At 41.6% G+C, this 465,645-nt stretch overlaps 5 protein-coding genes and 1 long non-coding RNA gene across 29 annotated transcripts; 3 read left to right on the plus strand and 3 right to left on the minus strand.

Annotated features, from left to right (window-relative positions):
• Window positions 1-1,659: 1,659 nt before the first annotated feature.
• On the minus strand, window positions 1,660-23,167 carry GATA6 (GATA binding protein 6). The gene is made up of 7 exons (XM_037380432.1): window positions 23,065-23,167; window positions 20,716-21,665; window positions 17,077-17,243; window positions 13,621-13,746; window positions 12,104-12,191; window positions 11,905-12,011; window positions 1,660-3,380 (listed from the first exon to the last, which is right to left on the minus strand). Exons 2-7 carry the CDS (start codon window positions 21,644-21,646, stop codon window positions 3,213-3,215), a joined length of 1,587 nt encoding a protein of 528 aa, XP_037236329.1. The 5' UTR covers window positions 21,647-21,665; window positions 23,065-23,167; the 3' UTR covers window positions 1,660-3,212.
• Window positions 23,168-99,872: 76,705 nt separating this feature from the next.
• Window positions 99,873-201,496, minus strand: MIB1 (MIB E3 ubiquitin protein ligase 1). 7 transcript variants are annotated; one of them, XR_005102975.1, is made up of 22 exons: window positions 200,818-201,494; window positions 190,516-190,687; window positions 187,683-187,812; window positions 185,800-185,904; window positions 178,700-178,766; window positions 174,445-174,649; window positions 172,661-172,844; window positions 172,201-172,345; window positions 170,891-171,024; window positions 169,738-169,845; window positions 165,861-166,058; window positions 163,225-163,376; window positions 144,819-144,951; window positions 144,367-144,453; window positions 141,436-141,597; window positions 135,796-135,977; window positions 134,325-134,517; window positions 132,123-132,201; window positions 130,456-130,569; window positions 129,231-129,331; window positions 122,834-124,080; window positions 99,873-100,923 (listed from the first exon to the last, which is right to left on the minus strand). XR_005102975.1 is itself a non-coding variant. In XM_037379124.1 (22 exons), exons 1-21 carry the CDS (start codon window positions 201,044-201,046, stop codon window positions 123,940-123,942), a joined length of 3,021 nt encoding a protein of 1,006 aa, XP_037235021.1. In that variant the 5' UTR covers window positions 201,047-201,494; the 3' UTR covers window positions 118,382-122,983; window positions 123,905-123,939. The 7 variants fall into 7 exon arrangements, 6 of the variants coding, with proteins under 6 accessions (XP_037235021.1, XP_037235022.1, XP_037235023.1 ...); XM_037379124.1 differs by lacking the exon at window positions 99,873-100,923 and having other exon boundaries at window positions 118,382-122,983; window positions 123,905-124,080; XM_037379125.1 differs by lacking the exon at window positions 99,873-100,923 and having other exon boundaries at window positions 118,382-124,080; window positions 130,483-130,569; window positions 200,818-201,496.
• A 6,833-nt stretch (window positions 201,497-208,329) lies between these two features.
• Window positions 208,330-239,127, plus strand: ABHD3 (abhydrolase domain containing 3, phospholipase). Its single transcript, XM_037380421.1, has 9 exons — window positions 208,330-213,032; window positions 214,640-214,803; window positions 217,605-217,787; window positions 219,525-219,570; window positions 222,405-222,517; window positions 228,379-228,552; window positions 229,202-229,250; window positions 229,334-229,499; window positions 237,981-239,127. Exons 1-9 carry the CDS (start codon window positions 212,886-212,888, stop codon window positions 238,157-238,159), a joined length of 1,221 nt encoding a protein of 406 aa, XP_037236318.1. The 5' UTR covers window positions 208,330-212,885; the 3' UTR covers window positions 238,160-239,127.
• Window positions 239,128-246,493: 7,366 nt separating this feature from the next.
• ESCO1 (establishment of sister chromatid cohesion N-acetyltransferase 1) lies at window positions 246,494-281,678 on the plus strand. 6 transcript variants are annotated; one of them, XM_037380187.1, is made up of 12 exons: window positions 246,494-246,604; window positions 249,273-249,376; window positions 249,578-249,788; window positions 250,360-251,728; window positions 252,371-252,482; window positions 253,801-253,864; window positions 256,010-256,124; window positions 265,412-265,543; window positions 273,099-273,188; window positions 275,510-275,653; window positions 276,553-276,740; window positions 280,665-281,678. In XM_037380187.1, the coding sequence occupies exons 3-12, from the start codon at window positions 249,580-249,582 to the stop codon at window positions 280,810-280,812; spliced, it is 2,571 nt and encodes an 856-aa protein (XP_037236084.1). In that variant the 5' UTR covers window positions 246,494-246,604; window positions 249,273-249,376; window positions 249,578-249,579; the 3' UTR covers window positions 280,813-281,678. The 6 variants fall into 6 exon arrangements, with proteins under 6 accessions (XP_037236084.1, XP_037236086.1, XP_037236087.1 ...); XM_037380189.1 differs by having other exon boundaries at window positions 249,578-249,773; XM_037380190.1 differs by lacking the exon at window positions 280,665-281,678 and adding an exon at window positions 278,549-279,242.
• Window positions 281,679-282,541: 863 nt separating this feature from the next.
• On the minus strand, window positions 282,542-427,140 carry GREB1L (GREB1 like retinoic acid receptor coactivator). Of its 13 annotated transcripts, XM_037380174.1 has the most exons (35): window positions 426,938-427,029; window positions 415,186-415,258; window positions 363,547-363,650; window positions 348,895-349,066; window positions 348,487-348,684; window positions 339,781-339,957; window positions 336,863-337,039; window positions 334,785-334,922; window positions 331,224-331,358; window positions 329,169-329,306; window positions 328,693-328,812; window positions 326,837-326,974; window positions 324,884-325,069; window positions 318,613-318,939; window positions 317,631-317,759; window positions 316,856-316,990; window positions 314,100-314,297; window positions 312,047-312,227; window positions 310,544-310,736; window positions 308,981-309,114; window positions 306,514-306,853; window positions 302,312-302,427; window positions 301,644-301,888; window positions 300,070-300,632; window positions 299,479-299,581; window positions 295,674-295,829; window positions 295,323-295,462; window positions 293,451-293,612; window positions 292,894-293,101; window positions 292,194-292,359; window positions 291,027-291,254; window positions 289,493-289,634; window positions 288,180-288,380; window positions 286,863-287,001; window positions 282,542-285,273 (listed from the first exon to the last, which is right to left on the minus strand). In XM_037380174.1, exons 4-35 carry the CDS (start codon window positions 349,061-349,063, stop codon window positions 285,110-285,112), a joined length of 5,946 nt encoding a protein of 1,981 aa, XP_037236071.1. In that variant the 5' UTR covers window positions 349,064-349,066; window positions 363,547-363,650; window positions 415,186-415,258; window positions 426,938-427,029; the 3' UTR covers window positions 282,542-285,109. The 13 variants fall into 13 exon arrangements, with proteins under 13 accessions (XP_037236071.1, XP_037236072.1, XP_037236073.1 ...); XM_037380175.1 differs by lacking the exons at window positions 415,186-415,258; window positions 426,938-427,029 and adding an exon at window positions 427,074-427,140; XM_037380176.1 differs by lacking the exon at window positions 415,186-415,258.
• A 121-nt stretch (window positions 427,141-427,261) lies between these two features.
• On the plus strand, window positions 427,262-437,645 carry LOC119145456. The gene is made up of 2 exons (XR_005103414.1): window positions 427,262-427,386; window positions 435,201-437,645. It is a non-coding gene; the product is annotated as an uncharacterized LOC119145456 (long non-coding RNA).
• Window positions 437,646-465,645: the final 28,000 nt, after the last annotated feature.

The raw sequence follows: 465,645 nt of genomic DNA on the forward strand, positions 1-465,645 counted from the left end.
TTTGGTTTTTTTCATTTTTTCCCCCCCTGATATCGTCTAAAAGAACATTTTCAGACTCAGCTTCAAGAGGAGTCTTTTCACATAGGACATCGTCTTATGCCCCCTGCAAAATTTATTACCTGCAGGAACCACCCTAAGCCAGACTCTGGGTTAAGGTGGTTCTGAGAAGGGATCAGGGCCTCCTGGGAGCCCTCTTAAATTGTGCCACAAGGTTTCAAAGCTACATGGCCTTGCACAGGCTGCTGGCTAGAGCATCAGCAACCAGCTGACTTTTCCTGCTGGGTCAGCAGCCCAAAACTGGGACATGCTGGTCTAAATGTCCTGTTTAATGGTAACTCCAAGCAGAACAGCTCTGATACAGCCAGCAGTGAGTTTGCACTAGGATTTTTAGAGTGGCACACCAAATTTCACCCTGGCAAGAAAAAACGGGAAAAAAAGATGCCAACCTCAGCTAAGGCTGAACTTTCTTCAACACCAGTTAGCAACAGCTTTTTATTCTATTCAAGTGTCAACCCTGGAAAATCACAGAAAAGGGCACTTAAGCCAACAAATGCTCCAAAAGGAAATATACTCGCAATCTTCTCCACAACTTTTGCTTTTTAAACCCATTGTTTCTCTGCATGGCTCACTTTGCACTTAGATAGGGATTTATTTTTATAAATCACGAGATCCAAGCCCACACGGCCCCAAGGCTAGCAGGGCTGGGGAACCCAACTGCATCAAACCCCAGGGAGTAGGGACATGAGATGGCCCAGCACCAAGCCTGGCATGATGGCCCCACCAGGAAGGGGGTCCCCACTCCTGGCTGGCCAGAGCAGCCTAAACCCCAGGTGAGGCTTAGCTTCACCTCTTTTTGCTAGAAGCCATTCCCCTCCGAGGGCTGTGCTGCAGTATTCATCCCACCATCCTCACAACACCCCCAGGGTAAGGAGCTGGCCTTGACTGCCAGGGTTGGAAAACCAAGGAGCAGGGTCTCAGCTGGTGCAAATCAGCACAGCTTCACTGGAGGCCAAGGAGCTGTCCCAGTTCACACCAAATGAAGGTCTGGCTTAGAGAGGCAAAGAGATGCACCACAGACACTCCAGTACGGAGACTGGGCATCTCAGCTTCCCAGTCTGACAGTACTGCCAGCGTAGCTCGAAATCACACCTGGCAGTATGTCTTGCTGCAATCAGCTGAGCAATGCAGAAGACCAGTCCTCAAAGCCAGGGCAAGGTTTTCCACTCCCCTCAGTAGCTAAAATTCACCATCTTGTCTTTTCAGTAGCAGTGCCTTCAGTTTTTGCTGCCCTTCATCTTTAGCCACCAGAGGATGCCATCAGGCTCTGCCACCCAGTTAGCCTTCAGCAGTTACAACTGCAGTGGGTGACAGGTGGATACCTGCACACACAGGGGACCTGGGTGAGTCCCTTTAGCTATGGTGTGAAGGTCAAGCAAAACCATGACAGTCCTCACAAGGCGTGGGATCAGTTCCCCAGACCTTCACCAGAAAAACCTCCCGTGTGCCCATGAGGGGCTTATGTTGGTAGACGGAAGCCCTAGTTTTATGTATCATCCGAAGGTGTAGTGAGGGGAGCTTAGAAAAGCCACAGGCACTGCAGACTTAGCTAGACAGAGCAGGCACTTCCTTGCAGCCATCAGACACGTTCCCCTATCAAGTAAATTTCCAAAGATTTTAATGTAGCTTAACAATTGCGTTGGAGACAAAGGAGAAGGCACAGTGTACGGGGCCGGGGGGAAATCCCAAAATGATACCCTTTTATTTGTAAAGCTCTGATGAAACAACTTTCCAAATGACATCCCACTTAAAAACCAATGGAAACCAACCTAACTATGCGTCAGTCACACTATACAGATTGCACCCTACTTTTTCAAGATGCCTAAATATCTTCTGGAGTATTTACATATGTATCAGTTAGGTAGTAAAGTTTCATTGTGATTTGTCTCTTTCCAGCACATACTTATTCAATGGCAAAAAAAAAAACCACCTGGGGATGCACTTGCATTTTTTTACACTTCCGAGCAAATGGCTAGGGCAATTTTCCTGAGAGAAGGCTTGTTCTTTGAAACTCTTGCTTTAACAACTGGAAATACAGAAAGTGGATGGGTTTTTGTTGCGCTAAAAAGCCTAAGGATGCCTAGTTAAGTTTTTCTTTTAAATTATTTACGTACCATTAAGTTAAAATGTTTACATTCATTCATTCGTATAAAAACTGTTGTTAAATCTTATGCAAATGATTTAACACTGATTGCTGCAACGCAAATTGCACTTCTTAAAAAAAATTATTGTATATATGGAAGAAAAATATCGGATTGCTACCCTGTTTACAAATTTTGACTGACTCTATACAGTTCAGCCAGAAAATACGAACTTTCATAAACACCAGTCACAGTGTACTTTAAAAGTTATATCTCAGTCTTGCAAAGTGAGTAAATATTTTAAACAAAAAAAAAAAACCCAACAACAACAACAAAAAAAAAAACAAAATCTCCTTAAACAGCTGGACCTTGTGAGACTTGTACCAAACATTGTGATTTCTTCCAGGGGGGTAGCTGGGCTCTGAAGAGCAAGGCACGCTGAAGATGGAGGGTGCAGGAGGAGAGAACCGACAGGGCAAAGACATCAAATGTTCGGTGCAAAACATCTGCGCTGACTCGAGCAGTACACACGTCTGACACTCTTTAAAAAGCATCTTACTATCTCTGGTAATTAAAGCCTTTGCTGCTCCCTCCCCGACACTGACAACTCCTGCCAAATTCTTGAGGGAGAAGGCGATGAAAGAGTGAAAACAACTATACAATCAGACAGGCAGCACTGCTGGGTAAGTCAAGGATGTATTTCTGAAATTTATGAATAAGTCTGGATTTATCTCTTCTTTTTTTTTCTTTTTTCTTTTCTTCTTTTCTTCTTTTTTTTTTTTTTTTTTTTTTCAGAGAGAGAGAGAGAGAGAGCGTATAAGGCTGCATTAGCTATCCCCTGGTGGGCATGTTCTTTCCGTGTATTTTTCTTGCATAGATGAGGAACTGGATGCTTCAGCAGAGCCTCTTTTGGAGGCTGAAAAACACCTCTGCTGCCAAGGCACAAAAACAATTTCAGAGGAATGGTCTTTGCCAGTACTTTCACTGCCACCATGACTGCTCTGCAGAAGAAACCATGCACGGGCGTCTGGGGGCTGCTGCACAGCGCTGGGATCCAGCTTCTCTCACACCAGGTCACGCCAGAGCCAGGGCACACCAGGGATCCTGTCTCACAGATGCCGTCACTTCAGCTGTGGAGGTCAGGCTGACTCCTGTGTACAGCCCATCTTGACCTGAATACTTAAGGTTGCTGCTTTCAGGACTGGTGCTCTCTCCTGGGCCAGACATCACCGACGAGCTTGCCTGGAGTGGGGGAAAGAGCAAAGAGAAATTTCCTTGAGCAGGTGAGCTTCGCACGCACTGGGGTGTGAGTAGTAGTACGGTGGGCTCAGGACACAGCCACTATCCCAGGATTTCTGTGGAAAACCAGGGCTTCCCCTCTGCTTGCCCCTGTGCCTCAAAATCCTGAAACTGAAAAAATTCCCTCAGGGTCAGCCCACTCATTCAGCCCCGCTGATGGGAGTGATACCTGTGTTTGCATACCAGTACATGGCTATCTTCACAGCAAGGTGGAAAAGAAAGCACATGATGTGCAGAAAAACCTGGAAAAGGGACCACGATGAAGAAGGTAATGTGCATGTGTCCCACTGCCCCCTACTGAAGGGGTCACAAATGCCAACACCAAAAAGGTAATCTGGAAGTGGTGGCACTGACAGCCTCGCTTCCCCAGTGGAAGAAGCCTGATAACCTCCCCGTTCTCCAGCAGCAGGTGTGGAGCACCTCCTGGATATCAGCCTTCTTTGGTACCTTGACCATGAAATGCCTAAAATCATTCCTCACCCTTCAAAACGCTAGCCACAACTACCTTATCCCTGTAAGACTGGCCACTAAAGGAGGTGTTCTTTTCATCTCAAGTGGAGAAACACCATGCCTTTGAATCAAGAGTCTTTTTGTTCCACCACCTACATGCACAAGACAATGCGCAGGGGAGCCCCGGTAGGCACAAAGATGAACTTCTGAACTGCGCTGCAACCAGTCCATTTCTTTTAACAGTGAAATGGAGAGTTACAAAGACAAAGGAACGATCATTTTTTCCATGAGGCTGAGCAGATCTGCTAAAGAGGAAAAATTCACAGTGCCAGACAGAGAAGGGGCAACATTTTCACTTGATAAAGGAAATGTTTAAGAGCTGACTTCATGCAAAATTAACTCTTGGATATGTCAGCTCTAAAACCTTAATTTACTTGTTAATGGATAGTCTTCGGATGAGATTTCTTAAAAAGAAAGAAGAAAAAAAAAAAAGACTATCCTAAACTGTGATTGCAGAAGCTTCCTGCCTGCCGTTTAAGTGAAAAGTATACATATTTAATCATTTTACAAGAGTAGAGCTCTTGGCTCTCCTGGAGCCATGCCAAGCTAGCAGTCCTGACATAGGAAAAGCAAGACGTCATTTATTCAAATGTAATTTCCAAACAGTGCTGTGCAAGGTTCTTGTTGCCATGCTTAACCCAGGGCAAACCTCACCTTCTGAAAAAGATACTCATTGCCAGCAGTCACTTTTGTCTGAAATAACCCGAACTCCTATATTTTCTTTCACTTCTGTTAAAATGGTTGATCACTGCTATTGTTCCACCCAGTCATCCAGCGGGATCCCACTCTGCCAGTCATTACCCAGAAATGCAGAGACGGAAGGAACAACTGCTTGCCCCCAGAAAAGCACCAAAATAGCTCTAATCCTAAAAAAGCTGTTTTATCACTCCCTTAAATACACAATTGCCAATCAGTGACAGCAAATCCCCATACTCTTTTTCCCTGTGACTACGAACAGATAATTTGATGAGGTGGGTCTCACACTAACCTTTGGGTCTGGTTTTGGTCTTGCATCAGCCCAGTTTTTCAAAAAGGCTTTTTATTATTATTTCTAATACATCAAATAAACTGCTGTTAGCACAAAAGACATCTTTTTTAACAGTCCAAGTGTCCCCATGGGTGAAGAAGGATTTAAATTAGAGTTGAGCAGTGTTTGCTCAGCCTGAGCTAAAAACACTGGGAGCTGCTTTGAAAGGTTCCCGTTTGCCCATATTTGCCACTGTTGTTCCGGTAGGCAAATATCTTATCACTACCTGTTTTTTCAGGGCTTGGAAAGTGTAATTTGCCCTTTTCCTGATTCAGCCCTACAAAGGTGGGGTGCAGGGACCTGCCATTTCCATGTGGGGTTATCAGCTACCCCTCCCTCAGGCACCCCAGAAGGGAGGACACAGAGGCACGTCCTGTTTGAAGACTGCCCATCCCTGCCCAACCAAGGCCGGATCCTGCCTCCATTGAGCCAGGACCTGGGCAGGACTGCTGGGGCTGGAAACCCCACCCCGGTAATGTCAGGACAAATCCAGGCAGCTCGGGCAGCTCCCAAAGTGAGGCACGGAAAACAAACTTTAGCTCATGAAAAGGACACAGCTGAATCACGGCTTTGCTCCCAAGCCTGCCTGCATGTGCTTACTTCCCCAGCTTAAGGGATGAAAGACGACAGAGGTTACAGTTAGTTATTAGAAAACATTGTTCAGCTGGTATAAATAAGCTGAGCAATGCTGCTGAAGTCAACAAGCTCCTCTAATTGACAACTGCTGGCTCTATCAATAAAAAGGTAATGGATTTATTGTTATTGCTGAAATCTGATAATAGGATAGATCATCAACTGAAGGTCAGCTTCCTGAGGAAAAAAAAGAATGAAGCCCGTTGGCAAGAGCTTGCCTCCCAAACAAACAGAAAGTTGTGTTTGTATCTGCAAAGGTTCCTCTTTTTACTTAAACCAGCAGGAGCTGGTCATGGGGCACCCCCCAGGTAGGTTGCGGGGATCTGAGATGGCCTTTTTGTAGAGGACCTGTCCACTATGCTCACAGGGAGACCTCAGCCAGAGCCACAGGGGGACTTAGGCACCTATGTCATACCCAAACATGCTGTCAGCACTCTGGAGCCAAATTCACCCCCATGCAGATCAAAACCAGGCTGCTCAACCTGTCCTAGCCAGCACTTGGGAAACACCACCAGCATTTCTGGCTGAAGGACTCCTGCTTTCTTCTACCCACTAGTTCCTGCACCATCTTCCCACCACAGATTGCTGGGAGAGGGGAGGGAACTTCTCTCGGACCACCAACCCCCAGCCTTCCCCCACATCTCCACAGCCAAGAGGCCAAAGCTCTGGGTAAGGTGTTGTGCTAACAGGTGTGGGTGGCAAAGAGCCTCGATCTAGACCTTTGCTCTATCAGATAGACCTTTGCTCTACCCACTTCACAGGTTCCAAATGCTCCATGAATTTTGGACATTACACTAAGTCTGTAGTAACCCAAGTCTCAGCTGACACTCTCTTCCTCCTCAGTTAGTCTAGTTTAGTTTCGCTATGCTTAAATAATAACCATAGGCAGCTGAAACACACTTGCAAAAACTTCTTTTGCATGTAACGTGTTGTGGCAAACTGTGGTGGAGTCCTTAATTTTCCAGTCTGAGCCCCCCTGCAATAATTGCCATCCCCATTAAGAGCACTTTCTCCCAATACTGTCACTCCCTGCTTTCTGCAGAGCAAATCTCAGCACTGCGAAACCACAGCGTTTTTTTTCTGATTTAGTGACCCTCTTAGTACACAAAGTTGTCATTTCTTGCTAGTCCAATTGATCTTTTTCTTTATATTGCTGACATGTAAGTTTACATGTCTTTGAATCTCTCATTTGTGTTACAGCAACATAAACCTGTGATTAATACTTCACTAATTTCCTAAGGGAGGCAATTTCCAGTGTGGCTTGGGAAAGCTGATGACCCCACCGCTGTCGAGGGCTGTATGAATAACTAGCTTTATTGCTTTGGCAATAAAACAAAACCAAACAAAATATAAGTGTCCATATGGATATAGAAGTTTTAGGTAGAACGAAAGACACTCTTTTTCCTTGGTTTTCCCCATTGAAACAAAAAAGCTGGATTGCTTCACTCTGATACAAAATGAAATGCTCTCTTTTGAATACATGTACACAGAGCAAAGAAAATGAATGACTGAATGTATGAAACTGAGCGGGGAAAGGAAAGCAGCATCTTATTTTGTCCAGGAGCGAGATCTAATGCAGAAGAGATAGGAGACCAAGAGAAGATTTAAAATGGAGTATCAGGTCTCCCAGCATAATGCTCTGACTACCAGACTATTTGGTATTTTAGGTTGCCATGTTCCTCATGCCTCCTGTTGATCTTATTCCACCTGGTTTAGATAAATATTTATTCATACCAGGACTGAAGCACCGTGTTCCCGTTTTCCAGGTGAAAGTCCTACCAACCATGCTGGTGAGCCTTTCTCATCAGAACTCTGTCCTGATGGCTACAAAATTATTCTATACCCACTGAAATCTTATCATCAGATAGTCTGAAGGACCCTTGGCCATTCAATATTCCAGCAACCAGGTGTTTAGGAGATTTTTTTAAAGAGGTCAAGTCTCTGGTTTGTCCAGACTCTGGGAGACACTGTATGGAGGCCGATTCCCCCACAACCTACATGAATATCCTACCAATCCGCTGCCTAAAAAGGTGCAAAGGACCTCTAACCATCTCATGAACCCTCTTTTGAAAACAAAGGAAAGCAAATGCAGGAGAAGCTGTTCAGATTATTCAGCCCAGGTTGTGAGGCATTTTGGGGATGGTTAGAACTGCATTTTCCTGCTAGCTCACCACCTGCTGAGGCCATTTCAGTCAGCTCTCTCACTCGCCACCCTACAGCACTGAAGAGCCAGTCCTGAACTGCTTCTCCAGGTAAACCTCCAAGGGAAGTAAGCGCTAATTTTACCTGCAAGGCCACTGTCCTAAGTTACTCTAGGGTGTGTGATTCCAGTCTTTCTGGGGAAGCTCCAGACGGGAAGCAAAGGGCACAGTAGACTCTTCTGAAAGAGGAGCTCCCCTGGTGCTGCTGAGCCTTTACTGACATCAGCCCAGGCACAAGGAGCCTCCATGTCCTGCCATAAAAAGCAGATTTTACAGCAGTTTTCATACTGCCTTTTAACCTAATAAGGAAATAAAGTCCTTCTGGTAATCACACTACTTGGAGCCCCTGCTTGGAAATGGATGGGTGTGCGCTACAGATCGTGCCCTTCTTTTAGCAGCTTATTCTGCATAGCTTTTCTCTGTACAGTTTCAGCAGCATCAAAGGGAGAGCAGGTATAAATGCAGATGCAGGCTGCCTGAAACCTCCAAATCTTCTTTTTATGGGGACATAAGGCAACTTCATATATCATGGAGCTGGACCTTTTCCACATTAGTAACACAGGACTCCCAGTACTTACAGTGCTTAGGAAAACAGAAATAGGCCTAAATCCCAGATCCAGATGTGAATTTGGCAAATAGCCCCTTTACAATGGGACAACAAAATATCTCTGATCCAAACACTTCTAAATTTTTAGATGTTTGAAATCAATTTTGCACCCACAGCAATTCATTAATCATATCTTTTAAATGTTTAAACCTCAGCTAGAATGTAAAATCAACATTTAGGGTTCTTGCTAATCTGTTTCAAAATTGGCATCATATAAGATTTCTGTCTCGAAACAGATAGTCTCAAAGACATTTCCAAGAGTAATTGCTGCCCTTCTCTTTTTCTGCTCTCCCCTCTTTACTTTAAAAGAGATAAAGAAAGGTAGGGCAAAAAGTGAGTATTACTGACACAAATGAATTCTGCTGAATTTCATTTCCATTAGATTTCTACATAACTGGGAAGTCTTTTGGCAGCCTCCCATAAAATGCATAATAAATTGCTTTTGTACCAGTAGAGGAATTCGTTTTCTCTGTTTCATTTAGCAACAACATTGCTGTGAATTTCACACAACAGTTTCTAAAACGTCATCAGATTTCTCTGCCTAATGTCAATTTGGCATTTTTCCCCGCTTCACAGAATAAAGACTGGAGAAGTAAAAACAGAGCAAAACAAAAACAAGTTGCCATGCCAGCTGTGCAATCCACAGGGAATGAGCCAGGTTCACCCTTCCAGCAGGTGCCCACGTTTCAGCCACGTCACCAGGACTGCTGGCAATAGTTGATGTTGTTCTCCCTAGAGCAACCAAAGATTAGAGCCTGCGTTCATCCATCTGAGGGTTTTTTCCCTCCTGACATGGCCTGGAGAAGTTTATTCACCTTATACCACTGCCTGTTCTAAGAATAAATACAGTTCTATGTATGGGCTATCAATGGCTCAACTCAAATGGAAAAAGGAAAAAACAATCAAGGAAAACATAAGTTTAGAAGAGTATCTTTGCTTCAGCATGTGATCAGATTACAGGCTGCCCCACTTTAAAATGCTGGCATCCCTTCATTGCCCACACCTTCAATGGGCCTTGTGAGTGCTCAGCCCCTCCCACAGGATTTAGGCCCATAAGAAATTATTTCACTCCCTTTGCAACTAGTAGTCAGGCTCCCAGATGATGTCTGGGGCAAGGGGAGCCACCGCTTTCTACTTTCAACCTCTAGGCTCCCTGCTCCTCATCCCATTGAATTGCTGGTGCTTGGACAAAGCCAGGAGCCCAAGGGAAGGATATGGCTCTACCCACTACGTGTCCTGACAGCCGCTCCCCTGCAAACCCCATCCTCATTTACATACATATGGGGCCGGGGTGCAGGGGTGGGAGATCACTGGCCCTTCATGTAGGGTTGGAGGGGAGTTAGGGTGATGCCCCTATGTCTGGTGGCTGCTGCGGCCTCCCCACTTCAGCATGTTTCACAGCCCCTCTCCATCACTTCCTTTCCCTGAAATTTTTCACAAGAGGAAATATGCAAGTGCTTTGCATATTGCAGGGCACATCCGATCAAATCATGGTGGGGAAAACGCTCTGCAGATGTTACTGTGCTGCCTGCTGGATACAAGGGGACAGATTTCCCTGGCCCTTGTGCAAGGGTCCTTTCCGAGCCTGATCTGCTATGGAAAAATCAGAGACAACTGAAGTCCTGGCACTGGGGGATGCCACCATGTAATTAAGAGCAGCCTCAGGGCCCCTGGGAGTTGCTCTTAGTTGCTAATCGCTCTCAACTAGCCTTCTGGCTCACAGACCATGCCCCCACCCTGCTCCCCTCTGGTATCCACACAACTCCACCTGGCAAAATTAAATTATGAATGGTACTATTCAAATTATAACATAAAGATTATTAATAACAGGTTTGACAAGCTCTCCTAGGGAGAAGGGCCACAGAAAGCAAGGCAGGCTTTAGCCAGACAAGAAGGCAACAGCACAGAGGACATGGGATCTCGTTCATACGGTCTCTCCTTCCCCAAGCAGCACATGGCTGTGCTGCCGACAGCCTCCACTGCAGCCTCGGCCCCAGCTGGGATTGTGCTTCAAATTCTGTCCATTATATAAATCTCACAACATTCCTCAGGATCGGTAGTCCCGCTTAAGGCAATGTAAGGAAAATGTAAGGAAAATTTGGCTGCATTTTATTAGGGGACAACCTAAGACAGTGCATAGTGGTTCACTGGGGGAGCCTGAAACCCAGTAACACTTCATTTTTGGGTTAGTTTCTCTTTTTTTGATGTGATATTTTATTGGACTGGCAGGGTTTTCTCATGGCGAAGACAAGCCCTTTTAGCAATATCCCTGTCTGGCAGCATCCGAACCCAAAACCCAGTGCCTCTGAAACTGGGTGGCCCTGTCAGTCCACGAACAATCCCATTTGCTAAAAATGTTTTTTTTCCTCCCCTCGTACAATGAAACTTTGTACGTCAGGAATTAAACTATTGAAAGGAATTTGGATGTGGGAATGCTGAGACATATTGAAAAATAGTTATTATAAACAATGTCTTCTTTTTATTAATAAAGGAGTAGAGAAAGCCACTTTAGGAAAGCTTTTCAAAGAAATGATGTGGCAGATTAAAGGATACAGAAGGCCCAAGGAGTGAGTGTGGATATGGGTATGTATAGCCAAGGGGTTAGAAATTAATCTACATTAAGCTTCGCAACTTTAGCGGTAGTATTTGTTTTCATACATGTTAACTGAGTGAAGAAAGGAAGTTTGAGGTAGTTTGAATACATAATGCAAAATAAGGATCAGAACTGAAGCAGGGGATGATCAGTGCTCCTCTGGCGCTCCTTTGGAGCTTGGTGCTGCCAGATGCTGAGATCTGTCCCTGCGGAGCCCTCTGAGAGGGTTGATCCCCTACACGCTGCCATCAGCAGGGCACCTCAGCCTGAGTTCAGCTGGGTCTGGGTTGGGGTTTAAGTGCACATTTTAGTTTAAAAAAAAGCCTTCACGTTTCCCTTCATACAGCAGGATAACATTTTGCTGGGGTTTACCAGTCATTTGGGATAATGTGTAAAAATGCATAGATATATAGATATAGATACAGATGTAGAGATAGAGATAGAGATATAAAGCATATAAAGCAGCTTTTGGAAAATATGACAGCAGCAGTGAATTGAATTATAACTTCTTATCAGATCACTTCAGAAAAAAAGGGGTACATGCACAATTGTTTCTTGAAAGGTTCAATTGGGCATGATTTATTGTCTCTGCTCCAAAAGAAAACCTCTGAAATGGAAAAAACCTGAACGTTTCAAAACAAAACATCTGAGGTTAAGCTGTAGTTAACGTAATCATAAAAATTATATAGATCTTAATTAAGAGGTTTGTAAAGCACTTCAGCTTGCTGTTCTGTTTACAGCTATATGTAATATCCTCCAAAAATCTTGTTCCAGTATCAGCTAACAAAACCGGAAAGTTTGTTTAGATTATTGTTGTGCTAGATAAGATAAAAGCTGTGATAACATTGCACAGTGATCGGCCTTCTTACAGATACAGATACAGGCTTACGGCTTACCCCGGAGGCTGCAGTCTGTGTGCTGGGAGAAGCGGTTTTGCTACAGTCATCTGAGTTAGTAGAAGATGTGGATGTTGGAGTCATAGGAACCGCAGTAGTACTGTTACCTGAAAGATGAGGAATTGGTATTAAAAACAAATATTTTCCATCCAGGGAAAAAAACTCTTGCAGCTCAACTGTCTTATCTTTTTATATTTACCAGAGCATGCCTTTGACTTATTTATGTTCTTAGGTTTTCGCTTCCTGGTCTGAATTCCTTCTTTTTTCATAGCAAGAGGTCGGGGAACCTAAAAAAATTACATTTCCACACCAATCACAGAGTTGTACAAGTAGTCTAATATCAATGCTATAAGATCAAATAGTCATATTGAAAATGCCTGGACAGTGAGTCAATTTTCCGTGTCACAGTACTGATTCCAAAAAAACTTTGCATTTCATCTGGGCAAAGCAATGGGTTGTTTTATGGAGAGTTTTAGCTGAATAAAGAAAGCAGGGAAATGTTTTTCTTGATGTGAATTGAAGTTTTTCCAACACCTCAGTCAGTCCACAGAAAAACAGCACACTTTTAGGGAAAACCAGCATCATTTGGCCATAGGTCATATGAAATTAAATTGGACAGGTTCTATATGATCTCTGATTCCTTATTCCAGTCAGTCAGGAATTACCTCCAGGGGCTGATTATGGAAAGCAAGAACGCATATGAGGGAAAAAAATACTTCTCTACCTGTGAACCAGCTACGCAAACCGTATCATCGTCAGTTAAGTGTCTTAGGACAGAAGCTTTAGGCCATAATAGATGTAGTATTTGTTCTTATAAGCAGCTCTGCCTGTGATACAGCTTTTTAGTATCCAAATTTATATTTATAGGAAAAATGTGCTCAAAAATCACTTTTGTGTTCTGTGTCATCATGATAATTATACAGAAAACTTCGGCTTAAAATATATGTTAACTTAATGATAGCACAAGTTTGGGGAAAGACAATTCAGGCATATGCTTACTATCATTATAACTTTTAAACCTGTGATACCATTTACATTTTTCTTGAGGGCCAGACCAAGTCCCAATCACTCCTAATGCCCTCACTCTTCAAACACTTGTGCTTGACTGTAACTTAATTCACAGAGGCATAACAGGCTCCAAGTCTCACCCAAAACCTATTCCATCACATTCAGGATAGAACTACTTTCTACCTTTATTATTGCCTACTAGTGTCTGAAATTACATTTAAAGTTTTGCTGGCATAGCTATGGCTTAAATTACATTTAAAGTTTTGCTGGCATGGCTATGTCTGTCTGTAAAAAACCTGTCTTATTAAAGTTCTAGGGATTATTTTCCCCACTGAAGAGCTGGTTTGAATCCTGGTTGAAAAAAGACCTCTGCCACTCATCCAGAGGTGGTTTCTTTGTACAGTCTGTCAGGAGAGCTACAACAGCAAACACATAGCTTGTCAAAAGCATAACTTGCTAAAATGGCATAACCGTTTTCTAATGTCACACATTTTTCAGTCATTTTATCCATTTTGTTCACCATTTGTTAACTCCACGGTTCAAACTGTGAGCCAAGACCATTAGCATCCACAGAAACATTGCCCCGACCTGAGGAAGCCCAATGACACCCCCTGAAATCACCGGGCACCCACCAGCAGGAGGACCACCCCTTCCCCCAAGAAGCATCAGAGCTAACGGGGAATCTCCCTCGGCGAAGCGCCCGCTTACCCCATGGAGCTTCATGTAGAGGCCACAGGCATTGCAGACGGGCTCACCCTCCGCGTTCCTGCGCCACAGGGTGGTGGTCGTGGTGTGGCAGTTGGCACAGGACAAGCCCAGCCGCCGGGACGAAGGCTGAAGGCAAGCATAGGCAAACACAGATGTAAAAGGTAGGCAGGAGCGAATGATTTATGTCTTTACAGTTTATAAGAAGTACTTTAACACGCAGCGGGGATGGTAGGAGCTTTTTTTATAGCATCTGTCAGCGATGTCGCAGAGTTAAATCAAGATTATCCTCATTTCAGAGACTGGAAAGCCGACATGAAGAGGTACTGTGAGTCTACAATTCTGGGCAGGCATGGCTGAGGCAGAACTCACGTTTGGGAGCTGCTGACACAGAGACCTCTGTTCAGACCTCCAGGCTCTGGCTATTCCTCCAGCAGGACAGCTAGGAAACATCTCCACTACAGCTCCGTCCAGCTGAAGAGAAGGCACATCACTGCTGTGCCACCTCTCCAGCCAGTTCAGCACACTCTCTCCTGTGTGGTGAGCAAGGAGGCAGCTCTGAACCTGCCACCAATACTTCCAACTCATTGGCAAAACCAGCTGCTTTAATCACCTGCCTTCAGTAGCACCACAGCTAAGGAAAACTTTTGTGGGAGTCCCAGGGGTAACACATACAAACGGCAGCGTCTTTGTAAAAAGATCTTTTCATCATCGCCCCTTTTACCCTTGTGCGAAAAACAACATGCCTCGGGAGAGTGTTTTACAGAGCAGAGTTTCCCCTCAGCCAGCAGAAAAGCTTGTGGGTGACAACAAGGTCCCCACTGCAAACAAGCCATTTATGACACTCTTCCGTGGAGTTTGGAGCCAAGATGAAGCAACCTTGTATCAGAAATAACCGTATAACCCGGAGCTTTATGGCTGCAGGCTGTATATCATCAGTGAAGGCAGTCCTCATAAACATGTGAAATGAAGGTGAATGGGTTATAAAAGTCCCTGTAATGAGTGATCTCTTTTACGTTCATCACAAGCAAAGAATTCCAGCTACATCATAAATCTAGTCTTTTTCAAAGTATCACATTGTCAAAAAAAATACAAAAAAATCTGTGCCTAGCTCTGTCTCTGGCAGCTGAACAAGTTTACATGGAGAAGTCAGTTTTAAAGGATTGCATTAATCTTATTCTGACTATAAAGCACCCATAACCAAAATTACTAACTTAAGGGTACAATGCCCTTCCTCCTGAATCGTTTACTGCTGGGTTGTTAGACATAACTCAGTCACCTTTGATACTGCAGAGCTGCCTGCCACTTGGAAAACCAATAAAAGTTTTAAGAATGAAGAATATTCTAGAGTAATAACCAAGTTTTCTTGAATTTTATCAGTTTAAGTTTCTTTAGCAGTAAGCTGTCATCTTACACTACAGCTCAGAAAGAATTCTAGATCAAATACGAATTTTGTAACTTTGAATCAGTAATCCATTTTTAATTGCTCAGGAAAAAAACCCAAACAAAACAACCCCAAAAAACAGCCAAGTGTAATACAGGCTGAAATACATGCATATACTATATAATCTTAAAAAGCCAGGTCTCATGAAAACAGAATTTTTTACCTCATCATTAAATACATACACACAGAGTGTCCAAATTGTGCCCCTCGATTCAATATGAGTTTTACATGCATAGGGTAGAAAAAAGCTGGTCCTAACACATACGCTTTGTTTTCTGTCTTTGCAAGTGAAATGCTGTCAGACATTTCACTCTGTTAATCTTTCTTTCTTTTGTATGCAGTCTGGTATAAATCTTCATTTATTTTATTTCAATAGCTTTTGGTCATTGCCGTATCTAAACAAACAGTGGGGAAGCTGGCATGTTTTGAAGCCAAAACGACTTTTCTGCTGCAGGAATTTTATCAGAAACTTCGGGGCAATCTAAACATGTTTAGCATTTTGAAAACATTTTCCCTTCTCACCTATATATTTCCAACTGTATGAACACACAGTCCTGGTTGATTTATAGTTATGGCTAGGATACTCAGAAGGGATTGTTACACAGTGCTATTTCAGAGTTATTTTGCCGAGGTGTCAGGCTGAAATCGGGCTGCGGTTTGACTCTGTTTTAGTCTCCTCACCCCTACCCCTCCATCAAAGAAAAAAAAAAAAAAAAAAAAAAAAAAAGGACAGAAATGAAATGCCAGAGCCAGGTATCAGCTAATCAAAATCTGCATTGGGCCAGGGTGCCGTGGCCAGTCGAGCTCCGACACCAGACAAGCGGCAGATCTGGCCTGTCCGCTGCGTTTGTCCCCAGTAATGAGGTAACACCTTGTGCCATGAAATTTAGTGGACAACCAGCTAGAAAAAAACGGGCACCCAGCAGTAACTAACCTCTGTCTTAAAGTTAAATTAACTCTTTGGCTTACAAGAAAGGTCTTTAAGCAGAGGTGGGGTTGGTTCTCGAGCCCTTACTGCATTCTCTGATCATCATGCATTTGGTTTTCGTTTTCCCCCGCTCCCGTAAGGGCATTAAATTAGAACAGTTGTGAAATAAAAAACGGGATGTGTTTTAACGCTAGGAAAACAGGCACGGAGGGAAGCAGCTGGCGTGACTGAAAGGGGCTTGAAAGGCTGATGGGTTTGATACACTGTCTCCATACACAAGGGTCCAAACATCAGCTTGGATTATACCGGCATGATTTATTGTGGCTCACGCGGTAACAGCCATTACTGAAGAGTGTATTCTTTCTCTCTGCTGACCTCCACCCAGATTTGCTAAACATAATATGCAGTTCCCACTTGTTAAATTTTCTCCCTGCCTATTCAGTGCCAGCCTGAGTTATAAACAGGGGTTCTGGTTTGTATTATTTATTTCCCCCCCTAGTTTTAGGAGTATATTTTTAGAAAAATTGCTGCTCATTTCTTAGGAGTAAAACAAAACAAAGGCTATTATCATTGTTTAAACAATTGGTTTTCTTTGAATTATATACAAAACTTGCTTACATTCCCAAGGATCGAGCTCTCAGCAAACAAAGCAGGTCTGGAGAAATTCCTAGCCCTCTGAACAAACACTTTCCAACCTTGATTTTTTTTTTTCTGTTGGAAACGTCCAACATCAGCCGCAAAAATTCCGTTCAAGCCGCCGATGCCCCCTCACCACCAAGATTCATCAGCTCAAAAAGCCAAGCTGGCCTGTGCCCGGTGTGCTGCTCACCAGGGGCCGAGGGCAATTTTGCCAGCGTAGGGCCCGGAGGAGGGCCCGGAGCAGCACCCAGAGGGCTGCCAGCCCCGTCACCCCTCAAAGCCAGTCAGGAGCCCCAGTTCTGTTTTGCAGCTGGGGGCATCACCGGGCTGATTTGCTTTGCTTGCGCTCCCCCATCCCTGTCCACGTTTTCCCGCTGGCTAGGGCTGAGTGGGGGTCCCTCGGGGCGCAGCTCCTCTCGCCCCCCTCCTCCCCTCCATCCCCACTTACCACTCTCTTCTGGGGTTTGATGAGGGGCCGGCTGAGGCCGTTCATTTTGGTGTAGAGCCCGCAGGCGTTGCACAAGTAGTTGCCGGTGCCGTCCCTCCTCCAGAGCGGGGTTTGGATGGAGCCGCAGTTGACGCACTCCCGGCTCTCGGACAGGTCCTCCAGCAGCTCTGGGGGCAGATGCAGAGGGGAGAGGCGGTGGGCACGGCCGCCGGTGGGCGCGGAGCCCCGCGGAGCTCTGCCCCGACCCCGCCGCGCCGGGAGACCGGCCCCGGGCGAGCCGGCAACCGGCGCTGTTCAGCCCCCGGGAAAGCAATTCCCGGCCACGATCGCGGCCATGCGGTGACTTTTTACAAAATCTTTTTTTTGTTCGGTTGTTTTTTTGTTTTTTGGGTTTTTTCCTTTCTTTTTAAAATTCTTTAACTGTACCAGCCTCGCTGCCGGCTCCGGAGCAACCTTTGCTTTACAAACCGGAGCGGAGCCGGTGCTGCCCGGGACAGGCTGGGGGGCACCGGCCAGGCGGAGCGGCGACCCCCGGCAGCACCGCACTCACATCGGGATTTGGCCTTTCGGAACGTGGCTGGAGCGGCCCGGGGTCCGCTGGAGGGGTGAGACCCCCGCCGCCGTACCCAGGGGCGGAGAGGCGGCTGCCCTGGGCTTCGGAGGGGGGGCAGGGGGAGGTAGCTGCCCTCCAGAATAGCCCGCTTCCGAAGCCCACCCTGGGAGCCGGGCCGCAGCGATATAAGGAGCGATAGCTTTGCCCATATTCCCCGGGGTCGAGGCTGGGCAAGCAGTTTTTACCCCAACTCCCCTTTTAAATGCCTCGCAACTAGTAAAACTTCAGACTCAGAGACAGCATTTGGGACTCTGGTGTGCCAAGACAGCCACCACTTCACCTCGGCTATTTGGTCAGATTCGAGCTAGCTGGTAGGAAACAGAGGAAATGGAAAAACATGCGGTGTTCTGCCTCCTGCTCCCACAGCTACTGAACACGGGGGGGGGGGCGGGGGGAGGTCTAAATGCACGGCAAAAAACAGAGAACCCACCTATAAAAGCAAACACCTTCACTCATGCGAATCCTTATATTCTTGTTCTGACTCACCTCTCCATATTTCGGGGGGAAAAAATAAATACGGATCTTACATATAGCGTGCCACATTGTGCAGGAATAATAGAAGGAGGTGTTTGGATTTCTGCAGCAACGTTCGAGTCGAGGCTGGGAAAGGCTGTTTCAGGCTCACAGCCTCGTCACTGATTTTTTTTTTTTTTTTTTTTTGCTTCCTCCATCCCCTCCGCTACCTGCCTTAATTCATCACTGGGTTATTCTTTAGCGTTTCACTTACTAACTTTGCGCTGTGAAGTGAAAGAGCTTATCATCAGCAGGCAGCTTTGGGGACAGGGCTGCGGTGACACGGCGGCGCTGGGCTGAGGAAGAAACGGCCTTTCGGCCCGCACCCACCGCAAGCCATGCCTCTCCTCCCTTCGTTCGCAAATTATTAGGCGCCGAACAGGAACACGGCAGAGTCCAGAGAGCACAGTTCAATTTACGTGGTCAGCTCATAGCTCTTAGCACATCGCCAAGATTTATTAATCTTTGCACTAAAAGCGCCATTGAAGGCTGTAATCAGGAAAATGCTTAAGGCTTCAAGGACGCTGAAAGTTAAACAGTTATTTGTCTCAGCTATTTACTTTATAACATTACCTTCGTGCCTGCAGAAAGAAATTCTGCCGTGACAATATTTCTCGGGGATTTTAAAATATTTTTCCCCTTAGTGTGTGAGAAATACATTTATCTCCAAGGAAAGCAAAATGAAGTTTTAATTTTAGATAATGTTTTAGTAACTCTACGGGTAACGTTAAGAAAGCCGCATCACACTGTCTAATACTTAGCCGTAAAAATACACTGCGGCTACGATTTTCCTGACCGCTGACATGATCATTTGAAAGGGGAACACGCGTGGTTTCAGCTTGGCTGCTGCATTTTGTCTTGCGGGACCAGAAACCTCCCGTCTGCTTTGCTGCAACGCGATGGGGCCCCCCCTGCACCCACCCTGCCTCTCACCGAGAGGCCGACCCCTGCCCCCTCCCGCAGCACCGGGGGCCGGCGGCACTGTCCAGGGAAACGCGGGGAAGGGGCCCCTACTTCGTCCCGGCCGGCCGGGCTCTCGGCCCCGCGGCAGCGGCTCCGGAGGGGCAGGGGCGGGCGAAAGCCCCCCAGGAGAAGGGGCCGCTGCCGTGCCCCTCCCGGGCTGGCCTGGCACTCCTGCCCCAACCTCCTCCGGCGCCTTGCTCCTTCCCTCCTCTGCCGCTTCTCCCCCGCCCCTCTTCTCCCTTCCGTGAGATTCTCCAACCCCACCTCTCTCCCTAAAAAAAAAAAACAAACCACTAACCCAGGATTCCTTTCCTCCATCACCTAATTTTACACTGCAACTTTGGGAAATACAGTTAAAAACTCTGCTTTCGTGTCGGCCTGAGACGCGGCTTCTCGGCTTTGCTCTGCCTTTCTGCTACCACCACTACAACTGAGTCTTCTTCCCTCTGTCATGTTAGTAAACACCAAATGGGAGGCTGAAAATGCCTAAATCCACCGGGTACCATCGAGCAGGATGGAGCACTGTGGACACCCCTACAGAAAGATGAAAAGCCATCGAATGTAATCTTGTCAGCACTGCACTGCGGGAGAAAAATCCCAGTGTGTATAAAATATACCTACCTGGTGGGTAGTTTATGATTAAAGCAAATGCTGATCAAATGTGTGTGTGCGAGTGTGCATACGTACACATACATATTTACATACATAAATATACATTTATATAAAAATGTACTTATATACACACACACACCTCTCTATACATCTGTATTTATATACACATACACATACTCTAAATCTGAAGAGGCTGCTATAATCGTTAATCTTTCTACCTCAGATTAAATCACAGCAGTTCAGCCTCCCCTTCCACAATTAATTTAATGACACCGAGAATTTCCTAAACTAAAAAATAAATTAATTTTAAAAAGAGACGGGACACCTCGGAAGCGAAAGTAAAACTCCATCAGAAGGTGCCGTATTTTAACAATAGTTTATAAACGAGGTTTCTCGTTGATATCCGAGGTTTTGCTTTGCTGCTTTTTTTTTTTTTACGAAGCAGCGAAGTGGTTTGTAGTCGAGATAATCCAACATGGGCTAAGCTAGCTCCTGCGATTTTCCTCTAAGCGACAAGATAAGGTTAATTCGCAGTGAAATTGTCAACATTTCATGGCCAGATTTAGGGAAAGCAGGAACGTACGGAGCTGGGAAAATTAAAAGTGAGGCTTACACCGGGCGATCCGTTTTGGGAACGGCGGGTTTGCAGCCCCGACCACCGTACCCCAGCCACCGCCGTTTTTCGGGGCTGTGTCCCCCCAGCCCAGCGCACACGACGAAGGCCCCTGCCGCTGCGGAAGAGCCGCGGCCCCGGGACCGCCGTCCTGCCACCGGCACCGGCGCCGCGCCTCCTGGCCAGCAAACCCCGCACCGGGGCCGACCCACCGCCGCCACCCCGCGCCCCCCGGCACCCCCGGGGCCCCCGGCAGCGGGCAGCCCCGGCACGGGCGGCCCTCCCCTCCCTGCCAGCCCCCCGCGCTCCCGGCGGTCGGCCTTACCTGTGCTGGGTGCCCGGACGGGGATGGGGGCCGCCCGGCCCTGGAGGCAGTGCAGCATGGAGTTCTCGAAGGGCGCCGTGGGCCAGGCGGGGGTGAGCTGCGGCCCCACGTAGGACGTGTAGGGCCCCGGGTAGGAGCCGTTGAGCGGCCGGGCCAGCGGGCTGTACTGGTCCCTGGCACCCAGGCTGTTGCTGTAGGCGCCGGGCTCCCGGGAGGCCCCATTGGCCACCGGCGGGCTGGGAGAATAGGGGAAGCGGCCCGAGGGGTGGGAGCCGCCGCCGGTGCTGTACGAGGGGCTCTCCGCGGCCGGCTGGGACCAGACGGCGTGGCCGCCGCCTGGGTGGCTGGGCTGGGTCGCCCCGCTTCCCTGCAGGTACGGCAGCGTGGGCAGCATGGAGCCCACGCGGGTCGTGGGCACGTAGACGGGCGAGCTAGGCGTGGAGTGCATGAAGCCGCCCGGAGACCCGTCGTAAGGCGTGGGGCCCTGGGCGGCCGATATGGCCAGGGTCTGGTACATGTCCTCGGGCTGCTCGGCGCCGAGGGCGCTCAGCTTGGGGCCGCGGCTGGACCAGATCAGTTTGTTGGCTTGGTCTAAATCCGCGAAGAGCAGGATGTCCTCCCAGCTGGGCAGGCCGGAGGGATGCGGGGCCCCGAAGTGCACGTAGGGGGCGAGCAGCGACCTGCCCTCGGCGGCGGCTGTCGGCGGTGGGGCCGGCCGGTGGCTGCCGTCGGGCTCCGACAGAGGAGTCTTGGAGGAGCCGCGCTCGCCCTGGGATCCGCCGGAGGAGGAGGAGGAGGAGGAGGAGGAGGAGGAGGAGGAAGGCGAAGGAGGAGACGGGCGCGGCTGCCTGGTCAGGAACGGGCAGGAGGAACCACCGGCGTCCGCAGCGCACCGCTTCACCGCGCACCAGCCGCCTTCAGCCACGGCCATCCAGGTCCCCTTCTAGCCGCTGGGTGTGGATGGAGAAGGGGGAGGAGGGGAGGAGGAGGAGGAGGAGTGGAGGGGGGGTCCGCAGGGCAGGGCGGAGAAGGAGGACACAGAAGAGCGGGGCGGGGGGTGGGGGGAAGAGAGAAATAATAATAACAAAGTTTGCAAACAGGACAGCCCGTCTCCCTGCCTTAATGAGATTCATCAGGGCTTATCTGGACCCTCTGAGCGCTTAATCAGTCATGTCGCCTCGGCGCTGTTGTCCCTCGCCCCGGCGGGATGGGATCAAGCAGCCCAGGTCAACACGGGACGGGAGCCGTCGGCCGCGCAGCGCCCCGCGGAGCGCGATCCCGCGGGGACGGGGCTGCGGGCTCCGGCCCTGTTCCCTGCACCGCTCGGGCTGCTGCCCTCTCCCTCCGCATCCCGGGCTGCGGATTCCAAGATGAAGCACGCCGGGGCAAGGGTGGGCGGGAGGTCGTGGGGACAGAGAGCGGGGAAGAGGGATATTTTCCTGGTCTGTGCCAAAGCCCCTTCCCTGGCTGCTGTCGTTGTTGTTATTACTATGGTTATTTCAATGAATGAGTCATTTGACTCGGTTCCATCGAGAAAACAATTAGTAAGGCGATCCCTTTAAGGTTACTTCTCCGGAGAGCGATGTTAGCTTTTCCGCGCATCGCCTCGCTTGTTTCCTTATTTCCAGCCCAAGGTCACGGAAAGGAGGAGGAGGAGGGAAAGGCACCCGAGAGCCAGGAGATGCGCACGGGCCGGGCCCCGACGTGTGCGCGGCGGCGCCGGGACACGAGCCGGGGCAGGGGCCCGGCCCGGCGGGCTGTGCCTGCGGCAGGGGCCGGTGCCAGCCGGCAGCCCTGGCGGGGGGGCTGCCCCGAGCCCGAGCACACCTTTGGGGGATGGCACCCCTCCCGCAAACATTCGGGCCACCCCCTACCTCCACCCCGAGACCGGCCGCATTCCGGAGCCGCCAGCATGAGCGAGGCCGGACAGCCACAGGAGCCCCCGGTGCCCGGTCGCTGGGGGAAGGGGCAGAAAGCGAAAGGGGACGCAGAGAAGTGACAGCAAGAGGAGCGGGTGGCGAGGCTCTCCGCTCTCAGCCCGCCTCGGGGCTCTCCAGATAAATATAGGCACATGAATACAGGACACACGCACACAGAGCCCCCTCGAGAATAGGCACCACATACGTGTCTCCCTCCTGCGAGATAACTGGGAGATAAGGCTCCGGCAGATAAGGGTTCCAGGCACCGGCGTCGGATGTTTGCCCAGAGTCTCCCTCGGGCTCCCCCAGCCAGGCGCAGCCGCCGCGCCGCTTTCCTCCGGGAGCGGCCGGAGGCAGAGGGGCAGGAGCAGGAGAGCGGGGAAGGAGAAGGGAAATCGCGGTGGGGGGACGGCGGCGCGAGGGGCCAAACCTGCTGCCGGTGCCCGGCATGGGGCCGGGGCGCGGGGCCGCGGCGGGCGTAAATCCAGTGCGGCGGAGGAGAGCGGCGGCGGCGAGTCCGGCGGCTGCTGCCGGCGGCTCATGTATAAAAAGGAGAGAGGAGGCGCCTCTCGCAGCCCTGCCGGAAAACTGCAGGGAGCCGGCCCTGATTGGGCTCGACGAGCCCTAAACAAACACGGAGCTCCGCAGGGGTGCCAGTCCCGGCGGCCAGCCGGTAGGGGAGGGGGGGGCGGGGGGCACTTCGGGACCCCCTCCCTGCTCGGGGAGCGGGGAAGAGCAGAGGGGACTGGCCCTCACAGATGCCCGAGTCCTTTCTTTTCTTTTATTTTCTTTCTTTTTTTTTTTTTTTTTTTTTTTTTTAACCCAGAGATAGTACACACTCTTCCCTCTCCCGGATAATTTCTTTAGGGTGAACACTCACCTTTCATAAGGATTTTTTCCTCGCGCCTCCCGGCCTCGCAGCGGACGGCCCCTGAGGCCCGGGAGGATGCACGTCTGGCTCTCGCCCTAAGCAACCAGGTGAATGTCTCCCCCAGCCCTCCCATATCTCCGTATTTTCGCTCGTTAAAAACAGAGATATCCGAGTGGAAAAAAATGTGGCTCCTCCTTGAGCTGCCCCAACTGTCAGGTGAAGCCAAAGCAAGCTGTGGGATGTGTCCACCCCAGCAGCAGGCAGTAGGCATTTTTCCTTTGTTTCTTTCTTATTCTTCTCCCCCCTCCTCCCCCCCCCCCCCCCCCCCCGGCCCTCTTATCTCGGCTGTGTACAAACTGATATGGTACTTAGCAGGAAAGTGACTGGAAATTAAAATAACTTCGTTCACCAGAGGTTATCAGCTGGATATCTGTCATCATCAGTTTGTACAGAAAGAGTCATCTGCGGCAAAGGGCTGGACTAGAGCAGAGCCCGGCTCTCGGCACCCGGCAGACATGAGCCCTCCCGACAGAAACCGAGCCCAAAGCTGCTGATGCGCGGTGCTGTCGCTCCTGGGGTAGGCACGGCTTTTCTTTCGGTCTTTCCAGGCAAGATGAACGGGAGATGAAGAATTCGCAGTGCTGGGAGTACGGTAAAATTCTGGCTGTAGCCATCTGCTGTGCCGGCGTGGGTGGACCGATTGCGACCTCGAAGTTTTATTGTGCTCGTTAATTTTTGTGGTACAGCGCGGCAGCGGTTTGATCGGAAAATAACCACTTTCCCGAGAAACCGTTTCCCTATTAAATTGTATGATTAAAGGCGATACTTCTTTCTTGTCAGTTCTCTTTAAATAATACTGTTCTTTTGGTCACCGTGCCACGTTTAAGTTTTTGTTTTGTTTTGTTTTACTTTTAGATGTATTTTAGTGGGTATAATATTAAATAGAAAATAAGCTTTTGCAAGCGAGGGCAGCGATTCGTTGTCCGTGGACGCCCGGCGTGCCTTCCGACGAGAACTTGCAACCTAAAACATTTTCCCGTGGTTTTTACCTGCAGAAGAGCAACAAGAGCAGGGGAAGGCACATGTGTCGGTGCCCACGCCGCTTCTTCCCAGCCTGGGCGCTGCCACTGCGAATTCCTGTGCTGAAAAGCGCCGAGGGAGCTGTCGGCTTTAAACCCTGCATTTCTTTTAAGTCTTTCGGATGCCCCTTCTCGAATTAAACCCGAGGGTGTTTCAAACACGTCTAAGGGTGGGAAATAATGAGGGAAATGCCGGGGGTGGGTGGGTTCGAGCGGTGGGTTTTGCTGGCTGTGAGGAGGGTATGGGTGCCGCTGTGCCCCCGGGGTTGGGCGGCAGAGCTCCGGGCCGGGCCGGGGGTGCCTGCCCGAGCGGTGACGGTGGCTGCGAGGAAGAACCGCCGCGCTGGCCTGGCAGGCGCCTCTTCCCCTGGCTCCAAAGTGACCCGTGTTTTACACTTCAGGCGCCTCGGGTTTTTTCACCGCTGATTAGCCTGTTTACGTTATAGCCGGATTACAAGTTTCGTTTTATTTCCTCCGATAGACTCGATAAGAAAACCCGGTTTAAACTGGGACCGGAGTGGGAAACCATTCCCAATCACCCCTTTCCTCTACACTCCTTTTCGTTTCAGGTTTGCTCTCGAACGGCTCAAATCATATAACCTGCGGTTCCTCACTCTTCATGACGTCACTCCCTTCCCAAATCCCTTCTGACGTAACTTTCACCCCTGGGCTCCGGGAGCTGCTCGGGTGTCTCCTGCCCCGGGGCTGTGATAGGGACCCGGGGGAGAATCTGCAGGGAGAGCTCAGGGGCGGTTTTGTAGAGGAAAGCCGGGCAGGTGAGGGGATGCTCGGCGCGGAAAGGCACCGCTGGGGCGGTGGTACCAGCGCCATAACCGTCGCTCCTGCTAGCTGGGGCCGAAGAGGGAAGGAGCAGCCTGGGAAAAAATAGATTTTGTATCCAGTTAAGGCAAATTCCCTCATGGGCACTTCAGCGTCCCAGAAAAGAGTTGGGGGAAAGCCCTGTGCAGGCGCAGCGTGGTTGCTCCTTCCCCCACTCCCGGGTCTCTGCAAAACTGATCCCTTACCAGAGGTGCACTGGGGAGGCGGGGAAGGCCCCGGTCCCGCCGCACGCCCCCCGTCCCCTGGCCCAGGCAGCCCCGGGAGCAGCGAGCATCGCCCGCCGGGCCGGGCCCCGGTGCCCCCGGGGCGCTGCAGCCGTGGGGGCGAGGCGGGCTCGGGTGCGAGGCGGTACGAGGGGTCACTTTGGTGACTATCGCAGGATGGAGTGTATTCTTTTCCGAGCCATGTTTATGTAACTTAATGTACTTTAGAAACTGCCGGGGAGTTTAGGCCAGGCTGATAAGCGTAGCGGTTATTACAGGCGACGCGCCGGCAGCTCCCCCCCTTCCTTCTCCAGTTCGCTTATCCGCGCTACTTAAAATACACTTTTATCAAGGCCACCCCACGACACGGAGTGTTTCCATTCCCCAGCGGCTGTGACATTGAAACGGACTTATCGATCAGGGCATCGGCAGCGCTCAGGAGCGCCCAGCCCAGCGGGGAGCTGCCGACCGCTTACCCGCTGCCCGCCGCTGCCCGCCGCCAGGGTCCCCGCCGCAGGCACGGCAAGGCAGCCCGCCCCAGCTGGGAAAGGGGGGTCCCAGCAGCAGCCGCAGGACAAGGGCCTTTGCCACTGCTCATCACTTCTCTCTCGGCCCGAGCGGGACAGGCTCGGGAGTTAGGGTAGCGGCTATTGAAACTCGGCCCCCAAAGCAGCAGGGTCCTATATGTGCCGGCGAAGGGCATGATGGAGGTGACCTTTACGACAGATCAGATTTGTCCCGTGGCCAGGGGGGAAGCCCCCGGTTCACAAAGATGAGGGGGGATTATCTTTTCTTTCCCCAAAACTCCTAGCGAAGGGCTGCCGTGTGCTCAGAGGTCGGGCTTGTGTCCCAGCCTGTCTGCTGGCTGCAGACGGCAGGGTCCCGGCCCCCCCGGCTGCCCCCGCCCCGGGCAGGGCACCCTGCCCCGGCTCCGGGGAACCTTCCCCGCTCCCGACCGGTGGCTCGGCTCTCTGCCGGTCGAAGCCGTGCCCGGCGGCGGGGAGCGGGGCAGGCGGTTATTCCCCCCTGCAGTAAGCGGCCTCCCCGTCACCTGCTGCCGTCGTGCTTTCGGGTGATTTCAACGGTGTCTTTCAACCCCTGACGCTCAAACGAGCAGCAGGCAGTAGAAAGCCCGCACGGACTTTTATTCAATAGGTGCCTACGAGTGTGGGTTTTGTGTTTTTTTGTTGGTTTGGTGTTATATTTTTTTTAATAATGATCTGCAGCTTCTTTTTATTTGCCCTCCCTCCAGTTTCCGAAGTCTGCCTGGTTAATGATTTCAGCCTTAAAAAAAAAAAAAAAAAAAAAAAAGGATTAAAATCAACAAAACGCGCGGAGGAGAGGCTCCTGTTGCCGTGTAACCTGAGCCCCGGAGCCGGCGCTCCGCGGTACCCGCACGCTGAGCCCCGGCTGGGCGGGCAGGGCCGAGGCGATGCCCCCCGGCTCTCGGGGTGACCGGGAGGCAGCTGGGACCCTCTCAGCACCCTAAGAAACACGATTACGGTTTAGATGCTTCTGCCCAACAGGCACATACGCACTTTGTCTCTTTCCAACACATACACAGAGGAAATTTTTGAATTTGAAACATTTGAAAATGAGGAGCTAACGTTTGGTTTTATTGCTTCTCTCTGTTTTTAAGGGGTTTTAAGGGGCGGTGACTAAAATGCCCTAATTTTGATGCTTTTATTAACGAGTATCTCAATGCCCACGCCACGAAGTGGTGGGGCTGCGTTTCATGTATTCCTTGCGGTGACAAACATTATATATTATTTTTCATTGCAGGGTGAGGCCAGAAGGAAAGCCCCCCTCCCCCGCTCCCCCCGGTCCCGCCGCCTCGCCGCGGGGGACAGGGCCGCGGGGCTGGCGGGAGCCGCCGCCGCCCGGGGCCGCGGGGGGAGCTCGGCGCCCTCCCTGCCGCGGCGGGTCCCGGGCCGGGGCAGTGGAGGACCCCCCCGGAGTCCCTGCCCGCTCCCGCCGGGGTGCCGGGGAAGGCTTTCGGGGTCCCTTCTCCTGGGTGGGACACGGAAAGCCCGTGGGAGACTCTCTGGGGTTTCTGGCGGCGAGGGCTCGTTGTGGGCGAGTGCGGGAAACGGAGGAACGCGGGGCACGGCGGAGCCGCGCTTCGCCTCCCCACCGCTTCGCAGCAGGGCTCCTCCTCACCTTCCCCCTTCCTTATCAGGGATGTTAAGCAATATCAAATCCAATCTGCAGCTATCTACCTTGCCTCCGCCCCCAACCCACAGCAGAGGTTGCAGAGACTTCATTTTTTTTTTTTTTTTTTCACTTAAAAAAACCCCCACCCACACAGGCAAAATCCCCATCGCCAAGTGTTCCCTGGGCCGGTTGTCGCCACTACCCCGTACCCCGAAGGAAAACTCGTTTTCTGCATGGAAACCTGCCGGACAAACTCCGCCGCGCAACGTTCCCTTCTTATTTCTCTGCCCGAGCAATAAAATGAACCACCAGAACCGGTCAAAACCTTTCAGCGAAATGTTTTCCGCGGGACAAAATGAATCCGTCCTGCCGGCGGCATTTTGCGGGAGTAGCTCCGTTCCGCGCGTCCCTGCTGAGGTCCTGATGCGGTTCCTCTCGGCATCGTGGCAGCCCCTCGCCTTTCCCTTAGAAACCGTTTGCCTTCCCATTTACCTGCTTTACCGAAACATCTGAGACCAAATTAAATAAATAATAATAATAATAAACCCATCAAACCCCGAAATTCGCACTCTTAGCTGAGTAAAACGCTTCCCTTGATCCGGACTAATAATGTTTTCAGCTGCTGCTTTCGGGAGAAAGCGCAACATCTGGGGACTTTGTTCCTGCTTTGAATGAAAGCTGGTTTTAAAACGTTAAAATAATATCTTCCAAAGCAAGTCTGACCAGTTCTGTAAACCCAAGTCCTAGTGGATTGGAAAAACAAATCCAAACAACCACATCACAGAATTAGAGACTTCAGAGTTAACAGCTCGGACTAATTAGATAGCCTATTAATAGCCTTGCTCCTCGCCGCCGTACAAAGTAGGTGGATGGCTTCTGCCTCGGAAGGTATGTGCAAGCATACTACGGGAGGTAGGGCAGAGACCTAGGACATAGGGGGAGGTTTCCGACGAGGCGTGTGGGGCCCCACCGACAAGCGAAACGCATGTACCCCCCTTTGCTTTGCCCGCCCGCCCCCCCGTCTCCTCCACCTTCATTTGATATATGGAGGTCCCGGCGGGAGCCGCGCAGGCAGGTCCCGGCCGGGCGGGTCCCAATCCCACCGGCCCACAGATAAGAGATGCTGCTAATGCACCGAGGAGGAGGCGACGCCTTCCTTCCCTTCTTGCTTTTCTTACACTTTTCGTTGTTCTTTGGTTTTGGTTCTCCCCCCGCCCCCTACCCCTTGGGTGTTAATGGCTTGGCGGACACAGCCCACTATTTGCGGTTAAAAGTATAAATATATACGTTGGCCATGTGAATACAGCAATTTCCATTTCGTTCATGTAATCACTGGCAGTGTTTATCCATTTCGCTTAAGCCTCCAGGACCAAAGAGGCTGTGCAAATAATTGGCACTTTTCGATTACTTTAGGAAAAGGTTGGTTTTGTACAGCCGTTATTGCTGTTCACGTTGAATTTATAATTAATTATTAAATGACATCAGTATTTTCGAACAATAAAAAGAGCAATCAAAAAGTCGATTGTCCCGAAAGATGCTTATAACTAGGTGGCTATAATGTATTGTTCCACTGCTACTATTGACTTTTCTTAAAAGGACACAGATGACTGAATTTTAAGGAGTCAAATGACTTTATTTTAGTTCCGATTAGATGAATACAAGCAAGAAGCAGTGTAGTCTGATATACATAAGGATTTTTTTCCACACTGTAATACTTTCTTACTTTTTTTTACATACATACATTTTAGATATACAGTTTCTTAATTTACCATCCTTGACGGGCATAACAGTTCTAGTATTTAAAGTTCTAACACAGTAGTAGCAAAGCAGAGGGGAGTAATCCCCATGTTAGTCTGGTTTTGTTTCTTCCCGCCCCGCCCCCCCCCCCCCCCCCCCCCCCCCCCCGCCCCGCTATTGTAATATGGATAGAGTTAGCAGCCTTTTTCTGAAGTAACCAATCCTCAGAGTAAACCAATGTGATGGCAGGCTGTACAGTGACTATTTCCAAGAAGAAAAAAAAAGGGACCTAGGTGTTTTCAATAAACACTGAACATAATACCATGCAATAGTATGACAGGGTAACTTCAGGGATTTGCTGCTAACATCCATCAGTAACCAGGATGGTATCCGGATCATGCATTTAGCATTTACTGATGACAATCAAATGTAAGTTTAGCCACACACAACTGTAATATTCATCCGTGAAATAACGTAAGGAAAGTTTTACTAGAAATTTACATACCTTATTTACCTTGCAGAGTGCATTTTCATTGTGATGTTGCTGTAGGTTGGTTTTCCTGACAGTGATTTGAGTGCATGTGAATCAGTGCTTATAAATAGCCCTGCTTCTGTGTCTCTGCTCATTTATCCAGATCCTAAAATGGTCTTATGCTACTAATTCAGCTGGAAGTTGTCCTTGCTCATAATGACCAAAGCATGAAAAGCCAGTTTCACAAACCTCTACGGAAATACCTGTTGAAGCAATTAACCTTGTTAATGGATCAGTTCTGAGGTTAGCAACAAGAATTGCCACTTGGCCCTTCAAGTCATGGTTGCAGCTTAACCAAGATGAATTTAAGCAGATCCCGTGCCAAAACCTAGATGAATATTTGGACAGCTTAATGCAGAGCCTTCTGCTGCCACAGCTTGGAAGCTGTTGGTCCCAAACAAACCCAATCAGCGCTAACTCAGCAAGTACCATAGTTCCTGTAATGAACTTAACAACAGTAACCAGGCTTTGTCAGGTTTAACAGCATCTTTTTAGGATGCAGATGCCATGCCATCGCATGGACACTAGAGATGGCCGATCCCAGCTCCATGGCCAGCACAGCCCTATAAACATACATTGCCCTTACTTCTGGGGGCCAATGACCCTAGCAGAAAGGATGACAAGAGCAGCTACAGCGGTACTATCTCATGGTGTCACAGCTAAGTCCAACAGAGGCAGACTCTTAGAGCCCTGGGAGTGCTGGGAGATAGAAACTCAGTAGTGCCCAGCTGGCTTGAAAGCTTTTCTTTAGCTATTTTTGGCTTTCCCCCAAATGCCCCTGACGGGACACCCTATGCAGTACCTCTCCCCACAGACCACCAACAGTTTTAGGTAACATTACATAAATCAAAGTTTAGCTTCCATGCTAGAGCCAAACTCTTTCCCTCCAAAAAAGCTCATATCAGTCCAAACATTTCCTTTTATCCAAAATAAAGATTTTCACGCTGTTTTCTAATTACTTAACCCTTTAAAGAAAAAGATCAACTTGGACACAAATTAGTAACAAGGTTAATCTTGAGAGGGCAGACAATGGGTTTTGCATTTCTCTCTCTCTTTCAGTTTGGTAATGGGCTCACACCTTGAGTGGTAGGAAAGGTCTGTCACGCCTGGACCAGAAGCCAAGATCGCAGCAGCTCGTCCCTGCTCAGCCACCAGAAACCACAGTAAAACTTCTTGTTTTCTGCCAGGTCAGTAGGGTACAGAGAAGGTAACAGCCCCTGAACTGGCTTAAACTGCTGTCTGTGCTTTGAATTTAAAGTTTTAAATGTTACTGAAAAAGACAGGGGGCTAACTAGAACAAGATATTTCACTATAGAACTGGAGGGAGGGTGTAATTCAGCCTAAAAGCAGAATTTAAGCTATACTTCTATTCTAGTTCTTATCATCTACAAAAATAGTTACTACTAATCTCACAAAGCTTGCCCATGACCTGTGCTAAGTTTTCAAATCTGTTCAGTTTTGCTTTTGATAGCTTCAACAGAATTGTTGAATGACATTTCCCTTAGCAGGAGTTTCCCAAACAAATTAACTTCATTTCTGCTTGTAAGAAATGGAAAAAACCCGTATTTTGCTTGTGCCTGCTTGGAACTACATGTGCCTCTGAGGTCCAGAAGGTGACACATCAAATCACATCTTCCACAAGTGTTTCCTCTAATAAGCATAGAGAGGACAATTTAATGGTTGTGAACTGTAGCTACTAGAAGGTTAAAAATATTCTGTACAGAAATATGACAACCATAGCTCAGCATTTGGACTAGTGGAGCATAAAGCTGACTAAGATGAATCTACAGAAAGAGTAGGAAAGCAAACAATTAAACCTCAGCTGGAAAAGGAGGACCCCTGAATTTAATGAGATTGGACAAAATGAGCAGGACTGTCCCTGGAATAGCTTGGCTGAATGTTAAATGTGAGTATTTTGACTGAATCCTTCATGTTGTCTGGGCATTTTGGTTACAGCCAGCATCATTACAGTGAAAGCAGAATATGTTGACCATTTTGTTGTGATTGAGGGTAAACTGGAGAGAAATGCTAAGTGGATGGGAAGCGGGGGCTGATGGTGACAGCCTCATTCAGGGCTCTGTGACTGTTTTTAAGAAAACAGTAAAAATGCAAGTTTGGATTCAGCAAGTCAGTGCAGCAGGCCAGAGCTGCAGTAACAAGGAGGGGACCACTGGCCAGGCGAAATGCAAGGGGAGAAGGACCCACCCACCTCCTTGCTACCTGGAAGATAGGGTGTGCGCCCTGTCCCCCTCACTCTGGGATGGCAGCTGGGCCCCCAAAACGTGCTCTTCCTCAGCACAAGGAAGAAGTGCTGCCCTGGTTCCATACCCCCACAGCAGGCACAGAGCTGAGGCCAACAACCCCACGGGGTTTCAGAGGCTGGGGCTGGCGCACAGGCTGTCTTGAACCCACCCAACTCTTTGTGTAAAAGCAGGATCCAGCACACCTAGAATTACACTTTACTAAAAGGGACAAGAACGCATATCCTTTATGGTATTCAGCATTATGAAGCTTCCCGGCATCTGTCAGTCTGAATGCAAAAAATACACCATTTAATGGGTTAAATTATTTTATCAGTCCTCTATTAGGAAAGCAGAAACCTGCTGTCTAAAGCTTAAGAAGTAAATAAAGTCTAACGATGAAGGACCAAACTCCAGTGGGAGTTTTGCTGGAGAAAGGCCTGCACAAGTTGACCTATTTAATTAAAATGCAATAAAGCGCAATTTCCTTTACATCATTACACTCTAGTGTCAACCTTAGAACCACCAGTTAGTTAAAAGCTGAGCAAAGTGGTTCATCTGTGGTTATGCCTTCGTAAAAAAAAAAAAAAAAAGCAAAAAAATTCTTTAAAGAAAATGTGTTAATAATTAAAAATAAATGTAATGGTCTAAGTGATGAGTACTGACAGTACTGAAAAGGGTAATGACTTAATTATTTTTGTTGATGTCAGATTTGTGGACCATCAAGCTATAAACCAGGGTAATTTATTGACTGCAATATAAACTGGATATGTGCCATATTATTCAAGAAAAACAATACACTGCAAAAACAATACAGAGAAGAGGTAGTTTGTACAGAGTTCATGAGACAATTATATCATCTAATTACGAAACTGACTCACTATGCCCTTGGCTCTATTTATTAGAAGAGAATTGAAGGACATACTAAACATACTCAGAGACTAGTAATTTATATTTAAACCCTGCCTGTACACCCAAGCATCCAGAAACTGGTGTGATCCTGCACATGGATCAGGAGTCCCAAAGGAGATGTAGGATTGATGTGGGACTTCATTTTTCTGTGTGCTGGAAATGGAACTACTGCCCCATTTTGCTGAAAAGTGTTTTGGAACTCAGTCAATATTACAGAAAACATTTAATAATGTTAATAACACCCCAAAAATTGTAATTAGCTACTTATTTCAAAATGTGACAGCAGTTTGAAGGCTGTTTTTATTTCACATGCTTCACTGGCACAGCACCTCTCTGGAGCAATATAGCAGAATCATTTGGATGCAAGTGCATGTGTTTCATGCTCAAACAGAAACAAATCACTGAGGTGCCTGAACTGTAAGACATGACCAAGGCTCTGCACATATCACTCACTCGCTCACAGCAAAGCTTATCAAAGCACAGAAATGACCAAGACAAAAACAAAAGCAAGTTGCTCAATTATTCTGCAGTTTTCCAAATCATAGCTGCACTGGAACCTTTTGAACTCTTTTCAGATGCTTTTCCTTAAACTTCTGATGCTGTTTAAGGAATGCACAATTATTTTCTTTGTTGATCATGTAACGAACTTCATTAAATAACATTTTTTTTTTCCATCTCTTCTGATGTTTTTTATTCTCAGTTTACCATGCATTTTGTATCTAAGTAGATTTCAGTGGGTGACATCTAGCCATACTATAGCAAATCGTGGAGACTAATACTCAGAATGATTGTAAGGAGTATTTGTTTATAAAACAGGAAGAAACCTCTGTGTCTCTTTATTTGTTTTTAATAATAATAATGGTGGCTTGCATACAATACTTTTTTAAAATTAAAGGTGTGAGTATCTACAAGACAGAATCACAAGTGGAGAGTCTGGGAAACCTGGGTCTGACTTTGACCCAGGAAGGGAAGGCACAATTCTACACATTGCAAGGTGCAGTTCTACAGCATATTTGCCTTGGTGCAATCCTGGCTTAAGAAATCCTCTCCCTCTGCCAGGAGGGACTCTTCTGCCTGAAGGAGTCACCCTGGTGCCAGGGCAATCCACTGCCTTCTCCCTGTTGTGTTAATGAAATTCCTTGTGGGACCACACTGGAAGAAAGACCATTGAAATGATTACAATTAAAAATAACCCTCCCTGTCCTCCTCCTGAGAATGGTTTATTTTTAACTTCCATCACTTTAGTGCTCTGATTTAAGCGCTGCTCTACGTGCGGTTGTTTTGGCACAGCTGAGGAGGTGACAAACTGCAGGCCAGGGGTGGGAGCAAGCATCTGTGGCAGGAGCTGGCTGCAGCAGCTCAGCTGCCAAAGGCAGCGTATCATGGGACTATGGTGTGATAGTTCATTGTATTAAATTAAACTTTGCCTTTCCTGACTGTTTTTGTAGCCATGTAGTGTCTGTGCTGCAAATCCCTGGTACAGAAGTGCTGGGCCAGCATTGCTGTCCTACTCAGCCTGGTTCATTTACATTAGAGATTTGCAGTTCAAGATCTGAGTTACATCATGGAGAAACACAGCGTAGCCAAAGCTTCAGCTGAATCAGGAGGCCTATATCCTTAAAGGCATTTATTAAGGTGGCTAACTTTCAGTCCAGTGGAAGGCTTAAATGGACACAGGGTTAGGAACATGCATGTGGCCAGGGACAACAGTGTGGCCATAGGGTGACAAATACCTACACACACCTCAACTGTGTTCCCGGGCGGGTCTCTGATCACAGCCTTATGTGTTTTGCTTACATGGCAAGGATCAAGCTGTAAAGGTGATTCAGGACTGAGTAAGAACTTCTGTCAGGTCATTTTGCCAGAATTAGGGGTTCTTCCATCTTTTCTTAAAGCACAGGCCATGACTCACTTGCTGAAACCTCCTTTCTTATCTCTCCAACTTCCTGTCACTTTGTGGATCTCAGGCGATGGTGGCCCTTTGATTTCTTCTGTACTCTGCCTGTGATTTTTGTCTCTTGAGGACTCAAAAGCTACAACCCAATCTGAATTTTTGGATATAGGTATGCAAGAACTTGGGCAAACTTGCATAGCCTTTAGCACACAGGAAGTTAGATACTATCTAATTTTCTCCACATTAGAGTAAAAGTGTGTCCCTAGCACATTATTAATTAATGCATTCTAGAGCAGAAAACACAGTACATCATATAACCCATCCTACAGTTCCCTATACTAAAAGCAATCATTTGACTTGTTCATGTGTGACGACATCACAGCATGACATCACCCAGAACCCACTGAAGGCAATGGAAGAAAGACCAATTCAGCTGGGTTTTTGGACCCCTCCTTTAATGCCTCAGGTAACTCACCTTACACATCACAATCTGGGTTTTGAGCCTCCACCATGTTCATCAGCCATTATTATTCCTTCCAGTCTTAACCTAGACTGGGAGGGGACCTAGAAGATTTTGTTACTCGTGAACAGTACTTTTCACAGATTTAAGACTTCAGTGTCAGACTTTTCAATGAGAAGACCTTGTTTGCCTGTACAAGCATATTGCTTCTCTTCTGCTCAACATGCACTGTTCCAGTCCTCCCTGAGGTTAGTAGGCCTTCTTGCAATACAAATAAATTTTGAATAAAATGATGTCACAATGGCTCTGAAGGAGCACTTCTGTGGCACTCTACTGTATCTTGATGGCATAAACAAAATACCTAATGAAAAGCCACCCTTGAAAATCATCTGACTTGCAAAGGTGTGATTTTGTGATGGAAGGGGATAGACCAAGCTTGACTGGAGCAGGTTGGACCATGAGAATGTGCAACACTTGAAGAGCTCTATGAAACCTTAGGTCCTTCAATGTCTGCAGAACTAGCCCTGAAACCATTTCATCAAACTATGGTGAGATATAAACTTCCTCACATGTTCAGCTACTTCATGTTTATCTGCCATTTCTAAACTCCTTCCCATCAGACAGGGACGACAGGCTCTCACTGATTTCAGTACTCTGGAGTATTTTTCTGTTTGTCTGTGAACCTCATTCATGCCTTTGAGGTGAAGTATCAAACAACTCACATGAGTATACAGAACCTATATACTCACTTTGGAGATCACAATATATGGTATGTAAACAGTTTTGGGTTTTTTTTTTAAATAATGTATTTTCCCAGTAAACCTCACATATCCATCAAGCTAGCAGTTATTTCAGAGAAGACTCATGCTACTCATAAGAAGCCATTACCAAAATTGGCCAAAATTCCAAGACAAAAAAAATAGAAGGGTGGGCAGGTGACTAATCCAGTTTGGAACTTTCAGGCTGGGACTTGAGACATGCTTTCAGAGGAAAGGCAAAAATCAGATTCTTTCCAAATAAGAAACAATAGGATGATTTGAATACAGAAGGCTAAATTATGAGCATACGGTTGCTGCCTGCACAGAAAACATTGCCAGGAAGAGGGCTGATCTGACATAGTCACAGTGGATGATTACAAACTACCAGACAGGCAGTATTGGCTCAGAGCTCCCACTCCTGTGCTCCCTTTTCTGGCTGTAGCTTATGTAAAAGACCAGAAAGAAGGAAAACCCATGGAATAATGAAGATGAATGCAATAAATATACCTGAGCCTGTCTACTTGTTTTAGTGGTTAATGCCACTAGAGAAGCCCTGCAGGGCTTTGAGCGATTCTTAGCGATGAAGATTTATGAAGACCTTTTAAAAACTTCATTAAGAGGTCAGAGAGATTTAAGTGGCCTCACAAGCTCTGCACTGAGCCAAGAGATTCACTTTGCAGAAACTCAGCCAAAGGCAGCTAGGGAAGAGCTGGCTTGCAAGTACTCTTCACACACTGGCCTGGGGAGGAACGTTGCTGGACACCCTATGGATCTGGGTAGTACAGTATACACTGAGGTCCCAGACAGGGCTGTGGCACGTAATATGGTTAAAGGAAGCTGCATAGCAAAAGTAATTGCTCTGAAGAGTGTTCAGGCCAGCATATTCTGGTAAGCAAGCCAAGCCTGCATACTCTGCTCACAAATCTCTCTTCCAGCTTCCCTGAGTTTGTCCAAAATATGGTGAAGCATTTATGTAGTTCGGATGTGTTTTCTTCCTTCTGATGACAAGCTCTGCCTGAATCCCTTCAAATCATAGCCCAGAATCTTACCTTCCATACTGATGCCTCCAAGCAGTTGTTTAGGACTGTGATTATTTAGGTATAAATAGCAGTGCTCATTAATCTAGCAATCACTTGCTCCCAACTATGAAAATGCGAATTGGGTTGGTTTGTTTGTGTTTTCGAGAGAGAGAGAGAAGGTGGTGGTGGTAGGTGGGAAGGGGAATGTTCCCCAGGTGCTGCTGTTATCACCTTTTTGTCTCACTGTGAGCCAAGGAACATTTCATCTACACCCTGCAGAGCTTTGCTGGGCTCTGTTCCACCACCACTGAGGTGGGTGTGCAATCATGTGCATCTTGTAAAGGTGGTTCATCGACTGACAGATTGGGTCAACCCCATAAAAAAACAGCTCCTGGACTTTTTTTCTTTATGGGTGTGCAGCAGACTGAGCTCTGGTAGCTGGCAAAGCCAGCCAGACCTTGACAGAGTGAGACATGAAGGCTGCTCTGGCAGCATCACAGGTAAAGCTACCATTCCCTTGGGCATGCTGAAGCTGCCTGGCCATCAGGAAGCATCCATGATGGAGCAGACATCATGAGCTGTTATAAAATTCAGTATAAACCAAAGCAGCAAATCCCTCCAGAAGCTGTTTCAGCTTGACTGCCCACGTGAAGCAAACACCCTTTGCTAGATGGCTTATAACACAACACGCAGTGCTTCTGATGAAGGGTGAGAGGTGTTATGTAGCCCCCGTGCCTAGGGAGGAGGCGAGGGCCTCCCCTGAAGCTAAAAAGAAGGAAGGTAAACATAAAAAGATGGTAGAGGATGGAAACATGTAGACACCCGCGAAATCTGAAGTAGAGAACAGAAATGCTGGTCTGAGCCCTCAAAGACTTCCCTCACCTCACATCCCATCCCTGACAGCTGCCAGCAGCAGGCACTTACAGAAACCTCCCCAAAAAGGCTGTATAAGGCAGTCCCCCTCCAGTTTTTTTCTCCCATCCTCAGCCTGCTAAATACCTTCAAATCTAAATGCCTTCAGCATGAATTGAAGTGGGCTTCTGAGCTTTAGCAGTGTGTTATTGGAAGGAGATCTCATCATGGAGTCAGTTTAACAGTTAATTTTCATGACATTAAGGGACCTTGTTCATACTAGCCCTCATTCAGGAACACACTTTTTACATTTGCAGAGCTTAAAGCACCTCTTTTAAACTAAAAGAGAGGGAGGGAGGGAACCACGCATTTGTGAATGGGATTCCTCAGTCAGGTTTCATGGCAGAATGGCTCAAGCCTGGAGTTAACCTCCAGTAAGGGTTACATTTACGAATGATGTGCTCACCTCTCTGGGTGACAGCACTATCTGGCACTACTTTAGAATCTGTTCGGAACACAGCATTGGCTAGAGAGTCCCTAAATGAAACCCAAGCGATACTTCCCAGTTACATGATAAATGATTCCATATTCATGAACAGCATAAGGAAGTTTATCTACCATTACCTCCATCCTGCAGAGTTTCTTAAAGGAGGAAATGGCCTTACCTTGCTACCTTCATTTGAATACGGTGGCTCCTGATGCATACCTGAAGCGACAAAGACAGGAGGTGTCCTTGGGTCTGCAGGAGCAAGGAGCAGGCAGGGACTCGGTAGAGAGCTGGTTACAGCTGGCAGGAAGGAGAAGCCTCCCTCTTGACAGTGAGTCACGAGATCTTGGCGTTGACAAGGAGAACTACTACAGAAGAGCCAATTGCGTAATACCCCAAAGAAGAGCAATTAAGTGGCTTCATTGATAAAGTTTTGCATGAGCTACATGCTACAAATAGCAACTTCATTCAGGCCATTTCAATGACACATGCTAGAGATAAGAAGAGTCAAGATAATAATGTTTTGCCATGGCATTTGGGGAAACTGGGGATCAGGAATTTTTCCAGAGTGGGAAGCTCACTTTTGTCTCTGAAGGCTTCGTTTTAATTTCAAGCACCGCTCTCTATGCACGCCACATTTTTTAGAAACCTTTTTTATTGCTCCCTGGATTGTAGGGCACAGGGAGATTTCTGCAGTAGACAAAGACTCTTCTGAGGCATAGGCTGTAACAATGGAAGGAATCTGCTCCAGACCTTCCATAAATACATGGTTAGCTCACTGTATCTAAGTTCCTCTACATCAGGAGCATTGCTCTTGCATACCCTATGGAGACTGGGGATATAGGGTGACAAAGAGAAGCTGTGGGTGGCTCGGGCACCCAGTGTTTGAGTTTCCAGGTGCCTGTGTCAGCCCTGGGTACCAACAGTTGCCTCCACAGCCCCGAGGTGTGGCACATGGCATCTCTGATAGTCCTGGCTGGCTGCCACTGCTTGTGAAATGTTGCAATGGCGTGGCTAGGAAAGCAAAGCTGTCCTGGGGGCTGCTGTACATAAGCCCATGTCACTTCAGCAGGCGAAACCCTGACCTGTATGGTTTAGGGTAATAGCAACTGTAGAGAGTAAAAGCACTTGGAGGGCTTAATAACAGCTCCAGAAAACAAATTCACAGTGAAGTGTACCTTGATCCTTCATCTCCAGCCATATTCATAGGCTGCCAAAGTAGGAAATGTCTGAGGTGACAACAATCCATGAATCAGGGGGCCATTTGCCTTTGTTGGTTTGGTTTGTTGGGTTTTTTTTTTTTCATTTTCCACATGCAAAACAAAACAGGTCATCATAAATTATTTAGGGACTTTGCTAATCCCCAGTTAGCACTCCTAAACCTTCTGCTCACTTCAGGTTTGTGAGTGAAACAAAAGATAAACCAAAGCAGAATGCAGCCCTGCTTTTCCTTAAGCCAGCGGGAACTTTGCCAGCATTTGCTTTTTAAAAATTTGTTTCCTAAGCTAATTTAGTCATGCAAAATTAGCAACTGCAAGCAGGAAAGTGTGTATGTGTTACCTCTGTTATACCCAAAAGTGAGTTACTGTTCCCAGCAGTTCCCTCAAGCAAAACCTGTACACCTGTGAAGTACCATAATTTTTTTCCCCCCTCTGGTGAGTCTGGTGAGACTTCAGCAACAAGCGAGCAGCAGTGGTTGTTGTAAACCTTCTTTTGGGCTTTGCGTGCTGCCATAGCTCTTACCTGTCGGCTGCCAGCCCAGCTGCCACATCCTCTTTCTGCAAAAGGGAAGGAGAACATTACTCTTTTCCCTCCTTGTGGTAAAAAGCCACAGGGAACTGCAGAGTTGCGTCATCCTGAATTGTCATGACCAGATTTGCCGGGGAGTTTTTCCTACTGAAAAGCAAAAGTGTCGTGACTGCTTGTCTGCCTGTGCACATACTCTGGGCTGTGGGTGGGAAGTGGGGTGGACAGGATGGCTCCTGCCCAGCACAACTCTCTGCATGGTCCTCCCATACCACCCGGGCTCCAGGGGACCATGGAACACAAGCAGAAGTGAGAGTAATCTGGCAGTGGCTTCCACCTCAAAACTGCTGTGCAGGCTCAGTTCCCACCTCTGCAATGTCTGGAATGAAGCTGAATATCTTGGGGCTGCCTTATCCAATGAAGGAAAAAGTAAGTGGGTCTTCAGGTAACGGGCTTCATTTATATAAATCAGTCTGCTGCAAAGAGAAAAGGAATGGTTTTTTTCTCAGCTGGCAGATGGAAGGTACAAGCAATGTTAAGCGTCCACCAGCGAAGACTAGAGAAGCAAGGGTACAGACAATGTTAAAGGTACACCAGAGAGTTGCCATCACCTGTGCCCTTAGAAGGAGGTTAAACACCTGAGAGGAAGGCAAGACATAGGAAAAAAAAGGACTGGGTAATCCTCTGAGATCCCTCCCAACAGAATACCTCTTGTGGCTCTGCAAATGAGTGATTATCCACATCTGCCAATGGACAGTGCAGTCGCAGGGGGGAAAAGTTGCATTTCTCAAAGAAATGATTCATTGAAAATCAGCGACCAGCTCCAGGAACAACCCGCTATCAGTGTTTTGCCTCAAACTTAGTCATGAAACCAAAAGGAGTTAAAAAAGGAATGGCTGTGGCTCAGCAGTGAAACCCCACCAATAAATACCGGCAAGTGCTGGAACGAACCTTTATTTCTAGAAATTATTTTAGCTGTGGAAAATATAAACTGTGTCTTCCCTGCAAACACAGCCAAAACTAATCAAAATACTCCTCGCAACACAAAGGAAATACCTCTGGGCTGCGATAAGGAATATGAATGTAATCCTTTTACGTCTCCACTAGCTAATAACAATAAGATGGACTGGTGGCACCGTTTTCAGCACAGAGATTAATAGTCAGGGAGAAACTGAGAAGGAGAAAGTACACTTTCAGTTTTCTTTCCGATGGCTAATTAAAAATCCCATATCTGAGAGGAAACATTGTGGAAATGAGAGCTATTTGGATGTGCCTTCCCCCACATACTATCATTCTGCTTTGTGAGGAATGCTTTATTAACGCTAATCTCATCCCTGTGCTTTGACAGAAGTTGCAGTTTCCTTCCTTTGCAGCCGCTAAGGCTCAGTTCTATTACAGGGTTTGTTTAATGGGAGCTTTATTATTTTACTAAATTACCTCATCTTCTGGGAACAAACTTAACCTTGAACTACGAAGCTAAATGGCTTTTTAATGATGCAAGTCTGTTTGGAAATTGTGCTTTGACGACTCTAAATTTTCTTCATTTTGCATGTTTAATATACACAAAAAAGTAACTATATCTGCAGACTTTCCCGATTCACTGTTTTAAAATCAATTTGATGCAATTATTAGAGTTAAGACAAGTGGGAACAAACATTCTTAATGGCATTCAGGTACCAGTGAGGAGCCCCTCACATCACTAGGGAACCCATCTTTAGTAATTCGGGAAATTTTACAACATTGATGTTTAAATATTCAATATGGAAATAATGGAATTCTAAGATGATTTAATTATCACTCCTAGGTGCATTCTGGCATGAAGCCTTCTTGTGCTGCCATGACACTCAGTGAGAAGCAATGAGAAAATACCCTTAACCCGAATGAGACAGTGATTGGATCCAGAGTCTGTAGTCAGACCAAAAGAATGTGATTTTCTAGGGTGATCTGTGGGATGGTGGATCTCGCCGATCCCAGGGAAACTAGGCTTCTGCTTGCAGGGCAGATGTCTGAGTGCAGAGGCTGAAGCACAGTATGGAGCTATTTTGTTAAGATCTGATGTACACTAGAGGAATTACTGTCTTGGTTCCTGGTTGATTCCCTCCCAAATGCCTGTAAGTCACTGCAAACCCACACAAAAGACTTCTCGACTCTAGAAAAATGTTTGTCTGTGTTTAGGGTGTGTGCAGTTTGGGTGCTTCTGAGACTGTATTGCCCAGGGGTCACCTTTGGGCTAAGCTGGGGGCAGTGTTTTTTGTTTGTGTCAGACTTGAGTGGGAAGAAGTAAATGAAAAACAGAAGTATGCTGTTTGCTAATGGGGTAGCTACACCGTGATGACCTATCTATTAAGGAATATTGCTGTAGCTTGTGAACTTCATTCCATGTCTCCATTCAGAAGAGCCCTGGATCTTCCTGATGTAGGAGCAGAGGGCTGGGTGCTGCCTCCTTTTCCTCATCAAGCTGCCAGACCCACACAGCTAGACACAGTCTTTCCCATGCTTCCCAGAGACACCGAGGTGCTCATGAGCTGCTGCATGTGTGCACACACATGTCCCTTGCCTGTCCCTTGCCTGTCACCTGGGAAAAATGGTGCTGCCATCTGGGATGGTTAGGGAACCAGCATTGGAAAGGTTGATCCTTTCGGGAAGTAGCAACTTCTTCCCAGCCACCGTGTCTCAGGAGCCCTGAAAGAAATGCCATCTCTGGGCAGGTTGCAACACTGGATAGCTCATCTGGGGTGCCAAGAGGTTGCCTTGAGAAAAAGCTATCAGGGCCAGAGGACAGGCTGGATAAATTGTCCCAAGGGCTCCAGGCAGCCTGTAGGGCTGGCTCATTTTTCATTCTGTCTTTCTCACCCCACAAAACAGCCCTGACACATCACATGAAAACAGGTATCACTAATGACAGCCTTAGAATTGGCACTAGTTGTTTCATCTGTTGTTAGACACTAAAAATCAACTAAAAATCGTTCAGGAGAGAAACCAACAGTTCTGATACCTGGTTTCCTGGTCCTTAGAAGTTACAAAAGCTGCTGTCTGAGCTTTGCACTCAAGTTAAGATCAGAGCCTCTTTCCCTGGAAGCTCTCCTTAGATGACCCACTCTTCTACCATAAAGCATCCAAACCACTCTGGAACCAACTCTTCATCATTTTTTGGTGCCATCCCAGTAAGATAATCTCTCATTGTTGTACTGTAGCTTTTTATACAGAGACCTCTGCACTTGCCCCAAGGAATGGTAGCTGGTTGACCTAAAGAGACCACAAATAACCAAGTGCCCCCCACCCACAAACTTTTTATTCCCTCCAGCACCACCATTCCTGTAACAGTCCTGGGCTCCTGCATTATTATGAGTCTCTGAAAGATCTTGCCCTACAAAGCAGGATGCCCAACTTTTCCCCAGGCAAGCTTTCATAGCTGTGTCAAAATCTTTTCCAGGCGAGAGCCGTGGGACAACACAATGCCATCGGATCAGAAGGCTGAGGGTGGAGTTCTGGCTGTAGTTAATTATTTGGGAATAGCAGCAATTCCCCACTACTGTCCTATGAGGTGGGCATGATCTGGATGTGGACAGGGTTACAAGGCCATCTAGCTGATACTAGATACTCACATACTAGTGAGCCCCAGTATACTCTGCCAGTTTGCTTCTCCCACCACCTGGGATTGCCCAAGAGCCCTATGCCAGTGCAGCCCCAGTATACCTCTGAGTTGAGCACGGAAAGGGCACCTGCCTGGCACAAGGGCTCCTTGTGCCTTACAAACTGCAGCTTGACCACCTCTGCTTTATTCCATCTTTACTGCTTGTAGCATGAAGACAAAATGCCCTGCAAGAAGCCACTGAAAGTGAAAAGTCTGTGTTTCCTGCAGATCCTTTACATGCAAAAGAACCTATTTTGACATTTTCTTCCCTCGAGCCTCTGGTTAGGTGCAAGTTCTACCACCATAAATTTATGGCATTGCTTGGAAATTCAGTTGATAGACAAGGTCCTGCTGTGCTGCTAAACATAAATATTTCATCTTCTTGTTGTGTTAAGCCTTGGCTGGATATTTTTTTTTCACCAATATTTTTTTTCTTAAATGGGAATGCAAGCAGCTGAAGCCCAGTGAGAAAACATGAAAATAGATTTCTAGGAAAGTAACCAAAAGGGCTTTACCAGCAGGATAAGTCGCTTATCGAGAACTATTTTAGGAACGTGAGGAAATGAAACTTTGACGAGAGAGTTCCAAGAGGGAAGATTTACTGAGGAGCTAAGGGTTCAAAGCAGGATGACAGTACGGCTATCAGGAAACCTTCTCTGCACCTGTTTCTCCACCAGCTGCCTAACCATACTCCCCCTCCTTTCTGCTGGCAGCTGAACAGCCCAGATCTGCATCCTCTTTTGTACTAATCCACTCCACCGCCTGTCTGGAAATGTTGCCAGTCACTTCATCCCCTCCTCCTCCTGAGTAGAGACATAAGACACAGTTTCTGATTTTAATGCCCAGCTGTGCTCCAGAGACCTTGAATAAATCCAAGTCACACTCTCAGAAAACAGGGTTGCAGCGTGCCTCAGTTTCCCATCTGTACAAGGGGAATACACAACAGCTTTCCCTCCTTATCTAGTGAGGCTTTGGGTTCCTTAGGCTGGGAGCTGCTTCTTTCAGAGGCTGTGTGCAGCATGTAACACCAAGGGAGCTACCTCAGCCTCAGCTTACAGGTGGTGGTGTGCTTTAACAGTGCCTGAAGCATTTCTAGTAAGGCCCATTGGTGCAAATTTACTGTAATTCAAAGCCCTTTTATGCATGGGGATGAAGTGCAGTCTTCTCACGTGCCACTGCTTTGCACTTTGCACAGGTCTCCTCCAGGCTGCATGTCTGAACTCAGTTTCACAAGCAGGAGTCTCACTCTCCTCCTGCATGCTCATCCCCTGGAGAAGTGCCCCAAAACTCACTTGCTGCACCAGATCCCAAGATCCCAGAACATGGCCCCTGTGCGGTGATGAGACAGCAGGAATGGGTGGCTTTGCTGAAGTCAGCAGAGTACCGTACAATGTCTTGGTTTCACACGTGATTTTGAAGTCAGTTTAGGATGATGGAGCTAGACGCTTCAGCACATAGGCACCAGAGCAGACTCACACCCCCTTTTTGTGTCAACAACTGATGCTGCGCCTAGCTGAGCAGATCTGGGAGCACTTCCCATCTCAGCCAGACCCCAGCTCTACCCCAGACTGAACTGTTGGCTTGCACCAGCCACAGCAAGCCAGCCTTGCTCCCTTCTCAGTTTTTCAGGAAGGAGGGGGTTTGTGGAGAAACGTGGCCTACCAGGCTTCTTGCCTGCAAGCCTGGGGCAGGGTAACACAGCCTGGTGGTCCCTGGCAGGCAGGTCCAGGAACATCCTCCGATGCTTCCCCCACATCTGCATGGCAGTGGCCCAGGCTGCAGTGCAAGATGGATGCGGTCAGCAAAGCCTTGGTCAGTAAAACCTGCTAAGCACACGTGGCCACAGATCCCTCCCGCATCCCATGCGGGGCAGTCGCCTCTCTGATCTCTCACCACCCGCAGACACAGGGTGTGCGCCGGGCCGGTGACAGATGCAAGGCAATGTAAATAACCTGCCACGGCTCAGCAGCCGGCTGCCATCTTGTCACGACTGTTGGTGTGTGTGGGATAGGAATAGGTCCTCGGGCACCTGCTCCTGCAAAGACCGGGCCAGCTGTTTGAATGCTCTTGTTTGAGCTTGCTTGCTGCTGGTGTATGCATCCATGTTCAGGAAAGCTGCCAGGTCCCAGGTGACACTGGAGAGGCTAAGCTCAGGACATAGTGCATGGGAAGAGACAAACCGCCCCAACCTGTGACAAGGAAGAGTCACAGGCAGCTTGTGGAGGAAGGAAAACCAGCCCAGAGGCCCTGATGGAGGGTCTGCTCCTCAGCCACAAGGCAGGGAAGCCAGCACATCTCCACTTTGGGTGACTGACAAGGACTTGCAGAGACCTTTCTTTGAGGCACTGTTTTGACAGCACACATCACAGCTGGTGGAGAGGGTGGACTCAGATCCCAGCAGAGCATGGCTGAGGGAGTCAAGGAAAAGGCTGAGAAGACTTCTCTCAGAAAAGTGCTATCCTCCCCGAACCTGAACTATATCCCATAATGATGGATTTCAAATAAAGGATAGCCCATTTAGCATGTAGCTGAGGAGCCCATATCAAATTCCCAAGCTTCTCCTCCTCCCTGACAATAAGAAAATTGGTTTTAATGTATCTTACATATCAAGTTCATGACCTCCTTAAAGAAAATAATTCTTGTTTTAACATCCATGGCTGAAATGTCTTCAGCAGTGCATGAACAGTATTAAGGACAGAGGTGTCTCCGTCACATTAAGCTCCACTTTACATGTTCTGCTCTTGTCTACCCATGTCCTCCCTTTGTTTCAGGGCCCTGACCTCACCATTGGCTGCTGTAGGGACAGCACAGGTAGGAGGAGCCGCTGATTGCAGAAGGGAGGCAAGACTCTGGCCATGCACTTGGAAACTTTGGTCAAATGTGTATTTTCTGGTGTACGAATGCCACTACGATTTGCAGTAAATCGATGGGATTGTTGCTCCAGTTGTTGTTACCTCAGAAGCACCTGGAGGATTCATCCTAAGTTCCAGGCCTTTTGAACTAGGGACAGAGGTACAGGAAATACGCTACTAGAGCTTCTAGTGTAAGTTACATGCATAGTGCACAGAAATTTGTACCAGTTAGATGTATATAGATGTTTATGCACACACATTTTTGTAGAGGAATGAAGCTGGGTTAATTAGCATTGATAATATACAACGGTGTGTTGGCTTCAGGGGCGGCAGGTTGGCTGATGTAGATAAGGTGCAGCTGTGGCTGTTCTGTTAAGAGGCTGAGAGCCAATGAAGAGAGAGCAGCCAAGGAAGAGAGAGGAGGAAGAAGCAGAGAGGGAATACATGCCTGGGATAAGGAGAGACTAGGAGAAGGCAGCAGAGGGATGGCATGAAGAGTATGTTGGTATGAGATGGTAAAAGACCTTGTTGCAGCTGGCTAGTTTGGAGAGTGCTGTGACATGTTTTTTTTAATGCATATATATTTTTACAAATAAGTGTGTGTGTTTATATATATATATATTCATATCTGTGTGGATGGATGGGTGTCTCCTATGGCTGTATAACCTTCTAGGAAGCAGCACTGTGCTCTCAGTGCCTGGCCACAGCGAGCATGTTTTCAGTGTCACTGCTGCATTTACAGCTAGAAGCAAGCATCCTGTGGACTCCCTAAACTCTGGGGCTCTCACAACCAGTCTCCTCATATGTGATTACACATCCAAAGGCTGGCAGTGGCTGATGTCTGCTTTGGGCCTCTTTGCTACCTGGACAGGGAGCTCAGCCTGGGCTACAGCCTGCCCCAGGCACCACAGTGATATCTTCAGCCACGGTGAGGTCTTTGAGGCATCTTGTAAGCAGCAAGGCTGTGTCTCAAGTTGAAGAGGCAGGCAGCACAGAGCAGATGCTGTCACATCCTCTGTAGAAAACTCCTGGGAGAGTGAGACCAAGCCTTGAAGCTTTCACCCAACAAGCTTTGACCCCCTTTGGAAAAAACTGCCTTTTCCCTCTTTCCTTCCACCTCTCTCAGCAAAATGGCTGAGCCTATGCAAGTCCTGTGGCATCAGGGCACTGTGCCACTCCACCGCAGCCGTCCCATGACAGCCTGGCGGGGTTGGTAGGCATTTGGGGCTCAGAGGAAACCCAGCACCTTTGCACATTGGAGCCGTTTACAATGACTTTTGTTGCTGATGGTGCATGTTTGGTTGTACTTGTTAAATCTTGTTAAACAGGAAACAGGTTTCGAGGCGAGAGGGTCCCTTGGAGTTCAATCTCCCGCTTTCAAATGTTCTTACAAGATGCACAATTGGCACAGACTCACAGGAAATATTTAATTGGAGTCGGAAGGCGCTGGCTCCACCGACCTTGTACTACATTCCTCTGTGTACTCCTTTCACAATGATTTTCACCTATAGCTTAAATCAGTGATTTATTTATACCAGCCAATGGTGAGTCTGGCAGTGTTGAGGGGACAAGCGGGCCACGGAGATGTAGTGAGCAAAAGGGAGGAGCAAACAGCAAGGAACAGTCTTATGAGGCAGAAGGGGCTGCTGCAAACCCAAGAGTGACATATTTATGAGTCCAGTATCGGTTGCCTGCACTGATAAGCCATGGTCATTAAAGGAAGGAAAAGTCACCTTTGTGTATATAAAATATACAAGATTCATAGTCTGAAAAGACTCGACAGGAAAGCATTAGGTAAATAAAGGATATCCCATAAAGCATAATGTGAAAATTAGATTACCTCATAAGGGAGGAAGGCTGTCTGTCCCAGCAGTGAAAGTGAGGAAAAATGAAATTCCTCCATTCCATCTCAAAGCTGATTTGGCTTTGGGGTTTTGGGTGGATCTAGACACATTGTTACTGATGTCTATAAAAAAAAAAAGCATTAAAGTCCATTATGTTGGACTGGAAACACTGCAACTTCCCATAAATTTTCACTGTGTGTTCACGAAGTGGGGAGAAGCATCCTATGCATTGCTGCTCATGGTGGCCAAGTAAGAGAAGTGCCATTTCAGGGGTGAGCTGGACTTTCAGCGTTATTTCCAGTTTTCAGATCTCACCGGATTTTCTCTTCAACTGATTTTGGAAGTTGTACTTGTGAAACACCTGGAAAAGTTTTCTTCCCTCTTCTCTGGACTTTTCTTTTCTGGTGAGTGAAACATTTCCAGGATCCACCTATTTTTGCTTTTAAGTGGTCAGTGCACCTCCAGAGATGAGGAAATGTTGAAACATCAGGGAGAGGCAAAAAGAGGGAAATTGAAAGAGTTCACTTACCTGTACTAACCAGCAAAAAAGAAAATTTCTATTAAAATCCTTTCTTTTTTTTTTAAAACAGAATTAACAATTTCAGTGGTCTGCTAGCAATTGTTCCTGTGGAAGGCATGCACAACCGCTGCCTTACATACAGGTGGCTAACCTGTGAGCAATGTATAGCTTTGCAGCCTCAGCGGTGAGTCCCTGCAGATACAGCCCTCAGATCCTCCAAAGCTGTTAACTGAAAGCCTCACTGATGCCCAGGGTCTTGGCACATTGTTTTTGTTGGGGAGGAGCTGACTCGACCTGAATCAAGCCATTCTCCTTTTTTATTTATTGCAAACCTTTATCCTGGAGACATGATCCTCACACTGATTAGGTAGATCCAAATAGCAGCTGGTAGCCACTATTAAGGTCAGATTTATTTCTTTTTCCCTATCAGAATTCACAGATCAATATCTATTTAAAAATGCGGCCATCTATTTTGGTGCTCTTGCTGCATGCAAAAAGCCTGGGGAAAGCCACTTGTACAATGTGCTGCAGGATTTTGGAAGAGTAACTTAAGCAGAGAGTTCAGCACCAGTTCCTGGGGTCTCCCTTCCCAGGGATATGTGCCACTGTTGCTGATCCGACTGAAAACACCTCTGGTGCATCACACAAGCACATCCAGTTGCTCTGGTGCCCAGGCAGGGGCCCAGGGAAGACAGAGGCGTTTATTCACCATAGCCTGCTTTTTGCCCTGCAATTCCCATCAACACCTCTTCCCACCCACTCTTCTATCCACATCTTTACAGGTCTGGCTCACCATTGCTCTTACATCTCATTCCTGCCTGTGAAGCTCTTTGCTCCTCAGGAGCTGGTGGTTTCCTGTCCAGAACACCTCCAGCCCTTCAAGCCTCCGTATCAATACGGGTGGCTGCTAAGCAGTGGAAGGGAAGCAAGCAAGCAACCAACCCATTCTGGGCAAACTGAATTGAATCAATGAGAGTGAAACTTATTTCTCTTCACAGATCAGTAACCTAATGGCATTGCTTTTGCACATCAATACAACCATTAAAGAGTCACCATAAACACCTCTTCTCCCACTTTTGACATGTCCACAATATAGATCCATGGTGTTAAATTTGGAAGTTTCTTTTTCAAGTCGAAACAAGCACAGGGCCTGGCTTTCTGCTCTTGGCAATCAGCTTTGCTCCAGTGGCCTCTGCTGACCTGGCTTTTACCAGACGGGGCCCTCGCTCTTCCTGAGCTGCCTTCTCCTTTGAAGTGCATGGGAGGAGGTCCCTTGGCTTTAGGACATTTCTTCAAATTGAAAGGTGCCTCTGAGCAAGGCAATCAATATTGCAGCCAGGTTTACGCCTAGGAAACTGACTTAAGAGACAATAAAACTTGGATTTGCCACCTTTGGAAATGCAGTTTAGTGCAACTCTGTAGTCTTTATCTACAGCCCCTGGGGACATTGCTTTATTTGTAAGGGGTTTACTTTCAAAACGGTGTATGTGATCCCCTGTTAGACAAATAAGGTGTGATCCAGAAGTGAGAAATGGGAGATCAGTTTTGTGAGAAGCCTGCTAGACGAGACAGCTTCATCTCATTTGATTTGGGATTTTTCTTTTATTCACTCTTTTGCCCTTTGCTGGTGTCTCAGCTCTCTCTCTAATAAATAACTAGTCCACATCACTAAATTGCTGCACATAACTCAGAGCAATTTGTTACTGTTGGCAATGTCTGTGCAGTGGGGGCCCAGGAACAGGCCAGCATGGAAGCAGTAATACCTCCCACTCTTCAGGAGCATGATTTCTGCCTGATTACAGAAGGGGTCATTGGTAGGACAATGCAGAGAAAGTTATATACAATTGCCTCCACACAAATTGTATGTGCTGCATGATCCTACTTTACCCAGGAGTATCTGTCAGGAGAAATTGGCCCTGTGATATCAACACCGCAGATGTGGCAGGATGTTAAAAAAAAATACATATTTATAATCACCAGAATACAATGAAAGTGTCTGAGCATTTTATATAGTCATGGGCCCAGAGGATATTTTAAAATACAGAAATTTCTCTAGAAACAATGATATAATAAATCCACTAGGCCTAAGGTCCTTCCAAAGGTAGGACTATAAACACAGTCTTCAAGTACTTGGTGAAGCTGTAACATTAAGAGTCATGTATGATTTTAAAAAGAAATGAGAAAGTACTACACATTTTTTTCCTTTGACCCCCATCTGTCTGTCCTTCATGAACACTGAGTGGTGAAAGAGGGTGCCTTCTCATGGCATGGTTATTTTGATGGTGCCCACCACAAAATAATTAGATGGGAGTCAAGCTGGAGGGAAAGAAGGAGTTTCAGGGTCATGCGTGGAATGGAAGAGCTCAGCTGTCCTCTCCCTGCAAAAAGGTTTGAGGGTTAGTTAAGGGCATGTGGTACTATATAGATGGGGCACCTACTTTTCTTCTTCCCAGAAAGCTCATGAGGGCTGAGGGAGGAGAAACAGCACCTCCTGGTCTTTGTGAGGGAAAAACAAAAAAACCCAAACCAAAACCAAACCCCTCATCCTAGTACACGCCAGCTGCTCCAGCTCAGTGGTGTCTTTCTTACCTTCCCTTTACCTACACATTTACGAGTATATAGTCTCTAATACACCTTTCTCATTGTAGCCACCTTCCTTGAGAGCCCTTTTAGATTACCAAAACATGGAAGGAGGAAGCAGAGGAAACATAATTTCTATACACACTCCAGTCTGTCATTGCCAGCTAGCTGGTCTCTGTGGATGTTGGTACTTGAGCCTGAAACCTTGGGGCTCAATGGAAGAGCATCAAATGGAAAGTAAAAAATAAGTCAACAGAGCAACTGGAGGGCAACTGTAGTTTATCTGGGCTGTAACATCTGGGCTCAGAAGCACCGTGTGCCAGTGCTTTCCAATTTCAAAGTTATTTGTTTCTGTGGGGATTTGGGGGAAGTTTGTTATTTGCTGTTGGGTTTGTGTTTTTGTTTTGCTTTTTAACAAAGCACCTCCAGAAAGGGTATGCTTTCCAAAAAGGCATTGTTTAAGGTAATAATACAAGAGGGAAAATGGGGAATGTGAAAACCTCAGTTGCTCTCAGTAGAAAAAACACTGGGTTGATAGAGTGTGATGGGTTAAAAAAGAGAGGATCTCCTGGAATTTTTCAGACACATTTAATGGAAGACTATTTATTCTGGGGAAAAAATAAACCCTCATTTTTTCCTTGAGATGCTATTTTGTCATTTAAGACCATGGGAGAGCCAAACAAGGCAGAATACTAAACTCCCAGAGCTCTCAGGCACAGAGCAGAAAGAACTATGGTAAATTAGTTTGGCTTTGGTAATTTGGCTATGGTAAATTTGGCTATGGCCACATTAATCACCAAAATAAAGGCTGTGGTGACCATTTTCCCAAGGGAGTTACAGGAGCCTTGAATAAAAGCCCCAGATTGCCCAGGACCCTCACTTACAGGCTCCACCACTTGCTCTTCAGCAGAAACGGTTGCCTATTTCTAAGGAGGCAAAGTCAGCTAGAAGAGGAAAATTATACAACTCAGCTTGGGGAAATGAAGGTCATTTAAGCTGCTTGGCTCCAAATGCAACAGAAGGCAGCAAAGGGAGGATGAGGGAGCAAGGAGGAAGGCTGAGGCGTCGAGGAGCCCAGCACCCCATGGCCCTGCTCTGTGGGCACAAGAGCAGCTTTTCTGCTCTGTAAGCCACCATTCTGGCAGATTTTGGGAAGGCTGAGAACATAAAAGGTGGCTGTGCTGGTGATGGGCACTGCCTACGCCAGTCATCTGTGGGCGAGAGCTGCTGAAAGCAAGCCTGCTATCTATGGCATCAAGCAGAAAGATAAACTTAATAGCAGAAGGGACAGGCAGAAGGTAATCTCTTTCCTCATCACTTTTATGATTTGCCTTGGTCAGTCGATGGCCAATGCTAATATGCAGGTACCTCAAATAATACACTAGGTTCAGATAGCCCTGCTGGTTACAAATTAATTGTTCGAAGGCAATAACAAGCTATTCATGAGAGATCAATATTAAATTAAAATTACTAGTTTTACTTGCATAACTCACATTAGTGGCATCTTTTTGAGCAAAAGGGAAAACCCAGGCAGCTTGCAGTGATAAAAAACTTCACAAGATGGTTGCATTCACCTCATTCTGGATGTTTCACAAGTGCCTGAATGCCACATGAAGGAAGGATTTTGTGGGGTCTCTCTCTACCTGTGTAATACTTGCTGCAATGCTGAGCCTCTGCATTAGCCCCACAAAAATAAAGGAGCCACTCACACACTTAAAAGTCAGACACAGCTACTTGTTTTGCTGGATCAAGACCAAATCTCTTGTGTCTCCAAAATGGAACTAAAAATCCACCACAAGTTCTCATGTGATTTCCAGTATTTCCTGTTCCAAGGCAGGCTACAAATCTTGCCCAAACACTTCATGGTGCTACACCTTGCAAGCCAATTCTGGTCAGACCCAGCAATGACCCCCCTTCCTTAAAATGGAAAATAGTTCATATAAGATATCTATGCACATTCAAACTTCAAGTTCCAATGTGAGTTTGGTTCAAGTTTGGGCTTTTAGATTAACTCTGCTTACTTACTTATTTTTAAGCTATATTCATTTGCCTCCTCTTAACATGCTTTCTGTCATGTATATCCTTCCCTGCTCTTGCCTAGCATTTCTAGACCTGCTAAATCTGCACCTTTTACCTGACTTATTTCTCTGGAAAGAATGAGCCCCTCCTCCTGTCTCCCCCTTATCCCTGTGTGTGTAACATCCATCACTGTATCAGCACCTGTCTGAGAAGCACTAGGGAAGGGTCAAGGCATTATTTCCTACCCTTGGCAAGTGTTATAACAACACTAAACCACCCCAACTTATAAAAGTTTCTATTCTGCAAACTGCTGCGTGTACTTTTCTTCCTGCTATTCCATCCTCCCTGGAGGCTTCTCAGCTCTGCTCAAGCCAGGGCAAAAAGCCACTCACACTTCCATGAATGCAAAAGCAAAAGACAGACTTTCCCCACATTGCACGGCATCGAGAAGAGCCAGCGCACATGAGCGCAGCCTCAGGGGTTTTCTGCAGCGGCCACAGCTGGCATTGCTCCTCTTTGGTCAGGCTGTGTCTGAGGCATGGTGCTGGGAAACCTCCCACCAAGCAGGGTCCTGTTTGGGCTGAAATAGGAGATCCGAAGCAGAAAACCACACAGAGGCACAGAAATGCATCTCAGACACCAAATAGTTAGTCCTTGTCCATGGAGGGGGTCAACCCATGCATGCACTTACATAGCTTATCTATACAAGCAATATTATAACCAGACCCAGGAAACGAGGACAAGGATTGGGCCTGACTATAAGAGACACTGGTCAGATAACACAGAATCGAACTTTTGAGATGCCAGTTTGGTTGCAGCAAGCAAAAAAGCCAAAGGAGATAACAAAATGCCAGTGTTGAGTAGAAGCAGTAATGCAGGCATGCACAGCACAAGCACTCTGGAGAGCTCTTTGGAGAGATGCTGGAACCTCCTCACTCCCCTTTTCTGCCTGCTGTGGAGGAGCACACACTTGTACAGTCATACCCACTGTACATGCATAAGGCTTCTGCCCTCTCCCTCCTCTAATATCCAGAGAGTGAGAAAAGTTTAAGGAACAAATCATCTATTAAAGACATGTCATGTGTGAAGAATATGAAATATTTGGAGGATAGATTCTTGGCCATGCAAAAGTTACACGTCTAGGCAAGTTAGCTGTCTTTTTTATGGGGAAATAGGCAACGCTGCAAAGTGGCTTGTTTCATCCTAGCATAAGGGTCCAGACTAAAATAGGTTAAATCACTTCTTGCCATTAAATCTCTCTGGCCATGATTTAATCTGGACAATTAGCTGAAATTGAACATCTAACTTTCAATTAAGCGGTATGAATCCCGTCCCCTGGGCTGCAGCTGCTGAGATGGGGTTCAAAATTTCGCATCTTCTACAAGATGCATTTCCCATTAGCTTGAAGTTCAGAGAGACAGAACAGCAGGTTGTTCACCTGAGGAAAAGAGGAGCTCCTTGGAGAGGCTGCCTTTCAGGATCCCCGACTCTCCAACTCATGTACACCCTTCCTTTTAGCAATGACATAGTCCATCTTCGTGCAAGTTAAGCAATTGCTGCTGAGCACACCAGTGTTCAGGCACAAAGACTATGCCTGATCTTTAAGTCACTCCAGGAAATACAACGAAATCTATATATCCAGGTAACAGTGCAGGGACAGGGCATAAGAGAAGGCTGCAGGTGAGGAAAAAAATCTTTATTTTTATTAAAACAGTTAATATTATTATGTATTAGTCTACATCCTCCATTTTGCATGGTTTGGGCTCTTTTGTTGTGTTTTTTTCCCCCCACAAAGAAGCACTGTACTTAAGGAGTAACTGATTACATCTTCTTGCAGTCAGTTGCTGATAACCGTTGTGGAAAAGCTGCAGACTTCCAGCCTCAGAAGCATCTGAATTAAGTTAAAGATTGACTGGACCTGTTCTGAGGTAGATAGACAATACTCCTGGCATCCTGAGGCTGGCAAGCCAGTGGAGAGGACCACAGCACAACACCAAGCATTAGTTTTTTCCACTCTCCACTTGGACTCCTGCAGACTGAGAGGTGGAATAAGAGCCCATTACAGCAGCCTTTGTCCATTAGAGGCATGCCCCAAGCAGAGGAATCCTTGCAAAGACTGCCTTTTTTTTTTTATTCCCCACATCTAATTCATTCCTTAATTGTGATTAATTGTTTAACTTAGTTTGGCTATAAATCATAAGGCAAGCTCAGAGACTTACCCAGCAGAGACACGCACAGCTTCTTTGACATACCGCTGGCACTGAATCTCCTGATTCACTGGCAAAAGTGTTTTCAGCAAAACCCAGAAAAAGAAACTGCAAAAACAAACAAGAGCAATAAAATAATACCCTACGCAGAGGATAAAGAAAAGGCTAAAGTCAGCATTTTATCTGATAGTCTGTCTTCAGGAAATGCCTGTGAAAACAGTTTTGGAAAGTAATAGCTGATCTGGCTGCAGATATTCCCTGAAATAAGAAAGGTGCGAAATCCTGGTGCCATTTTTTTTTAAAGAAAACAAAATAGTTCTCACCAGAAGAAAAGCATTCTGCCATCCCACAAATGGCAAAATGCCTTATTAAGGGTAAAGTATTAGATGCAAAGCTGCCAGAAGAAGGATTTGTATATTTGTAAGAGCAAAAGGAAATAGCTCTGCATGAAAAATGGGTGAATGGAGAGGGATAGACAGACACAGAGGAGGCCACTCTGGTGATGAAGTGTTTACCTAGCTAGGCTCTTTCTGAATCTCTGAGTACCATCACCACAGTTTTCCTCATTCTTGGGATTTTTAATGTGGTTTTGTTTGGTCTGTTTTTTTTAATTGGCAGGCAATTGTACCCATGAAAATCTGGACCCTGGTCTGCTTTGCTGCATACCTTCTCTTCTTCATTCATGATCACATCTATTCTGCAGGAGAGAGAAACAGAGCTGGCAGGTGTCACGCTCCCATTAAAGGCAAGAAATGCAGCCACGGAGGTCTTTTATAACATCCTGCTAAGCAAGGCACTGTAAATGTTGCTCCCCTTCTTTCCTCACATTCACACTTAATCAAAACATACCTGCCTCTTGGAACAGCAGTGGAATTAATCTCACTGTGTCAATACCTTTTTCCAGGGACAGAAGTTGAGTGCAATGCAGAGAAGCCACATATCTGCAATGTAAATGATATCCTAAACACATCACCAGAAAACAAACCCACAGCACATGGGAGCTCTGGCAGAGGTGTTTTCCTGAAACCTGATAGCAGCATAAATGACGCTAACCTCACTGTCATCACCTAAAGTCCTGGGGCAACCTGTTGTGGGGGCACATTTGATTCGGAGGGATGCTTCCCAGACTGACACATAAGTGGGCATCATTGACTTCAGTTTATGGTTAATTGTCGATTTCTTTTAACACAGCAAGAGGCTTCCAAGGACAAGACATGGAGAGGTGACCGCGTGCCTGGAGCTGGAGGAGTGGTTCCTGGTGGGGATGGCTGGAGGATGCTGCACCTCCTGGCCTACTTGGCTGAAATGGCAGTTCAAACCTCCACTTCCCCCAGTTGTGGTTTATAGTTTCTTGGGAGCAGGGGCTCTTGAGGGAGAATGGGGGAGCTGATGCTATAGAACAGGCCGTGTTGGCTTTTATGGCCAATGTAAGTATTCATAGACGCAGCTTCCACATTGCCCGGGTTGTCAGGCAGTGGGATGGCTCTTACTGAGCTGGGCAATACTGGGATCATGCAAGCAGCCTAGTGAAGGCAGGAGATCAGACACATGATGGACAATACGGCGGTTGGGATCGGAGGGGGCAGACTAAGGTGGGTGTTTGGGGGCTGTAGAAGCATGTGTGTTTTAGCCACCTGTGGCCAGTTTCCAGTTATAACTACTGGGTTGCAGGCGAGGGAACCTGGAGCAGCGCTCAATAGCTTTGGGAGAAAACCAAAGATGATCAATAGGATGCTTATACCTGGAAGAGTCCTTCCCAGAGCTTCTGAAAGTGTCAGAACATTAAATAATAGTAGGCTCAGGTACAGGATGCAACATGCCTGGGAATTGTACGTAGAAATGAAGAGGCAGCCTGCCATCCAAGCCAGCCGTTCCAGCTTTCACCTCTTCCTCACATCTAGTGCCAGAATCAATCGGCTGATCCAGATCCTGATCTGATATAGCCGTTACTGGCATGGAAATGGGAAGGGAACCATCCCAAATAATAATAGCAAAATGAATATATCTCTTTAGAAACTGCCTAAGCAAGCAGACACAATAACCTAATCCAACCAAAAATAAAAAATGATGCCTCTGAACAGCAGCAAGTGCAAGATAAGAACTAGTCTTTTATCAGGTCCAGAGGCCTCCTGGACAGAAGGAAAAACAAGTGGAAGATCAAATGGACTGTGGGTCAAGTAAAGCACTAGGCAAAGAGGTTTGAAGCCAAACCACAGGACACATTTGTCAAGCTCTTAAAAAAATAGAAATGCAGGATCAAAGCAGAAGCACTTTGCAAATATTAACATTTGTCACCTACTTTTACTTTTGATGTACTTAATTTTGAAGACATTTCTCCCTTTTCTCTTTTTTTTTTTTTTTTTTTAAACAGGATAATCTAATCTTTCAGTACACACACTTGCCTCCTTCAAAAGAAACACAATGACAATATTACGGAAACATGGAGGACTTTAATAAGAACAGATTAAAAGAATGAACATATGGAAAACAAATAATAAAAAAAATATTAAGCAGCAGTTCCAGGGCAATGTTGTTGACACGGTTGTCAAATGTTCTAATATAAAGGTTTTGGTAGTTTTCCCAACAAAATATAAGTGAAACAATAACTCTTTGTATTGCCTCACATTCAAGTGGAGAAAGAGCATTCCTGTAGTAATTGAGTCAGCAGCAATGTAATTAAAGATAATCACATTAGCACCAAATGGATCACATTCATTACTGATGTGTATCTATTGTTTTGGAGATGCTACCCCATTGATTAACAGGATTAAAATATAGGTTAAGGAGGAGAAATAAAAACAAGCTTGAAAACTTTTTCTGGATCATTTCCAGCTGTGTGTTTGTCCCTGCCACACCAGCTCTGCAGCTCACGTCTTTCCGACAAAGACGGTGAGACACGTCCTAACTCAATGGTGGGTTGATGTTCATGCAAGACTGGGTTTTCATGTCTCTGCTGACACCTCGAGCAGTGGGTCTGCAGAGGGAAGTGGCACTGGGAGACCATCAGCGTGTGTCAAGAGCGACCTTCTGCATGCTGAGAGATTTACAGCTCTGCGGCTGAGGTACTGCTTTGCACGGTGCAAGATACATAAGAACAACAATACCTCCGGCTGAATTTAGGAAATTCGGTAATTGTCAAGTGTGGTAAATCATCTTTAAAGCAAACACACTTAAAAGCAGAGAGATAAAGTTCATTCCCCTGTGACGAGGTGGTAGCAAGGAATACAGCGAGGCTGTGGGCAGAGTTTCAAAGCAGCCCGGTCACGTTGGGCGAGATACTGCCGCCTGCTCTCGACGGGATTTCTGAGACTGCTGGCACCAGGGTGACAGGCCAGTAATCGTTAACAGGGGAAGTCTGTCTGGTGCCTGCTCTTTGTTCCAGCCCCACTTTCATATTTGAGAACCCTTATGGTATACTTTCTATTCAGAGCAACGTTTTAGCCTGTCGCAAGTGTGGCCCCAGTGATTATAGTTAGGCAAATACAGCAAGAACCCACACATGCTTGAGCCCTTCAAAGTATCTTTTTTTCCCCCCCTCAGTTTCCACTTGTTAATATTTGACTGAGTCTGTAGTTTGAACAAGTACTTCCCAAATATATTTCAGCTTTAAAAAAAAAAAAAAAAAAAGAAAAAAAAGAAAAGCCACTGAACATTTACGGTGCTTAGAGCATTTATGGCTGAAACTCGTTCTGCAGGTTCAGCCATCTGTCCTGCCCATCCTTGCACAACCTTACTCTTGTAAAATGCAGTCGGTCATCTTATTGGGGAACTCACAGCGCCCCTGGCACCACATTCAGTTCCTGGATATCTCACCAGGATGACTTCTTGGAAACAGTAAAAGCAAGGAAGATGTTAAGAAGATGTGGCTCCAAATGCTTACAGCTGTAAGGGGAAAGTAGGCATTGAAATGCAGATAACAATCTCTCAAGGGATCCACTTGAAGGAAGGACATAACTAAGGAGGGATTGTGATCATCTCTGTAGAAAAAGTATGATGGGACACATGCTTCTGACTTCATTAAAGTGAATTTCAGTACCAGTAGGAATATCAGACCTGGGCCAATGTGATTATTACTCAAACTACAAAGTGGGGTGTTTACCGTTGCTAATTACTATTCACATAAAAGAGCTTGTCGAGGGAATCCACTCTTGCTATTCAACCATTGGAGAAATGTACCTGAAATTTCACAGAATTTGGAATAAACGGGGTCCCATCAACTTCATCAGCTGCTCTTCCAAGCACTTTGTGAAGGTCTACGCCGTCTTAGCACAGGTAACTTGATGTGAATTTATACAAAGGCTTCTTCATTCTGCTTCTGGCAACACAAACCGTTTTAAAGAGGATATCAATTATACCATTCTGATGAAAGTTACAACAATTGTTCTTATGTGAACCTGTTAATCTATTTTAAATCTCCTTAATCCTACACCAGAACAAATGTGAAATCAGAGAATTTTACATACCCAGCTTCTTTTTTCAGCCACATACATATATCAGTCCTAGATTTCATACTTCTGTGCACATGCCTATTCCCTTTACAGTGATATTGTTTGTACACCAAGATGGGGAAGCAAGGATGCTGCAATAATAACAACAAGGAAACCCATTTTCCCTTTGAAGAAAAGCTCTTTGTTTTTTTAAAGCTTTATAACAGATGTAAACAATTGTGTCTTCTTTGAAATGATAGGTGTTTTTTGACATTCCTATATAGCATTATTGTAATAACTTTCGGCAAGCCTGAAAGGCTTTCACATGAGCTAAGAAGGCGGCTGTGGGGTTCATCTCAAAGCTTGTCTAATTACACAGACTTAAAGGAATTGCAAAAAAAGGGTGGAAACTGCACTGCATGACAGCAATTCCGCTTTCATATTGCCTTGCTTGTAACTGGAACAAAGTTCCTTTAGGTGATGCTCTGGCCTGCTATGGTAATTTAAAAAATCTAATTTCAACCAGTCACGGGGAAAAAAGTGTCAGGAAGCCTGAAAATGGGAGGGAAAGTTTTTCTAACAGGTTGACTTCCAATTAATACACAATTAAGGTTAATAACATTTATTAATGGTGCAGGGTAGGTATTTGAATCAAGTAATATTTTTACCATATCTGTCTCTCTTTACCACAGGAAACCTCAGAACGAAAAAAACTCCCGAACCAAAGGACAAAAACTAAACCCCATTGCTTTCCCTGCTTATGCTGTTTCAGTGCTGGTGAAATCACATCATCTCACACTGCCTCTTGCAGACATCCTGGATCAAGACCCAGTTTTGTTGAGTTGGGTTTTACACTGACACTTAAATAACTATCAGATTTTCCATTGGTTTCTTCCTGTTCTTCTCCAGGCCACGGATGCTACCTCTACATCTCTGCCATTTCCCAGACTGTAGATGTTAATGCCACATCGACTCTGTTACCTCTTTTTCCAGGTGTAACTTTACCTTCATAGATGTTTATTCCACTGTATCTTCTAATCCTCTTCTAATTTTCCCCTGGGAAACAACATTTGGAGCTGTCTTGTTTTCTCCCTGGAAGACACCACCTTCTCTGTAGCACATGGAAAGATTGATTACAGCTTTTCTTTCAGTAACAACATCTCCCCAGCCCAAGCAGGTAAGCAGAGGCAACCTGTAAGCTCTTGTCTGTAGGGTCTATGGTTGTTGCCGAACGATTCCTCTCCATAGCGCTTCTTTCTCCTGGAAACACAGCCATGGAGCAGTTCACATTTTCAAAGTGTAAATCAGGCTTATGTCTGGGATGTAACTGGTACAGTTAGAGCAGTCTGTTTAAATCAGCTCAGAAAGTGAAAACCAAATAATGAATGAGCACAGAAAATTAGCTTGGCAAAACTCCACTGCAATGATTTGTTTTCCAAAATGCAGCTGATTTACAGATTTGAGGCCTTCATTGGTGCTCTCTAGGTTTAAAGCAAGATATTTCAACAAAAATTATAGCTGAAGAGCAGTTCTGCTGATCCAGGAAACGTTGTGAGGGTGACAGTAAATGCTCGAGGTATGCGTGAGAGGGGTATATCCCAGCTGGTACTGTTACATCTCTGCACAAAGTCGCCAAGCAAGCAGAGTTCCTGAATTTATTGCCTTTCCAGACCCCTGCCCTGCCTGCAGCCCCGCGGCTGCTCTGCTATTTCAACGGGCCAGGAGCATGTTTAGCCAGATTCCTGCGAATTCCCACCAAAAAGGTACCTCCTGGCTGGAACAGTCACATGGTGGTGGGGCTGCCTCTGCATAGCTCCCAGCTACCTACTGCCAAAGCCATCCTTCCCGTGGGGGCAAGGTCATTCCCCAGAGAGTCTGGGCACTGGGGCTGCACTTGCTGCCCAGCCTGGCCTGTAGATGGTGAGGATCAGAGCATCTGATTTTTCAAGTGGCCTTTTTTTACCCAGCAGCTTTGCTGCTTGTTGTTACTGCTTGCTCGTGGGATGGCTGCGGTGACCCGGCACACTGGCCCAGCGTGGTGAGCACCCTGCCATGAGTCCCTCACCTCTGCCACACTCCAGAGGGCCGAGGAAAACCTTCAAGAGCTAAACCATGCTTAACAACCCTTGGATGAAACAAGCGCTAAACACACCGCTTGGGCCTGCAGCAGTTTTTCTTACACTGGTGATAAAGCAAGAACAAGATCTCCGTGTGCTCGCTCCTATCTGCTTTCCACCCACGATGTTTAATATCCATCAAATTCTTGAGCAAGGAACCAGCAGTTCTCGGAGAGATTGACCTACATGCTTTGTCAGTCATAATGGAAGTTTTATCCTATAATAAACTGGAAAGTGACTCTTTTTTGACATCAGAGGCACTGGTAGCTGATGTCAAGTGGGAAGCCAGCCGCGGGAAGGGTACCCACAGGCATTTATGAGCTCGAGGATGGATCTTTTTTTTTTTTTTTACTGCAGCATGTAATTAGACAATGGAAATTTAAATTATCTTAAAACAAAGCAAAGTGCCCATCAGAGCTTATATAAGCAGTACAACCCTTTTAATTTCAGTGGCCTGAATAAAAGGATTTATATCCATTGTGTCAATATAAAAGCAAAACCAAAGCACAATGCAAACTCTAGAGGGTGGATTGTGCCTGCACTTCAACACCTATACCATAGTTAAGCCATCTGGCTTATGGCTCTGACTAAGGGGCACAATTTGCCTTTTAGATGATGTGACACATTGCCTAGGAAAGCAATGTGGACCTTTACTAAAATATTCCTCTCAAATAAAAATGGGGAAAAGGGTTCATTAAACTTTTAAGCTTTTAAAGTGAAGATGACAGACACCAACCATTATTCCACTTATGATGTGAAGAATAATACAAGAGCCCTTCCACCACAAGGAGAAACATGGCTTGGTTTCTAGCACACCTGAACTCTAGAAGCTATGAAGCAACAGAACAGCAGGTGATATTTCAAACTGTTAATTTACCTGGGTCTATGGAAAGAGAAGCTAAAAAGTTCTGCCATAATATTCTCAAGACCAGAAATACTGACAGTTATCACACCATCTTCAGGAAGCTGGGAGAGGCTTTAAGACGAAGAGCTTTGACAGGACAGAAATTGGAAGGAGACACGCTCAAATTACCCAGAAATGACTTGGCTGCAGGAGGGCATAGTCAGAAATGTCAATTCCGAGTTAAAGGAGTAAGATTTTCAAAGCAGCACCACGACGTCTTGCACAACACCACCTAGACCTCCGTGGCATGTAGATTTTAGTGGTGTAAAACCAGTGTGTATGGAGCATCCTCTCCAATGAAGCAATACAGAGAGGTGGGTGTTGCAGAAGGCCCTGTCCTGACACCGAGACGTCCCCACGGAATGGACAGGGAACAGTAACGCTTGGGGGCAGCCAGGAAACACAGTCCGTGCCAGTCCAGCTGGGCAAACAGGGCTGGACCCACACCTCCCTGCCACCCAGCACCTGGCCAGCAAGGCAATCAGGGGTTAGGAGCCTTTTTTCAGCTTTTTTTTAGCGAAAAAGAAAACATTTCACACTTTCATTTTTTTTTCTTGCTTCACTTTAGAGCCCTGGCTTCTTTCATGCTACAAGTTCTTCCTCTCTATACTATCTCCATGCCCTTCATTTTCCCACAGAAAGAATTGGAAAAATAAAAGGAAAAAAGAAATTCAAGAGAGAAGGAAAAGGTGATAAACCAAAAAGGGGACACCCCCCCCCCAGCACAGTTCCTCTATTTTTCAATGACAGATTTATTAGCATAGAAAATTGTTGGGGGAATAACAGAAATTTCTCCGAGAAATCCCTTTTTCTGAAGATAAATTCTGAAATTTCTTCTTGTTTTCATTTTCATTTATAAATTATCAACTGGGCTGTTTCCTGTATCTCTAAAGTAGCCTTGGAAAGACATAGCCTCTAAGGGCATGTGAAACCAAACTCGCTGCCTTGAGACTTAAAATCCTCAGAAGGACAGCACTCAGCAATGCAGAGCATGACTATTACTTCTTGTATTTGCACAGCATCATTATCTAATTGACACTGTAGCTGAAGGAGAGTGAAAACCACAGAGCTGACTTCATGTGAATACCACAGAAAATTTTGAATTGCCTTCATGTGGATATTATTTTTTCATCCATGCTTCTAGGATACAGTAAGGGCAGCTCAGCACTGTACATGCTATGCACACAGAGCGGCATGTTGGTGGCATGAGCAGAAGTTCATGTGGGTTTGGGGTGGTTTTTTTTGCAAGTGCTTCACTTTTTCCCCAATAGATGTGGGCAAAGTTTTGTGTAATTTTCCAGTGACCTTGATTATGCAATTGTGTATGACTGCTGCCCTAGACAACATCAAAGATGCCACTCTTGTTATCAGGTGGCAGGCAGCCCCAGCCAGGCAAGGGACACCCGGAGGGCACCCGGCAGTGCTAGGGGCAGATGGCCCTCCAGCCTGCTTTGATTAATGAGCTTCTGGAGAACCTCTTATTGCTCCCACTCCATTTTTTTGAGTGGAGAAGGTTAAGGATCTGGCAATCATACAACGTACAGAGGCATTATCAGGTAGGTGACGATATTCCACAAATAAATTGAACCTATTTATTTCCCCTTCCAAACAGAGAAAGGTTGGTCCCAACCCAGCAACAGCATGTGCTTAACTTCAGCCAGGGGCTCAAACCCCACTGAAGTCGAAGGGTTTAAACCAGCCCCCTTTGAAGTCAGCAAGGGCAATCCTCCATCTCAACAGGCCAGTTCCTCCTCCCAGCGCTTTGATAAATTCAGTTGTAACACCCAAATGAGGTGCAAAGTGGTGTCATCTCTTCCAGGGTCCCTCCCTGGTGCAAGCACAACCCTTCTGAGCAAGACTGAAACCGGAGCCAGGGCATCGCCCTTCTACCCTTTCTCCTGTAGATCATCAGGAATATCAGTCGGAAACACCAATGAAGTTCCCACTCCTCTCTGCAGCCTGGCCATGGGCAGACAGCGAAGGGCAATGACCCTGCAGAGGCAGTGGGGAGAAGGAAGCAGAAATAGCATTCCCTGACCCTCTCTTTGTCATGGAAGTCCCTGATCTTGCTCAATAAACCTCCTCGCCAACCTCACAGGTACAGAGGAAACCAGCTACAGACCCAAACTGCAAAAATGTGTGTAATATTACCCAAAAATGTAGCTAACATCCCATTTTTGGTCCCTTTTCCACAATTTGGGAGAAGATGATCTTTAAGGTCCCTTCCAACCTAAACCATTCTATGATTCTATTAATCTCCTTTTCCCGCAAGCCTGTGAGGGAGGTTTTAGCGACTAGGTGATCTGTCTCCCAAGTGCTCTTGACAGAGTGAAGCAAAGAGGAATTAAAATTGCCCATTAATACCTGGTTTTCAGAATTGTTTTGCATCACGTTTCCTGCTATACCAGTTAAGAATAATCTGATCAAAGCAAGTCCTTTCCAAAGCATCTTTTATTTTTTAAGAAAAAAAAAAAAGAAGTGTGTGTGAGGGAGGCAGAAAATTGAGTGAAAAATAAGAAGGAAGAAAAAGAAAAGATAAGCTCTGGTCAATCAAGTCCCAGGTCTCTTGTCTCCAGTTTGTGATATGTTTTATGATCTCAGACACAACAGATTGTGAGCCTGCAATGTTTGGAAATAGTAGATGATTAAACCTTCTGGCCAGGTGTAAATGCAACCTTTGTCTTCTGATGACTGTGTGAGAATTACCTTCCTTCTCAAAGTTCCCGGCTGTCCCTGCTCTCTTCACTGTTACAAATGTTCACTGCTCGGAGCTGTAACCGTAACGTGCTTCCACCTTATTTCTCATCTATCCAGGCACCAATGAAATCCATATCACTCCAACTGTCCTGAGATATAGGGGAAAAAAAAAAAAAAAAGCTGAGCAAGCTACTACAAATTTGAAAGAATGTGGCCTGTGAGTTTTTCTGCTTTTTCTCCTGGGGGGATTTTGTACCAGGTAAATAATAAAAAATGTGTAATGATTGACTAGGCTTTTAAACCTGAGCTGAAGGTAAGTTTGCCTTGCAGTTCCAGTTAAATATTCTCAGTAGCCCCCTTCTCTTTCTCCAGCTGATCATGCCACAAAGTACCCTTCAGCCTGATTCATTCTTTATTCTTTAGAAATTTGGGCAACAGTCAAATCTGACCTTTAGAGTCATAAACAAATTAAATTGTTTCACAACCAAATAATACGAAACAATATTGAATAGCTAGGCTTCCGCCGAGTTTCCTCTTAAAGAGAAAGAAGCCCCGAAACCGCACAGATATGGGAGATAGAGAGGTGGAGAACAAGGTGTGCAGACACTGCACAGCAAGGCAGTGAAACACCAGAGTCTGGCTCCGGACCGAGAGGTATCAGCACTTTGGAAGATGCTGCGAGATGCATTTATTCATTATTTACTCTTCTGGGAGCAGAGCGCTCCCCGAGAGGCATACCCCGCTGCATTCTGCTGCTGCAGAGCCACCTGTGTGGGCAGCGCCCCTCGCTCTGGCCATGGTTCAAGGTGAAGCCCAAAGGTGGCCAAAGCGGCCTTGGGTGCTGCCGGCTCGGAAACCATTTCTCCTCTTCCCTCTGTTTGCCTGAACTTTGGCTGCGTGTAGTCCAGCCTCCCTGCGCACAGGGCAAGGCTGCCATGCTCGGTCCCGCTGACATGGGTGAGGGGCAGGGCTGTGTCACCTGCTGTCAGCTCTGTGAGGACATCCTCAGGGACAGGGCAGTTCCCCTTGGCTTGGGCGCATGCCTGGAGGCTGCCAGCCTCCGAGGTGGCAGGCAGTGAGCCCACTTTGTTGAGATGCTGTGGGGTTCAGCACATTGGCGGAGCATTGCTGGAATGTGAAGCATCTGAGGCAGATGCGGAGATGTGATAAGGCTCCTCGCTGTCCTTAAAAACACTATGAAGCGGCCAGGTAGGTATTTCCCTGCCAAAGGGGGATTCCCAGCCTGGCACAGGGCTGATCCCAGTTGCCAGTGGGGCTCTGGGACCGTCACAGGCAGCCCAGTTGGGGCCCCCAGGGAGATACCTTGTGGCTCCTCTCTGCTGTAGGTGGCAGGGTGGCACCCAGCCACCTGCCCACCCTGTGCCCTTTGCAAGGGGACACGCCAGCTGGGGATAGGCCACCGCTCCTCCTCCCTGCCTGAGGAGTCAGTTAGGCAGTTTTTGCATAAAAGCACCAGACGGAGAAAGAAACAAAACAATAAACGGTGCCCTGGGCTGATGCCAGCCGTGCGGCACAGCGGCTATATCAAGAAGGTGGGACCCACCAGCCCCTTGCCCCTATGGCACGGCTGGTGGGGACGTCACCATGCCCCTGACCGTCCACCGGCACGACGCTGGCCTGTCCACGGGGCACCACTCCACATCTGTGCTGGCACCAGGACCCTCGCAGGACCCAGGGATGGCACGTTTCTGTGCCGTGCCAGCACTGAGCCTGGGGAAATTCATTGTCCTCATCCCAGCTGCGTGAGGCAGGGCTGGGGACCTGGTCAAGGGCTGAGCGTCAGAGACATGCTGCCTCGGCATGACCTGTGCTTGAACAGCAACACCCTGAGAACAGTGTGCTCCCTTACACTTAATATAAAGAGATCCCAGCCCATAATTAATTATTCCCATACGTGATGTCTGCACATGTGACACAAGCAATGGTCTGTTCATAGGAGATGTATGAACAAACAGCCACAGGTGCTGCTTTTCTCCTAGGGTGGACACTCAGCTACAGATGTGCTGTGGACAACCATCCACAGCCTAAAATGCCATTACTGTCACTGGTACGAAAAGCCTTTAATTATCTACAGGTTTGTACCACTTACAAAGTGGAGGCCGACGGATGTGAAGCACATTTGGACGCCTTAATTGACTTGAAGAAATATGAAGCCATGCCTGCAACTGAAATATACTTTTGCCTTTTGTAAACCATTTGACATAAGAATGATGAGGCTAAGAATTAGATGTAGGAATACATCTAAATATTTATACTATGTTCATTACACCAGTATCTGAGCATATGTTTATGTTGTAACCTCCACTTCTACATCCGTTAATTTTGCTTTGCTGTATAACCCCGTGTTACCCACTGCATGGTGCCATGGGTGCCCTCCTGCAGGGACCGCCCGGGTCCAGGACGGTTCAAGTAAAAGCCCTTTCTCCTGGAAATGTTTCCCATGCTCTCAGTGCAAGACCGCCTGAGGCTTCAAAATCAAGATGCTGGATTGAACAGACTACTGACCTAAGCCAGGATGGCAACCCTTACCTTGTATAGCCCCAACAAAATAAACCCCCTCACGTATTTCAAAGTCCTCTGACACAGAGCTCCAGCCACCACATTTCATTGCAGCAAGGAAATGCTGTGGCAGGGATCCAGTAGCTGCTGTCATCAAAATGCTGACGGAAACTGAGGTTAAGGGTACTGAACATTTCACTGTTAACAAAACCAACATAGTGTGGTTTTTTTGAGGATTAGGGAAAGGAGGAATTTGCTAGCAATGATCCTGAGATACATGCAAAGCTGTGAAAATAACTTTAATAAGATTTTAGAAGTCTTCTATCTAAATAAAATATATGTGTATTTTGACCAATGTTTTGTGCTCTCTAATGATTTTTAAAATTTAAAATGTTAACCAATAAAGTGAAGAAAACTGATTTTGGGAATAAAAGTCAACATGCTTGATTTTGAAAAGGTCAAGCCAGATGTTGTGTCTTGGCATTTTGCTTCTAAAATACATTTTCTAGTAAATAAATTGTTTATCCAGAATAATCCATCTTATCCTACATTTATTATAGTGAACAGCAATGTTATTAAATACATATGCACACACATTTACATGGGAATTTATCTTTTCTTTTTACCTGTGGAGCAAAACTGCAAGCACTGCAGCCAGGAGTTTTGACCAAAGGGCTTCTGTATTAGATTGCTAAACAATTTGACAGGGTATTTCTAATTTCTAATTTTTCCTACCAGACCCCATGACATTTGCCCTTTGAACCATTCCAGAAGATATCTTTTGCAGTCAGCATCTTCAAGGAGCTGGTCGTAGCAGAGGCTTTCCCTCAGCATCATCCATTCTGCCTCCCCGGCCCATTTCTGCTGCTGCCCCAAGTACCAGACATAGGCACCGGAGGTGTGATCCCGGTCTCGGTGCAAGGCGGTTCTCAAACTGGACTGACACTAGTAATTTGACACTGTCATTTTGTTTCTACTAAGCTAATAAAACCAAAGGTTTTGTCATCTCTGTGAACACATTTCTCCCCCTCCAGCCCCCCAACACTAACTTCACCAGGCAGTGTCCTCAGCATGGCCCTGGGCAGTAGCAGTTCCCTTGCCATCTGCCTGGAAGCATGAGTTTCGGTTTGCAAAGGACAATTAATTTTTGCTAGCAGGACAGAGAAGAGGAGGTCCATCCTGCTCTTGGCAGCCTCATCCCTGAGGAGTGGGTGGGAGATGCCGGCCATCACCAGGAGCAGAGCCTTGGAGAGCCAGCTTAGGTAGGACAGGGATTTGCCCCCTTGGCATGATGCATTGGCAGGTGGCTGCTGGGGAACCCAGGGCAGGGAGCCTGGGCTTCTCGCTCCAGGCAGTGTTGCTTTTGCACTGCAGGGACATCGCTCACCTCCATATCTAATGGCAATTCTGGTTACTGGGACTCAGCCCCAGACTGTTTAATGATATTCCTGTTTCATCCACCTGCTATTATCGTCTACTGTTCTTCAGAAATTACTGCCAAATTATGCTGCTCTTTTTTTTTTTCTCTCCATCATGAATTTCTTTTCTAGGGTGGAGAGTTTCCCAGATCACCCTCCACCCACTTACATACATGCATGCACACACACTTTATAGAAAGTGTTTACTTATGCGGGGGCAATAGTTTAAAAGGTAAATGAAATAGAGGACGCAGCCTGGATTGGCTTAGCAACACAAACAGTGCCAGCAGGTAAAGGGCCCAGGCCTGTTCTTTCCCACCTCAGAATTGTTTTAAAATGACACCCCTTCATAATTAATTGTACAGCACCTGATTAGTCACTATTGACAGACCTAGAGCCAATGGACTTTTTTTTTTTTTCTCCTTCTACTTTTTTTTTTTTTTTTTCTGGCTGGGGAGAAAATATGAAGTGCCTGTAGCCATACATACAATATACCTCCTGGTGATTACATCAGGCAGCTGAGCAATTACAACCAGTAGTATCAGCTCAGGAGCTGCAGGCTACAGTAGCAGGATCACAGCCCAACCTTAGCCTTTAATATGAAAATGAAGAAGGGAAGCAACAAATCCAATAAACCCTAGAAGTCAAACAAAGCCAACTGGGAGTTCATTTGTTGATAAGCCGAAGGAAGAAATGTGGCTGATAAAACTGGGTGCTTCTGCTGCTGCTCCAGTCTCTCTCGTGGGTGAGGAGGATTAAACTACTTGGGAGGCAGCCTGAATCCACTCAAGTGGGAAGGCAACCCCAGTGGCAGAAAATATGTGCGTGTGCTTCGTTAGCAACGGAGTTGGGTCAGAAGGGGTGGGTTTTTACCCCTTCCCACTTCCAGGCATCTGTGAGCACTTTGCAAAGCAAATGAGTTTGCTCCAGGACAGGGCAATAACACATCGCACCAGGGAAGGGACCAGCAGCATTTGCTCACCTTGATCTAAAACAGCATTGTCTTGCTGGAAGCTTTGAAAGAACAAAGCCAGTCTCCACTACCAAGAATGCAGTTGAGGTCCTCCATGGCTAGATCCCCAGCAGCCAGCCCACTTCCAGGGGTGCTGCTTTCATGCACCTCAGCGCTGCATCAGCTTAGCGCGGCCATTGTACAGCCCAGTAAAGGTGAGTTCTGCCACTGTGCAAACACTTTACTCTCAAAGAAGAGGATCCATACAAGACCTTAGCCAACTTCAGAGTACTTCTGAGTAAGGAATTAAGCCAATATCAGTGTCTACATAGGTGCTTGCTCCAGTGTGAGTTAATCAGTTTAAACCCATACCTTTAGGTAAATACTTGTGTGCAGACAGACAATGACTGGGGATTTGACCAAAGCTCAGCGAATACAATGTGAATGAATGTGTGCTCTGAATAAATAAATAATTAAAGAGCCACTTAATTAAGGCTCCTCTGCAGCCATTCTTCTTGCAGAAAAGGCACTGTTCGCAGAAAACCTCAGGGTCAGTTCTAAAGCAGGTTACATGAATTTGGCAAAGGATCTGCTGTTCTAGAAGCTGAGGAGCTCATCAGGGATATATCACTCTGGAAGAAGTCTCCTGCATGGAAAGGCCTCCACATAGCCCGTGGTTAAACTTCTTCGGCACAAGTGATTTTGCATGATTTTACGCTACATGCCCAGTAGTGACTTCCAAACTCAGGCCCAGAACCACAGGAGACTGCAGAGCAGAGATCCCACAGCTGACTGACATGGACCATCTTGGCTCCAGAGGGAGTCTAATCCACCTTGGGTCCAAGGTGACAACCCCTTCCAAACATGCCTAGCCCTGGGCTGGGTTAGTATGCATGGTCCGAATGTGCCCAGAGTTACTTTCTCACTTTAAACCAGTATAAAATGCAGCATATGGTTAGTAATTGCACCAGTTAAACTAGAGACAAATCACAACCATTTATAGTTACAGTTTAGGGTCCAGTTCTCCTTGGAAGAATGTAAATACTGTACCAGTTGATGATGTCCACACAGACCGTAGATGAACCCTGGGATCAGGAGAGTATGTGTCCTTCTGCATTTGTTCACAGCTATTCCGTAGAAGATCAACATTTATGGCTCAAAAGAATGCTGCAAGGACTTTGGAAATAAGAAACCACACCAAAAGAGCCACACCTTTGCTTTTAACTGGAATAAAAATTGTTTTATTTTTGTAAAGCCATTATTAGCTTTAACCATAATTTGTTTACAGGAGCCATGACACAGGCTCTATCTGGAAATGCAGTTTTCTGAAGAAACACCCTGGAAATGACTGAACTCACACCCCTAAATATTTGCGGAACAGGGTGCTATGCAGAGGCAAGGAGTCACAAGAAGAAAGAATTAGAAAATAGCAAGCCTACAGAGTGAAGCAGCATATTGGGATCACAGAGGCAGGACAACACAGCTTGAGAGAAGAGTGCATGAATCTCACTTCAGTTGCAAAGTTTTTCTTCTGGTTTATTTTTAGGCCACAAATAATTTTTCTGTCTTGCTTTACCTCTTATTTTTTAGGGAGGGATTTTACACCACTTCTTCATCCCTGTTTTCTCATTCCCTTCCACAGCTTCTGCAAGGATCTGGTTTTCTGCATTTTCCATTCCAGAAATATCTTACAGAATTTGGCCTTACAGCTGATGTTGTAACCAGCAGTCACATCTCATATTTTATCCTACGCCTGCTGAAACAAACCACAGAGCTGCTGCTCCAGTAAAGGGTACGTATACTTGGATGGCAGTTCAAAAGATGGACACCTGAAGCTATGTATGGAAGGAATACGTGAACTAATTTTCCATGGAGGAGAGGTACAGGGTTCAAAATCCTTTTTTGGTAACACATACAGGTACTCATGCTGAAATTCAGACTCTCAGAGTCAATTCACGACCCATTTAACACGGCACTATTTAAACGCTGAGTCAGAAGTTTACAAGCGGTTTCCTCTGACCCACCGCTAAGCTATGCAGCTGATGCCTGACTCACAGCCTATACCTCCAAAAGGAACATTTATACTCTTTCACCCAACCAGCTCTTGCTCTCTAGGCCTTTGCTTAACTTCTGCAGACGCTTTTCAAAGTGGCTTATATCTTCAGCAGCAAACCACTCCGACTGTACGCAGTAGCTACCCAGATTGCCTGGCTTCAGTGACAGATGACTTCTGATAACAAACCAGAGTCTGTTCCAGTGGAAGAAGAGTAGGGAAGTCTCTGAGAGGTTTCAGTCCCCAGGTTTTGTTAAGAAAGCAATGTTCTTACCTATACATCTCTGCACATCACCTCAAGATTTCTCTCTTGCATGTCTTCACAGATGTGTAACTTTACACACAGGCTTTGTCCTCCTGGTTTGAAATTGTTTCCCTGACCTGTTACTCAGCCACAGCCAACCTTCTTTCCCTCCTCGTCTGTATGCAGACTTTCCTCTCTGACTTCCACAGCTGCTTCTCTTTTGCAAGACCTGTCTCCACACAGCTGTGCTAACAGGCCTCCGCAGGATCCTGCCTAGTCTGCAGGGTCCCTCACCATCTCTCCAGCTGCCTGGTGTCAGGAGGTTAATCCTAGCACACACAGGCAGTCAGGTCCCACACAACCTGTTTGGGCACCCCTCGTCACCTCTCCCTCCATCCCACTCCATTTTGCTCTGCTCTGGTCTCATTCAGTGCAAGGGTGACTTCAGAGGGATTTGATTTCCCACCTCATGTCCTCCTGACCTTCCTGCAGGAGTCACCCACTGCTGTGCCTGCTCCACCAGGACCCCCAGTGCTCTCTGTTTCCAATCAGGATGTCTCTCTTCTCACCTCTTCCATCTTCCCTGTGAAAATGAAAACCATACCTCGTAGCTGCAGTTCCAGTCTCCAACACTCTGGTTGCAGGGGTGGGCAATGTAAGCCAAGGAAAAGCCATATTCTCACAGCCTGAGATACCATCTCAAGAGTCCGCTCTGCCTAGTTCTTCTCATTGCGTTAACCCTGAGCTCTCATTTCCACACCCCTAAGTTACGTTCTTGGTCTAAAAGTGTCTTCGGGATTCTCGGTTCAGCTGAAGTGTGTGCCCTGCATTGATGGACTGGCTGCTACCCTAGGCAGAGTGCTCTGGGCTTCCCCATCTGGAAGGCACTGGCACAGGCAGGGAGGAAGGACAGGCACAGGGACCTATGGGTGCTTTCAGATACAAATATAGGACACAGGGTCACCAGACAATGGAAATCCCTACTAACCATGATGGTGACCCTGCCCTCAGTAATCCCTGAAGAAAAGAAAGAAGTCATTGACTTCTGGAAGACATAGTTTATCTTTTTTTGCAGTTTGCAGTGATCTCTCTGACATGTCTTAAAACCCATCAAAGCCACTCCACAATGCAGTCTTGAGCTCTCTTAGGATGAAACAACCCTCCTCCACAGTGCCCAGTTTAGATACCAGTGCTGGGCAGGGAAGCGTTACAAATGAACCATTGCATGAAGTTAGTCCTGGTCAGGCTGCAGGTTCTGGTAGGCCTTGGGTGACAGCCAGCTCCACATCACTACAGCTTCTGACAAGGGGAAGAGCTCCCCCAGAAGCAAGCTGCAGACTGAAAATCCTTGTCAAGCGTTCACAGGTGAGGTAGTCAGTAGCAGGTGATATGATGAACGTTATCTTTCGCAGGACAACCTTCTTGCTGCTTTGCTTTGCAGGAAGTACCTGGTGAAAGGCTCAAGTTGGAAGTGCACCCACTGTGAGGGCAGAGAGGAGGTAGGGGGACACTGGGGCAGGGGGTGAACATGAAATTGGTAGGCACAGCACTGTTTGATGCTGCCTAAGGAGAGACTCTAGTTACAAATGTCTCAGGTGATGCCAAGAAGTGAAGATCTGAACACTGCTGTCAGAGAAGGAAGCAACCAAAAGACAAGGTCTTCCAGGGGCAATGCCTGTTGTTCTAGACCACACGGGTGAAGATTGAAGATGGATGTCATGAAGGCACTAAGGATGGGAAAACTGGGCCCAGTAACTCAGGCACCCGTGTGGGAGTGTGGATACGCTGGTCCCGTTGCTCACTTCTACATCTGACCTGCCATGAGGACTTCACATGATCTCGCTTGCCTCTGCCCTATCGTATCTACTTCGATAATGAGCATCCCAGAGGCTGCGACATTGCCTTTGCATGTATGTATGTCTGACAGTGAGATCGACAGGTCCCCAGACATCAAGGTGTTGCAGCAACATGAATGATCCTAACAAGAGGAGGAGTGAAAGGCTGCGGAGTCAGTCCTGCTTCCTCAGGCCCCAGGCAGCTGTAATCCCTTACAGAGGACACTGGAATAAATGCTGATCATCATTTGTTAGTGGGGCAGAAGTGTTTGGGGGTGGGAAGGCAATTTGTTCAGGCCGAGCACTCCAAGCCAGACGCTGAGGAAATGCTGGAAGATCTGGATCGTCTGTCCGAGCACGGGGGACACCTTTCAGATCTTCACAGGAGTCCCACCTTGTTCATCAGGAAAGACCTACCTCTTTGGACTCCTAGGGTTACTCATCCCTGACACTCTCACGCTTGCTCTGCCTGTATTTTTCTGACTTTTGAGTTTGGAGAGGAACGTGAGGAGGAGAGAAGAGAGGGAGGCTAAGAGTCCTGCACGTCAGGGTGGCTTTGCCTCCGCCTGTTTGAAGCTATACATATGTAAAAGGCATGTGTCTGTACCCATATCAGCAGATACGCATTAGCCATAGGTTTATCAAAGGTATGTTATGTGTGTAACAGCTCTGACAGACTTGGATTATTGTTCTTTCTCATTAGTAGTGGTTAGAAATGATTGTTTCTATTCTGCAGATTATTTTACCATTACAAAATTTTGCACTATTTTCACTCCAAAGTATAAAATTGAATTGCTATCTTATTTTAAAACACAGAATGGATAATCTGGAGGACTTTGTTGGGATAATTCCAGGAAAATTCACTTTGCTGAAGATAATGCAGCAGTTGAATAGAACCTACAGCTACTTAGAGAAAAATGCTGAAATAAGATATTTCAATTTCATCTTCCACATGAAATGCAGAAGACTTAATGATTTATTTCAATATATTCAGTGCCATCAGAACTGGAATTTTTTTGCATGATATGTTTAGAAATTTCAAAAGGAATAATTGTTCCACCCAGGCTTTTTTATATCCTGCAGTTATATTGAGTGTCACTGTTGCTAGTTTGCATATTATTTATTCTTCTCTTTTTCCTTTGCCAGTGGGCGTCAGTCCACAGGTACTAATATTCAAGCAGCAAGGCCCAGAGGAAGATAATTTAAAAGACTTAGTAATCCATGAATAAACTTTCTCTGTCTAGGAGAAGCCACAAATTTTGCCACAGTGGTCCAGCTCTGACTAGCAGGATGCTCCACAGCACTTCCACCGGTATTCCAGAGGTCTTGTCAACTTTTTCTCATTTTTTAGTACATATTGACTGGGAGTTTGTTCAAACATGGAATGATACCCAGATAATACCTGCACATTGGCAACCTTTTTTTTTGTTTGGTTTTACTTTTTTTTTTAAAAGTGCTGTTTACTGTTTGCAGTGTCATCTTCTATCGTCTTCAAGCAATTGAGTAAAGATACAGTAACTGCACCATGGGACGGGGCAATGTGCCACGGAGTTGTCTCTGGTAAATATTTTATCAGATAAGCAGCATGTTGATCTAAGAACTTGTCACAAAGAGAAAATTTGCTAGATAGCAGGAAAAACTGATCAGCTTGAAACTTTGGCAATCTCCTTCCAGCAGCAGTCAAGACTCAATGTTTAAAGAAAAAAAGCTGGAAAAAATAAACCCATAATGCACCTGGAGAATTGTACATTCTTGTTGCATGAAAAAGCTCTACCTCTGTTCCTACTTCTTCTGGTAGGCTGCTAAGGGTGTAATGGGATCCCACCAAGTAAGAGCAGGGAAGTGGAGGGAGTGCTAGTGGGTTACTGGCCCTTGGTCTGGTGTCCACACTTCCAAACCCACCAAAACCAGTGGAGAATGTGCAGGAAAACACAGATCAAAGGCACCATCTCTCAGTGTTCAGCTTTTTAAAAGAAGGCTGGTTTGACTTGCTGGTGGTAGAAATTAATTCAGAAGGAAATGGTGTCACAATATAAATAGCTGGAATTGAACCCAGATTTAAAAAAAGGGTGGTGGGGGGCAGGGGCGAGGGTGGAAGGCTACGTGAGTACCAAGAACTCTTTTTACCAGTGAGGATGAACAGCGTGCCAGCAAAGGGTGGCAGCCTTGCTGGTAGATGTGTTTCAACCAAAGGCAAGCTGCCAGGCTCACCGCAGGGACAAAATGCAGGCAGAAGCTGTGGGGCCAGCGTTAGGCAGGAGGGCAACAGAGCTGCACGGTCAGCATCTTGCAACCTTTCACAAATAACATAGGAAGGACTAAAACTACTAACACTTGTGTTTAGCTGCTGCTGTCAGTAGCCACCTGTTACACAATTTTTCCTGATTTTCATCTTTCACAATCATTTCTATTCCTATAGGAAAAGCTTTGGAACCTCATGAGCATCTTTATCCACTTACCTCAGCGCACATACAATTTTTCACAGCACAGACCACCCCCATCTACTTGCTAACCCTTTAGCTTTCCCACATCATTGCATTCCCAGATGCTAAACACTAATGACCAGGCAGGGAGCCGTGTACGACCACCAGAAACAGATCTTTTACATCCTACATTCTGTTATGACAAATGATTTGCTGTTAATGAATTTCACCACGAGTAGCAGGGTGGTGGCCACAGGTGTGGTTTTCAAATCCCAGCGGCAGCTGTTTGAGGTACAGCAACCACAGAGGCAGCAGCAAGGGTGTGTGCAATGGGCAGATCGGAGAAGCGACTGTCTGAAAGACAGAGGCATGAAGAAATGCAAGAGACAGTGGGGTCTGAGGTCAGCCTAGGCTGGCATTGCTTGAACAAATCTAAGCTGTACAAGAGACCTGTTGATTCAGGGTACTTTCTCCTCCTTTTCTGCTTGCTTTTTTAATGCATCCTCACCCATAACATGCCTTATCCTTTGTTTTTCCACAGTTCTCCCAGTTCATAGCTCCCCTTCCCAGCCCTGGCCTATTATTTATCCAGTGCCAATGAAGTAAACCTCAAGCAGAAGCAGCACAGGTGGGGTCATTCCAAAGCAGTGGTCCACAAAGTCGGTTGGATGCTGGCCTTGCCTTTCCTGTGGGTGGGACGGGGTCACATCCCAGTGCTTTCAGCAGCACCACTGATGGCACCACTCTCCCCCAGGTGGATGCCCTGCAGCTTGTCAGCCCAAAGGATGGTGGCAGAGGGAAATCATCCTGCTGCATTTGCACAGTGTCACTTATTTGTTCAGCCCCTTCACCCAGCCTCACCAAGAAACATCTCCCCTGGCCAGACACCCCATATTATGGCTAAGGCAGAAGGCCACAGATTAGTCAGTTTGTGTACAGTTTGCAATTATTCAGCTGTTTTAATGAAAAGAAAGACCTTGAAGCCAGTGGAGTCAGAGATAAGAAAGTGTGGAAAGCAGCAGATGTGTGACCTTGCTGCTCTCCTATTGCTTTCTCCTTTGCTCTGTATGCTGCAGCTCTTCAAGGTTTTAATATCGGGAAGGGGTGAGGGGAAGGCAAGATGCAGGTTTCACAGTAGCTCGAACTCCTGGCTTGTGGAGCAAGCTTTTAATACAAGCCATTAATGGTAACTGAAATCCAGCAGCTGCTCGAGAGCTGGGATCTTGCAGGCTGCAGACCTTTCCAGTATCTGGATATTTGTTCTCATCGGTAAGTTGGGATAACAGTTCTCAGTATTTTCCTGGACAGAGAAGTTTTCCAAAAGAAAAATTTCAGTTTCTGGACACTGAAAGCCCTTTTCGTATAGAACATCATCTCCAAACACGTGAGCACTGGATCATTTCAGTTTGTGTGTTTGTGCCCTTTGGCCTAACAGGGAGAGCTGCAGTGCAAGAGCAGGAGCCAGCAAACCGGCATGGGTACCTAAACAAAGCCTTAATGGTCCCGGAGGCACCTAAGTACAAAGGTTGGGTGCTCCACTTCTCTGCCCAGGTGCCAATACACCCTTTAGACACCTGGAGTAAACCTGGCTTCTTAAAGCATGGCCAAGCTGAGCTGCAAAACACCTTAAGCTCTATGGGTGTCTGTGCCAAGGTATCCTAGCAGCTGCCTTGCCAGCAGCATCTTCTCTGCTCAGCATGGTCTGGAGGCGGGGTTGGTACTGTCTCATATGCCTTCAGAGCTGCCTCATATATCTTCAAGCAAAACAGAAATATACAGTTTCAATGTAAAACTGGTTGGATAACCCAGTCCAAGGAGCAGCTGTTGGTTGTTCATTGTCAGAGGGGAGACACAGAGAAGGACACAGGGCTGGTGCCCAGCTCTACCTAGCATAATTTTTCACAGCGTGAGGGAACATAGACTGCAACTTCAAACCTGGCAGATATAGGTATTTGGGAGAGAGGATCAGAACTGAAAATTTTAAAAAAAGGGAAAAAAAAGAGACATAGGTCTGACAAGTTAGAGAAATGGTGTGACAAAACTCAGTGGGAAAGAGTGTAAGGATCTGCAATTAGGCAGGAATACTCAGCTGAACAAATACCAAGTGGAAATGGCTGGTTAAGCAGCAATTCTGTAGAAAAGACTCTAAATCACCAAACCCAAACGTAATAAAGCAAAAAACACGTTGGAAGGAATAACAAGCAGCATTGCCGGTACAAAGAAATGACTTTTGTTCAGTGCAGTCCTGGTATGCTGCTGCTGTTACAATGTGGCTGGTTTGGGGCAATGCGTTTCAGGAACGATGTGGACCCTTTGGAGACAGTTCAGGGACAGCCCAGGTCTGGGAAACACAACCTGCGCATGAGAGCTGAAAGAACTGGGTGGAAAAACAGATGACTGATGGGGATGCAGTAACAATCCTCAGCTACATAAAACAGCTCATAGATGAAGAGGGGAACAAATCTGCTCCCCTGTTCATAATGGACAGGGCAAAAAACTTTTCTAATGGTAAGGGGGGTCCTTAAGAGTGATGTAAGAACATCTTTCACAGCACAACGTGTGTATAGTTGATCACTTCTGGGGCAGATGCTTTTGGAGACCTCTTCTGATCCCTCTGTCCATTTCTGTGCTCCAGGCATAGGATCCCCCATCACATGCATGCAGGCAGCCAGCCACCCTTACATACCCAGCACCAAATAAACATCCTCACCACCAGCCTTCAGGCATGGCTTCTTCTGAAATTATTCCACTTTGCACAGAAGCACAACGAGCCATTTGTCCAGAGATGAAGATGATGCTTGCCTGGCCCAGTCCTTGCAAGTCTGGAGCAGTGTGGATTGGAAAAGGTCATCACAGCTGCTGGTCCCTGATATGCCCGGCCAGCTACTCCCCCTCAGGTGTTGATAGGAAAGATAGGCCTATTTGAAGAGTATTTAGAGCATCTGTGTTACTCCTGGAAATATTTCCTGAGGGAGTTTCTCTCCCTTCCTTGACTATAGAGGTAGCTAGGGTGATCAGGAAGCTAGATAAACAAATTTGGTGCACTGGCTTATATGATCTCCTCCTTCCCCAAAATGCCCTGCTTGGAGAAAGAGGCATTTTTGCATATATTCCTCAGGACATTTAATTATGTTGTTGCCATTTCTTTAAGTAAGATGCAGACCCTTGAATGTGAGGGGGGAATTAGATATTAAAAACATTAGCCTAACGTGGTGATATTTATTTTTCAAATCAAAATCCCACAACAGCAGCTTATTGACTGCAGCTGGAAGCCACCCTGGCAGGCCATCCCCACTTGCAAATATTTTGCCTGACACATCAGTGGACAACAGCTCCAAGCAAGCTGTGCCAGGCACAACACTGGGGCAAATGGTGCCATCTCCCAGAGCTCACCCCACGTCTGTGAGGGGGCCACCACCTCACTCCCAGCCCTGGCACTGCCGAAGGGATGAAGCAGAGGGAAAGGAGCGACCCTCAGGCTATGATACTGGGAACTGTGCTTGACCTCCTCATCTTTACTTGACCACTACGTTCATCAAGGCAACTTTTTGGAACAAGGTGCTGCATTCACAGCGCCTACAGTGTCATTGCACCCAGCAAATACCCCTATTCCAGATAGGCGACAGCTTTCTACCACTTAAATCCCATGGCTTCCCCAGGGTGCCCTCCTGCTATACCTGTAAACATGCACAAGAGGCCAGGGGTGGTTGCATTAAGCCATCCTGCACGGCAGGGCACAGGATGGGGGGCAAGTGTGGGTTGGGGACCATCCCATGGCCACCCTCTCTCTCCCCACGGAGCAGGTAGGCAGCAGTCAGGGCGCTTCCCACTCACCACCCCTGAGCACCCCATTGTAATTCTTATCGGGCCGATGCACGTTTTTTTCTCGCTGTGGCAAAATGCCCAGGGGCTGCCAGGCTGCCAAGCTTTCCGCTAAAAATACCATTCTGACACATTTCAGCCTGGGTTCATTAAAGAAAAGAAAAGGCAAGCGTATTCTGGTTGCAATGGAAATGACGTGGACTAAGGCAGGGGAAGAGAGCGAGAGGGACACAGAGGGAATGAGATGTAAGGAGGGCTGGAGAGCTGCTCATGGCAAGTTAAAGCCTGGCTGAGCCTGAGGGAGGTGCTGCCCATCCCCAGGGGTGATGAGTGATGTTACCAGTGTGGTGCCGTCCTGTTCCCCCTTCTCATGCTGTAGAAAATACTTGTTCTTGCCATGCTTGCTACATGTGGTGCCACTGCCGTGGCAGTGGAAGAGGGAGCACCCACTGGGCTGGCCTCCAGCAGTGCCATGGACAGGCAGGGGCTTGGCGTGAGGGAGAGGGGGACTGGGGTGAGGGAGTGCAGGAGAGAGCCCGAGAGACCAAAGGGAGCCTGGACAGTCAGAACAAAGGCAGTCTGGCGTGGAAATGGAGGAGGCTCGAAGGAAAAGGTTGGGAGAGCACACACAGCAGTGGGGACAGAGCATGGGGGAGGACTGAAAGCAAAGGAGGAGTGATGCTGAGCGGGTGGCGAGAGAAAGGGAGAAAGAAAAGATAAAAATGAAAATGAAGAAAAAAAGAACAAAGGATCGTAAAACATTCTTAGCATGAAAATCCTCTGGCCTCATTCTCTGTCAGGTGGGACGCTGTTAGTTTGAAGATCCCCAGGGAAATCTCCATTTAGATGGAAGTGTATTTTCGGAGCCCTGCATGGTGGCAGGTTGCTCACTGACCTTCCCTGCCTGCATCAAAGCTAACCTCCATTGAACGTAGCTGTTTTATCAATACTGCAAATGGCAGGAACAATTTTGGGGAAGGGGAGCAGTTCAGGAAGGGGTTTAAGTCTGACTGACTAACACATTTTGTTTTTCTTCTTAACATGTGCTTCTGTGTCTAAACTCCATGAGAACTGAAGAACCTTCACTAACACAGGCTGTACTTCTTTCCGACCTTGCAGATAACCACGAACCAAAACGTGCAGCTCCCTGACCGGTGATCCTGATGACGCTTTGCAAGCTTGTACTATATTTAATGAGGAGGAGGATCAGGCTGAAAACTTTTCCAAACGTTTCTTCCCTGGGGGATGGGGCAGGATTGGAAGTGCGGGAGGAGTCGCTGCGTGCCTCCTGTGGAGGGCAACAAAACTGCAAGAGAGGCAGAAATAGACCCAGCTTTACCGTGTGGAGCCAATCCAACCCGAGACTGGAGTCTGCATGCATCTATATCGGCATTTATCTGCCCATATACCCCTAACAAACTCAATCCCAGGTTTCTGTGTTGCTGATCACAATCCCTCTACTTCAGGTCCACGCGCTCATGAGGCTGGTACGGCAGCGGAGGACCCAAGGCGCAGGATGCTGCTCCTTGGCCGGGGTCTTCCTGCCACACCAGCACAGGGGGTCCCCGCACAGTGGCAAGGACACGAGTCAGCAGCTGGCTCTGCAGGGATGATGTGTGGCTCCCGGGAGGCTGAGCGCCGGCCAGCACACTGCTCCCGGCATGGAGGCATGCATGTGCCCGTGCTGGGCCAGCCTCGGTGCCCGGACATACCACTGACACGCTGTAGCTGCTGAAGGGTATCTTTTTTTTAAATACAGAAGATTTTCCTTTTTTTTTTTTCCTAGTCTGTCCCTTCTGGCCTGGTATGTTCCATGCTTGTGATATTTCAGAGGAAGCAGATGTTGCTCTAACCACAGCAATTGTCACAGTGTGTAATTTTATTAGTGTCTTATGCAAAAGACTCTTGGCACCTTTCACAAGCTGCACATGCCAGCCTGAGAGTTTCAGACGACACCAGAGCAAAGCCATTCCTCAGGTGGATCACAGTGTGTCCAAAGAAAGACCTTACAACCGGGAGACATCAGATCAATTTGAATTTACCTGCTTATTGAGTTAGTGCTGCCGCAAGAAATCAGACCAAACCAACAAAAAAACCCAACCAACAAAATTGCCAGAAATGCACAGAATAAAATAAAAGATGGAATGTAAAAATATTGCTTTAAATATAAACTGATCAAGTAAAAGGGGCTATTTAGATCTATTTAGAGTTAGTGTCTGGTTCAGTGGGCAACTTAAGAGCCCTGGAGGGTCTTTCGTGAGCAGGAACCTGGATTTAATTACTCCTGGCTCTGGCCCCCATCTCCCCATGCCTCCTCTCCCTGCCTCTGTCTTGTCTAACAGGACTGCAAGTTTCTCAAGCCGGGGACTGTTTCTCACTTGAGTTTTTCATATTCCCAGTGCAGTGAAGCTGACTTGGTTGTTTCCCCCAACCAAGCAGTGGCAGCAAGAGCAGCAGCAGCAGCAGCAAACCAAACTTTTGTGAACACTGATAAGTACCACTGCCGCCTGTGCTGACGGAGCGGAGACTTTGTACTGACTGCATCGGAGCCCAGGCTGTTGTGTCTTTTCCAATTGTATTGTATTGTTTGGCTTTGGACAAGAGGAGAAACACATGACTTACAAGGACATGGGAGATACTCCCATGTTCCTAGTGCATATTTCAGTCAAACAAAATTAACCTCTTCACGGGAGGCAAAAATTTATTGTGGGCAGAATTACAGTGAGCGTGGTGGACGTGGCAAGGAGGAGCAGAGCGGAAACAAATCAATTCACAAACAGAGGAAACATAAACAGCTGCTGCAGATAAACCAACCCAAAAAATATGGACCAGCTGCAGAGACCTACTTGAATTGGAAAAAAGACTCAACAGCCTGTGCAGTACGCGACAGATGGATATCCAAACTGGTCTGAAGGATTAGAAACCCGCCTCCTTGTAGATGCATACAGCTAGATGTGACCATGGTAGTGACAGAAGTCACCTCAGGCTTCAGGAAATATTTAAAGGAGGCTGGTGTTTTCCAGAGTGTGAGGGACAAGGGCATGGAGGACATACTGAGGGAAAGTGCTATGGATGAGCTGTACATGGGAGAGGAATAATACTTGCCTGTATTGCAAAGATCTTATTATCCATTTATTTTTCCTGAGAAAGCATTCAGCCTTAAAATAATGTAGGAAGCACAGATTAAGGCAAACACCCGTACTCCTGCAATCCAAGGAAATGGGCTGTCAGTAGTTAGAGTACCTATGCTACATTTTCCCCCAAAGGCTGTTGTGTTAAACCATCCAGCTAAAAATCCAAACTCCTGCCCAAATGCGTTGGGCGTTTTCCCACCTTCCCTTCCTGCCTGAGCGTGCCCAGGTGTGTGGCTGCCATCTGGATGCCACAGCACCGGGAGGGGATATTAGCAAGCATCCCAGGATGGTGATCCTGGGGTGCTGCCTTAACACACCAAGAATTCAGCAGAACACCTGAACTCATTGTTGGTGCTTTAGGGAACAAGGAACACAAGGATTCAGGTCTAAAAGCTGCCTTAGCCTGTCTCTAGCCATACGTGACTGTGTTGGGATGTAGCACCTGACAGAGCCTATGTGAATGTCTGCTCTCATTTCTACTGGAATCCAGGCTGGAGCAATGAGCCCAGCCACCTTGTGGAGCAGACAGGAGAATAGCAATATTGGCAGAGTTTGACCAAAATTATGGCCTTAGAACCAAAAATACAGCTCTCTTCACCTGATCATATTCCCTCCATTCCTTGCCAGCCCTGGCTCCAAAGTCAACTGCTGTGGAAAACTGAAGAAATTCTAGTGCAAGCAGCGGTGGGAATTTGTACCCAGAATTAACCGGTTAATAATAATCTTTACATTTTTCCTAACTGCCGTGTTCCAGGGCACTTGAATTAACAATTCACCAAGCATGTTCATTTTGAATGACTGCATTGAAATCAGCACAAATTCAAACAGAAGCCCTATAAAAAGCCAAAGCTTTATCGTGTGCTCGGTGGTGGCAGCAAGAAGGCCTGTGGGAAGGAAACAATACCCGTCTGAGTGGAGCGAGGGTTTATCTGCTTGCCATCAGAAAAGGCCAGTCGTGTTGTTTTTCCGTCCGTTCACCATGTGAGCGGGCTCCGGTGTACAGTACCAGGCTGTGCAAAAGCCCGTGGCTGGGTCCTTCTGTTTGTAGGGCTTGCTGACATAAGGTGGAGTTGAGGTTATTGTGGTGTGGGATGTTTCCTGCCCCAGCCGCTGATAACCGCAAATCCCAGCAGCCTTACTGGCTCCCTTTGTCCACCGGTCCAGCACCCGAGCTACATACAGCCTGTACCCGCCCAGCCCGGGGCAGGCACGCTCTCATCCCTGCGCCTGAGGATGCTTCACTGCACACTGCCCGTTTCCCCGGTGAGCTGGGGATGCTGAAAACCCTTCACACACAGAGTCCCACTGAACTTTTTACCTCCAGGAGCACAGGAGGAGGCTGAGGATGGGTCTGTGTGGGGCAGCCCTGGCTGGCAAGCACACGTTTCTTTGCATGAGAAGTAAAAGGATTAAATTAGCTGTTAAAACGTGGTGTCACCTATACTAGCTGAGGTGTAAATGAAGGCCTTGGCACGAAAACGGCATTAAACTCACTTTGCATTGTCTGCCTCGGTGTCGGTGTGGACAGTGGCAGGGTGACACCTCCGTGTTGGCATGTATCCCTGCCCACCCCCCTGCCTGAGCGGTCAGTGCGGTCGTGCCAGCCGACGCGCGTGACGATGTGACTCTGTGTGTGGCTCTCATGAGCAGAAAAGCAGTGCAGGGGATGTGTTTTCATAAAGAGGTGATACAAGAGTAGGTGTGGACAGTCCGTCAGGAGAAGGATGAAGTGTGAGGATGAGGGAGAGGGGAGCACCGGTGCTGGAAGGTTCGAGCACCAGCTCCCGGGATGTGGACGGCACAGAGGTGCTGCAGCAGACAGTGCTGAGGAGGAATGACTGCTCTGGGAAGATGACGAAGCAGCAAAGGGGTAATACCCAACACAGTGTAACACCGAAGGGTGTGAAGCCCTGAAAGAGTTTCCCTGAAGTCAGGGCTCTCTTCCAAGCCGTGCTGCCTACCTGCTGCAGGATCGTCCCAGGGACCAAGCTCTGCTGAGTGCTGAGTGCCTTCCATGCTGCAGCAGGGAAGTAAAGGATGGTCACATCTCTGTAAGTAAATAAAATGTTCCAGGGCTGTCCCCTGGCCCCGAAGCCTACTAGCCCAGTGCAGTTCACAGCTGTATGGCCAGTTCTCGGGCCTTTCAAAACACACTTGCCACAACTGACATGCTCGGTGGGCACAGCTGCTGCCAACACCTGAAACGTTCTCACCTCAGTGGGGTGGTAACTGGTGTGTGCCAAGACCATGCAGGTACAGTGCTAGCAATTCAGTGATATAAACCAGCTACATCCCAGATTCATTTAATTTATTGGTGTAGGTATTGCTGATGACATGGAAGCTTTACCTGCTAGCACAGAAAAATTTCCTCTTTAGTTTTTTGATCCTTTGTGTGTGGGTGACAGCCATGACTGGGTGCCCCCTGAGCTGCCCTGTACTGATGCTTTCCACGTCCAGACCCACCAGCCAAAGCACACAGACCGTCACTCCCACTCAGGTGGGCTCTGCTGCCCTGGCCCCTCTTGCCAGTTGCATTGCACTGGCCATGAGAGCGAAGGCTGGTGCTAGAGGGATCAGGTTGTTCTGGCGACATGCTTTGGTGCAAGGCAGGGGGGCAGAGTCCCTCCCATCACCTGGGCATCAGGACCATGTTGTGGGAAGCACCAGGTCTTGGAGCAAGCAGAGGGGCAGCACCCACCCTTGAAGACTGGCAACCCCCTGCTTTCAGGGCTGGTGCCAATACTTGGCAGAGGGGTGTTTAACAAGCAGCAGTATTTTACCTGGACTTGCATGAGGCCCCGGCAGGCTGCACCCCATGGCTACTCTGTGCTGCTGAAACAAATGGCAGTCTCTGCAAGCACCCCGGGGGGCTTGCAAGGTCTCCCTGGTGCCATCCCTTCTCCCAGCATGGAGAGCTTCTCCTCCCTACCTTACCTGGTGAACACACCCACGTTGCATGGAGAATGATGCTGCCCAAAGGCACCTGCGGAGAGAAAGACAGAGACAGTGCTGGCTCCCTGTCCCTTGCCACAGCACTCCAGCCGCTTGCCAAAAATCTGTCCATGTGTTGGCTTCGGTGTGGTCCTGCATGTGGCAGAGTGGAGAGTGTGGTGGAGGCGATTAATTCAAACCAGAGCTTGAGGGTCTTGGTGGCTAGAGCTTACTATGCATGAGGTATGAATCACTTCTTGCTTCCACGAGGAGCTCGGCAGCTCCTGTTACTGTTGGTACGGAGCTACAAGCTGTGGGATGCCTCATTCCTCCTGCAGCAAGGCAAACTGGTGTACCCTTCAGGTATGAAGTGCTGAAGACTTTCACTTTTTATAGAGTGTTTGCTTTACTGCATTCACAACAGCTTGGGAAAACAGCACTAATGCCATCAGCTACCAGCGTCTGTCTCCCGTAATCAAATATCCTGCTCTTCCTGGAACTCGGACACCGGGCACCGACACTGCTACTCCCACAGGGCTGCCAGGCAGGGAGATCCCCAACTTCTGAGCAAATTCAAGTGAGAAAATAATATGAATAACGTGTCCTGCTCACCTCTATCTGCAGCCACAATGCTTCACACTCACAAATTACCCCGCCAGGGGACTTAGACCAGAACCCATTTAACACAAATGTTAACTTATCAGGTGTTTCATCCCTCTTAAATGTTCATTTCACTGCTGTTTAATCAGGCAACATCCACATCTTCCATTTGGTTCAGTGTTCCTCCATCCCCTTGAATGCTCAGGGCTCTCATTCCTCTTCTCCCACTTCGTCAACCAGTTTGTCAATCCGAGCCAAGGGTACTGCTTCACTCATGGCTGCGACTGTGGTGGCAGAGGCTGGAAAAGGCCTGGAGAAAAGGATGTGGCAAGCACAGCTAAGGTGAAGCTGCTCTTGTACAAAGTCTGTTAACACTAGCGGCATTGTGAGTCAGACCTTGGAGACTGGCAGTGGCCAAGCCATGGCACAGGGAGGGGTTTCTCTTTCCCTGTCCCCATGGACTTTCTATCAGCTGGGAGGGGGGAGGGAGGTGGGGGGGCGGTGGGCGGTCAGTGAGTGTTTTGCATGGAGCAGAGACCCTCTGATCCCCACCTTGAAGGCAGTTTCTCTGCACACCAGTGAGGGGATGCCCTCCAACCACATTTGAGCTGGAGCTTCTTCCCAGCTTTGCTAGAGCCCAGCGAGCTCCTCTGACCAGCCAGCCACGCTGGCCTGCACACCAACTGCAGAAGGCATAAACCAACCTGTAGAAAGGAGTGGGAAATAAACAGGCAGAGCGTGCAGGGCTGGGGATGTGCGGGTGAGACTGGAGCAGATCCACTGGTGGTATGTGGTTTGGCTAGGCTGTGCCGGTAAGAGGGAGCACAGGTTCAATGCTGCTGAGCAATGAAGACTGGGAGGGAGGGAGGGAGAAGCCTGGCATTAAATCACATTGGAAGGGAAGGGGCAGGGGTGCAATAAGCATACCCAGGGCGACATCTCCATCAAGGCCAAATGCTCCATCCCTCTCACTGTGCTAGTCACTGGCAGCAAGTTTTGCTCTCTGAATATTCCTCCCGGCTCCCCCAGCTCTCCCCGGATAATGGCATTTCTATTCAAGTTGTTTAAACTAACAGCAGCACAATTTGCAGCCAGCGGCTTCGGCAGCTTTGTGCTCATTTGCTCAATCAACATTCACCCCCTGGTAAGTGACTTTCAGAGAAAACTGTCACTGGCAGACAATGGGCTGGCAGTTAACAGCAGCAGTTTTGTGTCTAAATGTTTGCAGACCCTGGGGTAAAATGCCTCATCCCAAATTTTAAAGACAGTCACCTCCCCTTGGTGCATAGGGCTGAAGAGGCAACAGGGGGATGAGGATGGCTTCCCTTCATCCCTGTCCCTGTGCTGCGGAGGCTGGAGGAAGGTGTCTGCAGGCGAAGCCCAGTGCCACTGCTGATGCACGGCCTCCCGCCGCCCCGCACACCACCAACCGGGAGCTTTCCCTCTGAAGGACACGGCTCTGCTCCAAAATACCGTGAACACCCGCGCTGCCCGGGCGCGACAGCCCCCTGCCACGGGCAGCTCCCTGGAATCGCCCCCAAACCTCAGAACTTCATGAGAATAATTTGCCTCCCTCTCTGCGGCTCACTTTAAACATTTATTTTGACAATGAAAGCGATCATTAATTCCACCCATTGATTTATTTTTCCTAAAAGCCCATTGTTACCCCTTAAATGTGCATGATAACTTGCCATTTGAGATACCAGCGAGTAGTTTATAGACTTGTCTACCAGAAAAAGCCATGCCAATTTACAAATGGGCTGCTTAATGTGCCTCCCTTGTGGCAGTGTCCTTATTTTGCTTTGACAGTAAGGCTTGATATTGTTTAACCTTTAGACACAGCATTACTTTCTTAAACTGTTATGATTTTCTTGTGTAACTAAGACCTAACACCTTCTGGTTTTGGTCATGCCGTACAAATACTTTATACTAGCAGATCATCCAGAAGCCACCACTGGATGACAGGCTCCTTCTCACCCTTCAGAGGAGGATAAAGCCCCCAAATAGCGTCAGGCATCCTGTGACCAACATGAACAACAGATCAAAAAATATGTAGCAATAAATGCTTTTGGTGTAACTGTTTCCGGCATTTATGTGTGTGTGTCTGTAAAAATTCCCTAACCCTCTCCCTCCAGGCTGTGACCCTACCCAAGCTGCAACAGTCATTCATATCCCCAACACAGTTTTTTGTGTCCTTCGGTTCCCTCCCTCCTCTCATCTGGGCACCCATAGTAAAACTCTGAGTTCTACTTGCTCTCTCTGGATGGATGTGTAAGTCCTTTCTTCTTCATCTCACCTTGCCAGCCTTCCTCTGAACCTTTCCAGGGAGCCCCATGAGGTAGAGGAGGACCATCCCTGACAAGTGGGTGAGCCGAGAGAACAAGGTGGACATCGAGGCATTCATGGGACATTCACCGTATGTGTCATGGGACATCCACCACATAGGTATCTTTGCTGTACTGTCTGCTAAAATCATGACGATAACCAGAGAAAGCACTGTCTTGTTCATGGCCAACACACCCCGACCAGAGTCCCAAGAAGAGCTGTCCCTGGATTACTGGGGTGAGGGTCAGTGCACCTGAGCTTCTGTACTGTTGCCAGTTACCAACTCTTAGTGGATGCTGATACGTCTTCTCTAAAGCTTCTATCGGAATCTTTTCATCACGTATCTCCACTTCTCCGTCTTAGGAAAAAGGAAGGGCATTTCTAGCTTTCCTGGCTGCACAGCAAATCTTGACACACAGACCTTCCAAAGATTCAAAAGTCAGAAAGAGACAAATGAGGAATGTCTTGGACTTTTCTCCGTTTCTTCAGGTTTTCAAGAGTCTCCAGTTCTTTAAGCTGGACCTGACTGCTGCACATGTGAGGCTCCAGCAGCACAATCTGGCCACCTGGGCTCCTGTCAGGTGAGGAAGCTTCAGATTTTACACAGCTTGAGAAAACCACGTCTGTTTTTTACCACCAGTGTTTCCCACACGGCATACATTAAAAGGAAAACCAAAAGGCTACGCCAATATAAACCACCCTGTGCACCTTCTGCCTGCTCACAGACGCACAGAGCTTTGCCTACTGCGAAAGCAGTTGCCCTTCAGAGGCCCTCTCCCTCCCTGTCCCCAGCCACGCCACCAAGCCCCTGCTCTCCCGGGGGCCTTTCCCTGGGGATATCCCAGGGATGTCCCCCCGCAGGACCAGCCGGCAGATTGATCCTGGCTCCACGACCCGGAGCAGTGAGCCTTCCAATTCACCCTGCCTATTGGGAAGGTAAATACACAACCAAAATATCCAAGCTACAGGGCGGCTTGACCTTCAAGTGACCCTTAGCCTGACCTAACGCTGGTCACTCTCACCAGCAGATTTGTTTATCCTGGGACCTTGAGCCTCCCAACCCGAAAGCATGGGGCTGTCTCCCAGCTCCGAGGCCTGCCGGTGCTGGCTGCCAGCCCCTGTTAGGAACGCCCAGCGAGATGCAGGTTTTATTTTTAGTTCCATCCCCAAGACCTCACGCTAGGCAAGCGGCTGCAGTCCTGCCAGAAAAGTCCCAGTAAGTTAAATCGGAGCATAAGCCCCTTCCCCAGCCTGCGGAGCAGCTGTGGGCACGTGCTCGGGAAATGGCTCCGAGAGGGGCTTTTCCTTTCTTCAAAGCTGGGAGGAAATTTTGCCCAGGGGTTTCCCTCCTTTTGGCTGGAAAACTGCAGTGGGGATGGGGATGGGGAAGCAGTTAGGGCACCAGATGCAGAAGTGGGGGGAGACTTTTTGTTACTGTAAGAGAGCAGGACATGGGGGGCAGGGGTGGACATTTTGGGAATGCCTGCTATCCCAGAAGTGAGTGGAAACAACCCATCTGAAATATGCAGAGCCATTATCAGGCCAGGGCTTAAATAAACTTCACTGTCCATTCAGTGATCAACCTCCCTGGGAGCCGCTGGCTCCATTCATCACTGTCACCTTTTCAAAGTGACTGTGATGACAGTTCATGATCATTAACTAGTAATGGTGTGCTTTGCATTAACAGGAGGGCACATCAAACAGGCAGGCTCGCAGCTCAAAAGTTAACGAAATTATATAATAAACATTCTCCGGCTAACCATGTACAGATGGTGACAAAAGGTGGGACAAAGTGTCAGGCAGGAGACAGCAGGGACTGGGTGGGGAGGCGTCGGGAGAAGCAGAACTTTGGTACCATACCTATTGCACCACTCACCCACCCCTCCACTCGCTATTAATTAGGAATAATGAAACATGGCTCTGGCTGGAGGGACCAGAGCTGCAGAAGTTTTACTGTCAGCAAAGTTGCCTTAAGATTTCATAGATTTGCCGGGGCCGCAGGCTTTTTTCTGCATTTTGTCTTTTTTTTTTTTCCTCAAATGGCATTCATTGCGGGCAGAGCTGAGGCACTCCAGGCACAGTTCGGATGGGAAAGATTGAAAACTGAAGAGGACGTGAGGAGGGAGACTTCAAACATGTCCTTCATCTCTGAGGGCTGGGACAGCTTGTCACCACTTCCTGCTGGCACAGAGCACCAGCTACAGCCCCGTGCATCCTTGGTGCGTGCTCAGAGCCAGGAGAGCCCATGCTCAAGCGGGCCCACCAGCTCAGCCAGCTCAGGGTAAACAGCCTTGTTTGGAAAAGAGCTTGGGAGGCGAGAGCTCCTAGCACAATCCTCAGTGCAAACCCTACTGACTGAGAAACATCAAAAAAAAGAAAAAAAGAAAAAAAAAAAGAAAATCTGATTTTTTCCATCTATTCACTAGCACAAAAAGGCAAAAAAGCCATAAATCTTTTTAGTACAATTTATTATATTATACTTGTAACAAGATCTTTCACACAAACAAAAACGGTGCCTAGAGTTGGGTTCTTAAGTCCATAATTCAGCACTTTAGGGAAGTGGAAAAATACTTTAACTGAGACTTCAGCGGGAGCTGCCAGATGTTCAGGGATTTTGTAAAAATCCAGCAGAAGTCCAGCAAAGCCACTGCAGCAAAGGGGTCTCCTGCCACAGACTCCAGCAGCCTCTCTATTTAAATTCTTAACTATAGACTTACGGCATTTAGATTTAGGCACCCGGTTTTTAACCGCTCATCTTCATGTTTTAAATTAGAGCACGGTCACATTCAGGCAGACTTCTGTGTTCTCCATGACTTAGAAATTAAGGAAAAACCACCAGTCACCAACAGTTTGTCTTCCTTCACTTCCCCATACCTCAGTCCCTTCAGCAATCTCTCAGATTATATACTTTTCCATCATTTAGTTGGCTTTCCTATCAAAGTTCTCACAGAAAGAAGTCCCAGAAAAGGCAACCTTGGACTCAGCTTTTATCCTTACTCTCACAGAAAAAAGTCCCAGAAAAGGCAACCTTGGACTCAGCTTTTATCCTTACCTAAATGTTCAGTGGGAGGGGGAAAGGGGGAGTGGGCAAGAGGGGAAAAAGGCTGGCCAGATTTTTACAGTTCCTCTCCCAACAGTGCTTCAATCTGCACTTGAAGAGCTGACACTCCTGAACGATGCAGGAAACATTACTGGACATTTATCTTCACAGACCATCGATTTTTCAATGCTAAAACTACCCGTGGAGGGCACTAACTTTTTCCTTGCACATGTGGCTGCCTGCCCCTGAGGATGACTTTCCCAGAAGTTTGCTGTAGCTGCACGGAAAGTTGTTAGAATTCAGATTTTCAAAAGAGTCTCTTAAATTTGGGTCATTCACTGTTTGGGTGCATAAGTTTGAAAGCCGGTGGCTTGACTTTCTGAGGTGGCCAGAGCTCCCACTTGTGTTAGGCAGGAACAAAATATACCAGGTCAGTGGGAATGCTGTGGGGACCAGGTCACTCGTGCTCACAGGGAACCGAGAGACCTGCAGGCAGAAGGTGCTACCAAAGTGTTGGAGCAGGCAGATGGCAATTCAAAGCATGATCACCTGCCACTGCCACCTCCCCTGTCCCAGAGGTTGGTGGGTCCCTGCACTGGGGTGGCAGCAGGAGGACACAAGCCTTCCTGTCTCAGCAATATCCCTGTCAGCTCCAGCTGCTGCTGAAAGGGGGGCTGCCCCAGTACTGCAAGCTGTGAACTGCCTCGACTGACATACGCCTCTGCCTCTGCCACTGCCCCCGCATGAGGAGGCACCCTGGGGAAACCGCTAGAGCAGATGCCATCGACCACTTTGGCCACCTAAGCTCTTTCCCTCCCAAGGCACAAGCACCCTTTGTGCTCCCCTGCTGTTGCGGTCACTTTGTCCCTAGCCTTCCTGGGTCTGTCCTGTGCTATAAGCCTGGATGAAAGATTGTGCCTAGTCTGGGTCTTTTATAGCACTGCCTATCGGACCACGCACATGCTGTATTCCAGGGGCACAGAAGAGCAAAATAAACAGTTGTCAGACACTAAGGTGAAACATCACATGATCAACAACTTGAATAAGGAGGTGCAGGTATGGCAACACTTGCCTTCAAGGCTGAGGAAATGGGAGAGAGGGACTTAACTTCCCATAGAGCTGCCCTCGTCTCCTTTAAGCTGCAGGAAAAGAAGTGACAGTATCCAAACGCTAGCAAGCCAGCTAGGACACCCACTGTCTTTCATCCCCCCCTCTTGTGCCCTGCCAGGATCCCAGCTGGGCTCCACCGCCTGCCCAGCACAGCATTTCTCCTCTGGAACTCACTGGGACACCGAGCATATACCATCCTACAAGGGATGAGAGACTTTCAGGAATCAGACAGGATGAAGAAGCCACATTATTTTCTCAGATTTATATTTCTCATGGGATGTTGTTTAACAGATCTTTCTGTCCTTCTTCCCTGGTGCTAAAACAATGTTTCTGACAGAACAGAAAGGCGTAAAACTGCAATTGGTTTATGATTTGTTCTTTTATACATGCAGATGTTTCACAAACATTTAAAATAACAGTCCACCCTGGGAACGTAGTGGGTGAGAGTGGCAACACGTCCAAGGACTTCTGGGTCCTATTCCTGGCCCCATCAGTCATCAGCTGTGTCATCTTACCCAAGTCACTGCAAGATTACTTCGTGCCGCTGCCTCCTGCCCCTTTTTCTGCTGCATTTCTTTAGCCGGTGAGCACGTCGTTGGGCAGGGACTGTCCTTTTAAAACGTTTGTGCAGCGCCTGAAATAATGAGAACCCTATGTGCAACTGTCTTGCAATGAGATGCTTTGTCTTTTAGTATCAACATAGTCTTTCAGGCAGCCCTAAAGCTGATACTGAATGGGAGCTGATGGACTTGGATGCATTTAAAGCAAAAAACCCACCCAACCAAACAAAAAAGAGCTAAGCCATAGTGTAATATTAACCATATGCCCCATACAGGATTGGCAGAGATTTTGCACTTGCTGAAGGTCTGTGCTGGGCTGGGCTAAAGGTTGCCATATGATGCAGGAATGCTCTGCAAATGCCAATGAGCGGCCATGAAGGTTGAAAACTTGATGTTACTATACAGACAAAGATGTTTAATTGCAGCTTCTACAACATGTTTGCCCAGGTATATAAAACATTCAACTGCTTGGTTACAAGGGATGATAGCTTTTCTCCTCACATATGACTGAATAATTTTCTACATACCATTTAAAAGAAAGTGCAAATAAAAGTGGTTTTCAAACAGAACACGACTTCTCCAGTGTGGCCTCTACAAACCTTCATGAGTTCTACAGTGACTGTAAGAGAAGATCAAGTGCCATAACCAAATGGCTTAGAAAGGAAAGGGAATGGAGTTTTAAGCAAAAAAAGCAAACTGATATGGCTAGGAACTGTTTTCTGGTTATGCTGTAAGGTCTCCATCTATTTTGCAAGCAGTTCACCGCTCCTACACACCTCATCAGGCAACTTCCCTTGGCCTCTGATGTTGGCAAAGGCATATGATGAGGACTCTATTTTCCAAAAGTGCTCAACCTTTAAGTGCTATGGACATTTCATCCTAAATAAAGAGCAAAAATACAGAGGGACATTCAAGAACATAGATCTACCGAGGCTACATTTATACTGACTCATGGTGAATGTCATTCTTCAAGGACTGGGAAGGTAGGGACAGGAAAAGTAGGGCAGGCAAGTACATCAGAAGCATGAATGGGATTGGGTTTATGTCACCAAATTGTGGGACCCAACTATAATCAACAGACATGTAAAGAAAATAGCTGTACTGGTCTGCCAATATCACCTGGATGGAGCTGTGCTCAAACTGAGTGATAGATGTCCTTCTCCCAGGCATGGCTCAAGCTGCAGGGGAAGATGTTTCTCTGTGGGAAAGCGTCTCCTCATTGACAGAAACTAAATGAAGGAATATGCTGAGATGAGGAACGCTAAGCTAAAACACAATAGGAAAGTGCCCCTACGGCACATATGAGACTTCTCTGCCATTGCAAAATGTAAACTCAAGAACACAAAATTATAGAACATATGGTGGTGCAAAACCCACTGGAAATCAGTCTGACATGGAGGTGGAAGGCAGTGGGAGTTAGGTCTGACATATAATCCAGCCATTATCCTATGGTCTTGGTTCAAATGTTCAAAACTGGGTGCTGATTAAGAACCTATTCTTAACTGTACCAGAGTCCATTGAAGCACCTCTGTCCCCTAAGCATCTGATTAATCTGTTGCAAAAGGCCTGCCCCCATATCTCAGCTGGCTTCTTCGGAAACATTTGTCCCCACCCACCCTTTATTCCTTCCTCACAAACGAAGAAGCCAAAACCCCAGGAAAACAAAAAATGGCAAAGCCATTCCCACCTGGTAGATGTGAGACACCTCTAATGAAGTGACTTGAGGAGGAAAGCATATAAAAAATCACGTTATTAATCCAGAGAGATAAACAGCAGAGTGCAGGATTCTGATGCTAAAGCTTTGCCCTAAAGGTATGGGAAGTATAGGCTGCCGCTGAGCAAAAGGGAAAACAGAAGAAACCCTAAATACTGAAAGCTGGAAGAAAAATGTTTCCTGCTATGCTTGGTTGCAGACTAGACCCCTGCAGCTGGATTCCCACTTCCCACTTCCAGGAAAAAGACTCCAAAAAGACAAAATGGCAAGCTCAGCACTGACGAGGAAGCAGGTCTGGTTAACATCACGAAAGGAACTAAATTTCCCTTCCCCCAGCCTCTGCCAAGGGCCAGAGATTTGTGCGCAACATAGCTCTACTTTTTCCCTATGGTCAAAACCCAGTGTTTTATTTATTTGCAGTCAGTAATGTTGGACTTCTGTCATATTTTGCTGTGGTACTGCATTATTTAATAAAGTCTTGTGGACATTGGCCAATGCCTTTGCTTGACAGGGACTACTTTCTGACATTGCACCTGGCCAACAGGATCATTTTGTTATTGAGAGAGGAGGGGAATTAAAGGTACAACAAGAAATTGGTTTATAGCCTGAAGGAAGGGGAGCTGTCAACCCTTGCAGTGTTGTTTTTTTCCCTTAACACACTAAGATGAATACAGCTGCTTATGCTGCAGAGCACTTGTGTGTATATATCAAGCTGCTTTTAAACCCTTCTAAATAGCACACACCTTGGCAATTTCCCCTTGCCACCAAAGCAATAATGTGTCTGGCCACTGCTTAAGGAAGCATTAGGTTTTATCCTTTCTCAAAGTCCAGAGTGAGACCCCTTGAGCAGCTCCTTATTCCCCTGTTCCCCGTGCTGACAGCTATCTGCCACAGTTAGATTTTATACCCTTTCCTCAAGATGAGGACCCCCTTACCACTGCTCACCAAAGCCCAGAGCCTTTCTTCCCATCCTGTAGACCTGAATCTTAAACGTTATCAGACTTTTAGGATGGAGGCATAATGCAGCGACACCACAATACCAGTCCTGCTATTGTAGGGACGAAGACAGCGCAAAACCGGGGACTTCTCTGCCTTTCTAGTGAGAACATTTCAAGACAGCAGCTACTCGGCCTGGGAAAATAAAACAGGGGAATTAGACAAGAGAAAATTACAAACTGTTGAAGTCCTGGAGTACTTCCAGGTATTCAAACAGGTAATACATTTGCTTAAATAAGTGGAAATAGTTTCAAAATGTCAACTTTGCTACATTGTCTAGCTTCTCCTTTCTGGTCCAGCTCCAGCCTGGGAGGTTTCTTCATGCATGAGCTCAGAGAAAAGCATCTACTGTAGAAATATATCAAACCCCAGAGCATTTCAGTGAGGGATTTTCAGCTGGCACATGTCTAGCGCTTTCATGATTTCCTGTTGGGCAGATAGGTTTGGGGAAACGCTTACATGAAAATAGCATCAAGAAACTACCCACCGAGCTCAATAAGCAAGCCAGATTAACGCAACACTTGTTACTCTCCTCATTGCCAGAGTCCTTAAGGCTGTTGGGTTCTTGGTAACCTGAACACAAATATTGGCCAAAACTTTACAGCTAGTTTCAATCAGTTAGGTGGCACAAAAGAGTAGTGGCCCTACTGACTCCCAAAGCCCACCAACGGAAATCAACATGTAGATCAGAAATAAAAAAATATAATGGTATTTCATCTAGGATGCAGCACGTAAGTACATTTGCTTCTCACAGGAATGAAGACATTTTGAATCTGTGTGGATATCTCACTAAACTCCACACACAGTTTATTTTAAGATCTTTTTACCTTCTTAATATCTAACATTAATTTGAGATAAAGACTGCTACTCTTATCTTTCAAAAACTGTTCTTTTCTCTACAGCCCTGGCTAGGACAATAATAATATACTCATGAAGTACAACTGTCTACCTGTAAATATTTTATAAATATGAATGGACTATAACTTCAGCACCTCTGAGGTTCTGTAGATAATGTCCTTGATCCAGAGGTATGGGAAAACAAATCAGATAGTGATTATTGGTTACTCACATGAACTGTTGCTGGTGAGATGATGACACAGATGTCCCAATTCTCAACAGTGTTCACAGACTTCAAGACAATTCCTCACATTTATGTTAACGATCACAAATTGGCTGCAAGATTTACACCATTTTGTATTTGGCTTAGCACCTTATGGAACTGAAACTTGGGCAAACCAAAGTTGACAAACTGATCTCAAAGTTACCAAGTTCAACGAAGCCTGAGAAAAATATACAGCTGCATAAAAGGGAAGAACAAGGGGGAGAGGAAGGGGGAGGGGGAGAGAGAGAGAGAGACCAGGAGAGACCAGCGTGGTTCACTCATGGAACAGCCAAAACTCAGAGAATCCACTCCAGTGAAAGCTGATGAAAATCTGACTCAGTTCACTCTATTGCTCAGAGAGTGACCTGTTGCTCCATATGCTCCATAACAAAAGCACTCCTGATGTCAGTAACATGTGGAGAGAGCAAATATTTCTCAATTGCAAATGATTCATTGACTCAATAAGCATCTGGCCTAAACATCTGATATGTATTTAAAATTCCATCTATTTCCTAAAAAATATTCCTTATTTTTTGAGTGATCAAAACCAAAAGACAACAGTAAAAAAGGTAACAGTCTTTTTTGATGCCACTTGTGATCAGAGGCAAAAGCTGTTTACCATTGGTGTGGACCAGATTGGGAGCAATTCTTTGCTAAAGCCCTTCAGCTGCTCCTTTCTCAAGCAGAAGAAACTGAACACGTGCACGTAACTCTGGGCAGTGATTGACCAGTGATGCTCCTGGGGTCTGCTTCAGCGAGGGAGGTGCTGATAACATGCCTGTGCAGAGGGCTATTCCCAAAGGCAGTGAGTGACTCACCTACCACACACAGGGGCACCCCAGGAGGACCTGGCTCTGGCTCCAGGTCACACCCTTCACCACTGGTCTCCATCAGATGACTTCTGCCATGCACGGAAACTGGCACGAGTTACAGGTCAATTTTGGAGCTGGATCAAATACCACCCCTCCAGGTCACGGTGGCTTCAGCCATACGTGAATCAACATTTAATATGGAATAAAAATTCTCCCATGATTGCTTTTAACTTTTGCACTGGGTGTGCTTAGGTTTGCAGAGTGGGGGTTCTCCTGTGCAGACAAACAACTGCATTTTGTAGGCCAGCTTCAGCTGCATGTCCAGGGTTGCATTCCTCCTCTCCTGGATGATCCACAGCAAGGCACTTCACCTCTCTGCACCCATTTCCCCTTTCTTCTCTATCTAGAAACCAAGCAGCCTGGTCACAGGGATCACTGTACACAGCATCCCTCTGTGGCACGCAGCATGGTCAGTATGCCAAGGAGCATGACACAAAGGCAAATTATCATTCATTTCTCTAGCATTTTAACTTTTATTTTTCTTCCCCATTTTTGCTGGATTAAGCTTTTGTAACATAACAGGGCTGACTCTGGGTGTCTGGCCTAAATTTAAAGTTCAATGAGGTTCTTTATTTTCCAGGAAACACTCTTCCTTCCTCTCCTTCCGTGATTGTTCCCACAGGTTTTAGAGTTTCTTGTTGGTTTTTTTTTCTCCTTTTTCTGGGTTTGACCTTTGTTCAGTTGCTCTTTTAGCAAAAGTCTTGTGGGTCTCACAGAAAATTTCAACGTGGTTGTGCTCCCAGTCCAAAAAGGGGATCAGCTGGGCAGACTGCAGGTCTCAGAGGTTCAAGCATGGGCTCAACAAGTGCTTTGTTGTCACCTTACTCCACATGGAGATTTACAGCTCCCTACAGACTGCATGAGGGCTGCTGCTCTCACCCACTCACGAGTTCATTCCTGCCCCTGCCTACTGCAAGGAAGGATGGCTACAAGAAAGGCAAGGCATTTCGCCTTTGCTTTGCAAAATTTAAGGCAGCATTTCTGGGAACTGAAGTCCCCTACTGAAGCAGGAATACCTTCTTTGCCCAGACATATGAAGGCTTTTCATGAAACCTATAAAAGATCACAAAATGAAGAAAGGACATAGAAATAAAATCTGCTGTCTTTCCTCCATCACTTACCACAAGCATCTCTTCTCCGCTGCCAAGGAAGTACTTGCCATCTAGCAAACTTGACTACATTTATTCTCAGCTGCCTGATACCAGTCTCCTGGCAGAGCAGCCAAGCCCGCAGACAGGTGTTATCTGACCTAAAGCCTCCACATCTTTCCGCCCTTCCAGCACAATGCCTTTGGCTCATGACTGCTCCTGCCCTTCTTTCCTCAGGACGCCTCAAACACAGGCCAATGTTAGAATGAATATTGCCCTGCCCGCTGCCAGCTCGACTGCCTGCTGTCTTTGCCAACCTGATAATGCATGTACTAAATACTTCACATGTTCATCAGGTTGTCTAAGTTGCTCATCTTAGAAGGCTCAACCAGAGCCTCACTGCTCAAAAGGTGGGAATTTTCTCTTAAACTCTCTGCAGTTCATAGCGCTCTATGCTAATTTATACTCATGTATACTCCTTATACTCACCTCACTGATTTTTTTCTTACACTCACTCTCCTTCAGTTCCAGTTACTCCTCTCTGCACCTTTCCCCTTCTGTAGTGACTGAGTGTGAGCGATGCTTGTTTAGCCTCTCCTAAAGCAGGTTTTCCACCCTCCTGGTTATATTCTGCTAGCCCTATGCTGCACTTACTTTCAGCACAGACTGTTTCTTTCCTTTAATTCTTCCTACGAATGCAGCTGCCCAGAGCCATATGCAGCATTTCACACGAGGTCTCTCTCACCAGCACCCGGCTCGGTGGTACGACTCCGGTGCTCCTCTCTTCCCTGGAAAGGGTTGCACCAATGCCGCATCCAACTCAAACTTCCTGTGACTCACTACAGCACCCCGCTTTCACCTCCTCTGAACCCTTCGGCTTCAGTTCATTGCCAAAGTATTTATTATTTCTCCTTAAACACTGCAAGATCTTATCTTCTGCAGTATTACATTTCACGTCACTTCTGCTACTGTGATTATATCATTCTCCTTGTGGAGATCCAAATCCCACTTTTTATGGATAACGTTTTCCAATTCCGGGTCGTCATCATACTCCTACATTGAGGCTTGGTGAAAAAATTAATGCATCTTGGTCACCGGATTTATTTTTATGAAACTCTGCCAAGAAAACTCCCTCAAATCTATTATTTCTTTTTCCCACATAAGTCACTGCCATTGACTTATTAGCCAGTTCCTTACCCATGTTAAATAATAGTTTTAGCAGAACTCAAACAGTATGAGAATAGAAATTAAAATCCTATAAATGCTTAATGAAGTTGTGAAAGATGAATGTGCATTTTCTACCTATAAATACGGTTAGGTTACAAAAGGAAACAACCCTGCTAGTCTGTCAGGAGTAGTTTTTGCTCTTCCCCCTGCCCACCACCCCCCCCCACCCCCCCCCGCCCCCACTTGGTCACTTGCTTGCATGTATTTAATAATTCTTTCCCTCAAAATCTGTACTGAATATTTTTTAGTATTTGAGGCTGGATTGACAAGGGGGTAGGTATTAAAATCTCGTAAGACTGCCGTCTTAGATATAGGTACTTACATTTGCTGTTCATTAACCACATACTGAATTCCCAAATTCAATAGTTTGATTCAAAGTTCTAATAAAAATCATGGCCAATAATTTCATGTATGAGTTTTTTAGTTTTGCCAGACAGAAATAGAAATGAAACAGCTTCTATCTATAACTCTTCTATTGGTGTTACCCACGCCAGCTCTGTCTTCGTCAACCAAAGCAAAAGGAACCAGCACTCTTAACCTGAGATAACTGAGGTAAAATTCTGTGTTTAAAAAATAATCAAACTTGTAGGTCTTTATGAACTAGTAGGTTTTAAGTTATAATAACTTACTGCTCACAGTCTGCAATTCAATCTGCTAACAGATACAAAAACTACAGCGTCCTTTACTTGGCCAGATTTAACTTTGAGCTGATGCTTATTAGAAGACCTCAGACCAGCAATGTCTAACCAATACCCTCCAAGTCTTTTGCAGTGTCTTTCTAGCACATTTGCCCATGACTTCTCCTGCCTCCCTCTCCAAAGAATCCCTTAAATACAAGCTACATGAATTGCTTCACCAGATGCAATTTCTCCTGGGAAGCATATAGGTTGATGTTAATCTCCCATGACATTGGGAGATTACAAATATAATCCCCCTGGGGACTAAAAAAGTAGAGAACATCCTGATTTTCCTCTTCTATCCTAATATAAAGCCAGTTACTTTGAAGAGAGCAGCCCACAGGTCAGCTGCTTACTGAGATTTGTCTATTTGGTCCTCGTTCTGCATCAAATTGCCCTACAGCTATAGATTGTCCATGTTCCCTTCATTCCCAAACAGGCTCATGGGTGTGGAAACATCTTACTGACCAAATACAGCAAGAAAATTTTTATTTCCGTATCCTTGGATCAGAACTAACGCTGAAGACTTAATTAAAAGAAAAGGAGAAAAAAACCCCCAAACAATCACCACCAACAACAAAAAAAAAGCATGTAGGAAAGAAAGAGAAGCTGTAGCCACTGAGGACAAACTCCTATCCAGGTCTTACCCAATATCACCACAAGCAATTCTGTTAAACTAGTAAGACTGCATGAATGCTAGGCAAGGCAAAGACCTGCACCACCTATCAATCAACTCATTAGCAACAATACACCTCTCTAAGTCACCACACAGCCTCTGTCTCAAGCTCCTGGTCCCCTATCAGGGCAACGTGGTGGACAAGGGTGCTTGGACCCTTCTCCATTCCTGCTGGTTTTCCACAACGGCCTCGTCACCCAGGAGCAGGCCATTGAAGATGGGCACACGTGTGCTCTGCTGCCAATACTCATTAGCAAGGACTCAATACGTTTGCAAAGCAAGGAAAAGCAGGGTCACTGAAAGTCAGCGAGCTCAGGACCCTTTCTTGGGGGTGCCCAGTGCCTCTGAAGGTCAGGCCCTCAGGTACTCGCTACACGAAGACATGAATAGACCTTTCTCTCTGCCCTTACCAGAGACACTGACAGCATTGTTAAAGCACAAGCACAACAGAGTCTAACGTGGCTGAAAATTTGGCAGAGCCACGCTGGTCTTTTTTGCTTCAGCATGATCAAATGGCAGCATTGCTCACCGAGTGCGCAGGGCATGAAAGGATTAGCCGCCCTCCCCCACCAAGCAGGTGAGCCGAAACCCTTTCCAATTCACTACATGTCAGTTTACAAGTAAAACATAAGGTATAAATGCAGCTATTGTTAAGGTGAAGCAGCCATCCTGGCTAGGGAGTCAGATTAGCCATTTACCCTTTGTAAAAGGATTAGCAGAGCCCTATTGTTTCAGTGTTTATTTATCAATTTGCATTTTTAATAGGGGGCATATATCTGACAAGGGCCCACGTCCACCATGTACCCTGGGCCACACTGTTTTATCCCAACTCCCCACTGCCAGAACATACCTGAGCATTTTATAGACCAGAAATCAAGGAGAAACGAAATCTTTGGCACCGCTACTGCTCTCGCAACAACATTTTCTTAGGCTGGCCAGCATCTGCGAGTCTTTCAGCTGAGAGCAACTGCTGGTTTGTAGCCAGGTTGCAACTGCTAGCCACGTAGATCAAACACCAGAACCGGTTTCCCACTTTTCCTTGGATAGCTGAGCTGAATGCACAGGTGCCTGCAGCCCATCTATCACAGTTTCTGAGCACACGGGCTGCAGCACCTTGTCTGCGGCGGGCCGCTCCCTTACAGGGATCACAGGCACCAAAGCAATGAAGCCTGAGGATGAAGCATCTCTGTAATTAGCACTGATGCCACACTTGCAGTCTCCAAAGCCCCTCAGATAATTTATACAGCTTTCAATGGGCTCACAAAAGCCTATTTTTTTTCACTGACGAGGGTGGTGGTGAAAAAATTACTTGGCCCATTAAGCACAGGGGTTAGCACCAACTCAGCAGTTTTCAGCATCCCAACATCTCCAACGGGTCCCCAGCTTAGATCACGTTGGGCGCTCGCATCGTCTTTGGGCGCCTTGTAAACAAGTATTTATTGCCGCAGTGACTAGCTCGGTCTCCGTGTGCCGCAGGGACTCCTTGCTGGAGTTCAAGTTGAGGGAAGGGGTTTCACACAGAGCGGTTCACAGCAGGGGAGAGGGGGAGCACCGCTTGCCCCAGCCAACTCCACCAGGAGCGCAGGCTGGCCATTTGGCAGACAACAGCTGCTCGCTTGGATTAGGTAAAAATTCCTCCGTTAGAGGGAACGGGGATGTTTTGGAAGGTAAGTGAGTGAGCAGATTTTTTAATTAAAGTGACGCCAGTGCATTTGCGCTCTGGTGCAGCCCCACACCCTGCTTTTTCATAAGATGGCAATTTAGGAAGCTGTTCTTTTAAACCGTAAAAACAATTCAGAAGACGAACAAGCATCCAGCTGTGCTAAATTACCTTCCTGATCCCCCAGGACCCAGCAGCAAACTATAGCCTGTATTTTACAGGCGTATGATTTATTTACATGGAGTAACATACAGGTATTGGGTTTGACCCATAAACCCCTCCTATGGCTGGGGGCCTACACATCCAAAAGCCTTCTCCCAGGCTGGGCTCCACCGCCACAGCTGTGCCGGTGCAGGACCTCTCTTCGTGGGAGGGGGAGAAGCAACTACAGGGTGTTCTCTGGCTTTTTGTAACTCCTTCCACCCACCCATTTCTTTTTTCTTTTTCCCAAACAATTCTAGCTTGTTGATCAGCAGGCATCTCTCACAGGCAATTAATTTTCCTGCTCACAGGGGAAATGAGGAGGCTCTGGTGGGACGCACCATAAAGATCTTAAAATACGTTCTGTGCTGCTAGCTTGTTGCAGATACTCTGATTCATAGTCGAAAAGGAACACCATGAGTGGTCTCAATTAAGGACATGAATTTAGGAATCATCAAGGAGCACATAAGGCAAGCGATAGGCATTCTGCTCTGAGGTTCGTGCACAAATGTTTAATAAAAATAAAAAACCACACACAAAAGGAAGGGAGGGTGGTGTTTCAAATGCGAGGGACAGACCCTGTCCCACAGAGCCTACAATTTACATTTAGATTAGCACAAGTAGCAGTAACATTGCAGGGAAGGGGGATAAGGGTCACAACAACAAAACTTTGTGGCTGGCCCACACTGTAATTTTGGTAATCAGAAAAAATGGAATGGTTCTAGTTAATAAATCAGTGCTATTGACATTTCCATAAATTTGAGGGAGGTACACAAATACCTGTGGGATAAACTCTTTGATTGGATTTAGCCATTCTGTTCTCTAGAGTAACGGTTTTCAATCAACAGTCTTTGAGGTCTGCTTTAAAGATATGTGAAAGATACCTTAAGAAAAAAGCCTGCTCCCTAAACTTACGTTCACTGTATATCCCTGAATATTTCTGGTGTGCAGGAACAAACAAATCATGTAATATTGAAAGCAATTGCTCTAGAATGACAGATGGGGAGATTTCTTCCTTTTCTTTTTCAACTGAGAAAACTGATTGCCTACCACAGCCTCATGGAAAAGGGCAGGCGATCTCCCAGTGCATGGAGCTACTAAACTCTCTATAGGAGCTAGACTAACAAGGCTGGCCACTGGTGAGTCTTCAAGTGTCTGAAATACCAACCTACATACAGATACTACAAACTTGCAAGCAAGTCTTCTCAACAGCATCTGCAGAGGCCTGAGTCATCTTTCAGACTGGACTAGCGTGGCTGTTACCAATAAATATCTAATCATACCTCAGCATAGCAACAGCCCCCACACATTTATCTATCACCAGGTGTCATGGCTACAACACAACACACCGCAGCAAACCACCGGCTTTTGCCACCGCCATGCTTTTGCCGGTGTTGTACGCACCCCCCTCTGAGGCAGCAGCATGCGCCGGGAAGGTGCTGGCACACGCAGTTATTCACTGCTTTTCCCATAACAGGGCCCCTCTTATTTCTGATTTGCCAATTTTTCTCAATATGGAAGGGGACAAGAAATTGCAACCCTCTGATACCTCTTGACACTCCTCCAAAGGATGGGGCAATAGCAGCCTAAGATCCCTCTGTGAAGACAACCATCAATGCTAAGAACGGTAGCGAGCTGTATTTTCTGTTCAGCTCAATATTCAAGGTTTGAAATTGTAGGTGGAAGAAGTACCAGGTGTGGCTGAAATGAGAGCTGTGTGAACACAACTGAATATACTGCCTGATGCAAAGAAGAACAGAAGGAAAAAGGTCAATTACTCAGCACTGAGAATGCCTTCCCATTTGGCTAGCTAGAAACAGACCAGGGATCTCTTGGTACTGTCAATATTTAAGCCAGTTTCTTTTTCTATACTAGACTATCACCACAGTTTCAGCCTAACACTCTGCTCTCATAAACTTTCTGGATTTAAGTGAAGAAATAAACATCAACATACATTCAAAGCCAGATGAGTTTTTGGATGGCAACCATGTTCAAGCAATCTAGCAGAATTTGTATAAGCACATGTGTCTGGGGTGGGACTTCAGCACAGAAACTGGAAACTCTTCCAAAGGTATCTTTCTTTGTCATACTTCAGATTCCCCTTCCACACCCTGCCAAAATTGCTCACTGAATGAATGAGGCTTCCTGAACTCAGCAATTGGCTGGAATCAAGACACTTTCTGTTTTAACTCCAAAAATACCAAAAGGCAAATCAATTATGGTTTTAGAATGCCCATAGTCCACTGTTTTAAGCAAAACAAAGAGGTTGAGAACCACTTCTTCTTTGTTTACTTCTAAGGCAAGCAGATAGAAGAGATAGAAGAAACAAAAAAACGAGGAAAAAAAAATCACAGAAAAAATGATAAAAAAACCCCCTTAAATATGAATAAAGATTTCTTAGAGATAATCAGAAAGGAAGATGGAGTTGTTCAGGCAAGTTTCCTTCAGAAGCGCAGGCAGACAGATATGTACGTTGCTGCGTACAGTCTTCAGCAAAGTCTGTATTTGTTATTTGTCTGCACAACACATTAGTGAAGCGGACCCTCATCTCCTTCTGCAGCGGTAATGAAGAACAGAACATAGAAAGCAGTGTTGTGTTCATGAAGTGCTAAGCTGCAAGATCCAAGGGTCACACTGGACTCCACTTTGCTATGTTCCAGGGAGCCTATCATCACAAAATAGCAATCCTGCTTCAAAAAAATACTGTACTACTGGATGACCAGAGGGTATTTCATGGTCAAGGCTAAAGGGACACCAGCACACCAGGCAAAATAGCTTAATCCCAGGCAAATTAATACTAGAGAGTACCGTGACTACTGTTTAAAGGCAAACAGCAAATTGATAAGGCAGGGGTCAACAACTGGTTCCAATACAACACATTTCACAAAAAGCAGACCAGATCACGCTACAGTAGCTTTTATTGCAGAGATCAGTAGGCCAGCACAGCTATTCTTAATATTATGCATCCAAGTGCCTCATGCTTAGGCCAGCCAGCATAGAGCTAAAATGGAAGCATATAACAAATTAGCGCTAACAAGCAATCATTAGAAGTGTTAACAAGTGATGGTAGAGAGGCTCTGTTTTTCATTTTATTACTGATCTCTAGTAAGTGTTATTATCCTCATAGAATAACATTTTATTATGAAACGCACATGCAGAGCATTAAAGCCTTTGATAGTCCAGTGCTTGCCAGTAGCAGCAAAATTGTAAACAAAGTGAAAGAATCATTTCTGAAATGCCAACAGCCATTAGTATTCACAAAGTTCATAGGATGCAGAGCGCGCCAAGATGCTGCGGCATAAATAACAGGAATTTATTATGACCCGAGGATCTAAGGAATCAATTGAATATTCAGTTTCTTCCCATTTTTCAAAAGAGCCTAAACCTACATGCTTAATCTCAATTGATTTGTGCCTGAGCTGAGTCTGTTAGATATTGCCAATCCTTTTTAGTCAATAGCTTCCTTTGACATTTCCCTCTCTTAAAATAGAGCAAACAGCTGCAACTAACAATTTTTCACTATGGTCTTGTATATGTTTTGTTTTACAACAAATTTTAAACAACAACAATGCAACCGAGCAACTTCTGCTCACTGTGGAAATGTGATTTTTTTTTTTTGAAGACTTGTAGAATTGGACATGGTATCAGATACAATTAGGACAACATGTTTCTTTTAAACTATAGCTAGGAAAAGGACATGGGTTGAGAAAAGAACCTACCACTTTGAAATGAACGAGCTTACAGGACAAGAGAGACAACAGTCTTTGCCTACATCCTATTGCTGTTCATCACAACCAGATAACCTGAAAATTACTGATGCATTTTATATGACTACCTATTTCTTCACCTTTGACATACAACCAAAAGAGTAAGTCAATGATGCTTGCATTTCTGCATTGCAAATACGCAGTCTCCATCTATCAGGAAAGACTGTAATGGAAGCTCAATTTACAACTTATATCATAACTGAGTGGCACCAAGCCCCTCCTGAGCTACCTTCAGGAGCAACACAACACAGGAGATACAGCACACACAAGTCACTTTACTGCCACGCGTAAGCTAAATGTAAGAAAGTTTACTGAATTATTAAATAAGCAATTATGATAACATAAGATACTAAATACAGATAGGGTTGTGTCAACCAACCTACTATTTTTTTTTTTAATTCTTCCCCGTAAAAATACTAGAAATACTCAAGTAAGAGTGACGCCTTCCCTTCTAACACATACCTCTCTCTTCAGAAGATAGCTAAAAATCAGTGAAGAAAGAAAAAAGAACATAATACAGCAAAGTCCTACTGGGGAACTGGGTTTTAATGAACACACAAAGCAACTAGGTGACATCTTTATCAGCCCTCATAAACCTTGATTGAATACACAGTGATAAGACCTGTTTAAACTGTCATCCTCATGATAACACAGGCAGAGACAACACGGGCCTTAGCAACAACCTGTGTAAGAGAGGCCCTTCCAAAAGTGCAGGCACCGTTAGGTAATGTATATCATGTAAACAGTTCAAAGCTTGCACGGCTGGTTTGTTTGTGCGAGGGTGGGAGGTGGAGTGCATATATGCTCTCAGCCAGCCCATCTTCTCCCAGCTTCGGCTTGAAAGGACATTTGCTTCAGAGCCAGCCTGGTTTTGGGGATGGCGAGCTGTCTGGGGAAGGTGGGCACTTTGCGTCAGAATGACCTTTAGCACTTAGGTCTGCAAACACCAAGAATTTCATATAAGTGGTTTTAAAGGATTTAAGGAAAGCCTGTTCTGGTTTTTGTGGGTGGTTGTTTTTTTGGGTTTCGGTGTGGGGTTTTTTTTCTTTTTTTTTCTGCTTGTTTGTTTTGCTTTTTTAAACCAACATTATCCATGAGATCAGTAACATTCAACACTAGGAAGAAAGTGGACATTTAGGGCCAGCGTGACTACAGAAGTTGATACTGACATGACTTTTACCAGAGGACCTGGCCTTGGCCATCAGGGCTACTTACTTAAAAACTCTTTTCTAAGCATTTCAAACCCTTTTAAAACCTTTTCAAGAAACATCTTTGCAACTGCACAGTTAATAAGCAAGGACTTAATTTATCTATTTTTCTGTATTTATTTCTAGCTTTAAAAAAAAACAAACAAAAAAACAACTTACACTTGAACTTTTATTCTTTCTCCCCAGAATTGTTCTTCCCTCACTCCAATGCTTGCAGTGACACCCACTGGCTGTGGCAGGCAGAGATTCAGAGTCTCATTACTAAAATGCTTCAGTGTACTGACAAGATCAGCAAGAGACAGGAATTCAGAAAAACACTGCCACCAAAAAGCTGGCATTGCCAGCTCACTTATAATATTATAACTCAGTGCCTGTATTCAATACAGCTTTCTTCAATTAAGAGATTTAGTAAGTAAATAATGATCAATGGTTACTTATTAAGTATAATAAAATACACATTTGTATATAATTACTAGTTAGTAATTTCCACTGCTTGGACAGTAGAAGATATTCGTTCATTTTATGCCTATTTGCTCTTTGGCAAGACTGTGAGGCTGCACTAGTACTGGGGTTTAATTTTTCATCAGGAAAACACTAAACTGAGCTGGTACACACCACTGTACGCCTTGCTGGCAGGGGAGGCGTTTCAGCTACTCAGGAACTCATTTATACTTTTGTAGGCTTCTTTGCATACACCAGCAGATTTCTTTTAGTACCCCCAAGCAGCATTTTTCTTGTTTCACATGTAGGAAAGAGAGGAAATAGAACTAAGTGACTTGAGTAAAGAATGACAGGAAACCCATGGAAACCAAAGCTAACAAATGCCAGTCTAATGGCCTCTGTTAGAAGACTACTTGTTTCTTTAACTCGATTAGAACAGTTTCTCTGTAACACATGTAGGCTCTTAACGCTTAAACAAAACGATCCAAGATTAAGCTGGAACACAAACAAATAGCTCATTACACAGTGTTCACCAAATGAAAAGGGTAGGTTTTAATTTAACTACAACCTGATGGCTTGGAAAGGATCAAGGGAAACTCCAGAAATACTTGCAATAAAAAATTATAAAAAACCCCCAACTTTTTGCCTGCCTTATGGCATGAGCCAAGAGCAAATGGCTCCTGGCTGTGAGCATGCAAGGTGTGTTTGCTAACTTCGATTAAAGCATTTTATTCACCTTATTATTTCCCACATCCACAGCCACTAACATTCTCTCTTAGAAGCAGAACTACTATATTCGTGGAAAGCATATTTATACAGGAGTTCCTCCAAAGCTGAAAAAAAAGTTATCCAATGCCTTCTCAGCCAAACTTCCTCCTGAAGTGAAAAATCCTTCCCTTTGGTAAGAAAGCTGTGTCAGACCACGTTTTTGTCCCTAATAAAAAAACCACTCTCCCTTGGCTTGCCACAGTTTTGGCAGCTGTGCTCAGCAGAACCGTGCTGCTCTGCCCAGCTAGTCACCACACTTAACAGAACCACCACTGTATCTTTGACCTGAACAATAAAATAAAAAGCAACTATGCACAAGCAAACAGTTACTGTGGGTAACGCTACCCACCTCAGGTCCAAGCAGGCAGCTCTCCTCCAAGTTAGCAATTCCATCAATAACCTAACACATCATTAAAGAACTCCATCTCCTCCCCCCCTCCCCCTTTTTTTCGCCCGTCCAAACTCACAGCTGTCTGCAGAGGTCTTCAATGCTGCATATATACAGTACGCAGCAAAATAAGCTAGGCTTGTTAGCTTCCCTTCTTCCCTCAGCTGTTCCTTCTGTATTGGGAGGAAATAAATTAATAAAGCATGGGGAGGGACACTTTCATCTGAACATTGAAAGCTGGCGCCTTTTAGATACCCTCATTTCTAATCCACTGATAACCAACCCAAGGATACACACAGCTGTTTAGCATCCTTGTTCTAGAGGTTTGGGCTGCGTACCAAGCACCATGCGATGGTCTATGTCCAGGTTGCCTGTGGTATTACTGACCTCCTCTCAGGCTAGCTACCCTTCAAGAAAAGCCAGATGTACTAACTTCTGAAGAATACTATGTTGTCATGGGTGCACTGCATTCTGCTCTCACTGCTGGCTACTATGGACACGGTATTTTGCCATGACATCTTAAGCTATATCTACCCTTCAAGCAAAGGTGCAACAATGCAGCTCACATAGCATCACCCAAATTAGCATTTGGTTATGACTGGGAAGAGCTTAACCTAGGATGTGCTAAGCCCTTACCTGTCTTCCCTAGAAAAACCTGCCAGCCCCAGGGCACCTCTGTTAATAATTTTCATAGGAAAGGACAGACCAAATCCAAGAATTCCAGACACAGCAGTAATGCCTCCATCGATTACCTCTCAAAATTACAGGCCACATGAAAAAAAAGTAAGGCAGCCCTAGATTTGATAGTTGAAGACGGACAGAAAGAAAAAGACCAGACCAAATCAACATTAAAGTCCTTTCCTTGTCCTGGAAAGTTATAGACTGTAACATTAGCTCCCCTATAACCCCGCAAGTGCATCCTCACACCCTGTGGAAGGATGTTCTGGGGAGAGGGAGGGCAGTGGTCGGGAACAGATGGGACAGGCACATCAGATATGTTTGATTCCAGCCAATCCAGACAGCAAGTAGCAATTACGGCAGCATTTTTGGCCAAATGAAAATTGGCAAGGAAAATGAAAACTCGGCACAGTTCCCATCCAGAAGAGGGGAACAAGAAAAAACACTCCCCTTGTTAAATCCTCCTGTCTAGATACTTTTTTTTCCGTTTCTTTTCTGAACACTATTTAACTACCTCCTCAAAGTTGAGAAACTCCTGCAAAAACAGACCTATGAAATCAGCCAATGACTAACTTTTCCCAGAGGGCTCAACAGCAGCTTGCCAAATCTTGGTGTCACCATTTGATTCAGCATAGCAGACGAAGCCTAAAATTAAGTGTCTGGTATCCTGATCTTGTTAATGAAGATATATTTTTCATATTGAATTAATTTCCATGCTACTTACCAATAAAGCAATGTCAGCTCAGGACAAGTAGATGCCCAGAGGGCTCGGCCCACTCAACCCTACTTGGCTGCAACACTTTAAAAGTGTAAGTGGCCTCCAACTGCTGCCTGCTGCAGGGAAAGCACCTCACACAGGTAATTATCAAGCAGTTGCTCTGCAGTAGCTTTTTTACACTGCTGCCTGTTTGCAGCCAGCCACAGTTCACAGTAAATGTAAGTCAAGATGACTTACCCCTTTACATCCCCTGTGTGCACCATGGGAAGAGTTGTGTTACATGCAACAGCAGATCCCCAATTTCTGCATCAGGGATTGGCTTGAAACTCCCGCGCTTTCCTTCTCCATGTGTGGAATAGTTCCAGTTTAAGTATAGGGCCTATTACTCCAGGGAGATTTGCTGTGGAGAGACCTATCCAGGGTGGTGGATGTGCAAGACAAAAGGAGATGGCAGGGTTACAGCAGGACTTAATGTATCCATGATACAAGCTTTCAAGAGAGGGAACAGAAGAATCTAAAACTCTTCAGATCACTCTGCTCTCAGTCAAATTTGCCCTCCGAGTTTCTCACCTCAGAAAATTCTTAAGAATTAGGCCTGTGACTACAGTTCAGTTGTAGGTTTCCCCATGCCCTTATTGTAACACACTTTTCTATCTCAACAAGGTGTGAAGTGCTCCCACACTATGCCTTCTTCATGAAGTGGTGGGAGAACACAGTTTCAGAGGACATAATGAAGACTCCCTCAGTGTTACATGGAATCAAAATCACCTCACCAAAACCAACAATAATATGAGTTAGGTGCTTTAAATGCCACGTGCTATAGATCGGACTAACACAGTAAACACCTTGGGCATGATGCTTTGAATTGCAAGGCTATAGTAGAAACAGTTTAACTAAGGCCTCTGCCTTAGGAAAAGCAGCCTTGTCTAGATAGCCCTGAAGTACTCTTCTTTTACAGGTCTCATCACAAAGAAAAAAGAAGAGAGGAAGAACGACAGCATTGTATTTCAAAGCCAACAAACTATATAACATGCCCATTGGGAAGTAAGTGCTGTATAACTACCGTTTATTTTATATAGCTTTCACCCAGAATAACACAAGATACCTTATGATCATATACACAGTAGGGATTATGAAATCTTAGTAGAAGAGTATTACTTGGACTGTGGTTTCAGATTTACTTTATTCAGAGGCAGAACTTTTTCATACTTCTCTATGGAGGCAGCAAGAAGCCCAGTAACTGCACCCTTCTCTTTGCAAATAACCCACGCTCTTGCAAGCGATCCTACAGAACGGACTTCCTCCAGGCACCTTAAGCGGGCAAGATACACACAACTAGGAGACAGTTGAGTTTCTCTGAGAAGTATCTTGACACCAAAAACTGAACCTGAGATACAGTAACAATGAATATTTCAGACAGCCTATAGGACAGAAAAAACCCCAACCAACCAACCACGAAAACCACAATAACTCAAACCACCCTGAAACATTTACTTGTTCCTGATTTTCCTGACGTGGTTGAGAACAGTCATAAGTACACCAAATGCCCCTATCCTTCCCTCAGCTGGCAGCTAAAACCTCTTTCTTATACTTTCAATACAGAGAAATAAGGGATGCTGATAAATTAATGTGGAAGTTTGCTAAAACTGAATTCCTCCTGTCAGTGTATGTAATTAAGAGTGGAGTCAGCCACAAGGATAGGGCCTCCCTGTGCTTATGCCAAAGCACTGTGCCAACCTCAAGTGTAATGGAGGAAAGAGCTACCTTATCAAGGCGTATCAAGAAGGAAGGGACACTGTTCTGCTACCAAAAAACAGACATAAAAAGACTTGAAACAGCACACTTGAGAAGTGGGGGACATGCACTGAAGACATGAAACACAAAAAACAGATGCAAAACAGAACAAGAGTTGCAAACATGAAGGTAAGGAAGGTCCCTTGTTAATTCAGCAAGCGTGCCAACCTGAACGACATTGACCAGCTTAAAATTCCCATTTGTGAAATATGACTTTGGTACAAGGTTGGAAATTTTTGTCCAGGGAATAGCTGTCTGGTCTGTTCAGCCTCTTGGTAGAAAGATAATGAGTTACTTCAAACTTCTGCCTCCAAGTAACTTGCATGCTCAGGGAAGCCTTGAGAAGCTAGACATTCCTTTCACTGAGCAGACTGATAGGCTTCAAAGCATATTTAACTATAAGTTGTGTTACTATAGTGTGGAAAATATTAATCAGCTCCAGCCATCTAGGGAGACTGTGGTTATCATTAAGAATATGTGGGACACTCATACTAGAATTCTTTTCCCCTGCATAGTGGACAAGCTCTCTCATACAATTTATCTGCTTCAGCTGCATGCTTTTGAAGAAAAAAAAAAAAACCAAACCACCAACCTAGACTAAATGAATACTTTCAACTAGAGCTAAAGGTAAACACTCCACTGGAACTTTGCCCTAATCAATAGTAGCAATGTTCATGTCACATGAGAGTCAGAGGATAGAATATGGTGCTTACTGAAGTCAGCAAATAAGCTAATTATACTTAGCCGGCTTGAAGAAGGGGACAAGTGAGGTCTGGTCCACCCACATATTAATGCAATCATCATTATCCTTATCCCTTGTTTACTTTGTGCTTATATTACAAAAACCCCTTGTCACAAAGGGAGGGTGCTACTGACCCCTTGTGGAAGCCACACGTACATCTCAGGATGCACAAGCATCACTGGGGAAATCGGCTCAGATTGTTTGTCTACTTACCTCGCTCCGACTTAAGGAAAATTCAATGAAATGGTGTTATACTGCTGCAAAGCATGAGTACAGTCTCAAGTGTATTTTCCCGATTTTATGCAATTTTTCAGAAATTAAGTTTTTCATTAACTTCTTTAGGGCAGTCAAGTAAGCAACAACAAATCCTAACTGCAAGAAATACATTTTGCACTAAATTTCCTATAATTTAAAGCAGGGGTCCTCAAACTTTTTAAACAGGGGGCCGGCAGGCAGTCATCTGCGGCTGCTTTGCTTCCCCCCCCAACCCCCGGCGCGGGGGGGGGCGGAGGCGGTGGAGTCTGTAAATACCGGGGGCCGGATTGAGGACCCTGGGGGGCCGTATCCAGCCTGCGGGCTGTAGTTTGAGGACCCCTGGTTTAAAGTCTTGCATTGTTGCAGCATAAAACTTACATGTTGCTAGCTGGCAAAGTTCTTGATTTCTAATATAAACTACCTCATAGCATCACTCTGCTGTAAAAAAAGAGGGAGAGGGAGAGGGAGAGGGAGAGGGAGAGGGAGAGGGAGAGGGAGAGGGAGAGGGAGAGGGAGAGGGAGAGGGAGAGGGAGAGGGAGAGGGAGAGGGAGAGGGAGAGGGAGAGGGAGAGGGAGAGGGAGAGGGAGAGGGAGAGGGAGAGGGAGAGGGAGAGGGAGAGGGAGAGGGAGAGGGAGAGGGAGAGGGAGAGGGAGAGGGAGAGGGAGAGGGAGAGGGAGAGGGAGAGGGAGAGGGAGAGGAGAGAAGAAAAAAGAAGTGTTATTCCCTGGAGAGCTGGGACATACTACTCTCATTACTGAAAAGGTAACAAAATATTTAAATTCCTGAAGTATTTTTCAGCCAAAATCTTCCTAAGTATGAAAACCAGTTGATGGGCTTCATTCTTTGAAGTAAAAGCTTTCCGATGCATGCTACTTTGTTGACTTGAACAGGGCTGCACAGAGCACAGGAAGGATATCTTCAAAGACACCATTTCTCACCAGCTGAAATCACCCTTCCATATTGTGGAAAATGTCTGAAAAGGAAGGCTATCACTTTTTATTCAAATGTTGCTACTAATTTTTCTTCCCTAAATAAAATGGTGTACACCCATAAAAACCCACCCTCTGCATTTAATTAAATGTCAAATCCAAAGGAAATCTCCACGGAGTTTCATCATCCCTATCACAAACAGATGGTGCTACTGGATACAGCTGGAATCAGAACAGCAGAGTGCATTATGCAGAGATTAATTATATTATACAGTATTCATATTATAAAGTATATTAATTATATTGTACAGTATGAGGCAGCCTTCTCAAAATCTAAAAATGTCAACATCAAACACCAGCAAAACCAGAAGTTTCCACTGTGACCAACATTAGGGGCTGAAACCCGAGAGACCAGAGACCAAGTCTTAGGCCCATGCCGCCATTGTTCCCATTACTTTCAATAAACAGGTATGGAGGAATATGTGAATGGCTTGTAAATCCCAAAGCAAAGAACAAGCGGCCATTTAAAATGTATGTTGACAATTTGCATCAATTGTTTTCCAATAAAAAGTTTAGAAAGATGTATCTGAAAATATTACGTTTTCATACCGACCTGTCACATACACCACAGTTGAAGACATCTCAAAAAAATGAAGAGAAACAGAGCACAACAAACTGAACTAGGATGCAGCAACTGTTCTCAGAATATGGGAGTTACTCCATCTGGCAGATTAAGTGATCACATTCATGTAGCCAGATCTGTGAAGGCCATTCAATTATAAGTAAACCTGGAGTCTAAAAAACTTAACAGTAGCTCTAATTAGTATTATGAACTGCATATTTACAGAAAAATTTGCACATATGTCACAGATAAAAATTTTACATCAAGCTTTTTGTTTTTACGACATAATCCACCTTCATACTTTACTGTGCTGCTAAAATAATATTTGAGAGATGGAGATTCAAAGGCACGCAGTGTTTCTGATGTTGCTACAAACACATTCTTCAGGGACATATTATAAAGAACCAGAACTCTTCAAAGTTTGGATTGCAAACCTTCACAATAAATAGAGTCTGGTGCACTTTTAAAGATTAAAGAAAACAACCAACACAAGTTATCAAGCATTTGTTCAGGTATGCAATTTTCTAATTCTGTGGTGACACCTAACATCATTATAACTAAGAAAGAGGAAGTCGAGTGTGCCACCACTCCTTTCCCAATGATGCATGCACAAGTCAGTACTAATTCAGTCCAGTTACACGTTTAAATCAAAGCTTTTGAGGAAGTCAGTATACATCTTATATAATAAGTTTTATTAACCATACAGTACATTAGCATTTCCTTTGAGAAGCTTAGGCCTTGCTAAGCAGTTTTAATGAAAGCAATTACATAATGCTATCTGCATACAGAACACTACATTCACACAGACAACCTTAAATTTCTCCAATAAACAGTCATGTAAAAATCTACAATTTACTGAAAATACAAGGTTTTAACAAAAGCAAAGATGTTCCTGTGGTTCAGTGAAACCTGTTTTCTAATATTAATACTTTGCATTCATAAAGGCACTAAGCTTGGGACAAAGAAAAGTAGTTCCTAGAAGCTCAAAATGAGACTTAAATTTTTGTAAATATGGAATGGCATGCAAACATACAGATCCATTGTAGGTTATTTTTCTCTCTCTTACAAAAGACTTACTGGGCCAGAGTAAAGCAGGTATTTTTACATGTTTGTTTATACAATGACTTCTCCCCTCAAACTAAAAAATGTCACATACAGACAACTTTATCAGCGGTCTTTGCCACAAATGCTGCTTCCGTAAATGTGAATACTATGCCCTTCAGACCCCCAAGACTGATGCAACAATCAACCAACCTTCAGAAAGCTTAACAATACCTAAACTGGTTGACTGGTTGATTTTCCTTTACAGAAAGTATATACAAGTTTATAAATCCATGGCAGGGGCATTACAATTATATTAACATCAACTCATTAACTGGATTCAAAAGGTACTTGCATTCTGTAAGGACCCTATGGCTGCTGCGCATTCAACAGTTCTATCAAGGCACTGTACAGTCATTAAATCTCTAATATTCTCCAAGATGCGCTGAAGAATACTGTGAACATGTTTAAGTTGTTAAAAAGCCCTGAGTCAGAACTTCCGTATTTACCACAGGCTTAGCTATAAAAATGGCACATACTAAAACTTCTGCAGATAACAGTTTTGCTTTGTCAACATAAACAAGTTATGAAATGCATAAAAAGACAATAGTACGAATTCCAGCAATTTATGCAAGAATGATATACAATGTACATAGTGGCAAATCACACACTTCTATTGTACGTAATTTATACAGTCAGTAAAAAACCTTTGCAATGTAATCAGACATCAAAACTGATGAAGCAAAACAGAACTGATGTGTTCCCCATCCCTTCCTAAAGACAAAGAACAATGAGAGAAGAATTCGGTACTTTGACAGAAAGGAGGTAGCACTGCTAAAAGTTAGGCTGTAGTGTTTTTCTTTCTTTTTTTTTCCTTTTGTTTAAGTGAAAACTTGACCCATGCAGCACAAAGAACAGGATAGGCATTTCGGTTCACCAGCTGCTACTGAAAGAGTAAAATTAAGTTTCTGACATTTAAATGTGTACAGGAAGCTTAGATCACTAGCTTAAAGCAGCTTCTTCAAACAATTTAGTGTTTACACAAACTGCATTTAATACTGCTAAAAATAATCAGGCATACGTAAAACTTCATCTCTAGAAAATATCTACACAATAAGTACTTAAATCAGATTATTTTTAAAAGACCACTTCATGTCTTTAAAAGAAGATAAAATACCAATTGTAAGACTATGCTAACAAGGCACAAGTACTTGTGCAAATCTGGTATATACTCATCCGGCCCAAGTTAAGACGACCACCTCCTAATCAAACTTCCACATTTATGATGCAACTTGTTTATTCTCTTGCCAGTGTAATTTTCAGTATCTGTTTCAGCAAAAAGGGATTCCTCCAAACCCCAACATACAAGTACAGTACACAGTATTTCAACAAATGGCAAGTAGGGTAATAATAGCCCAAACTTTGAGAAGTGCCATATGAGCTTGGGGTACAGGAAGTGATAGTAGGTTTGGGAAAAAAAAGTCAAACAGTTATACAGAAGTTAAGAAGCTACAACTATTTAGCATATCCTATTAGCCTCTTAGGTTGTCTTTATACTTAAAATCACCGTGCACTGATGTAACCACTCATGTATTTTACTAAATGGGAAAAGAAAAAAGAAGTATTTTACTTAAACATGTGAGCATGCCTTACACTCGAACAATATGTATTTTTAGGTGTTTCTTGATCATTTCAAGAAACGAACTGAGATATTTCATTCAATTTAAATTCAAAACTGTTCTTAAATACTGGGGGATAATCATAAAACAAGGCTTGCTAATCTTACGTTTTACAGTTTTACAGTGTATTAGAGATAAATGCCATACTGATTTTTCTCTCATTTTCACTTTGCTCCCTAATAATAGTAACGATAATAGGATTTACACTTTCATTTTTTGCTGAAGACAGAGGCACAATGACATATCCTCAACTCAGGATCCTAACTGCTGTCATCCCCTTTGGCTTCCAACTGAGCTTCTATTTCTCATCCTTTGATTATTTCAGTATTATCCAATTAAATACTTGCGCTCTGTGCACGTTGCACACATGACGCCACACTAAATTGAGTGAATGAACTTACTAGCTTCCTCAACACCACTAGTCAACCTTCTACATCAGAATCCAAAGACAGTGTGTGAATCTAAGCGTCTATTTTCATAAACAACACTGGATTTGGAAAGATTTTTCCTCACTAAGTTTTTCAAAAGGCAAGTACTGTGTAGCCTTCCCAATACAAGATACAGCTCTTTCACCTGCTAATAAGACGCCTCTATTAGTAATCCAAGCCTATCTGTTACTTACCTAGTTTTTCTATTTCAGCTGTTTCTTGTGGCACCATAATAGCACCAGGTTGACATGCTTTAACTGGCACACAATGTTGCCAGATGAGACCAATCACAAACTTGTATGCAGTCACCTACATCTGGTGTGACTACCGTGTTGAAGACCAAGGCTGCTCCTATAGCAATACCTTCCATCATTGTCTCTACTTCCATAGAACTGGGATGGCATCCGAGCATTAAGAGTGTTATAAAGTAACTTATGAGCTTCTGTCTGGAAAAGTACAAGGCTAACAAAGCACTTATCTATGCTAAAATACATGCCTTCTGCAGATAAGGACTATTTAACATTCAACTCCAGTTTCCCACCCAGGATGCCTTAGATCAGTTCTTACTCAGCTGAACTATTCAATTGATGCTAAATTGGAATAATTTCAAGTAATTCTGGCTTGTTCCAGTGAAAAAGAATTAGGAAAATGCCAACTGCTATATTGAGGTTTCAGTTTTGAGCTGCATTATCAAGAAGAAATCCATCCTGCCTTTGTGCTAACACCACTTTATAGAGGTCCTCTTGAAAAATAAACAGGACACAATATTCAAAATATCTCTGCCACAGACAGAGGAAACTGAGGTACAGATCTAACGTGTTACAGACTAAAACAAGAATGGATTGTCAAATGGCATACCCTATTATAAAATTACTTTTAGAGGAAGACTGACAGGACACTGAAGCCTACTACTAGAAAATTCAGCTGTCAAACACGCTCCAAAAAAATCAGACTTGGTGACATGCTTATTGGCCAAATGAAAATTGCAGTGAACACTTAGGTGCATTCAGAACTTAAGTGGAGATAGTGAAATGCTAAACTGAAAAAAAAGCCTTAGATCAAAAACTTTCCTAAGGTCCCTGAAATTTTGGTATTTTAGAATAGGGACCCAAGAAACAAGAAAAGGGAGGGCTATTTCATTTGGCCAAGAAAACAGATACACAGATTATCTGAGAAGAGGTGACTACCAGTATACAAAATAAAACAGACTATTATATTGACCCCAGATTGAGATGGCGACCAATGAAAACTTACTGAAAAGAATGATGAACATTTGTGATTCTGAATCAAGATTAAAGATGGCCACAGAAAGGCTATGTATTACGCTACCTTGGTATGTTAAAAGCCACTCTACATACATTTTCCCAATATATCACCGTAATTGTTTCCTGGAAAACTCCATTCGGAGTTTAAACCTTACTGGTTAAAGTTCACCCATCTTGACAGTTTACTAGTAACAGTCTTCTGAGACTTTTGCCAATGCTTGCACAATTCAGGCACATCAACATAAGCTTCAAAAGACCGAGACAGGTTTATCTGAAGAGATACCAGAATTTCATGCCTTTATCCTTACTTCCTGTAATCTTCCCCTGAACTACCCCTTTTTCCACATTTTTGACATATGCAATGAGAATTAAGAGAAACTAATCTTAGCTGCAAGTAAGGCACCTAAGTGACTCCAGCACAGATTTCTTTATTCTGCAAGAGCACATCCAAATGAAGTCTGCACAATGGCAAAGGGCTACATAAACTACGCACTCAGAAAACTGCCCGACCACTTACAAGTAAGCACGCATTCCTTCTAGCTACGAGAGATCCTTTAAGTCAGCATACTTTCTTCCATCCAAAAAGATGGAAGGAGGTACTTGTTATCAAAGTGTTCATAGTTTGCAGTTCCTGACAGTAGCATTTTTGGTGTCAGGAACACCTCTGTCACATCAGTGACAGCTAACTCCTTGAGCCAACCGTAACTCACCTAGGCACGGCTCACAATTCACTGCTCCGTCAGCAGTATCTTCATTGGCAGTACTACCCAGTAAAGTTCACAGATAAGTTCTGGTGTCAACATCCAACTTAGATGAATAATCAACATTAAATCTTCTCTTTTGCTGTTGACACTGTTTGCCTGGAGACAATAAAACTAATTTAAGAGAAGAAACCTTGCAAAATCTCTAGTTTTCCCTAATTCATAGACCCAAAATATTTAAATGGCCCCACATATATATATATATATCTGTTCCTCTACAGCTGATCAAATTCACTCATCTGAAATGGGTAACTGACCCACTGCTTGAACGTTTCCCTTTCCAGTCAAGTTAAAAGCAATTCCACACAAAATTATGTGGCCAGCAGAATTAAGAAGTTCACTATTCAAGTTAGCTTGAATCTGTTAGACTAAAGTGCTACTTTGGGAGCCTGTTTCTAAACTAGATTTTTCTTTTTACTGTTTCCTTCCCAACCCATCTCCAGCAAAGGGCATGATAAAGTTAGAATTACCTTAACATTGTTTCTTGAGGCCTGAACTTATGGGAATAGTATACATATTATTACTGTGTATACACTTTGTATTGATTTTACATTATTGTGTATTTCAAGACAGAAATTATTGTGAATCATACCTGTTCACAGGAAATTTCAATATTCTCCAGAAAAGCATAAAACAAAAAAATCCCAAATATTTATATTTGATATAAACTGAAAATACAAAAAACAACCCTTACATCACTTGACATCTGATACATACATTAGAAAACATAAACAAAACCAAAACAAGATTGTCCCTTTAAACTTTAAGGGGAAGAAGACGACAGAAAGGAAAGGAAAAAAAAAAAAAAAAAAAAAAGACTGCTTTAGATTAGTTTCAGGCTTAGATGTCTTTTAAGAGTAAAGCTAAAAGCTACTGAATACTGTTCTCTCGTTTGATGTGTTCACAGTCTTTAAATAATTACCATGTAATTAACCTGTGTTACAGTATTAGAAATGTTTTCGCTAGAACCCTTCACTGCCTTTCAACTTACAGAGATTTAAATCATCAAAATGTCCTTACTATTTTGTAAGCTAATAAGACACTGGTTCCACTACTTAATACAAAAGGATCCTTCGTTCAATTGCCTTGCGGCATATAGGGCATTCACTCATTCGGTCTCCACAAAGTTGACATGTTCCGTGGCCACAGAGAAAGATCATATTCTTCAGACGGTCCAAACAGACAGGACACATAGTCTGCAAAAGATTTTGACAGGTTACATAGTGAATGGCAGTAGTGTTACAGCATCAAATATGCAATATATAAATTACTGAAATCTAACAATAATATGCCATCTTAAGCACAGCATACCACTGCCATAGCATAATCCAGCCACTACCCAAAAACTAGATTTTTTTTTTAAAGTCACATTTTTACTTCACATTGACTTTAAATAGGTAGGCTTTTCCTATCCCATCATGACACAAAAACTATGTAAGCTTTTTTCCAGATGTGATCCCTTTAAGTAAGACAATCCTGTAGTAGGTTGACACCACATTTTCAGTATCATTCATTACCCAAGCTTACAACATTAAGACATTCTTCAGAAACACTCCCTTTTATGCCATGTAATCTTCCAGGGAACAAAAAACACGAACAGCTTTACGTGTGCAATGCTTAGGTAGTGATTTATAAACTTCTTCTCAGGCTACCTAGCCATTCATATACTTACCTTTAAACATTAAGCACTGAACACATGCAGTAAAACAAAAATGTTGCATAATCAGTATTATACGAAAAGATTCAATACTGCTCATTCCAGCCTCATTCATGGAAGTTACCTAGACTTTCAACCAAAAGAACTCAAGTTTCAAATGAAGAGCAACTTATTAAAATGTGACCTTCAGTCATAACAGTAGCACAGCAAACTTTTAAAATCAGTTTTAATTGCTGAACATCGAAGTGACAGCCAATGCCCAAAAAAGATCTCCTGAAGTTCTTCAAAAGCAAAGTTTGTTTTGTACCAAGCCACTAAGGAAAAATGTCCTTCACCCTTTCCCACATAAGTTTTGGTAAGGCATGTTCCTTCACCATAAACGTACTGCAGCCATATTAGGATTTCATTTATAACAGTTTATCTAAGGTTGGTACATGAATAGATGTTATAACAGATGATAATTTTAAAGATCATTCTATAGTCCAACAAATCAAATCTAGGATGTCCTTAGATCTGAGACACACCACACATATCTAACACAAACGCTGATCTCATACATAATATGAAATACTAACAGGGGTCATATTTCAAATGCAAATTCATTTTATCACCACCTTGCACCTGTGACTTGTTTCCATATTCATCATTAGGGCTTTACTTCAGTTTGTTCATCTCATGAGAGGCAGAATCCACAGCATGAACCCTATTCAGTATAACTTTAAAGGATACTTACTGTGGAATCTATAGATATACTTCCTAGGGTAGATAGCTTAGTTGAAGACCAAAAAAATTCACCCATCAGTCTGCTTATACAGAGTTTAAATTGGCATAAATCTGGCTAAATGTCTATTTTAATATCCAGGATCCCAGTATCAATGGGCTAGCAGAAATGTAAAACCTCCAGATAAAACCTTATGTCAATGTATGTTTTAAAAACCCCTTCACTCTTCCCATAAATGCTGTACTCCAACTTGGTCAGAACTTTCACGTTACTATAACAAAACTCTCAAACTAAGAACTGGCAAAAGGCCAACTGTCTGTCAGTCAGTCATGCTCATTCTTCCATTCAGCCAAGTCATCACCTTCACATCCCAATGGGACAATTAAAGCATTCTTCCTCCAGTAACCTACAGTCTTCAAGTATCAATGAAACAACTATTTCCAATTAATACAGAGCTGTCCCGTGCAAGAGTCTGTGGCCTGATAGTACTGACGTGATGCCCTTTGACAAAGGACAAAGCAAACCCAAATCTTCAGAGAAAACGCTTGTAGCCTTTATTCTATGCTTTTTAGCTCAATTATTTGCTTTTGTGCTTAAATCTGATGTCAGAATTACCGAAGTTACAAGGGTCTGTTTCTCTCCAAATGCCACACCATCATTTGAAAATGAAAACATCCATCGAGTGACTCAGAAATAATAAAAAAATAAAATCTGTTCAAATACCATTACTTTTGATTGTTTTGTTCAGTGACGTACAGAAATCCGAACATTTTCATTTCGTAGAGCTTTTCTGTAATTGCATGCAGTATTAGCAAATTGCCCCATTTCTCCTGCTCAATACAAATGTAGGTATTAGCTGAATTATCATAAATTCTTAATATGATACTATTTTAACATTTAAGTTACTTCATATAGTAGAAGAATTCAACTGACAGGAACAACCAAACTTTGTTTGCTATGCAATTCTGTTCTAACAAGAATTTTCCCAATTAGCTCAGCAGTTTCCCAGGGGAATACAAGCCCAAATAACTGAGTTTTATCCACCTTTTGAGGAGTATTACTTAAGCACTACCTTATATGCACTTTTACAGTAGAAGAAAGTTCACTGCGTGCCTTATACCCCATTTGTGCCACAGCAGCAGGAAATAAGCAGTATCTGTTTCTACTGTACTATTAGTTTGTTAGAACATTCTCTGCACGAAACCACACGTACTTCTTTTTTATCTGCATGAAACATTTGACTCCCATCTTCTGCTGGAAAACAAATGGCGTAAAAAGGCACTATACCTGTTCTACGTGAGAACTGCTTCTTTGGATAAGTAGTCTGACAAAGTGCTCATTGTACCCTTAATTGGGCTTGCAATTAAAATAATTTTATCACCAACAAGGTGTTTTAAACTGCCTGAAATACCAATTCCTCACTACTAAAACCAGTTTTCCCAACAAAATACAGGTGCACAGTGACAAAATAGATTTATTTTTAAGGAGAAATAAAGTGATGTAAGTATGGTGAAGGAACATACATAAGATATTAGACAGATGATGGTGATTATGTATGAAATGGAGCGTAGGTATTGCAATTACAGTCAAAAGGGTTCACATTCAGGGAATCCCTGAAGAATGGTGTGGTCATCAGATCTGGGAGATTCTGTTGACATCAGCATCACTTCTGCTTGGCACCAGAAATGGTTTTAAAAGCTTGCTGCACTAACATATTAGATTATCATTGAAGGTATGAGTTGAAACATAGGATTATACCTGCTGAAAGAGAACAAAATTTTAAGTAAAAAAAAATAAAAATCAATGTAACATGAAGACTGAACTGTTAAAGTACAAATCAAAAGAATATACAATTATAGTGGAATGCTGTGCATCATGTCAAACACAAATCTAACAGATGAGGTGACCAACTTTAATCAAATCCAACTTGCTACTCGCAAGTATGATAATCAATTTTCCCCGTCACAAGACTAAGCAGAGGAGACACTAAGGAAAACATGAAAGAGTCTCAAGCCAAGATGCACACAAACAGAACCCCCTCTTTCTAGTCAGAGGCATTGAACAATCTTCAATTTTATATCCATTTAAAATAGATTACTAGACAAAAGGGCATTTCAAAGCTGAAGACTACACTTAAATTCTCCAAGCATCCTGGTATTAGAACTTCCTTACTACTGCAAATTTGAAAACCAGAGAATGCAAGTAGAGAATGACATGTATAAAGTAATTCTTTTCTCCCTAATACAGCATAACTTTCTTATATTAGAAAGCTTCTGGCTAGAAAATCCCAAAGGTAAGACAAAATTTTTAAGAATAAAAGACCACCTAAGGAAAACTGAAAAAAATGACATCACATGTAATCAAGAAGAAAAACTGCAACACAGTTTTCCTTTCACATCCCTATACGTAACAAGTTACATAGAGCTCCAATCTTTTATAAACTCCTAAAATAATGTAACCAGAAAAGAAAAAGATACTTCTGAAGAAAACAGATTACTTGCATTTAAGCGTTCATCTGCATGTTTTGCATATGTTGTTTTAAATGCCAAAGCAGTAACCTTATTCTTTTCATTCAGTGTTAAGTAAAACATAAGCTAAGCAGATGTAAGATGTCAGAGATGTCTAGAAACTCCAGATGTTATCGTCAAGACAGACATGGTTTTTTCAAATTACAATTTTTAATCTGCATGTTCTTATACAGTCAAAAACTACAGAGGAATCTGTTTTGAATTTGATATTTGAATTTCTGTTACTGGGGTATGGGCCAAGTCTCCATACAACAGGAAAAGCTCTTCACAGACATGCCACTGAGGTTAAAACTTGACAGCAGATCAGCTCCCAGATTTAAAGCGTTTAGAAATACGCGCTATAAAACTGGCGATCTAAACACTTCAGTGTTAGCTTTCACGGACATGAACAGCTGAGAGCAACAACTACCAGGACTAGATGTGATGCTGCCATCACTGAAGTATTACTGACTGCTGTAAGCCTAAAAGAGGAGAAGGTAAGTAATACAGTAGGAATGCTTCTCCCGTTTCCCGTATCCATGAAAAGTTTCTTACAATTGTGTTATACATAGGGAAGCTAAAAATCACATTGTCAGGGTTCCAAGAGAGTTAGTTCATGCAATAGTCAGATACCCCAGGTCCTTTACTGCTGAAAAAAATCTCAAAGTTTTTCTTTCTTTAGATGGAAAAGCAAGGAAACAACTCAGTAATTTACCACAGGGAAGGTTCTGCATGTAGACAATTACTTAAGCACTTCTAGTGGAACTAGACTTACAGATGTAATAAATTTAAATGGGTAACTGTCAGTTATCTAAAACATTAATTTTTGGTTTTCATTAGGTTTCTAAATTGCATGTAACTTAACTAATGAATGATAGCGACAACCTACAGTCAATTTGTCTAAGTTTCCTCCTGCAAATTCTACTATGCATAATTACAAAAGACAAACCTTATCCTTTATATTCCAAATATTTAAATTACATGTACAGTACTTTCAAAGGTTTTAATTTTGCAATCACACAGTTTTTTGTAGAGTACGTAAACTACAGCCTTCACACAACAGGTAACTGCCAGCCGTTGTTCAAAGGCAGCTCATAAAGAGACAAGTAGAGATTCAGGTAGATACAGTATAGCAAAGAACATCTACTTCTATTACTGTTCTGTGAAAAGAGGTTCTGCTGTACCTATACACTCAGGTCAGCTAAACAGACAGAGAACGTACTGACTGGGTAGAGCACCCTTTTTTAGTCACATCAAACACAGCTATCTGATGATTTTATTTCTTTTTAGACCTATACATACAAGACACACAAGTCACACCACACAAAAAAATACTGGTTATTTAACTGAAATTTAAGAACTGAAGCAGTTTAACACATAATTCTGTTTTAAACAAGAGAAGATGCATCAGCTTTTTAGATTATCTTAGCGGTCCATAACATTTTTATCCAGCACTTTTACCTGCTCCTTGATGTCTTGTAACTGTTGCTGCAGCTTCTGCACATCTGCATTGACATTGGTGTTGTCTTTGTCTTTCTGCAAAACTGGAATGTTTCCACTTGCTGTAATTTAGAGAAAATAAAGACATGAGGTTAGGCATCAATCTAATGAAATGAGAATAATTATTTCCAGTGTACTAACTACATTTTTCAATGATCTGAAATAATGTTAGTCAAACATATTTGATAATTATATTCACTACGACATCACTGCAGCTCAATTCACGAAGAACTTTGAGTTTAGTGGCAACGCACTTCTTTGTCAAATATTTCCTCAATAAAGATGCTCAAAATGCCTGTAGCCCCTTAACTTCCTAGAGTTGTTCTTCGTCAGTGAAGTTTCTGCAGTAAATTTTTTGCATACAAAAAAAATAAAGCCAAATCCTTTCACACTGAAAAGACTTTTTTATCTACACAGTTGATTCTATATGGTGTTCAAAACTGCACAAGTGTCTTGGAAGTAGTTTATTCAAAATCTGAACAAAGCTCAGATTATTATTCCTACATTTGACTGATCCAGGAAGCAACGTTGCTACAAGAAACAGAAAAACTGAGAAGTATTTCAAATGACAAATTTTAAAATTTCCAGTATATTAAAAAACTGATTTTAACGATTATTCTTACATTCTTACATTATTTAGGAACAAGACAAGAACGACCTAATATTCCGATTCACATAAACTCAATTCAGACACTGTATAGCACACAAACAGAATAAATAAAAACATTTCATAGAAATTATTCAAAGTCGTCACAAGTTTAAAAACTAGTCAAAGCAGGAGACGTACAACTGAACAATCTGTCATGAAAGTACTTGTACCTAGATGCAAAATATTGACCATTCCTTTATCAGTCAGAGGGCTCCAGAAGTCAAATACATTTACTTGCTCATTTGCACAATTACAGACAATTTCCAACTTTTGCTTCACAGAACATTAATAAGTGGCTGAAAAGTCATGTATGTTTCAGCTTTGGTTCTGGATGCAATCCTTTAGTGTAACGACTGGTGTTACCTACCATCTCACCTGCTACTACCACTGTAGAAAGCAGTGCAAACAGCAAATGAATACCTGGCTTAACACTGTTTGTATTAAACTTTTCTTTAAAAAGAGAGGAAAGATTTAGGTCATTTAAAAGAATAAGAAGTTGGGGGAATGCGAAAGAGTATGGGTTTTGGAGTCACTCACAAATATCATCAGTGGTATCTTCTGTACCTTTCCCTCCGCAGCACATCATGAAAGGCACTCTTCGCTCAACCACTGCTCGACACTGTACACATTTCTTCATCAAACTTGCACAATCTGAGAGGACAGAGAAGTAAATCAACTCTGAAGCCTGCCTATTTCATTCTTCTTTCCTATCTGTGAGCTTTTTTATTCACAGTAACTATACAGTGATGCCATAATAGATGCTTATAATACAAATAACTACTTGTGTTCATCTTACCATTTTCTGCAAATCACACCTATAAACAATGTCTTGTTTGGGATTCCAAGTAAACCTATTCTGTTATCATCTTAATGTATTTCAAGCGAGCAGGTTTCTCTTTCTCCAAATGGATGTCTATTTCACAAGAACTGCAGAGGTTGAAGTAAAATCACACACATTTGAGACCAGAACTTCCAAGAATGTCTTGACTACCTGTTTTTTTCCTTTAGAACAAAGAATCTCACTGCCCTAATGCTCCAGGGGAAAACAGATGTGGCTCCTTACCCTTAAAAGAGTAAACAAATCTTTTTATATAATTCTAGAAAGGAGGCTGTAATTCTTCTACTAAAGGCAAACGATTATGTCTCATAAATGCTGAAGGTTACTGTGAATCAATAGAGTGGGTCCTATAAACTACACACATTTGAAGACTCTCATCCTGCTTGAACAAGATATCCAGAAAATAAACTGGAAATAAATCATCTATAGCTGTTAAACCTTTTGCTGTCCTTATTGCAGCTTAGACTTGGTGATGTGTATTGCACTGATGAAATCCTTTACCACAGCAATCAACCTTTTTGCTGCCCTCTTCCTGAGAAACTAATAAAAAACCCCCAACTTTTCTCATCATCTTTCAACTGCAGTGAAAGAGGCCAGATCAGGATAACTAAAGTTAGTGATTCGATGTCTGGTCTGTCAGTCAGAAGAGAGGAAGACACCAGACTTCATTAGTAAGACCAAGTAAGGAGTTACTTATGGAATTGACTACCTCCCCTCTTATGTAGATCCTCAGCAACAAAGACTGCTCTTCTCTAGGCAAATGACCCTTCAACAAAGCCCTGAAACATCTGGTGACAAGGTGATGGCTGCATTCTCCTTCACATATTCTCAAAACCAAAAAAAATTCTGGAGATGTCCTATGTCTTTTGGCCACACCAGTGATATCAAAATGAATCTTAAGTGGTGCTCACTGCAAAGACATATGGTGTGTCTTTTAGGGAAAAACACAGCCCTTGTGCAAATCTGTAGACTAGTAATGAAGTGTATTAAATATTTATTTAAAATATGCTTTTAAAATATCATTTGCATATCTAAATACCCCCCCCAACCTGCAAAGCAATAAAATTAATGCTAATTACTTCAGAAGTTTTAGCGATATACAGCAGGCTTCTATAATCCGAGCAAGCCTACTCATAATTAAATAATTCAGACGGAAAAGCACTTGCTTTCTGAATTTTTGAAAATTTCCAGTTTGTCCTCCATTTATTTCATTACAGCACAACAAATAATACCAAAATTCTGACTATCACACCAGACTATCATGCAAATTGGGTCTGAAGTCAGATTACTAATGAGCTTTTAGCAATCTGATTAAAAATGCTGTTTCAAGATTACTTAAAAAAGAACTTCCGTCAAGTTTACTTACTCTCACAGGCACACATATGACCACAAGGCTGGAAAAGCACTGCTGCCTTTTTGTCTGAACATACCACACATTCTTCAATCTGTAAAGAACAATAAAGCCACGTATGAGAAAAGTTTAACTCCTGCTCACCACATTAATTTGCTTTTACACTCTTTGGCAAGGCATGTGGACTTTAAGAAGCTCCATTTAGTGTTACTTTATTTCAGCACCTCAGAATGCAATTTGAATGAGTTCTCACACTGACAGATTCTAAGAACAGGTATTTGCTGGCAATATTTGTATGTTCAGTACACTGACAGGCAGAGAAGCAGCTAAGGCAGTGTACGTTTCTCTATTCTTTATTCCACCATATGTACTTAAATCGGGGTTGTTCAGCCTGAAGAGAAGGCTCCGGGGAGACCTTACGTAAGTGAGGCTTACGGTACTGTAAGTACGGTACTTACTTTCAGTACTGAAAGGGGAAAGACTTTCTTTTGTAAGAAAGATGGGGACAGAATTTAGCATGGCCTGTTGTAATAGAACAGGGGATAATGGTTTTAAACTATCAGAGGCGGATTCAGACTAGGTATAACGAAGACCATTTTTTTTTTTTTTTTACAATGAGGGTGGTGAAACACTGGACTAGGTTGCCCAGAGAGGTGGCAGATGCCCCATCCCTGGCAACATTCAAGGTCAGGCTGGATGGGGCTCTGAGCAACCTGATCGAGTTGAAGATGTCCCCGTTCACTGTAGGTGGTCGGACTAAATGAGCTTTAAAGGTCCCTTCCAATCCAAACTATTCTATGACTCTATGAAATTTACTTGTAAAATACTGTTTTAGTAATCTGTTTTAATATTCTGGGTTAGGGTTTCTCAAGCCCTTTAATGTGACAAACTATATATACATGACCATAGACATCATTAACTACTCCATACTGGCCTGGACCACCCTCTTCCAGTTCATAGAACTGTTGTCCAGGTTCATTCATTTCTTAGCCTTGCAGATATTACTGTAACCTTTTATACAGAAAAGGTGTAAGAGAAGTATTGACCAGATAGTCCACTCTCTCAATCTAGTTTAGCAACACAAATCCAAGGAAGGTTATTCACAAAGATTAGCTTTCACCTGGGAAAGCTGATTTCCATAGTTTAGCTTCTTTAGATGGATGAAGAGAAGTAGAAGCCTTACTTTGCTGCTGTGAATCACCCAGTGGCAGAACCTTTTCACTAAAAAAGAAAGTCTAGAGAAAAGGAGCTTGCACTATGTTAATATTTGGCCTTTGAAAATATGCACTGCAGAATACTGAATCGTGTAAGTAGTAAGAGATTGCATAGTAAAACCAGTAAAAATTAATATTCACAATTCCTGTATTTACTCTGGAGTGGGGCGGGGAACCAAACCACCACACCACAGAAGTGGAAGAGTCAACTGTGCTTGGAAGAAAATAAAAAGAATAGAGTGGGTTTTCTACAGATCAGAAAACCTGTGCGTGGAACAAGAGAATTATTTTTTTTTAAACAGCTAAAAAGCAACAGAAGGACAAGACTTTGTGATTATGGGAAATAAAAGAATATTCAAACAGAAAAGCAATGGGAATGTTACAAATACTTGGGAGCAACCATCTGCAAAACCCGAGTACCTTACTAGGATTAGGTCCCCAAAATAGGGCACAACTGATTGATACTCTGAAGGAGAAAGACAGCATAATGAAATTCATGATTGCAAAGAAAGAGAAGGCGAAAGCTGAAAATAATTATTAATATGTGCTTGCTTTTGAAGTTATCTCACCCAGTTTACAGGCAAACCATCTTTCCAAGCAGCCCTAAGGAATACAAGAACTCTGAAGAACCAAATATGACTGAAGGAAATTATACTTCAGGAAAAGCAGCAATTTATCTCAACACAGGGGAGGTGGGGGGGCAAAGTCTATTTACATAAAGCATCCTCAGGTGACCGTATTAGGAAGTCTGAAGAACTGAACAAAAAAGAAATTGCAGGGCGGGGACAGAATGAGGGGCAGGCAGGACATGGATATAGGCAAATAGAAAACAGTAACATACAAACGTTTGGACAAGGTATCATTTCAATAAAAAATTAACTCCATCCAGTGAGCACCTGTAAGGCAAAACATCACTTAAAATATACTACACTTTTCCCTTACCTCTTTTTTTACTTTTCCATTAAAACCAGAAGCAGAACCAGTAAACGTTGGAAGTTTTTACCTTTGTCCTAGATTGAACTTGTTCTTTGCAGATGAGGCATTTTTTCACCCGTGGTGAGCACAGAGAACACGTGGCAATGTGTCCACATGGGCCAAACAGAGTATCTCTCTTCATGTCTGAACACACCATACATTCTTCTAAGGTTTCAGAATCATTGTTGATCATAGATGGACTTCGAGAACCAACCTGACCACTACAAAGAAACTTTGCAGTCAAACTTCAAAATTTTTAAAAATACTTAATTTAAAATGCAACTTAATTTGCTGTCTATCTATATAATCCTATGCGTTCAGGCATCAGTGTATTACCATAAAGCAATCCAAACTGCATTTTCCCAAACGTACAGTTGACACCAGAGTGCAAGGTCACATACTCTGATAAAAACATTCTACAGAAAGAGGTCACACAAGTTCGAATAGCATCTCGTGAACATAAAAACCCCTGCCTTCCCATCCTAAGAGCTTACTTTATTAGTAGAGACATACCCTGTAGATTCAGAACTGCACAGTTTGACACCTTAATCATTAATATACTTCCAACGCTGAAGAACCCCCCACAACTCCAGCAGTGAGTTCACCTCGGCTCTTTGTGCTGCTGCTGACCCAGCAGAGGGAGCGCGTGTTGAACCTAACCAACACGCTCCTACAGACCTCGCAAGCCCATAAAAGGTGGAGAGAACCAACAGCCGCAGGGATGAGACAGATGCACAGACACAGACAGAAAGACTCTGAAGAAAATAAGCACCTTGCACACCAGGGCAGAATCAACAAAAATAATCTCTCTTCATGACATTTTGTAAGTACGTTTTTGATTTTCATAGAGGAATTAAGAATGAGAATTACGTAAGCCAACAGGGGGGACACAACTAGGACAATTAGTAAGCTGAAAATTCTCATACTGCAGGCGCTTGATAACATGACCTTTCACTGAAATCATAGTTCTTAGTTAAGTGCTTCTGAGACATCAGACCTACCACTCCTCTAGAAAGAAGAATCATTCTAGTTGACAGATACTCAGGAGGTCGGTCACTCAAAGCTGTGTCAACACTGAATCTACACCAGGTTATACTGGGTGTTGCCTATTCTACTCTTCAAAACTTGCATGGACAAAGATTTCACAACCTTCCCGGGCAACCTGTCACAATGCTTAATTATTCTTTCAGCAATTCCCCCCTGCCTTTTCGGGGATGGTTTGAAGTCCTACCAACCTCCACCTGCACACTGCCACCTTCCCATTCTCCTCCCTCTCATATTAACACGTATGGAAGTCCTGTTAAGACTCGTGTAAGTTTCAACTATTGTATTTGTAAATAGCATTCAATGTACCATAGAAAATAAAGAATTCACTGAAAGTCAAGAATAAGTTTGTATGTTTTAACACTATTGCTAATAAAGGCACAATGTTTTAAATACATCAGTTAATCTATAGAGAGCAGGGATTTGGAAATCACGTATTTTATGAATATACCAACCTGACTTTTTCTTTGTGACATTTAGCCAATGCTTTGCAGAGGCTAGGATCAGGGCAGAGATCGAGAGGAGACTGACCCTTCTTATTACGAATGCTGAGGTCAGCTCCATTGGCTGCCAGGAAGCAGGCAATAGATGCTGCACTCTTCTTCTCTGCTCCCTGAGTGCCAAGTCCCATTATTAACTGAAAGAAAACAAATATGTAAGCAACTTGAGAGACTCTCTGAACAGAAATACTCTGCCTAAAGGAAAATGACTTGACACGCTCACATGCACATACACACACACAAACATATGTATAAATCTGTAAGCCCAAAGAAGCATCCTGAAATAAAAATCAAAACAATCACATGGCTGCTTGATTTTGAGTCAGCTATACTCAACTTTCCTTTAAGGAACTAAAATTCAGCAAGGAATAGTTCAGCTACTGAAACATTCAGTCTCCTGCACACCTATACTCAGTTGTGAAGTGGCTGTCCTTCTATATAAGCACTGTAAAGGGCAAAGTCCCAGTGGGTACATTCAGAATACTCTTGAAGTAAGACTGAAATAGCTGAATTCAAATAAATGCTACCACCACCACACTTGGACTGAAAACATAGCTGGGCAGAGAAATGAATGCACACTTACTTTTAATCTAGTGAGTAAAGCACCTGCCTAAGAAAGCCTTAATTTCAGTTGTCTTCTCAGCCTGGAGGGATTTAAATTCACATACCTGTCCTCCTGTCCTGATCATGTAATGCTCCTTTGCCCTTTTACAACTATTACTGTATTTCTGTATTAGTATACCCGTCACACACAATTCACAAGACCAGATAGAGAAGTGAAGAGAGAAGGCTCACTACCGTAGCCCAGGACAGAGAGGATTCACCTACTCTGAAGCATTCTGGGCCTACTCCCAAGAAGTTTTTGTATTAAAGCTTGATTAGATAAAACATGTAAGTATAATGCACACTACACACATCACGAAACTGCTGGCACCACTAAGAATCCCTCAGCAAATTACACTAGACTATATTCAAAGGAACAGCTTTGGCACAGCTGGGACAGCTCCAGTTCAAGGAGTTTTAAGTGCTGACTTGCAGAACTATAAAGGCTTCGACACTAGGATAGAGGCAGGATTTTGTACGCACCTCTTTCCCATCAATTAAGTGCCTAACTTGACTAAGGTACATCTTTCTACACCACTTTCAGTTTGTACGATCTATCCCTGCAGCTGCTTTTTTAAAAGCTGGGTATCAAGTATCACCCCTAAAAATTACGTACTTTTGGCTAGATTAACAACCATTTAGCATTTAAAGAACTAGATGTACTATTTTAGACACAATCAGCATACAGGAATAAATTTAAAAAAATAGATAGGTGTTACTGCAGACCTAAAGGTTGCATATTTTCAAGTCTGAACTACGAAGAAAAGTTTTCAAAATCCCTCTAGTTATTTCCCCATCCCTCAGAGGTGACTTGTGAAGAAAAAGGCTTTGTTTGGGTCCATGTCTTGCAGCACATAAAGTATGTATTAGAAGTTTTTACCCTGCCTTGATAACTGCAAAATTATCCTTCTCATCACAGAGCCACCCAGTTTCCTACGGAAGCAATTTTATTTTTAAACATCAGCCTATATGTTCTTCTTCTAGTAAGAAGTTCTTATATGAGTAAGTACTACTGAGGTGCTACAAGACTCTTGGAAGGTCACTTAATTAATTCAAAAGATACTCATGGTCCTGCATTCTTCCCTACGATCAGGTAAGAACAGTATAGCTAGAGAGACTTTGTACCAGGAAAACCAGTAAGTTAGAGAGAAATTTTTTGTGGTGTTCAGATCACAGAATTTTTTTGTTTATTAATTCAGATAATTTTTCTGCATCTCAATTACAGCACTGGCTGAAGCAAAGCAGAGATTTTAGCTTCAGCCCGGGTACCTTGGCCCATGTCAGTAATCCAGCCAAGGTACCACAACACCCAGTGAAAGGCGATTTGCTCAGAGGTTGGCAGAGTAGATGTTTTTTAAGGCATGTCTACATGAATAATTTGCTGCAATCCTTTCTTATTTGCTGGGACAAGAGTTCTCCTGCCGTTCACACTTGGACCTTACGGGCTCTACGAGCTCTAAACTGTTCCTGAAAAAACCAGCTATTGTGCCTGCAAGAGGAAAATCAAACACAGATTGTTTGCTTCAGTTGGTGTGGATATACACTGCACTAAGACTGGTTTCTCCACCTGGAACAGCCATTAACATTATTCAACAAAATCTTGAGTCCTATAAGACTTCTGGTGTGCTTGTATGCTTTGAGAACATCAGGGCAATGCTGCATCCCATAATGCTTCTCTGGTAGTCTGCAACATTTCAGGCACACAGAATGGGGAAAAAAAAGAAAACCCAACAAAAAAACCCAACCAAAAAACCTGCAAAACGACCACGCATGCACAAAAACCACCATTATGTCTTGGTGCCTAGTATGGCTGCAGCAAGCCTCTTGTGGAGGGTGCTAGCCCTGAGATGCATCAACACAAGCCAAACCCAGCCAATCCACCTGCGAGGGAGAAGCTTCAGTGTAATCCACACAAACAGTACAAGTATCATCCAAGTAATTGTAAATATGGATGTATCTTTGAATCTGTAAACACCTAACTGACTTCAATGAATTTAAGCCTGGATTTAGACAGTGGCCTCATTTTGAATCTTAAAAGAAGTTTAAGGGTCTGAAAGATACTTATATTAAAAGAGACAACACTAAACAAGCCTGGGGAATAATACATTTGTTTAGGATAAGTAGTACCCTAGACCAAGGAACATTGCCTCTGTAATAAAGCAACTTAAATTACTTTTTTGTGGTGGTGGTGACTGTAGTTTAGAAAATTTCTTTTCCTCCCAGCTGTACAATCATTGCAGTGTGCTGGATGAAAAACTTCAAAATTAGTTAATGAGATGAGGTTCACTGCTCATAGTACTTGAACACAGAAAAGCTTTTCAGATTGATACTTAACATGTGCAGGGCTTTGTGTACTATCAAGACTGTCCAACACATGCATTTTAAATAGGCTACCGAAAAAGCAACAGAAGAAACCTGACAAAAGTTTTTTAGGTATTACAACGGCTTAACAGTGACATTCAGAAGGAACTACCAAAACCCAAAAGCTAAAGAATTCATTTCATATAATTCCACTTATGAAATATGTTAATGATATCATTAAAAATTATTGTCTCATATTTTAAACTGTGCTTAAAGCAAAAAGCAAAACCGGCAGAATTTCAATGAAGCTTCTGTCCAACCAAATTTTCCAAATATGAAAAATACCTAAAATGCAGCATATGAAGTTTCTGTTCTCTTTCAGTTTATTCAACTAAAAAAAAATAAATAAAAATCATTATTTGTTGAAGTACTATACTACAAAAGGGCATCCTATAGGGCTCAGCAGGTTGATATATTCAAGACAGCAGTCCAAAGTTAATTAAAATTTAGCCAAGCAAAAATGAGCTCTAAAATACTAAAGATTTACATATCAGATTTGCTATCCTTCAGACTAAACAAATCTCACGTTTCTCAATCTTTAAAGGAATTAATAAGAATTAAAAAAAATACAGATTCCATCAATTTAAGTCTTCAGATTCACAAAAAGTAAGCCCAGACTAAATTATTAATCCTATTTATCCTCTATTATCTATCACCTGTATGTGCAATTCTACTCATGACATATTACAAATGTGTCCCTGGATAGCTTTAAAGGTCCAGATGCCTGGACATGTTTTAGCAGCTCATATCTTGTCTTTTTGTGATAGACTATTTTGGGTCAAAGGTGGCTTACTCTTAAAACTGTTTACTGGTTAAATCTAGTTTATAGCATTTTTACATTACTTTTATTTAAATAAAGGTAGATAAGTACAGCTATTGTTCTGATTTACTATTTTGCACAAAACATTTTCAAGATTTCTGCTGATCATTTTGAAAAGTTTTGAGATATATTTTAACCAGGCTTTACTCCATCTTTTACATTTCAGTCACTTCTTACGTTGCTGCCACATAAAATTAAAATAAGGAAGTTTTCAACTCTTCTCCAAGGGCACATATCTTCTCCACACCACTTAAACCTCTCAAATTTATTAGCTATGCAAAATTTTTCTCTGCACCAAAACAAAGTGGGGGGGACAGGTGGGACGACAAAAAAATCCAACCCAATAGTTTGATCAAGCCAACACAGGAAGTACTGGTTGATCGTGATTTTTTTAAGCATTAGGCAATTGTTAGGCAAAGATACAATCATGCAGGGAATTGTTTGCTGTGGCATCCTCCCTCCCACTTTTTTTTTATTAGTATTTTAACAGAAATGAACTAGAAGTGTAATTACTTTTTTTAAAACCAAAGATACATCTGAAATGAAACTAGAAGAAAAACTTTATTCTTTGAAACATAAAATACCCCAAAACTAAAATTTAAACAGACAGTAACACCCCCCCACACACACTTCTTGTGTTAAAAAACTCAAAACACAACCATTCTAGTTTCATTGTGGATGCCACTGATAAGATGGGCCACAGAGAAACCGACTGAATCAGAGAAAAAGTATTTATCTCCTGTTCATTCATTTCACAATTAAATACATGCACACAAAGTATTCTGGACACCTCTCAGAGTCCATTTCAGATCATGGAAACAGCTGAGCTGCAATTGCTTTCCTCCTCTCACTTTAAAGGACACAAGCATTTTCTTACATATGCCAGTCATGTTTTGAATCTCTTTTCAAAGCTTATTCCAGTGTACTTAATCAGTGAGATTAAGGAACCAGTCTGAAAAACATCAGTTGTACAGTGGAATTACTGTTTTGAAACTAGTGGGGTTTTTTTTGAATGAAACACAAAAATCTTACCACCTACAGCTAGAATTAGAACATATGACGACACTGGTAACCAATGATTCAGCAAATCTGATCCACTGTTTTGTTGTGCATCTCTAAAGGAAGACTGTTGTTTGTTTTTTCTTAATCCAAATCACTCCAGAATTTTATTTCTTCTTTGCCTATCAGCTCAACTATAAACCTTATCTTTGCATATGGGGTTCACACAGGTTTTCAGGTGTAAGCATTTCTTTTTCCAAACATTTTGAAAACATTTTGACCTTTATTACCTGCGGTTTCCTTGACTACTTCCTTACTACAGCACAACTTCTGAAATGAACTCTGTCAGAAAAATACGTAACAATAAACATACGAAGATTAAGAATGCCTTGTTCTAATAGAATACACTTTCAGAAGGTTATAGAAGCAGCTAAACAAAGCTACGAAGTCATGCAAGATGTTGAACCACAGAAAACACTTTTAGTCTTATTCTGTACTGTCATACTGTTTATTTCTCTTTCCTAAAAAACTACTTCTGATTTTTTGGCAGTCATACAAGTTCACTATGGAAGACAGAATTGTCATAGTATTTTGAACAAATAACCCTATTTTTCTTTAACAAAGATAATGCCTACATGTGAAAAGCCACATATAACAGTATGATTTTTGCCTACACTGCACTTTAATGCAGAATGCCTATGTAAACTTATGCTGCCAAAAAACAGTTCAACAGTACAGAACTAGAGAAAGTAGACAAATAAAGAGACAACTGTACAGGAAAAAAAAGGAATAAATAAATGCATTTTATTTACTGTGTTCTTTGATGGCTCCCAAGCAGTATCTACCTTGCCCACATCTTGCATGTCTTGGAGTTGGCGGAGCTGTGACAGGGTGTGGTGTCTCAGGGCTTCATGCAGGGGAGTATCCCCATCTTTATCCTGAATATCCAGCTTAGCACCTGCACGGACTAAAAGCTGAAAAGAGAGAGAACACGATTTAAAATTCGAAAAAAAGCTATTTATTAATTTTAAAAGTAATTTCAGGAAAGTAGGGTTTAGGATGCTTTAGGACATCCAAAAGGGTTATACTTTTATCTTGTTACAATTCACAGTTGAGTTTGCTTATATTTCCACATATGGGGCTCCCCCTCAACTGAAGCATTTATCTCTTTGAAATATCAAGCTTTTTTCTGCAGAAACCTAATTCTTGCCTGTGCTGAGGAAGTGTTACAAAAGATGCTATTTTAGAGGATTCCTTCTACCATCCAAAGCCTTTAATTCTTACAAGATAGCCTACAAACAATGTAACACATTACAGCAATATATCAGAAACAGAACAAGTGAGCAATACTTTAGACATGTACATATTCTTTACTATTAGGCTTCAACGACCTCGAAAATCGCCACTTCCACTCCATGCTAAACTTTAGAACTTAATTTACAGTAACCTCTCAACAGCAAAGTAGTTAAGCACGCGCTTAGGCCTGCCCTTACTCAGCAGAAGACATAAACCCCAATGACATTATTAAATACTATCTCAAACTTCAGAGAAACTGTAAGACTCATCTTTAAGGCTAATTTTAGACACATATTCCAGGTCACATGATATGAAAGCAAGCATAAGGCTGCACAGGCCTTCCTATTCATTTTGTCTTTGCATACAGCCATCCCATAATTCAATGTCCCAGAACCTTCTTAAATACTATTAAAAAAACCCCAAAACATCCACACACGCTGACAAACTACAATTGCTCCTGAAAATTAAACCCTGTTACCGTTGCTGTTCAGAAACCTGTAGACAGAAGCTGAGGCTTTAACTTTGGTTTTGAGCTTTTGCTGCTCTGCAAAATTCCGATTAGCAGCAGAAGCAAAAGGCATGGCCTAGAAACAGGAATACAAGAAGGGGGACCTCCCTCTTCAGAACCTATATGCTTGCAAGGATCTCAGCCTCTCAGAACCAAAGAATCTCAGTGTCTAGAAAAGGCTAAGAGAAAAATAGCTTGAAATAAATTCAGAACTTAAATTTTCAAGGAAATATCTGCCTGTCATTGACTGCAGCTTACCAAAGCTTTCCCAAACTCTTCTTCCACAAGTAAAACCAAGAAAACCAGCTAATAGTTGCAACAGTCTCCTCCCCATCTTCTTACACTCTCTAAATAGACTTACTGTGACCCGATTTTCTTTCTCATATTCATATCCTGTGTCTGCCACTAGTAATTTACTGCTTAAGAGTTTCTCCAGGAAGAAAATCTGGAAGAGAACTCTTTCCAGAGCAACTGGGAATCCTTGGCTACCATAGAAATTCAAAGCCTTTGCAAAAGTTATAATATATAAATATGTAAAGAAGCAGCAAACCACCACCCTTTGTCATGGGAGCAGGGCTTTTAAAAGAGCCCTGCTACCTTTGACCACTATTCCACAGATGCCTGAGGGTACAGCCCAGCCCTGGAAGGTATCCAATAGGAATTAATTCTGAAATACGGAGCCAACGTGTTCTTTGCATGGCTGCATGAGCTATTTTAGGACTTCTCAAAGTTAATCCAACTCTGAAGTACGGATACTCTACAGGGACATTCTCTGATACATGCACATCAGTCCAATACGCATACTGTTCTTCTACATGCCTACCTTCCCGCTCATCTGCTAGATTAGTATTGTATTCCCAGGTACCGTGTCAGTTCCAGAAGGGCACAAGAACTCACCAAATATAGCTCCCAAATAGCCTGCGGGATGCAAATGACACTGACTCTAGGAAATCATTCTTTTGGTAGCAAGCAGTTCCAGATATAGGGCCATATCACATGTTTCACTGTAAGGGGATCACTTCCATCAGCCCTTGGATATGGAGAAACCTTATGGCAAAATAATGCTAAACAGAACCGCAGATATAGGTCTGTGTAAGGGGGACAATTCTCTCTAGGCCTGAATAAGAGACAGTTTTTAGTATAAGGTGACTTTCATTCTACCAAGACAAATTTTAAAGATTTATGCAGAGGGCCAAGGCCAGGCTGATGTATTCACTCACAGGGAGCATCCTCTACAGCAGTGAGTGCTCTCTGACCCTCAACAGCCCACGCTAGCAATCCAAACACTGTCACATAGGTCCCATACGGACAGTGCATGCAGGCCACAATGGGCAAGCTGTGCTGTACTGCCATTTCCTGTGCCAGTAACAAAGTTTATTTAAATTGAAGTATTAACTTTTGCAGCTGTGCAGGCAAAGAACAGAAATAGCATTGCTTTCACTGGTAAGGTACCTGTTACTGCTTATAGCTCTCCCAAGCTAAGAACAGGGAAAGTTACACTCAGAAGACTGAAAAGTAGGTAAACTCATGAGAAGATCTTTCACTTAGCTACAATTTGCAAAAGCTATGAGTAAGAATAATTACTCATCAGCAAAAGGCATCAAAAATACAATTTGAAGGTCCCTTTACAGGACTGCAAGACTTAAAACAAGTAACAGAGCAATACATTCTCCCTTAGCCAACCAGGAGGGATGCTGGAATTGGCAACTGCATAGGGGAAACCATAATGCTCATGTACAAAAATTTAGCATTCCCAAAACATCCTTTGTATTACCACCTGACTTTCTGGGCAAGTTGGCATTGATGATACAAATATTCAATGGCTACATGTTGTTTTATCATTTTTCAAATGTTCGTGAAGTACCCATGTCTTAACAGCTACAATCAGCTTGAGTCAAATAACATTAACCATATGGCTTAATGCAAGTAAGATACTTACCCTAACAATTTGTGTATGCTGTCGTTCAACGGCAAGGTGCAGAGCGGTTTGCTGGTTCACGTTCTGGATATCCAGGTTAGCATTGCCCTGAACGATATTCAAAGCATTAGAGCACTATCTTCTACATTCAAGGCAGTCCATTAGGGCAGTGAATATGACCCTGAATATGACTCCTAGTTTGGAGATTTGAGAGCAGAAGTGATTAAGTACTTTTACAGTTCACTATACCAATGCTGATCTGTTGAATCAAAAAGTATCAAATTTTGCAGTCCCTCTGCACCGTTAGGCCATTGTAATGATCTCAAGGGAAGTTTGACCTTTAGAGCTCACCACGTGTCTCTCTGCTCCACTGCTTCTGCATTGCGATTGCAGGCATCAAGCAGCAAACTATTTTCACATCAGATGGTTAAATGAAGTGTGACATTTAAATCCTCCTGAGAGGAGAGTCCTACCTGATGCACCAGAAGTTCAGCCACTTCCACGTGATTATTGAGAGCTGCCAGATGCAAGGCAGTGTAACCATCATCTTTCTTCTCGTCAACAATCCATGGTCGTGGTAACTTGGACAACAATACACGCATTGCACTGAAATAAACATGCAGAGATGGCATAAATGGACCTATAATGTATTTGTTAAATGATCACGGGACAACAGTAAAACAATATTCATTCTCAGAACTACAAAGTAAGCTAACAGTAGTATTTTTTCAAAAAGGGAGTGGGTGAAAAGCTATAGCGACAGCTCCAAAGTACAATAATTTCATGTTCAGTTCCTTCTAGTTAAAGCATACAAACAAAGCATACAATACCCAAAACAGACTGTGGGAATCACAGTTTTTCAGAAGAATGTTATCTAGCACTAAAAAGTTCCTTAAAAAGAGTATTCACACAAATTCTGAAACATGGACAATGGAATTGTTCTCCCTCAAAATCCTTATAGCAACCTTAATTATTTAATGAGCAAGTTTCACTCTATTAGATTTCTTTATGCCATGGGCTGTAACAGTTAAGACTTTCAATTTCTGAGATGAAACTGGAGTACGATCTCTCGGGCACAAATAAAATGGATGCTGAAACTGTACAGTGAATATTAGTGGAGTATTTTTGTAACAGATAGTGGCTGAGTATACTGAGTTTAACATACCATGGTAGTGTCTAGTATTCCACCCCAATTCTATATGTGCTTAGCAAGATGCCTATCAAAGGAAGGGGATTTATTATCTTTTATCTCCAATTCAAGGGCAGGGAAAAGCAAATAGGTATTAAAGCAGAGAAAAATCCATTAAGTCCAAAGACTGCAGCGGTAAGGGTATTAATAACACAATGCTAGATAAACAAATTGCTCAATCTTATATTCTCTCAAATAAATTTTCCTTAAGTTCACGTGCCTTCACTTAGCTTCTGGAATAGGTAAGTAACCAAACTTAATGTTTCTATTGTCTTATCTTTATAAACAGCACGTGCAGCTCCCTTACAACAGTTCCTCAGACACAAACAGAAAGCCAGAGACTACTGTAATATTGTGCCAGGACACCTCTTCTGTCATCTCACCTTTCCCTACTGTCGAAGCAACATGCTATTTACAGGAAAACCAGAGCTTCTTCATAAAAGTCAAATATAAAAATCCAAGTAATACTAGCTAATGCAAGTGGAACCACTCAGTCACAGAATGCCTCGCACAACAGATACTACAACTGAATTACACAGTTCTTCATTAGCCACCTGATATTGAAAACACAGGATCTCAATAAGCCTCATAAATATCCTCATAAAATGAGCCTCTCAGCTTTTACTTAAAAATATTCTCAACAGATGAGTGCACTGTCAAGTAATAGCGGAGCTCCTAATTAATTCCAATAAATCTGTTACCTTGAACATCCACACCGCATCAGTGCTATTCAATCCTAAGCTCTCCTTTAGAGTAAGCCAAAGGGTTTCCTACAGAACAAACAAAAAGCTGTGGTTCGGGGGATAGCTCACTCCAATGAGCCCTCCTGAAAAGTAGAAGGTAGGCTACGATGAGGTAGGCTACTGTACCAGTCCAGTAAGTACCTTCCTACACACTGCTTGGATGCTGTCCTAACAGACCCTGACTTCTTAAGCATCTCCATGTTCTCCTGCTACTGCGCTGAGTACGCAACATAAATCCTCACTTTCATACTTAACGCACCATCCTGGCAGTTGCAGTGTAACAGTTACTTTCTTTCTCCAAATTCGGTGTCTCAAAGAACCAGAACTAAGCTACTGCATCTCCAGGCCACAGGATCACACAAGCCCACAGGAGACCCATGACCAACTGCTATGTGGAGCATCCACAGCCAGGCTGGAGGTTTGACCTCTGCAGCACGGAAATAAGCATTTGGCCAGCAACCAAACGCATTTTGCAGTCTGTAGGTTGCCTCAGACTTTTTAGACTCCACCATAATCACAGCTTTCTTGAGGTAAGCAAATAAAAAAGAAACCATTCTCAACCTCTTAGGATTTTTTGTCTTCCTGGCAGGACTAAGCTTCTCACTTCCTCACAGTCCAAATCACTTAAAAAACAGCAAAATAAGACAGCAACACTTAGCAGATTGTACAGTACTCATTGTGAACCATTGCTCAGCTTCTATTCATAACACCTTCTACAGCTCTGTCATGTGCTAGAGAAAGACTTGAATATTTTTGAGGAAAAAAACGCAAAACACCAGCATTAATTCTTTGAGAGATTCACTTACGCAGGAATTTCCAAAATTAAGGACGTAATTTAGAAAAATACAAGTCACCAAAGCTTTATGAAATGTGGCAAAATTAACAATGCAACTAGTACTTGTTTAACACCATTTATTTTGTAATGAAATTATGTATTTTCAAGCCTGGGATATAAATATGTCTCTGGTTCGCAACATCAGAACTGTTTCTAGCTGCCTTAGAGAGGGAACAAGTCTGGAGCACTGTGGTTTGCATCGTATCTGGACTGTATCTGGGCACACCACCATCAGCTCTTCAGAAAGCTAAGCCGATGCAGAACACATCTCAGGAGCGCACAATACCAGTGGCACAAGCAGCCAGTCTACTTTCTACAGTGGCTTCCCTCAGGGTATCGTGCCATGTAAGCTCTTTATCCTCACCTGCCAGGCTCCAGGCTTCTGAAGACCCTGTAAAGCTCTAGAGCAGGGGGTCCTCACACTTTTTAACCAGGGGGCCGGCGCGCGGATGCAGTGGCAGGCAGCCATCTGCGGCTGCTTGGTTTCCCCCCCAACCCCCGGCGGGGGGGTGGTGGTGTCTGTAAATACCGGGGGCCGGATTGAGGACCCTGGGGGGCCGTATCCAGCCCGCGGGCCATAGTTTGAGGACCCCTGATCTAGAGTATCTACTGTGGATCATCTAAAAAGCGTAACAAAAATTACCTGAAAATTCCTTATGACTGAGAGAAGCAATATGACCACTGTGAATGACCAGTAAAAGGCAGGACAACAACAACCTAACGAAAAACCCAAGGTCAAGAAATTTGTTTTACAACTGCAGCTACAGCTATATGGGAAGGCACCTACTCTCGTATCTGTAACTATAGCCAGCTTGTCTCCAAAGTAGCTTTAGTCACTAAACACAGAGCTGTCCTAATCAACTCAGATGACATTTTATATCCTTTTCTTCAGTAAGGAAATAAGGAAACTGTCAACTCCACAAATAAATAAAATTTAAAGTACATTCACACACTTTAACAGATGCATCAAGAAATGAATATATTTCTGAAACATTATTATTGCCATTTAACGACTCTCATCTTTGAAAGAAAAGAAGTAAATTGACTTAATATTTTGTATGCTATGAAAAAAACTCATTCATCCTAATATCTGCAAGAGCGCTAGCTGTACTAGATCCTCTTTCACATCTTTTCCTATTTAGTTTACTGTCAAATACCAGGAAAACTTTCATCTGAAGTTCAACCGTAAAATATTTGGGGGTATCTTGCTTTCATATAAATGAGATGCCTGCTACATTTTTGGATGCTTTTAACATGTACTGGTACTACTGAAAAAACAGAAGTACCAACAAAACAAACAGCTTCTGTGTGTAATAGATCTTTATCTTACTTTTCACAGCAAAGAATCAGAGGGCCAGTAACTACTCCTCAGTTGCTTCTGCCTATGCAAGTGGAGACCACATCTGTCTCTCTTCCAGACTGTGCTAAACTACTGGGCAGCAGAATGGCAGGATGGTTTTATGGCAAGACCCCTTAAAATTGTGCAAGATACTAACATGCTACAAATGGCAAATTGTTGTATGATGCCCAGCGGCTGCATCCTCCTTCTCATTAGCTGAAAAGTAAGTTCTTCCAAGGCACAAGATCTTTTCAACGCCCAAGTTCCTTCACTGCAGCCTTCCTTCCTACAGCTATTCTATTTTGCAGGATTTTCTAGAGCTGCTGCCAAAATTTTGACAGCTAAGTGGCTATCATTTAGAACAATACTCACTGGAACAGGCATGCATAGTATCATAAAAAGTCGTATTAGTGAATTAATGTTGCATGCACGTAATTACACAGTAATTTCTGATTCACTTTTCCACACGAAGTATTAAAGAAGCCAAGTTGTACTGCTCCATTTTAGGACCACAACACAGATGAGTCCTGAAAACTTGTTTTCATCTTGTATACAGTAAAACAGACCACAGACTACTTTCACTTTCACCTATCAAAAAGGTCAAGAAATCACCAAGTATAATGGTAACACTGACCATGAAATCAGCTGAAGAAAACTCTTCAGACTATCATCTTCAGTGTATTCAGCTGTTACAGATTACGTGGCTGAGTAGCTGCAAAGATTATTGATAAGATGCTTAAAGCTCTGATCGAAACACTGAAATGACACCATTGCTATGCTATGTAAAGATTATTACTAATAAAAAAACTGTAACAGGTAAGCTTTGTAATATTTGTTGGTCTGCGGTATTTTCAGGTCAGCATAAAGCTGAAAGATTTTGGGCCTTTTTCAGTTGGATGATCTTCTGCAAGTTCTGAAATTTTCTAGATGGGACAATCAAAGAAAGACACTAGTGAAAATTTTTGAGGAAGCTGTCTATAAAGCTTTGAAGGGGATGAGGAAACTAGTTCTTCCTTCATAGGAACTAAACACCTGCTCAGTCAAAAAGGTAATGAGAAAACACAGGTGCTTAAATCAAGATGTATGTTGCTTTTCCCAGCTCAGCTGTTGGGGGTACACTAACTCATAACACCACCACAATTCACCTAACTCATCCCCATAAAATGACATTCCAGGCTCTAATAGTTAGAAGAAGTGATTTGGTAGAAGGAACACCCATTTATACTGTGTTACATTTAATTTGAGACATTTCTTTCATGGTTTTTTTTTTTTTTAATTCAGGTTTTTAGAGGTCTGCAGCCACAGCTTAATACATATATGATCTATTTAAGTTATTTATAATAGCAGAATACAAATTCAACAGCACTGATTTTATATCTGCAACATAAAATGCATAACAGACCTGATGCATTTTTAGCCACAGGGCAACGGTTTCAACACTGGTTACCAATATTAGACGTAGCAAGAAAAAAAAAAAATAAATCATTGTTATGACCAAACATTTTAACATGTGGTATACTATTCATTATCAACCTACATATAAAATCTCTTTCTTTATGCAGTACTTGACTCCTAGAATTTTTACAGATGCTCATCAGCATTACCCGAGAATGCCACATACAATAATGGATTTATTTGAAAAACCTACAAGATCAAACTACTTGTAAGCAAGATGAAACTAGCACATTGTTGTATAAAAGATTCCAGATTTAGCATTCTTAACTGCAAAGGCATCCTTCCACCCTGTTTAAAAAGTACATAAAGAAAAACTAGAGAAGATTCTCTGCTACCAGCTGCAATTTGACTGCAGAATGATTTAAATGGGGAAAGTAGGGAACCTGTGTGAGGGTGGTAGGGTGGTTTTGTTTGTCTTCAGGGTTTTTTTTGTTTTTTTAAAGAACAGATACTTAAGCATAAAGAAAAAACAGAGGCTACTTCACAATCAGCATACCACATTTAACTTAAATTGCTACTGAAAGACACAATCCCACTTATCCCTGCACTTCAGTTCCTGCATTATCTTGGCTCTACAGACACATTGCTGTCTAGTGAGTGAAGCAACCTGCCAGACTCCTGATTTGGCAAGTTTGCTTTCAGACAGATCAATGAAATAACCCAATTTACCCTACGACTTCACAATCACTAGAAGCAACAGGAGTAAGGAAATGATGAAGCCAGAGCTGCAGTGAGGGCAGACTGCCCTTTCCAGAAGAAACGTCTTAGATCAGCATAAACCTACCAGGAATCGTATCTCTAGGGGTTGTAATGATTCAGTGCACTTTCTACTACAAGTTTCTCTACTCCCTTGTCATTCTGCTCCCTCAGGTCAGCTTTCCACTGGCTCAGTGTGACATGATTTCACAAGGTATTTTACAACAATCCTGGCTTGAAGCACTCCCCAGCAGACCCGAGCCACAGTTTATTCCCACCCCTGGCTTGGCTAAACCTGTTCACCTTTTTTCACTGGTACATCCTCAAACAGTTGAAGGAACAGATCAGATTTGAAGACAGCTTCCATTGCAAAGTTGTCTTTTAAGGTTATATAGTCTGACAGGCATTTTACAACACAACAGAAGCAAGACTACTTTTTACTAAACCCATTCTTCTTCTCTGACTACCACCTCTGCTCAAAAAAATCCCCAAAACAACCAACCCAAAAAGTGGTCCTAACACAGCATCTAAGAAGTCACCCCTTCTTGTTGGATTATTTCTCATACAGGATAGCACCCTGAGCCTGCTCACTGTGAAGCGAAGGAATACTTGTACCAACATAGCGCAAGAAGTAACACAGGAGCAGGACAGCGCTATTTTTGGCAACGACATGATCTTAAGCGTATGTCAGCACACAACTTCAAGCCACATCAGTTCCCTCATCTGGTTCCCACCACACTGCCTGCGCAGTACAGGGAGTCACACTGGAAGAACGAAGAAGGAAGTATCCCTCAGGAACGAGTAACAGAGCATAGATTAATACCTTAGACTGGTATTACCAAACAGACTGTATCTTTATATTAGAGTTTAATATTTTGTATCTGACTGATGGCTCAGTTAGCACAAGTTTAAATAGGCAGGTTGTTTCCTTCTTTTTGTCCCTCGCATTTTCAAGTATCACTTGGTATCTGAAAAAAATCTGTCAATATACGTGAAACTAAAGAAACAATGCGGTATATAAATATACATGGAATTCACAAAAATGTGTTCTATATTAGCCTAGATCTTACATAACAATTTTGTCTTCAGCATATGATTGTGAAATTGAAGAAAGAGAAATGAAAAAAATAATATGTGACTTTTACCAGAAAGCTGCACTGCAACAGAAGTTACAGGGTAAACAGCTACCAAGCACAGGACAAAATCAACACAACAGAAAGCAAGGGAAGTATAAATCCAAGATAGTGCTGTGTTCAGGGCTTTGCAATTCACTCTCTATTCCACAGTACTAAACTTTAATATATTAGTAACCACTAAATATATCAATATTCATTGAGAAGGCATTTTCCTTTAATGTAATTTTAGATCAAGAGATTTTCAGCTTTTTTACTTTTCTTCCTCCTAAGCAACAGAAAAATTTTTGGCTGAAAAAAGACAGTCTTGAAGTATTTGGGTTCCTGACTATTGTATTTAAATGACTAAGTTTCAGTTACTTTTTTCTGAAGAAAACACTGCATAAACTCCCTATGAATAGGAAAATCCCTCTTTTCAGATTTTAAATGTGTAGTTATTAGTCTTATTATTACAGGCCAATTTTGTACACCTGAAAGATTAACAAAGCGTACTGTTCACTTTATTTCTTCTTTTATTTTTTTCTAAAACATCTGAGCTTTTTTTTTTCCAAAGAACATCAGCACCTCATTTACGCATGCGTTTACTTTTCAAAAATTAATTTTATGGCTAAGCATTATAAACAAAACACTACAGAATTATTAAACATAATAGTATGGAGTTATATGAGTTTACTACTTAAATGTTTTTCAAATCATTTCTGATTCGAGTATGGAAATGTGGGGCCACAAATCAGCGCCAGCTTCTTCTTTATGAAATAACAGTACCATCTGCGGCCGAGAACTTAGAAGCAGAGGCAGAACAAGGCCGCTTAGACCTCATGTTAATCAGCGTGTCGTTTACTCGTGGCATTTTTCACTGATCAAGAAACCAGGTTACACAACCTGCTGCGGCAGCGCTGGTATTTATTGTTCTGTATCTGCGTGAAGCCCTTGCCTTGCTACTAGCAGGGCTGCCTTTTTTCCCCTCCTCTCTCTCCGACACCCCCCCCCCCCCCCCATGTTTCTAAGTATAGTGACAACCTCATCAGGGTTTACTAGTAGCAGCGCAAGCTCAGTGAAAACCTGGGAAATCTAACTGGAAACACGAGAGAGCGCTTTATTTGGCATTGCTAAAAAAACCTGGGGACAAATGGCTCAGCGCAGTGGAAGTGCAGGCTGCACAATCAATAGGCAGAGCGCTGGATAGCGGCTCCCTCCGCTCCCGGATCGACAATCGACAGCTGAGAGACTATTTTTTGCAATGGTTGACTAAATATGGTCAGGGAAGAGAGAGGCACAAGAGAGCCCGTTTGCCTGGGAGTGCATGTTTCAAATGCTTAGCTGCCTATAAAGCCGTAACAGTTTTGCTTGTGCCCTCTAAGTGGGAAATACGGTTAGTGTCTTCTGTAGTGTGCGTGCAGGAGCCCTGACCTCGCGAGCAGACTTGACCTCTGAAGATGGAAAGTAGCTTCAACACAGACCTGCCTACAGTTAAGCCTGGAAACATAACCTCAAGCAAGAAAAGATGCAGTGCAATATCTAAGGAACTAGAAGAAACCAATATTTGCCGGGGGAGGGGGGAGACGATCGCGCTTTTTTTGTGTGCCTTTTTTAATTTTTTTTTTTTTTTTTGGAAGCAACTCCAACTTTTGGGGGCTTGGTTTTGGTTTTTTGTTGGGTTTTTATTTTTCTTTTTGCCTGTGATGATTTTCATCTGACAGTGGGCTAAGTTCACCTTCCCTTGGCTTCCTAGCATCTATCCTTGGAGCCTTAACTCTCAGTCCAGCAGACATAAGGTATAATTTCTATACAACATCATCCATATTTTAGTATTCCAAGAAAGGCAGCAGGTGCCAATTAGGCACCAGTCTTAATGCTCTTTTTTTTTTTTTTTCCTTTTAAGTTTTATCTATTTAAGGTGGTGAGGTACTGTATGCACCGACACTGCCCCCCCTTGCCTCCCCCCCCCATGTAATGAAGAGCTGATTCAGCGAATAGAGTGAGAGAGCACTCAGGATGAGATGGCTGCTGCTGATGTGTCTCTAGGTCATTACCTCTCTTCCAACTGCAAATGCTGCATGATACTAAGCTTACAGGTAATAGAACATCAGGAGACCTGCATTATTCTGCACGTTTAAAGGATGCCTATGACTTTCTGCATGTCTATCTTATTTACTAGAATGTTTTTTTTAATTGTTATATTAATCCCTATACTCTGGGAAACAGCTTAAATTTGAGTGTGTTAAAGTATCAAGCATTTGTAGTGTAAAGAGCAGGTTGAAAGAAAACAACATTAGTCCAAATTTCATAGGAAAGAAAAAACCCCAACTTGCTTGGTAGGTGGAATTCTTTTTGAAGAAGATAAACTCAAAAATTGCAATGCCATTAGCTGGTTGTCATTTCAGTTGAAATATGTTCATATCTTCCTATGCACAACTAAAAGATAACCAACTTTGAAAAGAAAATCTAATAAACAGTGTGGTAGTGCGATGCTGAGTTCTCAAGTAGGACTAAGCAAAATTTTCAAGGTGCTTTATCTCAGATGTACATGAAAACAACCTACTTAAACTAGAATGTGACTGCTGCGATTCTAATGCTGCATTGCTGTTTCTCCTTGTAGTACTGTGCTAGCTACTGCTACACTCTGATTTGCTCTCTATCAGCTGCACTAGGTTTTTGTCATGAGCTGCAGAAATTCTTCCTTCCTCTGCTCTCAGCTTTCCTTACGACTATTACGTTTACTAATTGTTAAGTTTATTTCAAATTTACCTTCTAACGTCGTACAGACGAAGCTTACCCTTTACTGTAAACCCGACCAACTTCTGAAATGACAAATTAAGCAACCATAAGCTATATCTGGCAGCCCCTTAGAAGTCAAACACATACTGGGGGTTTGTTTCTTTAAGGGTTTTGGTTTGGGGTTTGTTTGTTTTTTTAGTTGACAAATATTTCAAGTGTGGAGAAGATTTTGACAGAAGCAGGTGAGTGCCAATTTTAAAAAATGAGAAAACTGCTCGCAGAAGTACTGAATAGGTATTAGCTTTCATGTGTGACCTTTGGCCTAACAATCCAAATACTGTCACAGCAGTTAGAGGTTGTTTTCTTAATTCAATGTCATCATCTTTATGATAAGCAGGATCACCAGTGGCATGTGCTGTTGTTTGGTTTGGGTTTTTTTTTTTTTTAAACCACTCTGAACTACAGCAGAGATAAGTATAAACCTGCAAAGAGTTCGCAGAATACTGGATGGGATGCAAAAGAGATGGAATTGGGATTGGGGAGGGTAGGAAAAAAGTTTGTAACTGCCATATTAGACAAGTGTGTACTTCCCTTCAGGACACTAGATGCAAACTGTACACCAGCATGGAACTCTTTTAGAAGACCTGGGAGGAAGCTGAAGTCTTTACAGTGGAATACAACTACGAATTCCAAGAAAATACACTGCAAAGCTACCAGAGATTCAACTCTCCACTCAAATGTGGTCACTCAGAACAAACAGCAAGAGGCTGCAAAAATCTGGAAAAGCACTTCTAATGTCCATGCCATCCCAGAACAATGAGCTATAACCGGCTTTAAGCCACTGTGCAGGTAAATTGTATTACAAAGTTCAGTTAGAATAATAAGTTTATTTCTATACCAGTTAATCATAACATTGCTCTTCCAAAGAATTGTCAGCCTGAGTTTTACCTAGCAACAGCAACAGAAAGCAGCAAAATAATTTTCAGGTTCATCCGACAGGTAGTCGGGCAAAAGTGTGTGTACCTGCTCAGAGTACATACTTCTTTATGTACCCATATGAACATACAATGCTATGGAATGTAAAGAAGTATGTATTTTTGGCAGGCACGGAACGACCAGTAAGAGGAAACTGAACAGCTGTTGGAAGAAACAGGTTTCCCTCTTGTTTGAATGACATTCATGTGACAAATTGGCTTGCTAAGGGTCAGCTGGTATTGCCAAAATAACTCATACTTGTTAGTAACAAATCACAAAACATTAAATTAAGTGACTATAAGAGTGGGTAGGCAGAATTGTTAACAGCTGATAAGCAGAACATTAGTTGTAAACAAAGAATTCAAAACAAGGCTGGAAATGAATGCTTGAAATGCACCAATTAAGACTGCAGCATAGCTGCAAAATTTATCATTACCAGTACTCCTCACTTAATAGATAGGAAACTAATTTTAAAAGCCTGATTATCAAAAAGTATCTAACTAAAAAAAAAGCCATTGTGCTACTAATCACAGCCAGGCTCTGTGTTACTTCAGACGGTAACATTCAAATTTACACCTACCAAAGAACATTTAATCTACAGGTTGCAACTGAGACACAAGTAGGAACAGCTAAGAAATTAAGGCTGCGATTTAGAGAAAAGAATATCCAGAATAATTGAGTATGATAACTTCTGCAATATATGAGACTTAAGTTGGAATTTTCTCCCAATCAGCACTTATTATGCTCACTGAGCTCTTCGATACAAAGTGCAGTGTCAGGTTTATGCACAGAAAGTGACAATACAGAGATTTCTAGGCCACAGTTGCTAATCAGCAAATTAGAGCTATTGACAGATTCCTAAATGAGAACACAAGTGACAACTACAACCTAAAAGGCAAATTATCCTAAATACTATTTTCAAGTAAGCTGAATTTATCTTAAATCCAAGTCTAAGAAAATTGGCCATGAAAATGTGACTTTGCAGCATCCAGAAAATTTTAAGAACCACATGAAAAATAATCCTGCAACAGTTTCAAGTTCTAAAAGCAGTATTAATTAAAATATACTGGTGCATACCATATCCCTAAGTAAAAACACTCAACATCCAATTCAGGAACAAGGCAAAATACAAGGAAAGACCTCCTGGCTCACCAATCCAACCATTCATATTCATGACAGCAGCCTTCTAAAAGCAGTTATTAAATAGGATACGTCCATGATAAGTAGGTACATTTGGCCCAGATAAAAGATTTAACTGTATCCCTGTGCTGACTAAAGTTTCTTGTTTCTTTTCCTCCCAGATAAATAAAATCAATACACAATTTTCAGGTCTTATTTTTGAACACTCACGTAATTCTCAAATAGCTATACATAGCATGCTATTTTTATTATCTCAAACTACAGAACAACATATACAAGAAGAAACATTATCTTATCAGAACCATTTTCTTAAGTAAGATATTAATATTTGTTTTAAAGCTATTTCTCTTATGAGCAGATATTCTGGCACGAGGACTACAGTATCTTTAAATTTAAACCCAGTTTATAGTGGGAAACAAATCAAACCGTAGTAGCTTTTCTAAATGGAGCGATGCTACCGAACTTCAACATCCTCACAGAGGCAATCTGGCATTACCAATAGCTTTACAGAGGGGTTAATTCCTAAGCATTTCCTTCTTTTCCTGAAGACTTCCTGTCCTCCCCAACAATTGATTTGGCTTCCACTATGTAAGGAGACAAACTTTTTAACAGCTTGAATTTAACTTGAAAGGATTTTGGTAACAATTCTTGGTGTTGTGTTCTTTCCTGTCTTCTTTGTATAACATTGCAACACTATTCCAAAACAAAATGACAGTTCGAGTGATACAAAAGTTAAAATTATATGTTGACATTACTTCCTGCTAGTTCATGTTAACATATCCTAAGAATACATATCCAGTCACTCTAAAATGTCACATCCATCACTTAGATCAGCTGTTCAGTTTTAACTGAGCACACGTTGAACTTTGGGCATCTGCTGACACAGTTGTAACTCAAACATTTCAACTGTGTGACTGACAGGGATAACAGATGCTGACATTATCAAATGCTACACGGCTTTTTTTCCATGGCCGTTTTTTGTCCCGATATGGCCAGTACATGAAACTGTATTGCCATCCAAAAGCGCACTTGAGCAGCTGTATCTGTAAAACGGTTCCTGTATAACCGGTAAAAATAGCAACTAATTTTATAGCCATCTTAATGCTTAAGTCCAAGTGACACACCTGCTATGTTTCTATTAGGATACATGGTGTTGGGAATATATTTACATAAATCTTCTCACCAGCATCAGACTATGCAGCAAACAGATGTAGTAGACTATACTTGACATACACATTACTAGTGAATGGCTTGAACTAAGGTTGCCCCCTACTTCTCACTGCAGTCAAAGCTCAAAAAGAATTCCACATACAACATAAGAAAGCTACGTGAGCATGCACAAATGTATTAAGGACCTTAATTTAGAAGAAATCAAATGCAACCCTAGATTACTCTTTAAAAGCTGTATTCTTCTGGCATTAAATGTTTTTACGTATATTATCAGGGTAAAAAAAATAATAATCCATTCTGCTACATTATATAATAATGTCTACAAAGTTAATACTAACCAGAGATACAGTAATGGCATTGAAAGCACTTGACTTTTATACTTATGCTGTAATCAACTACAGCAGTAAAACAGCTGCAAAAGGGAACCTGCCAGAAAATGAACTGGGGGGTGGGGTGGGGGGTGAGGGGGGTAGGGGAAACTGAAACCTCCTTCCCCAGTAAAGTTTAACATAGAGAGGCAAGGGAGCTCTACATGAGTAGAAATTGTAAGATGACAGTTTTTGGTCAGTACTTTAGAATTTCATTATTGCAGACAGAAAAAAAGTTAAAACTGTAACTATAATTTGAGACTCATCCAAAGATCCTATGGCAAATACTTTAGGAAGGAACAAACCTGGATACTGTACAGGCTTTTGTGTATACAGCTTTCCATTTTGCAATCTCTAAATTAGCAAGGGAATTTAAATTTGCATTGTCTAGAAACAAAACATCTAACACAGAAGAAAGCCATGTTTTCTTTGTGAACTGTTCACGTACTTAAAAACATGTTACTGAATTATAACCTTCCTGCACTCCAATGCTGTGCTAAAGCTGGTAAAATGGAACCAAATCACCTCTTCAATGGATTTGGTCCCCTTCAACCAGCTGTAGCTATGCATTGATCACTACAGGATTTCTTGTATTTTTAAAACCGGATGCTACGTGAAGTTCTGTATTCCACAGTTTGAAGGTTGTATTTGTAAGGAGCTACTGGCATTTAATATTCTGTCCATATTCAGTAAAAACTGATCTCTTACAACATTTATAAAGAATATAGGTAAAGAGTGAAATAAACATATTTTCCAATGATTTACTGTGTCTTGTATTTTCCCTCAAAGTCTGTTGCTCTTTGTAGCAGAACCGACCAAAAACCACTGATCAACGGGAGCAGTCCTGAACAGTACTGGTAATGTAGGGCAGGTCTACTTTCTGGGCACACCTTGTCTTCCCCTCCCCACCACCCCAACCACCTTTTTCATTTTGATTGCATAAAGGAGGAAACTCCATAGGGTAGGAACTGTTTGCCATCCTGTACATGCTGGGCATATTATTTACTATTTAAAGATAACAAATTTGTCACTGACCTCAACAGCTACAGGCTAATCTGCCATCTAATTATAGGCCTGCTCACGGAGATTATATTCTTTCTCCAAACCAATCTGAAAAAAAGTATTCTTTCAAAGCATTTTCTGACATAATACTTTAATAAGAGGTTTTAGGCACATGCTTTTTTTTTTTTTTTTTTTGCACTCAGCTACAACTAAGCTTCAACCTACACTTACTGTCAGAACTGCAAATAGGAAATTGAAGAATCACTTTTACTCGTTTAGAAAACAATTGTGTAACTCTTCAGTTACCTCACAACTTGTCTCTTTGAGGACCCCCATGACAACCAGCACGTTGTCATGACCCCTGGAGAGACTCATTAACACTAAGTAGAAGTGAGAAACCTCACCTCTCAAACCCCTAGCTAAAAATTTCCACTGCCAACCAGTTCGTGCCATCTGCAAATCTAAACCCAAGGTGAGATCTAAGTAAGACAACCACCAAAGGGAAAAATTACAATTCCATTTTAAACCACAATATCCTGCTTGCTAGTTTATGAACATAAAGATAACATCTCCTTGGCATTGGAAAGTAGTATCTGAAGTCTGTATCTTACCCCAAGATTTTAATGTTTTGTTTTGAAGTCCAGCAGAATTTACTGCTCTGAAGAACTAGTTGTACACATGTGCAAAGTCAGGTCAGCTCTAAAAGCAGCCTCTATTTAAGATGCTAGCTGCAGTGTGAATAAAGCTGTCTTCACAAGATACAATGCAAATCTAAAACTAACTGGGGCAATAGATATAAAATATGCCTACACTTCAGAGTCATGTCTTCAGCTCAAAAATCTGAAGTCACAGGTATGCAAATAGATCAAACATAACCAAGAGTTGATAACATGGCAAAAATAACCAGACTGTACAGTATTTTCAAGTTTTACTCCCCTTTTTTCTGTCTGAAGAATCTCATTAACACTGAAGAAGCTAAGTCTGCCAAGCTTTTGAGTTTCACAGTACTTTGAAAAAAGTCCAAAATAAATGCACTTTCAATAAGACTGACTCAGTTAAAACTCACGAACAAGAAGCCATGTATTAAAGTCTTAACTTCCCCACATTTAATTTAAAATTTCTTTTTAGCTCTGTCTCCTATGTACAAGTTTAAAGTTACCTACAGCATAAGCTGAATAACATCCATTTTACCTTTCAGCATTATACATTAGCATCAAAAACAGAAGTTCTGTTTCTGTACCAATTCACAACGTATGAAGAGAAGCAAATTATTAAAGAGAAATATTCCACTAACAATAGGATGCTCTCCAAAACACACCTTGACTTCTGGAAAGCACTACCGAACAGTCAGGGAAGATTTAAGTGCTGAGAAAAAGTTAAGCTATTTGACATAAATTGCTATCTATCTTGCAATATTTATCTAATATTCAAATGTTTAAAATGATATATTTATTTTTATATTACAAATTAAAAAGTTTCAAATGTTGTTCTCTGCACAGTTTGTGTGGGTTTTTTGTTGGAGGCTATCTCTTACTGTTAGTAAGAGTCTTACTGTTAGTAAAGGTCAGAACTCGAGCAAGAAGCAGAATAGGTTTTGCACTGAAAATTAAATCTGTTCCAAATACCTATTTGATATCAACTGTAAAAAATTTCTACAGAAATCTAGTCCACTTTATTGTGGTATCCATGCACTTAATACATGCATTTATTTTATCATCCTCAAAAAGGAAGATGGATGTGGACTTTATCAACGCTTAAAAACATATGAGGTATAATTACAAGTGTGTGTATATATATATACACACACACATATGCTTACATACATCTATGGATACATATTTAATTTTCATAAAATATTTATCTATTTGACCTTAGGGGTAATTTAGTGCATTGTATTCCATGTAAGGCACCACAGCCTGAAGCACAGAAACTACAGGTTAGGTGAAGCAGGAAAGCTTAGATTAGGAAAGGTAGGTCCTTAAGGAAGGTTTCAAGCAGAGTATGTTACGTTCCACTTGTGACCCATGTCAGTGACAGGCTAAAAGTTCAGGGGGGCATTTTTAACAGTTTTAAGTAGCTCGTGCTTAGTGCATTTAACAGATTATAATAGCTATCGTTCCAGATCAAATTAGAAAAACAAAGTGGCAAATACAAACCCCTTGGTTTCATTCAGAAACAGGCCAGTGGTAGAACTATGGAAACAACAATAAAATAAACTACTATCACTAAAGTCTTAAAGAAAATAAAACTTAACTTCTAAATGAATCAAACTATTGCAATGATTTGTTGGCCCGGGGAGGCGTGGGTTAGACATTTTTCACAATAGATTTTTTTTTTTGTTTCATTCTCATTAACTTGTTCCCAGGCCAATATGTAAGCTACACAATGTTGTGAACGAATGAAACTACTACTACTGTGATGGGAGACAGCATTCTCTCTTTTTCCATGCTTCAGAAGTGCTCAGATCCAACTGCAACCAAAAAAAGTAGGTACCAGCTTTAACATATCTAACTTTAGTAGATGCAAGTGAAACCCTGTGTATGGGGGGAACCTACACAGGGTTCAAATTACTAACACTGGAAATATTTTCCCATTCTTCCAATAAAAATCTTTGTAAAGGAGAGAGGATTCTGGGAAAAACTGCAATATGCCTCACATTCCACCAACAAACTGACCCAGTCTGAACTACAATTTGGATCCCTCCATCAAAGCAAACATCTGCTGCTCCTACAGAAAAAATGCCTTCACCCACAGAAAAATCTTGAGCATCCCTATGAAGAGGAGGTTTCCCCCCCCCCCCCCCATACACTTGCCCTGTGTCTCATATTGAGATCAAAATCACACAAACCAACCAATACAAGAGTCTAAGGAAAGCATCGCAGAACAAAAACTAACAAAAAATACTCCACCTAGGTAGCTGGAGACAGGCAACAGTACTCCTGGCTAATGCTGTTATGTAAATAGGGAGAATTCACATTAAGTGAAGAGGTTACCAAGTCAGACTTGAAAGAATTGTCTTCTGAAAGCTAAAAATAAGCTCCCTTCACTAGGTCCTTGACACGTTCTCTTGCAGAACTTTTATGAGCACTGTAGAAAACAGTAAATGTATTTATTGTTCCTATCAACACTTCCAACCACTACTTTTACTTTGTGAAGTGTGATTCCATTCCATATATATATATAAATGTTTTACTTTTTAGCTATCAGTCTTGATAGCTGTGTTCTAAGAGACTAACCCAGATTTTATTCCCATATATTAATACACAGCCTTATTTGTCCAACTTCACTCAACTGAAGAGTAGAATTTAGTAGTAAAGTTAAACAAGTAAACACACACATTTCTTATTTTGTGTAAACCGTACCGAATTCTCTACCATACAATAAAATACTACTGAAGCTCGAATGACAGCTCTGAAAAATACCATTTATCAACAACGTAATAAGCAACCAGCAAACGCAGCAGGTTTTCTATTAAGTTCTGCCTATGCAATAGTTTTTGTAAGCTATCTTAACTGAAGACTAATGCAGATGCATAGTATGCAGCTAGCATAAAACATGTTATGCCTTAAAACTAACTTCTTCCTACGAGCTGCTCTATAAAAGCTGAAATAAGAAATTCCTTCTATACATACTTCCAAGAAAACAAAAATTAAATGTTTCTTATACTGACAAGCATGATGTAACACAACAATCCTAAGATCACTTTATAACTGCATGGTATATTTAGTAATTATTTCCAAGTAAATATTCCTTAAAAACTCAAATCCCTTTCCCAATTCCAACATTCAAGAAGGGAAACATTTTTACAAATCCTATCTTAAGATCTTAATAGCTTCCTTACAAAAACCTTTATTGGCAAAGTTTTACAGCCAACAGAGGAAACTTCCCAGGTATCTGGAGTTACCTGAATACAGCATTAAACCAAACTGACTAGTAGCTTCATTCTAACAACAGCTTCTCAAGTATTAGAAAGATACATATCTAGGCAACATCAAAATTGAAGAAGTTAGTTACATGCAGATTTAAGGATCTTTTGAAAGAATACCATAATTCTACCCTCCCATACACGTTTTCCTTTTACAAATGCTAAAACAATCTTTAAAACCAAATCTTTACCTAGGGTTTCCTCTTAGCGCAGCATGGTGAAGAGCATTAAACCCGTTGTTGTTGGTGATAGTAACATCTGCTCCAGCTTCTAACAATACAGCAAGGATGTCATCACGTTTTTTACTTATTGCATCATGAAGTGGAGTGTCACCTTCAGAATCCTAAAACCAGGAACAGTTTACATAAATTTTCACATGTCCACATTAAAGAAAAAAAATGCGCTTAAATATCACTAGGAAACACTACAGAAACACAAAACAGTTCTTCAGACCTAAGAAGTGATGCTACACTGCAGAGTTCAGATCAAGGTGCTTCTGATTTTGCTCTGCTTTTGCAAATACTTCAGTGTGTAATCCTAGCCAGGGCTCCAGTATCCTGTGTTTACACTACCACCAGAACTCAAACCCAGAGCTCACTTATGCCTCGCATCTGATAGTACCGAAGCCACTGATGTCAACATCAACGCCTCCATATCTCATACCCAGATAGAGCTGATGCCCAAATTACAATTTATGAATAACAGGACAGCAACAAAATCTAACGCAACAAAGAGCGAACCAGTAAGGCTGAGGAAAGCAGGGAATCTGAGTAATGAATGCTAAGATTGAGCTAGCATAAAAAATATGCAAAAGACAATACCAAAAAGACAGCATGAAATAAAAGGATAAGGAAATCAAAATAAAATAAGAGCCCAGGTACTACACTTAGGCATATCTGTTAACCGAAGCAGATCATTTTTCATGAAGCAAAGGCCAATGTCCTAAGCAACATTAAGCTTTTAAACTTCTTGTGGCTAACACCAGATTAGAGTATTCAAGGTACACGAAAATATTTCATTGCATAATTGAACAGGCGAAGTATTTATATTTTTAGCTCGGTGTTTTATTTTTCAAATATCCCAAATAAGGGAAAAATACTTTTTATTCCTTGAAGCATTTTGTACATTACTTACTCAAGGACCTGAATGGCTGGACTGAAAAGGAATGCTCTAGACTAACAGTGAGAAAACACATCCATTTAAGCTTATTTGCTGTTATATAGGCAAACTCGCTAGATTTATGCTTCCAGTAAAATTCTAACACCATATAAGTCATGAAGTCTTTTGCTACTGACACTGACTCAACTGCAAACTGACTAACACAGAAACTGAACATTTTAGCAATACACTAGTATGAAAACACATCTTTATATCTTTACAGTGAGAATCAAAAACTGCCAAAGTGCTACAATATGGAAACACTTGAAACAGTTTGCCAAAACTAAATTATGTGGCTTTTATTTGGTTTAATTGATCATGTTTATGGAATATGCTGTTTACAGGCTAACATACGTTGCTGTTTACATAGTGAATTGGCTCAAGTAGCAGTGTGCTGGCCAGTCCAGTCATGCCTCAGTCTGACTCGACCCCCCTGTGCTCTCATCCATGAAACCAATCGCCTACTTGCATTTGCACAACGGACTTTCTCATCACACATGCAGGATCTGAAAGTTCATTACTTTCTATGGCAATTATATTGCCCAGATGGAGTTTCATAGCATGATTCTACTGAGTTGTTCAATTCAAACAGACTTCTATAATTTGAAGCCGGGCACATCCCGTTTGGCTGCCTATGTACCATACATGATTATATGACACACAGTCACCCTTTACTGGGCTCAACACATCAGGCTCCTCGTTACATCTACTGTTCAACAAATACTAAATAATGTCTGGATGGACATTAGCTGGCTAACTGCTCAACCTCAGCAAGATCAAAACCTACAAAGCCAAGTGGAAGCAGATAAATAAACAATCACTATATTCACTAATTTCAAGAAAGTTTGCTCATTTTTTTCAGAGTGGATATACAGCTCCAGAAACATCACTGATTATCGGCATGGCAAAACAAGGTGGTAAACATGTTATTACTGTGTATCTTGATTTGTCCAGAATGTTAACAGCTTTCTGTTTCTGCTGCAAACCTCTTCAAACTTACCCATTTCACTAAGGCACTGCACGTGGCTGCCTTCAGCTCACGCAGAATGGAGATGTCTGCTTATTTGATAGCAGGTTTCTAACTCTACCTTCTCAACAGAAGGTTGCGTTCATATGTTACAGCTTCTGCCACAGTCACTATAAATAAAACTCCCTGGGAAATTATGGTACTTCAGGACCTATGCATGAGGGCTTTTTAGATAAAAGGCTGAACATTTAAAAGAGAATCCAGCTAAACAGTTGTACCAATGATAGATCAGTTCTGAAAAAAAGGTTTCTTTTAATGAAACATTCCACAGTATCATCAGCCAAACTATTCAAAGCTGTATCTTGCAGAAGGAGCCAACAGCTGTAAATTCAACAGAGAAGGAATTAATCTGATAAGAAAGTTAATAATTACAGGTAACTAGTCTGTGAAAACACCAGTTAACATTAACTGACTAGAATAAATCAGGTGCCTATCTAGCTGTCAAGAAAACAGATAGATTTAATAGCATTTTTACTACAGCTGATCACATGCTGGTGGAAGCTAGGAAGAGAACTTCAAAAGATCCATTCCTTTTAATCTCATTTTCCATAATTCTTCTATCACCTACAAAACAGCATCTACACACAGCAGATCATAAAATTCAGTAGCTGAAAAGTGAATCTACATTAATATTTACTTTACCTGGAGACTAGGATGGCAACCAAAGTCCAGTAAAGTCTTCACAACTTGCAGATGACCTTTGTTGACAGCAATATGAAGTGGAGTCTGCCTGCGTTTGTTGCGAGCGTTCAAATCTGCACTGCCTCGGTGCAAAACCTCTATCACAGCACCCTCATCACCAAAGGCTGCATGATGGACAGCCCTGTCTCCATCTTTGTCCTAAAGCAGAAACACTAATTTAACCCAGTGTATTCTACAGTTCATTTGCATTTGAACAAGAACATTAAACTGAACAACTGTGCATATTTGATTTCTTTAAAGAAAAATTAGATAACCACGGTATTATTCAAATGCCTAATTAAAATAATTGCTCAAACTACAACAGAGGATGAAGAGTCTGTCCGTATATGAATGGATATTCTGTAACATGTGGTATTCTATATCACATACAGCTATTGCTCTGAATCTTTGTGATTTATTAATCAGAAACTTGATTGGATTCATTGGGGTTTCTACTACAAAACAACCACTGTCAAGAAAAACCCCAACCAGAAAACCCACAAACCCAAAAAACATTACACTCACTAACCCAGGGTAACCCTTCCGGTAACCCAGGAAGGGTTACAGATTCCAAATAATGGTATAAGAGAATTGCCTTGTTCATATGATTACGCTCATATTTATTAGGGTTTATTATATATGTCTTAGTTTTCAGTTAATAAACCTTTACCAAAGGCAATTTGGGACTGATGCTGAAATTAATTAGAAGTTCTGATTCCATGTTGACCATGATTCACAGCATTCGAGCTCTGATTAAATTCAGTTTCATCCAAACTAGAGAATTAAGATATGGAGATCATAAATTTGTCAGTCTGGGTAAGCGGACCGTACTACATGAAACATTTTAAAATATTAATCAAGTTATATCAACATTAATGACAGCATAAAAAAAAGCTCAAAGTAAAATGGAAGGTCTATAACAGGTTTCAATGAAAGAAACTAGCTTATGGAAGTTACAACTAATTTTTTGTTTACAGTGGAATATCACTGTGTATTTGCAGGATTTAATTTGACAATGGAGAAAAATTACTGAAAATTGTAAGGAGGAGATAAAATCATGATCAAGGGTGCACTGGATGTCTCTTGGGCAAGCTTAGTTTCTCATCAATTTGCTTTGCCTTCAGCAATGTCTTTCAAAAGTGTTTATTATTATATGAAACATTTCTAATATATTTTACTTCAAGGCAGACATTACTAGTTCCAAGAATAAACTGTATTTACAGAATTACAATATGACAATGACACCAGTTACAGCATTCAAAAACATGATGGAAAGAGGTTGCCAATCATCAAATAAATCTTTTTGGAAATATGAATACATTTTTTGAGACTATCAGGGTGCTAAACAACAGCAGCTTCAATAGCTTTTGAAAACACTGTATTTTTATGCCTTCCAAAACAATTCATGCTACAAAATTGTCTTCTAAGACAGCAGAAATCCTTCTCAGGCACATCCAACAAACAGTCAAAAGAAGCCAAAGCTTGCCTATTTGGAAGGGGAAGGGATCAGAAATGGGAAGTCTATGTATTTCTCATCTGGTTATAAAGATCATTACGAGGCAAAACTTATCAAGAGCACGACAGTAGTTAAACTGCTAAAACATTTACAGAGCACTGTTTCATAGGTATGTGGTAATTTGTCTTTTCATATTTGCAGTCTGCAAAGTATACCAAGATAGTTATTGATGAAACCCCATCTAATTCATAAATATTTTACAGTTTCAACATGCTTCAATATTGAGATGCAAACCGCTGATTTTATAAAATCTTAATGTACAGAATTCCTGCTTTAATGAGTAGAGGTCCAAGAAAGCACATGCCTTTTTTTTTAGCTCAGCCTCAAAACAAATGATCAAGAGGTAAATCTCACTGTGTAGTTTCTACACAGCAACATATTATACCTAGAAAAAGCTAGCAAGTAATTAAGCTTCTGTCCCAAGACTTGTATTTAGCTAGAAATCTAAATATTAAAAGCACTATAGTTCTACATGCCAACAATATTGTCAGTATTGTCAATATAATAATTGATACCCATAATTTCCACAGACTGAAAGGCTATGTATTTTATTATGTAGTACCTACATAAGGCTTTTTGAGCTCTGTCAGTAACATTTTCTGACTCAACAGAGGCCACTTGTACTCTATATTAAGCCAGAGACATAAGCACGGAGGAGACAGCAATATGAGGGCATACCCAGAAAATGTCATCATGAACATATATACTCTGCAGCAGTGACTAGAAGTGTAAATGTATCCAACTTAGCTATAAAGCAGACAAAATAAGGATTTTTATCCATTGCTTCCATGCCACAGACCGCAACAGTGAGGTAAACATACTATTTGCTCTCTGCTTAATGGGATGGTTCTGCTAGGTCTTCACATCACCAATATATTAAAAGCTGAAATTTTTTAAAGCCTGAAACAGCCTCATTAATCTAATCATGTAATATATATGATTAACATTGTAATAATTAATGCAATTAAGTAGGAATACCACCTTCATTTAAGCAACTACATGAAAAAGGTTTGAAAACTCAAATAAAACCCCTGCATTTTTTTTTAATGCCAGTGTTACAATACTTCTGAAGCCTCAGCAAACATGAACTCTTAACAATTCTGTTAGCAGATCACCAGGTGTATTATCTTGAAGCTGTTAAAGCAGTGCTTCTATTTCCCTCTCTTAATGCTTCTAACCTTTCCTTATACCAGAGAAGAAAGCATCAGTCCACCACTTAACAGGGCAGCTTTGATTCCATACTACACACGAAAAGCAGCTTAGTCGAGTTTGTAACAGTATATGGTATGTACTGCAGTGAAAGCACTACTAAAATGAAACTACTTCACAGAAATCTGACCACAGCAAGTACGTACTGCAAATTTAAGCCATCTTTAAAACTGGGCAGAAGACCTTTATAAAGTAACGGTGTATCTGTGAATATGAAAATAATTTTAGTTTCAAGATTTACATCATTGCTTTGTAAAGTTTTAACACTGTAACTTCTGTATACCAAATACAATATAACACTAAATGCCCATGCATGAGAAGTTATTTTTTTGTTACGCAAACAATGACTGGGCACACTATTAACTTCTAAGCCTTCTGTTAGGCTTTAAGTTATATTCTTAGAGAAATTTGACATATCCTTCTTGTGCTTCACAGAAGGAGCAAAGGCTGCAATATCAGTGCAATCTGTGTAAAGTGAATGAGGCAAAATAAATTTAAAATGCAAATATCATAGTATGTTGATAGATAATTTTCTCACAAACAATAATTCTAGAAAAACTTAAATAAAAGAACTCCTTCCATTTTGTTGGAGGTTAAAAAACAACATCAACCCACAGCTGAAAGATTTATCCTACCTAAAGATATTGTCATTACTTTGTGGTCAAACTTGCTTTAGTTAAGAATGGAAAGCTTTCTCCTAACTAAACACTGTACATAAAGAGCATAGCAACTATCTGAAGTTGGAGATGTAGCATCCAATATCATCTTTTTCTCTGACTGCCATAGGCACTGTGCTAGCCTATTGCATTCTACTGCTGAAATGAAATAAAGAAAGTAAAGGGGCTTCATCCACTACCATCACATACTAGCTTATACAGCTCTATTATATTAGCATTGTATTTCACTTAATTAGATGTGCTAAAGAATTAGATATTGACTCTGTAATATTGTTAGCAGGAGGTTAATTTGGGAATGTAATCACAGTAAGAAAAGGAGTTTTTTCCACTCACTGACATTTGAGAAGGCAGCAACTCCAATAGAATTGTTATTTTTGTATGTAGCAAAGTTTAAAACTTGTGGAGACACAAAGTCTATTTTGAAATATTAAGTTACCTCTGCTTCTACATCCACATTCTGTTTCAGAAGCAACTTCAAAATGTCAACATGGCCATTCTGACTAGCGGCTTGCATAGCTGTGTGTCCAGCACATTGTCCATTTACCTGGAAGCATACGAATACTGTGAGATAAGTTGCAGGATACACACACATACCTACGAGACATTTTAGTAGCGTATGTGCAAATGTATTAGAAAACTTAAAGGAATAGCACACATATGAAAGTATCAAGTGAACAGTTTTTAGACAGCTGCCTCTCTGCACATATAGATGATGTCCTAGTCTTCCCTACTTTGTTTCTATAGCATTACCTAGATAGAAGGAACGAAGCAAAAAACGGATTTCAAACAATAAGACTTTAATGACAGTTGGATCAAAACCTTTCATCTTTGGGCTACTGTAAAGGCAAGACTTTGAGAACAGGTTTCAGAACAATACCAGTCCTCTACAGCATACTTAACTTATTCTGTAATTTATGGCAACAACAGAAGTTAGTCTGAACAAAATACCATGTTTTGTATAATCTTGAGCTACATATCAGTCCTCAGATATAAGTCTCTTATCTGCAAGAATTACTACTGCTGTAGTAAGAAAAACATCCCATTGTGATTTTAAAACATGCTCCCTGAACCAAGTCCAAATATAGGACTTGATCCAACTGGACTCCAATGCCAATTCTTAAGCATTTTCTTTAAGATTTTTCAGTACTAGGTTATTAGACAAGTTGGTGAAAGGAATCTGACAGAACAGATTAGATGATCTACCTGACAAGTTAAAAAAACAAAACAAAAACCACAACTGGGGGATAAAAAATGCCCCAAAATCTACCCTCCTTCCTTCTATCCCACTTGAACCAAAAGAAGTTGAAGGTTCTTCACTTAGGAGTTTGGTTCCCTGCCCTGACTCTGGCAAACAGAGGTTGGAAAGTATTTTACTTCACAGCAGACAACAGAACACAAAATCTGTCTGGTGAAAAAGAGTCTAAGTGTTATCTTCACACACCCCCAAACATTTAATAGAACAACAAATGGGAGAATTGGAACTAGCTGTATTACTTCTATGCAGACAGACTACTAACTGTCTGGAACAGCTTCACGTCCTTTAATCTCACAGGTCCCCAGAACAGGTCCTCCCAAAACACAACACTCACATCTACGTCTGGTCTCTTTAGCAAATCTTCCACTTTAGCAACATCTCCGTTGGCAGCAGCTTTAACCAATTCTTCATTGAGATCTCCAGATTCTTGGGTTTCAAATAATTTTTTCAATAGCTGAGACAATCTCTCTATAATTATTAAAGAAAGGAGCATAAAAATTACAATTCTAATCACACAGGAACAGAAAAATAGCAGCTAAATTTGTCATGTTTCTAAAGGCATGTACATAATAATGCACAAACCACCATAACGTGGCAGCTCTTAAGTTATTACTAAGTTTTGAGTAAGCGCTACACACCAATACCCTTTAGACAGTTGAGACTGTCACATCAGAGACTTCAAAACAAAGTTGACTGAACCACAATAACTTGTCTACCACAAAATATAGAAAGGTGGGGACAAGGTATAAAAACATTAATGTACATATTTAGAGGGCTAAAAAGCCTGTTAAATCAACTTAGGGTATATCCTATATACCCTGTATCTGTGACTTGAAACACTAAGTCATATTATGCTTCTAGCTAGTTTTATGGGCGCTGTGACTTTGTCTTTATTGCAGAAAAACTCACTGTATCAATGCCTCCCTAGAAAAAAACCCTAGAAAACTATGTAGAAAGGTTTGTGGCATTAAAGCAAATATGCCAAGAGGAAAAAACAACTAGCTATGAACAAGAAAAGGAAAAAAAGATTCTAGTATAACTGATTTGTGAAACAGCCAACAGAACATAAAACACATTGGATAGTCTTTCTGCCTCATTATTAGATGAATAAGGGCAGGTTCAAAAGAACTGAAACCTGATTACATGGACAAAAAATATCCTACTGTAATTGGTCAAAGGATGTCTAGCTAAATTTCAAGACAGAAATTTTAAGGAAAGAATATAATGCCCATTAACTGCCTGCAACAGATCCCTCTGTTACACTTGCTATCCCATACCACCTATTAAAACAAGCAGTCTGCTTGCTACAGCCAGTGACATTCTCTCTTCATGCCCTAGTCCCTATTCCAATCTAATGTTCCCTCCAATTATTTAAAGTCCTCAGAGCAGACCTCCAAAGACATACCTGCACTGTGGCCAAACAGGAACCCAAATTTGGAGTTTTTGCACCTTATCAAGATAACAACCACCAACATCTCTGTACCAACTGCACGCTTTTTCTTGTGTCTTTCTCAAATGTTTAACATCAATTAGCCTGAGTATTATTAACCTTGCACACAAACTACGTACCAGTACTTACTAACAATTTTTTAATTAATACAAATACTTGCCATATGTACGTTACTGGTTATTCTACAAACTTACCACCAGATGCATTACTTATAGCAGATCCTGCTGATGCCACCTTTGAGACAGCTGCTGGATTGTACGTCCAAGATGTCCCACAAACCTCTACCTTTAAGTCACTGTCTGAATAGATCTGCTGGACCCGACCAACTTTACCTAAAGTCTGCATTAAAGACAGTGTCAAACGCAAATACTACTAAAAATAAAATATTTAGACATCTGAATGTTTTACATTAAGTCACAAATTTTATGAAGTCGTTTGTTTAAATAGTACAGTCACCGATACTTTTAGCGAAGATCAGGCTAAGCAGATTACTACATCCACACAAGTACTACACTGTGCTTGATGAAACACACTTTCTTTAACTTAGAAGAAAATCACTTTGACTCATACAACCTCCAGGTATTATTACCAATCGTAACTACAAATATTATTTAAGTTTTATGTTTGGTTTCACAAAATGGTAAAACTACTTACTGGAAGCATTGCCTCAGCCCACTCTCCATGACCTCTCTGAAGAAGTTTGATTCGCTCCAAGTCATAGCACACTTGAACAAGGTCACCCACTTGAAATTGTGAGGTACCTCCTTCTGCACCTTGAGCAGCATCTCCACTTCGGACAACATTGGCTTTGGTGAGAACAGCTGGATTGAAAGTCCACCTAGACAATGAAACATTTAAAGTATATTTTAAATATGCAAAATGAAATGTATGTTTAAAAATTATCTGTTGGAAAAGATTCTGCTTTGTATGCCTACAAACTTTCTGCAATTGAATACTATTGGCATATTTATTGTTAACCATTTTTCGTCCATAAACTTGTCTGTGGCTCATTAGTTGAATATTTCCAGGGTGATCTTCAGAGATGTACATTTGTAAAAGCAATGAAAAAATATCCTGCTTAAGGGGAAGCAAGCTGACAGCAATATAACAGTCCTGAAAGTAGCTATACAGTTTTATTTTTCCAGAGAGAGAAGGAGACTACTCTGATGGAAAAGGGGAAGATCCAAGCTGTCTCACAAAGGATTGGACTGCCAGGAAACAACATGTGAAGAACATCGAATTTTGTCCCCTCCCCCAGGTCAAAAGTTGCAACACCTCAGTTATAAAAAATACTCTTCAATTAAATGGATGTTCTATATACACCTCAATTTTTACCCAGGCTATCTTAATTTGTACTATAAATCTTACCAGTTTAGAGGCATTTAGCTGTTTTTACGCCGAGTTATATTCTAATATGTAATATGGTAATCCTTCCTTTATGTGCCATTTGGTCTGGGGATGACTTTCATTCAGCTATTATCTGATCTAGCTAAGAAGCATCAGATAATGTCTATAAAGGGCAAAGTCAGGGAGGAAACCACAGGACAGCATCTCCTGTCACTGGCTCTGCAGCCACGACTGTCAGAAGAAAAGCCACTTGCATCCCTTCAGCTTGTGTTAGGTGCAAGAACAGCTTTGTTTTGCATTATTTTGCAACATTAACAAAAAATATCTTGAGGGAAAGCCTGAATGAATAATACACTGTTAATCCTTTCTGGACAAACTGAATAGATCAGTCTCCAGATGCAACTGAAATGATATTCCACTCATCATCTGCTTTTTAAAGATAAGCCAAATACTTGAGAGGAAGACAAAACAAAACCATGTGGACATATAAGATCAGACCTAGCTGTAGAGGAGCTGGGTTTGAGTCCTGTTGGCATAGATGCAACTCATCAAACTTCAAACCCAAACTCCTTGCAGGGAGTGGTTTTGGCAAAAGCTTTCCCAGCACTTCCCATTCTTGGTCCATATTTACATAAACCACACTCCTTTGAATAACAAAATGCTAGAAATAGATCATGCCAAGGTCATTTAATATTAGACAAGATCCCCAACATAAGTAGTTTGTCACCTGACCACCCATTTTTCTGAAAACCTGCAATGCACTGCAATTACCATTCTTCTTGAAACCATGGGATACTTTGTAATTACAAAAAAAAATACTGATGAAAATACGACATTTTGGAAACCAGATCGTTCAGAACATCATTCCTTATTCTGGACTCAAACTTGTACCAAATGAGAGAGGCAATGAACATTTTTCCACTAAAGCATCTTTAAAGGTAAGTCCTCATTACACACTGTAGAAGGAATGTAAAAATTCTCAAGGAAATCTTAATAGATATAAAAAGAGAACAGAAAGATTACCAAGTGATCACAAGTGCTGAAGGCAAAGGAAGTTTGAGAGAATCAATGATGAAGGCAATATAACAAACCTGTTGCCACTTGGATATTGTACTACAATGTCATGATCCTCATCAATGCCACAAACTGTTCCAGTTGTTGTTAAAGTTTCAAACATGCCATCAGTCCATCCTCCGTGACCATGCTGCAAAGACTGTACAATTTCCAAATCAAGGTCAATGTTTACAAGGTCACCTATTTGCAGCCCACCAGGGTTTCTGTTACCATTTTGCTCACCTGAAATGGAATGAGAAGAAAATGTTCACATAACCACAACTGATTTTCCATGCAATTTAAAGAACAGATGTTAATTACTGAGACTTGATGCCTCTGCAGCTGTAGTGGCTGATAGGTAAAAGAGAGTGAAAAAGGGTGAAAAAACTCTGAACCTCGGGGTATGGGATTGTGTGTTTCTTGTTGAGTTTTCAAGGCAAATAGCAATGACACTGGCAAATGCTAAGTACTTATGCCAGGATTCACTATGGGCTCTAGCTGTGATGGTAACAGCTATCATATGGCATTAGACATCTAGATTCAGAATTATCAGAGCTTTTATGCAAGTCATACACGAAGTGCCATGTACCCATTCAGAGGCTGAAAGATAAGAGAAGGTCTACAGAAAGTGGTTTTTAATTGGGTCAGTCCTTGAACGTGGAGAAAGCACTGGCTAACTCCAGAATGACCAGCAATGATAGTCTTTAACCTTTTAAGTGGGGAGATGACTACAAAGCAAAAAAATACACACCCAAAACCCAACCTGCAAATTTAAAATTAAAACATTCTCTCTGGATAATTCCTGCTTTCAAAAGATGCGTCACATAGTAAAAATTCATTAGCTGGAGAGAAATGGTATACATGCACACTCATCAAGCTGCGTCAACTGATGAGAGAACACACCTGTGGACCTCCTCACTGCCAGAACCAGAGGATGGTATCTGGTACCATCCACAGAACAGCAAAGAGTACAACTGCAGAAGTCATGTAGCTTCAAGTTCAACGGCAACATCAGTGACAAAGGACAGCATGAGCAGAGTTCCTTTAGTAACACTGCTGTCTCTAAGGGGGGAAATGTTTGCTTTTCCTCTTCCAAGCAAAAGGTAATAATGGGGAAAGGGTCCTTGTACTGCAACAATAAGGAAGTACAAACAAATGGCCTGACACAAAGACAAAAACATTCTTTGAAGGGAGGCTGATTCCAGAGCCTGAAAGCCACAGCAGAGCTGGCAGCACTAAGTCTCCAAAGGACACAGTGGTAAAGAAGAGAATCTGATACTACCGAAGAATAAACTCCTGAGAAGGAAAACAAAGCCATGAATAAATGCTCATATTCAAGGGACTTTGACTTCTATGACCACCTGGTGACTTCTTTCTGTCCTGGTCTTAGTTTAAAGGACCTATAGTTTAGGGCAGGGGTCCTCACACTTTTTAACCAGGGGGCCGGCGCGCGGATGAAGTGGCAGGCAGCCATCTGCGGCTGCTTGGTTTCCCCCCCAACCCCCGGCGGTGGGGGGAGCGGGGGGCTCTGTAAATACCGGGGGCCGGATTGAGGACCCTGGGGGGCCGTATCCAGCCCACGGGCCGTAGTTTGAGGACCCCTGGTTTAGGGCTATAGTTTATAGAACTCAGTTTAAACCTATAGATGGAACAGTATTTTCACTCTGCACCCTTCACCATCACTACAAAACACACGTAACATCCCAAACAGTCACTTCTGCAGAGGACAAAGTCGAAGACTTAGTTCTTCAGAAAAGCTACCAATACAGAACGCACTAGATAGAAAACTTAGACAGCAAATATCCCAGAGACTGCCCTGATGGGACAGGAAAGCCTAAGAAAGGAAAAGATATATAACAGCAAAGAATTATAGAAGCATTAGTCAGAAGAAAATATCTCTAGAGGTCACCTGGTCTGATATCCCACACAAAGCTGAACTAACACCCAGCTGAGGTCAGCTGTGGCTTTGCTTATCCGAGTCCTGAAAGCCCTCAAGGGCTAAGGTTCCACAATCTCTCCAAGTAACTCTTTATAAAAAGTGCTGCAATACAGAGCTGTAGGTGTAACCGAAATTTCCTCAGTATCTGAGGCTGAACCTCTCAAGTCACCTTAAGGTAGCCTTAGGGTCACTACCATTAGTTTTTATGGCATTTGCCTCTACTGAAATTTTGGTGCCATCATTTTCAACCACCCTCCAAGTGGTTGTAGGTGGCTAGTTGATTACTCCTCCACTTGCTTCTTACCACACTAAACAAGCCCAGCTTTTCCGCCTTACAAATGTCCTCTCTCAGCCTCTGAACGACTTTAGCAGGCCATTATCAGACTTCACATTTTCTCAGAACTGGAAAGGGAGGGAAGTGGAGATGGACAGACAATGGTACAAACAGGACACAGAATTCTAGACACAGCTTCGCCACCATCGATAAGAGGGGCCTAACAGCTTTTCCTATCCTGCTGCCCACTATCCACCTAATAATGCAAATTTCATAGTGGGCTGTAATTGTAATAACAGCACACTGCTGTCTCATTTAATTTGGTATTCACTGCAACACCCAGGTCTTGCTCAGCAGGGCTCCTCCCTCAGGCATTCACAGTTCCCAGTCTGGGAACCCCTGGTACACAGGCTTATTTCAACCCGAGTGCAAAACTGCACTGCAGATTGAACTCCATGAGGTCTTCACTCACCAAACAAGGCTCTTCTGAATAAAGCTCTACTTTCAACCACACCCCTCTGCCAACTTGCTGTCACCTGCAAATTGTCTGGGATTGTATTCTGTCTCACCATCATCTCCAGTGTGGTACTGAACAAAATCAGTCCCAGTACTTTGCCCCAATTACATACTACTCTGTATTAATCATGCCCCTGTTGCAATATTATTTACACTCCACTTCAAATATCACCTTCAAAAATAACCTTCTCATTTTTAATCCAAGCATACATTTAAATTCACAGCATGAACATATCTGTGAACTACGTTCAGAAGACAAATAAAAGGGACAGATGTTCTAACAAAGAGTAAGACTGAGAAGATGGAGCATAATGTGGCAAGAATGAAGAACTGAGTTCATCATCATCTATTAAGAACAACTTAATATAGCGGAAAGGGAAGAATTTACCAAAGCATAGTCTCCTACTATCTTTAATGATTAATATTCATGCACCCAAGTACACTATCACTCTAAAAGCAAGCTACTTGCAGAAAACAGACCTACTTTTAAAGCAAGAACTAAAATGAATAAAGGGCATGTATAAGAACCTAAGCTTACCCCTGTAATAAAGAACCAGTAAGACCCTATTACTATTTTGCTATTTTTATTCATGTCAGACTAAAATAACAAAATTGATTTTAAGTACAGAAGCAAGATACTAAAATCAGACTGCCTTGGCTTTTTACTTCCAAACAATTCATCTACTTGACAGTAGATAGCTAAGTGACTTCTCCGTTTGTTTTTTTTTTGTCTCATAAACAAAACAGACCATTACTGTTTTCACCTATGCTGTTAATAAAAGAACAGTGCTTGCAGGTCATACTTTAAGTACTTGTGCAAAGAATTAGACTAAGACTAGTTGACAGAATTCTCATCACTTTAGAAAAGACAGTTTTACCAGCTAAGTTTTTTTTATGCATTGGAGGAAAGCATGAGAAAAGCAAAATTTTCTGTAGTGTCCCGTTTTATGACTAGGTGTTTTGCCAAGGAAACACACATTGATAATATAAAAAATTGTGCCCAACAGTCTATAAACTTTATCCCAATTTGCTCGTATTTTAAAATCCGAAATACATGGCAGTTATTTTTTATACTTTGCACATGTCTACAAGCCCAGCTAAGACATACATGAATAGGTCAGTGCAATAGCTGATAACAGAAAACCTCAACCAAGATCTCACAACATATACTAGTATTAGTATAAAACAACAGGTTAGAGTCATACACTTGAATGACTCCTGTTTATGGCCATGTACATGCTACTTCACTGAACATCTGAATACTTAAGACAGTCTGATAAGAATGCACAGCTATGTTTCGCTCTATATACTTCATATATAGAAACAGAGTGCACAAGACATGACTCGATTTATTACTTAGCCAAAACTTAACCGCTCCCTTGCCATCCACTTGGCACACAGATACCAAATACATTTAGAAAAGCATTACAATTTATCATGAATACATAGAAATGCTACCATTTCACTAATAAAAACAGTCCTTTTAGATGACATTTAAAGAGGAAAAAGAAATTCAGACTATGTATAATTAACACACATCAAGATAAATTTATTTTCAACTCACCTAACACAGGACAATGGTCCCTGTAGAAAGAGCCTCCTTTTGCATCTTGGACACATTTCAGGTCAGACTACGGAGAGAGATTGAGACAACTTTAGTCCTCACTGACTGAGTCTGCAGGTCAATGAAACTAGAACTGAAATACACTTAACTTAGAAAGGCTGAACATTATGTGTACAAAAACCATACCCCATGAATTCATTACTGATGCAGAAAATCTCAAATACTTTCCAATCCATCAGCCTTGACACTCTCAAAGATTTTAATAACCTTTAGCGATATAAAAGGCTATAAAGGATGAGATATTTTCAAGTCAAAAGAAAGGTATTAAAGTAACGCAAAGTTCCTTTGCATTGTTCTATAGCTATCTTTCCTCTTAAAAGAAGTCTGTGAACACAAGCAAGGAAACAAAAACCAAAACTAAACCTGCAGACAGTGCTCGAGGCTACAGCCTTTCCTGGACCTACCTATCATTTAATGCCTGCCAGTGCTGCCCTCTTTTCCCAACCCTTTTTGACAGGTGTATTAGATACAACTTTGAGAAAACCTGGCACCTAAACTCCAAAAAATGAAGAATTTCCAGTTAGGAGGAATATACGGAACACAAGGATATTACTTTATTTTTTTAAAAAAAATGCTGAGCTAAATGTGATGTGACCTTTTAAAAAAAGTTCTAACACTCATCCTCCAGAAAGACTCTGCTGGATGTTAACCGAGAAACAAGAGTTTCAAGTGTGACAACCACTCCTCTTCATAAAACCAGTGCAGTTCCTATAATTCTCCTTTCCTCTAGTTTTTTCCCCTGTGTAACCCTTAAAGCCAAATGGCTACCATCTGCCGTTGCTCCTTATGGAACCATTCTCACTAAACAAAGGGCATTTTGTGTGCACGATGAGTTGGGAAGGAGACAGGAAACTTCAAAATGTGTCAGAATATTCTATGGGATGGGGGAGGAAATAAGAGGATTGGTGGTTGTTATGATATAATCAACCAGAACTAAATACTTTAATAATTATTTTACCCATACCCAAGATTTTCTGTATTTCGAGTTTGTATATTCTCAAATAAATAAGACATTTATTTATGTCGAATAAATGACAGATTGTGCCCCTGCAAAAGGATTAAAATGAACACTCTCACATCTTCCAAATCATCAAGGCACTGATGAACACAATACCCACAGTGACCTGTAACTGCTAAGTGGCCAGACACAATACGGAGTTCAGTGTATATCCTGATCTATGAAGAATGTACTGTCACTTTGAAAAAGCGATGAAAACAGCCAGATGAAAATATTGAGATTTAGCGGCTCCAGATTCTGTAGGAAATCTGAGAAAGATAAAGCATTTGTGCAGCTTGCCAGCAGCAGGGCTGCCACAAAATGCTGCCGCCCGGCGGGCAGGTGCCAGGCTTAACTCAGCCCAGGACAAAGGGGCTGCTCCAGATGGCAACTGCATTCATGCCCCCAGACCAACCCAGATTTAATGTGCCTGGGAGCACTTGGTCTCACCCACTGAATACAAACTCTCCGTGTCACGCAACAGCCAGCTGTCCGTGCAGGAGTCAAGAAGGGGCATACATGCAAGAACTGTTTTCACATTCTTTCAGAGCATGAAGAACAGAGCAGGGGAGGGTTTCTGAACTGTTCTCCTCCCAGCCAGGCAGAATCTGTGTGAAAGATTGCTTGAGTTACAGCAAGCGTTAATATACAGAGCAGGCTGATGTCTAAAACCTAGCGGAAGAAATAAAATATTCAGTAAAAGGCTAATTATTACCTCACAGCAGAAATTATTAGGAAGCAGGTTAAGATGCCTTAAATTTTATAAGGAATAAACCAAACACAAACAAATCCAGAAACCTAAAAATCTGCACTCTCTTTTTACCCTGCCTGTACCATGCTCTGCACATAGTTTATTTCTGGAGCATAATGATATACTTGGTTGCAAAACTAAGTGGTAGCTTGATGTTCAACCTCAGCTTCACATCTGCCTTCCTTTCACTTACATGATGTAGTCAATGTTAGATCACTGTGGAGCAAACCAAGAGTCTGATCTAAGTACTACAAAAAAGCAAGGCAACATGTTTATCTCTTTTACATCAGCCTTCATGAAAAAACTGAGGACCCAAAATGCACAGAAAGGTGAGGCACTGGCAGCAATCAAGGCAGTATGAAACTAACACCTATATACAGCAAACAGTTCCTTCAGCAACTTTACAAACTGCACTAAGAAAATTAACATCAACAGGATATAGGCCTGCAAATGCCTTACAAACCATAACCAAACCTAAAAAATATCCTAAAGTTTTAAGATAGGAAACAGTACTTAGCTGTACTTCAGTACCATGAAAGCTGGGTAAGCAAGTATAATTCTACTTCTAGCACTCAACTACTGTATTTACCAGGAAAGGAAAACAAGCTTTCTCCTGCCCAAGTAGTTTAAGTAAAAAATCAGGAGTGTTAAGCTCCTGGTCATCCTCCCATGGGGACTGTGTGGCTTGAGGCCCCCCTAGTGAGGATGGAGCACAGACACAGCCGAAGCCCAGCCACACCAGGCTGCCAGTGCACTGCTGCTCCAGCTCTCGTGCTTGCTTGGCCAGCTCTGCTGTACCGCGTTTCAGAGAACCCCACTGGGGCTTTTCCAGTTATAGGAGTCTCTCCGAGTCTTGTACATGGACTGAAATAGCAGATCATTTGGAGACGAGATGTACAAGTGCAAACGAGAATGTACCAAAACACAAGGGATGTTATAATGCATGTTTTAGACTCACGGTGACACTGTGCACAGAAAAAGAACTAACTAACTACTGTGAAGCTGGGTATAAACACATGGTGGAAACATGCAAAGATGAAAACAAAACATAAGCTTTTACATACTAACTTGATGGAGAAATCAATGAACCCCGAAGAGGATTATTTCAAGAAACAGAAGAGCAAGCTATAGATTTTGTGGAATTTGTGTTTAGTTAGAGAAGACACAGAAGCCCCAGTTGAGCAGAAAATCATTATAATGGAAAACTCAAGGAAGAGCATGAGCACAAAACATCGCACAGCAGGACTTTCGGATCAGTAATAACAGCTGATGCACGAGCAGTGGGTAATAATGGTTTTTGCCTACAGTGAGAACACTGGTCCAGCATCTACCTTCTGACTTGCTGAAAAACTCGTTTGCATTCCAGCTCAGTCAAACTCGAAATACAGAAAGCAACTTTATTTTGCTGCTCTTCTTTCAATGGTATAATTGGACGGTAAGTCAATTTCATCATCATAAAAACTTCAGGGAATGCAGAAATTTACGTTACAGCAATGTCAGCAGTGTTGGCAGATGGTGTAAAAGCACCATCATCCTTGACCTTGTAAAGCAAAACAACGCTGAAGGAACAGCTGCCAACTGGAATAACTATGAAGTTATTCCAATCAATATGGAATGCCATCCATCAGGGAGGGGAGTCTACAGACTTGATAAGAAAGTTAGGTGTGCTGCTAAGAAGCATGTTTGATCCAGGGTCACTGAAATAGCATCTCTAACACCAGCAGCAATACCTGGAGAGAAATTAAAACTCATCTACAGATACAGCAGCAGGAATGGTGCACAGCTGCAGGTGTCTGAGGCAGCTATGAATACATCCTTTAAAGGTCATTTTAAGTCTTTAAACTCACAAGAGCTTTTGGCAAGGAAATAAGCCTTTACAGGGCAAATGGAGAAAGCCCAGTGCATGCTGCTTTGTCAACTGATTAAGACAAGGGACTGGATAAACCCTCAAGTTTTAGCTAAAGGTTTACAAGAAATGCCATATTTCGAACTTAATGAACTCAAATAATTTTCACCTTCGTGAAGCTGAGAAAAGTGAAATCAATAAATAGAGAAAATAGAAGATGGTAGAGAAAGTGACTGAAATGACAAAGAAGCGTGAGGTATAAAAACAACAGCAACAGCTTCTTACAAAGGAGATCAGACCTCAGGCAAATCCCGAGTGAACAGTTTATAATCATACCATCTATCTATTATAGGCACTTATAAAAACTTTCAGTGTGTAACCTTTCTTTTTTTGAAGGAAATAATTTCAAGTCTTCCCTGTGGGTTAATACTGTAAATAATAAAATTGGAAAAGGATCAGCAAGTATGTTTCTGCTTAACAGAAATATGTTTCTAAGCAACTCAGTTATGGAGAGATGAAAAACATGGCTTGGTTGAGACTGCAAGATATATGTACAGGAATAAGACTACATAAACAAGAAGCAAAACAAAGTCTGCTGACAAGTGCAAATAAATGCACAAAGTATACAAAAATCTTCCCTCTCTCTCTGGGCTCCAAAACAACTAGCCACCTAACTTTGGCTACATTGTGAATAATGTAATGAAAACATCTGCCAAATGTGTAAAAGCAGCCCAAATTCACATTTGTGTGCTTTAAATAAGTTTTGATCAGCACTAGATAGAACTTAACAAAATAATGAAGATACTTGTTGCTCCATCTTAAACCCCTAATCCTGAATATAATGGGGCCAAGATAAAAGACTACAGCTGAAGGTTTGGCTTATGTTAGAGATCTAACAGTTGTAATTGCAGCAGAAAGCACATTTCTATATATTTTGTAACACACTCCTGAAATGCTTAGCATGCTAAGACATTTACCTTGGTTTTATTAAAAAAAAAAAAAAGTCATTCAGTTATTCTTAAAATCCTCTAATTTCAAGGATTATCTTTGGGTAACCCAAATGTTGATGAACAGACATTGGGTGTCAATCAGAATAAGAAAGTTTTAAGCAACATCAAAAACACAAGGGCAAGGAATCTTCTCATTTTCCCTTATGCACTCAATTATTCAGAATTTGTGGACAAAAGTACACAAACACAGATGGCTTACAGATTACTGTGACAATGACAGATAACTAGTTTCAGTTCTTTCAGAGGCTACACAGATGAAAGCAAGATCCTCCATAATGAAAAACAAAAGGAGGGGGTTAATCACAGCAAAAAAGGCAAAGAGATTTCATAGCATAAAACTGATTCCTGGTATTCCCGATAAAACTGATTTAGGGCACTCCTGCTGATGGTACTGTTTCAAGTTTTTACAGCAAAATCATTCTATTAATAAGCAGTAGAATATAATGCTTATTGAAAACCAATGGAAGTTACCAGCTTCATATCACACAGCCAAGGATGCAAAGAAATAAATAACAGACAAGTCCAAAAAGCTAAATCACAATCTTCTCATTAACTCTCCAATTCCACATAGCATATCCTTTTATTGCAAAGGGGTATGTTCACGTATTCCTAAAGGAGGTAATGTGGTTAGCAGCTCCATCTGGCTTTAGTATCTGAATATACAGATATGAAATGCAAGCAGTGTCAATAATAATATTATAGCCAACAGTACTTTATTCCTACTACAGACACAGGGAACGCATTATTCAACCTAAGAGCATCATAGAAACAGATTTCAGTTTGGGAATTTGTGGCCTGTGGCAGTAGAAACTTCCAGATTTAAATGACAGGTTTCACAAAGAAAGGCAAGGTGCACCTCTCTTATCCACTGTGTATGTAAACACAGCAACAGCAAACAAATCCACTAAGGATCTGACCACAAATAAATGCAAGTTTTCAGCCAGCACCTGCTGTGCCACCAGCCAATCTTCATCTCTCCCAAGAAAAAGCTGACAGGCCAGATAGATTAATTTTGAGAACCAGATGCAGCCTGTCAGCTATCAAACAAGCAACCCTGCCTTACAATAATAAGCTGTGTTTCTTTAATCAGCACCATTTGCATTTGAGTCAACTGTTATTCATTTGCAAGCAGGGGTCTCTTCCCAGCTGTATTTACAGGGCCACATACTCCTATCATTGATTCCACATTCTCTGAATGTTCTTAACCGATTTCTAAGTCTCAAAACAAGTTTGTCCCAACTTTAGATGAACTTTCTGACAGTCTATTCATGAGCTTTAAATAACAGCTTCTATTCTGTAATTTTGTTCCTTTTCCATGCATCACAAATAGGAGAGAAAATACCAACTACAACATGCTGCATATATAGACTGACAAAAGGGAAAGTTAAAGAATTTTCTTTAGAATGGGACAGACAGACCATGAAGCATCTAATTCAATACTGACTTATATTTCATCCTTAATATATCCTTATGCATCAGAAAAACTGACCTGCACTGAAGATGTTCACTCTAAACCTGACAGTAAAATACATATTCACTGCAAGTGGTATTTAGTATTTATTTTTTATTTTAAGAATAAACTTTATTTCAAGTGAAGCTATAAGGCAACATATTCTACTTTCAAAAGAGCAGACCACTCATCGTTAAACATTTTATTACTGATACACATCTGACAACTCTTCAACGTTAAGTTAACATGACTTTTCCCTGCAGTATCAAACAAAAATCATGCAAAGAAAATGCTAATTAAGATGTTATAAACAGCTGATAATCAAAGTAACCTTTCCCTGACCCACATTAGGATAACAAAGCCCAGAAACAGAAGGCACTTATAGGTCAGACTCCAACCTTTTCTCTCTAAAGCTATAGAAGTAGCTGTAGAAGCCAGGAAGTTAAAAGAGAAAAATTTAGTGCTAAAGCAAATTAAGACTGTAACTTCATTCAACACCTTTCCGTTTAAAAAAGAAGAAAAAAAAAAATTTGCTTTCAAGAGGATTCCGAGTGTTGCCAGTAATTTAAAACCTGCAAATCTTGCAATAATCACACCAAAATTTGAAGTGTGCTGAAGAGTTCAGGAGTTAAAAGAAACAAGGTCTTCAAAAAGTTTGTAACTAAGCTTCTTTTTACTTTTCTGAATTTTAATTTAAGCACAATAGTAGCACAGTAAGATAATCTTGTATGAGATGTAAAAATTTACCATACTCTGGCAGAAACCAGCCCTTAACTTTTAAGTTATTCATGTTTTATAAATTCCCAGATCAGATTTCTTTTACTAATACATATGCATGATCCATACAGCTGAATTCACAATGACCTGACTAACAGCATGCAAACTGACAAAGGATATTACAAAAGCAGGATAATAAAGCACAACAAGTTATTCTTACTACCCTTCCCCCACTATGCATTTTACCCTTTGTGTTCTTTTATACTTACCATGCCCTCAAAGCCAACTCTGTAAAGGTTTTTAGCACCATTGTCCCAAAGAACATATGCTGCGCTATGTGGACTTGACGCACTCCAATCTTGGATTTCAGTTACCTATTCATTTTTAAAAATAAGAAAATTGTTTCTAGAACAAAGACTTAGAAGCACAATGAGAACTTATAACTTTATTCATCTCTTCAGAGTAATTCAGGATACAGCAATTTTATGGACTTTAGATTTATTCTGAAGCTGTTTTCTATTTGATAGAAGTGTTCCCTAGGTGTCTTAGTAAGATGGGAGCCTGAATATATACTTTGTAGGCCTATTTTTCTTTTGTGTATTTGGTAGGCAACCTAAGTGCATAAGAACAAAATCTGAACTGTTAAAGCACCATAAAACAGATTTTCACATGTTCTTACTAGCAGCAGCATTTTACTAAGAAAAACAGGATGAAAACTATTTTAATTGCTTCAATTTGTCTGGTTTAACCTGCATTAGTCTGGTGGCAGCAGACTATGTTAGGAGACAGTTTTATTTCCAGCACCAATCTTTTTAACAGCAGTCCAAAAGGAGGAGAGTGAAAAGCACTTTTCCCTGACATTTCTGAAATCATGAGGCCATGCACCAAATCTTGAAAACACTTCCATTATTCAAAATAATCGATTTCCATAATTTGTCTTTTCTTATTTGTATTTATTTAAAAGCTGTTACTGTTATATACCATCTGCTTTTCCTCATTAAAAATATTTATATGCATTTATACATTTTTTCAGCTTGCAAATAATCCCACTAATTCAAGTTTAGTACTTAAAGCAGACAATGAAGGCTAAGACTCTTAATTTGCGGAGTTTCAGAGATTTCAAAGTAACTTGCCAAATTCACAGCAAGGGGTAAATAATCAAGATGAAAAAAGCTGCACTGAGTATCTCTTGCTTTAAGAGATTTAAATTTATTATTTCCTCTCAATAAAATTCAAAATTAAATCCTCCAAAGTCCTAATGCTTCCATAAATATCTAGGATATAAAACAGGCTAAATATCTTATTCACGAACTTTTCACTTTACTTTAAATACTGCTTAAGTGTACTAAAAATAAATGTAACAAAACAACCACATCAGTTCACCAAGACATAAGGGCATCCAATTCTCCTTCCATAATATTTCATGTTTTCTGATAAAAGTATATTTTACACTCCCTATGACTTTTAATAAGCCTTCATTAGTTCTCAAGGTAAATTTAAGCTGTAAACAGAAAATCTGCAAAGATTACGATTAGCAACATATCATCCCATGCAATCTTCAAATCCAAGTATTTTTATTATACAACTACATCAAACATGCTCACATATAATGAGCTAAGCCAGTAATATAATATCCACATCCAACACTTGCAAAATTTTTAAATTTAAACAGGAAAAAGTCCCTATAATTATTAGCTGAGAAACAAAAATCCAGGGTGCAAGCACTGAAAGCCAAGTGCAAGCCATACACAAATGCGCTGACCCACACGCAGCAGACTACAGAACGCAGTGATGACCAGAAAGGGCAATTCTCAAGAGCTGTTTTTATACCAGTGCTGAAATATGTCCAAGATCTTAATGTTTTAACAAGTCACTCTTAAACAGAGCAACCAAGACAAAAATTTAGCAGTGTTGAAAATTTAGTGCTGGTATTGTAAAAATGTAAATTTAAATTTAGGAGAACCATTCATGGTATACATCCCCTCCTCTTTCTAGATGCTTGAGCGTAACAGAGCAAGATTTAAAGATGTCCAGCAAAGTAAAATACTAGTTTTTATGATGATATTTTTACTCTACAGTTAGGAAGGCCACTGAGACTATTACATGAGCATACAGAAACACATCATCTTATTTAAACCATATTTATTTTTACCTTTCCTCTACGCCCATTCCCACCATCTTGATCTTCCCATTGCCAGTCAACTCCTCGCACCACCCTGGCACCTGCAAAGATTCCTCTTGCTGTAATTTTCTTTGATTTACGGCGAGACTCCAACAATACCCTGAAGTTATTAAAAGAAGAACCCACAAACGTCAAGATAACAAAGAAAGTGGAAAACTAATCTTTGAGGATGGGAAGGAAGGAAAGCATCTTGAAACAAAAATAAACCTACAAATGCAGATTTCAGTGCATGAATCGCATCCATTCAATTATCAACTCTAACAGCAGCCCATAAGACAAAAACCCATGACCTTTCCAAATCTCATTTATTTTGTATGTGTTAGTTTTTCATTCTAATGATAATTTCTTCTCTAAACTACCTACTACCAGCAACAATCTTGTAACAACTTACATATAGATCTGTACTCATATCATTGAAATCACTGAAGAAACACAGAGTCATATAAGCAACACACTTCTGTTTCTCTTAGATGTCCCTAGGCCAACAGTACTGTCCTGCAACTGCCCTGCTATTTTTATTCAGAATTATGCTATTAAGAACTACATCTCTTTCCCCTCCATGTCTTAGTTTATTTTGTACGCACTTCTTAGAGCATATCTTGGCAAATTTAATTAAATATATCAGCATCCATTTTTTAAGTCATAATATGTAATTTTTCTAAAGCAAACCTCTTCTTTCCCTCTGACTTCAACAGGACTGAAGTGGATGAGCCCAAACAGAACAGTTCCTGAGTATTTATCTTACAAATACAAAGAGACCAACAATTTCCTGACTTCTCAATTATCTCAAAAGCCACAAATTTGCACGCAACCAGATTTCTTACTTCATGCCTGGAAAATGTTGTCAGACAAAAGTATTTTTCAGCTGAAATTCTGAATGTTTCCTGACATCTTCAGAAAGTGTATCAGCCCTCCTGCTAAATTTTTAACATCCAGCAGATGGCAGACCAGGAAAGTGAAACTGTTGGAATCAATGCAAAGAGCACATAGAAGTATTTTATATTACTTAGATAAAAATGGCTAAAAGTGGTAGAAAACAAACCGGTATGTTGTTTATAGCAGCAGTTTACAAAGTTCTCAACACCTACAAAACAGACAAAACCAACATACACTACTCTGGTATGCTGCCCATATGATATCCCAGACAAGAATAAAACACATAGAGCTTACGATTTCCTTCATCCAAACGTCCTTAGATGCCTTTTACCATTTTTCCTATGAAAATATCCCTCAAATTCAACAGCTTTGCCCTTTTCTCCTCTCTCAAACTTTAATCAATTTTTCTCAGCTAAGCTTATCCAATAGAAACAGCTCCTTGGCAGATGAAGCTGCCTTCTAGATAAGAGTTGCAAAACAGAGCTCAATGGGAATAAACAAAGATAGGGAGAATGTGACAAGATGTAAAAGACTTCCTGCAATTCTTATTAATTAATATAAATTAATATACATATTAATATAAAATATTTTTATATAAAAAGTCTGGCAGCATTCTCAAGAGCAATGAGGTTTTAAAAAAATAAATAGAAAAACTGGTTTGTGTTTTGTTACCTATTCTCTATTAATTACACTAACCCATCACCACCTACTCTTGGATCCAACTTCTAAGTATTGTTCTGCACTAAACATTACAACTGAGACACCCAGTTTATCATACTATTTGGTACCTAAATCTGCTGGCATAAATCTCAAAAAAAATACAAGTTACTTTTTGACTAAGCCACTGATCCAGGCATTTGAACCACAGTTAAACTTCAAGGCAAATGTTTGAGAAAATAAGCACAGTCCCTACAAGACACAATACGAGAACTCTGTGTGCTCTGATCACTTCCTTTAACTGTAAGAGCACTGACAGAAGCACAACACAACACTGAATTACTACACATTTGCAAGCCTTACATCTCTAAGAAGGGGATATAAATGTTGTATTACACACGTGACATTTAACAGAGTATCATATCTAAAAAAAGGGATCCAATGATTTAATGAAAGAACATCCTGGAGAGTTATCCACACAGGTGATGATAGCACAGCATATAGCTTTTGCACAGTGCTTTACTGTAGCTCTCCAAGTATTTAGTAACAGGCAAGTATCGCTGTTCTCATTTAACTGGTAGATAAATCATGACACAGAAGGGCTTTGCATTTAGACAAGTTACTTAAGGTCAATAACAGAAGAACAGCCATGCAGGAACACACTAAATGCTAATTTTGTTCAGAATTCTTCACTGGGAGACAAGAACTGATGCTTAAGAAAAGAACATGAAAACCAAAAGGTGAGGGTAGAACAATGCTTCATGGCATCTTTTTTCTGCTTTCTGTAGTGAGCAGTGTAAGCAGTTCAAGTCAAAGGTTTTGTCTCCTGATCACTCTGTTTTTCATAGCCCCCAAGGCGGGTATTTTCCCTCAATCTGTCTGCACCATTTTTGGTCCTAATTAAACATTCACATTCAGGAACTCATTGAAAAATCATTTTGTGATTATACATTGTGTAAAGATAACTGCCTTTGTTTTAAAGTTGCTATATAATAACACAAAAACTAGGAAGACTGCACTGGGGTTAAAAAAAATGAATAATCATATCTTTTTACTCTACTCCATTCTTTCTAAAATTTCCATGTCTTCGAAGCTCCAAAGATCCATCCTAGCTACCCTCCTTCACAAAGAGTCAGAACCAGTAACAGAATCTACACCTAAGCCACTATCTTACCTAATTCAAGTTTCAGTAACTGAATCTGTAGTTTGAAAGTTAACCACAATTAACTGTTCCTATTTAATTTCATGGGGGAAAAATATTATGTTTTACCTCTCACTTCCTGGTGTGGTAATTCTGTAAAAACGATGCCTCAAGTGATGTTTGTCCCCGTGATAGCAAACTGTGCACAAGTCATAATTTGTGCATTCAGCACACTTCCATCGGATGCCAATGATGGGTTGCTGTCGACAAGTATCACACATAGTCCCATCATGCTTGATGCCTGTGGGGAGAAAAAGAAAAAAAACCTAACAATGTTACTATGTCACCACACAGATTTCTGTTGCGCACTATTATAATTTGAAACAATATACTAAAATGTTCACCATAAAGAAAGGCTGCTAAGGATACCCTATTAGCTTGTAAGGCTGAGGGGAAAAAGATAATGGACTTTGCCTCCTATCTTCAGTTGTCTGTTCCTGAAACATTCTATCTTTTTTCAGTTCTAAAAGCTGAGAAAGCTATGTTTTTTTTCTTCCACTTATAAAAACCAGAAAGAAAATAAGAAATCCTTTAACTACAAGTTAAAGGGTCAGAAATGTGTATTTCAAAATATACATGCAATCTGGAATTTTATCTCTGGATTAAGACTATCAACACACCTTGTACCACAAAGGCAACTGTGTTCAACTGTGCATGACAGTTTGAAAATCACTGACTTATCTTCTCCACTGTACCAAAAAAAAAAAAAAAAAAAAAAAAAATATTTATCTCTATTCTTTTTTGTATAGGAGAAAATCAAGCTCTCTTGGATAGATGCCATTAGCTTCATGAAAATCTGTTACGATTTTTGAAGCATTTTACTGCTTTATACAGGTTGTTGGCTTTTTTCCCAAAAGAATGTGTCAAAGATAGACCAGATGTAACCCACCAGCAGGTGCTCAGGCCAGTTTTCCACAAAAAATGAGTTCAAGACTACTTACTGCTACAGTTTTGCCAAGCTATAGCAGCGTGAAAGGGATCAGTCACAGACAGTTTCCATCCACGCATTCTAAATACCGTGAACAGCTACAAGTGTATTTAAAAAAAAAACCAAACAAACAAAAAACCCACAACAAATTCTGCTTCTGTTTGGAAAAAAATTGAGTAATAGAAGAGAGAAGCACTGGCATTCAGTCTGTAGCACAAGATAAAAATGACTAGTAAAAGCCTGGTGTAACACAGAATTCTCTCAGTAACCCTTAAAAAAACAGCCAAAACCCCAGACCACTCTGAAATTAGTAAGGAAAAAGAACATGTTTTGTCCCCTCCAGAAGGGGATGCTTTTGAAAATGACTGCCAAATTCACTATAAATGAATTAGCCTCTTCTGTCCAACAGCTGAGCCACCTGCAGTGAAGAAAAATCAACAGCTGGAGAAGCAAAACTGAAGGAAATGCCTTCTTGTCTGATCATTTCACAGAATCATGTAATAGCTGAGCCTGGAAGTAACCTCTGGAGACCATCTACTGCAGCCACCACTGCTCAAAGCAGAGTAAACTAGAGCTAGCTGCCCAAGACCATACCCAGGCAGGTTTTTAGCACCTCCAAGAACATGGACTCCACAACATAGCCTGTTCCAGCATTCAAATATCCCTAAAGCAAAAATGTTTTCACTTAAGCGTAAGAAAAAACTCTCTGTATTTCAATCTGGGCCTACTGCCTCTTGTCCTGTCACTTGACACCACTGAAAAAAAACGTGGCTCCATCCTCTTTACAACCTCCATCAGTATTTAAACACACCAGATCCCTCAGCCTCTCCTCACACCAGATGCTTTAAGATCCCTTAGAACACATTTGCAGTCCTTCTCTTGGCACACCCAGTATGTATATGTCTGTCTTGCACTGGGGAGCCCAGAACTGGACCTGGCACTCCAAGTGTGGCCTCACCAGTACTGAGTAGATGGGAAGGCTCACCTCCCTCAACATAATGGCAATACTCCTAACGCAGCCCAGGGTGACACTGGTCTTCACTGCCACAAGAGCACAGTGCTGGTCCATGGCCACTTGTCTGTCCACTGGGACCCCCAGATCCATTCCTGCAACACTGCTTTCCAGCCAGTTGTCCCCAGCTTGTACTGGTGCAAGGGTTACTCCTCCTCAGGTGCAGTACTTGACCTTTCCCTTTACTGAATTACATGAGATTCCTGTAGGCCCATTTTTTCAGACTGTCAAGGTCCCTCTCAATGCCAACAAAGTCATTTCACTTCCATTTCTCCTAACTAAGAAGGCTTCTCACTCCACCGTCTTCCAGCCTTGATTATAAATGTATTTAGGAAGACTTCTTGACCTATGATTAAAAATTTTCCCAACACATGAACATCGGAAAAAATATTTGATGAATGCTGGAAAAGGCAACACATTTGGAGCAAAGACTGCACACAGCACCACAGAGATCTGAGCAGCTCTTCAGGGCTGTCAACGATAGCCTTTGGTGACAACAAAGCCCCTGAACTGCTGATGTTAAGGATCCCTGCAATTCCTGAAGCGCTGCAAGACTAAGGCAGCATCCATGCCTTGACCACAGTCTGTGCTGAGATTTTGAAGGTTTGGCACAGCCAAGTCCTATAACTCATAACGCTATCTGCCAACTCCAACTGCCAGACAACATGCCTTGTACGACATAGGCGTTCTTTTTAGTAAACCTACATTTAAAAAGTATTTGCTGCCCAGTAAAAACTAAAAATGCTATTTTTCTACAAAACAAGAACTTGGAAATCACCCATACATTTCCTCTCCCCATACAACTCCATCAATGATCTTGTTCCCAATGTGGAAGGTTAACATCAAGGAGAAAGCTATTTTTCTTGTTACATACATTGAAACTTTGATCTCTATTGATTATCTGTAACACTCAAAGACAGTATTAGCTATGATCTTGCAGTGGCTGCCTCACTGCTATGAATTGTATTGAACTGTTTTACTATTTTTGGTAGTTTTCAAGAGCAGATGTATTAAAAGGACTCCGACAACCTGTTAGTATTTTGTTGCCTTCCTTAGAAAGTCTAACTAGCTATGGTACTTGGGGCTCAGGGTGGGTTTTGTTGTTGTTTTGGTGTTGGCTTTTTTTGTAAAAATTGATTGCTAAATTGTTATTTCACATAGAAACAGAGAAGTTACACATCATTGTATTTTTTTAACATTTGCTGCACTTCAGGGAAGACAGTTTGCCAAGGAACCTATTTATTCTGTATGTAAAAGACCAAGAAATTGGGTGCTGTGGGATTCTTCAATTTGTCCAAGCAGCAAAAAAGAGGTATAATCAGGAATAGTGTAATACAGAACTAGGTCATCTCACAGAAAACTTAAAACACCTAAACATTTCTAGACAGTGAGGCAAAAACCGCTGTGGAAAAAGCTCAGAAAAACTTCCTTAAGAAAGATCAAGAAAAAAAATAAACAGAGATATTTGACTCTAAGTAATTTTACTGCCTATAGTGTCTTGGACTTAAAAAGAGAACAGTACATGTCTGTATCTGGAGTCTCTGATTGAGAGTCACATCTCTGTCTCACAGATCCCTAAACACCACCCTGATAGATACAGCCTTTCTTCATCCATCCCCTGACACGATCCAAGCAGCAACACCCACTTCAGCGCGTGCCTCACCTGACCATGCTGCTCCATTCTTTCCATTATGCCAGCAAAACGTTTTTGCAGAGCTGAGCTGTAAACTGGATCAAGAAACACACCCAGCTGGAAAACAGCCAGAAGGAAAAATATTCAGCAGAATTGGTTTCCCAATCCTGTTCCTTGTGGTGCTGCACAACGCTGCTGGCACAACAAACAAAGCATTGCGGGGCAGGAGCAGGCAAGTAATCCTGTTACAGAATGTTTAACCACTGCACCAGAGATAATTCGTATGCCTCTGATGACAGGGGGACTAAGCTTCACCTACTAAAAAAAGATGGTAAGCCAAGGTACTACTTGTTGAATCACAAAATGTGGTTGCTAAACTCTTATTCACGTTCATGACACAAACTACTTAAATCAGTGATATGTTTTAAAGAAGGTTAAAAGAATAAAAAAGAAAATTAAGTGGACAAGGTAGTATAGTACACAAGCGTGGTGGGTTGACCTTGGCTGGCTGCTATATGCCAACCCAGCTGCGCTCTCACTCTCCCTCCTCAACAGAACAGGGAGCAAAAATGAAATTAAAAAGCTTGTAGGTCAAGATAAAAGTGGGATCACTTACGAATTGCCGTTACAGGCAAAGCAGACTTGACTTGGGGAAAATTAAGTTTCTAGCCAATTAAAAAAACAAAAGGATGGTGAAAAAGACAAAAACTAAAACACCTTCTCCCTACCCTCCCCCTTCTTCCTCCCTGTTTCTCCCCAGGGGAAACAGAATCACAGAATCATTTTCGTTGGAAAAGACCCTTAACATCATGAAGTTCAACCATTAACCTAACACCGCCAAGTCCACTACTAAACCATGTCCCTAAGTACCATTGTCTACATGTCTTTTAAATACCTGCAGGGGTGGTGACTCAACCACTTCCCTAAGCAGCCTGTTCCAACGCTTGACAACCCTTTTGGTGAAGAAATTTTGGTGAAGATAGGGACCAGGAGATTGTGGTCAGTCCATAATAGCTCTTCACACTTTTCCCCTGTCCCAGCATTAGGTCCTCTTCACAGGCTGCAGTCCTTCAGAAAGACACTGCTCAAGCATGAGCTCTCCATGGGCTACAGCTTCCTTCAGCATGTCCACCTGCTCCAGCGTGGGGTTCCCTACAGGCTGCAGTGTGGATGCCTGCTCCACTGTGGCCCTCCACAGCCTGCAAGTGGACAGTCTGCATCACCATGGTCTCCATCTACTCAACAAAATGCAGTACTGATGATCTGATGTTGGCATTGCACATATTTTGGAGGGAAGGATGGAGACATTATTTCTAATGTTTCAGATTAGCTCTGCTCTAGCCCAGTGGACTGGATGCTCATGAGCACCGAGATCCTATTTTTCAGTTTACTTTCATCAAGAAGTAAACCAGTTTTCACACTCCAAAACCATGCCATGATGTAAACCAAAGCACAGTACACAGCAGCAACCAGGAGTCAAGTGTAGGTTCTGGAGCCAAACTGAAATCCTGACCCAAATGCAACCCATATCTATCGCATAAACCACTTCCACTCCTTGAAAGAAAGGCTGGTTGAGAAACACAAACTTTACAAAGCTTCTATTTGGAAAGAATACCTTAAACTACCGGAATACATAAAGTGCCATAAAAACTTCAAAATTCAAACATCAGCCCTGCAGCTGGCCAGCTGTGAACGAGAAGAGCACTTTAGCTCTCTAGAATGAGATAATGCAAAAACTAAACCTCTAAATACTTCTCAAAAATTCCTAGGAGCAGACTATTTCAAAATGAGACAGGTTTTTTTTCATCCTCCACTGCACTGAAAAAAACGAAAGAAACCAGGTGATAAGAAGAGAACTTTCACTATGCCTAATTTTAAATACCTGCTATTTCCTAATGTTCCTCCAATCTTAGTACACCATAAAATCTAGTATTGCTGCTCTCCACTTGTCATTAGTGTTTTTATTATTTGCATTTCACATTAGTTTCCTATTTTTATGCCCATGCCATGGTTATTTCCATTTTTGTCATCCATTTCCAAATCTTCCCTGGATTACCTAGCTCACCACTCATTTATATATCAATTTTACAGCTTTTGCCTACAAGTTTTTAAAACCCATGCTCACTCTTACAGCTGTGAGAGGAAATAGAAGCAGCATTGCTCAAATTGCTATTTGAATTTGTTACAAATATCTTTTTTGTACTAAAGATAATTAGGTGGCAGTAGACAGCTGTCCAATAAAAGAACATTTTAAGAGTAAAATAAGATGTACAAGAGGTATCCGTACTGCTCACTGTTAAGCACAGAAGTCAGTGATGTCAATTACTTCTTAGAACCAACAAAATCTGGTTTCCAATGGACTTCCTCTCTACAGAACTTGAAAAAGCCAAAATCCTTTCATATCATAATGACAATGCTACCATCAGGCAAGGGAAACCATAAACTACTAAGAAAAGCAATAGCAATGTTCTGTTGCTCCCATTCTTCCACTCCAGATCCTTTTTTTTCAGTTTGCCTGGAGTCTGGCTGTAGTGTAAAAATTAATTCATAGAGATTAATCAGATTCTGACAAACTGTGTGAAAACTCAAATCAGTGTCTCCACAAACATAACTCATCTATTAAATACTTTGTCTGGCAGCAACCGACTGAACAATTATTATATACAAGAGATGCCAGACTTGCCAAAGCACATTTCCTATCTGGTAAGGATATCACAAGACACACGAGAAGGGAGAGGATTATTGTGCAGGAGGCATGGGGGAAGGGCGGGAAGAACAAAGGACATGTCTATGAAAAAAAAAACCCAACCAAAAATCAACAACAAAAAACAGGCTTCCCAAGTACCACTGCTCATGAACCTGTAAGATTTTTTTTAACTTTTAAGGGGTTCTGTAAGTATTTACAAATAGCCACTAAGAACATTTTTATTATCTGCCTTAAACTACACTTGATTGATGTGCTAAAAGCAAGAACAAATAAATTTGTAGGATAAATCATGCAAGGTGGTCTACCTTTTAAGATGTTTTGACATGCATCACTTTATGATGATTTATGCAACTCTTCAGGTTACAGGAAACTATTAATACAAGTACAGAAAGCCACTGATCAGATAGCACCTACATTTTCAGTATCAGCAGAATACAGTACATGCTGCATAGATGCTCACTCTAGCTGCAGGATAAATTCCATGTCAAGATTCCATTTCCTGACCCCAGTCCCTCTGCCACCTCCCCTTATTCAAACACAGTTAGGTAGATATTTTAAGCAGGAAAATAACATTGTTACTTTGAACCAACCATATAAAATAGGAAATGGATGACAAATTGATTTTTGCCTAAGCTTTGTAGAAAGCAAAACTTTAGAAAGAGAATAAACACAAGATGCTTCTGTAATGATCATGAGTATTATGTGAAGGTGGTCAGGAATGCTCTCTACAAACATGCTACCGTACAGCCTTTACCATTGGCAAAAGGCTGCCTTCCCTTCTAAATATAAAGCTTGGGTTTATATACTTTCAGTTTCTGTTCAGCAGCTCAGAAAACTACTCCATTGCTTCTCTTCCACAATGCTACCAGAGAAAAAGAACTCTCAAGACTCCTAGATCCTGGATCAAAATTGAAAAAACAGGAAAAAGCTTTATTTGCAAGTAATTGTGATACATTAGCAGCGCAGTGCGGTTGCCCATCCCACCACTTACTCCATTTAGGAGCCTGCTACACAGGACCTAAATGAAGTTTCTTCTAACTGAAATTTAATTTCTTTACAGATTCTTAAGTTTACTAATCCCTCTCAATCGCCCTGTCTTGCTTAAAGAAATGCTGGCCAATATAAATATGATCACCAAAGGGCAGCTAATACAGCCACCTTGGTAGACATAACCAAAACACAAAACTTCATATCACAAGTCACTCATTACCCAAATGACTACATCTGAAGCAAACAGCTTACAAGAGATACTTCATGTAAAGTGTTGATTAGTTCTTCTTTTAAAGAAGACTGTCCTAAGATGTTAGTATTTAGTTAGGCTACTTAAGTTTTATAAAAAGTTAACATAGTTTCACAAGGCTGGTAATAGCCTGCAACCATTAAAATACAAGAACAGTACATCGTTAAGCCTATAAAGCACTGTTCTGGAATCAAAGGAAAAGCATTCACATACACATGCACATACATGTATCAAATTCAGTAAGGGTTTTTTTGATTTTTGTTTTTTTTTTGCTTGTTTGGTGGTTGTCTATTTTTTTTAATACTATGAGCTTCAAACATTACTTCTGTACCACAACAGGTTCCGGATGCATCACTGCTGTTTCTGGCTGCACAGGCCTCAAACTCATCAAAGCAGCAACCCTGGCTGTAAACACCACTTTTAAGAACTTACAATCAAGTCTGGCTTTGAATACCTAATAAAAAGAACTTCCAGCAATAAATAATTTCATTTGGCTTTCTACTGCTGTATTTTTGTATTTATTCTCACTATAAACTTACAATCATGTTGTGACTGTAGATTTATGAACCAGAGATATTTTTTTCATTTTAAACTATAAAAGCCATGATTTAACACTGTGCTAAGTATTCAACTGAAAACCACCCCATATTTTATAACATTTCCTTGCTCAACAGCATCATTATTAATGCTACCATTAGAAATTCCCGCCACCTAATCCCACTTTTCCAGTTGTAAATTTACATCAAAATTATCTAAATGCCCCTAAAAGACAGTATCAAACTGCCATCCAAAGTCAGAGTCCCTTATTCTAAACAATGGATAATCACTACCACAGAGAAAAGTAAGCAATTACAGCAAGGTGGAAAACTGAAGAAGGTGACTTGCCCAAGACTACAAAGTGAATCAGTAGTAAAATGAGGATTTCCGCCCAAACTGACAGCATCCTATTTTCACTAACGTTGTCCTTCTGCTGCTACTACTTTACAGATTTTTTACTCTATCTCCAAGGTATCATGACCTCAAAATAACACCCTCTAGGAAAAAGCAACCCTGGGTAGTTCCATGCAGCAGTTCTGCAAGGACAATGCACACATTGGGCAAAAACCTCAGGAAGAGGAATACCACTCTGCAAAGCCTGAAAACAGCAATGCTTATGAGTTTTTCCCATAGCAATGTACACAGTCCTACATGAAGTAGGAAATTACAAAAGTATAAACATAACTGAAAATTAGAAAGATTAAAGCAGGAAAACAAAACAAAACCAAACCAAACAAACAACACACCACCACCAAAAACAGAAACAAAACCCAGAGACTTAAAATTGAGTATTAAGTCTAGGCTTCTGGATGCAGTTAACAGGACACTGTCAGTTTGCGAATATGTCAAGCAGAACCAGAATAACGAGCATTCAAGGCTCATATTCAACATTTATGCATACACTTCAGTTTTAAACAGAAGTAGTCCCACTGGTTTCTACAGGACATCAAATGCAAGTGAAGTTTCAAAGCATAAACATCTGCAAGGCAAAGACTGACAACTTGAAAGACTACTCAGCTTCTTGTTCCCAGGTCCATTGCAAAAAGATTTTCAGCTCATTTTAACAGCATCTACCCTCCAAAACAACAACAAAAAAAAAAACCTGCCATGAAGCCAAGAGAAAGGAAGATACCCAGACACCGAAAACCTAAATCTCAAAGGCTCACTGTGCAATGTGTGGAGTTTTTTTCCTTTTCAATATTTTTGAAATTCATTCCAATGAATTCCATGATTCTGTCTCTTCAAAAAGTCTTTTGGCTTCAACTCACTGCTATAATTGTCCTTTCTGTAGCACTACACATAGCTGCCTTAAACATGGTCTCTCCATCATACTCTATGCAAAAGATACATTACAAAAGCAGTACATCCAAGCAGCCCAACCAATCAGCCCCTTCAACTCATTACTGAGGCAATCCTGTGCAGCCCAAAATCACCTCGCTGTATTTCTGATGAAACTGAACGATCTATTTGGCGGGGGAGTTTTCAGTGTAAAAACAGGTGCTAAAACGAACATTACCCTGCAGTGTTTGCAACACTAACACTGCCGCATAATGTCTGTGCGGATCAAACTGACTGAATTCAAAGCATAAATATCAAGCAGCCAAGTAATCAGAAGACAGAACAAATGCATTTTTTTTCCCCAGCACCTTCACTATCTCACAGCAGGTCTGGCAGTACAGACCAGGGGCAACGAGCAGATTACAAGACAAAACGGAATTTCAGCCACTTAATATAACCTCTAGCCAAAAGGTGCTACATCTCTTTCCTACAATATCCCTCAACTAGGCTTAGCGTGACCGTCACCGCTGTACAAACCAGCCCTGAAATACAAATGCAAGAAGGGGCAGGGCACGGGGAGGAAGGAGGGACACAAACAAAACAGAACCTCGAGGCATAATCCTCCCGGTTCTCTCCCTCCACTGCCCACCCCACCCCCGGCACACCGGGCGCCGGCTCGCTACGGCGGCTCACCTTTGCTTCGCCCACCTCAATTGAAAAAGTCCCCGGCCAACTCCTCCTCCCCCCACGGCCACACACTATACGTTTATTCCAAGTCCGCGCATATGCACACATACGTGCGCGCACGCGGAGCCCCCCGCGCGCGCAGCCCCGCGAGGGCGGGGGTCGGTAAGCGCCTCTTCCCCCCCTCAGCGCCCAGAGGGACGGGGGCACCCGCGGGGGGCGGGGGGCGCAACCCACCCCCGTGATGGGCCCCGGGGCGCTGCCCCCCCCCCCCCCCCGCACCCGCCGCGGCCGCGACGGGGTGGCGCGAGCTCCCCGCTGCCCTCCCGCCCCGCCCCCGGCCGCCGCTCACCGGTGGGCGCGCTGTCGAGGATGCGGAGGTCGTAGGCCCCGGAGCAGCGGTAGTTGGCGGCGGTGCCGTTGTCCCACACCACGACCACCTCCTCGGGGCTCTCGAAGCTGCGGACGGTGCCCACATGGCCCTCGCCGCCATCCTGCTTTCCCCACTTCCAGTCCGGGCCCCGGACCACCCGGGCTCCGACTCCCTCCACCATCACCCGGTTGTTCCGCGAGCTGCTCATTCCGGCGACGCCCCGCGGGCCCGGGCCCCGGGGCGGCTGGAGGGGGCGCGCAGCCCGCAGGCGACGGAGGGGGACCCCGATGGGGACGGCTGCCTCGGGCGCGGCGAGGGAGGGCGCGGGCCGCGGGTGCCGGTCCGGCGAGGGAGGGAGGGGGGCGGGGGGCAGGGGGGCAATCCTGACGCGACGGTGAGCGGCGGAGGGCGGAGGGAGGGGCCCTTCCGACGGGCCGGGGGACGCGACCGGGCGACGGGAGCCGATGGGCGGGAGTCTCCGGCCGACTCTTCGTCTCGCTCGCTTCCTCCCTACCTTCCTACGCACCCATCCTCCGCGCCCCTAGCGCCGCAGCGGTCCCCCCCGGCCCGCGGCGCCCGCCCGTACCCCACAGCGGCAAACCACCGCCGGCCCCGCGCGCCCGCCGCTACATCCGGGAACTGCAGCCGCGACGGCGGCAGCACCAGGGAGACCGGCGGCAGCCGCCAGTGCCCGCCCCCCGCGCCGCGCCGCGCACGCGCCCACCCCGGCGCCTCCGCGCAGCCGCAGCACGGCGGGGCCCGGCCGAGGCGGCGCGGCGCTCGGGCGCCACCTGCGGAGCCGAGGTGGGCAGTGACCGGCGCTCCGGGGCCGCTGCCGCCCCGCCTTCGCCGAACCGGTCGCGGGCCTGTACCGGTGGAAGTGGGAGCAAGCGGAGGAGGGAACGGGGATTTATTTACCCCTGCCGGCAGAGCTGCCGGGGGCTCATCCGGGCCGCCAGCCTGGCGGTTCCTTCTGCGGCCGCCGTTGAGCCCCCCCCCGAGGGCCGCGGGCCCGGCCCGCCGGGCGCTGCGGTGATCTTGGCGGCAGCGGCAGGGCGGGCGCGCCCGCGGCCAGGCCCTTCCCAAACGCCCGCTTCCCTCGCCGTCCTGGAGGAGTTGCTCGTATCGCCTGTCCTTTAGTGACAGAGGAATTATCAATTAAATGGTATCAACCGAGTCTTGCGCGGCCTATCTGAGGTAAATCTGTGTTGCGTTTTCCTCCTTTTTCAGTTACTCCTGTGCCCTGAAATCCCGTTTTCAAACTGTGGGCGTGAGTCCTGCGTGCCGTTGAGGTGAGCCTAGCGGGGCTGTACTTCTGTAGCCCGGGACCTTTTTTTAGCTGCTGTTCAAGTGCTCCAGTCAGCAAAAGAGGGGAATGGGTACTTCCACCCGCTATTCCCACCTCGGGCATCTCTCCTCGGAGTATCCTTCCAGGAGGATGTACCTAGTCAAACTTTGAGCACATACCTGCAATGCTTCGTAAAGTACCCTCCTCCCTAGCACTCCCACAACACTCAAGAACTCCACACATCCTGGCTAATCATATATAGAATGCGATTATTTTAAAAGTGGCCATCAGATTGTTGGTTTTTTTGTGTCTCTCTAACCATGTTCTGTATCAGCTTTTTAAAACATCCATCTTAAAGGACAGACAGTTTGAACTGGACAAACTAATAGCATTTCTCAGTCCACAAGGAAATGGCTGATAAAAGGCATCCCAGATACTCTTGTGTCCTGGGTATTTTTACTGTTTCTGTGCTTCCTTCCACCTTTGTGGTTTTAATATAGCTAGAAGAGTCTATGAGGTCACTTCCTTATTTCTTTTGTGTAGTTTTCCACAATATGTATAGCAAAGCAGAATAATATGAAGATGTAACCACCAGACTACCACCGCATTCTTCACATAATTCATTCCTTCCTAACCCATGCTAAGGCTAAAGAATGTTGCCTCAAACATGAAATTATGTCCTGACGATAGACCCTCCCAAGCAGGGTCTGATTTCTACTTCTGCAGTGAAAACCTCAAAATGCTAACAGATACCACCCTAGAAAAGCATGCAACTGCCAGGCAGTTGGGTTTTCTTGCAGATAGTTCTCCCCATACAAAAGTACCCGCAGCTTGTTCTAGCTTATTACATTTGGTACATGGCAGAATTTCTCAGAAGCTCTGGAGAGTTCTTGGTCTGTTGATCTACCAAGGCTCTATCTGTGGTCGTAATGTTCCCTTTTTGCAACTAGGAAATGTGTGCCAGGAAAACCAACAAAGTCAGAGACTGGAATTAGTTCTGGAGATAATCAGAATAATTCATCCCTTACATTTATTTTTCCAAGAAAGGTATTGCCTAAATTATAGATCTTAAAAGAGTCTGCTGCTACACTTCAGCAGCAATGCATGTGGTATTATCCTGGAGCTTCTCTCCTTATAATCCTTCTTCTGACCACTCCTGCTCTGTCTATCCCAATAGCCCTTGCCTCTCCTTCTACTCGCCTACTTTTTCTATCAGATTATTTACTTGCAAAAAAAAAAAAAAAAGAATCTCTGAAGATGCCTGGATTATTTCAGAGGTGGCTTAGACACACAAGAATATAGGTAAGAACTGGAACCCAGCATCTATTGGACTGAATGTGAATGCTCCCCTAAAAGCTAAGAGGGGGTTCTCCATAGCTCAAAATAGAGAAGCTTGTATCATTTTATTGGTGTGGTAAAAAGTAAAGAGCGGACAGACTGATCTGACATATTCATTTGCCAGTGACTACATGACTGATTTCTAAACTCTGTTCTCTTGTCATTTCTAGCCCTACATGGCCACAAAAAGTTGCAAAATTGTCATTGGCTACATGATTAGGTTTTCCAGAATCCCAAATATTTTGTGGTGTTTTCTCTTTGAATCATACATTATATTATTTATTCTGTGCACCTGCTTGGTGTTTAACCAATCAGCAAGGCAAAAAGGTCTTTAGCTTTAGCTTTTGAACCTTTTCTCTGAATTAGCCTTCAAAATAACTTCTAAACACCAGTTTCAGACGGGGATTTAAAAAGTGACCACAGAGAATGGAAAAGGATATAGCTTTGGGGAAAGATTTGGTTTTAAAGTTATATTGCACATTTAGTGGTCCTATCTGATTTTTTTCTAGTATCACCCACAGGATTATATATCAGCATTAAAATTAGTACTAGAACAATAAGCAAAAAAATCTAATTGTAAGTACCTGAAGACTATTTCAGACTCCCAGAAGGATGGAGGTAGAAAAATCAAAATATAAGCAGCAAAAGCAAAGACAGCTTTGAGTTTTGAAAAGAAGCTGAAGTAAAATCAGAGATAAATAAAACAAGCAAAGGTATAAGCAAGATAAAGATTCCGTATGGTGTTGAATCCAATTAACATATTGTGATGAGGAAAGTGACAGATACAGGTATGTATCAGCATTTTGTTTAGACTGGGAAACTAGATACAGTAACACCTTAAGGAAAGAACTCATATTCACTTTTCAGCTGAAAAAAACCCTTGTTGGCTTAGGGCCTTTTGGAAGGCAGAGGGTATTAGCTCATTGGCTGGTTGGTTTTACACAGAATAAATGCATGCAGATTTTCAGTTGTCTCTAACAAGCCTCTGGTCCCTCAACAGAACTGTTCCCCTGATGAATGCTTAGAGTTCATCCCATCTCCTAAACTTGCATTTGCCACTCATTGCACAAAATGGCTATTTTACAGGCTTAGAGCCAACATAGAATAGAATAATAGACTATTTCAGCTGAAAGGGGCCTACAGTGATTGTCTAGTCCAAGTGCCTGACCATGCCACTTCCCCTCCTCAGGAAGCTGTAGAGAGCCATGAGGTCACCCCTCAGCCTCCTCTTCTCCAAGCTAGACAAGCCCAAAGTCCTCAGCCGCTCCTCACAGGACATGCCTTCCAGCCCTTGCGCCAGCTCTGTTGCCCTCCTCTGGACATATTCAGGGACCTTCACATCCTTCTGAAATTGTGGGGCCCAGAACCGCACGCCGTACTCGAGGTGAGGCTGTACCAGTGCTGAACACAGCAGGATGATCACCTCTTGGCTAGTTGTGTTGTTTGATGCCCCCCAGGATGCAGTTTGCCCCCTGGGCTGCCCGGGCACCCTGTGACTCACACCAGCCTGGTGCCGACCAGCACCCCCAGAGCCCTTTCTGCGGGGCTGCTCTCCAGCCACTCCTCCCCCAGTTTATACTGGTACCTGGTGTTACTTTGTCCTAGGTGCAGAATCCAGCATTTCAACTTGTTACATTTCATCCCATTAAACATTGTCCAATGCTCCAATCTATCCAGATTCTTCCGCAAGGCCTCTTGTCCCTCGAAAGAGTCAATAGCACCTCCCAGTTTGGTATCATCAGCAAACTCGCTAAAGGTGCATTCAGCTCCTGCATCCAGATCGCTGATTAAAACCCCATTCACACAACCCTTTGGGTTCTGCCTTTCACTCAGCATACCATGAACCTGCTCATCCTGCAGTTCGACAACTTGTCCAGAAGGATGCTGTGAGGGACAGTATCAAAAGCCTTACAAAACCAACATCCACTGCCTTCCCCTCATCTACCAGGCAGGTGACCTTATAACAAAAGGATATCAAGTCAGCTAAACAAGACTTTCTCTTGTGAACCCATGTGTTCACACTTCAGGTAATTTAATCTATCAGTCCTCAAATTGTGGGGGAAAACACCATGTGAACCCTCACTTCTGAAGTTAACAGAAGGTTTCTTTCTTTGCTTTTTGGCTCTACAATCTAGAAATCACACTCACTTGTAACCCTGCTCCAACCTAGCATCAGCAGAGGGATGGGACTGTTTTTTTCTGCTATTGCTGTTATGAGAGGAGACCACCAGGGCAGACTGGCAGAGCAGTAATGCCTTAAGCTGCTGCAGCAGAGGCAACCAAAGCTCATCTGCCACAGGCCTCATTTACCTGAACAGTGCTGCTGTAATTAACCACTGCTGCCTGCCTTGTGAGGCAGCGCTCACACTGAATACCTCAGGTAGTCCTGACAGAGCAGTTAAATCACAGGTTGGAGGAAGAGAATCGCAGTGCTTTAGGCATACTTGCCTGTAATTGCAAAGACTCATTAATATGCATTCAGTGCAGGAATCTGAATGCACAAAAAGAACTACAGAATTAATTCCCTTCTGGCTACCTAAAATTATGTGTATTGCTGAGTCACGCCATCCTCCAGCTGGTGATTATGGTCTTCCTTACTACTTCCTACCATATTAGAGCAATCCAGTGAGGGGTCATAAGAGAAGACCTCTGATTTGTGGAGAATTCAGTGCTTTGCATAACCTAATGACATTCCTTTAAACTCCTTGTTATTGTTGGAGAGTGTATTGGCTTTTTGTAAGAGCAGCTGCTACCCTCCTAGAGGGTAGGGCAGCCTTCAAGACAACCCTCATAAGGACGTTGGAGGTCATCTAGCCTATGCTCCTATTCATCAAAGCCATTCCTGAGAGGTGCTTGCCTCAACTCTGCCTGGTTGCCTTTCAGTTCTGCAACAGGTCATGCTCCAGCATGGAATCCTAATGTTAAGTATTTGCATGGGCTGAAGAGAGACTTTGGTAGAAGTTTTTCTGGACTGTCTTGTTTGATTAAAGCTGAACTTGCAGTGTAGGATCTACTGTGCCTACTGCAGGAGAGAATCCCATGTGGAAAGCCTGCTTTTATATGGTTTAGAAGAAAAAAATCCCAACTTCTTGGAAAGACAATTATTAACTCGTGGAGTTTTGAGGTTTTGTTTACTATCTTGCACAAATCCCGAGTTCTCAGGACTTGTCATATGAAGGCTATATATATATATAAATAGCTTCCCAGGAGTCGAGAAAGTGCATCTAGTTTACATATAATGAGCAGAGAGTAGTTTTCTTTTTAAGATACAAAGGCAGAGCTTCTCAATTTATACCAATATAAGTCCAAAAATTCTTCCTTGGCGGTTCAAGACTTTATGTTAGAACAAGCAGTTTTCTTAATCTTCCTTTCAAAAATTGAAGGAATTCTAGATTTTAATTTTCTGGGGTTCCCTAAAAGGGGTTTTAATAATGCTGCTTTTTCCTGTCAACAAAAGTATTAGGAAAAGGTAAGGGAAAATTAGAAAAAAGTAAGCCAGTATCATGATTTTATCAAAATACACCTACTCTTCTGGGTGGTAACTCAACTAATTGAGGAAGAAAGATGCAAATATTGGCTGCAAATGAGATAAAAGATGCAAATGAGATAAAAGCTGCTGTTTAACTAAAAAAAAAAAAAAAGTAAAATTATCCCAAATGTAATTTAAAAAAAAATTATGAAAAGTATGTAGTCACTCTCCGCAGAAACTTCTGGTCTGATGAACAGGCCACATCTTTTGAAGTGAAAATATACATAATGTATATTTTCTCCAACCTCCTGAAGAACCAGTTCGGAACGATTCCTCAGCCTCTGCTGCCATCACGTGGCCACGTACCATCTCTCGTTAATGCTAAAACACACGTATCCTGTTAACTTTGTTGCACTTTCCACTGGCTATTTACCAGGTTCATTATCCGTAACACAATCCAATTTCTTCCTCGATTTTCAGAAATGTCAGGGAAAAACTGGCATTGATTTTTTTCCTAGTTTCTGCAGATTAAAATATTTTTTAATGCCAGATAGTGAGCAAGCTGTCATGTAACACAAAAAAATGCTTTGGTGGGTTTGGTTTTCACTATGCTACTGGCATCCTCTATGAAACTGGTAATTAGAACATTTAGATTAATCCACAGTGTCCATGCTGCTGTATCTTAGGGTAAACAGCTGATCACAGAAGAGATTGTAAATACATCACTTTATTTACCTGCTGTGAAACAAAACGAATCCCATGGAGATCTGCTAAAGAGAAGGAAATATTTTTTTTCTGTATCTGGCTAAACACTTCAATATGTTGAAAAAAGTGGTTTAGGCTAAAGAAGATTATCTTTCCCTAATAGGAGCATCCTGGAATCTTCTCTCTTGTTTAAAGTTTTAAGTTTTACTAGGCTAGGCTGAACTATTTTGAGTAAACAATATACCTCTAAAGTTAAGCTTGAAGTTTTAAATATGTGAAGTCAAAATATGTGGAAATTCTGTAGCAATCTAGGGCATAAATACTACAATACCATGTACTCATGTTTGCACATCTGTACAAAACCTCCTACTTCAGCATATCTCAGAGGATTAAAAAAATGCATATTTACCTGATATTTTCAAATGTTTAGCCACATATTAGTGGTTTATTCATAGATTATTTTTAAACTAGTTGATGTTTCCTTCCTTGGATGGAAGGATTAATTTCTTCCTCCTACTAAACTGCCTGATTGCAAAGATTGTAAGAAGAGTACTTGAAATTCTTAGATGTAGTCCGAACGAACTAGGTAATATTTTTAGACTGATAGGAAAATAAACTGTCTCCATGGGTCATCAAGATATGTTAAGAATGCTGCTAATTTACGTGCATGATATTTTTTGTTGCATTCAATAGGACTTAATTTAAGAGAAATGTCCTCAATATATTTGCTTTCAATTTATTTTATAATGTACTGTCTCATATTCTCAGTTTTCAGTATGCTGTGGATTGTCATCTTCGGTTTCTGAACAAAGCAATTTTAAGTTAATTCACGTTTCTGAGAGTTATACTTAACTATATAACACAGAATTTTAATCTTTATTTTAGAACATTTTAGATGACCCAATACAAAGTTTCATCACCATTATTTAACGTGACAATGAGTCAAATTGGTCTGATCTCTACTAACCACAATTTTGTATTTAGCAGTTTGTCAGCTGTATTCAAATGCAGGGAACTGGTTTCATGTAGACTGAATCCTGTAAGAGGAATTCCAAGGCAGACAAATACTGGGCAGTCCTCATGTTGCAGCAGCTGTTGAAAGTATCTTCAACCACCTAAACAGAGAGTGAAATGATAGTGGACTATGTGGTCGCATTTGTAATCAGGCTACCTGCTACACCTGCTGAAATACACTTTAATTAAAGGAAACATAGTTACAGACAGTTGATAAAAATGAAACGAAACATTCCTTTTGAATCCTGTGCTCTTTCCTCCAACTTTACCAATTGAAAGGGCTGAAAAATAGTTCATGGGGGAGTGAATAGGAGCAGCATGGAAGAAAAAGATAGGGGTGCATAGATACTCAGGAATATGGAGATAATAGTAAGAGTAGCAAAGCTCAAGCAGGGGACAAACAGAAGCAGCTATTCCTCATACCACAATCATGGAATTTTTCATGAGCACCAAGAGTACAAACATAAACCCAGCCTGGCTTTTTCCTCTGAAATTTGAAGAGTCTCCAACATAGAATACTTACATTAACTTCATTAATTCCCTACTTAGTTAACACTTAAGGAAAGAAAAATCTATAATATGCATGAGGAAGGCCTGAAAGATGCTGACCTGAATTTTTCAAATGCAACTTTTTTCTCCCATTCCCCTGTTGATAATAAATATCAGGAACAGTGAGTGCCCTCTCCCCTTCATTGATGGAAAACTTTTCAGATGTTTTATACATTGCCTTGGGCCTTTAAAAGTATTCCCAACATAGATCAGGCTGACACAAAGATATTTTTTCCATTTTGTTAGATGAATGCTAAAGTTAAATGCTAAAAGAATATAAACAAATAGAACCTCAGGTTTTAAACTCTGACGTTAAAAGTCTTTTTGCCCCTCCTTAGAGGTGCCACAGTGCCTACTGAAATCAGTTCCAAGAGTGGAGCTACAGAGAACTGCACTGGAATATGCTTGAAATTGTCCATTGGAACATCAGTAAGAGTGTAGTAACTCCCTCCCAAATCCCAACTGATCACAGAACCACCTCCCCTAACAAAAGATGAAATAAAGACAACATAGCACTAGTGTAGCCTCCTAGTCAAAAATGTAAATCAAGCTGTGACTAACCGATGGCTTCTGTAAATTATTTTCTATTGCTTAAGCAAGATAAATTGGGAGACAATATGAAAGAATCCTGTGCCCTTTCCTCTCTGCCTAATCTATAATCCATTAGAGGTGGGATGATGCAATCATTTTATGAAGCACTTAGAAAGCAGAGAGCATACGGCAAATAGTAAGTCTCTAGGAATGTAGAACTGTCTTCCTCTGAAAAAAATGCAGAGTTCAAAACACAATAGTGACCGCTTTATTTTCTTTGCACACACAAAATTTGCAAGCACTAAACCACTTGGAAGTGACTGTAATATAAGCAGAATACAGCCTTTTTCAGCTCTGCAAAATGTGTTGTAGGTCAAGAGATAACCTTTTAAAGACTTTAAAAAAACCCAACACTGGAATGGGAGGATCTGATGGGGATTGCTTAAAACAGAAGGAAGTTACTAACATTATTGCTGTTGACAGTGTAACAACATGCTTACACAGCAACAAAACCCCTCAGCCTTTCTCAGTACATGTCATTTGTTTCAGTTTGCCTACAGCATGTCATATATGCCTGACATTGTTAATATTGCCATGAATAATCAACACAGGGTAGTGATCAAAGACCAGATAAACCTCATCAACCTTTGTGTCCAGATCTTTTTTTGTGCATTCAATCTCTCTAGTTGATCAAGTCATTAAACTGCTATTTTTGTATGCCTCTGAATAACCATTAACAGCTGTGCTTTCCACTTCTTGGTCAAATGTGTGTATATACATTTATAAGCCTTCTAGCCCCATGGGCACACACGCTGTTCTCTTTCTCAGCCATTTAGGATTTTTCTTTTCTTTAGTGTTTGGGTGGCTCAAGGATTCTTCAGCTGAATGGGGACAGGACTTGAATGCAGAATAGTTTGCCGTAAGCAACAACTAGTTTTCTTCTTTGGAAGTAGCACGTTCCTCTGGATCCGAAAATCTAGTCCTCAGTTCAGCCAAACTGTGTCTCCGAACGTGCCTAAGTTCATGTTGTTGATGAAGCCTACATGTTCTCAGAACTCAGCTGTCTATTCCAGCTGCTCACACTTCACGATAAATCCTTTTGTCTGGGGTATACAACATACATTCCCAGCAAGTCAGGACCAAGACCTAGGTATGGCTGTTCTCCATAAGAAGAAGCAGAGGAAGTGCAGTGTTGATAACAATAGGTTTTCCACCCATTCAGTTTCCTTTTTCTGTAACAGCTGTGGGGAAAAGAAACAAACCCCAGATCCTTCCTAGGCTCTGCTTACCAATTCCCATACTCTTCAATGGCTGCAGTAGCTCTGTCCCTGTGTCTCTGGAAACTTTTGACAGCTGACTCAATAGGAAGAACAGGGATTTTTAAGTTTCTTCAGAACCTTGCAATACACTTTTATTAGTTTGCTTTAATAAAACATCAATTAATTACTTTGCATACTTTCGTCATTCTGATTCTTTAATAAAAAATTCTTACAGTTGTACAAACTGCTTTTACTTGAGAAGAAAAGGTGGTGATAAGTAGATTTCTGCTTGTCAGACTGAGTGGTAAAACATGCTTGACTTTCCAAAGCCCATATCCAAATTAGCAATGCAGTCAGAAACTATTATTTTATTGCAAAGTCTTTGGATGTTACAATGGATTTTCATGACAGTTGTCAAAGCAGGACTGGAATTCACTGTTGCTGCACCAAAGCAGTGTTTGATCACACAGTATGAACATGGCAGCACTTTTTCCTACAGTATGGAAAGCTTAAGTCCCTTTCAGTATTTCTCTAAGTTAAGCTGTGGCCCAATATCCAAGAACTTGCCACCACTATTTCATGGTGAACTAGAAAAGGTTGGGCCCAGATGCTTTATGTTAGAGCAGGATCTCTTCTGGTAACATCTGTCTGAATAAGCAGAAGCAAACGAAACAGGCCACCACATCTCATTCCCTCCCACACACACTTTTTTTTTTGTGTGTGTGTGTTATGGTCCCCAATTCAATTATATTTTTAAATTTGGATAGAGCAAGAAAAGATGGATAAGTTAAGAAGTGAAGAGTCTCACTGAGCAAAGTCTGTCTTCTCTCAACAGTCGTGGAGCTGAGGCATACAATAAGGATAAGGAAAGTACTTCTGTGTCCCGTGGTGCATGCATGCATCTCAAATAGCAGATGCTCAGCTCCAGGATCTTTCTGTTAATCAGCTGCTTTCCAAGTACTGTGCTAAGGAAAAGATGCAGATACTGTGCGTCTTTTTCTGAAGCTGAAGGGGGAAGCATCTGAGTTAGCAAGCACGTGAGGGCCTCCATGCAACAATCCATACGGCTGAAAAGGGAACGGGCTGAATTTCTCTTGGGAGTTAGAGAACACATCCACTCCTCTCTGATCCTCACTAACACCATCTAACAGCAGTGAGAAGTGCCGATGCACACTTCAGTCTCACTTAAAGTATTTAGGCATATTGCTGTTTAACCAGTGCAATACGTAGAAGCCCCGGTGTCCCCTCTTCCTCCTGTCCTATACAGGACGTGTCTCCTGTTCGAGCAGCGGTGCTCGGGAGCGGAACACGCTGCCTGCCCAGCAGTGACCGAGTCCCCACACATCTCCGCCAGCTGCTCCTCTCTTGGACGGGCCCTTCCTACCTGACCCCACACGCCCTGCCCGAGGGAGAGCGCAGGGGCAGGGTGACACCGAGGGCGCCCCAGGGAGGCACCTACCGTGAGGCGGGCGATGCCGGCGGCCGCGCCGCGGAGGGGCCGGCCCTGCCGGCCGGCTGAGGTGCCCCACGCCGCCCCGGGCCGCGCCCCCGCCGCGGCGCTCCTGCAGGATTTCGTCGCCTGCGGGCCAGGCTGTGGCCGCCGTGGCCCGCTTGGCGGGAGGAGGCCGCCCGCCTGCAGCCCGCTCCTCCGCGCCCAGCCCGGTGCCGGCCTCGGGGCCCCCGCCCGCGCCCCGCAGGCCTCGGCGCCCGGCGCGGGGGCGGTCCGGCGGCGGTGCGGGGATGCCGCCGGCGGCGCTGTAGCGCGGAGCCGTCCGCGGGCAGCGGCAGCGGGAGACGGGCGGCAGCTCCTCCTTCTCCCTCTCCCTGCGCGCCGGGGTGGGCTCGGCCGCGGCAGCCGGGGTGCGCTGCGCTGCCCTGCCGCCCCGCGGGTGCGATGGACTGGCAGGTGCTGACCAGGGAGCTCTCCCTCTACCTGGAGAACCAGGTCCGCGTGGGGCTCTTCGGCTCCGGCGTGGGCTTGTCCCTGGTTCTGGGCTTCGGCGTCGCCTACGCCTGCTACTACCTCAGCAGCATCGCCAAGGTGAGCCGGGAGGGCGGCGGGGCGGGCGGGCTCCGCAGGTGTCCCGCCAAGGGGGGCCCGTCCCGCGAAGGTCACCTCGACCCGCCGCGCTGAGGGGAGGCAGCCGGCGCCCTTCTGGCCCGGGGAGCGGCGGCACCTGAAATGGCTGAGCGGGGGCCAGGGCGCTGCGCCCCTCTCGTCCTCACACCGCCCGGTCCTTGCTCTGGAGCTGCCGCGCCGGGTCCCGGCTGGCCGGAACCCCTCGCCCCCGCGCAGGCCCGTCTCCGCGGCCGGGCCGGGCCGCACCGCGCAGCGCCCGCCGGGGCGGGTGAGCGCCCGCCGAACCGCTGAGGCGTCTCCTCCGCTGGGGCCCGTCGCTGCCCCCGGGGCCGGCCGGGCTGAGGCAGCGCCCGTCTGGCCGTGACCGGCCTGAGCGGGGAAGGGGCTGCGGCCTCGGGCCTCCCCGAAATGCAGTGGTGCCGGGGGGAGAGCTTCGCTGGGGCGACGGATTGGCAAGGGAGCTCAGGAGCCCTCCCTCCACAAGAAAATCCCGACCAATTTGGTTTACTGACAGGGCAGGTGATAAAGTGGTTTGCTGCCCTTGTGTCTGCCTTTGGTACCTTTGTAGATACCTTTGGAGCCACTGTTGCAGTGCTTTGGGAGCCAGGACGCTCTCGCATTGCCTTCTCATGGGAAGGGGTTTCGCAGATGAATTAGGCATTCACAGATTACAGGGATACAGTGAGCCTGATCTGATCTAAAGTGGCCCCCTGGTGAGAGTGCCTCATTGAATGCTTAATCAGCTGAAAATACGCATATCAAAAGAATTATGACTGTTGAAGAGGTGTGTTGCTACAGTCCTTCCCAGAACTGGTTAGAGCATAGCCTTCCCCTTCGTTGAGAAGAGGGTACTTATTTTGGTCAGAGGAGAAAAGTGGGGGGAGGACATGCTGCTGCTGCTGTGTGCTTGGACCGGTTTTCTTCAAAGCCTCTATTATTGTCCTATTAATGCTTGCATGTTGGAGACTCAGTGTAAAAGACAGGTTTAAGAAATGTGGTTGCTAAAGCCTGAGCATGTTTGGTATACAGGGATTTCCATATTAATTAGTATACAAACTTAACTTGTAAGAAAAATCTCTGTAAGCAGAGGATTATTAGAGATGAGTAATCAATGCAGTTGTATACTGTAGTGTGAGATGGGGGGTGTCCTACCAGGTTAACATAGGTACTGCAGGTGCACAGTCAAAGTACATGGATTAAGCGTCATTTCTATGTGGTGCAAGAAAATTAATTCAGTAAAATCTTGCCTACTGTGAGGCAGTGTGGTTTTGATTTGTCAGTGAAAGACACAATACCAGTAAAAGCAGAGCTAGAACAGCATGTGATTAAAAATAGGTAAGGAATCTGTTATAGTTAGTGGGTTTCACTTTTCAGTTGGGCATTTTGGTGTTTCATTTGGGTTTTGTTTACTTATCTCTTTACCATAAAGGAAAAAGTGTTGCAAATGATTATACAAAAGAGATCAGTTTACTGGGAGAGGATTTAAACAAGGTTTAATTTCTTTCTTTATTGGTTGGTTGGTTTGTTTTATATGAATGCCCATGCCTGACTTCAGTCTTTCTTCCTAGAAACCCCAGTTGGTGGCCAGCAACGACCGTTTCTGCCGCTTTCTCGAGGAGTATTGCCCTGTTGTGACAGAAACTTACTATCCCACTATTTGGTGCTGGGAAGGTCGAGTGCAGACGCTCCTGCGTCCCTTTATCACCTCTAGACCTCAAGTACAGTACAGGAAGTAAGTGCCTGCCTTTTGGAAAGTGATTGATTTGGTAGCCAGCAGTTACCTTACTCTGCTGTGTCACAGCTACCCTCATTGCTCAAGCTTGTTCCTACGTTTTTGCTTTATGCCACGTTTTTGCTTTATGCCACGTTTTTGCTTTATGCCACGTTTTTGCTTTATGCCACGTTTTTGCTTTATGCCACGTTTTTGCTTTATGCCACGTTTTTGCTTTATGCCACGTTTTTGCTTTATGCCACGTTTTTGCTTTATGCCACGTTTTTGCTTTATGCCACGTTTTTGCTTTATGCCACGTTTTTGCTTTATGCCACGTTTTTGCTTTATGCCACGTTTTTGCTTTATGCCACGTTTTTGCTTTATGCCACGTTTTTGCTTTATGCCACGTTTTTGCTTTATGCCCACCTTTACAACTCCATTGTAAACTTGGAACCATCTCTGTCCTGGATAGAGTATATAGTAGGTTTAAAAGGTCAGGGTTCCCAAATGGCTCTATTTTAGCTCGGAGAGTTTTGCAGTACTGAAACATTGGTGACGGTATAGGAAAACTGATGTGGGTATATATTCAAAGGATCACACAATGGTTGAGGTAGGAGAAGACCTTTAGAGGTCACCTTGTGCAACCCCGCTGCTAGCAGGGCCACCCAGAGCCAGTTGCCCTGAATTGTGTCCAGACAGCTTTGGAATATCTCTAGGGATGGTTACTACACAAAATCCCTGGGCAACCTGTGCCGGTGTTCAGTCACAGTCACAGTGAAAAAATTGTTTCCTGATGTTCAGAGGGAACCTCCTGTGTTTCAGATTGTGCCCATTGCCTCTTGTCCTGTCAGTGGGCACCACTGATAAGAGCCTGGCGCCATCCTCTTTGCACCTTCCCTTCAGGTATTGAAACCCATTGATAAGATCCCCTGAGCCTTTTCTTCTCCAAGCTGAGCAGTCCCAGCTCTCTCAGCCTTTCCTCATAGGAGAGATGCTCCAGTCCATTCATCATCTTTGTGAACCTTTGCTGGACTCTTTCCAGTATGTCCATGTCTCTCTTGTACTGGGGAGCTCAGAACTGGACCCGGTAGTCCAGGTGTGGCCTGGCCTCACCAGTGCTGAACAGAGAGGAAGGTTCACCTCCCTCAACTTGTTGGCAACACTCCTCCTAAATGCAGCCCAGGAGACTGTTGGCCTTCTTTCCTGTGAGGGTGCATTGCTGGCTCATGTTCAGCGTGGTGTCCACCAAGAATCCCCGCATCCTTTTCTGCCAAGCTGCTTTCCAGACAGCCGATCCCCAGCCTGTACTGGCGCATGGGGTCGTTCCTTCCGAGGTACAGGAGTTTGCACTTCCCCTCATTGAACTTTAAGAAGTTCCTGTCAGCCCATTTCTCCAGCCTGTTGAGGTCCCCCTGGATCAGTCACTGGGTGTATCAAATATTCTGGTGTTTGAATGCCATCGTTTTGCAAAGGTCATGCAATCACTCTATCTGTCCAGCGAACCAACCTTAATCATAGCATGGCCATGTTCAGTCTTGTTTTGAATATATAAAACTTCTGGGATTTTCAGAGTAACTTTCACCAGTGGGGTTTATGTTGTGTTCTTCGATGCCTAAGTTCTAAGAGGGAAAAAACCCTTACATTTATTGTTTGTCCTCAGCTGATCTCTCTCACACAGAAATGAGGCTTATTCTGGCAAATGAGGCATTTGGCACAAGACCTAAGGAGAAGTACTTTTATGCGCCGGAACCTGGATGCAGCACAAGTTGTTTCAGCTCTGTTTGCATGGTAGAATAGATTTAGCATTTAGCAGCTTCCCTTAGTTTTAGTAACTAGGAAACATTCCAGTGGTATGGCCATGTTCACTTTTTCTAGCCCTTCTTGTATACTCTCTTATTTCAAGGTTTGTGAGGGAAGAACATAGTTCCATGGGGCAATGCTTATTTTGTACCATTTGAGATTGTGTTGGCAGTACACACCAGCATTGCATCTACTTCCCATTACTGAAAAAGGGCAAAGCTGAGCTAGTAAGTCCAACAAGGCTGATGAGCTTTAAAATCTGGAGTAGGTGCTATCAAGACTTTAAAATGAAAAATTAAATGCAAGGTCGGCTTACGTTCTGGTAATTTCTATACCAACTCTCTCATACAATGTCCTCATTGCTGGGCAGAGGGAAGATGTTGTATGTTTCTAAAAAAATAATGAAACTTTCTTGTCATTGTTTAATGCATGCTTAGCTTCTTGGGATATTAGAATATTTGTTGCATTCTTAAGATACATGGTTTAAGAGTGCATTCTAGCAAAGTTTGTGGAGATACAGGGTGAAAGATACAGTAGTGTGTCTGTCTTCTGCATGTTTAAAACATAACAAAGTGCTATTCATTATATATGCTGTTTCTTTGGATAAAGAGAAAAAAATGTGCTAAATTTTTAACACATTTGCCCGCGTGCTATCAAAAGATTCTTGAATAATCCAAAGGAAATCTGTGATACACAAGCCTACATAAAATAGAAGGCAATGCCAAAAATCACATTAGTTAAAGCTTCCAGTACATCAGCAGCACTTCATCAAAGGCCAGCTCTTAGTTTACTGTGAACAGGAGTTACTCCACAAATTGACTGTGCTAACTCATGTCAGCTGTAGGCATGACTCTTTCTGAATGGCAAACATGCAAAAATGCGTAGTTAGGTGGCACTTTGAGTATTAAAACTTAATTAAAAATGCGGAATTCATACCTTGTAATTTGTACACTGTAAGCACTCTCAATAGTCTGCATGTATTTTTCAATCTAATCAGTGTTGTCTTGAAATGTGCCTTTCAGTGAGCTCATTAAAACAGCAGATGGAGGACAGATTTCGTTGGATTGGTTTGATAATAATGACAGCTTATATTATCCGGATGCCAGCACAAGACCCACTGTCCTGTTACTGCCTGGCCTGACAGGAACAAGCAAGGAATCCTACATTCTTCATATGATCCATCAAAGTGAAACGCTGGGATATAGGTGCTGTTGCATTTCATTGCTAGTATTTTTTTTCTAATATGAACAGCTATTAGTGTATATATATGTATAAGGTGCCTTCCCAAGGCAAATGAAATCTAAAGACATTAGTTTACATAAGGAAGTATTATTAGTAGTAATAATAATAATAGTAGTAGAATTATGTAACAGGCAGTACATTCAGAAGGGCTGTTTTTGTATCTACAGATGTGCCCCAGAGATTGCAGTGAAAGTAAGTTAAGACTGCATAGGCCTTTCCTGCTGCTGCTTCAGTTATAATACCAGTATTTGTGTTACCTTTACACTTTCTAGAGAAGGGGGTTGTATTCAGCTCCAAGAAGACTTGTGTGGATGGGTTGCTGGCAGTCAGCCTCGAAGGAGGTCAGCTTCTGAATGCCAAAATTGCTTGATTCAGCAACCTCAAGTCATGAGTTCAGAAAGGAGAGCTAGACTACTCTTACTGATGGTGGTTAAGAGGTTTGTCACCTCTTAATTTTCACTGCTTAATTTAGTTTTATTATTAAAGCTTCTGGTCCGAGTTGAGTAAATAAGTGGATTACTTGATGGGTAGATTCCTTTATGTAATCATTTTGCAGCTGCTGTACTTTAAAATAAGTTGTCATTGTGCCAGGATCTGTATTTAGAATATTACAATTTGTCTTTGCAGATTGGCTTCTGGTACTGACTATAATAAGTTTTCAAATGTGTATACATGAGCTTTTATCTACATGTCTGGCTATCTTTTCTCTGTTCGGAGGTTTGGATAACTGCTTTACTAAATTGTGAAAGTAAAGTAGCACTTTAACTGTTCAAAGTACTTTTTAAATCACTTTAAAACTTTTAAAAAAGTAAAAAATATCAGAGGAAGAAATCAACAACTTCTTACTATTAATTTTTTGAGTATTCTTGAAATACCTGTGTTTGATCACCTAAGAAATGAAGGTATAGCATTAAAAAGGAGACCTTTACATCAGATTTCAACAGAATGCTATAATTTTGGTTTTAAATAGCAACATTTGAGAAAATACTGAAGTAAGTAATTTTTCATGCCTTTGGCTCATCTAAAATACATATATATTATTTAACAAAATTTTTACACTGAGATGGTAGAAGAGTAATAGAAAAGTAAGATTCATTAAGAAAACATAGTTCCTTAAATCATGGTAATACTGCTAGAAAATTCAGAGTCCCACCAGCATACAGAGAACAGAAACTTCTGCTATACCAGACAAAAAAAATCCCATCCCCAAGAACCTATGACTTAGATGCAGCTGTCATAGTTTTTATTTGGCTCATTTCTTGCTATTTAATACAATTATGTAGCTTTAGAGGATGTCTGCACATGGATCTCTGATGTCCTCTTTCAGAGCACTGCTTCAGGCTCAGCACTGCACTAGCAGAGCTTATGGCTCGTATTTGGCCAGCTCAGGGTGCAGGCAGAACAAGATGCGTGTACCATCTTCAGGTAAACCCTGGGGCTCTCATCCTGCGATCTGACCTCGACCAACAAATCGCAGAGCTCATATAGAGTCCCACTGACTTCAGTGAACTCCATTTTGGTATAAAGGTTGTTTCACACAGGTCAGACTTTAGGATCCATAGGACAGTAAATATTTATGTACTGAACTTATTCATAGAACTGGCTTATTTTATATATTTTCATTTTTTCTGTGTGTTTAAGTTATCTTTTTCAATGGAATGAACAATGTGTATAATTTAATTTATTGTCTCAATTTTTAGATGTGTGGTTTTTAACAATCGGGGAATTGCTGGTGAGGATCTTTTGGTAAGGATGACTTCTAAGATAAACATTTCTCACTTAGAAGCAGTATATATGGAATCATTTGTGTCTATTTGTATGCCTGGATTTAAATGAGAGACACTCACAGCATAGGTTGAAAATGCAGAGAAGAGAATCTAGTCATCTGGTAGATCAATCATGTGCCAATATTAGTCTTCTATTTTAAAACTCAAATGACGTCAACTGGTCAACACAGTTTTTGTGAACATTTCATTTTAGAAAATAATTTGAATTATTAATATCTGTAACATTAAAATGAACAATCCCTACACTTTTCTTTCAAAAAAACCCCTACACTATCTAAAATGCACAGATCCGAGAAACTGTTCAATCAATTTAATTTTCTCCCATTGTTTTAACATACAAATCCAAATATAAGCAATCATAATTACTTTACCAGTTGCCAATATGAGTTTAAAGTAGATTTTGATATGGTTAAAAAGTTGTGCCATAAAAATTGATCCGTATTATATTATACTGAATTAATGAACCAGATTTATATAGATAGCAATATCCTAAAATTTAAATGTGTTCTTGTATTTTCTCAGCAATTATGACATTTTTTGTCTTTGGGACAGACATATCATGCTTGCTTAGAAATAACTGGCAGATCCACAGATGACAAGTTCTTGAAGCTTAACGTTTTCTGCAGCTAGGGACAAGGCATGATGAAATACTGCTGAATAAGCTTTGTGTCCTCGTATGCGTTTTGTTGACGGTTCTGCAGCTGGAATGAATGTGCATAATACTCAGTATTGTTTTGCACTTTTTAATCCCCTGGCTTCAAACTTTAAACAGCTCAGAATGTTACCCCATAATCAGATAAAGCATTTCAATGCAAATATTGCCATGTTAAGAGTAGTTTTCTGCATACTTTTGGAGATGGATCTACAAAGCAGTTTTGTGACGCACAAAGTCCTTATTGGTGAATTTCTGAATCATTAAGAGAAAAGATCTCTTGTTTGGATGTATTGTGTGTATTATACTGTAATCAGATTTACATCTTTAAGCTTTCTAAGATCTTACTGTGAAGCAAAACAGCTGAAATTATCACATTTTCTACAGAGGGGTTTCTACATTTTAATATAAAATCCCTAGTTAGTGAGTTTAAAGCGTAGTTGAGCACCACAGTAGAAAGTAGCATGCAAGTAGTTCTTTGGTAGTCTTTTTAAAGATAGATTCAGATTTACACCAAATAATAGCTATTTAAAGACTCAGTTTTAAAAGGATATTCTCATTGGTTATTGAAAGTTACTGTGAATGATTGTTAGGAAATAGTCAAATATTAGACTGACCACAGCCAATGTGAGCTAAGACAGTGTTTTAAAGTATCTTCATACAAGTAGATAGAGAGACATTAAAGAGTCAGGAATTAACTAAAATTATAATGGAGGTTATCTCTCTAGTTTTATAACCTTTTAATCAAATACACTTTCACTTAGAATACATTAGACCCTAGTTACCAAAAATAATTTATTTTTCCATGTAAACTCAACAATTTAATTAAAATAAAACACATTCACACTGTTTATAATTAACAGGGTGTAAAACAGTGAAGAGTGATTTTGTGTGGATGAGAACTGGAAATGCAACATAAATGGAAATCAAAAACATCTTCAGCTTTAATTATCAAGATTTAGCTTTTTGTTCCTTTTTCTTATCTTTGACTTCAACATTTAAATATTCTTGTTAAATATGTTTTAAGTAGTTAGTTTCATCTAATTAAACCTGTTAAAATTGCCCACAAATAGCCAGACTATTTAACAGAAAGCAATTTAAAAAGAAACCGTAAAATACATTATTGCTTCAGGCAGCAAATAAGTCAAATTAACTCATAATTAAGTTTTTACATATTTATTTTTAATGTTTATACTGAATTTGGGCAGGCCAGCCACTACCTATAGTTAAGTCAAGGTCACTAACACGTTAGTTGCAACTCCACAATTAAAAGTTCTTTTTTGCTGTAGAAAAAATCTAGAGAACACCTAGAAAAAAATTCTTATTTTGCTGTGATTCTTATTGTACCTGAAAGGACTTACCTCCCTTAAACTGCTCCAGATAGTCCCCCAGATTGTGGCCTGTAGCAGTTGTCTGTGCAGGTGAGGCTCAAAAGCTGTGCTTGTCCTTCAAAAGCAAGGAGGGGGCTTACCCAAATCTCAGTGATGCCAGTGGAAGTCATTCCAAGTCTCAGTTCAAGATTTGAAGAGACACTGGTGATAGACACAGAAGGCATAATACATGTATTTCATTGCTTTAGTTAACACAGTATTTTAGTAAATTAGGTAAATGGCCCTGGTGAATTTATTAATCTATTTATTTGCTTTGTACTGTGTGTAGAATCTAAAGATTGGCTTCTTTTCAAATGCTAGCTGAAACTTGAAATCTAATATTTTATTCTATATTTGAATGTGGGCGAAGATAGTAAAATTATCATTGTAACTTTATTTTCTGTAAATTGCAGCCTTTATGATATGTTTCCATTTCCTCAGGGTATTTTAAAAATATTGGTGCCTATCTAGTTCTGATGTAGTTTTGTCTAGTTTAGCTCATTGCTCTGTGTTCAGATTTTGTCTAATGACCTGGAGGTCGCAGATACTGAGATATTTGTCACCTGTTTTGTTTTGTAATGATATCAAGTATAACTCCTTCCTCCACCTCCTTGCGAAATGCTCTGGGTTTGTATTTGCCATTATGCACAGCCTCACAACAAATGCTAAGTTTATCTTTTTATATAAATGATCCTCTGTTCAGTTTGCTTTGTCTTGGAAGGATAATACAAAAGCTTATGATAGCATTTTTTTCCCTCTGAATCCTTACAGACACCAAGGACTTACTGTGCAGCTAACACAGAGGATTTAGAGGCTGTTATTTATCATGTACACAGCTTGTACCCCTCAGCTCCGTTCATGGCAGCCGGTGTTTCTATGGGAGGGTAAGGTATTGTGTAACACAAGTCTCAGCTTAACTATGAGTGTAAAATAAGACTGTTATAGCCTGATTGTAAATTATTACTCTGCAATTCTTGCATTACTTACTGAACTACAGCTGACTTGGGTCTGTCTCCAACAGTCAATATTCAGAAGACTTTTAGAAACTTTGTATCTTTAAGGCTTTTAGCTCTGTGTCATGGAAGGTCAAAAGTGGCCAACATTCAAAAGTTGAGGAGGGTGGAGAAAGACTGAAAACACCAACAGACTGATTGACAGCCAGACAAGTAGGCAATACAATCGTTGGAACCTATGGAGGCTGTCTTTGGAACAGAGGAATAAAAAATAGGAACTGGAGCTAACATACCACGTTTCTTAGCAACCTCTGGAAATGACAAGGTTTATCTTCACTGTGTTTGGGTTCTGCAGTGTGTGGGTAGGTTAAGCTGGAAGAGATGTGGGTATCTGTCTGGCTCGGAAGCAAGAAGTAGTATTGTTGTTGAAACCAGTATGGGCTGATACAGCATGTGTTGTTAAGACTCGCTGAATCCTGGCTTCTCTCCAGAAAGCACAGCTAGAACAGACAATGATAGCACAGTTTCTTAGAAAAATCACTGCTAGAAGCTAGAAGAAATGTTCAGACAGCCTCTTTAATTAAAGTCATAGGAGAGAAGAACTTCCATTAGAAATACTGCAGACACAGTGGTAATTTCCTGAGACTTCCCTTCTTTCTGATAAGTTTTATGGAGGGTGGGCAGATATAGCTTTGTATATTGACATTAATCTACTATCACCTTGTAGGAGCTTTGAGGTAAATACAAGTTTGGTCAAGCAATGTAGTTATTGATAATCAAATAAGTGACTTGGAAACCTTTTAAATCAGGCCAATCTTTTTCCATTTGTGTTGCTGGGATTTTGCCATTGTCTTCAGTATGAAGACATATGAGTCTCTCCAGTATGTCAGTGTCTGTCTTTCATGGAAGCTCAAATGGGGCACAGTACTCCAGATGCAATCTCATAAGTGCCAAATACAGGGACATAATCTTTTCTCTAGACTTGCTTGTTTTGCTCTTACTGACAAAGCACAGTATGTTGTTAGTCATCTTCATCGCATCAAGAGTGCATTGCTGAGTCATATTCTGTTTGCCCAGCTTGTTTTCAGCTGCTCTCTATCCAGTCATTAATCTGTCCTTGGTGCAGGACTTTGCTTTTGCCTTTGTTGAACTTCATAAGGTATCTGCCAGCCCATTTCTCCGGCCCGTTGAGGTCCCTCAAGAATGGCAGACATGCCTTCCAGTTCACCAACCACTCCCCACAATCTGACCTGCAAGCTTACTAAGGGTGTGTTCCATTTCATCATCCAGTTAATGAAGACATTACACAGTATTGGCCCCTGAGGAACACTACTAATATCTCATCCAGCCACTCCAGTTGGACTTCAAATTCCTGATCACAGCTCTCTGAGCCTAGTGGTTTAGTCAGTTTTCTTTGCACATTGCAGGTCACCTATTCAAACCATGTCCCTCCAGTTTGGCTACATGGAGACCAAGAAAGACCATCAAAAGCCTTGCTGGAGTCAAAATAAGCAACATCCACTCCTTTCCTCTAATCAGCGAAGGCAGTCAGCTCATCATAGAAGACAATCAGGTTGCTCAGGCATGCTTTGTCCTCGGCAAATCCATGCTGGCTGTTATCGGTCACTTTCTTTAACTTTACATGCTTGGAAATGGTTTCCAGAGGATATTTCCAAAGTGCTGAGGTTAGGCTGACTGGCCTGTATTTCTTCCTCCTTGCCATTCCTGTAGATGGGTGCCTTTTTTTGCAGGCATCAGGAATATTCCACAGCTGCTGCAACCTTTCAAAAGTAATAGAGAGCAGTCTCATAATGACATCGGCTGCCTCCCTTTGGAGCTTTGGTGCACCTCACCTGGTCCCATTGACGTGTCTATGCCCAGTTTCCATAACTGGGCCCTAATTTGATCTTCCTCTGCCATGAGTAATACTTCATTCTCCCACACTCTGCCACTAGGCAAAGGGACCTAGTAGGCCTGAGGGCAGGCATCAACAGTAAAGACAGGGAAGAGAGGTAGCCTCTGCTTTTTACAAATCTTTTTTTCACTGGGTTCCCTGCTCTGTTGAGTAGTGGTCCCAGGAGGGATTAAAGACTGGTCAGCCTAACTTCAGTTCTTTGAGAAGATCCTCTGGAAGTCATTCCAAGCGTATGAAGGATAAGAAGGTGACTGGATTCATCAAGGACAAAGCATGCCCAAGTGATCTGATGATGACTATCTTCACTGATGAGGGGAAGGGAGTGGATGTTTTTTCTGAGCCTTTTTTTTGTACCAATGCACTGAGAGAAGCCTTTCTTGTTGTAGAAGCCTTTTTCCTGTTGTCCTGCATAGTTCTGTCCCTTGCTAGTTCTAGCTCCAGCTGAACTGCAGTATTCCTAACTGTATCCCTGCATGCTTGGACAATGACTATTTCTCCCAGGCAGCCCACCCCTCTTCCACCTTCAGGATACTTCCTTCTTGAACTCAAGTTAGGATTTTTTTTGTTCCTCCATGTGGTCTTCTGCCACTGTTGCTCAGCTTCTTTCCTATCACAATGTACCACACTTGTGCTTTATGTTCAGTTATCCTTAAGGTCAAACAGTTTCCCAGACCCCTTTGCCCATCAGGACCATCTTATCATGGGATCCTGCCAACCAGATCCCTGACTAAATTAAAGGCAGCTCTCTCCAGTACTGTAATTTTGCTGCTTACCTTCCCCACTCACTTTTGATCTTAAAAATCCATCATCAAATAATCTCAGCAGCCAAGACTGTTCTGCACCTTCCCATACCTGATGGGTTCTTCCTTACATGTGTGTAGCAGATCCACAGAATATTTTCCCTATTTGGGTCATTGATTGCATATCAAAAGATTGTCCTCAGTACTCCCTAGAAATCTGGTCTGCTTGTGCCTTGCTGTGGCAGGTGGTGTTGGGATAGTTACAGTTCCCTGTGCTCAGTGATTATGAAGCTTCTTTTAGCTGTCCAAAGACTTGGATTCTCTATTTCCTCCTCTTGATCAGGATGTTTATAGCAGACACCTAGTATGATACCCCCTTTGTCAGCCTCCTATCTGATTTCGATGTATTAGCTCTGAATTGGCTTACAACCTGTCCCAGGGAAAAGTTCTGTGCATGTAAATGGATTCTTTGTCTGAAGTGCAAACCCTCCTCCTTGCCTTCAAGGCCTTCATGAAGAGTCTGTTTGCATCCATCATACATAGTCTTGTCTGCCTGCGAGTCCTCCATGTCTCTGTGATAAAATAAACTTGTTCTGTGGCTATGCACAGATTTCTATTCCTATTTTTCCTATGCTGTGTGTTCATGCATGTGCTGGTATGTGAGATGGTCTGCAGTCATGCTGCTTTCTCAGGGAAGTGCGAGACCCTCCCTGATACAGGCTGCCTGGGGAAGTGTTTGAGTCACCATCCCTGGAGGTATTTAACGACTTGTAGATGTGGCATTAGGGAGATGGTTTAGGGGTGGACTTGGTAGTGTTAGATTTACAGTTGGACTCAATGATCTTAAAGGTCTTTCTCAACCTAAATGATTCTATGATTATGCTTCATCAGGGCATGCCAGGCCTTTTCTTCTCTTCAGGCTTTGTTGTCCATCTCTTGACAAACCTCGTTTAAAACTCTTCTTCACAAGGTTAGCAAGTCTGTTGGTTCTTATCTCATTTGGCACACTATCTCTCTGTAGCTCAGACTTGAATGCGAAACGTGAAATAACATGCTCTATTGCAAAAACAGGTTTAATTGGAAATGGTGAAAGCCGAAGAAGCGACTGCAGTAGAGGCTTGTTTCAATGATGAGATGCAGATTTAAAGAACAGTAGTTCTTCATGGGTAGGGTCATGTGTGGTGCACAATTACACTAGAACTAAGAGGGCCAGGGTGTGGTAGATGAAGAACCAGCTTTTCAGGGCTGAAGGTGCAGTGGAAGCTAGCTGCTCTGTGGCTGGTACAAAAGACCAGCTCAATTCTTGGTGTCATTTCTGTCCTTGGCTTAAACTAGTTATGGTATACTAAATAGTGGTGAAGTCTGTTGGTGTGGGACATGGGATCTGTGTTGTGTCCTGGCTATCTTGCCACCACCACTGGGCGATTTTAGGCAAGATGTTCCACCATCCTCCTCCAATGTTTTTGAAGTCCTGAATCACAAAGAGAAAGCATATGTTTACTTGTACAGATAACTGGAAGAATCTCTCATCATCCACATGGGACTGTTTCCATGCTTCAGAATTGATTGGAGCACTTGCATGTTTAAAATTAAGCAGGAGCAGAGATCTCACCAGGGGTGTATTGTGAAAATCATCCACTTGTCTTGATCTTAGAATAGTTTCTATTATCTATCCCTTTTCAAAAATTTCTGAATAGCCAGTTAATCTATATAGGACATATTTGCCTAATTAAGAAATATAAACATTCACTTCACAAAGATGTAAATGTAAATGAAAGCCTACTTGTTCTACTGATCTTCAGTATGTATTATTTCGGAAGGGACTTTGTTTTTCAGCATAAAGATTCCTGAACCTTCTCTCTATCACATATGTTCTGTGAATTCCCTTAGAATTGGCTTCTACTACTACCGCAACTTTGTTTTTATTGGTTAATGGTTCAGTGTTTTCACTGTATAGACTGGCAACTCACAGGTTCCTCCTCTTCTGTGGGTGAGAGGGAACACATGCTGCCTAACTCCTACATGTGCCACAGGTGACTCCTCACTGGGTTCAACAGTGTAAGCTGATGGCAGGAGCCCATTCCCAAGTGCTGTTAGCTGTTCTTTTCTTGCTGGTTCCCACCAACTGGCAAGTCTTCGGTAATACCAAAGACTAGTTTCCCTTTTGTACTCTATGATCTGGTAGGTAATGCACAGGGATAGAGTCTCTGTGATGGCAGGCTGGTTCGTGATGTTTTTGCTAAAGGTTGGTGTCTCCTGAAGTATGGTAGATGAAGCCAAGGTGCAGAGTAGTGGTGGCCTAGGGAGCTATATTAAGTTGTAGAACCTGTAATGCTTTGAGTGAAAGGCTTGGTATTAAAGTGGTCATTGCAAATTTGGGGCCACAGGCAGTAAAGTAAAACTTAACAGCTTTTCTGTTAGTATTTTTCTTTTACTCTTTCTGCTATTTTCATTTTTCTAGATTTGAAGGGTCAGGTACTGGGGAACTCTCCCCTCTCCCCCAGGTTGCAGCTGGTCAGAAAGGCAAGAGTGAAGCTGTTTATTTGGCTCATAATTTTGTGTCACTAGTTTTATTTGTTACCCAACATTTCATTCTTTACATGGTTTGTGTTAAAGAACAGCTGTGTTCTCTCATATATGTGAGGTGGGGTAAAATGTATTACCTTCAAATCAAAAGACAGCTTCGTAGTGAGGCAGGCGTGCCAGGGGCAGCTTGTATTTGTCAGGCACACTGATAGATTTATCAGATCAGGAAGACCAAGAGCTTGTAAAATGGTAAAATTTACTAACAACTTGGGAATACCTGTTCCATGAGTAAGATACATTTATTTGACCTTTTCCTCCCTTTTAGTGATATAAATAAGACTAGTACATCTCTATTTATTTCTAAATGCACTCCTACTCACATCCTACACAGCGCACTCAGTTCCTCCCTGACAGTAGAGAGAGAAAGTACACTTCATGAGCCATATGTTGATTACATTGACTACCTTTTAGAAGTATTGGGCACAGCTGTAGGGCTGATACAAGAAACTATTGAAAAACAGTCAAAAAGGTGGCTGATTGTTATATTTGCTTTAAATTGAAGAAAACAATTTGATAGTATATATGTTTCTGTTTTTCATTTCTGTTTGTAGCATGCTTCTTTTAAATTACCTGGGCAAAACTGGCAGAGACACTCCTTTAATGGCAGCTGCAATTTTCTCTGCGGGTTGGAATGTTTTTGAATCTGTAGAATCTCTGGAGAAGCCACTAAACTGGCTTCTTTTCAACTATTACTTGACTACTTGTCTACAATCCTCTATCAGCAGGTGAGTTGCCTTCTGAACTATTTAGCAAGGTGAAAGGATGTTAGCATGAGATCTACAGCAGGTATAATATTGGCAAGATTAATGCTGTAACAACACTTTACGTAGCTGTTCTGTGTGCATTTTCTGTAAGTTTTGAAATCAAAAGAGTCTTTGCAAGAAACACTGTCATCAATGTGACTAAATTTCTCGGCTCCTCAAGGCTCTTGGCACAAGACAAACTCTTGTGTGTTTATGGATTAAGCAAATGGATTTTTAATTTTTTTAGACATGCACATATTGACTTTGAGTATATATGTGTATATACTAATTCTTCTAAGTTGGCATTGACTGCAAAAACATGGAAAGTACTAGTTCATCCTTTGCTTTATAAAATTATTTTTTGTATTCCCAAATATTTAGTTCTCTTATCTTTGGAATCTTTCTCCTGGCTTATCCAGATTTTTACTATGTTGCTGGATGTGCCTGCATATGAATGAACAAGTCTTCTGTTATTGGATTCCAGACAGATTTTTAACGTGACAGAAAATTAAAAACAAGCATGTTCTTGTTAGAGAATTATTTTTATAAATGTATCTGTAAAGCAGAGAACTTCTGCATCTGTTTATATAACAAAAAGCAAGCTCTTCCATTTTTTTCTCTTTCTTTTTAGGCATCGACAAATGTTGGAAAAATTATTTGATATGGATCTGGTGATGAAGGTATGTGGGAATGTTATTTCTGCTTTAGCTGGGTGCTGTTTTCCAAATGCTGACAGTTTCCCTATTTGAATTCTGTACTTCAGGCTAGAACTGTTAGAGAATTTGATAAGCAGTTCACTTCAGTCATGTTTGGCTACCGTACAATTGATGATTACTATGAAGATGCTAGCCCGTGTCGCAAGCTGAAGTCAGTAGGCATTCCAGTGTTATGCCTAAATTCTGTGGACGATGTTTTCTCACCAGGTCATGGTAAGTTTAGGCTTTGAAAAATATATCTATCTGTCTATGCAATCATTAAGACAAACTACATAGGTCTGAGAATGAGCTCAGACCTGTGTGTGGAGGTGTTATGTTACTTGTACATAGGTTCAAAACCTCCAGGAATGGTTCAGTCTTGCAATTTACTTACAGTGTAAAAGACACGTATAAAACAGCCGATGATGCGGAGACCTGATTAGTAGAGAATGCAGAAGCACATAGGGTGGCAATTAGCTATAGTAGAGTCTTTACAGTCAAAAGAAAGAAATATGCATATTTAGGGTGTGAATTATCTCATGGTAAGGAAGATACCAGATGTATTGCCCTCTCAGAAGCATCCATTTCTATTCACCAAGTACAAAGAGAGCCTATAATGAAGAACTTGGATTCAGATGTCTGGATTGTAGACATTCAGGGTTCAATGAAAGTGAAAACAAGTATTTTTTTATTGCCATTCTTCAGTCCCTACAAAGAATGTCTGGGAGTTGCTTGTGTTTCAGATGACCTGAAATCCTCAGCTGTTGATCTCAGTGCCACCTTCAGTGTCTGAAAATTAAGTAAGAAAAATTAAGTAAGAAAAAATGTAAGTTAGCATGTAAGCCAAAATCTAGGGTAAAGGAAGAGCGAGAGTGAAGGTGAGCTGCTGGAAGGAGGCACGTTGGAATCAGTAAGAATCTAACTAGAAGATGAAGCAGCAATGTCAGCTAGTGACAGATAAGGGAAAATGGAGTTTTCAGCCTTTCGCCCTATTTTCTGCCAAATGTGATCATTATGAACATTTTGCTTTTGCTATGAAGTTCAAAACCTGTTGCTGACTGTCTTAAAAAGATATGCTTGTTCCTGCGGTCTGTGTATTGGTTAGTGTCTGAGAAGAGAGGGAGAACAAAAGATAATGTAGAGGAAAACCACTGTGATGAACAGCTGGTTGAGGGGACAGTCTTCACAGTGAACACTTGACATCTTTAAATGTGAAGTTTATACACTCGATTTATTTCAATGAAGTTTTCTTCTGCCACAGCAAGTCAAGTGAGATTCTTGTAGAATGAGTCATGAAACCAAAGCGAGTAGGCAAACAGATTAGAACAACAAACAGAAGAATGGAGGAATTGGAAGAGACTCTGTTTGTGTAGTTTTATCAGTGTGCAGATGTACAACACATACAGAAACATGCACACACTTACATTACTGTTTATAGTTTGAAGACCTGTTAGAGACAAATGTGACATGAAGAAAAAAGGGCTGCTCCAGTCAAGTGCACTAGAGACAGTCTGATTTCTTCTCTTGAACGAAAAGTATCCATGCTATGCATGAACAATATAAAGAGGTGACAGCCACCTAATGTGAGGGGAAAAAACGGTGACTCTGGATAAGCCAAACACTGGTAAAAATTGGTTACACTGGCCAAAACAGAGGCTTAAAAAATTATAAGATCTGGGCAAGCATAGCAAGATTCTTCCAGAATACTGCATGCATCTTTAATAATTTGTGGTTCAGGGACTTTCTGAGACAGAGGTAGTCCCCCTTTGTATTTACTAGCTTCTGTGGGATTTCCCCCCGCCCCTCTCCCCCTTGAAATTGGCTAGTTGCTGGTTTTGTTATAAGCATATAATGTTCTGGAGATGAGACTGGATGGGGCTGTGATCCGAAAATCTGTGTCCAAATATAAAATTTGGCTAGTGATTCTGAAGATAAATTTTTATGGGTCTTATGACCCTGGGGATGACTTTCCCCATAGTACTGCAAGGCGAGTGATCTGTTGTGCCATGTTTCTGCCATTAAGTATCTTAGAGAGGGAACAATGGCTTCACCTCTATGTTTAGATCTAGCTCAGTTTGCGGTTTCTGTTCTAAAGTGAAGTGGTAATTGTGGCAGGAGTAAGCTAGCTAATTAGTGCAAGTAACAACAGCAGTGAAAGGGGCAGTGTCCCTCTCTCCCTGGAGGATTTGTTAACCTTTTCCAGCCTATTATCACTAGGACTGGGACCTTTGTTAGTTAGATTAAAGCTAGTGCAGATACTCCATTCCCTTGTCTCTTCATTTTAGAATATAACCTCCAGCTATCAAGAGCTAAGCATTCACCTTGACCCCATGAAATTCAATCTGAACACAAGAAGACACTTTTTTTACTGTGAGAGTGGTCCAACACTGGCATAGAGGTTGTGGGGTTTCCATCTATGGAGATACTCCAGACCTGACTGGACGCTGTCCTGCGCAACCTGCTCTAGGTAACCCTGCTTAAGCAGTGGGTTTGGACTAGATGATCTCAAAAGCTTTCTTACAGCCTCAACAGTTCTGCGATAGTGTACTTTGGCTAGCCAAAAGATTGAGTCCCCTGGAGTACAGCTGTATCAGATCTCTCCTCCCTCAAAGCTGTTCCTTTTAAAAGAGACACAACTCTTGGTGAGCAGTGGATTATAGGGATGATCTTTTGTGTAAGACTGAGTATCAAACGTGTTGTTGAATGCCTTAGAAGTCTTGCAGTCTGGAGGGAGGTGAGGCATTTCTGAAATAAGAAGTGTTAAGAGTCTGTTTTAATGACTGTCCATCCTCTCCTGAACTCTGACCTTAACCAGCCTTTCTCCATGAAAATGTTTGGGTGGTTAGGCATTCATTTCTTCCTTGTTCACAGAGTTAATGCTGTCGGCTGTAAATAGTCATCCTTGTGGTGCCAAGTTTACCTTAGAAAGGGCCACCAGGAAAGTGTTGATTACAGTTAATAGCATGACTCTGTTACGTGTGTCTACCCTTGGCTCCTTTTTCATTTGTGCTATGCACCCTCAGTGTGAAACGTGCTGGCAGGAGACACAGGGCACCCTGATTAGCAGCTTAGAAATTATGGCTGCTGCCATCAGTTACTGGAGTTCATTCATCTCGACACTTTTGCAGGCTGTTTGACGTTAGCAAACATAAAAGACTGGTGTTACTCTGGGAGGTGACTTTATTCTGGCAACTGGCTTGTTTTTTCTGACTTAAAAGTGTGCGGACACATGTAAACCTGTGGCAACCACAGGCAGTTTCCGTTTACAACTGTATAAAGGATTCAAAGCCACAAAATTTCTTCTTATTGAGACCCCAGCCTTCTATTGACTTTGGGGACTGGTTATTTCATGCCTCATTCCTCCCAGGAATGCCTACCAGCTTTTAGGCTACCTTCCACCTCTGTTGTAGATAGCTGTAGTTTCCAACAGCTGGGAAGCAGGCCTAGCAAACTCATTAGGGAGAAAGCTGTGCCAGAATTCTGTTCCATGTAAATATCCTTTATAAAGCCAGCCACATCTAACCTGCTCTAACAAAGCTTGGGGGATACAAACCCAAGTCTGCTTTGTCACTACACAATATGGACCTAAAAAGAGACTTCCCTTAAAAAGTGCAGATGGGTGCCTTTTACTCTGCTGCCTCTTACTACCTGATCATTTCTTCTCATGTAGCTTTTTAGTAAACTTTGTACTTCCCAGCAAGTATTTTTGAATATGTTGTGAAAACGTGCCCTTTGGTCTCAATTCAGTATTAGGAAGAAACAATTCATTTGCAGCCCTTCCTTAATGTTGCTGTTTAAAGTTCATGGAGCTTGGCAGCCAATGTATCTGTAGTTTAACTCAGGAATGCAGTTCTCACATTGCGTAATGCTAACAAATGCTTTCTTCATTGCATGACACTTCTCTCACCATAACTACTTTAAATAAACCATTGCTTCAGGAAAGTCAAGCCCCGTTATTTTCTGTGAAAAATAAATCAAGATGGAGTGATAGCATTCATTATCAGTGTCACGTTTAACTTTTCATCTGAAGTGGCATTTTTTTCCTTAGAGACTTTAAGCTGCGTATTAGGCATCTGACTTAAATTTCATTTTACTAATGCTTAGCTAATTGCCACTGGTGAGCGTTGTGCCCGAGCTGAAAGCCTGTACTTGATGCAAAGTACCATGCCAGCTCCCTCCCGATCCACTGTGCCAAGTAAGTGCACGTCTGAGGCTCAGTTACACTTTTTCTTGAACTCTCTGAAGCTTTTCTGTCCCTCTAAATCAAACTTGGAGTAAATGCTCTTAGGTGTTATTTTGCATTCTATTATGTAAACAGCACAGTTGAGTGAAGTTGTCTGGAGAGACCAAATGGCCAGGGAATGGCCAGACATATAACAATTAGGGAAAGAGTTTAAGGAACCAGGAGAAGTCAACCAAACAATGGAACAGCAGGTCTGGTAGTAGTGACTTATTTAAGTCAGTGCTACTTCACATGTATGTTCTTCTACTGTTCTTTTTTTAAAAATACTTTCCGCAAAGAATGTACAACAAATTGATTTTGAATGAGGTAATTGTGCACATGTATATTTACACTGTGGTTCTGCAATCCCAAGTAACAGGTCTGTGCCTGCTGGATCAAACAGCAGAACAGATTTTGGTTAGTAGAAAGAGAAGTACAAGGACACCTGTGTACAAAAATGAACAGTAGTATCTTTTAACATGCCATCCTGTATCCTAGGGTGCATCACATCCAGTGCTGCATTTGTCTGCCCTTTACTTTGCAGAGTATGTTCTGTTGCATTGTGGTTTTATTTGTGAATGGCTAACAGTCCCTAGAAACAGCCCTGAGAGAAGTACCACACCACTCCAAGCATAATTTGCATTTTGGCTCTGGAGACCAACACAACATATTCAATTCTCTCCTGAGAAGCTGCAGAGCAAGAAACTCTGCTGGGGAGGGGTCATATGAATGGTGACCTGACTGTATCAAGACTGACTGTGCCAAGGGCAGGCTCTCCTGTTCACCACAGGGGAGGGAAGAGCAGAGAGGGAACAGCCGGTCAGGCTTGGCACCTACTAAAAATCCTCACTGCATATGGAAGCAAATGACTGCATATTCAGCAGTGCTACAGCTTGTGATAACAGTGATAATCTGTGGCAGGATTCTGCTGTAAACACATGCTAATTAGAAGAGAGAGAACTTCAGTACGGGAAGATGACATTCGTAAAGACCTGTGTGTGGCTCACACCTTGACCAGGCACAGAAGATAACCAGCATCCTAGCAGGGGTAGCCTTCTAGGAGAGAGCTGCTTTAGCTGTTTGGAGGCAGGCATAGTATTGCCAGTCAGTTTGGGAATGAATAACCACCAGCAAACTGATTTGGGAGCTATCGTTATTCTTGGCAACCTCTGAATGACAGGTATGCAGAGGTCACAGTGAGCTTTGCCTGTAAGGCCTTCCTCAGCTGGGTTGGCACAGTAGAGGAGACATTTATTGTCATCTCCCTTCCACACACCCAGCAAAGAAGTTTCTTATCAGGAAAGGCTATTTCTCTTTAAGCTTTGACACTAGTCTGACAAAGTGAATGACCTTTGGTTTTGCACAATCTTAGCTAGTGAAAAGGTGTGTTCAGGCCAGTACACAGCCGATCCTGAACCCATTAGGATGGATGGAGTTCTCATGTTCTCTCTGGTTCTTGGAGATCAACTCTGCCTCCCCTCATGCACTCCTCCCCATACCCTTGTGTATAAGCCTGTTCATTAAGTCTCCTCAGTGACCAGGAAGACAGCTGCAGAATGGCTGTGGAAAGCACGATTCATTGCCTGAAGCAGTAATGGGGGCCTTGGGCTTGAGTCAGATCCCCACTTCCCTGTCGGGATACTGTTTAACATGGCCCACATGCTACTAGAGGGAAGATGAGCAGATCGCTTGGTACAGATAAGTGGGCAAATTCCCATGCAGTTGGCAGAAGCTGACATGAATCGTAGCCACTGTGTTTATACATGGCGATGTGTTCATCCACAGAATCCAAGGGAGCCAGATCAGAGATTGCTGGGCAGATTAACTCAGGCAAAACTCCAGATGAGTGCTTGCTTAGACTGGAATCTGAAAGTTATGCATGTGTTGGATTGCAAGAAATAACACATTGTTTTCTGCATCTCTTGTTTTCAGCCTGTGCTATTCCCCAATCCAGGCTGTCAGGCTCTAGGTTTTTATTTCATTGACTTTTCTTTTTAGTCTTGCCTCAGTAATTGCTTTAAAAAGCCCAGTTGCTGTATAGTATTTTCAATTTTCAGCTGAACAAAGGAAAAGTCAATGATTTCTTGTAGAAACAGAGAGAAGCACAGTTTCTTCTACTTATTAAAGAATCAGTATCACCTACTAAATGCTGAAATCTATAAACTACTTAGATGCGTGCAATTTTGAAAGGAGGGAAAGAGTGGAAGAAATTAATAGCGCTGAGTAGCAAAGAATCTCATGTACTCTGCAAGAGAATGCCCGTTGCTCTCCAGAGCTCAGTCTGTGCTCCGTTCAGGGCACAGTCAAGTACCTCATGTTATGGGCAGGAACCTCATAACACAACATTCATAAAAGCCACTAACCCCACTATGGATATGGTTGGTTTAGCATCCAGGCTGTGGCCCTGGAGTTGAACAGAGCATGTCGTTCCAGACACTGCTAGTAAGGACCTCTGAGGTGCAGATTGCTCCCCTGACTTGGCAGGTCCAGTGCTTCTGCCCTGATCTATTTTAAGTTGTGCATCTGTTCACTACAGTCGTTGTGTTCAAGATCTCTTGTGACTCGCTCTGGCTGGGTGTCTGTCTTTGGCTAAGGAATGGATGCCATGTTGTTACTCTAGCTGCTGAAAACTAAGGCAAATCGGCATCTGAAGCACACAGCAGTAAGTCTGCCAGCATCCAAATGAAAGTAAGGAACTTGCCTATAAAGAAGGTAGTGATATGCAGGGATAGTGACTCTTCAAGGAAAATGGCCTTTGAGATAGCAGATGTATAAAGGAAAGCAGATGCCTAGAAATAGGAGTGGGTGGAGGGTGTCTCTGAGGGAAGTTCTATGAGAAAAGGATGTGGACAACTGATGCCCCCCAAAAGTGAACCTGATTAAAAATCTCTGTTCAAAAATACCTTAAAATACATGAGGCAGCAATAGAAATGCTGCGAATAACTCGCTGCTTTGTGTTGTAGTGCCAAGGTACTTGTCCTTTAGTAGTGTATGACTTAAAATCAGATTTATTTTCTTGTGGAATCATAACCCTTTTTTAGACAATACAGTGAAATTCCTTCTACTCCCTTCTGTCTGGACAAAGCATGTCTTCTTTTGCTGTTGTTTTTTGTGTCAATCCTGAATAATCAAAAAATCTGTATGATCTTTATTTTTTTCCCTTACATGAAGTTTATTGTTTGGAAACTGGAACTTTGAAAGGCATTCTTTACTGAAATGTATTGAGATATCTGCTTGTTCAGGAGAATATTCATCATACTTAAAACTTCTGAGGAATTTGCTTAAATAACTTAATTTTTATATCAAGAGCATAAACACCACAGCTCTGTAAAGCTCCAGTGTTGCGTCAGCCAGTTCATAGGATCATAGGGTCACCTCATCACGCTGCAATAGCATTTGTAAAGTCATATGGTTTCTCTGTTGTCGGTCTGCACTGACTTTTATTTTCTTTCACAAAGGGAACTGCCCAGGTGATAGCATTGATTAAGCCACACATCCACGCATGTTCAAAATAAGCTGCACTGAAGTCTCCCCTCCTGCACGTGTCAAGATCAGCACATAGCTCAGGTGGAGTTCACCGATGACTTTAAGCTAACTGTAGGCTGTCACTGAAAGGGCCACCTCACTGCAGTCCTTATCTGACTGTGCCTGCCACCGTCCCCTTATTGGCATTAACGGGGTGAACCAGATCAGGGAGCTGATCCAGCTGAAAGAAAAATCCTTGTAGTAGCTAGTCTAATAATCTAAATTCTAAATTAAATCATTTGCTAGCAGTCACTACTCAGTAGAGAACCACTAACCTACCGGGTGACATGGAGCAGCTTTCTGTGTCCGTGTGCAGTTGCGTGCTCTTTCTCTGTTTACCTTGGGTATTTAGGTTATGAGTTCCTCAGGGCAAGAACTGTTTCCCAGTGTGTTTGCATGGTGGGGTTTAAACATGCACCTGTAAATGTAAAAACCTGGCAAATCAGATATACTAATGATAAGTCAGGATAATCTTTAATATTAGCTGATGGGGTATCTTACAGACAAAATCTTACCATGACATTAAGGGGTTTGTGTTTGGAGTCTCCTACAAAGCGAATGGGATTCACAGTTAAGGTCCTAGTTCCTGAGCTTTTCCAAAGTTGAGCATTGCAACACAGGTTAAAAACTATAGGCTTGATTGTCCTTTCACTTACACTGTTTATACCAAATCATAAGTATGTGTTAATATGGGTGCTGTTCCATCAGTGGGACTGAAAGAAATATGAAGTTGAAACTTGTACAGCAGCCAGAAAAAAAACCCCATACAGATAAGGTGAGTTAATAATGAAGAGAGAAATGGCTTTTAACACAGCTATGGCTCTACATCTTGCGGTACATTTAAGCTTGTGTTAATGTTGTGCATATTTATTCATATATAATACGAAAAACATTTAAGAGAAGGTATTCAGTGGCTGGCATTTCATGGAAGGATAAGGACTTAAAACTTTTTTCCCCTCCCCTTTTAGCTATACCAGTAGAAACTGCCAAACAAAATGCAAACGTTGCTTTGGTTCTGACTTCGTGTGGAGGCCATATTGGTTTTCTGGAAGGAATATGGCCAAGGAAGTGCACTTACATGGACAGAGTCTTCAAGCAGTTTGTGCAAGCTATGTTTGAGCATGGAAATAAAATCTATAGCATGTAGCTTTGGACCACTGTTATAGGACAGTGGCACATTCTGACAAGGGCAGTTAAGCTTCATGCACAAATTTTAACTCCTATAAGCCAGCAAATGGATGAAGTCCATTACTACATGCAAAAATATTTTTGCCTAAGATTTTGTAGCAAGACACTAAATATTATGTTGTCACTTTTATATTTATTTTTAATATGCCTTACTAAGAATGACCTTAAATGAAACAACATTCTGCATACATCAAATTGCACTTAACCAAAACCATCAAGTAGGCAGATTATAATTCCTCAGGATTTTAATTTAAACCAGTACACATTTAAGAAACTTAATCTAGATGGCTTTTAATATTAGAATGGCAACACTCAAAATAGCATATATTATGCTGTCACACACAATACAAGTTGGCCCATTCCTTAGGGCACTGATGGTGAAAAAGAAAACAAAAGGAGGAGGGAACACAAACACTGTTTCTTCAAGTAAGTCCAAATTTCAGCATGTTATTCTATAGCATTAGATTGATACCTGCTTTTGCTGTTCTACCCTGAGAGTATTCAGATTTAGGGCTAGTTATTGTTTTTTAAACTATGTCAATGCCATAATTGTCTTACATTATTATTTTTTAAAGAGCTAATTTATAGTGTTTACATGTAACCAAAATATTCCTTTAAAACAGTACTGTAATAATTTATGTAATTAAAAGACATCTTGCATTTCAAAGTTCATGTAAAGCTGAGTGTTGTCACATATGTAATACATATTTCATATAACTGGTAAATTCCATGATTTTGTCTGTTATGTTTATACTACCCTGCAAGACCATTTCAGTTCTAAAGAATAAATATTAGAACATCAGCAATTATGATATAATCTGCTTTAAATTAAAAAAAAATCCAAACCCTTTGTCTCTGCTATTGTTTCAGATAATTTCTAAAAAGAATATAACAAACTGTTTAAAGAAAGCTGGGATCTGGGATGGGGGTCAAAGTCCCATCCCTCTGATTTATTTGATCATTTGTCAGCACTTCAGTAATAAGTGGTCAAATCATTAAAGCCTTTGCAAAGTGATTTCTGCCGTAGTGGCTTAGAGTTTGTGAGGCTGACTGAGGCGTCACTGTTCTCCTCAGCCCTGAAACAGAGCGAGAGCCAATGTAGACCTTTGAGGAAAAAAAGGCAGTTGGACAGAATGTATTCTGAAACTGCTGGGAAGTCTTAATTTAGGGCATAGTGAAATTAAAAAAAGAAGGCTTTTAAGCAGCTTCTGGGGAGCTCCCACCTCGTGCTGATCACAGATTTGAGCCCAGCCACACAAGATAAGCCAGTAAAGATGCCTTTGTATTTTTATTTTTATCTTTATCTTTTGAGTGGGGTCAGTACAAGAAGAAAACACGGATAAAAAAGCAAGTCAGGTCTTTTGTCTCAAGCAGTACGTGAACAGTCCTCTTGCAAGGCATGTTTCCTAGTAACAGCAAAGGAAGAACAAAAATACTTTCTGTCTTTAGAAAAAGAAATTGGGACATGCTATACGAAAGCTAGTTTTGAAAGGTGGAAGGTTAAATTAGAAAATTAAAAAGTGCTTTCAAGTTCTGACTTTTCAGACAAGGATTGGCCTGTGCCCAAATAACAAAGTCCAACTTATTTTTTTCTCTAGTAAGGAATATGAGAGAAGTGTCTTGTAAAAGCAAAATGACATTTTGTGCATGTTACTACAATACATGAAATCAGTGTATTAGTAGGGTGCCTTATTTATTCTTACATTCATTTTCAGGTTTTATGTTTATATAAAAACAATGAGCAATAAGCAGTGTTATATTTGTAAAATTGTTTGGGTACAGTACTGTTCAAAACTCAGCATCAAGTATTAATAAAAATAAAACCACTTACATTAAAAGCACACCTTACTATTTCAATAAAAGTAACATGATTAATGGCAGAGTTTCTGTCTCTTTGCACTGTCTTATTTCATTTAGGTCCAATCCCATATACAAATCTCCACAAGACATTTCTCTTTAAAGCTACATCTAGCAAATCTGTAAAGTTTTCCTTTTTTCCCAAATGTAGAATGTTTTTCCTTACACCTCATTAGGGAGAATGCATCGTACAAAGCACAGCATGCAAAGTGGCAACAATCAAATTTTACTGTGGATATCTTCAAGTTTTGCCAGTCAGATTTTCTGAAACATAGAATACAGACACTCACCTCAGTTCTTGCAGGGGACACAAGCTAGCAACAAGTGCCGTAAACATTTTTGCTATGTCTTAATTGTACACAGAATTTCACCAGTGAGCTGAAATCCAGAATGTGCCATCTAGTCAAAACAGCATGAACTCATAGGGTCTTTATTTGGTTTTTCATGCGATCTGAGTATCCAGACAGCAACAGGGATATGAAATGTTGGAGGTGGGAGAAAATTGTTAGTTATCAATGTACCCATTACTGGAAAGATGGAGTATAATGAAAGTGAAACTCCAAGTCACAAAGGTTGCAGACACCTCTTAAAGAAAACTTTCTTCCTAGTTCAGAATCATTTAGTAGTTAAAGCTGGAAGGGACCTCTAGAGATTGTTTAGTCCAGTCCCCTTGCGCAAAACAGTCCATGTTACATACATGCTTCAGAACATCCGTCTCTTCTCAATTTGCTCTTGGAAGTCGATGCAAAGTATTGTTCTTTTTATCTGTGATCAGTCACATTTTTATCCATTTTTATCAGTCGCCCAAGAGCCATCCATGACCTTAACTGTATTAGTACCAGATCATAAAGACCAAGATTTTAAAGTGTAATTTATTATGTCCACTCTTGGAAAATAGACTTAGAAAACCTGAAAAATTCAAATAGAAAAACATGGCTCTATGAATGCAGAGAAACTAACCCATGGTCTATATCTCATACTGCGTAGAAGAAGGATTAATGCTGTTTTTAGAAACCAAGACATATAACAGCACAGTTTACAAAACAGCAGAATGGGTTAGGGGGAACAGTCTACAACTCTAGAGGAGCTGGTGTCAAGAAAATGTCAATTAAGCGATGGTGACTCCAGGCAGGTCAAAGTGGTAGGTCCTGTCAATGCGGCACTGAGTATCGTGCTTCAGACATCAACATGCTGACTGTTACAGAGTGCAATCGCTCCGAGGCCTAGAGTGACCATTACACAGATTGGAAAATGACTTGATTTTCAAGAATTACTCCCTAGATGTGGTTTAGGAAGCTGCTCCTTACCTCCTCCCTGCTGCAAGTTGCCATTTCTAACTGAGATCTAGTAGTCAACTGTTTCAGCCTTTCAGGTCAACAGAATGGAGCAGCTTGCTTATCTCAGCCATTCCCACATGCTTTTTGGGAACATTTCAGACAATGACCACCTTCCCTTTTTCTGTAATTGTCTGGATCCCTATGCATCACTCACATACATATGTCCGCTGTCTGGCCTGGTCCCAAGTCTCTGCAAACCAACTGCCAGCCTTCCCTCCAGATGTAGCTATCTACAGTCTTTTCTATCCCTGCTCCCCCCCCCCCAGAAAAAAGTATCTCACGTTCAGCACATACACAAAATGGACAAGTCCCAGCCCAGTTTTTTTCCTGCCTCCCTGCAAAAAGAAAAAGACAAAAACAAAGCAAGAAAACTGACTCCAATCCCCCTCCACACACCCATTTTCAACACAGGCCCTCTGCTTTCTTAGCTAGACCCCTGTAAAGCTCTTCAGCTCTGGGCAGTCAGGGCACCCTCCAGTCCCCACTGTCCCACGTGCCACCTACACAGGAATTTCATAGGGGAACTGTCTCTTTCACCTACAACTCCTATAGCAACCTGGCTTGTGCCAATGACTCAGACTTGCCAGGAAGAGGACTTCTAGCTCTGCACATTGTACTCATGAGCAAGCACACTGTGCTCTTCCCAGGTTGCTTCAGCTCTATTGTGCCATCGCCCTGAAAAACAAACAAACAAACAACCCACAAACCAGAAACGTTAATTCCTGGAGTCACTGAGTGGCCATCTCGCACAGGCACCCTTCAGCCTGAGTCATGTACTGTGGTTCTTGTCCCAGGATGCTAGCTGGTCAAAAAGAGCCTTAGAATGCTCCAAGCAATGAAGAAGAAAGAGGATGGTATCAAAAAGCCCAAGAGAATCTCCCTGGGGGCTTGCCACACACCACCAGCATACATGCCGGATCCTACTATAGGCTAGTGGTGCTTTTTACCAGCCAACAAAATAACTCCTGCAAGCAGATCGGCTGTAGAATACCCCAGCCATGGGGTTTTTCTTAATTTTCATTCCAACATCAGAAAATGAAAAATCTGGCAACTGTACCAGCTGCCGTAGCAGCCAGGAGTTCTTCACTGGCAAACATCTCTTCCTCTAAGGGATCCAATTTTCCTGTCTCTTTCTTTCTACTAGACACAAAAATCAGCCTCTCCCTTCCTCCTGAACGAGGGTAGAGGGGCTTTTTGAATTTGCTGAATGGATGAAAATAAGGGCCCTATGCTGCTGCTTAGCTGCTCCTCCAGTTCCTTAAGGGATCTACATATGTAGTGATCAGAAAAAAAAACCATTAGATTAAATCATCTTCACACGTGGCCTTTGCTAACCTGTCTGAGGCATTCTTCTGCTGCACCAGGAGCGCTTATGGGGTTAATTACAGCTGAGAAGTTTAAGCAGCTGCTGCCCCTCGGTTGGCTGTCTCTGGGGCCTTGCTCAGATGGGAAGTCTGATAAGCAGCAGGGCAGGTTGGGAGCGTGTTAGCAAGTCAAATGGGGCTGCTAGAGCTCTGCGCTAGGGCTGCTGCGACTGAGCCTGGGATTAAGGGCTCAGTCCTCTAACTGTGTAGCCCTGCCCTAAGGCTGCAGTTTCGCAAGCCGCTATCAGCTTTAACGGCTCCCTCGTGCCCCAAGGGGAAGGCTTCTCTTCCTCCTTCCCTACCTTTCTTACCCTCCCTGATTCCAGTCAGATGGTCCTCACCCTTTCTTGCCCTAACAAAATATGATCCGGTTTTGCCAGTGGGTTAATGTTTTGCTATCTCAGGAAGTTATATTTTCTTGTGTACGGGGGGGCTCTCAGGTGCTAGATGGAGGGTGGCATGAGGTAAGGAGTTGGAGCATGCTGCTGAGAGTGAGGAAAGAAAGTGGAGAGAACAGTGGGAGAGGCTTCCCCTTTTTGGTGACAGTCAGCTGTTCCACAGGACGGTTGCATCTCCCGAAGCTGTAGCCCGACAGGGCACTCTCCGCAATTAGTGGGATAATCCATGTATCAGCTGAATTATTACTCCTGTGAAAACAAGGCCTACCTAGAAGCAAGTCATTTTTCACTTAGCTGCAGATGAGGCACTCCAGCAGTATTACAGCAGTGGTAAACAAGGCTAAATAAACATCAAATCTTTTGAGGGTTAAATCTGTCCTATCCACTTACTCCACCTATGTGAAAGCAGTTCCTCCTCCCTCCTCAGGTCCTCTAGTTCTAGGTCCGCCAAATCTGTGCCTGAGCACTCCTGTTCATACCACAGCTTCTGAGGAGAGTAAATTCCTGTAGTTTGTGTCTGTTCTTTCAGCATTGACATTTGCTAGGAAGTTCAAATTGGCATCAGTGCTTCAAAATGCTGCCACCTTCTGTGGAAAACTAGAAATTTACCCATATTCTTCTATTGTATGAATTGAGTTTTTTCTAACTTTTGGAATTTAATGATTTTTAAGAATGTCTGCTTCTTTACTACTCCCCTACTGTACAGCAAATTACTATTCCACGGAAGGATGTGAGAAAATCTAGCTCTTCTTGCTTCGTGCTACTAAGAGGGATGGGAAAACATCATGTTAAATATACAAAGTTAGTGATAACATAAAGCAGTGCTTTTATCATCCTCCAGGAAATTTACAGGCAACCCAGTGATTAAAATATCCTTCATCTGGGAAGTATTCTGTAGGTTACTGTAGGAAAAGAGAAGACCACATGTTGTGCATTCATTGTAAAGTCACAGCAGATTATCATGCATTAAAGAGGAGCTGTTATAAGGAGTTATAAATAACATCTCCTATCGCTTTTGAAAAACTGCAGCTGCTGAAAATTTCCATTTGTCTACGACAAACTGTGCTTCAATAAAGTGTGTTCAGAAAGAGGACTTGCCAAGGAAGGCAGTTCCTTGTTTCAGTTAATAAAGAGGCAAAAAACTTTACAGGCAGAACAAATTATCTCCAGGTAATTTGATCTATATGTAAAATCTTTTATGCTATTCAGCAACTTGACTGCAATTTCCAACAATTAATCCCATAAATGTAATAGATATAGAAATCAATAAAAAGTTTGGAAGATTTTTAAAAAGACCTAAAAATATTATTATAAAAATCAAAATAACCACTTTTTAAATACTTCAAACATTAACAAAAGAATATTTGCGGAATGTCTACACTGTGTAGCTTCCGAGTACTAAAATATTTGTGTGGTCTCTGTCTGTTAATCAGCAAACTGTATAGGAAATAAAAAATCTCTGAGAGAAACCCTGTCAAGTGTTCAAAAATGCATTAAAAAACTTTTCTTCTAATTTCTTTTGCAGTTATTTATTCGTTGGCTGATGCCAAGGTCCATCACACTGTTCTCCAGTCATTCTGATACAGTGATGTATGCAAATCACTATGTAAATTTGATCAAATAAACTGAGACTGTGTCTATTGGCAAGTAGAACACATCAATAGGCCTGGATACGGACAGCAAAGCTGCTTTATGTTGAGATCCCGATACACATACTATATGCATTTTAGGTACGACATAGTTCAGGTTAGCCCTAGGTTAGTGGGTTGGATGGGGGTATCTATATCAGTATTCTAGTTAGGATCAGCAGTGCACTTTTGAAGGAAACCAGATCGCTCACACTTGTCGCGTAGGGTCTTGGAGTGCGCGTAATAGATTCCTTTTGAAGGAAACCAAACCAACAGATACATGCCCGGAACATATCCAATGTGTTCCAACCCTAGTGGTCACTGCATCCACAGGCCTTGACTAAAACTGGTCTGGACTGGCACATTAGTGGTATGGACGTCAGATCCTCAGCTGCCCTTCTTTTGCTTTTGAACTTCTCTTACTTGCCAACATAGAGATAGGCTTGGAACTGGAAACATCCTGAGGCAATACAGCCACAACATAAGGTTAGATGAAGTACAAATCCATTATCCAGTGTAGCAAGGACTGAAATATCCCGGACGACAGAAGAAAAAATCACAAACACACGGTTGTGCAATAAGAATGAGCTGTGAAACAGAACAGAACACAACTTTTAAGATAGCTCGCCCGCATCTGCGGGGTTATTAGCGAACCTAGGAAAGCCGACATCACTGGACTCAAGCAGTTTGCTGAGCAAACTCATTGCTCTGCAGAGTAGACTCTGCACAGGACTAGGGCGCATCTCACTCTTCAGTCTCCGAGGCACAGACAAGTGTCTGTCCTGCTTTTACGCTCAAGTGACTATCCACTAGCACAATGCTGCACCTGCGTTAGGGAGACTGCTGTCTGTGCACCTAAAGCAAAACTGATCAGCAGGGAACCCCCAGTAAGGCCAACATCTATCTCTGCATGTTTAGAGAAGCTTCCGAAGGCGTTAAGAGTGGAGATCCGTTCTGGCACAGCACCAAACCCATCTTTAAAGGGATTTCCAAACGCGTTTGTGGGAAGCGGCCCACACACACTCAGGAAATGCTGCTGCGAGCACTGACTGCTGTACCGCCACCGTTAAGAGGAAGCGTATGACGTTACATGTTTCACTTTGCATTCAGCTATGACTGCCAGTCACGAGGTGGCACTGACACTGCGGGCCACCGTCAAAAGTCACACCGGCCCCGCTGGCCTGTCAGCACGCGGTGCTGCTTCCCTCCTCATGTCTGGCAGGTGAGGAGCCCAGGGGTGGAGGTCGAGGCTTAACAGCCAACGGGCCCAACCCGGCCCGAGCTGGCCGGGCCGCCGAGGTAACGGCGCCGGGCCGCGGCAGCCCCGGGCACTCGCTGAGGCGGTGGGCGCTGACCTCCCGCCCCACCGACGGACGGCCCCGATGGCCGCGACCGGCCCGATGGCCGCGACCCGCCCCGCGCAGCCACGGCACTGCCCTCACGCCGCGGCGGCTGCGGCGGCCTCTGCGCATGCGGAAACGGCGTCGGGCACCGCCCCGCCCCCCCCGCGGCCTGGGGGACAGAGGGAGGCTCCCGCGGCGACGGGCGGGGCGGGGCGGGGCCGCGCCGGTGCCCGGATGTGGGCAGGTCCGCGCGCGCCGCCGCTTCGCAGGGGGACAGGGAGGGGGCGCGAGCCGCGCTGACCTCGACGCCGCAGCCTGCGCGCGCCCCCGCTCACCCACCCGCGCCCCGGCCCCGCGCGTCCGCCCCGCCCCGCCCCTCTCCGCCCCTCTCCTCCCCCCCGCCCCCCCCCCCGCAGCTGGCGAGCCGGGCGCGGAGGGCGGCTCGCGCTGCTGGCACGTCGCTGACACTCGCGCGAGGTAAGCGGCCGCCTCGCGCCGGAGCGGGGCCCGGGGTGCCTGCGTGCGTGTGGGAGGCAGCTCGCCCCCCGGCCGCCCCCCCCCCGGCTCCGCCGGCTCCCGTCAACCCTTCCCCTCCGGCGCCGTGACCGGCAGCCCGTCCTCGCGCGTAGCGGAGCCGTCTGCCCCCGCCTCGGGGCCGACAGGCCGGCGGCTCCTCCCGGGGCCTGCCTCGCCGGCCGCGGCCCGGCCAGGGCCTGCCTGCGGCCGCCGCTGTCTCCGCGATCGCGGTGGGAGCGATCGGCCAGTACCCGCTCGCCCACTGCTCGCGAGTGAGAGCGGGCGGGGGGCGCCCTGCGGTGGGCGCCGCTTCGCCGCCGCCCCCGCCTTGCCCCTCAGCGGCGCTTGCCTTGGCCTGAGGAACTCTTGGCCGGGTTTGGGGGCGCCCTGCCAGGCCCCGCTCCAGAAGGGCTGTCACGGCGGGGCGCTGAGGCGGATGACACCGGGCCCCGCTCGGCGGCCTTCCCCTTTCCTTCCTCTCGAGACCCGTCGTGGGGTCTCAGCCGCGAGTTACGGCGCGGGGGCTGCGCCGTTCGGGTGCGGCTGTCGGTGGGGGATGCTCCTGCGGGACCCCGGCGCCCTGCCGAGCAGGTGGGCTTCCAGTCCGGGCCGGGACACAGGGCTCGCCCCCGCTGTGAGGATTTGAGGGTGTGGGAGTTGTGTTGTTCTGTTTTTCCTCTACTTCCTGCACCAAAACCTGTGATTGCAGTGTAGTTTGCTCTTGTACTTCTCTGTCTTCCCTTCTTTCCATAATCTGGTTTTTGCTAGAGGGGACCTCCTCCAGGCAGAATCTGCCAGTTCTTGAATGCCTGGAAAAGTCCTTGCTTTGCTGTGCAAAGTATTAGTAGGAAACAGATTACTATTAAAGAGCTAGCTAGCTAGCTAGCTCTCTTCGTGGGAGGAGAGTGTGTTTGTCAGTGTCCTGAGGAACAGTAGTGGTGACGGAAGGGTTGTATTTTCTGTTTTTTACTTGAAAGTCTTTCCTGAGTACGGCATGTCACATGGCTGAGAGTGACAGTGATGTTTGTATATGTCTGGGGAAAAAAAAAAGAAGGTCTAGGTGTACACAGTATGTGCCATGGTGTTCTCAAATTTTGATGGTCAGTGTTGTCCTCTAAACTAAGAGAAGACCAAAGACTTACTCAGCAACTAGAGCTGTTATTTTCAGGGTGAGTGGCTTTTCTGTGGCCCTGATGGATAGTCTTTGACTAGTGGAAACTCACAGGCTTGCCAAGTGTCATGGACTCATGAGTATTGGAGCTAAGGCATACAAATTCTGTTACCTGCTCCTTAGGGAGAGATGTGGAAATAGCACCATGAAAAGTGCTGTTAGAGATTTCTTCCCTGGGTAGAATTAAAAAATGTATCTCAAATACGAGTCACTGATCATGCAGCTTCTTTAAAGGAGAAAGTCAGAGAGCGGCAGTGGTGTCTGGAATTTGGGTGCTATCAGTCTTGCATGGTTAGAAGTGTCTTTATGAAAAGAGTGGATAAATGGAGGTTAATGATGATTTAAAATCTGAAAGAAAAGAAAAAGCACAGATCTTTTTCCTTTTGGATAATGAACAATTATTGAAAGGAGCTTAAAGTTTCAGATTGTTAGAGAAAGACATGCATTTGTCAGTACTGGATGGCTTACTTTAGTTGTAATGAAATTAAAGTATCTGGTCTGTGTTGTACAACTGGAAACTTACAGTTCCTGTTTGACCTTAAAATCTGTCAAATTTAACATTAGATTAGTTAAGGTTTGAAAAAGTAATATAAATTTGTTACAGACATATTTGTCATTCTGTAAGTAGCAAAACTTAATATGTAATTATTGACCCCAAAAGATGATAGGAAAGTTCTGAGCACTAGGTATTACAGTAAACTTAATTTAAAAAAATATTAGTGAACTTTGCTGAACAATTATTACTTACACCATAATAAAAAAAGTGTCTTTCAATAAGTGAACTTAAAAGTTTCAGAATCCACAAACAGATGTGAAAAGTGTGATTAACTGAAGCTGTGAATACTTTTTACTGTGGATCTCTACTATTTTTCAGACTATTGTACAGATTAATTTCTCTGTCATTGACATCAGTTGTCGTGAAGGCACCATCTTCAACCGCCTAAGGCAGATGTCTTAAATAATGCTACTTTGTAGGGTTTCTGTCTCGGTATTGTAGCTTCAGTCATTTTAGAAGGAACAGCTACAGGTGGTTGTTAATGTCTATGAAGTTCTGTAGTAGCAGCCATAAAACAGTAGTCTAATGGATTTATTCAGTATTGCTGTGAGGCGCAGGATTGACAGCTTTCATAGCCCACTTTTTTGTTGGCTATGAAAGACAGCAGAATACTGCTTTCTGGAAAAATGAGAAAGGCTGAGAAACTTCCTTTGAAATGGTACTATTTATTATCTGCCACCTTTTGAAAGGTAAAAGGGTAATGCTTAAGACAGCAAAATGCCAAAAATTGTTGGATATGGAAATAAAATTTGTAGGTTGTTGGTTTTTGGGGTTTTTTTTGTAAGAAACTTTGAAGTGAAGTATTGCTTGAAGGGATGGAAGAGGGTGGGAATGCCAAATTAAAAGTCTGAGAAGCAAGTTCATGAAGTGCTTACTGCATGAACATTTTATATTCTTCACAGGTGGAATGAAACATCCTGTTTGTAAGCATACACATGAGGAATGCTCTTGGCACACCTTGATAAGTTACTTAGGCCTAAACATCGATTGCTTCTTGTAAAAACCTGTAAGTAAAATAAATGTAATTTCATTTGAGATTGCTTTGATGTGTTGCTTTCTGGTCAGTTAGCATGATCTGCCTCTAAATAAAAGTGAGTATCAGTTACCTTATTTTGTAAAACGGGCAAATCTTTGGTTATATTAACTGACACTGCAACAACAGTTGACAGAAGACTGTAAAAGCTGAATCAATTACTGTGTTTTACAGAAATGGCAGCTCAGAAAAGGAAGTCTATGTTAGTAGAGCCTTCTGCTAAACGTCCAAAGGTGGACAAGAACAGCAAACAGTCAGTGAAGAAGGAAAAAGACGTGTCAGATACAAAACATGTCTCAAATAAATCAAAGCCTGGTCAGTGTGCAGTGCAGGAGAAAACTGTCCTCAAAACCTCTGCCATGTCAAACAGGTCAGTGACAAAAAAGTAAGTAATTGTTGTTCTAGTTTATCTTTATAGATTAAATTAGTGCAAAAACAATCGAAGCAGAATGAATTTGAGTTAAAGATGCAGCTAAATAGTTATATTGTACTAGTGGGAAGATCGGCCTTAAGTGTATTTGTATGTATATGTATCTGTATGATATTAAGTATGGTATCTGCTACATGGTCTTTCTCTGGCACCATGTTAGTGTCTTGAAATCCAGAAAGACTTTCTCCAAAAAAGTTTCAGAAGTGAAAATAAATCTAGTATGATATAAGCTAATACTTAATTTGAAAGCCACAAGTGTCAACAATTAAAAACTACTAGAGATGTTAAAAAGCATTCATCTGGGGTTCATAGTTCAGTTTTGCCATGCATAAAAATTAAGTACTACACTTAAGAGTAACCTGGTGGAAGTGAAGTCTTTTTAGAGTGATTCTAGAGAAAATTCTTCTAAAAGTGTTGAGGGTGTAAGATCTAGTGTTTTAAAAAAGAGGCAGAGCTTAGGAATGAGAAAAGTGTTGACAAATTCTACTTCCTGCATGCTTAAAAAATAATTATTTGGATCTTTCAGTGACAACACCAATGAACCTGAAGTAGGAATGCGCATGACTACAAGATCATCAGGATTCAACTTGAATAATAAAACAATACCTGACAAAAAAGTCCAACAACAGCCTAAGTCTACAAAAAATAAGGAGGTATGCCAGAAAAAATCTGTGCAAGAAATTCCTAAGTCAAAATGCGTAATTGCGCCAAATGAGCCAGTAATGAGGAGATCACAGAGACTGCAGCAGTTAACACATGTACATGTACCAGCAAGATCCCTGCGCAACAGAGAAATTAAAGAAGAAAAAGCTTTGGAAGTTAAGCAAAGTAGCCAGGCAAAAAGACACACTCAGAGTGCTGCAGCAAAAGTACTTAAATCTGCTGGAGAGAAGACAGAACAGAAAACGACAAAAATAAAGCCAAACAATACAAGTGAGGATAAAGAAATACGTGTGGAAGTGACCAGCTCTCTGAAGGAGAAAAAATGTAAAGCAGACAATAAAAATGATAATTCCAGCAGCTTTCAACACAGCCTTCAGGGGTCATCATTATGTCCTGATGAGGCTCTCCAGGAAGTTAAGAAAGACCAAGCAGGCCCTGCATCTCCTATTCCCAGCAACACAAAGAAAGTCGAAACAGATTCTCTTAAGCCAAATTCTAAGACAGTAACTAAGGAAAAACAAGTGCATCAGAACATAAAAAACAGTACAAAACCAAAAAAGATTTCACAGCCACCTGCAAGTGAAACTAATGTGGCTGATCAACCAGAGAATGATGCGAAATCCAAAAGAGTAAGCATCCTCGAACTTTGTGAAGAAATCGCAGGTGAGATTGAGTCAGATACTGTAGAGGTGAAAAAAGATTCCCCTAATACAGAGTATAGCAAAACAGAAGAAAAGCATGCCAACGTACAGTTTCAACAAAGTGAAATGCTTACTCAGAAAGAACCTAGTCAAAGTACTCAGTGCAAACGTTTTTTCCCTAGCAAAAAAGGAATGCCTGTCAAATGCACTCTGAATGGTAGAAATAACTCCTCAAATAAAAACTCTAAGTGGACCAAAATTAAATTACTGAAAGCTAGTAACATGAAGCAAAGTAACTTAAATTCTGCAAATGCCCCCAAGCTTTCTTTGTTGAAAGATTACCCTGAAGTTTCAGAAGCAAGTCAAACAGCTACAGAAGCAGAGCTTTCTAAGGCGCAAGGCAAGCTGTCAATAACAAGACTGTCTGAGAATGAGAGTGCAGCTTGTGTGCAGGAGAAACCAGATCCTTCACCTGAAAGAGCTGGAGCTAAAGAAGTGATATTAGAAATAAAACAGCCCACAAAGAGGGGTGCAGAAAATGGTTTGTTGCGTAATTTGACAAAACATTTATGTGAGCCAAGATCAGATGAGGTAAGTAATTTTAATCATGGTGTATAGTGGGAGGGTGTTCTAAATCTGGTCTGTTTTCTGAGAAAGCCATGCTCAGAAAGTTTAACAATGACTTCATTTTACAGTAACTTAAAATGTATTAAAGATCCTTTACTGGTGTGTTGTCACAGATAGGATGATAGGAAGCTGAAAAATGAATCTGTTCCACCCTCCTAGGTTCTGTAGTTAAGGAAATGTTGATCAACAAAATTTCTTGCTGGAGCTGGAGGTTGTACAGATTCATAGGGGCACTTTTTGATGACTTAAGCTTGTATAGCTGATCTGTTCTGAAAAGGTGTATTAAAAGAAATGAGAGGGAAGAATACATTCTCTACCTGAATGAGCTCCTATTAAAATTTAAGATTTTAAGGGCACAAGTGTTCTGTGGGAAGTATTTTACAAGCTTACATACAAAACAAGAAAGATTTTTTGCAAAATTAATACCACAAACTTAAGTATGGACTAGCTAATCAGTTGCATTTTGTTTCCTTTAAGTAATGTAGGAATCGGAAAACTTGTGCTGTATTCACGATGATAATACTTAGTTAAGTCAGTGATTTTGTTAATAGGTTAGAGGCATTAAATAGTTCAGGTTTTTTATCTAATGTTTTCTGTTTTGTTTAGAACTTCCGATTACAGCTGGAATCAAGTCCAGAACATTCTCCAGTAAAGTATGTCACAGCTCCTAAACCACCAAAACAACTAAAAAAAGAACCTGGAGAAAATGAACCTCAAGGTAACTGTTTACTACTAATTTTTCCTCTTCTTCTGACCAGTTACATGGGAAGCCTAAGTCTTCCTTTCAGAGGAGTGTTTCACAGAATAAGGTACAGTTGGTGCAGAACTAAACTTCTGACGTTGGAACCGTTTACCAGGGGTTCTGTATTTCTTTGCGTGTCACACCCATGGTCACTTTAGTAACAATGGATATCCCTTTATTTCTGGGCTATGTAGTGGGAGAAAGAGGTGTCAGTTTATCTACCTACTCTGCTTTTGGTGCATCTTTGTGCCTTATGCATTAATAATTTCATGCTTAAATATGCTCCATTTGAGTTAAAGTGACAGGTTTTTTAAAAATGCAACCAACCAACCAGAAAAAAACCTAATCGAATAATTTTCTTTTCCATGTAGTAAAACTTCCAAATTTCATTTGGGTTCTTCTCTTAGATTGGTTTCTGTTAAGGATTCTCTGTTGGTTACCACTTCCTTCGAATAAGTTTCTGCATTTCTTTCTCCTAAATAGTTCTGCTTGGTCTTGACCAAATTATTAATTACATAACCACTCTCCTGTTTTTATTTCATAGTCTTAATTTATCAGCTTGTGAATGCAGTTTGTCAAACCTTATGATGAGTGTGATGCAAATATTTTGACTGAAGTACATTTGTCTAAGAAATATTGTTGATGGATCACTAACATATCTCTTCATTAACTTCCCTCTTCATATTTCATCCTTTTGCTTTTGGGTTTTGGTTTGTTGCGGTTTTTGGTTTGACTTTTGTTCTGCCTTTTTAAATCTGAAGCTGCTTTTGAGTGACCTGTTTAACTCTTCAGCTTTACTAAATATTTCTTTTTCCCTGCCATTGTATGGTACTTTTGAAGGGCAAAATACTCTTAAGTGTATTGTTAGAGAATGTAAAAACCACTTATTTCTTTTGATATGCTTGGTTGTTTTTTTTTCCTAAATTGTTATAGAATGCACCTCGGATGGGGGCATACTGTACATTTATGATTCTAATACTATACATAGAGCTATTTATATGGGTGTCAGTATAAACAGATTTAAACTCCAGTGTAGTGTCACTTGTTCATCTGCTGGCAAACTGCTATGCAGAACTGCTATGAAAATATTGAAGAAAATTGCATATTTTTTGAAGTATGTATGGAGAAACATCTGAATACTGTCTTAGGGTTGGATCCTTTTTTTTTATTGGCCATGAACTTATTGCAGAATTGTCTTGAATATATTTTTGCAAATTGCTATTTGTGTTGTAGCTCAAATTTCCTTTGCAACCTAAAACTTTATAATGAAGTTAAAATCTTTGATTAATTGTAGGTTTGGCTCCCAAGCAGTTGACACAAACTTCATTTACCAATCAGACTTCTGAAACTGAGAACAGGTATAGTATTTCATACGTTATGGAATTACAGTAACCTTCCATAGAGGTATGAGAGGTTTTATTATGCGACTGTTCTATTGTGTCCCACACTCGACTTTCAGTTTCAAATAAGTGACTTGCCCTTTATAAAAATAGACTTTCATTTTACCCAGTTATTAAGGGATGTTTTTATTTTGTTAAGAAAATTATTAAGCAATATATTTGTAACTGCACATTTATTTTAAAAAGTAGCATTTAACAGAGTTGGGAAAGCATATTTAATGGTCTCTGGCTCAAATCAGATGATAACCAGAGGGTATAGGAAGGGTTTGCCACATGATTTTCACTTACTGAATTATTTCACTTATTTCTGGAAGAGTTTTCTAATCCTTAAGTTATGGGAGTGTTGTGTATATAAAATCCTTAATTTGGGATTGTTTTGTAATTGCTGTTAAGATGAAGGTGTTAACAAGCCATATAAAAAAATTATTCTGTTCTTACTGCTGACTAAATTTTTCTTACTACTAACAGTTCAAGTTTATGTTTTATCCTTGATCGTGTTGACTGTTGTAGTTTTTGAACACTTCTGATATAGTCTCTGGTTTTAGCCAATTACAAGCTAAAGACAGTAATTTCTGTGTACTTGGTACTTTGAGCAGAACGTTGTTGGCACAGTGGTTAGTATATTGATACCATTCTTTACATCTGTAATAGAGACAAGAAGAAATGAGGCAGTTCGTTTTCAGTACATCTGTTTGAGGCCAGATTAACAATTCTAATTAACCAGCCCTTTTGTACATGTTGAAAAACTGCTGCTATGGAATTTCACAGAAGATGGGTGGTAAGGTAGATGTAAAACTAGTCAAATTAGTATTTTTAGATTTTTCAATGAATATGACAACTTTGATTTTTTTTTTTCCACAGTTTTATTCTTGACTGTCTTAACAGCTTTATGGTATCTAGTCAAGTTTATTAGCTTTATTAGCTGAACAAGCCCATATTGCTTTACTATTATTTGGATATATATTTTTCTTAACCTGCTTTCCATACAGTATCCAAGATTTAAGCCATCATTCTTTCTGTATTATTCCTGTCATAACAGAGTAATGTGCATATCTGTACCATAGCTCTTTAGGACTTCGTAAGAAAAGGTTGCAGTGGGTAAAAGCAAACCTTAAAGTAGCTACTTAATGCAAATTTTGGGGTACATGATAGGAATAAAAAAATTCGCCAGGCATTTTCAGAATGTTCAGATTTAGTACAAAAAATGCTGTTTTAAAAATGTCTGGCAAGAATTTTTATTTTTGAAAAATCTCACTGAGTTACCTGGTTACATGTACTACAGCAGCTGCTACAATTTTAAGTGTTCGACTCTACATATTTTCTGTTTCTAAGCAAACCAAGGCTTAAATACCTAGTTAAAGTGTAAGTATTTTTGTGTGTGTTTTGCTTTGGTGATCTCCACGAGTTTTATCTAAATCTGGAACTAATGTTGTTTTTCCTCTGAATATACTGTTCATAGAATAACTTTGCTGTTGATATATTATAGTACTTTTCAGTGTTCCTTTCAGTCATGACAAGGGGAAACTTAAACTGAGTGAGAGATATTCCAGTGATACCCATGCATTTATTCTTCAGGTCCTCTTCTCCCTCCTTTGACTGACAGACATTAGAAGAGAATAAATTTGAATTGAATTTGAGAGATTTACAACATCTGGTTTATGTTGCCCACTTACATTTGTGGGAATATTTAAATGGTCTGCCTCAGCAGACTAATGTATGATACCTAAAACTAGAAACCTTAACCTTATGTAGGAAATACATAGCATTAGGTACCATCAGTCATGCTCTGAAGGTGCTTCAGTTAAACGTTTGTGTGAGTGGTTGTGACTAACCTACGCCACTTGCTTATAATTTTTTTTTTTAAGAAGAAAAATAATCTTGTAATTAGGCTACTCACAAACTGTATTTTTTGGTTAATCCTTTTATTTCCTTATTTTTCCATTTGAATTAGAAATTAAAATATATAGGACTGTGTTTGGGGTAATTAACTTAGATTTGCATCTTGTTAAAGTTTAGTTATACTAATCACAATGGCTTTGAGTACATAGGATGACATGTATAATCAGTCCCTTTTTTTAATATTAAATATATTTCTATTTCAAGGGTTCCATTGTCAAATCCTTCATTAGCATCAAAATGCAGTAATTTCCTACCATCTGAGGAACATATTCAGAAGCTAAAAGAAGCAGGAAAGGATGGTGATAAGCAGATGATTATAGTAAGTAATACCCTTTTAGTAAGGCTTATAGCTTCTGAATAAATTACTTTGGAATTTGGAGTGCTGTGTTTTTATGAACTTGTCTAAAAATCATTACTTATACATACTACTATTACCATTGTAAATGATTTGTGAAAGCAGAACCTGTACTAGGTTATCATCCAATGTGGATGGAAAAATGGAGTCAGACAGACTTAATGTTTAAAGCTGATTCTTGTTAAAAGAAATTTCTGCATTTTTTTAATAGGATGGCTATTAGGTAAAAATGCAGTTGTTTTAGGGAGAATGAATTTGCCTTTATGTGCAAAGTCTGTTTCTTAAAATTTCAGAATTATAGGGGGAGGTGCATCTGGCAGTTTGTGTGCAAAATTAATGTCAACTGATTTATTCCTACAAACGTCAAGATTTTCCTGTGGATGCCCTCATTTTCACCATAATATTTAAGCAGCAATACTAATTTGGTTATGTGTTTGTACCCTTTTTGCTATTAGCTACCAAATGCAGGTGTGTCTTTTAAAACAAGAAAATGCAAAATGAGAAGGAGAGGTGTGACACAGTCTTTTCGCTCTGTCTTGTAGAATCACACAACTTGATAGTGAAACAGTTGCAAGTTTTTGGTTGTGTTTGGTTTTGTGGTGTTGATAATCCACACATCAGATAATCCTTGAGAAATGAAAGGCTGGAGTTGGGAAGCTAGAGGGAGAGGAATCCAGGCCATTAGGAAGGAGGACTCTGTAGTAACCATAAGAAATTACCCTTTCACATATGTAACTGGTGGTCTTGCTAAATTGCATTTTTTTTCAGGTAATACATGGATTATACACATGAAAATATTAACTAAAATAGAACCAGGCACATTCTAAATGCTCTTATATCCATACTGAAATATTTCAAAATCAGAGCTTCTGAAAACTCAATTGGTAAACATATCTGTGATTTGCCTAAAGTGATACAAATTAGGCACTTGAATGCCCAGTCACAGAATGATAAATAAACTGTGTCTAACTTTTAATAAATATTTCAGCTATTGCCTCTTTGAAACTCATGTTACCAACAGATCTAAAATTCATGATTGAGTATCTTAACTGTATTAAAAGGACTGTAAGGACATTCATTCCTTTTAATTTCAGTAAAGCTAACTTAATTTTTGCTCATACAGTAATGGAACTTGAGTGAAGAGTTGCTAGGATATTCAACAAGAAATACATAACTTTCTGCTGAGCTGAATGCACTGAAGGGAGGTTGTGTAGCTCTCCTCTACAGTATGTGTACAAGGAGGTTTTCTGCAACTCCCCGTGCTGGTAGTGTTCTTGTTTTCAGCCCAGATTAGGAGAGTACTATTTTTTCCTTAGGTATTCAGCAGTAAAAGTTTTAAGTTATATACCTAGCAAAAGTTTAGAATATAAAGAATGGGTTTCAGTGAAGAACACCAGGGAAAATGGGAGAGACCTTCTTTCTTGTTTTCTGTGTGTATTTCTGGAAAATGCAAGTGAGCACTGTATTTAAATTTTAGATGTGAAAGTAACAGTTCAATAATACTTAATATTTTCCGGCACTTCATACAAATCTAATTCACTTTGATTTCATTGAGTTCAGAGCAGGCTTTTTATTAGGTTGAAAGGGTATTTTGGTAATGCCTGTAGTTCACTTTACCAAGAAAGCATTAGGTAAGGTATTGCTCTGCTGTTCTTTTACCTGGGGGAAAACTGCTTTTAGCATTGTCAAAACATATAGAGGAACCCAAATACTTGTTAAGCCATTTTATAAAATACTATCCTTGATATGAGTTACTGTGGAAACATGGCATAGTTACATCTAGAGTAGTGTTTGCTATCATCTGGAGGGGAAAAATCACTAAATTAACTTCTAAAGTACCAGGCTTTTCTCATACTAATACTCAAGTGATTGGGGATTAAATGCATGTAATAAAATAAGGTACATTTTGTAATTAATAGTTTTGTTTACAAAACCATGGTGAGTTTCTTAAATGTGGATTCTGAATCGCTGGACTCTTTTTTTTTTTTTTTTTTTTTTTTTATAAATATTTTCAAAGGTATCTATGTACTTGTGTAATGATTCTCTGAGAACAGAGGAGATTGGTTTGGTTTAAAAGCTGTTCAGGTTGAAATTTCTGCTATGCAGAGAGCAATCTTGTTACACACAGTCAAATCACTTAAATTAGCATTTATAGTGTCTGTAAAAAAATTTATAGTTAGTAGTTAGAAATATTTTTTATTGCAGGTTTCTAGCCCATTGTATTAAGAGAAACAGTTTAATTATTCTTTACCTTGAGCAAAGTTGGGAAGTCATGTTTTTATTCTTAGCAAGGAACACTTAACTTGCACTTTCTTATACGTTTTAAAAAAACCAAAAGCCTGAAAGGTGACATTTTGGGCTCTCTTCTGTGAGGTCTCATTCTTTTGGAGATCTGTCAAGCTGGTCCATCTTAATGTATGTACAGAATTTTTTTTTCTTTTTGTAACTGAAGAGGAAAACCAAGTTGCGCTTAGTCTGACTTGCCACATGATGCACTGTCTTCATTGCGCTGTTTTTTTCTGTTGAATTTTCCTAGTCTTTTGTATTTAAGTTTCACATCTGTCCTTCTAATTATCTTTCCGTATCTGTGGCTCAGAATCTGGGATGTTAGAATATTGTCTGTGTGTTCTCATCTTTTTGTTTCCTGAGCTGTATTTACAGAGGTGTTATGGTAAAACTAGTCTTTGTTTTCCACAATATGCTTTACTTCTTTATATTTAATCCTTAAAAATGTATCTTACCTTCCTCCTTCTCCCATATGATTCCTATAATGGATAGATTGATTTTCTATTATTCTTGAGTAATATAATCTTTAACAAGCTTTAAGGCTATTTGGCTGTAACAGAAGTAAAATAATACAATTTCCATTGTATTTCCATTGTACATTTTCCATTTGAAGAAGAAATACTTAGTGGCAGTACTTGCACCGTTCTTTTTCTTGGTACATATCATGTAGTTACTTGAGCAGCTTTCAAACATGAAATTAATCTTAATTTTGTAGAGGTACAGCTAGGACAGAAGATGACTTGGTTCTGTTTTCTTCAGATTTGCTTGCTGTCACACATCTTAAAAAGCAAGTCTCTATTTAGAGTGTAGAACTTCAGCTGAAAACAGGGAGGAATTTAATGTTGCATCAAATTTAGTAAAACAGCGACAGAAGACAATGGTGTTTGAAGTGATGTGCAAAGATTTAGGTTCAGACCAAGGAGAGTATGATCTGCTTTTCTGGAGGAAAGAAATTAAGGCTGAAGCTAAAAATATGTTCCAAATCCATTCAGAGAAGTGGTCTGTTCTGAGTATTTGTGAACTGTACCCTCTTACACTTCATTTGCATGTTCAGTTGATAGGTTAACAGGTTACATGAAGCTCCATATTGAAAATCTATTATTATAGAGTAATGCACTACAATTGTTCTTTACTTTCTAAGTACTTGAATCTGATGCGCAAATACAGGAACTTGAATATGAAATCATCCGTTTCTTTACTTCTGAAATGGAAAGAAATACAAATGTGTGAAGCATATGTTTTCAGTTTTCATAAAATGAGATGCTTTACATCCAAGACAAGGAAAGCCAGTTCTTTGCTTCTTGTAAAAATTCCGCTTGCCTGCCAGGTCTAGGACAAAATTTTGACCATAAGAATAAGAATTTTTAAAGGCATAAGTGCTACTAAGGAATGTTCTAAGTAACGACCTGTGAGTTATAGGGATACTTCTTCCATTTTATGCCGTTAAGGAGACATACTCCTTTCAAAATTAAGCTAGTCTTTTGAAAACTACACTCATCAGTCTTAGGAAGGAATGTGTAAAAAGAAGGAACAGTGAAAACAAATCACTGAAATGATAAAAAGATGGTATAGAGTTACAGAGACTTTTCTGTGAGATCTGAGTTAATGCCTGGGTGCAAGCAAATGTGATTAAACATAGATGATCTTTATAAGTATCAGCAAATGCATGGATTAGGATCGCTTCATGGAAGATGTGCTGATTCTGAGGCTTGAATTGGTCCTATATGTGAAAGTGATGTGCCCGCTAATGCAGTTTACACATTTAGATATCATACTTGAAATTTTCCTTACATATATTTTGGTTAAACTTAAAAATAGTTTCCAGTTTGACTGAAGTAGGTAATATATGAAATAAATACTTTTGATTTAAACTGAAAACACAATTCTCAGTGGAAATAGTAAGTGTGAAAGTGATTTCTTATGAGCCTAAAGGAAGTTGCATAGCTATGATGTAAAGTTGTTGTTTTCTTCCCTAAACTGGTATAGTCTGGTTGGCAATATCTCTGAAAAATTACAGAATGGCTTTTGGGCAATCTTTTGTTGTTCACATTAGTTAAACACTGCCTCTTTTCTTTTCTGTAATCCCAGTAAAAACAAGGCAGTAGTTACTGCGTAAGTGACTGGGGAGCGAGTTTGGTAGTTGAGAGCAGTCACTTTGCCTTTCTTCCCACACAGATCCCACCCTTTGGGATAGCTCAGCTCTTAGTGGGGGTAGGAATGGCCATCCTTTCCTGTTATCACTCCTTCCCATTTCTACTTCACTGCAGCAACCCAGCTTTGTCTGGCACATGCAGGTGGGTTGTGTTTTGTAAGGTTAGCTGGGGACCTGATACAGGCATTCAGGCACCAAGGCTGAAATAACATCGTGCCGTGGGTTAACCCTGGCAGGCAGCTAAGCACCATGTAGCTGCTTTCTCACTCCCCCCAAGAAAGATGGGGGAGAATACTGACGGGCTGAGATAAGGACAGTTCAATAGGTAAGGCAAAAGCTGCGAACCCAAGTAAAGCAAGCCCAGGAATTAATGCACCACTTCCCATCGGCTTGCAGGTGTTTAGCCATCTCCAGGAAAGCAGGGCTCCCTCATGTGTAACAGTTGGGAAGACAAACGCCCTAACTCCAGACGTCCTCCCTTTCCTCCCTCTTCCCTTAGGTTTTATTGCTCGGCATGACACCGTATGGTATGGTATGGTCAGTCAGGGTCAGCTGTCCCAGCTATGTCCCCTCCCAACTTCTTGTGCACACCCAGCCTACTTGCTGGCACAGCAGAGTGAGGAGCAGAAAAGGCCTTGATGCTGTGTAAGCAGTCTGCTGCAATAGGTAAAGCACCAATTCTGTTTTGGTCACAAATCTAAAACATAGCACTATAGATACTGCTGTGAGGGAAGTTAACCGTAGCCCAGCCAAAACCAGTACCCATTGGAACACTCTATAATATTCTTGAATAATGTTTATATATGGGTTGCGAACAGATGAATTGTCCATTGTAAGTACTGTGCAGATTTGGGTTTTAACTTTGTATTTTTTTTCATATTGCTTTAGCTAATGACAAGTGAGGGAGGATACCATTTCAGGATGGATAATGACCCTCCCATTTTCATTTTGCAAATATGTTAAATAAAATCAGATACATTGCAGTTCTGAAAGGTTCAAGTTGGATTTATGTTCTTTGGCTAAAATAGCGTTTCAGAAAGGTGGGTACTGGTGATGGTGTTTTTTTGGTTTTGTTCTTTTTTGTTGTTTGGTTTCTTTTTGTTAAATTCCACAGCCTTCAAAATAAAGTGAAACTTGTTTCTGAGTTGGGTCATGTCTTCTGATCCTCCTGGTCAGCAAGGGGATCTACCCATCAGCTTCAGTCTTGAATGCATCTTTCACTGAAACAGCATTCTTTGACCTTTTCATTTTCTGTGGAGAGCCCCAAAATCTTTGTGTTGTTCCTTCCTGCTCTTCTTGTATTTCCTTCCCAGCCTGCCTATTTCTATGGCTGGGTTTTATTCTTTGTTCTGTGAAAAGAGGAAAAAATAATCTTCCTCTGACTAACACTAGGTAATCAAGAAGGAGGTGACCTAATCTGTGCCTGAAGAGAAAAGAAAAAGGAAAAATAAAATAAAGGGCCCCTTTTCATCTCCTACAGAGGCACCAAATGCCTTTTTTGCTTGCAGGGCTCCTTATTCCACATATGGAGGATCAGCAGACATGCACCTTCTCAAAGAAGATATTGGTAAGACTTTTCTTTCTGTCTAACACAGAATTAAGAAACCCTTGTGGAGATTAAGGCAACGTTGTTGCAGTTCAACTACAGCTAGCTGTGAAACAGTGGATTTCCTGTATCTTGTGCTTATATTAATGAGGATTGCCTGAGATGTCGGGGAATGCTTAATTGCCATATATGCGTGCAGAATTTGCTTAGGAAATAAAAAGTATTCTTGCTTTTTGTTGTTATTGTTTAGAAAATTGAGTTTTAAATAAAGTAACATGTTTTTCTGCCTGCAGCCCCACATTTTCTTAAATACTGCTGTGAAAAACATTTCTCTTAAGTTCTGAGAGTCAAACCTCTTAACATCTTTTTCTAGTTGTGACAAGTTGATGGTTTATTCTCCAGTACCCACTATCTGATGTTTGCTGAGAAGATTTCCGCCCCTCCAAAACCCCAGTTTTAAGTGCTTATTTCCTGTTACATGTGGTGCACAAGGTGTTCTTGGGTTGATTTGTTTGTTCCTCTCTCCCCATTAGGAAGGATTGGCAACCTTTAATGCAACATTATTGTTTGGGAATGCTTTTTCCCTCTTGATGCATGGCCTTTCCAATTTTGCTTATCAGTGATATCATGTTAAAAATAGTCGGATTCTGTAGATATTTTGTTAAATGTCAGGAATTATGAAAAATGCTTTTCTGTTATTATTTTGCATGTCCCTTTTTTTTGTTGTTGTTGTAGTCTGCATTTGATTTACAAAGCTGCCTTTTTTGTTTGTTTGAAGCATTATGTCCTGTGGTGTGGCTTTGAAATAGCCTTTTTGTGTAACTGAAATACTATTTTCTTTACTGCCCTCAAGATACTGTGAAGTATTTGCTGAAAAATATAGTCAGCATTTGTTAGGGCTACAGACAAAAGATTGCTTTAGATACTGCAATATGTTTTTTCTGATAATTCACGTAACATGTTTTTAATATTAACCTCTTTGTGTAGCCCATTGGTACAACTGAATGCATGTAAAAATAGTATCAGTGAAATCCTAAAAAAACCCCCACCAGACAGTACACACGCACACACACAAACCCAAACCCCCTGATACCAGCAACATCCAAGAAAGTCAGACTGTAAAATACAATATGGCAGTACTGTTCCGGGGAAATGATCTGTTCCTGAAGACTTGCAAAACAGCATGTGTATTTACAAGGCAGGATGGTGTGAGCTAAGGAGCCTGACAACTTTGAGAATATCCTTGCCCCATGTTTTTTGATGAGTTCCTACATAGCTAGGCTTTTTTTTGGCTTGAGATTTTTTGGTAGTGGACTAATAGGTACTTTAGCTTAAGGACCTTTAGCTTCTTGATCATTTGAACAGGATTTGTTTCCATTAGACTTACTGCAGTACTGATATGTACTAAGTATTTTAAGAGTTGCTTTCTGTAGCTGACTTCCTAATTTACATGTCGTCTTTATCAAAGTATGTTCCAGCATCGAAGTAGACTTCACTTATCCTACCCTAGGTACAGAGGATATGTTCTCCGTCTTCAAGATAGGAATTACTAAATCTGGTTAAATTGGTTCATCTTAAGATAATTGCCGTACATCACTTTAGTGCTGAACTGCCTTTTTTCATCTTCCACGTGTAAATCCTTGAAATGCAGCGTATTTGGTGGGCATATAGGTACTTTGTTTTGAACTATATTGCTGCTTTAAAGGAAGCCTACGCGTAAAATAAGATGCGTCGGATTCAATTTTTATGCCTTTAGAAACCTCATATTATTCAAACTGCAGATCTAACCTCAGGGTTCATCTTTTCCTTTTTATTTCAGAAAATTAATGTTCTCCTATTTCTCCTTCTGTATACAGGAGGAATATATAAATTGATGTACCGTTAAAGCAGGGACTTTTCAGATTCAGCTTCTTTCTGTTGGCCTGTAGCCTCTTGGGAAGAAACTGATATCTACATTTTAGATTGCACTAATGACTGCTTGAAATAAGTTGCTGTTGTGCAGAGAACTGAGCTGTCATTTAGCTCTTAAATGTACTTAAACATATCTTTAAAGATGGGAGGAGTAGGAAATGATTCATAAACACTTACTGTGTTGAAAAATGCTTCTTCTGTAAAGTCAGCTTTTTTACTATGAATATTTTCAGCTCTTAGAAAACAAAACTAAGTTCAGGTGATCTGTTTTCCTGCAAATTGTGCACTTTCAGTCTAAGCATACAGATAAATTTCCTTTTAAAAAACACTCTCAAGTCGTCTTTTTCTCATATAATATTCCCATTTTAGAGTACAAAATAACTTTTTGTTTCTCTATTACTTGTGATAAGTGTTAAAATAGATTAAAAGTGACATTTATTGCTGCTTATATAAACTCCATTTCCAAATGTAGTTAAAGGAAAAAAAATGTATTTAAGCATTAAGCTATAATTTAAAACATGCCTTTTTGGCTAGAGAGGCTTCAATCTAACTGGCATTCTTTTGCTCTTTGCAGAAGGCACCCCCTGCACTTGATACTTCGTCCTTTATTAGCCACTGACTTCTTAATCTGAGCATACTTCCAAATTAATAACACTGTTTTAATGAATAAATAGCAAAGCAACAGGTGCTGAGTAGTGCCCTTAATTTGGTAATGGTTGGTTACGGAGTAGGAAGATAACTTAAAGGGTCATGAGTAAAATGGTATGATCTTCCACTTGTACTGTAGCTGCTATGCAGTGTCTGAAAAATAAATTACAAACCCTGTGCAATTAAGATAGCATGTCAAACATCATAGCATCTGCTTTTATAATATCCTTCCAAATGTTCGGGAAGGTGGCTCACCTTTGGCCCACCTCAAAGCAACTCACAACCAAAAGATAGACAGCAGCAGAACTGTAGGGAAAGCCAAATAGTGTGGGGCTGGATGTTGGAATTTTCTTTGTGGAAGATGATAATATTTACTGCAAATAGGGTAACGAAGGAAGAATTCTCTGTCCTTTGTATTTCATAAAATAAAAGTAATTTGTTCAAAACCAATGGGAGTGGGGCTAATTTTAAAGGTAGAGTTTGTTCTGTGATTAATGCCTGTGCCTTTTGAGGCTGGGTTTTTGAAAGGTGGAATTCTAAATTCCGTACTTATTCTTTCTCCTTTTTCACTCTGTTGTAGCCTCTGTGTTGAGTTTCCAGAAGATAAGTTGTAAAACGCATGGCTGATTAGATGAAAGTCCTGTTGAATTGTATTTACTGTGCTTGCAATTGACAAATACTTTTTTGTTTTGTTTTGTTTTTAAATAGGATGCAGGACAGAAGAGATTTGGTGCTATTTCCTGTAATATTTGTGGAATGCTTTACACTGCGTCAAATCCAGAGGATGAAACCCAGCATCTGCTATTTCATAACCAGTTCATAAGTGCTGTAAAATATGTGGTAAGAAAACTTTATATTTTTAAAGACGTAAGCATTATTTTTTATTTGCTATGTAGTAGTTGCAATTCATATTACATTAAGTCATATTTTAATAGGTTAATATCACAGTAGGCCATAAGTAATGCACTTTGGGAAATAAATGTGTTTAAGAGCTGTGGTAGACAGGTTATATGTAATGTATAAAATATTTAATAGGATAATGCTGTTTCATTGCCATTGTATTCTTTCTGTTAAAATTCCCCAATCTTGGGGGCTGGGGGGGAGGTGAGGGTGGTGACAGGAAAATAAAGGAATGTCACTGTTGTGAAAGTGCTAAATACAGGTTTCAGTACAACTGGTGTTTGCAGTGGTTGGCTTAATAGTCTGATAAAGAGCTGATTGTACTGTTTTTGTAATTGTGTAATCTTAGATGACTTCTAAATTACCTTTTCTTAGTTAGGTGTACTTTGAAGAGAGACTGCCTAGGAATCCGGCTGATACAACTTCATAGTATATTGAAACTTTGCTGAATTCATAGTGTGATTGTAATCTTTATATTTAAAGTCCAAAGTATTATTCTATAATTTCATTATATGTTGTGTATCTGAGTAGATCTCTCATTAAAACTCGTATTTGAAAAATTTTATACAATTTAAAGTATATTGTAAAATCAGCTACTTTACACTAGCTGATATTACAAGACTTACAGGAAATACCTGTTCACATGTCTGAAATCCAGAATAGAATCCACAAAGTCTGTTTTCTTTATCACACATGTTACCTTCAGTACTCTACACTCGAGTAGATAAGACCTCCAGGATAACTGAACTGAGGCCACCAATTCATTTCATGTAGATACCAAATGACTGTTGGGCTACTCTTAAGTCTCAAGCTCAATTTTATCCCACTGTTTACGAATATAAAGATGTATCTTCATAGCTAAAGCGTTTGAAACTGTCTGGTAAATAGTTCTGGTATTTGTTCTGTTCTTGGTCAGTTTTTGCTGAATAATCCAGGCATCCTGAAAGATCTCTTTTGATACACGTTGGGTACTTCATAGGGTGAGACTGGGCAGGGAGTGTGATGGAAAGCAGTACATTATTCTGGCAGTATATAATATGTTTCCCCATTTTATTCCTGTTCGTGTCTCATCATTATCCCCCAAGTACTTTCAGGTCTTGAATGTTGCCAAAGATGTAAACATAATTTACAGAAGATGGTGTTAGTTCTTTTGGACAGGAGCTGGCAGATGAGTTCAATAGTTATTTAAAGCTGCTATGTTCACATAGGTAGGAAGCCGCAGTGAAGTTTAAATATTTTGGAGGTTGAAAGAGCTGAAATTTCTCACTTGTATCTATGTCTTGAGTAACAGCATGCTTAACAGAAAAGTGAAAGTTATTAAAGTTATGATAATTATTAAAAGCCTTAAACCAGTCATAAATAACTATGTGTAAAGTTGGGTATGCTTTTAATTTGAGAAAAAACTTCCCCTGTTGTTTTCTCAGTTGATAGGCATCTTTTTAAAACTTCATACAATGTGTACTCAAGCAAATTACTTGCATTGTCAGTACAGTGAGTAAATGGTTTTATCTCTGAAATCTTTTTAAGTCTCTAGTTGTGTTTTGTGACATCTAGATGTCCATAGAGTGATGATTTAGAAGATTATTCTGGACCAGAAACTGTAGACTAAGAGGTGAAGAAGGGGTCTTATGAGTCTTTAAATTCCCCTCTGATTCCCCCCCCCCCCCCCCCCCCCCCCCCCCCATAACAATTTGATTGACACTGTTTTCTGCGTGGGTAAGAAACTTCTGCCATGCTAAACAGATAATTCTTTAACACTAGTCATTTGACCCATAGTTAGTGGTACGTGGTTGATTGTGTTATGGTAATGTCCATGACAGAAGCATCCTCACCTCCTCTTAGAAAATAATTCTAATTTTAGATAAACCTTCTTGCCAGTGAATTAGTACACCAAGTCTCTACTTGTTAATCCTTAGTCATCCAGAGATACCAGAAGAATGATTGCTAGTTATCCTAGTTCTGCTAGGAGGTTTCTAGCGGCAATTGTTGGGAGGATGGCTTGGACGTGTGATATGCTTAGTTTCTAGGTATTTGTATGTAGTTACTGTGTAGAAACTATAACTACCTTCCTCTCCCTGACAGAAAGTGTTAATGGGACAGTAGCATCATGGGATTAAAAGAATTGTAATAGAGAAAGCATTGGTGGCTTCTTGGTTAGACTTTCTGGTTCAGGAACATCTGGTCTTGGTGTGTTACTTTACTAGGTCTCCAGATACCCTTTTTAATGTAGTTAATATGTTTGGCATTATTGTTGATTTCAGGCTGTTCTAAGATATCTTAGAAACATGTTTCATTCTCTTGTCATTCACATTCTTCATGCTATATAATGCAGTCCCAGTCTGACTTGAGAAGACTTTTCTCAGTTTTTCCTCCCTTTTGAGTGTCCGTTGTTACATGCCTAGTAGTTCTAGTGATGATTCTTTTCATAGAATCACAAAAAGAAGACCTGTATACATTATCATGCTAGAGCTTCTTGCTGTGAACTGTGAAAATGGACCTCATTGTTACGGTCTTGCCCACCTGCATGCAGATGCTTTGTGGGTTCTTTAAAAATACTGAGTAGCCAGAAGGTGGTTTGCATGTAAATAATAAATTGTTTACTGTCTCCAGGAAAGTATAATTTTGTTTGATTTTTTTTTTTTTAAAGGCCTATCATTTCTTTAAGTAAAAATTCATTTTTAGGTCTCTCTAGAAATTCCATGATGTTCCCAGTAGGACAGGCAAATAAGGAGATGGTATTGGGATACTTATTTTGTCATGGATGGCTGATGGAGACAATAAGGAAATCGGAGGCCTTGTATGAAGAGAAAAATTTTGGCAAGTTTAATAACATTTTCTAGATTTGGGAAGAGAAGATTGGCAAATACTGATAGGGGTTTTCTGCAGGGTGCCATTTGCTATTAATAGAAGCATGCAAACTGAGTAATAAGAAGGTAGAGTGGTCAAGGATAGTACTGGAACAGGACTAGATCAGTGTGAGAGATGTCCCCTGCTGCATACAAATGTAGGAATCTGTCTCATTATCCTTCTGGTTTCAGACATCTGAAAGTCTCCAGAAAAATGATGCCACTCTAGCACATGCGTGCACTGAGTGATGGCATGTACATTAAGCGTTAACTCCAGTGGGATGCATAACTTTGTGGGAACTGATAGGTGGTTCAGTTTTATAAAATCCTCTAGCTGTGATACCACAGTATCAGTTGTGTATCCTCTCTGCGATACCACATAGTTTTAAAGAGCAAGACATTCTTTTTAATGAAGTTTTTAAGTTGCAAAGCCAAAAATCGAAGTTGGGAAATGCCTGTGGATTCAGGTGCCTGATGTGAATGCAGCTAATGTGTTTGTATTTCAACCTCTCCTCTTAGTTAAAAATAGCTTGAGCTGAAGAAACTGGAAGAAGCTGTTATTTGAGCTTATGTCTAATCTCCTAAGTTTTCAATAGCTTTTCTCCTGTAGCTGTACCCAAGCCCATCTGTGATGTTCTTAGGATATTCCAATGGGGGGCGGGGAGGCAACATTTGACTTCTTGGGACCTAAGGCTAATAATAGAGTGTCAGGATTGAAGATAATGATGAACTTCATGTCATCTTAGATTTCATGCTTGTCTGGATTTGCATTAATTCCAAAAGTAATATATTTGTACAATATAAAACTTAATATTTCACATACAGTTCTTACTGTTGGCTGTCTTCTGTGAGAATCTTAGTTTTAACAGAAGGTAGTATTTAGTAGTTACACCCAAGGATCTTAGAATGTTCTACAGTCAAAACCTCGTTCTCCATGTTGTGTTCGTAGGAGGGGCAGAACATTTGTAATTTGCTAGGGAGTCAGGAAGAATGCAGTAGGCCCATTTCTATGCTGCAAATTATCAAGGATAATAGTGCACCACATTTTATACTAAACTTGATAATTAGGGAAAAATTTCATAAATGCCTTTCTTAGTGAAGACTGAGAATTATACAGCATTAACCACATTTTCCTTACTACCTCAGTATTTTTGAGGAAAAAACAATATAAGAAAAATCCACCACAATTTTCATGTATTTGTACTCATCCAAGAAATGGGGAGTTCAGACAAGCCAGAACTGACATATATAGAAAGATACCAGGTTTGCTATCCCATTTCCTACTCTTAGGTAAGAACTTTTAAAACAAGAGGAAATGCATGGGAAGCAGTCTATTCTGTCTTATAACTTGCTTTTAAAGATAAATCTACATCAGAGATTATTTTGAACTATAAGCAGAACATAATTCATGTGAAATTGAGCACTGAACATTTCAGTTGCTGTGCTGTTAATGTTGGAGCCATCTTTACAACTGTATTCTACATCATTCATTACATTTTATATATAATGTCCAGTGAAAGCGTTGCACTACACAGTGTAGTGGTAATTACTGTCTGTGCTATTTCACAATGTAGTAGCAACTGCTTGTCTGTATTGCCTGTTTTTTTAATAATTTCTTCCTTTGTAATTCTGTTGCCATTGCACCTTAATAAGCAAGCAGAAGTAATCTTTGCTTGTTTGAATTGGGAGGAAAAGTTAGAGGTAGATTAAAAATTAGTTAAGGCAACTTTGCAATGCACAGTTATGGTTTCAAATGATTATAAATACCTGTAGGGTAGAAAGCTGTAAAATGGAGGGGAAGAGAGTATTGCAACAGGTGGTACACACCAGTAGGGCTTTGTACAGCACCAGTCTGACCAGCTGTGGTGATCAGGCTCTGTGTGCCTTACTGCTGCTGGCTATAAGTAGTCTGTTGTTGAGCAGAGACTTCCAGTATCAGGGAGGAGTGGTACAACCATGTTTTTTATGCTAGGCCTTGCAGAACACGTATCTTGGTGGGAACAATAGCTTTCCTTTTAACTTCATTGGTCAGCACAAGCAACATATATCAATGCTTGGGCATTGATTCAACAGTAAATAAATCTTAATGCCCTAAAGTAATGTCAATTAAAAGGAAAGGAAAAGCAAATTTTTTAGACATTGAGGTAGAATATTATAAAGTGTATTGCAGACATAAAGCTTTTGTTTCTTACTGTAGCAAGGTGTTCTTGCCATCTGCTTGAGTGAGAGAGTCATACTGCAGTTCTCAGTGATTGAAATACCTTGTGGACTATTGTATTTTCTTTTAATAGTGTTAAGTCTTTGTTTTAAAAAATACATTAATAGATGTGTTAAGAGAAATCATCTTCAGACCACATGCAAGATACTAGTACTAAAGCATATTTTGTGTATTGTGGATATCTAACAGGATCAGTCCCAGCAGAAGCTATAACACATTTTATTTAACAGCTTTAATGTTAGAATATGACAGAGCTGTGACCAATCTTGTGCGTTACTTCCATCTTTCTGGTTTAAAGGAAGTACAGTTAATTGCTTACTAAGACTGAACAATAAGAATACTAAAGATGTAGATACTTATGTGAAATACTAGTTTTTCTTTTTGAAATTCTTTAGAGCTGCATCAGTAACAAAGAAGTATGACTAAAATGTCTTCGCTAAAAATCTTGGATGAGCTTAGGGTTTGCAGAAACTTCTTGGAAAGCTTCATCTAAATGATACATTTCTGAATAAATTCCAAAATACCTTAATTTAGAAACTACCCCTCCTGTGAATATGATCAGTCCCCATATTCCACTAATACCTTCAGAAAATGAGCAGGTGGACAATAATGAAAATAATGAGCTCTAAGTATTGGAGAGTCAATTATTCTATTTTTACAGAATTATTTTTAACTTCTGCTAATATACTGTTGCTTAACAGTATAACAGCAGTATGATGTTCAGAAATGTTTTCTTCCATTGGATATAATTTTTTTGAAAATACCTGGCTATAATGCTAACAGGATACCTTAACCTGAAATTTAGGGTTGAATTTTCTGCATTAGGCCTGCAGCGTTCTGGATGTTTGGTAGGATTATCAAACTATATATTTATATCAAACAAAGCTATCACATAGCATTTATCTGCTGACTGATGGTCACAGTAGGTTTAAAATAGGCTATAGAAGGCTTTTGCAGGGCAAACGGGTAGCCAAAAGGCAGTAAAAGGTAAAAAAAAAAATTGAGAGAGGGTGGTATTTGAGGTTGGAGAGCAGTAAACCATTAATCTACGCCAGAGTCTTTTGACACCTTTTCTGTGTCTCAAAAAGTATGTCACGATCCCACAAATTGCACTTTTCTGCTTACTTGAATATTGTGACACTTTACTCCCTTTGTGTTCAGACCATAATGTATGTAAATTCAAACAGGTTCTTAATTTGTGTCGGTATTCAGTGCAACTCCTACTGAGAAGAGCAGGCAGGATTAAAATGGTGTCTGTGTTGCAATCATTGCCATGCTGGGTGCCAGACTTGAATAGTTCCAGGGCTACCAGAAAGTAGATAGATTTCTGAAATGTATCTCTTCATGTCTTGGTTGGGGTAAGCGAGTAAAATCAGCATGATTAAAATGAGATACAGATCAAGTGTTGTAACACTTCAGTTTATCTTTTTTTGTGTGGTAGTTTATATGGCATTCATTCAGTGCCAAATTCCATTGTTTGCTCTTTAGTTGAACGTTATTTTATGGGGAGGTACAGATTTCAATGAGAATTATTCCATCAATATTGTTTCTTCAAAGGCTTTTTTATTTAAAGTTGCTTTGAGTAAGGCTTGTTGATCAGCCATTTTAGTGGCTGAAGTTACTTCTGCATTCAGTATTTTTAGGTCCCATCAAAGCAACTTGATTTCTAATATCTACCAGTCCCATCTTACTAGATTTAAGTGGCTTTTTTGTTTTGTTTTTTTCCATGCAGGTACTGCTCATTATTCACCACGAGTGTGGATCTGAAGAAGAGTTAATTACCTCTATTTTTTTGAGTATGTTTATACTTCAGATACACACAACGTAGCCTCCTTCCCCATTAGATTCTTAGAAGGTAGTTATACATTTTTTTCTAGTATCCTTCTTGTGGCTTTAACAGTTATGATCAGTAACAAATTAAACTATTCCTTACATTTTGGGCAACTGCATGCCAATCAGTTCACTTAGAACCTCCTGGAGGTCTTTCGCATGCCAAACTTTAAAACTGAGTGTGTATTTGTGGAGGTAACTATGTTAAAAAGAAATCTTTTATTAAAACTTAGGGGTTTTCCCATTCACTGGACTTCGGAAAATAAGTATTACGTAGGTTTGGAAATCAGTTATGTGAGCTGAGTTTGCTGCTTCTATTTTAAAATTCAGTTTGCACTGCAGTGCTGGGGGAAAAAACCTAATTGGGAAATTATAAGACACTTTCACAAATTGTTTCTAAATATAGTTAGGCTATTGTATAAGATCCTATTATATCTGTTGTGCTCATTTTAAAAAGCTAGCTGAAGTTTCCTTCTCTAGCAAAGCAACTGCTAAATAGTGTGAAGTCTGCGTAAATTCAGTGTCTAGAACAATAATACACAGTTCCTATTTGTAAAAGTACACCTTGTATATGGTTTAGATAAGTGTTTGTTTTATTTAGGGTTGGAAGAAGGAGAGAATTCTGGCAGAATATCCTGATGGAAAGATAATAATGGTTCTTCCTGACGACCCAAAGTATGCACTTAAAAAGGTATGGTGAAAAGGACTGGACTTGTTTATCTTACCTTGTTTGATGTTTTCATGTAAGTAATGAGTATGTTCATAGTAAAGTTTGCATAATTTACATGCAAGCAGTTGAAGTCAATACTGCAGCGGTCCTGTAGCTTTTTCCGCAAACAGGTTGGACATCTCATTACGCACTGTTGCTCTCTTCATAGAGAAGATGGGTCTGAGCAGGAGTGGAAGGCAGAGGGAACAGCATCAACCAACCGATTTTTTTGTTAAATTTTGTTTTTCATATACTTGCTGAATGTCTGCCAGATATTTTATGTAATATAAACTTCCTACTACATTTCAACAATGAAATATGTTGACTTCATTACACAGCACAAATATGGCACCATTCCCTAAATGATCATTGGATAAAAGCTGGTTTAGGTGGAAAGTGGCCTAAAATTCATGTAGTCTGTTCCCATGTCCAAAGCAGAACCAGCTCTGCTTATGATGCATCTGACAACTTCCTAAGACTTCTGCCAGTGGAGGTTTTTTCTGACCCCTTCAGACTCCGTTGCAGTAGTTTGCTATCTGCAACATTAGGAATTTTTCCCTAAACATCCAGCAGAATCTCCATGCTAATAATTCAAGCTCATTAGTGCTAATCATACTAGCATAGCTGCAGGAAACATCCCCCTTCTTCTCTTTGCAACAGCTTTTTTTGTGTTTGTAAGGAGCTTGACAGGATATGCTGGTTTTTAGTTCATACTCCTAAATAATGCCTTACAGAGCTCTGATGGTTGTCACACTGTCTTCTAGATGATTTCCATTTGTGCCACGTCTGATGACTCTCTTGAAACCCTTTATGTAAAACTGGGCACGGTACGCTAGTGGAGACTTAGAGCAGCAGGGCACTTGGGTGTCTTGCTGGCTAGCCTGTGTTCGTGCATCTTAATACGTCATTGCATTTGCTTTTTCAGTAGCATGGCATTGAGTCTGTTTAGCTGGGGATTTGCTGTGACTAATAGGTACATTTTACAGTATCACTAGACAGGATCACAGAATGGTTGAGGTTGGAAGGGACCTTTGGAGGCTGAATTGATGCCCCAGTCAGCTGTTTCTGATGTCATGACTGTAGTTGGTTTTTGAATTGGAAAGAAACTACAGTTTTATTTTTACAGTATTTTATGCAGATAAGTTTAAGTTTTGTTTCTCTGGTGGTATTTCTTAATTATTATTTTTTTTGCACATTAATTTTTTTACTAAAATGGCTGAAGAAAACATTACTTAAACTATCTAAGTGGGGCAGAGGAAAAGAAGACTGCAGCAAATTATTAAGACATTTAGGATAGAGTTCTCTATAGTTCTGTGTGGTTAAAGTTGAGAAAATCTACAGATGTCACCACTGTGGATGACTGACTTCCAGAATGGTTACCTGGTGTTTCAAATTGGTTAACTGGACTTGTCATTAAAAGATTGGTACCTGACAGTTAGGTGAGAAAGTAGAGAGTAACTGTTACCATGCCTTTTAAAAAGTTAATTTAAAAGTTTTTTTTTAAACACATTTTTCAATTGATAGTATTAACTTCAGGTATTCATAGCATCAGTGATTCTAGTTTTGCTTTATTAATGTAACTACAGCGTGCATTAAAGAAGCTTATGCTGTTTAATGGACCACTTAGGAAAGGCCACCCTATTTCTCTCTTGTGAGATGATAGAGGGGTGATGGAGGCTGTTTCAATAGGTACAAGAATCCCCCCCCCCAAATCTCAGCTCATGCATAAGCTTTTGTTTGCATTCATGCTGGAATTTATATGTGTCTTCTAAACTTGCTAGTATTAAATTAATTTTTATTTTTAGTTTAAGTTACTCTTTGCAAAGCTAATGGAATATAGCAGAAAGTTTGAGAAGAGGTGACAGTTAATTCATTCCTTTACAATAAATGCATATGTTTTCTAGGCGCTTTGGCAGTGTGCTTGGTGTCATCTGTTCAGAGCCCTTAATGGATTAGTTCTTTCAAGACTTTAAAAATAACAGACAGAAAACCTTCAACTAAGCTAGTTTAACTTTTTGTCTAGATCTCACTTATTTCTAGACTATCAGAGTCTACGCTTTGGTTATCTGCATTTGAAGTTTGGACCTAGTGGGAGCAGATTTAGAGGTCTCTATTCCTCCCATTTCCAGCCAAGTATTATTTAAGGAATGTTTATGTGGACTGATGTATTGCAGGTTACTTAGGATAATCCTTGGCTTCTGGAATACCTTTCAGTGTTCTAGATACCTTAGTGCATTTTTGTAAATCTGTAATTGTAATGTAAATTTAAATGTGTTCCTTAGCATTTAAACTTCTTTTCACAGGTTGAAGAAATTAGAGAAATGGTAGACAATGACTTGGGATTTCAGCAGGCTCCGCTCATGTGTTACTCTAGAACTAAAACTCTTCTTTTTATTTCTAATGACAAAAAAGTTATTGGCTGTTTAATTGCAGAGCATATCCAGTGGGTAAGTGATTGAATTGGAGAAGGTCAATCTGTGTCAGATTATAACTGTAATTAACTATAGAATTACCTTGGAGTTTAAGTCTAGCCATTTAGCAAATAAGTATTCTGTGTATGCCTTTTCCACAGAGGAAGAGGCTTTTGGCGGTAGACCATTCTGAAATGTAGCTCCTCAGTTTTGTATAGTTGACACTGAGCTGAGACACATGTGTAGTGTCATACTTGGCTCAGGCCTTCCTCATCTAAGCACTTGCTACAGCCCAAGGGTGGAATTTTTCTTCCTGTGCTATTCTTACGCTCGCTCTGGCTCTCCTCTTGCTTGTTGACAAGCAGATGAAACTCCCTTCCCGGTAGGAATCCAGTGTGAATGAAAAAGTGGGTACTTTGTAGAACTGCGTTCTATCACCACAGGGTCAAACAGCTTCACAGTGCACAGAAGCAGGGGGAAGAACTGTGCAGTAGAGAGCAGGAGAAGAAGTCATACTGCTAGTTGCAGTACTCAAAACTGAGTCAGAATTTTGTCGCGTATTCTGTCTGTTCCCTTGTAAACTGGTTTTCTGCTGCCCCTTGGGAGTAGCAGACAAGGAAAACAATCTTGGTGAAAGTCAGAGAAATTGATGCAGATACTTTTAATACAGGTGGTAATACGAATTGGGTTATATGTTGCCTTTATTTTAAATTAGATAACCTTTAGAGAGGTTTTTTGGTGTAATCTTTTATCATCTGTTCCAGTTTTGAAACTGTTAAAAGAGTAATCAAATGAGACCCAAATATGCAGTCCTTTTGGTAAGACATTTTAGCAAGTAAATATGTTTAACTGAAGTAAACTACAGAAGAATTATTTTGTTCAGTCATTAGTGATGCTTTTATGAAGTGACAGATTTTTTTTTACATCCGCTGCAGGGCTACAGAGTTATAGAAGAGAAGGTTCCAGAAGTCAGTTCAGAAAATGAGAAAGTCATATTTGAAAGACAGAAAGCGTGGTGCTGTTCAACTTCTCCAGAACCTGCTATTTGTGGGATTAGTCGCATATGGGTATTCAGCATGATGCGTCGAAAGAAGATTGCTTCTCGGATGATAGAGTGTCTTAGGTAATGTAAAAAAAGTTCCTTGGTTACATGTGTTACAGATAGAACTAATTCCAAGATATTTATTGCTTTGTGTGTCTCAAGCCTGTATTTTTAAGCTGCTGGCGTTACTGGGGATGTAGATTTGAGCACAGTTGACAGTTCCAGTATTACGTGGAGTTCAATAACTAATGTCAGTGTTGTGCAATAGCTTGTCTGTCACAGAAATCTTTCTGCTATGTGCAACTGTAATGAGTCACTGTAGCAGACTGCCAACGAGCTTGGGTAAATTCCTCTGAGGTAATTAGGAGGGAAGAAAAGGAGACTGTCTTTGGTCAAAGTGTGAGATTACCCAGGTGTTGAGAACTGGAACCTGACCATTGGCTGAACATCGTTTTCTTAGAGGTAGAAAAGCAGAGAGAACAGAGAGGAGCATGCTGAAGTATTTGATATGGTCTGGTGGCTTCCAACTGTTCTCTGTTTGCATTTTGGGATTGGTTTTTTTTTAGTTTGCTGAGGATTACAAGGTATTTTCAATTTCCATAAAGATATAGTACCTAGTGATGAGTGTATTTAGCTGAAATGCTAAGTGCTAGATCCATAAAAGGACTCAAACATCCATGATACTCCTTAGATAAATTTTAAAAATTTTAATTCTCCAAACCTTAGGTTGCTTCTGGTGACATTTCATAGAAGTTTAAATGCCTGTTCCAAGTAATGCCAAGAACTTCCCAAACCTTATTATTGCTGAGCAGTCAGGTTAGTGCCAGGTGCCTGTCTAGCCCCATCTTGTTGGAGTTCATGGCAGAGGTACTGCCGTGTCTGCCAGTCCTTGCCCTCTTGGGTATTTGGAGACTTTAGTAAAGCTGTTCTGCAGAATGCATCTTGCCTGGCTGGTGGAGCACCAGAAAGTTCCTACCACATGATGTTCTGTGTGAACTATTGACCGCAAAGCTGTATTTTCAGATAAACATATTAACTTGATGATTTGGTTATATTTTTAGCTGATTTTTAGTGGTGCATTCAGTAGCTTCCTAGAAACTTTATCTAAAGCAAAGATTTTTTTTTCCCTAAAGCGATGCTGGAGTTGCTCGGTCGGTTACAGCTCTAAAGGATCTTTAGAATCAGTTTTAATGGTTCATTGCAGCTAGTGAGAAGAGGTCTCAGTTTCCCTCTTGTGCACTGCATCTTACCTTTTGCTGTGCTCTGGTGCTTGTTTGGCCTTCCGTTAGCTCATTGCTGCATTAGTAGGAAACTGGCTCCACAAGAAGAACTTTGTGTTAATTCTGCTGCTTGATTGGTTTGTGGAAAGGTCTGATGAACATTAGACTTGGTGAAAACCGGGGAGCCCAGAAAGTTGCAGAAGGCAAAGGAAGGAGTTGCTTATCGATGGCAGTAAGCAGTTAATCTGCTTAGCTGCCAGTGAAACTTCAACCTAAATGTCTTCGGTAGCAAAAGGTAGTTTGAATGGGATGATTCTGGTAGCCAGCTGTATCCTGATTTCAAAATGTTGAAGGCATCCTAGCAGACTTTTAAGTCCATTTTAAGAATGTCTGGCCCATTTCACTTCAGCTTTCACAGCTGACCTGGAGTCACAAAAACCTGGACAGTCAGTCTTCAGAACCTTGCAGAATCATCTTCCTTATTACACTAAAGAGAAGGGAATGAAGCTGGTAATAATTAAAAAGGATTTTGTTCCTGTTGTCTCTTCCTCAAGATTCAATGGAGATGTCCATACGGTCGAAGTTCGTACTTGCTCTGCAAGTATGTTTAAGTTTATTTTATAGGAATTAAAAAACTTAACTTTAATGGGAGTTTCTTCTCTTTCAAAGGATGAACGCTACCTCCTTCCCCTGATTGAAGTCTTAAAGCCTGAGATCAATTTTCTAAATTTGCTCACTAGCCATCCAGAACAGTACAATGGTATCCCTCGATTCTCTCCTCTTTTCTCAAATAAGAATAACCCACATATTTTTATGAAGAAGTTAAGCAAATTGAATCTTCCTTTTCATGTAGTTATTACTGAAAGTGTATCACTTCAGAATTATGCCTTGAGGTTGTGTTCTTACATGTTCTAAATTAATCCAAGATGTACTCTCATCCAAACGGCAGACTTTTTTTCAAACTAGGAATCTGCAATTTCATCAGGTCCTTTCAACGCTCTCTGTAAGCACCTGAACTTGTTTGTACCTTGTGTTTTCATTCCCAGTGACTGCAGTCATAGTCCTAGCAGTCTCTTTTCTATGAAGAAATAGTTGGAATGAATTCAAACTTCTTTTTTTAAAACTCTGAACTCTTGATACAACTCCCAAGCAATGGCTTTGTACGAACATTTCTTCTAAAATAGCAGAACATTATAAAAACCCTCCCAGAGCAAGTGATCCTCCTTGCTGCTTGGAAGGAGAAGACAGATCGTGCCATAGAATCATTTAGGTTGGAGAAGACAGTTAAGATCATCAGGTCCAGCCATTAACCTAACATTGCCAAGTCCATCACTGAACCATGTCACTAATCGCCGCATCTACGTGGTTTTTAAACATCTCCAGGGATGGTGATTGCACCACTTCCCTGGGCAGCCTGTTCAAGTGCTTGGCCACCCTTTTGGTGAAGAAATTTTTCTTAATATCCAATCTAAACCTCCCCTGGTGCAGCTTGAGGCCATTTCTTCTTGTCCTCTCGCTAATTGTCTGGGAGAGGAGACCTACCCCTACCTGTCTACCTAAGGAGGCCTAACCCCACCTTTCAGGTAGTTGTAGAGAGCAGTAGGATCCCCCTGAGCCTCCTTTTCTCCAGACTAAACAACCCCAGTTCCCTCAGCCGCTCCTTGTAAGACTTGTGCTCCAGACCCTTCACCAGCCCCATTGCCCGTCTCTGGACACGCTCCAGCACCTCTATGCCCTCCTTGTAGTGAGGGGCCCCAAACCGAACCCAGCATTCGAGGTGCGGCCTCACCAGTGCCGAGCACAGGGGGACAATCACCTCCCTTGTCCTGCTGGCCACACTGTCTCTGATACAAGCCAGGACGCTGATGGCCACCTTGGCCCCCTGGGCACACTGCTGGCTCATGTCCAGCTGGCTGGTGACCAGCACCCCCAGGCCCTTTCCCACCAGGTGCTTCCCAGCCGCTCTGCCCCAGCCTGTAGCGCTGCGTGGGGCTGGTGTGACCCAGGGGCAGGGCCCGGCACTGGGCCTGGCTGCACCTCAAACAGTTGGCCTTGTCCCATCGGTCCAGCCCGTCCAGATCCCTCTGCAGAGCCTGCCTGCCCTCCGGCAGGTCAACCCTCCCCCACAACTTGGTGTCACCTGCAAACTTACTGAGGGGGCACTCGATCCCCTTGTCCGGATCATCGATAAAGATACTAAACAGCACTGGCCCCAGCACTGAGCCCTGGGGAACACCACTTGTGACCAGTCCCCGGCTGGATGTGACTCCATTCACCACCAGCTGGGCTCGGCCAGCCAGCCGGCTTTTAACCCAGCACAGAGTACACCTGCCCAAGCCATGGGCACCCAGTTTCTCCAGGAGGATGCTGTGGGAGATGGTGTCAAGGGCTTTACTAAGGTCCAGGGAGACACATCCACAGCCTTTCCCTCATCCGCTAGGTGGGTCATCTTGTCATAGAAGGAGATCAGGTTCATCAAGCAGGACCTGCCTTTCATAACCCCACGCTGGCTGGGCCTGATCGCCCGGGTGTCCTGACATGCCACGTGATGGTGTTCAGGATGACCTGCTCCATAACCTGCCCCGGCACCGAGGTCAGGCTGGACACAGAGGTATTATTTAAACAGGGTATACAGGTATATAAATAGAGGCATCTCCTAGCAGAGCTTCTTCCTTTCGAATGTCCACACCACTTAATTAATGTTTGTGGCCTAATAGTATAAATATTCTTGCATTACTCCCTGAGGATAATTCTTTTTTTTCTTTTCTTTTTTCCTTTTAAACAGGAGCAACTTCATATATGGCTCATACTTAAGTAAAGAAGAAATCGCTTTCTCTGACCCCACTCCTGATGGAAAACTCTTTGCGACACAGTACTGTGGCACCGGCCAGTTCCTGGTATACAACTTCCTCAATGGACAGCACCAGACTTAGCCGCCTCTGAAGGAATTCCATTTTAATTGGGAGACTTCTGCCAAGAAGCACCGGGTGGGTGCAGACCTTCAGCAGAAGCCAGGGCCATTTTTATTACAGTGAACTCAGGACTGGTAACAACCGAAAGGTTGTACTATTTTATTAAAATTGTAAACAATGCAGTAATAGGCTAACTTTGTTTTTTTAAAAGAAAGCTATTTTATTAACTTTTACAAAAGTTTGATTGTATTTTATCTAGTTAGTCATGTTTACATGCAGCAGAAAATTGTTCATAGTGGACTGTAAACTAATGCAAAGACTCTAGTCTCGGTGATGAGTACATGCTGAAGTTCTTAACGTGGTGATATACCAGTGCTTCCCGGGACTGTACCGCTGATCTGCTACCACTAGCCCCAGCGGCTGGGCGAAGCCATTAGCGGGTGTTGCTTGACGGGGTTCAGGGCTGTACTCAGTTGCATGGAGGCAAGCAGCGTTAGGGTGCAGCTGCTGTGAGTACCAGCCGGCACGGAGGGTGAGGGGGCTTCCAGGGTGCGTTCTGTGCCCTGCCCGCTGTAAGGGAGCCTAGTAGATGTCAGCACCGTTGGAAACTTGTTCTACCCCTCCCCCATCCCCTTCTCCCCCGGATTAGTTGTAGAGTAAAAGATGAAATGAAACCCCCGAGGACTGGTGTACTTGTAATTTTTCTTCAAGTACTGTACTGAGTATATACCTTTGTTAGTGGACTTCACTTTGATACTTGTCACTCCTTCATAAATCTCTCCTCTTTTAAAGGGTTTGTATGTTGAAAAACTGCTGTGGCCTTTCTTGATCTGTACATAATGTAGATAGATTAAAAATAAAATACTTGATAGCTTTTTTTAAAGTTACTCCATATGATATGCAGTGTGGATGAATCTTCAGCGAATTTCATACTTTCACTCGTGAAATGCTACCTTCGTGGCGCATGGCAGTGTGTGTTTTGAAGCAGTCCCTGGAGAGCGCCGTTGCTGCATTCGTACCTGCTGGGGGTCAGAATTCCCTCTGTGACAACGCATTGGCGTCGTGCCCCAGGGACCAGTTTCCCAACAGCTCCCCCTTAATATAAGATGGGAGAGATTTAGATTTAAGCTTGACTCTCGGTTTTAGTTTTGGAACCTATGTGCAGTTAGGATACGCTTTTTTACGTCGTGGTGTCCTTAGCTCTAGACCAAAGCTAAAGCAAGGAACTCACGCCACCTCTGAAACGTTACTCGGGGTACTTAAGACTGGAGTCGCTGAATGGTGGTGTAGTCTGGGTGTAGAAGCTGTCGCTTCCGAGCTGCGACGTGTAGTTCTTGAAGGGGACTGTGAGCAGACTGTAAAGGGCAGGTTCACAGAAAATTGTGAGGCGCTCCTCGCTGGTGGGCTGGGAGAGCAGGAAGCTCTTACCCAGGCGAACCGAAGCACAGCCAGACCCGGGGCGGTTTTCAGCTGCTTGTGCCTGGGGGCTAACGCGTGGCAGTGCCAGCTTGCTCACCTCCTCCCTCTGCTCTGGTGGGAACGGTGCTGCTCTCCTGGCTCGTGAGGGCCGGGCCTGGAAGGGCTCCGGTGCTGGCAGCACACTGACTGACGCCGTGGAGTTAACGAGCGGGACTCGTGTTAGCAGTAGGAGGTGGGTTTTGCAGGGGCAAGCGCTGTTGTGTGTGAGGAGAGAAAGAACTGGCGTCCCCTGTGCGAAGGGCCAGTTCAGAGAGAGGCAGTAAACAGTAACTTACTTAATATATTCAAATTTAATGAAAGCACATTATAAACATACCATAGCCACAACTTCAGACAGTTTCAGTTCATGAACAATAACATGAGGTAGACTGACTAGCAAAGCTAAATTCACCAAGTTTTTGGCTAAGAAAACTTTACACTAGGAAAGCAACATTTTTAACCCTCTTCCGAAAGTCACAAAAAGCAGTTACATAAGTTAAGCAAAAAGCATCTGCATATGATTCTTCAAATCTTAGTTTACATTCAGATTTAAGCCGTGAATAGACAAGAACATCTACAGGTAAAAATAGAACGCTGGCCAATTTAATACATTCATAAGAATGGCCTTGACGGTGAGGCTGAAAACCAAAATGGAATAGCAATAACCTAGATGTCAATAACGGTCTCCTTCCCAGGAGGCAAAGTGTGCGGGGGGACAGGCCTGCACCTTTTGAGCTCCGGCCAGTGTTACCAAAATTCCTGGCTTCTGCACGGGAGAGAGTTAAGGAAAGGGGTTTACTATTGGTTGGCAAAGGCAGGCAAACATGCTGACTTTCCGACTGCATTCTCAGCTTCAGGACAATGTTGCACTGCTTCACCAGAGGGCTAACTCCTCATAGTAGTCTCAGCACCTGGAATTTTAAGAACTTAGTGCAAACACCAAATACACAAACAAAAAAGAAACCGTTTTTGAACATAATACCTGAAACTTCTACACCATGCAGACTCAGGGTTGGCCTTCAGCCCTTCTGGCAAAACCAGAACTACTGGAATACATTCAGGTGTGTATCAAAACCTTCAAGAAGCATCTTTGATATCCCTACTTCTTCCAAGTGTTAGATAAGGCAGGTTGTGTCTGAAGGACAATAAAAAATAAATTTACAGAAATGGGTTGTTCATCTGAAATTTGCTAAATTTACAGCATCAGAGTTAAGCTACATTAACACAGACATATGCAAACCATTTTCCTTTGGCCTCTGTTGAATATATTATGTTTTTTCATCTGTAAACATCTCTTTTCACAAGATAAAGTTGCTTAATTAACACTATGGGTTAAAAAAAATGCAGCTTTGTCAGGTCTTTCTCCAACGAGTTGCACGTCAAGTATTAATTTCATTGTTTCGCGTGTTAATTTCATTGCTTTTTTGGGAGTAAACTGATATTCCTGAATCGCTTTTAATAATGTGCTGCATTTTTCTTTTTAATAAAGGGGTCACGATGTGCAGGAAGGTGATTTTATATTTTTTTTATGGAAACCTCAGTGGGGTAGCCCATGCTAACTGCATGAGTATGAGAGAGTACCGCTACAATTTAACCCTGACAACCAACTGCTACTGCACTGAGTTAATTCTGAAACGACTCGACAAGGATCAGTAATACGCTTGTAAGTAGAATAACGTGCGACTACTGCTACAACCGATATTTACAGGGGTTAATCAAAAAAATAAAGGGCTGGCAGAGTCAGGCGACGCATTCAAAAGACCTTTGCTTCTGGACAGTCTCCCCTGGGGCTGCTCCCCTGCTCTCCCTTGGAGCTACCCTAAAACACCTTCGGCTCCTCCCCGCTCCAGCTCAGGTGGCATTGCCCTCCTGTGCATTTTTTTTGGTACGTTGCTTCACATCAGGGTATGACTCGGCAGACCTAAGCCCAGCTCTGCAGCCAGCTGGAGTCGAGCGAAGGGGGACATGGAGAGCAAGTTGCATGTGGCCCGCCCCAAAGGGCCCGGACATACAGCAGGACGCATTGCCATACGCAACGGAGGGTGGACCACAGGTTTTTCAAAACTGCGATGGGAGTGAGAAACTGAAGGTGATGTGCTGGCAAGTTATCCTGGTCTCTCACTGAGGAGAGAGCATCGACAAGAGGGTTTTTGCTTTGGCCCTGGAGTCGAGGAGGGGGTGCGGTGGGGTGAAGTAAGGTGGCTGGGAGAACCTGAGCGCACAGTGCCTGCCATGCATTTGCTGATTTGTTCAGGTTTAAGGAGTAAACTTTGAACACCTGTGGAAATTTTGCCAAAGACAGTTTCAATACATACACAATTACAAATTTTAAACTAACACTGCACAGAGAACAATGCTATTCCTTTTAATACAAATATCTACGTTATATTGTAGTTTCAAACCCCTGAGTATTCCTGTACCACAGCACAGAGCTGAAGAGACATGGTGGGCTCTCCTCCACATATCTTCAACAAATTCCACTGGGTTGCGTTTCATGTAACACATTCAAGCTAGCAGCTGCTGAGAGCAGCTTCTGCCCCTAGCTCAGCTGGATATAAAAAGGATTCTTCTTCAACCAAATTACGTCCTCTTCCCAGATCCCACAGCTTCATTGGCTGTGTGATGAGTGGTGGCAGTTGTGGCTGATGTGAAAATAACTGGAATCCAGGATCCTTTAAATCATAACTGATGTGGTAAATTTTACCCCTAGGAATAAAGGCTACTTCAGAATTGTGGGGAATCCTTCAGAGCAGTCTAGATAAATATTGGTTGCACTTTGCTCCACAGTGATTGTACCTTTTTTTAAAAAAAAATGTTCTTTTTTTTTTTTTTCCCTTTGTTAGCGGTGTCTTAGCGAAGCTTATATATGGCGTCCAGTAAGAAAATAGAGTGGTTCGTCATCACTACTGTTAGCAGTTTGAAACTCATCCCGAAGTCGGAACTGCCACTCATCCTCCAACTCCAGCCGGACTATTGTCTGCCGTAACGAGCTTCTGTCTTGACATATGACACACAGGGTGGCACCTTCAGTTGAAAAGCACATTAGATTCTCAGGGTGCAATAACAACTATTTTCTTCATTCATTATCCCAAGATATTTTAAATAAATCTCTGCTGCTAGGTAGGATAAGAGAAGCACTAGAAGGATCTATCAACAACTGGCCAGCCTAGGCTCAGATCCGTCCCGTGAGTCCCGGGACAGAGGCAAATGTGCCCATTTGCAGGAAGGCATGGATGGGGAGCAGCAAGCGTGGTGTGGGGGTCTGCTCTGCATCGCAGGATATCGCTGCCTGACTGCCATTAGTATCATCATCAGAGGGAACATTAACCTGAATCCAATATCCTTAAATTGCTACTGATAATTATGCCCAAAAAATAAAGCCTAGGTTTCTTTTGTTTCATGGGACATTTGGGTTTGTGCAAGGTCAATGATTAAATTCTGCTAAGCCAAACCAGTCCCACAACTGACTCTCGAGAAAATCTCCTGTGACTTTCTTAAGTATGAGAGCGCCCCTCGGTAAAGTAAAGCACTGTAGGAGGAATAAGTAAGCAAACGCCTAATTTCTCTGGCTTGACAGACTTGCAAGCTTCCTTCCACCTGGTGTTACCAGACCGTGGAGTCATTTAATGAGCAAGAGAGCTGGACACCTTCGGGGCTCTCTCTGTTCTGTGCTCCAGCCCACACACCCGACAGGTGGAAAATTCAGGTTCAGATTCCTCCTCTGCTTGACTTGAGCAGGGGAAGGCCCTTCCACTGCCCAGTTTTGTGAAGAAACCACCCCTTGGCCCAGACAAACAAAGCAGCCCCTTTGGCTGCGTTCAGCCCACATCAGCTCTTGGGGGCTCAGTGATGGCAGCACCGTCCCCACCATGGCTGTGCCTTCTCGCACTGCCCCTGCCCTGGAGGCCCAAGCAGGTGCAGGAGCAAACTCTGGTTCATGGGAGTGGCTCAGGGTCACCCCCACTGCACCCCAGCACGTGCACCATCCCCTCACTTGGCACAAGAGGGAAACAGCTCAGCCGTGCCACCACAATGCACTGGAGCTCTGTAACACACTTTAGCATTACTGAATACCCACGAGTTTGCTATTTGTTAGTATTAAGACAAAAAGATGAAGAAAGATTTTGATGAGGTTATAAAGTTCAGGTGGGGGTAGACCCCATCATCCTACAGCTAAGAGCTGCCCTGATCCAGAGTACTGAGGATTTATTGCCATTACAGACGGATTTCTAGAGCACAATTTCTCATCTTCATCAGTAACACCTATGCTCTAAACTCTCAACTTGCTGACTGCACGATTCACTGACTGATTTCCATGCGTCACTGGGTTCCTGCGCCTATTTCCATTTGATGTCACTTTAAAATAATGGAATGAACATTATTTATCAAAGCTTGCCTAAGGTTCAATTACCTGCAGTTATTACCAACAGGAACAGAAGTTTTACACACTCCCAAAAGAAACACTCCAGCTATTTCTTTTGAAAAGAATGGCAGCAATGTGAAAATAATGGAGCTGCTTAAGGAAGCTGGTTAGTCCTCTGCTTTTCCCTCTTCCTCCCCGCTATTACTTGGCGGGAAAGCACCAAGGATGCCCAGCAGAGCAGTAAGATTACCTTTCAGGAACCTGAACCGCTTCAGGAGGTCCGCACCAACGAAGGAGTCACAGAGATAGAGCAGAAGTCCGCTGAAGAACACCCCTTCACAGTTGACATTGACTGAGTGCGGGCGGGAGCTAATATAGCATATGGCCACCTGGAACAGAAAGGGAAAAGGAAGGAAGCACTTCTGTGTTAGAAAATGTCCAAGTAGGATTTTAAGTGGAATGGAATATAATTTAGTCATAACAGGTGAGTCAGCTGGTGCTAGTAAATACACAATCCAACAAGAATGCAGTACTGAGCAAATTTCCCCTAGGAAATAACACCCAGGAGAAATGTCTAGATTCAGGTTTGGTCACCAAGTCTACAATACATTATTTTAGGGCTCTCCGTAACTCAGTTTGATTTTCTGCTTCTCTGTGAACTACTTATGCTTGTAATGACTGTGAAGATTATTTAGGTTTTTCTAATAAGGATGCATTTGTCAAGCACAGTAAGCAATTCCAGAAGTACTGAAACTGCTGAAGCTTGAGCTGAACACAAGCATCAGCTAAGTGGTTCCCGGTACTGGGGCTCTCCTGTGTTTCAGTGCTGCGATGGCTGTTCTATATCAAAGGATTCCTTCTCTATCTGGCCACTGACCTCCATAAAATCTGTAAGAACAAAATCCTTGTTAGACTTTCACCCTGCTCCAGACCCAGTTCAAACTGACCAATGGGTACAAAAATTCCGATCCCCCTACTCACAGACAACTAAGACACACTTGCAAAAACCCAGTTACCCTAGAAACCCAGGTCTGTAAAAAAGAAAAGAATCTAAAATGAGAGCTGCGTTACAAAGGACGAGCTTTCTCCATCAGTGAAGCAAGCCACCAGACGAGGGTCATATAGCCAAAACAAGTTTGTTGCAAGGACAAATCAAACACAGATAATAAAAAGCTGTATGACAGGACAGTGATCTAAAACATTTTGTGCCCAGTATCTGTACAGACTATGGAGCACACCAAGTCCTTCTAAGAATGGCATCACTTTGGAGTTTTTGCTTCATACAAAATACTATTTCAGACAGACATTGTCAAATTCCTTTGCAAATCACATCAATCCGTCACAGACCTCTGGTCTCTACCCACACCAGCCAGCTAGGAGGCTTTACCACCAGCTCTTCCAGTGGAGCTGGTCCTTTAGCTCTAACAACAGTTTCACTGAGACCAAAATCTTCAAACGCTACCCTTGATGCTGAGGGTTCATAAAAGAAAGGGTTTTCAACACAAAAAAGGCGTTTTAGCAAAGGTTTGCATTTACTCGTCCCCTTATCCCTGCAAATACTGCGTACCTCGAGCCCGATGTTCAGGTAGCAGTCAATGGCCAATACCGGGTTCCTGAAGTTATGAACGGCCTTCGGGAAGAGTTTGTATGTCGCATGTTGAAGGAATTTCTCCAGGAGGAACTGAGATGGGGCTGCCAACAATGTATGCTCACTGTCAGGGGCACAGACGTACTGAAGAGGCATTATTGGTGCCAGGCTGTCCGAAACCTGCAATGAAACCAAGGGGAGCCCCTTTTAACTCATCTACTCAGTGTATGTTCTCTGCAGGAGTCCCTTTAACTGGGGAAGGGATCACCATGACAGGGCAGGAAGAGAAAGCTGGGTGGAAGAATCAAAAATCCCCACTCGCACCGTAGCACAGAAATAAACAAATGACTTGTTCTGTGGTTGCTAGGTACTTCTGTGGGTATCTGCTTGCCTAAGGAAGGGATGCAAAAATCAGGAGTTCAGATTGGCACAACACCCTTCATCCTGCCTTGCTTCTGGACAGTATAGGAAATGACATCCTCCTTGTGTGGAGTCATCCACAGAAGATGTTTTCTATGGAGTTTTTTCATAGGCCAATCCATCACTACAGATTCCACTGCAACCACAAGAAAAGGAAAATTCAGAAGATGACCTCCCAAAATACTCAAATCCAGGGTTTAGTCAGTTAAATCTGAAATACGGAGGTGAATTTTTAAAAGAGGGATGGCGTGGGATGTGTTCCAAACCACCAAGAACACAAGCTGTAAGATTAAAACCAACTCATTGAAATACACCTCCATTTAAAGCTGGCACAGGTATAACGTATTCTGTATAAAATATTTGGTATCCTCACACCATTTGTATAAATACTTGGATTTCCTGGGTGGATTTCAGAAAGTTCCAGTTTTCAGTGCCTTTCCTCAGGTCTCTTTTTGTCGGCAAGTGCAGGGACTGAAAGCCATCACAAACCAGCAAACACTGGAAGCTACTGGCTGTGTAAAAATTTTTACAACTGGGTCCAGTACGACTTGCCTGCTTTCTATCAGAGTGTATGTCTGCCAGTTCTTCCACTGTCAGACACACCAGTGCATACCTAGACCAAAGTTTTTCCATTCCCATAGATTAGGAGGATTATTGTAAGTAATTTATAATTAGGAAAATATTATTTTCTATTTCTGTTATATATTATTTTCTGTTTCTGATATGGCAGCTCTACCATGGAGTAAGCCATGAATGTCAGATGCCAAATAAGCACAAAACGAATCTAAAAGGCCAGAGAATTCATTATTTCTGGGGGAAAACAGGTCCTGATTTTACCCTTCAGATATGACAGAGCAGAGAGCCACACTCACCATGATTTTTGGCTTAACGATAAAGTCCTTTTGTCCTCCAACCTGAATATGTTTCTTCATAACGCTGAAGTTGTTGAAGCGGCAGATAAGCAGGCCGCTGCTGTTCGTCCGCAGATTAAAATCTACATCTTCACAGAAATACCTGGACATTAAACACAAGATTACTAAAGCAGCTGTGCCTGCCGCGTGTGAGCGAGCACTCACACACCTGCTGCTGAAAGGCATTGGAACAGGCTCAGCAGAGATTTCTGGAGACCATCTGATACAGTGCCTATACAGATTCTCTGCACAGCTCTGAAGACTCATTCCTTCAACTCCTCCATTCCCAGTGTAGGAAATAACTTCTGGCCATTTTAAGGCCAAACAAGTCTCCGCTTTTCAGTCCATCTGTATGCCTCTTCCCCATGCCAAGTCTGAGTAGTCCTCTCATCCTCGTCATGTATTGGCATCAATCATTTCCTCCCCACCCTTTCCTTTTTCTTTTTTTCCTTCCCTTTTAGTTAATTTTTTATAAGCTCTGCAGTGACCAACCTCAATTTCTGAACAAGCCAGTTCTATATGACGTTTTTAAATGAACTGGAATCAGGGGATAAACACGGCTTGGACAAATATTTGGCTGTGGGACACAAAGCATCTGAGAAGTAACGTTTATCCTGCGCTATTTATGATGGAACTGCTCACTTCTGTGGCCTGATTCCCATCTTATGATTCAACCAGCCAAAGAATCTGAAATCAAGAGCTCTTGAAGCCACACCAGACTCCAGCTTGCACTGACAGGCTACAATTCCTCACTCAAATATATGGGATCCCTTAAAACAGCAGGGTGGGATGCCCCAGGGCCAGTCTGTGGATAGCAGAGACAGGGTTTACTCTAAACTCATTTGGCCAGGAAGGGAGGGAATTGGATATTGCTTCAGTCCGTGATAAGAACTAGCGGTAAAGCCCCGTGGTAACAGTGCTTTATTGCAAATGCTTTAGGATGGAATTAGGTGAGGAGGGGGAAAAAAGGAAGGAAATAGTGGAAAGTTATTTATGCATCTGTTTTTATCGCAAACCCAAGGGGCAACAGAGAGGATAGCTGACTGAAGGAAGTACAAGGAAAGTCTCCTCATAGCACTTGACATAGCAATGGTTCAACCATTTCCTACACTCTTGTTCTGTCATGCAACTGATTCCTGCCTCTTACAGAGGCTCTCTGGAAGCTCCACACTTTTCCTGTGACTGATGTAATTGTGGTTGGTTTCTTCTGTTTTTGGTCTCCCGGATACTTTTGTCTCCTGAAGTTTCTTCTTTCAGGACTACAGAGGACTGAAAAGGCTGACGGTAAGCTTATTTTGATGCCATATTCATTCAGATGCAATGTATATCACACTGTGTTTTATTTTTGTGATTGTGCACTCATTACCTTAGACAGGATCTTTCCATTTATCTCAACACCATTCAGAAATATGGTGACAAGATTCTTATCATGCCAGTTTATTACTTTACCATACATATCTATACACACACACACACACATATATATCTCGCCTACCTGTTTAGATCATATTGCACATTCTGGGTCAGGTCTATGTTGAGCAGTATAAAATCACGCACGTGGCACCTGGAGAATGGAGTCTTTGCTTTCCTGGCATTCAGCTTGCTGTTCCATTTCTGAACACCCAGTATTGCATAATGAACAATTTTGGGGGTGGCTTCAATGTGTTGGAGGACGCTTTTCAGAGACACATTCTTGCTGGAACCTCCAGGCTCCAGGGACTGGCTGCAAAACATGATCATACACAAAATACAAACATAGCTTATTATTTTTATATAACATACACTGTGTGTATATATATACACACATATATGTGTATACAAAGGTTCAAGAAATTCCATTATTTAGAGTGTTTACTCTAGATGCTGTAAAAATGTATACATAAATGCAGACTTTTTAAACAACAGCCAACTAATCTTATCCCATCAATTTAGTCCCTATAAGAAAATAGGCCTTTCAGCAGAATAGGGTCTTATACAGCAATTTAGGAAGGGAAAGGAATTGCCTTACACACCATTTCTGGAAGGCTGTTTTCTCCATAATGGACAGGATAAGCGCTGAGAAGGGCAAGAGTTTAATGCCTTCTAAAAAGCTAAAGTTCCTATAATAAACTGTTTTCAATGAGAAACATAAACTGAATCAAAACAAATTGGGGAAGTAACATTGAGAAATAAATCAGTCACTAAAAGCAAGACTGGCTTTAGCCAAAGAACAAGCACAAGCAGAGGTTTGACTGCGGGACACAGATTTAAGTGTAGAGCCAGGTGGAAGTGTTCAACAGCAGGAGGTTGGATGTTGGTGGTCAACAAGACAAATCTATAGCCTTCCTACAGCTCTGAATGAAAAAGCTGATTCTTTGCATTTTAGACAATATATCTAATGTGTAAGTGTGTGGTTCCTGGGCTATCTGCATAATAATTGAGTGAATCACATCTGTGAGGCCCTTTGGACAGGTAGCCTGATGTTACTACATCAAAGCCACTGCTGAAAGCTGCCTTTGCTTAAGAATATTTTGAGTACTTCACCAGCAGCTCCAGATGCCCAACTTTTCCAGTTGTCTGGTCTTTCATACCCTGTCAGATGCTAGAGATGAGCTTAAGTTACAGGCATGCTGCTGTCTGTGCTGGATCAGTGCAGGGACCCCAGCGCCGGATGGTTACTTACCTCGACTGTTCATGGACGCTGTGCATGTTCCACAAAACACAGGAGTCATCCATGACCACGATGAACGGCCACACGCACTGGCGCTTGACTCCTAGTTCCTCCAAGCGGTTTCGTTCCAGTTCTAGATTGTGGTAGGAAAGTTCCTTAATAAGAAACCTGGCAGCACCTGAGAAAATACCGTAAAAAAGACATACAGAGATCTTTATTAGACTTTACCACTCTCTCCTTTGAGAGAAAGGCTACATGAACATCTACAGTCATTACTCTTTGTGAACTTAATGCTCCTAACATCTTAGTTTAAAAAGAAATCAGCATGCCCCTTTTTTTGTGTAAGTAAATCTAGAAGGTAGATACCAAGAAGACTGGACCTTTTAAGAGACTCTGCCAAACACGACTGACTGTGTGGTCATTAATAACTTAAACCAAGAAGGGGCTGAGATTCTAAAACTGAAGCTACTGAAAACTTCTTGCAGGAAAACCTCAGTATCCATGAAAATGAAGTCCAAAGTTCAAGCCCCCAGTGTTTGGCTGCAGTTATATTTAGCTTTGGCTAAATAAAAAAGTTAATCTTTTTTTTTTTTTTTTTTTTTTTAAAAAAAAAAAAGCCAATCTGCTGCAATGTTTCCTTTAACAACACGATCCACATTGTCCAATATGGATTTTGATATCTTCACAGCAATGCATTGATGGTGTTTCTTACCAACGCCAGCATTGTTGAACATGCCTGGCAGGACAAGCATGATGTGATTGGGCCAGTATTTACGGTAGAGTTGCATTTCATACTCTTTGACTACAAGGAGGTGAAGGTGGCTGATGCCTTCCATAGCATGGTAGAGGTTCAAGAGGCCATGTTCATGACGTCCACTTGATGGAGTGAAGATAGGACTCTTGACTGCATTCAAATTCTGCTGAAAAGGAGGTATTTTGGCAACATTAGGAAAAAAGCAGGTTATTCCTGATATGGATTTTTATTTATTTATTGTTTATACTGGATTTTAAGATTATTGATCATTGCAACGCATATGAACTGGACACTAGGAACACAAAAAGAGATCATTGTCCTCAAAAACTCCAGTTCTAAGGACAGTCAGGCAAGAATTATGAAAAGAACCTTAAAACAAAAAGAAAAGAAAAGAGAAAAAAATAGGACCTTAAAACAAAAAAAAAAAAGTGAAAAAATCTAGCCAACTACAGTTAATTTGCAAATGTATGTCAAGTTGATTCCATTCAGCATATGGATAAGAGCAGCACACGCACCTTGTCAGAAACGAGTGGGAGGCGCATGCTTTCTAGATGTTTTCCCTGCTTGCTGAAGACAAAATGGTTCTCTTTGGACTTGGGGATTATAAAATACAGTTGAACCTCTTCTCCTAGCATTGAGGATGAAAATGTGAAGGCATGCAGAGTGGAGTCAGACATCTGTATACACAAAAAAAAAAAGATTTGCAAGCAGGTAACACATAAGCAGTACTTGGCAACCTGCTCTTACAGTCACAATACTGGAAGCCATCAGAGAAGAACATCCAAAACATTATCTTTCAGTAACTGAAGTTAACTCTATTATAGTCACATTTTCCTCTACCATAAGCCCCATTACTTAGGCGTGTAACTGGCCTTGCTATTAAAAGAATCAGTTTTCTGTACCAGTAATGATCTTTGGTCAAAATGGACTCTTCTGAAGTCCATCTGAGTGGGAAATTATTTATCAATATTTACAAGAACTGAAAAATACGTATACTAGGAAACAAACTGCCCACATAAATTTTCCCAAAAGATTCAAAGAGCAGTGGAGCATGTGGCTGTGCCTCCACAGCAGAGTGCACTGCCATTCAGACACCTCAGCAGCAGCATGGCTGCACTAGTAAGGTATTTTTCCTGTGGCAATACTCTTCCAAGCAGCTAGGTGACCAAAGCAGACCACGCCATTAACAAGGCCATGAAGAATTTGGGTGAGCTTGACTTTGCACAGCACTTCACTGAACTGTGTAAGTGTATACAAAGTGCCTACGTAGCTGATAGGATTTCATCTTACAGAAGCATCTATCTTACTACAAGGTCAAATAATTTACTCTTAGTAATCTGTTTTTTATAATCTTTACTAAAGAATTAATTAGCCTAAGTAAAGCTGAGAAATGAAAGAGGCTTTATTTATGTTAAAGCATTTAAGAAGCTCTCTCCCTTCATAACGCCTGCTATCCAATGACTCCCACGTCAATGTACAATTTCTGAGTTCAGTTATCATAATTCTATATACACAACTCACACTTGCACATACAAGTAGATGTTTATATTTATTAGTACTTGTTATGTTTGACCACATGCACAAAGATGAGTGGAGGGAACTACAGATGTCCTTTGGGAGACTTGCTTGTGTCAACACACTTAATGAAGCATGAGGTTTAAATCAGACCTGCTGGTGCTGCTCCAAGGTAACTGACATCGTACATTGCCAGGTCAGTGTGTCTACGCTGTGACAGCTTAATAGCAAGCTGTTGGAAAAGATTAGCAAGCAAAGAAAGAAGGATTTGAGATAAGAAACTTCCAAGTAAACTGTTGGTGGTGGTAGTTAAGAAATAACGTCCGAGCTATTAACGAGGAATAATCTTATCTGTCAGTCTCCTGTGAGCATAACTGTTTGTTTCAGAGATTAGAAGTTTTTTAACTAAACAGTTTAAAATGATCATTTTTGTCCAGTGACTTGTAAGCTACTGCTGAGAAGCATGCACAGTTACATACAAAGGGAGGAAGAAGTAGGCCTTCCAGTCTCCCATCACAGGCGTGGATGGCTGGCATTTAGGTAAGACAAGCATCTCTCTTATTTTTACAGTCCTCTCCCATGAGATATTGCGAACCCTCTGGGCAGGCTGAATAATGCTTTGGCTTGACACAACTAGTCACAATATTCACCCCTTGTCAGAGGCAGCTGGAGAGGAGAACTGCTCACGCAGAACACAGCAGACACAGTTGGTGCTCCAGGGTCTGTAGCTCATTATCTCCCCTGAGAATGGAAGAATTAAACAATTCCATCTCAGGGAAGGTGAAAGCCTGAGTCCTGAGACCAGAGTGATACGCCTGGAGAGACCACAGAAGAATCAAGGATACAGTTTACCCTGGGACCTTGACACCAACCTGTGCGGCAGGATTAATGTCCATATACTGATGGCACTGCTCACAGTGATGGAACGTATTGTAAGCTGCATATTTAGTCAACATCATAGACACAGTCTCCCTTTTCTTAGGTTCCTCTGATTTTGTTTCTTTGCTTGTTTCTGTGCACAAAGAAAAGAAGTAACAGAAATTTTATGAGTGTTAAAAAACCAGAGACTGTGATCCCAGTAACAGTTGTAAAGAACACACAAATTGTTTTGTTCCATGTCATTTTGGAGATGAAAGGCTCTTGTGAACTCATGTATTCAGCTGATCCAATAAAAACTGTTTCTTTGCAGGAAAGTAATCCTAAAATCTCTACAATCTACTTACCTTGTTTCACTCTTGAAAGTTGTTCTGTGTATACAGGACTTATAGTTCTGTACTTGGGGTCATGTACACTCAGGTCAAAAGACATTTTGCTGAAGATCTCAATGTCTGGCCAGTGGTCATTGGTAGACTGAGTAATTTCACTGTTTTCTGTATGATCTGCAACAACACACTTCAGGTAAGCAGTACCAGATACCCACTGAATGATGTTTACGTGATGTTTGCCGATTTACAGTTGTACAGGAACTCACACAGGTGCACACACACACACAGACATATCTAAACATCATAAATATTACCAAAATTGAAATTATAATCCACACAAAGCCATTTCAAAGAAATTGCAATTCTTTAGGAACTGTGTCCAGACAAAGTAGCCTCATCAATATTTTTCTCCTCTGACCCTCATCAAGCTGCTCAGCTATCATTCACTCTGGTTTAAGCATAAACTGCTTGAATGAATAGTCCTATCTGTGCAGAAGATACAGGTGTAGTCTCGAGCCTCTCTACGTTCAAATGAGGAGCACTGGGTAAATGAGAAGCAAAAGCATCCGAAGGTAGAAGGATGAAAGCAAGGAGAAAGAGGCTGTATAGATTTATGAACCAGTAGCTGGTGGTACATGATAAAGGCAGTAAAAGACACTCTTGTTACAGAATGGGATGTGGCCAGCAAGGATCAACTAGAACTTCTTTGCTTTGATCCAGCTGAGGTAAATCTATAAAGTAGAAAATCAAGTTTAAGTAATGGGAACATTAGAAAGCAGTGGCCAAACAAAACAGCCTTGGACTGCAGCTTGAACATGAGTCAATTCAGTTTAAAATGAGCTGGAAGAACACACAAAAGTAGGTGTTTAACTGGGTTTTACTGATTTTAGAAAAGCAAACTCAGGTGAAATTAAGGTTGGGTCTACAGACAAGCACATGCTCACCCTGTGCTGACTGATGCAATAGGATGTGAGCCAGCAGCAGTTAGTGGTCACTAACCTCACCGGCACCATGTTATGCTCAAATTAACATATGCCACCGGTCAGGTGAGGCATAGTAGTTTATCCATACAGACAAATTCTGAGAAAGCTTGCTCTGTACGTCAGCTGGTTGGAGAAAACCAGGGACTTGCCTATGAATGAGACTTGGACTCCTTAGAATCGCAGTTGCCAAACAACCACTAACCAGCACACCAAGGAAAATAAGAACACCGGGAGGAAGGGGCTTCAGAGGGACTACATCAAAAGGACACTAAGAACGAACTAAGTCCATGAGGAATGGAAAATCTCACCAGTGAATTAAGTTTTGTCTTAGATGTCAACAAGTGTGAGACAAAATAAGCTTTGCCAAACGTCAAGCTGAGGTAGACCTCAGAAAAGTTCATGAAAGCAAATAATTTTTGTTGCTGTATCACCTCAGTTATATAAATCAAAATCATTTTTTCATTATCTTTTTATTTTGACAATTATGTTTTCAAGGAAATAAAAGGTTTACTATAAGCCAAGATGGAAATAAAACCCTGAAAGTTTGATACACACTCAAAACAGAGAGAAAGAATAATCTCCACGCCAGTTTTCTGAAAGAACAGGTATGTGAAATCAGGTAGGAGGCTGATTTCAGTGCAAGCATAGCACATATATTATCACCATTTAAGAGGAGACACAGTAGTCTACAGAGCTCTGGGGTCATTACTTTGACCTTGGTAATATTCAAAATCTGGGGAGGGTGAAGAAAATAATTAAAGATGTTGAAGTAAATGAAAAATGTAAGAAAATGCAACATGGGTTGACCAAAGGAATCCTGTCTTACTTTTAGTACACAGCTATGATATATCTATTTCTCTCAACAAAGGAAATGCAACACATCTTATCCTTCTGGACCTAAGTATTTGACATGATACTATATAACAAATTATTAATACAGCTGAAGAAAATGGAGAGAGTGAATGACCTTTACATTTAAAAAATTGATTAAACAGAAGATGGCAGCATGTAACATTGTAAACATTAAGGCAGGTTGAGATTACCAATGAAGTTAAAAGATCAGTAAAGGGGCATACTGTTGAATATTTTCACTAATGTCACCAACTGAAAAAAAAACATATAGGCTTAAGTTTGCTGGTGGCACGCTCTAAGAGTCACTGTCAATATGGAGAAGGGATCGATGATCATCCAGAAAGAATTCAGTGCCCTTAAAAACTGTAATGACAGAAACTGGGTGATATTTAACAGAAAAAATACGAGTCATATGTACAATCAAGGAATAACAACAAACATTTCTGCAGCAGGCTGGGACCGCCTTGACTGGAAATTACTTTGTTGCTGAGGAACCCACAAGTACAAGGTACCTATCAGTGCCAGTGAAATGGGAGAATGGAAAAGACCAGTACAATCACAGGTTTCATCAGTCATGGGACTTTCAGCGTGGGTGGGGGAATACACAAGCCGTTGTACACTAGATTGGTTAAACAACTTGCAGAATACCACATTCAGTTCTGGTTACCCATGTACCAGAAGGGTAAATTGAATATAGATGTGCGGGAAGAGCTACTAAACCAATAAGGAGAATAAAGAGCCTGTAATTTGTGAGGATCCTGTAAAACGACCTAGGCTACCCAGATGAACACAGAGCGGGCAAGATTGCTGCCTGACTACACCACAGAAGTAAACATTAAAGAAAAGAAAAAGTATTTTCATTTAGATCAGTATTTTCTTTGGTCTTAAAAAGAATGTTTGTAATTGGGACAGGAACATCTTTGGGCTGGAGAATAAAAATATTTTCAATCATCTGAACACTATGGCTCTGGAAAAGCATTCCAATAGAAGTAGTGGGAGCAAAAAAGCCACAACCAACCCCCCCCACCCCCCACCCCCCCCCCAACCCAAACTGCTCTTCTTATGGAGTTCCATGCATTCCTGGCAGGGGTGTGACATATTGCTGTGATCACAACAGGCCAGATGGCATGATGCAGAACTTCTCTTAAATTTTTATATTTCATCCTATGTTTCTGGAGTACTTCAGTTCATATAATAAGAGAATAACAGCCCCCAATGCTCCAAATCAAAAGGATTATTTTTTTTTTTTCACTTAACAACACTTTCTGAGCAGAAATGCAGATTAGCCTTTTCAAAGGTTTGACAACTACATTTTCAGGATGCCAGTCTAATGGTCATGAGATCTATGCACCACAGAGTTATCTTCACTACAAAACCACAGTTATGTAAAGAACACCCTGAAGAGGACTAATTTTTAAAAGGATTTGTGCTTCTGCAAGCAAAGTTCTGCCACAGCAGTTAACGGATCTGTGCAACCTGGCAAATGAGCACAAATCCAAAGACTCCCGCTCCCCTTTTTCCTCAGTGTAACAACTGTAAACAGCAGACAGAAGGCAGTCTTAATGAAAATTGGTATTAAATTTGTAAATAAACATAAATAATAGTGATGTTTTGGCCAGAAACAAAATGATCTTAAATGTTCTGTCTGCTTAAAAGTAGCCAGTGCTTAAAAACTAGCAAGGAGAAATAACATGGGCAGATGTTGCCCATTTACAGTTTTGTGTTCGCTTTCATTTTAGTGGTATCTGAACATATTGATCCAAAAATACATTTAATACTTCTAAGCTAAGCTCAATATAAAATTTCTGGTTTTATTAACCAATATTTAAATATATACAGATACCTACAGTAAGTCTAGTTACACGCTAATGGACAGGACAAGTGGTGGGTTTAATTTATAGTCTTTCCATGAGCCTAAAAATTTGTCACTTTAATACATAACAGAGGCTCTTTATAATGCATATTAAGAATGACTACTAAATACTTACTGGCATTAATCTCTTCTTCATCATACACATCTACTTCCAGCAATCGAATCAGCATGCGGAAGAGAATCCTCAGGAACTGCAAGTATGAGCCAGTCTTTCCCACCTGAGCCAGAGATGGAAAAAAGTCCAAATCCCAACTCAGACTAATACAAAGGGAGAATACGTTTCAGATAAATGCCCTTGGGCTTAACCCATTCTAGCTCTGCCTGAAAACGTAACAAGATGTAATATTCCTCATTATGCCAAATAGCGTTACAAAATTGACCTGTGAGCACAACCCGGCCCGCAGCCTGTGTCACTTTTGTACGCAGGGAGATTGGCAATGATAACTGCTTCTCTATTGATATGAGCATGGCAATTTTATGCCCAGCACCATGTATTTCACTTAGGCTAAAACATGACATACAGCATCACCTTTCCTCTCCTTAGTGCTTCCAAGATGGTCTTAACCTTAAAATTTGACTGATTTTTGACCTCGAAACACATCACTGTGTGCAACCTTGCAGGGCGCCTTTAGTGCACAATCTGCAGTCCTCATCACCAGTCCTCTCATCCTGCTAATAAGGCAAGAGGAAGGAACTGTTCTCTTACTTGCGGTGGTCCTGTCAAAAGCAGCCGCCTGGGGTGAAAACTCCTTGAGCCAGATGCCTCACCCTGATTGCTGAAGTCTGCGTGGTGCTGTCGGGCTGTTGTCCACTGCCTGTAGTAAAGAGACTGCTCTTCACTGTTCATGTTCTTGTGAAGCAGAGGCCTCAGAGAGCTCAGCCAAGACACATCAGCATGAGGCAGGAGGGAAGAGGAGGAAAGCAAATTCCCACTTTTCTGTGAGCTCAGGAGACAGTAGGCAGCTTTTGACAGGATGACGATGCGCGGCAGTGCAGCACGGAGGGCCTTGCTGTCTTTGGCCGAATGGGCAGGCCACTGAAACGTCTGGGAGACTGAAGACAGTGATGGTAGTTTTGAAGTGGTGCTGCTCGCCATCTGGTTACCCAGGGAGTCGCATTCTTGTTTCAAGGTCTCTCCAGCTGTGAAGCTGGGGTAAGTTCCGTCATCTACTGAGCTGTGCACCACAGTCTGAAAGTTAATTGATGGTGCTTGCTTCTGAGATTTGTCTGCAGCACTCGAGGAGCTCACGCCGTTGTCAGCCAGAGAACCTGGGGAAACAAAGAGCAGGCAATGATCAGACACTGACTGACATCAGAAAATCATGAACTTATTTGCTCTATGAGACAATCTTTACATACAAATACTTCTGTTCAATGCGTGCTGCTGTGGCTTAGGTCGGTTTTTCTCCATAGAAATTATTAACATCCATCTGTCTCTCTTGCTGGAGAGGCAATGGCCCTTCAGCTAGGGATCAGAGCCCAAGCACAAGTGTCCCAATCCAAGTCTCTATGTTAACTATCATTTCCCATCTGGGATTTGGAATTTGATGGTACAACCTTCTCAAATTCAAGTATAACACACTGCTATAAACACAGATCAATTTGACCTTCCTTTCTATGGAGAATAAAGCATTCATTTCACTGCAACTTTAATGTGAACTGGGCTATACTCCCTCCTCCATACCAGTCAGGTTTAGTTAGTGTATGGGAAGATTTGGTGCATGGCAAAGATCCAGTTCAGCTCTTCTAATACTTCAAACTCATAGTGAAACAAAGGGAAGGACTCAGAAGTGCCCAAGGAATGCAAGGAAGGGAAAACTTGGTGGAAGATGAGGCTCCACTGATGCCTGAAGAGGCACTCTGTTGGTGTTGGCAAGGAGGCAAATATCCATCCTCATCCATAGCTACCCCTGCAGTTACAGAGCATATTTCTATTCCTAAAATTTTATACTATCCACTTCTTCTCTGATTTTTAAAATCTTTTCAGGATCCACTGGACAAAACTAACAACAAATGTGAAATGTAAGTTTAAAAATGAAATTCACGAGGGACCCATAGCTATGGCATACCATCCTTCCATTGCAACACCATCCCCTTTTAACTGTAGGCAAGTAAATTGCTCGCTGTGGAAAGAATGTGTTACTAATATTTCAATGCCTAGACTGCAGCAGGATACATCTAAGCAACTCATGTTTGACTAAACATCTCAGTGTTTGCATTCAACTCCCAATGATGCAGAAACAAAGACTTGTTTTTCAGACCAACAGCAGAATAACTGACCTGAGGTTCCAGTGACAGCACTGCTATTACTCTGGGGTCGGTCCAAGTCTATCAACAGCTCATCAGAGTCATTCTCACTACCATTAGCCTTCTCATGCTCCTTCTCACTAAGGTGAAGAGCTACAATAGGCCCTCGAATTGCCTCCTTGGAGACGTAGCAGCATGCCAGGCCTACTTCTTGCTCTAAGGCAGTCCGAGTTAAATAGCTTGAGTCAATTAGTCGAAGATCACAGTATTTCAATGACCTAGAAAACCCAGCCCAAGAAAAAAGGAAGTGTTGTTTTCTGTGACTTTGAAGAATACTCCCTATCTTAATTGTTTATTAAATATTTATGAACAATTTTATTAGCCAGTATCTAGTAACTATATATGTGTGTGTGTATATATATACACATATATATATAAAATAATAAAATCTAAAATTATTTTTAAATATTCATCACATAAGTTAGGCTCCTTGGTACTCTGCACAGACATTCCTTGACCCACATAGTAGCTTTACTTTTCACAAACTACACATTCCAAAATTTTAAACTGTTCCCAAATAAATTCTTCTAAAACACACTTTTTTGTGAAAGAATAGCTAGATGGTACCAAACCACTTATCCACCCCCCAACTTATCTAAACACGTCAGGGCACAATCATTCTGCAAGAGTAAAGACAGCACCTGGGGAAAGTTTCTCCCAGAGGGTCTTTGCCAGTTAGAATAACAATGCAAGGTAGACCTTCCAAATCCTGATAGGTGCGAGGAATCCAGTCATCCTGCTCATTGCCCCTCCAAGCCTGTGAACAGAGAAAATTCGAGTTACATCTAAATGACACCTTCTAAACCTTCACTTGGGTCTTTTTCCAGCTGCTGCTTTTGCTTGTATACAGGGTTTCCTCACTCAACAGCCAACAGGAAGGAGCCCTTAGGTACAGGCATGCATTTTTTCTGGAAGCCAACTATTAGCCAAGCATTAAACACAAAGCAAATGGTTGTATAACATATGTTATTCAGTGCTGGAATCATACACCTGGTATTAGCGTGGTCTGTCAGAGAAAAACGCAATTGACGCCTTCAGTTTCAAGCTGGCGCAGATAAAGATTCTTTGAAATTCACGTAAAGCTAAAGTAATACTCCACTTCAAGTGGAGTATGAAAATGATTCAATACATCTCGCTTAATTATTCTATATAATGAAGTTTATATGAAAGAAAAATGTTTTCCCTTTCACTGGGGGTAGTCCCACAAGAAAGGACTCCTTACCTACAATCTACCAAGGCTCAAGACCACAAAACGGTATCATTTTCCCTTAGCACTGGAACGGCTGGTAGCACCAGTTCCGTGTCCTTACCCCTCTCAGTCCCCTTGGTTCAGCAGAGCTTACTGAAACTGGGCTGAGTGCGCATTTGTGTTCTCTGTGTTGGATGCAGCCTCCTAAAAACACTGCTCTTATCTTCAGCAATACTAGCTTTCTCGCTGTGTTGCACGGTGCCCAGACTTTCAGATGATACAGGCAGTATTTGATCAAGGAAATGGAAGTTAAAAGGAAGTAAAGCTGAAAGACTCAGAGACTCTCACTTAGAAAGGAAACAAGCCATTCTATCTCTACAAACACTGAAATTAAAAAATGCAGGCTCCTATCCAGCCATTCCTGTCAATACATTATGGATACCACCAGGAAAACTGGCAACACAGCCTCTTAGATCACTGACCAGCCAAGACAGGACATCAGCAGAGAAGCTCTGTCCATTTAACCCAGAGACTTCACATTTCCATGCTGATCAGATAACATTAAGGTCTCTCCAGACAAGGAAACTAAGCCTTAGTGTTTACAGAATCGTCAAGTATCTGAGCTACAGCATATCACCCTGCTGGAAAACCACTCTTTTTCCTTCTTTCTTATTAATAATGGACAAAATCAGTTCTGGAGAAGACTTATCTGGCTGAAGCACAGAATCTACTTTGCTGAGTCACAACAGCAAGCCCAACCACTCAAACTGCCTATTAAAAATAATATATATATAAAAAACTCTTCTCAGCACAGACGTGCAAGACAAGACACAGCTCTTTTGACAGAGCAACAAGACTTATGCAAGCTTTGTGGAAAACACACCTCACAAGAACAACCCTTTCTTGAATTCCCTCTTGGTTCTTCTAGTCTCAGCCTGTACCCTTGATCTGTTCTCTCCGTACCCTTCCTCTTCCCCAGAAAGACCATGTTTTATAAGTAATCTTCTCAGGCAGTTAAAGGGAATTGAGAAGACAGCAGATCAATGACTCAGTATGCCATTTGACCTTCTGAAAAATTCCACTGAAAAAACCCTATGATTATTTTTATCTTAGCGCTTAGGAAAAGCACCATTTGGAATAATATTCCCCTTTTCTGCTATGGCTCTATTCTCTTTCCCCGGTCCTGATTTCTTTCTCCTGCTTATTTCAGCATCCTTTATGTAACATGTTCACAGAAAAAAATTATTTCTCCAACTACCTAACAACATCTATTGGCTTAGTAAAGCAGCCTCAGCAGCAGAGATATATCTTCTGACTTGGCAAGGTTAGTCTAGCTGTGTGTTACCCTGCCGCTCCAACTACAGAAGTTTCTGCAGAAGTGCATGGCTAGAAAATGTAATAGAGGAAGACAGGTACAAAGCTGATTTTCTTTCTGCTAGCCTAAGGACTTAAAAAGAAGCCCAAGTGCATGGGGCTTTGAGCTGTAAGCTTGCATACGGAGGATGTATTTTTTTACCATCTTACGCAGGAGGTGCAGAGCTGCAGCCCTCAGGGCTACTCACTTCCGAATGCCTCCCAAACAGTTTGATTCTTGTTACGTGACAGCATGCCTTGTCAACAAAATAGTTATTTAGATGATTTTCCATCTCTTCTTTCTTTCTGTACCTCTGGGTGTGCCATCCCCCTTAAAGCCTGGCTCCCTGATGGAGAGGAACGACCCATCTTGTTGGCCAAAGGGTTTGGCTGATAGAGAGGGGAACAGCCCAGCTACAGCTGCAGAGGCAGCTGCTGACCTTCCCTGCCCAGCTGTGGCACCGCAGACGCGGCTAATGCCCTCTTAGGGAGAAGCTAAGTTAAATAGAACTTTCCACTAACAGCTATAAAGTTTCCCTCACTGCCCCTGAAAAAGGTCATGATGAAGTTTCATCTCCCCTGCAACTAACAGCAGTTATTGGTGGGAGCAGCATTTAAAGCCTCAACCTCACCAGAAAGCACTCAGTAGCCTCATATTGCTCCCCCATCCCTAGATCAAACAAAAAACCAAAAGGGCATGGGTGCTCGTAGTGGGAGCAGGCAGCTCTCAGTTCCACGCTTGCTTTAGTCCTCCAGTTTCAGTACTCCACCTAACATCAGGAGCCAAGCCAAACAGCACAGAGACTAAATCAAAATTGTCTGCAGTAATCCAGGCTCAATGGTAGGTAGCACAGCTGATGAACTTTATTGCGGGAATCAGTTGCCCAAACATATGCTCACACCATTTCAGATACCCCGCATTATCCCAGGCACCAGACTAGCAGGTATTGCAGCCCAACGCAAGACTCACAGGTGACCTTCATCATTTTGGACTGCCACTGAGACAACCCACCTAAAAACACACTACAGGCTTATCTTTGGGCAACTGAATTCTTCTCACTCCCTTCATACGCATGTTTCAAAATTAGAGTGGTTTTTTTTTCTAGTCACCTGCAAGGATAGAAACAAGTCCAGAATCCTGCAGCTTTCTCTACTGCAGAAAAGCATCTTATGTTGTGGGGGGGAGGAATAAGAATTATTTAGAAGTTTTTTCATTCTCTGTCTGATCAAATTAGTGTATTCCAGATCAATGGCTACTTTTGTGTATTTACCTGCACAGCTTCACTCTCAATCCTGACCTGCTCTAAAAGCCTCACAGGCTGCTCCAGCAATGCGTAAGGGCTGCAAGCCTTTAAAGCAATGGCCCATAAAGAGGATCTCGCAGGATTCACAGTCCAGAATGTTTTCAGGTTGGAATTAATGGGTACCTAACAAAAGCAGCAGCACAGAGCTGTTATCTCACATGTCATTTTTGCCTTCATGACTACTACTTTCCTCTCTTCCCTCTCCTGCTGCAGACAAGGTTTGAGAAGCAGAGGTGGTAGCTTCTTTAAAGGACATTTTATCTGCTTTTGGTTGTAGGCAAGGTTTTTAAGAAAGGCTCACAAAATTAATTCCTTTTCTGTGTGGTTTTGAACTCATAGTAGAAACAGAAAAAATATCTCTCTGTGAGACTAGGAGCAAGGATCAGGATTGATAACCAGTATTACTTTCAGGCTGGTACCTAAGGCAGGCAATCTGATCCCCTTTGCTTAATGCAGTGGGGTTAATTCAGGAAGTGGATTTGGATACTTGAATTGCACTCTTATAAATCCATGCAGAAGTTTAGCCTGGTGCATATATGGTGGGCAGAAGAGACTTTCAACATGCAGTGGTTTGAGAAAAGAAGTCTATGACAAACAGCATACTTTACCAGTTATCAAAAGGGCAGAAGATGGATGGACAGAGCACACAACACGGTAGACAGATAAGTTGGTGGAAAGAATTAGCGTGTCTAAGGAGATCTGACCTCTGCTTTCAGAGATTCAGAGAGAAATCCTATCAGACATTATTCAAATTTAAGAAGTGAGATAACATCTAGTGTTTGACTTTATGGACCAGTAACAATATTGAGAAACTCGGAACAAACCTGTAATTTATGTTCATCAAAAGTACAGTATAATTCCATGGAGACAGGTACAGAACACGTACCCTTTTCCTATAGAAAAATTAATCTGTAAACATGTGGGAGTAAGCATAAAACATGTACAACAGTCAGATGACTACAGTGGGCATACAAACAAATATTTAGTTTATGCTAACCTTCAACCGTGTCACAAAGTGTTTCGCAACAGTAAGCTCTGAGGCAGGATTCCCGAGGAGGATCTCAAAACGATACTGCAGACCTAGCTTGTCTCTTACTTCTTGTAACCTCTCCTTGGCCAGCATGGCTAGCTGCACAGACGGCACCCTTATGACAAGCATGTGGCCGCAGCCATTCTTATTCTTTCCTGGAGAAGTGATAAGGTCATCCATTATGCTGAGTGTTTCGGGTGTGCTGTGATCTCTTAGTGAGGCCATGGTTGTGAGAGCCATCAGAGCTTGGGAATACTGCTGAATGAGAAGGTAGCAGCGAATCACCATGCTGTGTAGCCGGGGGTACCTTTGAGGAGATAGTTTTGTGTTAGCACACGCAAAATCACAACAATGCCTGAAAAACTGCCAAAACCCAGGACTGTGTGGTAAAGGAGTGCCTATTTTTTTTCAGTAGTGCTCAAAGAATGAAACCTTCAATTTTCATGAACAATAATTTTGCAAAAAATCTGTGTTTTAAGTAAAGGAACATAGTCCAAATGCAGAAAAGCCAAGTCTGTGCTCAAGTAACAGGAATTATAAATGCCTGTTACCCTCATCTGGGCCAAAATTTTAGCTGAAGAACTTCAACTTGAGGGAGATAAGGATCATCTCAGATCCAGCTCACTCCAAGAGCACAGGCTAACAATTGCTTTGCTGTCCACAAGTTTTTTCTGCTATGAACTTGGAATACCATCACTGCTTCAAGTGGTTTGTGGGAGAAGTACTTCGTAATTCCACGTCTATCAAACTTCTCACCAGAAAGTTAGACTTACCAATAGGGATTGCTAGCTCTAATTCAAATCTGAACTTCCATTTTGCCTTTTAACTTACATAGCCAATGTTTCTTTCCCTCTCATTACAGCTACATGCAGTGACAACAAATATGAACTCACAAAGCAAAATGCTAAGAAAAAAAAATATTAAAACCTACTCAACCAAAAAGCACTCAATTTCTAGACATTTCCCACAAGTTCACTCACCACCATAATACAGAAAAAAATTATGCTATTATGCCTTGAGTGCAGTCTTGCACCACAGAAGTCCAAGTGACTAAAATAACTAAAAGTTCCAAATTTCTTTGGTCTCTTTCTTTAGTAATTTAATAGACGATATGGGATCCATTTGAATAAAGTTTTGTGTCTGTTTTTAACCAGTACATACAGTAGCTCACTCTGTATACCCTAAGCCAGTTGTTAAATCAACAAATTTTAAAACACTTTTTACTCTTCCTCCTCCCGTAAAAGCACCCACTACACCTTTGCCACTAACACAAAGGGAGCCTTTCTTAAAACACAAAAATGTCTGCAATGTTTTCAGACCTATAAGCTTGTGTGGCTCACCCATGCAGGTGGAATAACCCAGTTTCTCGAAAAGAGAGGCTAAACTGATAAACTGTGATGCAAAAGCATATCCTGGCTCCAAGGTTCACCTCCTTTTAATTTCTAGTCTTATCCTAATCTCATATCCGGGTAGTATTTGCACATGCATTAATCCTCGTTCATCCTTTTCCCCATCCACATTTTAAGAACTGAAAGACAGCAATAGTGACCACTATCTCTTCCATTAGACTTGACCAGAAAGACTAGAAGCCTAAAGAACTGACCTATTAAGATTGGCCAACCTTATTATTATCACATTTATTACTTACATACTTGTAGCAAATAATAAATATTAAGGGTTAGTGATATAGTTATTTATTTTGCTAATTTAACACATTTTATATTGTATATTTTACTTAATAAATATAGACACATTTAAAATAATTACATTGACCTAAACAAAACAGGAGAAAACAGTACTGAAGCCAGAACAATCCTGTTCTGGTAAAAATGAACATACAATGAGAAGTATAGCCTGAACTGGTACAATGGATCTGTCCTGCTGATGCTGGAAACAACAGTATTGCCTTCATTCCTGTAATGCGCACATTTAATTATATCTTGGATATATGCTGTGAAAGTAGCTTTTTTTAGGCAGCTGCAGGGTACTAACAGGCTCTGAGCTGCAGGAACAAAAACCATAGCCAACTAATGAAATAACAAAAATTACTTTTTTGAAATTATGTCACTTAACGGGGCCACTATGGACAAGTCTGTTGGCAGTTTCAACAAGAGAAACACCAGAAGTGGTGAGGTATGAAACCCTTGGTAACTTCTTAGCTTAGTAAGGGCTAAGGCAAAAGAAGAGAGTAGCACAGCTGAGCCTGCACTGCTGTTGAATGGGCCTAATCTCTTCTATAAACAAATGAAGGCTATCCCCTCCTTCAACAGCACTAAATCTGTTCCAAAAATAAAAATTGCACATACTCCACAGATTCCAAGATGAAAATCAAAGGTCATCATACCTTCATCCGCCTGTGATGTGGCTCATAAATATATCTGTATCCTTAAGAACCCAGTTAAGCAGAATCTCAAGCTCCCATGTTACTACTTACCTTTCTAAAAGCGTGTTGACCATTTTTTCAAAGGTTTCATCACATCTCAAAAGGGGACTTGTGACTCCCCATTGGAGAGATTTGCTGTACTCATTCAAACCAAAGTACAGCTTGTCTTCACTTGCTGTGTCATCCTGTTCCACACAGAGATAGCAAAAACGTAAGGAAAACTGGAACCAATTTTAATTTCTTTTGTCATTTAAAAAATAAATGGAAAATAAGTGGAAAGTATATACCTAACCGCAGTATCATTTATTTTCATTCATTCTCCCTCAGTGATCCTATTTGTTTGTTTCAAAGAATACAATAAAACAAAAATTGTTTTTTGCTTAACTTACTTGTCTCCAGCTAGGAAAGACAGGTGTAGGTCTTTGCAAATTTTTCAATATATCACCTACCTGTGATTGCAGGGGGGGGTCTAGAATCCTGCTAACTACTTTCCGTCTACCTATCTCTGGCTTTGTTATCTACTGAGAACTGTTATCTCATCTCTATTTAAAGCAGAACCTGAAAACAGAAGGATTATTAATTTCCAAAATTCTTCTTGACTGTTAGATTCTACACATCTCTAATGGCAATCAGAAGCTAATAATTTCTTTGCTGGAATATAAATCTGCAGACAGCAATCAGAAAGGCAGAATATTTGCTGCCTCAAATTTCATGAGGCCTTTGCTGGAAGCACAGCATGGTGTCCAGTACATTTACATCACTAGTAATCAGTAGGAATGTAATTAATTGCACACCATCTCCCCTTTTTTTGTGGATTATTTTTTTAATCAGAAGACTGAAGGTTGTTGATTTTTTACTTTTGGAAAACATAATATTGCCTAGATCATTTACAGGAGGTCACCACAACGGCTGATATTAAAAATCAACTGAAAAGCAAACTGAATATTCATTCACTCCCTCATTTCCACTATTTTGTTTACTTGACTTTGACTATTTTTTACAGCTACCACTTTAAAGAAACCAACGGTCCACTCAACACAGTAAAGTCAAACTTGATATAAATATATCAAACAAGGAATGGGAGAAAAGGCTATTTTTAAAGTGGATTTAGCCAAAACATCCTCAGAATCAAATGGCTGAAATGATGAAAAAAGCTAATGGAGCAAATGTTCAACAGACTTTCCTCTCTGCATGACAGCACCTACTGCACCATAACTTGTAACCTAGCATACAACTTTTATTAGTACCAGAAAATTAATGAACAGACTTGAAGGCTATGTGACATACAACTTACAGTCAAAAGTCAGACTGCTTTAAAATGGAAAGCCAGCTCCAGACAAGCCTACATAGCTTTTTCTGACCTGAGTATAGAAAGTAATTTCTCTTATTACATGACTGGACAAAGGAAAATGTGTAGTTCCTGGGCCTAAATATCAACGCTACCTCTACTATCAGCATCCCAGGGCTGTGTATCTGGAGCCTGAGAGAACAAACTCCAGCAGAGAAAAAGCTCCCTCCTAACATTTTTCCTCCTGACATACATATCTGCTAGATTCTGTTAGGTGTGAAGTCCACATTAAAATTCAGAGTTAAAATTAAAAATTAAACACTTACCACAGTGTCAAATTGTATCCAATGTACCTCATTGCTAGAGCTGATCCTGGACTGCTGCGTTTGCAAGGCATAAGGAAAAGAGCTGACCTGAAGAACAAGGAGGTTGAATGCTTCAAGAACCTCCCTGCAATTAATAACTCTATCAGCCAGACCATGACTAGGCTCACCATGTGACAGGGAACTTGAAATGGCACTGCAGAAATAAGAATGCAAAGAATTGCCTTACTGACATCCTGAGACTCAATGAATTACTCTCTTCCTGCAGAAAAATCTCCAAATGACCATGGCACTAGAATCACAGCTCAAAAATCTCTTTGGAAGTGGGATAGAGGTGAAAACCATTTGTGTGTTCTCTGTGGGTAGACTCAGGCAACAGGGGGAAAAATCTAAATAAAGGACCAAAATCTGCTGACAATAAGAAAGTGAATTAGAGTGCCAATTTTAAAAGAGCATCAGATGGAGGAAACAAAAAATAAGCCAAAGCTGATTAAATCCCTCTCACTGAGAAGCATGGTTCCATGAGCTGTGGGGATAGGATATAGTAACAATTTTACAAAATCCAGTGGATTTTCAGCCTGAAACAGCAAACTTCTGAAAGACTGGGGAACCTAAAAGTCTCCTGACGTCCTGATCTCCAGCTCCTGGAATTACCTTCACCTCCAGGATATATGCAGGAATTCCAAATTCGGAAGAAAACAGCAAAGACAGTACCAAAAATGTGATGGGGAGGATAAGGTAGAAAGAATGTTGCTTTCATCTGTTTTCAGCTGTTCTTCAAGGAATGTATTTTATTTATTATACCTCTGATATTCAAATGAATCCCACAAATTCACACACCATATTTTAATCACATCAAGGTTGTTCTCCTCAGTTTACACATGGAACAAGAACAGAATAATTAGCTTTACTGATTTCTTCCTTCCATAGTCCAGTTGTGATTCAGTGTGAAGAAATGTTCCTGCACATGTGTTTGTGTTGTGTTAGACCTAACGCTGATCAAACTCAATACAGCTGTTTTTAAAATCTTTTTCTTACAGTAGTGAGGGCATTTTTCAGATGATGCAGTTAAATATCTATAAGCCTTCTCACATTACAAATAATACTATCCTCAAGGATAAAACTATGAAATAAAATATGACTGCCTTGTGAACATGGAAGAGATTTGGGTTTCAGTAGAGAAAAAGCAGGGAAATAAGAAAAAAGACAAGAACAGAGAAAGCTGCAAAATTCAGCCCTTTTTCATGGACTTCAGTACAATAGCACATACTCCAACAGTCGTCTTAGGAATCCAGTAATCGGAAACTAGGCTTACCTGTCTTCAGCTGAATCAGAACTAGTTTACAAATATGAAGGCAAGCAAAAAAGATGATTTCTGATTTTGAGGCAGAAAATTCCTTAAGCCTAGGGAAAGCATTGGGTGTCTAAGATTGCAAGTCTTTTGAAAAACCTGACTGAAAGATATTGGGAGAGGATGGTTTTCCCTTGTTAGATCGAAGCAGCTACCTTGTTAAATCCACGTGGGCATTGTCATGAACCAGCACAAACAGTGTATAGGGATTCTGCTTCACTTTTCTCATGAAAACTTCAAATTTTGTTTGAATTTCATTGTCTAGCCGAACCACATATTTCTCGGCTCTCTGATACGCCGTTCCATTGTCTTCTAGGCCCAAGTCCACAAGGACACCTGTCGGAAAGAAGAATACAACAAAAATCTTTTCCTCTGAGTGCATCCAAAACTGAAGTGTCAACAGCAGGTTGTCACCTGTCTGCCAATATCAGGACTTTGTCAAATCACTGATACGCCCTAGTAAGAAGATGATTATTCGAATGCATTTTCTCTCACAATGAGGACTGAAATGTGCTTCTTGGCTTCTGGATTTCTTCCAAAAAGTGCCTGAAGACTTTTCAAAGACTTCTCACATTACCAAAAAGACAAAAAAAAAAAAAAAAAAAAAAAATCAGGCCTCCACAAAAATTTCCAAAGCAGTGCTTAGTTGGCTATGCTCCATGATCCTAGGCCAAACTTGCCCACATTGAGCTAATGTATTAATCCTGCTTGACTCAGAAAAAGTTGTCCTGACCTTTTCTTCGCAAAAATCATAAATTTATATAAAATTAACTCTAGTATCATATCATCTTTTTTCCATGCCCTGCTCCAATGTTTGTTTCAATACAAATACTCTCCAGCAGTTTTTGTAATGATAGATTGCCATCATATTCATAAAGTAGGCATGACGTGGCTTTGAACACCATTTGAATTAAAGAAGTAGCAACAAGCTACTGTGAAATGTGGGTCAATTATGTATTTGCCAGAGACTTAATGATTTTAAAAAATATTTTAGAAAGTAAAGTAAAAACTATTAATTTAAAAAAAAAAATAAATTAAATATGAAGCCCTGTTAACAGATACCAGAAAACCTCTGGTTTAGTGTGTAACAGCAAATTAAGTAAATACTATGTCTGAAGAAACAAGGAATGGAACAAAACCCCCCATAAAGTTATGTTAGAAAGGAAAATAAACTCATACTTCAAGTAATCTGTTTTGTTCTTATCCTTTAAGTAGTAAAATAGTACAAAGCAGAGAAAAAAATACAGGTAGATACCACAACGTTAAGCAATATCAGGGCATATCTGCACAATCAAAAAGTGTGGGACTGTTTAGTTCAGAGTAGAAAAGAAGAGGAAGAAAAGCCAACAGCTACCACTCATAGACACATTACATCAGAAACTCATATTCAAATGCAAATGCAAGTTATTATTAGATAAAGCTGAAGGCAGAAGAAAAAAGTTCAGCTGATCAAAATCCTAAACACACAACTATCCTAAAGACATCATTATTCCCAGATATGAGGCATCAAGAGCTAAAAAGGTCTCAACATAGTCCTTAGTTCTGTTAGAGAGTAATTTTCTCCACACAGAAACTCTTATGCTTTTCTAGACACCTCAGTCACTAACAGAGTGGATAACAGAGGTCATTCTCAAGGGGGATATATTCTATAACCTGTCCACTAAGGCTTTCCTGTTCCTCTTGAAGCATTTGGTACCTGCCATGGTCAGACACAGAACCCCAGAGAAGAAAACTCACCATCCAAACAAGTATGGCAATTATTGTGTGCAAAGGTGCATGTATTACTCAGGCATTTATCTACCTAATAAGAGAGCTTCCTGCACATACATCTGTGCTAATATGTATGAGAGCATATGCACAAATGTGTATCTAGAAGAAATGGCACTAACAGCTCTAGGGGATAAAAGATCTGAACAGTTGCGTTTGCTCCTCCCCTCGCTGTTTTGACAGGTGAACGCTTCTCCAGGTCACACCATTCTCAGACCTGCATGAATATGGCAATTTCTTTTAACACTTACATGGTACAGCTTGGGCCCAGGTTATGAAAGAAAGATATTTAGAATTCATCAAAGATACCAGCTAATGGAGCTAATATCGGACATGCAAAATACATGCTGGAGCAACTTACTTCTCCATTTATTCCAGATAAGATTTCATAAGGTCACATACTTTGGTTTAACAGTCTCTTTTCCCTTCCCTCCCTTTTACCTGACTGTCGAATCCGTTGAAGGGTCTGCTGCACCAGGACTTCTGAACGGGGAACTATAACGATGAAATCTACTTTGCTGAAGTGGCCCAGATCCAGGCTCTGATTTCCACTGTCTGCTATAGCACAAACCTGGGACAAGAGCTTTCTGGCAACTGTAAGCTGTGGCTGGTAAATTTGGAAGGTATCAACATCCAAATCTAGAGTGTGTTTGTTTGAAAAAGAAAACAAAACACAACAAGAAACATGTTTACTCTCCCACCCCCCAATAAACATGACCCTCCAAACAGCCTACACTCTATTATCAGAGAAAAAAATCACTCACCAGAATAAATCTCAACAGTCTGGAGAGCTGGGTCCAGATCACAAATGTCAACTTCCTTTTTTTGTTCAAAATGTTATAATATATCAGGTGACCTCAAGTACAGCGCTGCCTGTTTTTTAAATGCCCCAAGTGTTTTAAGGATTTTTAACAGTGCAACCCAAGGAAACCTCAACATAGTAAAATGCATTCTGTTAAATGAACCAACACATACAAAATGTGCATGTATATACATATATAGATAATGTGCATGTGTAGATATATAAAATGCATATATATACACCTACACACACACAGCTCTAATGTTGTCCTGAAACTTGCGGTTATCCTTTAGGAGCTTCTCTCCATCACTCCTGCTGAGAGAACCAGCCATGGGCGCTGAGGTTGTTGCACTCAGGGCACAACAGGATAAAAGCCAGCACACCTGTTAATCTGAGGAAACCGAGCCTGCACTGATAATCCTGCCAAAAAGACTCACCAGGACAGCAGGTCAGCTGGGAGTTCATTTGTACATCATCTCTGAAGTACTGAGCCTCACTGTAAGTCACAACTGGTAGCTGTATGTCTATATACTGACTGATAGTAATATAACACCGTGAAGGGAAGATGAGCAATGGACCTAGGCAATAAATCTCAATCATTGGAGGAAGGGGGACATTTATTTCTTCAGATGTTTCTTGATTTTTAACAAAATTTGGGTGTCGGATTTATTTGAACTCAATATCAGTATAACACTAGCTGCAGAGAAGTGAGGGACTGGAGCTTTGTTCTCTGTGTAGATATGTACTAGAGCATGCATGTTTCCTCAAAGAAAAAGCATATTCCTGTATTTCAGTATTTCCAGTAGGTAAATTCTGTGCCCAACAATCCATTTTTCACTAGCCCCTGAATATTTTCAACTTGCAGATTACCAAGATAAACCCTATAATGCTATTACAGTTTCTGTTTATGTCAGTTTTTCTACTACAAATTAATTCTGATTAATGGATTGCTTATTGTAAAAATGACCTAGGGCAACTTCCTTAAAAAAACTAAAAATCCAAAATTACTGCAAATTTACTATACAAGAACTATTGTTGCTTTTGAAAATAATAAGCCACTTTATAAAATCCGCAATTTACATGAAAATTGGAAGGTGTCTGGGGCAAAACCCTGGTATGTTAGTTTTCTGTAGACACACATGTGGTTTTGGGTGTGCGCTTATCTTGCTCAAACCTGCCTCAGTGTTCATTTCAGTAGATCTGCTATGGCAGAAAGATCTGCCTCAGTGACTAAGAGACTCGCCTCTCCTTTTTTTTATTCAGGCAGCTTGTCGGTAGCTTCAACCACTGTATAGCCAAATTTTAAAGACAAAACTAGCTCTGAATAATTTTGAGAATACATGAACATTTAAAAAAGCACATGTACAAAACTACATCGTAAGAACAAAAAAAGTAACAGAATCTAAAGATCATTCTCCCTTCAAATCAGTCCTGTGAGGAAACTCAAGACTTGTCCTTCTGGAGGTCCCAGAACAAAGTACGTGGCAGCCTTCCTAATTGTATCTTCTGATTCATGTGGAGACTATAAACCACCTTGCTTTCATTCAGATCTAACACTGAGCTGATTAATTTAAGCTAACTAATGTGAACCAAAAGCATACTTTTCTTTCACAGTGAAAAAGAAAAAAAAAAAAAGAATATGCTTTGATGCTAGACCTAAAAGAATCTCAGTGTTCACAACAGCTCAGCGTACCTTTTACCATTATTGTCATATGAAAAGGTAAGTATGGTTAAAACTGAATAATAGAAAGAATTTCAAAATGGGAAAATGACAATCAGCATTTTTAGACAGGCAATCCTAGCTCATCTTTTGCACCTAAATATCTCATCACATTATGCTGAATAAGACACATCTCAAATACACAATTATAGATTACACTTGCCTAACACTTTCAGTCCACGATCTTAAAACGCTTTCCCTAAAAGTTTAAGCCTCAGAGCACAAGGGTGTAGTACATATCATTACTATTTTACATGTGGAAAGTGAGGAATATTAAAGTTAAGGAACAGAAGAACACCTGGGGAGATGATAACGAGAACACAGTTCCCCTTTGCCTTAAGCCCAAGGTTATGTTCCTTTTCTAGGTGCAGAAAGGCAAGATGAGTCCACTCCAACATTACCATGGAACACCTTCTCTACTCTGCCTAGTGCACAACAGAAGATTACAAATTTTAGCTTAGGAATTATAAAACATAGGGGGAAAATGTTGCTGAAAGTTACTACAGAGATTTTCTGTCTGAGAGACTGCTGTATTGCTATATTCAGCTGGCAGTATTAATATTTGAAGCTTGGCACGCTGAAGGCAGCTGTGCCCTCAGACTCTTCTGAGGCACATGCATTTTAACATTTAACAAACTACTCACTTATTTCACAGCTGTATGTAAAAAAAAATACCTGGTTCTTGTGTAGAAACCATGGCAATTGCCTCCTGAGATGACACACACTCACTAACATCTCCATTAAAAGGAATAATGACACTTTCCCCTCGCTGCTGTAGCATTTTCTCCAGCAGTTTGTCCAAATCATCACCTAGATCAGAATTAGCAACACCAAATTATCTGGAAGCCTTTTCAGACAAATGATGTAGAACTTTACATACACTCACATTCTCACACAGCTGATGTCGAATCTGCGAAGGGGCAAGGGACTGGAGATACAGGGAAGTGAGGGGGGGGGAATATTTTTTTCTTTTAGTTACTGCTTTGACAGTTGAATAAATTCCAAAAAAAGAAACCACAGCTGAATCATTTCAGCTCTGTGCCTTTACAGCTAGTGCTGAAATCTGATCACTACAAAGAAACACGCACTACAAAACAACCTCCAAAACCTGTGCTAAAAGCGCAAACATAAAAAGACTCGTTCACTTACGGGTGCCCTGCCATCACATTCAGCATTACACAGCTTTACATTACATCAACACAGTACAAAACATTACATCAGCACAGTACAAAATAGTGCTAGAAATGTTTTGCCACAGGGTAACTCGCACTGCACAGGTGAAGGAGATGAGAACTCCTTTACACACAGTGAATGGAGAGAAGGAAAGAATGCCTCTCAGTGGAGAGGGCAGACCTATATTCATATGCTCTTTAACTGCTGAACAGGAGACACATCGACCCTAAAGAAATTTCTGTCTTGGCTAGAACTTCTGTTTCTTAGGATCACTCACCTAAAGAAGTATTTTTGAAATGCGATGCCAGGAAACTAACTTTCCCTGTGATGAGCTCGTAACTGATTTCTTTCAAAAATTCACTGGTGGTAAGCATGCTTTCTGCAAGTGCCCTAGATTGATATTGACCTGGAGAAGAGGGGAGGAAAAAGCAAGAGCAATCTTTAATACAGTGTACTATCAACACAATCTTTTCATACTAGACGTGGGGTATGCTAATCTTGTCATGGATCTCCCCTGCCTTTATCCAGTAGACTGGAAAAGCAGTCTCAAGTCTGTTTTGCTAGTGATGGGAGAATTGGTTATATCGGTTTAGCACGTTCTTTGCAAGCTGTTGCCCATAGTTTTGCACACTTGGGTGACAAATGATATGCAAAATAAGTATTTGTACCTTAGATGGAATGGATGATTCTGGGTAAATATGAAAAGTAATTATCCCTAGTGTGAAAAAGAGTTAAAAATTGACTTCATTGATTTATCTGCCTACAATGGAAAGACGACCAGTCAAAATTCACTTTGACCCAGACACACTCATGCACAGACATCACAACCAGTCACTAATGTGGAATTTCAAAATCAGCATCGTAAAAACAATACAAAGCACATTCTGTTTTACAGTGGTCTGCAGAAGACTGTGGTCAATCCAATATTGCCATGTGAAATAGCACAGCTGTTACACAAAACAGAAAGACAAACTGAATATTTTGTCGTTGGCTCACTTCAAGATATTTTCTAAGGTAGCCACACAAACAATAAAGTCTCAGGCTGCCCAAAGAGTAGTAATGACTAGCAGGCAGCTATTTTTCTAGATCCTCACGGACATCAGTACTCCAAGTCTTGATGGAAGAATAGCAAACTGACATTGCAGCGTAACAATACAAAGGAGAATAAAAAGAAGAGGGGTTTAAAAAGCTGGAATGACTCAAGAAAATTAATTCAACAAAACTGCGCTGGTATTTGAAGCATACTGCAAATTACTCACCTAGGACTACTACACAGAATTCATTTCCTCTTATCTTTGATGTACAAATGGCAACGACATAATCTGGTAGCTTTTGCTGATGTTTCATTTCATTGAGAGACCTCAAGGTCTCTGAGATGCCCTCTGCCAGTGAATTCTGGGTAACGACCACATGCACAAGGTCCCGGGACACACTAGCGATTAACCTAGCAAGCCATGGGAGTTGACCTGGTGACACAGAGACACACTGTGCACTCATTTGCAAGGATCGCTCTCTCAGAGTGAACTCCTGCATAGCTTTCAACATGATCTGCTCAAATTCTTCCCTCAGAGGTATCTGGTCAGGACCTACATTGAAAACAAACAAACAAAAGAACAGTATCTCTTATCAAAATGTTATTGAACCAGGAATAATCACGTCTGTCTTGATCTGACAAGCTTCTCCACCATATTTTTTATATTTACAAAACCCACTCTCTACTCAGTGGGTATCTACCCACATCGCTTATTCTTGGTTTTTCATCTAGAATCCTCCCTTGCCCACCATCTCCCCACCTCTTTTTTTTGTTGACTTTTTTTTTTTTTTTTAAACAATGAGGTATTCCATCTCACTCCTGGTTTTTCTACCTTCACAAACCAGTGGGACAAACAAGGGAGTGGGAAAATATGTGCATTTTGCCTGGAACAGAAGGATTAATCATGTAGCCTCCATATTTTTTACAGAAGAAAATCCAAACACTTATCCTCACAGCACTAATCGCAGCATGACAAAGCCTAAGTGTTTTTTGTTTGCTTTTTCTCATCATGCATACTAGTAAACTAAGCATTGATGTAAATAAACATGTTTAACCTCTTCTTTACTTTAGTTAATTTAGCAAATCTTCAAACTTCTAACATAAAGAGGTATATGCAACTTTACATCTGTAAACTTTGAATTTGAAGTATTGTGAACTTGAATTGAAAAACGGAAATGTAAGTTATCATCTTAGCATCAGTCCCCCAACTCAGCTTCAATTAACATTTTTCTCAGTAAGATTTGTCTCATTGTCAAAGATACTCAGGAACAGATAAAAAATATTTACGAATGCAGAGTAAAAAGCAACCATAACTTAAATTGCCAAGATCTCATGTCAGTGCCAAAGGAGATGGCTTCACGCTTCAGCAGCTTGCTTTTCTATGACAAAAAGGGGGGGACTTAAATACCAGAGATATGTGAAATGCTGGGTTTGGTTTTGTGTTTTCCTTTAGAACCAAAGACAACAAGCAACAAGAGCAGTGAAAAAAAGGGAACAGAAAGGTTGTATTAGAAGCAGGGCAGGGACTGGCCAAATAACAGATGGTACGTAATCTGTAAAAACTGCCACCTGTTGTCATTTTGCCTTTCTGAGAAATAACATGAGAATGTCACCACCCAATTGCCATAGTATGGTAGGACAGCTATAGCCTTGTAAATGCAAGGCTGTTTTAATTTTTTATGCAAGCTGAAAAGTTCTGATGAGTCTAATTTAACACAGCATGGGAATAATTCTCTCTTTTGGAAATATATTTTCTTTTCTAAGAAAGCATCACACATTCTAGGTCTTTGAAGATCTTGAAACACAAAAAAAATAGACATTTATTGACAGAGAAATAAATCTTCCTCTGCATAAATGAAGTATATGTGCAACACATCAACCACAACAAAAAAGATGTTATACAGTGAAAGATATAAAAGCAAGCTGATTAAGGGAGGTACTTAAAAGACAGGCTCCAGACACACGGATCATCGTGAATCCAAGAAAATGAAAATAATTTTTCAAATGGAAAGATTTCTGTGTGAGAACACACAAAATTTCATTCAGATGATTTATAAAAGAAAAACATTAAAAAGTAGTTATCAGAGAGGCACCGAAAAGAACATATTTTGAAATTAGTGAAGTGTTTAACACTACATTTGGCTCATGACAGTCTGTCTTCACATCTGTCCAGACAAATAGTGGAACTAATATCAGATGAGATGGAAGACAAAATTATAGATAATTATTTTGATTATGAACAGTTTCATAAGTACATATAAAGGAACCTGTCAAGGTTAAAAGGGAATATTTGGAAGCTTCTCCACAGAAATGAGTACGCAAAGGCTCATCTTTATTTCAGAAAATAAAATCGCAAAACAAATAATACCATAATATATTAATATCTGAAAAAGGCCTTATTAAAATAGTTGTGCTTCCAAAAGCACCTACAGTGACCTTGGTGCCAGGGCAGGTTATGGAGCAGGTCATCTTGAGCACCATCATGCTGCACATACAGGACAACTGGGGGATCAGGCCCAGCCAGCGTGGGGTTATGAAAGGCAGGTCCTGCTTGATGAACCTGATCTCCTTCTATGACAAGATGACCCACCTAGCGGATGAGGGAAAGGCTGTGGATGTGTCTCCCTGGACCTTAGTAAAGCCCTTGACACCATCTCCCACAGCATCCTCCTGGAGAAACTGGGTGCCCATGGCTTGGGCAGGTGTACTCTGTGCTGGGTTAAAAGCCGGCTGGCTGGCCGAGCCCAGCTGGTGGTGAATGGAGTCACATCCAGCCGGGGACTGGTCACAAGTGGTGTTCCCCAGGGCTCAGTGCTGGGGCCAGTGCTGTTTAGTATCTTTATCGATGATCCGGACAAGGGGATCGAGTGCCCCCTCAGTAAGTTTGCAGGTGACACCAAGTTGTGGGGGAGGGTTGACCTGCCGGAGGGCAGGCAGGCTCTGCAGAGGGGTCTGGACAGGCTGGACCGATGGGACAAGGCCAACTGTTTGAGGTGCAGCCAGGCCCAGTGCCGGGCCCTGCCCCTGGGTCACACCAGCCCCATGCAGCGTTACAGGCTGGGGCAGAGCGGCTGGGAAGCGCCTGGTGGGAAAGGGCCTGGGGGTGCTGGTCACCAGCCAGCTGGACATGAGCCAGCAGTGTGCCCAGGGGGCCAAGGTGGCCATCAGCGTCCTGGCTTGTATTAGAGACAGTGTGGCCAGCAGGACAAGGGTGATTGTCCCCCTGTGCTTGGCATTGGTTATGCCGCACCTCGAATGCTGGGTTCGGTTTGGGGCCCCTCACTACGAGAGGGACATTGAGGTGCTGGAGCGTGTCCAGAGACGGGCAACGGGGCTGGTGAAGGGTCTGGAGCACAAGTCTTACAAGGAGCGGCTGAGGGAACTGGGGTTGTTCAGCCTGGGGACGAGGAGACTTAGGGGGGACTTTATTGCTCTCTACGACTCCCTGACAGGAGGCTGTGGGCAGGTAGGCATCAGTCTCTTTTCCTAAGTAAAAAGTGACAGAACAAGAAGAAATGGCCTTAAGTTGTGCCAGGGGAGGTTTAGATTGAATATTAGGAAAAATTTCTTCACCAAAATGGTGGCCATGCATTGGAACAGGCTGCCCAGGAAGGTGGGGGATCACTATCCCTGAAGGTATTTAAAAGATGTGTAAATGTGGCACTTAGGGACATGGTTTAGCAGTAGACTTGGCAGTGTTAGGTTTATGGTTGGACTCAATAATCCTAAAGGTCTTTTCCGACATAAACAAGTATGTTTAAACAAGTTTAAAATAACATATTCAAATGCCATCCATTTCTGGATAGACACTTCACAATGCATCCCACAGAAAACTACTCCTCTGACCATCTAAGACCAGGAGAATTGCTGGAATAACCTCTTGCTTTGATTGAATAGCCCTTCCACTGAAGACAGCGGCATGTTCCCACCTTGAATCTGGATATGCATTTAGATACTGAAGCTACAAAACACCTCTGGGTGTCATGGCATATGCATGATTCGAATGTAGCACAAGAGAGAAGGGAGAATGATTTTGTTATTCCAAACAGGTAGTTAACAGAATGGCCAGAAATCTCCTCCAGCTGAAAGACCAAAACACAGACCTTAGTACTTCATAGGATGAGATTGTGTTTGCAGAAACAGTAGCGCAACAATAAAAAGCAGATAATTACAAATGATAGGATGTAACCATACTGCAAATAGGGGCACTCTGAAGTACAAAAACAAAGCTTGAGAAAACTTCAGTATGAATGCTGACAAGGATAACAAATATGAAATCTGAATGAGTACAGGAGATAGACTGTAAAAAAACCACTGAAATCAAATGCACCTCTTGATCTATTGTTATTTATTCCTTTATCACAGTCAGTGGAATTTATTTACAGCACTGCTATGACTCGCCATCACAGCTTTAACTGTGTATAGTCTTCAAAGCATATTTAAAATGAAATAATCAGAAATGCACTTATTTTGTTTGCTTTGATTTCTAATACCATTGTGAGATTGTTCAGCTGATTTCTGAAAACACAACAGCATTATTCTATAATTATTAATGTTTTCATAATCTTAGAGAAACTGAAAGGAATTCTAAGATCTTTTTTCAAAAAAGGAGCACTTTCATAAATAATATTCTTAAGATCTGTGATCACAGTTATCTGCAAACATATTTTGTACAAGTACTGAGATCTGAAAAAATTAGGCCACTCAGTATCTATTTCATCTTCTCTCTGCTGTTTTATCTTTGCCTTTATCTCACTCTTTCACAATATACTCCATAAAAAAGAATAACATTTTAGTCCTACTTTCTCATTAGATAAAGAGGCTGACATGAATAAACTGTTAAATCTATGTGTGTATTTTTCTCTTCTCCTCGTCAAATACTTTTGAAGCTGGCTGCCCTCCGATCATCTTTGATCTGCTTTGATTTTACAAAATGGGATAAAGGCTACAGTTCAGTGCAACTGTCACAATCCCAACAGTTTTGTTTGCAACAATATTCAAACGAGCGACATGTTTTGATCCCCATGCTCTGCAGAATGTTTTTATTTTTCTCCTCATTAAGCTTTTTCATCTTACGGTGCTGGCACCCATCTCCATATAAAGCCAAAACGAAAACTATTCAGTATTGCACAGCGAGAACAAGAGCCAAACTAAACACCTCTAATATTGGGAACTGCTTTATGCAGAAGATATAGTGCTTATTAGGTGCAGGTCAACTCAGCTCCACAAGATTTACATGAAGCCTCCTCTAGTCTGCAGCATGTATTGACTTGCTGCATCTGTCTAAGGTTGGATTTGCTTATGGAGTGTGATTCACTGACTTGATAGGTTTCAATAAATATTTTATTTTTTATTGGAAATGCTGTATCAGAAGGTTACATGTTTCTCTGAAGGAAATATGCAAACTACCTCTGCCAATCCAGCACTGTGTGAAGCAGCTGGTTTTAATATACAGACCATAAACTTTTCAATTTAGATTAAAACCTCAAATAAATGTAAGCCCACTGAGAGAAGGGCAACAGGAAACATTCAACCTGTGAAAAATAAAGAAACCCTCTGTCAGTTCTAACATGGCATCCAATGGACTATTGAGGCAGGGAATGTTAAAATAAAGCAAACAGGCCACTTGGAGAGTATTACAATGCAGAAGATGGCCTCCTTCCTGTCTGTAACATCAAGGGAGAAGAGTAAAGCATATGAACCCATGGGTGAAATCTGCACAGAGCACATTTGGTCCCCACATAATAGGGTTATCACCAGTTAGAAACATTTGCACATTTCATATCATTATTACAGATGCCCTAGAGGAAACCCAATACAGGAAAAGCAATGTGCTCTTCACAAAAGTCATTTCACTCCTCTATGATAAGCAGCATCTTTTCAAATACAGAAGACTGAGACTGCTGTGAGAAGTCTCTCAACACTATCCTGTATTATTGTCTAACTTCCAAAACCTTACTGTTAACACTACTGCTTTTTACTCTAAGGTAGGGAAAAATGTCTGGACCTGCAATAAGAGAAAGAAAACGTGGTTTGCCAGTTTGCTCTCAAACTTGCAAAGAGTCCATTCCAGAAACATTGACAAGAATGAGATACTCACTGAATCACTTGCCTTAGTCTGAATAACAAATGTGGTTTTCATGTAAACGGTGCTGTCACCAAAACAATGATGACCATCACACATCTGCCAGCATTTGTTACAAAACTGAATAAAACAGACTGAGTGTCCTTAGAAAGAGCTGTGATAACTGATGGTTTGATACCCTAAGCAAATGAGTTATCTGCATTGCAAATCCATTTCACAAAGGTGACCTGGTCAATCCCCATATGGAGAGCAAAAGCAGTATGGCCTTTAAATTCACTTCACTTCTTGTCTGATGAACAAAGTAGCAAAGTCACACACACTAGATGGAGCCACTTTCCTCTTCCAGGCACAAAAACAGAAGATTGGCTGTGGAACAGACGTAAGGAGAAAATGATTATGACAAATTGCTTACCTAGTTGGACAAGATACTGAATAGTTAAAAGTATCATATTCTCCACACTTAGCAGCTGACTGCTCGTCAAACCCAAGAGATCCAAATCCTTGTTTTCCAGCTGTGGAATCTTGTAGCAATTCACCAGCAAGGGACTTACAACAATATCACCAACATTTCCATAGAAATAAGGTAAAGTGCCATAACCTTTGATAAAAGAAAGAAAAAAAAACCCCAGCAATTCACAAAATATTGCACTACATGAAATCTTGCACAAAGTTTACATTTCCAAATTTCTCCTTGATGTTATCTTGCAAAAGATACTTCATCAGTGACTATTCTTGGCTTTATAATTGCTTACAAAATAAATGAGATGGGATAGTGATCCTTTGCTGTATTTTACAACAAATGATCACTTAGATCTGCAAAAACTAACAATAACTGCATACCAGCAGGATAATAATCATTGCTACCCAAATACAGATGAGGATATTATCTATCTGGGTCTTCCCCCTGACCTTTAAATACAGATTCTCCATTATACAGTGTACAAAAAGAAAAATCAATGGAAGTAAAAGTACATTGATCTTAACATTATAAAAGCAGCATAAGTCACGTTAGCATTGATTTAGCCACTGTGGTACTGCTGTGATTGATGTAACTTTTTTGCCACATTTCCATTCTGTTTTCATGAAGAGGTTAAATAAACATCAACAACTAAACAAACGTGTTGTTCTGTAAGGTAAAGCACATGACCACAGGCTAACTCCTCTTTTCCTTGAGAATGTTTCCATTTTTAAAAAAATTCCACATAGATTTTGCCAAACCCATCCATTTGGGTACATCTGGTTCTGTACTATTAATAGGAGGCTGTTTCTCAGGGCCACTAACATTTAGCCTAACTGAGGACTTCACTGGCTCCAAGAGCCTAAGGGCTGCATTCAATTTGCACTTAAGCTGATGACCATAGGCACCCTCATCTTTAATAAAGAAGTGTTTCTCTGAAAACTGTGAAGAGTACCATGCTAAAGCTTTAGAATAGACTTCCAGAAAACAACATTAAGCAAAAGAAACCAAAAGCGTAACCCTATCCTTGACAGATTTACTAGTGTAGATGGCCCTGTTAATTCTCTGGGAACTTTGCGTATTAGGATTATCTGTGCAAGTGAGGACTTTGAGAACTACTCCATTTCTTCAGGAATGACAAATTATTCCATGGATTGTATTGAAAAGCATGTTCTTTTAACATTGACGCTACTTTATACAATCACCTGTACTATGCTGGGCTAAGAAAAGAATCAAAAAATTGCTCATCAAAATTTTGGCAGTCCTAGGTGACACATCTTTTGTTATATAGTATGCCCAAATAGCTCAGATTGAAAAGGATATTCACATTATGAATCATACTTTTTAAAATAAAAGTCATGTCCTTCCAAAGGTTAACCGTGTCCTTCATACAGCTAAAGGATTTTAAAAGCCTGATCTGTTATCTCAGTTGCTTAGCAGAAGTATGGACTATAAAAGACAAAAAGCAAGTATGATTTACTTCCGATTAATCAGTTCAAATAGATTTTCTGGTTCTCATGCAGAATCCCTGGGCTTCAAGATCTGGACTTGAAATGCTGCAGGAAGTATTTGCTTGTTTCTTGTTTACACTGAAAAGCTATTTTCATTACATGGAAATATTTCTGTTCTTGGATTTAAAGAAAAAATCTTATTTGTACAAAACTTCAATTTGGTCAGAGGTTTTGTACGAATATGACCTAGTTGTGATCCGTTTGCACATCGGGTCCTCAAGAAATCGCCTAACTTCCAATTTTACGTGTTGAGCAACTAAAGGAAACTATCCATGACAAACTGCCTTCATATTGTACTGAATGCCAGAACCAACAGAAAGAAATCAAAAAACTCTCTCCTAGGGGAGCCTGTGTTTGTTCAAAACACATGCATTTGATTTCCCAGTGTAAGACTTACCTATCAGAATCACTGGTCTGACTCCCGAGTTATTCAGCAGGTTTTCAGGAACTATTACAGTCTCCCCTGCTGGGATGGGTTGAGGCTGTAAAATTCCAGTTAACATGGATTGAGGAACTGGGACTGACAAAAGAGGCTCTATAAAGTAAAGAAAAGAGAAGCTTCCATTACTGAAAGGCTCATACTGTGATTTGGCCGTATGAACAAATAAAAAAAAATTACTGCAGATCACTAACTGTAATAAAATTCAAAAGATCTCTGCATTTCCTGCTAGTTTTAAGTAATTTAAATTAAGAGCCTATAACCTCCTGTAGCCCCACCCCCCAAAAAAAACTTTTTCTGACCACTGTATTGTTGGTGGGAATGAGAGAGGAAAACACAGGTTTGAATATGCATCTTTAAACAAAGCCAAGTACTAAGCCAAAAGGCCACCTCTAAGATGGAGGCTACCTCTCCATACTGCCTCTCAAAGGGAAGAGACTGCTCTGACTTCTGACCTAGAATACATGTAGAGAATAAAAACAAGCCAAAATCTCAAAGCTGTCCTTAGATAGTTGCTACAAGGATAAAAATTGAGCTTTACTCATGAAAGAGCAGCAGCAGCATTCACAAGTAAAAAGAAACCAAGAACAAGATTTTTCTAATCTGTAATGAGGTTTCAGTGTGAGGTCTGCTTCAGAAGTTTCTCAAGCTTCATTTGGTGGTTTGTAACAGATTTTTCAAACTGCCATCGACAGAAAAGCATCAAAGGCAGCATAAATGAATGCATTTGTTTTAGCAGTAGAAACTGTTTATTCAGCAGGAAAAAAATACTACAAACTACTTGTGGAAAATGGAGTACATGGTGGAGGCAGTAGATTGCTGGAGACAACACGAAGGGGGAGATTGCCTCGTATCACATATCTTCAGCAGGTCTCTGAAGCTAGAAACCTACAAAAGTTGTGATTGATTTGAGGTGCTCAAATAGGCAGGCCTATGCTACCATGTAACCCTTCTTCCTATGATGAATCTCTCTGAAAAGTAATTCCAAAGTATCTTAAAACCAAGCCCTCCAAAGCAGAGTTAAAAATAAATCGTGCATGTTGACAAATGGCTTTTTTTCTTCTTTGTATGTTTATTCTCTTACTCTACCAAGACAGGAATAAGTAATTGTTTATTCCCCTTTACAAAGTATGCTGAAACCTACAACTTAAAATGCTCAAATAGTGAACAGTTTTATTAATAGTTGTGTATAAAGAGGTACCTATATGTTATGTATAAAGAGGTATTCACACATACTCATAATTAATCCTATTTCATACTGTGATGTCACATATCCCTCCTACAGTTTTTCCACGCAAACATTTGGTCTCACAAACATTTATACTTTTATGGTGATGACCTCAGTGGACATCAGTGCTCTTTGTTAGGGGACAAAAGTATATAAAGCCATTTTTCCTGTGCAGGAGTGGAGTGCACGGGTTTCTGTAGCATGCGATGGCAGACTGAGACACAACATTAAAGGTGAAGGCTAATCAAAATCCTTGAAGTATTTTCATATATCCATACACCTACACAATTTGAGAACCGAGTTCTATTTGGGGGACTTAAATAGCTTTGGCTTTTTGTTAATATTATTTGCATCTTTCTTTCCTTGCTTGCTTTCACCTTCCCTGTGCCCCATCTTAGATTATGGTAACAAGGACCAGGCAATCACGTATGCTTTTCTGGGGCATCTGAAAAACTCTTCATGGTGTCCCTAACTACTTCAACAAGCTCAGTTATCCGTGCAACACTTAAGAGAAGCAGCACAGGGCTACTGGTCTGGCTGAGTACAGATTTTTACAAATAACGACTCTGTATTATCAAAGGTTTACCTGTTCTTGCCGAAGGCCGAACTGTAGGAACAGGTACCACTAAACCAGGAGGAGGGACTGTGGACCCAGAAGGCCATCCCCGGTGACGTTTCTTTGGTGGTCCGGAACTGGACATTGATGCTGAGGACGAAAGCAAAAACTAATTCTAAACCACATCCTCCTGAATGACCGGATTCCAGCCCATATTTCCATTTCACATTGGTGTTGAGCTGGTATCATGCCACAGAGCACCACAGGTTTCCACCTAGATTTACATGAAGCCAGACTATGATGTGAAAAATGTTTTTACCTGTGTTAAGTATTTACTATTTTAAGTAGAAGCACAGCATTATCATTAATGGTCACGCCAAAACCCAAACGGATCTGCAAAGACTGAATTGTAGAAACTGCTATGATGGGAAGAAGAACAAAATAACGAATTTCAGGCTCAACAGCCAGTGCAGCTTAAAATAAAAGAACAGAGGGGTTTTCTTTACCTTGGTCTCCAGCTGCACAGCCAGGACTTGGAGATGTTAAGTGAGGCATTGGCCGAGAGACTGTAGAACTCAATGCATTATTTCTTCCTCCATTAGCATTTCCATTAGCAACATCAGTGGCACGCAGTGAAAGAGGAGCTACGTATAATAAAATACAGTGTGGCTTGAGACAATCTTGAAAACAAACAAGCAAAATAATACAGCCACATGTAGACACAAAAGAACAGGGCAAGTTTAGTGACACGGACATACTCCAGGGAAAGCATGAGATCTACTTGGCAGAGAATAATTTGGGCACAGGCTGCAAAATCCCAACCTTGAAATGGGGTCTCCAGATTTCAGAGTGGGAAGGATAGGTGGAAGAGAAAATCCAAAACAAACCCCACCAAATTAAAACAGAAAATTACACACGCCAAAAAAATTATTGGGAAGTTTGTGACACTTTTTTTTTTTTTACAATGAAGATTTTTTTAAAAATGCACATTAATTCAGTTTGTAAAGATTTCTAAGCAACTTTGGTGCATATGTATATTTTCCCCCTCAGGTCATCCATGTGTCATACACAGTAATTCACTATAGAGCTCTCATCTAAAGCCTTAGCAAAGGAGACTGGGCAGGGAAGACAGGGCAGTTTGCTATAAAGTATACATGATCTAAATATTACTGAGGCAAACCATGCCTAATTTTGCTACGTCTGCCTGAGACGACCCTTCAGTCCCAGGAAGCCTGGCACACTGGCAGGACCCACTGTATTGAGATCACAAAATGAAGCAACAACAATGGAGGATCACAAGAAGTTATCCATACGCTTCTGAGCTCCTCCTTTTTCTTTTTCAGAGCCTAATTATTTCAGGGGAAAAAAACAACCCCAAAACCCAAAAGGCACAAACTGCACAGAGCAGACATGGAGCCCAATGGGAACTAACAGCCTCTTGCTGTTATCTGCCAGTTCCACAAGGACTGAGCTCCCAGGAACATATTGCAGGAGCAACAGCAGGAGATGGTGCAGTAGCTTGCTGAGGTCAGCTGCAACAGAAAGCATTTGAGATGTGGGTATTTGGCTTTAAAAAATGCAACATGGAACTCGTCAGCTGCAGTCATCCAAATAAATTCAGGCACAAGGTTCTCAGGTTGCCAATTAGCAGAAGTTGAGCAACATAACCTGGCCATCGTACCTCATTTGTACTCAGAGTCAACAATTTGATGTGCACAGATATAGTAGATGTGGGTCAGTTAGAGAAGTCATTGAAATGGTGGGAAGGAATTTCAGTGCAAGATAAGTTCTCTTACACAAATATGGAGAGGAGAAGGGTATTTTACACAAAGAACTATTAATGATTCATTAGATACAACATAATATTATGCACAATAACAATATATATTGTATGAAATAGCAGATATAACACATCATGTATAAAATGTAATGCTCGTGAATAAACCAATTAAATTTATATTTTTTCTTATTCAGGCATACTTCCCTGTAATAAGTGTGATTATTTTTTTCAATGCTTAAAGTACTAACCAGCTGAAGTAATAAAAAATTAGAATATCACAAAAGACTATCAGTGAGGGATTTCGATGTCACAGTTGAGGTTCTAACTCATTAAACACACAAAACAGAAATAAGTAATTAAAACAGCATAGGTATTAAAACTCCTTTAAATGAGACCTACATTCCAATAAATATATGTGGAGGAACTATACCTGTTCCAAATGCAGAACACCACACAGCTCTCAGTTACTGAGGCAAGAATCAGTGTGCTATCAGGAGGTGACTTTTATGCTGTCCTAACTATCTTAGGAAGTGCAAAGAGGAATATGACATGAACTTTTACCAGAATGTCAAATCTGAAGGCCAAGGTGTGGCTCAGTTCGGGATCAGTAAATAGCTATGGAAAATTTCTGTGCAGAGGACTGCAAGAATATGAGAGTTCTGGAGAATGCTAATGAATATTTTCCTGTCCTTTTTCCACCAAAAAGACGACTCCCTTATTTCTTGGCTGTTAAGCTGATAATTCACTTGGCTCTCAGCTATCCTGGAAAGCAAAGTTGTACCTGTGGCAAATGACTTTCCTACAAGCTGTACTGACAGAGCCAGAGGTTTCACAATGTTCTTGTTCCGGGATGGGTCTTGAGTTCCACTTAAGTTAACAGCAGAAGATGATTTTGCTGGACTGAATACTGAAGAATCTGAGAAAAGGAGTTGTTTAATTAAGTAATGGTTTAAAAAAATGTATATACACGTGCCTATATAATTTATACTATATACATATGAACAGTCATACACATTTATCTAAACTCATGTCTGCATATAATGCAAATATTTTTTTTTATACTTCTGAGAAACCATCATGTAACAATATCTTTTAGGAGTTGTAACAAACACTTAAGTGGGTGTTTCTATAGAATCTTAAAGTCTACTGAATCCATGGCTGGTCTCTTCCACAGTAATTTGCATTCACATAAATACAGTATTCTGCATTCACATAAAGTCAAAAAATATTTTAACTGTAGAAAGGGCTATCTTATTGCTCCTCAAAATACCTCTGTGGGATAGGCAAGTAAACACAATTTCCCGTGTTACAGATGAGAAAGCTAAGGCAAAGAGCTTATGTGATTTGCCCCCAGAACGCATAGGGCATAAACATGGGAGTAAGTGGCCTTAAAAGGCTGTGGAATCTCCATCACCTGAGATTTTCAAGAACAGGTTATTGAACCTCTTCCAGACACAGCTGAGCTTCACTTAGGGCAGAAAAAAAAAAAAGTATCATAACCTTCTTACAGCATTACTTTCTATAAGGCTATGAAAAGTGTATGTCCATTTATAAGTCTGGGTAAGAAATGAAAGGTATCAGAGCCCAAACTCTTTGTATGAACTAACAAACCACAACTCCGTAGAGCACTTCACCAAGGCTAAACATATAAACCTTCTTTTATAGATGGATAAACTGAAAACCAAAAAAATTCTAATACTTGCCTGGTACAAAACCATAAATTGGAACTGATTTCAAACCTCTCAGCTAGTAGGTCCCTACTTTAATATCTGAAAAAAAATGCTTCATGAAAAATTCAACATTTGGATACTGATACACTGACAAACCCAAATTCTTATAACCAGAGTGAAAGATCATTAACTCAGCATCTGTCCAGAAAGCAGTTTGCAACAAGTAGGCAAAGTAGGCTAAGTTCACCTACAGATGTCCTAGCAAACAGCCATATAAAGAAAACAGAAGGCAAAGACCAACTTGATCTGCCAAATATATTCACCCTTAGGCCACACACCATTTGGCAAATGAGAGCGGGAAGGAGAGTTTGCTTTACCAGACAGAGTAACTGACATGGGGATTGAACACAGAAGCCTCTGTTGTTGCTGCTGCTCCACCAGAAAATCTTGTCCACATTCACAGAAAACATGCTGAATGGCTAACAAAATAGACCTTTGGAAGATCTATTTTGGTCTATCGCCAATAGGTTTTGGAGGAAAATGCTGGTGTCTCATTAAATACGATTAGCAAATATATAGTGTTAAAGCTTTCCTCAGAGTAAACTGTCCAGAAGCTTTGGTGGTTTTGTTTTTTTTTCCTCTCTCTAGTTCTAATAAATTTTCTTGAAAATTATCTATGGATGCAGATGTGGCTCATATATGTTTAAACATCATGCTGGTACCCAATTGTTAATTTTTCCGTCGTAAAACCCTGTTTGTCATTGCTTAATACCCTCTTCACACCTGAATGGAAGTTCTCCCTCTCGTGTGTCTGCCTAAAACTGGACCTTTTATACTGTTCAAGGTTTCAGCTATTTTTCATTACCAGTCACTTCTTTGCAACAGAGCTGCATTTTCCCACACTGTTCTGAAAGGGGGACCTGGCACCTGGCTGCAATGTCATGGCTATGCCATACTATCACTGTAACTGTGGTATTTCAAAATTCTTTTGTGTTGTAATTTCTATCACAAAATTACCGTTTCATCGCAGTAGTCTGTGTGTGCCCATAACTGTCTACCTACAGGTATCTTCCAGAACTTGGAGGCTGAACTGCTCACGAGGGCAGAAAACAAAAATATCTACACAAGTTTTAAAGGAAAAAATAGGTATGAGTTGACAATAAACTGAAAACAATTTAAGAAAGCAACTTGCTAATAAGTAGTCCTGTTTTAAAACAACTGAGAAGTCAACTCAAAGTACATAGAGCTATGCAGAGCCTAGGAGAGGAAAAGTCAGACCTCCATCATAGGTGACACGTCAGAATTTACACCACTGAAAAAAGGTGCAGGGGATTCATATTATGCATGTGGCATTATCTTCACCAGAAGATAACAGCAGGAGGAGATGAAAAGGTTTTGACAACCATACCATGACCTGAGTACAAACAGTGACACACAGAAACACCAAGCACACTGAAAATGGCAGTGAGTGATAAGGAGAAAGCAGTACATAAAAGGTGTATCTATTAACTTGGCAGGTACAATAGAAGACAAAGCTGTGTAAATATTGGATCACTTGTTTCAAATAAGTAGGTTCTCATGCATCTGCACAGTTCTCATGCCAGGATTTGGAAGCCAAGTGATCATGCAATGAAATGTAGACGTGTTTAAACCACACGCTCATTTAAATTTAACCAAAGCCTAAATCATACAGCTTCCTAAACAGAGACAGGGCTGACCACCTGGGGAAAGTGTCTGAACGTATCAGTTTCATAAGAATGCATATACTCAGCTTTTGTTTGTTATTCCTTTTTAACAATCTTTGTAAGTGGAAAAAATATTTTAACAGTCTTGGTTTTATACCAGCATTTCATACTCCTCCTTTAAAGAAATACATGCTCTGGTACATACATATCAACCAATTACAACAACTAACAAAGAGTTTTCCCCTGTTTTTAATTTCTCAAGAAATTGCACAAACAGATGCAAAAACATAACAGCATAGATGAAGCTGTAATAAAGCAATGAAAAAAAAAGCTCAAAGAAAAGCACTTGGTATTTGCAATAAATGAATAAATAGATAAATGGAATTCAGATGCTGCTTCGGCAGTCAATGTCTATTTGATTTTTATAGTTTCTCCTTGCTTAAGTACATCATTAATAGCTTTCTAGAACAGTTATGAGATGCATGTTAGCACACATAACACAAAAGCACTGTATGTAACGGGGAAATTGCTATTCTAGGTACACCCTTGGTTGAAATAAAATTTAAATAAGTGAATAAATAAGAAGCAAATAAATAAAAGCTGCCTCCTACCCCCAAAAGGAGATTACTTTCTTTTCCAAGACAAATAGCCTAGTCTACATACTAAGTAAACACCTCCATATAAATGTGTAATTCAGGTTTTTTGAGATCCACAAAAAATTAAATGAAACACACACAGGGAGGCACAGAATCAAATAAATGGATCAAAACATCTTTTAATTGACTGCTCTTATGAGAACTAAGCTAACCTTCAGCCTCACCCAGGGCTTAATCTTTCACAAAGCAAATTTTAAAAAGCATGCTCCCCGCTGTAATCCATACATGGCTTGAGGTAAATACCCAGTTGCTTACAGCATCTCTGAACCACCAATATCTGCGGTAACTTACCACCCCCAATGGTTATCTTTATAGCACTTTCAGCTCCTACCTGTCTGAGTGAACCCTGATTTGTATCCATTAGCTGATCCACCCTCTGGGGTCGTGGACGGTGACACCGAAGAATTTGGTTTAGCAGACAGGCTAGCAGCAGATGATTGCCTGCTTCTACATTCTGCAAACGAAGCAGCTACAGTACATATTAACAAGGCCTGCCTTCCAGTAGGAAAGTTCAGCAACACGGTGGCGAAAGGTGACAAAATGTTAAAAGCATACATACAGCACGTACAACAAACAGCGGCAAATGGCAGCATTCAATGAAAATATGGCTCTCACAGTTTAGTCAACTTTGTCTTCTAATTAAGAAAACCTCCCTGGGGGCCACTCAGAGGGCCAGGCAAATACAGACCAGATGCTGCAAAATGGCAAGAGCCCTCAGTTTGCAGCTTCCAAGAGATCTGAAGGTACTGGACATATACCAGGAAACGCTCAGCAGCTTCTGTGGCACAACCTTTATACAAACCATCATATGTTGCCCTTTAAAAGGAGAAACTGTGCTGAAACCCAGATTCTTAATATGCCTCCACAAAACCTTCAGGAAGATCTCAGCACTGTGAGTGTATTGTCTGGATGAAAACCGAGTTGAGGGAGGAGAAAGTCACCTTAAAAATCACACATTAATCAATCTTTTAAACTAAGATTTAATTAGGTTTTGTTTGAAGAGAAGAGGGTGTTTAAAAGCATTTCTCTTCTTCTAATTAGACCTTTAATGTAAGTAAAGGGTGAAGGGTTACCAGATGGATGCTAGCAATATGGGGATAGAGCCTATCAAAATAGTGCCCATGAGGTCGATTCTTGTCAATTTTCTAAACTTTCCTGAGTGCTCATGAAATCATATTGCAATCAGCATATAACCAAAAGCCACTCCTGCCTCTTCCACGTGTCCGTTACTCCTGACTGCATTTACCAGACCACACATCAGCCCCAACTGCATGAGCATCAGGGAGGGGGTTCAGAAAAAAGATTCCGAAAGAAAATAATGTTTCCTCTTTTGTATTTGAAACTTCACTACCAGATTAAATCTGTCTGTAGTTTTTGTGGAAAATGCTGCTGAAAAACACATCCACTCTAAAGCAGTAGTTAATTATGCTCGTAACTGAGAAAAGCAGCTGAAGCCAGGATCCCTTTGAACCACCAACTGATACAATACTATAATCACTCATACAACTCGGTGATAACCATCTCTTTCTGGTGTCATGCTGTTATTCACATGAGGATGTGACTCTTCAGATGTGCGTCAGTCCTCCTGTGGAGCTTCTCCTCTCCTCACATCATCCTCCTCTTTGGAACAACAGCCACCAGATCAAACTCTGTCTTTACTGAGTGAGACCGCAGCTGAGGAAGACAGGCAGTCTGCATATACACCAGCTTAGTAAACAGTGCTTGGTAAACCACTCTCTCCTTGAGTCTTTGCATGGCTCCAGCTCCAAAAACCTGCATTTTCCAAACCCAGACCCCACGGCTACCTTGCCTTTGGGTCACAAATGTGATCTCTTTAGCATGTAACAGTATTGCACAGGCTGCTCTAGTCAAGGGTAAGCCAAAGTGTAAAACACACTGCAAATGGCAAGAGTATGCAAGATTTCTCCTCCTTCCCTGAGATCAGTGACCTGAGTTTTCTTAATCTTATGGAGTGCTAGCTATCCTCAGGCATTAGAGAGATGGAATTGCACCTGCTAAGATGAATATCAGTGGAAGCCATTGCTGGAGCCCTGGCTGTGAGTTGTTGTGCTTTGGGCACAGAAAATAATCAGCACACTGAACAACCTTATTTCTTCTAACAAGATGGCTGCACGTCCCAAGACAGATTTAGGGGTCTCACTGAATGTATGGGGAGATGGAGGGAGACCCATTTACAATTGCATGGTTACTATTAAGACTAAACAAACCTCTTTGCCAAAATTCAGACTTCAGTGAAATCAGTGGGAATTTTTCATTCAAGCAGTAAAAAAAGTAATCTTCTACAGTTCCTTTTAAAAGCATACATTTTCAACATTAACTTTCAATTTTTCATTCAATATCACAGTAATACAATAAAAAAAATCCTAAGTGAATGGATACCTTTATTACCTTTCCAACAAATAAGGGGTCCCTTTGACAGTACACCTTGGGAGCTTCTTACTAGGTAGTACTTTAAGTGCTTCTGCTTCTTTGGCTGAGTGGTTAATTTCAAGTTGATATGATTGGAAAATTCTGTGAAGTACCGAAATCCTCTTTCTCCACAGCCTATACAATTCCCGGAAAATCCTGGAAGAATGAAGCAAGACGACACACACAGAGATTAAATGACTTGTACTATCTGCTAGGAATAAGGCCATTTTAAACCTACCTGTGCACCCAGTTCAGAGTGACTAGAGGCCTCCAGCCAGACAGCTTCATGCCAAACAGAGGCAGCTTTTGGTCTTCGCTTTTCTGAAACTCTTCCATCTTTCTAGGTCATACTAACTTATGCCAAAATCCTACCACTAATTTTCCACTTTACACAGTGCAGAGAGGAATAACTACTTGGCAGGGGAAGAGCTAGATGCCCAATTAGGTAATTTCCATATGGGGCGGGGTGGGGGTGGGGAATAAGCAATTTTTTCTAAATAAAAAAAACTTGAGTTCCAAGCTGCATGCATCTCTCTAAAAACAGTGAGTAATTTATAATAGCAATTTCATGTGACTAAAATTAACCTTAATATCTAATAATTTTTCTCTTGAGACTCCTTATACAAAGCACTTTCCAAGCTGGACCTTACTTATTAAATAAGCTTATTAAAGTCTTAAAAGCAATCATTTGATGTCAAGATTTTCACGGCAAAAGTTAGGAGTGCTTCAGAATGTTTTTAAAAAAACTACAACCTCTCATAAAAGTAACAGATTTAGAAACAAAGGCAGAAGACTGCTTTTCTGCAATGTTTCCAACATGGTTTCACACACAGGGGTAAAATTTTGAGTTGAGGTCTGGAGGGCAGGGTCCAGACTGAGGACTGATTATAAGCACCCTGGATTACCAGTGCCATTCTCAACTATGTTAATGGGTATGTTGCATATAGATGGAACCAATCTAACATCTCCCAGAACAAAGCACTGGGCACATTCTGAAATGGGCCTGCCTTAAAATCCTTGTGTTTGAATAAGCCCTCTATTATCTAATGCTGAACAATTAAATTCCACTGGCTTACTTGCCACCCATCTCTGAATTGCTTTCAATTCTTAATAAAGAAATATTTTATATTCTTTCTGGAACATCCATAATGATTTATAATAGTGCTGGCCAGATTAATACCTAGTGGAAATGCTTCATTTTTAGGGTTTTTTTCCATTACTAATCAGTTAAAGATCTGTAATAGAACCAATTTTTCATCCTCACTACTGTCATTATTTTCCACAATCCCAAGAAAACACTGGTTCCTACACTCATCTGTCAGCCAAATCTGCAGTTTTATGAAAAAGATATTCAATCTTTTCAAAAAAATGCATTTTCCAAAACACTCTTATTAATTAGGCCATTGTCTTTAGCCTTACTGTGCCCCATTATAATCTTTTACCATTGAGATGCTGAGGATGCCAAGAAGTAGATTTCTTCATCTTGTTTCTCCTGGGACTGAATCAGTCCTTTCCTTCTCCCTTGCAACCCACAAGAACTACTGGTGCACCTCCACAGTTATCAGAAACAGTCATTAGGGTCTCACAGAGCTACCAGATCAATTCTTTGCTCATAGGTACCAGTTATACAGGTGCAAAGGCATTTAAATATGTAACATCACCAATGGCAGAGATGTGAGTTAGTAGGCTCATTATCAAATTATATCAGAAATGATAGATCGATGCAATCCTGGAGGGGGCAGGGGCGGAGGGCTTACCAACAAAGACAAGCAGTGCCACATTTCATCAGACTAAACACCATCTGTCTGTCTATCAGATAGTTCTTATTCATCAGCTCTTGACACTTCCCCTGCTTAGTGGGGGAGAAGCTCCTCTGAGGATGGTAGTATACACCAGAGTATTCCATGATCCCACTTCCCCAGCCGTACCCGGCAAGGGCACATCACCCCACAGCTCCTATCTAACTCAGGCCAGTGGGATTTCTACCTCAGGTCCAAAGGTTTACAGCGTATAGTGGCATATTAAATGGGTTTAAGGGAGGAATGACGTTAGAGCACATAAGTACAAAAACGAGGTGTTTTCAATAGTTATGCAAAATATTGCTGGTCTGGACCAGAGTTTGAGCACTGTGGTTAAATCAGAGTATTTATGCTTTATTGTAATTTCTTCCCTGTTGAAAGGTCTTTCGTAATATATTCTAGGCAACACAATGACTGGAGGGAGAAACAAGAGAGTAAATTCAAAACAGGTTAAAGGAGCCAAAATACATTAAATCAATTTTACTAGCCTGTTAAAATATATACCAGTTGTGAGCCAGGCAGAAAATCTAGGTGCACATACGCCTGTCTTCAATCACCAAGAAGCATTCTTGTATCAAAATCTGAAAGCTCATAAATGTTACCAATTATGATGTAAGTAGGGTTTTTTTCTTTTTTCCCCCTGTGTATTAGATTTTGAGAAGCAAACTGCCCTCAGAGCTCCTATTGAGAACAATGTCCCTGGTAAAGCCAAGGGCAGAATTTGTCCCTTAATCCAGAGAAGAACAGATAGCTCATCTTCAACAGTTGCATGAGCATATTTCTTCTTAAATGAAAATGCTGTAAGCATTAGTAGAGATAAAGAGTATGTGGATAGTTCACATTTAGAACGCCAGGGCTGCAATTGACTTCTGCCCACACAGAAATCACCAAGCTTCAATTGTGGTTAATTGTGGAACCAGGGACTTGTTTTAAAATGGGCTTTTAAGGCAGGTTCAGCTACGAATTTAATTTAATAAAAGCAAGTCTCTCCTCAACATATTCTAACAGAAGTTCATTAGCTGAAATCACTTTAGATAATTTTGAACTGACCTTTTTCACTGAATTATAATGGCACCAAGAAAAAGAAAAGTCTCTTACCTAAAAGTGCATTTTTTCCATGATCATCTGGCAAAAAACGCTTGTCAACAGCGCAGACTAGAATGTGCTCAGGAAGGTTGGGAGATTTGGCTCCTACTAACAGGAAGCCTGCTGGGATATCAATTTGCTCCATGCACAGAGATACTAACCGTAAATCCTTGCCTGCTTGACAAAAACCTACAAAACAAACCAAAACAAATGATAAATCTTCAAAAGATTTTGTTTAATTTTCTTCTTTTTATTGGTTATAAAAGCAAATGAAGCTTCACAACTTGATGCTGTAACTGGGGCTTTTAATATATCCTCTTCAAGGGAAATAGAGGAAATGGAGACAGCATTTAATCAGATCCACTAGCTCAGAGTTTCAGAGACAATAGATAAACATTATTTTGAAGTAAGATCCTGAACACATTCAGGCAGAGGAGAGATGTAAGTCCCTGAAGACTAGATATCAAATGACTCAGAAACTCAATTTTTCAAAAGCATCCAAAATAAGAAGGAAAGTTTGTGATTTTATAACAGAAAACAGCTCTTAAAACATGTCAAAGAATAATTTTTTCTTCAGCAAATATTAGTTTACAGTCTTTTACAGAGAACCAGTTTTGGCTTTGTTGTTTGTAATAGGTTGACATTTGTATATAAACATCACTATCTAATAGAAAGGATTGATAAAAATTGATGATGGAAGTTTAGTATTGAATACCAAAAGAATTTTTTTTTTTAAATCTCATTTTTAACTTGTCTACACATTTTAGGAATTCCAAGAAGTAAAAGATTCATTTGCCGATTTTAGAGACGTACACCATGTTTTCTGTAAGTCTCTAGTTGAGTCTCTTGAGGTCTTAATGGACTGCATTGCTTCAAGTCTCCAATTAAGTTTTTTTCCCACCCAAATAACATATACACACAAAATAAGAACATAACATTGGTTCTTGTGTTACTGTTCAATGTAGGGCTAAAGCCAGCAGCAGAACCAAGCAAAATCGGGGATTGGATCTAGCTTCTGCTGTTCCATGTTCCCACAGTGGGCAGGTGGCAAGCTGGGACACATAAGAAAGCATGGCAGGGCAGCACAAAGCAGTGGCTGCACACTGCAACAGGGCCCTTGGGAGCTCAGGGCTTGGGGTGAGCATGGCAGCCATAGCAGGGATCTTCGGAAGGTTGGATGGGATCGCTTGGAGCAATTACAGGACCTCTGGTTGTCCAGCTGGACCAGCCAACTTCAAAGTTAGATTCTTTTAACTAAGTAAATTAACAACATTCAAAGACTCTTCTGTTAGCTTCAACGCCAGACTTACAGGGATCAACATCACCCGTCACTTTTTGTACAGCTCCATCATATTATTTTTATTGAGTAATTTCTACTTTCAAGCAAGGAAATGTCAGGTGTGAGAGAAAGCTACAGCCATGTGACTTCCTCCGCAGGAAAGGATACGGATCACAATGGGCTTTCTGATTTCCCTTAGGCAGAAGTCAGTGAAAGCACTGCCAGGTTTTATGAAGAGCCAGGCTCATGTTGTGCTCCCCTCCAATTCCCACTTCTTCAGCTGTAAGATCAGTGCTAGCGCCTGGCCTCGCGCATCTCCCAGCAGCAGCTGGCAGAGACCCGCTCTATTTCAGGACACCCAAAGACATCACACATTTACCCATTGACCTTTGTAGCTCTCTTGCTACAACTGTTCTGCTAACAACAAGAAGTGTCATAACATAGGCAATACATGCATGGAAATCATTATCACAATAATCAACATCATTGTTAACAACAAACAGAAACTACATTGGAAATTACTGTAATATCTGTTAAGACTTCAGCTATTAATGTATATTACTCACACAATTTAAAATATCTTTCAAGTAGTCCATAGTTGTTACAGAAATTGTAAGGAAAAAATCAATCCACTGCAGAAAGACACTGACTAAGCATCTGGAAACACGTGATCGTAACTTAACCAAGAGCCACCTCAACCATTACTAATACATGTCTCTGCACTCTTGCCTACTGTGCTAAAACCTAGTTTAAAACTTCAGCAAAAATGGTGAAAATTAATGGCTTTTGTTTTTACCTCAAAACTGTACCAGGGAGCGAGCATGCGCAGTGGAATGCACAGAATCAGCTAGCATGAGCCTCCTGGCAAGCAGCAGCTTGCTGAAAACGGGGTCTGGTACAGGCTCAGTCTTGTGCCTACACCCACAATCTGCTGAACCAGTTCTTGGCTGAATAGCTTCTTCAGTTATTCAATCAGCTCAGTTCCAGCAGCTGCTCATTCAAGTTGAAAGCTAGCTTGGATTCACCCCTCACACACACCTTCTTCCAGCCAATGAATCAAAATGAAGTGCCTAAAGTTTTAATTTACAAATCAGTGGGTTATAACAATAACTTACCAATAAGAAGTTACACATGTTTCAGGGCAAAAACATCAAACCCACATATTTAAAGCAACGCTTATGCTTTTCTGATTAGTATGTTAATACGTCTTTTTAAGGTGTATTCCTTAGAACATCCTCATCCAAACCAAATAGAATGCTAGGTACCAGGTTAATTATTATCTAGACTTTTCAATGTAATTTAGAAAGAAACAGTTGCAAATAACTCTAGTAACAAAATTCCCTTGCATTCAGAATAGAATTTCCTTATTCAAATGTTAATGCCATTTGGGTATTATGCACAGAATTTTCAAAACTGGCCTTAAATATTTAGGCATTCCATGAAATCTGAGTAGCTGACATACTTAGAAAATACCACTCTACATCTAGAGTTAAAATAGAAAAATTACCCACTGATGACAGTGTGGGCAAACAGGAAATCTGTAGATAAGGATTACGAAACAGCAAGTACAGTAAGATTTCAAGACAGATTTAAACCTGTGCTTTTATACAATTACTCTTCAGCCTTGTCCCTGTGTAAAAACTTTCAGCAAATACCCAGAAGCACAAATTGTGACCAGTAAGAGGCTTTTGAATGAAGTGTTAGCAACAGCAATACTAAAACACCAAAGAAAGTAGGATTCTGGTTGTCAACATCAACAGTTATGTTTCAGTATAGACTTGCTTTCAGAAAGAACACACAAATTGAGAGGGCTGAATATCATGAGAATAATCATGAGTATGAGAAACTGAGAGCTTTTTTGGATGCTTGAGGGTTTTAATGTCCCAGTGAGGTGAAGCAATGCTCCAGCATTCCACAGCATCTGAGCCTAAAGAAAAGACTCTGCTACTACCCATGCTAGGAGCAAAACTGTGGGCACACTTTCAGCAGCTGCACAGCACTGTTCTGCATGAGTTCCCAGGGGAGAAATTGCAGGAAAATCCTAAGAAACCCACCACATCACATCATCTTAACAAGTTTATAAGCATTACACAGTAACATCTTATCAGTTCCCGTTAAACAAACTGATTTATCTTGGTCTGCTATCACAGGCAACAGCAGCCTCTTACCTGAGCGGCTGTTGATCTGGACATGTTTAATATTTCCCACCATTTAGGATATGTAGGACTACAATTTAGGATATATAAGACTGTACTATAGAAATTCTACATCCTGCCTAAGCTGCAAACAATACCTAAGATGTACTCACTGTATCATCTCTTACTCTACCCAAAGTGCTCTCAGATGCCTTCTATGTTCGCCTTCTTCCTCCCTGCACAATCTCCTCCAGCACCCTTCTCTGCTTTGGTTGGCAACATCTCTGAATCAGAGGTATGTATGTGTAGACTGGCTGGCCAGCACACGCCTCTGTGTTTGGGCTGTGTACAAGTAGAACTATAATTACTTTTCTGCCCCAGGGGACATCAGTTTAGGGTCACTGATGTCATTCAACCAGCTCCTGAACTTCAGAAACCTTGCTGGAATTACGTATCTTTAAGGATCTCCACTTCTCTGCCAGAAGTGGCAGAAAGCAGCTACCAGCTTCCCTACAGACAGCCAACAGAGCCCACAGGCAACTGCCCACCGAATCCTCATTTTCTGAGGGAGTGAGACAAGTAACAGGGCTGATACTAAAAGGTTTCCTCTGGCTCCCCTTCTGTGGAGGGGAAAGGGATCCTGATGGGTAAGCAGCAAGAGGGGCCAGCACAGAGAGACCCTCAGAGCCTGTGGAGGCTCTTCTCTGGTTTAGTCAACAGCTGCAACAAGAGAGCTTGGGATGGCTGTGGAGCTTGGCCAGGTACAGCTGGGGTTCCCTTCCATTGAGGGATATGAAGCGAATGCACATCTGCTTCCATGCAGTAAAAGTCTTGAATTTTCCTTCAAAGAAATAGAGATGGTATACTCAAGAGCCCTTCACCATCCTTCTTTCCCTTGGTTTCTGGGGCTGCAAATAATTTTTCTAGTTTTAAGTTCCTGCTGCTTTAAATTCTTTTTCATCCTATACTGAATGAGAAAATTTCACCCAAGAAACATTGACTTGGAAGTAACTGACTGGGAGGAGAGAAAGGAGGGATTAATCTCTTTCTCTGCTACATTTTCTAGCTGGCAAGCAACACAGAGACCTCAACGTTGTTTTCTTTTCTGATTTGCATGATTTTGCATTGATATTTAGTTATCTGTTAGAAATAACCGTTTTCACATTAGGGAAGACAAGACATGATGTCTCCGTACAAACAGAACTTGCGCTGCCCGTGTTTAAGATTTAGAACATGCAAAATACATTTACATTTCTTAGCTATTCATTTATAATTGAGCTTGCACATAAATTTCTATGTCAAGCAGCACTAACACATATGACTTAAGAAAGAATGGCACTTCAGTGTCACATACCTGTGTACCTTTTATGGACATCTAAGTATGAAGAGGAGAAAAGCCATGACCCACTAAACCAAAAAATTTCTTTTTATGAAATTCTTTATCAACATATAATAATAAAAAGTAAAAGCACACAGCTGAGTCATTCCATTAAAAAAAATCATCTTCCCACAGGATCTCAGCTTTGTTTTAAATGAAGAGCAGGCATTTATATTCTGATTAGAGATCTGCAAATACCAAGACCAGTCACAAAAAAGAATAACAGCTTTTACAGATATTATCTGCATTTCTTTGGAAGAAAATACATTAGTTTTAATTTCTGAGAAGCATATTTGCATTCTCCAACAGCACTTCATTTAAATTAATCCAGTCCCATCTCCCTGAAAATGACAATGTATCCCCACAATTGTCAACACCTAGAAATGCTGAAATCTTAAAAATGAAATTTGTATATACTTTCCCTTTCCCCACCCGCAAACAAAGAAGTCGTTTCGTTGTGGAGTAACAGCCTCTTGTTGTAATGCAACAAATGAGGTATTTGCATAAGGAATTATCTTCCAAGAATTACATATGAATTACTGGTCACTGTCACTTGCTATTGTAACTTCACAGTAACTGATCAGGTGTTAAGTACCTGCTTACCTAATTGCTGCTGAAACTACCTTGGCCTTTCTTTAAGCATCAGGTAAATTGAGGATTTACTAACAAAAGAAAGGTGCTACTATTGTGTTTCCCACAGATTGCATAAAATGCTATTCCACAAATTAGAAATAGCCTCTTTTAAAGCTACAGCAAACAAGTGGTTCTTGTTGCATATTTGAGGTATCTGAAAATGAAGAATTATTTTTCTTGAAACCTGTTACAAAAGTTACTTAGTTACAAATGTTCGTGTTGAGCAGAAAAAAAAAAAAAGCCCCTGAAAATAAGTGAATCCCTTTTATGACCAATAGTAAGGAACAATGGCAAACGCAGTTGCTCCTTCCAATGCACTAACAGGAGAGTTAAGGGATCTAATATTACGGACAGCTGAGAAGGAACTGTCACTTGAGACACACTGATTTTTTTTTAATCAATGAATAAAGGCATTAATACCTACTTTCTGCACCCATGCAACTGACAACTCAGCCATCTGAATAAAAGAACAAGTCACCACAGAAAATAATATGATACTTATGGCATATATCCTGAACTCAGGAAAAGCAAACACACAGATACCTCGAAAGGGAAAAAGGTTTCACCCCATCTGTGCTAAAATGTGGGGGACTGGTTTTACAGCAAGCGGAGCTATGAACTGCAGGTTGTAATACCAATATTTTGCTCTTGGATAAGCAATTAAATAAATCTAAATTTAAAGCATTCAAACATAGTGACTTCAATTAGTCTTCAAACATAGTGACTTCAATTAGTCTATCAGTATTCTCTAACATTTTCCTAACCTTATTTATCTTTGTAATTAAATAGCTGAGATAAGGCATGTAAACAATGGCACTGATATCCCGTCTTACATCTCTGGAAGGGCATATTCATGAGATGAAAGATGAGCAATCAGATTAATATCTTGCTGAGATATGGTCTGCAGTGTGAATGTTTGGGAACCTGGGTGTTTTAAACACTCAGGTAAACCTTCCTAACAGATTACTACTTTTTTTTTTTTTTTTTTTTAAACAGATGTATTTTCCTTTCCTTTTCCAGATACAAAAACACTTCTCTCTTAAATCAGCTCCTTGAGAAAAAGATTGAAGAGGGTGACATGTTTTGTAAAGTCAGAATGATAAACTTGACCAAGAGTAATGAGCAATTCTAAAATTCTGCAGAGGTAACAACATAGAAAGCTTTCTTCTAGGATTCTTCACTCGTAAAAGACTTACAGATAAAAATCAAAACACAGAACTGCCTCTGGAAGGTCATTTTTTTCCAGGGCATACAAAAAGCATAATATTACAGAGAGAAAAATGAAGCATATAGTTGCATATACTACGTAGCTAATAGCATAACTAGACATAATCTTGTGACATACAGTATGCAGCCACAGCATAGAGGTCTGCATTGCAGTGAGTGCTCAGCAGCTGAGCACCTCCATGCAGGGCCACATTGGGAAGGGCAGCATTACGAAGCAATCCTGAACAGAAGCAACAAAAGCACTAGTGAACATGCAACAGTTTGCACGTGGATGGAAGGTCGTGCCTCAAAGACAGACATTTACCTGGAAGCTCACAACTAGTATTTTTGTCTGGACATGCAAGTGAAACCAGGGATCACCAGAAAGTCTGAGTGAAACTGAGAAAGATCTCTTGATGTCATATAAAAAGCTCTTTCACAATCAAACGCATGGTGGCCTTGGAGCCAGATAAGGTCTTCAGTTCTACTCCTGCTCCTGACAGGCTGGTCCAGAAGTGTGTCACCAATAGTTAAAGAACCCTAAACCTTTAACCTGAATGCATTCACAACCGTTTTATGTATCCATCACACTTCTGAAGGGCTCTGTAGGCATGGCCAGCTCTTCTCCCTCTTTGTGTTTTATCCTTAATATATTTAGAAGGTGTAAGTGTACACCATTCCAGCTTTTGATCTGACAGGCAAAGAGCCTTGTTAGATAGAACTCCTTCCTCTTACCATCCTGTTGGTTCTCCTCTGCATCCTGCCCAGTTTGTTTTATATTTCTTTAACAGAAGTGATCAGAACTGCTCCTGCTCTCCACAGGAGATTTTGCAGCCTTTAATAATACTTGTCCTCAGCTGAGAATACCTTCCTAGGAATGCATTGTTTCCTACTTTCTCCTTCTCTCCTCCTACCATTTTACAAGCCTCCAAAGGATAGCAAACACCCATCTGTGTGAATAACAAATTCTCCCAACAATGTCCCCCAGATTCCCATAGCAGCCAGCCTTTCTATTCTTTGTGTTACAGGGAACTGGCAGCACATTGTTACGGTGGGTAAACATGCTCATGTAAGCTGTATTTGGAAGCGATAAAGGTAAAAATGTCAATATTTGCCACTAACAACCCCCCAAAAATGTCAAAGGATTACCAGTGATTAGTGCTTACTTTAGCACTGCATATAACCATACACTACAGTAAGGTACAAAACCATTCTACAAATTACAACTTTTTACGTACTCTGCACAAGGAAGCCCATCATTCTGGAAGATACTGAATAAAATGTCAAGAAGAATTTTTGGACCTGGTGGGAAGAGTTGTTTGTTTTCAAGTGTCTGAGGGGTACGGGGAGGGATGTTTTTAAGAGAAGCATATCTAATAAATATAAATAGATCTTCCTTCTTTAAAGGAAGCTAAATCTTCAGAATAGAACAATTATAGGATAAGATGAACCAATTATATCAAGTTTACTTGGTCCAAATATGCATAATGATCTGATCCTTTCTTTAACACATTTAAAACCAAACAAAAACCATGCTGTCAAAAATTTTGCTCATCTTGAACAACGAGGACAGTTCAGGGTAAGCAAGCAATGGCCAGCAGGCAGGTAGGGAAAACGAAACAGACAAGCTTCCACGGACACCCCTCTTATCCCCTCGGCAGCAGAAGCAACACCAAGTCTCTTCTCCATTTTCTCTCTCCAAACTCTTCCTTCTGCCCATGGAAGCAACTAAATCCAAGTTTGCCAAGGTTTCTGAGATTAATTTAGGGACAGGCTGAGAACCAGCCATACTGATGCCAACTTAAGCAACTTGTTTGAGGACAGTAAACCAATAATAACCACAGAAAATGAGGGGCTTTCAGAAACTAACCAAGTGCCATGGCCAGTCTTAGACACCATTTTCAAATAATACATTAAATTGTATGTCCTGAAAAAAGGCCTCTTAATCCATATTATCTCAGATTTAAGGTTTTTGACTATAACCTGTATTTCCAGACTTCCTAGCTCAAGAGTTTCCAACTGCAGAGTGTGCATTATGATAAGAAGTAGTTGTAAAAATTACACAGTAAAAAAAAATGGACACCAACCATCAGTAGTGCAAGACCCTTCCGGGGCAGGTTTTTGTGAATACGGGATTGGCGGACTACTTGAATCTGACATGTCTTCATCCTCCTCTTCATCTTCCATGTCATTAACAGTCTGGTTGGTAGAAAAGTCCAGGTTTCCGTTTTGTGAATAGCGATGTACTAACTCTTTATCCAACTCTTCTACCTTTGGCTTCACATCTGAGAAGAATAAAAAATAAAATAGATGCAAGTACTGTTGCAAAGTTTATTTCCTTTTAAAATAACCAGCAAACCATTCTTTCTCCTTAACGAGGCCTAAGATTCAGATTGTCTGTCACACAATGAATTGCTCTGCAGTTTTTAGGTTTTTAATGAAACACATCCCACCCTTTTCTCACACAGAAAAACAACAATTGAAATGTGCCATACTTTCAAGGTTACCTTCCGGCAAGAAAGGAGGCTGGTCAGGATCCAGGTACAGCTGTGAGAAGATTGGCCGTGGGACAACGCTGCTACATCTCAGAGAAGCTTCTATAGAGTTATGAAGAGCTTCTTCAAAGCGGGCAGATTTTAGTTGCCCTGCATATGAATTCCCCATGATCTAAAAACACAAATAGAAGAGTTGATAAGGGGATGGGAAAGTGCATATGCGGACTGTTTAAAAATGAAGAGTGCGGACTTATTAACGTCCAACATGACAGTGATATAAGGTTAGTAAGAAAGTATGCTATGAAAATTACAGCTCTAACTAGTACTACATGTTCACATTTCTCTCTCAGTCTGGTAGACTGTATCTGTTTGCTTCAACAACAGCTTTTTGCACATTTCCAGCACACTGCTTTGTGACTTCTGCATACGTGGCCTCTCAACAGCCTCAAGAATCTGTCTGGTGTAGAATTTAATGGAGGGTAGATAAAACCATTATTATTGTCTTTTTTAGGTTTTTCAGAGTAGGCTACAGAACGTTGCATAACACAGAAAATTAAAAACATCACGTTTGGCTTCATCACTAGTTGTCTGTGTTTACATGATTTGACTTGTCAGTATGCCATCATTTGCAGAGAAACAACACACAGAAACATCCAATGACCTGAATTTTTGCTCTTGCTAGTATTAACTGAAATTATGTGGAAGATGAGTTCTAATCTGGTCTTCAATGTAACACTATGATTTACATGTACTCTGATCCATACAATTCAAATGATCTAATCATATTCTTACAACAAAGACCTTAAGAGAAAAATAAGTAACATCCAAACCATACACAGAAAATGCTGTGAAAGGCTTTTATTTAAAATTCTGCTCTATACTAGTATAGTGAAAAGAACCTTTTAAAGATCTACTTTGACAATTAATATTTACGTTTATATCAGCAATGAATTTATGAACTTCCTGAACTATTCAAGCAGAAACAAACCTGTAGATTATTACTTCTCCTTGGGTGATATTACACAGCCCATATACTTTATATTTGTGCTCCCAGCACTGGATACAGACTCTCAAATGTAAACATTTAGTAGCAGGATGGCCATGGAAGGTTTTTCAATAAGCTAAGGAAGACTCACTGAAACATGAAATTTTCCACTTTGCTGGATCATTATACCATATCACACGTGTTCCAAAGAAACAGCAATCTAACATTTTCCAATATTCCGAATACAAGACCGCATTTTCGGAGAATTTTATTTCAGCAAAGGTAACTTTTGTCCAGTTAAATCAACAGATAGAAAAGTACAAAACCTTATAATGTTATCCTTGTACTTCCCTTCACAGGATGTCACCTAGCCCTATGACCAGGAAGAGACCTTGGCCAAGAAGGTAAGTTGGCATTTAGAAAACCTACAATTCCACTCCTGCTTTATCACTGGGTTGCTCAAGGTCCTCAGGGCCACCTGTAAAAGGGCAGTAATGATGACAACCTCTTACAGCAGCATTTGAGATCTCTTAGTATTAACAAATAACTAAAAGCCAAACACTACTATATGACTGGAATACATAGGTATAAAGCTTATCTAATTACTCACCTCCAAACTGGGAGAGAGGCTCAGTTCCCTATTCAGTCAGAGAATTTATACAACTTTGGGAAAACAATTCCGCATCTCTGAATTAGACTGGCTTTTAATAAATTCTGGGGTAACAGCATTTCCCTACCCCAACCAGAGACAACATAAACACAGTTTCTTAACATGATGCATCCAGGTTTTTCAGCAATAGAATACTTAAGAGGATTCTGGCTTTCATTCTGTAAGTTTTCATTAAATTTGGAAATAGCAGGGAGTGTGTATACAAACACACAACTACAAAGCAATAACTAACAGCAAAAAGTTATGCTGAAGGAGGATTAAGGTTGCAGTACACTAAATCCTGTCGGATACCTTTGAACAAAGAATTGATGAAAAGCAGTTAAGTGACTGAAATCCTGGTTTTACCGAAATCAGTGATGATATATCCATAAATGTCAGTGAAATCACAACACACTTCTATATCATTAAATTGCATGTAATAAAATTTCATTTCTGTTCTACGGAATTTTATGTCAGGTACAATGAGCTTAAGGTAGGATTTCAGGAATGTACTAAACTGAAAATATTTTAGTTAAAACACCATAATAAAAATTAATCCATTTTTAAGAATCACTAAATTTGCAATTCCCACAGCACTCACCTGCATGAAGTCTGTTCATCCTCCACGTTTTCTACAATCTGTATGTTGTATACCGTCTATGCCAACTATTTTCGTTTTGATGGGGAACTATTAGTAAAATACAGTATGCACACAGCAAAAATGCTGGAGAGCCAAGGTTATTTAATTTGCCTCCCTGGCATCTAGACAAAGAGACTTGCCTGTAGATGGCAATTTCACGGATTTATCTGAACAAGTTGGTTATATTACCGGTGGACATTTCTAGCTTGCCAAGAGAAAACGAGGCTGCAACTGAAAAAGCCAAGTAAAGGAAAGCTTAGGAACCACAGCTTGTGTGAGCACTGGTCTCTGCCGCATGGAAGTGGAGCAGGAGGAAGGCTTGTCGGGGACTTGCTCGTGTAGGACAGGGCAGGCGGAGGGAGGTATCAGAGAGCAGAGCGGACCGATGGGGCCCTGCTGGGCCATGGCGGGGGAAGCTGTGAGCCCCGGGGACCAGCACCAGGGAGCCAGAACTGGGCAGCTAATTTCCTAACGATGCCCGAGGCCATTAGGGCAGCTGGGCCTCAAGTGGAGTTCAAGGGAGCTGGGGGGGGGGGGCAGGCAGAGGCCAGACAGCAGGAGGCTCTCCCTCTGCAGGGGAGAGGAGCTGGCAAGACCTTCCGACAGTGAGCTGCTGTCTGGTTCAGGTTGTGCCATCCTGATCCAGCCCGTCTGAAAGTCAGAGGCACCCATTCAATTACCGCCTTAGTGTTTCTGCTTTTGATTCTACCCCTAAATGCCTGGTGCAATTAGGAAGCGCTTCATTTTCCCCCTCCCAGCATAAAGGGGAGGCAGCTGGCACCACAGCAGCGGCAGGGGAGACAGCAGGAGCAGAACGTGCTTCAAACGTGCTCCAAACGTGCTCAGCTGTGTGGTGGTGGGCTGAGGAGGCAGCAAAGAGTCTGGCGGAGAAATAAACGGGTGGAATTTGAAGGGAAGGAGAAAAGAGGAAAAAACCATTTCTGTTATTAAGACACGTACTTGCCATATCTGCATTTAAGTGTGACCAAACCCAATGGTTTCAAGTAACTAAATGCTCATTGCTAAAAAAAAGTTACGCAAATAGTATGCTGGTCCTACATCCCTGTATGAGGCCATTTGGTAAAAATAAAACAACCAAAAAACCCAAACCCTGTTGCTTTCTCGAGTGAAATTAAACAAGTTTTCCCTAAAATTCTGCATATCTGATGTAGTGACAGTGAGCTCGGGGGATGTGGGAGAGACGGTTCTGTGCTATCCTGTCAACACTGATATCTCAGTGCTTACTCTCACACCTACTGTCCTATATCCAGCCATACTGCACTGAGCTATGTCAGAGCTTCCTTGGGTGCACTGAGAGGTTTCTAATGGGCAGGAGGTTTGATGTGGGGGTAAATAATTCTTTCCACATCTACATGCACACTAGCTGCAGCTAGCTCTGCACAGAGCTGTCTAGATTCCCAGCGATCAGCAATTTGCACATCTGTAATACAGTATTTCAATACAGTATTTCAACCCTCAACTTTCCTTTTAACTGCACCATCAGATATCAGTGTACTTTGTAAGTTGTCTATTTCTCTTGGCAACCTTTTAGCTCTGTTTTGGATTGGACTCTGCATGATGTTAGTATGTGCATTATTCAGAGTACGTACATACAGTAAGATTTGCTGCTATATGTTCTTCTCCCCACCCCACCCCACCAAGAAGGCTGTTTGATAACAGCCACTCTCCAGGCTGCCCCTCTTTCCCAATTTTGCCACCACTCAGACAGACAATTTTTCTTTTATGTCCTTAAAACTTTCTATAGAGAGACTAGAAGACACAATTAAAATGCAATAATTACAAAATTAAATCTGTAGCAAAACATGAAATAAGAGAATTTCCTAACATTCAGATCACTTGTACCTCTACACTATCACTCTCAGAGCACTCCTCTGCAAAGATCCAAATACTAAGGCACCGTGATTTCCACCCAACACTTCTCCACTGCTGCTATGCTTCTTCAAAGCAAATTTCCTAAGCCTGCTACAAGCCTTTGCAGTAGCCCATCACTGAACTGGAGGATTAACTGTGAGATTTGCTGGAGTTTGAGAGACGCCTTAGAACAGAGCAGTAAGGCAGCCCTCACATCTCAGTCTGGGTCCTTACAAAGACACAGGAACAAGGGAATCGTGAAGTTCCACTAACCTAACCACATGTAAAGAAGTATTAATGATATAGGTTTTAATAAGAAATTAAATACAGGCATTCATTATGGAAAGCAAAACTACAGTTACTGGGTGTTTCCATCAAAGCAGACAGAAATGAAAGCAAACTGGTGACTGACTTTAGCACTGCATCACTTAACTGTGGGATGAAGGTCCCAGGGAAATTCTGATCACTCTTTCAACCCCAGAAGGTGAACTTACAAGAGAAAGTCTCATCAATTCAAGCAAATAATTGTCCCATGCAGTCATCCAGGTTTCAAAAGATCTGTGCAGAAACATGACACTGGATGTTCAAGAAGAACCAAAGCCCAGGTCCAGCAGACTTGCAGCGTGTAAGTATAGTAAATACTACCCACTTTTAGTCAGAAAAATAGGTGACTATGGTCCTTCACATACCAAAAAAAAAAAAAAAAAAAATGGATAGTGTATTGTTACCCAAAAGCTCTTGGGAGCTACAACTGCACATTGAGTTGAAGGCTCTGCTAGTAAAAATATAATCAGATCATTCAGTACACCAGATACCACATATTTGGCCTCCAGGTGGGTCATGACCCCAGAGACTTTAAAGGAGAGGAACCGAACTAGAGGATGAGGGAGGGGGTGAGTGTTGTTGTTATGGCTTAAAGCAATTTCACAATTACCTGATAGCGAATGATGAATCTGATGCAAACACCCTCCATTAAGTCAGCTCTATCAAGTCCTTACTTTGTGTTTAACCTAATGATGTAATTGTGTTCTCCAAAACACATAATCTGGCTTCTGATCTGGCCTAACCCCACAGGAAAGTTTCTCTTCAAAGGAAAAGAAAGCAAGTTCCTTCACAAAGGCACTGCCAGGCCCAGCACAGTTTCTGTATCTCAAAGGGTTATCTTAGGCAAAGAGAGACCAGGCATCTATTTATGCTGTAGAATTGTTTGGGAACTACTTGTTTCAGGTACAACTACCATTTTCTATTATTTACGTCATTCTTATTGACTTTCTGGGAGTAGTATTTTTTCCCCCCATTAAAGCATCATTAGGATGCATCATGAAAATGCATACAGCAGAAAGGATGACAGTTGGTAATGACAATTACAAATACGTACACTAAAAGTGTAGACTTTGAAGTCAAAAGTATATACCCAGCATTAACTGCATTATTCAGTCGGGAAAGACTTACGTGTGAGCCAATGCAAGACTGCAAGGTGGAGTAGTCTCATTACCAGATCCTTCCTCTCATAACCTTTGTAAGATCTTTTTTTCCCTCTTCACAGTCCTTTCAAGATCCTGAGATTCTCACTCTGCTTTTGTCTTGGTTAGGGATATCCAAACTCAGCTGCAGAAGGGTTTACAATCTTATGCAGCAAGTGATAGATAATTCATTCACAAAAGTCTTTCAGGAAAAATGATTAGTTTGTATTGATTGTGCTTACAGTGGAGTTTCCTTTCGTTGTTTTTCTTTTTTTTTTTTTTGAAGAAAAATATTGATAGCCTCCATCCACACGTTTAGAATCTAGTCTTTCAGTCTGATGTTGCCACTACTGTGTCAGAGGAATGGGAAAGATCAAGAACACCTGCTTTTTTCCTGACAAGGTTCTTCCTTTACTGCTCAGTTAATAGTATCTGTACTTGGAGTATTGCATCAGATTACCTGGGATTTGGACAATTCCTTGGACAGAGACAGATAAATGGATACACAACAGAGCTACATACAGGATGTTGGCCCAGGGCAGCTATTCCCCCACAACATGGAACAGAAAGAAAATCACAAGTAGTGCTAATATGGAGGTTGCTATGTCCTTACTGCTCCATCCCTTCCACCATAAGACTATCCCCACAGTCTTCAGGCACAGTTCACAAAACAATGAACATACTAAAGGTAACATGCACACCTGAATTCAGGATGGTGTTAGTAAATTGAACTTACACGTGTAAAGCTTTCAACTCCAAATCACCCTCCAAATACTAAAAAATTAAGTCTGAATTGCATTTTTAAAAATTCAGTGATCTGCAAGTTTTCGGCTTCACAGTGCAAACAGCAGTGAGGCAACACTGAGGCTGAAAAAGGAAAACCACCAAGAAACTGAAACTCTATCTCATCTCTTTTACTTAAAACTGGAAATGTCTCTTCAGTTCTTTTTAACAGTATTATTTACTGAGCTGTACACCTGAAGAGGAGTTTAAAACTGCAGTCAAGCATAGAATATATTATGAGGTGCAATGTTACAGAAGTCACTGCAAGTTAAGCTCCGGTCAAGTTTTACAAAATGGTAATTCAGTAGTTTTAAGTTACAAGTACAGCACTTCTGTTTATTACCTAACATCTCACATTCTCCTTCATCTTTCAAATATTCTGATAGAAGTCTACCAGAATCTTTAGAAGCAATCTATCTTTTGTAAGTCTGAATTTAAAAAACACTATTGTAGAGTTAGAATCAAACTACATAAACCCAACAACAGTCAGTTCTTATCACCAAACTGGAGCTGAAGTCATTTTGCACGATTTCTGCATGTGAAGCTTTGTGACAAGGACTGTACAGACCTTGCACTGGCTTTGTCTTTCTCCAGGTTATGGCTCCCACTCAGAAAAGAAATGCTGCATTCCAGGTGGGCTGAACTCTTTAAGGCACAGGAAGAGGAAAGCCATCGCAGTCAGTGCTGTGGGGATGCTCACCACATTCCTCTAGTGAAGACTGAGATGATTTAAGGATTAAGCATGTGCCAAACTTCATTTGATGTCATTTCCTCAGTAAACAGATGCAACAGACAGATGAAAGAAAACATCTGACTTCACTACAGTGACAATACAATATGCAAAAATTATGGAGAACTAGTTTCTGTGAATAAATAATGCTGAGCTAGAAGCATTTAAAGCAATATATGCCTACCTGAATACAGAAAATTACATGAAAAAGTACTGTAAAGAGACCGGAACATTAATGGAGCACAGCTATAGCTGGTACGATTTGGTGGAGTACTTGGAAACAAGGAACGTCTTTTGACAACTGTTGTAAATGCACAGCTCACTTTCATGGGCAAAGACCACCTTATGCACGCAAACACTCATATACAAATAGGCACTGTATGTTCTGTCACCAGTTGCATGCACCCATACACTTTTACTCTCTCTCTTCCACTCTCATTCACCCACACACATCTGTTCACACAACCCTGCCCTCCTCCCCAAGCTTTTGCAAATACATCATTTCCCTAATTATTCCTCCTCTGCCTTCCTACTGTGGAAAAAGGAACTTAATTAGAAACCAGAAATAAACTGTATTTTGTGTTTCTAATAGTAAATATATATATAACCTTTTTAGTCTTCTCTGGGGTTTCGTGGAAAGATCAATGATACAGGGTTGTGGACAATGACAGGAAGTCAGATACCAACAAACTTGACCATAAAGGCTATAAAAGAGTATAAAAGTTAATAAAGATTCAGTTTTCAGTCATACAAAAAGAGATGCTCAGTAGCAGATAAGCAAGAATGAGAAGATTATATAGTGGAGTGCAAACCTTACATAAGTAGGCCTATATCCTTAATGATATAGAAGCTTTCAGGAGTTAGTTATGTCAATTTAACCTATTCTGACAGTAATGTTTTTAGAGCCCTCTGTAATGATGTTATGAAATTAGGAGATAAGTTACTGAGAAGGTTTTCTAGGGTTTTTACAATTAATTTGTAGAAGATGGAGTAAATGCTTTTATGCTACTGGGATCTTTCACAATCTGCATAGGAAATGGAACATTACTGTACATCTTCAACAGAAGAGGCACATTTTTCTTTCAACAGAAAAACCTTCAGGTGGAAAAAAAAAGGTGTAACGTTAAAAGACTTCATTATTTTAAAAGGAGTATGTGCTCACACTTGGACGCTTACACACTCATTGCAGAGGCAGCACAAATAAATCACTAACGAGCACTTTCAAAAATCTCAGCTTGCTTCCTTAAAACAAGCATCCTTATACATAGCTTTCCCCATTTATGTTCCCTGCCCTAAATAAATAGGACTATTAACTACATTATTAATGACAGTGCAATACAACAAAATCAGTAATGGTGCTTAAGCTGAGCTGTAGAATCAAGGCATATTTTTGCTGTGTAATTCTGATTTTTAATTAGTTGCAGACATGAATTACAATTTATTCTCCTAACAACTTAGCATGTTAGCACAGTCAGGCAAGTTACATGCTTAAATCCTTTCAGCTACCACTGATAATTAGCTGACACAGCAGATACAACTAATGTAGTATCTAAGTAATCAATGTAATAACTACTTAAATAACTGTAATTGCATGTAGCATTTTGCTGCTTACTGAAATGTTTTTCCAAGTCCAAATTTGTTACTCAAACCATGTATTCAAAATCAGTACCTGTTCCCAAACCTAAAAGATTTTTTTTTTAATGGAGATTTGATGTTTATTTCAATGAAATGCTGTCTAATATTACAACATTTTTAACAAACTTTATGTGGACTTCTTTAATTTCCTTGACTGGGAAGCTCAGTGAACAGACTTGTCACATCATTCCAAATATGAAACACAAGTCTGTATTTGGCAACAATTTTAAAGCTGGTAACTATCACTAATTTCTCACTTTTATGAATTATGTATTTTTCCCCCCCTGAGAGGTTGCTTTTTTTCACCTGAGAAGGTGAAAGGTAAAGTTACCAGTTCTTCAAGAGCCATATAATGACATAAAAAGGAGCATTAATAATGGCATCTCAACTTGCACTGCTCATGAAAATGAAAAGGATGATGCATTAAGCATAGGTGGTCTGGTTACGTAGAAGCTGAGCATTTCACCTACAATCCCAAGCATCCTTTGAAGGTCTTATCAGTAAAGTTTGTTATCAACTCTTCAACACAACTGGACTAACAAAGACCACCATATGAAGCTAATTAAATTAATGATTTTTCCAACCATTGAGTTCCCTCAACTTGTTTGTAATACTTACTAATTTTTTTCTTGCACATCCTCTCTACATCACTTCTCATGATCTGCTTTCAGGCCTCAATACTGTAAGTACATACTCACCTGCCTGCTGATGCTTTCTTGTCTTCAATAGGACCATGGTGTAGGACTATACACTATGGCTTAGCAAACCACGTTTGTAAATTATTGTAAACCCTTACGCCACTAGGCTGCAAAAATCTACGTTTTAAACTTCATAGCTTATACTATTTATATATTATATGCTACCATTTATATAGGAACTTAGGCATACACACTGACATTTAAGACTGCTAACCAAGATAACACTATTTGATAGAAAAGCAGCATAAAAATTCACTACTATGTACAGAAAATGTAAGCTGAAATGTACCAAGTCTGACACATCTCAACATCAGATAGTATAGTACAACCATTAAACAGGAAAATCCTTAATAAAAATCATTTAGATATTTACATCTGCAGTAAAAGTGTTCTTTCCCCACGCTCTTTTCCTTCCTTCTAAATAAGAGAGACAAAGAAATCTTTTATTGCCCAGCAATATAAACTAATTGCTCTTCATCTTGTAGAGACATTACTTGCCCTGAAAATTCTTAATTCTAACAACACGTACTAACTGACACTACTAAAAAAATATCTTTCTGAATAATAGGCATAATGGTAATACAGATTACATCAGCTCTTAAAACTTTCCAAACATACATGACCCAGTTCTTCAGGAACATCCACTCAGTATTTTCTTTTTCCACAGTATTAATCTTATCTGGTGCATGTTCTGGTTTGTGACAGTTACAACAAACTAAAAATGAAGCACTGGACTAGGACTTTGTAAACTTAAACCTTTCTTTTGCTGTAAGCAATCCTTTTCCCCGCCTGGGGCATGCAGATGTAGCGTGACAGTTCTTCAAATCCCTAACATAAATTAAAAAGTAAAATTAAATCAAGGTGTAATAAAGAAAGTCTTAAGTAATCAAATTTTCATGCACTAATACACCTGGATAGGAGAAGGTTAAGTGGGTTGTTGGGTTCCTCACCTCCTCCAAGAAAATGACTGGTTTTCATCCTAGAGCCTTGCCTGAAAACAAGGCAAGTCTGAAAGAGAGTTCTCCTTGTTTTTATGAGGCTTGAAAACCATCAGCCCTTAAAAGGAACCTCAAAGATGGAAACAAGTCCCTCTTCTTTGCAGAGAGGTTTTATCAAAATGTTTATCAAGTCTATTCAGAGCACATTCCTGCACAGCTCTTCCAAAAATACCATTTCCAAATAGGTCAAAATGATCACATTTCTGCTTTTTTGAACTGGGAATATGTTTCAGAAAGGAACAAACAAATCTTTTCTTATCTGAATCTCCCATGAAGTCTCTAGATAGGGGCATATCTAACATTGTTCTTCTGTAGTCACTTTTAGCCTGTGATGTGGAGACAAAAACCCCAGCAAAGCCAGCTGCTTTCATGGCCGGTTCTATGCAAAATGCAATGCATTGAATGGAAAAGAAAACCATGCATAGGTCAAAACCGTAGCAATCAGCTTAAAACCACAAGTAATGTCAAGTTTAATATCATTTGGACATTTTCTGCAACTTCTCTGCTACTGAGAAACTGTCTAAACTACTCATATAATTTCTGTTTAAAAACAAAATAAGTTTCTCTTATTTAGTTTTTGTGGAAATGAACTTCAAAATGCAGACTTGCTTTGTAGAGTTCTTCCTTTTCCTTTTACTCAACATGTGTTTGTCATGTGTCAAAGCTGACTCTACTTTCTCCCCTCCCCAGAATACCACAAATTCTTCTGTAAAATAAACAAAGCAACGTCCAGAATCTCTGCAATGACCAGAGGCAACCCTTGTTTGAGATCAAAGATGCACATCACTACTGGGCCTTCTGCAACATCCCAGATTTCAGTTAAGATGAAATTTGCAACAAACAGGCAATCAACAGAACAAAACTTTAACATCACATCAAGGGCTATATCTAAAAGGAAGAGTTTCTTTGACATCCAAGCTACCTTTTCTAGATAATTAGAAATCCCAATAGGTGGTTGTGGGATAAATGTCTGCAAATAGCATTTTTATAATGCTGTTTAGGTCTAGCAAAGAAAAACCTCTATCTTTACTTAAAACAGAAATGCAAAAATTCAAAATTACATACTGTGAACACTTAATAGGAGAAGAAAACAATTTCTATTTCTAATGCTTATGTTTGTTTTGTGATGCAACTCATCATCTACTACGACAAATTGTGTATGGGGCATTTATGTCTTATGGAAAAAAAAAAAGATAATAAAATACATTATTTGTTAGAGATACTAGATGTACTTCTCTACTTGTTTTTCTCCTAGAAGGAAATGTTTACAGGCTGGATTTAATTTACTTGCAACATAAACATGCTAGGCAAAGGCAGTCTTTATTCCCAAAGCTGCTATCACAATTTAATGAGTTAATAACACAGAAAATTCACAGGCTCTATGCATTCTTGAAGGCATGCATATAAAAATTCAGTAAATACTGATATTCAAGAAAGTCAAGAAGCTAGAGCTCATAATATTTTTCTGTGACTGCTGCCACAGTAGAATATAAATACTATGTATAAAATTCTCACTGGGAGCTAAAATCCACTTGAAAAAAACAACCACTTGATAAATAAACACTATAGATACAGAAGAATTTTCTCCAGTAGGTGAGAAAAAAATCTTAATAATCTGTAATGTCAATTTTACATACTTTGAGTAATTAAATTCTAGGGTTACAAACAAAACTAAGCATTGTAGCTTAAATACGTATTTCTCTAAGCAGTTTTATTATAGTTTCTTTTATATAGCCCTTAATTCCATATAGATGTATATGTAAAATGTGATATTCATTGTTTATAGGGATGAAGCTGATAATACACTCCAACAGACATCTCATTGAGTTCCTACAGCAAAAGCCAGTCCAATCTCATTGATAAATAAATCACCTTAATCCTTTATTCATTTGTTATTGCCTTATTGCAAAAGCATGAAACTGAAGCCTAGAAAGTCAAAGTTAAGGCCTGACCTTCCATCTCTATCCTATCTGGCCGCTCCCTTGTGTACCCCTCAAACACACATGCTACCATTTTCTGATGAGTTTAGAAAGGGTTATCAGGAGAATTTCAAGACATGTGTCAGTTTTGTAGCAGCCTGAATGCTATACAAACATCTTTTGTGTTTAATAGGCGATTTGTATTTTAGTAGGTTTATCCATTCCCAACTTTATTTGTTTAAAGGTGCCTTAACCTTGACATAAATCAATGCTAAGCATCTGTATAGAGTACTTCTGAAGAGTTTAAAAATTAAGCTCTTTCAGACAGCTACATTTTGCAAGCACATTTCTTTAATAATAATAAAAAAATTACTTTTCAACTTCTTTGCTCATTTTTTCCCCTTGAAAATCATGCCTTTTTTTTTTTCACTCATCATATTCTTTTAAAGATCATGATGAAACACCACATTAGTCACTACAAAAATGCCATCACTGCTGGCTCCTGAGTATCCTTTTCTTCCTAACACAACAATGACTGTTTGCGGAAGACAGTAGGGCCAAAGAGTCAGAGGCCCCGTCTTCCAGCAACCCCCCCCCCCTTCCAAAGAAAAACAAAAAGCACTGAACCTTTTCTGCCACATGCCCAGTCCTTCCCCCACCACCTCTCTGGTGAAGACAGCCATTATTACATTTCCTTTCAGGTTATTTACAAGGTCTTGGCTCTGACATTGATTTCTTATCTGTTTCTATGACAAATGTTAAGTGTTAATAAGCTGTCGCTTTAAAGAAAGATAATGCTAAACAAATTATAGGAATGAATTAATCAAAAACTATTCTTAATTTTTTTTTGTGAGCATTAAAAAAAGAGCAGCAGAAATTGCTCAAGACCAGAAAAAAACCCACTTTTTTTCCAACCAATTAATAAGTGTTAGCAGATTAAAGAATTTATAGTTTAAACTAGGCAGTATCCTGATAATCTAAAATGAATTTGTCAGAGGATATAGAATAACCGGGCAGGCAGAGCTCCCTAAGGAACAAGGTCTTTTAATTTGTAAGTGAAGGTTTTTACTTTTCCAAATATTTTCCTCATGGTATACATTTTAGGATCAAAGGTGAAAGTTCAGAAATCTTTTCAGTTACAGAACCATTAAAATGATAAACATTTCGGATCCCAAAGTACACTTCTACTCTAACTGTCCTTTCAGACCTGCATTGACTGCACTATAATAGCTGCCAACATTTGGTAAGGATTAGCCTTTCATTTAGACAAAAGCTAGCATTCCTTAGCTAAATCAGCACTTTTTGCCATCAGACTCATAAAACCTTTTCACAACACAGATTTTCAAGAGAATCCTTTAGGGTTTTAGGATGCTGGTCCTTTTACTAAGTAACAAAATACACCCCAGGGTGTCTCATTGACCGCACTCAGCTGTCCTTTGACCTCTGCAATTGTTTAGCCTAACTTCAGGGCCACAGAATCTGCCTCCCCCCATCAAAAAGGCTAATGTTGCTTCCTCCTAGCACCTGGGGAAGCAAAATCCTAGAGGTTCCCCCCTCTTACAGACTTCTACCATGTTCCAGATGTTGCCAAGCAAAATGTTCCTGCAGGCAGGTTTTGGGAACCCACAAATGCCACTCAGAACCTGGGCTATGGCCATGACCCCCTTGCTCTGCTCAGTGCTGCCCTTGCCCCAGGGATACAACAGGTCATAAAGCAGGAATAGATCTTCGGCCTTCTGGGTATGCTGGCTATTTAAATGCATCAAGAAACTATGCGAGTCCAATATTGTATACCAGCAAAAAAGATGTGTGAGAATCTCTCTTGGAAACACAAATCTCTCCCAATCATTACAAAGATCTGCATTCTTCTTCCCATTTGTTTTAAATCCTTTGAGAGGACAAACAAACAAACAGACATCCACCCTCCAAGCGCATAAAACATACATTTAGCTAGTTGCTTAGGTATTTGCAGTGCTTCTAAGTAAAACAACAGAAAAAAATTGTAATAGCTTCAAAAGAACTGTCATTAAATAATGAAGCTGACCCCACTGTGACTATATGAGAAAAAAATGGAAGCACAAATCAGCCCTCTTTGGTGAAGGCTGTTTAATTATATGAACTGGATTTCAAGATTTTTGAAGAACTTAGAACTGTACATGCCTGAAGCAAAAATAATTTACAGTCCACACTGTTCCTAAAACACAGTCAATGGAAATCAAAACACAGATGCTGAATATAAAAATACAATGTATTGTCTATTAGGAAAGGCAAGTACAGTACCTTCTCAGATTCCTTTTAACCTATTTGAAATGCAGTCATGATTAAAAGATGCAGCTAAGAGTTTGTGAAGCCTTGCTGCAAAGTTGTTTAAAACTCCTGAATACCTGAAAAATAAGGGAGAAAAAAAAATTAGATTTACTCATGCCAGCATATAGTTTACAATAAACAAGCAAAACTTGCCTATCTAAATCTGGTCTAGGGCAAAAACTAGACTGGGGTGGGGAAAGGAGGGCTGACCATTCAAAAAATCATTTTTTTGTTAATAGGAATATTCAGTTGAAGTTGCATGGCAGCTTCCCCTCATTCTAGCAGCAGTCAAGTACAAGTTTGTCATAGAATCTGCATGTTTTTGGCACCGAAGTCACTATATAAAATATCAGGAACTTAGCACATCAGTATGAGAACATTAACTGTCACAGAAACATAAACATTAGATGATAATGTAGAAGTAATTATTTTACTATTGGTTTAAAAAGAAACAAACTAAATGGGTGACCAGTTACCTGTGCTAAACTGCAGATCAACGTTCAAAATTAAAACAGAATTAGCTGGTTGCTCTCCTATCTGACATCCTGTAAAGGTATTTAAGTGAAAATATGTCTAATAGAAAAAAAGAATACACCTGAAACACCCCAAAGAATGGCAACAATGGTGTAGCAAGCAGCAGGCAGAAGAGTAACTCTTAAAATGCCTAGGGCCATACAGAAGAGCAATTAACATCAGGAAGAGCTTTAAATTAAGTTATCATTAACTGGACTTTGACAAGACTTTCTTAGCTACACAAGTTATTAGCCTGGTTTCTCAATAGAAATGGACAATATTTTGCCAAAAGATGTAAAGGCATTTCCCCTGTTGCTCACAAATGGGATTTGAGGTTTAAAAGCTGGGACCACACCCTTGGGCCTACTGTCAAAACCAGAACAAACGTGACTGTTCCAGCTGTACACCTAGATTTCAAACCCCAGGTTTCAAAATTACAAGCAACATAGCTTTACGCTTCCTCCCACTCCTCCCATTTTTTTAAATCTGTCATTTAAGAGAGCAGCTATAACCCTCACTGCTCACTCAGGAAAGGTTTTGGGTAGGATTGTTGTGTTCTGAGAAAAGACATTAAACAACTCTATTGCCGGGCCCACTGACGCTGCCCTGCGCTGTGCATCCCTGCCACGCTAACAGTGAATCCATCACGGAGTGCCAACAGGGTCAACACACACTGCTCCCGACCAAACTGTAGGGCTCTGCAGAGACTTCAGTGATTGTAGAATGTCAGTAATCCAATTCCAACAGCTCCTGGCTCTGAAATTGCTATTTTTCGGACACGTGCTGAACATTTCACCTGCTAGTAATGACATTTTTGTATTTTCTTCTAATTACACTCAAAGCTAAGACCTTTGGCCCTAGGCCACAGACCTCTATTCAGGCTGCACACATTCTCTTAAACGCCCTGATCCTTTGTTGTCACTCTCGGTCTTTCATCTATTATTTACATCCATTGAGAAGAGAGATACGCTACCATTTGTGAAGCTTTAAAGCTTCTAATCATCTTAATTTCTTTGCCTTTCAACCAGTGCTTCCCCTTATGGACCAAGGCCAATAGTGTGACAAAATAATTTTTCAAGCCAAGATCCTTCTGGACCCTTCCCAAACCTTGACACACACTGGGCTCCAGCTGCTTTTGCAAACACAGACCTTTGCTCAGCTCAGGGTGGGGATGGATTTGCTTGTCAGTGGCTTGGGGGGAGTTTTCTTGGAGTTTGTGTGTGGGTTTTTAACATCACTTTCTTTCTCTTAAAATGTCTAACTCTGTTTAGCTAAATCAGAGATACTGTAGTGAATCTTCCCTTTTTTAAAAGCATCAAGTACCTCCTGAAATACAAATGGCTACAAATTTTAAGTTTACTTTTTTTTCCAAAACCTGAACTGCTGATATGCAGTTTTGGTTTTATACTGCTATGCACCCACTGAGTACTGACAGATTCTCACACAATATTTAAGATACACAAAAGATCACTAACCTTTTCTGTGATTATTGGCAGCATTAATTTGCCCTAATCTTATAACACAATGTGAGAAAAAAAACCATTTCTTTGTCTGATGTTCAAATCCTCTCCTGATCCTCCCTTATTTGCAAATGAAGTAGGATATGTATCAGTGGCATTTTCATCAAGATGCAGAAGATCTCTTCAGAATTCATTCAGCCACCAAGCTTCATTTTCAAGACCTGTGGGATCTACTAACATGTGATCCATCTTGGCTCTTTCTTCCACTACTGCCTGGCTTACTTTTGATTTCTAACAGTGCTTCCTTGTTGTTTGTCCCCTCTGAAGACCCCAACCCCCTTGTCTTTTTTTATTTTCACCATTTGCTTCAACCAGCAGTTCACTTGAGACTCATCCATCTTACAATGCCTAAAGTGACAGATGCTCTCAGGAATGACCATACTGTGGAGTGAACAAAAGATAACATCACCTCTAGGAACTCAGGGAGAAATACAACCTCAACCCCAAGACACAGTTATCCTGATGGACACAGCACCATAAACCTCTCTCAAGTGGAAAAAAAAAAAAAAAAAAAGAAAAAAAAAAGAGAGAGAGAGAGAGAGAGAAAACAACAATTGCAGAGAAAGGCAATCTGACACAATTAAAGGCCAAAAAAGAGTATTCCTTCTGTTGCAGCTGTAGTTAGTGAAGCTGATGGCCTTTTTATTTTCTTCGTCTTTTCCTAATACCCATGGAAGAATTTTGTAGAATTTACCAATGATAAAAACAAGAGGCACAGAGAGAGTGGAGAAATTTCACACAAAAACTGTCTCGGGATCCCTACAGACTTGAATGGAGGAAGGTGGCACTTTGGAACAGTTTCAGCGACATGTCACACAAGTCCTTTGCCAAAACACAAACATTACCTTGCTAAAATCTACACATCCTACAGACCAGCTGTTGCTCAGTAAATCCTACAGGAATTCAGAATCATTGCGCAAGCCTGTGCCCTTGACGAATGCATACTGCAATCAGTCTAAGATTACTTCAATACAGCGGCTGCTTGATAAATCTGTAATTTGCAAGTAACAGCTCCCCAGTGTCTTGACATTTGAGCACACACCATTTAGAAAAAAATTTAAATTAGAATGATAGATTTGCCAGCCAACACCCACATACCCATCTACAGAAGGATGCCTGTTTCTAAACAAAGATCTGCACTCTATGCCTAATAAGACTAAAGCAAAAACTGCTGACTTGAAATATGGCCAAAAATCTCTATCCAGTCAGTGGAACAGGACTGGCTGAAGAAAGAGGGGTCCTGGGTGGTGCCACAAATCTCTTACTTAACAAAGGAAAGGTCATATTAGCATCTCCCAGTGACATACTTGCAAAAGTGACGCCACAAATGCTGGGAATCCCTTCTCCGCAGTGAGATGCAAAGAATTCCTTTCTCTCCCAGCAAAGCTTTAAACAGCATCTTATGTTCAGTTTTCAAACAGTATACAAAATCACCATAATTACAGTATACGAGATTGACAGCATGTGAGTTTAATGGACAAAGAAGTTTGAGTCGTAAAACAAAGACCAAGATAGGAGGCCCATTAACTAAATGTCTTCTGTTCAGTGTAAAGTTTAGGAAAAATCACAATAGGCACTTCTTTAGCCTTAATTATTAATTGTATTTAGCCATATTTATTCATTTGTAATGAGTTACAATTTTAGGTCCCTATCCTGATCTGGAATCTTTCTATTGCGCTCTCATAGAACGGCCAACATCAAACCACCAGATGATAAATACAGAAGGTATAAATACACTGGGTTTTAATATAGGTGATTTTCCCATAGTATATGTCCAAAATGGTACTCCATGGCATAATATATGGAAATTAAACTAACAACCAATCAAGTCTTTCCTAAAGAGGATCCCATCTCTGGACCCCACACTACCTTTAGATCTCCGCTCCCATTCTGAGCCACGGAATGATCTGGCACTGAAATCTTTTGATAAAATTCCATTCAGTTGGAGAAAACACACAGAGGAAACTCTACAGAAGATAATGCACGTGAAGCACATGATTAAAAGAGGTGTATGCAAGACTTTGCTTTCTGCCTCACATCCCAGTCTGCTCAGTCCACATCACTCTGGAACCCCAGTCCTTGGCAGGCAGCAGGGCCGAAGGCATACTGTAACTACGAAGAAGTAAAGCAATGAGAAACCCAAGTCTGGGAGATTTGCAGGCAAATGCTGCCAGGGTATCGGAATCTAATTTTCGCCCCAATTCTACTGTACCTTGAGTGTCACCATGTCTGGGACAACTTTCTGAAACTCTTTCCAACTCAACCAAATCAAAGAAGCAAATAACAAAGTATGCAGTTAACATCTTCATAGGAAAATTCTTGAAAATATATAATGCTTTCTTCTAAAATACTTAAAGATCTTGGCATCAGATATGGACCAAAAAGTAGTAAACTGTATCCTGCCTTGTAAAATATATACTCTGCATTCAAATGGGCATCCTATCATGCACACAGTCTTTACATGTCATACCTCCAAATATTTATCACAGTAGAAAGAACTGTTTATAGTTAATATGCAATCCATCTTCTGCACGCTGCTGCATTTAAACAAGACAAAGTGTGAGGTAAAAGGTCAAAACTACTAGAAAGTCCCCTGAATAAAAACTCTGACATTAAACCATTTTGCTAGAAGAGACAAGGTGTAAAATAGGCTCTTGGAGTCAAACTCCTTATGCAGCAGGACAGGCCAAGGGTACTGATCCAAACAGCGGTGAATAGTAACACAACTGTTGGTGATAGTGAGTTCAGTAACATCAAACTGCTTTGAAAATCTCTTGATCAATGAAAACAACATTTTTCAATTGAAACTGAACATTTTTATACACACGTATGTAGAATTAGTTCTTATTCAACGCAATTTTAACATGCAATAACTGAAATGCTGATATTAAACTTACAGGTAACTTCTGTCATTACTGTTAAAGTTATTGACACTGAAACATGACCTTGAAATGACAGCTCCATTAATGCAAGTCTTACTGGGAAAGGTTTCAAAAAGCCCCGATTAAATTAACTACTTTTAAACACAATAGGATCAATATGTATGCAGAGAATGTACACCCCCATGGCAAGTTCTGTTTGCTTGATTGATCAAAAACAAAAAAATCCCGTGGCCTTCCAGATCTCAGCTGGTGCCAGAAATCCACATAGAAAAAAAAAATCCATCTAAATGAAACTCTGAAAAGGTTTACCCTTCACCAGTCTATTTGCACTTCAAAAACTCCTTAAGTCCTTCAGCTAAACCCCAGGGTTGAACCATTTCAAAAATGAGAGGGGGATGGACATGATTTATCTTCTTTCTGTGCCCTGGACAGAGCTGTAAAATCTGCCTGCTAGTCTGCGTGTGTGTTACAAGCTTGTTTTCAGGAACCTCTGATATTTACCATTTTTAGAAATAATTCTGCCCAAACTCTCACTGTCATTTATCTCCTTAGATCAGACACAAGTACCATCTATAAAGGAAAATTTTGATTTCTGCTTACTGGCATCCAAGCTGATGAAACTGAATCAGCAAAATGCCCAAGCATCTGAAATCTGCATTTTAAAGAAAAATATAGCAGATCTTATTCATACCTGTAAGTATCAGCTGTTGCCTTAGTGAATTTGTGCCGAGGGAACATTTAAGATTATAATTTAAGCCTATCTCTATATTTACTAGTGTCAAATACATTTTTAGCAATAAGCCCAAAATAATTTTCCATTTGTAGATAATCAATGTGTTAGCTCACACAGGATGCATTTTTCAGTCCTCTGTACTTCAAGATACATTACCAATAGAAGGAAAATGGAGATTTCATGGGTCACAAACTTCTGGGTCATAAGGACCTTCAGTGCTGCTGTCAGCCTAGTAAAACTCAATCGATATACTCTGGCTTTATAAGTCCACTACTAAATGCCCTGCACCTGAATTTCTATATGATTTTTCCTTAGGCAGAAACACCAACTCAACAACTTTACTGACATTCTTTGAACAGAAAGTAATGCTCCAATATTCAGCTAACATGTTAAAAATATAAACGCATGTGTATATAAATGAAACATACATCTCCTGCAAACATCATAGATAAATCCTACAGCATCAACATCACAGAACGGACAAAGCGAGGGTACTGAAACATTCCTATGTACTTCAGTTTTTCTAAAGCTTTCTTCTACTCTTAGGACCCAACCTTATAAACCACGTATCAGTGACACACCTCTTATCAGCCTAAATTCTTTAGACTTAGATAAACAGATAGACTCACTCTCAAGGTAAATAACAGTAAGAATAGATTCAATTTTATCTATTTTTGCATGGAAAGGGCACACTTATTTCCAAAGTCTTTTTCAGACTTTGTTCTTGTCACAGATTTGGTGTCTTCTATTCTAAACCAACAGAAATGGGTGAAAAATACTTTATGAAAAGATAAAAATATGCAGATCCAGCCACTGTAGGTTGAGTCTTAATTAGACTAGTGGGAAGCTTTAAAAACATTGACATTGTGTTTTTTTTGGTGCAAGCCAGATACTGGCCCTAACAAATCTGAAAAAAAACCCACCCTAATCACTCTATTAATCCCCACTCAAATCTACAAGGATACTTAAGTAAGAGGTTGTGGATATAAGAAGGAATGGCATCATACTCAGCATCTGACATTATACTCCTCAGTCTGAAACTCCTCTACTTTAGCAAAAGAGTAAAAGATGTTTTGAACATATATTCTCTTTTGAGCATACCCTTTCATATAAAAATATATATCCAGTATAACTACAGATCTGTGTGCTTTTGAAAAAACTGTAATTGAATATTTGCTTGACTATCTCCTTCACTGGCTCAAAAGTATAAGACTTCACTGAGAGTGTTTCTAAACTTGCATCTACTTCTGGTGTGCTTGCAAAATTTTATGATTCCAGCTGCACTCTCATTAGTAAAACACTTCAACTTTCCTACATATGCCAACATTTGCTATTTTAATAGAATGAAATTTTGCAAAGGTGGAGGTTTGTTTCCCCTTACTACATCCAGTAGTACCAGGAACAATTTGTGTATATTATTTATCGTGATAAAGAAGCTTTGAGTATTTGTGTAGCCATCTGTTTTTCTGTATTTATTTACAAATCCTAAGAAAACCTCAAACGAACATTCGAATCAATAGGATTTGGTACTTCTATTTAAAGCAAAATAAACGTCACCGCAGCCAGGTAAAGCAACTTTAGGAACTGAAGTCTGAGCAGAGCAGATAAAAAATTCCATAAAACTGCAAACAGATCGAGGTCTGCTTTCAAACAAACAAACAAAATTTAAACAAGGAGAAAAAAAAAAGCTGGAAAAACAAAACACAAGAAATACCCTGTGGATTAATTAGCAACCAGGGTGGCAGGCCTTCCTCTAATTCCCTTATAAAAGCTCATGACTACCTGCAGAGCCTGGGAGTGCAAATCACATTAGTGGAGCCACCAGATGACCAAAGACAGCACTGGAGGCCTGGTGAAACCAGTAAACAAAAGGCAGCATTCCAGCTGAATGCCGCAGCTAGAGTCAGCATTGTAAGATGCTTGGATCTGATAACCCAAAAAGCAGATTAGCTGCAGGCAAAAAAAAGAGTAAAATGAGAAACAAAGGAGTCATTTTGACACATGAAGAAATAATTTCCATTAAGCCATCTTGATTTTACTGTGTAGTAATAAAAACTGCTCCTACTTGAAGTGACATTTGAGGCAATGAAGCTGTGACAGAGCCACTTCTTAGCCAAGCTCCTGAAATAACACATCTCTGAACCCAATATAAAGAGGCAAACTGGCCTGTTAGCCTTTGAATCTTTGTGACATTTTGGAGGCCTAATCATGATTTTTAAATCTGTTGTACAGATTTCAGTTAGGAATCAACATAAATTGCTAGGCTTGACGAACAGAAGTTTCAGTAGTTTTATCTGTATTTAAAAGTCTCCTACAGAGAATGTACATACCACAAATATTCTCACATAATTACATGAGAAAACTGCCTTCTCTCCCCAGTCCCCATCTCCTCCCGTGCATCTCACTTGCTCGCTCTCAGCGCAGGAAAGAGTCATATTATGGTCCTTACCAGAAGCTTAAAAAAGGATTTTTAAGCTAAAACAAGTCTTAATCACGATTACTTTAATCACAAGGACCCAACTGCAAAATTGAGACAGAGAACTCTGTAAGTACATGTAGACACTAGAAAGACAGAACTCAAAACTTTCCGGGGTAAAATTGGAAAAATCGCCACAATTTTGTCTTATACAATAAGGTATCCTACATACTCAAAGCTGAAACACATCTTTTTCTTTCTTCACAAGACAGTAAATTGCACTGCTATGAAATATCCATGAGCTAGAAGAAATTTCTGAGGAACGTTGTGGTACACAGAGAACATTCCAGTTTGCTAGCTGTGCTCTCTGCATCTCCCATTGCTGACATGAAATACAAAAACCTGACACACAAGGAGGAAACAGACCTTCCTTTAACACAATATTCCTTACCATTTTTTGCACACATAAAGCAACTAAACCTGTTAGCTTCAGCAGGGATGGGATTTCACAAGCATATGCATCCACAGTTAACTGATCTTGTCAGCAACAAGTGCAGAGAAAATATACCCAGAAAAACAGCTCAGCAGAGTCCAAGAGGGACAGCGTAAAAGGACAACCTATGGCTGTGTCCATTATACAAATATACGGTGTGCATTGACATGGAAATCCTACTATCAAGGCTCAATGAAAGGCTTGCCATTAAAAGTTCTGCAAACACGTCCTGCTACCTGATGAGTTTGCCAAAATACTCATTACACACATCTGAAAGGGGAAAGACATAAATACAGACCTCTAGTTACACAATATGGACATCCTCCAAGGACCTCTATACCAACATACTGATGTTAGGACAAATCCAAGAGTAAAAGCAGTCCAATGGTACAGAGTAGATATTGTGCACATGTGGTTTTCCCTTGGTTTCAAACTGTTCTGCTTTGGAGTATCACCATATCCATCCTGCTCCTACTATTTTTGCCACATGTGTGGCCTGGAAGACAAGGAAGGTGGATAGACAGAAGATAGAGTAGAAGTCCCTCTTCTATTATTGTTCCTTTAAAGATATCTTCTCATCCAAAACAGCACTCAGGCATAAACATGCCCTTCATAAATTCACAGAAGGAAAACACAGTGAAAGGTATAAGGAACACAATCAAGAAGGAAATAGATTTTAAAAAGAAAAATTACTTGTGGCCATAATGTGCATATATATGTGCTATGTAAATCGACACAGCGGGGAAGCAGAAGATGCTGGTGTGCATTAGGCTCATCTTGAACCCTAATACTGAGGAGAAGGAAAAATAAATTGAAGTTCAGAGAGAGATTCAGCTTATCACCATTCAGAGAAACACAAGTGTTTGTATTTATAGCCACCAGCCAGTCTGAATACATAGATGGATGCAGCCAGTAATCACATAAAACAATCCACTTCAATGCAGTTGGCCTTTATACCGCAAAGAGAAAACAACATGATCTTTGCTTGGTAGTCATGGACAGTAGATTACCATTAGTGATTTTTCACATTATCTTTCTAATAAAAATGTCAGAGCACTCTAAACAAAAGGGCAAGCTGATCAGTTCAGAATATTAAAAAAAAAATCTTCAAATATTTAATCCACGCAGACCCCATATTTCAGTTACAAAGGGCTTTTCCAAGCACTGCTATTTCAAGTTCTGTTGCCCTGGGTTCCCTCATCACTAAAGATATTGCAACAAAACAGAAACTCTGTCAGGACTTGCTGCTTAACTGCTGATGCTTGTGCAGAAAGACACAAGTGTGGCCAGACCTTCCTAAAAATGCTAATGTTTAAAGCTTTTATCTCTGAGGAATTCTAGTTATTTTTACATAAGGGCAAGCACCTGACTCAGAAGCCTTCCCTCAGCTGGGATTGCCATGGACCCAGGTCTGGGCAGCTGACTGAATACCTGGGAGGTGGAGGAAACTGGTTTCTTGTTCCTAAGGTTCTCAGCAGAGCTGGCAGAAGTTCCCTGGAATTAAGACTCCCACATACACCAGAAAATTGATGGGCTCCTTATAGACCTAATAGGAAAACCAAAAATGGATCAGGGCATCTTCACTACTTACACTGATCTGCATCCTCTATGACTGCAGTTTGGGTCTACATACTCTCTCAAATTAAAACTGCTGTTGTTGAAAAGCCCTCTAAATAAAGACTTCCACAATGCCCACAGAACACCCTGAAGCGACGATATACTTGAGCAAAATTTTGGGCCACAAACACTGGACATTAGAATAGTTACCCCAGTAGAGTAGAAGAAACCATTCATACAGAAATTACGCCTTATCCAGATACTGCTCGGCATGCTAGAAGTCCAGGAGCATTTATGAAAGTAGATATTGAAGCACTTCACCCTAAGGTTGGCGGAGAAACCAAGCTTCTCTTCGAACAATTGAAATCTAGCATAGACAAAGTGCCAGGTGAAAGACACAGGACTAGGAAAGAATACTACTCATGTTTCACAAGAGTAAGGCAGCTGCTAGTGTTTTTACTCAGTTCTTCCACATCTCCAGTGCTCTGGCATGGAAAGAAAGGGAAAAAAAAATTGTCAACGAAAGAAAAGGCCTTTCAAAAATAAGAATTTCATAAGAAAAGTAAATAGGAAGACAACATCTTGTGTTCTGGTTCTTTCACACACACTGAAATAGAAAGGAGATCTCATGAAGACTCAGAAATAAGGAAAAAAATCATTCTACTATTGAAGTGCAGGAGGAGGGCAACAGATGGAAACACTGATAAGGAGCACTCTCTGCTTGTGATTATGATCCTGAGAGCGCCTGGTAAAGGTGGGCTAAGGAAGATAGCAGTATTTTATTGTCCCAGCACCGTAACCAACTTACACTGAGCTCCTCAGGACAGAGCTGACCTTCCTTATAAGCAGATACAGACCTCTGTTCATGTCAGGGCTTCTTTAGAAACTACCGCAAAATGAATAAACTGAAAAAAACATACAGAGAGATTCCGGAAAAGGCATTCCTATTCCCAGCTGTTAATTATAACATAACAATCAGGAGTGTATATGAAGACATATTAAAATAATCTAATCATCTCTACAGGTTTATTTAGTCTGATTTGCTCTGAAATGGAAGTCCCCCATCTGCCCCCTCCTCTTTCCAGGGAAAAGTCTCCATTGCTACTAAATGTATTGGTTTTCAAGGCCATACCCATACACTGATCTATGAAGAAAACAACACACTTTGATGGAGTAGGAACCTTTCCAGGGAATTCAAAAGGAAGACAATTTTTTGTTCCCCACTTAAGTCTACTGTTATTGTACAGACATATAGTTTCAGAGGACAGGTTGTGTAAATGCTAAATAGGCAGAAAAAATACTGGCTTCACCGCCTGTCACCCTTGAAATCCCCAGTGCAACAATAAGCAGTACTTCCCCACCATATGCTACAGGCTTCTGGTGCCTTCCAGAAAGCCTTTTTATCTGATGCTGGGAACAGACTCTTGCTGCAGATCTGAATACAGAGGACTGAAAGTACTGCACAAATGAGAGATGGAGTTAGGGAAAATGAGTGGTTGATAGAAAGAAACAGGAAATCAGTTGTCAAAGATGCTATCTTTGCTTCTGTGCTTCTGTTTCACCTCCTCTTCCCACGCTTGCTCTGTCCCTCACCAGCTTCCTACTGTACCAGCTCTTTTCCTAGCTACCCACTAGTAAAGGAAGGAAACTGTACCATGATCATCTTTCCTCTGCTGGTGCAATATGTCTCTGTCTTAAGAGTACTGTCCGGTTTACCCTGGCCTATTTTTGACTGTCATCTAAAAACACACCAACTCTGTCTTCCAGCCTTTTCTGCTTCCCCAAGTATCGATCCAGATCCCATCTAATGACAGGGTTTGACATCTCACAGAAACTCTTGAGAAATCAACAGAAAGATGAAAATTACAGTGTATGAAGAATAAACTGCTTGATTTTTATTTTTTTTTTTAAAGCAGGGGCTAGCAGGATAACAATTCCAGATAAGATTTAAATAAACATATGTGGGAGGTAGCAGGAAAGGCAGTTGGTTCCTCATGCTCAGATGCACACAGGTAATGACCTCTGTCTCTTGCTCTCCCAAAGCTAACAATGCTGGTTATTGCACTCCTCCAGTGTGATCTGGAAAGGATCCAGCACACTACTGATTACATTTCATCCACAGTTAGTTTAACCTTTGAAACATGACAGTCAGCAGCAGGGAACAGGCCAGCATGTAAGGTCAGCTCAACCTTGTTGGTCCCAGCATTCTCCCAGTGTTTGCACAGAAAACAACCCGGTGATCAGGGATTCCTCCCCCGTTAATACAAAAGACCCAACAGGGATACCACCGAAACACTGATTTTATTGTGAGGTGCCACTCACAGCCATTAATCTGCCAAAACCGAAGAATACTAGTTCTTCTTTTTCAAAAAGTCTAAGAAATAGTATTACATGGAAATAGTCTCATTCAGGAAGGCAGAGTTGTGACTGTTTGATCTACTGTCAGGTATCAGGCAAATGTTGCACATTACGCCTTCTCCAAGAATGTAGAAAGAAAAAAAAAAAAAATCAAAGAGAAAATAAGTATGCTCTGAAATAACAGTGAAACAACTGGGTCAGCAACTGTAGCGAGAACACTTCGTGCTAAAAGAAAAGCTAAAAAAAAATTCCTGTTAAGTTGCTCATTTTTCTCAAGTTCAATTCCTTTCCAGAACAGCCTCTTTTGAAGCTCACATTTTATCTGTTGTATACACAATTTTAAAATGAAAAACCAGCATCTTCAATTACTCTGTATTTCTACAGTAAATACAGGCCTTAGCAAGATCAGATACTTTACCTCTTTCTAAATATTATATCTAAGTTTAATCGAAATCCTTAGTCACAGGAAAACGTATGCAAAGGGGCAGTAACGAAGATGTTCCTGGTTTCAAAAAGCTTCTATAGTTAAGTTATTTAGTCATCACATTTTCCTTCTGGATAGATTAAGAGCATTTTGAAGTTATTAAAATGGGAAAAAATTGATTTTCCTTAGGAACTACTGCCCTCTAACATAATAGTAGCAATGAGAATTTTTTTTTAGTGATGCCTAACTATCCCTTGGAGCATGTGCACTTGGATTTTTCATTATTTGGCTAAGTGTTTGTGTGGATGGCTCAGGGAGCACAGGCTTTTCAAGAGCCAGCAAAAGGTGAAAAAAAGGTCACTTCAGCAGAATTAATTTTCTTATAAATTCTCAGAGAAACACTGCTGAAAAGTGGTAACAACAAACCTTTTGCCTCTTCTTCTCATTATTAGCATTTCCTAAGGTTACTTCAGTTATAATACAATACCATCTTTGGTTATATCCTATTACCTTTTTCTTCCTCCTCTAACACAAATTTTAGCCCCAAGGGCTGGCAACATTCCTGTTAAGAGCAAGAGCTGGACTAGACCTCCAGACACCCCTTCCAGCTGGCACTTCAGCACTGCCACAAGCAATCCGTTCGCCCACGGGCTGCACCGGCTGCTGCTCCAGGGGGAAGGCCTCCTCTCGCTTCCACTCACACCACCGCAAATCCCCACCTTTATGCACGCGCTGGAAACCTTGCTTCACAGGGTCCTTTAAAGCAGGCTGAAAGCTATATGGGCTTGCGTAAAGAAACAACTGTGCATCAAGTTTTACTCTGCTAAAGTAACATTAATTCTTGCATCTAGAGTGGAAAGAGAATGCTTCTTTAAAAACTCATAAGCACACACACACAAACCAAAACAAAGCCTTTGGAAAATCCAGTCTTCTCAGTCTGAACTCGCTCGCTCCCAGCTCATCACACTTCCTAACCCCATGAGTCTCTAAAACAGTCAAAAGCCTGTACCAAAGTATGTATGTAAAGCACAAAATGCTTTTTTTAATGCTTTGCATTAACTCAGAGCTGGCAGTATATATACTAGGAAAGACGATACCCTGACCTACAGATTGGCTCCCCTCCAAGGCACCCACACAAGACAACACAGCGCACAAGGGAACACAGTTAGGCCCTGTACCCAGAGGAGTGGGTGTTGGAATACACTGGGTAACATTAAAATCCAGCTCCAGAGAGTGGGACCCCAGAGCAGAGACATTGAAGCAGCTCCACCTGAAAGCAGCAAGGCCAGGCCTGAGCCAGGGTGGAAAAAAAGACCAGCCGGAGCAAAGCTGGTGCCTGCAGAGCAACCAGCTGCCTCTCGCTCAGGAATGGCTCATCCACCCCAGCAGCTGCCTGGGCTGGCTCCACGCAATCGTGCTCGCACCCCTGGAGCCAAAAATGCCTCAGCAGATGCAAAAGCACCACACAAGCAAGACCTAGTAAGTGAGCTGGGACCCAGCAGGACTCACCATCTCTGGCCTGGCCCTAGATCAAGGTCAGCTGTGTCTGCCCAATTAGGCACCCTGGGCTGAATGAGTCCCAGGGCTGACATCTCAATAACAAGGAGACACAAGAGGCAGATAATGGAGGAAAAAAAAAAAAAAAACCTCAGGGATTTGAGTGCTTTGAAAGAGAAGATAAAGAGCTTAGGTCCGATGCTATAAAGACAAGAAAACGCTGGCAGAGGAATGCAGAAAGAGAGGTAACACAATCAAGGTGACAGGCTTAGAAAAGATTTTTCACACAGACCAGGCACAGAGCTATGTTTATCCAGACCAGTGAACACAGTCTTGACGTAGCGAAGATGGGAGGTGAAAGCCCAGGCAACGAGCAAAACTGCCCGGTCAGAGACGCTACACAGCAATGTCCCACCAGACACAGCCCTGGAGGGCCAGGGACGGCGACAGAGGCAGCCCGGGCACAGTGACAGAGAAGGGACACGGGAGGCAGAGGCAGGAGATAAACATCTCAGAGGAGATGTCAGGGAGACAGGCTGAGATTTCAGCTCCAGCCCAGGGAGACTGATGATTCACTTTATGGCCTGCAAACACTTCCCAGCAAAGTTCACACAGGAAGATAATGTCCCCTTCCAATGAATTTATGTAGACGGTGGTTCATTTGGCAGAGGATAAAAATATGCGCTTACATTTTAAAATTAAAACACTCGAGGTCCTCAGCAGACAATGACAAGCAAAAGCCACATCTGTATGTGAGTAGTTCCTATTCATGCCTGTTGTCTGAGTTCAGGGGGAATTTACCACCCCTAGAGTTACACAGGCCTACCAGTCCAGGAAGGCACATGTTTATATCCCATTAGATCTCACACAAAGCCCATACTTCTCAAAAGATGCAAATGAAAACCCCATAGATTGTGCAGGCAGGTGCTCCTGCAACGTAACTTCTAAATTGAAAACAAACACAAAACAGTGCCAAGGTTGCTCCAAAATGGACAACTGCTAAAATAATATGAACCTGGATGCTTCAAGAAAAATGTACTTGTGAAGCAAGCAACATTATTTTTTCTTGGTTTAAATTAAAACACATCTTTATTGATGCTAAGCCTCAATAAGACTTTAAAAAAACCCAACTGCTTCAGAAAGTTATGCCTTGTCCAGTCCATTATCCAGTTTCCTGTGCCCTTCTCACATGAACTTGTAATCCTTGATAAGGTTTACACATGTGAACATCAGCATTTTAGCTAAAAATCAGTATGACCTCCAAACCAAAACACTGTATCCTGTCAGGCATTTGATACAGTAGACAAAGCACAGAGGTAGAAGGATGCAAAAGAAAACATTTCATTTTATTACCACTGAAATCAGGCATTGAAACTTGTTCATTGATTTTCCTTCATTAAAAAATAACTGATTGCGAAAGAAGTGTTGCTTGGTGGGATCAAAGCCTATCCTACAGGAAACACACACACAAAGCATTTGGAAATGAGGGTTAATTTGGCATGCAATTTAACAGCATTAGCTTTTATCAGCAGCATTTCAAGGTCAGGCACATCCAGGTTTAAAATGTTTGGGTTTGTTACAATTTCAACTATAGCGTATTAGAGTTCAACATATCTTAAACTATTAATAATCTGAAGAAAGGCTGCACAGAAGCACCAAAAGAAAACCAAACCAAAAAAACCAAACCAAAAAAAAATAAATCAAACCAACCCAAACACCCAACAAAACACCACTGTTCATAGTTTAGCATTGCAAATGTTAAAAATAGTAAAACTATTCCAAAGAAACCAACCCCAAAAAATGATGTGGCTCTTTAAGTCTCCAATTCCCTTTTATTAATTCAGGACTTTACACCTTCCAGGGAAAAAAGCCCCAAAATTATATCAAATCAACAGATTACCCAAAAATGCTCTCTTTTTTTTTGAGCGCAGGACTAAGTCATAGATCAAGCAAAACAGGAGTCCTTTTACTGACATAGTTTGTGTAAGATTTAAAGAGCTTTTGAAGAGACTTGCTTGTATGAAGTGACTTAGTCAAAACGGCCTTAAGTAGTGTTTTTCAAGACTATTTTTTAAGAGAAAAACACACTTGTTCTTTTTTACCTAAACCTATTCTGTTGAGAATTCAAGTTAGCACATGTTATTTATTCCCCAAAAGATTAATTTAAAATGTAAGATGGTTCATTTTTTTGTTATATTATACACTTACTTTATTCAAAAAGGTACAAAAGGACAATGGATAAAGCAAAATATTAAGCAGAATTGCTCAGATCCAATAAAAAAATATACCACAAACACTTACTGGAGATTTTTCCCTTTCATAAATTTCAAGAACGAGTGATAGATACATGTTTTCATCTTCATGGTTATGTTGTGAAAAGGTTTTCTGCATCTCTTTTCATTGAAAGCTTGATCTTTATATACCCTAACTACCCATAATGCTGACAGACTTTTTAACAGCAGTTTGCACCAAGTATTTCATGAGATCAAGTCCATACTGCACTTAAAAGAAACACTTTGATTAATCAATTACTGCCAGAACTTCACAGTATCATGGATGTATGCTTAAGAGCTTTACAAATGCTTACGGGACTGTGATGTTAGGGGACTGAAATCTCTTAAGCCTCTTTCTTTGCAATTCTCTGCTGCAGTTCAGAAGAATGCCACCCCATTACACCAAAACGGGGGGTGGGGAGGGGTGGGGTGGGGAGGGTTGGAACGGGAACAGGGGGAGTTGCTCTTGCCTCTTGCATAAGCATAATTAATCTTCTGACACCTTGACAAAGCAGCTTGTTGATAGTCAAAGAAAGTTATTTTCTGATTTCCTCCCAACACAGGAGATGGTCTTTATCCATCATCCCTTCTTCCTGATCTCTTCTTCCAGAGTCCCCACATCAGCAGAACTGTCTATCAGAGCAGACAGCAGGAGGGAAAGGTCTGACTGATTGATAGGGCACCAGTGCTCAACAGTGCTATTTAAGTGTAGGAACCTATTGTTAGAAACTTACTTTACAGCAGTTAAACAAATATAATGGCAACCAATTCAACCATTGTACCACCAGAGTCAGCTCAAGCTAATAAGTAAAGTTAGCTAATTACGCTGATCTGATTTAATATCCAGACAAATTGCAGAGATGAAGTCAGCATTACTGCACACTGAAAGGGTAGAAGTTTTAAAGGAAAAGGTTTTGTACATCTATGCATTCTGAATTGAATTATGGTTACTTCCATTTTCATTCTCCCTTGTGAGCAGGATCATACACCCAGGTCTCCTTTCCTTCTCTCCCAATCATGGGCCTGCTAGGTATTCCTAATAAATCAAAATAAAATCTTTTTTTCTTATAACGCAGTTGGAATTTCCTTCTCTTCCCTTACCTCCCCCAAGTTCTAATATGCTTACCTGTTAAGATTGTGAGGAATTTCAATTCTTTAGTGGAAAACATTATAAAATGCTTTCTAAAAGGAGGATAACAATGTACTACAAACCATACCAAATTCTACCCTATTAACATATCTTTGAGGATACTGAGAATATTGATTTGGTGTAACAAAGAACGTGTGTCGATGTAAAGAAGAAGATTCTGCATGCTTCTCAAAACCAGGCACTTAATATGCAAATTGCTGTTTTCTCATATATAGATACATCTTTTAATTACATACACATTACATAAATTTATATCTATCTTGTAGTTCCTTTACACTTATCTCACTCACCTTCGCCAAAAAGTAAAAGACTTGGGCATAATTATATGTTCATTTAATTCTTTTCTGCACTCACAATGAGGGTGGAAATTGTTAATTATTCCTTTTAAAGTTCTAATTCTTTGATAGCTGCTGGTCATGGAGGAAACCAGTCCAGGTCAGAGAGGACCAGGGCATGGCACTCTGGAAACTGTTCCCAGCTAGGGCATGTCTAACTCAGTTCTTGGTGACCTATTTCAAATATAAATCAGGCCACAGCCTGTACAGACCTCTGTCTCACCAATGTAACAACTAAAGCAAAAGTGTACAAGAATCTCTGTTCTCTTACTGAGGTTACCAAGAAAGGCAGCTTTATCCAAGTCACAGGAACTCAGTATCTCCTGGGCTTTGCTATGCCACTCAGACCTTGACTGCTTCATTCAGGACGTACCTCTCCATAAAAATATTTGTCCATGCTATCTGACTCAGACCACTTCTCCAAGCGGTTGTCTTTCAGTTACACCAAAAAATCTAGCAGTATTTTTCTCTGTGACGTATAAAATCAATTGATTAAAATCAGCCATTCAAAAAGCAAACACAGTGCTCTTTGCATAAATTGCATGAAATTTGATGGGATACCATACCAGTCTGTAAGTGAAACATTATGTCAGAGCAAGAGTGAAAAATGGCATGTTCCTTCTGCAAAGAAGACTGTAGGCCATAACCTGGAGAAAAATCTCCCTGTCTCTTTGCTAGCGTTTTATGCTTGCAGATGTTAAGGCAGCAGTACGAACAGCCAGCTGCAGCCTCCTGCTTTTCCTCATGCAGTTTTCCAAGCCAGCTGCAGGAATTGACAGAAGAACTAGAGGTACTTGTATCAATATGACAGATGGCGCAGAGATGGGCAACACTGTCATGGGTGAACAGACCATCCAAACGCAAAGACCTGTGGCTAAATGCAGAGAGAAAGCTGGCTGGGACAGCAACAGAGGCGTAGGTGGGAGTAGAAGGGGGTCTCTGATGTGTGTTGCTAAAGAGGAAAGGAGACTTTCTAAACTGGGAGGGACTAGACTGGGGTCGATAAGACACAGGATAGCAAGGCTGGGCAATCAGAGTCCGGGGGAAAGGTGAGCATGAACAAAGGGCTGCAGAACACAAGGATATGGGAAACAGAAGGAATATGGGGACCTCAGGGTGCAAAATTCGAAGTTATGCTCTAATCCCAATATCAAGCACCCCTAATACAGATCTTGGTTTAAGGGATGTGAAAAATACAAGACTGCCTCCTTCTTTCCTCCCCTCTCCCCCAGTACGGGCTATCAGAAAAGCTCCCTTCCCTCATAACCAAGCCACCTTGTTTGCTGTCTGAAATGACAGCACTTTTTTTGGGCTGCAGTCCCACACTGTTGGCATGACGTTTTCCTAAGACTGGGAATGCTAAGCCAGAACTGGGGGTGGGGAGTAGATCAATAAATGATACGCTGTAACCTTGCAAATGCCCAGGCCAGCCAAAGGTGAGTTCCCCAGAGGGGATCACATAGCTTTCGCTCCATAAAAGCTTTCTGCTCCTCAACTGAGCACTCGTCCCTCTGTTGTCAAGTCAGAGGCAAGAATTTATCAAGTGTTTACTGCCACAATACAGAGTATTACTGGACCACAGGAACTGAACAAGTGCATTAAAAGATCACTGGAGGACTGCAAAGAATTATTTTCAATGATCCTTCAACTATGCAAGAATTGCTAGCACTGTTAATCTGACAGGTCTATATTCCCCTTCCTATTTGCGAAGACTAAAAGCAAGCTAGAGGTCTCTCGGTCAGAGGTGAAGTTTAACAGCAAATACAACAACTTCAGTATCTAACTGCTGAATTTTGCATTATATGCCTGAAAGCAAAGGAATAGTTCCCTCCCCACCAGTGGTACAATGGCAGAGCATTGGGACCTGCAGCAGCCCATGTAAAGATAAGATGCGCCTTTGAAACAGCTGACATACAGCCCAAACCCGGCTGTTATCTTCCCAACACATGCAGAGCAAAGATATCTGGAGACAGGAGGCAGCCTGAGAAGCAGAAACAGCCCACTCACAACTGCAGACAGCTCTGAAAGCTGCTCCACAGGCAGCATATTCTGAGCAGTGGACTGAAGCTCACATGGAGCTTCTTGCTACCTTGCGTCAGTGTCTTCAGACTCCAACCCTTCTCTGAACAGTCAGACTTGGGTACCTTTGCATTGCACTGCAGAAGAGACAGATTAAGAACTATCACATTCATGCGTTTTCTTTTTGGCGGTAGAATGGATCAGGACATTAAAATCCTTACAGTAAACTGCCACTTTAAAAGAAGGCAGTGCATTTGTTACTGATAGTTTCCCCCTGTATATATTAAATAGAAGATTGTTAGCATATGCACATTTATTTAGAACAAATGTATGGCGCACAGAACTGTGGATGGTTTTTTGCTGGCAAAAATTGTCACAACAGTGAGTACAAAACATTTTCTTCTCCACGCTAAGTACCTCTTGGGCCCTTAAAGTCATCAGGTAGCAGAGTTTGGGTGCAAGGTGTTCTTCACTAGAAATGAGGAATCTCTTTCAAAAGGTGAGGTCCATTTGTCTTGTAAACAAATGCTATGACATTTGATACAAGAATAACTTCAGGGCCATGGTAGGGATGTATGTAGTATAGCTCATCTCTGAGACTGACAGAAAAGTATTGCACAGTGAGTAGAACATTATTTGCTAATCTGATCCTTCTGTTAGAAAACTTGAAAAGATGGTTAATGCCAGTGATCCCAGTCTACGCTGCACTGAGGAAACCTGACTGCTGCTGACCCAAGCTAATCCAAGGTACTGCACAATAATTATTAATCAGAAGAAGCATTTAGGTATGGCATGAAGTGTGCCTGTAACTCATGACAGATTGCTGAATGAATGATAGCTGCTACAACCTAGAGATGTCTAACAAGGCATTAACATCCGTCAAAACAGCAGTAACATACTGTGGTAGTGCCCCACTACTGCTTAGCTCAGCCAAAATAAGGAACTCCAGCAGAACACCTAACAGCTGTACAACCGTCTGCAGAGCCAGCTCGGTCAGGTCCAGAGTATCTCCATGTGATGCAGTGAGGTATAGTCCGTATATTAAAGCATGCAAGAGGAGACCAAAGGGCAGTTGGGCAAGGAAGTCATTCCAGTGAAGAAAAAACCTACAGACAGAAAATTTGCTTCCCTCTTTACTAACAACCTCCACTTCCTGGCTTGCTTCAGGTTCTAAGTCAGTCATCATTTACAGCACCATGACAAGTTTTAACCACTTTAAGTGCTTCTTCCCCTCCTGATGTCTGAGTAGCACATAGAGAGAGGTGTAGTCCTATTTACACCAGTACCTATAGGTACATCAGTCTCCGGAAGAGCATTAAAGGGAAAGGTGACTCCAGCAGAGAAGTTCCAGCCCAAAGCTGCGTGATGACTTAGGAGTACTGAAACAGAATATTTTGACTGATGTCTTCTGTACGCTGACCCCCTGAGGGAAAGTTTCACCAGTCTGTAGGAAACTACAAATTGTTTCCCTTCCTAGAACAAAGGAAATGAGTTTCCATCACTGTACTGATGAACAAGAACCTGCTATGAACTTTATCCAAGCATAGAATTTTATGGAGTTCATTATTACATTTCTGATGCACAGGAATATAAGTCATGTCTCTGAACACTCAACAGGCCAATACTTGTTAGTTTGCATTTTTGGAAACAGCAGGTATTTCTGTCCTAGAGGTGAGTGATAGCAATGAAGAAGTTTCACGACAGGTTGTGCGACTTTTTTTCTTTGGTAACTCATTTAGATGCCAGAAGTTTTTACTTTCCACAAAAAAAATGTTGGGAAACTAGAAGTTACTAAACAACAAAACAACTAACAATACTTACTTCAGATACAGCAGAAAACAAAGTAAAAAGCCACAAGGCATAGGATAAACAGATAAAAGCCCAGTACATGTAAACAGTTTTATTTCATGCTTATTTAACAGCACAGAGTAGCAAGGAACAAACTGGAGGGTTGAACCCTCTACTGCAGTTCCTCTGACTTTTTGCTTACAGATGCAGCTGCACCTTCTGGCAATGCAGAACTTGGCACAGGCAAAAGGAAGCTTAATGCAGCACTCTTCTGCAGTACACGGCTAGCATGGATTAATTGAAATCTGCGTTTTTGGAATTCAAAGCAATAAACAGTTCTCACTTACAACAAAAACCTCGGCTCAAACATTCCGCTTCAATGGAAAAAAACCAAAAAACCCTAACACTTTTTAGACTACAGTAACATAAGACTTTCAGCCATGACCAGTAGTAAAGTATAATGGTATTTAGAGATAACACAGCCTTGTTATTTACCCATCTAATTTCTCTCCCTATCAAAAAAAAAAAACACCCGCAAACCAACCCACCAAACCTCCCCCAGCAGAATTACTGATGAAAACGATTCCTCTCAATTACAAGTCTCTCTCCTGTATCCTCTCAAAACCAGCAAAACACCACAAATGTTTCTTAGAGTTCTCTACAAACTACTGATTTATAATTTGATTAGTATAAATTATTTGAATAAAGAAAAAGGTCCATCATATCCAAAGCTCCTGTACAAGTTTCTCTATCACTCTTAGTCATACATGCATAATTTTAGTAATTCAGGTGGATATTTTTCAGTGAGGACTACAGTTCCGTGAAGCTCTGTTAAATGTTACAAAGGTAATGAAAGAATTGGGTAGCATTGCCAAAATCTTCACAAACTTACATCAGATTTTTTATAATCATTTCTTATGTTCACATATTAACAATTTGACACAGATAAGAAGTAAAGGTACAAGTGAAATATGTTTGAATGCTCATGAGCAATTGTAACTTTATTAAGTTTCCGTCTAAGTTCTATTGTAATTGCACTTGTTCTGAAATTTCCCGACTGACAGATCTTCCAGCAACACGCACTATTCAAACCCAACACTGATCCAACCTTGAGAACATGCCCATCACAGCCCTGTGACTATCAGGGTTCAGATGGTCTTGTCTAGACCTTGTCAGGATCTCTAGACCTGAGATTTTCAAATGCAGGCCATGCCATCAGCAAGAATAAAGCAAATGCTGTAAATACAGATGTTTCTACCATTGTCAGAGACAAGGCTGGTTTAGAAGAGCAAAGACTGGGAACAGTTCATCTATTAATACTATTAAACTCAGATTTGGGTCAGTCACTTAAGAAACTTGCCAACAACAGCTGTTTGATGTACAGTAAGAACAAATTCTAAAAGCTGGATTTAGGGTAAAAAGAAAGGTTCAGTATATTTTTATATTATTACTTCAGCCCAATTTTAAGTCACTTAAATTCAATAGCTGAAATTTAAAGAGGTGTCTGAATGATTTATGCTTCTTCAGCACATGCTGTTCTCATTATGAACATTTAGAACATTTCTTATCTTCAAAAAGTACATTTTGTTCTCTGCCACTCAAGTATGTACACCAAACACTAAGTTACAAAGAAAAGCAGATATATTGAAATTAATTATTGCTGGTTTTCATGAAGTACAGTCAAGAAAACCAACTACATTTTTTCGTGCCCTTTCTCTATCCGCAGCCTTACACATACCCAAGGTAAAAATACATAGTTTATTCCTCGCCTTCTAACAAGTTGGATGATATTTTTGGGTATTGAAGGTATGTTTTCAATTATCTGTTGAGTTCCGATATTACACAGAACTAAAGCTGCAGCAATTCTTCACACAATTGCCCAGTTTGCTCACTTAACAATCCTTTCCAAAGGGATTGTAGATATATCACCAACTGTGGTGGCTCCACTTGAACACTATGGGAATTGAGGCAACCCTTTACAGGACATCTTTTACCTCAGTACATGAATTAAACATATAATCTAGTGTTCTGCAAGGCTGCTAATTTTTTTGTTTTGTTATTTTATGTGAAGCCTCTCACACAGATCTCAGAGACATTCTTTTGAAAGCAACTGCAGTGGGATGGGAGAAAGCAGACAAAGTTAAGTAAAGAACAGTTGATAAGACTAAATTTGGAAAGGGCAGTTGGAAGTGATGGTTTTACAGAAAAGTGTGTTTTCATTTAGATATTTCTGCTTTATATGAAGCCCATTTCAGAGCAAGTATGAGCAGAGATATGATAGTATTTGTCTTTTTTTCATTGGACATGCAGCATGTTTACACCAGATACATTTGAAGACCAATTCTATAATGCTTAGCAATGGAAGCAGACAATATGAAATATTTTTTCCAGTCATCTGTATGCAGCCCACTAGATTCTTTATAGTTTTACACAAAATGGTTTTCAGAAAAAGGGCAAGAAATGGAAACTGCACAGACTTGAAAGTCTGCAGACTTTATTCTTCACTTGCAATGTTTGCATCATGGTTTGAAACTAAAAATCTGTAAGCACATAACAATAAGAGAAAAGAGCAAAGTTATAATCACAAATCTCAAGAAGCAGGTAATTAACGCATGAAAATAACTGACAGCTGCATTGTTACATAGTGAAAGTTAAAATCATAACAAGTTCTCTGGAATAGGTATCTTTCACCTCAATGGTTTCATATAGTGCATTTTTAAATAATCAGCTTATATCCATTTAAAAGTACACCTAATTACAGTAGTAGCTATCAAGGCGACCTTTGAAACTCCATGCTCTTTTCTAACCTACATAACCTCATTTTTGCTAGCAAGTTAGCTAACATTGGACTCTGTGAAAATGAAGAATGCAAACAAGTTTTAACAATAATATTTAAAGATGAAAAAAAAATTATTTACTGCAGAGCTGTAACTGTTTGAAATATCCAAAGACTGTCAAGTCAATGAAATTTAAGCCAGTTGTATAAGCAGCAAAACTGCAATATCCTTCTAAATTGAAACAAGCTATCCTACTTAGCAAGGGAATGTCTTAATTTTCTACTCCAGTCAATTTAAAAACAGCTATATTTTGAAGGATTGCATCTGACCCTGGGTCTACCTTGCTCGTATGGGGCCTCGTCCAGTGATTCACATAGCAACACACAGAGAAAAATGGCCACTGCAGAAACTAAAGGGACATTTCCCATTTTGCAGTCAATCCAGCCCAATCAGAGAGAAATTGAGCAAGTTAAGAGGGATTCTTCTGATTCTTAATGTATTGTCATGTAGCAAAATAAAATGTGACCACGAAATACAGTTATTCCAGAGTCACTTGCTAAATATCATACAGAATTTAATTGCACATAGATTTCTCTGTGAATTAAAAGTAAATATCCTAAGGAGTTTGACAACACAGACAAAATGAGTAATGACATATAAATATCACATGTACCTGCCTAAAGAACATGGTACCAAATAGCTAGAGTGTGAGGAAAACCTCTATGTGGAGTAAGCCTCTCTTTCCCTACCAAAGAACGGGCAAGTAAGCTAATACAGTGTAACAAAAAATGAGTTTAAAGGTACTTAAGAGCAATTTAAAGAACTGACTTCATGTCTTTTGCTCCTCTGCTACAGCAAATGCTATATTGCCATGAATTCACACTGTAGTGAAAAGATGTCATCTTCAAAATCAACTTCATGTTTAAATGCTGTTCTTCCTGCTCTGTCATTTCTGGTGATAAATACTAGGAAATCAATGAGGAAACATCATTTGAAGTGAGCCATTCATCATGTACCGAAAAGGGTAAGTACCCCATAAATTGCAGTGATCCGTTTCCTATTAGAATCACACAACAGAAGGCAACAGAGATGCCATTAGCAATTTTTATGACCTCCGTAGGTAGAGGATAAGGTTAGGAAATGGCTATAAAGCAGTTGTTGGGTGGGGAAGGAAGAAAATTTTCAAGAGAACCAGAGTTATTAGGAAACCAAGGGCGGGGGGTGGGGGTGGGGGGGATGGGGGCGGGCCAAGGGAAGAGACAACAGATAACAGCCTCACCAACTACACATCTTCATACTTAACAAATCTGTGGATTGACAGTTCTCCTAAGTGATGCTGAATATTTGAGTAAATTTTACAGTCAATAGAACCTTATTATACTGTGGTGTGGATGTAGGCCCCAAAAATTTGCTATCATTGCTATGCAAAACATGAAATAAAAATTCAAGCCTTAAAATGAAAATGCAAATTTTACAAAAGTCAAGTGCTGTGGGAGTTGGACTCAATGATCCTCATGTGTCCCTTCCAACTCGAAATATTCTATGATTCTGTGCTTTTGATTTTGTCTCAGCCCTGTTTCCCTTCCCCATCCCATGCTGGGCAACACTCTGTGCTCTCTCCACCAAAAACAGGCAGGATGAATGACTAGATAGAAAAAGGATAAATAAAAATTACAATTTGTGGTGTGCCCCTTCACAACTTGCCAGCATCATATATAAGGACATGACTAAATACCAATCCTGAAAGAAGAAATGAAGCTTTATGCATGAATAGGCTACTCCTAAGGCACTGGGAGTGGGGTTGGGTAAAGGCAGGAGAAAAGAAAGGAAGAAATTGTTTTATTCTCAAATGTTCCCTCAATTAATTTTACTGTATTTAACATCTTCTCAGACTCAATTTGACATACCAGCAAGAGATTACATTTTTAAGGTAATCTCACTCTAAACCCACAAGACTTAAATCCATACACCAAAATACCATCTAGTCTTCTGAAACAAATCGTAGGAAAGCACCTCCTATGTGTCTCAAAATTCAAGAAAACAGGCAAAACCCCCACCTAATGACATTAATTAAGTTTAAGGGATGGAAAACCAAATTAAATAGAATAAAATGATTATGCATCTCCTGTGACCCAGGGTCTAGTCTGCAAACCACTGGGAAAAGCCTCTGACCTGTGTTATACATTAAGACAGTCTAAAGGAATGTTGAGTCAGTTCTGTTCTTGCTTCCTCCCTTCCCATACACCCACCACAAATGAACACTGAATATTTCAACAGAATTCACCACAGCTCAGTGAATCAGTATTTATTTACACAAGTCTTTGACATTAGTTCTTCCTTAGTTTCCACCTTACACAATACAGTGCAAGTCACTTGACTCGTTGGAGCCAAAGTTCCGTGGAAATCCACATTCAAAATTCCACATTCACTCCACCATGGCTAAACTGGAGCTGCAAGTGCATCTACCAGCCAGGACTCTGGTCCACTGACTGTGATAGTGGTGGTAAAAATATGACAGTCTAAATACCTAGAGAGGAATTTTCCCCTCAGTGATACCTGGTATCGCCTTACAAGCCACCCACAGATGAGCCCATCCCACACTAATTATTAAACTACTTTCTTTTGCCAGCAGCCAGGATCAAATGAATGTTATTACAGTCAAGAAAGTGAGGGGCTAGTTAGCCTTCATAAGTGAGACTGATTTCATCTACACGAAAGCGCGCTAATCACATTTCTTTTTTTAACATTTCAGACCAGCTTTCACACATCCTATCTTATTTTTTCCTCAATGAAGTTAATTTTGTGAAATAGTCAAGGGAATAATTGTAATAATTTAGGGCTTTAGCTGTTTCCCAGAGAGCCAATTTTGTGTTCCAAACAGTGCTACCAAGACCTTCATTAAGCTTTGTAAAATCAGAGCTCAGAACACGATCTCAGAGTAACGATGTTTTTCTTCCCTCTGTGCCAGTGTATCTGCCATACCCAGAACACAAGGGTACCATGACACAGTACCCTTTTGTAGCACACTCCCCTTACAGAGTAAAACCTTGGCATCTGCAATAAGTTAGGAAAAAACACTAAAAGTTATCTCTGCTTACACAGCTATGCTCAATTCAACGTTTTTTATGCATGACTGAAAGGAGTCCCCAAGTCTGCTGGCCAGCCAGGCAGCAGCCCCAAATTCAGCCATACAAACAGAAGTGGTAGGTACATCTTTACAGAAGGTTTTTGGGGAGCTTGCCAACTTTCCTAAAACCTGGTGTTATGCTGCAATTTCTAGCCTTAATCCATGATGCTATTTTTTGACTCCCAGGAACTCATTCCCAATCATCCTGCTTCACCAAGCTCCTTTCCCAGTGTTCCTGTATTCTGCTGCTGAGTTTGAGTCCAGCCTCTGCCTCAGCCCCGACTTGAGGCTTCAATGCTTACTGTGGCATGCTGGCACTTTGGCATTCCACATGACAGGCTGGCATGCACATCCCCACCTTTCCCTCAAAATTAATACATTTTTACTACTTTGGTCTTTGACCTTGGGTTTTTCTGACCCTGACCATGACCTGCGTCTATCCCAGCAGCAGCCTGACCCAGCCACTAAGGCAAACCCACCAATGTCCTAGCCACAGCAGAGATTGCAGAGTACTTGTATATAAGCACCAGATAGGGGGAGGAGGTGGGGGTTGCTTGATGATCTATTTTCATGAATACAAGCAGAAGTCAAGCAGCACTGCCAGTAGTCCTACAGATCAGTGAGAACACTGTGGTGCTCACTTCTTCCAAATCTGCTTCTCAAATGGAAGTGGCAAAGGTCTTTAGAGTTCCTCCCCTCAGATCATGGTGCTCCATGTGGACCACCAGCAATGAGGCAAGGCACTGTTAAGTCAAAAGGTTTAAGATATTTACTGACAGCATGTACTGGGTTTGCATTGCAAGGTTTTGTAGCAGGCGGGCTACAGGGGTGGCTTCTGTGAGAAGCTTCCCCTGCGTCTGACAGAGCCAGTGCCAGCCGGCCCCAAGATGGACCCGCCGCTGGCCAAGGCCGAGCCCATCAGTGACGGTGGTAGCGCCTCTGGGATAACATATTAAGAGGGGGTAAAAAAAAACCCAAATAATGGGGCAACTGCAGTCAGAGGCAGGCATGAGACTATGTGAGAGCAACATCCCTGCAGACCCCCAGGTCAGTGCAGGAGGGGCAGGGGGGGGTCCAGGCGCCGGAGCAGAGATTCCCCTGCAGCCCGTGGTGAAGCCCACGGTGGGGCAGGCTGTGCCCCTCAGCCCATGGGGGTCCGTGGTGGAGCAGATCCCCACCTGCAGCCCGTGGGGGTCCATGGTGGAGCAGATCCCCACCTGCAGCCCGTGGGGGTCCATGGTGGAGCAGATCCCCACCTGCAGCCCGTGGAGGACCCCACGCCGGAGCAGGTGGGTGCCCAAAGGAGGCTGTGACCCCGTGGGAAGCCCAGGCTGGGGCAGGGTCCTGGCAGTACCTGTGACCCCATGGGGAGAGGAGCCCAGGCTGGGGCAAGTTTGCTGGCAAGCGCCTCTGACCCCATGGTGGACCCGCGCTGGAGTAGTTCACGAAGAACTGTAATCCATGGGAAGGACTCACATTGGAGAAATTCATGGAGAACTGTCTCCCGCGGGAGGGACCCCAGGCTGGAGCAGGGCAGTGTGAGGAGCCTCCCCCTGCGAGGAAGGAGCGGCAGAGACAGCGTGTGATGGACTGACCGCAGCCCCCGCTCCCGTCCCCCTGCGCTGCTGGGCAGGAGGAGGGAGAGAAAACGAGGAGTAAATTTGAGCATGGGAAGAAGGGGGCAGGGGTGGGGGTGGGGAGAAAGTGTTTTAAGATTTACTTTTTATTTCATTATCTTACTCTGATTTGATTGGTAAAAAATTAATTTCCCCAAGTCAAGTCTGTTTTGCTCATGACTGTGATTGCCGAGTGATCTCTCCCTGTCTTTATCTCAACCCAGGAGGCTTTCATTATCTTTTCTCACCCCTGTCCAGCTGAGGAGGGGGATTGATAGAGTGGGTTTGGTGGGCACCTGGCATCCAACCAGCATCAACCTACCACACAGCAGAAGAGCAACAAGGTTAAAAACCCTTTTGATTCCATTTTAGGCATTACAATGAATGAACTGCTGTGGAAACACATTATTCTGATCTAACCCTCCTGTCTCCTCTCCCAGCTGGTTTGTTCAACTCCAGTCCAGCCCCAGTCATCCCATAGGATCCACATCACAATCCTAAGTTTTATCCCAGCCCAGCAACACTCTCCCATCATCCCAAGGCTCCTTACAAACCAGATCCCATGTTTGTATCTGAATTTGTCAGAAGCACTTGGTTTCATCACATCTTTTTTCCCCTTACCTCAGCAGTTCTCAGGCTCCTTGCCAACACCTTCTCAGTGTCACTGCTCAGCTTTGCCTTCAACAGCCCCTTCACTTCTGTCTTATTTTGATTACCATACGCTACCTCCTCACCAAGCTAATCTTGATTTCTTCTAGCATGTGCTTCCCTTCCAGTTTCCAAACCCTGAGATTCTTGTATGGCCCGTCCAATCTCCTCATTTTTTTCTACATCCAAGCTCCTATTTCTCAGCCTCCTTGTTTACTCCCCCCATGATTATTTCCATTTCCTCACCGTCTAAGCCAAGCAGCTTCCACCTGCACATTGCCTAAATCCAACCAGTAAAGCCACACAGTCACACACACACACACCCCCAACCCTAAAAGTCTCCTCAGTTTCAGTGCCTGACCTTCAGATGGGTTGTTAAGGTCGAGGGGTACAACTAAAGGTTGTACAGCTGCAGGCTGTAACTGACTCATAATTTTAGCAGTGCAGCACTAGCAAGTTTCTGAGAGTGAATATACTAGAAGTTTTGGCTTTTAACGCTGATAACTTTGGCTGATTTCTGAAGGGACAGCAAAGATGCACACTCAAGATTAAATCTACTCCTGCCAAGCACACAGTAATTAGAGAGCAAGGATGTTTAAAAAAAAAAAAAGGGGCAAGAATGAACAATGTTTCCCTAGTATTTTCCGTTCTGCAAACAAAGCAATTGCTCCATCTGTGCGCCTGGATGCCAAAAACTGCCAACTACTTTGACTGAAACAAGGGGACAGAGTAGTCTGGAACAGCTGTTCAGCAAGCACCAGTTTCACACAAATGACTGAAGTCTGGTAAAGCACTGGAACACTAAATTATCTAACAGAAACTACTTGCAATTCTCAGCAGATTACCAGTTTCATCTGCAGTAACAACAACAAAAAAAAGTATCTTTACCCAAAAGTATTTGCAAAAGTATTCGCTGTTTCCTCTCATTTATTTCTGAAAGTTACTATTCCTTCATAGCCAATTTTAACCTTGGTAAGGCTTTTAACCTTCATATTGCCACCACTTCCCCAGCTCCCAAGAGGACTCAGAAAAGAACTTTCAAGCTTACACTCAACTTACTGTGTTGATACAACTAGCTTTAGACCAACTCCTTTAACTTAAGACAAAGTCATATAAATTTGCTATTACCAAACTCAAAGTCATTTACTGTGTAATTTCCAGTCTCTTTTGAGACAAAAATCCTCATCATTAAGCAAAGCTCCTCTTTGCAGTAATAGATTAACAGTTTTGTAAACTGATAAAACTAAGCTCTAGTAACACATCTATCATACACCTACCATACCTGCATCAGAAGGCCCCAGATTCAGGGAGGTTCAAACTAACCAGCTCTACCCTGATGAAACTTTCCTCTGTAAAGGGAAAAAAAGAGGAAAAAAGCAAAAATTTCAGATGAAAAAGATCAGGTCATCTAATGCCTCTTGTCTTCTCAGGCTATTGAAAAAGATATTTCCTAGTGCTGTATACACTCCAGCTGTGACTCAGCTTCCTGATGTGTGCATGACCTGCACTCTGTCTCTCAGAATACTAGGCTAGTATTTTACTACTCCAGAAATCACCCAGAGCAGTAATTGGAAACAATGGTTTCCAAAGATACAAAAAATGGTTTTCTCTTCTCCATTTCTAATTTTTAATCTTGTAAGGGGTAGCTTAACACACTGAAATGCAGACTTCCAACATCCCACCCTGACCAGCACACACACTTATAAACAGATGTAAGACCACTGTATCATGGAAGAATTGGTTCAGAAGCAATTCAGTCATGGACATTCAAGTCTGAACACCTGAACTGGGAGAAAGAAGTTCCAGCCTATGGCCACGCTTCCTACAGCTGTAATTCCCTCCAAACACATGATGCCTGATCAAAAACAAAAACATATATTCACATATTTTTGGCCAAAGGTAAGTAAAGAGCTTTGTTTGAACGGCCTAGGCTTACCTCAAAAGGTCTTTATTCAAATTTTATAAAAAACTTTATTTTTTCAAAATTACCCTACTGTCACCGTTCACATGTATGGTCAGGAAGTACAAACCCACTGATTTTTTGCTTCACTAAAGATTAAACTGCAGGTTGGAAGGAAAAGAAAGTCATCCCAAAAGCACAACATGTTTTAAGAAGTTGATTTTCTTTTCTTTTTTAAAGATGGCAATAATATGACTAATCGAATAGCACCTCACAAAACAATAAAGCTAGTGAATCAGGTGCTCCTGTTTTTCACAGGAATACGAAGGAAAACTATCCAAGGCCTAACTCGCTTAAATTGCCACAGCACAGAAGTCAGACAGTTGCACTGACTTCATCACCACTCACAAAGCAGGGAAGGTAAGTCAATAAACTGACCCTCTAAGATCTGTCTAGTTCAGTAATTGTCATCAGTATCCAGTTGGCATAAAAAAAAAAAAGTAGTCATGATCATGACCTTTGCATTTCTACAAACATTAGCCATTGTCATGAGGAAGACCTCTTTGGCCTTATAATTTACATGCTGTTAACAACCAGCAAGAACACAGCATGTGTGTCGGTTACTAAATAATGTAAGAAAAATTGGATGTCACACTCATACTCTACTGTTTCTGTGCACAGCCATGCACATTGAAGCTTATTACATTTAAAACTTTAGATAAAATTTAAAATGAATCAATTTTTAATATTCACAGGCCTTTTTATGACTATATTATTACTGCTTTGGGGCAAGATGAAGGATTATTGGGTTTATTTGTATTATTTGTATTTATTTTGTGCTGTATCTTTTTGCCTGGTTTCTGAGGGAAATGTGGTCAATTTATCATGTTTTCTGTCAAGTACCTCTTAAATCCACAATTCCATACAAATGAGACAGAGGTACAGCGGTCTGAAAGATACTTCATCCCCTCAATATTCATGAGGAAACCTAGCCAGTTAGGCAAGACATTTGATTGCGTCTCAGTTACAGGTAAAGGCAGTAAGAAGCCATTGGAAGGGCTGATTCTAAATACAGAAAACATTTTAAATCAGAGTTTATCAATCAAGAAATCCAAATCTTTAGAAAACTAGGCTTCTTCAATTCTGACACTCCTGGAATTGCTTATAATACTTAGTTTTATTACCTATAAAATCAACATGGTGCAGAAAAGAAAACTGTACGCTGCTTTCATCTGGCTCACTGCCTGCAGAAAACACACTGTCAGCAAAGAACAGATCTAGAACACTTTCCCACACAATCAAAAACCAATGGGGTGGTCAGAACAACCTAAAACCAGACATGGCATGTCAGACCACAAGCCTCCCTCCTCAAGTCACACAGTACCCAACAGCAGATACTCAGCGAAGAATACAAACCCTGTGACATTCCTGCAGTAGTAATTATCCAAAATATTCTTCTAGCCTCCACCGATCTGCAGCTCAAGCCTCATTCAACAGCAACCATAAATTTAACCAGCTGCTTTAGAAACCATCTAAACTTTCAGTGTGCCTGCGTCCTGAGAAAGGAGTGCTACAACCCACCTCACACTTGCAGTTATCACCTTTTGTTTGCATTCAGCATGGCCCCTGCTAATTTCATTTGATGCTCCTCAGTTCTTTTTCCACAGAAGACATTGAACAGCTACCACCTTCTGCCCCACAGTATTTTATGGACCTCAGCTGTCTTACTCCCAGGCTGAAGTCTACTTAACATAGTTCCTTACGTAGTAATAGCTGTTCTACATCTTCAATCACTCTTACTGCTTTCTCTGTATTTTTTTCATTTGTAGTATCTATTACTGCAGAAAAGAGAGTAAAGAGACAAACTGCACATGACCTTCAAGATGTAGGTATGCCAAAGATGCATGTGCATGGCAGAATCATGTATTTTGCTTTTGGTTTTTCTGTGCCCCCCCCCCAATGGCTTTTAACATTTGCTTTTCTTTGTCTCTTCCCCCACCATTACGGGCCATTAAACTAGCATGTTAATAGCACTCTCCATTACAATCTCAAGACATTGTTTCTGAGCAATAGCCCGTTCAGAGCACCTATACAAAACTGACACACATGCATGCACTTTCTAAGATATATACTGAGGAATTTCCAAAAAAGAACACTGTATGTTGCCTGTAGTACTACCCCAGTCCATCACCAAGATGGAAAAGAAGCAAGACAACCAGAATTCAGCTCTATCCTTCCTCTTCTGTTATTATGGTAGGTGATTGATTCTGTTACAGTGTTTCACAATGAGAAAGACAACATCGCATGTGAAAGAGAGATAATAAATCCTAGGCCAGCTTCAGTGGACTAGAAATTCTGCATATGGTATTTGAACAGCCCAAGAATTCCAACAAACCTTTTCATCAACTCAACCTGAAATTTAACACAAACCAATGTTGCACTTAACTATATATCGTCTTCATCCCATACTAGAAAATGTGTAGCAGGTGATAGGTTTCATTAGAGAAATTTCAGTACAAAAGAGGATTAAATCACCAAAATATAAATACATATTTATATAGGTATCTGTAAGTAAATTAAGTAATTGAGTTCTTTTTCAGGAATAACAAATTACAAGCAATTACAAAGACGATGTGAATGTAATTTATGTGCCTGCTCTGTCCCCAAAAATCTTCAGCAACAAAAAACTGAAGTTAAAAAAAAAACCAAAACAAAAACCAACACCAACACCACAATAATCAATCTGATCTGAGGGGTTGTGAGCAATGTAGAAGTAAATGACACTTTTAGTATGTGGATAATCACATAGGCACATGTTGCTCTATACTGACCAGTCATAAAAGATCACAGAAGCAGCAGAACGCACACTGTGTGAAAACCAGAAGATAAGGTGGGTTTTTCCTCTCTCTTCTCCTTAAGGCTGGCAAAGATCAGTGAAATTAAACACTGCCCAAGGCAATTGTTAAAAGCAGTTTGGCCATTAAAGTCATGTCATCTGGTGACCCAACTGACCTACATTAAACCCAGGCTAAAGGGCAATGTCATCTTTCTTTTCCTTCAGATAGCATGACTTTGCATCTTCAGCACAGATGGAAGACAACCCCTTTTTGGCCTTCTGGTTTCCACTGTATCCCTTGCTCCAAACCAGTTAGCTGCAGCTGATCTTTTGTACTTGTTTGGCCTCAGCAGTACTGCGGTAGCATGGAAGAGAGCTGAAAATGAGCAGATCTTCTCCCTTAAGGGTATTCAACTGGTATCTATCTAACCAGGGGCTGTAGCAGTCCATATACTTAATGATGAGAAAGATCCACATGCTAATGCAAATATTACAAGAATTGCCTACTTTTTTTTTTTTAATCATTCAATACATTCATTTTGGAGAGTTTGAGTACGTGAGTCATGTTATAATCACTTTTATATTAAAACATTGAATATCAGAGAAGAGGTTGCTCAATGAGTGATTTACTTTAGATCTACTGCATGGCCTACAGTTTTTCCACCCAGATTTGAGAGCTGCCATGCCAATAATGGGGATTCCTTTAAGAATTTCTCTAAAACTTTAATCCTTTACAAAGATCATTCACAATCCACTGAAATGCAGTTCCACAGATAGCACACTGGGTCATTCCAGCTCTAACCCACTTGAGCATTACTGTGCTGAAGATCCGTGACCATTGCTTGCAGAACTGCAACAGAAGTAACATCCTCCAAGCGCAATCTACTGTGCATCTTTTATACATTTTATTGACAAATTGAGTACAAATGGCTCAAGTAGGAGCACTTACACTAGTTGGTTCAGTGATAACAAATGTAAAGGAACTGGAGTTTGCTCTTGTTGGATACATACGGAAAACTGCCTTTTAAATCAGAAGATTTGCATTTAAATTAGGTCAAACAGATTTAACTGTTACTTAGAATCACAGAATAATTCAGGTAGGGATGGATATCGGAAGGCCCCTATTCCAACTTCCTACTAACAACAGCATTAGCTGTGAGAGCAGACCTGCCTGCTCAAGGCTTGGCCCAATCAAGCCTTGAAAAACCTCCAAGGGGCAAACTGCACAGCCACCTTGGGTAACTCATGCCTCTGCTTGACCATGGTCAGGGTGAAAAGGAAAGCTGCTTCCCAGCTTGTCAGTCCCCAGACCGTCTCATTACAAGGTCTGTGTGTGGAAATTCCATTAGGTCAGTTCATAGGAAGGAAAAAGGATAAACAAAATAACAGGTTTGTACTGTTTATTATCAATCTCTTAATTTATGCAGTTATTGAGGAGAAATCCCACCTTATTCAATGACTTTCTTGTAACAAACTGTGTTCAGCACAGGCCGTTTTAAGAAGAAATAAAGTAGATAAAATCTTGCAGCTTCAAAAGGGTTCTTGAATCATTTCTATGTTCTGCTCTCCCATCAGAAAAAACCACTTAAAACTAAAGAATATTCTTACAATTCATTCCATCTTTGCTCAATATGGGCTGCAAAACAAAAACACTTATTTACACTGCAAGAGCTTTCTTGTTTGTTAACAAAAGACATTTTGAGGAGCTGGCAGTGTGCCAGGAATGAATTTTATAGCTTGATCCTGCAATGTCTGCGCCTCTTCATCAGCCATCTTTGTCAATGGGAATAAACTAATAGGCTGCCTAATGGCTCAGGAGAAGATAATTTAGATCATCTTCAGTTTCATCTTATGCAAATGTATAATACATGTATGTTTCATAGTGTGGTATTTCTCTATAAATTACACATCTGCTAAAGCATCAGGTTGTTTTTACCCATAAAGAATAAAAGTTATTCCCTTGTTTGAACCAGGAGCACACTAAACATTGTTGCTTTTACAGTCAGTCAACGAAATCTTTTAAGAGAACTGCAGAAATTTATGCAACGTGTAAGAATGCAAACAGATAAATCAACTCAAAGTTTAACTTTAATTTGGTTTAAACAGACAAACTATGTGGAAAAAAAGTCAAAGACATTGACATTTGAACTACAATTGTTTTCTCTGCTGCTTAACCACACCTAGATCTACTGAGGTAAATACGCTCTACCCCACTGAAGGGTAGCATCTTACCACTGAAAGATGTAAAGAGACATTTAATGAATAAATCCTTCTGACTGCTATTTAAGAATTAAGGCATTCAAACATCTTCTATTTTTTAAAAAAAAAAAGCAATGTATTTTAACAAAAAAAAAATCAAAGTTGCAAAATCCTATTCTCAAATTCACTGTCAAGGTTGACACCTTTGCTTATATAACTCTCTCTCTCTATATATATATATATACAGAAACATTACACATACATTTCTAAAAATACACACACATGAAGCACCTAGTAGGAACTCCTACAATCTAATCACTGAACAATGTGTTGAAGGGAAGAACATGTACTTAATGCCTCATGAAAGTTTAAGTTTTTTATGACTACATTAACACGTTTCAGTTTGTCCAAAACACACACTTTCAAGAGAAAGGTTTCCATTGGATAGACTCCTTTCTTAAGATTACCATGAAAGAGAAGTTTTCAGAAGAAATTTAAAATAGAACCTAAAAAGTTGACAGAAAAGCAGTATTCCACATGGGCTGGTCAAGTAATTCTTGTATAGAAAGAAAAGCAGAACAAGTTCTTTAGCTAGCACACTTAGACTCTGTATTAAATATTCTGGTATATGGCTTATTGCATCTTTCATATTCAGAAATGAAAGTTATGTCTTAAGAGCCATGCCTGGAATACTCGCAGGCACTACCCAACCCATCAATTTAATACAGAATGAAATCAAAAGCTGAAGCTTAGCGAAGAAAAATCTCAAACAGAAATTAGTGGCTTTTAGTTTGTTATTCAGCACAAGTATCTTTTCTTATTCTTACTCCAAAGGCAACTGGCTGAAGTGCCAGTTATTGTGCGCAACTGCTTAGAAGCTAAGCGATGAGAAGCTTAACAGAAGATATTGGCACCATTTTAAAACATGGTAGAGTGAGAGTCTGGGAGTAGAACAGGGCAGCATGAAGAAAAATAATTCTGTCCTCTGGATTTCCCAGTTCAAAATACCTTGTGTCATATTCTGTATCATGCCCTAATGAATTATATATTACCGAAGCTTATCTGGTACCTGCAATATTTTACAAGATGCTTACCAGATATGCAACATTTGCCTTTTGTAACATACCAATTCTCCTTGCCTCTTGTTGAAATTGACACATTTGTTAGGATGGCAAAATCACACTTGCTTTAAACACAGGCCACAGATGTCTAGATAAAGGAAAGCTCTTCCATTTAACTGCATGTAAGATTTCCTATGAATTTATGCTAAGCCAAACATGGTTTCTATTATTGTGGGGTTTTTATTCAGACTATAACTTCCACATAATACGTGGATGTTCTTTTGTGCAGTGTTTGAAAAGCGTTTGTATACAAGGCCCAAGGCAGCATTGCTGCATTGACGACTGGCCTAACTAAATGTGTAGGTTCTGGCTCTTGGCAACTACATTTTCTCCAGAAAGCAAAGCCATACACTTTTCATAAAAGCTAGTGAAACCTTCCCAGATAATTCTTTAATTTCTGTACATAGGCAGAGTCAAGCATAACAAGCAAACCCCTTAGTCTAAACCTAGCTCCCTAAACAAAACAAAAGAGCAGGCACAGCAAGAGGAGACCCTAGCTGCCCCTGCTACCAGCACGATAGGACAGCAGTAGAAGTGTGCTGGGCACCCCCAGACATCAGCCAGCAGCGGGGTATCCATGTGTTGTGGGGAAGCCTGGTTAAACTCACAGTCCAGCTTCAGCCATGGGACCCCCTCTGCGTTTCACCTACCAACTTTCTTCCTAGAGCAGCTCAAAACAAAGTAACACATACAGCAGTAAACATCCAGGATGTGGAGTAACGGGTTTTGACTGCTCAGATTCTATTTATGTATTTCAAGAAGTATTTTGTTCTTAAATTTGCTTCTTTTTCCCTGCTCCCTGTTTTTCCCCAGAAATGGAACCAGTATTTTTGTCAGCCTGATGTAAATTGCACATGCTCAGTTTACCTACCCTTATTTGCTTAAACACACATTCTCTGTACTCACTAATTTTACGAAGATCATTTTCTCTCTGTTGCTAGACATTTTTTTTTTTTTTTTTGACAGCTATTACAAACCATCAGGTAAGCTTGTATTTCCCAAACATGAAACAAACAGTACCTGCCTCCATGGACATGCTGATCTAGGCTCACAAGCCTGAAGTACCTGCTGCGGTACAGTAAGAAACAGCTGCTAATTCTGGTTCTATTGCAGTTTTGTGCTTCCAGTTCTGCAGTTCTCCATTTATTTTCCCTGTCTGATGCTTGATTACAACGCCGTTTGAACAGAACATAAAGTCACAGTTAAACCAAAAAAAATTAAAAATCTACTATTAAAACCAAAAGTGTTGCTTTAGAAACTCAGAAGAGGCAGAAACAAAGAAAAAATACTTTGAAAAATCCATTTTTGTGCAAGACTTGCTCCTGCCTTTTGGATGGGGAAGCAGAAGAGGGAAAGAGGATGGATGGATGGTTTTCATTTGCAAAGTCCAAGGGTTCCTTGAGGTCCACACAAATTCTTTTAGATTATATTTGGAATGCCATGCATACCCAAAGCACCCAGACATCCTCCCCACTCCCTACAGTAGAGCCCCCCCGGTCTCCTCTGAGGGCCTCTATACAGCAGAGACAGGTAAATGTTCATCCCTGCTCCTGCAGGGAAAGAGGGTACTTACTACAAAATGTAAAAAATATACCAGAGGGCTACTACAGTTTTCTGCATATTAACTTTCAATGATTATTCCAAGTTTGTAAAGCAGCAATATGAACTTTTATTTTTTTTAAAAAAAGCAAGTTCTTGTGGACCCTTCTGCATTCAAATCTGTCCTTAAAATCTTAACACTCTCACAACTTCCCCCCCCCCCCCCAACTAAGGGATTTACAGGCACTCCTAGTAAGCTTACAACTGCCACATGTTGAACACTAGTAGCTTTGGATCTCAAAAGCTTCACAAGTTATAAAGAATTTGTTTCCCCTTCCTGTTACAAAACTTTCAGGAAATTGAAGCTTGCAAGTGTGACAACAGGTTTAAACAAGTTTAAAAAATCACTAATACAAAAATTAAAATTTTAATAAACAATTCTATGGTGCACAGCATCAATTTTTCTTTTTAGTTGCATACAGTGCATAAGAGAAAGAAGGTATGTACCTTTAAGTAAGATGGAAGGAAGATAACTATTCCTTCTGGAATCTCACAGAAGTATACATATTTCCATATATATACATATCTATTCCTTCATTCAGCTTTATGTATTTATCAGAAAGATTTAATTCTAGTTATAAATAGCTTATTATAAAAGCTAAATGTCCACAGACATTTTGATATTAAATCACACCTTTATCCAGGGCAACGTACCAACCACAAGTGTAGAACTATTAAGTTTACCTAATCAAAGACTTCTCTAAAGACACTTTAAACTGATAGTATTTGATGAGTGCCAAGCACCTTCTGTCCTTCACTGCAGGGAATAATTCAGTCTGCATTTGGCTTCACCCCTCTGGTGTCAGCCATCCATCTGTCACCTCCCTTCTGGGGTAATCTGCTCTGTACTTAGACTATCTGCACACTAGCCTCCTAAGTCTCATCTACCTCAAGAAATGTACCTCTTGCTGATACTGGGGGTAGTGATGGTTGTAACCAAACATGGGTAACTACTTGCCTAGCTAAGCACAAACCACCATCAGCAGCATCTGGTAAAATTGTAATAAAATGGCATTCAACAGGGCCTCTCCAGCTTACGCTTCCAAACTATATTTAGCCACAAATAAGCAGCAAGAACATTGGTTTATATAACCTACCTTCATACAAACTGTAATCTAAGGGCATACTCTCAGTCTCGCCTAGATGAAGATGGCATAGACAGTGGTGATGATTTATTTTAGCAGCACGGGGATCTCACCCACAGTTAGTGCCACTGCATGAGCTTGTCCAATAAAGGGCTCCAGAACATTCAGCAATGGGCTCATTTCAAAGACACACAGAGAGAACCATACCTGCATCTTCCCCAGTCTAGTAGGATTCTTCTCAACTAGAAATATTTCATTTCTGCCAGGCAAAAAGGACTCATTATATACCATACCTCAGCTGCATACATTCTGCTTCAGACCGTATACAACAGTCAGCATTAACACAGCTGCAATGTCCTAGACAGCACCATGAGAAGCTACAAAACAAACCGAATCCCAAATTTGATCCCAAGCCCACTTGACACATGCAGTCTCACAGAAACTTAAGGTGATTAGTCTGACACAGCTTTATTATAAGGGGAGAATGGGCAACAAATTAAAAAAAAATTCAGTCACAGGAAAAATATTGCCTGTTGCTAGAAAATTAATTTGTAGGATTGCTTGTTCTTAAATTCTGGCACATAGGTAATACAGTTTGAAAAGAGACTGTTTTAATGAAATTTAGTTTTAAACAAGGGCTTTTATGCAGGGTCAGAAATGCTACTTCTAACTGCAGAATTACAGATGAGCACAGGTTGCACACATGGATATATAATAAGCAGCTCACTTTATTAAATGAAAAAATGCAACAAACTCAGTTTCTAGCAATGAGAAAGATCAGAAACGTGAATGATTCAGTATGTATGAAGTAATATTTTTTTAATCTAATAGAGCTTTAACAACAGTTTTAGAGTTTCCCCTGCCTCTTCCAACTGTTCACACTATCGTTCTAGCAGCATCAGTCGTAAGCAGCAGCTCTACAGCAAGGTGCTAACAAACTGATGTTTTAAAAGCTTTTAAACTACAGCAGGCAAAGAGCAAAAAAACATTCTGGAGGCAAGGGGAGTGGAAGGAGTTAAAAAGAAACCATACTGAAAACCATCAATGAAACAACAAAGATTTAAACTTCATCCTTTTTACAAAAACAGCAATTACTTAAAACGATGGTATAAATGTACAATCATAGCGCTAGTTGGCTGTGTATGAGTGGAATTAATTATATGCTTTTTTAATTAAAGCACATATATACTTAAAACTAATAAATCATTATCATTATTAAACTATTAAAACTATTTGATTATATAATTAAAACTGTACCCTAACTGAAACATTGGGAAATCACTAATAGGAAGAGTTCCAACCTTACCTTTTGCCTGTCATGATCACAGTATGTAATCTTACATATACACAGCATTAAAACCTCCTGTGGCACTTTATATGCACAGATTAAGATCAACGGTTTTCCTTCCAAACTTGTATCTGGCCATTATCTATATTTTACAGAAAGAAAACTATGACCCAGGAAGTTTAAAATTACTCATCTAACAGTCAACCCACAAATCAGTGTGATGTTAACTCTTGAAAATAGTGAGGCCTATTACATTTGCACCATTTTTTTTTAAAAACAGCTCTCCCACCACAGATGCAGAAGTTACTTGCTGCAGCAATGCACAAATTTTCAAGAAGTCAGCAGAAACTAAATCAATTTAGAAAGGCATCCTCTTGGAGACACATTTACAAGCCTGACCATCTCCTCCACAATACAGTTTTCCAGGGAAGATGCTCAAGCAGAAATATGCTTGTTCACTAAATGGACACAGAGGAGCATCAATAAAGTACATTTGGTTACAGAGTTGTGCATGTAATTAAACTTTTTAGAAAAAGTATTTTCCTATTTTTCCTCAGCTGCTTATTTTTAAAGTATGATTTCAAAGATACAGCAATGCAAAAGTAACACTGCTTACAAGATTCAGGTAACCATCTCAAATGTATTATAAGCAGAGCAACAACACCTTGAAGCAAATGTGAACTTAAGTTTCTTCATGACAATTGTGTTGGTTGGAAAAGGCACTAAGTCACATGTGGCACTCTTCACATCTGTATTCAGTCCTGTAATGAACATGCCTTAAAAAGAAAAGCATTTCTCCATGCCTAAAATCCTTACACTAAACCAACGTGACATTTTATATATAGCTTCCGAGAAGTAGCACTGAAAATTTAAACGAGAGGGTTAATTGATTCATTACGTCTATTTCTACTATATTTCTTTTTGTATTTTTTACAAAAGGCATTGTTGAAATTGCCCTAATCTGCAAACAGCAACAATAAGTGTAGCAAATACTTGACAATGAAGTTGTAAAGCCTCTAAAAACCTGTTACCTTAGCAACCATGGGAATGCAGGAGAATAAGAATACACAGAGTGTCAGGACATCATTTTGGATTCCACAGGGTACGGGCTGAAATACAGTCAGCTTTCATTAGCTTTTTGTTTTTCCCAGTAGGTCCTTGGACTTTGAAACAAAACCTGGATGACAGCTATGAGCAATTCCAGCCTCACTCCTGATTAGCCACACCAAACAGAACAGCTCTCTTCACTGTGAAACGCTCCCACCCCCCCCCCCCCCCCCCCGCCTTTCCACCCAACAAGCCTCGAAAGGAACATTATTTATGCTGCTGACCCCTCTGGATATCACTAATAAATTGCATTCCAAAAAGAAGAGTAAAACAAAGGGGCACTTCCCTGGGATTCAACAGATAATTCACTTTAAACAAACATACTGCAAGAAAAAGAAAAGCCAACATACCCACCCAGGACATTTCCATAACCCCACAGTTTATTTACAGGCTTTACAGGGTATGTTAATTCAACATCAACATGAAGAATAATTTAGTTGCTCATTTAAGTAATACTGTATTTCCATTTTCCTATGTAGGGGGGAAATAAAATAAAGATGATAAAGACTTGAGATCCATGCCCCCACCCCCACGAGGTCCATTAGGAAACTTGTAGTCAAGACAGAACAGAACAAAGATCTCCCAACCACTGGCTTTAGCCGGCTTAATCCCAGGTCCATCCCCTTGCTCTTTGCTGCTATCTAGTCACTCGGGAAAACAATCTGGAAAAAAAGCTCCAGGCAAAACCATTGGGAAAATGAGCAAGAAACTCAACCATGTGGATTATATTAGACCCAGTCCCTAGAACACCTAAATGTTCCTTGAACTCTACACATACAGCTTTATGCCCACGGTTTCCTCCCACCAAGTACAAACCAGGCCTGTTCAGAAAGCTAGAGAAAGTCAGCTACCCTCCTCACACACAAATTCTGCAATCAGCTACAAATTACAAATACACAGCAACACAGCCAGCCAAAACATCTGCCTATTAATCAGAACTGAGTTTTCTCTAACAGCCTGATCAACTTACTAGATAGAATGATAAAGCATAGTAGTGTCGGAGAAAAAGAAAAAGGGAGGGGAAGCTTCAAAAGGAACACATTTTTGCTTAGTGAGAAGAAAAAAGGTATAAATAATGGCCTACCTGGTCATCACGTGATGACAAAAGTCTTTGCATCAAAAAGCCTGGAAGGTAACAGTTCAAAGACACTGGTCTTATCTTGCCTTACATTTGCTCACTTCTGTTCCATCTGATAACATCCAGGACACCACTGATACATGTAAGAGCTACTGCCTCCATTTATTTGCAGTCTTCTGCAGTCATTTACGCACATATGTAAAGCAGTACCACACACTGGCAACACCCATTTTACATGCAATAGTCCAGATTCTCTTTTTACACACTACGCTATATGAGTGTCTGGATCTTGTTAAACATCATTTATAAATGTTGAAGTACACCCTCAAAGCACTGCTCATAGGGCAAAACAGCAGTCTATCTCCAGGCAACTGTAACTTCCCAGTTAAATCAGAATATCCAAATAAAACCCAATTAGTCCTTATGTATGGAAGAATACTTCTTGCATGATCCTTTCACAAATTTTGCTGGTATATATCAAGAGGAGTTGCTATTTCCCACTCCTGGTGCAACCAGGTGTCCAGAAACAGGCTTCTCTCTGCAATGGGAAGCACACCCACAACAGCAATGAGACAGAAGGTTATAAAAGAGCATGTTTTATCCAGCCATATGCAGAAGAAAGGCCATCTCGGGTTTTGAGACATTAGCTTAGGCCTCAGAAGTCCAATTTTCAGGTCAATCAGTCCCTCCTTTTTTTTGGTCACTCATTTCTGAAGCAATGAGGAAAAATAAGCAACCACAAAATATTTTTTTAGAAGAAAAAGATGTCAGAGGAAACCACAAGTTCTGAAAAATAAAAAAAAAGTTTCCTAAAATATTAATTGAAATTGATCTCCTTCACATACAAACCATTTTCAGAACCATATTATTAAAACCAGGTATGAGTTTGCATAAATCATCAGAAATTCTATATTTTCCCAAGCTTCTCTCCAATCCATCACATCTTGCTTCATACATTTAGAATGGTTTCTCACGCAGTTTCTGCCTGGCCTGGCATAGCCTTTACTGCTGCCCTGCGCAGAGCTGGCTTGCTTGCCACTGCTTGGCCAGCTCTTGAAAAAGTTGCCCCAGCAAGGAAGGTAGCAGATTCTCTCCCAGCAGTACCTACATCTGGAATGACTCTACAGTGAAGAAGCAGAAATGCAACTGAACTCAATTTCATCTAACCATGAAGCTCCTCCCCATGGATCTCACTCCCTCACTGTAAAAGATGAAAAAACAGCTAAAGCAGCAGTTACAAGCAGTCCCAGAAATTTCAATCTCTTACAGAGACTGCTGCCAACTACTAAGCCATCCCACCACCCACGGCTATCCCCTAAGAGGCATGTTAGATGATCAGAAGGCTACAGGGCAGAACTGATTATAAATACTGTTCTCCTGCAATGCACTTCCAGAGAGTTAAAAATAAATACAGCTGCCCTAAGTGGTCTAAGTGGAGCAGCTCTATTCAGTAGCCAAGCCAACACAAGGCAAAGATTAGAGGATAAGCACAGTCCAGTATGGCCAAAGCCTGGAGCTCTTCTAAAGGCAAGGATTTACCTGGGGAATAGCTTCTAACACAGAAGAGGACTGTGAGGGACTATGAAGTAGCTGGCCATGTATCTCCATTGAAGACATGGCTTTTTTCTTTCCAAAGTTAAGCTTCAACAAGCCATTTGTTAGAAAAAAAAAGGCTCCCTAAAAACCTTTGTTTTGGTCCTTCCTCTCTGTGGTACTAAGGACCATACCTTGCTAGAAGAAGGGAAGCTTGGCACTTTCACCTTTGATGAGTGTGGTTTTGGAGTTAGGGGGCTGTGCGCTGGAGAAGAAAGGATAACATCATTCTTCTTACAGTAGGAAGTCATTGCTACAGTGTCCAAACTCTCTCCCGCAAGCCACAAACAGGCCTTTTCATCACAGGTGAAGATCTCTCAGACCCGTATTAAGGGCAGCACCGCTACCAGCTTTGTAAAGGGAGGATGAGTCAGAGCTGCAATAGGAACATTGTAACAATGACATAGGTGAGGAACCTACATGAACTCACTCAGGAAGAAAAAAGCAGCTATCACGACCCTACCTCTCTACTCCCTTTCACAGAAGAAAACCCCTGCAGAACACCCTGACACTGAATAGAGTTGCTCCGACTCTGCTTGCGTTCAGGAGAAGGCAAAAAAATATACGTAAATAATTCCATCTTTGCAACAGCAACATGAGAATATGAAAGCAAGCAGATGCCGGTCTTCTACCTACTTCCTTTCCTAGGATTACTGCCCTCCCATATGTAAGGTGCTGTGCCTTCTGACTGGCAGTTCTGTAGCTGCTTTTATCTGGGAACAAAGGACACATCAGATCTATTTTAATGGGAGAAGTGCAGTACGACCGGACACAAGAAAGCACAAAGATAAGTGCAGTCCTGTATTCTAACCGCTCTGTCATCTGCACAGGCCATGGACTCAACTGCTCACACCAGATGCTGTGAGAACTGGACTTTTTGTCAGTTCCCTACAATTTGAGCTATACAGCTTAGTAATGCTCTTTTAAGGGAACAGTGAAAATCTGGACCTGAACATACACTCATCAATTTCTCTATGCCAGACACAAAACTGTGTTCCAAGTATCTACAACAGGGTTTTCAAACCTCAAATAAAATTCCCAAGTTCTTCATTTTTCCCCCTCACAGAAATTTAATTCTGCAGGAAGAAAAAAATTGAATCAGTTCTCAATCCAGTTCAGAACAGTTCCTTCACTGCCAAGTTTAAACTTTCTGGCCCACAGACATCAAGCTAGTTGGCACTAGTTCTATAAATGTTATTTTGATTTCAATGTAACTTCAAGACAGACTGAAAATACCTGAAAGGTATGTTTGGTGGTACCTACCGCTTTCTACCAAAAGAAGGGCAAAAACCAGCACATATGCATGTTCAATTAATTTTACAGAAGTGATGTCTGTACACATGTCCAGTTTACAGCGTTTCCAAACTAATCCCAAAGTAGGATTTCTCTGCCTAACAGAGGATGCACATTTAAAAACACCTCACAGTATATTTCACATTAATGGTTAGAAAATAATTATTTAAAAAAAAACAACCCAACAAATTATTGCACTCAGTGCTGACCATTTCCATCCCCATGTGTTCCACTGCACTGGCCAAGCTCAGCATGTCACTCAATGATAAACTGGATCAAGGAACTGATCCTCCTAAAAAGTAACCTGGAAAAATAAATTGTTTCTTAAGTGGACCAGTTCCTCTGCCAGATCCCAGCATACACCAAACAAACAGCAGGAAAACAGGAGGAAAGGCTGAGTGTGAGGTGAGGAAATGGGCAACCAACAAGGAGGATGCAAGGGCTTATCAACCAGCAAGCCACAGTGCTATCACACAGGCTTATTCACATGGTTTCATACGAACCTTCCTTATTAAGCCAAATCACAGAATTTTAATTACCACATGCAACTTTAAAAAGAAAGAAAGGAAATCTGACAAGCATGCCTGACCCAACAACCACTACATAAACATTCAGTAGGCACCTTGCTACCAGCTTCAGAAAGAGCTGAATCTGACATATTCATCTGATAATCCAGGACCGTGTTGAAAAGCTGTTGACAAAAAAACTCTTCTACCTGTGGAAAGCAACCTGGAGAACACATGGGAAAAATAGAAGAGAAAGGGAAATTAACTTTTCTAACAACTTCCATGCTGTGAAGTGACTTTTGGGAATTACCTCCCAATTTTATCTGCTGACTGGTAAATAGGCTAAAAAATAAGCAATGACCTGTAAGATGCCAAGACATTTGTATTGAAGTTCTTTCCTTCTCACCCTCCTCTGTAACACAGCATCATGCAAATACTACAGGAGAGTTTCACTGACTGAAGGCAGTAACAGTGGCTATCATTGTCCTACTGCATTGAGGGACTTCCCTCTCTTTTTGCATGTATTACCCATCTGCTCTAGACACACATGCCTTAATTTTTCTTCAGTAGATACCTGGAACTATAAACCTCTTCTCCAAAAGCTGAAATTCAGGGCAGGGAAGCAAACAGTATTGGAATGCTTAACAAATAATGGCACCTACAGAGGATACCACATAGTTGCATGTGCATGCACATCATATCCTGCATGCATAAAACTAAAAGAAAAATATAGGCTTCTGCAAATATAAATAGATGACTTTAAAATAATCTGAGTTCAAACCTATTCAGCAAACACCAGGAGGTATTCAAACAGAGAATGATTTTCTGACAATTAAGCAAGAACAATAGCAAATATTCCATTTGCAATTAAGAATGTGGGGTTTGTTTTCACAGAAACAGTGGGGATTTCTTCAATAGTGACTTCAATTAACTTCTGCTCCCCCCCACTGCCAAAGGGCTTAACAGGTCCAAAACCATGGGTGCTTTTTCCCGAAAATCTCAGACTAAGAAAAGGGCATTATTACATCCTTTTAAAAAAAAAAAAAAAAAATGTTTCAGTTACATTTATTATACTTGCCTACTGTACTGATGGGCATTCCCCAAAAGGAAAAAACCAAACCAAAACCAAACCAAAAACACAACACAGACAAACAAACCCCAGCAAAACCACAGATAGTGGCCTTGGAAGAACCAAAACCCCTTAAACATTTAAAAAAAATAATTAAAATTAATAGGTCTGTTTTGTGGTTGCCACAAGCCAACCTGCTGATTCAGGGCAATGTCACCAACAGTATTCTTATCTGGAAAGGGTAACAATCAATTGTTTGACAGAAACAAAGGACAGCTCAACAGGAAATCAACCAGCTCGGGACAGATGGTCACTGAATCAAGTTTCACTCCTCCCCTCTCCAAAAATAGGCTTAAGAGGCATTTTCTGTTACCAAGCAACAGACCAAAGGAAGGCATAAATCTTTTCCTACGTGTTATTCCCCTCCTCCCCGACACACATTTCGTTCTACTAGGGCGGTATGTTTGTGGGTTTGTTTATTTTCCAAATGAGAGGTAGGAGGGTTTATTCCATGCAATGACAACGTGTTTCTGCATGCCCACTAGCCACTTTTCCCTTTTTTTAGGCAAGAAGGTGGCTAACTGTAACCATGCTATGAAAGCTACCATGAAGGTGGGTTACAAGCAAGGGTCCAATGCTAGTTAGCAACCCCTCCGTGTTTGGTCAAGGCTCACTGGAGACCTGTGAAACGACTCCCTGGAGGAGGGGAATTCCTGATGACCGTTTTATATAAAACCAACATGACCTTGATCACACTCTAACAAAAGAGATGACCTTTTTTTGAAAGTCATCATAAAACCCTGTACCTGCTTTAACCCATAAAAATCCATAAAATGTAATCCCATAAAAGCAACACAGTATCTGCAACGTAACATACGGCTCAGCAGACTTTCATAGCATTTGAATTTTCAGAGCACTAATTCTCTAGTCCATCAATCACTCTAAGTGATAATCAGCTACTTGGGGTATGGGATGAGTAGGAAAAGATAATCAACATTTACTGTTCTGCTGGGCTGGGCCAGGGGGAAGAAAGAGACCCGATGTGGCTGTTTGTGGAAGCAAGGAGGAGGGGGAGGGGAGCAGAGAGCCAGGGGGTAAAGGACAGCAGCTCTGAAATTCAGATTAGCATCCAGAGAACAAACCGGTTTGTCTGAGCCCCTACAATACAAACTGCTTACAGGCCAGCAGGCTGCAAAAACAGAGATGTGATTAAATTCAGCCATACAAAGAGTAATCTGCAATAAAATTAAAAAAAATAATTTAAAAAGTTTACAATTATGACCACAAAAATTAAATGGGGAAGAAAAAAGTCTCACTTCGGCAACAAACCGGGTAATCATCCTTTAAAAGCGCAGAGCCAGGATTACCACTGACACAGACTACTAAAACATATGGCCAAAAAAAAAAAAAAAAAAAAAGGAGTGAGTGGGTAGGGGGGAGGGGAAAGGTTGTGACAGCATGCGGTCTACAAACACCTTATTTACTCCCCCCTCAACTACCACTTGCTTTAGCCAGCCGAAGACCGTCTGTGAAACACAGCCCAGCCTTTTTTCACTGGCTATTTCACATACTCCTTTAACACCAACCCAGATACTGTTTAGCACCGCTACGGTGGGTAAACAGAGCCCCAGCCACAGGCTGCTTCACACACCAAGGGCCTTGGACTTTCAAACCAATTTCACCACAAAGTCATTGTGGTGGAGATGCTGCCCTGGCTCTCCGCATATAGCAACGAGATCTCACAGGGAAACCAGAGATTGAGATGTTTATATTCAACTAATTAACATTAAGTTAATAGAAATTAAACATAATGTTTGAACACAGAAGCCAAATTAATAACTATTTCTATGTATGCAAAGAACACAGTTTAGTCTACTGTGTGTAAAGCTTACTGATGAAGCTTAGCAGCCCAAGATCTTGACAGGAGACTTGAACTAAAGATCCTGCAGGCTCAGCCACAGAAGACTGTAATGGCTAATCATTACTGCAACACAGTGCCTAAACAACTCGCAGGACAACCAGCATCCTTGGTTTACAGATAGGGAAACCAAGGTACATAGAAGCCACGTGTCTTCTCTCAGCGGCAGAATTCAGAAGTAAAACCAGGTCTTCTGCAAACCTAAGTCCACATTTTAGTATCACCCCAAGCATTCAAATGAAATGTAAATTCATGGCCAACATCAACATTTTTACAGCTGTTTTTCCTTGCCCCTTCACAGCTTAGTGAGATGCCTGTCACTGAAATCCAGTTCTTTATGGAAACTAGTCTCTTTGATCAGACTGGCAATGATAGTTATCCCAGAGTTATTCAGGAACAGATATACCCGTTTTTCTAACACATTCAGATTTGGTTACATAAGACATGATAAAAATACAATTTTTCTCTAATGCATGTTAGTAATTTGGCCTATTAAATTTTTTACAGACTACAACTGTTTTGTTTCTTTTGAACATCAGTGTAAATGGTGTGAAATATACCATGGCAACAGAAGCCCTATGTTCTTTATGGGCTGGTACATAATGCACCCTACAGGAAATAACCTACATTGTAGTTTTGCATAAGCATTTATCAGTTTTAGAAGAGGCTTTTTCTCTCACATTCACAAATGTACGTCCTTCACACCACTCTGCCATGATAAAAGAGAGAGAACCACATAATAGGGGAAAGAAAGGTTGTTTCCTTTTCCCCTTTTAAATATGCCATCGTGTTTTTCTTCAGTGTCCAAAGCAAGTTCTGTATTCCCTGGCCAATGTGGAATCTCCAGACATATTGCATATTTTTTGGTCAAAATGCGAAAGGATGCAAGTTTACCTCAGATCTCCTTCAATAATCCTATGATTCTATGAAGTGAGGTCAGAGTAGCCTGCTTTCCACTATCTTTTTCCTAAAAAATAAATAAATAAATAAATAATCACGAACAGATTTTCCATGGATTCTCTAGCTCTCAAATTGCTAGTTTAGAACTCTAGGTCTTCTAACTCAATCTGTTATTACATTAAGTTTAACTTGACTCTTTACCTTGAACTAGGCAATTCTCCAGCAAAATAAAGCATGCATCTGTAAATGATCCAAACGAAACCCGATCTTTTTTGCCATGGAACATAGTAGCAATCGGCCATGTTCAGAACACACGAACATTCCACAGTTACCTCTGACCTGCTCTGGTGAGATGTACTAAACTTGAGCTAAAGTTACAAAAACATGTTTTCCCAATAGCAAGTAATTCAGCAGTAGCAGAAATGGAACCCAAAGATGAGTTGAACACAGAAATCTTATTAAAATCATACTAGTGCTTTTCTCCCATAAAGGATGGGAAAAGGAACAGAATGGTAAAGAACAGTGATGATCAGTTAAAAATTCTGTTATGTGAAAATAAGTCTACCTGTAGAAACAGAGAAGGAATTACAAAACATCAGGGATAGATAAGCCAGTAATGACTGCAGATAGGTCATTGCAAGCCTCATTTCCAAAACAAAGAAAATCACAATCTGAATATTATCCTTCATATGGCTACATGGTGCCATTGCATTTAACTGCTTACTCACCAGTTTGACATCAACCCATTTAAAAAGAAGACATTTCTCTTAAACTATTTTCTCCTTATGTATTCATAGTTTGGGGCTATTTTTCCAGGCACATGTCATGACAGTATGGACACCAGAAGATTCACCATTATGTTCTCTTATCTCTGCACACTGGTTGAAAGAAACACAGTTTATGTGATTTATTCCAGATCAGAAAGACACTGTGACAACACACAGAATAGACCTCATTTTCAACAAGCATTTTTAATGAGAAATTTATCAGTCCCTCCCAGTATGAACTGTACTTTGCAACAAGGAGGACAGTATTGTTTTAATGAATTCATCCTGAGGCCAGCCTCCTTCCAGGCATACGGCCTCATTTTCTGTCCTTGGTGCAAAGGACTAGTTAGGATTCATAAAAGAGTTCTGCTCTCTGGCCCTTGTTAATTTGCCAGTCAACTTCTTCCTAAAACATCCGATCTCTAGTTGCCAAATTCTAGTTCTTCTTTCCTCCTTGCTGTGTTTTTTATAAAACCTGAACTTCCCACAGTTTACTCAGATAATCATTTGGAGCAGGAAAAGGTATGTTGACATCCAGCCTCCATTCCCCTTTTCATAACTGGAATTAAAAAGGGCAACCCCCTTCTTCTTTCCATGCTTGGCTGCTTTTCCTCTACATATGGAATATGTTCAGCTAGAATATGGCAACCAGAGGGAAACTACAACCCACATACTGAATCACCACATAAAAATCAACATGTCCAGAAAAATAAAACAAATGTTCACACACAACTCAGTTATCAGAAAGAGGCACAAGGGCATGTAATTGAGAACAGCAGTTCCCAAACCCCACCAATTAACAAAATAAGTAGAAGTGATTGGTTGAAATAACATAAACAAGAATCTCCTCTTTACGCATGCTTTATTTTGGTCCTGAAAAAAGGTTTAAAATCAATAGTACTAGGCTTATTTTAAGTTTCCTTAGAGTACAATGTTTCATTACAAGCATCAATCTAGAAAGACTGATTTTAGACAATACAACAATGTCAATTCATCAGGCATCATTATTACTCTTTGATGCTCAACCTTCCATCCCAGATAGGCCAATCAATCTCTTATGGAGTCACTCAAGCTTTGCAACCCTCCTATTAACACATGCCCAGCAACGCCTCAACCACCAGACCATTTCTGGGTTGCCATCCAGTAACATGACAAGGAAGACCTGCAGACAGCTGTGAGTAACAGAACTCACTGTGTCTCTCTGTTGATGTGTGTGACTGGATATGCAGTCGGCATGTATTTCTGATGACAAACAGAAAGCACATCTACCACACAGCAGAAAAATGGCCAGAAAGACAGTGGAAAGCAGGTTACTAAAACAGTTCATGCTGCCAATAGCCTATTCCTTGAGTATGTTTGCAAAGTCCTTGAGCCAGATTAATTGCTTCAGGAAGCTGTATCTTACCAATAGTTAATACTGCCTAGTCTTACAGGTTTTATAGTACCCCACTTTGCAACAAACAACAGAATCACAGAGTAATTTGAGTTAGAAGGGACCTCTGAAGGTCAATTATTCCAACCTCACACTCAAAGAAGGGCCAAAGATTGGAAATCTTGTAAAAGTGAAACACTACTGACTTATTTTGGTTCATGGCTGATCTGCATCGATACTTTTGACATACTAACCTGTCAAATTAAAATGTGAGGTTCTCGGTAATTCTCAGCTATACTACAATGAATCAAGAACTGAAGTTCCACTTCTTAAAAAGTCCGAGGCACAAAATAGAGTTTTTCTCAAAGAAAATTAAATGTTTTAATCCATGCAAATACCTTATCTGTTTCTCAATACATAGTTTTTGCAATTTGGACAAACTAATAGTGAACTACAAAGCAAAGATCCAGTCATATGTCAAGGTTATACATTGAGGTTCATGCTGTACTTGTTTATACAGCAAATCAGAACTGAGAACACCAGCTTAAGATACCAGTATCATCAGACATCAGAAGTATCAAAACTATGCATCATCTGTAGCAAACCTCTCTCTTTTTTCAGCCCTAAGACCCCAAACTGCATGTTACTCAATTCAAAGATGAGCCCACTTTCACAGGACAATTTAATTAAAAAGCATCTGGAAGAATACTGTCTTTTATCAAAAGTACATCCCAGTTCCAATTTTCATTTATTACACTGCTGGGACAGCATTCTTTAAACATGGTGATCAAAAGAAAACCTTCCCCCCCCCCCCCCCCCCCCCACTTTAAACAGACATCAAAGCAACAATGTTAGGATGATTTTTTAACTGTTCTGAACCTACAGGTTATATAGATTTGCCTCTTTCAGCAGGAGGAACTCTGGCAACACACATATGCAACTTCATAAGTTCAACTCAGCAGTTAATCTGTCTGGCCTTAGCACATAATCAGAAATGGATTTACTACAGTGACAGCAAATGGAGCTGAAAACCTGTGCTGCACTTTGTAGGGGAGTGCTTAACCCCTATCACAAGCACAGCCTCCCTCCTTCTACACCAGATCCACATCATAACTGGAATCACCCCAAAAGCCAAGCTTGACAGAAAGCCAGCTAGCGGTGCTGCAGATGAAAACTGAGCATCCATCAGCCACCAGGCACAAGGTATCTCTCAATAAAACAAACATGCTGGACAGTCAGCAAGCAAACACTGTTCATTATGATAGCTGAGAGCAGCCAGGAGAATGCTTCCCCCCACCCCCAGGCTTTTCTGCCACAAGGTCACATCTGCTGTTTAAAATTAAAGTGGGTTTTTTGATGGTGGCTTTTGTTTAAGAGCTTCTGAGGCATACTGTTTTGAATAACATTACCAGTGGCACACCTACTACACACCGAGAACTCCTAGTCTAGTCATACACACATATAAACTGTGAACACAATGTTAGAGTTCAGACCAGTATAAAGCCATCTCAGCCAAACAATCATTAAAGAAAAAGAATCCTATAACCCATTAAGACATTGGGCCATTATGATATTAGATCCCAGCATTTCTAATTCATGTCCTTTTCTCTTTCACATATATATATGTACATGCACTCCCCAGTTTGTCAAGTCTAGAGGACCTGGAAGAGGCAACTGCCTATGCATTTTCTATTCAGCTCCTAAAACACTTCAGGCACGTAGTAAGAAAGAAGGGTATTACTAAGTTGATGCTAAAGAACAAAAAACATCTGTATGTTTAGATGTCCTGCTGTTTCACAGGAAAGATTCCATAGCTCTTGACACAAAAGCTTGTGACAGCTAACGTTTTAATCTTGATGCCCTTGAAATCCAGCTTGCCTCCTACATCTGCTAAAATCACGATTGTGGACTTGGAGGAAGAAGGTGAAATAATCTGGCAGACGAATCATCTTCCCCTTCCTCAAGAAGCTTGGAAGCTGAGGAATGAGTCTCCTATTAAAAAAAAAAAAGAGAGATTTGGCAAGAGCTAACCTTCAAAATTTGCTGAAACTGCTGCAATCAAGAGTGCGAAGATATGCATATTTTTCACTCTGAACTTCTGTTTTTAAACACTCCGTCAGTAGTTTTGTATGCCTCTAACCGAAGCATTAAAGTCTTCTTGGATGGCTTTGCCCTTTCCCTCCCCTTCCCTTAGGTTTTCTTCAAATTTGCTCCTCTAGGAGCTGGTACTGATCGCTTGGCTAACCCAACTAATTTCTTATTGTTCTCACAACCAGAATTTTCCTTCCAAGAGATTACGATTATAAAGAGTAACAACATCTTAACATTTCATCTATACAAATAAGTTTGGAAAGCGTTTTTTACAAGACTAGGAAACCCCCGTGTTCTTAAATGTCACATACAACATGACTGGCAGGAAGCTGTTTCCCTTTACTTGATGCAGTGAAGGGCACTGTAGCTGTAAAAACCAAGACCTAATTCTCAGTCCTCTCAAAGAAATCACCTAGTTGCACTAAGAATTTGATTCAGTGTAAGTGGTTTAAAGAAACTACAAGATTAAGCTTGCTTTATGAAACAGCTGTTCTCAAAGTGGACTGAAAGTGTGAAAGGACAGGAGAATAAAGCCACCTAGGGCTCTAAAGGAACACTGAATTTGGGGGGCTTCCTGACAAGCCACAGGGAGAAGGTCAGTAAGGCAGGAACAAAAGCAGTAAAAGTAGATGAAACCATCTGCTGAATGACAAGACTGAGATGCAATCGTACACTGCAAAACACTATTACAACCAACACCTTAGCACCAAGGAGACAGTAAGCAGAGAACTAATAGCAATAAAGTATTAAACCAGCAGTTGAAGGACACAAGGCTCAGGACAGGGAACTGAGCGCTTGGGTCTCTGCAAATCACAAACTACCAACCCTCAAGACAAGACAAGGTTTTGCCACACATGCTCTTCAACCCAAGATACCGGTAATGTGGGTAGGCAACAGTAATGCTTATAAAACTGCTGTGAACGTCCTTATTTCACCAGTGACTCCCGTATAAAAGGGTAGTTCCCCTAGACTCCTTATACCGTTGGAGGCAGCTGAACTCAGCTGTTGGGAATGAGGCACTTCCTCACCACTACACCACCACTCTGAAGTGGGTACGATGGAGGAAGTGCCAAAGAGCTCAGCTCTCACTAAGCCAAGGAGGCTGTGCCACTTCTCAGTTTTTAAAAAGTGGTCATTTCCTCTTTACTAGGAAGACTGTGGAGGATGAGGCACGCAGCAATTTCCAAACACTCTACTAATTACTCTTGACTGATAACACAAGGAAGACACTATACAACTCAGAGCATACATAATCTCACTGAGCACTGGCATTAGAATTGCACGTGAACCACCTTTATCTTTTAAAAGACGGCTGGAATTAACAGGCAGAAAAAAATACCATCAAATTAACAGCATAATTTAACGATCAAACGCCCAGAAAAGGTCTCCTTATGTCTAGAGACCTGAGAGCCTACAAGAAAGCCAGTTTTGAAGTTGGAGGTACCATTATATAAGAAGGTGGGGAGCCTAATTCATAGGCATGTCGCTCAGATATGTAGAATGTTAGATGGAAAACATTTCCTATGCACACTAATACTTCTTTATTAAGCCAAATTAAAATTCTATATGATTCTAGACAAAAACAGTAGCCTAAACTGTCTTCCAAAGAAGGCTACTGATTTTTCTGAAATTTTGGTGGTGCGTACTCCATTCAACAGAGAAATCGGTGCTGTGGAAGGAGATGCAGCAGAATTCAGCGCAAAAAAGACAGAAATACTAGCAACATGTTCAATTGCATTTGCCACCCTAAATGCATCGGTTTAAAATAATCAACCATCTAACCAACCTTAACAACTTAACACTGTACATTCCAGGGAAGTCCTGTTACTTTTGGTGAGATGCACAGATGAATCTTCATTTTAATAGTGGTGGTTTTTATTTTAAAATAGAGTGTGTTTCAGACTGCACTTATATTCAGTAACTTAACTTTTTCACTTGCCTCAAAGTGCTCTGCTCGGATCATGCCAACGGTCCTGAGAAGAGCTAATTACAGACTGTGATGGAGATAGAAGGCAGAGAACAGAAGGATATTTGCACAGCATTTTATAAAACTAGTCACTCCATGCTTATTCATGGAACCACTACAACAGATGTCTGGTAATCTCTTAAGTAATAGTATCTTAAGTCTGCCCACGCTGTTTTGCTGTTCACAGCTCCATCAGTTTGAAAAACTACCTCAAAATAACCTCTCTAAAACCTTACATGGGGAATAGTAATTGAAGGTTTCTATCAGATCTTGTCATACTGACTCCAGTTGCTCCCTACCATCTTTCTCATCTGGTGATTTTATATCACAACATACAGTTCTTACTGTATTTTTATTTACTGTATATTAATTTTATTAATTACTGTAGTATAACTGCAATAAAGAATAGTAAAATGCAAATTAACCAAAGCATTTGACAGTATGTGCTATAAGATCTTCAGATCAAGCATATGAGTTTTTTTAATTAAAACTCTGAAGTGCCAGGAAACCTAAAATGCTAACTCAATGAAAATTACATTAAATACATTTCGTTTACACAATTCTCTGTGGCCTCTCACATCCCTGAAGAATCCCACAGAAGCTGTGACATTACTGTATGACAGAGTAAGACAACAGAAACCATCTGACATGGCTTCAGGAGTCACCCAAAACAAAAATAATTACTTTAGGTTGGAAAAACCTTTAAGATTATCTTAAGTCCAACTATAAACCTAACACTGCCAAATATACCACTAAACCATGTTCCTAAGTGCCACGTCTACACATCTTTTAAATACCTCCAGGGATGGTGACTTAACCACTTGCCTGGGCAGCCTGTTCCAAGGCTTTGCCACCCCTTTGGTGAAGTAATTTTTCCTAACATCCAATCTAAACTTCTCCTGGCACAACTTGAGGCCATTTCCTCTTGTCCTCTCACTTGTTACTTGGGAGAGACTGACACCCACTTGCCTCCTTTCAGGTAGTTGTAGAGAGTGATAGTGTTCCCTCGCCCCAGCCTTCTTTTCTCCAGACTAAACAACCCCAGTTCCCTCAGCCGCTCCTTGTAAGACTTGTGCTCCAGACCCTTCACCAGCCCCGTTGCCCATCTCTGGACACGCTCCAGCACCTCAATGTCCCTCTCGTAGTGAGGGGCCCAAAACCGAACCCAGCATTCGAGGTGCAGCCTCACCAGTGCCGAGCACAGGGGAACAATCACCTCCCTTGTCCTGCTGGCCACACTGTCTCTGATATAAGCCAGGATGGTGTTGGCCTTCTCGGCCACCTGGGCACACTGCTGGCTCACATTCAGCCAGTTGTCAACCAGCACCCCCAGGTCCTTTGCTACTGGACAGCTTTCCAGCTGCCCTTCCCCAAGCCTGTAGCGTTGTGTGGGATTGTTGTGACCCAGCTGCAGGACCCAACACTTCTCCTTGTTGAAACTCATACAACTGGCCTTGGCCCATTAACCCAGCCTGTCACTTCTATAAGGAACTCCATACTTCTATTAGATACTTCCAAGCCAACAACAGCAGTGTACAAAATTTGGCTATTCCCATTGTGAATAAACTGTTCCAAATTTCTGTCATCTGTAAGTCCCTCCAACAGATATTCTATGGGTTTGGTTTTTTTCGGATTATAAACCCATTAATTACTCTGTTAAAATACTAAGAGCCTAATGCTACTGGATAGTTCTCCATTATAAGCATCCCCACAGCACGGCTCCTTCGTTTTGGGTCATCATTACCTACCTGCAAGTTTGAATCCATTGACAGGGGCTATACTAGCCATGCTTAGAGTTGCAATTGAATCTCTGTAATGACTCACTGAAAATTCATTCACTAGTTCTCTCATTATATGAGGAAATTTTCAGAGTTCTTAGAAACAAAATGTGTTTGGGATATACATTCGTGGACCAATTTTATGTCTTGTATCTCTACACAGAATACAGCATGAATCAAAATTATCAGATTTGGAATTTCTAAAAAATGAGACCAACTATATTAGGCAAAAGTGCTTTGAACAAATAGTTACAAGCAACACTTTTCACAATACTTTAAGTAGTGTCATGACAAGACGGGATTTGAGGAAAGTAAATGATTCTTACAGAAAATATCAAAAAATTAATTGTAAACATATAGTGTTGTTTTAAGAGTGACAATGGAACCTGTTTCAAAATATTAGAGATATCTTAATTACTTACTATACCTAATGAACTCTAGTTCACGAGGCTAATTCTTTAAAAGACATCATTGTCAAAATGTCAAGGCTTACTACGCCTTCACTTGTTGTTCTTCTCAACAGTCCTCCTTCTCATGAATCCGTTTTAGAAGCAAAGGAAAACGTGTCTTCTGCATTATGTGCGAGAAATGATTATGCAAGAATAGACAAAACAAGTATGTCTCAGAAAGGCTATCCATCCGAGGTATAAAACCACAAATCCAAAATGTTTTTTACATTAATGATATCACAATCCTTTTTAAAAGAGTAAAGATGTGATGCCTTAATATCATGTCCAAGCCCCAGGTTTTGTTAATTATGTTCTACCTACCTAAATGCCCCCTGCAGTTTCAATTAGACATGGTATTCTTCTTCACTTCCCGTCTTGATTATTGTGCACTGTTGCTAAGCGCTAGTTAACAGTTGCCACATTCACCCAAAGTTGGCTGCACTTCAGTGGTCATTCAAAGAATTAAATACAAAACATATGGTACAGAACGATACAAAGCATAAAAGCACTTTTAAAAACCACTCCAAAATGCTTAATATGAAAGATACTACAAAAGATTACACTGCTGAATGTAAAATCCTTAGTTCTACACCCACTTGAAATTTTCTAGAAACACTGAAAATTGCTAAGTTTTCATTCAATCCTTTTTTAAAGTTACTAATAAGATTTCCTAGAGCATGTTTTTGACGTTACACTGAGTCTAGTTTTACGCTGAATGAACAGCCCAGGATTTATAATATGATAGGCTGCAGGGTACAGAGTTTTTTTCCAGATTTCCCTTAAAAAATAGGTTTTTCCCTTATATCCCATTGCAAGTAACTAGTCTCCTAAATTACACTACCAACCTTTCTTCTTTCTTGTATCTGCAAAGTACTTTCAACACGACTTGTTGAACTGCCAAATATCAATGCCAATAGTTATGTGTTTAAGAAGACCTTGAACCAAACGTGCTTTTTTGAAACCTAGACAAACTTTTCACACGGATCACCCCTCCTTTCATCTGTGATGTCCCTGAGATCCTAAGAAACTTCCCATATTTTAATTATCCCAGTAAAAGCCCAGTGATCGGGTTGCCTATTACTGCTTATTTCCTTTAGTATTACATCCTGGGCTTAAAAACTGCCTTACTAAAAAATCAACGCTATTTCTGATAGTTACATTATCTACAGCCAAATCAAATTAATAAAAAGCCTGGTACATACATATTGTTTTTTATAACTACATCCTTTTTCTGTTAAACACCTTAGCCAAAAATTTGTTTTGCACGAACACTACCAATAAAAAACAAAAACATGCACTGTATTTGTTATCTGTATCAACAGATGTATAAATATACCTTCAGGGTTCAGAGACCAACCCTTTAAACAGGTAGGCAGATACTGAACATTATTCATTGACTTTCTAGAGCATTTTGTTAGAAATACTTGAGAATACATGAGAAAAAAATATGCATATGTTCAAAAACCAGAAGGAATAAATAAAGATTTCTTAACAGCTCTGACATCCCTCACACAATCCTTACTCCTTTGCAAAGAGATATTTTAAAAGTTAATCCACCAGCTCCACAAGTGTTTTTGTTGCACTCATAAGCAAATGCTTCAGGATAAGGCTTAATACTTTCAAATTTATTTTTTTTTTAATCCCACTAGCACCAATGTAATAAGTTTTTTCAATCAATAGAACACCCACCCTTGCTTTTCTTTGAAGGGCATATCCCTTAACAGAAACCAAACTTAAGTGTGCATTACAGTATTTAAAAGTGCATAAAGCTCTGGCTGTCCTCTCAGAGATCACATATATAACTATATCCACAACTGATATATGCACTCTCAGCTCTAAACAACAGTAATAATTATTTTTAAAAAATATATATTATGTTTCAGTTATTCCCAGTCAGGAAATAAAAGACAGCATTTTTTTCTTCAGCAGTCTTTAATTCCTATCTTTTAAAAAGCTCTTTATAACAAGGTATCAACGAAGTAGGAAGAATACAAAATATTATTTCAGCTATACTTTAAATATCATCCAGTGGAGAAGTTGTAAGAGTCACCAATTCAAAGACAGACAAATAGAAATGTGAAAAAAAAAAAGGTTGTATGTTGAGGGTATTTAAAGCAAATGTACTGACAAGCAGCAGACATGGGAAATGTTTTTCCATCAAGTAATTTAAAGTCTCCTGCACTTCAAACATCTCTGACCATCGATAATTCTTAAATTTCAGAATTCGGATAAATATTTGCAGGCTCGAGGCCTAAACAAACAGCTGCCCTTGGCCCACCTTCTGGGTCGGCTGAAATCCTATGGCTTAAACAAAGTTTTCATCTTCCGAAGGTGTCAGGAAGGCCTCGGGAAGCGCTGCGGGGACGGGCCGCGCCCGGCCGTACCTAGCCGCGGGCGCCCACCGTAAGCCTGCCAGCCGCCGCGCAGGGCCGGCGCTGGGTCCATCGAAGCCGGTCTTTTCCCCTCTACCCTCGCTTCCTAACGGCAAGCCAAACCTGCCGATCGGCCGTCAGCACCGCCGAGGAATCACGGAACGGCCGCCTGTCACAGGGCCGCGGCGGCAAGCCCGCCCTCGGCGCCCACCGGCGCGACCGTTACTGCCCCTTGGGCTGCCGCGTCCTCAGGGGACACCGCCGCCCCTCGGCGACAGGGACAGCCCCCCCCCCCGGCAAGAAGACCCGGCACCCTTTCCTTCCCTCCTCAAAACCAGCCCGCACATGGCCAGAAATGCCCCCCAAACACGCCCCCCGCCCCGGGCCGCCCACCGCCGGCGCTCGCCCGCTCAGGCGAAGGCTCCCCCGGGCGCGGAGGACGAGGCAGCTGAGCCCCCTGCCGGCGGCCGCCCGCACGGCAGCGCGGGGGAGCTCGCCGCCCGCCCGCTCTCCAGCAGAACCACCTGCACCCCTTGCGCCCACCCCGCCCGCCTGCCCCCGGCTCCCCGCGGCTTCGCTGCCTGCCTGCCGCCCGCCCACAGGGGCTGCTTTGCTGCCCCAGCCGCCCGGCCAGGGCGCCCCCGCCTTGCCCCGTCGGCGCGGGGTCATTTCCTACCCCGATCCAAAACGACGGTAACAAAGACCTGGCGCCCACCCGGGGGAAGGCACCCGCAGCCCGGCAGTGACACCGGCCGCGGCCAGCCGCGCCGCCGGCAGCCCGCAGCCCCCCGCCCCTGCCCCCGGTGCTGGCTCCGCGGGGTGACTGACGCCCAGCGAGCGGGACGCCGCTGCCGCCCCGCCGCCGCCCCGACCCGCTCGCTGCCTTTGTGCCCTCCCCAGAAACCGGCGAGAAGGCAAAGTGAAGCTCCGCGCCCCCCGCCACTCCCTTACCTTGCTGGGCAGAGAGAGAAGTTGAAAGGCCCTCCTTCCACCCGTCCCTCACTTTTTTTTAAATAACTTAAAATGCTATTTATTTGTTTTTATTCCCCGCCCCCCCCTTCCTCCTCCTCCCTCCCTCCCCTCACACCAAGCAACTGCGCTCGCCAGTCCCGCCCGGCGTCCTCGGTGCCACCGTCTCCCTCCGGGTCTCGGTCTCTCTCCGGCGGGAGGAGGGGAGGGGAGGCGAGGGGAGGGGAGGAGAATGGGGCGGACCCGCAGGTGCCGCCCCTCCTGCTCTGAGAGCGGGGAGGGAGCGGGGTCGGGGGGGCGGCGGGCGCGGGGAGGGGGCGGCGGCCGCTGGGGACCCGCACCCAGGTGAGGGGGTGTCCGGCGGGCGGCAGGGCTGAGGAGCCGCCTCCCCCTCCCCAGGGCAGCGGGGCCGCGTCGCGCCAAGGACTGAGGTGATGGCTCGGGAACGGGCGCTGGGGTGGCCACCGGTTAGTGGAGCGGGCAGGCGGAGGCCAGCGAGCTCTGGGACATGGCGGCCGGCGCTCGGCGAGGAGAGAGCGAGCTGGGGTGCTTCCAGCCTGAGAGGGAAGGGACGAGGCCCTGCACGGCGGGGAGCCAAGGACGAAGCTGGGAAGCATCAAAACCCTGTCAGAAATCACCGAGCGTGGCTCGGTGGCCAAATGGCCATCTGCACAACCCTGTGAGAGGTGGCCCTGCAGTACAGACCGGTCAGGCCTGTGGGCAGAGTTTAAAGTTTGAGGGGTTGCCTCATATTTTGGTTTAGGTTTAGTTAGAAGCGGAGCTAGTCCAGGAGCAGAAAAGTGGAAGCTGAAGGGGCTGAACACACTGGGAGGATGCTGGAGATGGACTGGAGAAGGGCACTGTGCACATACTTGTGTTGGAGGTTAAATTGAACAGGCTTCAGGCAAGGCAGGTAGAGGTGAGGGGGTCTGAGGGTGTTGGCGGGGATGGAAACAGAAGGATCTGGGACATTTAAAGCTGTAAACGGAGCCCAAGTTTGTGTGGGGAAGCAATGGGCTTGGATTCTTAGTGTGTCTAAAGATGGAGGTTGGGCTTAGCAGGAGTGTGAGAAGGAGACTAGAGATGCAGCAGGGCACGGTGAGGGTAAATATCCATTGAACTGAGGGAAAACGATTTTGCATTGTCTTCCTTTTACCTTTGATTAAGGTACCATATGAACTCTCTTCTCTCATTTTTCACTTAACTTTTCAAAGGGTTGTGTCTTTTTTTCTTCTCTTGGGACCATAAGGCTCAGTCTTATGCGGTGCCCTATCTTTGTGCCTCAACAGCTGAGAAAAAAGTGATAGTGACAAAAAGAGTGGTAGTGTTGTTTGTTTTCTTTGGCAGGAACCTGCTGCTGCATGACACCGAGAAAAAGAAGATGGCCAGTAGTTTTCTCACATCCTTTTCTTTTGTATTTGCTGGTTAAAATATTAAGTTCCAGCATCCTAGTGAGTATTCTTGTTACCAGAGATAACAAGACTTCCCATCAAAAGCTGGGAGGGGAAAAAACTGTCCCTATATCATGGAGAAAGCAGAGATGGCACAGCAATGGTGTGGCACTGCAGTAATGCTGCTCAGTCCAGAAATAAGAAACAGAGGTCTGTCTAATAGATAACATAGATGGTTTTGAACATTCAACAAGATTAGCCTTTTTCTGCTTTAATCACACTCTTTCTGATAGGTGCTAAAGAGGTTTTCACTATTGGTTCAGTTTGGGTTTACTAATTTGAGCAATGCTCTTTATGACATGTTGATTTGCACTTCATTTCACTGAATGGGATACGAAAGTGTAGTAATGGTGCGTGTGTCTGTGTAGATAAGTTAGAGACCAGAGGTTGGGGCATATCATTATGCAGTCTTCATAGCAAACTTGCCAGGAAGGAATCTTCAAGCCACCTCAGACTATGCAACACATATATAGAAAACATATACATTGCTGCCTTTTATGTATTCCATATGAATTTGTATTTCAGGATACAAACTTTCATGTCACAGTTGTTCTCAAAGTACCTCCCAAATAACGCTTTGCAACTAAATTTGTTCATTGGATACTTCAATTCTGAGATTATGTAATTTTTATGTGAATAGCTAAATCAGTTGGCTTTGACATGACTATTTACATACTTGAATTGCTAAAAGCTGGGCTGCAGCTGTGGATTATCTGAAGACAAGCTACCTCCATTAGCCTAACTATCTTGGTATCTGTGTATTTATAAAGTTGCTAATAACATGACCCTTCACAACAGATAGCTAAAAATTCAGCTGAGGCAGAATTTAAGAGACTTGCCAAGTCAGATCAGGCTTTAGGATCAAGTCCTAAAGCTTTGCCACTTTGCCTGTTCTAAGTTGTACGCTTACTTTTTCTGGGAACTTGGAAGTAGATAGCTGAAAAACAGTTCAGGCTGCCATTCTAGTATGTTTGTTGGTATGCTGTATATGTCAGCTATGCTGTTGATACTCTGCAGAATACAATGAAATTAAGCAATATCAGTGTCAGTCCTTTGAGGTAATGTTGACATGTGACCCTGCACAGATTTAGACAGTGACTTTATTATTACTGTTAAAAGTTCATAAGAGATTTGCAAGCATATCAAGGTGCCTGTAGAATACCTGCTATAGCATATGATAATTCTAACTTAGATTGCTTAATTATATCTAAAATGATCCCAGTAACTGCAGTCTAGATGTCCCTGGATGTTTCAAACTGTTTAATTTTACTTAAGAGTTATCTACTGAATGAGTGAGAATTATTCTGATAGCTTTAATGCAGTAACTTTTCTTATTTGGACTTATTTTTGTTTTGCTTTTTTGCAAAGGAAGAAATTAATTATATGTTTTCTTCTAACTTTCTATTTTGACTGTCAACATTTACAGCGTGTAGGGTGGTTTCATCTGTACCATCTGTGGGCCATATTGCACATCAGATGGCAGGATAAAATTTGTAACAAGAACATTTTGGGACATAAAAGTCTTTCAGGGTTTGAAGCTATGATACTTACAACAGAAATGTGCAGAGCTGCTCATGTATCTGAAACAGAAGACGCAGAATGCTAAAGCAGCTGCTGGAGTGAAATAAAGGAGAGACCACACAGTTTGGGGATGCATACAGGCATCAAGAACAAAAGAACGTTTGAGGGAACAAGAGAGTGCAACTTCACGCAGTGAGAAATTGGAGTCAATCATTAGGAATTACTGACAGCAGACATGCAGTCACACAGCAATTAGAGGCTCTCTTTGGGAAGCAAGGTCAATTAACACTGAGGTGAAGACGCAGCATCAGGAAAACACCTGGTTTAGCAAGCAGCATTTTCTGATACCTGACTAGGCAACACAGAAGAAAATTGTCATTCGTGGGTTGTGTTTTGGCCATTTTCATATTCACAAGGCAAGATACCATCATTTATGTTATCTTCTGTTATAAAAGACTGTGTGAGAACATAATATGACACTACAGTTTGTGCAAAGATTGCTGGGTCCCAGTGGAACTACGGAGGCTGGTAAGGATCCTTCAGTCCTGAGCCTTTGTAATGAATTGCGTTTCCCTCCTGCCTTTAAATAGCTCTTCACTTCCTTCATATTTTCTGGTTTTGAGAGTAATAGGAATATGATCCTTTTGGATATAGTATTCTAAATACTGTGCATAGTAGGAATTGACAGTTAGCCTCTTCCTAGCCATGAGGGCAAACTTCCCAAAAAATTTCAACCTTTTTTTTTCCCTGAAAGTGAAGGTCATCAGTTCATCTTAGATCATTCTCTAAACTAGAACTTGTGTTTTTGTCATGCCTGTTAGATTTAAATATTCACTGATAACTTGATGTATCCAACCTCTGAAATTAGGTTTCAAAAAACATAAATAAATAGTTGCACAAGGGAATTCTCTGCTTTAATTTCTTGTTATTCATGAGCGACTGATTTCATACACACCAAACCCAGTAATTTCTATCCTAGAAACATCAGTATGAATCTTTATTTGATCCTGCCTACCAAATCTTTGATATTAAACTTTGCCTGAATGAAGTGTTTGATTTCCACAGACCTGGTCTTGCCAATGTTAAAAGCTGATAGCAAACTTTGCTTTGACTTCTTTGTTGGGACTAAAGCGAACCTCACCATCCTGGTGGGTGATTCAGGTTTGAGCCTTCCAAATAACTTTCATCGTTCTGCATGAATCACCAATGGTCTTTTATAATTTATTATACCCTTGTCACTTTTTTTATTATGATGTGAAATATTCTTGCCCTAGTTGTAATACTGTAGAGTTGGATCAGGCCTATTTAACATCAAGGCATCTACGAAACGAGTACTATCCAAATACTTAAGAGATATTCCCTAAAAAACATTTATTCTACATGGATGAAACAAACAGGTGGGTAGGATGAAACAGGAAGCAGTGCTGGAGGTGGGGAGCTGATGTATAATTGTTTCTGAGATCTGACGCTCAGACACTGCTGTAATTCCAGTGTCACCATATCTAAGATTTCTTATCTTTATTCTTTTACTGAAATATTCTTAAAATACATATTTTGGCATCAGTGTTTTTAGCATTAGTATTTAGCACACCTACAAAAAAAATTGATAGTGCACAGCAAGATGAAAAAGAGTTTTTCTTACAACTAATAAGAACATACTTGTTTTATCTTTCTACTAGTCACTCCATAGAAATTGAGCACCTGATCAGCAGGCTTTCCTGGAAGTTCAGCAGTAGCACATAGTCAGTGGCACACATGCACCTTCTATTCCTCCTTGATTTTGCAGAATGACCGCTGTTATGAGATAATAATTTCACAAAAAGAAACAGATGGTTGTATAAATGTCCTGGATCTAATCACTAGAATCTCAATCGCCCTGACTGTAGAAACTATAGCCAGCTTTTCAATTTTTTTAGAACTTTCTATAAAATACTTGGTATTGCAGTGCCAACTCTTGTTTACAGGTTGGCAACTGTACTCCATCTATCATGCAAAGCACAGTAGGATGTCATTTCCTTTGCAAAGAAGCATGCCCTTAACAGCAGACTGTATCCCAGCAAAAGCGAAAATGCATTATCCCACCTAAATCAAAGGTCTTTGAACAGGAAGAACTTTGGCACCTGTATAACTGTGCTGCATGAGAGACTCTGTAACAGTGTTTCTCTTTATAATTTTCTACTTAACTTGTGAAACTCAATTTCGTTCCAGCTAAGGCAGTGCAAAAGAACTACCTACCCCTTTTCAGCACTATCAGAGCTACTGTGAAAAAGTTAGTTCCGTGTGAAGGAAAACTCTGTAAGCTAGCATTTATGAAAGCAGAGCCTCTACATAGTTTTTATGGGGTTTTTTCCTTGTATAAAATTTGATTTCATAATTCATTTTCAGAATTCACTAGTCTTCCATTGGAATCCTTTTTAGTAACTAGTCTGTGCATTACTTTAGACTGTGGCTGATTGAAATTAACTATACTGTATGAATTCAGGTTTTATGATTGAGCCTGGGTTTTATACATCATGAAATAAGCACAATCCATTTTGACCTTATTCAATAAGAAGACACATTCTAGTTTTTTACTATGCAACAAAATGTTACCAATACTCCATCATTTCTAAAAGAAAAATTAAAAGCATGGTAACTGATTGCTTTAAAAGATTCAAGAAGAGTTTTCTGATTTTAGTTGGATTTGTTCTCTTTAGCTAGAGTATAAAGAGTTTCCATGGATCTTTGAAAGCATGGGTAGGACATTCGTGAGCTTTGATGAGTGAATGGTAAATGTTTTTTAATTTCCAAATTTGCAATGCTTCCTGTAGCTGTTATTAGTAAGAGCAGCGAATCTCATCAGTTAGCATGTCAGTGCTGGCTGATGTTTGTTGGGATATTTATTCTGAACCCAGCTGGGGAATGGCAGTGAGTTCACTTCCTACTTTATTTTTGCTGCCTTTGTATTAAATAGTTGTTTGCTCTTCATAAGAGGTGCTGCTCGTGAGCTAGCAAGAATGTTAACAATAGCAGAGAAAATGGCCCTGAATCCATCCTGGAGTCAAGCCATAGAAATTGAGCATTTTAACGGTGAAAAATAGACATCTCACAATTGCAGTACCCATGGCCTTAGTGTAACGTTTGTCGCGCAAGGCATTTTTAGTGTTTTAAAAATTGCTTTACATGTTTCACTACCTAGCATCTATGGAGGTTTATCTATCTAGGGTATCAAACTTTCATCTTGGTTTGTGACTTTGTTTTGGTTTTGCCAGAAATCATAGATGCGTTTGAACTTTTGGGGTTTTAACAAATGGAAAATATTTTTGAGGTGAGGTGGATAAGACTACACAAGCCCTAACCATTCTTGGTTTTGTCACTGTTCCCTTTACACAGACAAAATTCCTACTTAAAGCAGCTTACAGTAAATTCCCCAGGCTTGTGTAGCTGCCAGAATTAACAGGCCCTCCCCTCTCAGTTTTCCTACTAGGTCCACACACATCATGGTACACCAGACTTTATCTGAATGAAAACCTTAGCTGCTAAGTGAAGTTAGTCCCTCATTCACTGTATCTTAACAGGCTCAAGTGCTGTCAATAGCAATCTCTTGGTCTTGCAGAGGCAAATCTCTGAGCCTACAGAGCTATCTGCTCCCATATTTATAAATACCCCATCTTCTCCAAAAGAATTTACGGAGGTATGTGAATACAGGGATGGCTTGGCTCAGTTCTCTCTAAGCATGGAAAGAAAATAGGTGTAATGTGGGGTGTGACCTGCCAGCTGGCTTTCCCACAGTAAGGGTTACCCACAGAGCTTCAGAAACATGTCTAACAGCCACCACGCCTCTCTTGGGCATCTTCTAGGGTCTTGGCGTTGAGCTGTCTTAACCTGCACTCTGCAGGTGTGCAGACACAGAACATTTTAGCTACTCATCTCCCAGCTGTTTCTCCTGTTTCTCAAAGAAAAGGGGAAAAAAAAAACCCACCACAACAAGTTACGTGCTGTAGTATCTATATGCCTGCAAACCTCCTTGCAAAAATAAATTTGTATATGAATTATAATGTATTAATTACACTTTTATCTAACTACCCCTCTTCTTTCTCATTGTGTAACTTTCCTGGGAGATTAATTGAGCTTCATGCCTTGTAAAGCTACTAGTTTTAACACTGAGTTACATCCATCTGGGTGTCAGGGAAGTTTTGTCAAGATTAGTATCATTTGCTGTCTTTCACTATATTACCATCTCTTAAGCTCATGGTACTACCAAATGCACAGTGAGTTTGCTAAGACCCTGCTGTACAGCTTTTGCATTTCTGTGGGTCTTCTGGTGGCATCAATGAAAGGGAATCAGTGGAGGGGCCCTGCTTGCATTTTGAAAGCAGTCTGGGATGAGATTTGTGCTTGGGTTTGTCAGCAGGGAAAACTGTGGCGCTAATCCCTGCATAGCTCCACCTTGGAACCTGTGACAGCCAATATATAGCTCCCAGTCTCAGCTTGGTTAGGGTTGGATCCTCATGACTGCAACATGAGGTTTCAGGTCATGTTATTTATATACTGGCTTTTTTGTACAGGTTTCTTGGTACCTCCTGCCAGTTAAACAGGATTATGACTGCTGTCAGGAGGCAAGGAAACCTGCCAGCTTGCACTGCTGGTTAGAAACAGTTCCAAAACCAGCTGCTGTCCAGTCAGCCAAAAAGAGGAAGAAAATCCTGCGGGCTACAAAAATTTGACTCTATTAATGCTGTGGATTATTTTTAACATAAAAATAGTTATTCTCTATTCATTTCCGTTATTATTTTATTATATAGAATGGTCCATGTCCCAGCAGCTCCAGAGAAAGGGTAGGTCCACGTTATGCAAAACAAACCCCTCTGGGTTTTCTAGTTTGTTTACAAGAGTTTTTCTTCATCTGAAATAACAAAAAGGCAGCTAAGTCTTTGTTTGCTCGTGAGGCTTAGCAATCTATGGACTTGACATAAAATACTAGACCACATATACTGGATTTCTGCTTCCAGAGCAGTAGTGTTTTCAGATCAGTAATCTTACATGTATGGTATCTCCGCCCTCCTTTGCTTTCTTTTTTTGTGTTGTTTTCCCATAGCCCTTGAGGAAGGTTTTTCCTTATAGGTAAATTCAGTTCTATGTAACATTCTTTAGTTGAAAGTCAGAAGATTCCTCTTGGGTTGTGGCACCCCAAAATTAAAATAAGGCATACTGCTGTCTGTCTCAGCAGGAACCTCTTCAAGAGACCACCTGAAAGTATTTTCCTAAACTACCAAGTGTGCTGTGTCTTACAGATGGTGTGGTGTGGTGGGAACTTCTAGCGTTGCCAGACTTCTGTACTCTTGATGCTTGGGTCCTGTCTACATCTGCTGTGATCATCAGCCCCAGGAACTTGAACATTATGCAAAAGTAAACTGCAAAATCACAAGACACTGAACTTCTTAACTCTGAATGAAGTTGAGGGTAGGAGGAAAAGCATTTCACTTGTGAGTGGAAGACTTGATGATGGAGTCCAGTGCTGTTGGCAAGTCAGAGCTGAAAGCAGATAGATCCGGTTTATAAATGGTTTATATGGAATGGTTTATAAATTCCTTCAAGAGATACTACTAGAGTGGAACAAGAAATTACTAAAACTGGCATGAGAAGATGGACATGAAATGGCGACAGGTGAACACAATGATCATTAAAGTGCTGGTCAAAACAGAGCCTACTTTGACTTCATCAAACACTTCAACTACCTGTTCATTTAACTGCCCACTGACTGGGAGAACAATGTTGCTACTCAAATCTTATCTGGTTTCACTGGAGAGGAGTTGCTGAGCAACCAGTTAGACCAAGAGCACGCTGAAGAATGTAAATGCCCCCTCCCTGCAAAGAAGTTTGTCCTTCATCACACCACCATCAAGCATACTGCCTTCTCCTGTAAACACCAGTTGTCACATACCTATTGGAGAAAAAGAAGGGAAATTCCACCATGACGTTAGGAAAAAAAGCCTTTCAAGCACTGGTTGCCCAGAGGGACTGAGGAATCTCCATCCCTGGGCATATTTGCAACTTGACTGGAAAAGACCCTGAGTAGCATGTGGTAACTCAGCCCCATTCTGAGCAGGGAGCTACAGAAGGTGCTCTCCAGCAGTCTCTTTTTCTATCATCAGTGAGCAACTGTGCTCAGTAAAAAAGAATGGACATTTTTAGGTACTTTTAACTTCCCAGTAACATAGGCTGTGTTGCTGTAGCTAACATGAAAAAAATAATACAGCGGTGAGATGTTAAAACACACGTAGTTGCATACACATAAATCTGCACACAGAGACACATGCAAGTGTTGACATTAGCTCCTCTGCAGGAAAGCAGGCCAACAGCAAAATATAAGGGTGCAGGGAGGGGTGCTTGAGGTTGAGGAAACCCGTGGAAAAAACATGAGTTCTTGTTCTTGCCAGATTTTGTTTCTGAGATGCTTGAATTGAGCCCTTATAGCAAACTGAGCAAGAGCTCTGAATTAATGGAAGGTAATACAGCCAGCATTGAGAGATGGTTGCACACAACTTATATACATGCAAAACCCCTTCCTTCTGCGCCTCCAAAAAGTGCCAGAGGGCCAAAATACATTCTCTCTCCTGAATGGGGGAAGCTCCACGAAATCACTGTTGGAACTAGATGATCTTTAAGGTCCCTTCCAACCCAAACCATTCTATGATTCAAGCTGGCATTTTCAGTAGTCCAGTAAAATAAATGGTCTTGCATTTATCCTCAGAAATGTGTAAGGTTTTCCTGTTTAGGATAACTCTGCTAGGGACATAATTTTGTCCCCAGTCACAAGGGAGAAGCACACAAACCTTGACCTCAAAGGTATTTACTTCCATCAATGAGAAAAACTCAGGTATATTGATTGGTTTCTGTCCCAGGAAAGTACTACCTGGTAACTATCAGAAATCAATCTTTCAGATATAAAAAGCTCTGTTTTCACAAACTCCATCATTCTGGTAGCTATGTTACACCATTTTCTTGTCTATAAGGGAGGTCCCTGGAGCATTAGGAACTCCCTCTCATGTGCTCTGAGTCTAACACAGAAAAATGACACCGACATCTCCCTCACTGATGTGGCAACATCCTATTTGACCTGAGCCTAGGAGAACTAGACTCAGCATTTCAGCATAATGGCAAGATGAGTGCTAAATCCCAAAATACTGTAACTTCATTAACCCGACTCAAGACTCTCCTGCCTGTACATCTAAAGATTACATTACCCCTTTAGGTCCCCTTTTAGTGGGAGTTTCTGTTTCTCTGGGAGCTGCTGTGCCTTTTTTCTGAGTCTTCCAGAGCCACTGCTTCAAAGTATGGTTTCCCATCTTACTACTGCAGCCTTTATTCCCTGTTCTTAGATACATAGCTTCATGTTACCTGTAATAAAGTAGTATATTATATGCTTGTTTTCTGTTTACCACCTGATTACATCAGTGACCTTATTTTAATTTTTGTTCCTCTGGTCTGTTGCAATACAATGAGTTTATGTTTTCTTCTGTATCACAGATCAAAATGGAAAATAGCCAGGAGACAATCTGGGTGGAGCTCCACTAGTTAACACCCCTGAACAATGAATGATACTGAACAATGATTGTTTAGCATTGAGACTAACAACTGAGTTAACCGCTGGATTTTGAACTATCTACCTGGTACATTAATTTGCTATAACCTCGTGATCAAAGAACTGTGCAAAACTAAAGCCTTTATACTTTATACAAAACTAAAGCATTTATAGCAGTTTTATATGAAAATAACTGCCTTTATGAATTAAGGTCTTACTCTTCTGAAAAAGTTACGAGATTACCTCAGCAAAATCAACTTTCTGCAAATCCAGGTCAGTTGATATAAATAACGTAATACTTTTAAATTTTTCTTTTATTAACACAGTTGTTTTGGGCAGCATGCGTTTCAGGCTATGGACTTCCATGAGACCCTTAGCCAGAAGAATCCAGGCAATGTCAGGCTACGGGCTGGACAGAAGCTCACAGCCCAAATTGCCTAGGTTGTTCTGTATACCTTTTAAAATACTGTTCCAACATGAAACTCTTTCCCACCCCCTGGAGATCCCCTGGACTTCCAGTTCTTCTGAAAGTGATTTTTCGTGACTCAAAGCACTCTTCTGTCAGTTCTTAGAAAGTTCTGGGATGCTAGCAATACACATTTTCTGATGTTAAGATGTCTAGTGTCAGTGGCTGTTGTTTAGAGCCTTGTGAGGCACCTACCATCTCCTCCGCAGCAGTGACACCATTTGCTTTTTTTCCCCAAATGCAGAACTGGGGTATTTATTGAAATTCCTAAAATAAGCCCACGGCCAACCGTTGTTCATCTTATGGTTTATATTGTTCATAGGCAAAAATCCCAGGCAACCTTGAGTCAAAACTGAGTCTTAACAAATCCCCTTCCAAGTGTTCCCTAACTAGAGCAGTTAGGTTGGATGAAGCTTCTCACATGCCTACAGCACTGATGGCACTTCTACCGTTCCTGGACAGCAACTGATACATGATTAAAATCGCTTTGTTCCTATAGTTTTAGAGCTGCGTTCAACTGAAACAGCTATCACCCGTATTCCTGCTGCTCTCCATCCCTGCAGCATCCTTAACGCTTCTTGGTCCTACACGGCAGCAGCCTCTCCTGGCTGCCCAGGAGGCAGCCCTGCTCCTGGGGGACGCTCGTCCTTCTCTCCTGGACTCCGGGGAAACCTTCGCCCACCCTCCAGAGGGTTTCGTATCCGAGCAGCACAGCCCGGCGGGGGGTCACGCTGCAGCGTTCCTACAGCGCTCCAAGGGGCGGCCCCTGGGAGCCGGGGCGATCCCTCGGCGGTGGCCCGCCGCCCGGCATCCCGGGCGAGCGGGACGGGGTCGTCAGGGATTCACTTCCATGCACAGGCAGCGCCAGGGCCGTCACCCTCCCACGAAACCTTTGCGCCTAAAAACATATTTTCCCTTTCACATACAGAATGTTTTTAAAATAGATTTTCGGAGCTGCCCACAAGCGTCAGTGCCCCACACGGATACACACCAGCACGGGCCGAGCACCCCGCCGCGGGCCCCGCGCAGCCGCAGTGCCGCCTAGCGGCGCCTCGCCGCGCCGCGCCGCCCGGCCCCGCGCTGCGGCCTGGGGAGCGGGGGGTGCCGTGCTGCCCCGCTGCCCCCGCTGCCCCGCTGCCCCCGCTGCCGGCTGCTGCAGCACCCGGAGACCCGCCTGCCCGTGCGGCCGTGCGGCCGGCTGCCCGCGTCGCCAGGCTGCGGGCGGCTGTGGCTGCTCCGCGGAGCTGAGTCTCCCCGGGCGCCCCGAGGCCCAGCCGGGGGTGAGACCCCCGGCATTACTGGCAGCGCGTTTCGCTCCCCCGCAGGAGCTGGCAGCGCTCACCCCCTCGGGGTGCACGCAAGCGTGTGCGAGCGCGGCAGGAGCGACCTGGCCGCGGCTTGTGGCTGTCCTGGGTCCTCTGCCCGGGGCAGTGCGTGTGTGCCAGCCCTCCCCTGCTGCCAACTGCAAATTTATCATCTGCCCCCCAGTTATAGACCCCTCTCTGGGGGCACTGCTGTAAAATTTAAGCAGTTCTTGTTTTCTCCTCTACTACACAGATAAGTAACCATTTTGCTTTCTGTTTAGACCCTCAAATTGCTAGTTTCTTCCTCCCCTGTCCGGGCCAGCGCTGGTAAATGTCTAATGGCTGATGGCCCGCAGGTGAAATCTCTGCCCTGCTGGAGAATGTGACAGCGATCCACATCATTTCTAGTCAAAGTCCCACATCATTCAAGTCAAAGTATGCCATAAATACAGCAGCAGCAAATGCTGCCTGAGGAGATACCGTGAACCTGGCAGTGGAAAGGGCCTGTTGCACATCTGGGAGAACACCTCTTCCCCTGAGATCTCTCCAGAGGATACAACACTGAGATGTCCAGCTAGAGCTCATTTTTGATAGCTGCCAGTATGCTAAGGCCAGTCCATGGAAGAAATGCAGGTTTAACCTCACTTCACCAAATGTCTGCCTGAAATAAAGTGAGCTTGACAGCACACGCGGGTGTGTGAGCACACCCCGTTCAGGATAGGGTGGAACCAGGATGTTGCCTGCCTGAGAATGCAAGGCTGCCACTTGGCAAAGCACACAACCCCTGGCAATGTGCCCAGAAAACCAGAGCACCCCACAAAAGAAATCAAACAAACAAAAAGAATGCAAGGAGAAAAGAGCTCTCAGACTGGCTTCCTTGCTTGGGCCAAAGGCAGCTTATTTAATTTTTTTTTACCTTGTAGTCCTCCTCTAAGCAACACCCAAAAACAGAGGAGGCCCTGCCTGCCTACCATACTCCCCTGTGGCCACATCTAGGACAGTCCACTCACCACCCCCAAATCACTCTTTTTTTTTTTTTTTTCTTTTCTGATAAGAGATCATTTAGGCTCAAACAAAGGGAACTCTGCCCTCAAGCTGCCAACATACCCGCTTTGGATAAAGACCTGCTTAGTCTCCTCAGGAAGCAGCAGAACCCTATTGCACCAGCCCATCCGTTCCTGTCACTAGGCTTCTTGTAGTCACGCTTCAAAGCTTTGCCCCTGCACCACTCCAGTCTCTTTGGGGTCCACCCTACAATATCTGCGTGGAAATGACACTGTAAACTCCATCATGATGTACGCTGCCAACATGTGTCCAGCTCCTCAGCTGGGCCCAGGCTGGAATTTGGCAGACAGGGCTAGGGAAATACAAAGGATACACGTGGCTCATAGCTTTCCTCTTTACTGGTAGAAACCCGGCTCTGGCCCTGTGATCGTCTCACATTGCTTTACCATCTTCAGCATACGAAGATGGAGGTAAAAGGTGGATGCAAAAGATGAGGTAAAAAGCAGAACGTGCAAGAGGCAAAGTGAAGTAGGGAGCCAGGAACGGCTGCAATACAGAGGTTAAAGAGGCCTGACCTGAATCACTGGTTAAAGGACACCAGTGACTGGCAACAGCAACCTAGAGATGAAAAAATGGCAAGAAATTGAGAACCGGCTGATGAAACTTGTTCTGATAGTATCAGAACAAGGCCAAGACCCACCTGCACAAAGTTAGCATTGTTTTGAACAGAATTCAGCTAAAATAGTGATTTTTTTAATCAAAATGTTTTAGAGTATGTGATTGCAGGTTTCTGATCTGATACTAGAAGTCCTAAAGCCAAATTTACTCTGTCCCCAAACTACAGCTTCTTAAAATATCGTGAATTTTTTCTTTGCATATTTCTCATCTGACTGGTGGTCTGGCACTATTTAGGTTATACAATTCAATAGTATAGCCATTGCCTGAGGTGACTAGATTTTCAAGGAAGTGTTTCATGTAGGATCTAGATGCAGGCTTTGAACATGAAAAACAGTCTGCATCGAGCTACTTGGTCACACCAATTAGGATCATTCACAAATGCAGTTATGGCACAATATTTAAGCTGCTTTTTTAGAAACAAAATCCAAAAATGAAAATTTAGAAGTACTTGAAAAGTTAAAGGAAGAAAAAAAGGGTGAAGGCACTACTTTTTTTTCCCTTCAGCAGGAGAGCTTTTCCAGTAACACACACAAAACAAACAATTAACCTTTATATTGCACTTTTCAGCTACATATTTTATATTTTACAAAAGTGCTCAAGTATCACTGTCAGAAAAACTGAGTCAAACCCAGTGGAATGACTTGCTGCGGCTCTGCCAAAGAGGCAAAAGCAGAATTAAATGCTATTAACTGTCTTGTCTCCTGATTCTCTGCACTGACTCTCACTTCTGTAAACTATATTATCTGTACTGAGACAGAAAGGTGAAAAAAATGCTCTCTATGTGCTTTAGACCCTAGTCAGGATCAAAACATATTACTGCATTAATCAAATGGCACTGCATAAATCAAACACACCATTCTTCTTTAAAAGTTATCTTTAGCATTTTTAAACCATGTAATAAATTTATATTTGACAGAGCCTTTAAAAATATTCTTTGTAATAGTTTATATACTGGAGACATTTGTTTATAAAGTAAAAGACATTTTTGCTCAAAGGGTTCTGCATGTTCTGATCAGCTTGGGGAAATCTCAGGAACATTGGGGAAGGCTCCCTTTGGTCTTGTAAATGCCAACATGAGTAACTACTGTAAGTTGTAGCTACAAGGTATTCCTTCCTGGTATACACTTCCAGACCACCAAAGTTTTTTAACTTCAAATCCTTACACCTGTGTTGTGTTGGTTGTTTTTTTCCCCTAGAAACAACACATACTCAGTGCTGTGGAAGTTAAATGTATATATATATGTATATATAAAACTGTAAGTTTGATGTGTATCATTAAACATTTATGTGATTTAGTAAGGCAACACATTTCCTGACAACTAAGAAACTGTGGACATTTCAGAGGGCATTGCTGAACTGTTCAGATGGCCTGAACCTGAAGATTTATTAGTGTGTGGTTTATCCACTGTGCACCCCAAAATTACAGCATGAAGAAGCTCGTTTCTCAAGAAGGACTTTGCAACATCGTTGCAGCATACCAGAGTTACTTTTGTTCCATAATCAATGGGACAAAAACGCTCTAACTAGAAAATGTTTGTAATATTTCACAATGTGTAGTGCAAATAGCAGATCTCTGAAGTGTCAAGTTGGCTTAGTTGGAAGACATTTAAGCCTCAGGACTTGGTCTCAGGTCCACTGTTGACACTAGCAAATGCTTTGAAGGTAGGGAAAGGAGTGCCTTATTGTTATAATTGCTGTCCTTTGGCTGAAATACTTCAAGGACTTACATTTTCTTCTGCTGAGAGCTGTTTATCCCAACGTAAATGTAGATACAAACAAATAGAAGATAGCTGGTGTTTTCAAAGCCTGAATGTCTATCCCTGCTTCCCCAGTTTGGCTCTCAAACTATAGAGGCCAAGCCTTTCCAGTTCCAAACAATCATTACTTCACCCAGTTGGAAGCCACTCGGGATTTGTTTGGGGTTTTTTAATGCCATTCCCATAGTTTAGAAGTATTGGAAAAAAATTAATCTACCCTGTCACTTGCCAGGAGGATGGCCAATAACTTTTAGATAAGTGTGAACTGAGTCCCTGTTGAAATCAGCAACCCTGAACTACAGCTGACAGGTCGAGTAAGGACAGAGTCTTACTCCAAGGGGCTTTATCTGTGGGATGGCCACTGCTCAAAGGTGTGAATTCATGCTGAGAGTCCATCCTGCAGCTAAAGACAACCTAATGTCAAGGACAGCTCGGGCTTTTCAGTGTTTTGGGGTTATTTGGATATTGGTATAAAATGTATGATCTAAAAATCACCTAACACACTAGCTCATAAAAGATTTGTTTTATGAAGCATGTCTAGCTGTCTGATATGAAACAATCAGGAAACAAAGATCTATACTACTGATGTTAAATATTCAAGGCAGTCGGGTCGTGCTGCTGGAATGTGGCTTTCTTCCCCTTAAATCTGAAGACCTTCAGCTATGTGTTATAAGGAAAGTCTGTGGCATTCTCAGCACCAATGGTAATGTCAGGAGAAGCCTGGACACTGCCGTGGCTCATAACCTCCTGCTGCTGAAAGATGTTTGTAGCTCCTGGCAGTCTCCTATTGATACCAGCTATCTAGTGACAGTTGTCATTTAGCAAAATCTAGTGCTGTGCTGGCGATGCAATAGCAAATGCATAGCTGAATTTCCCTTGGTGTTTCTCTTCCCTCATTAATGGTCTCATACACCTCTGAGGCCACCATTGCTACATATTTTTTCAGTTCATTCTTTCTTGCAAGGAGAAGCTTACCTTTTCATTTATAAGCTAACTCTTTTCAACAGTAATAACAGGACAAAAGCTTTTACTGGAAAAGAACAAAGAGTTAATTTTTTTCCAGCTGGCCCCAACTGACCCCTCGTTCCCACTGCCTTTGAAATTACTGGAGTTTGCTTAGCCTGAAAAATTACAGCTATAAGAAAAGTTATGCTTCACTGATCTATTTTAAAAAGGAACAGCAGAATTTTAAAAATAGAATCCTCATTTTTTTTCTGACTGTGGCATCTCCAACCCAAGTATGTTGATGCAATTTCCAAAGCACTAAGAAATGTCTTAGGTCACATTTGAGTCAGGTCAGCCAAATCCAGGATCAGTGAAAAAATGAGTTGTTCATCTGGTCTGGAATGAGATCTTTCTTCCCATCATTCTTAGTTATAAAGATATCTTTTGTGTGGTTGAAGCTAAATTTAATCCCAGGCTGAGTGTATTTGTGTACTATCTATGCGTGTTTTATGCATCAGCAGCACACTGCGTTACTAGTAGTCTGCACACACAATTAGGGCTTTATAATCTTTGAAGTTCGTTAATACAAAGATTTATATATTGGCAGCAATAAAAGTCTGGAAAGTAATAGGAATAGATGTTTTAGAGCTACAGTCTGACTCTCCTTTGACTTGTGTGGCTTGGCTCCATTGTCTTCAGTGCAGTTAATCCTCACCCTGATTTGCGCACCAGAAGAAGAGAAGAAAATCCATCCCTGAATGTATGCCTAGGGACACCTGCTTTTATAGAGCTTGCTTTTCTTTCAGACCATAGTCCTGCACAGGGGAAAGCACCGAAAGAGAGAGCAGACTCTGACATGGGAATTAAACCGTACAGCACGCTTCTTCCAGCGAACAGCTCACAGCAGCATCTTCAAGAGCGGGACTGAGCCTGGCTGTGGCAACCAACGCCCGAAGGGGTGAGCCTGGCCCTGATCTGCAGCTCCCAAAGGGGCCCATTTGCCTGGGGGGCTCCTGCCTGCTCGCTGGTGATGCTCCACCAGGCAGGCAGGAGGGAGGTCATGCCTGGGCTCAAGAGTGAAGGTCACGTTCAGAGAAGTGTGGATTGAATAAAGGAAACGGTAAGGTGAAAACATGCTGATTTAATATGTATGTTACTATTTTGTAAAGACCCATCTTACAGGCTGTTTCTTTCTTTGCCAAAGCATTCAAATACTTCGATAGGATTTAGAGGTAAAATGAGTTGAACTTTAACAGATCTGTAGTAGCAGTTAACTAGCAAAGGAGAGTCCATGTCTAGCTATTTCCTGCTGCTATAATGTTTTGATAACGATGGTACACAAAGACTTGTTTTGTTTAGCATGTGCCATATTATTGCATTTCAGACAAAGTCTTGGTTCTCTAAGTCCAAGAAAATTCTCAGTTCTCTCTATTTGAGAAAAAAAAACCAGGATGAAAAATATGGATTTGAAATGTCCCAAACTACAGAGGAGTAAGGAATTAGATTAGCAACAATTTCTGCTTCTAGCTACACTGAAAACAAAGATAAGGCAAATACATATTTTCTAATTGGAGAGACAAATTTAGGAAAGATTTTGTTCCTCATCATTCCCTGCCTATGAAATCAGAAAAATGAAAAAAATCTAACACTCTACCCCAGGCAGACCTGCCCTTTCTGTGCTGACATTTGCTTTCCTAGAACAGCAACTTTCCCTTCAAGAGCTCACAAGAATGGAGAGCAGCTTTGTTTACCTTCCCCAGGTGCAAACCTCATTAACTAATGTTTACTTTTGTGTTTTCAGCTTTCAGTGATGAGGCAGGTTAATGGATAGTGAAGATGGTGGTGGTGGGGAGAATGGTAAGGAAAATTCAGGAGCTGGTTTTACATCTTTCAGTTTTACAGGCTCATAGGCAAAATGGCTACCAGCCATTTAGCTATACCCCCAAAAAAACCCCAACGCTGGGAGATGACGAACCTCCTACATAGGTTTCGGTTTGTTTGTTTTTTCCAGGATGGTGGGAAACAAAGCACAGCCGACGCCTTGACTTTTTGCAAGTTATAAATATTGTACAAAATTCTACTTATGACACCGGAAAATGCTTTCTCCTGTTGTTCAAAGTGACTCCAGATGCTGATGTACTTAGTACACAGCGCAAGTAACCCAAGTGGAATGAAAAAGCAAGGTAAATGAGTTTACATTCATCTCTCAATATTCCTAAGGGACAGATGGTTCAGCCTGCCAAGTTTGCTCTGCTTAAGCATGCATAAGCAGAGCATGAACTTAAACCGACTGGAGATTCCCACAGTAGATTCTCCCTGGTGAATAGGGGATCTCTGCTGCTGTAATCTGGCAGAGGTAGCGCAATTGCTTCTACCCTAGTTGTTCCCCCATGTCGTACAACATCAGGAGGTGGGCTGAATATTTGGCAGGAAAAGAAAGAAAGCGTTGTGGTAGAACTGAGTTTTTCTGCATCAGATTTTCTTCTGACCCAAGCCCTGTTTTCCAAGGACAAAATATTATCTCCTTCCCAGGCTTTTCTATGATTTTTACTATTATAATATCTGGGAGTTTCACATACACATATATTTCTTCATCTTTCTAATATACTAGTGAAGTGACGGATTCTTATCCCTATATGTGACATAGAACATGGGGATCAAAGCAAGAAGTTTCTTTCAACTTTGGGTGAGCAGTCCATGACAGTTAGGAGTGGACTTTTGCAAAGAACTTGGCTATTTTATAGTTTAAATAGCTATGTAGTCGACTAACCGCTGTCCCTCATTTAAGATTGTTCCACGAAAAGGGGTTTCCACATAGCTAGACCATACAAACAGTACCAATCTCCACCCCAAACACAGGAGCAAGTCAATGCCCACAGCAGAGCAGACATATAAGACGTGTGAGAGGAGAAGCAACTATGGCCAATGTTCAGTGCATGATTGAAATATATGGGAAAAAAAGCAGAAAAGGCGGGAGAATCTGTGAGATAAAGCACCAAGGGAATATTAAATCCTGCGGTTTGGGAGGAAACCAGGGAATGTGTCTCTGAGGAAAACTCACATTAAGAGCCTCTTTGGCTGAGCTCTGCGTGGCAGGAGCTGGTAGGGACAAGCAAAAGAACTGCGTCCTGCTGCTTGGCTTCTGCTGTGTCCGAGGAAAGAGTCTTGTAACTAACTCAGAGGAAAAGTGGTTCCACCACAAATTTCTTCTTGCAATAGAAAGAATCCTTGGCACATTAGCTCCAATGCCACATTAAGGCATATGTCCACAGACAAAAGCATCCGCCTCCCAATTGGAAAGGCAGGCCCTAACAGCAGCTGCCAGCGCACAACAGGTCTGATGCTAGGTGGGTTGGATCCATTCTGTATACACTATGAAGCTGGCATAGACGGGTCCAGCAAATCTTCTGTGTCAGATTTAAAACTGGGAGACAAAAAACACAGGCATGGGGAGTCGGGATCCCTTGTGCATGAAGGTCACCCTTACCCTCACATGTGTGTGCTGTGCCCAGGGCTGCTTAGCTGGGCTCTCATTCCTGAGCTCTCCTGCTCTTGCTGGTGTCAAGTGTCTTGATGAGGAGTCTGGCCTGGCTGGTGGCAAGCTGTAGTTTCCCTCATGGCCTGCTGTGAGGACCTGGGGTTTCACCATGGGTGGTGGTGTCTGTGATGAGTAAGGAACCTTCCAGATATGCAAGAACCAGTCCTGATGAACCAGAGCCCAAGCCACTTTATCCAGTGTAAACAGGGATAGTTGGCCCAAGCCTCCCGGTCTCCCCTGCAAGGAAGACAGGCAGGACTGAAAAAGAGCTAGGAGTAAGCAGAAGGGGGCCAGACACCCAGAGGAAGGCAGTTCTGAGTGCCAACAGTTGAGCCCCTGAGACTTTCTGAGCACAGGCCGCTACAGGTCTAGTTGCTGAGCCTCTTCCTTCTCTGCTTCCCCATGAATGAAGGATGCTTGTGCCGGCACCAGCACAGCTAGGATTAGAGACCTCCCTCTGCCAGTATCCACAGGGGTCACAGAATCACAGAACGGTCAGTGTTGGAAGGGACCCCTGGAGATCATCTAGTCCAACCCCCTGCTAAAGTAGGTGGATGCACCTAGAGCAGGGTGCTCTGCTTGTGTCTCATGGCAGTGACGTGGTGGTGGAACGATGGGGATCAGCTCTGGCTATGCATAAGCATGCTGTGCAGCAGCACCTAGAAGTAAATGACAGACTGCCCTAGTCAGGGAGGGATATGTGTATGAAGAAGATCATACCATTCAGTGACATTTCCCTATGTGTAAGGGGCTTTGGACAGGGGTAACGTGGGCATGGTAACAGGACCACGTAGCAAAGAGAGCAGATTTCCAAGGGTCCTGGGTGTTTGGTGGCTACTCTGTGGGGCTTGGCATGCCCTTCCCAATCCAACAGTCATAGCAGCTGTGGGATCGGCTGGTACTCCCATGCCTCAGGCAGCCATTGCCTCCAGTGAGAAACAAGGAAATGGGAGAGGCAAATGAGTGAGAAAGGGGTAAACAGTATTTTGCTCAAACTAAAGTGCTGAATGTTCTTGCTCAGCAGTTGTTCTCAGTCACCCCAGTGTCCCAGGCTAAGCTCCCACCAGAAAAAGCTCGTCTGCACAGAGACTGACCAAGCCAACATCCTGGGTAAGAGAGCAAAGAGGAGAGCAGGATGGGAGAGCAGACAAATTCACCCCTTTTCAGGCTGTGTTCCTCAGATTTTGTTGTTCATCCTCAGTTCACCCCAAGGGAATAATCACCGGTGGCATCTTCTCACTTTGCCTAGTGCAGGAAGACAGCGTTTGGGTCTCAAGCCTTTGGCAATTCCTCTGAGGCTGGATATATACTTTCTCACAACAAGGATTCTTCCTCCCTCAGAAAAAGCAAAGCCAGCAGTCCAAATCAGACTTAGAGAACTGAATATATATACATAACTACATAACACCTTATAATAATAAAATAAATAATGAATGCAATCTATGATTGGGTGAGTTATAACAATAAAATACAAACTATTTATGCAAACCAAAATTCTTCACCTCCCAGAGGCAAGTAGCCAGCGCACCGAGAAGCTCTTTCAAGGTGCATGGTGGGGCTGGCAGCAAGCAGCAGCTCCACACCTCTCCCCAGGAAGGTGTAAGAGGAGGACAAGGCAGCAAACCTGGAAGCACATCAAGTAGTTTTCCCAGCTGTAAGTGTGGGTTACTGTGCCCGGGCTATTATCCCCGGCTCGCGGCAGAGTTGCTGGTCACCATGCCCCAATACGCAGGTTATTGTTTCCAGTTTCTGTTGTGTGTTGCTGTGCTTTGCTGCTGCAGTCGCTTCTTCCCCCTCCCACATGAATTGCTGCAGAGCAAGGAGAAAGACACCAGCCCAGAGGTGGGCAAAACAAAAGGCAGCAAGGAGCCTTGTGGCCTACCTGCTTTCTTGTTCTTCTCTCTCCAAGCCAGAAAGTTCCTCAGCATGAGCAAGCCAAAATGTAACTTGGCACCAGAACCAAAGATAAATTTTCCCTGGCAGTTAGAAACAAAATGTTTCCAAGCTTCCAAGGAAATTTTTCTCTTAGAGGATGGCCTTTCTGCTGTGTAGGTTCCGCACTGGTGGCCCTTTCTGCTGGCTGTGCATCCCCCAGAGGGCAGGTTATGGGGTTTTCCTCCCTGAGAGCTGCCCTTGTGCTGGGGGTAAATCTGCTCCTTGGTACGTGGTCCCCAAGCGGTGCTGCACGCAGGAGCACACATATATATGGGGAAGGGCAGGCACAGCAACTTCACCCGCCTGATAAAGCTACCCCAAGCTCCTTGGTCCCTAGTGGGTACGCTTACACAAAATACAGCAGGCTAATATGATTTAGAGTAACCAGAGAAAGACAATTTAAAGTCCTGCATCTCTTGAATGCTGCAGAAAGAAAGAAAAGCCTTATGACAAGTTGGAGCAGCCTGTGAAGTGTATCAGGATAAATACCTTCTTGCAAGCACCAGTTGAAACAAAAACAGGATCAGCCGCAGCTCTCCCCACCTCACAACTTGTCCAGCCTACTCTGGGCTGAGCTCCAGGCTGCTGCCAGGTTCTCTTGCTTTAGAGGAAAATGCTTAACAGTTTGATCAACTGAGATCGCTGGACAGCATCCTTTGGAAATAGACAAGGATTTCAGGAATCAGCAGCAGTTATGGAATGGCCATGATATGACTGTTACTTATCATCAATACAGATGTACAGAGCTTTGAAGTGCACACTTTTTAGGCATCTGGATGTATTCCTGATGAAGATTCAGCTTTTGACCACTGCAGCTCAGTAATTCCTCTATTTTATTTTTTCTCAACATTATTTATTGCTATTTGATCTTACATTTGTTTCCAAGAACTCTGTCTAGGAATATCATAGCAAAGATAATATATTCAGCAAAGAAAGTAATTCATGTATCTCATCCTGGATCATTTTTTTCTGTGTAGTTTTATACAGAGAGGAAACTGAAACAATCGTGAATACAGGCTGTGGATAAACATTAGCTAGCAAATTTTTTTCAGAAGAATATTGGTAGGAATTGAAGACTATCACAGGAAAAGGACTTGACTTCTAACTGGTACCCTTGAGAAATGCTGATCACCTATATGCTTCAGTAATCCAGCATATTTGTGATAGCTGTTGGGTAATTCTGAGTATTCCCTCTGCAGCCTAACTTTCTTCAGCCAAAAGCAGAATCCAGGCCCATGTGTACAATTTCCACAGTAGCAACTACCACAAATCAGATGTTTTAACATATGTCTAGAAATATTCTCCTCCGTCCGGTGGAAAGGAGATATACGAGAGAGAAAGATCATATCACTCACCAACTGGACAACAGTTCCTTGGCTGATATAAGGCTATTGCTCTCTCCATGAGCAGCAGATCTATGCAGACAGCAATTAGTGTGGTCAGAGTTTTCTTAATATCTGGGATCAAATTCTAGCTATCAAAGTGAGACAGTTTTCCCTCCTATATGGTGAAATATTTCTCATTATGTATGCTGCTCAGCACTGGGGTGATGAATAGCAGGCTTGCTTAGCAGAAGTCAGATTAGAAGAGTCTCCTGTGCTTAGGAATATTTTATTCACCATCAGTCTGTTTTAATGGACTGTTGTCTGACCTCTTTGCTTCAGAAAACAGTGAACAAAGTAGCCTCTCTGTTTCTTGGCTTTTATGTCTGGAGATGAGAGGTGACAAATGACATCTTGCAACCTAAGGACGCAAGGTTTGCAACTTGCAGGTTGCCACGCAAAGACTGTGAAATACAGTTTTTAGTTGTTTTACACAAAAAGGACTTCACTGTGCTACGTGAGAGTGTCTCTATGGCACAACCTGACATTGTCAAAAGTGGAAAGAGCCATACAAAATTACATGCTCCTCTAGAGTCTAAGTTAATCTTAAGCTGCAAAGTTAACCTTGGAGTCTTGTACTGACTCCACATACCAAAGCTATGGAGTTAGACTTCCTATCTCTACAGCAATCCTACCAGGAGCTACTACTTGCAAGCAGAGGAGATTTTCATTTAAAATCAGGATTTGTCTCAGTGCTACTCACTACTGCACATTCAACTGAGACAAGCAGTTTTTGCAGCTCTCAGAGATTTCATTCCACAATGAAACTAGGATGTTTGTTAAGCATCAAACTCCAGTCCTTGGGACAATTAACAACTTGGCAAGTCTCCTGCAGTGATATCTGGTGGACAGTCATTAGTACATCAAATTATGCATGCTTGCAATTTGATCTTGACCAATGCAATTTCCTTCCCTTCTTCAGGAATTCTTTCACTGCCTTTATGCCCAAGGGATAGATGGCGAAGATAGCTGTATGAAAACTGCTTCAGCTGTGAAACTAATACTGAAAAGATTTCTCCTTCTGTTTATGGTGATACTTTGCTCTACATAGCCTATCTTAACAATCTGTGAAATTCAGCATTAAAAAAAAACACAAGAAGATGCATTTCCATTTATTCAAACTGCCTTTTTTTTCATGGTTTCTTATGGGCTATATGAGGGACAATAGCTTATCTACGGCAGAGAGGTAAAATGACATGCAGAAGGTTGTCATTTGTTAGGATTTGCATCCTATAATTTAGCACTATTTAAGCATTTAAGAAAGCAGATTTGAATTAGCTGAGTGTAGAAATTATCTTAACTGTATAAGCAATATCAAGGGGCAGGAGAGTGCACAGACAGGTTTGTCTCCATCCCAAGTTACAGAGCGCTTTAGAATTCATATTATACAGGCCAGCGTAACCTTACTAAATTGGAAAAAGGAAACTTCTAAGGAAGCAAGTAGAACTTTATTTTTAATAAAAGCATTCTGGTTTAGATTATTATTCATATTGCATGATATCTGTAGAAATATTTTTTTAGGTGTTTGGGAAATGTGACATCTTTTGGGAAGTTTAACGTCTTTCTTATTTTCAGCAGGCCTTTGGAAGTCAAAATCATTCATCTCAGAGACAAAGTTTTTCCTGTGTTCTGTGAGTTTGTGTGTGAGACTCACTGAAATGGCAGCTGTTGGGAACTACCACTGATTTTCTCTTGTTGGTTTCTGCAGCAAAGGTCAAGGCAGTTTGCCAATATAGTAATTGGACAACATCACCGTTTCAAAGACCTGACTTCTCACTCACACCAAAACAGTAATAGGCGATGAAGCGCTAGGAGAAACTGTACAGCAAAAGCAGGATGAAATTTCTGGACTGGATTTAATACAGAAGAGGGTTAGAAAGATTTAGTAAGGTATAGAAACAAAACCTGATTTCTACTAATCAGTCTTCCAGCTCCAGCATCTGGACCAAACAACTCCTACTTATGCCTGACATCATACCTCCACTCCAATGTGGAGGAAAAAAATGCCTGCAATGACAGCTTGTGCTATTGAATAAAAGGCAAGAATCTGTGTTTCTGTATACATGTCACAGGGAGTTTCCCTCCTCTACTTTTTTTCTCCCTAAAGAACAAGCTAGGACATCCGATTCCCTGTGCCCCAGTCATTAAATACTGTCATTCAGGCTACAGCATCTGTTCCTGATACATTAGAAAACGGCAGATTTAAGACTCTCTGGATAATCTTTTTCTGTCCCTCCCCATGTGCATATGTTTTCTTACAAACCCTTCCATGACACAGTCATATTTTAGACTTTCCCACAGGACGCATGCCTCATTCTGTACAACACAGGATAATCACACCCAGTGGCAGAAATAAATTAGCATAGCAATCTTAATCTGGTATTTCCTAATTTTCCTAATTTCCTTATCCTTCAATGTTCAGCTGTGCTAATCTAAACAATACTATTTTAATGTAATTTTTTAATGTTATCATTTACATATATGTATGCACATTGGTGTACTTCTCCATCTATCTGGAACTGTTAATGTATTGGTAAACACAAAAGAAAAAGATAAAAGTTGTTTGTTTTTAATTCTTTCAGAACCGTTTGATCTCTCCTTGCTTGTTTTAGCAGCTGCCTGACTGTTTTTCCTTGTATGTAAACTTCAAAGTCAATCAGAGGTCAAAGCTCTGGACAAAGAATAAAGAAAACAACAGTGACTGGCGTATGGGATGGGAAGAAGCAGAGGAGCTGGGTTGTAGAATATTGCCTGTTCCTGGACACAGCAGGGGGGAAATTATCTACCTCTTGGACATAACATTTCTTGACCTGAACATTTGATGTAGTTGTCAAGGCCTGTATACTTGCCTGGAAACGTATCTCACAGAGAACTGAAGGGTACAGCCATGTACTGGAGGACTTGACATACTCTGGCTATTCTTGGTTCAAGCAATCTGGAAATAGCTTAATAGATTACAGTAAAAATGCTGGAGAAAAACAGCCTTTTACTGGTTTCTGTTGACTGCAGAGGGCTTTGAGGGTGGTTTTGATTCCCAATTTGTTATTTGCTATTTCTGCTTATAGGAATATCAAAGGAAAAGCAAGCCCTGGAGAGACAGCTTCTGTAGCAGAGTAACGTGGAGCATTTTCTGTAGGCATGTGTAGTTCTGGTACAGGATGTTTCTTGAGTTCATGCTTTTTTTTTTTTTTTTCCTTCGGGAGAACATCTGCCTTTCCCTCCTTCATCTGTCTGCGGAATCAGGCCCCTGCTTGTGCAGAGCCCGGCAGAGGGCCACGAGAGAGTCCCGGAGGCAGGGGGGCTGTAGCACTGCAGCTTGCCTGGCAGCTGGTAAAACAGCCTGCAGAGACTGGGAACACCTTAGTGATTCACACATCCTTGCAGCAGCTCCTGCCAGCAGAGGCAGAGGTGGATTTCAGCATATATATATCCCTCTAGAATGCCACGGCAAATACTCAGATACGGCGCAGACATTATGGGAATTTGTGTAAATGACCTACGAGCATAATCTGTTCTGAAAAAAATACGCTTTTCTAGTTAAACCAACAGGGAGGATGGAAATGGGACCAGCGCTACGCTGTCTGTGGAATGCATCTCCCCCAGTCTTCCTTGCTTTCACAAGTTGTGGACACCTTCTGCTTTTCCTGCAGAAGGTCCCAAATGTATGATTTGTACTGTATGGGCCAGAAACAGGCATCCCAGAAGCCCTAAACGTAGGAGGCCCCTCTGCAGTTTAAATTGTGAGCAATACTACTGAGGGTCTGCAAATGCCAAAGCAAACCTGGGGATCCTTCTGCAGGTGGCAAAAACATCAGTTACAATATAATTTAAATTATTTAAAGCATTTCCCTCAAATATATTAGCTTGTAATTGTTGCTTCTTCTACTCCCACAAGAAATGACAAAAAAATAATAAAAAAAAATGCCCAGGTTCTAGTTCAGCTAGAAGCCAGGCTGTGAACTGGAGGGCTGCAAGCTGTGCTGGGCAGCACTGCTCTAGAAGACACAAGGAAGACACTTTTTTGCTCAGGGAAGCAGGCAAACTTCCCCCAGCTGCATGCATAGCAGGAGAGGTGTAGCCGGCCACTGAGTGGGAGAGAAGCTGTGACTGGGCTTCCCTGCGGCTTGGGACGGTAAAATGATAGAGAGGGTAAAGGAGGCAACGTTACGAGCCTGGCTGGCTGGTGCGATAGGAAGAGCACACCTTTCTCCTACTGTGGGCCTCCCTGCGAGGGCTAAGAAGAGCTTCAGCCTTCAAACTGCTCCTAGTTCAAGGGATAAATTTAATGTGTGGCTTACTGTCTCTTGTAAGGGGGAAGCAAAATTATTCCCTGTAGCTTCTCATTCAGTGACCTTTTTCTATGTGGTTCAAGGCCACTGAACACCATGCTTTCCCTTAACTAGGTTTCCACCAGTTCTCGTTTTAGCTGAGTGTTAATTTTCACATGTGTTTCAATGAGTTTTGCAAGAATTAAAATTTTACTTGCTTTTTCTTTAGTTACTATTCAACACAAATCCACCAAATCTCTGCCAGTAACATCAAAGTGCAGAAGAAGAGGACAAAAAAACCCACCTAGAAGTCGGTGTGAGAAAAGAAAGAAAAAGTGTGAAGCATATCTGTGAAAAGCCAGGTAGGAAAGGGATATAAGTGGTGTAAAGAGAAGCTAAAGGGATGCAGGAGGGAGCAGGTAGGAAACACAAGGGAGAGGCTGCTGCAGCAAAGCAGGCTGTGGGTGGCTCTGCTGGGAGGAAGGGGAAGTGGGAGCAGAAATGGGAGGGGGGGATTATGTTTGGCCTTTAAGCAGAGAGTGAGGACCTTGGAGTGAGGAGTTAAGAGACAGGAAGGAAGCCAGTGAAGGCAAATAAAGAGTGGAGGGTGATATAGTTTACGTAGCGAGAAATAGATTACTTGAGCGGTAGTAGTGGGCATCATGTGCTAGTGGACACAATGTATAATCAGCTTGAAGCCGTGATTGTGATTCTTCAGGAGATGACCTAGAAAATAATACTGTGGCTTAATATTAATCCTTTTTTAACCCAGGGTCTCTCCAAATAAAGGGTGAGCATTGTGTTGCCCTGAGCACTAAGTGGAGTGCATTGTGTTTTGTGCTTTGTCATTGATTCTAAATGCCTTTTGTGTTTTGGGGCTCTGAAAACAAAGGTCAAGTACTAGCAAATTCTGTTTTCTGTGAGAGATTTAATTAAATCCTAAGGACAAAGGCAGACTACTAGAAACAGCTATTGAATGTCAAAGATGTGTAAATTTGCATTACCATTTCTCAATACCAGTTTGTACATAGCTTTGTAATTTGGGGTTTTTTTGAGCAAGGACAGAAGAATAAGCATTTAAAAAATCAAGATAAGTCTTACAGATGTTATTTTCTGCATGTAAGGTGGTTATCCAATACATGCTTGGAAAGAGATGCTAGGAAACAGAGTGAGGAAGCACACAGAGTAGGATGGAACAATTTCTGAATATAGTTTTGGTCCTAGTAGTTTAGTGAGTGTAAACTGTAGGGCTTGAAATGGACTGGGCTGCCTAAGATTTTTTTATCCTTTATGGACTATAGCAGCAAAGCAGAGGGTTTCAGCAATTAACAGCACACTGCTAATCACAACTTCCTCACAAATAACATGAGTAAATTGTCCAGATAACTGTGCTGTGGAAGGCTCAGGAATCACTGAGTGGAAAATATTTTTCACTTGTCCAATATTGAGACATTATTGTATTAGCCTACTGTGCTTTAAAGGGTTTAAACTTTGCCATGCCAACCGATTTTTTTCTTGTTTAAATAACAAGAAGTGAAATAACATACTAAGAAAAGCCAAGTTACTGCAACTGAATGCAGTTAATTTACTGACAGATAGAAACCAAGAGATACCACGTAGCAGCTCCACTTCAACACACACTGATCCTTCCACTTAACAGGTGATAAGGGTGGAATTCTTGTTCAGGTGGTGATAAGGCAGCATGGATCTGGCCTCTGAAGCAAAGAGGATCATCTTATAAATCTAGCCGTGCCAGTGCATGAAGTTAGGAAGATAGAGAGGGTGAAGTCATACATCTACGGGAGCAAGAAACCATCCAGTTTACCCACAGTTTTGAAACTATGTATGAGTAATGCAGCTCCTTCTCACAGTGTAGGATTCAATGTACAGGAAAAGTCTCGCAGACGGTGCGTCTAAAGCCAGGCAAGTCACAATACGCCACAGCGAGGAAAGGTTGGGGCGACCCAGAGGTGCAGAGTAGATCATGTTCCAGTGCCCCGAGTCCCTCTGGGGGATCACCCTTCCACAGCATAGCTTCGACTCTCCGCAGATGCAAAGGGGGGATGTATTTCACAGAGGGGTGGCCCTCGAGGCAATCAGGCTGGCATGTAGGGCTTTGGGGGTCACAATGAGCCCATTACATTTTACCTGGAACCTAACTGACAGCTGGTGCAGACATGCTAGCCCTTCCCTGTTCCACTAAGGTGCTCTCTCTAATAAATAAGCTGTTGTGTTGTCGGGGTGGTCTTCTCCAACGTTTCCCGCATGGCTCTGCACCTCTGTGCAGAGACATCTTGCAGACATCCATGCTGGCAGACATGACTCATTTTGGGGAGTCTGCGTAGAGAGTTTTGCAATAGTCTGATCAGGACATGAAAAAGACAATAACTAAGTGTATGCTCAGAAGTACAAGGCACCCCACCACGTTGACACAGACGCTATAAAGATGACTGCTGTGAAATGATCTGCTGGCTGCCAAGGGCAGGACGGGGGGATTAAAACCTCCACTCAGCTGAGAAGAATGGTGGCCAATAGCTGATCATCTCCCCCACTGCACAAGACCAATGTTTCTTTCCTCATATTCCCGTGGTGTGGCATTACCTCCAGTGCGTTGCAGACAGCCCCCTCAGGCTCGGTCCAGTCTCAACAAGCCCGAATGAAAGGCTGGATCACACAGCTCACGTCAAACAAAAGGGGGGGGCTTCAAGTTGACAAGACACAGAGCATACACCCTTCTGGTAGGAGATGTTCTGGATGCAGGTTTGCAAAACTGATTTAAGGACGGTTGCAGTTACTGAGTGATAAGGCTGTGATGTTTCGATGCCTTTTAGGAATGAGTCAAGAAGGAAATAGTAATAGCTAACCAAAAATAATCATGTGGTCATCAAGGAGTCGAAATATTTGCCACAAGACATTCTTGCCATATTTACCCGCAGCGCAGATAACGTCAGTGACCACTGACTTATAATTGCATGATTTTTTATAATTGGATATATTTCTATTTGCAATTCCTGTATTCAGATTACTGAAAATACAAGTAGCATATCCAAACTGTGAAGGTCCAGGTTTGTTTCAGTGAAAAAGGTCTTGTGTTTATCCAATTTGAAGTAGTTCCCAGCACTCCCTTGCGGTGGCTGTGCCTTCATTTCTACACGTACAAAGGTAGCAGCATTCGTCTGCCTGTGCCATAAAATGCCCACATCATTTCAGACCACGTCCACACGGCACCCGGCAGATGCGATGGTGTAATCCAGCTGGCTGAAGAGCAGCTGCACGAAGCTGTGGCAACATGGGCTTTGGGGCCTGGGCACCTAGCACAATGGTTAGTGGAGGCTGATGTTGCCACTGCGGGTACCTCAGCTAGCTGGGTAGAAACACGCTTGGGTCAATCTGGAGGTGCAGAGTTGTCTGTTCGTTTTCTGCATGCATATTTACTGGCAAAAGGAAAAACTTCTGGTCTTATCGCCTGGGTCTAGCAGGTGACTCAGGTTTGGCGTAAGAGGATGCAACTGCTGCGACTTCAGCCAGCTGGATTTCACCATCACCTCTGCCAGGGCAGTGCGGACGTGGTCTGGGTTGCTGTGGCCATTTTACAGTGCAGCCAGTATATGCTGGTACCTTCATAGAAGTATAAAATCATGGCGTGGCCACCACAAAGGAGTGCTGGGAACTACAAAAAATTAGGTAAACAAAATCTTGATTAAAACAAACCCAAATTCCATAATAATTTGGACATAGTACTTGCAGTTTCAATAATTTGTTTCAAAGTGTTTTAGTTCTTAATTATTCCATGGTTTCACCAAAGTTTGGCACACAAAGAGGAGTAACATCATAGAGGTGTAATAATGTAACTCTTTACGAACACTGCTTTTGCATATGCATTTTGCCAGCTATGTTTTCATTTTACAAGACTCTTGATGGACAGCTTTGCTTGCCATGCTACCTTTTGTTTCTATGGTAAAGGTGCTAGAACACTGGCCAGAAGCAATCTTGCAAGCATTCGTATGGCCGCGGGCCGTGAATGAGCCAATTACCTTGTACTTTTTTTAGTCCAGTGCTTCACAGAGCAGCCTCATCTATCCCTGTGGCGCACTATGATATGTTAGGACTGTCAGTACAAATCTACTGTGAAGAAAAGTGCAAACATGAATTTTCAAAAGATTGCAGCACAAGGTTTGGACAGTGCATCTCAAATGTAATTCTGCCCTTAAAAAAATTTTATCTCTGACACAGTCACTTCGGGAAGATTACAGACGAAATGTAAGACACACAAAACCAAGCTCATATAAATCGACTGTTTCTGAACATTTTTTTTTCTTTCTACTTGCTTCCTCTGTATTTCCAAGCCCATAACAATGTCTTTTATCCACACACTCATCCACCCCACATAATCAACACAGTTACACCTATTCAGGATCAGGTGTAGTAACTCCCTTGACAGAGTTTGCTGTGGATTTTGTGTATTGCGCAGACTGCGCTGCTTATGCAGGGCTGGATTCTTTGCTGGGTTAAAACCTGGCTCAGTGCTGGAGAGAGTCTATTACACCACCAGCTGTGCTGGAAGCTCTCCTAACCTGTGCCAGCACCAGCACTTGCTTAGAGGCTGCTTAGGACAATCCTGCCTTTCTCCAGTCCTGGTGGATGGAGTCTGTGGAAGAATTAGGCTGAGCTGCTTCTTTTTTCCCCTCTGCCTAAAAACTAGCCATCAAGAAGGTATTACTTTGGGTCTACCACATTGTGGAAATGGATCTCAGCAAGAGGTCTGTTCCTGGCCTCTAGTTTGTCCCTTTGTCAGTTACTTTTACTCTCACCAGATGAGGAGTCTAGGAACCTCCTCCTCCATTTTGAACAACCTTAAGGCAGTTATTCTGACTTGATGTAATAATAATGAAGCACAATAATGGGGTAAAACTGATACAAAATTGCCACCTTCCAAGTATTAAGAGTTGAATTACCCAACAGACTTGCATGGCATTTTGCAACAAAAAGTAGGAAGTTTGGTGTCTTTTATCTTCGAGGAGGGGAAAGGGGGAAGAAAAAGATGAAAGAGATTAACCCTTTGGTTCTAGACCTGAGAAAGAGCTTGCTCACACTTTCATACATGTAGTTTTCTGTCTGTGATCACACCTATAAGACTCTTAATTCATGGGGTTTGGGTTGTTATGGTGAAATGAAAAGAAAATTATAACAAAAATAAAATGTCAATCCTCTCTTTCCCCTGAGACTAGCCTCTCTCAAAGCTTAGAGATGTGCTCTAAGAGTAGTAGAACTCAACAAACGTAACAACAGTGGTAGTGTTGGTGTAAAATAACTTATTCAGTTGTCTAGTGGCATGAGATTAATAGGAGAATATGGAAATATCCTGAGTGTGAACAAAATCAGTAATCTAGCTTCTGTGATCTAGTTATTAAAATCCACCTAAAATGACTAAGTTGACTAATTTACAATTCCTGTGGTTGCAGTGAATTTGAATTCTTTGTTGGTGACTAAATTTTTCAAAATATTTTTTTAATATCTGGAAGACAGTCATATGAAACACATGAGTTTTTAAAAACTGCATATTTAGCGCCATTTGAGTACATTACATTTAAGACTCAAACCATATAGCCATGAAGCTTCGTGATATAAAAGAAGTTGTCTATAATTTGTGCTGTAAAACTTCATGCTCATCAAGAACTGCAACTTCCACTGTTCTGTCCAGAGAAGGATCGTATGAAGCCCACTCCGTTCATTCCAGCAAAGTTAGGAAATGTGTCATTTAGAAGTTAATTATCTGTTGAAGTCTGAAATCGTTAAATATTTCCCAGGCTCAAGATAACACCATAGCTTTTTATGGATTTGACGTAGTCTTCAGCAGAGCAAAGCATTTACGGGGAGTATAGATATTTAGGACAACATACATAAAACTAAAGCCAGGAGAATCAAAGCTAGTTTACTTTTAAACTCAGCCCAGTTTACTTTTAACTTCTGTCTTGAGAAGAACAACTATTTGAGCAAGGACTGCAAAACTAATCCAACCACAGGAAATGTGATATGTGTATGTGGGGGAAGTAGTAGTAAGGTGAGGTGGGAGAAATTTGTTCTGGGAGAGAGCACTTAGGGTTAAGAACTGGAGAAATAAGAAGAAAAATGCTTAATCTTGTAGGTGATTCATAGCTAACAAATTAATAGCAGAGCAGGTCAGATTCATGACAGCTTAAACTGCAAAGACGTCTATAATGATGGTAATCACTCTACCTATAATGGAAATAAAAAGTTGCAAATAATATGTTATATATGTTTTGTATCCTGATAGATGATACCATTAGAAGATTAATTTTTAGCTCCTGCTTTAATATACTCCTAACCTTCTGAAACCTTTATTTTTTCAGGCAATTTTTTTCCATGGACTTAGAGTTGAGTTTGTTTGCGTTTTTGAAGACTTCAAGCAAGAAGTACTTGGGCCATTTTTGAGCTTAGGATAGTGAAAATAAAAAGCTTTTTCCCAGGGTGAAAGAAGAATTTCTGGCATCTTAACATTTTCTGTACCCACCAAGTGGCTTCAGTGGGAAAACAGTATTTGCCACGGAAATTGTCCTTACTGAGGTATGAAGCTTTCAGCATTCCAGTGGAATTTTGTTTTGATTTGATTTCAAATCACTTTGTGAGCTTTTACCATACATTGGTCACAGGCTTTTCTTCTGCACTTTTAAAGCATAAAAGCAAAGGCAGCCTGCATTGTATATGCATTCGTGGTCGATATTGGCCTGAGCCATATGGTGACCAGATATTTATCCTGTGGATTGCTATCTATCTCTGGGCTCACAGCTTCCCTCCGTTCCAGATACAGCAAAAGTTACTTTGGGAGTGTCTACACTGCACTGTTTATACAACTATGGCCTTGTCTGCTGGCAGCAAATGCATCTGTGTTTGCACTGGAGCAGACAATCCAATCCAGTTTACTTCCTCCCTGGCACCATTTTTTTTTCAGACCTGATACTTTCCATCAAACTAGCCCATTGCAAAAGTTTCAAAAGGCGATATTTCTGTTTTGCCTATTTCTAGCTCATTCAAGAATACGCACCAAAGATTCAGATGCCCCATTTCTTATTTACTGCTCACCAGCTGCAGGCAGCGGGAGCAGTTTCTCTCGAGGGTTCCAGGGCTAGATGCAAAAAGAAGTACAATGGTGCCTGATAATCTACTGTGCTGTAGGAGGAAACAGCAGCACCTGCCCTTTGTTGGGAAGCTGGAATACACTGGAATATGCAAGGTCATACGCTTGGAGCCTCACATCTTTATTAAAGGTAGTGATGTACAGGAAAAACACATATTTATGTATGTATATGCTGCACTGTTTCAGCATCTACAGATACTTGAAAGGTACTACTTTTTTTCAGTCCATCCATGCAAAATTCTTTTTTGATCTACTGTATCCAAATTTGTTTTCTCTTGCTAGCAATTTTTATTGCCTATGTCATTTCTATGTGGTTCTATTTCTGTTCTAGTTCCTCATCTAGTTCCATCATCCTCATGTGTTTTGCCTCATCCTGGAAGAACCAAGATGCCTTTTCTCAGTGTACTAAATGATCTGACTAATATCTGTCACATTTCTTTGCTTTCTCTCGCTTATTGACAGAGCATTTTAATATGTTCAATACTCAGAGCACCCTGCACATCCAGCTAACATTCTGTGATTCCTTGCGGAGTTTTTTAAGTGAGTAACTGAGCTCCCAGAGGAGGCGAGGGGGCTGCACTGCTGTCACAGGCAGCTTTAAATCAGCTACTTAGAGCCACCAGCACTCACCCCCTAACACAGCCTTTCTTTTTCAGATTTTGCAACCACACTGAGATCAATGTCAGTGTGACTTTGTCATTACCTGAAGTCAGTTCAGATATGTCTGCATGAGCAGTCATCATTCCTTGCCTGAAGTAGGGAGCTTCTGCAAAAGGCCTTTCCGTTGCACAGATGAACTTTAGCAATGGTAAAATATTTTGCCCAAGGACTGCATTTGTTGACCACAGTCTTCATCTCAGAGTTTCGAGTAATACCAGCCTGCACCATGATTAACTGGCCAGGGGACTAAAGCTGAGGCAAACCTGAGGCAGTTTTGCACAGCAAACAAGGAGACAGAGCGGTGGACCAAAGGCAGGCTTAACGTGATGTGATTTAACTGCTGTAGGTTTCATGTTGACTAAATAGGAAGTTGAATGTGAAGGTTGATCATGCATTACTAACTTGGCCTAATATGGTGAACAGGATATGGTCTCATTTCTGCCTTGTGTAACTCTTCTGAAGTCAGTAGTTACACCAGAAACTCAGGTACCCTAGCCTTTTCTCTCCTTCTGAGAGTGTATGCCGTTAAAGATGCACACTCAGTGACCTACAAAAACTAGATTGCCTTTGACTTTATTACAAGCTCTTTCACTTAATTTTTCTTACTTTTTTCATGAGAGGATAGGGGTAACAGTATCTGCTCAGAGAGGGCCAAGCTAATATGTGCTGAGTATTCTGCTGCTCTTGTGTCCTTGCTGTTTGCTCATTTTCCGAAATGGGGTAATGCACATGAATGCTATTTACACAATAAATGCAATTACATGTACTTTTTATAATGTTATGTATGTATGGTATAATATTTTAGAAGAAGCCAACGTAGTAATTCTGTTTACTGATCTTCTGTATTTAACAGGAAATTGCAGTCTCTGCCAAACAATCAGCTTTTTAGTCAGTGTCAATTTGTCTTTATTTGTATCACACTAAAAGCAACAGCATTTAAACATAAAATAGGCAAGACAACATGGATATGAGGACTACGATTCATGTTTTATTATCAGTTTGCTTGTTTACTAAGCATGGACATAAGTTTACATAGAGACACTTTCAAGAATTAGAGATTACACACTTTTTAAGAGAGAAAAAATTACCTTTCAGACTTGCATTCTTGGTCAGCTCAATGTTATCACGTCATACATATGTTGAGTAATTTCCATTTCACTCATCAAAAGTTAGCTCAATTCCAAAATATGTGACACAACAAATGCAGGAAGCAGAAATGACCAGTTTTTAGTTTATTTGTAATCAGGAAGAAAAAAACAAACTAAAACATTGTGTTCAATGCACTGAATGGTTATGTAGGATGGAACTTCATATGATTTCTGAGTGGCCAATGCTAGAAATAGCAAGTTCCTAATCACATAGGTACAAATAGTCTGGCTGAAGTTCCCAAGAATGAGCTTCAAGATCCAAGCGCATAAATAACTATTTCATTACACTCTTGTGTTACAATTTTATTGTAACCCTATCACACTAGACACTTAACCCATACCTGCTTTTAAAATTAGAATTTTCCTTTTTGCTCTTTGTAGCCAAAGCCTCCCTTTTACATTTTCAAAGCAGTGCTCAGTGTTTCCTAGACAGCTGGATGAAGTACCTCCCACACAAATTCTATTTGAGACAGTCAAGCACTTTTACTGCACCACAGTCGTGAGAAAAGCCCAGTCTGACAGACGTGTTTGAAACACATAGACTTTGCACGCAGCTGAGCACGAGCACAGCAGCTCCCTCACCACAAACACTGGCAGAGGTACTCAGGGGTACTGGTCTAGCAGCAAGATCCTTCACTAGCAAATAAACATGTGAGGCTGGGCCTGTCCAGTGACCAGGTCTCACGTAGCTGTGGATTCTCCATGTTACCAAGCCAATGGGATGGTGCTTCTCTCCACTTACTGCGTTGAAGCTGGGCCACTGTGAAAAAAGTAATGCAAAGGGCAACTGAGAGTAAGACCTATGTAGCTTTGTTGCAGGGAGGCCTGGAGAGGACAGAAGAAGTTCTGCGTTTCCAAGAGTACTGTACATTTTCTGTAGACCTAGGATAAAACATATAAGCAAGCACCTGGAGCACAGCTCAGGACTTGTGTCACTACAGGGTGATCCTGCCCAATAATCTGCAGTTCAGACTTCCTCCTTACTCTACTACAAGCCTCATGACTTTTGCATTCTTTATAGCTAGGTGCTTCCAGTCACCCTGCTGAGGCCTGGCGTCACCCCTGTGGATGTTTTAACACCTCAACAGGTGCCCAAAAGCACTGCGAATTAGGCTCTGTATCTCTGATTATGATTTTCGCCTTGTTTAATATGAGAACTGTATGAAGCATTTTTTTCGTGTTTTAGGAATTACTTGCTGCATCACACATGAAATGATCCCAAGCCTACACCCTGCGCTTGCGGAATACACGAGATGATGTTCCCTTTGGACTGTGGTTGCTGAAATGGAACATCTGCATTTCCAAAAGCGACCAAACCCTCCAAATCAAAGGGTTGTGGTAATAGCCAGCACAAACCGAGTGAAAGTAAACACGAGTGTAATGTTGTTGTAGCATGTACATACTTCTCATTAGAAAACAAAAACAAAGATGCAGGCAGCTGTGGACAAGAAAAAGCAAAATGTAGAATACCATTTATTTTTTTCTAGGAATAAAGCAAGAGAGAAAGTAGTGCATATCCTAGACTGAATAGCTCAAATGCCCTAGCACGGGGCTATAGATCATTTGTTTCTTAACCGTGACATTGAAAATAACTCATAGCACTAGTGATTCAGGTTTGCTACTGGCAACTGTTCAGTGACCAGAGATTAATGACTTGACATTCTCTACGTAATTTTTAGTGATCTTTGCAAAAACGCCATTGCCATTTCTGGAACTGCAGTGGAAGTCAAAGAACTGAACCAGTACAGCGTCCTCTGTCTGATACTATTTGAAATCATTTCCTCATTTGAGGAAATGGTCCCTGCTGCAGCCAGCGTGGAAGTTTTAAACTGAAAACACCAAGACGCTGCACAGGTTACATGTGTCATGCTGCATCTCTGTTCTTTCCGAGTGAGCTGCTACCTTGCATGTG

Source organism: Falco rusticolus, chromosome 3, assembly GCF_015220075.1.
Source record: "Falco rusticolus isolate bFalRus1 chromosome 3, bFalRus1.pri, whole genome shotgun sequence".
NCBI classification, from domain to species: Eukaryota; Metazoa; Chordata; class Aves; order Falconiformes; family Falconidae; genus Falco; species Falco rusticolus.

Coding starts and splice junctions, on each gene's coding strand:
- GREB1L (XM_037380175.1), bottom strand. CDS start 349,063: ATGGGGAATTCATATGCAGGGCAACTAAAATCTGCCCGCTTTGAAGAA. Junction 314,298..316,855: donor GGTTTCTACACAAGAACCAG/GTATTTTTTTTT, acceptor AACACACTCTAG/ATTTGGATGTTGATACCTTC. Junction 295,463..295,673: donor ACTTTCAAGAGTGAAACAAG/GTAAGTAGATTG, acceptor CTTTGTGCACAG/AAACAAGCAAAGAAACAAAA.
- MIB1 (XM_037379124.1), bottom strand. CDS start 201,046: ATGAGCAGCTCGCGGAACAACCGGGTGATGGTGGAGGGAGTCGGAGCC. Junction 135,978..141,435: donor GGGAGCCATCAAAGAACACA/GTAAATAAAATG, acceptor GTTTTCTTTCAG/TTAATAATGGGACTTGGCAC. Junction 134,518..135,795: donor TGTCACAAAGAAAAAGTCAG/GTTGGTATATTC, acceptor GTTTCTTTGTAG/TGGTCAGGTTGGTTCTCGAA.
- GATA6 (XM_037380432.1), bottom strand. CDS start 21,646: ATGGCCGTGGCTGAAGGCGGCTGGTGCGCGGTGAAGCGGTGCGCTGCG. Junction 17,244..20,715: donor CGTCCGGGCACCCAGCACAG/GTAAGGCCGACC, acceptor ATCTGCCCCCAG/AGCTGCTGGAGGACCTGTCC. Junction 3,381..11,904: donor CACAGACTGCAGCCTCCGGG/GTAAGCCGTAAG, acceptor CCCCCACTCCAG/GCAAGCTCGTCGGTGATGTC.
- ESCO1 (XM_037380187.1), top strand. CDS start 249,580: ATGGCAGCTCAGAAAAGGAAGTCTATGTTAGTAGAGCCTTCTGCTAAA. Junction 275,654..276,552: donor TTGCAGAGCATATCCAGTGG/GTAAGTGATTGA, acceptor CATCCGCTGCAG/GGCTACAGAGTTATAGAAGA. Junction 276,741..280,664: donor CGGATGATAGAGTGTCTTAG/GTAATGTAAAAA, acceptor CCTTTTAAACAG/GAGCAACTTCATATATGGCT.
- ABHD3 (XM_037380421.1), top strand. CDS start 212,886: ATGGACTGGCAGGTGCTGACCAGGGAGCTCTCCCTCTACCTGGAGAAC. Junction 213,033..214,639: donor ACCTCAGCAGCATCGCCAAG/GTGAGCCGGGAG, acceptor CTTTCTTCCTAG/AAACCCCAGTTGGTGGCCAG. Junction 217,788..219,524: donor AGTGAAACGCTGGGATATAG/GTGCTGTTGCAT, acceptor CTCAATTTTTAG/ATGTGTGGTTTTTAACAATC.